General features: G+C 39.6%; 3 protein-coding genes and 4 long non-coding RNA genes across 7 annotated transcripts in view; 4 read left to right on the forward strand and 3 right to left on the reverse strand.

Moving 5' to 3' along the window:
• LOC116699335 (E3 ubiquitin-protein ligase COP1) overlaps positions 1–5,049 on the reverse strand; it is a 16,705-nt gene extending 11,656 nt beyond the window's left edge. Inside the window, exons 1-3 of the mRNA XM_032531866.1 lie at positions 4,311–5,049; positions 4,101–4,160; positions 3,460–3,500 (exon numbers count right to left, since the gene is read on the reverse strand). Coding sequence (XP_032387757.1) covers positions 3,460–3,500; positions 4,101–4,160; positions 4,311–4,669 — 460 coding nt within the window. The 5' untranslated portion in view covers positions 4,670–5,049. The remainder of the gene's footprint in view (positions 1–3,459; positions 3,501–4,100; positions 4,161–4,310) is intronic.
• A 5,984-nt stretch (positions 5,050–11,033) lies between these two features.
• Positions 11,034–89,594, forward strand: LOC116699837 (pappalysin-2). The gene is made up of 27 exons (XM_032532625.1): positions 11,034–13,014; positions 19,042–19,274; positions 19,938–20,165; positions 20,357–20,955; positions 30,280–30,428; positions 33,576–33,715; positions 35,674–35,827; positions 38,130–38,322; positions 41,666–41,799; positions 46,899–47,081; positions 48,176–48,479; positions 51,581–51,709; positions 51,808–51,893; positions 56,847–57,043; positions 59,931–60,044; positions 62,729–62,864; positions 63,055–63,229; positions 64,137–64,202; positions 64,279–64,375; positions 65,004–65,181; positions 69,877–70,093; positions 72,493–72,661; positions 73,420–73,552; positions 74,517–74,638; positions 77,122–77,193; positions 83,980–84,078; positions 88,124–89,594. Exons 1-27 carry the CDS (start codon positions 12,027–12,029, stop codon positions 88,238–88,240), a joined length of 5,412 nt encoding a protein of 1,803 aa, XP_032388516.1. The 5' UTR covers positions 11,034–12,026; the 3' UTR covers positions 88,241–89,594.
• Positions 89,595–95,890: 6,296 nt separating this feature from the next.
• Positions 95,891–468,540, reverse strand: LOC116699838 (astrotactin-1-like). Its single transcript, XM_032532626.1, is given in 25 exon segments — positions 95,891–96,252; positions 107,879–108,062; positions 109,429–109,529; positions 112,636–112,771; positions 142,467–142,618; positions 143,169–143,302; positions 145,679–145,956; positions 243,503–243,691; positions 250,782–250,886; positions 280,523–280,650; positions 296,114–296,308; positions 299,965–300,131; positions 318,977–319,127; positions 328,234–328,371; positions 332,520–332,594; positions 337,027–337,111; positions 350,150–350,317; positions 354,748–354,900; positions 356,771–356,920; positions 371,731–371,880; positions 378,431–378,573; positions 378,994–379,047; positions 379,049–379,242; positions 399,161–399,342; positions 468,132–468,540. Coding segments are annotated over 25 exon segments (3,957 nt in total). The 5' UTR covers positions 468,439–468,540; the 3' UTR covers positions 95,891–96,014.
• On the reverse strand, positions 198,447–217,112 carry LOC116699841 (uncharacterized). The gene is made up of 3 exons (XR_004334523.1): positions 217,102–217,112; positions 215,963–215,965; positions 198,447–198,538 (listed from the first exon to the last, which is right to left on the reverse strand). It is a non-coding gene; the product is annotated as an uncharacterized LOC116699841 (long non-coding RNA).
• Positions 322,447–342,738, forward strand: LOC116699840 (uncharacterized). Its single transcript, XR_004334522.1, has 3 exons — positions 322,447–322,715; positions 335,079–335,084; positions 342,728–342,738. It is a non-coding gene; the product is annotated as an uncharacterized LOC116699840 (long non-coding RNA).
• Positions 370,002–373,266, forward strand: LOC116699842 (uncharacterized). The gene is made up of 3 exons (XR_004334524.1): positions 370,002–370,015; positions 372,033–372,038; positions 373,077–373,266. It is a non-coding gene; the product is annotated as an uncharacterized LOC116699842 (long non-coding RNA).
• On the forward strand, positions 415,173–432,584 carry LOC116699839 (uncharacterized). Its single transcript, XR_004334521.1, has 3 exons — positions 415,173–415,185; positions 427,449–427,455; positions 432,495–432,584. It is a non-coding gene; the product is annotated as an uncharacterized LOC116699839 (long non-coding RNA).
• Positions 468,541–570,094: the final 101,554 nt, after the last annotated feature.

Here is a 570,094-nt window from a genome sequence, read left to right on the forward strand (position 1 = left end):
CGGTTAGGTCAAATATATTGTGATCTGTATAAAAATTAACCCCCCAAGCTCTAGGTCATTGGGACATTGTTTTTTCCCCCAAGTCAACTAAAAAGGGTGAAGCAGTTTCAGTTTCTATGCTCTCAATCGGGAAACCCCGAAATGTAGACGCGTCTTCAGTTTTTTAATAAGGCTGAAGACCTTTCTTTTTGATGCTCCCTTTTTTTAAATGAAATCTTTCTTTAATTTTTTTATGTTCAGAAAATTTTTCTTGTGTTTTATGTTTCTCTTTTTTTTAAAATGTCATTCAGGTTTACCCTTTTTTAAGCTGTGATTTTTAAGTTTTTTTTGTTTTTACGTTTAACTGATTTTTGGGAAAGCCTTTGAAGCCTTGTTTCGAAAGTGCTATACAAATAAAACGGGCCTTTCCTTGCCTGCCTTTCCTTCATGAAAGTGAGGTGTTTGGGTCTGGCGTGTGTTTTCCAAAGGAAAACGGTTTTTAAATTTTGTTTTTTTTTTATTGCAAAATCCTTCCCCCGCCCGGATTTCAAAAGAAAAATAGGGGTAAAGCAAGACGTTTAGGGAAACCTCAAGCACATGGGGGCATTTTTTTTCCCTAAGAAACTGCCCTCCATAGACATCCTGCTGTGGAATCTGTCAAAACAACTAACAGCCCCTTTTTTACCTAACGGGGCTCATTTTGGGGCCCCCTTCCGGCATTTTCCCGTACAATGTGAAGTTGTCAAATCAAACAGGGGCCAGGGCAATTTTATACCTGTTTGACATCGCAAAAAAATGGTAAACAACACCGCTGTTTTTTGACCGCTCTCTGAAATGACTTAAGAAACAAATCCAAAGGGAAGGGGAAAAGGGTTTTTAAAAAAGGGACAGGAGAACAGGTAGTCTGACTAAAGCTTATGAGCAACAAAAATGGGAAAAGGGTAGTGAAATTTGAAAGAAGTCTAAAGGTTTTTGTAAAGAAAGATTGTTGGAAAAAGAGAAAGCAAAAGATTGTTTCGGGTTCCCCAGGGCCTTAAAACCCCGGAGGGGTTATGAATTTAAAAGCAGACACAGGGGACTTTCTTCAAAACCTATTATCGAGGACACAAAATCAAAGGATGGGCCTTTTTTACTTTCTTTCCATAACGTTTTCTATCCATGGATGAAAGACAAAAAAAAAGGGGATTTTCCAGTTATTAAGAATATGCCACAGGTTTTCGCTTTATAAGTAAGTGTATCCCCAACCCCCTCCCAAAAAGGATCATGCAAAGCACACTGAAAAAATACCTTTATTCCCTCAAAACTCTTTTGCCTTTAAACACACCCTAAGACTCCTTGCAGAATTTTATAGATACAATGGGAAAGTTTAATTCCCAGATAGTCATTCCTGCTTTTTCCCAAATCACCAATTCACGGGGTTACTTCATCCAAAAAGGTTGTGATTTTGAACACATTTAAAAACCCCCCTATGTCAAATCACATTCTAACCAAAATCACTGAAATTTTTTAACCCTTTTGACCAAAGAAATGCAGGTAAAAACTGGAAGCTAAAATCTTTTACAAAACAGGGTTTTTCCATAAAAATCGATACAAGCAAATGAGGGGAAACAGACCCACTTGGTTTTGTTTTGAGCAATTTTAAAACCACCTAAAAAGTATAAAAGCCTGTTACCCCCCGCGTCACCCCAAAAAAACCAATGGGGAAACCCTTAGTTGTATGAATTTTTGACCTTTCCCACGCAAAATGTGGACACTTTTTGACTTTGACTTTTTCATTTTTATTTTTGAATATATTCTCATTTTTTGCAAGAAAAAAGGGGATCGCTCAAAACAACCCTGAAGGTTGCATTGGGCTGAAAACGCCCCTCAAAAACCTTCCGTTGGGGCCCTACAATAACAGGGTTTGCCTGTTCCAAAGAATTTAAGCTTTTACGAATTTAATTTCCCCACCTGAAGCCCCTTTGCGATTAAACCAAAAAAAAATGATGAAAAACTAGTGGGCTAAACCCCCACAATTATAAATTTAAAGTACATTTATTGCCTTTTAAATCACTTTGTCAGAAATTTTCCAACTGTATATTCGAAAACTGAATAAAATAATCAAATACATTTAAAAAATGAATGGATGGATTTACCAATTAAAATCAATTACTTCCTGCCCCGAAACCCTAAAATTGACCAGCCCATTAATTTGGGACTCCTAAACCAGCTTTGGCAAACGTTTTTGCTACAGCGCTGTGTAACTGAAACCCACAAAAAAAACGAACATCCCCTGCATGCCAAACACGTTGCACCTGGACGGGCCATAGAGGCATTTTAAAAAAAATTTAAGACGAATAATACCTTTAAAGCCTTTTTGAGGATTTTATTTAATGCTTTCAAGATTTTTCGCCCAGAAAAGGTTCACTTGTGCCGATTTAGGATTCTGCCATAATCATGTGGCCCCTTTATTTGATCCCTTAACCCATCATGGTTTTCCCCCCTCACCTATTTTGAAGACTTTTATTTCCCTTTTTTAACTGAAATTACAGGTTTTTTGTAACGTCTCAAATAGTCCCAGTATACTTTTACCCCGGAGTGGTTTTTAGCCCATGTGAATTTAAAAGCCGAATGAGGCAAAATGAAAAAATGGTAGGAGAGAAAAAAAGAAGGCAGCGTCACTTGAGTTCTTATTTCCGCCCCAGCGTTTCTTCTTCTGGACAAGGGCCCAGCACAGATTACATTTGCCGGTCCAAGTTCTCCCGGCAGGACTCAAACAGTCCGGAAACCCCCCACCTTGACCCATCTTTTTGGGCCCGAGGCACCATACTTGTTTAAAAAACTTTTAAAAAGGATAGGGAAAATAAGTGTGGGGGTGTCAGCATTTACAATTTGAGGGGAAACAAAGCATTACAGTGGATGTGTTTCTCACGGGTATCCGTTTTTTCTCTTTTCATCTGACCTTTTTTTTTTTGTTTAAAGGGTCAGTTCTTTTCTGGACAGGGCACTAGGTGGATAGGGGGTGGGGGGGGTTAAGGGAAAATGGAAAAAATACGTAAGTATAAAAAAAGAAAAAGGGGCCCGAGGTGACTACGGAAAGCATTTTTGAATATGTGATATTTTAAAAACTCATTGTGAATTTTTTGGGGGGAAATCACCCTCAAAAGCTGAAATATTGACTCAAGTATTTTGGTCAAAAAATTTTTTGTATTTGATTTTGATTCACCTAGCCCAATGACAAAAGTAAATTTTCTCAACCTTTTTTTTAGAATAATTAAATTTCCCTTTTTTTCCTTGTACAAACCAAAACGTCAAACTAAATAAAACTTGATTTTTCTAAGACCCTTATTGCCCGTACAAGGCAACCTGACATACAAATTTTAAATTTTTTTTCGATCATCAGGAAGCAGAAAAGCCCCCAAGGGTAACAAAATCAACCCCCCTGATCAAAATATTAACAAGAAATTTGGGTAAAACTGATCCACTTTCAACAAATGTCACTTGGGGCACCGTTTCTGTCCTCCAACTCTGGCGGTTTTTCACTTGAAAATGCGGAGGAGAAACACGAATATGTGGAAATAACTGGAACTGTTAAGAAAATTAGGCCTTTGTATAGGGTTTTTGTAGCCCCAATGTTTTTTCCTTTGTTGCATATTTTTTGTCTGTTTTAAAATTTCCCAAATTTTAATGGAGTCCTCCACTTACATGACAAACCCCGTCTCCATTAGCTAAATTTTTAGTAAAAACCCTTAAAGGAAATTTTGAAATAAAGGAAGGGCAAAAAAGGATTTTCATAATGCAAAAGGGTTTTTTGCAAATGGGGAAAAAATACACCAAACCCCGGGTTTGTTTTTTTATGGTTGGTTTTGTTTAGGGGTTGAGTAAATAGGGACAGGTGGAAGAAAGAAAAATTGCTTCCCCCCTCTACGTAGACATATAATAATTCCTTTTTACCTATTTTTGGAAAAGTTGAAAATGACAAATACCAGAAATGGTTATTTCTGACGAGCCCACTTTCTTTCTGCCTTTTGCTCTGCTGGGTGTTTAAACAGCTCAATGGGTGTGCCATGTTCTCAAACTTCAAATAATTTGCTGTGAAGCAACTATACCACTGACTGTCTCAGCTACAACTGGAGACTTACCAAAAACTGTGCCCACACTTTGTCATGTGTGCTTCTTCTATCATCTCGAAGCAAATGGGACTGGAAACAAGTAGAAAAAAAGACGTGTTATGTGTATTTCATAAATGTAGCTTTCAAAATTTTGAAACAGTGACAGTAAACTTTTAATGCCCTGCAACTACAACCTACTCAGAAACGAACATGTTCACGGCCACTCCAGAGATAACTCACCACACAAAATCGTTGCTTTTATCTTCGTATGAATTCAAGAGGCCGTTGTAAAGAGGTGCTTGATGGAGGGACTTCTTTCTGCTGCCTGAAGACCCAGAGGGTCTGCTCAGAGAAGCAAACCCGCCCCGGGACGAGGGTACGGCGGCTAACGTTGGCACCGACAAGACGCCCTCGCTGGCTGCTGCCAAGGTCCGGGAGGGCACAACATTTCCAGAATTGTTACCATTAAGGTTACTTGTGACGACGTTGCTCCCGACGCTACCGTTTGTGTTCCCAGTGCCTCCTGTGCTGCTGCTACTCGTGCTGGGCACGGAACTTGCCCCACCAGGGCTTTGCTGTTGCCGGTTGTTTGACATCATGTAAGGCCGACTAGAAACTCCCCAAAATCCGCTGCGTTGCTGTTCAAAGCATCCGGCCAGTGCTGCTACTTGGCTACTTTAGCTGGTTGGCTAGCTAGCTAGCTAGCTGGCTTGCTTATATGCTAGCATCCTGGAAGAAAGCACCAGTGGCCAAACATCCAGCGTATTTAAACTTGTCCGTCGATGTCTGCCTCACTTTTGTCACTGACGGCGTACTACAAAATTGCTGTACTATAAAGGAAAAAAGACATGGACAGTGAAACGGCCAATAAAAGAACCACAACTGCGTTGTCCAGGAGATTAGCCGGCTAGCTACTGTTAGCTACGGGGAGGAATCGCTTGAGTTTCCTCGATTACCCAGGTACCCAGTGTGCTGCCGGCTTTCAACTACCTCCCCCTAGCGAGAAGGAGCTAAATTCCTAAAGTTTGGCCAAATTCTTTATTTCATTAAAATCAGCAAGGACGTAAAATTTGAAAGGCTGTAGTTTGAGGTCATTTTGTACTGGATTCAGTTATAGGCTATCTGTTTTTTTTCTTTTCATCTTTTTTATTAAACTTTTTTTTTCATTTGTGTAACTGAACTGGGTAATGCCATCTTGAGCTAAATGGACTTTAGAGTTGAAATCATTTTGTCACACATAATGAATCCAATACACGAAAACCGAGTCAACACACAAACATGTAAAATAGTAACCTCAACATATTCATTTCAAGTAGGAAAACATATAATAAAGACATTTTGCATTAACAGACTAGCATAATAGTTTTAGACTTAAACCAAATTTAGATCAGTTTATTTTTATTTGGCCACGTGCATAAAATAATTATCTCTCATTTCTCTGAAATTCTCAGTTGAAACTCTGGAGAAACAACAGCTCAAACAAAAAGGTATAAAGCTGTACTTCTGTGGAACCTGATCAAAACGTTGCATTAAATCAAAACAAATAAAGGGCTTCCCATCCATTATGTTTTATGTTGTTATCAATATCCTATATTTAATAAAAGGCCAACATTTCAGCAAACTAAAAACATGATCAACAACAAAAAAAAGAATATTGAGAGCAAGTTTCATAGTTCCGAATCTGTAAAAAAAAAACTAATATATAGTAGTCTATGTAATATAATGCCATGCTTCAGAGGGATAATATTCCAATATGCACAGGTTAATAAATTGCTTCCAAGAGGCTAAAAATGACAAACCCCCCTCAGAAAATAATAGAAACATTATACTTAAGGAGATCAAATCATATTGAGCAGTACAGACACACGTTCCTTTTGGAATGTTCTCGAAATATGATTGCAGTCCAACATAGAAATACAGATTTTTTTTCAGATTATATTGCCAAACAAGCAGGTAGGTCACATCCCCAAAGTGCAGCCAGAAACCGAGCCAAGAAAAACAGTGTCATGTCATTCAAGTATCCACCTGCAGCTTTGCAAATAAAATCTAAGGAGCACTAACATATTCACGCTCACAGTTTATCCAGCCTGCGACTTACATTTCCATTTTTACCTCCACGTGGACAAATAAGGGATCCTCCATGTAGGCACGCACAACATGGATTTTCCCATGTTTTTGTTTTTGGAAGAAGTTCATAATGTGTCATTATGGAGCTCAGTTAGGATGTGTAATAAAGTTTTTAGCAAGAGGAAAATTACTGGATAAGTTGACGAGTAAATTAATTTCCCTGAAAAGGACCACCGTGTACAGTGAGATGTGTTTCTCTGTGCTGCGTTGGTCAATCCTTCACAATGTAATGTGTGACTCTAGAAAAAGTATTAAAAGTAATGTCAGTATCAGGAATTCTCAATAATTATACAACTTTCAGTCTAACTGAATTAAATGCATTTAAAAGAAATTATACTTATGAATGTACAGACAGACACTTTGGATAGATAGATATTTTTGTGTCGTGTTGCAGTAGGTATGTAGACGGTCCCTAAGCACCGCCGGCTGTTGGAGAACTAGTTTGTTGCTCGTTGTTAACCTGCTATGTTAGGAAAAATCAGTCATTTGTGATTTAACATAATTTCGCTATAGAGTAATTGATCCCAGAAGATTGAATCTGTAAATATATTTCTAACTTTTCTCCCGTAATAAGAACCGAGGGAACAGATTTGTTTTCTGTGCGCACCGTTTAGTTTTTTCCTCAGCTGACCCCAGGGGGGCTCTGAAGTGTGTATTAAAGCTTCAAATTGAGAAATATGTTTTTGTTTGTTTGTTTGTTTTTTACAATTTCACATACCTTCCATATCATTAAATATGATCTATACATTTTATAGTGCAGATTGATAGCTAAGATGCCAATAATTGAAGAATTAGAGAAAATAATAATAAATTATTAACTAAAGTAGTGTGCATCTTGCATATAACGTCAGACACAACTATCAGTTTTAGCTCATAATTTGAACACCTTAAATACTAATGTTCATGCAACAACTCACTCCAAATGAGTTCTTTTGAGCCAAACACCTGCAGTAGCCTACTGTACATACATTGTGTTGCATTTGTCCCCCTCAAGCCCTCTCCCTCCCCTTTCTATTTTATACCAGTGGTGGTGAAAAGCCTGCCGTCTTTCTTTCTCCCCTTTTCTTCTTTCTCCCCCTCCTCATTTGTCCTGCACATCAGCCTGGATTTTCTCCCATTGGGTCCCCCTCTTTTGCATGAAGAACTAAGTTTTGTGTGTGTGTGTGTGTGTGTGTGTGTGTGTGTGTGTGTGTGTGTGTGTGTATGTGTGTGTGTTTGTGTGTGTGTTTGGGGAATGTGTGTGGTGGTGGCGTGGTGTGGAGTTAGCCTTGTTGGTGCGATTGAGGTTAGTGAGCGTCAGAGATGTAAGAGAGAAAGAGTGAGTGACACAGAAAAAATAATGAGGGTTTGTGGAGAAATGAATGAGTGAGTGGGGGAAAATGTGAGTGTGTGTGTGTGTGTGTGTGTGTGTGTGTGGTGGGTGGGTGGGTGGGTGGGTGTAGAAGAGAGAGCGGGGAAGACAGAGAGCGAGCCTCAGGGTCGGTGGGGTCAAGACCGACAAGCTCAGATGAAGGATAATCTGTGGAGGTCCCTTACAGCGGGGGGTGAGGCTCCGGAGCACAGTCATTCAGACTCTTTCTCTCTCTCACTCACACTCTCTCTCTCACTCACACACACACACTCTCTCTACCACACATCCCTTTATCACTCTTCCTCTCTTTCTCTTCTCCTTCATCCTCCCTTCCTGTCTCTTTTTTGTTGCTTTCTCTGAAACCCACCCCTCCTATTTCTCTTGTTTCTTTTTTGTTGCAGCTGGATTTCAAAGGCCACTTCGGCAGCAGAAAAAGTTGAATGTTTAGCAGGCATATCCCTCAGTCAGGCAGGCTAGGATTGTGGAAATTCCTGCCTCCCACTCTTTAGGAACCGTTTTTGCCCCTTCGGGGGCCTCTGCCATAACTGCCAGCGGCCTCCTACTCCATCTCCATCTCCATCTCCACCCTCGAGCCAGGGCCCTGTTTGCAAATTGAGCCTGACAGAAACAGAGGGGTCTGGGGGAGAAGAAGAGACAACATTTCAGGAACAACTGCAGCAACAACTGCCTATAGTATCCACTGTTGTTTTCTTATTTGATGGTAATGAGCAATGCATGAATTTGTCTGCATGTCATAAGCATAAACACAATTGCAATAATCACTCTTGCAAAAGGAATGGACACTTTGAAGTCCTCATGCAGCCCACCCAGTAAAACACAAACGTCTTCTAACAGTTGACTAAAGCTATGTGGTCTCATAGCACTTTCAAGATCAGTATATATTTGGTTTGCAGTGTCTGGAAACATCTGAGTAAGTAGGTACACCTGTCTTTTGCGTTAGAAGGGCCTGCACACATTGCCACAAGTTATATTTTCCATTTGCAAGGTATGGAGTTCATGAGTCAAAATAATAATCCATATATGATCAGATACAAAAACACACAGTTTGGTTCAAAGAGACAGTAAGATTATTAAGTGTTTCTGCCTCTCTTGAAATGCACATTAACACATGGACAATCCTTGAATGGTGCGAATCTCAGTGTGGGGTATTACTCAAGGTAGATTTACATTGTGCTCTGCAGAGTCACCTCTTCTACTGTCTAAGCAGGAATTAAAGGACAAATTGATTGTATATCGCCACTGTTCAGTAGGAATCGTTGCTACGTGACCGTGATAGACCGTACAGACAACTGATTTGAAGATTTGAAAGTATCATTTTCGCAGAAATTATGTAAACAGACACATACTGTAGTTACCTTAAAAAACAGAAGGCCCTAATATCCCAAACTTGGATAAGTTAGTTTGACAAGAAGAAACATAACTCAATGTCTACTATTCACTTTTTTGGGAGCAGTAAACTTGGTGGTAAAATATTGCTTAAAAGCTCCAGAGAACATGAGTTTTGGTACCTGTTAGAGATTTATTTTTATAATAGTTTACAGCTTAATCAATAAAATAGAAGAATTAAAAAGCTTATTTTTTGGTATTTTCACCTTCAGTTGGGCCATGATTGTATATGGACAACTCCTTACATCTCCCCTGCTTTTTACCCCCCCCCCCCCACAACCTCCCATCTGATGCTTCCTCTCTCTGTTTCTTTAGCCCGAGCTCGCTTTACACAAGCTAAGCGTTCAGCACGAGGCAGGTAGCTTATTTGGACGACGAAAAGCTTGCAAAAACCCTTTTTAAGTGCAAGACAGATGTTGAGCCTGTCAGTGTTGTACCACTGAAGAGAGCCAGAGCACGAGTGAGTGAGATGGATGGGTCCAGAGAAGAGGGAGTAAAAGGAAGAGAAAAAGAAGAAAAGGAGAAACAGGGATGGAAGAAGGAAGAGGTAGGAGAGGGTTCCACAAACCTCACCTCCTTCCTTTTGAAGTATGTGTGTGTGTGTGTGTGTGTGTGCTTTTGTGCTTGCGTGTGTGTGTGAGGAAGAAAGAGACCAAGGGGTAGCAAGGGAGAGATCAAACACACTTGTGTTACTGTAGCAGGGGCAAACACCTCTCCACCCCCCTCCCAGCCACCTCCACCATCATCCATCCATTGCCAGGCTGACAGTAGAGCCTCCGATTAAGAAGACACGGACAGCGGTGGACAGTAACTTTGTTCTTTACTCAATCACGGTACTTAAGTATGAGTTTTAATCTTTCTATCTATCTAATTCTATCTCACTTAAATGTTTAGGCTTCTACTTCACCATATTTCAGAGGCAAATATTGTATAGTTGCTGCATTCATTTCCCAGCTGGTTACTCTGTGCATTCATATTTTACACATGCAACCCATGATGAATTATGATGCATGCTAATAGACTGAAATACCAAACAGTACATAGTAAAATAACTCCAATTTAATCAGATACAACAGTAAAATGCTGCTTACACATAAATGCATCATTATAAATACAATAGTGACTGTATAACAATATAACACTGAGTGGTTATTTTCTGCATGACAAGTAGCCTAGTTTTACTTTTGATACTTACACAACTGTACAACTCTGATTTGCAACATTTGCAAGTGGTTGAGGAAGTACTCAAATCCTTTACTGAAGTAAAATTTGCTATACTACATTGTAAAAATACACTCAACAAGTAAAAGTCTTGCACAGGAAATGTCAATCAAAAGAAGATAAGTATGTATTATAAAAATGTACTCATACTCATACTTGTAAAAAGTACTGATAATTCAGAAAAGATTGTATATTTTGTATATTATTATACTAATAATTATTATTATTGATTCATTTGTGAGTGGCTTTTTATGGTTGTAGTCGGTCATGGTTGTGCTAATTACTTTAATACGAAGCAGTGCACATATTTTACAAGCTCTATCATTTTTTGCATGTGCAAAGTAACTAAAGCTAAGTAAAAAAAACAATATTTCCATCTTTATGATTGCTTCTTCCACCTCTGGAAGAGGATGGATGGATGGATGGATGGATAGATGGATGAGATCAGGACAAGAGTAATAAAGGCTGCATAAATAAAGTTTACGACCTCTTTCCTGTTGCCCCCTGCATCAGACAGACGTAGAGCACAGGACTGGGCAGGGGGATGAGGAGGGGAGAGGATTTCCCTTGTAAAACTAAGTGTGAGGCAATGGAGGGAAGCCAATCCCTCCCACCGACCCACTACCACACTTCCCCTACCGGTGATATCAGGGCGGGCAGGGGCTCCCTGATAAAAAAACCAACCTTGGACTCCGGAGAGAGAGAGAGAGAGGGGGAGAGAGAGAGAGGGAGAGAGAGAGAGAGAGAGAGAGAGAGAGAGAGAGAGAGGAGAGGGGGATAGAGAGAGAGAGAGAGCGAGGGAGAGAGGGAGAGAGAGAGAGAGAGAGAGAGAGGAGTGAATGGAGGAGGATATTACTACTACTGCATGGACCGGTGCAGATGAGCAGCAAGTCACTCTCTGAAGCGCACACAGGAGCACAACAAAACCAACAGAAGCTGACGCGCAGACGCTGAACCATTATTTAATGGACGGATATTTTTTCCTTTCTCAGAAATGATAGGAAGCTTTCTGCTCAACAAGTAGGGTAACTATCACAGGGCTGGCACTTTGCACTGCACTTCAGTTTGCCTCTGGAGTGACTTTTTTTTTTTTATATATATATAAATATATATACTCTGATTCACCTTGCAGCCATTTGGAACAGGACGCACTAAATGATGCCGCAGTGGTCAGGTAAAAATAAATGAAAGGTTTTGTGCAAAGTCAGTATGGAGTGAAATGATCAGATTTCACCTGAATTATTCATGCAATTAAAATCTGTCCGCAGTAAAAATTAATATTAAAATTAAAATGTGTTCTTTACCATAGGCTTACTGAAACGCAGACTGAAATAGTTGGACTTTTTATTTCTACCTGTGAACGAAAACTAAGTGACAAAGGCTACAGACCTTTTCCAGACGGTCACCTCTAAAGGTCCGCGCAAAGTGCAGTGTGTGGAGAGCAGCATCTGCGCCAAATAAGGATTTAGATTAACTTACCTGAAGATCTGATTCTGTCAAACTTCTACTTATTCAAATGAATACTAAACATATAACCTGACCTCAAACTGCAATAATTCCATGTGAGAAATTTGAAATGCGACTTTCTCTTTATTAGTTTGATCCGTTTGGAATGCACTGACAGTTTATATTTAATGAATCTCCTAATTTGTGTACCACAATTAATTCATTTTAATTACAAAAACCGGCAGCTTTAACAGACGTGTCTTTATTGCTGGTTAATGCGCACATATAACAACAGTCTGGTGTGAGACCTCTTGCTGCTGACCTGGAAACCAGAGACAGACTTTAAAAAGGTAATAGACCCCCCTCCCCCCTTATCTTTTACACAACTTCCCTAACCTGAGACAATGTTTTTAGTCAGAATACTGGCTATCTTCCTCGTCATGACTAACACGTGGCTGCTCAGCCCGGTTCGCTCCGATGCACTCAGGCGGTACAAACGCGCCATGGCCCGGCGGGCAGACAATGAGCTCTCCAGGCTTGCAGGTGAACCCTGCACCGTCTCCGGCGTCTGGAGGTCCCAGCGGCAACCCCGCTCCCTCTCCCGGTCCCAACACCGCCCTCCAGCGGCTCGTCCGAGTACGCGCACGAGCCGGAGAGAGCTGTTCACTGTTAAGAGCGTTCCTGCGGTTTGTGCAGGAGGGTGTAAGTTTGACACCGGGGTTCACCGGGTCGCTCCGGTGGAGGAAAATAAGCGAGGCTGGGGCGACGCAGAGGGTGTAGCAGTAGGAGCAGGGAACGGATATGTTACGTTGCCTGGACAGTTCTTTGGAAAACGCGGGACAAATGACAAGAAAGAGACAAATTATGTTAGTGAAAACACCACGCAACAGCCCGGCATGTCTTTGCTTAGAGACGCCGGGCAGACCGTCTCCTCCTCGGGCCACGCGCAGTCTCCAGGCAACTCCCGCTCCAGGTTCACCCGCAGCCTCGGTGCCACGTTTTCTTACGAGGCAGACGGGAACTCGAGTTGGGAGAAAGTTTTCCCCGACAGTTCAACAGATTCCAGTGGGCTCCAGGTCCTCTACAGACTGCAGCAGGAAGATGGAGACAAGCAATTCTCGACCGGGACTCTGGAGGACAGTACCGAGGACTACTCCGGGGAGATGGAGGAGGCTGATACGCCTGACAACCTGCCCGTCAGGAGCTCCTCTTCCTGGGGGAATCCCGTGCCAAGGGTGCCCCCTTCCTGGATGACCGCCCTTTACTTCAGCGGACGTCGGGAGCAGCTGAAGGTGAAGCCGACTGCAGGGGTGGAGCTGCCGAGGGCCGAGTTCAGCGTGGAGCTGTGGGTGAAGCCTGAGGGAGGGCAGAGCAACCCTGCAGTCATAGCAGGTGGGTGAAAACTGATCATATCTGCATCATAGGCACTGATGTTTAGGAAATGGTGGAATGTAGTAACTAGGGCCTAAGTTGATCTAGCCTACTCAAGTAGTCTACTGATGGAGGCAGGACTATTGTACTTTACTTGAGTATTTCCATTGCATAAAGCTTTAAAGGCTAGCCTACAACTCTATCTCAGAGGAAAAGGTTGTAGGCTACTTTTTACTCCTCTACAGTTGTCTGACAGCTTTAGTTACTTTTCAGATTACATTTTTATAGGCTTCTTGTGTGGTATTGGTACTTTTACTTAAGTAAAGGATCTGAGTACTTCTTCCACCACCACTGTGTATAGGCAATACTCATCCTTGGGATTTCACAAAACTGAGATGCTAAAGATGAGTATTGATGAGTAGTGAAATCTCTGACAGTTGTAAGTCTTATGGCCACACACTTAGTTAGGGTTAGATGTCCCATGACAGTAATAGGGGAATACATTAATTCCTTGTTTTTTCTCCATCGTACTGTCTGAGAGCTTACTGATCTCAAGCTCTAGATCTGGCCCTCTGCCTGGTGGTTCTTTTAGTGTCTTTCCAGATATGTATATTTTGTCCTCCTTGGTTGACATGTTTGCCTATCAGTGTCAGTTAATCTCTTTAATTGCTTTATGGCGGATCAGACTCCAACCTTTTTCTGCTTGCCTAGGTGCTGGGCAGGTAGTGGAGCATCAGGTACAGTTTTAGAGGTTCTTTGGTGAAAAGAATGATAGCAGCAGTTGGAAACAAGGTTGATGAGAGCCGTGAGAGTGAACCCAAAACAGAAATGTTCCGAGCCAGAAAACCAAGAATTATGGGTCTGTATGTCATTGCAAACAGCTAGGCTGTACTATATTAAGTAACCGTAATAGCATTTGGGTTTGCCCATGTAACAGCAATATCTTGTTCTGTGTGGAGTTTGTGTTAAATGGTTTCTAAAAAAAAAAGAAGCTTTCTTTTAATGACAAAGGTCAAACAGAGTTTAACCAGGGGTTTGCTTCTACTGCACACATGGTGACAGTGATGACAGAAATCCCAGTGATCAGGATTACATAATGACATTATGAGTGCTGAAACAATTAGATGAGTAATCGCTTTGTTTCTTGACAGAACTTTAATCCCAATTTTGTTAAACAATTATTAAGTCATTTATTTTGCAAAATTACCAAAATGTCTCTGGTTTCAGCTTTTCCAATGTGAGGTTTGGGTTTGGTGATGATTGTAAATTCTTAAAATGTTTCAAAAATGTGTTTGGGTTTTTGTGGAAAAAACAAGGCATTTTAAGATATCATGTTGGGCTCTGGGAAATTGTCAGGGACATACAAAGGGCATTAATAATTGTCAGTCAGACAATCAATAGTCATACATCAAATGAAAGACAGGTGTGCTTGCGAGTAGAACTAGACCAGGCCAATATATTGGCTGATATTAGCTCATTGCAGATATATTAATATCTAATGATGTATGATATGATGTATGTGTTGGGGTAAACGAGGATTAAAGAAAGAGGGTCATGGATCTGGATCATGGATCAAGATCTTCCAGATCTTCCAGCAAAACACCAGCCAGTATGTTTGAATTTTAGGACAAGACCAGATACAATGAGTATAGGTGCCCACTGAGATTTTACAATTTAAACATGCAGGTGAGAGTTGGGAGTTCATTTTATGTTAAGAGAGATTTGTAAACGGTGCACAATATTAAATTGCAGCAATCTGGCACGGTTACACACAGATATTTTTTTTTGCTTGAGTCCATATCTTAGTCCATTTATTCCCATCAATATCTATACCAAGTTCATCTCGCCATTTTTGTAGAACACCCTGTACATTGATCACATCAGACTGGCTTAAGACATTGTAGAAGCGAGGAATGGATTTCTTAACTGGGCCAAGGAGGAGCAATTGTTCAACTGCAGATGTAGTGGCATCAATATTGAGAGTAGTTCCCCTGTTTATGAAGTCCCGAATCTGCAGGTATTTAAAAAAAGTCATGCCTGGGGAGATCATACTTTTCTCGAAGATGTGCAAATGATAGCGTGGATGCACCTTGAAACAAATCTTGCATCCTCTTTATCCCTTGAGATGTCCAAGTGTTATACCCACCATCCACCGTGCCTGCTAAGAAGTTAGGATTGCCCTGAATTGGAACCAACGGGGATGTTAGTCCATACCTCCCTTAAAGCTTTTGTGTAATAAACCATGCTTTTAACAAGTTTATTTTTTAACAGTAGAAGTGTAAAATATCCCGCTCAGTATGTATCTATGTAAAAATCTAAGAGATCAGTATCAAGATTGTATATTTGTGTTATTGGCCTTCATATTGTTATTTTTAACCCCCAAATATCACGATCGCCTTCAAAAATCCAGCATTTTCTATGGCGAACTATATGCCAGAGTGAAATGCTCTGCTAAAGTGACAGCAAATGCACTGGGATATGCACTTATAAATGCCAAAAACTGTTCACTGTGGTATTATGTTAGTAGGAAGATACCACTCTTGTCGTGCTCTGATTAAGGCTTGCTTTCTGAAATGGTTCAGCACAAGAAATGTATATTATTTTTTGCGTGTTATTATTAATACATTAGGCTATTATTTACAACCAAACATGCATGTGCACTCAAAATATCAAATTACAACAAACAACAACAAAGCATGCTCTTATTGCCTCTTACCCTACCTCAGTTTAACCTCTTGACCGTAGCAATTTTTAGGTCCTAGTTAATACTAATAATAATACGCTAATAATTATGATGACTATAATGGGGTAATAATACTGGCATTATGTAATTATGATGATGTTATTGGAAAACCATACTGTAGTGATGATGATGTTTATTATGATGATGGTGGTGAACATATTGGTGGCTGATGACAATTGATAATTATTAAAAGTAATAATAAACTTTATTAATATATCACTTTTCATACGGGGGTGTAGCTCTATGTGCTTTACAATAGAGGAAGAAACAAGAGAATTCATAAAAACAGGCAAATGAAAACAAGAGCAAATACTTTGTAAATAAAAAAAATTAAATGAGCAGCAAAGAACAGGTAGGAAATAGCAAAAACAGGTATGCTAAGAACAACAGAATATGTGAAAGATAGAAATAAAACAAAGGGAGGCACAAGGACAATACAACATGTAAAAGATGAAAATAAAACAAAAGAAGAGTGACAGTTAAAGGCAATGCTGGATAAATACGTTTTCAATTGTTGGTTTAGTACATTGGCCATAGTAATAATTGCAAGATGATTCTGAAGAAATATTATTAATATATCATTATATTATTATACATTATTATTATAATGGTGATGTTTAACACCCGTTCTTTGTTTAATTGTATACAAAAACTCTGCTTTGTGAAGTGCATTGAATTGCTATAAACAAAGAGCCAGGGGATAAGTACAGGTGGTTGATCCTGTAGTGCTAAGCTAATAACTTCCATATGATCTATAGTGAGTTATCTGAGGACAATAACATTGTTTTATTTTGTCACAACAATTTAAATTGTATTTCTATTCTGGACCCAGACTTCTCTATAAATACGTGGTTACATAAGCGTGAAAATTCCCAGCCTGTGTTTCATTCAGTCTCTCTCCTCACAGTTAGCTTGCCTGTGGGTTTCCATTGATTCTGAGCAGCGACTGCAGACACATTTATCCTATGAATTCATGAATCAATCCATTTAATCAGGCTCTTCAAATAAGGATGAACACCACTCTTTTTCCAACTTTAAGAATGTTACATCTGAAAAGTTGCATATTTGACAGAACAACACATACATCAAACAAATTGAAGAGGATAGAAGCGCTATGGTGCAGCACCACAGCTGTCCAGATAGTGAGGGAGACCACAAACTGTTACGTCCACTCACATTTACTCTGATCAAAGATCCGACTCCATTACTCAACGTTTTTTTCCCCTCATTGCTTCCTTATGTGAGGGCGGCATTTTGTGGCATGGGTCTTTCTCTTTGAAGTGTCCTGAAGGAATTTGACAAATACAGTGAAAAGCAAACTCCTATTGTTTCTGCTAGACATGACATTGACATTGGTTTGACATCTAATGGTCAGTGATGATCTTATAAACTATTTATTTGTTCATTGCATCCTTTATTGAAAAATATGTGTTCCAGAATCTAGTACGCTGCTCGACAAAAGATTTAATAATTACGCAGATTCTACATTTCCTTAGGTGCTGGATTGTTCTGGAATGTATTGAAATTGTTTTACTGCATTTTGTCCAACATTTATGGCAGTACAAAATGTCAGCTAAAGGTATTGGCTAATATATTACTATGTACTGTATATTATATTTGTTATTTTGTAAGGTTCTAGCGAATTCAACAAAAAGTGCAAAAATGTACAAGCTTAAGACGGCATCCCCATTGGTGATAGACCACCTTATATTTTCCTCCTCTGAGATTTCAATTGCATTTTATGTGTTTAAAAACAATTCCTTGTCAAATGTCTTCAGCTTTGAGTTTGATACAAATGCTATCTATGTCAAAAGAGAAGTGCATGACATAGTCAATCTCAAAAAAAGATTGCATAGCTCATTTATCCAGATTTGGTGAAAGTTATGGGAATTCAATTACATATAACAGCCAACACTTCTACATGTAGAATTTTTAAAGCTGCACTTTTCGCTTTCACTTTTCTATGAATAATGGTTTACATGACTATGTGTAATAAAAAGGGGTCCCTGACGAACAGAGAATAATTCTCCAACTCTCCAGTTCCTCTCAGCTCTATAGTATTTTAATGCCTTCCAGCTCATTGACTGGGTTTTCTAGCCCAGAACTATGCTGTTGTAAACCTTGTTTTCAGCGTTTTCAGGAATGGGTGGAAACTGAAACAGAGTTAAAAGGAGAGCGAATATTGGACTTGTTGCCTGAAACATGACAGCGAGTGAATGCTAATGTTGCTGCATGTCTGCTGATTGTGTAAATAGACAACTTTAGAAGGGGATGTTATGTCAATGTTGTGTTTTTGGTAGTAGTGGCAAAATAAAGCTTCATGAACCATGTCTCTATTTTCTGAGCCCACTAGATGGCGCTAGTGAATTGCTATTCCTTGAAAATATTTCACAAAGTTTCATGAAGCTTCAAGAAATTCAGCATTTAAACATTAGTACATGGATATTTGAAAGCTGAATTCAATATTATAATCATGGTAAAAAAGTCAGACCCTAGTAGCCTTGAACTAATATTTGTGGTAATGTCTCAAAACATAAAGACCACCCTTAAAAAACTTGTAATTTTCTTTTGTCACTTTTTTGGCAGTACCTTTTCACCATAACCATCTACTGTTGTATGAAAAAGAAAATTTTAGCTCAATTTTGTTTGCCTGAGACAACGCCCTCCTGTTGTTTGCCATTAAATAATATACATGTATAATACAGTATAATCTAATTTACTTGACAAAGCTACTTTATATCCTTACTGCGGCTTTCTTTAACTGAATTAAATGCTTAATCATGAAACTGGCCCATCTCCTTAAGGATATTTTGCTACAGTTGCCCCTCTTTACACACTCAAACACACACATATGCATGTAAACATATGCACATAAACTGTTTAGGAGGGTGAAGGGGTTCCCTGACCCCTTGCCGTCCCAGTGTTACACATCTGGGGAGCACATGTGGCTCTGTGTGTTTGTTGCAATAGCAGATGGAAACATCAGGGCCTTGCCTTGCCTGAGTGAAATACCTCCGTCCTCCTTCCCCTCTCTGTTTTCTCCCACTGTCTCTGGTTCTGTCTGTTATACTCTATCTGTGTGGCTCATCCTCTCAGAAGTGTACCTCTCTTTCTCCATTGTCCTGTGTCCCAAGGACTGCAATCTTGCTGGTTTGTTTGTGTGTTTATTTATTCATTTTCCTGAGGGTGAGGACCATTTGTAAATGTGCTCTCCTTTGATTCTGCAAGATATTTGCTTGTTTTTTGCACCAATATCCTTTCAAAATAATACAATTTGACTTTTCCCCATTCCCCCTTTGCTATAGGTGTATTTGACAACTGTTCCCATTCATTGAGTGAGAAGGGCTGGTTGTTAGGCATCCGCACTGTGAAACCTGCTGGCGCCAAAGACGCACGGTTCTACTTCACCCTTCGCACAGACCGAGCCGTAAAATCTACCACCGTCTATAGCCACCAGCGGTACCAAGCCAATGCCTGGACTCACTTGATGGCCACTTACAACGGCCAGAACATGACCCTGTATGTTGATGGAGCTAAGGTGTGTGGTTTGGTGTGGGAGTTTGGTCATTTACCTCTTCACTTTTAACTTGTTGATCATTGAAATACAATATTACTATGACAAAGCATCCCAACCCAAGGTCCACTTACTAGCTTTCTCTGACTGGTTAAAAATGGTCTTTCATGCTTAGCCAATAAGTGCCATGAATATAATCACGACAGATACTGAGCTCAACAGTTTCAATGATACTGCTCATATTTTTCATCATCCAATTTTATTCATGCCAGTTGCAGACAAAGGCAATCTCAGAAAAATTGACTATCGATCTGACAATGGTTTAGCCTCTGGAAGCAACAAACAATATTTCGGGGGTTCAGGTGTAGCCAGCACATATCAAGTTCAAGACTTCCTATTCCGCAAGAATGGAGATGGAGTTGATAACCAAAGCTTGAACGGTCAAACCTCTATAGTCAATTCTACTCGCACTACAAACAGAAACTAGAACACTTCCAATAGAGATCTTGTCCCATTGCCCACAGATTTTGCATTCAAATGTACATATATTTTTTTATAAAGATTATGGACAAAGGTAGTAGGACAGAGAGAGTCTTTGGTTTACATCATCATCATTTATTATGATTAATTTGTTTCTGCTCCTTCTCTCTTCTTGGCTGAGGTTTCTCCTCTGCTTTTTTTTCTCAGGTGGGAGAGAGCAGTCTTCAGTCAGGGAATCTATACAGTCCCTTCATGAAGACGTGCAGAACCCTCTTCCTTGGCAGTAACCAATCAGATCAGGGACACAGCTTCAGGGGCCATATTGGGGGTTTGGTCTTGTGGGGCTACGCCCGCTCTCATGAGGACCTGCTGAAGCAGCCATTTCAAATTGACAAAAGCGAGCCACTTTTGGCGATGTGGGCTGACTTCTCTAATGTAACCGACTATATTTAATTTCTACACTTTAAGTTGTTCAGTCTTTGCTTTTGTTTATTTAACCGTCATCATATAAGGGAAATTATAAAGCATTACTTATCAGCGTTACTCATTTCATTGTTTTATATTGAAATTGATTTGGATACAGTATTAAAATGAATTGAAATATAAATTTTGCTTCTAACTTTGAGGTGGAACAGCTTTGGACTCCACACAAAGTTGGCCTCCATCCAACCATCATCACCACTCCTGTCCCCGAACAAGAACTGGTCTCCTCGTTCCTGCCACCACCATGTGGCTTGACACCCTGCGATAACACCGACATCATCTTTGGCTACAACAACAACTGGGAGCTCCGTGCTACCAAGCGAGTTCGCTACAGGATCGTCAACCTCTCCGATGACGATGGCGGAAACCCCACCGTGTCGCAAGCCCAGATCCAGCTCCAACACCGTGCCCTAACTGAGGCCTTTAGCCCTTACAACATCACCCTAGATCTGAGCGTGTACTCTGTCAGAAACTCCAGCTACCGACAGCGGTTTATCCTCAGCAACTGTCGAATTGGGAAGATTGGAAACCGCCAATGTGACCCTGAGTGCGACCACCCAAGGACAGGCCACGATGGAGGGGACTGCCTTAGATTGGGGCCCTGCTACAATTGGAAGAGACAGGACGGAGTTTGTAACATGGAGTGCAACAGTATACACTATGATTACGATGATGGAGACTGCTGTGACCCGGAGGTCACTGACGTCCTCAAGACCTGCTTTGATCCTGAGTCTCCTGACAGGTGAGGGTATTGACAGAAGTCATGTCACAGCATTCTGCTGTTCTGAGTTTCTCTGTTTAACAGGAATACTAGTTTTATTTTCTAACTATTTCCAGGTGCTCTAACGTGTAGTTTCTTTTCAATTTCTGTTAAGCTACTGTGAATGAAACTTAACTCTTCCTACAGATTTTTTACATTCAAAGACAATTAGTAGTGAAATGAAGCTTGATGAAGCTTTGTAAACATTTTTCTTTATTTTTAAAGCCCACTAGATGGCGGTCTTGATGTACAGACAAAGGCTCAAGAACTGTTAATTCAGTGTGCTTTCAAGGCTTTGTTAAATCAAGAGCGCCATCTAGTGGGTTCAGAAAATAAGAAAAATGGTTCACAAAGCTTGATGAAGCTTCATTTGCCCATCACTACCGACACAATTAAGGGATTTATCTATTGACGCACTGGAAGACTTTTAATGTGACACATTTGTGCAGGAAATGTTCAGATTCAGTAACAATACTCAGCTTAGCTGCGATCCCAAAATTGCAAAATTGATGTTGAATTAAAAGGTGCTCTAAGCGATCACACGTTTTTTAGTTAGTGCGTGGAAGCACAGAAGGGAGGGGATGGGATGAGGAGTAGGGAAGGGCGAGCTAGCCTGGTTTTGTTTGAAAATACTTTAACAAGAAGTGCCGTCACCCAACGTCACTAAGAGCACCTTTGAATTGTGAATTGAAGCTTTAGTGCGTAACGTTTTCATATGAATGAACATCAGTTACATTCAAGCCCTTGCCAAATGAGTTGCTACAAAGCTAATCAAGACTATCAGCTCCACACAACTCTCTTATTATTTCTCAGTATGACTGTGTTCAGAACATTGTGTCTTCCGGTGACTTTTGCACGCAGAAACTCAGGTGAAGATAATTACCTCTTCTGAAGAGTCCATCGTGTTTTTTAAATCCTCCGTGTCCTCCGTGGCTACCATGGTGGGTACTAGCAACTGCGTGGGGGAGGGGTGGGGGCGCATGCACGTTCACGTAAGCTTGTATAATGTGGACGCACCCACAGTGTTGTTGTCATTACTTAGAATTCCTCAAGGGGGCGACAGAAACTACGCACTGTAGCTTTAAAACAATATTTACGTTATAGAAGAGAAACCCAGCAGCAGAGGGTGTGACTTTGTCATTTTTCTGTACTCATAGAATAATTCTGTGGAGTTTCCATTTTACTGTAATAAAAAAGATACATTTTGAGTTTGCATTTATAGGAGGGAAAGGGAAATTAGAAATAAAGGCGTAGTTCTTTGCCCTTAAAAATAACGGACTAAGTCTCTTTTTCAGTATTTATGGTAATTAACATTCTAGTTAAATAATTTCAGTGTCAAAGGTGGAATTAAAATAGCAATTATCACCTTTGTCCATGAATGGAAAAGACAAAAAGGGACTCAAGGTGTTATAATGCCGAATAGCCACTGCATGGGATATTGCTTTTGGTAGCAGGCCCTTTTCTTGATATTGCTTTCCACTGCAGATAGTACCTATAATACCGCTATTGATTGTAGTTTGGCTATTTAAAAATTGTGGTTTGTGCAGGATGTCCCACGTCGCCCAAGTGGCGATTCTCTTTGACTAATCAGTGCTAGTTAGCAGTGTCTTTGCTCCACCTTCTAGTATTGGCTCAGATCAACACCCAGGTGTTCCTAATAAGTGCCATGTACCAAGTAATATCCACAACTTTGTAAATGAAAAAAAGAACTTTTCCAAGCAAGTTAAGTCAAGTCGAGCTCTACCATGCAGTCGAAATGCGGCATTACCGTATTTATCTTTACACTTAACTGAATATACAGTATAGTGAGCATTTCCTCGATATCAATTTATATTAAGACGGGAGGAAAAAGTAAAAGGCAACAGTGTTAGAGAGACACAGTCAAGAAAGCACTAGGGGGATAAATATTTAAACCAGTGAGCAAAACATGTTTTTCCAGAAGCAAAAAATCTCTAAAACCCCCCCTGAGGTGAATATCTGCCTTAGCACACTGAATTGTGCTTCAGCTCAACATGCTTCATGTACAAATTGGTACTCTCACTTCACCCATTGGTCTTTAGAAAGAAAGCTCTGTGTAGTGGAGATGGTGGGTGGATAGGCCAAAGTACACACTTATTTTTACTAAACAATTCAAGCGGCAGCCCGCTGCCTTCCATTTGGTCTGACAGACAGGCTCATGCAGAGTTCCAAATAGCTTGCATGAAGTCTTGCCATGAAGTCGTCAGCCCAGGTTCTTAAAGACCCCATGCTAAATCCAAATTGTAACCAAAAGCTTTACACTAGGCCACTGGGCAACAGCACATGGGAACTGGAGCTATTTTTTAAATGATTTAGCAATTGATGTCTGGAGTGTGACAGCTTAACACAAGGATGTATTAATGCTGTTTAAACCAGTAAAATGGTTATTTTTTCCTTTTATACTTTAGTCAGATGAACCACTCTTTACATATTTTGCTGCTGCATTTGTTATTACAATTCCTTGTGCCATAATCCAAATCCCAACCTCGCAACTAAAGCAAAGATACAAAACTAAAGGTTTTCTGTCTTCATATTGCTTAAATACTCAATTAATTTACTGTATCTGTATGATTTCAGACTTATTTATAAAAGCCATTTTGTACACATATAATTATAAAACATTTGGAATTAAGGAGTGAAATAATGTATACCATTAAGTTGACTAGGTGCTTACTGCACTATTCCACAATCAGCCCTCTAAGAGGACTAAGTCTGAAGAATGGGCAGATTTTGTTTATTATAAGAATGCCGAAGGACAGTTGACTGATTCCTGTCTGCAGAACTTGCAGGAAAAAAGTTGCTGCTAAAGGCATTGAACACATTTTTTAAAAAATACCACGATAATACCCCAAACCGTTATATTTTTGGTCACTATAACCGTGAGGTTACATTTTCATACTGTTACATCCCTATCTACAATTGGTATAAATAATTACAATTTTTCTTAATTTAGGGAGCAAATACAACTGGTGTCTGAATGACAGCTTTGGCATTTAATTCCAGACTAACTCCTCCTTTTTTAGTTTCAAATAATGTTAATTATTAACAAACAAAAGAAAGTAAAGGCAACACAGTGCTAACAAGTACAAAAGAGGTTCAAGAAGCAGAGAATTTACAGTATATAGGTGAGACAGATTTCTAAAAGTTTTTTAAATTCACACCATCACATTATTTTCGAAATGATTGACCATGATGGCTTATAGTTGCTGGACTATGAATAAAAGAAAGACAAAACTTTATATATGTTCATGCATTATCTAAGAGGTGGATAATGCCTACTATCAAATGAATAAATGATGGTTACACTTTACTTGAGGGTATCTACATAAGAGTGACATGACACTGTCATGAACATGTCATTAAACATTATAAAAAAGTCATAAACGCTTATGACATAATGGTTCTTTTAGTGTCATTCAGTTTTTCAAGTTATGGTTGGGGTTAAAACACAACATTTTTAGGGTTCGTGTTTCATGACTGTGTCATGACACTCTTATCGAGAAAACTTCAAGTAAACGTTAATTAAATCAGATCACATAACAACAGAAGCTTATGGATATTAATTAGTTGCTTGTTAGCAACCACGTTTTGTAAAGACACGTAAAAGTTTCAACATTCACGAGTGGGGTAATTACTGACATAGTCTTAGAGCATAACGTGAAAATCTATTAAGCTTGTGTTAACCACAGAACTTATTTCAAGCAGCCAACAATAAAGCATAAAAAAAAAAAACATTGACTTCGAGACGGGGGAACTGGAAGTGCAAAAATGCTAACTAATTTCCGGGTTTTAGGATTCTTTCCTGCATCTCTTTATCGCTTTGTTTATCTTCTCCTGGAGAAAAAGAAAAAAGAAAGGTGCAGGGCCCCAGTCCCCTCCTTCCTAGAATCCTTTAGAAGAAGAAGAAGAAGAAGAAGAAGAAGAAAAAGTAGACTACTTTTTGCTGACTTAGTAGCCTACCAGCAAAGCAAGGCATGCTTTTGACCAAAAGATCAACAGCTTAAATACTAACGTGGAGTTGATAGCTCCTTCACTTTCCTTACACAAAACACAAGGTGCACTTGAGCAAGGCACTTAACATCTGACTGTTTAAATGTCCAACAGAAGAAGACAAGTAGAACTGGACAGCTCCAAATGGCTAGCGGGAGAAGACTGTAGTTGTACTGTGCAGCTTCCAGGTGTGAATTTGAGCAGCTGTGTGAATGCTAAACAGGCTGTTGCTGGAAAAGAACCTGGTGCTGTTGACTCTCCCTGGAAGACACAGGTTAAAGTTAGGTAAAAGTAAAAAAACAAAGTTGGCTTGCATGTGTGTGTTCTCATTGCTTGGCCATATGCAGGACGTTTGAAGTGTGTCATAAGTAAATGTTGATTTATGTTGTCCTTAGTGGGATAGACACCGCGAGACAGACAGAACGTTTTTTGCTTTGGTAGTTGTTATGGTCAGATGTTCTCTCTGCTCAGTCGGGGCTCTCTACCCTGCAGAGAGGAGATGGACACTAATGAAAAAGGTTGGACAGCAGACAGCATTCTGCTCTGTTGTTTTGCACAAACGGGTCTGGTTCATTGGCCTCAATTAATCAAAAGGCTCAGTGATTTATTCTACATTTAATTTGATAGTTATTGCAAAGAATATACCAAAAAGCAAATTAGTACATATCCACAACACTTACTTTTGAATAATAACTAGAAACCATTTTATTTTGATATATGACAGGGAATCGGATAGATCAATATAATGTGTTGATGTGAGCATGCTTTTATAAATCATGGCTCTGGGTCTGATCCACATTGTGCAGAATGTTTTTGCATGAGAGACTTCCATAAATAAGGCCTCTGCTTTTCAGATTTTGAAAGTAAAACTCAAAAGTCACAGGATGTGTGTACTTCTACGCAGTGATGTAACTCCTGCAGTGAATGTTGCCAGAGTTCCTGTCTATAAGCTCCTTACCTCCCACTAAAAACAACATGAACAGCCAATACACAGGAGACCAGAGTGTAGGTCTTCTGGAAAGGTCCTGACCCCAGCTTGCTGAAAATGCTCATGTATGCGAGTGCTTTTACATGCCTGCATGCATGTTTGTGTGTGTGTGTGTGTGTGTGTGTGTGTGCGTGTGTGTTTGCGTCCCTGGATCTCAACTCGAAATTTTCTCAGGCTGAGAGACAATTAATGTGAGGATGACATTTTGCTGGCATTTGTTGAGCACTTAGCCATTTTTTGGGGATCTGGGTTTTTGATATCCCACCTTCCACTTTTCTCTGAGCTCTTGGCCAGGTATTCAGATTATGGGACCCTATATGTGTGCAGCTGCTGCTGGCCGGTACAGGGCCAGAGGTTTTTAGGGCCAAATACTGTCACGGCACAAATTTGTTGTTGAGAGCCAGTTCTAGAGCTATGGCCAGGTACACTGCAGATTCTGGCATTACAATAAAGAAAAGGGAACAGGAACAGCAAAGATGGACAGAGAGAAAGAGAGAGAGAGAGAGAGAGAGAGAGAGAGAGAGAGGCAATGGTGGAGAGGGAGTAATGGGGTGGCGGGGGACATCACGTTCATTTATGCTAATAATCCAGGAGTTGCTAACAGTTTTTGGTTAGTAAATCCTGAACAGTACACTTATGTGAAAATAGCTCCATGCAACTCCTTTGAAAGGAAAATCCCGTTCCAACCTTGTTTGGCGCTTTACGTGCACGTGAATCTCAAGTTTTGTTGCGGCCATATTTTATTCACTAATAAAAACATAACTGTAATGTTTCCCAGAACAGATGCAACTCTGCATCTAAATGAGTTTGTTGAGTCTCAACATACTTACAATTGATCCATGGATATTGCCTGCCTTATACTGTACTTTCTATGCTAGTGAGTGTTTGCCACATGCAAGGTCATGCAAGTCAATATATTGTAACTGACCATTTGCTAAGCCCCACCTAAGGTAGTCAAAATCAGCTTCTCATTTCTAGCGTGCGACCACCAGTTTTGCCGGGCAAAACGGTCACTAGCCGATTTAATCAGCTGTAGCTTGCTTATTAAGCTAACGATAGTTCCATAGTTAAAAGAGCTCCAGCTAATTTAATAATCTTTTCAGCCTGTAGGGAATTCCATTAAAGGATCTTAAATGTGCATTTGACGGCTACATGGGTTGCTGGGGTGTAAACAAAGCATGGCAGAGATGCTAACGTTAACGCTGATAGCATCCAGGACGCAAATTTGCATTTCCTAGAATGGCGAAGGAATGTTCCACCCTACTCTGCCTCTGTCATAAGTGACTTTCAATATATTTCATGTATGTGCAGGTATCTTCTCATAGCACCAAATTTATTACGCCCCTAGAAACTGTTTGGATTCAGACACTTTGCATTTACTTTATTTCAGCCTGTAACATTACACAAACACAAGTGAAGTGCACAGTAAAATCTATCATATATTTAAATGTTTAACTGCTGTTGGTGTGATAATTTTAGAGTCTGTCTTCTGATTCTTGACAGTTCAAAGTAACAGACTTGTCAACAATAATATTTAAAGTGGACACATATCTACAGTTTTACATGGTGACATTGCTAATGCTGACTGCTGTTGATTCACGCAGTGTTTGACTTGCCCACAAATGGTGTTTTTGTTAATTCATGGTTTTCACTTAAATCATGTAGAGACATTTTTGCCAGGTTGTGCCTCAGACTTCCATTAAGGCATCCTCTGAGTCTCAGAAGTTGAAAAGTCAACTTTTTAGTGGTCAACTTTCTGTCACTTGTAATTGTACAGCCGCGGGTGATGGATACTGCATGCATCCTCGGCTGTACTGAGCTTGAGTAATGAGAGCCATTCCCTGAAGCATCTTAAATTTTAAACCTTATTTAGTCAGGCAAAGTGCCTGAGAAAACATTCATATCAGGGATGGATTGCATTAGGGGGAGGATTTCACACAAGAAGGACACCTGGATGCTGAGTAACCCCTTTGGACCTCTACTTAATAGTAGATTGAAAGTAGTGTATGTGAGAATGGGGATTACTGCTTCTTATTTAATTCATCCATATTTCTCCCAGCTGAAAGCTGAGATTTTACAGGCACAAGCTCACCTGTCTATCCTTCAGGCTGTAGGAACAATGTAAGCAGCACTTTTTAATTTTTAATGAGGAATTACTAAAAAAATTATTTTAATAAAATGTGCACTTTTTAAGCTTTTAAAATAGAAGCATGGTTAAGCAATATTTTTTTAATTCAGCCCTACAGCTAAGCTTGATCAAAAGCATAACCCTTAACTTCTTTATAAGAAACCAACATAAAACAAATCATCCAAATACACTTATAGTGACTGAGGTAAAGATGAAAGTATGTCTTCGTAATTTTAACAAAGTTAGCCCTACAGCTGAACTTGATCAATTACATAAAACCTCCCTGCTTGAGACATACAACATAATACAATAATCCAGTATGTTATAATCATTAAAAAACACTTACATCCAAAGACTTACCTGTTTGAGATGAAAGAAAACAAGACTTTACAAAAAAATGATGATGTATTTTGGTAGAAGATGCACCACTAGATGACTTGGCACTGTTGCTACCTTGCACATAAAGCATTCATCCCATATACTGACAACCGGATTACTTTTCTTTTTATCAAACAGAAACCATAGTAGGACCAGCTAAACGCTTTAACTGGCAGCCACAAATTGGGCATCTAGTGAGACCCCACTGCAAGGCTCTCAGAACCAGTAAGGCCTAATGGTGATTGTGTGCAAAAGATTTCCAGCTATGAAAGCAAATGACATGTGACATCAAATCAGCCAGGGAAAACAAAGTCGGCTTCACACATCAAAGGGCCTCCAGGGTAATTTATCACAGTCAGAGAGAGCAAGAGAGAGAGAGAGAGAGAGAGAGAGAGAGAGGTGGGTGGGGGTGAGGTGGTTCGAAGTACCCTGACCAATTCAAACAATTATGATTAGACGGCTACATACTGTGCAGAAAAAGATGTTGTTGGATTGAAGCAAACTGCCTTCTGCTGAAGAGATAATCACAGAAAATCCATATCTAAATTCACTCTCACAGGACTAAATTGCATTACCTTGAACAGAAATTATGTCTCACTTGTCTGATTGAAGGAATATTTTAATATTTTGGAAAGTACACTTGTTTTCTTTCATTTTGTGAGATATGTGTCAAGATGTAATCTATTTGCATCTGGTAGTCATTTTTAGCTTATTTTAGCATAACAGCTAGCATATTTTCCCCTGCAAGTTAGCCGGCCTAACACAAAAGCTGTAATATTTACAAATTGCAGCCCTATACTGTAGCCTCCTGTATTTAATGGTCAAACTTGTAATAATTTAAACAAGTAGTTTAAATTACACAACACAACATACATCTGTAACAGGAGCAACAAAACAAACAGGAGATGCTAATCAATCACAGTCTAACATAACTAAAGTGTCCTGAGAAGAGGTCTAATCAGGCTACATAAGTGAAAACACCTGTGTGAGGGGGCAATGGCTGTGTAGGACCTTTAACTCATGTGGTAAGAATAAAACTGGGGTCTGTGGGTAAGTTAACTGTGCGGACTAGAGCGTAGACCTACTAACTGACAATAGCTAACTATGTAACGGCACGCAGCACCCCTGTTGTCCTGTTTTGTTTGTGAAGTTGGTAGCTTAGCCAACTGTCCTAGCTAACTCTGAAGTTAGAAACAGTTGTGACTTGTGGATGTTTTGTGGCTAGCTTGCTAGTTAACAAGGTACAGTTTTGGAGCTGTTTAAAAGCAAACTTTCTCTCATAAATTATGCTAGCAGTTTTCTCCATTACTAGTAGGCTACTAAGCTAGGCTAAATACGTCCTGAAAAGCTCTCAAACTCTTTCAACTTCCGGTTGTCAGCAGGTGTATTTTCAAAAATGTTGAAGCATTTCTTATGCTATGTTTTGGGAAATTTGCTAGTTATTTCCCTTATCTGCTTTAGTAAAAACAACACAGAACACTTTAGCATAACGTTACGCTATGCTTAAATAATATATGTAGCTCCTTTTGCTTCTGTCTGTATACAGATATGGTGTAGGTTACGGTATATGGCCAGGTTTATTTTCAGAACAGTAACCACCTAATTTTATTGGATCGTATCTGACGCTGAGAGACACTGATCAAGCGCTCATATTTTTACGAGTTGGGAGGGAGAATGGGTTGAGTATTTATATTGCAACCTCAACTTGCTTTATAATAAAAAATATGGAAATCTAACTTTTTACAATATGGGACCTTTGAAATTGTCTAATATTTTCATGTTTTCTCTTTTTTAATTTCTACAGGGCCTATATGAGTGTGAAAGAGCTAAAGGAGGAGCTACACCTGAGTGGCACTGACACACTCAATGTTTTCTTTGCCAGCAACTCGGTGCGTGAAGAACTGGCAGGAGCTGCAACCTGGCCATGGTCAAAGGAGGCTCTAACCCACCAAGGTAAATTAGATTGCATCTAACCATTTGTATTTTAATCTGTTATCTATCTGTATGCCATTTTCTGTCTTTCTTTTTCTTCTCTCCTCCTTTACCAATTTGACATTATTTTAGTCTTTATTTTAGCCTGTTTCTCTTTCTCTGAATATCCATCCCTTTATCTCTTTCCTTGCCCTCCATTCTTTGTTGACTACTTTGGTGGTATCCAAACGAGATGGGGAGAGCAATTGGAGTTGGCAGAGATTTTCCCGGCACGTTGCCTCTTTCCTCTTCTAATCATTAGGCCCCTTTCCACTGGAAAAGGCTTATTAACCCAACAACAGCTTACTAACAAACAAACAAACAAACAAATAAACAAGCACAAGCAGTGTGGGCTCATTACAAGACTTCTTTAGGGATTGTTTTCCTTATCCTAAGCGAGGGTCAAAAAAGACAGAAGGTGCTGTACAGATGATGAAGCCGCCTGAGGCAAATTTGTGATATTGGGCTATATAAATAAAATTGACATGACCATTGTGGGTTCTGTACCATCGTTGCCACCCATGACTACATGCCAGCTGTTCTTTTATTTATTTACAGAGTTTTCTTTTGCTAGTAGTGAGACACATGGGATGTACCTCCAGTGAAAGCCTTTATCAAGAAAATGTCTCACTGAAAGAATTTATACGTGGCCCTGTAACATACAAAATGCGTGAAACACTGTTACATTCCCATCACCTTGTGAATCCCTGCATCAAAAAACCTGAAAATATACTGAACTATACTATATATCTGAAAAATACTTATCCACTTTAGTAGTAAAGTGGATACTTAAAGAAATAGCACAATTAAAGCTTTGTCTTGTTTTATTTAAAAAAAACTTAAACATATTATCTTACACAAATTAGTGATGAATTGATTAGTCAATTGATGTTATGATTGACAATTGATTATTAATCCTTTAATAAATTGGAAATTCTGCTTTAATTTAGTTTATATAATTAGGAATTTTATACCGGTACTTATGAATTTTGTTTGAAGGTCAGTTTAAATACTCAGTTTAAAAAAAAAATTATTTTCACTTTGAGCTCTGGTAAGTTCTGCAGGTCATTTTTTATTTAGAAATTAAAAAAAATAACAATAGACTAAATTGATAATTGAGGAATTAAAATCATAACTGGTTGATTCAATGACAGTAATTATTTGCTGCAACCTTATAGGTAAAACATGCAGGTGATGTTTTATGTCCACAATGCACACATCAAATTCTCTGGCAAAAAAGACATTTTTGTTTAAAAGAAATAGCATGAAGAAATGTCAAAAATGCAATTTTGAAAATCAGATGTGAAGAAGAATTTATTTACTTCTTTTGGCTTGTTATTGTTTCTTAGGAATAAAAATTAACTGATAATTATATAACGTAATATATTTTAGTTTTGTAGATGAATGGGCTTGAGAGATAGCTATTCATTTAAATAGCAATACTTTGATGCGACCAGTTCTGTTGTCAGAGTAGATGCTATATTTTTGAATGAAACTGTTGAATTTAGTTATCTACTGAATGTCTCCCACATGACATTTGTTTCAGTTTCTCAGCATCTGTCCCTTTTTAAAAACGTTAGTGGATGACAAGTTGTCTCCGGAGGCCGTTTTTTTTAATGTCTTTATTGTTCCATGTCTTCATAACTGAACTCACTGTTTCTAATTAGAAAACCAATAACTTTAATGTCTGTTCTTGATTCTGCGATTAACAGCATGCTGCAGAAAACCTGTTTATCCACTTAAAGGCCATTTTTCTAAGAATTCACCATAGCCCCAAAACCATAGCTGATTCTAAAATTCTTATATTTGGAACACGCTGGTAATAATTTTTATTTAGTCTTTAATTTTCTAATTCAATTAGTGTTTTTATAGTACAACATGTCTAGAATGTATTCATTAAAATACTGAAAGACTTATCTTTCCATTCAAGGATGTCCATTAGCAAAAATGTCCAGAAATCTTGCCCTGTTAAAAAAACATTAAAAAAAACATCCTGAATCCAGATCCACACCAAAAACACATAACTTGTTGTCCATGGTGCAAGGACTAACTTTCTAACAAATTCCAACATAAAGATGGTATTGTTCCACTGTATTCCTCTTTACAGTCTGTCTGCTCGTCAAAGAATGATAAAGAAATATAAGGCTCAGGGAGTTTATTATTATTTTATCATTATTTACGGCCCTTATTCGATCAGCCTGCTGCCTACATGTTGACAAAACTGACAAGTTAAAGCCTATTCATTAAAGAAAGTGGATTTCATAAAAAAAGTCTTATTTATTCAGGTGATTCCCTTTTCACTATTCAAATTAAGGATTTGTCTTTGATTTTTTAGGGTGAAGACATAAATATGATGACAGAAATGTAAAGCTTCACATGTAAAAAACAAACAAATTCTAGTAAAAAATATATATTTACTATTGAAATAAATTTGTAGTGGCATTGGTTGGAGCCTTGAAACTTATTCTGGTAAGACAGTGGTGAAATGTGGCAGCTGTTAGGAAAACGAGGCTAAATGGTGACTACAAGGTTTCTGCAGAGCATTCCTTTATATTCAAGCAAGAAACGGTCTATTGCACCTGTAGCAACCTTAAAGTATCTTGTTTCCTTTTCTGTCTGGTTTCTGGTTTACAATACTAAAGTTTTACTTAACTCCTAATTGGTTTTAAATGTCACAGTACTTTGTCTTTTTACAATGAAGGTCTGTTTCTCTTTTGGAATTTCTGTGGCAGAGAGTACAACTGGAGTTGAATATCAACACAGCTGGTAGTTAGAATCTGGACTTTGACCGCATTATCACATCTGTTGTTTTTGTTGGGTGCTTCTAAAATCTTATCGAAAAACAATTCTACATGGGTAATAGATCTGAACACAAATTCATGTTTTAAGGCACGGAACAGTAGCTGAGTCTGGGGATTTCCTATTATTTATTGTGTTGCCAAAGGGCACTAAACCTGTTTGCCTGTTAAAGGTGTTACAGTCTTGAGAGTGAGTGCAATTTTAGATTTGAACCTTGTGAAGGCTCACATAACTTTTCATTAGAAACTAAAACTATATTTACTTTATTTAATATATTATCAAAAGACTAAAATAGGCATATATACTGTGACTTTTATCTTTTGTACTCAGGTGGGATGGTGCTAAACCCGTCCTACTTCGGTACCATGGGCCACCACAACACCATGATCCATGAGATGGGCCACATCTTTGGACTGTACCATGTCTTTAAGGGAGTAAGCGAGCGAGACTCCTGTGATGACCCATGTCAGGTAGGACTGTTAAATCCTTTTCTCTTGGTGATACTTATGTGACAGATGGCGGTTTTCCACTGCGTGGTATCTACTCGACTCGCCACGGCTCTACTCGCTTTTTTTGGTTTTCCATTACAAAAAAAAGTCCCTGGGACCTGCTGCCAGGTACTTTTTTTAGTACTACCTCAGTCGAGGTTCCAAGCGAGCCGAGGCGATACCAAAAGGTGACGTGGTTACCTGCAGACTGCTGGTTGGTCGGAGAGAATCGTCACTTATGACTGCGTTGTTAGCAAACAAGAGTGCGGAGTGTGTGTCCAGAACAAACGGGACATTTAAAACAAATCTAGCCCGACACCGACAGATTAGCCACTCTCTGCACTATTCTCACTTTTCAACTGTTCGGGCTACTAGCGGCTTCATGTCGTTTCCAATATTGCACACTGTTACTTTAAAAAACAAGACAATATATATAACAAAAGTTTTTATTTAGCTTTTCAAGTAGCGCATCAAACCCTCCCAAACTTCCCGGTCTTCTTCCTCTGCCCCCTGTGACAGTGTCCCCGCCGGCTCTGCTGTCCCAGATGCATCCCAGTCGTTGTCATAAGACTGTCCGTGACTCTCATACAGATTATACGAAGCCCAGTAGGTCAGAACCAGAGATCTCACCGGTCGGACATCGCCCACCAGACGGTCTGCGGCGGCGATTTTACAAAGCGTGAATGCTCTGAAACACAAACAGTCCGCATCAGTCATGTTGGTGTGTAATCATGGTTGTTCATGTACTTTATAGCGTATAGTAAATACTGACTGCGACGCTGAACACATGCAAATGTTAGCTGACGTTACCAGGAAACGTAACTTACCCTGTTGTGTCGGCGAACAACCGTCATGTCGACGTCTGAACTCCGTCAGAATTCCCAAACTCCCGTTTTTTTAGCGGTGATTTTTGTTGCTTCCTTCAGCTTCTTTTGAAACAAAACATTTCTTCTGGCTGTGGCGAGTAGCCGACGTGCTGTTGTGAGTCGCGCTGAAAATTACGTCATCACGCGTTGCTATAGTGACCAGCCACGCTCAGGCTTTACGCAATCTGCAATGGAAAACGAACATAGAATGGGCCGAGGCGAGCCGAGCCGTGCCGAGGCGAGCCGTTACCAGCAGTGGAAAAACGCCAAGAGGTGACAAAGGACTCTACGCAAAGCTGTACTTTATTTACTTATTTTTATTTTTTATTTTTAAACAAATGTTATTGTTCTGTGTTCTCTGACTACTTTGGGAAAGTGTCTATCTAAAGTTGTCATGTCTACGCTTGCAATGTGCTTTTCAATTATTTAAACAATATTTAATCCTCGTATTGTCCTCGGGTCAAATTGACCCGTTTTCCTATATCAATGTTCTTTTTAATTACCCAATTGTTTATACCTAAAATAACATGATTGATTCCACACGATTCCAACGCTCTTTGTCAAGTACAAATCTCTACTTTAGATTTCATTCATTTTGGGGTGTCTTAATCAATTTTATAGCATTTGAAAAAAAACTGAAGTGCTTTTAAAATAGTATTGAGTAAAAGTTGACATATTCCAGTCAACATACATTCCTTTAATTTTAGTCTATATAATTCCTAATTTATGCTTTTCTAACTCAGACATTAGGATTAAATTTCTAAAAATGAGGTTTATTGACCATAAATTCCAAAAATAACTGTAAAACTAAAGTTAATAGTGTTGAAAATGGCAAAACAAGTGACAAACATTGAAAAAAGCATCAGAAGTGTTGAAAAAAGGGACAAAAACATTGATAAAAGTGTCAACAAAAGTGTTGATTTTGACGGGAAGACAACACAGTTGTGTTAAGCAACTACAAAGAGGGAGTTGTCTGTGTGTACTCCATCTGCCGTCTGTAAACATGCCTCCTTGGATAGAGCTTTTCACTCTCCTGTGATCATTTGCGAGTAGTAATGTCATATGCACTTGCAGGAGACCACCCCATCCATGGAGACAGGAGATCTATGTGCTGACACTGCACCAACACCCAAATCCAAAGCGTGCCATGATCCTGGAGCTGTCAGTGATACCTGTGGAGTTGCTATGTACCACAACACACCTTATAGCAATTACATGAGTTACACAGGTACAGTCAATAAACATTCTTTACTTTTCTTACTTGTAATTAACAGTAAGCGTACTGTCAGACATCTTTTTTTTTTACTTGAAGGTGCAATATGTAATACTGACAGCTAGCGTTTAAAGTAGTTTCTGCAGTACAAATTCAAAATTCTGGAGAGAGAGTCTTCTCCCCAACCCACTCCTCCTCAAATTTGAAGTTCACGGAGGTTGCCAGGCTGAAACCGCAGCATCCACAACATTGATGCTAGACGCTTGTCCCACACAGCCAGACATTACTTCACAGCACAGCAGAGTTGCTAATGTTAGATAATGGCTATATTGACAGTCATAGAAGCCTGTGCTCATGCAGAGCTATGTTCCCGACTGACAGACACACTTCCTAGGCATAGAATTCTGTTAGGAACCGCAAAAAACACAACAACCTCACTGTCCTCTCCATCCAACGTACAGACACACTTCCTCAGCTTAGAATTACGGCCACGATAGCTAAACCCACTACAAACAGCCCCCCCCCCCCTGGCTTAAAATAACACACCGCTGTCGGCTACATGTTGTAAATAGCCGTGGCCCGCTTGCCAGGTCCTCCAGTAATGTCAGCAGTTAGCAGGGTTAGCATGGCGGCATTAGCCAGGACCAGTTGGAATCACTTTGCTGGCTGTGTCTCAATTGTTTTTGCAAGTAACCCACTCGGGTACTCAAGCTATATAATTCAATGTGAGTACACAAATGTTGAAATTACATTCCTTGTAGCCGTGATAAATTAGCCTGAAGCTAATGCTTACCTGTTCAGGTGGAAATTAGACAACTCAGCGTCCTTTTGGTCTCTAAGCTTTCTTGATCTTGATCTCAAACTATGCCATGTGGGGTCCTTGAATTTGAGGAAATTGGTCTTGGAAAGGTAAGTCCCTGAAGTTGATGTATAGGGAGGTGTGGAAGCCCTGTTTGTAATACACAGCCACACAAGCAATACAATACTATGTATACTGCACACAAATAACTAGCTTTTTAAACTTTTCATTTTTTTGTGAGTCTCAGCTGTTTTATTTGAGTTAATTTAACTTACCTTAAATAATATACAGTACATAACAATAATTAATTATAGTCATAATTGATCTGACAAAACAGAGTTTAAATGAACTATTTCTAATGTCAGTGTATTTAGATAGTACTGTATTATCATGCTTTAAGTCAGGAAAATGAGAGAATATCTTATTTTCACATTTAAATGTTTTTGCTCAGACATCCCTCACCTAAATGTGTCATTGTATTTTAGGAGCAGAATTATATAATCATTTAGTATTTTCATTGTCTGATATTAGGGATTTCCCGATCAGCATTTTAGGCCTCCAATCCTTATCCGATCTTTTAACCTCAAATCCGATCCGATTTCGAGTCCCGATCCGATATTTTGCCTTTAGTATTGAAATTGATCAAACTCAAACTTACTTTTTTCAACTTACTTTGTATCGTTTCTTTTGCTTTGATGTACAGCTGTGGTACGGCTGTGTCTTGATGGCAGAGCGTAGCGCGGGTCCAAAACTTCCAGAAGACGAGTTAGTCCGACATTCTCAACTACTGAGATGGGCTGGTTGTCAGGAGCAATAAACTCGACCAACCTTTCTGTGATCTTCTTTGCTCTATTATTTTCGTTGGAGTATTTGTCTCTCCTCATAACGTCCAGCGTTTGTTGCTTTGCTTTAGCAACCTTTCCATCTGCAGCTTTACCAAACGCTTCATACACATCGTCATGTTTTGTCCTCTAATGAGAATCCAGTTGGTGGTGTTCAATGTAGCTCTGCTGCTACCTCCTCTTCAAATCGCCATGTTGCAGACATTGCAAGTAGCTTTGGGACAGTCTTCACTCGCGAGAGTAAAATACTTCCACACTTCTGACATGCTTGCTTTGCACCGCCGCGGAAGTTTGTATTGCGCAACTACCGTCAACCGTAACTAGCGGGTACTTTACGGCAGTTGCCGTAAAGATCGGCGCGACTAGTCAGGTAATGTAGCCGAGCTCCGATCACGGGAAAATAGGAAAAGATCGGGCCGATCCGATCTCGAGATCGGGATCGGGACATCCCTATCTGATATACTTATTTAGTTGCGTGCACTCTGAAAGGTTCATTAAGGACATTGCTGTTGTGTTCACAGGATGTTATTTCATCTCCTCTCCTCATATCTACAATGAATCTAATTGAATGTGACCAATCGACCATGTGATTAGCACTGAAATTAGAAGGAGGCTCCTGTTTTAACGTGATTCATCATGATTGCCTCAACTTTTTATTTTCATTGCACCACATCAGATGACAACTGCACCAACCATTTCACTCCCAACCAAGTGGCCCGGATGCACTGTTATCTTGACTTAGTCTATCAGAAGTGGCTGATGGACCAGCAACCTGCTCCCATTCCTTTGGCCCCCATAGTGACAGACCAGAGTCCGGATTCTGTCTCTATCTATTGGCTACCGCCTTTGAGGGGACCACTCTATCAGAGGTATGATTGCATGTCTTAATCCTAATTATTTACCTCTTCAAAGTATACACCAAATTAGAGTCACAAGATGGACTTGACAAGGTATAGCTCCTGGCCCAATTTTGCCAAATAGTTGTGTTATATGGTTCCAACTCCGATATTCGATCACTTTGTGCTCGATAGTCATTTAAAGCAGAATGGCAAACAAGAACAAAACCCAACGCTGTAATACGGATGCCATTGCAGAAGCACTATTGGAGAAACAGAAAAGCTACCTCGAACCACGTTTTTCTCAGATTCAGTCTCAGATTCAACAGATTGTGATTGACAACAACAACTAACTGCTATCCATGCCCAGCTAGCATCTCTCACTGCAAGCCTTGGCTCTATCAGATCTGATGTGGACAATCTAAAAACTACCGTGAAAAGCAACTCAAGTACCCTTAACAGCCATGGCCATGCTTTTCAAGAGCTGGAGGTGAAGCTAGCACATATGGACTGAAACCGAAGATGCAACATCTGCATTGTCGGGCTGAAAGAGGGGCTAGAAGGCTCTAATACTATTCAAAATCTCTCATACTCCCTGCCTAAGTGGTTTCCGACATTGGCAGATGTTGAGATTGAGATTATGAGAGCCCACTGAATTTACTGTGATAGCTCAAAGAAGAATACCACTACAAACCTCTGCTACACAACCAGGCTCCAAGAGGCTGTGCAGAAATCTCCACCTATGGTTGGGGGCAGAAAGATTTGCTTTTCCCTGGACAACAGCAACTTGTCGGTCAAGCGGCGCCAAGCCTTCTACCAAACCATGAATTCAGCACGATTCAAGGGTCTGCTAAGGATGCTGAAGATTGCGTGAACTGGACTGCTTCCCATCATCCTGTTGATCTCCTCGGACTCTATCGCGGGGAACACCGTGGAAGAAGAGTAGGAATTAAACAACTGCCTGATGAACGTGGACTCTTGGTTTGTCTTAGTCTCTGGGTCTATGGGTCTCCCCATATCTGGAAAGATAACGGCTGTGACTTAAGATGTCTACGCCACAGTGAGGAAAGAGGATGGTGGCACACTATTGCAAAACTTTTAACATTATTTATTTTTTATTTGTTGTTCTGGTGTAGCCCTGATATTTCTGTTTGCTGGCGCACCTTAGAAAATGCTATGACAGAGCCTTGGTTACTCCATGACGTTCTTTTTGCCAATGTTCTAACAGTGCCAGCTACGCTTTGGCCCCATTATCTCTCATTTTATCAAAACTTGGAGATTGGCTAAAACATATTACCACACAGCTTGTAAGTGGCACACATTTTCTCCATTATTCAATAATACAGCTCTTCTGATTGGTGGGAGGCCCAACAATGGGAGCAGAGGGGGGTTAATTGTCTAAAAGACATCTTTGGCAAGGTTGGCATTCAATCTACTCTTCTTTTCCTTTTACCTTCAATTACGATCAACACTCAAGGCTTATGGTGTCCCCTGGCAGAGTTCTTTGCCCATCCATCCTACCCAAAAGTTATTTATTATGTAGCCAAAAAACTGTAGTATGGTGTTGAGGCTTTATCAGTTCTTGGTGATATCTGGCTGCTTTGGCCTTCCTATTGAGAGGATTTGGGTATGCGATTGTCCAGGCCTGAGTATCGATCTTGACTAGCATGATGTATGGTCTAACATTCCATAAGTATCACACAATCCAGACCATCAGCAGATTCACTACAATTTCATTCATAGGACATATTTCACCCCTGTGAAAATGCATCACATAAAAATAATGAACAGGCCTTTATGCACTTTCTGCCTACTAAAAGGTCAAGGTACATATATTCACATGATCTGGGATTGCTCTTCTGTTGGTCAGTTTTGGAACATTATTGCATCCAAAATATCCCCCCGATTAAAGATAATGTACCTGTTACTGTTAATGTTTTGATTCTGAATGATCTGTCAGCCCTCCAGCCCTCTAAAACTCAAACAGGTGCTGTTATTTCTGGACTTACAGCGGCCAAGAGAATGATTTCAACCCATTGGAAACCACCTCATGATGTGCCTATTTGTACATGGACCCTTTCCTTTTTGGATGTCATATACATGGTGTTCTGCACGGCTTGCATAAATGAAGCGCCAGCAAAGCATTGCTTAATCTTTGCTGTAGAACTGTGCTTTAGCCTTCTCACTTCTGTCTGTGTGTGTGTGTGTTTGGTACCTGGTAAAAATTATTTCAGTCTCATCTGATCCCAAAAGATCTTTGGAAAATATGTTTACCTGGTCCTATGACTACTTTAGTGATAGAGGTGCACTCCAATTCTTGGCAGAATAAGGCTGCATTTTTTTAGCCCAATTTGGAGCCTTTAAAAATGACATGTTGTTTGCCCAATGTAACATGTTCATGTATTGTTGCTACTGTAGCCTCAAATAAACTCCTACACAAGTCAGCAAATTCAGAATTTCATGTTTTTACATTCAAAGCTTCTATTGAGGTTTTGAATTAAGCTTGGAATATCTGTTGTCATATCTGTTGAATATCATATGACGTCTTTAACCTCCCCACTCAAAAAAAAGAAAATAAATCCACACACAAAATCCTCAATTTGGATAAAGTTGTTCATTAGATTAAATGAGTTAAATCAAACTAATTAAATCAATTTTCTTCAAAGAATATGATTAACTCTTTTTGTCAACCTAAATACATGCCAGCAGTATAATCCAGTATGGGCATAACATGATGAAATGATAAACGGCTCATAGCAGCATTATGCTACAACAGAAAAACTGCTCTAGTGTTATTGGTGATGTTTTAATCACACAAGTCGGAAATAATCCTACGGCGCCATCACTGGCATTTAATTCTACAAATATTACAATAATAATAATATTAGTGTAGCCTAATCTTTATCTGCAACTGTGCAGAACTAGTGGTAGAGCGGTTGCCTGCCAATCGGAAGGTTGGTGGTTCGATCCCTGGCCCTGCAGTCCCACGTCGAAGTGTCCTTGGGCAAGACACTGAACCCCGAGTTGCCCCAGGTGCTGCGCATCAGAGTGTGAATGTGTGTGAGTGTTTATCTGATGAGCAGGTGGTATACGGCAACCTCGGCCACAGTGTATGAATGTGTGTGAATGGTGAATGTATCCTGTACTTTGTAAAAACGCTTTGAGTAGTCGTTAAGACTAGAAAAGCACTATATAAATTTACGTGCAAAAAAAACATTGGGCAACATTCCAATGTTGATTAAGAATTAAAATGTCAACATTATGAAACGAAGCTGCCTAACAGCCCTAGTTTAGATAATATATTTGCCTTGTTGGGACAAGCGAAAGACAAAGTGTGATATATCAATAATCAGCAACTCTGTTTCCTTTGTCCCAGCTCCTCCATCCATATGTCTGGTATCAACTGTGGAGACTGTGAGAAAGACGGGGTTTTCCACCAGTACGCCTCCGAGGCTACCTCCCCTCGCATCTGTGACACATCAGGCTACTGGACACCTGAGGAAGCAGTTGGTCAGTCAAAAATCACTGTGTGTGTGTGTGTGTGTGTGTGTGTGTGTGTGTGTGTGTGTGTGCACGTGTCTAAAATAAGGATGAGTATTTTCTTTTTAAATGTACCAACAAAATCTAGAATAGTGTCTCAGGATTCACTTATTCTTTTTTTTTGTGAACTTTATTTATAAGTTTTCAATTTTCATGGAAGCAACGAAAAACACAACATATTACCAACCCGTCCCAACCCCAATACCAAGGCTCAAACATACAAAACAATAATAATAATAAAAAAAAAAAAAGGTGGGTACACAAAATATAGCACAGTTCCTGGACCTAACTCCACACTACTCAGACTGGGAACATTGGGATACAGAGGGATACATTTTCAACAAAATCTATAAAGGGGGCCCAGGTTTTAGCGTATCTATCACGTGAATTGATCCGATTATATCTCAGCTTCTCTAATGACATCGCAGAGAGTACCTCTTTGACCCAGTTTCTAAACGAGGGAGGTTTCATCGACTTCCAGTTAAAAAGAATTTGTCTCCGGGCTAGAAGTGTAATAAATGCTACAGCGTTTGCTTGGAGGGCCGTAAGTTGTCCTACAGATGGGAATGTCCCGAAAATAACAACTGTTGGATCAGGATCTACCGTTCTGTCACAAATGAAGGAGACCACTTCAAAGACCCTCGCCCAGAAGTTGTTAAGTGAATTACAAGACCAGAACATGTGACCCAATTTGGCTGGACTGTGACCACACCTCGGGCACACAGGATTGGTGCCAGGATATATTTTAGCAAGTTTCTCAGGTGAATAATGCAGTCGATGCACAATTTTAAACTGAATAAGGCCATGTCTTATGCATAAAGAGGTGGTGTGTATGCGTTTTAAACTACATCGCCATGTCTCATCGGACAATGTAACACCCAAGTCCTCTTCCCATGCCGGCCTTGCATTATCCCACTGGGGGGGGTCAATGAACAGAACTGTGTTATAGATTTTAGAGACCCTTCTTTTCATTATGGGGTCCAGGGGCAGTATGGTATCAATTGCACTACTCGATGGCAAGGAGGGAAATGGAAAGTGTTTCCTAGCAACGCTGCGTACCTGTAAGTATCTGAAAAAATGATTTTTGGGGAGGTTGTGGTCTTTTTGAAGTTTGTCAAATGGAGCAAATGAGCCCTTAACAAAGAGGTCACCAAAAAACACCAAACCGTTCTTATGCCATACTTGGAAGGCAGTGTCAATCTGGGATGGAGGAAACAAGTGATTATTTGCTATTGGGAGAAAAGAAATTGCCCGACTTAAATGAAAATGTTTCCTGAATTGGAACCAAATTTTTAGCGTGTTCTTGACAACTGAGTTCCAACCATGAAGACCAACGCTGACGGGCAGGGGACCACTCAGAATGGATATGGGTGAGAGTGGGTAATTGGAGTTAAGTTCCATAGAGGCCCATGTTGCCCCTTCTTTATTTCTGTATGTAGAAATCCAATAATTCAGTTTGGAGATGTTAGCCGACCAATAATAAAACAAAAAATTGGGCAGACCCAGCCCACCTACTTCCGTAGGCATCTCCAGGTAAGCTCTTTTAATGCGAGGGGTGGAGTTTCCCCAAATAAAGGAGGTGATGTTACTATTCAGCTTTTTGAACCAGGACTTGGTTAATATGATAGGGATCATCTGAAATAGATATAAGAATCGAGGCAAGATTGTCATCTTAACCGTGTTTACTCGGCCAGCCAGTGTAAGAGGGAGTGCCGACCAGTTTTGGAAATCTTGACTTGTGCGCTCTAGTAACAATTTGAAATTGCAATCGTATAGGTCCTTGTAATGTCGTGTGACCTTGATACCCAGATAGGTGAAGGACTGGTGCTCCAATTTAAAGAGAAGATGACTGTAATTTGCGGAAATAGCCAGTTGGTTGATAGGGAAAAGAGAACTTTTGGAGAGGTTTAGTCTGTAGCCCGATAGATTTCCGAATAATTGTAGCAGGTCTATAAGCTTGGGGATCGATTCTGTTGGGTTGGATATGTAGAGTAAGAGGTTGCCGCGTACAGCGAAACTTTATGCATTGACTCGTTCCTAACGATACCAGGGATATCCTGTCGCCTTCTCAGTGCTATGGCAAGAGGTTCAATGGCTATGTCAAATAGAAATGGCGAGAGGCAGCACCCCTGTCGAGTTCCTCTTTGCAACCTGAACGGGTTGGACCTAATCAGATTAGTGCATACTGACGCTGTTGGCGGATTCACTTATTCTTAATAAAATCCTTTTTCAATCCAGTGTGAGAGATTTATGGAGCTGTATGTGAAGCCGCAACTCTATTATGAACACCTTGCTTTGAGGGTGTTTGTTAGTGATGAATTACTTGATCGACAGATTATTTTTCAACTATTGGAATTCATTCAAATAAATAATGGCCAAGTTTAAACCGGTAGTGGTAAATTATGACTCATCTTTTCACCCTAAAATCTATAACTGACTAAGTTCTTTGTCCGATAAACTCTTCTGTCAACAAATATTGACAGCGAGGAATGTGGCGGTTTCAAGTTTGAGTTTGTGTCCTTGAGTTCTACTTCTGTCTCTTATTTCCACAGTGCAGATCTACCCCTCCTTTACAAACACACAAGCACACACACACACACACACACACCACACACACACATACACACACACACACACACACACACACACACACCTCTCACACACACACCACACACACACACACACACACACACACACACACACACACACACACACACATCTCTTCCCTGTAAATTTCAGGTGCGTGCAAGGCTAATGGCTCCTGGAAGAGGAAAAAGCAGAAAAGCAGAAAATCATTAAATGATAATTGCACTCAGCTACAGACCTCTCTCTGTCTCTGTTTTATTTTAGCCAAAGCGAGAACAAGGATTATTAGGCAAACTGTCTCCTCCGGGTAATGTTTGGGTGCTGTTCAAACATTAAACCTCTGTCATAAACAAAAAAAAAAAAAAAAAAAAAAGTGTATCTTGTAGCACTGTACTTTCAAACATAACTTTCTTCATATAAGCGCATGGTCCTTGTTATTCCAGTCACAATTTCTACTGAAGCCCGGTTTCCTTTGCCATGACATATAGGGTGAGGAGAAAGAATCAAGGAACACAAGAAAGCAAAGAGAGAGGAAGAGATATACAGAAAGAGAGAATGAAATACCTTACCAACACAATAACACTTTTCCTTCTCTTCCATGGAAACTCTACCCAAATATGTGGAAATCCTCTGCTGGAATTTATGCTTTGAAAACAAGCGGCGAGTAGGAACAAGGGGGATTACGGCTGCCTCTCTTTCGCTGCGGGGATCATAATGATGATTAAGAGTCAATTACAGTCTTACCCTAAACAGTGGTATGCACACAGCTGAGGAGACAGCCAGTCTGCTGGCTTCCCTGGCTCCCTTTCCACTTTCCCACTTCTAAAGACAATGCTGTGCGGGGTCACTTTATCAACCATGGAGATGGGCAATTTGGCTTCAGCAGAGAAAGTGAGAAGGGAAGTTAGACAAATTCACTGCGGATATCATGGCTGGCAACACAAAACACTTTTACAAGTTTAATGGCAAAACACTGTTGGCAAAATTGTCGTTGAAAATGTTGCCTGTGTCACAATCTTGACTGGTTTGAGTTTTAAGGCACACCTTGGCCTGTTTCAGGAGCCGGCGCTCATGTTGAGAAAGATGAGAATAGAGTTTTTATGCTGAATTAAAGGCAGGGTTGGTAACCATGATATAAAAAAATCATAAATTGTTTGAAAAGGTTGTTTTAAAGTAGGTGCATCATTTTGTTTAATATACTGCATTTTGCAGAGAGTAGATTAAACTGTCAATACCTGTACAGGGGAATGAACATCGGCATACGGTAGGCGTCAAAACATCCGGGGAACAAGGATGCAAACAATTATTAATTTACTTGATCATCCACTGGAAATAATAAAGCTACAGTTCTGGTTCACATTTATGCCTATTTGGGCAAATCTGGACATTATTTACCTGGCGTTCTTTGTCTATGTTTCACAGTGGGTGTGAAATACGGAACACCTCATTAACATCCTGATTTTATTTGGCTTTCTGAGACACAGCTAATAATAAAACTACCATAATCGGATTCCGTTGTAACAATGTAACAATTAACAACAAATTTTGCCTGGTGTAATGGTGGTTACTGCTGTGTTGGCCACATTTTAAATAAGAGGGCATGGTGCTTTTTTTCTCAACTGAAATAATTCTGCTCTCTTGTTACTAATGTGAACGAGTTCACTGTTAAAAGTAATACTGTTTAATGTGTTAACTTGGCCACTACTACACAGAAGTGGACAAGACATGTTGAGGAGAAGGCAGGACACCACAGAAATAAGTTAACCTGTCCTTACTGGGAGTATAATTTATTAAGACTAAAAACTCAACTAATCTGCTTCATCAGGACTGTGGGGTGTGTTGGATCAGATTTGATTGGCATTGGCATCTCCCTAGCAACATAAGTAAAACGTCATCCAACTTTCATCATATTTAAATATTGCTACATTTTGTTAGGCACACAGAAATACATGTCATCACTTTTTTTTTCCAACTGAGTCTCGCTACTTCATACCAGCGAGAACACTGACAAAAATAAAATACAGAAATGTCTCAATTGAAATGACCAACATTTTGGCTGAATGTTGTGTATTCATGTAGGATCCCTTCCTTTATAGTAATGAACTGGTAGAGAAAATACGTTTCAGTGCCTTAAATAGTTCAAAGTACTACCAGCCATGCGATATGTAATAAATGAAAGATTGGCAATTCAGAGTTATCCATGAGTCACTGTCCACCAAATCTGATAAACTGGTTGTTAGACTACAAAACACACAGCCTGTGTGTGTGTGTGTGTGTGTGTGTGTGTGTTAATAGGAAATGGAGATGTCCATGTCCACTGTCAATAGTTTTCTATTTTCATTTTCATGGCTGAATCAGGATAATGATTGGGCTTTGCATGGTATGTTCCCAGCTTTCGCGGTTATCAAATGGATGAAGTCTTTGAGATCCCTTTTCAATACATTAATACCATTGTGTTTCTGTGTGATGTCATTGATCCCCAGGCCCCCCTGATGTGGAGCAGCCCTGTGATCCCAGTCTCCAGGCTTGGAGTCCTGAGCTCAGTCTTTATGACACTAATGTGACCTCGCCATGTCCCGACACGGCGGGTTGCACCCTCACACTAAGGTTCCTGCACCCTATGGTTCCACACGCACTTACCCTCTGGGTCACCTACATCTCTTTAAGTAAGTGTGACTCAGTTTGATTTGTCAGATGTATCAAATTGCACTACTTTTTTGCAAATCCTTTTTATGCACACATGCAATTTGACTCGTTCTTCCTGTCTCTTGGTCAGTGGCTGCATGTGGGACTACTGGGATTGTTGTGAGTAATGAAAATGCGATAGGGGGCCCCAGCTGTCAATTAATGTCTTCTTGTGATGCGGGCCCCTGATTGGTTTAAGCCCGTAAGCAGCTGTGTACCCTGCTTACCGATAGTTACGCGTCTGAATCACTCAATTCTCATTGGCTACCTGCCAATGTGGCAGGTAGATTGACAGTATTACGCGCCAGTTGCAAAATTTACCTGTATTTGGCAGGTGGTCGGGTGTTAATTTCAAGCCCTGCTTGGGACTTACACAAAGCCCTAAAACTTTTAAAAGGTTCTATATACGACTTTAAGAACAACTAGATGTTGCACTTGAGCACCAGTATCTCAGACCAAAACAGACAGGCGTGTTGGCCACACCTCCCCCCTCCCTTTGCAAGAATAAAAGCCAGCTCAGAGTCATGTTGGAGCCCTTTAGCAGCTCATAAGGCTCTCTATCACGCCAGATCAATGTTGACTCTGATCTTATCTCTCTAATTTCTGAAGAAAGTGGTTTCTTCGGTGGAGGAGAAACTGGAAGGTCTTCTTTAGCTGAATGCTTCAAAATTCACTTGTTTTCACAATGCTGTGTGAGAGGCCACTCTTGTAGTCTCTTTATAAATGTGAGGGGCAACTGTGCTCACTCATGAGAAATGCCAGAAAACCAGTTGTCACGTACCATTGTACATACATATATATGTATACATAAAGATGTGTCAAATTCTGGTCTCTAGACATAACCCTTACTCAGTTGGTGTAAAACACAGCTAGACATTAAAATTCAAAGAGACAGAAATAACAGCTGACATTTCTGTCTGTATTTCCTTGTCACAGACAACCCAGCCATCGCTAGCATGATATGATAATAGAGAGAGGATGAAAATGAAGAGAGGGGGTGAGACAAAGGAAATTGGAAATGATCATTGTTGAGAGACATAAAAGTGGAATGTCTGTCTGTATTTCCTCGTTACAGACAACCCATCCATAGCTAACATCGAGCTGATAACAGACACGGGGAAAAGCATTAACCTCGGACCCCAGCACGTCTTCTGCGACATGCCCCTGACCTTGCGCCTCGACACCCACAACACTGCCATCACCGCCATAAAACTCTGCACCTTTGATGAGAAGATGGAGATCGACGCTGCCATGTTGTCTTCAGGCCCCGGCAGCCCTATGTGCACCGGCTGCCAACCTTTGCTGTACAGGGTTCAGCGGCAGCCGCCCTTCACCAGCAAATCCCCCTCACCTCAGACCCAGCAGACATTCACTGACAGGTAGATGCTGAATGTTGTGTTTGTAGAGGCAACATTATTTATTTACTTTCTCTTACTTCAGTTAAGTTGTAGTAAGATTCCCTGACGGCCATGTTTTCATTTGTTTTGTAATTAAAGCTAATTTCTTTGATTTATTCTCAGCCCTTTAGTACACTACACACATTTTAATAAAGCCCCCAGCTTGAGAATTAGCCCAGGTAGAGGTAATTGTAATATGTAATGGAAAATAAAAGGTGTGTTGTTTTTCTGTCAAAACCACCCTAAAATACCCGGGATGGCCCCTAAAGGCAAGTTCCTGAGTCTGGTTTTCTCTCAGGTGTAGATGAATATTTATAACATGTTGGCTGTGCCAACCACTAAAACCGGGTACACACACAAACACACGTAGACCCACACATACTGCCTTGTCGGACATTAGCAGCCACAGAGGAAAATAGGACTGAGGGTAAAAAGAGTTATATATCTGTCTCTCAAGTGTCTGGTTATGTTTGAAACGTTCAAAAGGCAAATATTTCCAACATGGGGATGCCAAGCTGTGGCTACTGATCCAAATCTGTTTCAACAAGCATATACTCAATCAAAGGCATGAGAAGGTTTCGGGACTAAGTTGAATAATATTGTACACTGTCCTGTTACGTATTGTGGGGTGTCGAAATGTTTTCCAGAATCTTTAAAGCCATAAGCCTTCTTTATCTTAGCAAATAGCTGCCAGGATATGACAGTTGTGTCATACGATTGAAGAACATTTTGAGTTTCTGAGAAGCTGTTGCTACTTTACAGAGCAGGGTGGATGTTAGGTAGACATAGCTTCAAAAACAGTTTATTTTTCAGGGAGCACATATTGTATGTTACACAAGCTGTGTCTAAGTGCAAAAAGATGTAAGAACCAGTGGGAATTGAGTTATGTGGGACTGAGGAGGGCAGAGAGGGGTTGATGTGAGGAGAAGAGAGTGTTTGAGAGCAATGAGTTTGGAAAAGAAGGGAGAGGAAGAAAGAGAGGGCGGGATAATAGAGAGGATGAAAAAGAAGAGAGGGGCTGAGACAAAGGAAATTGGAAAAGATATAGATCCATGTTGAGAGACACAAAAGTGGAAAATACTGCAGGAGAGGTAAGGAGAACAGCACATGAGAGGTTAGGAATCGTAAGCAGAGGCATATCTTTTTTAGAATATAAACAAAATGTAAACAGTAGAGGCCATGAACACCAGTGACCGGCGCCATGCCACCCGCACCAGCTGACGCAGACAAGGAAAGATGGGTAGAGAGGACTAGAAGTGTTCAGTTAATCAAAACACTTTAAAATGTTTTGACTTCATCAGGTATTCTGTCTCAAATAATTAAGTTTGGTGTATATATAAAACAACACAAAAGCTGAGCAAACAATCAGAACTAGTTTCATTAGACCTGTTGTCCTAACACTAACCTGTTAAAAAATGTAGTTGTTTGGAACCGCCACACTGGAGGCGGGGTGAAACACCTGCAACGAAGTCTGGCCCTGTTGATATGTTTCCTCTTACCTTACCTTACATGAACCTTACCTTTACCTAACCTAAACCTAACTTTATTCCTAACCGCAACAGCAGAGGCAGCAATCATTCTTACAGGAGGGAAACAGTATCTGAATAGGGAACAGACGGCCATCATAGGGAGCGAGGAGATGCAATATTGTTTAAATAATGTTGGGATTTTTAGACAGTCTCTCCTGAAAGACATTCATAGTGTTGCACTTGCTTGTTCACATGAAAATATTTGTATAAAGAATAAGAAAAATGTAGCTAGAAACCCTGGCTTTGTTTCACATATGCACAGCCGGCCAGTTTCAGAAAGTTACAGAAATGGTCGAACAACCCCACCCCCCCGGCTTGTAGACTTAAAGGAAGTTTTCCTTAGTATCCTGTTAGCTCGTTCTAACAAAACTAAATTGCTTAAGGATTTTTGTTAATACTGTTTAGTAGTTTAAGAGGGAATTAGGCATGTAGGGAAGAGGTATGGAGCGCCAGAGGTGACATAGAGGAGAAAAATAAATAAAAACGAAGACAAAAAAAAAAAAAGTACTGAGGACAATCACTTAACTCGAGATCTCGACTTTCATGGAGGGGAAAAAATTAAAAATAAATAAAAGAAAAGTAGCCCACTGGGGACAAACACTAAACTCGAGATCTCGAGTTTAGTGTTTGTCGCCAGTAGGCTACATTTTTCTTTTTTTTCTTCTTTTTTTCTTTTTTTTTTCTTCTTCATGTCACCTCTGGGGCTCCGTAAAGAAGTGCAGAGTGCAACAGGAGAAATTTGTCATGGAGAGCCCTATGAGGTCAGAGAGGAAGAGAGCTGTGGCAGAAGGTTGAAGGGTATAAACAAATAAGGATTCAGTATAGATACATAGGGAAGGAGGGAGTTTTTTAAATTCTTAATTTCCTTCTCTGACTCAGAATTAATAATGGAAATTTGTAGAGTCTGGAGAAACTGGACAGAGCCTCAGATACTGAGAGATCTATGTTTTCGTAGTTAACTTTCACACAATAGATCTATGCTTGGAAACAAGGAGGAGGCTCTTTTTATAGACACAGCACACCAAAACAGATCAATAGTCCCGACATTGGAGCCAAGGTATCGTTACACACACTTCCTGCTGTAGGGCTTTAAGGTCATGGGATACTGCAAGGTTATCAATAGAAGTGCAAGTTCCACTTTTGTTGCGGCGATCCCATAAGCCATTGTTTGCAAAATCCATCAGGATTAATGCAGAATTGATTTGTTGGGGGGACATACTGCAAACACTATGTTTCCTTTCTACATTGCACAAAGTAAGCAATGATGCAAGAGAATTAAGTCATTATGCATTACACTGCCACCAATAACCACAATACGGTAATTCTTTCTTATTTTGTCAAGTATTGAATGCGTCGTTGGTATTAATCAACAACCCTGTAAAGATTATATAATCAGTTTGGACCACAGAGCAGTAAAACATGCTTACTACTCCTCAAGAACATAAAGTTTGGACTTCCATTTAATACTTTTATTCTGCCAATTATTATTTTCATTTTTTGGTACAATTTGAAGCAATCACAAAATCATTTCTCCTCTTCTCTTCTCCCCTCCAGCTCGGTAAGGCAGGGAGACAAATACCAGTACACAATCCAAGTGGAAGCAGACGGTCTCCTCAGCGACCCCTCCTCACCTCTCCTCTACACACATGGGCAGTCCTACTGTGGAGATGGCCTCATACAGGGGTCTGTGCACTACAGTGCATATTTTAATATGACTAATTACACGTTGAAAATGTAGATGGTCTAGGAAATGAAGGTGATGATGATGGTTCTCTCTGTAGGACAGAAGAGTGTGACGACAGTAATCTGTTGGATGGCGATGGCTGCTCTAAGAAATGCCACAAGGAGATGGGCTTCAAATGTAATGGTGAGTAAGTCCCATTCAGTCCACTGCAGAAAGAAACACATCTCTGGTTTATCTCGGGTTCACACACACACACACACACACACACACACACACACACACACACATATTCAAATTTTAAACCAAAAGCATGTTGAGCAACACATTTGTTTTTATTGTCATACATCAAACCCACCATCTCTGCCCTCTCTTATATAGGAAACATGAACACCATATAAACTTTTAGTGTAAAAGAGCAGAAATCTTTCATTTAAGCATGCAGCACTAATAATAATAAGAAAAAAAACAAGCCAATCAAATTTAATTTACAACACATAAAAGCTTCTGGCTTGAACTGATTCCACAAACCATTCATGTAGCATCACCGCAACATAAGAGAAAACAGATGAGCCGAAGGGTAAAAAGTAAGTTTTTGCCTTGCTAAATCACAAGTATTGTTTAGAAATCTGAATTATGTTGACATCAGGCTGGCAGAAAAACACCAGAAAAACACTTTTTAGCAGCAACTGTTCAGTCTCAAAACATATGTCAGGCATGTTTCTTTATTAAATAAGTATTGGCCTTTATTAGATTTCAAGCAATGTATACAGGCTTGGGAATATTGATAAATGAAGTGTATTGATTTGTATCAAAGATCATGTTGTGGTTTTGGATCAGACACTTGCGAGAATTAGCTGACAATAACAGTCGTGTTTGAGACACTGTTGCCATTTTTTATTTAATTTGATATGTTTTATCGAAAGTAAGAAATACGTTTTTCATTATCAAATCTGCAACAGTCAGCCAGCTCTCCCCAGTGAGAGAGATCATAACCAGCTGTTAAGCCTTTTCTTCTTTTGCTTCTTGTTGACCCCATAGTTATAGTAAGTTATTGGAGGCCACCTTGAAGTTCTGACTGCCAGAATCAAATCATCAGGGGGGAAGGGGGAATTTTCTTTTTGTTTATAATTTTTTTTTTCTTGACAAGAAGCTTAGAATTAGGAAAGAGCAACTGTGGGTCACCGTTTGGTGAGGTTTGGCTAAGAATGCATGATTTGTTCTTAGAATTAACAACCAAAACTTTATGGTACAACGTGACAATTAAGAACAAGTTGATTTGTAGTGTAGTAAGTCATGTGGCTACCAGAAAACATCTTGGTCGGTGTTCAGGATACTGAAAACAGATTCACCTGTTGAGGCTGACCAAAGTCTGACCCACAGATTCTATTTTATGCTATGTTTTTGTTCTAGGTCTACGTTTTTCAATCTGTATCCAAATGACAACATATATTGGCATAAACAGTATTAATTAATAACGGATCATGCTGTTTGGAGATTGTCTAAGTTTGTAATGACAGAATCCCAGCCATGTACTGATCTACAGACCATCCTTGGGTAAATTCTTTGCAAAATTCCATGCTCCATGTACAGTTTTCACCTATGAGACCAGAGCCAAATGTTGCTCTTTCAACCCTGGGCCAGGTGGTTAAAAAGGCAGTAAAAAGTACCAAAATATGCAGCATAACATGGCAAAACACAAACAAAGAAGCCACAGGGCCCCCATCCTTTGTGATTCCACCACAGGACAACAATATTTTGTGTCTGAAGCATGCACACAGGCCACAACAGAAGCCTCACAACACAACATAGAGGGGAGTTTACCCCAAACACTCCATTGTAAGCAGAAGGTCGAAGACTGCCTCTGTCAAACATGTGTTTTTTTTACCTAAACTTACAAAAAGTGCAATGTGTTAAAGTAAAGCCAGACAGAGAGCATTGAGAACATGAACATCATGCACAATTTCACTGCCATAACTAGAAGGGAACTTGGAAAGCAATGTCAAGGCCATGCCCATCTTGCAATGTTAATGAAAGTGAAAAAATAAGTTGTGTATCCATCACGTGATTTGGATCCGCTCCAATATTTGGGGAAATTATGGGCCCATGCTACATTGGTCTACCAAGTTGAAATTGGGCGAGAAGTTTTTCTAGTTTGGGTTATATGGTGACGCCTCTCCTAATAACCTTATTCAAATTGCAGGCCTGTCATGTCTGATGTGTCTCTGTTTCTCATTGAAAGACTTGAGAGCAGGCATTAGCCACAATGACACGAGAAATCAGCCCTACTGTCACTGTGGTATGTGGTGGTCCTCCACAGCCTTAAAAATCTCCCTCTGTGTAACGGAATGCTGGCCACAAATGCTCCTCAGTCATCAGAAGTTAACTCGAATAAGTATGGCTTTTCTAATAACCAACTTTTTGGCAATTTCATAAATATTTCACAATATCGCTAAGAAGATGTGACAGGTGAGCTGAGATATAGACAGTATGTTAGTTGCTTCCTTTTTAGGCCATTTATCATTTCCACTAGCAGCTGGATGGAGTTATTCATGTGTTGTTTAATGCTTTTGTGTTACGAGACCCTGTTACAGGGCTAAAATTTCCATCATCCAGTCAATTTATTTGTCAGGGGGAAATAAGCAGAGACCCCCTCCCCCCCTCTCCCGCCAGGGCTAGCCATGTCGTGACTGAAGCTATTACATCTTGTTTTACAATAAAATACATTATGACTAGGAAGGAAAAAAAATTGGCAAAAACAGGTTTTTACAAATTGCAACACTTAAAACCAATTATTCAGTTATACTTCTTAGTCATAGGCAGAATATTTGTTTGGGATGTCTTGCCACATTTGCTTGACCCAGTTAACTCTAAGTATGCCAAATTGTTTTGCTCTTGCTTTGTTGTATTTATAGTGTTTACTAAAGTTCTGCAGTAATCACACCAACTTCTTTTATAGGATCTCGTCACAGACAAGCCATGGACAAGTTGTTAAATAAGTTTTATTTTTATAGATTCTATGATATATTTTGTAACTGCCTGATTAAATAAAGGTTAAATTGCGCAATATGATTACAGCATGCAGATCTTAAATAAAAAACAGGTGGGCTTAATAGTTAAGTCAAAGATTGTCAAGTCGTCCTCTTTTGAGCCTTGATAAATACACAGACTTAAAATTTAAAAAAGAGTTAATTATTTCCACAGGCGCTTTCAAAGCAGGAGTGGGGTGTTTGGTGTGTTCCCTTAGAATAGTATTGCCAAATGAATTCAGGGTGGAAATAGTCATTGAAATGTGTAGGCATAATTTGCCTTCAATCAGGAACATGTTTCCGCCGACTAATTGAAGCCAATTGTGAAGCACTGACTCTCTGACACAGCTTTGTCTAACTTTTGCAGCTGTCCAAACTTCTTAAGTGTCTTGATTTTTTTGCGTCCTTTTTCTAATTAGCTGCCAGAAGCTGTTGTTCAGCTCATGCTGTCTAACCTTTTTGTGATACATGGCTGTAGCCTTACTTTACTACTAACTGTATTATGAGTTAAGTTCTATAGCGTTTGTGTTTCTCCTGCTATAATTCAAATATCAATTACATCCTTAGGCTACCAAAGTCTAAAATTCCTCAGAAAAACTACAGGACGTGCTGGTAAAACAGCAAAAGCTAAATTTTATGACCTAAGCATGGATGGTTTGTGAATGGTATTGAAGAATGGGCCTTGCCTCGAAGTTGCATGGGTTTCATAGTAATGGGGAGATGACATCACTCACATAGGAAATACTATCTCCTAAGTAGGAGATAGTAGCTCTTAAGTAGGATATAGTATCTCCTAGTAGGGGATAAACTTAGAATTTAGCCTACAATGCCCGCAATTGTTCGTCCACCTTGCCTTTCAGGGCTTCCATATTCCAGTGATGACAAAATGCCAAAAATAATTGTATTATGCTGCATAGATTAGCTTTTTTTTGTTTGTTTTTTAAACAATGTATTTATTGAGTTTCAACAATGGTAAGACAAATAGACAGACACCAAGACATTATTAAAAAACATAATTGACAAACGTTACTGTGGGAAAAGAGCTAAATAAATAACATACACAGGTGAAAAGGAAAATAAATAAATACAATTAAGAAAAGGGATATTCTCCTCCCTGTTTATATACCCAACCGCTCATCACTTAAACATTCCCCCTTTCCTCAGCCCCTTGTACTTTTTGTATTAATTGGATATACGTCCAGCATGAACAATTTAGGATGTAGAGGTAGATTTATGTCCAGAATAATATATATTGCATGTGATACCTCCCTCCAAAACTTTGTAATCTCTTTGCATTCCCACATATAGTAAAACTATGTTTAGCTTTCTTTTTCACAGTTAATGAAAGTGTCTGGGATATTGTCATTACATTTATGTAGATGGACTGGAGTTATATATGTGCGTATTAGCCAATTGAATTGTAATAGCCGTAAACTTGTATTTACCGTTTGAGTATGGGTCTCTAAGCACACAGTGCAGATTAAGTGTTATTTCTCTGGTGCTACTTTCCACCCCCATGGATAGGAATTTATTGACTTTGTGTTATTTTCACCTGGCTTAATGTTATTACATGTTTGAGAGCTGATAAGTGTAGTTGATTAAAACAAAAACTAAATTCTAAATTTAATAACTGACACAATACTAGTTTGCTAATACCTTCTTGTATGTAATTGTTTTGTACTAGACTTTGAAGAACTACTGATCATTGCTCTGACAGTTTTTTGTTACAACTTGGTGACTTATGGCCCATTAAGGTGCCTTTGGGATTAAACTAGCTGGCCAAGCCACATATTAGGTTCTCTTACTGCCTATTAACATTACAAAATGATTGTGATCTTTAATAATTGATTGAAGTCAAAGTTCATTTTTTACCATAATTTACAGTTTGTTGACAGCACAGAGAGTCAGATATAGTTGAGGTCGACGTGACTAACAATAAAAGTGGCCAATGAAAATACAAGATAGATTTGCACAGATTTGGTTCACTGACAAATGGATTTGGATGGGAGTCAAACAGTGGGGGGTGAGTGTATACCTTGCCAGATTAGGAAACCAGGCTATATGTCCTTTAATAAATCCTCCTGTCTCATTCTCCTCTCCATCTCTTAAGGTGAACCTAGTCAGTGCTATGTTTTTGACGGAGACGGCGTGTGTGAGGAGTTTGAACGGGGCTCCAGCGTTCAAGACTGTGGTTACTTCACACCTTTGGGCTACACAGACCAGTGGGCATCCATTGCCACTGCTTCTCACCAGGACCCCATCCACTGTCCCGCCCATGCTGCCACTGGGGAGCCATCACTTAACAAGGTATGAAGTATGAACCACAGGGCACATAAAAGACTTCCAGATGATAATAAACTCCCCGTGGATGCCATTATGGAAATCTTCAACTCTGGAGCAACAAAGTTAGCAGCAGTTGGCCGCATTTCTAAACAACTTGAAAGGTGTATTCATCTCTGTACTATTTTGGTCTGGGTAGGACAGTAGGCTTGAACGTTTGGTCACAGTCTGGCCCATTTTAAGGCTCCTGCTCGAGGCTGACAGCAAATCTTGACCAACCAGCTAAATCCTCATGGAAAGTAATGTCCAGAACATGAAAGAGATAGACCTTTAAGCACAGCAAGTTACTTCACATCGATAATGGTGCACTTGTTTTTCCATGACGATATCGAACTAAAATGGACAGAGTCTGTCCTTCAATTTTCTCAACACCCGTTCATCTGACAAATTTCACATGGCGGGGGTATTGTTGCTGAGGACCCAAGGAAGTGCAGTGTCAAGTGAGCTCTTTAAATCTACGAAGCATATTTCGCAGCTAACTTTCAGGACCCTATTTAAACGTTCTAAGCACATGGCATGAAGTGCATGGTGCAGTTGCGTTTAGGGCTTGTCCAAATCTACTTTTGCTACTTTGACGGCGGTAAAAATGGTTCCAAAGGGTTGTACTTAGTGTCGTCATTAATTCATAGGTGTGTTTTGGGCATAACATGCAATAAACCAATCAGTGTCATCTCCCATTCCCTTTAAAAGCCAGGCGCGTTTGTACCTTGGCGTATTGCTATTATGATGACGGATTTGCCTCATAATATTTTTATATTAAATCTTTTGCATGTTTGTGTGCTGCTGCGCTTCCCTGTGTGTGTAACAACCAGTGTGCTGTTGCACTGTGCATAAGCCCAGGCACATTTGAATTTTAACAGCGCATTAGTAAAATTACTAATGCACTGTTAAAATTCAAAGAAATGATGCGCTAGTGACTTTAGACCAGGTTTTTGTTGGTCAATGGTGCAATCACTTCCTGCTGCCTCAAAATAGTAATACGCCAAGAATTCACCGGAACACACCTCCCTGTAAGACCAGCAAACCCATGGGCGCAGGTGCATTTGCTTCTTAAATGACGTGGGTGTATTTGTATGACAGCACAGTAACTTTGAATACTTTGCACAGCTCCAGATCCATCATTGCTTCCAAATGATGTCACAATTTTAGAAATGTGTTCACATGTGCCTTCCTCTACATAGTAGCTCACATACAAATAAAGCACAAGCTGAAAAGGTGCAGAGTTAAGTAAGTTCTTCTCAGCTGGACAAAAAACATGATTTAAGCCCCTTTTATCAAGGGAGGATTGTTGGTGTCAGACACACTGGTTCCAGCATGTCAGAACTGGCAAACCTCCCGGGATTTTTAAATGCTACAGTGTTCGTATGAGGAAAGGTGGAATAAACAAAACAAATCAAAGTGTCATGAATAAAGTCAGCATTGCCTGCATCAAATGCTTCACTATCAGAAGAGATAGTTGGGGCTCTTTCAAGGCACAAAATAGTCTAATAGAAATTATGAAATAAGACTGGCAATTCAGATTTTATGAACCTTCCATTAATGGGAAATAGAGGTTTCACAGTATACTGTATATGTATATATTATATTGACAATAAGCGTGATATTTAAAAATGTAATATTGATATCATGCTATAAATACACGTTATAATCATGTAAACAATCCACCGCCGTTCTCGCTTTGTCTCCCTCCCTCAACGCCTCGCACATTGTATTTTTTTGTTCATCAGTTCATCAGGTTCCTTTTTCACTATTGGAGATGTCGTATACAACATTAAAGTACTAATTTACTATTTTAAGAACATCTCCGGAAGGCTTTAAACTGCGATCGTATTCCTGTCAGAGGCTTTGTAATCCATCATGGAACAGCAGTGTTTTTTAGAAACTTTATAAAACTAATAAATCCAACAATGAATGTCTTTAGTGGTTATTTGTCCATTTATCCGTATTGAAAGGAGTTGTAAATGTAGTAGCTAACCGTTAGCTGAAGCCTTACAAGATATATCCCATGATGCATTAAGTTAAGTCAGAAGTTGTGTTTCTGACTAAGCATGTGTGCCTAAAAGTGCTGATCTCAGAGGCCACGCGCAATAAAATAACATGACATTGATCCCATTGTAGTATCAGTAGATCTGTGCTGTTTGGGCAGCAACTGGAATAATAAGAGGAATAGTGTGAGTGTAATGAATGTGTAGATTATGCTTTGCTTAACAAAGCAGCATTGTTTCTTTTTTCAAATGTTCTGTAGATATCGCAATAATATCGTTATTGTGTAAGTTTTTGCAACGATAATCATGTAGTGAAAATCTGATTTTGTAACAGCCCTTCATTAAGTACTTGTCACATTAAAAGGTCAGATAAGGACAGGTTACTTATTGGACAGTAAAACAAGATCAGTTAAAATTACATTTAATATTATGGAAGCAAAACAAGATTATCTATATATATACACTACCGGTCAAAAGTTTGGGGTCACTTAGAAATTTCCATTGCACTCCATTATAGACAGAATACCAGCTGAGATCAGTTGCATTGTTTTTTTTAACCCGGTCAGCAGTTTTCAAATTACATTATGTGCTTACATAATTGCAAAAGGATTCTCCAGTGTTTTCTCAGTTAGTTTTTTAAATGATATCAGATTAGTAAACAGAATGTGCCTCTGGAACATTGGATCAATGGTTGCTGATAATGGGCAATGTAGATATTGCATAAAAGATCAGCCACCCTCTCAGATCAGCTGGTATTCTGTCTATAATGGAGTGGCATGGAAATTTGTAAGTGACCCCAAACTTTTGACCGGTAGTGTATGTATTGATTATATAATAGGCATTGTGTATTTCTCTTATTCTGTGTGAAGCTCTGCAGGTACCAGCACCTGGAGGTGAGCGAGAAACTGCCCACAGACGCCTGGTTCCCTTGCACAGCCCAGTCCAACACAAATAATGACCTGGAACATTCATTTTGGCTGAAGGTACGTGTGTGTGTGTGTTTGCACATACTGTATCTATTATATGGTTGTGGGTGGCTTCTCTGTCTTCAACAGCTCCCATCACTTTCCAAACCTTTTTTAAGTGGGGTTGAAGGGCCTCTTACACAGTCTGCTGCCTTAGACCTCCACACACGCACACGTTCCTCAAGTTCTATCATTGCAGTTTTTTGTACTTTTGGGTACCAATAATCTGTAGATTATTACCAAATCATGACTAACCCTCTACTTATTCTTTATTTACTTTTGTGATTTTATTTAACTTTTTACCGACTGCATGCTAATCATCAAAATCATTCAATATTGACCATTACTAGTTGACTAATAGGGGAGGATTAAGTGTTATATAATTAACTCATCATTCATAATTAAATGTTTAAAAGGTTCATGAGTTATTAAAATACTGGCATGTGAAGGAATAATAGTAATTTTGTATTAAAACGATCATTATAAATACATACATTTTAATTTATGACGGCCCCAAAAATGCAGAGCAACAAATAACTGAATTACCTATGATGTTCTAGTCATTCAAAATGATTCTCCAGCATTACATATCATTAACTAATTGTTTATTATTAAATTAAATGTAATCTTTAGAATGAATTACAATTTACCCTGCTTATCTTTGCAGCACCAATATTCACTTGTGATTACGATGTCTTGGTTTGTGTGGTGTCTTGTATTTGGATCTGGCTTTCAATTCCAGACCTGCGTCTGGTTCTCATATTTAGTCATCTTGTATTATTGACACTTTCAACAAACAACCTTGCAGGTCCAGACTAAGCATAGGCTAGTTGTTGATTTGAGTGACAGCTTTAAAACATTGTCCGTCATGCTCTAGATTTTAAGGTCCTTTACAGTCATGAGTCTGCCTCTTTCCTTCCTTGCACATATTCATTCATTTTTCTTTCTCTGTCATCATTTCCACTTCTTTGTTGAATGACTCATCTTTCCATTCCCTGCTACCTTTATGGACACCCTTTTTATCAGGCACATCTCTGCAACTTCTCTGGAAGGCAAAAGCCTCATGATAACACCCATATCTGCCTGCTCTCCCTTAAACACATATTTTCCCGTTAAGTGTTCTTTCTATCTCTAAAAGGGTTCCCTCGCCTACATATTAAATCTCATTATCTGAAAAGCATTCCTCAACCATCCTATCATATTCATTTCTAAAAGGCATCCGTCTCATTCAACAGTTCTACTTCTATCTTTGGAAGCCCTTCCTCATTAGCTAAAAGTGGTACTCCAAAATCCATTTTTTAGTATATAACACTTACAGTCTAAACAGGTGGCTGTGAAAAGTTGAAGCTCCATTATAGAGAACAGAGACCAGGGTCAACTTGGAATTACGGCAGTTACATCTGATTTTTAGCCCTAACGCAATTACATACAGTGGCTTGAATAAGTTTACACACCCATGCTAAAGTGGATTAAAAAGAGGAATACAAAAACATCTTTTGGAAATTGATCTTAATGCATTAAATAAAAAATAAAATAAAAAAGGAAAATCCAACCTTTTGAGGACACCAATTTTCTTTGTGAATGAATAATGTAAATAAATAAATGTTCTTCCTTAAAATACAGGGAACATAAGTATTCACACCCCTATGTTAAATTCCCATAGAGGCAGGCCCAGTTTTATTTTTAAAGGCCAGTCATTTCATGGATCCAGGATACTATGATGATATGGGGGTTATTTTAATTCCAAAGGCCAAGGGAACCTTGTCAGGATGCATAGCATCTTGGATCCATGAAGAAACTGGCTTTTAAACATAAAAAGAAAGGAACATTTATTTATTTACAATACATTATTCATTCACAAAGAAAATTGTTGTCCTTAAAAGGTTGGATTTTCCAACATTTTTTGAATTAGGGCTTTAAGATCAATTTCCAAAAGATGTGTTTTTATTCCTCTTTTTAATCAACTTTAGCATGGGTGTGTAAACTTATTCTAGCCACTGTACCTGCCCTGCTGCATAATGCGTAAGCATGTGCATTGGTTAGTTCATGCTACAGAACCCACTTCTGCTCTTCCTGTGGTCACTCAGACAGATCTACATTAGGCTTCTTTTTCTTTTTAACCTTTTTTTATTTGTGTGGAATTCGCTGTTTTCCTAATTTGTAATGCCCAATTTTTGTCACTGCTAACTTCTGGGGAGGAGATGACATGTGCAACTACGATGACAAATGGCATTATCCAACACTTTTCACCTGCCACAGGGAACTTTACAAGAGCCAATCCGCCCAGTTCCACTGCTCACTGTGCAGGCGACAGGCAACCTGAAGAAGTCATTACTACAACGACAAGCACAAGCAGCAAGAACCCTAAGTTCCAATCAATGAACCATTGTGTTCATTGCAAAGCACAACCAAGCTGGGCCGGGAATCTAACCCTTCCTGAGGCTACCATAGTTTTCTCTATTTACTGTTTATCAACAATTTGATTACAAGCTAAAAGTGTAATGCAAGACATTTTAATACATTTTAACCCCACATTGGTGGGTGCATGTATGAATCAACAATGACCAATATACTATTCTCACAGTAGGACTATAAGTTTCAGTTAGGACTTTTTCAGTAATGCCATTTCGTAGCAAGATCATCAGTATCTTTTTCGGTTTTCTTTCTTTGAAATCATTGCCACTTTTATAATGGATTGACAGGTAGGATTTGTCCATCCTGGAGTGGCCGCCTCTGTGATGGTGTACCTGGCTTCAGATGGGTCGTGGTCTGGAGAGCAGTGTCGGAGGACAGCCACCATCCTTCTGTCTGATACTACTGGCAAGAACCACTCACTAGGTACTTTTTACTTTTATTGATTTGTATGTATTTGATTGTTTTTAGAGTACGATAATGCTGTATTATAAATCTTTCTTGCAGACACAGGTCCATTTTACACATTATACAGTATGATAAAGACAAACCACAGAATGGACATCAAAGTCTAAACAAAGGTTAGAAGCTAAAAGACTACTTTTTATCTACCTAGGCACACATGACCTCTCCTGCCATCGGAACCCACTGGTGGTGAATGTGACCCATGACCTCTCTCAACCCTTCTTCATCACGGCCTCTGTTATTCTCCTCTTGTCCTCCCCCTTTGTGGCAGTGGGGAGTGTGGCCCTGAGGACCTCCTGCCACTTCAGCACCTTCGCCCTGACCGGGTGCGCATCAGAGGGTGGGCTCTCCCACAACTACCTACTTAACACACACACGCATCTTGTCACACGCACGACATGCCGTTAACGGTTTCATACAGTGCTTAAAACGGGAGGATTTGTACACATCTTATTATATTGAATACACATATTGAATGTTCTCATTAAAGCATGAAAACATTTTAATTCAAGTTAAAAACACAAGGCAATATATACAATAAATATTTTGAAAGCAATATGTCAAGTGTTTTAAAGTTTGCCACATTGGTTATACAAAACTAAAAACATAACTGTTCATTAGTACTTTTTTATAGAATAGAAATTTTAGAATCCATTACAAAAAAAGTACTCTACCAATTCAGCATTGCACTCCTACTGTATACAATTGTCGGACTCAAGATGGACAGTTTAAAAAACAACGGTGAAAATTGATGCAGTAGAACCAGAGATGTCTTGTCTTTTTTTGATCCACACATTTTTTCCTCAAGTGACATCATTTGAGTAAAATCATTTATCAAAGGTTACGCATCTCCTTTTAGACGACAAAAAGCTTAATACATTTTTTACATATGCAGTAGTACTCCCCAAGACCTGTAAACAGACTTTGAAGTGTGAAATTGGTGGAGTTCCTGTTAAATGTAGCGTACATTTTAGCAAGAAAGAAGCACAATCTCAATTGGAAAAAGATAATTTGCATTTGTTTTTTTCCGTAAACATGAATAAACAATTCAAGTTCAGTCTTGCCATTTTTTAAATCACAGCCTCCCAAAACCTTGGAGTATTCCTTTAATTAGAATTTTCCTTCCCAGAAATAGTGATTGTTTAGGCCTCCTAGTTGCTTGGTCTGTCTCTCCCTGCCCTCTCATCCTTTTCCTTTTTCTCCTTCTCCATCCTCCCTCCTTTCCGGAAATAGCTGTTTGCGGCAGCCATGTCAAATGGACAGCTGCAGTCCTCCCCAGTTAGAGCACGCCTCTGTCAGGTAGGCCCTTTGGAATCAAACACTTCAGCGAGCTGACACACGAAAGAACTATCCATATATCAGTGTGTTTCTATAGGTGTACAGGAGGAGGGGAGTCCTCTCACTGCTCTGTTCAGTGTCACCGTGGTTTCAGTATCACTGTCCTCAACAGCAGGGGAACCCTTCCCCATCAGGTACGCTGATTATCACATCATATGTTGCACTGTTGAAATACAATTTTTTTAAGTCCTTTCAATGTTAAGTTATTGCCCTGTTATCCATAGATACAAAAGTATATTCTGCAAGAAATAGTTGGGTGGGTGTTGACACTTAACAGAGATGTAAGAGGGACAGCACCAAGGTCTCAGGAGAAAGACATTGAAAGACAAACAGTAGGGCTTTTAGTGTTTTAAATGCTAGAGTAGTCCTACAATAATTTGTTCTATTTGTATTCTTTTACTCACTCAAAACATGTGGTTGCATCCTCATTTGCTTCCAAAACCTGGGGTAACTTAATTACACTACAGATAAATGATGAGGGAAACCAAACAGATTTAACCTACCTAATTAGATTAATTGTTAAGGTCCCTCCATATTACATGCATTTCTTTTGGACAGTTTTACGTTTATTGAGTTATTTTGTGGTTACATTTTTAATAGCAAACTACAAGGAACATTTGATTTACACTTTTAGGGATATTGTATATAATTAGTAAGATGTTTCAAAAGACAGGCAGTGCATTTTATGTAAAGTTTACAGAGTTTGCTGACCATTTTTTTTCTACTCACTATTATTATCTTTCTTTCTTTCGTTCGTTCAAGAGAGAAGCACATTTGGAATGTTTCCACGGTTCGTGGGATCACGTAGTTAGCTGCCAGCCTGTAGATTGCGGCCTACCCGATCAGTCTCATGTCTACCATGCCATATTCAGTTGCCCCTGGGGAACCACCTTTGGCAAACAATGTTCCTTCACCTGTGGATCCCCAGCAATACTACAAGGTAAGTCATAGATTTGTCTATTCTGCTCTACTCTAGTCCAGTCAATTATTTTCCTATTAGTTCCAGTCCAGTCTTGTGTATTGTTAGTATATTCTTTGTTAAACGGCGATGGATGAAGAACAAACAACTCCAAAATACACTTGGTCACACTGACATGTGCATTACATTTGGAATACCAACACTATCAGGCTAACAATGCAAACATTTCCAAAAAAACATTGCCTCGAGATTATGATACTGTTATTACCTCCGCCAAAGAGCTGTTGTGAGTTGATGTTTTTGGCTCGGTTTGTCTGTTTGTTGGTTTGTTTACTGAACAAGGAAACTTTGATGGAATTCAATTCCAATTCAATTTTATTTATAGTAACAAATCATAAAAGAGTTATCTCAAGACACTTTACAGATAGAGTAGGTCTAGACCACAATCTGTAATTTACAAAGACCCAACAATACCAGTAATTCCCCCAAGAGCAAGCATTTAGTGCGACAATGGCAAGGAAAAACTTCCTAATAGGGAGGAACCTCGGGTGGTGAGGAAAACTTCTTTTTAGTGAGAAACCTCGGACAGACCCAGGCTCTTGGTAGGTGGTGTCTGACGGTGCCGGTTGGGGGTGTGAAGTTGCAATAATAGTCACAATACAGATAAAGGAACTATGACTAGTACAGCTAACAGTAGCTGTAGTCGTAAGAAAATAGTTCCGGATCATATTTCATGGCTCACCAGATCCGTTTCCTGTGACACTCATTGCCACGCAAACACTGGAAACGGCTATCAACGGCTTGTTTAAATGCTTTGAGCAATAAAATACAACACCTCTTTTTTTAAGCGTCTGTGCAGTTTCCACATTACGATTTAAAGCCCAGGAACACACCAAAGTCAGAAGAACAACTTCCCAACTCGGGAAATTGGCAGGTCTGCGCTTTCTGAGTGCCATTCAGGTTACTTATTGGCTGTTGTTTCCAGTGAGATAAACCAAGTTTCAATGAGTTTTAATCAAACGGATCATTTAGAACTTGAACAACCTCATTTGACGAACACGCTTCTTGAGTTTCACATTACTGAAAGATAATGTGGCCAACATTTCTCTATAAAATAATACCTTTCAATTAATGACTAATTTCCTTTGGTGCTACAACCCACCTTCTGTCAGTTACAGCTCAGTCTAGTGAACAGACAAACCACAGCAAGATGCTTCCACTAGTTACAGTCCATAAAATGAAATGGACATTAAACCTTAATTTTAAACAATTACGTATTAAAATTGGAGGCCTGTTTTTTTTACAGGGGTTAATCCTGTTATAGTTAAAGACAGTGTTTAAAACAAATTAGTTTTAAAAAAACAGCTAAGACAAGGGGAACTAATGTACAGTGTTGCAATAAAATCACAGTGGAAATTCCATTTACTAAATCACAACCATGTCTTCTCTAGATGAAGCTCACAGTGCTTCTCTTTGCTTTATGGCCTTTAGAATGTTAGTGGATTGCACAAATATAAATTCAGCATGAGCGCTGATAGAAATATCTACATGGTATTTTCCTGTTCCCTTTACACACTACTCAGATGTCCACACAATTTTTAAAACCACCACTTGCACCATAATGAGTCAGAATATAGCCTGTGGGCACCCATAATTAAGAGCACCACCACACGCACAAATTCATAGTTACACCCCCTTGATTGAATGCAAGTTACGCAATGTAGTAGATGCTTCTTGAAGTGATTACCGGTAGATGGAACAAGCGTCATGTCCACACATTGTGTTTGTGGTCGGAAAGCCTCAGTGAATGCTCAAATGTCATTGAAGCCCGCTTTAAAAACCCATTTATTCTGATCTAAAACAGATTGCCAAAATTCTATTTTGGCTTTTGGTTTGTGAATATGTTTGAAAGGCCCATGCTCACTCATCAAAAAGGGGTATTCCAAAAAATTTTTCAGTACCACCATACAGCTTTTAAAAGTTTTTTGGCTCACAAAACCCCCACAAAGTTTAAATGTTATTTAAAAAGTTTTCCTTTTCATTACAAGATTTTACTTTAAACCCAAAAAAATTTTGCTGTTTAGGGTTTATGATTCTCCACCATACAAAACTCATGCTTCTTGACCATACCGGGATAAAAAAGATTAGCTTTGGGCACGTTGAAACCCAACTGCAATACAGCCAGAAACAAAACCAAAATTAACAGGGCTAAAAATTTAATCTTGCGTTTCTTTCTTTTTCTTCTCCCTGATACTTTTGGTTTTAGGTTAGCCAAAAATAACTTTTTAAAATGTATTTGTTAGAATCAAATCATAAAAACTCACGGGGGAAATTTTTTTTCACGTTCAGTTTCCCCCCCGTAAATTTCAAATAAAAAAAAATAAAAAAATTCAACAAAAAGAAAAATTTTAAAAAAATGAGCATTATTTGCTGACTCATTTTTTTTTAAACACTTTAAAAACCTCCCCAAACCCCACTGTTTGACTAAACGCCTTTTGATTCCTGGTACAAAAAGCTTTAAAAACACCTAAGCACTTAACCAAAAAGAAAAGAGACCATACTTTTTAAATTCAAGCTCTGCTATTTCATTTTTGGGCCTCAATTAAACCCCCCCTTTTAGAAACTACCCCCCAAAAAACTAGGAAGAGACGAAACTCACCGTACCCTTTAGGAAATTTTTACAGAATAAGAAATGTATTCAATTCCGCTAAACTCTGCTGTATCTTCCAGTTGATACTCTTTATCTTTATTGTTGCTATTTAGCAACACAATTGAGAACTATAATGCTCTATTTTTCTCCTGGAGATGCTACATACCGGATGGACATGGAGTCATGCTACTTAAGGGACTATTGCATTTGTACCTGTATTCAGCCATGATAAAGTACTTAAGAACACATACTGCTTACCCTATATTTAATAATGCTTAATATGGTTAATGTATAGCAAGAAGTAACAGAATTTATAAACATATTGGCCTCTCTGTCACAATTCAGCCCAGTGTGGGGCAATGTTTCATTGAAACCAGGCAATCTCGATGCTGGATTCCAGATATGGGCAAAGACAGGAATAAGTAAAGTAGGGGACCTCTTTAAGGAAGGAATTCTAATGACCTTGGGAGACCTCTCTGTAAAATATGACATCCCAAGGAAACATTTTTTTAATATCTCCTTATCTTATTTAATAATTGTACTACTGAAAATTCAATAAAAACATTGTTAAAAATAAATGAGCATCATACTGCAATATATAACAACTGTATTTAGAAAAAATATAAACAAGAATTTATGTTTGCATACTACAAAATATAACAACAACGTAAATAATAATGCTGAACTAGAATGACTCTTGACGTCTGCCAAGGCCAAAGCTGCATTCAAATGCTCCTCGGATGGTCCTATTTCCCAAGTTGGGAAGTCCACCTTCTGACTTTACTGTGTTCATGAGCTTTAAAACTTTAATAATAGATAAAACAACATGGATGCTAGAAGGAAGATGTGTTATTGCTCAGTGTGTTATTGCTCAACACATTGACAGCTGTTTTCAGTATTTGTGTGAGAAGGAAGAGCAAAGGGAACGGATCAGGTGAGCCACAAAATATGATCAGGCCTGTAATCCTGCTGACAGACAAACCAACAATCCGAGCAGAAAACATAACCTACTTGGCAGAGGTAAATATTATTAAGTGTGTAAAATGTAAGAATAGTAGTTGAAAAAAGTAATTAGCTAGCAAGGCTAAAAGGCAATGCAACTTTTGAAAGATTAAATCACACAGTCTTCAACTTTCAAACGAAAAGTTCATTTCATAAGCAATGAAATTAACCTCCATTAAATTCAAAACACAGGGTTTTTTTGGTCTGCCATGACCAGTATCTTACTGACTCAATGTTGCAAACTTTATAATCATATTAATGTGTAATTAACATTATTGAAGGTTACAAAGTAACCTTTATGACAGCCTGTTGACTTTATGACTCTTCTCTACTTGATACGGTTGCAAGTACATTTGAGCATGTTACAGAGAAACATTTTTATGTGGTTTAATAAAAAAAGAAAAAGTAAACCACCAAGAGGCATGTGCACTGCCACTGCACTGGACCTAGTCCTATATATTCTGCACTTTGATTCAGGCATTGGCAAAATGTCCTAGGAGTGATGTCAAATCTGTCCAGAAATTTAAAGTAACATTAAGTAACTCAGACTTGTTTGAAGTTACTTTCTAATTTGTAATGATCATTAACCTCATCATTCAACAAAGGTGAGAAGTAGATTCTATGGAGGTAATGCAACCATACCGATCAAGGACCATTACAAAACACAACATGACTCACTACATGTGCAATACAAAACAAATGTAATATATCAACTAGAAGGGCACTTGTAGACCACAGTCCTCTGCTAAGGCCAGATGCTCTATGTTGCAAATCTTTAAAAAGTGAAAAATAATTTGCTAATCCGCTCCAACGTGTAATCGGTTCTTCCTTGGCCCATGCTACACCCTTCCACCAGCGTTTCATGAAAATCAGGCTAGTTCAGGCATCTGTAATCCTCCTGACAGACAAACACACCAACAAACAAAAACCAACAAAAAAAATGACCTCCTTAGCGGAGGTGATAAAGGTTAATGCTATGTTGTTTTACAACATTGTTCACCAAGAATAGTTTACTACTTTGGTCAATTGTGTTAGACACACTTTGCTCCCTCTCCCTTCCTCAGGTGACAGTGACAGGTTAGTCTGTTTGGAGGACGGTCTGTGGTCTTTCCCAGAGGCCTACTGCAAGATAGAGTGTCCAGAGGTTCCAAACATACCTGATGCCAAGCTGTTAACAGCAGACTGTCTGGCCTCAGGGCACGATGTTGGCTCTGCCTGCCGTTACAAATGCAACCCAGGCTTCTATGTAATTGGGAGCCTCAAAAAGAAGACACAGAGGAGGTAAGTGTTGTTGTTTTTTGACTGTTGGAAGCTCAGTGGAGAGAGACTAGTGCTACAGCTGCCATTGTTTGAAAGGGCATTTATGCTAGCATTACTCATTGGGACATATATTAATAGCAGTATATCTCAAAACATCCATGATAGAGCAAATGCTGTCTCCTCCTTTGTTTTTGTGCAGTGTGTTCCATGTGTTCTAAAACCTTAAATTATGATTGAGATTGATTTTTTAGGCATATTATTTATTTTTATGTACATAAAGAACTGTTTATTATTGCTGATATATTTTGTGGATTGTGCCACTAAAGATACTAGTAAATATGTGTAGACAGCAGACCAAAGCAAATGCAGTATTTTATTACGCTAGCTCCCTGCGTAATGGAGTAAATTCCTTCTTTTCCTTTATTTTACAAGATTCCCATTACGCACTGCTTGATGAAACTAGGATATTTGATATAAATATTTTATGCAACCGTATTACAATGCATCACATGAACACCCAAACCTTAAGGGCAAAGTCTTAAATATCGATGGGTGCAATTTAAAGAGCATTTTCTTTGGTCCATCATCTGCGAAACTATTTTCTGCTTTGGAACAAGCTCAAATTAGGATCCAATAAAATATGTACCGCTGCTAACTGGACCTCGTCATTACTACGGCAATTGCATTCATTGGGTAACTGCTCATTACTGAACACAGTTCAAATGTTATTAATGTGATGAGGGTTTCTATTAGGAGGAGACACAGCCTCTGGGGTAAGTTTATATCCAGCTTTTGATGGAGTCAGCTATCTCTCTTTGCACATTTCAGTCTGTATTATTTGTAATCAAGAGCAAGTTCATGTACCATACATTAAGTAATGCAACAATTTTCTTGTTGTCTTGAATTCTAGCTAAAATGCAGTGTATCAAACACATCAAGCTTTTATTATCATATAAGGCCAGTAAAAATATACATTTTAAAGTTTTGTATGCATTACATTTCCACCGAATACAGTGGGAAACTATCTTGTATAAAGATCCATTTGCAGCTGGTATCTTTATGAGTTACGCTTTCACAAATGTATGTGTAAACATTTTAATAACCCCTGATGCTTTATTAGTCCAACATGTGAAAGTAAACTGCAGCAGCTATTAAAGAGCTTTAAACAAGACTTTTACGCTTACCTTTGACACATGTATCCACATAAATTTATATTGTAACACATACTGTTGCATTTACACACTACGTGCGCCACACCGGAGATCTTTTTTTACTGTAGAATGGGCACTCTGTATGTGTTTTGTTATTTAAACAGTAAAATGGGATGATAGAGTATGTGAGAAGGGGTATGGAGTGCATGTGGCTCTACTAAGGCTGGACCAAATGTCATGTTTTTTACAATCAAAATGCATATTCAGGTTTTCGAATGAAGCTTTGGATGTCTTTCATCATATTTTATAACATCATCACCTTAAAATGAATCCTACATTTGAATAAAATGATTAATCGGACCAAATGAGCTATTCGTCCTGATTTACTCCAAAATCAACTTTCTTTATTTGCTATCACTTATCGGTTTCGTCAACATGTAGGCAGCGAGGGCATAGAATAATGATGAATAATAATTGCACCCTTGGGCATAAAGCAACATTATGCTACAACAGAAATGGCAATAAAATGAATTGGAATATGTCAAATTAAAGTACAATCCAGATCAGCGTGACCAAAACTCAATTGTTACGCAAAAGCGTGGGCTGTAACCTAGGTAACTATTTCACAACCAGCCTAAAGTAGCCTGACAATATTTACTTAGATTATGATTAATACATTTTGACTTTTGGTCATTACAACGTTCTGGAGTTATTGCTTGTTTGGATCACACGAGTTAGAAACAATCATGTGCAGCCACCACTGGACTCTTATTCTAAAAATAGCATAATACTAATATTATTAGAATTAAGGAAGCTTTGAAGCGTTAATCTATTTGGTACAGCCCCAAGGACCAAAAGGGTTTGTCATAAAAAAACTCAATACACTCGCCATATCTTTAATAAATGTGCCCACTTTGGTGCTCTGTATCACTGAAGAATTAAACAAAATATGGTTTCAGGCACCATGAAATGTTACATTTATTTGTTTTAAACTCTGAAAGGTTGATCATCTCTGTGAAACATCCTCTAGATGCATACTAGGAAAAAAACAACAACCAAGAACTAAACATGAACTTGTGATGAAGAACTCTTCGAAATTCCCATGAAAGGAAAACAGTACTGGCTACACATTGGCCACGTAACTTTAATTAATAAAGTTTTTTGTCCACTATTGCTTGTAGCTGAATGTAATTCAAATCTGGAAAAAACCTTGTGTTGCCTAGATAAAGATCACTTGGATATGTTTCCCTTTGCTACTATTGTCTCTAGGAAGTACTTCAAGTTGGAGTGCCTGGAGGGGGGGCAGTGGGAGGAAACTAACTGTGAGTCAATATCCTGCCCAGCCCTACCTGATGTATTCCAGGGCATGTTTACCTGCACCAATGGCCTGTATTATGACAGCCTCTGCACCCTGCAGTGCCCAGGTGCCACAGAAAATGTAAGATTTTAACATTTGTCTGTTTGGTCCCCAGGTCAAATGGAAGTATTTCTGGTCACATCAATAATAACACAATCATGTGAAGTCAATTTAAGATCAGTTAGACAAGGTGAGACACTTGAGTTGTCTACACTGGACGATATTAAACTTGGTCATGATGTAGTAAAAAAGACGCCAAATTCTAAAAGGAGGTACCGGTTGCATTACTGTGGAAATGTGTTTCTAATAATCTTCATATATTTGAAGTAAGTTAACATTGTAAACCAGCATTTTTGTTCATCAAATATACTGCACCAGAACTGGCCTGAATCTGCATCTTTAAATGTTTATTTTCTTATTTTTTTAAGACAATTTTTTAACCAGAAATGCAGAAATGCTGAAAGCTCTGGGTGTGGAGGGGCTTTCTTGGTTGACACGCCTCTTCAACATTACGTGGAAGTCTGGGTGGAAGTCATGGTACCTAGGGAGTGGCAGACCGGGGTGGTGGTTCCCCTCTTCAAAAAGGGGGACCAGGGGGTGTATGCCAATTACAGGGGTATCCCACTTCTCAGCCTCCCTGGGAAAGTCTACTCCAAGGTGCTGGAAAGGAGGGTTCGGCCGATAGTCGAACCTCGGGTTGTAGAGGAACAATGCAGATTCCGTCCTGGTTGTGGAACAACAGATCAGATCTCCACACTCGCAAGGATCCTGGAGGGAGCCAGGGAGGATGCTCAACCGGTCTACAGACCGCATGAATTTTATTATCTGTTTGTTTCTAGAGGGAGATTCGTTGCACTAAGGAGGGAGAATGGACTGCAGAGTTCACAATGTGCTCCAAAATCAAGGGATCGTGCTCTCCTCCTCCAGATCTCAACTCTGTAGAATACAGCTGTGACCAAGGGATGGATGTCGGTGAGTGTAACCCTTCTTTTAGCCATGACAGTGTAATCTATCAAAGATAAACAGTGCTCATTATATTCTCTTCATCTGTAAAACTAAATGAAGCCATACACAGTAACCTGCCTAGTCTTTGGCTTGTACACACTGCTTGACTGATCAAACAAAGCAGCCATGGCGGTCAAGCATGTTTTTGTAAACACTTGTGCTTTTTCTCTTCTTCTCACACTCCTTTTCATTCCTCCTTTTCTATTGGTATCCTTTAAGTCACTGACCAGCTCAAGCATTCTGTGTAAATACAGATTTTTAAGGAGGCATTTTTAAGGATCTCTCCATAATGACCCCATGCAAATGCGCGCACACACACACACACACACACACACACACCACACACACACACACACACACACACACACACACACACACACACACACACACACTAGAAGCCCCTTGCAGGGTGATGGTTGCCAAAAGTCTAGACCACGGATGACGGTGTCACTCCCCGATGTAAGTCGAGTGTAGATTTGAGTCACGCATACGTCACTTTGCAACAAGTGAAGATGTGAGTTGTGCATGCGTCATTTTGCGACAAGTAGCATACAAGATGCTAACGAGAGACTTTTGTAAAAATGGGCCTATTTAACGAAGTTTGCTCACTGCTGGCTATAACTTAGCAATCAAACACAACAAGGTTGTCAGTTGAATGGCATTTTGAGCTAACATTAGCAATCAAACAATCATAGATAGCTAACACACTTTTGAAATGATTCCCATCTTCTGTTATTGTTTGTAATAAGAAAAGTTCATTATTCCATGGATTTCACAAATTTCAGTATGACATGTTATACTGTAAACCGTTTGAATCTGAGCATGCACGACTCAAATCTGCACTCGACTTACATTGGGGAGTGACAGACGGCATGGTCTTTTTTTTTTTATATTTGAACATGTATTTTTTTTTTAATCCTTTTCCTTGCAGGTGCTGTTTGTTACCCAACATGCATTGTGGCTCTAGACATGGATCTGCGTGATCCGGTGACACTGCCCAGTGGCACTACAGTTGAGTCTTTAAAGCACTGGATGCTACCAACCAAAATCCAGGTGAGTCTCCTGAGGACTGATGTCAAGTAACTGAATTTAAGCAAAACTAAACCCATCTTCATTTTACAAATTGAAAAAGTAATAACAGCAACCTATCAAGGGGGATGTTATCTGTAACAGTTACACACATAACGTTGCCACATATACAGAAACATGGACAGGAGTAGACACATACTGTACAACACACCTTCTTGACTGTGCACTGTCTGTCTACTGACTGTTTACTGCTATACCAATAAAGTTTTGGCCTTTTACAAAAGCATCTTAAATGCTGTCTGTAAAAGCTTTGAAACCAGCTTTATCTGTTGAAAAAAAAGATTTATCTACTGCCACAATTGTTTTCTCTTAGTACCAAGGGGTAATTCTATCAATTTTATATTGCACTTCCATAAAGTTGGGGAACTTGAATAAATTGTGTCCTTAAAAGACACCATTAGTGCTCACATCTCTGTTGTTGTTTAAAGCGTAACTCAAGCCAAAACCTATGGTCTTTTTGTGAATGTACCCACGTCAAACTTTTGTTTAAAAACATAATTAGGATGGAAGCACCACTTTTAAGATTGACCGTATTTTCGTTTTTGGTCAAATGTCCTTTTGAATGTGAGAGGCACTTCTATGATAGCATCAAAATCACTATTTTTAAAACACTAAGAAGGCTCGACACAACATGAAACTTTGCTTGAGTTGTAACCAGGGGCTCTACACATGAACTCGAGCATTGAGAACATTGTTTGTGAACACAGAGTTTACTAAAAAAGGTTTTGAACAACTCACTTTAGCAGTTGGTTTTTCCGTTTGCCGCCATCTCGGCCTTTTAGTAAACTTTGTACTACATGTACTACAACTACTATAACTACTATTTCTAGTTATACATCATCTTTAGTTTTGACTATAAATACCCCAACCGGCAACGTCAGACACCGCCTACTAAGAGCCTGGGTCTGTCTTAGGTTTCTCCCTAAAAGGAAGTTTTCCTCCCCACCCTAGGTTTTTCCCTAAAAGGGGAAATTACTGGAATTGTTGGGTGTTTGTAAATTATAGAGTGGAGTCTAGACCTACTCTATCTGTAAAGTGTCTTAAGATAACTCTTGTTATGACTTGATACTATAAATAAAATTGAATTGAATTAATATTAACACCAGATACAGTAGGAATATATTATTATCATATTAAAATTTCAAAAGGAGCTAAAAAATATTCTTCTGAGTCTTTAACAAATGTAATGTGAAATCAAAAATGCAGGGAGATAATTTCCAGCTCTTTCTAATTAAGGACTGAGATCATATTTTTGAGTCTACTGAAGTCATCCCCCACTTTGTCTGTACAGAAAACAGAACATTGCAGTGGACATTGAAATCATCTTGTCATTAATGACATTTAAAAAAGCTTTTAAACAACATCTTTCCAGTTTAAGTCTTCATGAGACTAAAACACTTTTTTAAATGGATATATTTTGGAGTGAGTATAGTTGTGGTGGGTTATGTCCCGGAGGTAAAATGGCTGCCCCACAAACACAAGGTTAGCGGATCAAGACTTAAATCCCGGCCGCCCCAGCTAATCACACACTATCACACAACAAAATCCAACTTGTGTGTGTGAGTTTTGCCTTCGTTATCATTAAAGTGTTTTTGCATTACTGGAAATCACAGGCAGATAGCAAGAGTAAAGGTTCCAGTTGACGTCAAGACTGTTAGGAAATACACACACACACACACACACACACACACACACACACACACACACAGTCACCATCAACAAACTCGTGGAATGTCAGCTCTTGGGTCAGAGTTATAGCACTGTTGTTGCTTTAAATGTGGATTATGTTACCCAATATCATATCTCAGGAATCGCTTTTACGTTATGTGTCTCAAACACTGCTCCAGTTTCGCCTCTCTTTTGGGTGGTCAGCCAGCCAGTTAATCCACCCTTGCCAAGGTCAAATAGTTGGATGGAGGTCTGGTTACTTACGCCATATCTCTGACACTGCCTTGTGATTTCGAGGCATTATATTATCTCAAATCTCAGAATAAGGTCTCCATTGCTGGGTCAGGCTGCACAGGAAATCACAGGGGAGGGTCCAATTTCTCTGTCCATATTTGTTAGGCAAGCTATCTGCTAACTATCTTGTAAATTCCCAGGGTCAAAAAACTGACAGAAGACCATAGCCTCACCCAATGTCACCACAGAATTTTGAGTTTTTATGCAAACAAACAAAAAGGCAGCAAAATATTGATTTTTCATGAAATGAATTAGAGTAGGTTGGCATTATCCTCCGTCAAGGGCTACATAATGGATGTTCTCCTCAAATCAATGGTTATACCTCTGCTAGTATTACTATGGAGCCTCAAGCTTACACAACTTCTAAAAAAATGCTTTTGTGACTGAGTGTGATATTGTTTTCCATGGCAAACAGTGGTTTTCCATTTCCATCCATTTCCTGTGACTGCGCTGTTCAACTGTTATGTTTTAACTTTGTTTTCCAGAGCATAGTCTGCACAGGGATGATGAAGTGGTACCCTGACCCTCAACATATCCATTGCATCCAGTCATGTGAGGTAGGAGTCCAAACAGCCAAGCCGTAGTGCATCAAATACTTGCAAGTATGTGCAAATGGTTTCCATGCAGATATCACTCACATCTTTGAAACTGTTAATTGAGTGGATGTCTATTTTAGTTGTGACTAATATTTTGTCCAAGGACTATAAAAGTAGTTACTTCAGTACCTGAGTTAAGATGTTTCCCTGTCAGAGATCTCATGTTTTAAGTGTGGTAAAAAGAGAACAAAATACCATACATTTGGTGCTTTTCATGATACACAGTAGCCCTTTGGTGTTTGGTCCCATGACAAGATGCTTTTATATAGTCCTTAGTGGTCCCCTAATACCATATCTGAAGTCTCTTTCCCAAAATTCAGCCAAGGTGCAGAATTACAGCCACTAGAGCCACTCTATGACATCATAAGGGGAAGATTCCAGGTTGGCCCATCTGAGCTTTCATTTTTTCAAAGGCAGAGCAGGATACCCAGGGCTATTGCCATTTCTAGCCACTGGGAGACCATAGGCAGGCTGGGGGAACTCATATTAATGTTAAAAAAAACTCATAAAGTGAAATTGACCAAAGGGGCTTTGGTAACAGAGTTTGATACATCTTGCTCAACCAACTGGTGCCTCTCTTTTCATAAACATTAGGTGAAAGTGCGATTCAGTTCTTACATAGCATGTCTACAATGCTAAGGTGTGCTTTCAAAGCCTCGAGGTCAGGAAGATCTCAGTTTGGCTCTTATCCCGTTATTATCAAGTTTAATAAAAACATTTAATAATGTCAAGATAGGTACTACTTAACCCTTAAAACAATTACACTATTTCTGGGCATAACTACATTAAATTTACTGCTCTAGCCAGACTCTTCCATTAATATTAAACATGAAGTAAAACATGCTGTATTCCTGTTGTCATCACTAGATACCAGAGCCAGTATGCAATGTGCTTCTCATTTCATGATAACATTTATTTTATATTCTCACACTTAAAACCTTACAAGAATCCTTTTCAAATCTGTCCAAGAAGCATTTTTTTTCTTCTAACAGGGATCTTGGCATTGCCAAATGTTGTTAGGCCTGCCAGGCCTAATGGATTATCTGATAAAGGAAAATAAATTAATCACTGCATGGTGTTAGATTAAGATTAATTATTTAGGGCTGACACAAGGCCTTTAAAACACTCTGCCTAGCTCCAAAACAGCCTTCCTTTGTGTGTGCTGAAACATTTTTCTGTTTTACAAAGGGAGCCATATAAAATGTCATGTTGATTGACAAGGTAACACAATCTAATTTATTTTGAATTTGCATACATTTTCAAAGAAATTAAATTGGAAAGAATATCAGGATATTTCTTGTAGTAAAATGTAACTGGTTATTTGTATAACAATGTTTAAATGAGACAAGCAAAAATTGTTAGCAAAGGCAAAGGGTTTAAAATTAAAATGATGAATAATTCTTTGTTGGATGTTTTCTTACCCACTGCGCAAAGCACAAACAATCTGAACAAAGAGCCTGCTAAATTTGATGCACTTCTTAATATGGAAACTAAATCTGTCACTCTCACCCCAGTTTTAATCATGAAAGATTATGTTTAACAATGTTTTTCTGTGTGCTTTAAAAAATGTATTTGTCCAAATGATCATATCCAACCTGTACATAACAAGAAGGACTCAGAGCGTCAATTCACATTGTAATCTTGGAACGAGCACTGCAGAGAATAGAGATATATTTATATTGATTTGGACCAAGACCACCTCTTTTCGTCAGCTCAGCTGTTCTCCCCCCGGACCATGTTTCACACCTCTAATTTAAAATGGCTGAAATACGCTCCATATCCACGGCGTAACCCCTCAACACGAACTATAAATGCACCTTAAGAATGATGTTGATTCAACACTCAGGTCTATCACCCAAATATCCAGATATATTGGTATGCAGTTTAGTATAAATATTTACAATGCACCACTGTCAGGTTAAAAAGTCCCCTTTACCAATAATTAAAGGGGTGACAGAAAAAGTGCCAGACGCCATTGAATGTGAGGATTTGCCCACTCAAGTCGGTTACGACAACAAACTGCAGTCAGGTTGAGAGAGAAAGAGATGGTTGAACCCTACCCCTAACCAGAAGACCAGATACTGACCCCCCCCCCAAAATACATTAAAACTGCACATTTTAGAGTGGCCTTTTGTTGTGGCCAGCCTAAGGCACACTTGTGCAATAATCATGCTGTCTAATCAGCATCTTGATATGCCACATGAATTATCTCTACAAAGGAGAAGTGCTCAATGACACAGATTTAGACAATTTGTTGAACAATATTTGAGATAAATAAGCCTTTTGTGTACATAGAAAATAGTCTTAGATGTTTGAGTTCAGCTCATGCTAAACAGGGGCAAAAACAAAAGTGTAAAGTGTAAAACCGTATGCTGTTCTGTCCAACTCCTTCATATTGTGGGGTATAAGAAACAGTTCTGCACTTAGAGGCCGCTGTAGCATGACTTTAGACTTTTGGGCTTGTTCAATTTCATCATATTTCATGTCCTATAGTTTGTATCTTAATTGAAAGTTAGTTACAATTTAATATCCATCACTGCTCAGTAATATTTTAGCAGTGTATATCATCTAAAATCATAATACCAGTTTTTATTTGGCATTCAACCGTTGGGTTCAGAAAAGGCTGGAACTACCGATGGAACACATAAACTGTTGATGTCTCTCGGTATTAAAATATTCTTCCTACTGCCAGCACTACATTTTCCCCTTCCACCTTCCCGTGAATGTTGCTAGGCAAAACAGTTGCTTATAACCTGCTCCTCCATGACAACACTGTAAATTATACCAGACCACATGTGCTGCATATGCACCATGCCAGATCTCATCCAGATGCCATTGCTCCCAATCTTTCTCTTACTCTGCCTCTCTTTTTTACCCATTTACAATTAGTGTAAAAGTCAGCTCATGAATCATATCGAATCAGCAGCCCCTGAACAGTACAATTGCCAGGCTGAGACTGTTCTGTAATGGTTTCATCTACTTTATAGCCTTAGAAATAGTTTTATCACTGACAAAATACCTGCTGTCTTAATAGAAGTAGCTTTCTTAGATTGTTCTTAGCATTATTAAAAAAGTGTGTAACAGAAAGGCAATTAAATGCATTGACTCATGCATCATTTAAATGTCATCTAGGCAAAGAGGACATCATCTATCTAATCTACATTTGGTTGGTGGACACTGTGTTAATCCCCTTGATCACATCATGAATGAACAAATCAATGAACAAAAAAAAATGGATCACAAAAAAATAGCCTGAATGTTTGCCAATGCCGCCAAAAACTGGGTTGCTAAGCTTGATGTGTTTCAGGAGGTTTAAGGTTTACAGGTGGAAAGGTACCTAACTGTGTTAGCTGCATGTTCTTCAGTGGGAGGAAGGCACAGGGACACGCAATCAGCTCATTGCTGGAAACCATGCATTAGAAGGGATTCTTCAGTGAAAAGGGGTTTTAACACGTGACCTTTTTTAAATATGGAAGTAAAAAGCAGCTAAATTTGGCACACAACTGGCAGTGAGTGGCATTTTGAAGTACAGGCACAGACTTCAATAATGTATTTATGTGTACTTAAGTCCAGGAAGTGCTTTTCATTTTGAAGCAACCTACACAGAAGTTTTCTGTTGTGTACTCTTGCTAGCTTACTGAGATGAACGTGAGACGCTAGATGCAAAACACGTTCGTCAAGCTTAAGTTGTTCACTTTCTAGTTTGTAAAACTGCAACATATTGAACAGTAAATGGTCACAGTAAAAGATACGGTCGTCATTCGAAGCCGTTCCACTACAGGTGTAGTTACTCTCCACGGCTGATAAAATGCAATGATACTATGTGTAGCAAGCCTCAACATTAATTCCCGACATGTTTCTATCAGTCAGCAGCTCGGACACACTGCTGTCCGTCACCTGTTGGGACACAGATGTTGTCCGTTCCGTCTCTGGCTCTGACCACAGGGACAGAGACGGGACAGCACCTCGCTTCAACGCAGCGTCATAACTCCTGAAAATAATATCCATCTCGCAAATGTATCTGTCTCTGCATTCATCTCAACCATCGAATACAGCAACAGGAAATTATACTCACAGCTTTTTTTCCTGTGAAGAATATTTCGCATATATATAGTATAGAGTATAATATTACAAAAATGTAATGTGTTATATTACCGCGTTACTGCAAAAAGGAGTACATTACTGCAACTGCTGTACTTTTGTAAAGCGTTACTCCCTACACTGTCCCTTACAAACAGCCCTGCTAAGATGGAATATTGATGTTAGACAGGTGTGGCGTTGGATGCTCCTGCTTTGTATGGCCTTTTTACACTCGTTTGAAGGGAGTTATTGCCTAATGGTAATACACAAACTAGTTGACCTTTTAATTACCCACGGGGGACTGCAGTGCGGAGCCAACTTTGGCTGGTTTAATACTCTAATGAGTCTGCGCTTACCAGAGTAAGGTAAGAAGGGAGTGTTAATAATAATTAACCTCAACAGGAGCCCTAACCTCAGAATTAATCACAGTGTAGGGTCGGCTAATTTTCGCCAGAAAATACATGTATGTGAAATGGAGATCAAAACCACATTAAAGCTCAGCTATGGAAATATGTAAGATACAAATTAAACTGACAACAGTCTAAGCAAGTCTGTATTATGCATGACTGCCCAAGACTGAAGGTAACAACGATTTACGTACTAGTAGTGATTTGGGTAAGGCATCTGGTGCAATTGCTGGTAAAGTATTTACTCAGAAACAGAACGATTAAATAGATTTATTAATGCCAAGGCAGTTTAGTTGGGAAAGGCAAGGGGATTTGTCAAGTAAGGAGTTCTTTGAAGTTCAGACTAAAAAAATGCAGAAATCTTCTCAGCAGCTGCTCTCTCCCCCTGCGTAGGTTAGGTAGAAACCCTAAGTCTTTGAATTGACTCCATCAGCTCATCGGAGAAAGCCAAAAGTATCTTTGGCCCTGAGCACTTATTTTCATATTGTTGGCACTTCAGGGAAGCCCTGAAGGTTGTGCCTAAAAACATTAAAAAAGGTTTTCATCATGACATGTTTGATATTCTATGTAACTTACATTCCACAAATTTGCATGCCACTCCAGAGTTTCTCAAGAAAGATTCCCACACTGGCCAGAGCATTTCAAAAAGCAAGCAATTTGAGGACTTAATAAATAAGTATTCTTCGTAAGGTGAAGCATACAGTCCTCAAATGACATCTGTCTGTCTACTCTGTCTATCCTAGTTTATATAAAAATCCAGCTAAAGTAAACCTATTAATTACATTAAATGTATACTTATGTCAGTTAGTCACATTTGTTTATCTTGGAATGCCAAAAGAAACAATGTTTATTCCATCTCTTCGAAAAGACAAAAGTAGCTGGAGGTCTTTGTTCATTTATCAGTGCAGTCAATATGATGTTTCAGACTTTAAACAAATGATATGCCACCATCCAAATGTTTACAGTACCATAGCAAACATCACGCTACATGTCATAATTGTTAAGCACTATAGGCAGCCACATTCACTTTTACCTACTCTAGCTTTCAAGGAGAATGACTGGATCCATCATCAGGTTTATCTAGCGATGACAAAACAAAGCTTCATGAAGCTTCAAGAACAATTTTCTTTGTTTTCTGAGCCCACTAAAGCCCTGCCAGTGTACGTTTTTCATATTAACAAACGTCTGTTACATTCAACAGTGTTGTTGTCATTATTTAGATTTCCTCATGGGGGCGACTGAAACTACGCACTATAGGTTCATACTAACAGCACCATTTTGTGGGCTCAGAACAAAAAAAGGTTCACAGAGCTTCATGAGGCGTCATTTGGCCAGTACTACGTTTATCAGATTGGGCAATTATTTTTGTGAGTTAGGCCAACACCTCAAGAAGCCTTAGTAGTGTAGTACAACATCTTCTTGGCCCCCATGATATGCAAACATCATGCACATGTTTTACAAAGCTAATGTGAAGGATAAACGGCTGATTTATTCAGCTAATTATGCTAATGAAAACTGACATTAGCATTTAACTAGTGATGGCCAAATGGAGCTTCATGAACCATTTTCTTTATTTCCTTAGCCCACTGTGGCACTCTGTTTAACAAAGGGTTGAAAGCACACTGAAATGCCATTCCTTGAGCCTTTTTCTTTTAACTAAAAGTGCCATCAAGTTGGCTCAGAAAATAAATAAAAAGGTTCACAAAGCTTCCTGGGGCTTCATTTGGCCATCACTACATTTAACCATTTAAGGCCTTACCAGAAATTGTACTTTCAACCAAATATGCAAACAAATAATGCTAAGCTATTATTTTACTATCATCACCTTGTGTAGATAACTTCTTACTCATCTGAAACCACTTATTAGCTTATCACAAAATACTCAGATTATCCCCAACATTAGCATCAGTGCTTCACATTAGGCTGAATTTGTTTACCAACGCGTGCTTAGGCTTAACATGTGCAGCAAAGGCTGAGTGATTGTATCCACTGAAATAAAGTGCATGTAAAGTTTGCTATTTGCAACTGACTCTTTAGCACAACTGAATTTAAAACTTGCATTGGACGTGTATTTTAAACGTTTATTCTGACATTAGATCCAAACAAATTCATTACTATGACAGTGTTTGCCACTTACTGAAACTCTTTTTTTTTCTGAAAAGATTCTGCCTTCTTGGCCTCCGCCGCCTCGTGTGATGTAAAATCATCATTTGGGGGAGAACATTAACACTTCCGTTTCTTGTTTGTAACTTGTTTCTAGCCTTTTGGAGGGGATGGCTGGTGTGACACCATCAACAACAGGGCCTATTGCCAGTATGATGGAGGAGACTGCTGCCCGTCTACACTCTCCACCAGGAAGGTACAAAATCCGATATTTCTAGTGCCACACCTCCTGTCAGCCATATTTACATAGAAAGATAAATATAGCTTTTTATTAGTTTTGTACCATCCATTTTTTTTTAAGTAATAAAAATACATTTTGGGGTATTCTTTCAATAGATACAATATAACTTCCAATTTGTGTCCACTTTGTTTAAAAGGTAGCAAAAGTGTTGTTGCTTGCTCCAAGCTTGCATCTTGCAATCAAGATGGAGCTTAGAAGCTGAAGCTGGATTTAAAGCCAGATTCTTCCTGTTTACAGTAGTAGAAATCCATCTCTTTTGGCATGAGCACTGTGCTACTACGCAGGAGACTTCTACTAAGCAAACAAACACAAATCCTTGCTACTTTCCCCTCTCTCCTGTTAACGACTGCGCCTATTTAGTCTCCCTCATCTGTACTTGAAACAACAGAGGAGACTTGTGCCCTCCAGCTTTTCCACTCAAATGGTAAATAAGCAGGTTTTCACCACCCCATGCTGCTATATACTTTCTCACTTCTCATATTAAGCCATTGCTCCACTGCAGCAAGAACTAGTCAGAACACACATAACTACAGTATGACAGTTTTAGCTAACCCCAGTATAGTATTGTTGTTGTGGTCCCCAAAAGCACTTAATTTAAAGAATCTTGAAGAAAGAGTTCGTTTTTTTTAAAGTGGGGTTGTATGACTTATCCATAGTCAGTGTATTACCAACAGTAGATGGTTTGTATGCTCCCAGTTTGCAGGCAGGAGTACTGACACTGAAGCTAAACAATGTACTGCTGTGAACGGGGTCAGCATCTAAATGTATGTTAACCACATAAAAAAAGGACCACCTAAAAGAATCAGGATCAATTCAAGTGTGTGATATCTTAAAAATATTTTCACCACTCTGTCTTGCTGTCAGACAGCCCTGTTTAACTTTTAATGGGGGTAAGCTTATGTCTTTTGTTTGTTAATGTTGACGCTTAACCCTTTAAATCACCAAAGTCACCCAAAAACAAATAAACTAACTGATCGAGGTTATTTAGTAGAAGGTAAAGCAGTGAAAATATCCTAAATACATAGCGTACACTTCAATTGATACTCACTTTTTTTTTTTTTTTAGACGCGCCTTATTTTAGGTGGCTGAAATACATTTAGCTGCAGCCCCGTCCTTAGCTTCAGAATGAGGGGCGTGCTGGCCGCCATCTAAATACACTGACTATGGATAAACTACCTTATCCCATCCAACTTCCGATCGATCAGTTTAAAAGGAGATTTGTATTACAGCTCTTCAGTGTAATGCAGATCTTTAATCTATTTGCATTTTCAAATAAAAAAAAAACATTTAATGCATGCCTAATCAGTTTGACAAAAAATGTGTTTATCCATCCTAACACACACTTCCTGGTGATAGCTTGTTCATGCTCACTATAAAGAAAAATGCATCACATTACATGAATTGCTCTAAATGATTGCTGTATATATTGGGTGGCTAAGAGGAATGTTATGAATAATAATGAGCAAGGCCAGGTCAGGCCAGTGGTGGAAACCAGGCCACTCATTACCTCAAATGCTTCTACATAAACACATCTTTTTTCCTGTTTTTTTGTGCTTTCATGAGAACTTCTTTCCCATGTGGACATTTGGGAAGAAGCCCCATCCCCCTTCACTATACCCTATTTGGCTACTGTACAGCCATATATTCATGACACTCAATCAGGGGGCCCTGCCTATTAATTCCAATGGCCTACAGTTGGCCTAGCCTTGGCTGTCTACTTCATGTCCGCAGCACGCCATGACTCACTGGCAGCTCCTTCCTAAATTGAGAAGGAGTTCAGCGAGAAGCTGCCATCATAATAAATAAGCTGCCAGACTGCCACTAACTGCTCTTTTATAAGGGGGGGGGGCCAGCGAGGTGTCTGACGGTTTGCAGTTTAGTCGGCCACTGTAAAACAGCAGCTCAGTTCTGAGGAAGTCAACTAAACCGCCTTGAGAGTCAGCATCCTGACTGCCACCACGGCTCCAGCAGAGCGATTGAGCAGAGTGTGGTAATGAAGAGTGGTGGATGGTGGGTTTGTTTACAGAACTCTCTGTTTCTATGTGGCTCGACCTGTGCAGGTGTAGGAAATTACAGGTTTTTAACACAGCGTGACTCACATCACATATTTTTTCTGCTGTCAAACAAGAACCTTTTTTAATATTTTGTGCCAATTTCTACGGTTTCAATTAACACACACATATGACGATGAGGTGAGTTGGATTTTTTACTTTAGTCTGCAAGTAACATTGTGGCACTTGTTCCAGTACCTGGCAAGATAAGTAACCTGCATGTGAACTACATCAATTACTTAAATCAATATTCATATCTATTTGTGTTTGGATAAGTCAAACCGGTCCAGCTGCATCCTTTTTATGGAGCTCAGGCAGTATTGGTTTTATTTACAGGGGTAGTTGCTGCGATGACAAGGGAGAGATGATTGAGGTAGGATTAAGTCATCGGCCAAAGGGGAAGACTCCAAAAGAAAAGAGCTTAGCTGCCACCTCATCTATGGAAACACACAATCTTCGTTTGATTTGTTAACTGGAGTCTGTGTTCCAGCAAAGGGCTAGATTAGTAAATACAGCAAAAGACGAACAGAAGGAAGACAAAGAGGACGTGTTTTGTTTTTTTAAGCTTTTAAGTTTGGAATCAATTGCATAATTGAAAGTTGCTTTCATCAATTTTATATCTTTTCTTGTCACATGAATTCTGTAGGGAGGCAACAAATCCAAACACTCAGAAACAGCCAAAAGACTTGGCTTTTGTTTCTGTAGATGAGGCAAAAATGAGCCCTTTCTTTCCTTCCAAAGGTTGTTAGAAGGCGTCAAAGGTGGAGTATTGCTTGGAGTGTTCTGCGGATGCATCAATGAATCAAGATAATGCTATCAAGGAAACATTTATTGGCAGTGCCAATTCATCTTAAATGGGACTGCTGGCATTTTAAGTACGGCTCGGGCCTTCTGCAGCTTGTTGAGACCTCTTAGTGGAACTATTACCCTGCCATCAACCCCTCCAAAACGGAGCGCAATCTACAGTGAAGGCCGACAAGTTGCTACCTCCCACTCTCCTTCTCACCCTGCTTGCAGGCATCCTTATTTTCTTTCTCTGCCTCCCACTCTGCTTTCCCCCTCTCCCTTTTTTCTCTCAATCTTCCTCTCACTCCTCTCCAGGAGCGAATGTTTACATTTCTTGCAACAGACTGCTTCACGGGGCACCAGAGTTTATTTTGCAACCTGTGGTGATGGCTCGCTTCCTAGACAAGAGCTGGCAGCCTCTTGTTGTTGATTCTTAACATGTGTTCATCCGTTCACCTCCACGGCGGTGCGTTCCTCCCTCCTTTCCCTCCCAAAGGCCCTCAAGGTTTCTCGCCATTCAAAGGCCACGTTGAACCATTTGACATCATGCGCTTTATCGGCCTCTGGGGGGTCGTTGGAGTTCTCTTTGAAACTGTGAGGAAATACAACAAGTCTACTAAGACCACACTCAGGTTACTAAGTGATACTCACCTTTCAGCACAAACACAATGTAGAAGGTGAGTTCACTAGCTGCTTGGTAAGTTCAACCAAATGTAGTTTTTATTGTCAGTTTTCGCCATTCAAAGTCGTGCTCTTTGCTACAGTGGAAATGTAACAACCCTATTGGGAAGCCTCTTCAACCAGTGCGTTTTTCACTAACTCTGCTTTTACTGAAAGTGCTGATGTAATATTTCCTTTTACCCTGCTGCTTTTTGTCCTTTTCTAGGCATTTGTTCCACCTTCTACTGCACTAGAATAGGTCATATATATGCACATTGTTTTATCAGATTTCATCAAAGACCATCCCAGGCAGTTTTAAACAGGGAAACCAACCAAATGGAATGTGTGTTTTCTTGGTTTAGTCATCCATTAAAAATGACATCTGCACCAGACATGGCTGAAAAGTCACATCTTGTGTTTCTGTTTGAATCCAGCCACAGATTGAAAGATCTATAGTGGTTCCGGGAAGCCGAGCATTGAATGCTGTGCTTTTTTACCAACAGGTCATTCAGTTTGGGGCGGACTGCAACGAGGATGAGTGCACTTGCCGTGATCCGGACGCCGAGGAAAATAAGAGCAAAGCCAAACACTTGGGAGGAGACGGAGGAGGAATGCAATAAGATGGAGCGATTAAAGTGGCTGAACTTGTGTTAAACATAGTCAAACCACAGACAATATACCACAACAAACAAACAAAATACTAAATTTGTAACATTTGTAATGTAAAAAACACAATTGAAGTCAGACTCCATACATAAAAAGGGGCCATTTTATCATAATTGATCTTTCGGTTAAAAAGCATCACATATGACTCATGTTGGTTTTAAAATGTGATTCCTTCCTACACAAATCCAGCCACACATCCACACGTGATTATTTGTTTTCTTTTTCCTGTTAACAAGTCAAAGGTCATCTTCACTGCTGGATCTGTGTAAGAGCAGAACATCATATTTTATGTTGAAAACAAGACCGTAACACAGGTCTAGTTCAAATAGGGTTACAACACAGTCTATCCCCTCCTGTACAAATGAAGTCATCCTAATTGGATCAAATCAGTATTGTAAATAGATTAAAGTACTTTTCTGGACTTAATTAGCTTGGGATAAAAAAAATAAGAACTTTGAATCATACTAAAGCCCAAAAAAGTTTTTTAACTTGTCCGATGGCTTATTCAAAACCAAATGAGGACGAGTCAAATCTAAATCAAGTGGGTAAAAGAAAATCACAGTCATGGAAACATTTCTTCAAAAAAAAAACTAATCTCTGCTGTCAAAAACAAATCCTCCCAAATACAAAAAAATAGTTACAGTCTTCATCACCAGGTTCTTTAGGAATGTAAAAGAATACATATCTGTAAAGACTAACATGTATAGAATAATATATTTGGATCACCTAACATATCTAACATATTATAGTCACACAAGTCATAACTATTTATATCAAAAATACAGTAATACAAACATTTATCTGTACCATACGGCATGTGCACAGGTTTTCCCAAACGTGTATTTTCTGTGATTGTGTTCAATTGTATTTACACCAAAAAAAACATGTCATACAAATTATGTCACACATTTTGAATATAAACACTACATCCTAAGCTAAATGGGAAAGTCAGGCAAATGTCAAATATTAATGTCAGAATTATCGTTCTAAAACATGGATTTCCACTAAAACAAAGGTGCACATAAAACTGAAAAACTAATAAATTGTTGCAGTCACCATAGCAGTAGATAAACAAAAAAGATAAACAAAAAATGAAGATAACTAAGATTTTTGGGAAGCCTAGGTATATTTTTTGCTCAATACAGACTTCAAACTTCTCCTGCTTGCATGTTCGTATGTCAGGTTCTGATATCCTTTAGCCAGAAATCCTGAAGTACCCCATATTGTATCTATAAAAGTGTGATCATGTTCTTTGTGATATTTGACAGTACTTTATACTCTATATGAAATAAATAGCAACTTTATATCAACCCATGTAATGTCTTTTGTGGGTTTCTGCACATGAACAAATAACATGTTATATATGATAAAATGTGGCTGACTCAACAGTACACACACGCGCACAGGTGGATTATTGGCCTCACTCTAATACTTTAGCTTCACATACAGTATATTGTTTTGACTCACAAGTGAATACACATAAATACGGGGAAATTCTCCTAAACAAATTTAAAGGGTCAGTTCACCAAAATTACAGAAAACAGAAAAAGTTTGCCAGTATTGCTGAAATACCATTAGATAATAATAATATGAAGGAATTAATTCAGTATTGCGTCACACGTGCCACTCATAGTCTGAATGCTCTTCCCAAACTGACCGGAGTAGCAACAACGACCTGTAACTTCAGTCCCTACTGCTACAACAACATGACAGTCATTCAGAGACCTCTCTCAAGCTGCATCCTACGCCGTTCTTGTTTGGTGGAAATGTCATCACTCAGCCCGAAAACTGTTACAACTCAATACATCTTGCCAAGTGTATGTTCTTGCTGACTTGTTTGGATTTCAAGTAGTCAAGTATCCCCGTATGCATTCCGCGCTAGAGCTTTGATTCTCTGGCCAACCCAATTTAACCCGGGGACTGTAATTTTTGCCAAATTCCCCCGGGCCTGATTTAGGTTGGGTACGCGCACATTTCCCGGTGTATTATTGTTTTAAAATGCAGACTTTATAGTCTGTTTAATGTCATTAATAATGCCTGTGTGTGATCGCCATCTTCTGGATATCTAAACCAATTATCAACTTACATACAAGGATAAAAAAAGCACACCGATAAGATTTTTTTTTAATTTTTATATTGGAAATTCAGGTTCTTATTAGGTTTGGGCCCAAAACTGCTGCTGTGGTTTTGGCTTGGACAGAAATGTAAATGTGCTGTATTTATATAGCCCTTTTCTAGTCTTAACGACTACTCAAAGCGCTTTTACATCATACAGGATACATTCACCATTCACACACATTCATACACTGTAGCCGAGGCTGCCGTACAAGGTGCCACCTGCTCATCAGATAAACACTCACACATTCACACTCCGATGCGCAGCACCGGGGGCAACTCGGGGTTCAGTGTCTTGCCCAAGGACACTTCGACATGGGACTGCAGGGCCAGGGACCGAACCACCAACCTTCCGACTAGCAGGCAACCTCTCTACCACTGAGCCACAGCCGCCCCTATGCAGAAACTATGCAGGTTCATTTTTTTGGGCCCAATCATCAGACAGGGTCAGGGCTGTCATATTTTTCTGTCACTTTAAGTGTTAGGAATTTTTCAGGCGAGAAAGGGACCATTTAGATTTTGAATATGTGGTTGGTTTATCTAACTAATTTCTATTGCTCTGATTTGAGTTTCCGGGTAAGACCAGCTGCCAAAAGCAATGGCCGATCGTCGTCCATTGTTATCCCGGTGAGCTGCTCTTATATTAGGCTTTTTGGTAATTTACTGCTGGCTCTGATGTCTCCGTAGTGTTTTAATAGAAAAAAAATTTGGATAAATATTGTTCTCAGAAAAGACATATATTTGTTGTTGCGATATCAGATGATTGACGGTAAAGTTAAGATTTGAATTGGTAATTAATGTTGTTAAAATTTGATAAGAATCAACATATATAAAGAAAAATGAACAAAGGCAGTGAAACAAAACTATTAGTTTTGTTTTTGAACATACATCACAGATTGGATAGCAGGTGTTCTGAATGCATCTCACTATCTACCAGTGGACATTTGACTTGAGATCACTGTCACATCACAGTAAAGTACAGTTGTGTTGAGGTGTGAATATTAGAGCCGAGCTGAGCTTGTGGCGTCAGCAAGAATTCCGCTGTGCCAATTTCAAATTAATCGCATGGTGTTCAAACTCCCCAAGTATGTCTCGGGAATGCTTTTTAGTAAGTAATTCAAGAGCATGGAAAACTATACTGCAAACAAATTAGAAAAAATTTCTTCTGACAACTGATGGTTGAAGAATATCTATACAGACACATCATAATATATTCTTTATTGTTTTTTGAAGTAGCAAAGATCAAAGTGAAAAAAGTTTGTAATAGCCACAGACCGTTTAGACAATAATATCATGCAGATAGTAGATGGTTGGTTTACATATATCTCAAAAGTCATGTTGCCTTATTCACTTTATTTCCAATTACACTTAGTTTGTCATTTTACCATTTAAAAAAAAAAGCATACAGTAATCTTTGAATTAACCAATCACAATCCAGTTTCAGATAATGGATCTCATGTTTAAATCATAGAAAGCAGAGCCCTCTGCTCTCTACATCACAGCTGCAATAGAGCAGATTAATCCAATTGCTGTACTAAGCTACACAGGAGAAATTACAATACAATATTGTATCTACTAAAGCACACTGCAATGTTATGTAAAATGCCACCTGTTGTATAATTATATACAGAAGAAAAACAATATGTGATATAATGTGATGCATTTATGAAATACTTTGCTGCTTATACAAAAATCTACAAGTGTTCATTTTAGTATTCACATATGATAGTTGTTAAAAATTTCTTTGACATCAATCTCCAACATGGCCACTGCACAATGAATAAAATAACGGAACAAATAGAGGTAATATAAAAGTTTAAATATGCTCACAATAAACACATAGTATTAGTGGAAATGTCGCATAAAGCTTTCTAAAGACATTGTTGCATGAAGTTTAATCATACAGAGAAGTAGATGAAAACATTAAGACACTGTTAATTTGCAGTTTCAATACAGGATTATCACTTTTAACAGTGGTCCATTGGATGGACTCAGAATGTTGTGAAAATGATAAAATAATTAGTTTGGCAGGTTTCATTAATTGTGTAAAGAAAATGAGCATATCTGTGTACCTACTCTGTGATGCCTGTTTATTTAGTAAAACTCCTTTATAACAGCTTCACTTATAAAAGCTATTATTACTACATTCAGCAGTTTATATCACTAAAACCTTTATGATAATGCTATATACAAGTTTTTTTTTTGTCTATACTACTAAAATAACTCAGCAGACCATCCTCTCTTATTGTTCTTTTGCCTTTCTAATAAAATCTGTTTACATGCTACCTCGCCTTTTTCATAGAAACATGGATAACTTTGCACTGTATTAACTTTTCAACATGTTTGAATGACAAAACCAGGTTTGTATGTTCTAGTTCAAAGGCTAACTTAATTTAACATATTTAAAAAGAGAAATTAAAACTGTATAAGCTACACTACACAATGCAGCAGCCACGAACAAATCACAGCTGTTATAGCCAATGAAGTAGTGATGGCACAATGAAGCCTCCTCATGAAGCTTTGAGAACCATTTTCTTTGTCTTCCTGAGCCCTGTAGATGGTTCTCTGTTCAGCAGTGCTGAAAGCACACTGAATTGCATTTCCTTTAGCCTTTTTATTTAAACCAAGACCACCATCTAGTGGGCTCAGAAAATAAAGAAAACGGTTCACAAAGCTTCATGGGGCTTTATTTGGCCATCACTACCAGGAAGTGTTCACCTACTGGGTTTGTTGCAGTTATTCGTAATAAATGAGTACGGCAAGAATCAGAAGCTGTAAAATATATACCAATGGTTGGAATGTTCCAGTGAAACTGAAGTTACAATGACTTTTAAATCCTTAAAAGACCCAAAAACTCCTGGATCCATTATGAAAACTTTACAAGAAGAAAATGTTGACTTTAGGTCGGGACTAAGAAGCAGTACGCTGTATCCTAGCAAACTTGTCTTTTAAAGAATTATGTTCCCATTAGTGATAGCCAAATTATGCTTTTTGAACCATTTTCTGAGCCCACTAGATAACGCTCTCTGTTCAACAAAGGGTTTAAAGCACAGTGAATTGCCATCCCTTGAACTTTTTCTACAAACCAAGAGTGCCATCTAGTGAGGTCAACAAACTAATTTTTTCCTATATAAGTAATCTGCATTCTCATTTACGTTCCGAGAAAAAGGTATTTTCTCTTAGAAAACACATCCTCGTACCAACAACAGACGCATGTTGTAAAACAGTTGCAGTTTTAAACACATGGTTAATATTTAAAAAAAAACAAAAAAAAACTACCTAACTAAAAACTAAAACTTGGTTAGGTACTGGATGAGATAGGGTGACCAGACATCCCGAAAAATTTTGCACAGTCCCGAAATCATGCAGTTGTCCCAAATCCTGCCATAATTGTCCCGAAAATTAGAGAAAAGTCTCAAGCACAGACGCTTGAGACTCCAGCTCCCATCGGCTGCTCATTGGCTGCATTGATAACATGCATTGCTATTTTTTATTCATTCATTGTTAAAATGGAGGCTCAGGGTGGTGTCCCGGGACCCGATGAGTTAGACTTTAGGCTGCATGCTAGCAGCAAACTACATTTAACTTCCAGCACAGCTGTACAGACCAACACTTTGGTCTCATCCTCCTTTAAGCGGTAGGAGTTTTGACATTCATGTTAAGTGCAGGGAGCCACAAGAAGGGAGGGATTGGTATGGATGTTGCTGATGTTAAAACACATTAGTTGTGTTTGTTTTATTTGTTTCATAATGACACTTGAGTTCATGACTTTAATGACTTTTTATATGTATTTTTGGGTTTACATGAGAGTTGAATTCCTGAATAATAATAATAAATCATTTTGGAGCAGTCTGTCTCGTCCCGAATTTCTCATCTGGTAACCCTAAGGTAAAATTAGGATTTAAGTGAAAATAAGTATGTTTGTTCCATTACGTACATAAGTTAAAATAAGTCGATGTTCCCTACTGGTTTCACATGGGACAGCGTCTCCTGTGTGAAAGTCCTGCGTTTGTTTGACTATCAATCCACCCAGATCTCCTCCTTATTTCGACGCATTTGTAAAATGTCAAAAACAAACTTAATCTGGGACAAATAAGTTTATCTTGAAACATAATTGAGAATGCCGTTTAGTTGTATAGGTACAGAAGATTTAGGAGACAGGGCTGATCCTGGCTGTAGGATGGATATAGGCAACCTAAAAGGTCACAATCACTCTCCGTTTTTGGCCACATCAAGAGTTGCCTTTTGTAATTTTTCACCAAAATTTCTAAAGATGTGCCTAAATTTAGATCTAAACAGGCACACATGAGCTCATGTGTAACCCTTTATATCCAAGATCAGACCTTTTAAATATCTGAATGAATATAAAGAAGCCAAATGAAATAGCACTTTCCCATATAGATTAGACTATTAAGATGCCAGATGTTTGCAACAATGGGGTAAAACAACAAGTTAATTTCACAAATCAACATTTAAAGAGAAGATTGTTGAGTCCAACAAAGAAATACAGTGAAATAAAATGCATGGCCTTATGTTTTGTCCCTCTAAGTTATTTGTTGTTCTAAAATATAAGTGCATTGAATACTACAGGTTTGTCTTTTTTCCCAGTTGCATTACGTTTTATTGCGAGATGGGATCTTTCATGCCAATGTGCATTTAAATCATAAAAATAGGAAGAATTAAAGAACCTGGGCGAGGCCTGCTGCAAAAGGATCTATTTTAGTTGGCCATGCCTTCCGTGTCAGTCCATTCCTGCCTTGCAATATTTCACACTTAATTAAAAACATTCAAATTCAAAAATCTTTAATTTAGCAAAAAGTAAGCCTTGGTGTCGAAGTAAACATGTTTATCGAGTGCCTGCAGCTGCTACACAGCTGAATAGTTGTATTTATATTGGGCTTTTATCTTGAGCTAGAGAGCTTTATAATTTGCTTCTCATTCACTCACACGCCGATGGCAGCGAGCTTCCATGTAAGGTGCTGGCCAACCATCAGGAGCAGTTTGGGGTTCAGTGTCTTCCCCAAGAAAACTTCAACATGAGGTCAGGATGAGCTGTGGATCGAACGCCCAACCACGTGATTAGTAAAGTAAAGCTTTACTTCAGCTTTAATTGCTTCCCATGCTTTAGTCCATAAGATGTTAATATGTCATCATTAAGAATCATACCACAACGAAGAACAAATGAGAATAGTTGAAGGCAATCAAACGAGGAAGGCGTTTGTTGTGAAGCATCTGCAGAATGTGTCAAGTTTGCCTTAATTTTTACTTTTCATTACAAGGGAGGAATGGACTTCAGTATAGCTCTAACAAAGCACAGCTAAGAGATATTTTTCCAAAAGGTATTGGTTATTAGATGATTATCTATCTAGATTATCTTAATGTATCTAGACTTCAGAGATCAACTCCTCTAATTAGACATTTGAATACATTTACCAATAATATGGTAATGCTAAATAGAGTATAAGGCATTTTAAATAATGTTTGGCAGTTGCTTATGACACCATGAATGCAAATAGCTTAGTGAAACAAATGTAAAACCAGCATTTTATGCGTTTCTTTGTTGGGTTTGACAAATCTCTCATATTCCTGTACACACCCATCCCTTTAATCATTTCACAGCTCCTTGGGCTCGCCGTAGTCATTATACATGACTGTGAGCGTCTGGTCATCACAGGCCTTGTGTACGTCCTGGCCCATGTCCGACCAGTTCAGGCCAAAGGCCTTGGTGTCAGTGTAACGGCAGGACAGGAACTTGAGGGACATCCTGCGGAGGCCAATCTTCGGCTCCTGAAGAAGACCCTTACACCACGGGGAGAGTTCATCTAGCTGGGACAGGATGAGGCTGGCCTTCCTGTTGGAACAAAAGTGAGGAAATAATTAGTGTTATGTTTGCTTTATATCTGGATAACATCCATAAACTTGTCATATATAAGAGAGTAAGAGCAAATTTCACCAGAACAAACATAACATGGAAACACTATAAATGGAGTACAGTGTACTATTATTTTCCAGATTATGGGTTTGTTCCGTGTGAAGTACGCAAAGACAACATACACATTCATGTATGCTTTTTTATATTTATGCATACTTTTTAGACATAAAAAATACTACAGACAGACAATGAGTAATGTATTGTTTGTAAATATCCTCAAAAAAAATCACAACTGGAAAATGGAATAAAAGGCAGAGCAAGCTATATTTCTGTTGAGCCTAAATAAAAGTTGTGTTTTGACATTTGTGATAACATCATCCACACATTGGAAGGACGGCCACATTGTATAAAATTTGGATGATCCCCGTTTAATGTGTCAAATTTAATTATCCTAAGGCATCTTAGCCTTAAGGTGCTTTTAGGACTAGGGCCCACGGTCTGACCAGGCAGCCAGTAGATGGTGTGAACTATAGTCTTTCTTGACACCAAATTGCACTGCACCACTGGACTGCCACTACACTTCCTACTTCATCACATAGGAAGTCATCCAAATAGCAAAGGGGAGCAGGGAGGAAAAACATAACTTCACCTCTGGAATCTACTTGCACTTATATATTGTGGTGCACTGCCATAATTTGCTTGTAACAGAATTCTACAGCATACAAATTTCTATTCAAACTAAAAATCTCCCAAAGACTGACCAATCCTCTACATTGGATGTAAGGGTTAAGAAATCTGTTGAAATGCAATGATCTGTGGGAAACACGTGTTGCCAAGCATCTGAAGGAAATATTAGATGGTCTACAGTCCATAAATCACACTGTGGCTCTGCTGATTTTTTTGAATGACATCACCGTGTGACAGAACCGTAACCTACCCATCTACCACTGCTTTGCAAAGGAGCTCACAGGCTAAGGTGCACTGTTACTGACACATTCTAACTTTGACCCAAAGCACACAGTGGCTGCTGCTAAAGGTCTGTGTTGGAAAAAGGAAGTAAAACAGTGGAAAATTGAATGAATGAAGGAATGAATGGCTGTGGCAAGTAAAGAGCCTGTCCTGTGGCGACAGCTGTCTAATAGACCGCTGTAATACTGTGGAGAGGCACAGGAGAGACTATTAAATGCTTAAACTTTTCCTTTGGCCAAACCAAACAAGCTAAAAAACACACTCCATTAGTAACGTGATCCAAAGAGGTCACACATAAATACGTCTCATACTGGAGGGACACTGCGTGCAATAAATAATCATTAAGCCTGATGCAGCCCGTTTGGCCCTCTTGGTGAAATTGTCAAGGATTGACAAGGCTTGGACCCAAGTGCAGAGTTCAATATTTATTACCAAAGAACAACCAGAAAATGAAGAGGATTGCAGAGCAAAAACTTACAAACGAGCAGTTCCAAAAAACACGAAGGCCAGGAAGCAAAGAACAAGCAGGCACACACTGCACACCACTCGACAAACCACGAAAAACAGAACAATGATCTCACACCAGACAAAGACAGCACAGAATAAATATACAGGGTAATTAGGTAATAAGGGAGGGTGACACAAGGGAAAGGAACAGGTGTAACACATCAGGGATGGGCAGACAATCACAAAAGGCGGAAAAACACAAGACAGGAAGTAAAACAAGATAATACCAGAGAGAAAAACAGACTACTACAAAATCCAATAGGAAACACTACACAGAAACAAAGGGACAGCTAGGCCAGGATCCAGCAACAAGGCAACAGAAACATGAGTCGGCCGAGCCACCGACAGAACACGGGGAGCAGGAGTCGGCCCGGCAGCCAACAGGAGGCAGGAGTCAGCCAAGCCACAGACTGAACATGGGGAGCAGGAGTCTCAACAACAACAAAGTCTCAGGGGTGCCCAACAACAGCAAAGTCTCTGGGATACTGGGCACCGGCAAAGTCTCAGGAGTGCCAGTCAGCGTAGACTCTGGGAGAATGCTCAGCATGGACTCTGGGATGCAAATGGCACCTACTGATAGTAATAGAAAAATGTTTATTCTAAGTATTTTTACCTATCCATAGCTCTAGTTGTATAGATTTCCTTTTCACATGCAGACCACTTTCACTCCTGTATGCATCCATTTAACTCAGTTTGAATGCAACATGTGCAGGTGAAAGCGAACCACACTGAATTCACTTATTAAAGACTAAGGAGCTGGTTCTGGATCTAAGGAGAGCCAAGGCACCAGAGAGCCCTGTTTCCATCCAGGGGGTCAGTGTGGACATGGTGGAGTACTACAAATACCTAGGTGTGCACTTGGACAATAAACTGGACTGGGCCAAGAACACTCAAGCCCTCTACAGGAAGGGCCAAAGGAGTCTCTATTTTCTGAAGAGGCTGAGGTCCTTCAACATCTTCAGGACGATGCTGAGGATGTTTTATGAGTCCGTGGTGGCCAGTGCTATCCTGTTTGCAGTTGCATGCTGGGCAGCAGGCTGAGGGTAGCGGACGCTAACAGACTCAACAAACTGATCCGCAAGGCCAGTGACATTGTGGGGGGTAGCGCTGGACTGTCAGTGATGTCAGAGAGGAGGATGCTGTCCAAACTACATGTCATCTTGGACAATGTCTACCACCCACAGGAGCACTTTCAGTGCAAGACCTATTCCCCCAAAATGCACCACAGAGCACCACAGGAAGTCATTCCTGCCTGTGGCCATCAAACTCTATAACTCCTCCCTCTAAGTGTCTGACACACAGACAGTTAGAGAGGTTGAAACTGGACAATATCTGTTTTGTGCAATTACACTGGCTTAAAATTTGTGCAACACTCTGCTATTTATTCATTATTACTGTTCACCACTACAACTCCTAAATTATGTAAATACTGTACATATCCACACTCCTTATATTTCTTTATTTATATTTGTATACTCTTGCAAATGTAACACAATTTCCCTTCAGGGACCAATAAAGTATTTCTCATTCTGATTACCATGTGCACTCACCTGATAGTTATGAGGCAGATTGGATGATGATGATGATGATGATTGTCATGCAAATGGCGATGGAGAGGTGAAAATGATGAAAAGCAAAGACTGAAAAGACACTGAAAAGGGAGATGATGGCAGAGAAAATAATGGAGCTGATGACATTATTCTCATCGGGGATCTTAAAATGGCTGATGATGGTAAAGAATATGAGGATGATAATGCCAGTGACATGTGAGTGTGAAAGAAATATTTAAAAAAAAATTCAGACAAAACCAATTTTGCTTGAAAGGGTGAGTTCACCCAAATTACACTAGCAGATATAGCCGGTGAAGATCATGTGATATGATATAAAGCCACAGAAAATGGTGTGGTGAGATTGTTTTTCTCAACTGTTGTATCAAGAATTAAGTTTGAACCTAATTTTCTCTCATACTTTTAAAAGTAAAAGTAGGAGAAAAAATATGTTTTCTTTTTTTAATTTATAACTTGTGTGTTCCAGTCTCTGTGATGACCCACACTTCTTTTTTTTTATTTTGTTGATTGGGTGCAATTTTTTAGAGTATGAACTTAAGTTGGCACTGACCAACACACTGTAATAATACAGACATTGTGTGGTCTGTGGCTTCTACAGTATTTCATCTCCTGTCTTATACTGACTCCAAATCAACTGCTGTTCTCTAAACATATACTGGAGCACATCACCATATTTGCTGGTATGTGTTAATGTTATTACTGGAAGATGAACATATTCTGCATGCCATAATAAGCCACAATTCCTTTCAAATAGGCTAAACACTTTTACTCAAACCTAATTCTGCTATTTTTGGCATTCTTTTATAATTTGCAAACCATTATAGAGATACATGAGAAGCAACATCCTCCTTGCAGTCACCTGGCTAATATAAGTTCTTTGCATATGTTATTGTATTGATTTTGGAATCAGAGTGTATTTTGAATGTTATATGCACACGTGGATGCTCAGCAGGTCAGTGTCTCCTTTGCAAATGCATATCAACAGAGCCGAAACAGCAACCTCTACAGCCTCAGTTATGTTTTCTGCTCTGGAAACGGCAAAGAAAGAAAAAACAATTCTAATGATGTCAGTCTCCCCTGTCAGCAGACAAGAAGGCTTGTGCTGGTACTGCTGCTGAGCTGCCATACCGTCATTCACGTCCTTTTTCTGAAACCTCTTTATGTTCCCATATTTTGCCACAGATTTCAGTGGTTTGAGGATATCAGGATTTTTATTTTCTTATGGTTTGTTGTCCTTTCCTTAAAAAAAAAAAATAATAAAGCAGAGAAGGCATGTATAGGATTGGAAAATGGTGTACAAGATACAACGTGAGTGTCCCTTAAGAAGACTCTCATGTGGTTTTGACTGTTCACGTGCATGGAATACAGGCATGTGGACGCACGTGAATGGTCATATGCAATACACATGAATACTTCATAATACAAAATTAACTTAGAAATACATGTATTACTGTGTTTTATTCATCAATTAAAAAGTACTTTTTGATATGTTACCATAGTATGTAGTATATTTGGCATTTTATTTGAGATTGCAATACTTTCTGTCAATCTGGGAACAGTATTATCATTATTATAACTCGTTGATATCCGATGCGGACATACTTTTTTCAAATTAATTGCAAACATTGTTTCTTAATTTAATAATAGAGATTGCATTTGGTTGTCTTTGTTATTTTCCTGTGGGATAATGAAATATTAAATTAATAAACCTGTTAACTTAAAAAAAAAAAATCCATTTGTATGGTAAAAAAAACAAATTCGTTGGCATGGCAACATAGTGACACAGATCTAAGACCTGCAACAATACCTGGACCCTGCTCAACCTGAGTAGACCGAATGTAATTTTTCTCACAAAGTGTGATTTTGGATTGCAAAAAAGTTGTAGGGAGGTGATCGGGGTGGAAGTGCAGTGAAGTAATGCAGGACTTTTACCCTAAACACTGGAGTTGTGTTATGCTCTGCGTCCCACTTGGGTTCAGGTATCTAAAACACTTTGGTTAAGCCAGGCAGACACAGTACAGATTTCATCTAAATTGATCGTCCCAGACTAATTTTAGAATCTGGCCAAATATCTGCCAGATCAGTTGTCATTTGATGTGCAGTTTCAGGGGGTTTGTGAGGTCTCATTAATCACCTGAACAATAAAAATGTCAGACGATCAGTTTGAGTCAGAAATGTTCCCACTTTCTTTAACCAGTTTGCCACATGGCTGCTATCAAAGGACTTTTTGCAAACTGTAATGAGCTTGTTATTGGAGTAGTATTTTATACGTTGTGGCTAAGACTGCTGAGACGAAGCTGTGAGTTTACTCCCCATAGTCCTTATCTTTTTTCGCCCAGCATATTTCCTTGGATTAGGATGGCAACAAGGTCTTGGTTGCAGCTGTCGCCGTGGTCGTGCTGTACTCCCTGCTACACCCTGCTACGCTCTGCGTAGTTTATGTTTCATAACCATTATGTTAAAAGGAACGGTCACATATTGACGATCACATGATTAAACTGCCACAGTGCGGCAGTAAACAGAACGGTTGCATGTGTAATTTTTAGGAGCATTTGGAAACTGACTTATAATGTCTTCAAGGTATGAGGATGTGTTGCAAAATGCACTTGCTGTTGCAAATTAGTGGTTTATTAATGCAATTTCTTGAGACGGGATTGGGACATCCTACATGTAGGTAAAATGGAGAAGACAAGGAAGACATTTTTTCTCTCTAGAATCATACAAAGAGCAGAGAGCAGATGTAAAAGACTTCCCTTCAACCCCCTTAGAATTGCACAACATATCTGAAATAATGCTTTCTGGTTTTCTAAACTGTAATTATTAAACTGTTTATTAGCACTGGACATTTCATTTGACTGCAACCAAAGCAGCACCTTGGATCTCTCCTAGCGAGAGTACATGATACGTTTAATTGTTAAGTAAATTCATAACAATGTAAACTGATATTGATAAGGGGATATTTTTACTGGAAATAAACATCCGTATATGTAACTATGTATATGTTTCTGTTTACTACAGAAACCAACAAATTACTGTTGGATGAGCAGCTGAAAGGCACTGCTACGTTTGACTTTTTATAGTTGAGAGAAGGACAAAAATACACACGGTTAAAGTAAACAGTCTGCTGTGATTATGATTTCCTGAGAGAAATTCTAACCATAACAATACTTATTATTGCAAGCACTCCTCTGATTAGAGAGACTGTCATGTAAAAACAGAAAGAAAATAGGAACAATTATTATACTTTTCAGTTCATCAAAGGGCACAGTCTAACTGAGGACACTGTCAGGACTGAAATGGCCAGGAAGGAGGATTGGCCAGCCAAAACATCTAGCGTTTATGAGTCGCCAGCCAAGCGGCGTGCCTGAAATGATGGGTACTCCCCTGGTGATGACAAGGTCTGGCCCTCTCCAAGAAGCCTTGGACAGCCTTTTTCATTGAGTTTATGGTTTGAGTTAAAACGTCACGCGATGTTGTATGACAAGGGCAACAAATGTGTCCTCTGCAGGATGCCAAAGGGTCTCGTCAGTGAGATTCGATACGTTTCTAAAAACAGCAGATCTGATCTATCAGAAAGATAAAGCCACATTTGTTCATTCATTTAATTCCAGATATTGCTTACTTGGCGGATAGGAGTTTACATTGAGTCAGAGCGGAGTTCTTGTTATCAGTATTTTGACTAGCTAGTGAAAATCTTACTCTGTCCTCATTGTTTGTAACATGGAAACTGGGGAATTCTCTTCGTAAGACATTGAGCTGATTTGGGAAGATGAAACTGTCCATGTCTGTGGTATGTACAAATACAGTATGTGGTGTGTGTGGTGTGTCTGTCTGTGTGTGTGTGTGTTAGCGGAGAGCCTGTCTGCTCTGTTGTTTACTGTTGGCGGTACCACATATTGTTTGGGTGGGAGAGGTATTTCTTCTCAAGTGGCCAAAGAAATGGTGATTTAATAGCAAACCAAAAACAAAAGGGACTTAAAGAGGGGTTGTTATGGAGAATAAGGATTGTCTAGTCTCTGGGCAGATTTGAACAGAGACGGATCTTCAGGTAGCGGCTGTAGCAACTCAGTTCACACGGGTTAGATCTGATAAACCGTAACCCTAAACCTTTAAAAATATGTTTATTTTTGTTTACATTTGTTTATATTAAAGTGCTCATTTTATGCTTTTTGGCTTTTCCCTTTCCTTTTTGTTATTTATCTTTTTTGTGCACATTATAGGTTAACAAAGTGAAATAGCCCAAAGTCCACTCCAAAGGGACTTACCATCTCAGACAGAAAACACTGTTCACCAATTGCTCCAAACAGCTCTACTGTAGTCCAGCCTTTACTTCCGTGACAAACGTGCGTCACTTTGTAAAACAAGTTATAATGTTCCCCTAGCTGCTAGTGTAGTACACCCTTATACTCTGCGTCTGACTGGCTAGTAGTCCGTAAATAGCTACTGCGCATGTGCAACTCCCAACAAAGATGGAATAAAGTGTGATGTTGCCTCTGACAAAACAAGAGCCAACACACAGGGTAAAAAAGGGGAGCTGCGCAATGTCATTCAACAAAAAGTGTTTTTTTAAAAATTTAAAACCCTTTAAAAACCTTTTTTCTGACATAACCCGAAATTAAAAATAAGCACTTTAATCTGAATCACTGATCTTAAAGCCTAATGAAAAATAGTGTACACTTCCCTAATGTCTTCTAACTTCAAACATGGCTAACTAAAACTTGGTCTCCCTCCCAAACGCTTTGGATAAAACCCTCCCCCATATGAGGAGGGGGGTCAATTTGGTGGGTGGAATAAACGTGCACTCCCTCCAGTTTACCAGCCTAAAGAGGCTGGGAATTTTCCCCGCCAAAAACCTTTGGCTCAGAGAAATGTTCAGGATATCATCTTTTTCCAATACGACCAGACCCTTTAAACGGCAGACGCAAGTACAAAGAGAAAATCAAACAACCCCCGTTTTGGTCACCTTTGTTAAACGAAACCTGTCAAAATGCTTAGGTACTTTCCCGCACCACCCAATAATACGTAACGTGAAAAGTCCAATTTTTGCATGACCCTTTTTTTGGTTTGCTAAAATGTGCAGTGTATTTTTGTCCTGGCAACCATTTACCTTTACCTTTTCCCAACGGCCAACAACTCAGAAAAAAAGTTTTGACCCTTGGGGGAAATTTTTGGGAGCCCTTAGTCCATGCAGGGGAGCTGTAAGGCCATTAACCTTCCTCCCTGCCTGCTTGCTTTTTTAACATACCGTAAACCCCTTCTCTTCAGGGACGGTCTCTCCTCACACCAACCGATACATGGAAAGTCTAATTTCATTAAATCTTGGCTAAAAAAACATGTTTATACTTCCTTCCCCTGCTGCCAGGCTCCCCTTAATCCCTTCTCTTATGTTTTCCCCCTCTGAGGTGCCTTTATTAACATTAATCACCCCTTCCTTTAACTAAATTGGGGGGCTGTTAATCTAAGTGCATTTTAATGGAACACTTCGGAAACCCCCCTAAATTTACTCACTCTTTCCAGCATGGTCCCTTTTAAAAAACCCTTCTTTTAAGGGGGGGGCCCCAGGGAGAGGGAACAGAGAGAATTAAAGGGGGCCTTTTTTTTCAGTTTCACCTCCAAATGAAGGTTCCCAATGCCCTTTATAATAATTTAAAATTGAACACATGGCTCTGTTTATAAAACATTAAGCTACAATTTTACATTATGGGTACTTATCCGTAGTTTTGGGGGAAATTTGGGGCACCCCCTGGATGTGCAATTTTTAAAAGGGCCCCTGATGTCCAAGGTTAGCCACTCGGGTTTTCCCGTCATTTGATGAATTTTTTCCCCTAAATGTAAATTTCCACAAAAAACCGCCCACCTCAAAGACGCACTTTGGATCTGGGGGCAAAAACTCCACCTTTGAAAGTCAAAACAAAATCAATGGCCCGCTTTGAGGGGGGATTCCGGGGATTTGGCTATATTCCCCGTGGATATTTGTAATTTTGGGTGGAGAAAAGGGTGTTTTGGAAAAAATTCCGCAGTAACCGTATTACGGGTGTACTGACCGTTGCCTTGTCACAAGACAACATTTTTACAACAGTGGCACAACACAGTCGGTACATACAATTTAAGTCAAGAGGGGGGGCGTGACCTTACATAGAAAATAGGAGCAAGTGTTTTGTCATGCATCATAAACTATGGGCTACAATGCAATGAGAAGAAAATTGGTTGTGTCCATTAAAAAATGAAGGGGTCCCAATTTTGCTTCGCAATGCATCGCTTTCAGTTGATTGCTGCTGTTGTTGGGCCAAACAAAGCTAAAGTGAAATGATATTGCATGCATATCAGCTGGCTTTTTTTGTTAATCTGCCTTCAAATGTAGATGTTTGGAACACCTACAAAGACTTTTGATTTCTGAAATGTTTGGACAGCATTAGGGGTGTAACGGTAGATTACGGTTCATACCCTGGTTTAGGAGTCATGGTTCGGTGCTAGTTTGGTACAGTGGATAAATCCTCAAATGCATAATGCAGTGGTGCAAGTGTCAAAGAGACACAACCCTCTTGCTGGGGACTGAGGTAGTGTTTTATCCACTAGCATCTTTGGTAAACTATTTTCATTATAACAACTAGGAACATTTCAAACACTTCTGTATTACACTGTGCGGACACTGGAAGAAACATTTTCCCCAAAGGTAACCTGTCCCAATAGGCTATAAAACTGAAAAGCACCTCTTATGCACCCAAACATTTATCATCCCAGTGATAATGCGCATTAGCATGTTGAATGGGTTTTCATTTACATCCCCTACAATAATGGAGCAACAGTGACGCGCTATCTTTTTATACACAACTTTCTTTGTTTGCTGTTGTCATAGTGAACCGGCAGACAGGTCTTCCGTCTCCGGCGTTTCATTTATACTCGCCATAATGTGACTGACTAACATGTTATCAGCTTATTGTGCCAACCCCAACATATGTTCCTAATGGCATGCAGCTCAAAATTCCTCAAGCTTGTAAACTTTGGGTCTGCATTACATGCACCAATCTACATACTGTGTTTTCTGTATGCAGCTACATGCACTGGGCGGCGTGCACTGGCTGTGAGCCCCCAGAAGCCCTAGTTCTGATCCAGTGTTTCACGGCCCTGCGTCAGTCTCTCAATAGCTTCTGGCTTCCCTAACCCGTCTGTGGCACTCAGCCTTAAGCCCATTCCTTCTTTTTTTTTATTGACCCACAAAATGGAAACAGAAAAACAAAAGTCAGAAAGACAAAAGATACACAATTCTGACAATTTTTCAACATGCAAATGAGTCCTGCCATTGCTAACAACCTCCAAACCAATGTTCTAATCTGAACCAACCTTTACAAATGAAACAATATTTTGAATCAATGTGATTTTTTTTTTTTAAATGCAGTTATTTTTTGGCAGCAAATTAATACACAATGGGTCCACAACAGGAGTATTTCCAGTACAACAGTGTATGTGTGATTGATCATAATAAAATACAATGGCCGTGAACAGTGTGGCTCACTGATGTGTTTTTAATACGTTTTTGGACAACACGGAGCTCTATGGCACAGAGGAATAATATTCCAGGCTTTGATACCCACACAATATTTAGTTAGTAGGATACATTCATTGTTGGTTTTGGCCTTTTAACTGGATTGCTTGACAATAGGAGACAAATGTAATATCAGAAGCTTTATCCTATGTAGCTTTACAAGTTTTGATTCAATAAGCAAACTTTTACGGTATGTAGGAATACCTCTACAAATAGTTGGAATTGTGACTGAGGTCCATGAATCACTGTGTGATTGTTAAGAGTTTCACATGACCAGTGAAGGGTAAAGTAATCACTTATGGAACCTATATGTCATTTCCAGTCCAAATCTGCCATATGTTACATTTTTATGGACTGCAAACAGCTGAACCAATGTCTGGCTTTTCCCACATATTTGTAATTGCTGGTGACTATTCCATTTTTGAAAGGACAGTGTGCTCATATTGCGCAGTAAAGTAGTGTTCACACCAAACCAAGCCAGACTGTTTCATTGCCAGTTTTCTTCAATCTTGCAGCCAGGCTGTACTGTTATTGTTCGGAGTTCAGTACAACAGAATGGACTTTCTTGGTGTGAGGGCAACTCATAAATGGAGTAGGCACGCATGCACGCAAATGTCTGCAATTTCACAGGCTGATTACAGTGATCACAGTCAACACATTGTTAAAATGGCTCAGTCTTTTGGTATTCTGTAAAAGTTTGACTCAGGGCCGACCTGCTACAGGGCTGTCCTGAGTCAGCCTTGTATATTGTTGGAACCTTCTGATAAATTGACCGTAAAGTTGATGATCAATTAACTTGAAGGAATGCATATTTTAGTCTACATGTCAGGGCACTTCTGATATACAAAGGGAACTGTTTGACGCTCTCACCTGTTTTTGGTCATTTTCCTTCCTTATCTACTGCATTATCGAAACAAAAGGGTGCTTAATGTGGCCAATCATTTTCCATCTTTTGCTCTTAGTCTGGCTTTAAAAACTCAGACTGGCATCTTATTTTAAGGTCAAATGAAAGCTGTACCTGGGTCCCAGCTCATCCTCACACCTCCAGGTGAATTCCCCGAAGCTCTCGTAGCGCTGGTTGTAGTGGTAGAGCACGCGGCGAAGCGTCGGAGCACCCAGATCCATTAGAGTGTTGTAGGCTGTCTGCTGCTCCTTCCCACTGGTGTAACCGTTGAAAAGATTATAGATCTTATCCGCTATTTCTGGAAGTGCAAACACAATCACAGGTTAACGCTAGATATTTCACATCAGCTGCAAATGACGGTTTGTGCTACTCAAGGGTTAGTGGTAGTGACTCAGCTTTCTCTGGACAGAACACTGCCTTCCTAATGTTTTGAGAGACACTAAGAGCTGCAAATAAGTCATATTTTCATTATTGATTAATTTGCCAATTACTTTCTTAATTTAACGATTAATTATGCGGCCTATGAAAAACAAAAATAAACAGCCAAACAATTTAATTTTATAAAGCCTGAGGTGACTACTTCAAATGTCTTCTTTTGTATGACACACTGTCTCAAACTCAAAGATATTCAGTTTACTATCAAATAAACAGGAAATCCTCACATGAGAAGCTGAAACTAGATAATTTTGGATTCAAAAAAATATTGATTGATCATCAAAATAGTTTTTCTGTCTATTGACTAATCATTCGACTAACCATTTCAGCTCTAGAGATGCTGTTAGGATTTGAGGTCCTATTGAGAGAGAACTTTAGCCTCCAATAAATATTCCACCAAAGACGACTTACTGTCAAATAATAGGACAAATCTATGGTGTCTCCATTAGAAGAAATGTAAAGCTTTTTATTAACGTCCGCCGCCCCATTTTGCATTTGAGATTGTTAAGACAAATGTCTTTCTACATGCATATTTTCACAATAATAATATCTTACATTATTAATCATAGACATATCTAAAGCCCAAGTGGTTGAGGATATTCTTCAAATTGCTAATCGTTTTTTTTAAATCAGGTAAGGAACTTATCCCGCCTGTTCTGTTTAACAATGCCAATACAATCCATTCAAAACGGAGCCACATAGTGGATGTATTGTATTTCACACCATTCATGTATTTCCAGGCATTGAAATCAACAGCGCGAGCCAGTGGTATCACACTTCACTGGTTGGAGCCTTCTTGCATTGGCCGATTCAAATCAGCAGCAGGATCCGCAATAACATCTTGGCGATAAATCTCTAGCATATACGGAGCGGCAACAAATTTCTATCTCTTTGTGACTTTATGAATTGCTCTGATCTGAAAGTGATCTTTAACATCTGTTTTGTGAGGTCTTGAAACAAAGCTGCAAACAAATGAAGCAAATGTCTGTCCTTTGAGTAAGCTGTTCTTATTTTCAGATACTGGAAAAGACAAAACATTATCTCCCTTATTTCATCTGATGATTACATTCCTCTACATAAATGTGTCAAAATGTAGAAGGTAAACTTCCTTACAATCACCTCAAGCACATGCTCAGTGTTGGAACATGAAACCCATCTCTGTGAGCCACCTGTGATCACTTCAGAAAGATCATTCACCTCTCCGACTTTAGCTGTGTCTCTTTCCTCACCTTGTGCTTTGACATCATCCACAGTTGGACACGGAGTTTTAATAGTGACTTCACTTGGACTAGAACGGCGCCCTGTGTTGTCTACTGCCCACAGCCGGAACCTAGACACATAAACACACATGAAACTCATTACACAATCTGCTGCTGATTGTGAGTGATAAATCATTCCCTACAAAACCTAATCCGGTTGTATAGATTTCCAGCAATGGTCTTTGATGAATCTGCTGTACCAACATCACTTCATTTATTGCAGTTGATTCAAGTTAGAAGGCTCCCCTTGTTGTAGATGAAAGCCTGCTTTGCCAATACAGGACTTTCACTAGTGCTAGGCTGACAATAAGCACTTCTTTACAGGGCTAATAACCTGTCACTTCACTGAATAAATATCTCCACCTAGTGAGCAAAACACAAACTGCATCCACCTGCAGCACCAAAAGATTACAAGCAGTAGCAGAGGATAAAATCACATTTTTATCATCAGCCTGGGGTTATATAGAGATATGTGACTCAAATTGTAGTTACAGACAAAACAAGATTTATGGACTACAGATATGCATACTTCACTGAAAAAATATTCTTGATATATTTTGGGCGACAGACTTTAAACATAAAAACCCTTTCCAACATGTCTTCAAAGACTTTTTATGCAGCTGCAGAGTATGTTTCCTGTGTCACGCTTACATAACAGTGCATATTTCTCCACACTCAATACATCTCCAACCTACAAGGCATCAAGCCTAAGCTTTGTGAAGGCTCTGTCTGTATAGAAAACATAAGGAGTGTACAGTGCCCTGAAGGTAAAGACGACGCCTCGGCTCAAAGAGATGAATGAGCTGCCAGACAGGATGGAGAGAGCAGGAGTCCCGCTGATGCTGGGATTAACAGGGCATGTGTAGCTGCTCACTCAGCCCCCATACAACCAAGAGGTTTTCCCATTTCCTTTTTATTTCCTCACTCATCCCTCTTTTTCTTTATCTAACACAGACGTTGCCTTTGCTTCTCTATTTCTTTCTCTCCACCTTAATCTGCCTTTACTACCTACGATGTGTGTGGCTTCCCTCCTGGCAGGTTGTCTGTGAGATAAGTGTCAGCATGTGTATGAGAGCATCTGGTGTGTGCATCTGTGTGTGTGAAAGATCTTGGTTACTGCATCACATTGTTAAATTTCTTCATTCAGGCATACACAGAATAAAGAACTATTAAAATGTAACAGAGATTAACATCAAAATGTTTTGGTCTTAGAATGTAATATTTGTGCTGATTACAAATTTATTTCAGGTATCATTTTTTTTTTTTTTTTCAGCAACAACTCTAACCTTAAATCACCCAAATTATTCTGATTAATAAACTAATTGCAACAAAAAAAGTTACTGAAATGCCTAGCTCTGAAATAACCCTGAACTAGCTTGGTCAGTAAACGTGTCATACCCATGGTAATGGTATTTTCAACACCCACACACAGCTACAATCATTTTTACACAAAAAAGTGCTTTGTGTTAAATGTGAACACACCATTAATAATAGGATGGTTCAGTAGTAGGATAAAAACTAGCCAACAGGGTTTAGGTTGACTCAAATAAGCCAAGATTATGATATGCAAAGGTACATCAAAGGCACCATGTGTAAGAATTGAAATATTTGAAACCCCCTAGTGGAGGCAAAAAAACATAATCAGCTTTATTTGCCAGGTATGAGGACCCATACGAGGAATTTTTCTTTGGAGCATCGTTGCTCACATTGTGCTTACACATAAAAAAATAAATAAAAAAAATATACACACTAATATATACACAATATATACATACTCTAAACAGAAACAATAAATAGGCATGAGTGCACTAAAGAGTTCAATAAAATGTATTTAAATATGGAGCATAGTGCAAAAGAAACTGGGATAAATAGTATTAGGACTGGAATATAATAGTAAACGACACTTAATTTCAACCTACTGGTCGCTGTGATAAAGAAGTACACCATTTAAGGGAAATTTGTCCATGCTGTCTTACCCAGAGTTCCATGAGAAGATCAGTATGAACTTTCTCTGGTTGTTAAAGACAGATAGCTAAGTAGGGTGTGTGTATCATAGCTCAGAGCAGATTGTCGGTTTTCGTGATAGCTAGCTAAAGAATGAATAAAAACAACAAGCAGGAAATCCACGTGTCTTCTTTGCCAACTCCAAAACAGTAATATTTTTTAATTCAAAGTCGAAACTAAAAGCTGTCAAATGTGGGCAGATAACACAGGCCAAAAACGGCTTCAAGTTCAAAGTGAACGCTGATAGGCTGGTTTTAGTCAGTAGATAGCACCAAATGTGGAAGCTTACTGCTGGTTGTTTTGTATTTCTACATACACCAACTTGTTAATATGCCACTTTGGAGATGTTGAAAGGCACCTCTGATGCAGCTAGGCTAGCTGCTGTAGTTCCCACTGCTTACTTTGTGCTAACTTTATCTAGGCTAAACACATTCAAAAATGCAAAAAACAGTTTGTAGGTTGCTAGGAACACGTCTGTTTATGAATGTTTTTATAAAAGTCTGTGAATAAAGGTTTCCCATACTACAAACTAATTGTAGATACTATAAACTAATATTTATAGTATACTGCTTTTGCAGTTAGTATACAATAAATCAGCATATTTATCATTTTTATTCCGACAAGAAATGATGCAATTTTTGCAACATGGCATGTCAATTCAACTGTAACTTTGAATGACACTGACAATTTCACTTCACAAGGAGAAAAGCTTTTTTTTTTTTTTTTTAAGATTATTTCTGTTTCTTGTTATGGTCTTTCTGTAGCTTTCCCACCACATTTGCAATTACTCTAATCTTTTCCAGCTGTGCGTAGCACCTACAGTATATTTCCTTTGTGCAATGCATTGTGGGACAAAAGTTTCCAGCAGCAGCAAACTGAAACAGCAACTGACTTTTGTAAGTGTAATTAATTCATTCACTTTTTAATAATTGTGAACACAAAACATACTCAAAACTGATGAACAAAATCTGCTTAGAATGTGAGTGTATTTTATAGAAATGGATCATGTTTCTAAATGCAGTCAAATTGGTGTGAATAAAGCGAGGCAGTTGTTTGCTTTACCTTCAATCTCAACCCATCTGACAGTGCAGAAGCTTCTTTTAGAACTAATTTGAAATGAGATTTGGTTACTGGGCTAGTTTGGTTTGCCTGTTCATTATAAAAGGGACTTACATGTATGTGGTGTCAGGCTCCAGGCAGCGAATGATCATGCTGATGGAGGAGGACAGGAGGTTTGGGATGTCCCCTAACATCACACATGGCGACCTGGCCCCAGACAGGATGTCATCCACAAAGCTCAAAAGTGTTTCTGTGGCAGAGAGAAAAGATACATTCAGAGTCATCATTCACCCAAGGTCAGTCCACACAGTCCATATCAATGCCCCTTCCTTTTTCCTATTCACAATCTCATGAGTGGGCTCTAAAGCTCAGTGTTCACGAGTTGTGTACATCACTTCCCATTTTGTAAATATGAATTCAGGAGGACATTTGAAGGCACCATCTGTCATGGCAGGTATATCACTCATGATCCAAGTGTGAAGATGAGGGGTTCAAGCAGATATCCCGGAGTCCAAGCAATTGGCCGGTTCCGAACAGGCATGTTTTCAACGAACACTGCACTAGCCTAGTTAGTGAAAATGACACCAATGTTAATATATGTGACAAAAAGATTTTATTGACAGAATGATCAGATATAGGCATGGTTAGATACACCTGGCCCCTGCATGTTTACTGTTTTTTGTCTGCCAACGCCCTGCTATTTCTGTAAGATCTACCAGAATAACAATCTATGACTGCAACATGCCTTTTTGCCATTTAACTTTTAGACAATCTGGCTTTTCTTTTACAGCAACTAGACAGTGGAATGTAGTAACAGATGACATAAAGAGCTGCAGTTCTATTAAGAGCTTTAAATTTCAGAAATTGTTTCTGAAGACCACTCAAATCTGCAACCACTGACACTGATATGGTGCTGACAAAATGTGTTTTGGGTATATTGTGTGTGTGTGTGTGTGTGTGTGTGTGTGTGTGTGTGTGTGTGTGTGTGTGTGTGTGTGTGTGTGTGTGTGTGTGTGTAGGGGATGGGGTAGGAGTGCGGTGGGGGTTGTTGTTTGTGTGTTTTTTATTGTGCCAGGGGACAGCAGATGTAAATTGGCCTGTGGCTAACTCTGGTACAATGCATCAAATGGAAACAATGTTAAAAATTGTACGTGGTCCCTAATAAATAAATTAAAGGTAAAAAAAAAAAAAAAACCTTAGGAGAAAAAAATATAACACTCTTGTACTCGGCCATTAACTTTCAGTTAGCCTAGCTACTCAGAGAAAGATGAAAAGCACAGCGTGTTTGGTGTTGCAATGATACATACAGTCCATTCAGTCAACTTTACTGCTACAGATGGATGTTTAAGGGCATCTAGACACTCTATGCTGAGGGAGAAAATTGTTACTCATTTACTGTCCGCCCACTTTTCCCCAACACATTCCAAACAGCTGTCTTTAGCTAAAAGGTTTTCTCTCACCTTCAGGTCTAGCTCCCCCACATTTTAAATAATTGTCTTGACGCCTAAAAAAGTCTTGACGTCATTTCCAAGGTTATAAAAACAACACACACCATATATCCCACACAATAAATAGCTATCCAAACCTTAAACTTTGTGTAAAACAATAGAATATATTTTTTTTACTTTAAGGACTATCTATCTATGACTAAAAGCTTGTAAAATGAATACAACTCAACAAAATGTTTTGATTACATTTATAAACATCTCAAAAAGCTTTAACAGATACAATCATGGCAGAGATGTAGTGGTGCATGACGCAGGTACATGGTGCATGGGGGAATTTCCATAAAGCCTACCTACCTAAAATAGCCAGATACAGGCTGCAGCCAGTTTAGGTCTGCACAATTAATCTTTATAAAATCGTGATCTCGATTCACCCCTGTTCACAATATAATAACAAAAAAAATTGTGATTCATAGTATTCCCCGCATCATGCGGACCTAAGCCAGTCATCTTTCATTTGATCTCTGCCATTGACCATGCATAGAGATCATTGTTCCCTGACTTTCACCTTTACTGGAGCGCCCCCCTTCCTGGAATTAAACAAAAAAAGACACTGATACTGATGTATTAAAGTTGCCCTGCCCCACGTATTTCATTACGTTGTGGTAATGTCTGAAGTTCTGCCATGGACTCTCTAACATTTCTTGCAAAAAAAATGCCTTGCTTACCTTGTTCCAAGCCATTCTAGAATGGTATAGAAAGCCTGCAGGAAGCCTCAGCTTTGAGCCAGTTCTCATAAATATTCAATGAGCTAAGCTGCTTGACTCATATTGGCTAACAGCTAGCCAATGACAACCTGGCTATCAGTATCCTTTACCCAGCACAACTGGGCGTGCTCATGAATAGTTATGAGCTCAGACAACTTTTGTAATTGGCCTGATTTCTCCGCTTATTTCTTTTTAGTGGCTAGAGCTGACAGAGGAGGTAGCAGTTTATTTTCACATTCACGACATCACACAAACACATATGGACCTAACATATTTCAAAAAATGCAAGTAAAAAAGGCTTTGTGCAGCAGGGCACCTTTAAATTGCCATCACATTAATATACCTAGGTGCCGGATCGTTACGGCCTATTTTAACCCCTGGGTACAGTACACCCACCTAAACATACACCACTGGATCACTAATAACACCTGACTTAACCTGATACTCTCACATGAGAGAGAAGCCACCCTCTGACCCCCACCTCCTGCGTTTCCATCACCTCCTCTTCAGGGCTTCTTTCCTGCTGCCCAGGCTGATGGAGACACACACAGCTAGCTATGTTTTCCCAGCTGGCGCTGCGTACGTCAGAAGGGCATTTGGCCACCGAGATGTGTGTTTCACTGTAAAGGGAAAAACCCTCTGCTTGGAAAAGCCAAGTCTGCTTGTGTGCAAAGGTGTGTGAAGTGATGGGTGCTCTGAGGTGGTCATCTGTGACCCTCTGATGCACAAGCAGTGCCTGTCTGTGTGTGTGTATTTATACAATATGTGTGTGAAGTGATGGACGCCCCGAGGTGGTCACCTGTGTCTGCCCAGTCGAACCGGGTCTGTGTCCCCAGCTGGTAAACAGCAGACCAAGTGCCATGGATTCATGGAGAGAGAGCATGAAGACGAAAAAAGGTGAGCAGCAGCTGTCAGAGAGATGGTGTTTACCCAGTGCAGAGACTGACACTGAAGTGAAAGATATAAACAGTTCTGGTGATGTAAATGAAAAGTGACATTCTAAGGCTTTGCACCACTTAACATATTAATTGCAAAGCTGGTTGGAATGTCAGTCTAGCGTGTAAGGAGGCGTAGAAAAAGGAAACAGTGTTTGTAACCTTGCTGGAAAACGCCCTTTGTAAATATCTTGGGTAATTTTCTCAATATCTAAGCAAGTTGAGCTCTGAATGGGAAATTGCGACTAACATCGATCCTCATATACAGTTACGGCCTGTCTAAGCAACACAAGCTGTTCACTTTGGATTTGTGACCATAGTAACTACTGTATTTCACACCGTGTTTACCACAAAGGTCTCACACCGCAGACCTTTATGAGGCCAACTAAAACATACTTAAAGCTCTAATAAAAAACAGTCTAGGTGTAACTTAGAATGGATGTACTTTCTTTCCTAACCATTCATGGAACAAATTCAATTTCTTTCTTGCCTGGAAATATAGGAGAAACCAGCATGAAGCTTTATATTATTTTCCCTTTCAGCTACAGTAGAGAGCAAGAAAAACAAGACAGAAAGAGGTTAAACTATTTCCTGTGTTTGCTTTTCTGTCACATGTCACTGTGCCGATTTTCTCATGAACACTGCAGCAGAACAATGTAGTACTTTTTAAACAGGGATTTACCTGGGCCGGCTGCACTGTATTTGTCTATATATTGGACTCAAAGCTGGTTGTTTGTCATTACTTTTTTAAATTACCCTAACAGCACAAGTGTTTTTCTGATCTGATTGCCCTTATGGTTAAGGTGACATTGTCTGTGAGTGGCTTCCAAAACACATATGACCGCAACAAAAATGAAAGGATTAATTATAAAGGATAAGTTTGGGTTTCTAAAAGTCTATATACTCACATGCCATGTGTGTGAAATCCTTCCTCCTCTACAGACTCAAATAAGCAGGCTACCTCTCGCCTCTCATGAGCCCTTAAGCTTGAGGGCATGGAGTCTAAGCAGCAAGCACGCAGTTTACATTACATTATTTTCTCCTACGGCAGCACAACGATGTAGTTCATTTCCTGAGAGATGTGTCTCCATGCACTTTATTTTACAAATCCCTGTAGCTAATTAAAGTTATCTCATGTTGAATGGGAAATCTGCATTTCCCTAATTTGTTAATTCATGCATGAATTTAGATAACTTCTGTCAGGATTATCTTTTGGTTTCATTCCTCTATTTCTTTTTTAAAGTGTCTATTTATGCTTTATAAGTTTTTTTTCTTTTCCATTTTATTGTATTTTGAAATATTGTAGTCTGTGACCTTTGTACTGTTCTGTTTGTATTGTTCGTGTTTATTGTAACAATAATTAGCAGGCCCTCTTGGCCTGGTTATCCTTGAAGAAAAATATTGTTGCTTTAAGACATGGGTCTCAAACTCGCGGCCCGGGGGCCAATTGCGGCCCGCGGGATGATATTTTGTGGCCCCCTACTTGACATAAAGTTAAGTGTTAGTGCGCCGTGTGCGTTCTGAAACTTTATGCATTGCGCATGGTCACTTAGGCTACGGCTAGGATTCCTGACAGCGCGTAACCGTTGTCAGCTAGCTAGTACCCTGTGGCAAATGCCTGAGTTTGACATGTGTAGTCTTGTTGTGAAATGCACAACAACATCAGTTAAATGAGGGTTTAAAAGAACAGGCAGTTTACCGCGGCCCTTTTTTGGGTATAGATGGGTTTTTGTTTGGAATACTTGATGCGGCCCAGCTTAACCCGACTCTGTACTTCCAGCGGTCCCCCAGTAATTGAGTTTGAGACCCTGCCTTTGAGAGGAACATTTAGGTATAATAATTCTTTGGTCATTTTTCGTAATTTGAGCTATCCTTTTGATGGGTAATAATTGGTACTAACAAAGTTAATTGCTGAACATGGCAACATTGTTTTAAACAAGTCTGACGGGACAGGATACACAGACAGTCACACTATTAGACACACTGCAGATAAACCCAGATTAGTTAAATTAGTTCGGAAGACAAAACAAAGGTGAACAATTAAATTACAACCCAACCGGTTGTTAACATCCATCACAGTTTACAGACTGGCCTACAGGTTCAACTTGGACCTCAGAGATTTGCTGAGTACAAAGTTAACCAAAAATGATGGCCAAAGTTAAACACATAAGATCTCAAGTTGCACAGATGCACAGGATGCACAGGAATTCTCTTTTCGTCCCAAAAGAATCTGTTACATTGCTTTCTTGAACGTTTTCAACGTTTTGGCCTCACCTCAATCACTGATGTCAAGGCACGTATCTTGCCTTTGCAGTATCAAATGGACTGTGATTAAATGGTTGTTAGCCAAGTACAAATGGGTGATCCATTTTCACAAACACACATCCCTGTCCGCTCTGACTCCCAAACTGCCTTTCTCACATGTTGTAATGTTGTGCAGGAAGGGTGGGGGTGGGGGTGGGGAGGGGGACTGGCTGTAAAACAATTGTTCATGAACCCAAGCCCTTGCTCAAACACAAAGTCATAAGCTCATTAAAACACACCATTTGTGCAGAAATGAGTGTCTGAAAATATGAAACTACCTTAAAACCTTTGGATCACTTGAGACTGTGGTGAACTAAACCTGCATAACATTATTACTCCATGGGTTCAAGAGCTGCCATCCATTCTTTATCTGTCCAATCTTTCCTGTCAATCCCATCTGTCCTGCCAGTCTCCTCTGTAAACCACCTGAAGCAGCAGAACTGTGGTACCCAGCACAGCGAAAACAGTTTGAGGAACCCAACCGCGCACTGTCATGATGATAGGAATTCTTTATATGGGTGGCCTGCTGGCCAGAAGAACATAAAGTGCACCTAACTTAACACAAACAAATATCTCAGTCAAAGAAAATGGGTAACACTGTGTGCTGCCATGGCATTTATGGCCATGACTCAACACCGGGGGAAAATACAAAGAAACAAAATGTTTCTCTTGTGCGTTGATTGCTGACAGACAGGCAGCTTAAAAAATAAAAATTGACTCTGGAAGCGAATCAGAGCAATACTTCAATCTTGATGGCTGCAGACTTGGCCAGCTAGCGAGAGGTACTACAGTATGAACTTGAATAGTCCTAACAAAACATTGTGTGAAGAATTTTGACCTTGCACAGATTATTTCACTTATAGGCTAAATTCCTTCGCGATTTTATCACCGTGAATCTTTGCTCAGGTTGCAAGCTTGTCCCCTACAGCGCTATCATGATTGTACATCATTTGCACGGATGCATAAGGTCCCTTAAGAATGCAACAACTTTACAGAAGCAAGGAGATCCTAGATTTACTGTGAGCTGCAGGACAAACAGCACTGGTTTGGACGCAATTATTATCTATCAAAATTCTTATAGTCTTAATGTTTAGTGAGATAAAACAATGACATAAAGGAGAATATATATCTTTTGTATAGTGAAGAGATTTCGGGTTGTGGAAAAACAGCAGATGAATGACACTTTGAATCAAAAGAGGAAATTGAAGGTCTGATGATTTATCCCATCTTGGAAGTGACGGTTGGCAAGGCAAAATAGCACATTTTGAGCAGCTTAGATCTTTCAAAACATACTGAAATGTATTTGCTCTTACTTGGTGTAACAGGCTGTGCTTCCCATCTGAGGAACATGATCATGCTTTTCATTTCTACCGCACAGCATGGCCTGCTCATCCGGATGACATTCATAGACTGCTTAAGGTTCAGTTGGAAAGTGTAAATCTCTTTTTAGTGAAATCAGTGAATCTGCTTGAGGCACGAAATTCTAGGCTGATAGTTCCATCCATTAACTGCACTTCCATGCATGCCACAGTCAGACTAAAATTTTAAATTTTAGGGTTTTCATGTGGAGCAGCAGCTGACTGCTATGGATTAGTTTGGCTCTGATTGGCAGTGGATGAAATGTATTATATTGTAATGTACTGTATAATTGTAAATAATAACAGTAATACAATAACAGTTACAATAACAACACACTAAAACCAGCCTTTGAACAGCACTGTCCAATCATTGATTAGCAACTGTAACCAGGCACGGTAGGTCTGTCAAGCTTTGGATTTCTCCACAAGCCAAAACAGTGTGCATTGAGCTCTAATAAGTGTGATACTTTGTTTATAAAGAATTTGGAGGGGGGGGGGGGTGTCTTTTTTAACATTTACATAACCAAAAACCCAAGATCAGAAGTGTACGGAATGGATTCAACTGTGTGTTTGTGTGCTCTACCAGGCTGCAAAAGTTAGCATGTCCGGCAAATTAGCAAGTGGTAACCTAGCATTATGTCCAAAGGCAAGTGGTAGGTCATTACTTACGGTACCAGTGAAAAGTTTGGACACCATCTCCCATTCAAGTTAATAAGAAAGCGTGCCCAAACTTTTGACTGGTCCTGTAACTATTATGGTTGCTGGTCACATTACCTGTTGGTAAGAATGGAACATTCACCTTGTGTGAGCCAAGATGCTACTCTAGCAATGTGCTTTCTGTTTTGACCACTCCAGCAACTCTAGCCAAATTTGCATTGCGTTTGCCAAACTCATGAATTATTTGTCAACGTCAAATCCTTTTCACTTGTAAAAGTACTCACAAGTCATACCTGGTAGTGTATAGCTACCTTGGTGCTGCGTGGAAGATAATTTAAAACTAGCGATTGAGAGCATAAACTCGTGAACTGAGGTTGCAAATCAAGTGAGTAGTAAGTAGGATCATTTTCTCATCGACTTCTATACAATCAGACTTCACTTTGCAACAAGTGGAGTCAAGTTTAAGGCACTTCCGCATTGTCTTCCCTTTTCAGGACCTGAGGTTGGCGCTTGGCATGAACAGCACATTGGAGAAGTTAGCCCTCAGGGCTTTCTGCCAGAAAGGGTATATTTTAACCCAAACCATGAGCTTTTAATAAACCTAACCAAGCGTTGTTGCCTAACCTACACCTAATCAACTTTTCTGGCAGAAAGGGTCACTTTTTCCATGTGCCTATGTGTGCATTTACCCTACTTTCTGCAAACAGTCACAATGCAATATGCTGCATTGTATAGATGAAAAAATTACAGCTCAGTGACACAACACTTGGCAGTGATGATGTAAAATGGGGACTGGAAATTTCTGAAATCTGCTTCATTTTGTAATTCTATTTCCATCACACTTAAACACGTTGTACTTCATTGATACCCAAACGTTTCTCAGGCAAACGTAGAAGCTTTTTTTGGGATTGAAAATGTGTATAAAAAAATCCAGATGGAAACACACTGTGTGTTACACTGAGCATAAAATACCAAATATGACTAAGGGTAACAGCAAATAAATTGCCACTTTAACGATAATAGATTGAAATCAGGTTAAGTAAAACAAAGTCTCACTTACAATGGAAAATCATGTTCTATGCAGAGCAATAAGATGACACACCGTGGAGACACAGTTCACTTTTAGGAACTTGTCATTCAGCTGGAGTTGTTTACCCTCAGCATTCTTAAAGTATGATTTGTTGGAAAAATCAAGGATTGCCAGGAGACTGATGTGAGTTATGGGATGTCTCACCTTTTGAAGTCCTGCCTGCTGTCATCAGTTCAGTTGTGCAGGCCTGGACCTAGTGTGTGTGTGTGTGTGTGTCAACCCTTTTAGCCAATCCACTGCTGTTTCTCCGCTTCTTGATGGAAAGGACAGGTGCTTTAAAGACGCTAATGTTTTTACTGTGGAATCTTAATGTCTATCAGACAACAGATCAGGTCCTATATAGATATAAAAAGTCACACTTAAATAATAGTGTCAAACTCCCTTTCCTACACGTTATAACCCTACGTGTTGTTTGATCCTGGTGGGCATTGCAAGAGGCTACAGCACTTCCAAAAAAACTAATTCCTCCTTATGATTTTGACTTGACACCTAATTCTTAAATCGAAAGACCCACTCATGCTAACAATAGAAACAAGTTGTTCCCCAACACAATGGGATTATTTCTCAAAAATGATAACAATTTTGGAAAATACACCAATTTCCTTTTATTTTGGACGGTGAGATAAGAAGATTGTTTAGCTTAAAAACTACAGGCAGGCCCATAGCTAGCAGGCAAGCTAGCCTTTATCTAAAATTCAAAAGTACTTAAACAAATGAACAAATGACAATTGAACGTGATGTATCTGGTTAATTCCACTCAGAAAGAGTATTTGATTTTAGGGGGAGATAACATGCCTGAGCTATTTTTTTGACAAACAACATCTGCCCAGTATCTGAGACTTTAGGTCATTGTGCACAGGTTTCAGTTTTGCTTTCTGTACTGGCACGATGGTAGTGAACCTGGCATTCTCATTGTGACGACAAATCTTTAGGGTGTTATGCACAATTTCTACATTTAGATTTCTGCAGATGATATGATGTTGGTAGGTATTTTTTTAACTTTTTGCTTTAACTCAACTGCTTCCAGTCATAGTCCCACACCATATCAAGAAACCTGCAAAGAAGTTGTGTATCGGTTACAAAATATTTTTATATAAAATCACAAGTACAGAATATGGGCAGTTTGGGCATGTTTAAAATTGAACTAAATAAAAACAAGTTAGAACGAAAATATGTTTTTTTGTGCATTGTGTATACATTCAATATATGCAAACAATGATTGATTGACATCAGTTACACTGGATTTGACTATAATATACAGTGGGGCTCGAGAGTTTGGGCACTCCAGGTAAAAATTTGAATTAATGTGTATCAAGAAGCCAAGAAATATGGAAAAATCTCCAAAAGGCATCAAATGACAGAGTAGACATTTGTATAATATGTCACAAAAAGTTAGATTTTATTTCCATCATTTACACTTTCAAAATAACAGAAAACACAAAAATGGTGTCTGCAAAAGTTTGGGCACCCTGCAGAGTTAATACCTTGTACTTCCCCCTTTGGCAAGTATCACAGCTTGGAAACGCTTCCAGTAGCCAGCCAAGAGTCTTTCAATTCCTGTTTGAGGTATCGTCGCCCATTCTTCCTTACAAAAGTCTTCCAGTTCTTCGAGATTTCTCAGCTGTCTGTCAGGCACTGCTCTTTTAAGGTCTGTCCATAGATTTTCAATTATGTTGAGGTTGGGAGATTGTGAAGGCCATGGCAAAACCTTCAGTTTACGCCTCTTGATGTAATCCACTGTGGATTTTGAGGTGTGTTTAGGATCATTATCCATTTGTAGAAGCCATCCTCTCTTTAACTTCCGCTTTTTCACAGATGGCATCATGTTAGTGTCCAAAATTTTATTGACATTTTATTGAATCCAATTTTTCTTCTACTCATGAAATGTTCCCTGTACCACTGGCTGCAATACAATCCCAAAGCATGATTGATTCACCCCCATGGTTAACAGTTAGACAGAGGTTCTTTTCATTAAATTCTGTGCCCTTTCTTCTCCAAACGTAACTTTGCATATTCCGGCCAAAAAGTTTTATTTTAACCTCATCGGTCCATAGAACTTGTTTCCACAATGCGTCAGGCTTATCTATATGTTCATGTGCAAACTTAGAACGCAGATTTTTTTGGTGAGGACATAGGTTTTCTTCAGATGAGTCTTCCATGAAGACCATATATGTCCAATTTTTCTTTATAGTGGAATGGTGTACCACTCCAGTGTCTGCCAGGTCTTTCTGGATGAATAGTGCAGTCAAACGTGGATTTGGACTTGCTTTTATCACAATCCTGCGAGCTGTTCTGTCTGATATTTTCTTGGTCTTCCAGATCTTGCTTTAACGTCCACTGTTCCTGATGACTGCCATTTCTTAATTACATTACGAATAGAGGATATTGGCATCTGAAAATGCTTTGCTATCTTCTTATAGCCTTCTCCTGCTTTGTGAGCATCAACTTTTTTCAGTTTCCTAGACAACTGCTTAGAAGAACCTGTGATGCTGATTGTTGGTCCAAGGTCAGATGAGTCTGGGCATTTGGTTCCGGTACTGAACTTTGTGGTTGCGGGCAAGTTTGCAAAAACTGGATTTGTGCAGGACTCTGTCTTCAGTCTTTAAGCTAAGCTATAGTAAGCATATCTCGACTCCAGCTCTGTACTTAACACACAGAAATGGGATTGATATCCTTATCCAACTGTTAGAACAAAAGCAAATAATCTTTTTTCTTAAAATGCAATGCAATACAATTAGCAGAGACATATACTCACTTTTTAGTGTGTATATCAACACCGTTTGGCCTCCATCGACTTACATTACCTTGCAATTACGTGTGAATTTATGCCGTAGCGAGTAGTATGAAAGGACGTAAATCCGCGTAGGGAGATTGGTCGGGTTGGTGGATGGGTAAAACACAGGACTTTCACCCAGGAGACCGGGGATTGTGTTCTGCAGAATCACATCAGAATGGCAACTGAGTTGTATTTCACAATGTTATGATGTCAAGCCTACATCTTTTTTTTGTTTTTCTTCTGCTATTATAGCACCATGTTTTACAGTGAAATCAGTCATCCACTAAAGCAGACATCAGCTTTAGAGAGGTACGTATCACGAACCTGATGAACTCAGAGGAGGGGGCAAAACAAGAGTGAGGCAGCGAGTGGGAGAGAGCGCACTCACAAACACAATTATACACAAACAGACAGATGCTGCTCGTAATGGTTAACACTTCGGCCTAAATGGTCTCTTTCTATCCTACAGCAGGTTTCACAACAATTTATCCACTTCTGTTAAAGTAGACAGCTTCCTTGTAACTAGCTGTAACTCTCACTCTCACACACACACACACACACACACACACACACACACACACACACACACACACACACACACACACACACACACACACACACAAAATCCTTAACAAATAACATCTGGACTTGGTTCTCTACCTCTCCATTGAAAAAGGCAAAGAGACCAGCAACACAACAACAACAGATCACCGACAAACCCTTCACTGTTATTTCTTGGCATTTCAGTGCTTGTCACAACCACTACCAGACCATGATGTTTGGCCACACAGAAAGTTTTTTTTTTTATTTATTTTTTTAACTTTTAAATAACTAAATCCAATTGGATTTGAAGGGGTCATTGTAGAGGACTAGAAAGAAGAAGGTAAGTTAAATGAGGATAAAGAGGGTGGGATGGAGGGTCTCTCAAAAAAAAAAAGGCCTTGCGTGAAAAAGAAAGAACAGCCCTTCAATCTATGAGTGCTTTCTCCAAATTTGTGATTGATACGTGTGCTGCAGAGCTGCCATTTGCGTCACTGCAGTGCAATTCATAGAACATTACATCTTTAGAGCAATACATTGTTTTATAATTTGATAGAAGTGCATCTGACCAAATTGATAGCAGTTGCTGTGAGAACACTTTGAACGCCAACCATACATTTTGCCAAATATGTCAATAGAGGAATGAAACACTTTGGAAAAACACACTAGAAGTTTATGAGAAGGGTGAATGTTGCATGTCCATCATAGCTTGTAAACAATTACAAAACAATAAACCTAAACCTGAATGACTACATATTGTTGGTTTTTATGGGGTAGGTCAAGATGTCGGTTTTCCTCAACAGTTTTGCTTTCTTTCATCTCGGTTACGTCCCCGCCCACTCCCCTATGCCTTTTTATTTATCTGTCTTACAAGTTGTCTCAATTGAGTGCCCCTTTCTTATGAGCAACATCCTGTCCATTTTTTAAGTGCTTTTGGAGTGTTTAGGCTGCCTGTCAGTTGTTCCTCTCACGCAACCAACTTCTACTTCTACAAATGAGTTCACACCGACTTGAGTGAAGCACAATCCCCGAAGGGAGTCATTCAAGTCAGGCACATTTCCCACCTTCTATAAACTAGAGTACTAAATCTACAACGATCCACCATGGCCCAGAGTTTCACGATAAAATACCAGAAATACCAGATGTGTTTCCAGGTAACATATAATTTGTAAAGTATTACCTTGAAACAAAAGAAACATAAAGGTTGGATAAATTTCAGCATTATAATATTGTAATTAACAATTTTAAATTCCAATTTGGAAGGTATTACGCTGATATATACTATATTCCCACTACCCAGATATACATAGGGTTGTCATTGAAATCATTCCTAGCTAAGACATCGGTAATTGGATGTTATTACATTGTTACCTCTGAGCAAAAACTAATGTATTCCAGTGGGAAGCATCTTTTGTAATAACAGCATGATTACCGTAGCGAGTAGCATTACAAAGCTTAAAATCTGCATAAGGAGGTTCGGGTGAGGGGGGATGGGTCAAATAACACAGGACTTTCCCCCCGGAGAACTGGGTTGAGTATACTGTATGTCTTTACTTAAAAACAGTAAATTAAATTTAGCAACAAAAAGGTATATGTATTGCAGCACCGGCTGCATTGCAAGTGACTCAGGTCTAAGATTCAGGATTGGTTATAAGGTTAAATTATCATGATAACCCTGACTGGATGCTGATGTACACTAACTTCTGCAATTATAAGAGTTTGACTGCTTTTATGCACTCATACTGTGGCAACCATGGGCGATACTAGACCCTTTTCAAGGGGGCTCTGTTTAAAATCAATCAATAAAAAAAACTTGTTTTTTAAATACATTTTTCAGCTTTTTGTGAGAGTTTATGTACTTCTCTGTTAGTGACCGAGGATAAACAATTACCATTAACAGAAACATAGTTAGGGCCAATCAGAGGTGGTTGTGCCAGACTCCCGCCTTTGGGAAGAGCAGGAGTCCGGTTGTGGAGTTTAACAGTGGTCATCCCCAGAGAAGTTGTTAATTTCATGACACAGATTAGAACCAAAACTGAAATGTAAGCAACTAAAATGGCTGAATGTTAGAACATTGTGTCAAATTGGTTGTTATCACCGTTTTTGCTTTAGTTCCATTATTGTGTTAATAGTGTTCAGTAGCAACCTCAGAGATTATCAGATAATGAAATGACTGATTTAGCAGGCATTTTGCAAGGGACTGTATTCGTGTGACATTCTCATCAGGGGCTTTTTTATGTTTCTGTGTCGAATCCACAGCATACCCCCACAGACCCCTCTGCATCTGGTGGCTGTGGCTCAGTGGTAGAGCGGTTGCCTGCCAATTGGAAGGTTGGTGGTTTGATCCCTGGCCCTGCAGTCCCACGTCGAAATGTCCTTGGGCAAGACACTGAACCCTGAGATGCCCCCCGGTGCTGGCCGGTGCTTGGTAGCGCTGCATTTCACCCAACTCATTTCCTGGTTCTCCTTCTCCATAAATAACATGGAGAGGGAGAGTGTTAACTTTTCCAGTTATAATTTTCTCACTTTAGTCAAAAAGCAATGGGGAGACACTGTTTCTCTCACTATGACTCTAGAGTCAGTACCACACACTCCCCCCTCACACACACGTTTGCTTGAGGCACACACCAGTGTAAAAGTATAAACACCAGGCCACTTACGTAGGCTACGGTGAAAGCTCTGCGCGAAGCCTCCGCAAAAGCATAAAACGGCATTTAAGGTCTGATCCTAGAATTGCCCCTGGTGGCAACTAAGGCAAATGCAATACTGAGGCCTTTCTTTCTTAGAGTATACAAGCACAGTTAACTCTGCTATTCATTTGCATGCATTGTAAGAGCTGTTTGCAGAGGGCAACAGAGAAGGTTGTGTGTGGTATTTACAAGAAGAGTAATAAATCCACATGGAAAATTATAAAAACAGGGCTCTAGATGAGTCAGACAATACCGGAATGCTATTACTAATATGTTTCTTAATAATTCTATGACCACATGCCAAATAGACTGATTACCCAGTGTAGTTTATCCCCTGCCATACAGTTATTTGTTTTATTGATGATGCCCAAAGAGGCCCATCAGTTTTCCAACAAAGATTGGAGCCAAAGTATCGCTTTTTAATCAATTTTATTTTTTAATTTATGTTTATTGTCCCCCCATCTGTTAGATGGAATTCACGCCCATGGGTATTGTGGACACATACTGCAACATGCAGATGATGCTCTATGACTTTACGACTTGATCAAAACAACCGTTTTGTCTATTACTCTATGGTTTAGCAAAGAAAGAGTTTGTCTCTCTCTCTAAAGATGACATCATGGAAGCAAGAACGCTTTTGTGGTTTGAACCTTGGCTATGCAAGCTAGCTATTGAAACATGGCTCTGGACCCAAACTACTTGATAGGGATTGGAATCTCTGGGGATTACATCCAGCTATGCCTGTTGCAAAGAGGAAAGCTCTGCCCATCTGTTTATGTATTGAACAGGAGTTTAAAAAAAAAACAGACTGTTTGGAAGCCCTAGCTGGGTCCTACAGAGAGGTCCAACTTGAGACTCCATAGGGAGACATCAGCGCTCATGTAGGCAGTGATGGAGAAACCTGGAGGGACAGGGATCTTAAAATTGAGTGGTATTTTGTTATTGAACTGTCATGGCCTATGCAACACCATGTACAATCGTGGTGTACGTGGCAGCACAGTACCGTGCCAAAGATCGATGATAAACTTTCCAGGCATAACATCAGATTTAAAGCATGTGCCTTGGACACTTGAGTAAAAGAATGCAGAGCTGTCAACTGATGATCACCTGTGGGTAGTTGGAACAGATGGTTAGGGAAGCTGCTAGACTTGATTAATCTCAATGTGCATCAAGAATGAGCCGGGTCCCTGTCCAGAAGATGCTTAAGTTGTACATTAGTAGGCCTTTACTGCATAGTAGGGGTGGCTTGTGACATGGCAGTATTTGGGAGTATATATATATATATAATATATATATATATATATATATATATATATATATATATATACACACACACACACACACACACACAGTATATAGTCAATAGTCTGTCAGCATCTTACTGTCATTCAAGATCAGGACCCCTACCATTGCATCAGATTTGGAGGTGCTGACCCGCCACGGTACTGTGCTGCCACGTACACCACAATTGTACATGGTGTTGCATAGGCCATGACAGTTCAATAACAAAATACCACTCAATTTTAAGATCCCTCTCCCTCCAGGTTTCTCCATCACTGCCTACATGAGCGTTGATGTCTCCCTATGGAGTCTCAAGTTGGACCTCTCTGTAGGACCCAGCCAGGGCTTCCAAACAGTCTGGGTTTCTTTGAACTCCTGTTCAATACATAAACAGATGGGCAGAGCTTTTCTCTTTGCAACAGGCATAGCTGGAGGTTATATATACACACACATATATATATATATATAGATAGATACAAGCATGTAAATGTTTCCTTCACAAAGTGCACACTTAGAGACTAGGTAAGGAGCACATATTTCATAAAAGTCATTTAATGTGGACCATGCTTCTGATTGGATGTAGACCTTCCTGTGGAAGTGTTCTGAAAACATCAAACTAAAAGGGGACTCGGGGGCAAACACAGGAAATCCTTGAGGGATAACATATTTCATCTAGCCTGAGAATGCCTCTGGATTCCCAGGTGGACTTACAATGTGGCGAATAAAAGGATCTCTGGGCTGTGCTTCCTTTGCAACCTGGACTCAGAAAAGCAGGGGGAAGTGATTGGGCTTAAAATGTCACCTATGTGTAGAAATTACACTTACTGTGTTAACACCCAACTATACAGAAATGAATGAGCCAACTTTGGATTGCTCAAGATGAAATGCTGCGCTCACTGCAGTAAAGAGAAAGCAGGTGGAAAGGGTCAAGCAGTGGCAGCACAGAGGAAGTGACTGGTGCTAAGAGGAAGCTCAGCCTGCTTTAGGTTTGGGCATGTTCCAGTCACCCCTGGTGTCTGTGCATATGCATGTTTGTGATGTAGATAGGTGAGTAATGTGTTTATTGGAATCCATGTTCCACTGACCCTTGATTAAACCTTGCCCTCGCTGGGGGATCAAAGTTGTTACATCATCGGATTGCTCCCAGCTCAGGGGATGTTTGTTTCACAGTGAGACTGGTCCAGCCAAGCGCCCTGACTTAAAGCAGACTTCCTATTCATGAAGCTTCCACACATCTGTTGGGGACCGTGCGAATGCGTGTGTGTATGTGTGTGCTTACACTATGATCTCACCTTGTGTGCCTGAAGCTTGTTAATGGAGAGCTTACTGCACAAACAAGGTGTTGTCAGCTCCAGATCTAGCAGAGTCCTGGATGCTATAATCATCAACTGTGTGTATGTACACTTATCTCACATTTCAGAACCACAAACAAGATTAAAAATACATAAATGCAACTGTGCAGCCATCAACAACAATATGCTCAGTGTATAAACAACACAGCTTTAAGGATGTTATGAGGAAAATGGGGGGATATTCCGACATCTGTTTCTGATGAACCTGTAGAGAAAGTAAAGGGCAGATATTTGGTCTTTTTCTGTGCTTCTTTCACAGATGATCAGTAGTGTCTGTTCAGATCTTTTCCCGTAAATGGATGCTCTGTTTTTACTGTCCTTCTGGAATTCATCAAGCAACCCATTTGGGGATTATATTCGGGGAAGAAGTCATATTTCTGATATTGAAGTAGCATCAAACACTTTCAGAGAACAGTGGTACAAGTCTGAAAACAAATGATGTATTGTATTGAGTGTACTTGGTTAACATGCAAATAAGAGTGTGACCAATTGATGAAGACATTCTACTTTTATGGAGTACTCTTACATATCAATTTAACTTCCCCTACTCCTCTACCACCCACAAAAGCAGATGTGGGTGGTAGGAGTGGGGAAATATACAGAAGTAAGAGGAAAAACAGAAAAATTTTTGGATGTAGAACATTGTCTATCTACTTATTCATCACAGTGACAGTTTCTCGGTCCGTAGGGAGTTGGGTTGAGAACTGGAGGGTTGTTGGTTCAAGTCCCCGTGTGGATAGTGTTTACTAACAAAACAGAGTGTAAATTGTAATGTCCCCATTTGGGATCAATAAACAGTGTTAATTATACAATTATTAATTATTACAAAATCCACAATTGGACCGGATTGTATGACAATGTGTTCCTTTAACTGTCTCTTCAAAAAAAAGTTAGATATAAAAACTGGAGAGAGAGACAGAGAATATTAAATCAAAAATAAATAATTTAAACATAGATTCCCTTCGGTAATTCTGATTTTTAGCTGCAATATCATTAACGTCATTATTTTCCAACATGTGACTTAGATCAGTGTTTTACCTTAAGTTCCTGCTTGCACCCTGTTTCAATAACTGTGTTTTATCTTTACCTTTCCTTGTTTTGTACTTGTGCTTTTTAGGGAGTCTGTTGTAATATCTGGCCAGGGACGACAATTTACAATTAGCCTTTTGGCAAATTCTGGCATATTTACAGCAATGTTTATTAATATCCACTGCCCCTATCAAATACATTAGTAAATATTAATAAAAAATGAACAGAAAATTCACTTAAAAGTTTGGGAAAGATGGTATCATTCATTGAAGTTATACAGTTTTAAAATCCAGAGAATCACTTATTCTAACCACCAGAACCATAAGCTGAAAATGCTTTTATTAAAATATCTTCCACTGAGAAACTGTACGTCTGCAATTGTAGAAAACAAGTCCATATATTCTTGATGGATTGTCACATGTCTAGGTAGGGATTCCAATCGATCTATATTACCACATTACACAGTTGTGCATGAGATACTGCAATACATTTATCATAACTCCTAATTTACAATCCTGTAAAACAGGATGCCGTACAGGGCCTGAAGTTAACTTTTTTGACCACCTGCCACTGTCACTTTTTACCAGCCACTTTTTTTTTTGCCTCATTAAGGTGAAAAACTGGAATTGCTGTGTCTCTATGAGTCTACTCGTGGACATTGCGGCGTCATCATGTGCTGTGGTAGGGCGGCCCGCCTTTATAATCCAGCATAAAGGACTCCTTTCCTATCCCGGGCTGCAACACACAATCATACAGGTTGATAAAGTACTTATTGGACTTTAACTTATCATTGCTCCTTCAAAATACAGTTGTCCTCAATTTAGGTCATTCTGTACTGTACATCTCATCTGCGTTTTTTCCTGAATCTACCGTGTATGATTGTGTGTGCGTCAGTTGCAGGTGGAACGGAGCAGTAGCCCCACCTGTTGCAGTGAGCCGAAAGGATTGAAACAGCAACTTTATAGTGAAAAAACGTTACATCAATGTTTACAGAATGGCAGGACGTCTTTAGCTGTACATTTTGTTGGTGAGATGTTTGATTCACACACGTCTCGTCTTCATATCAGAAAAACGTAAATGAATTTGACCCGTTCTTACCCCCACTTGGTCAGTGGCTGCACGTGGGACTACTGGGATTGTCGAGAGTATCGAAAATGTGATAGGGGGCCTCGGCTGTCAATCAATATCTTCCAGTGATGACGGCCCCTTATTGGTCCGGGCCAGTAAGTAACTAAGTACCCTGCTTACCAATAGTTACTCGTCTGAATCACTCAATTCTAATTGGCTGCTAGCCAACGTGACAGGTAGATGGACAGTGTTGCCCGCCAATTGCAAAATTCACTGCATTTGGCAGGTGGGCGGGTGTTAATTTCATGCCGTGATGCTATCAATCCATGGAGCTGGGGGTTTCACCATTTCTTTGTCATAAGAAAGTTGTTAGGAAAACTACTTTAATGGCCTTAAAGCGCCTCGTGAACGCTATATAATGTACTTTAAATGGTAGCCTGAAAACATTTCAACCGTAGGCTTTTTCATCCAACAAATGCTGTATGGCCCACGGTGACCCTGTCTTGATGCCTAAAAAATTGATGAGGAAGATGAAGAGAAAGTAGATAAGTAAAACAAAAAGAATGAGGAAAAGAAAGGACAAGAAAAGAGGTAATTCAAAAAACTAGAAAAAGAAAATCCTTCTTTTAAAAAAAAAAAGAAGAAAAAAAGGAGGCCAGAGAAGGGGCCAACCTTGAATAAATAGGATTGAAAGGAGGTGGTCAGAAAGAGATTAAAAAGAGAGGAGACACAAATTTTAGGAGGAGAAAAGCTTTGGAGAGGAGGAATAGGAGATGAGAGAAAAAGACAAGGGAGTGGTGGAGAAAAAGCAAAGAGGGGGAGAGAGACAGCCAAGGGGAGATTTGTTAGAGAATTATACATCTGCTCATGTGAGACTGATTCTTCGAGAGAAAAGACTGACGGCTGAAATGAAAAACACACTGTACGGCCAGCTTTCCCAATCGTTTTCAACCTTGCTCCTGTCTTTCTGTTTCCTTCCCTCTTTCCCTGGCTCCTCGGTGGTCTTTTGCTCCCCTTTCGTAACTCAACACAACATCTAAGCAGCCACATTTCTTTTTACATCATGGTGTGATCTCCAAAGTAATCAATCATCTGCTAAAAAGGAGATGCATAGGTTGGGAAGCATGATCAAATTCTCTTCCATTATATTTTTCTGTCTCCCTTTAATGCAGCTGAGCCACACCAACTAGAGCTGGATATCTTTCACTCAGTGTAATTAGAGCTGCGCCAGGCCATTTCTCACATCGGAGAGTCCAAATGGCACCTAGAGGGAGCTGTTAAAAGTTTTGAAAAACTCTTACACCCAGAAGTTATGGAATGTGATCTCAGTTAACTGCGTAATCCTCTGACCTATGAGTTATCTTCTCGGAGTCTGGCGGATGTAAAGGAGATGAAGGGGTCAAATACATTTGCAAGTCTAGAACATTTTGTGTTTACATTCTCTTCCAGTGGGTGGAAATGTCAGCAAACTTTGATTTGCATAAATAGGGCCACATCTACAGTATCTCTCCATCATCCCCCATCTATACCAGGGAACTCTTCATTTGCGGCAATGCTTTGTGATTTAGGCTAAACTATATTCATTGTGCACTTACTGCTGGCCAAAATTGAATAAATCTTTTCTTTTGAGTTTGGTCAGTCAATACCAGCACTTGTTAGCAAGTCCTGCACTCTAGTGGTCTAAAAGGTGCACTTTGTCTAATACCAGGATCAGACTACACAATTTGTTTGTCTTTCATGACAGTCAGACATATACACACAAATATATATATATACACACACATATATATATATATATATATATATATACACACACACACACACACATATATATATATATATATATATATATATACACATATACACATATATATACACATACACATATATACACATATACACACACATATATACACAAACATATACACACACATACATATACATATATATATATATATATACATACACACACATACTTACATATATATAATATATATATATATATATATATATTACACAAACAATATATACACACACAAACACATACACTATATACACATATACACACACATATATACACAAACATATACACACCACACATACATATAACACACCACACCACACACACACACACATATACTTACATGTATATATTATATACATACATATATGTATATATACATACATATACACACATACTGTATATATACACTGTACTGTATATTTTCCTCAATTTAAAAGATAATTTATCAACAAAAGAAAGTCTATAAGCCATAGGCTTGTTATGACCACTTGGTTTTGTGCGAATACCACTCAGTGAACTACATGTCTCGTCTCACACAATTTATGTCACCTAGCTTGATGCTCCACTTGCTCGCTAGCTAGCTTGACTCTGTTCCACAACACATGTAACGTTATCTTCCCTGATGTGTTTCATCCAGTGAAGTGTTTTCAGCAGATAAGCAAAATAACAGGCAAGATCTGCTTCTCATTTGAACAACGTTACATCCCCGGTACGATACACAAAGACATTGTAGTTTCAACAAGACGTCATCAACCTTTCTCACTCCGAACGCGTAAAATACAGATGTTTGGACAGCGGCTGTCATCGTCTGATGCGACGAAAAAAAGCACCCTTCGGCGTGTGTGTAGGACGTACTGGGGAGAGCAGCATCTAGACAGGATTTAGCGAGTAGTATATAAGGGAGACATTCCGCATAGGGAGGTTAGTCGGGGTGCAATAGAGGGTCTGTGCCATGTTTAAAGTTGGCAACGGACTAGTAGTAATATAATTTAGTTTAAACGTTTTAATGATCCCCTATGCAAAGCTGGGAAGCGGGGCGATCTCTGCCATGAAAACAGCCTGTATTAGCACTGTTTGTATCTTTTCTCCACCAGACAGCAGCAGTAGCGTCTCTCCTTTTCACCATGTTTATATACGTGCACCAGAGAGGAAGAGAGTGCTCTCTCTTCCTTGTCACATGTCACACAAGGCTTTCTGTGTGGTGGTTGTGAACCATCCCAGACATTAGTTTGAGGATCTTTGATAATTAAGAGGTAAAGACACTTTGTCGGTCCCGACCCTCATTATCGGGCATGACTTTGAACGTTTGTCTGCTCCTTTTCTGTCAGGTCAAAATTTGGCTGAATTCATGTAGTCTGATCCTGGCATAACACCTAAAAACCCCAGAACATGAAAGCTTAAATCCCGTCATTTGTGGCAGTACAAAATTGAAGGTCTCTTTTAGTAGTTAGTTTTACAATCAAGAGAATACGTATTGATATTTCCACACATTAAATGTTATTTCTTATTAGAGAGGCTTTGATGTACTTTAATGTCTTCCAAAGGGAAGAAACTTGGATGGTGGATTCTCCCAACACTGTAACCAACAGCACAACAACAAATATCTCCGTATGGTCACAAAGTCAAAACAGCTGCCCGGCACTTTGAACAGCTCTGAAATGATGTGGAGGTCTTTTGCAATTCAGGGTGGACTTGATTCATCGCCAACATTAATGTGCTGCAGCAGAAAGATACATGTCTTTTGTCCATATTGGACCAGATGCTAATCTCTAACTTCTAACTTCATCAGAAAAAAAATAGTCCAGGCACAGTCCAGCATTATATCATAGTAGAGAATGACTGAGCCCAACATTGTTTGATAAAATACTGTAGTAACATGGGGATATATTTTGTTGGGTGGAAAACAGCACCAAAATATAAAAAAAAAAGATTTTGAGGAGTGTTAATCAAATCAATTAACCTTTTAAAACGGCGCATTCCAAAGCATGGCATGGTTCTGGCTAATATTTGGCATTTATAGACCCAAGTGGGGGCTTTTTTGGTTTCTCAATTTTATAACTATTACACAAAATATGTATTATCACAAATAAGGTCCAGAGTAATTGGAAATGAAAGAATTTCACAAACTCGTCAACCTTCCATAAAAACAAAACACTTGAATAAAAGTAGCAGCAAATATCCTAAGGCAGCCACTGAAGTGCATATTATACATGTAAGGCAACTTTACACCCAAAGACTGCTCAAGTAGCATAACTAGAGTTGTAAAGTCAGCTTTCTAATCAGTGCAATGTCTGCATTTCTTGCAGAGGAGAATGAACAAAATGGGGCTTTAGGCAACAAGCCAGTAGAGTCTGATAAATTCATCCTGCTTCAATTTTGCAGTGATGAATTACACCTTCCGGGCAAGTGGTTTGTCTGTGAGTTTGTTTTGAAGCAATTAACGAAGAGACTGGAGTCCGTTTTTCCAGTGAGAATGTAGTATAATATCTATGCCATCCTTTAAGGGCCTAGAACGAGGCAGAGATTAGCTATGGAACTGGCTGGAAAATTTGAAGAAATTATCCTTGAAAGTAACCTCCATTAGTTTAATGAGGATGGCTTAAGTGCATGACACCATGGAAACATGCATTGTCTTATTTAGAGTGCAACAGAATCAGTAAACTGGAAAAGCTCAGCATGACAGAAAATCCACTGAGTGGAATATTCCTGTGCCACAGTTGTTTCTTGCCTAGTATCAATGCTAATTTCCATGAAAACACTGCCAAGTTCCATGGTAGTTAGAGTATCTTGTTAGATACAAGACTTTTTTGTTTATCTGATTGGACTATTCCTCACTATTTCTTCTATATCTCTGTATCAACCACTAACTGATAACAAAAATACATGAGCAGGTTTTTTTTTCTTTCAAGCCTTAATGACTTAAACTGTACTTGAGAGCGGTTCCTGTTGCGTCACAAAGAAATTATGTTTCTTTCAATATGTCTGATTATGATTAAGTCTTTCCAAAAACTGTAAACTTTGATGTTGTACCAAAGTACCATTGCAAAGCCTGAAAGATTGACTTTGTGGCCCGATAAGAACTTCATTTGAACTTTAAGTGTAAGTAAACATTGTATCGGCACTGCAGCCCCAAAATGTTCTCCCAACTACAGAAAGTCATGCCGGATACTTGAGCATCCACTATTTTCATCTTCTCTGTTTATCGCTCTGACAGCACAGATTAGGGGATGGGACAAACATTTGTTTTGTTAGGCCATGGAACACAGTGGTAATGTCGAGCTCACACGGATGATTTGTTCAAAGGGCACAGGAAGAAATTATGCTCCAAAAATCCAAAACAGAAACTGAAAGGTCACATTCACCATTTAAGTGATATTTCATTGTTGTTTGTTAAAGTGCTTCCTTGCATTAAAGTTGCAGTTGTCCTCCCGTCATCACTATACATTAAAAGAGAGGTTCTACTGATGATGAACTTTCCATTTCTTTACTCCAACAAAAACTTATTGACAGTTATATATAATATATTTTGCCTCTCCCCTGGTAAAGTGAGTTAAGTGAACCACAAAAGCCCCAGGTTTCATGCAACAATCAATTGTAACTGTCTTTGCAAATACGGAAATGTATACTAGTAAAGCACACATTAGCTGATGTGTTAGGTGCATGTAGGTTGGTCATGAGGCCCAGCCCTGAAGAGAGTCCCTGTGTGAAAACCTAGTTCCAAGACGATACTGTGCTGCTACATTAAAACTTGTGTTTGATCAAATAACCACAAGTTAACATGCATTTCTGTTAATATTCCAGAATAGGAATATTTTACACAATTAGCAGTTAGGGAGAGTGACATAAGGAATAATGTAGAGCGAGGCGGTTGTTATAGTGAAAACAACCCCAACAGGTTGATCAGGACCCCGACGCAACCCCTGCTTATTACATGGCTACTTACCAAACAAATCAATAATTTGAATAATATTGATTTGATTTATACAGGAGTTTATTGATTGGATTGCTTCTGCTAAAGAAAATTAGGTTGGAATCCTGCATCCATAGCAACGTAAACTCTGTAGCTAATACATTTCTGGCAAAAGCCATCAGTTTTTCCCACTTACAGGCTGTGATAGTAGCTATATATTTTATAAGTTGGGCTGTTATGGGGTGTTGCCGTGCTATCGCTAGCTTTAGGTGGACAAATTACCCAGCTGCTGTTTTAATCACTGCAGGACTTGACACAACATTAGCTGAAGCGTTGTAGTGAGCTAGCGGGCTATTGGTTGCTCTAATTCACATTAAAAGGAACATTTTCGTTGACGGTGAAGTAAGACAAGGTAAATGGGACAAGAATGTCCTCATTCATCGTCTTTCCCTTTTGCACAGCAGCTGCAGTTGACACACCAGTAACATTAAAAATGCTGCAATGTAAGCTAACTTATTAGCGTTGTTCTCCCCACGGCAGTTACTGCGTAGCAATCATAGACCGTATATAAAGACGTAGAGATAGACGCTCACCACATCTGGTGTCACTGCTTGAATTGGAGGACAGAAGTTGCAGGGCTGCCAACTTTTCCAAAAACCTTGGAGTGAGATTTGGGGGGGCCAACCCATATTTTGCCGCGTACAAAGCAATTTCTTTGGGTCTTTATCCTTTAGGGTTTAAATTGGGATTTGTTATATGTGGGGGGATGGGGCTCTCCCTAGGGGGGTCTGGGGGTATGCTCCCCCAGGAAAAAAATCGAAAAATAAACCATTAAATGGCACTTTCTGGAGAGTTTTTTTTGCAAAAAAAAATGGAGAAATCAAGTCTTACATGATATGTGCAAAACTGTTGGGTTAAGAACCTTTGCATTGTTGTAGTATCAACAGGTTTTAGGGCATTCAGCATTTACATTATTAACTTCTTATGATATAAGAACTGACCCACACAATGTGCCAAACATATTGAACCACATGAAGAGACAGTAGCATATGTCAGCAACAGCTCAGAAGATTTGGGTCTGTGGTGAACAGGTCCAGGGGTCCCAGGTATAGGGACCAGGGACCCAAAGTTAAATTAATGATGAGGGATCAACTAAGACCACTGACATTCTAAAGAATGAGAACCACTGAGTTACATAAGTTCTAATCCTTTAACCTTTGTGCCAATGTTCAGTAATGTTTGGCTGTCATCCTCTGTACCCCACTTAATGTTTTTACTTTTTTGTGAAAATAAAGACTATTTGTTCATTTTAAAAAACATCAAATTAATTATTTACAGTTACATTTAGAGATGCAGAGGTTAGAAATGCACAATAGTGGCCCAACGTTGCAGTATCGTATTATATATATATATATATATATATATATATATATATATATATATATATATAATATATATATATATTATAGCTCAGATGTGTTTCACCAGATTTCTGCTCATAGAGATCCGAGATTTGGAGAGTTGTATACAGTCTGCTGTGCATGTAATTGCTCCGCTGATATGGTGGATCTCACTCAGACCGTCTGACAGACTCAGAGGCCCATTTGGGTCTCTGGTCTCTGACAGTTTAGAGGTGTCCGTACGCTGCTCATTATCGGAGGTCTACGCATGCATGCAACGTGTCACTGCCCCCAGCAGAGCGAGTCCACTACAATGAACTGAAGTTGCTACGCTACCAGCCGCGCTCCTCATCTCTATCTTTACAGAGAGAGTGGACACGAAGCGACGGACGGTCTGTGATATTCAGAGCGCATACCTGAAGCCGGGGAAATGCACCTGGAATGGCTCGTGAAAAAAATGTTCTCATTTTGCGACAATTTGAAAATTCCACAGACAGGGAGCGCTCTTGAACCCCCTCACAGTCTCTGAAAGCACAACTAGTCGATCACGAGTTGCTCAACAGGTAAAAACATAGATAAACTCATCTTTCAGAAATTTGACCAACCGGGCTGACACTTCAGCGTGAGAAATCGGGGGTGTGGCGTGTGCGCGTGTGAAACCAGTCAAATGCGTGTGTCTCACGGCCAATGCGTGAGAGTTGGCAGCCCTGAAGTTGATCCACATAGCTTAACTTTTTGCCACAGCTGATAAGTTACCCGGACTTCTTTCACTCTAGTTGCTCCACAGTGAACAGAACTGTGTCCATGGCCACGCTCTGCTATGCATGGCAACGGTGTGTACTTAGCAACGGTCGCAGAATGCCTTAGAATTCAACCAAGCCATGTATTAAAGGGAGTTGACAGTGGCCAAGCAACTTATTTGTGCCCTACGGTCCCAAAGAAGGTCAACACAGCCATATTTGTTTTCCTCAAAAAACACTGCTGGATCTGGAATTGTGGGAATGTGCTTCTGCACTGTGAAGCAGTACAAACTTCACACACAAAATTCCAGGCTCTCTTATTTACTATACCTCCAAAGAAAATACATTACAATAACTCAAACGGGGGAATATCCAACAATATGCATTGGAATTTGTTTTGGTGGTTTTGTACGTTCAAAGCTTGTTTTAGTTGTGCAACAGAAAACTCAGATTGGACAGATAGTCTAGCTAGCTTTCTGGATTTACCCTGCAGAGAGCTGAGGAGCAGTTAGCCATAGTCCTCATAAATCGGCTGGTGTTTAAAATTACAACACAAAGAAAGTGGAAGGTAACAGACATTCGGCCGGGAAAAAAATGGCAATGGAGCAATCCCAGAAGTGGATATAGACTAATGAAAATATAATTTAACATTAAAACTAAGCTGCCATAAATATGCTTATAATATATTTTGAATATATCTTCTGGAAGGATTTCCACAAGCCTTTAAAAGCAGGCTGTAGAGCAGGCATTCCACATACTTTTCACATAGAGGGGCATCCCCTTTAATCTAATATCAGTAGGGGGCGCTGAGCGTACACACAGCAGGATGCCACGTCTGATTGCATTTAGGTTGATCCGGTGTTATTCCACCTTGCATATTATGCAGCACAGTACACTTTGAGATTTTTGACTGAAAGAATTCTTTAAAAAAACGGAATTGTTAAGTGAAAGAATGAGCAGGTAACATGTTAGGAGAACTAAATACAGTAGCCACATAACCATAACTACTGACGTTGAGCCTGTTTTGTCCCTCCAGAAGAAACATTTTCAGAAACATTCCAGAAACGAGCATCTCCTCAGCTGTCATTAGCAAAAGACAGCTGATCATTGGCACCATCAAGCACATTTTTGCATCACCAATCTGAAATATATACTGTACTACTTGCAATATGAGAGTTGATATATACAGAGCAGTTTACACACCACATGCACATTTAAGTGGTAAATATATTTTCTGTTGTCTGCAGCTGGAGCTTTGAAATACTGACTTAAATACTGTACATGCCTTCACTTATGGTACAAAAGAATACAAAATCCCCCACAGCTAAAAAAAGGATAATTTCTGCTGAACTTATAGCTCATATTCAATATAACAACACTAACAAAGAAAATGCCCACCTGCTTTCCTCTCCTGTCTGAATCAGCTGCATTGATTAATGATTCTCACTGTTCTGACTAATACAGTTTATTCTCAGATTAAGCTACAACAAACTTTGGTACTCACAGAGAACTGTAACAGTCTCCATTATGGATCGGGTCATTACTGCTAAAATAAACTGCCCTGTTTTGCCAGTGTCCTTTCATATAGATCCAGCCAAATAAGCTGTGCACTCTGTTATTGATGATAGAACTATACACACTACTGCTGCTCCTGCGGCTGCTTATATGATTTCCTCCTTTTAGTGAAAACATACCTTAATAATAAGCAAATCATTGAATCCATATGGATTAAACTGTGAGGAAAATAGAAAACCCTTTGAAAACACTTTTTTTTTAAATGCTTGAACAAAGGCAAATAAGTTTGATTACAGTTTATGTTGTCAATTACTGTTAGAAACATAGATGTTAATTAATATCATACATTCATATGGCTACTTTGTCATTACCATTATGACCAATGGCAAGACTTTTTTGCCATACTAAAAGCATTTACAGTGGTCCATTATATAACATTCCATAGATAAATACAATACACACCTGCCTAGTTCATGAAATCATTCCAGTAATCAGAATTCAGTCTGATCAACAAGCTAAATACTCTAAATAAATACTTCAGTTCTCCATTGTTATTATTACTACCGGTGTACTCCATCTTGTGGAGGCCTTAGAAACTACAACTGAATTAGGCCTATAACAAGTGGAGTGAGCCTGGGCATGTCTGTACAGCTAAATAAAATACACCTGTTTTAAACTGGTATTGGTAAGGTATTGGTATTAATTTTATAGAATAGGTTTTCCAAATTGTGGGGCACACTCTTATGATAAAACAGGACATTCTGAAAATTACACATTACCAACTGTTTCTATGACGACAGCAACATAAGGAGAGATTTTGAGTTTTCTTCCAAGTGGTAGACGAGATAAAAAGAAATTAGGCTCATGTTGCCACATGGTGCTGACAAATTGGCGGGTTTATGGTTTGAGCCAGCATAAATAATGAACACTGGCCAACAGCTGCCCATACAAAGTGAGGCCATCTGACTCAATACCCATCTCAAAGTGGTACACATCCAAAATGTTAACAGTCCCCCTTGCTTGTTCAGTGTCTGTTGGAAACACAGGGAGTGACCTGGAGAATCTGAATAACACACAAACAACCTCTCTTTGGAAGTTCCAGCAAGCGGATGAAGCATGACTAAGAAGTCTAGAATACATATATTTATGGAATTGTTTTTAATTAACCGCTATGAAATCTGGCATCTCTGGTTGCCAGGCAACATAGGCCTATTTTCCAACAGTTGGTCCTTGTTTATCATCAATGACCAAACTCTTGATGTGGGTAGTTCTGGGCCGACGTACCTGTCTCAACTTTGGAGTGGTCGGTCCTCTCTGTCACCTTCTCCTGGCTAATAAGGTAATCAACAATCCGCACGCCGATTGGTGGGTCGGTGTGGTTCCACTCCATGATGACCAATGAGCTGCTGGGCTCGTAGGTGTAAGACAGTTTCAGCCTGGCAACAGAGTGAGAGAGATGCAAAACCATGTTACTGAGTGAAAGAAACTGTCAGCAAACTGTCCAAATACTGTAATTGACAGCAAACATTATCCCTCGTGTTCTGCAAAACTGCAACCCAATAAGAACACAAACACTTCTGTCAACAGAAAAATATAGGCACTTATCCCCTGATGTCTGACTTGGCTTATGCTGGACCGGTTATCTGCAGCTATGTAGCATTGAGACCCATGTGTACAGGTTTTCATGCCAACCAATTAATGCAGCAGCTCATTTTATTGATGAGCACTCCCAAACTGGGCAGCAGAAATAAATCCATGGCGGCTATAATCACTGACCTAAGACAATGGGCCCAAACACGTAACAAGCTCCCTCCCCCTCCATTCAGTAATCCATCCATGGCTGTAATCTTTGGTGGCAATACAATTCTGTGTAGAAAAGCATCCTGATGGCACATGACTTGACACCATTGCAGCGCCACATAGAGTTATGCCAGTGAAATGATGGACGGAGATGTTTGGAGAAAGGTAATATTACAAGTTACTAACATAGGTTGGGGAAGTGGGGCGCAGGTGGGCAGTCCGTCTGTGCCAAAAGCGCTGGAATCACACCGACACCAGTCATCGATAACATCTCCTTTCCCTGAACACCATAGCATGCTCATCATCGCCTCATGAAGAGCCTACAGAGAGAGAGAAAGAGAGAGAGATAGAGAGGAGAGAAAAACAAACGTGAAACCAAAATTTGCTTGTTATAGCACTGGTTATATTGGAACATGCACTATTAAAACGTAATTATTTTCTATGAACTTCTATTCCCGCATCAAGCATTGTATATTAAAGTTTTTCCACACAAAAAATGAAAACCCTTCCTATCAAATCATTTCCCAAGTTTAAAGTTTTTTGGGGACATTGCGTATGATCAGAGCCTTAACCCCAGGCCATTTTCCTAGAACACCATTTCTCATGTTTTTCAATACATACATTTTAATTTCCAAAAAACCTTATAGATCCGTTTGGGGGGAGAATTGAAGAGAAGTTTGAATTTTGGATCAAACTAGAACTTCCTTTCAAATGTGTTCAAAAGACTCGCTAAAGCCCTTGACTTGTCGTGTGTCCATCTGGACACTTCCCCTTTATCCACTGTTAGCTACGGAAACTACAAATGTGGCAACCGTACCCAATGCTTTTACAACCATTGCAGCAGGACCTCATCCACACACAATGACACTCATGATATTAAAGGTGGCCCTGGGGTGTCTTCTTGTAAACAGACAAGTTATGTTCACATTTAATAATACCCACCAAAACACATTGTGTGTCCCTGAGCTAAGGAATGTGTTGAATGTGTTGCTTTCCTCATAAAACATTTACACAGCCCTTTTTTTTAAAGTATTATAAATCCAGCATTGTTTATATTCATGTTTACTAGCTTCTAGTTTTTTTCTCCATTTTTTTTTTTTTTTTTACCCTAAAGTTACTTTTGGTGTTATTTATTTAGATATACATGACGTCTAGCACTCCAGCAGGAAAAGTAAAGCTGCATTTCCTGACACCCAGAAATCATCTAATACACACTTTTTGCAGCCAAACATGGATCGCCATGTTTGTTCTCGTGAAGCTTGTCCTACCCAGCAACAGAAATGAAGTGGGGTGGGACTTTGGAAAAGTATATTGTCCTACTAGCTACATAATTATATATGCATATTCCCTTTCAGGGAGTTAAGCATTTAATTACAACTAAGTTGTTAGTATGGAATTAATATCTCTGAGTTCTGGTTAGATATTGTTATAGTGATATAGTAGTATAGGTTGATATGTACATATTGACATAATTGGTTGGTTGGGCCATGGATGTCAAGTTGACCCAAATTAAATTTATCTTAAGATTCTTGGTCTGGATATTACCTGATGGCGACATCATGTTGTAATTGTACTTTGTTTTGTACTGTTGTTTTTCTAATAGAGAAGCAAAACTAACTACTTTTATTCTAAGTAAAAATCAGCCATCAGACACCCCTATTAACTACAGCATATGTAATGGTGATACTTGTAAGGGCAAGCAAAATAATTATGCAAAATGTTGCCTGTGCATCATGTCTTTTCGAGCATCTGCACAGTCAAACACTAGCTACCTTCAAACAGCCTGTGTTGATGACATCGGCTGTATCTGTGGGCCTGAGCTTTTGGATGAAAGCCTAACCCCCCAAAGCGTGGACAGCACCGAATCAACCTTTTTTCCTGCCAGAGGAATAGAAGCGGTAACCACATTCAGTATCGATGAAGTCAGATAAGTCACAGTGCAGTACGGCAGATTATAACACAGCATGCTGTCGGCAGAGTAAGGCATGATACTCCAGAAGGAAAAGACTTCTCTATAACCTCTTTTATAATGAGGCCAGCCGTGATGGATCACCCACATGCAAACACATGGTGTGTTTCATTGCAGGACGCCAGTTAATAGAGTGACTTTGGTTTAATGATTACAGACCCATACTGATGCCCGGATGTTTTGTATAACTAGCTGCATATTAGGTAGCATAGATAAAATGGTGGAAAACTTTACATTCTAGTACATCGGGGAATAAAGACTTACTTTAATATTTCACAGGAAAGGTATTAACAGTTCAGGAGGATGAGAGAAGACGCAGCCACTTATTATGAGTGTGTCAAGGAAAATGTGTGTTGGCATTTTAAACTCCGGTGGATTTCTGAGGACTGTGGTTAACTGCTCCTCAGATCTCTGCAGGGTAAATCCAGACAGCGAGCAGATTATCTGTCCAATCTGAGTTTTCTTTTGCACAATTAAAATAACCTTTGAATGTACACGTTTCACAAAAACAAGTTCCTTCCCGAGTCTATTTTGCAGAGACACAGTCGCTCAGTCCACACAACAAGAGTATTCCCTAATTAAGACAATTGTGATTGGTTTAAAGAAATGCCAGTGAAGCAGATCACATTTTTCTCCTAACCCGGAATGCTGTGTTGACTAGCCAGCCAAATTGGTGTTTTTAGACATTAGACTGTCACACATAGTTAGGGATGAACACTGTACACACCTGGTAGGTCTCATTGTTGGACACCAGCTCAAAGATGGGCGCGGCCTTGGTGATTTGCAGCAAGACAGGCTCGGACTGCTGCCGCCCTTGCACCACCCTCGGGCTCATGTGGCAGAGGTGACAGGAGCGCGGGCACTGGCCTTGGCTGTTGCAGTCCATACGGACACCGGCAGCCATGCGCTTGGCACCAGTGTCCAGCAGACTGGCAATGTACGCAGGGTAGGTCAGGGTCCTTGGCTCCTTGTCACGCTCCTCGGACTCCTCCGAAGGCGAGTTACCTGATGGACAGGAGAAAATGTATTCGTTTTTTTCTCATCATACATTTTTTTGGGATGTAATTTGCACTTTACAGAAGACACAGCAAACACAATCAAATGTATTATATGCAAAGACCATGACAATGAAGCTATAAAAAAGCATGTGGGAAGATTTATGATTTTGTTACTTGTGTGTATATATATATATATATATATATATATATATATATATATACACACACACAAAGCTACATGGCACAACTACAAAGCATCAATGTGTTGCCATATCTCCCTTTCCCCCTCTGCCACGTGACTTTTGCTATTACAGGCTGTTATTGACTTCCATGATTTTTTCCCCCTGCTCAGTTTATGGGACTTGAATTAACTTCTTAAAATGATTAACAACTGAGAAAGATACAGTGTGAACCAGTAAGATGAAACCAGGGTCTTCTACTCTGTAACAATAAGTTGCACATACGTTACTTCATTTTGCACAATGCAGAAATGTGTAGTGGAACACTACTTTTTACTCCACAACACATACTGTATACATCAGGCTTAGATACTAATCATTCATTTTTGTCATATGTTTTATACACAACTGTAAGACAGGTGAACTCCCGCACACTAATAGCACCGACTTTACATGAGACGTGATAACGTTTTGGTTTGTTGAGATAGTTTCACTTTTGAATTATGTAAATATGTGAATCAAATATTCCACATAAACTGTAATTGTGTGTCAGACAGAGTGAGATATCCACTTGCAAGGGGAGTTAGAGAGCAGCGACAGAGGGAAACATGCTTAATGCAGAACTATTTGTCTTTTTTAAAAGGGGGACTTTTTCAAATTACCATTTTGGGAGACTGCTTGGCTGTGAGAAAACACAGGCAATTTAAAAGCTCTAGCACCAATTAGGGAATTGGCTTGTTGTGCGAGCTGCCTCTGATGGAATACAACTCAGGGTTATGAGCCACGAGCTCATGGACCAAAACGTGCAGAAGAATGAAGGCAAAGAGAAGGCAATTTTTCTAAGAGTATAATTCCATTGCTTTAATGTTAACTTTTTGTTAAACAACTCCTTTAAAAGTAACCTTTTGCACTTTCCTTTTCTTTTGTATTCAATGTAAGAGAATGTGCGTCGGTATTTCAGTGCTTTGAGCTGTGTGCTTTGTAAGAAAAGGAGTCATCTAAATAAAGGTTATTCTAATAATGTAAGATGGTATAGACATACAAATCTTCACACTTAATACCTCAAAACAAACATTTGTCATACACCCATTTTCACACCCCCGCCCTTCCTTAAGACCAAACACTTTTGAACAGAATTTTTTCAGAATATCTCCATGGATTGTCATAGTGATTGTATCTGGAACTGTACATACATTTTGTTTGTGAGTGTGTGTGTGTGGTGTGTGTGTGTGTGTGTGCGCGTGTGTGTGTGTATTTGTGCACATGAGTGTAGGTGAATCTAAGAGCTACAAAGTAATATTCTCTGTTTAGTTTTTGGGTGCGAGTGTGAGTAATTACTCCCTTGTTGATTATACCTTATCTCCCACACATCACTCAAATATGCAAAAACTTTATTGTGCATGCTGCCTATTGAGTTTCACAAGATTTCCAAGTAATGACATGATTAACTAGTAACAGTCAGTTTAATTTAGCTTAGTAAAAGGTGAAGTTAGTAAAGGATATGGAGATAAATAAGAGTCAGGAGGACCATTAAAATAAAAAGTAAATTAACTCGAATCCACTATGTGCAGATTTTATTTGTAGTTATCATATCTTTACTGTTGTCCGAAATTTTTGTCGTTTGCAGAATACATTAAATAAAAGCCCATTCATCTTAAGGTCCCATGGGTCAGATCTGCATGACTTAATATTCGAAAACAGGGCCATCAAACCTCGCAAAAAGAAAGTGAGACCCTGAGCCAAGCACACAATGGCGCTCCCCATAACGCACCAAAAGATACAAAGGAAAAAAATGGTAAATGGACAGCATTCATACAGCGCTTTTCTAGTCCACCTACCACTCAATGTGCTTCACAACACATGCCAAAATTCACCCATTCACACACACTCATACACTGACAGCAGAGGCTGCCATGCAAGGTGCCACCCTGCTCATCAGGAGATTGACACAGACTGTGAAGAAGCTGGAGATTGAACCAGGGAAAAAAAAAAAAGTCATGTAATGTAACCTTCACTCAAAACACAGTAACAAAACAACACCACCAACCTGTTTCATATCCAAATGCTGCAGAGACAGAGAGGCCATGGTGCACCTGGGCCCCTTTATATAAATTAGCAATCAGACCACAACCAGAACAGGTGAAAGAAAAAAAATCAAACAAATGTCACATGGGAGCAGTGGGAGAACATAACAGCCCGCGAATATCTAATATGCTAAACAATGAGAAATGACACCCTGGGAAATTTAACTGTCAGGTGTAATGAATGAAAGACTCCTTTGATAACACAGGCAGCTGCCTACACACCCATTAATGGACTGGAAACAAAATAAAAACCTTTATTTGTGTGTGTTAATATGTATTATCCATGTGCCCATGTATAGGTAAACCCCACCCAATGTTATAATATTGTTAATTTGTGATGTCCTTGCTAGGTGTGGGCCTCTGCATGCATTTATTTGTGTCCTTGACAATGTTAGCATGCAGCTTCGAAGCTCTGTGATTGGGACAAATCGACACGTAAGCCTTTACCAATCAGAGGAATGTGTAGGTAAATGAGGTCGGTTGGAGGGGTGAGTCACATCAGGGGAGAATGAAATCAAATTCTGGACATTCACAGCACTTGACCCTGGGCGGCATTGGTATGTGCGTGTGCAAGCATAAAATGTCTGAGTAGCGTGTGTAAGTGGGTGGGTAGAAGTATATTAATGAAAAATAGAAAATACCTAGGAAGGAAGAAAAACTATCTAAAACCAATTTGTGTGATTGCGTAAATGCACGGACGCATGTGCACATTTGCATTCAAAAACTGATTCATCTGTATGTTGCCAAGGATGTCAATGTCCTTGCACTCCTGACCGGCCAAACTTTAATCTATCCCAGTCAAACTGGCTCACATCCCACTAATCAGCTCTCATCATTCTATCTTCACTTGCCATCTCCTGGCAGATGGAAATAAAATGCGGCAGTTACATTAGGACAGATGGGTTACTTTTAGGGCAAAGAAGAATGACAATAATTAGTTCTGTTTAGTGTTGGTTTAGTTCAGTGTCAGCTGGGACCATGGGGGGGGGAATTAAAATGAACAAGCAGGTCAGCCTGAAGACACCTGATAATCTAACATCCACAATATATAATTAACTAAACCATCTGTTATCTACTTTAAATCTGATATTTAGGGACTAGACAAAGTCTATATATTATGCATGTACTCAAAGAAATACTATTATTACTTTCAGCAATGTACTGCAGTAGACAGGAGCAACACCTTAACGTATTTCAGCCACCTTAAAAAAAAAAAATAGAAAAAAAAAACATATCAGTTGAAGTATATGCTATTTTTCAAATAATTTTAGAGCTTTATCTTGCTGTCAGACAGCCCTGTTTAAGTTTATACAATGGAACAGAAGCTGTGCTATGCTCTCCTCAAAGCCACCAGACTCCATTGACAAAAACCTAATTTTACCTCGCAGAACACAGGATTTGCTGGTCAACCGCTGCCTTAATCAGTCACTTTGTTTGTGGTACTGTGTGACTTTGGTGTTTCAAAGGGTTAGGAACTAACAAAACTAACAAACAAGGCTTTTTAAAGACTTTAGCTTAAGAATTATGAGAAATTACTGGGTTCTATACCAATACAAACATGGCCACCATTTGTAACTTCAAAAGAAAACTGGCACTGTCTGTATTTCATAAATGCAGGAAAACACTCCAAAACAGGATATTACTATTTTAATGTGACTTGGTAACAGTATCCATTAATAACACACAAGTGTCTACTTCTGTATTTTAATATTTCTCATAAATGGACACTTCTGTTGTTCTGCACATGACGTCTGTCGTTCCCTTTAACATAGAGGCAAAATGGTCCTCCAGAACATTCTGTGAAAACCTCTCTTAGAGTCACAGATAAACATCAAGAGTCATGTTGGACTCACCCGCCCAGCTCCTCTGGTGGATAGCTGGTGGGGTATCACACTCCTGCTGTTTGTAACTGCTTAACGATTCTATTCATGTGATAAAACTTGTCCAAATTGATGCTTAGCATGTGTCCATCACCTGATAAATGGCCAAAACAAACTGACTTCATTATCTCCTCTTTCACATAAAGTATCTTAAGATAAAAGAAAATAGCTACTTCAATATGTGAATCACGTTAACAGGCGGAAGTAAGCACCTGGGCTTTTAAAATCCACATACATCTTGTTGTACATAATGTGATGTTCAGGAACACAGTGCTTGATGGTGCAGGAAAATATGGTTTCCTGTGTATGGATGTCTCCTTTATAAGTACAAGTCTTCCCAAGGTGAAGTATGGGTTTTTGTTGGGAGTTAAACATTTTATTTTCTCTAATACTCATGCTGTTTTTTTATTTCACAAAAAAACAAACAAGAAAGGAGCATCTTCTTCTTTGAACCTCGCTTAACGTCTCTCTCCCTTTGCCATCCTCAGCTTTTCTTCGTCTCCGTTTACTCCCTTTTCTCTTTCACTCTCTCTCTTACCAAGTAAAAAGCACAATCCCACCTATTTTCACAATGCACATACATGTGTGGTACAGAAGGTGTGAAGCCGGAGAGCTGTAATATAATATTCCCTCTCTGCATCTTCCTACTAAAGACAGGAACACACTCTTCTCTCACATTTCCTGACACTTTCTTTGCTTTTGCTTTCTCCTTTAACTCTCTTTTACTCAATTTCTCATCCCCCCCTTTTTTCTTCTGTCAATCTTTATCTCTATTTAGGTCTACAAGGAGAATTTACACACTTATCTAAGCATCTAAACTGCTGTCAACTTCAACCCACGGACTAAAGCACACACCTGCTTTGAGACTAACGCATAGCAGTATATTGCTTTGAAGAGAATAAATCCCAAAGAAAATAAACACACATTTACGCAAGCACACATACACAAAGCTCATTAAATGTAATCTGTGTTTGACAGAGTCAGGCGTTTCACAAAGGGAAGTGCTGACGAGACAAAATATTCAAAAAGAACCTCCATATCCTCCTCCTCTGCTTAATTCTTCCACAAATACAATTTTGGATCCAATCTTTACTGGACTGCACCAAATTCGATCTAACTTTATTTCTGACGACGAGGGGTTGAGTACCCCTGTAAGCCTGTGTGTGTATGAGAGTGAGCGTGTGATACTTTTATGCTTGTGTAAACATATTTCAGTTATAGAAGTGCTGAAAGTGATTTCCTGTGCCACATGAAAGCTCATTAAAATACCCCCCCCCCCCCCCCCCCCCCACCCCCCGCATCTGAGTATCCCCACCACGACTTGACAACTACCTTCGCAAAGGTGCACCATATTTGTCTGGCAAGCCAATCACGGCCGACTGGTCTTTTCAGACCAACGGTCTGATTAAAATAATAACTAATTTAAATATTAAAGCATGTAAACATTATTTACATTACATCATAGTATAGTATAAATCCAAAATGCAAGTATGAACCTCAAAATTAGGGTGATTTGTCTCCTATAAGTCTGACAATATTGTTGGAGTTCAAAGTAATAATTGAGCAATAACAATGCAGTGGTGCTTAACATTGGTGGGTAACATTTTAAAATGTTTGTCAAAAGAGGGCCTGGACATGGCCTGAAATCCAATCTCTCATACCAGCTGAGACCTAACAGGCGTCACTAAACTGTAGACACAGGGCAGATGCATGATGAGAAACTCACAGAATGAGCATGTATTAGGGTATATACTAATCTATGTGTGTGTGTGTGTGTGTGTGTGTGTGTGTGTGTGTGTGTGTGTGTGTGTGTGTGTGTGTGTGTGTGTGAAGCTGGGGATTTGGTGCTGCTTTGACCCATGCTGTACCAAGTGGAATGACTCATCATCACTATAGCACACAACAGATGGAGCTCAGAGCTGTTCAGATTCATATAATACCTCTCCATGTACCCCTGCCTCCCACACTCCCCGGTGAGAGGTGACTCCTGTCCATCCGCTACCGGCTGACTCAGGTCGGTCCTCCTGTTTACATAAATATACTTTTGAGTCTAAACATGTTTATGGGTACGAGCTAGAGGAGAAATGTAATATATGTTGTAATATATGACAGCTTCTGAGTGAAAGCTTTCATTTCCTGTTAATTGCAAGCCAGCAGATCCTGTCCATTATGTCGACTTTCATTAGACTTCTTTGTGAAACGATGACTCATCAATATTTGTGATCCAAGGGCTATGACTTCAGCCTCTGACACAATCAGCCTCATTTTTAACTGAGGCTTTTAAACCTATAATGCCCGGCTCTGCTCCTGCATGAAGCCATCTCTCCTCCATCCTGTGTAGAATACCATGCACTGTGACTCCACTGACTTCAGTAATTACTCCTTTAGCCACTAGATGATGCTAGTGGATCACTGACATGGCATCAAATTTTGGAAAGAGGAGTTATCGATGTACATGCTCCACTGTTCAGCAGACAAAAGCAGGGCAAATCCTACCTAACCTTTTAAATGTGCTTGGCCGAGATGAACATTATATGGTTATGGAACGTAATCATGAGCTCCTGCTGATCTGAGAATGTCGGAAATCAAAGCAGGCAGTAGCTTAGTAAATGGGAAAGCAGTGAGATGGAAAACTGCATTAAAAAGGGGGAGTTTGGGTGGGATCACGCCTATTGTATGCAGAGGAGAAAAATGATAAACAGAATTAGAAGGCAACAAAGAGGAAACTGCATGAGACACAGATAAACAAATACTCTCTGTATGCTGTGTGTTTGTCTGTGCGATACATTCTAAACTCCAAACCTGTGAAATGGAATACATCAGAGTGCTTATACAAACCCGTGTGAAACGCAAATCTTCTGCGATGTGTTGTGCAGTTTTTCTCCACGTGCGCGCACATGTGCGTAGAGGTTTGAAACGGCACCTTCCCAGGCAGCCACATGCAGCCTGTACCTGATAATTCACAGCGGCGGGGTGACGCATCCCGCTAAAGCCAATTGTCCACAAAAAGTGTGCATCTTTCTTTCGGCTGCAAAGCCACGCTGAGATTCAACGTGATTGCTTCTGTGTTGACGGTGTGAGGGCCAAAAGGTGAGGCAAAGGAAAGATGTGCGAGGTGTGTCTGTGTCTGTGTGAGTGAAATAGATGGGAGGGCAGCGAGAATTTGTATGTTTTTGTGCAAGTGCAAAAAACTGATGACTGACAGAGTGAATCTATGTCAGCAGCACAACGACTCACGTCAACAAGACAAACAGCACCCACTAATAAACTCCCAGGAAGCTGAAGTATACATATAAACTTCTGCTAACAGGCTGACCCGCACCTCAACAAGAGAGCCAAACACATTTCCCCATTGTATCATTTTACAAATCGCTAATTTACTGTTGGAACAGCTAATTAATCTGGGGATTTATCACTAGCCTCCCATTATAGACTCAGTAATAGGGAAATAATGCAGCTGAGGAAACAGATTTTAGTCATTCGCTGGATACTTTACTGCTAATCACTAATCTGTTTACTGGTATGCAGGGGCGTAGCACAGCAATTCTTGGGCCTTGTAGAAAGGCATTTTCTATGGGCCCCTCTCCCATCCACAGCTATTCATTTCAGCATCTTTTTGGGCCCACCTCACATGAGGGCCCAGAGTACTCCCCCCTCTCCGTCTGACGCCCCTGCTGGTGAGGAATCGCTACTTTGCATCAAATGACAGTTATAACAACTTAGCAATTAACAAATACTTTACGACAAAAAAACATACTGTCACAAGACATGTATACAGTTGCCTGTGTCTTATTTATCTTTTAGAATGAATAGAATATATCAGAAAAAAAGAATAATGTAGGCAGGCATATTTGAATGCTTAGACAACTAAAGGAATGATTCAACTACAGGGAATGCTGCTGTACACCATCCCTTGTTTAGCTGCTGGGTGTTTTCAATAGTTTTCAAACGGATGCACTGCAGTTGGTAGAGGCTTTACGTGTGAATGGTGCTAACTGATGCATCCCACACCATCAGGAGGTCCAGTGTGTTTGCTGCAGGCCAGATATGCTTAGTGATCTTCTGAGCTGGTAGTGCAACGCTCAAGGTGAAAAACAATTTCAGTTGACACTGGTTTACGTTGCACACACAAATAAAATCACCCATAAAATCTGATTGAAAAAGCCTCTGAAAACACATTTTCTCAATTAGCTTTTGACTTTGTACAATGGGATCCTACATGAACAAGTACTTATCTGCCAAAAATGGAAATAATAACAATATCCCCGTTTGTGTTTCTGCCTGGGCACTTGTCACTGATTTGAAGTCAACGTAGCTCAGTTTAACTGGTTTGGAAAAAAGGTGATTTCATGTGATATGAGGTAATAGTTGTGGGGTTGTCTGCCTTAGTTGCCAGGCCACTTTCAATCAAATCAGATTAAACTGTGGAGCGTCCTATTGGCCTAGTGGTTGGAGGAATACTACTGACTTTGACTGACTGTACATTGAACTGCAGTGTCCCCGGTTTGTTTTTTCGCCGGGGGTACTTTGTTGCATGTCTTACCCCTTTGCACTGTCTGCATCTACAGGGTCATTGTCTCATGAAGGCAAAAGGGCAAAAAATAAACACAAACATATCTTATCAAACCGCAGCCCCGCAGTATTCATGAAGCACATGAGTGTTTGTTTTTCTGAACTTCTGAACTTTTATTGTTGCTCATTTTAAATCATGAATTATGTAATGATTATAGAGAAATACTTACGATTTGAAACCATCTTCAGGGGCTTAAAATCTGAATCTTAAAAGAATGGCTCATTTAAAAGATACATTTATGTTTTTTTTTATCTTGTCTGCTTTAGTATTTCATAGGGAAACCATCTGGATCCTCATGCTGACAATTGCAATAAAATGTCTTCATGTCCCCTCCGCATATTTCACCCTCACAGCTGTATAAACTTGGTTGCTCTAATTACAATTTCCTATATAAGAGCTCTGGATCTGGCATCTGAGTACAGAAAAAAAAAAAGCATAGAACGTATTTGTGATTATGGCTTTTCAGAATAACATACCATGCAATTCTGTCATCATGGGAAAAGTGGTGCCCTATTTTCTAAGTGATGTTGACTTGTAGCAGATTGTATCGCTGTCTGGCGATGACACGTTTCCACCGACCTGCTTTTATGACTATTTTAATACTATGTACAAAAATAGAAATAAAGATTTTAAGGAAAAAAAATACCAAATTTCTTTTCTTAGCTTAGGTGGAAAAGTTGGCATATTAATAAAAGGAAGGTATGATTAAGGCTGATGGAAAGGATTTATAAATGTGTTTTTTTGGGATTTCAGAACCTATTTTGGCATGCAGGATTCTGTATCCCCGAAGAAGAAGAAAAAAAAAAAACTTATTTTATGCATGGATCACCAGACAAAAAAAAGATTAAACATATCTGATCTTACTTCCTATCCAGGAAACTTTACAATCTAAAGTTCTCTTAAAGTTCAACATTGTTTTAATACAACAATATATCTGTAGCATACCCCTACATTTTCTTTTACCGTTGCAGTCTGTCACAGCCCTTCAATGTGCCTTATCCTGCTACATCCAACCAACCAACATAACTAGCCATTCAAAAACACAAAGAGAATAACAATAATACATGCCATTTAGCTTGTGCTTTTCTCCAAAGCGACTTACTATATATGTCAGAATGACAAGCCTCTGGAGTAACTAGGGGTTAAATGTCTTCCTCAGGGACACACTGATTGATGTATTACAGTGGGTTTCAAACCCAGGTCTCCCACACCAAAGGCATGTGTCATATCCACTGCGCCATCACCACCATATCTCTACCCCCAGAGAAATTGACTAAAGCAGCATCAGCCATGAAGGCTGCTGAAGCCCCTGATGGAAGCTTTATGTTAAAGCAGTATGTGGAGCATGTCACGCAGGGAGCAGACGCTGTTTGTCTAAGTGCTGATTAGTGCTGCTGACCACAGCCTGACAGGCCCATTAGTGACATCTCCTTCATGGATGCTGAAGGGCCCAGTAATGCCGTCCATCTGTCAGTGTTTCTCTCTACATGTTTCACTTTCGTAACCTTTATTAAGTCTCCTCATTCTTGTTTATGCATGACATCTATATTTTTTAGTTTTCCTCTTTTAGTTTTCCTATCCACTGCAACTGATAACCCGGGCTATCTATGAGACACTTTAATAAGGCACCTGGGGTGTTACAATATCCACTAACATTCATTGGTTTTCACTGTCCGTGCAAGATGAATCATAAAAAATCAGCTCATGTAAAATGATGAATTTGGCATTAGTATCAGGCTTGTTGAGCTAATAATGGCATTCCTATCAGCCTGGAATTGGAGTGGATAATAATTTGTTAAAAATGGTCAGCCAAGCTAATAAATCATTACCTGGAGAAACCTTTTTGTTCATATCCCACTATTTAGTTTTTATACAACATAATGAGGAAACAATAATTAACTTACAAGCCATTTCAATCCTTAAACCTTTCCATCTAAAAGTATATCCATTTTTGTTGATGCATCAGTGTTGTACTAACGCCATTCTTCAGGAGTGCTGCATTCAATTCTGAATAGTACATTAGTCCCGTCATGACATCTCACTGACGCTGGCCCCACGCAAAACGATGATAGTAAGCATATTTACATAATGTTGACTGACCCCGTTTCCTTTTGGTTTCCCAAAATATCCACTCCTGATCCGCTTGTAGTATGATTAATATTTTCATGGTTCTCATCATTCTTGGTTAAGTTTAGGGAAGGATAGCGGTCTCGATTACGTATAAAAAAAAAGTCAACTTGCCAGCAATTTTGGTTTACATCACATGCAGTTTGGCTTCAGAGCAAATAATTGCACCCAAACAGGTACCTTGAAACTAATAGAGCAATTAGAATCCACCATACAGTGGGGATGTAAATGTAACCACTGTCAGGTGTTCAATTTCTACCTCTGGTTTATCGGTCTTTGTTTCTAGTTCCTTTCTTTCTATCCACCTAAACTGCCGTTCAACCTGGGTTTGTTGAGTGTCTTGGCCAAAAACGATTTATCATTTTATCCCCCTGCATGCTTCACAGTCAAATATTACACCCCCGGCTCTATTCTCTCACAGATCTGTAAAATGCTGCAGGCTATATTGCAGACCGGTGTGAGATCGCCTGCTACTAAAGACCAGAGTAATGTAGTGTAGCAAAAACGTTTCCCAGCTGCTAGTGGTTTCCAGTCTCTTTGGGTTGTATCGCTGTATGGGAGGAGCTCTAAGAGGCTTTAATGAACCTCGAATCCCGGAGAGAGACAACTGAATAGGGTGTAATGATTTTAGAAACTGCAGGTGGCTGAGAAAAAAACACAAAGCATGACTAGAAAAGGCCAGGTTTACATCAGTGAAATAGCGCTGGCTGAGACCTTACAAGACTGAATATCTGTCACTGACTACAAAACAACTCTTCTTGACTGATGACCTTTTCTTCTGCTTTTATACACAGGACTTCAGACTTTGTTGAGTGAATTCTAATTTCATGTTCTCTTTTCTACTGTATCTCACATTCTAGCCCACATAGAGAGAACATTCCTTTTTATCTTGCGGTGTTAATTTTTTTCTTTTATTCTGGGGTTTTTATTTTCAGATTGTATTTGAGTTGGCCATTCAATTTTCATTTCTCCCTTAAAAACAAGTCAGGCGGAAAAAAAACAATGTAAATTGAAAGAATATTTACTTTCTGGTTTTCATGTATTGGTTTTCACATACCATGAAGAGTATACATTTCCTATAATATGAAATACATTTTCACATTTCAGTATCAGATCACTAATGTCAATTTTAATGGCAGTTGGAAAGGGAAAAAAAGTAATATCAGAATAATCGCCACTTCATAATCGTCTATTTCGAGAAGATATGAATGTTCAACACATTCTCACTCCCATTGCGTAAAATATGGATGTTTTTGTTTTGTTTTGTTTCCGGTCTAGCTAGATCCGGATTGGTGTTGTAGTTTTTCTAACGTTACTAGTTGTTGCAACAGCATGTGAAAAAAACTACAAAGTTTGCTAGGCCAAAAAGAATGTTAATCTTGCGATAAAAGAATTGACACCGTTAAAATGAGTTTGCGTTAACGCCGTTAACACGTTTAACTGACAACACTAAAAAATACATTAACAGCACAATCTAAAAACCTTATATTACTGAATAGGAACAAGTATAAAGTCAAACATAGCCCTGCCACAAGAAAGAGATTTAGCAAGCGATTAAAAGCTATTTATATCAAGAAACAAACAGCGCCAATTTTCATTACCTCCCACTTATCGTTGAAGAGCACAACACATGAAAGGTCACAGAACCATTGGGAAAATTGCTGCTGAAATGGTGTTTAAGGCGATGTGACAGGGCCACAATATATTACACTCAAATAGCTTCTAAATAAAAACTAGTGCCATTATGTCACACATACATAGAGATCTGATTTTATGCAGCAGTGCACCAAAAGTAAAGAAAAGAAACTAACAGGTAACAAAATAAAAAAATTAATTAAAAAAAAAGCTTTTTCACACTGACTGCAACTGAGGATAACTAATAAAGAAATCAGCACATTTCTTAGTAATAAATCATGTGAGAAAAAAACAAACAAGTCATGTGCATTTTTGGAGAGCACATTTCAAACCTTGCTGTCAGCAGGTCTGGATTTCACTTAAGTCTCCAGTCTGCATTCACAAGCACTGTGAACACTTTTTTATCAAAATGTTGTATTCTCACTTTACACAACCACACTAGGTACAACAGACAGGTACTGCTGGTTGGCAGACTGGTTTATGAGTTTAAAGGGAGAATGAAACAAGAAGAAGAAAATGTGACAAGCAAATGCTAACTCCCATTTTCCACATGGCACATCTACGCTCCCCTGGAGACGCTGTGCGCCCTGCGAGCAATCGCAGCCATTCAAGACAATCCTTCATATTCCACCAGATGCACCACGGCTGTCCCAGAAGCGTTGCGTTAAGCGGCTCTCCCCTCCGCTAAGGATACGAGCTAGGACTATTTTCACACGAGTCGCAGGGCATTCCGACAGGTGAGCAGGATGTGAAACAGCGAATCAATTTACCAAAAGACACCCCAAATATTGTTGCTAAAACACCACGGCAAACAATCTTGGAGGATGAAAAACATAATAGACAGAGATATTTTTATTAGGACAAAGCCAGAAAAGAAAAGGCTTGGAGTTTAATTACAGGAGTGCTTGGAGTGGATGGTAGAAACTAGCTTAATAAACACATGAATGTTTGGAAAGAACTTGCAGAGACAATAAAAATCTGCGAGGCTGGCAGCAATACGCTCTGCTTCTGAACACCCCCGGTGTAGTGTGGCACGTAACGGAGGACGGAATAAAACCGGAACGCAACCGCAAAGCAGCAGAGACGCGCCCAGTGGAGAACCGGTGGAGCAAGAATGATGAAGCGGAGCCCAACAGAGCAGTTATTTTCAAAGCATTTTCAAAGTTGTGAAATTTATGATGGTCACCTAATACAGGTGGTTGACCTTTGCAGATTCTCTTAAAGGGATCATTTCCCTTCTACATGTGTAGGGGAGTAGAGACTGACTCATCAAGTGATGAGGAAGATTAAACTTAAGAGCCAAAGCAGCTCCTGTGGAGAAGATAATGATGACATAAAAGGGATTACAACTTAAGGAAGAAGTGAAAAACACTATATGGCCAAGAACGTACCCATATGTGTCAGAATAACATTTAGTATTTAGTGTAAATAGATTAAACTATTCTGAATATAGCATACATTTAAACCGATACCGATTTTTCTTGGTGGCTAAAACAGGTTTTGCTGTGTCAACAGCATTACATTGCCCATGCTACACCCTCCCGCCAAAGTTTCATGAAAATCAGGCGAGTCTGTCATCCTGCTGACAGACAGACAGACAGACAGACAGACAAATAGGTGAATCTACAGTATCTATTTGGTGATTTAAGGGCAAGATGAATGATTTTTTTTTTCAAAAATCCGTTTGCAAAAATGTAGCACCAGTGTTATATGCTTAGTAGTTCTAATCTAACGTTCACTGTGTCAACAGCTTTCCACTTTGCATGAAAGTGTCAGGAAATGCTTTGAATGCTTGTGGAGGTGATCTGTCAACACTGAATAACTACTCTGCAGCTGCTGAAAGAAATGTCTCTCCCACTCATCAACAATTCACGGAAATAATTTGACTGTCAAAATAAGTACAACTTCTTCTCGTAAGCAACAAAAAGCCCATGGCAGTGACAACTTATTTATGTTAATGTTAGTTTTTAGAAAGGCAGATTAGTCTGGTGCAACTCAGCGGTAGGTTCTGGTTCGATTTCTATCACTTTGGACATGCTTAATACAGGGACTGCTACAGAAATGACTCCATCAGGCTTGTTCATGTGCCTTCTGGAGTTTCCACTTGCATGGGACACACACACACTTACACACGAGAAAAAGATTTACCAATAAAAGGTTGAGGACCATAAAGGTCGACTACGCCATGGGGGGTTTCTTTTTTCACACCTATAAAGATCAATTTGAGCGTCTGAGGCTGTTGGTAATAAGATATAAGATGGTTGTAGGGAGAATTTTCTGCCAAAAACCTATCGCAGGTGCCATCAATTTTACCCTGTCAACTGGGACTTACAGTGAAGACTCGACAGCTAAACACACACACACACACACACACACACACACACACACACACACACACACACACACACACACACACACACACACACACACACCAACACACTAATAAAATAGTTTACAGCTGGTTCTAGTTCCTCTGGGATCTGCCAGTGTAGAGCTATGTGTTGGGATAGTTTTTATTTAAAACTTTTTCTTTCATTTTTTTATCATCCACATATTTATTCTCTCACTGTTATTCTGCTGTGGGTGGCCATGCAGGTGCATTTGGGGCTAGGCCCTTATCTCCCAAAAATGAGAGTGGCAGCTGGCATTTTCTTCACACGGAGATTACAGAGAGGGCGGAGGGAGGGGAAGTTTTCTTTGCACTACTTTTATCGGACACGGCGCTGACCTTCACGGCAGGGTCTGACACCGCTCCAACTACTAAACTCTCAGCCTCATCCGAACAAGCTAAGAGAGAAATTGAAAAATGGAGGATAAAAGTTCCATGAAAGGCATCTGAGACGTGTGCCCTTTGGCGCAATCTTTAACAAAATCATCCGCATACCAAACCTTGTTAAACACAGACAGAGCCAGCACAAATGTCAGACAATTGCAAAAACTGAATTTCAGAGGAAATGAGATAATCTTATATTTAGATTTAAAATCTCGGACTCGTACCAATGAGGCAATTTTATCTTTTTTTGGGCATTGTTTAGATATACAAGGGAAATCCCTGTAATAGTACGTATCATGCAGTGTTAAGAATGTTAGGGACATTTCTTCCCCTTTATTTGATAGTGACAGTGGATAGACGGGAAAGGTGGGAGAGAGAAGGGGGATGACACGCAGCAAAGGGCCGCAGGTCGGATTTGAACCCGGGCCGCTGCAAATGACTCAGCCCATATGCACTCACTGGGCAAGCTAGATGTTTATTTCAAGCTCAGAAGAAAAACCTCATTTCAAGTTGTAGTTTTTGGCTTGCATCAACGCATTCTTTTCTCAGCTTGTTCTTGGGACAACATATCTAATTTCAATTACAAAGTCTTTTGTTTCCTATAGGTTCATCTTTTCAGCCTATCACATACCATTGATAACAACATTGCTTCAGATTGTTTACATCTCATTCATTAATACAAAACACAAAAGTATAGTCTCAGAATGATCATTAGACCTAACTTCAGACCAAACATCATTAGACCTAACACCTTATTCTGATGATGAAAGTTATATTGTGCATCTGGAGCAATAATTACAAATGTCCAGGCCTCAGACAAAATGATTTCTGTAAGGACTGACTTTAAAGTAAGAATTGTAAATTGGAATATTTCACCTCAAACAATCAAACAAAGATACTGTTAGTAAAGTACAGCTAAGGCTAAGTGGTTGTGTCTTGTCTGTGTGTTTTGTTGCTTGGAAACAAGGTTAAAGGTGCCCTGTGGAGTTTTCCTGTAAACAAACAAAAGTTATGTTTACACCAAAATGCATGTGTGTGTCCTTGAGGTCTAAAAAAAACACATAGTGTGCATTTCCTTCCACATAAAACATTTACAAAGCCAGTTGTTCAAAATCCTGCATTGTTTAAATCCATGTTTACGACTTTCTTGCACTCTTCTTCTCTGTGCAATAGTGCATATCTCGGCGTGTTACCTGTTGACCAGTGGAATAACGGGACACCATTGTAGGCCTGGACCATATTGGAAAAATCTGACATTGCGATAGTTTTTACCCTGCAATATATATTGCGATATTAAAAAAGAAAAAGTAATTTTTAAAAGATGACATAAATAGCTCTATTTGGAAATAATAAATAATTCTCGACTACTGATGGGATTTTGTAGGAGAGGGCATCTACATAGAAGAAAAAAACACACCAAAGCAAGTAAGCGCTATGACTAACGTTACTCTTCTTAAGTGATTTTGGAGAGGAAATTAGGTAGAAATACGCTGCTTGACTAGCATGACACCATTATATTCATATAATAATCAATCCAGGCTAACGTGAATGACAGTGACTGCATGTTGCTTCCTCTAAATTCCAGGTTGTGGTCGACTAGCGGGGCCAGCTCGTTAGTTTGATGAATTGATAAGACCTGCACGTCACGCGCACTAGCAACACACTCTGTGTATCCAAGAACAATTAAATCAGTGTAAATGACGTTAGATCAGACAGACTTCTGTAGTAGATTAGTGTTACGTTTCCAATGTCGCGGCTCCGAACCTTAACATTAGTTGGGACGGACGGAACCCTTGTTTCTTTGGGCTAACTATATTAAATTTAGCTTGGCTGGTAGCAGCTTTCTGCAGGGGGGGAAATGGCCGGGATACGTTGAAAACGGTGAAAGTTTACTTTTGTATCAAGCAACAAGAAAAGGATTATGTCAATGTCGCAACGTCCTGCGATGTGACTATCGCGCATGGGCACATCGCGATGTCGATGCTAAAACACAATATTGTTCAGCCCTACACTATTGGTAGGACTGTTTATCGGTCGGAGACCCAATCGTAGACAGCTCCATAGCGCTGCTAGAGGTCTAAAACGCCATACTCATCCTATTTTAAATCCTCTTGTACCGCACCCACACAGGTATTTTCAGTTATTCTGGCCAAGTAGACCTCTGATCTGGTTAAAGGTGGGCCGGAGCTTCGAATGGAATTTATTAGGTCACGAATCTTCATTTACCAATAAAAATGATGACATGGGATTTCGCCTGCCACTCAGGTGCAACAAAGCTAACAGACTCAGGAAGATGTCAATCAATCAGTCTACACAAACCCACACAGTCCTAGATAGAGGTCCAGTCAGCCAGATTAACTAAAAACACTTGTGTGGGTGTTCAGAGGCTTTCAAGCTGCAGTTTACTTTTGCGTCGTTGGGCTAAAAGTCCATTTTAATCTCTCAGCATGTTGTAATTCAAGTGGTCTGAAAGAAAACTAGACTCCTGTGCCTCCTCTTAGCTCGGTTTTTAGGCTTCAATAAATCTGGCCGTCACTGGAGGCTTTGGCCAATCACAGGTCATTTCAGAGAGAGAGAGAGAGAGAGAGAGTGTATTGGCTCTTCTGCACATGCATTACCCATTTGCAAATGTATACATAACTACACTAAACACTAATGGCCTTTGTGACCTTACTTAGGACTTCTGTTAGCTGGACATCCTATTATTTCAAGTAAAAATCACTTACTGTTGATGTTGACTTATTGCTTTTACTCAGAGAGGCATGGTTGCAGCTTAGCTTGAAATGGGTGGCATTAGATGAGTTGGCAGTGTGTAAAATCAGCCAAGACGGGGAAAAAAAAAGAAAAGTGGTAGAATGGTAAAATATAGAATTATCAAGTGCGTCATCTGCTGGCTTACACATTGAAAAATCTGTGTAAAGTTCACAGCATTTAGAGAAGAGAATTACTTTTATCCAGGCTGTGTTTCAATCACTTTTCATTACAGAGGCTCAGAAGCAGAGGCTTGCTGAAGGCTGTTGACAAGCTATAGGGTTGAACATTATATCTCTTGCTGTGTAGGTAGAATCAAAGCAAGAAGAAAAAACACCTCCCCAGGGAGCCCGCTTCTGCAGCAATTATTCTCCAACAGCTATGTCAACTCGCATATTGTACATATTTTGAATAATGGACTCACTGGCTGTCACTGTTAAATGGATTATGTATTGGAGAGTGCCCTGATTAAGCTCCTCTGAGGTTTTTTTTTTTGCAAATCTCCATCACATAGTTTATTGATTATGTGTACAGTATATGCATCTGCAGTATTTGTATATGTGTAAATAATAAACTAAACTGTTAATGTTTGCAAAGCTGGTGAACAGCAAGGCAAATCAGTTGTTATAGTTTAATATAAACCTATAAATTCTAGGTTTGAGCATATGCACCTATGTGTAATGCTACTGATCTTAGTTTGTACAGTTTTAGTGTATGTAGGGATGATCATTTTCCATGCCGTCCTGATCTTTTTTTTATATTTGTCCATCTTGTGAGAGACTTCATATGAGGATGCTGTGGTTCAATTTGTTTAAGTACACTGGAAACCTCAATTCATTGTAGTTTTCCAGTTTAACCACTAACCTGACACATTAAAGTAGCATAGTGTGATTTCTTTGGCACTTTGCCTGGCAAGTGAACAATGCTTAACAAATGACTGACAAAAAAAAAAAAATGTATTCCTGGGTCCATGTTGCCTTAGAATTGCAGGAAATATTTGTACTTGTTCTGAATTGAAATATCTGAAATCTAAAATACAGAACAGTTTATATTTGAATCTGTGACCTGAAAACCTTTAAAACTCTTTCCAAATGGCATTATATACAGCTACAGACACCTGTCAAATTAAAAGGAAAAAAATGATTTCACATAACAAATGAGGCAGGTATGAAAATAATGCTATAGCGTTCACAGTCACTTCCCAACCCAACTGAACACCCATGGGAGATTACAGAGTAGACGCCACTCTCCAGCAGATCATCCAAACACCAAACAAGGGAGCATTTTTCTTTCATTTTTCACCTTTATGCATTTTCAGTATATTATAGAACAAGACATGAAAAGACACTATGGAAGGAGGCTACAGATGATAAATATGTAGCATAGAAATGAGTATTGATGAAGTCATTAAAGAAATATGAAAAAGATGCAAGGAAAGAAATAAAAGAAATGGAAAAGAGGGTAAAGGAAAACTTCTGAAACCCATTTCTAACGCTCAAAAAACATTGGCATTATATTACATACGCTGTATGTGCTAGATTTGTTTCTTAAAGTGGTGGAAATTGACTTTGGTACAAACAGAACATCTTCAAACTGAAGGAAGGGAGGAAGGAGGCATGGTGGAAGAAGAAGAGGCAAGCAGCCTGGTTACCTGCATATGAGATTTTTTTCATCCAATCACATGGTGTGTCCCTGGTTGGAAAACCGTTGACCAATCACAGCTTTACAGGTGTGATTAAGAATGGGGACAGCATCTCCCAGGACCAAAGCCAGAAAAAAAAATTGAAAAATCGAAAAAAACATTTCCAGAAAAAGGGTGCAAAGCTTTGATAATATTAAAGTTTCAACTGACATATTTCCTCTGTCATCTTGTTAAACATGAACTATTCCTAGTAACCAATTTCAGAGTTGGCATATCTGCTGAAAATGATATCGGCAAGACAGATACTACTGATTGGCCTAAATAATGAAATGAGTGAGGTGAGCCTGACTATCAGACTTAGAGGGAAGGAAGACGACATCAAAGTGATGAAAGAAAGAAGGAAGGTAAAAAGGATGATAGAGTCTAGAGGTATTGATGAGAAATTGATGAGTCAGAGGACATGAGGTCAAAATGGGCAGCAGAGGCTAAGTTGCCGTACCTCAATTTCTCCTTCACGCACACACACCTTTATTCTCTCAGTCTCTCCTCCATTTCTCTTTCTCCTCTGTGTTCAACAAATCTCATTCATTCTCATTCTCTCTCTCCCACTCTACGTCAACCTCTCCCTACCATTTCTTAGTGATTATAAATAACCTATGGAAGACGTTTCAGAGAGTGCAGCCTTGCCGCAGGAGCTGTCTCAGAAAATTGAATATAATAACCCCCCCCTCCCCCCCGCACCCTCCCTGTGTGCTGCAGGTCCAATTGCTGCAGCAGGAAATATCAGTAATTAGGCAGATAGAAGATTCTCGCAGCAATTACTGCCTGATAGCCGAGACATTTGTTAAGCTTGTTAGTGTGGACTGGTAGCTCCATTAGTAGAGGAGTGAGTGGTGGCAACAGCAATAACGTTGATTTATATCCACAATGCTGGTGACCTTTGTCGCACATCACCCTCCACCGTCTTATTCTTTTATTTTCATCTACTCTGCCATCAAATTAAATTTCATACAGAAAAAAATAATTAACAATCTTCAGAGAAAATTCTTATTTTTTTGGGGGTTGGAGGACGCAGTACAATAAGTGGTAGGAAATATCCCGTTTCCATCCCATGATGATGGATGTAGAGTATGTGCCAGCGCATGGCGGTGTGTCATTGTCCAATGACAATCATGTTGAAAGGCAGCACTTAATCCTTCAGTATCTGAAAAAATGACCAAAGCTGGAGACACATGGTGTTCACCAATACGAGAAGGCAAGAAGGCAAACTTAGAAATGGAAGAATCTATTATTATTATTAATAATTTATTTTTAATATACCTTCAAAATCAAAGCTTTTCAAGAACCAACAAAATACATGCCTTGTTTTAGTTTTACTATCATTTTTTTTAACCAACTAAAAATGTTTTTATTGCAACACAGGCAGTGGCATACAATCTACATCAAATTATACAAAACTGTGGTTATGATGCTTTTAAATGAGAACAACATGGCTGAATGTATCTATTACAGGGCCACGGGCGCCGCTGTTTAAATGCAACAATGAGGGCTTTTGTGTGTGTGTGTGTGTGTGTGTGTGTGTGTGTGTGTGTGTGTGTGTGTGTGTGTGTGGCAGTTTCCTGGCCTACAGTAATTAACTTTAAAAAGTTTAAAAGCCATGTTTGCTGTCTGGAAAGCAAATTTCAAAGTGTTGCTCAAAAACGCTGAAATCAAAGAAATTGCAGCGGGAGCCCCAGCTATAAAGAGAAAAATTACCAAGCTGACTAGTTATTTTAAGGTTGCAGCAAGCCCCGAGGTCGAGACAAGCTAAAACCCTCCAGCAGCAGAGTACCAGAGTCGAAAATGGGAGGGCACAGGCAGAAGTAGCACCTGCTTCTACAGGTTATCCAGTAGAGAGCTAATTTTGCATTGCCAGATCTCCATACTTTGTTTTAGCACTGGAAACATAGCAGTAGCAGTTGTAGCAGTATTGTAACTAATGTTAGTATAATAAATTAAGAATATGTACACAATACAAGATACAGGTCTCCTTTACAGACAGTCCCTCAATAGGTTTGTAATGCAGAACCTTGTACCGTAGTGGTGAAAATTCCAAACAGGTATCTAATTTGAGTATCAGTGTATCAAGTTTCCAATTGACACAGTAAACCTGAGCTTTTGGGGCTCAACCGCTATCACAGAATTCTATATTCCAAAAATGCTGGCCTTAAAATTCTCATCTGGCACACAAAATGAAAACATCTGTTAAATTAAATTACACATTGCACAGTAGGTTTATCAGACCATGTGTATGTTCATCTCTGAATCTCATCAAAGAGGAGTCTGCAGTGGTCATTTCCTCAAGATTATACAAGTAGAAACAAGAGAAATGTGGAATTTATGGACAAGTCAGTATGTGATATGATGTAGAGCAAACTTTGCTCATTTGAATGTGTTGTATAATTGCAAATGTACAGTAGCAAATGAAGTCTAGAGTCAGACTTTACAGTAAACACTACATTCATAAGTGGCATTTTATGCGTTTTGTGTTTAAAGTTAAGTGATTAGTAAGTCAGTCTTGCTTTCTGCGTTGAGTTTTGTACATTGGAACTTGAGAGAACTGAGTCAAAGCAAACTACTGTAATATGTGCAATGTATTAAACTGAATATCCGGTTCAGTATGTCTGCAAATGTTCTCAATGAGTTGGAGAAAATCAGCATTTGTTATGAACTTTTCCTCAGCTATCAAACTTAAAACTGAGTTATTTGTGTATGTATGCTTTCACACAGGCTTAAAAACCCTGCACAACCTTGGGTATAACTGTCATCTAATGACTTAAAGTGCTCATATTATGCTAATTTTCAGGTTCATAATTGTATTTAGAGTTTATATTAGAATAGGTTTACATGGTTTAGTTTTCAAAAACCTAGCTACAGAGTGAGGCATCACACTTCTGTTCCATCTTTGATGGGAGTCGCGTATGCGCAGTGTCTAGGTAAGGACTACTAGCCAGTCAGAAGCAGAGTATGGCATGCCACGCTAGCAGCTAGGCGAACATTATAACGTGTGTTACAAAGTGACGCACGTTCATCACGGAAGTAAAGGCTGGACCACAAAAGAGCTGTTTGGAGCAGTTTGTGAACAGTGTTTTCTGTTGCAGATGGTAAGTCCCTTTGGGGTGGACTTTAGCTTTTTCACTTTGTAAACCTATAACATGCACACACAAGATGTAGAACACAATGAAGGAAAGGGAAAAAGCCTAAGGACAGTGTGTACTACAGGAGATAAATCTTTATGAAAACAAAGCCAGTAGTCGATATCGAGGACAGTGCCTTTATTAGCCACTGTTTGCAAACGTTAATTAAGTCTTTGAAAGTGTTTCAAACAAATGCAATTATAGAGTGCACAAATGATCTTCAGCTAAAGGCTGTTGAAATGAAAGTCCTGCAAAAGTTTCCCAAAATTGAAGTGGTGACATTTTATTTGTATATTGTTCTGTCAAGCAGAATGCAAATAGTTAGAATTCACTGCTTTGGTATAGTTCCTTTTATTTTTACGGTTTTAAAGGTTATAAAATGATAAAAGATAACGGATCAAAGATGGTACATCAACGTAGATGAACATTTCCTTCTATTGTGGTTATTCTCTGGGGAAAAAAAACTTGCAGTGAGGATGAGTCGATGAGTTTTATGCCCTGCTAAGATTTGCAATGCCAGCGCAGGTATGACCATAGCCCTCTAAGAAACTACTAAGTTATTTCTCACTGATTGCAGCACACTCTGTTCCCAACAGTGCCAAGAGCTCTACTTGTTTATGAGCCCACAATATTACATGTTAATTTAAAATTGTGAAAAAGATTCAATCTTTCATGAAATCCAATGGCCTGTGACAGCCTACACCACCACCTCAGGACTATTTGAAAGCATATTTGCAGACTGCTTTATCCACAATTACCTTTGATGGCAGCAGAATAACCATATTGGTCTATATTATCATTTTATGCTGAGTGACATTTTTAACATTACAGCTCTGTCTTTTGAATTGAATCCCTGGTAAAGACTAAACTTGGATAAAAAGTGTATCTCTTCGGGTGAGACAATTGGACAGCTCTGTCTCATTTACGGAGCCAGACTGTATGCATGTTGTGAATTTTATTTTTAGGTGAGCAGCTTTTGCTGCAGCTTTTGACTCTCGGTCACAGTGATTCCTCTGTGTTCCAGCATTTTGTCAAACAGTATGTACAGCGACTGCAACAAGGAGCAAACACAGTTTCCGAAGCTCAGATGACACCTCTCAAATATTGTGCAAGTAAACAGTGTTGCAGTGCTCTGCATACAAATGCACGACAAAATACACATGTGAACACTTTCACATAGAGCCTGTCTCTTTGCTTGCTCTCTCTTTTACAACTAATTTGTCTGTGTTAATGTGTACATATAGTTAATATGCAGAGGTTAGAGTAAATCAATATACTGTACATGGACAAACACATGCAAATCTGGTAGTAATGCCTCCATGTGTCCCGGGTAACAATAAGAGACACTGTAATTGTATAGTTACAGTGTAATGCCTTAAAGATGGTTTGCATGAAGATTTCTCAAAGGAAGCTTTTTGTATTTCCCTATATGACATGATTTGGCGTGGTTGAAGGAGAGTTTTGCTTTATTTGTTCCTCAGTTTAAAGCCCCTGAAAACCTGTTTTCTTAAACAACTTATACTATGAGTTATGGTGGACAGTGTACAGACTTTTATTCCCCAAACTTTGAACAGTTTTGGTTATTTCCCAGAAAGGATTTCTGTATTTGTTTTGTTTTCTCTCAATGCTCTTCTTACTGGTTTGAAGTGGGTGGGGCTCAGTTGGAAAATGGTGATGTCACATATTCTGTGCACCAAGCAGAATCTAGAATCTTTATCAATTTTAAAATAAATGGGAACAACGTTCTCAAAATGAACATCATGCTGTATTGAAGATTTTACACTAGCAATTGAGACCATGAACTCAGGATTTTCTTTTTTTTAATTTAGTTAATAATTCAAGTTAGAAGTAGGGTAATATTCCCACAGAGAAAACTGACTTCTTTTTGCAACCAGTGAAGTCGCCCCCTACTGGAAATGAGATGGAATGCAGGTTTAAGACACACCCGCAATGGCTTTACGTTTCAGACACAGAAGCTTCGTCAATTATTTTTATAGTCTATGGTAATACAGGTAAAGTGACATACCAATACCATGCCAATCAGAGAGCCAGAATAAGCAGCTACACTGTAAAGAACTGTAAATGAGTGAGCAAGGTTGTCTGATGGCACTGCTCATGCATGCTTGACATAGACTTTTTTCCTATCCAGCCACTGTGGCTGGTGGTTTTACAAAAGCTACTAGCCAATCACTAGCCAATATTTTGTGGAAAAAACATTTAATATTCTAAGTAATAAGCTGTGTTCCCGGGTTGGGTGGTAGCACAGTAGGCTACTCCAGCCACCGGTGCTACAATATAAAGGCATGCCACCCGCCAAAGTGGCAAGTGAGAGTGACTGTGTTACCTACCACTGCCGAAAACTACCTGCATTTGGCGGGTGCTAATGTCAAGCCCTGTGCTCATGTAACAATGCTGTGGACTTAATTACTACTTGTTCTGAGTATAAATAAGATGCATTGGCATCCTTCAGTGCGCCAGCGCAGTACTGTCGCCACAGATACTAGACATTACAACTCCAGTGCACTGAGGAAAACAGAGAGCTTTCACTAGTGGTGATATGCTCAATCATTGTATAAACTCGTTTGGCAAGGGCTTGACGTTAATTAATAAACGGACGTTAATTTATTATGTTAAAGTTGCACACTCTAGCTCTAAAGTGACGGGAAAAATCTGTATAAAAAAATAAAAATAAAAAAAGTTACAGGTCAGTGATAAAAATGTTGCCAGTTTTTGCAGAATGCACTTGACATGGTGTGACTGAGGCCACAATTTAACAATGTTTCTGCTTGAAGTTTAAGGCGTTTTTTAATGTTGTGGGATGTGAATATTCACAGGATAGATGTTGGACTTTAAAACTGTCAACAAAATTAACACAACAAGTCACACTTGTGTCTAAATGTAGACTTATTCATTATCTTCACTCTGCTCTTTTTGGCACCGTCCAGTTCACTTGTGAATATTTTCAGCCTGCATCACTGCAGACTCGTCATTAGCAGCTATCACCAAGAGAGGGTGTAAAGTGTCAAATGACTACTTTTAAAAAAACAACACAAATCCCTAATTACACCTTTTAAACCAAGACCACAAGTCTGGCACTCCAAATAAAAATTCCTTCATCTTGCAGACCCAGAAAACCTCTCAAAACCCATTAACTGTATAATTAAATGTAAATGTCAAAATGTGTTATTTAAGAATAGTTATCGTATATAGTGTCTGAAATGATTCATTTTAACTGGATTTTAGACAGATAAAATAAATCTTTCTTCATTTACTGAGCTAATAAAAAGAATTCCATTACCCTTCATCCACTCAAGACACCAAATATTTCAAAGGTGACGTTTTCCCATCCCATAATGTCAGTGGAACTGGGGTATGTATCTGGGTAAAGATAGTAAACTCCTTTTCTAATTTTGTAGACTCTATTCAGTGCAGATATTTTTTGGGGTTTTGCATTTATAGTCCCAGCAAAGGGTAAGCATGTCATACTGTTTCTGATGTAATCAACACTTGTCAAGTTCTTTTCTTTAACAAAGTTCTCTTTATTCTAATACACCAACAACCTCTTATCTGGGTAAAAGGGGCAGTACTCAAAAAACTGAAAAAGAAATCAGTCTGGGAAGTGCTACACAGGGCTCTGACCTGATGGGACAAGCAAACATTGAGCTGGCTGAGCCGTAATGGCTAGCTAACAATGGCAATAGTGCACCCACTAGCTAGCTAATCCCAACCACTATCCACTACATGGGTCGGGCTGCTGTGGGATATTGGTACCTCTAATCAGTGGATCACAAAGGGAGAGAGAGGATGGAGGAAACGCTAACGGCTACAGTGCAAACAGACTGACTGCAAACTAGCTCGATGCCCATGGGCGCGTCTCTTCTTTACAGAGAAAAGGTTTGTTTGCTGCTATATTAATGTTTTCAATGTTCAGAACAGGCTCTTTGAAGAAATACTGATCCTGTAAAATGAATAGTAACATGCTGAAATATTTGGGATGTAGTGGACAATTTTAGGACTTGTTTAAATAAAATAATGTTTATAGCAAAAAGGTATGCAGCAATGAGAGGAACAGGAAGAAGGCCAACATTAAATAAACAAGCACTACATTCTATGTGTGAGCAAAAAAGGTGGTACAGTGTGATATGCTTCCTCCTAATGTCCCTGCTGGTGTATCATATTTCACAGACCTAGATGCTTATATCTTAATATAGAAAAATCTGTCTTCTATGGAATTCTTTGGTGTATAAAATTTTGGCCATGCACATCTATGCTGGCAGAAGTCATTTGGTGCACTGTCACCGTGTTTTATTAATTGATGTGTACGCCCTCAGACACATTAATGTGAGTAAACACATACAGACCAGTCATGCCTCCAACTATAGTGATGAACTCCACCTCAAGCTACCTGCTGCATCACAGAAATAGAACACACAGAATGGGTAAACAAACCCAGAGCACAGTCACAGCCAGATCAACAAGTTAGGGTGGCCCAGGGCTGAAAAGAGCTCCTATTAAAAGCACAAGCTTACAGATTTTCAAGTCCATCTTATAACAGTCAGGCTCATTTGAACATTAAAACAGTTAAGATTAACTTTCAGTAATCAATCCTCTTGTTCATACTGGCCAATAAGCAATCCCTTCCCAATGTGTGTTTGTGAACATACAGTGGGGCTTGAAGGTTTGGGCACCCCAGGTAAAAATTTGTATTAATGTGCATAAAGAAGCCAAGTTGGTAAAAAATCTCCAAAAGGCATCAAATGACAGATTAGACATATATATTATGTCACAAAAAGTTAGATTTTATTTCCATTATTTACACTTTCAAAATAACAGAAAACTGCGTCTGCAAAAGTTTGGGCACCCTGCAGAGAAGAAAGGGCACAGAATTTAATGAAAAGAACCTCTGTCCAACTGTTAAGCATGGGGGGGGATCAATCATGCGTTGAGGTTGTATTGCAGCCAGTGGCACAGGGAACATTTCACGAGTAGAAGGAAAAATGGATTCAATAAAATTTCAGCAAATTTTGGATGCTAACTGATGCCATCTGTGAAAAAGCTGAAGTTAAGAGAGGATGCTTCTACAATGGATAATGATCCTAAACACACCTCAAAATCCACGGTGGATTACATCAAGAGGCGTAAACTGAAGGTTTGCCATGGACGTCATAATCTCCTGACCTCAACATAATTGAAAATCTATGGACAGACCTTAAAAGAGCAGTGCGTGACAGACAGCTGAGAAATCTCAAAGAACTGGAAGACTTTTGGGAGGAAGAATGGGCGACGATACCTCAAACAAGAATTGAAAGACTCTTGGCTGGCAACAAGAAGCATTTCAAAGCTGTGATACTTGCCAAAGGGGGCAGTACAAGGTATTTTGCAGATGCCATTTTTGTGTTTTTTGTTATTTTGAAAGTGTAAATGATGGAAATACAAACTAACTTTTTGTGACATATTATACAAATGTCTAATCTGTCATTTGATAACTTTTGCTTCCCCCCTTATCCCTATGAACAGATATCTGCACATGAATACAGCATATGCAATGGGGCAAGAGTGTGGTATCTGATGCATTTTGGTTTCCATTTGTTTGAGTAGTATTGACCAATGACAATGCAGGTGAACAGCTTGTGTAGAGAGCAAAAGAGATATTTGGACACATTGGCCACAAGAATGCAATCTTGGAGCCCGTCAACTAACGTCTGATGACAATTTAGATATTAGTTTTAAAAAAAAAAGTATCTGCATTCATATGCCGTTTATGTATCCGTTTATGGAGATTAGCAGCAATGTCATCTGGAGCTAAACACCTATAAAAACTATCGACTTGGACTGTAAACAATGACTGGCGCATGGAAGAGGATGTCTTGGCCTGGATATTGGCTGGCTACACCAGAACCCCAGAAACATTGGCTGTTTCCCTGAGAGGCTATATTGTTGTCAGATAACCAATGGGTTCCGAGATTGAACCCCCCCCATTCTCTGTGCAAAGTTTTTCTACACTGGACTATTACCGGGATACAATCTGCTGCCCTTCACAATGATCTTTAATCTCAACTGGCCCCAATGAAGCTATTCAGTGGCCATCAATGGAACTCTGGGGTAGTAAAGGGCACCTTGGCATCTGGGAGAGGTTTATTGAGCATGCACTCTACAATGCCTGACTTGATATTCACCAGTGTACTTGAGGAGAACCTACAACCTAAACTGCCGGATAGTGGAAGAAATGCATGCTGGGTTTTCATGGCACAAATGTAGGGCCTCTTGAGAAAACCAGAGCAAACTTTGTGGTAACTCAAGGCAAGGCAAGGCAAGGCAGCTTTATTTGTATAGCACATTTCAGCAACAAGGTAATTCAAAGTGCTTTACACAAAATCAGTTAAACAGATAAAACACAAACAACTCAGTTGAATTGCCTCTCCAAAGGTTTTCAGCTCTCCCTTCCACATGGCTGGGGATGCCCATGAATGGTTCCGTAAACATGACATCTCAAATCAAATTATTTCTCGTGGCCTCTCCAGTCATGACGTGAGTCAAACTGAGCATCTGGGAGATGAGATAGAAAAGAGATACTCCTAGCAGGAATGCACTAAAAGCCTGGCTGGCTGGAATAGTGAAAAGCACCTGAATAAATATGGGCTAACATCCCTATTAAAGTGTCCGAGCCCCAACTCACAAAAGCTGCCCTGCTAGCAAAACTGGATGAAACTCAATATTAGGAACTTTGTGTGGAGTCTACATGCCTTCATATTTCATCAAATACTGCCATCTGTACTTCTATTACATATTTCCCAGGACTAGCTGTCCAACATTTGTCAAATTCCATATGTTTTTCCCTTTGCAGTGTATCTATTTTCAAGGTGTCCACTTTTATATTGCGTGAAATTTCCTTGCTGTTGCTATCAGCTGTACACAACATTTGGCTGGGATAGGAGCAAGTGGCTCAGGGGTTATCTGGAGCACGCACACAGACATAGTCTCTAACACACACACACACACACACACACACACACACACACACACGGTTGGCAGCCGGGCCAGGAGTGAGTGACTATAGCTGTTATCTTAGACATATCTCCAGACAGCGGTTATCCAAATCTGTGCACTCTGCTTGGCACAGCACACCACCCCAAGCCTTTTAGACACAGTAGTCTGGTCAGATGGATAGGGTGGAGGGAGGCAGAAAAAGAGAGAGAAAGAGAGAGTCAGTTTAGATGCATTGCCAAAGAGAGATGGATGGAATGAAGGCGGGGGGTGAGAAATTGTAAAGGAGAGGGGTAAGCAAGAGAGGGAGAGTCAAACCATTTAGATGTGCCGTGATGGAGAGAGAGAGCGCACATGAGAGAAAGAGAGAGAACTGGGGTAAATGAAAGGAAATTCCCGATGTGGGTGATGGGGGAGCAGATAGAGAGCAAGCAGAGAGGACCAGAGAGATGATGCCCTGTCTGGATTAAGCTGCTGTATGTCAGGAAATTGGCTACTGACCCAATGCTCCCTGACAAGCCATAAAACTGTCTGTCACAACATCCACCTTAACAAGTCATTGAGTCTAGTGCTGAGTCCTAAATTATTGATTTACTAAAAGCAAGTAAAAAAAAAAAAAAGAGCAATTTGACTTGAATACTGCCATTTTTATCCATGTTGTTCTAGAGGTTTGGTGTCAACAAGGCCGGCCCTGTACATCTGGGGGCCCTAAACAAAATTATTTGGGGCCCTGCCTTACAGTGCATAGTGAAGTATTGCCACCCCAAACCAGCAACTATTTGCAAATCTTACCCTTACGCGTTTTATCTGTGCCTCTTTAAACATGATTGCCCGCAATTCTTTCACGGTTTTACGGCTTATTCAGTTTACTAACTGACAGTCAAAGTAAAGCTTACAGACATTTCTACTTTATTACAATCTGAATGTTTAGTAAAGCATTCAGATTTTATAGCAGGGGTCTCAAACTCAACTTACTGGGGCCGCTGGAAGTAGAGTCTGGGTTTGGCTGGGCCCAACAAGTATTCAAAAAAACCCAACTATTCCTCCAAACAGGGCGCGGAACTGCCGGTGCTTAAGCCCCTAGATCTGATATGGTTGGTGAATTTCACAACAACAGACATCACATTGTCAAACCTCAGGCATTTGCCGCAACGAGTACTTAGCTAGCTTGACAACCGTTACGCCGCGTCAGGAGACTACTACGGTAGCCCATAAGTGACAAGCGCAATGACAAAAGTTTCAGAACGCGCGGCCGCACTAACACTTAACTTTGATGTCAAGTAGGGGGCCACAAAATATCATCCCGCGGCCGCAATTGGCCCCCGGGCCGCGAGTTTGAGACCCATGTTTTATAGGATGGTTTTGCATATTGTAATTGTACTACTACTACTATTATTGCTACTTCTGTTTACTCTGTCTCTGTCCGTCTTTAAAAAGAGATAGCTATATATTTCCATTGGTATTCCTCTGGCCGCCTCTTTTGTCAATTTCTTTGTTTAATTTGAGGGTCTAATGATTGACCTTCGATTCTAATGCAAGATTTAAAACATTCAGCAAATTATGAGACCTCTCAACACAACCCCTTAGCTCTCCTCAGATCTAAATGTTATCTTCACTAATTAGGGCTGAAACTGAAGATGGGGCTCTGATCTCTTCAAGGAATTGCCTTTTTTTAATTATTTTCAAGAGAGCCCAATCCCTACCATCCTTTCAAAGATTCCATCGAGTGGCATGTCAGTCTGTCCTCTGAACAATAGATTTATTTTTGACTCAATTTCTATCAAAAGCACACTTCAACCACCCACTTTCTGCTTTTCCATCTTACCATCATACCATCAAGTCTCTCTCTCTCTGAAGTTCTCTTTTCCACTTCTCCTACTCCACACAATCATTGTGTTTCTCACACACACACACAACACACACAACTACACACACACACACACACACACACAAATATATAATACATCTGATGGAGTTGGTAGGAAACTTTCCACTTTGAGCAGATGGATGCTGGCTTAGTAATGACTACACACACACACACACACGCACACACACCACACAACACACACACACACACACACACACACAACACACACACTCTTAAGCCTAGGCACACACACATATCCCTTAGTAGTAATGATGTGGATGCCTTTGTGTTTCAGTATAGACCCTTTGCAAACACATGAGCACGACCACATGACAACGCCATGGCGGACAGCAGAATCACCAGAAGCACAAGCTTAACAGTGTAGAGTCTATAGAAGGAGAGTCCTGCTGAGGAGGGCGGGGCTTTGTAACACCTGCAGCCTCTGTGTGTGTGAGTGTGTTTAAAGGGGGCATGAAGAAAGACAGGAGAAGTAGTAGTAAGAAACAGACAAAGCAGTCCTGTGCATATTTGTACGGTGGAATTCCTTTTCTTGATGTGTCTTTCTACATATAACCTACATACAGTATATGTATGCGCACATTGACGGACACAATATACAATGCTTTCGGTCACCATACATCTTATCGCAGCACTTCTCCTCCCATTGTCAGAGTAGATAGACAATAGAGATCTGAGTCTCACAAATACCAAACCCGCGCACACAACACACACACACACACACACACACCACCCAACACACCCCACACACACCACACACACACACCACACCACACACACCCACACAACACACAAAACCAGAAGGTAGTGTACATGCATGGACTTCTAAAATCCATTTGCGGTTTTCATCTTCTTCCCCTTCCCGTCATCTATCTATCCTGTCTATTCTGTCACCATCACTCACCCAGACTCCACTCACTGATTTACTCCCCCGTCCCTGCGGGACTGAGCATATGTGTGTGCCTATGAGTATATTTGAGGATGAGAAATGGATTTCTGGGTGCGTTTGTGTGCGTGCAAAGAAGTTGGTATGAGTGCATCTGTGTTGTCGACATCCTTTTGTATGCATGCACTATTTGTCATACAGTGGGCTGATAATTTTTTGATTACACAATTGTGTGTGTGAGTGTGCGTCAAGTCTTTCAAGGACTTCAGATGAAAGACAAACATCGCATGCAACCGGAGCTGCAAAAGACAAGGTGCTGATAGGGCGTCATTTCTCTTGCTGTCAGACAGGAAGAAAGTGACAAAATTAAATCTGGAGTTTAAAGCTTGCTTTCTGACCAGAGTCCCAGCATAGTGTGCATCTGTCGCTCAACCGGAAAGAAGAGTGCAGACAAGCACAAACACATCGATCTTTGTATATATGTTCTTAGGATGATCTTATATTGGGTAGACTACAGTTTGTCAAACTACAACCCCAACCCAAACTGTAACCTCACTGTTATTTAACCTAACCTCAGCTCTACATCTAAGTCCTGATGCCAAAGTCAGTTTAAAAGTTGTCAGTAGAAACAGGCTCAGTAGTGAACAACACATTAGTGTGGATTTCTGCGTTTTTGTGTTTTAAACTGAGCTGGACTAGAGAATAACTGGTTAAAACAGATCAGTGATAATGTTATGCCCCTCACTGTTCTCTGTGATGTTTGTTGGAAGTGATGTAGTGTTTTATGTGGAATGAGCTCTGCGCTGGACTCTGTTTAAAAAAAAATATATATTAAAATGCTACATTGCTTTTAAAGAAATAACGTGACTAACAGGCACACCAGCTTTAAAAGTGATGTTTTTTCTTTTTAGTGCGGTGGATCCAATTCCTGCTGATATGAAGAGTAACCGACAAATATTTAAAGACATTTTAAAGTGTTAAATTGGAAACAAAATGTGACCCATTTACCAGGCCAAAGCGTCAACCTAGGGGAAATACTGCTTTAAACATGTACATCTTATCACGCTCACAAAGACAGAAGTAAAGAATTGAATTGTGTACAGAATTATGTCTGCAGGGAAATCAGTTTTAGTTCCTGGGCCATAGCTCCTGCTCCTTAAAAAGTTCCTTGTTTCTTTTCAGCGAAACAGGGTTAAGTCTGCAGTAGTGACATGTTGAAAGCAGGCTGGATTTTTTGTTCTTGGGGCTTACAGTCAAAAGGAAATTAAAGAAGTAAATGGTTATTAAATAACCCTGCAGCAAGGTGTTGATTCAAGTCTACAACTGCACAAATTGTAGCCCCTGAATGATTAAGCTAAATGTGTGTTATAGTTTGTGCCCACAGTAATGACATCCCAGTGGTAGTCTGGAACAGGCAGTACCTCTGTGGCTCAGAGATAAGCCTCTGGGTGCATGACAGATCATCAGCCTCAAAGGTTAACCAGGAGGGTGACAAAAGCCTTGTTATTTGGGTCATGCAGGGAGGGCACCAACTACCAAAGTGCAGTCAGACAGAGAGCTGCAGTCGGTTAGAGAATGGCACAGGGTGCGTCCAGACAGAAGAGGGACACCAGTTGTTTTCCCGGATCCCTAGAACAGTGATTTGATCGTTTGAAATGTCTTCTTTTTTTCAAACAATAATTATATGATTATTCCATATATTGTGGCATGTGCTTTGGAAATCTAGACCCAAATCTGAAAGATTTAGAGTCTGGCATCGAGTAATGAAAGTCGCCCATCTCAAGGGTAGCACCGAGCGTGCATTTGAAAATCTCCCTGCAAGCAATTGGATAACTCTTCAACCTATCACAACAATACATGGGCTAACGAATCCACAGCCCCATATGCTTAGCTACCAGCGGAGATAACTGGTAAACTAAACTGTTGCCATCTGTTTAGCTGGCCTATTTCACATTATACACCGATGTGATTGGTGCAGCTCGGCTGCAAGGGTATAGTTAATGAGCAGCATTACTCGATGCCAGAGTAACTCGCTGAGTAAATTCAAGTTGTGCTCTTGCAAGAACTCTGTATTTCCAGGGTAAACAACAATGGAGAGAGATGAAGTGGGGTTTGTTGGAAAGGTAGGAACGGAGCCAGCTGAGTGCAGTACCTTTGATGCCAAGGTCTTTGAGATTGGTGAGCAGTATGTTATGGCTCACGGTATCAAAGGCTGCACTCAGGTCAAGGAGGATAAGGATGTTAAGGGAACCGATGTCAGCAGAGGTAAGGAGGTCGTTGACGACTTTCAGGAGAGCGGTTTCTGTGCTGTGGGGCGGGCTGAACCAGATTAGAGGGGTTTGAATTGTTTAAATGGCATGAAGATGGGTTTGGAGTTGTGAGGCTATTATACGTTCCAGGGTTTTAGACAGAAAGGAGAGGTTGGATATTGGGCCATAGTTGTTAAGGAAGGAGGGATCCTGACCAGGTATTTTAAGGATTGGGGTGACAGCAGCAGTTCTGAAGGCAGAGGGAACGGTTCAAAGGGACAGGAAGGAGTTGAAGAGGTTAGTGAGGTAGGGGCATAGGACGGGGAGGCAGGACGTCAGAAGGGGTGCATGGAGGGGGTCAAGGGAGCAGGTAGTGGGATTGGAAGAGCTGATGATTTCAGGAGGGGTGACCGGGTCATACTGAGAAAGAAGGCAGTGTGGAGGAGGGGTCGGGAGGTCAGGAGAGATGGGGAGAGGAGAGGCCGGGGTAGGTGCTGGAGTAGATACTGGGAGGTCAGATACAGGGTATAGAGATTGATGAATGATGTTGATTTTGTCAGCGACAAAACGGAGGAATGCATTGCAGAGATGCAGAGGTGGAGTTTATAGGCTTCATGATGGACTGTAAGAGATGATTTCTTTGTCAGACGTTCAAGTTGGCGGCCAGTTTGTTTCATTTTCCGGAGTGCGGGTGTGTATCAGGGTGAAGAGGTGTTAAAAATGATTTCAAAATTAACTTGGTGATTAAGATAATGCATTTACTGAAAGGAGTGATGGTCAGAACCACAGGTTGTATTATTGGTTACTTAATTACTGTATGTATTCTATCTAGTCTTGAGGGTTCAGGAAAATGCATGCTGTATGCTGGTAAATTATACTGAGCCATTGTTAGTGCTGTTGGCTGGATGCTATATTTACAGTACACTAACTGTTCCTGCATATACTAAACCACATAGAATTTGAGTTAATATATGCATATGCTATATATCATAAATGTGGTTTTGCTTTAATTGTGTGTGGAGGAAGGCAGATGTGAGATTTGAGTGTTTTTTCCTCAGTATTTTTGTGAAAGGGTTTAGCTCTCTCCCTCTGTAACCAGTAAAGGTCACTGCCATCTAACTAAACAACAGTTATCCTCACCAAAAGGTCACCTATTTGCTGAATACATAACTGCATAATTAAAAGGAGTTCAATGTATTAAAATTTACTTTGGAAGGGATAAAAGAGACCATAGAAGGTTATTACCATAGCAACCCTGTCGTTTATCATACGTGCCTTTTTTGTAAATGTCAGATCTAACAGTTCAGACAACTTATTCCCACTTCCTGGGTATTTCCATCGGTGTGAGCGAGTTGGTCTCCTTCAACCCCACGGCTCACGCTTTTTGTTCCAGACCTTTTGAAGTGTGAAAATTGACTAACGCCTAACGGTGTCAAAATGAATCCCCATGCCATCCACTCATGTACTAAATGCTAAAAATTCCAATTTAACCTTTCATCTGCCTCGGAGAAGTTTAACTGAGCACCGTATTCACACTCATTCACAGGTGGGAGGTCACAATTACAGCCTCATTTTCTGCCATTGGACAGAACCTTCGGAAGGTAATTGCTTCACCTAAAGGTGCACCAGTATTTCTATAGTCATTTCAGCAGCTCTATAATTTCCTATTCATGCTTCATTCTTAACCTACTGTAATAATTTGTGGATTTAACGTACAAAGAGACTATGGTTGCTACCTTTCATGCAGAAAAATAAAAGGACAAAGACAAAAATTGATTTCATACAGACTTGTGGCTTCTACAGGAACAGAACACCAAACGGGACGCACTCATTTTGAAACACGGGATGATTCCGTATTTTAAGGGACGGGTGGCAACTCTACGTCTGACACATGTGAGTCGTTCAGGAAGTCAGCTCATTCAGTCACTTCTGTCACTGTAAAGCAAGAGAGTAAATTATTTAACTTTGGAGCCATTTTATTTTGATTTGGCTTCATTATCCATTACACACTAGCAAACTTTGCCTCCAAGTGCTTTAAACTAAACAAGTTTGTGATTTTGTTTTAAACATGACAACTGGGCAAACCCCTCCTACATAGTAAAGTTTTGGGAAAAATTGTGGGAAAGATGAGGCTATTTTTTAATCACAGATTCTTGTCCCGTGCATCACTTAAACTTACATATTTTAACTCCACCCACAATCTTTTCCTAACCCTAAGTAAGAATTATGCCCTGGTCTTTGATGAGTTGGGGGCGAGAATCTTTTTTCTCTGTGGCCCTGATAATAGGGTTACAGTTTAAAATTACTAAATCCTCTGCAAAGAAAAACAAGAAGGACAAAGGTCAGGGCTGAAGTCTTACCATACTACTGAATACAGAACCACAATGTAAGACCGTAGCAGTAGAGAAAGAGACGAGGGGTTTTCCAATCCTGTTCCACTGCCGTTTGGTTGCTGAACCCTAAGCAAGGATTGATCAGATCTTAAAATCCCAGTCGTGCATATTAAACTGTTTGGTAACGAGTGAGAGACATACTATCAGATGAGAGTTGCTCCAAAGACACATTTGTAAATCACGTTAAATTACTAAACATTTCTGAACCGAGTGCTATTGATTTCCATGCCTGAGAATTGCACCTACAAGAGAGCCTTCAAGTGCTGGAGTAGACACTTCAAAGTAAGATCAGAAAAAGCAAGTGCTCTTTATGTTTCAAACTTCCATTTTCTCTCAGTCTGGGCAACAATGTGCATAATTCACCATATATTTACCGCAGGGCAAAGACAGAAATGAAGCCTGCCACCTCGCGGTCTTTCATTCCCATCATGATGTCTGTCTCGAGTGCCTAAAGATACTTTATCTGTCAAGTACCATAAATCAACGAATCAAGGATGTGGCTGTGCATTTTGCTGTCCAGGTGGGATGAAGAACTACAGTGGGAAACACAGCTGGAATAACAAAGTAGGTAGGAAGGAGAAAGAGAGGGAGACAGTAAAAAATCACCCGAGTGTAAAATTAAGAGAAGGGAGTATTTGGAAAAAAAAAGGAGGTTTGGATTAAACGTGTGAAACAGAGGTGATGCATGAATGGGAGGAAAGGTGGAAATAGGAATCACGGGCGGGTGTCCATACCGGAAATGAGGAGGAAGCCACAGGTTATGTGCAGCGGGAGGACGAGAGGATGGGAAGGATGTGAGTGTCTCCCAAAAGCAGGCCAGTGTGTAAGTGTGGCAGACTTAGTTACCCCGGGGCTTCCTTTACTCCCATGCCTCCCCAGAGAAGCAATTAACAAAAACATTATGGCGGAACAATTCACCCAAAGGCTGTGGGTGTTGCCCGTGCCGTTTAATTGTGCTAATCACTTTTTTCATTACAATAGAGAGAGAGAGAGAGAGAGAGAGAGAGGCAGTGTGTGTGTGTGTTCGGTCTATTCACCACATTGACGGCCGTTGTATAAGAACGCAGCTAACCGCGTAGGGAGGTGGTCTTGGGGGATTGGTGGGTGTTAAAACGCAGGACTTTAAAGCCAGAGAGCAGAGCAGTTTTCTTCCTGGGGGGAAACTCAAGAAATGGTAAGAGAAATGTGTGTTTCTGAGGAGTGTTTTAATCCAAGCCACAATCTCTCTCTTAGTCCTAATTGTTTCGGTGCCTAATCGTATTCTTTGTCGCAGCAAAATGCTCATTTTGTGGACAAAATTTAAAGTCACCCATTTTCACCTAAACACATCTACTAACTGCCGCTGAATACGAATGAGCTGTGACGGAGGTCCATGGCCCGCGTCGCTAAGCGCTGTAGCGTCTTAAACGCCTAGCAACTGTTGCTGGGCGTCATGGAGCCAGTAGCCAACCGGGATCATACGACAACCTGGCGTTATGTGACCAGCCGGCGGTCTCCTAATTTCCTAGGATATCATGCATTTGTTCATAAGAATGCGACACACCCATACCTAATCAAACAGTACTTTACTGTATTTAATGTGATCTTCGCTATCAGGCTCTCTCTCGCTTTTACAGAATAAGTTGCTATTTAACTTGTGCAATTGTCAGCACCTCATCTGCTATGCTTTGCCTCAGGCCTATAGCATGTTCTACAAGTGTGCCTCATATAAACTACTGTATATCTAATGCACTTTTACAAACAATTTTACATGTCAGCAAGTCTCATCAAGCTTTAATGGTACATTCTGTACATCGTGTACATCTGTAGTAATTAGGGATGTAACGTTACCCGACTCACATTTTGTCAGTTGAATTAGATTTGGCTGTTCCACACAAATAATCGCCTATTTGTTCCATTTTGTTCTCCCGGTATTCAGAATCAGTTAACGCTTTATTGAACAGCCGACACATGGAGGCTCCATATTCTGAACCAGCGTGAACCAAGACAGACAACAAGGCCCTTAGGAATTACGCCTGAAAGGGCTTCCCCCTCAAAGGCTCTGAAGCACAAGTCCCTTGTAATGTAACACAGGGCCTAAAATTAAAACAAGTGAACTAAGAATGTATAGGGTTTACAGTGACTGAACAGTGGACTTAATTTCCAATGTCACACGCACATTTAAAACATTCCAATGAGTATTGTATTGATACATCGACTTTATCCACTGGCATTTTAGTTTTAGTGCACGTTTTCAAACATCAGTTTATCTTTTTTCACAGTATAACGGTCAGTCTGTGCTTCTAGTCCAGAGGCTCTGCAGATAACAGGGAAGAGATTTGCCTGCCAGTCACACACCACAACTGCCTTATCTGTCATTTACCGCCACTGAACTAGGGGCCATGGTGTGTGGCAAGACCATTCTACTTCAACACATATTTAACATATTCTCGGCTTATAAGTAAATACATATTTATTTTATTTTGAGGGACATTTAGTAAATAAGTGAAGGATAATGTATAGTGAGGCGGTTGTTATAGCGAATACAACACCGACAGTAGCCGAGACAATTTGCAGCTAGTGTCATTCTAGCAACTCTCCGTTGGCTTGCAAGCTGGAAAAACCATATTTTGGTAAGGCCAATTACATTGTGTATAGAGTTGGTGGGCGGGATTAACTTAATGACGGCAGAGTTGCGACGGTTCTGCGTGAATTTCCCATGGATATATTAAGGAATTCCCTGCTACTTGAAATCAGAGAAGATAGCTGCGGCTGGCAAACAGTGGCCTGTAAACACGATGTTGCAATGTAAGCTAGCTAATTAACATTGTTGTCCCTACAGTTGAAGTTACGGCATAGCGATCATAGACCGTATATAAAGATGTACCGATAGGGTGCCCAGATAGCTCAGTTGGTAGAGCAGGCAACTAAATAGAGGTTTACTCCTTAACGCAGCAAACGCAGGTTTGACTCCGACCTGTGGCCCTTTGCTACATGTCAAAAATTAAGGCCGAAATTTAAAATAATTTAAAAAAAATGTAGTGCTAGGTGCTGACCACACCCGCAGCCGCCACCTATATTGGAGGACAGAATCTTGCTGCACGTTTTCCCAATTTTTGCCACAGCCAATAAATTAGCCAAACTTCTTTCAGTGAATTGATGGCTGCCCTCCAGAGTGATCAGAACTGCGTTCACGGCGAGGCTCTGCTATGCTGTGCATGGCAACAGTCTCTCATTCTTAGCAACGGTCTGTTATAAAGAATTAGCAAAGCACAGAATGTCGTCGGATTCAACCAAGCTGTGTAATAAGATGAAAATAGTCGCTACTGGAATGTGGTATGTTTGATCACTTTACAGTTTATTATGTTCTAGAAAACATCACAGGATGTACAGGTACTGTTGTGATTTATGTATTGTGATGATAAATGTCAAGTTATTGCATAGTTTGATATTGATTTGTAATATTGATACTGATTTACACTTTAACAACAAGGGGTAATACAATCCCACCTAAAATGGTAAGATTAATGATTCCAGGTAGTTTTCAACCAAACTAAACATCTTTTTATCAGCTGCCTACAGCTCGACGGAGCGCGGAATTGATTTGGATAAATTGACTTGGTAGGCCTCTGCTCGTTTAATAAGGATGCCTGTGCTCAACTGAGAGCGCCGGCGCTTTCTTCTCCATTTGGATGCATCTTTGGCCTCTGGCAATGTCTGCTGTCAGAGAAAATGATTTTATATACAATCTGGAAACTGACTTTTACCACACCTGGATAAAGTATCACAAAAATCAAGAAAAAAAAGGCACTTGTTGTTACTAAAACTCAACATGGCTCACAGGCAGCACTGGGGCGAGGAACAGGGGTGCTCAACACAGTGACACACAAATACCACACAGCTGTTGCTCCAGATTACAACTTCACTGTACAACCTGAAGAAGCAGCACCACCACCTCATCCCACCAACCCGATATTCCTCTGAAACAAACGTCTGCATTCTAATTAAACACAATCAAATCAAGCACATCTAACGTTTACACTAAACAAAGCTCTATAAATAAAATGGATCTCTTCTAATTTAGGCATTGAGGCATGAGAGGCTTTGCGGCAGTGCCTGTACTCTTTTCCACCGAGCTGGAAAACACAAACAAATTAGCTTACCTATATTAAAGCATACCTGCTGTGCATGAGTGCATGACAGGCATCTATTTCAGGTTGAATTTGTGTCTCAAACTTAAAGCTGGAGACGGCTGTCGGAGTTTGGGGTGTACTCACACGATCCTCTGAAGAAGTTTGATTTCAAGGATAGGAAACGGGCTGTTGACTTTTTTGGATTTCTTAGTCACAGCTGGAAATATAGGTCTCTATTGTCAAAATGTGTACATTTGCATCAGCATGCATCCGAGGGCAGCCAGTTATTGTGATTAGTTACAAGGGAGTAACCAATGTGACCAGATTAACAGAACAGATATAACAATTGATTTATTCCATTTGGTATAAACTGCCATAGGATTTATTGATGTTTATTGGTTTGGGAGCATTTATTTTTCTTTATGTTGAATCCAAAACAGGATAAAGGAGCAACACAGTCTATCTTATCGTGTAACTGACACATTGTTCACACAACAAAATCCCAGAGTGAAGTGGCATTCAGGATAAAATCTCATGTTCTCATTTGTGTATAAACTCAAAATGTGTGTGGGAGGGTGTGTTTCACCCCTACCCCCAGGAGACTTCTGGAGTGTGAAATGGCAGAACGCAGCTTGGCAGACACCACCGCTGAGACAGATATGAATATGGAAACGTGCATACACATTGACACACAAACACCCAAACATTCTTATACCTGCAGATATGAAGTTGTTAAATACACCATATGGCCAAAAGTAAAACCTGAGTGGCTGGTCTGCACAGAGCCCTGTCCTTGACTCCAACTATCCACTTTGGCATGAACTGGAACGCCGACTAGGAACTAGACCTTATCAACCCACATTGGTATTAGACTTGACAAATGGTCTTGAGGCTGAAAGGGATTTAATCCCTCAGGCAGTGTTTTTTTCATCATTCAGAGGCAGAGTCTTCGCAGAATGCAGATGGGGAAAAAGTAAATCAAACTACCATAAATAACACGCTGTCCTCCTTCCAATGGCTGTGCGATAGGTCATTTTTAAATGAAGATTGGAATGTTTCCAAAAAAAATCTCTTGCACACTCATTGCTAGTTTGCCATTGGTTGAGCTACCGTGAGCTAATAGTGGCACCCGTGCCCAAGGATGCTGACCCCTGGGTTAAAGCTAGCCCTAACCCTAAAGTACAACTGGTCAGGGGCAGAGATGGGAAGTAACAAAGTACAAATACTTTCAGATATTTACATATTTATTTTTGTGCCTACTTTCTACTAATACACTACTTACTAACATTTTACAAAATTGGCTTGTTACTTTAGTTTCAAATAATTTCATTTGCGTTACCGATACTATTTTTCGTGACATCAATACAGAATTCAATGTGATTGGATGGGAATATACGTTGCACTTGATGCACCACTACAAGACGACTCGATAGGTTTCGGCAGAATTCCTTTTTGGCAATTCATTGCGGCTTGCTGGCGGTAACGTTAGAAAATAGTTGTATGGACGGCGACATGATGGAAAATGAAGAAAACAGAGATCCCAGAGATTCGGCAGATAAGCAGAAAGACATTCCCAATCATCCTCAGCCTTATCTGAGAGAGATCTTTGAGATAGTAGGCCTCAAAAATGACTCCTGGTCAATGTGCTGCGTAACTCAAAGTATGAGGAACTTATTAACTAATGTCTGTTTAGTAATTAATTCTTTATGCTTTATTTTCTTTCCAAAAGCCATATTTGATCTTACACACGCACACGCACGCACGCGCACACACACACACACACACACACACACACGTGTAGATTCCTTTAAATGTTAAGGAGAAGATTAAAAAAGAAAAACTGGATCTCTGAATTCTCACAGAATCACAGCTGAATTCATATCTTGCTGCTCAGAATCTTATTAACCTGGAGTCCCAGTCTCTGTCACAATAATCATAAATGGGATGTTTTAGGCCTATTGGCAGACACATTTAAAATGTAGTCAATGGCATATCAAAGAGCCTTTTTCATGTCCACTGAAGTGTCTCAGCTTGCACTATAGAGTAACTATACTATATAGAGTGAGTGGTCCAGGTAGCTTTGAAAAAAAATTGTCATTCGCAAGGCTACTTTTACTTTTATACTTTAAGTAAATTTCCAAGCCTGTAGTTTGTTACTTTTGTTTGGGTAAAGAAGTTAAACCAGTACTTCTACTTTTACCAGAGTATTTTTTAACACAAGTAACTGTACTTGAGTACGGGAATTGAGTTCTATTGCCATCACTGGTCATGGGATATAACTTTACAACATTTAGCACCAATATCATTCTGGCTTCAATTGCTGCTTAATAAATACAGAGTGATCCAATGAACCTTATTGAATGACCATAGATGGAAGCATTTATTTAAAGTGATTTAATTTGTTATGCGGCATCAGAAATCTGACTAATTCACATCAATATCTGTCTTTATACTCAAACACATTTTAGAAATGAAGTTAGTTTCTCAGAAGCCTCATACTTTGTCACTGAAAAAAGGCACAACATTTGATTGTTTTTTTTTTTCTATTTTATAACCCCAGAAGGGCTCCCTCAAGGGCACAGCACTTGGGAAACCTTTAAACGCAATTCCATTGTAAAGGTACAACACTTTTTAAACCTTAATTCTAGCCTTGGCTAGGGATTGAACAGTTAAATCACAAGTCTCTAAACTGTGACGTCTTTTCATTGAAGCGGTCGCTTCCAAATGAGAGCGGAGACCAGTTTTCCCTCTGTTCGTCTTGTCCATCCATCCTCGTTATAAAAACCCCTCTTGCCTCCTTGGCGACCCACGCCTTTAACACTACTCCACTCCTGAAACCTGCCGGTATTAAGACTGACTCTTCAATCCCAGACGATCGATGCCGTCACTTACCAACCGAGTCACACCGCTGATTACAACGTTCCTCAATTTACAGTGCTGTTGGTGGAAGGAGAGGAGGAGTGGAAGGAGGGAAAGGGTGTGGGTGAAGTGCTAGATGAGCTGGACTCCCTGCTGGGCGGGGGTGGGCATAATAAGGCTCTGCTGCCTCCAGGTGTAGATGGTTGCAAGGAAATAACTTCATTGCCTACAGCAGCTGCTACAAATCTTTTTTTTTCTTTTATATAATTTTGTTCTTAGATGACTCGGAAAATAACTAAGCCAGAAGGGATTTACACTCTAGCTACTCTGCTGTAAACCAGCTGACATTGTGTGAGCTGAGGTTGTGCTGCAATGTGAGATTGATGTTGGTCAGTCTACCGCTGGCTGATAATTACAAATACACAAGTGCATTCATGCCTTTCACACTCAAGAGTCATGAAGAGTGAAAATAAATGTTTGTGTCATGACATGAAAAACTAAAAAGGTGACTTTGTTGGGGAGGTGTGTATGTGGGTCGGGGGGAGGGGGGAGTGACGGCCCCCCGTGTGATCCAGTGAGGCCACTCTGTGGGAGTGATACCTCACTGGTATTAATTATCTTTGTCTTGAGTTGATGACAGATTTGGTGCGGCTGTGAGCTGTGAGAGGGGATAAAGCTCCACCTGGTCAGACTACACGCGCTCTTCACTGCAATCCAGAGATCAACCATGGCCTGATCACCTCACCTGCCACATCTTGTTTTTTATTTAAGTTACAGAGACACACATTCTTTTGTCAATTAAATCACTTTTTTTTTGTCATTGCCTTGAGCCAGGTTGTGACAAAATGTCCAACAGAGCAAAACACGCTGCGATGTATTCTGTTCACTGCCTGACATGCCTCTGTAAAAACATGAAAAACATGAGTGGGAAGACAATGTAATGAGCTGTAATGAGTATATCTTTCATTTGTACCCAGCCCAGTGTTATGTTCTACACAAATGACAACACACAAAGATGGAAAAGAAAAAAGTAAATAGCCAAAAGCTGTTGTTCTTTTTTTTCAATCTATCCATCCATCCATCCATATACAAAACATGTGTGTTGTCAGCAGGTTGCTGTGTATTTGCCTTTTTGTGTGTTCATTAGCGTGTTTGTGCATTTCCTCAGGATATAACAGAAGCAGAATCAAAACCTGCTTTAATGTCATTTTCACTGCCTAGCTCATCACATCATGTACATTTGTTGTGTGTGTGTGTGTGTGTGTGTGTGTGTGTGTGTGTGTGTGTGTGTGTGTGTGTGTGCGCGCGCGTGTGCGTGCAAGAGAGTGTGATGTGAACATGCCTGCTAGCTGCCTGGTGACAGATATGACATCTGGTGTTTTCTCAGGTTTGGATTATATTAGGGGAGCAGTGCTTGTATAGAAGGGAAAATAATCGTTAAAAACAGTACAACCAACTAGCGACTCAAAATGAATTAAGCCTTGAAGGAAAATGTGAACGTGTGAATGTGAAAATGTGAACTTAGATTATTTTAAGCATTTGAACAAATGACCAATCGGTTTCCCCCAAACATGACACAAATCATTTCACTGTTAGATGATTCTTCATACCTTCAGTCAAGGTAAATCTGGCCTATGCAATTTAAGGGGATTTTGGAGCTGTAGTGTTAAAAAAAGAGGAGGAGGACAGTCCACAATTGCAATTAAAGTCCGGGCATCCGCCAAATGGCCCATATGTTGCTTAACTTCCTACTTCCAAAAAAAATACTAATATAAACGAGGCAAACCTGCTTCCTTCCACACATAGGGGAAAAATACCTTTGTAGAAAAATGTCATCATACTAGGAAGTGCACATGGACCGCAGCACTTGGACCGGGATGCTCAAGGCTGGTACCCGTTTTCATTTAAACATCAAAGAAACATAAAAGAAATTGAGAATGACACACACACACACACACACACACACACACACACACACACCTACTGAGTTGCTGAATCCCATCATACTTGACTCAATCTGAAAATATTTAGCATACAATAACAAGAAAACCAATGGACATGACAGTGCTGTGTGGTGTGCACTTCCTGTTTGAAATAGTAACAAAGAAGAGATTTAAAATGTCCACTACAAAGTAGCCACTGACTATAATATCAAAAGGAAGTGAAAGGGCTGGTATGGAGTAGTTGCCAGACTTCTGTATAAGCCTGGACACGGCAGAAGGATGCGTTTAGGACAGTAGCACCCAGGTTTGACGGTGAAAAACAGGAACTCTACATTGAATGCTTAAAAGATACCATGATCCTGCACAGCAGGCTGTACTCCTTTTATTGTAATTTGCTATGGACAAAAGCGTCTGCCAAAAAAAAGTAATGTGAAAAAATGTGTTGTATGATGTGTTTTGTTGGTCTGAAAGAAGCTGAAAAATGCTTCAGAGAAAATATTAATGGTGTATTATGTTATCTTGTCTTGGGCTTGAAACTTCAAACTGGTTACTTATGTAGGCAGACAGAGAGCATCTCATGAACAACACTCTCTTGTTTTACCAGCCAATAAAAGTCAGGATATAGCGGCGTAAGTTGCACAGATTTTTACCATTTTTGCTTAAATCTCTCCCTCCCATCCAATTTAAATTGCAAATTTTGTCAAAAGATTGAATTCCCTGCTAGATGGTTTAGCATTAAAAAACATTTTTGGCCATTAGTTCATTATCAAATTACAATGCCATCACTCTGCTGATGGGTAACACCTCATTTATAAGACAACTGGAATGGCACTCAAAAAGTGCAGACAGAAAGAAAAACCAACAATCAAACCGAGCAGAAAACAAGGTAATAATATTCAGAATGAAATGTGATTTGATATGCCTTACCTCAGAATACCATATCGGAAGTGATTCAAAATAAAACTTTTAATGGTAAATAGATAAAGTGTTACTTTTACAATGATTCTGTTACATATGCTATGAGAGAATTGAGTTCCTTTTAATTTTGCTCAGTAAATGTGCAATATACAGTATATATATATAAATACACACACACACACACACACACACACACACACACACACACACACACACACACACACACACACACACACACACACACACAGTATGCCTGGATAACTTTTCCCATCATCGTTCATCTACATCTCTCTTGCAGACTGGAGCGGTAAGGAAGAGAACAAAGCTCTCAACTTCATTTGATTATTTTAAAAAGAGCAGGCAATCTTACTATCTGGCAGAATTTGATGACCATTAAACAATACGTTAAACTATCAGCAGAAACATTACTTGCAACATTACATTCTTTGTAACTCAGAGGGACTTTATTAGACTCGCTCTGCTGACTGGCCCTTTACTTTATGTTACCCGAGCTCAGTCTGAACTTGGAAAAATGGCTTTAGTGTTAGTGCACCCGACTCCTGGAAAGAATTACAGCACTCTTTTTTTTTTTTGTGTCTTTAACTCATCTCAATTGTGCCTATTGTACATTTTAGAAATCTGGTTTTAAACCTGCAACGTTCTACTTGTAACTGCTTTACATAATTGTATTTTATTTTGCATCCCGATTATCCTAAATTCTTTATCAAATTATTTTCCAATTCAGAATGTATTGTCTTTCTATATTTCTTATGATTGTACTTTCTGTGATGTTCTGTTTTTGTCTTTGTAATCTGACTCTGTGACATTCAAAATACAAATATAAAAATACAATAGCAATACATAAATAGAACAACTGTAACAATAAACGCTGTTTATTAGCTCAGATTTAAATCTCCTGCTTCCAACATCTCCAAGCATCCGCCGTGGTGGGAAGCATACTGTATTCATGCACACATCACCATTATCAATATTTAAAATCTACAGAGAACCACTGCACCGCTGCTGAGGAAGTCTGACAGAGTGAGTATCTGTTCAGTGCACACTTATTTATTTATATCAATATGACAGGATTTTTTTTCCGTGTTGTTATCAGCTTGCATTAGTTTATACACAGCAAGCAATGCAAAAAGTAGGAAGACGGGGCTGCCTGCAATATCAACTGTGAGCCACGTTCATATCTGTGGCGTCACCATTGCACAATGAGGCCTATTCTCCTGAGCCACCCAAAAGCTCCAGATATCATTGTCAAGCTAGATCCCAATCCTGTCACACAGTATGCTGGTAGATGGTATATGACTTCTTAATAAAACAACTTCTGCAGTTTCATCATCTGCGCCGGGTTGTGTTTGTTCATCTAATCCACTTTAAAGAAGAAATGTTTGTGTTTTTCTGTTTCAACAATGCAGAGAACACAAGTTTTTTAATGTAAATATATGACATAATACTTTTTTTCATCCCTCCTACAGTATATCTCTTTTGCATTCAATATCATAGATAGTTAGGCTTACAGTATGAATTTGGAAACTAAATGTAAACATGTAAAGGTCCTGATATGGCAAAGGTACTATGGTAAAAGGTGCTTGTACATACTTATTAGCTAAATTTAATTAAGGAATTACATAAAATTAAGAAAAATGCCCGCTCTGAATATTATACTATTGGATTATTACTGATGGATCCCACGAATATCCAGCAACATGAGCGGACAGTGCATCTGCCCGAGCCCTTGCAGTGCGGAACCTGTTTAGGCAACACAACTACTTGGTTTGGAAAAGATTGGGGGTTGGGGTGAAATAAGTTTAGTTACTACAATGCTTTGGTTAATACTTGATCGGAATTTCCTGCGGCACCGGAGCAATCCCAGAAATGGAGGGTCATGGATATAGACTAATAGGTGGGTTATAAACAAATGAAATTACTTTTTGTAGATAAAAGTATGAACAATGAATGAGAATAGCCTCGTCTGAAAAGTAAGTTTTAATTAATGCTGTAAAATTAACTTTGGAGTATGTACTAAAGGTTTTTTGCTGGTCGCAGCTGAACAGATTTGATCTCATTGCACGTGGTTGTATACACATACAGAACTGTGTGATGGATGCCTTGTTTCCATGAAAACAGGCTATTCAACTGGGTTTGATCCCATTACACCATAACTTGCAAGGTATACCTTATTTACCAAATCCTGGCCAAGGCAAGCAAAGCTATCTCCAAGATATTAAACTATAACAAGCACAAATTTCTTTTCTGGCTATTTACTTATAACACCAACAGCAAAGGTACCATAAGTGTTTAGTCAGCTGAGGTAAAAAGTTGTTTTTGTCACTCTGAGCTTTTCTAAAAAAGTTAAGTAGCCGTTCTCTGAACTTTTGAAAGGGCTCTGCCACAAATTGGCCAGGTGCAGCTTTTATCCTTAATGTGTTAGTGCATTAATACATTTCTCCATCCCTCTCCTCAAATACACACACAACCACACACACACACACACACCACCTGCTTCTCCCCTTACAGGTTTTGATAAAGCTGATCACTCACAAAAATGTAAACGCAAGTGTTATCTGACAGCTGTGAGTTGCAAGAAACTTTTGATCAATGTATTCATGAGCACGTACTTTGACACATGCACACACGCACACAGACAGCACACGCACATAGACAGTTTCTATGTGAGATTCAAAGTTAGCTGTCGAAATCATTAATCATAATTTGCTCATCAGATCTGTTTGTGTTTGTCTGTGTCTCCCTCTGAGAACCATGCTGTTTCTAACAAATTAATCCCCCCAACGAGGGGTATGTGTGTGTGTGTGTGTGTGTGTGTGTGTGTGTGTGTGTGTGTGTGTGTGTGTGTGTGTGTGTGTGTGTGTGTGTGAAAATAAACCAAACGGTCAATGTCTTTCAACGTGTTGCTCGGTGTGATTTCTCCACTCGCTTTTGAAAACGTGTCAGTGTTTTGCTAATGATTGCTAATTGAAAAGGAACAAAAAGAGCTCTCTTCGTTACTGCCTTTTTATCTGATCATAGATTCTTTCCAGTTAGCCAAACTATAACCAAGACCCTTACAGCTTTACATAGCACCTGTGTGTAAAATGACAGGTTACATGGCATAGAACGCAAGAGCATGATGCACACAGCTCTCTCCCTCCTCCACTTATATGTGTGCAGTGGGCTAAAAATATGAACTGAAGCTAAAATGCATTGTTGTTGAGCACTCAAAATAGTGTTTTCGTATTTGTGTAAACGTTCACTATATAGTAATTACTCTCCCCCAAAAAAATGGAACACAAAAATAAATGTATACATTTATTTGATGGTGCATTATCTGTGTGTGTGGTTACGGAAAATTAACAGGTCTACCTGTTAATGGTCATTACTAGATATACTCCTGCAATACAAACGGCGTTGGGGAGTGACGGAATACATGTACCGACGTTACGTATTCAGAATACAAATGATTAACTGTATTCTGTTACAGTTACAATTGAAATATTTGGTATTTAAAATACAGTTACATTGTTGAAATCAATGGATTACATGACGATACTTCTGTTTTACGAGTTTATTCACTACTTAAATAAATGAAGGCAACTACATACATTTCCCAGAAGCCTCAATATGAAAACGCGTGATCACTGATTGAGATAGAGATGGAGCCGGACCCGGAACAGAGCAAGGGCAGGAATGCGTTTGTCTCTTGGAAATTCAAACAGCGTTTCACATCAAAGAAAGAACAAGGAGAACGAAATAGAACTCTGCAGTGCAACCTCTGCTTGCCAGCAACCAACAAGCATGACTGCGGTTCGATTTTTGTTGTAGCATGTGCAGTTAGGGACTACAAATACAAAAATCAATCTGCTTGTTCATGTACACATTCAGCCAGTTGGAACAGAGGAACCCACCAGAATAGACTTGTTTAGTAATCAGTATTTGATGGCCGCATTCCTACACTTATAAAATGCAATTAAATGTGGAAGTAATCCAAGTATTCAGAATATGTTAGATTGAGTAACGGAAAATTACAAATTACATTTTTGGGCATGTATTCTGTATTCGGAACACGTTTTGAAAGTATCCTTCCCAACACTGAATACAAACCCCCCCCCTCAAATATTGAATGTTGTAAAGGGCGCCAACAGTTGACAGCCAATGCTATGTAAACTTGTATCAACATATGTGTTTTCCACAGTATAATGTCCTAGTCACCAAAGCATTATTAAAGTAGATCGGCTTCTAGCGATGCTGACTCTCAGCTGAGACCGTAGGACATGTATAGGCCTGAGGCTTAGATACAATAATACAGTCTCCAAAATGGTTTTATTCTCTTGTGAAAAATGGAAAAATATGCACAAAAGTTGTAGTATAATTATAGAAGTATTTCCATAAAGACAAAGTGAGAAGAATGCAAGTTCAACAATTGACTTGTCTGTAATTGTCTAGAGCAGAGATCTTCAACCGGGGGTCCAGGACCCCTAGGGAGACCTCAGCGCCACAGCAGGGGGGCCTCCAAATAATTGTTAATTTTTAACGTGTTCTAAAAAAATTAAAATGTCTTAACATAAATCCAACATACTATTAGCAAATATTAAAATCCACTGATTATACGCTTACTATATGTAAGGTAGTCACTATAGCCAACTATAAAAATGATCCATCTGGGGCTCCCTGGTCCCTGATCTGGTCCCTGACCTGGTCCCTGACCTGGTTTGAGCGTGGGCCCCATGTACCAAGGGTCAGTCCTTACTGCAGTGGGCTGGGTTAGATTTCAACCTGTGGCCCGTTGCTGCATGTTGCCCCCCTTTTACCCCCCCCCCCTTTCCTGTCTACTACTGTCCAATCAATTAAAAGGCAAAAAGCCCAAAACACCTAAAACAAACCCCCAAAAAACTATCCAGCCTTCCAACAATGATGTTAGACACTTAAATTTCGAAGTTTTCTTAATAACATGAGTTACCATAAACTTTAACCTCTAATAGATTTGTAGTACAAGATACAACTTTAAGTTTCTGTATAGTAATGTTTTGGCAAAGGATATGTTTTTTTAAATGTTAAAATGTGCTGTAAAAGAACAACTTACTGACATCTAATTGATTTGCTGAAGGCAAATGGATCTGCTCATCCATTACACTGACCTCCACATTTAATTCCCATCCAAATTACTGCCTGTGTAAGTCACATAAGGTCATTGCTCCGTTTTCCTCCATTTGTATTATATATGAAATGTGGGTGCATTACGTCTCATAAAATAAACTCATGAATTTAACATGAGATCAGGCTGAAACAGTCACCAAGGCCACTTTGTTACCCTAAGCATTCTTAAAGTGCATGCAGATACTGTATGTCTGATGTCAAAACATTCACCAATGTTTTAAAAGTGCCATGTTTTTCTGATAAAGTCTGCAACATCTTCAGGATTTGCATCATCATAATGCATACTCTCTTTGTAAAAAATCCCATAAAGAGACCAAAAACAACAGTGAATTAATCCTAACATGTATAATCTGTGTATCCAAAGCCTGAAATATCTTCTTCCTGTGTCATAGAGCTCCTTTGTTGTCCAAAAACTATTAAAAACACATTAATGAGCCACACTGTTGCATTGTAGTTTATTTTGAGTCAATCCTACACGGCTGCTTTATATACTCACTAGTTTTGAATTAACAAATAATTTTCATAAATGCTCTAAATGGAAAAAAGTCAGTCTGACTTTCAAAAACAAACATAAGGGCTTCCTGACCTGACACCCCTATCGGCGGGATGACATCGTTTGTCAGTGTAACGCTATGGTTAAGGTTTGGTGAGGATTAGTTGACAACCCTACTTTGCTAGGCTAAGTGGACATTTGTTGTCATGGTTACATTAATCAAAGAACCCGTTGGCTATCAGTCTGACAATGATTTAGCCTCTGGGGAAAATGGCCAATGCCTCTGGGTTTCCAGTGATTTGCCGATATCCGGGACAAGACATCCTCTTCTGTGTGCCGATTATTATTTCCAGTCCGAGTCAAAGCTTTTTGTAGCGGTTTAAAGTCAAGACAACATTTTGGCTAATTTCTATCAATGTGTATCTGCATATGAATTCAGACACTTTGACACAATTTGGGAGAAAAAATTATAAAAAGCTGTATTCACATGTAGACATCTGAATAAAGACAATAACTGCATTGACAACAATGTGGGAAACCGCGGTAAACCAAGAGTGACTGTCACCGTAGAAAACAGCGGTATTAAGATGTTTTTTTTTTAAATACAGTAGAAAAATAGTGCTCCAAGATTATAAAACTGATTTTCAAATGTGTGATTATTAGTTCTATTGAGCATAACAACTTTTTTTAATTTTGTGTCAGAGAAGGAGTTTTAAAATTGTTAGGGTTCAATAGGCATTGCCTATGTATCCATGCTAATCAACACTAAATGAGGCGTTCAGGGTCTCAAGAGGAACACGTTTAGTGTAAGATTTCCCTTTGAGGACAACTGTAACATCTGTTCTTATTGTGTGGGGGAGTTCCAGAGGTCATGGAAGTAAACTGGATTTGAACGGTGCAATTCAGAGTCCGCCTTTATGAGACCGAACGTTGAGAATTGAGTTATAATTAGGTGAGATTGACAGCGTCTTTGAGGTAATTAAGCAGAAAGGGCTGATGAAATTCCCCCAGGTGGGCAGGAAGGGAGAAGAGGCAGGCAGGAAGAGCTTTTGCATCAGGAATTAAAAATGATTATTGGGGGATGATGAGTTAGAAGAGAGACAGAGAGAGAGAGAGAGTACGACATAAGGCCTGTAGGTTCCTGCCTCACTTATTTGTCATGCCTATTTGCTCCCATGTTAGTGCTGCTTATGCGACCTCAGAGCAGCGCCGCCATCGTCAGCACCGCGACTTTATGATGCTATAACAGTTAGCCATGACAATATGCATCCAATTAACAGGCTTTATGCGATTAGTCAGCCTATCCATTCATCTAATGTGATACGCCTCATTACCGGATGACTTCATAAGGAAGATGATCTGACTGCATACATACACACACTGACAAAGACGAGGAGGAGGGGTGTGTGGAGGAGATGATGAAAGCTCATTTAATCAGAGAGCCAATTCCATATGATGAGGGAACCAATGTTTCCTCCTCTCAATGATAATGACTTGAAAGGACAAAACCATCTAGTCTGATAATGCTGGATGTAAAAAGCCCATTTCGATGTACAGAATATACGATATTGTCACTTCATGTTAAGGACTGCTACGACTAATACAGCAGAGTCTCCAAGCAGTAAAGCCTGGACATGATCATTTATTTCAGCTTTGAGTGGCTTTTAGAAATTGACAAGCTAAGTAAGGCATCCGAAGCCAAGGGATTAGAGATCTGGTATTTTGATTGGAACGGTGAACCAGTAAACCTGAGGAAAAAGTGAATGACTTGCGTAGTGAAGTTGCAAGATCTGTGATACCCTGCCTACAATTTCCTCAGAGATGAATGTGTTTAGTATGTAATGCTGAAAAGAGTTTGTATTCTCTGTCAGTGTTTTGTTGAAATTAAATGAAAGGGTATTATGTAGTGTAAAATGAGCTTTCTACCGGCTTTAAAAAGCCTGTTGGGTAAACTGTGACAGTATGTAGAACCCACCCTGCCAGACAGAATGCTGGATGATTCTGATAATGGTAAAAGTCAGAATGTTAATTAACCCATGCTAGCAATATGACTCTACAGATGGCAGGTTGGACAGTCAGTCACTTGGTTGCTTGGTCACAAGGCTGGTTGGTGGTTACAAAATGATGTAAAAATTAGTGCTGTCAGTTAAACGCGTTATTAACGTCGTTAATGCAAACCCATTTTAACGGCGTCATTTTTTTAATTTTTGAGATTAATGTTCTTCTTGGTCTAGCAAACTTTGTGGTGGTCCTTGTAGTGGTACTTGGTCCTTTTTGCAGTATTTTTTAATACGGTGCTATGTAATATAAAATGTGAGACAAAGTAGCTTTGCTGTTCAGGTCGATCTGACTGTGGTGACTATCTAGAAGTATTTCTCAAAGAGTTTGTACATTATGAATTTCAACTTTTTCTCAGCTGATAGAGAGCAGAGGTGCTAGAAATGTGAAGGTGTCAGGAAGTGGGGCTGCACAACAAGACTAGGGGATCAGGACGAGATAAACCAATTTCATTGCAAAAATAATAACACATAAGATAACATTGTACTGTGGCTAAACAAATAAGGTGAACACCCCTGGCTACTGACATGTCACACTTTACACAACTAGCAGGTTAAGTCAAGATAAATGGCTCATTTTGAACTCCAGCGGCAGCATTTTCTTTTATTCGGCCTTGGAAATACATATATTGTACCTATAATATAATACGTTATTAAGGTTTAGATATATAAATGTAAGCTATAAAGCAGAGAATGTCAGAGCTCAAACAGATATTGTATACTGGTTTGTGTGCTGCTGCGCTCTGGTTCTAGCCGAACCTTAGCTAATTAATGCAAGGGCACACCCCAGGGTTACTGCTAAGGAAAAATACAACAAAATATCCCTGGGCAAGGTGGAACGAACGAACGAACGAACCCACACACACCCAAACACACACATACACACATGCTGAGCAGTCAAGTCCATTATAGCCTATATCTATTCACCTAGCAGGGTGATAGTAGCAGGGGACAGCCTGTGGATGTGTTAAGAGACCCCAGCCCTCAGCTCTACCCTTCACTCTGTGTCAGACACTCTCCTGCTCGTCCTCTCTCTCTGTCTCTGTCTCTAACACTTGTCTTTTCCTCTCTGAGTCTCTGTCTGTTTGTGCTTTTGGAGCTCTGTCCTGCAGTTTCAGTGTGTCTCTTCTCACTCTCTCTTTCCACAGCCTTTGGGTGTGTCTATGTGCCAGCCATCGGAAGACATGTTCTAATAAATATTCATTCACCCCCATCACAGTCCCCACCCCCCGCAGCCTACTGTGTCTGTTTGAATGCTAATCAATTTCTCTGAAATTTCCACTGGCCTACTTACAGAGCCACTTTTTCCTCCTTCCTACTTGCCTTCTCTGATATTCTTTTACTGTACTCTCCTTTCCCTTCCTTCCCTTTCCTTATCTTTCCACTCGTCACCTTTCCTTCCCCCATATCCTTTCCTCTTTTCCTTTTCTCTTTCCTTCCATTTGTTATCTTTGCTTCACTTTTCATTACCCCACCTTTCCTTTTCTCTCCTTTCCTGTCCTTTTTTACCCTAGCCTTACTTTTTGCTGCAGCTCCTTCTTCTCCTCTTTCCTTAATGGTTCTTTGTTTTTTTAAACATTTCTTATTTTGTTCTGTTCCCCCTCCTCCTTCCCTTCATTTCTCATTTCTCCAGACTAATTATTTTGGCTATCCCTATTCTTTCCTCATGCCACCTCTCACACACAGACACAGATAGGTGATGGAAGACATAATCCTCTACCTTTCTCACACTCTCTCATGCCTGGGGCATACAGATGTAATCACCCCGTGAACAGGAGCATGTGTGAGTACAGCAAGTGTGGAGAGGTTACAGCACCTCCGGAAGGAAGAAAAGTGAGAGCATATGAGGAATGCCTTTGGAGGGAATCAATGGTGTGGAATAGTTTTCCTTCCCAGTGTGAGTAGGAACTGCTGAGCGTCTCATCTGCTCCAGGCTCCAACATCTTGGGGTGGAGGGAAGTGAAGCAGTGAAGGAATTCAGAAAGTAGGAAGAGAGGATACAAGGGAGGTATAAAAAGAAAACCTCCAGGGGATAGAGTGGAGGAAGGGAAGTCAGTTGCAGGACGGGTGTTTTCTTGAGATATTAACAGTTAAACATAAAAGTGGACACATGTTTTTGCATTAGGGAAAATGAGCACAGTGATTGGGTGAGCTGACACAAGTGGGATATGCAAATGCAGTCAGAGAAGAGTGCGAGGGAGGGAGGGATGGGGGAAGATGGGGATAGACAGGAAAAGGAAGGATGCAGGTTGGAGAAAAGAGAGGGAATAAAAGATTAAAACCTTGGAGAATCAACGGCAGCGGGTTGTGTGCAGAGGAAAAAGAACACTGTGGGAGCTCCACAGTCAAACTTATGGCTCCACACAGGGTCAACGTTAATTCCAAAGGTATGGAGATGGTCAAAGAAGGTTGGAAGGAGGATTGGTGGGATGAGGGACAAAAAAGACAGGAGGGAATTTTATGAAATGAGCAGCATGGGATTAATGGGGAATTTAATGAGCTCACTCTTCTACACGTTTGCAGTGAGACATTGCACACTGGTTTCTGGGATAATGCTCCCAGATGCTCTTCAGGTGAGAGTAATGATCGTGTAGGATTTTCTTTACTCAAAATGTGATTCAAGTATATTGGAAAATGACAAACCAAGTTTAGAATGCTCTGCTACAGCACAAGTTAGCAGGGTGGACTCTTGGGATACACAATTTTTACTTTCTCATTTATTCTAAGCTGCATTGTAAAATACTTAAATAGCTAAGTAATGTAAATGTACAGTAAGGTCAGAGGAAACGAAAATTGAAGAAAACCAAAAGTAAGAAATGGTACAGAAATTGGATAATGGTGATCATAAAAAAAAAGTTATTGCGGCTTAAGGCTTGTTAGCATCAATCTATCATTGGCATTATTGCCTGGATAATCCATAAACTGGATAAATGTCAAAGTATTTCTGAGGGGGTGTAGGGTTAGAATATATTTGGTACAGAAGACCGTAATGTCCTGGAGGATAGGCTGCATAAGCCTGAATAAAAGAATGTTTATGGACATCCATCCATCAATCAATCAATTCTAAGCAGTTTACCCACAGTAACTTCTTGGAAGGTTGTGGGTTGCTGGATCCATCCAAGCTCGATCACCTGGGGAGAACATGTAAACTCTAGGAAGGTCTGCTGATATATTCAGAAACCTCTTGCTGAGAGGCAACAATGCTAACCACTATGGCAAGCCCTTTTAACATTTAAAAGCTAAGTTCGACTATCCGGAATTAACATTGTAGATAGCAATAACGTCTTTATGACTAGTCGTTAATTACATTTCGGATAGTTGCAATTGTCATTCAAGATATCTGTATCGTGATTGTGACTAGTCAAAACGACAGATAGAGATATCTGTAATTCAGTTTTGACTAGGCAAAACTGAATTACAGGATATCTACAATTACGTCATTGAAAACGTTATCAACGCGTCACAATCTTAAATGACAATTGCAGATATCTGTAATTCAGTTTGACTAGGCAAAATGAAAGTTAAAGATATCTCAAACGTCATTATGACTAGTGCAAATTACTGGGCATGACGTTGCTCTATTTTAGATACGTGATTTCCCCTCCCGCCATAATAAAAAGAAGTGGTAGATTAAGTAGAAGTTAATTTCCTTATTTCAGAGAACGGAAAGAAGAAAGAGTCATGGCGTTGGCTTTAATAAAAACAAACAAAAAAAAAAAGAAAATGGCATGCAATTGAACGAGCCCTCACAGAGGGGATTTTGTGGAGAGAGAACGTCGTTCTATTGAAAAACTGTGAAACAATCTCGGAAGAATTGAACATATGCGGAAAGTAACGCTGAATCCTCATTTCTTGGTGCCAGCTCCTGTCTTGCACGGGCTTGCAGCATTAAAAAGACGATAAACACGCCTTCGCCCTCTGGCTGCTCCGACATGTTAATGTGCTAATGTGCTAATTACACAACTAACAGGTGCTAGCTATGTGATTGATGATTTGAACAACGCGCTCTGCTCCCGCCTGTGGGATGCGGGCCCATTGGCATAAAGATATCTGCAACGTCATTTTGCCTAGTCAAAACTCTAATTCAAGATATCTGTAATTACATTTTGACTAGGCAGAATGAAAGTTAAAGATATCTCAAATTTCAGATATCTCTAATTAAAATTTATTCAAGATATCTATATCTGAAAATAGATATCTACTATTAAATTACGAATATCCCCTAACTCCAGTTACAGATATCTACAACGTCATTTTGACTAGTCATAATTCCAGTTACAGATATCTACAACGTCATTTCGCCTAGTCAAAACCTAATTTAAGATATCTGAAAAGGACCATATAGATATCTTGAATTGAGTTGAATTAAAGATATCTTGAACTGGAGTTATGACTAGTCAGTATCACATTGTAGATATCTCAAACTGGAATTACAGATATCTACAACTCAGTTGTGAATATCCGTAATTCACATAGTGGATATCTGCAACTGAATTGTAGATATCTGGAATGATAAACCACATACAAATGAATGGCAAACGTGATGTAATTTGTCCTAGGAAGAATGTCTTTGTGGATATCTGAAATTACAATTGTGGATAGCAAGAATGTATTTGCGGATATCCAAAATGTTCTTTTTGACTAGGCAAAACTGAATTAAAGATATCTGCAACACATATCCAGTCTAGCTTTTAAATGTTAAAATGGCTTGCCATATAACCACAGCCATGCTGCCTCTTTTTTTATTTGTTTAAGTTCACAACAGCAGATGTTGTGCTTCCTCTGGGCCAGGGTTGGACATGGTTCCGAAACTGCGAGGCTTTGGTGAACTGGCGTTGTTTAGGAAATTCTAACACATTGTGCTTTTAAACACTTTAATAAAAAAGAACTATGATTTTTTTTCTGCACATTACCTATGTTGGTCAGTCATAGGGGTGTCACACATATCCAGCAGGGAAAAATAATTTGGATTTTGGATCACCAGTTGAAAATGCTAGTTCTCTGTGATATTATACATTAGTGTTTAAAACTACAGCCTACACTAGGCTATGGTTTGTTTGTTTGTGGGTTAATTAGTTTTTGATTGACAACCACTGTATAATTTAAATGTCACAATACTTTTAAATATGATATGCCAACCTGCTTTGCTTTTTTTTTTTTGTGGGGGGGGGGAGATAATATGGTATTTATTCTCATGTACAAGTATGTGTGTCTGTGGCACCATTGTACACAGTATTCAAAGAAACAAAGTCAATACGTGATATTTGTACTGACCTTGCAAAGATTATTAGTCAAATTCATTAGCCTTTATTTCATATTGAGATCATTAAATATGAATGCCCACAAATTGACATAACTACGAAGCCCCCCCCTGGGGTCAGCTGAGAAAAAAAAAACTAAACCGTGCGCACAGATTATGAATCCGTGGGTTCAAGATTTAACAAACTTTGAGCATGGATTCATAACAATCGTGCTCACGGTTTAATAAACGTGAGCAAAGGAAGAAAGATATTCACAGATTAAAACTTCCAGGATCAATTACTCTATAGCAAAATGATATTAAATTTCAAATGATGTCTCTTTCCTAACGTAGTAAGGTTAACAATGAGCTACAAACAATATTTTATTAAAACGAGCCGTCCTCCAACCTGGAGAAATAAGATTGGTCTCTAGTAGCAGCCGGCGGTGCTTAGACGTATATAAACTACAACACAGACACAAAAATGTCGATTTATTTAATGATTAAATAGTAGTGTCTCCAGACTTATTTTTTAACAATAAGTGCTCTAGTACAACTAGGAGGAGACAAGTTATGATTAAGGTAACAATATAAATAGAATATCTTTCCTATTTTGCTCACGTTTAGTTTTTTTTCTCAGCTGACCCCAGAGGTACATACCCAATGATGCAGTTTAATTATTTGACATTGAACGTCCTCCGACTTCCTCCATACCTTTTTGCAGACTCTGTTGCCTACAACCATTTTATTGGTATTTACACACTAACTCTGCGCATACAAACTGCATATACAAAGCACAGTTATATATCAAAGTATGCCTGGCAACAACAACAACACAAATGAAGGTTAATATGGGAGTTTGGGCTAGATTCTTGACATATGATCCCAGTCTTGTATGTTTTAACAAAAAGAAGAAAAAAGAAATGTTGGAAATTTTCAAAAGTAATTCCCAACATTCAGACAGAATGAAACATAGGTAGGTAAGTGAGAGTAAAGTAGGAGCATATTTGCCAATTTAGGGGAAAAGAAGAAAAAAAAGATCAAATACAATGGCTCAGGCACTGCATTCAGCATGATCTCCATGCACCAAACTACCAGGCAATCCATGCTCATTTCTCTGATCAGGACAGTAGGTAGTTGGCAAAGCTGGCCTGTGCTCTGCTCATTAACATTCCCATCTATTCTCTTCCAGCGCTTTTCTAATGTGTGGCCCTGTAGCTGTGATCTGATTCACAGTCTGGAACAGTGGTGTGAGAAGGCAATTAATCACACTAGTTAAGAGGTGAGATATGGTAGATGAACACAAGGTGTAGGTCTCCTTGTTGCACTGACAGACTATTAGATAATTCAGTTTGATGTACTACCTCGTGTTGGGATGACATTTGCATCTATGAAGCCCTGTTGCTGACTTTATTCCCGAAAGAACGTTCAGTCCCGAACCTTGACATTTTTTCATTTACTTGTACCTACAGTTCTCGAAGATGATGAGTTTGCCCTTAAGTTGCAATGAAAAAGAAAAAACGAAGACTGAAAAATCAGCTCTGCTCCCATTCAGAGAGGAACAGGTGTTCTCTGGAAAGTTTATTTTTGAAGTAATAAACAGTGACAACTTAGCCCGAGCAACAAAAACACGGCTAGGTTTTTTAGACAGTTTCCCTATAAAAAGGAGCAAGGTGCTTCTCAGAGGCCAATACTGGGTGAGGGGGCTGACAGCAACCACAGCTTCAAAGTCCACCACACGCCTACTCCAAATTCATGAGGGTTTTGTCAAACATAACCTCTTTAAACGAAACTGAGTGGTAAAAGGTATTGCTAAAGGAATGTCTGAATGGTTCTACATTAAAACATGTTAACACAGGCTCTTTCTAAGATCACACAAAATACTTGAGCCAGATGAATTAAGGAAAGGAACCTTTCAGCCTGGGTCTCCTAGTTGGTCTTGACGTCGTCTGCCTTCTATACTGCCAAGGCAACCGTAAAAAACAGTAGGACTCTCTAACCTTTGCTACCATGTAGCCACCACACACGTACAGTACAACACAAAGAAGATGACCCATTTGTTTGAGAGCTTCACAAATGGTCAACAAGTGGTCAAAAAGCAAACGTCTGTAGGTTTACATCTTACCTTGTGTCCTTTATACAATACAACAAGGCCGCAATGTTACAGCTGATCAGATTATAGCCACCCCATATACACATATAACCTATAATTTAGCTTTCACAATGAGATCTTGGGAAAATTGCAGAGGGAAAAGTCAGCGATGGACCATGAACCATGTAAATAAATTTAATGAATAAGAAATATAGAGGAGGGGTTTACTGTTTCTAACCACCTGACACGCTACAGCTGATCAGATCCCAAATAACTACTTTTAAAAGAAGTGGGGTGACTCCAGATTGTCCACTGGTTAGGAGAGGTTCACATCCAGATCTAAAGTCTACTGTATGCCTTCTGACAGATCTAACTACTGCAGAGGCTGGAGGGCTGAAAACACCCACTGGTACTTGGCGGTTGGTGCGAACCGCAGTCATAGTAGGTGTTTCTCTCGACTTTTTTTCCTGCTGATTGGTTTGGTTTGTGATTCCAATCCCAACCAGCCATCAATGAACATGTCATCAGACTTATTTATGGGTGAAAGAAATTCAGATGTGGGCAGCTATTCCGAGATCTGAAAACAAGATCATTTGATAGGGTTTCCTAATGTTTTGATGTTTCTTTCCATTTTTGGAAGATGAAATGCTTCCTTATTTATATTTAACTCTTGCCACATGCTTTAGACTGGGATTCCTATCAAGGCGTTGTGAACAACAATTGGTGTGACTAAGTTATGTTGGCTGCCACAGTCCACGGTCTTGCAAGACTGCGACTGGCAGTTCTAGTCCTTCTGCTCTTTTTAGGCATCCTCATGTACACCATCTGGATGTAATGTAATTTCATCTTGCAGAAATCATTTGGTTACTGTACAGTGAATAACTAGTAAAAGATACTTCTGTACTGTGCCATTCCATAGTAAGTAAGTAGTTTGTTTTACATTATAATGTCACTATATTATTACATTTGAGGAACTGTGCAAGGTGAAAGGGATGTGTGCATTCCAGTGCCACAGCGTGGGCACGGAAGTAGCAAGTTTGAGTCATTTGCATATGCGAGCACGTACGCACGCACGCCATCTGTCAGCTCAAAGTTTTATTATACAGTCCAAGAACATGTCCTGAAGAAAATTGTGAGTTGGAACATGTTAGCGCTAAGACCATTTATTAAAAGGCTTTTTTAAACTATCGCAAAGCAATGTGCCTTGTTATTTTTTGGTTATGACTTATTGATCTCAAAGCAAAGTACAAGTCTAAGATCTCTTTATTAGTCTCAACAACAGAAAGTTATTGTAGTTCAGCTGTTGATTTGGTCTGTTTAACAACATGGTCAGCAGCTATAGCTGTGACTGACAGCTCATTGGGGCAATTGAGGTAATTACCATTACCGCCCAATTACTGTGAATCAAAAATCATGCTCCTTGGTTAGTAATAACTTTGAATATCATTTTCTCTGGATACTCTCTAGTGCAGGAAAATAAAATAACCGATAAGTCATAGGTAAAAGATGCACCAGAACATACCTGAGAACATCACATTTTTAATTTTCCTTCAGTATCAAAGTAATTCAGTGATATCTGTGTGTACACCAATGCTATTATAGTTAAGCATTTTTCATTAGTTTTTATATTTATTTCATTCTGACTTTTTGTTTTCAAATTCAGTTTAGTTTTTAAAGTGGGTTTGCTAGTTTTATTTTTATTTTTTGAAAATGCTTAGTTTTAGTTTAGTTTTTATTAGTTTTAGTCTTTTTGTAAGATGGGTTATTAGTCAGGGGATTCAAAAAGGTCAGAAAAAGTATTGTTTAATAACTCAACAAAAACATCACAGAATTTTAGAAATATGTATTCACAATGTATTTAACAATAACACCAGTAAAAACAATGTACATATGATGATGAGCACACATACTGTATGTAAACAGTCAACACAAGACGCAGCAGTAAGGGCAAAATGTGTTTGACGTGTTCCAGGAAAAAACCTAAATAGCCAAAAGACTAAAGAAGACCAACATCAACAGGTGTTTTGAACTTTGGTTTGAGTAAAGTAGCAAACTTTTTGAAATCAGTTGACTCAAAGTTGTGTTGAGTTGACATCCCAGTATTAATTCACATATTCCCGCTTTGGGTGTTCCTGCATATTTACTAACCAGCTATGGGTCACCGGGGAAAGCATGCCTATAGCGTTCTCTGTCCTGCGGTTGTCTCCGTCATGCTGCTGGCTAGTGATGGCCGGATAAAGCTTCGTGAACCAGTGTCTTTATTTTCCGAGCCCACTAGATGGCGCTATCTGTTCAACAATTGGTTGAGAACATTGAATTGAAAACATTGAGAACACTGAATTGCAAAAACTTAGGCCTTTTCCTTTAAAACTAAGAGCACCATCTAGTGGGCTCAGAAAATAAGGACACTGGTTCACAAAGCTCCATTTGGCCATCACTGCTCCTGGCCCTACTTCTCCATACATCCATGTTCATAGCGTTACCAGGGTTAGCTTCTGTTTCTGGAAAAGGGAGGCTTTGCGTTTTCCTTTACCTTGGTTAAGGCTATGTATAGCATACCACGGCTCTAGGTACACCATTAGCCTGCTGAAGCCAACGTCTTCCACCATGCTGAATGGCTGGTTATCGAGAGCAATAAATTCAATGAGTTTGTCTTTAAGCTCTTTTACCTTAGTTGCTGCTGTATTTTTTAGTTTTGTCAAAGGACTGTTAGAGGTAGAACTGTTAGAGGTAGAGGCTGTTGATGTTTTTTCCCCCGGCGTTTATTCCTTCTTACTTACTGGTGGCACAGTGTCATGTTTTTGAAAACTCCCGAGGTACACCGTCTGGGATGCGCCAAATAGGATAAAGTTGTTTTTTTTAGTTATAATGTCCGTCAATGCTTGAAGAAAGGTGAGTGGCATTTCTTGACATTGTGATTGTTGATTTGACGTGTGTCATACAAAACATGTTTGTTGCCCTTTAGTGTCAATGAACATTGACAATATTAATTAAAAAATGGAGAAAAAAAAAATTTGGGAAAAACCCTTAAGCCCCAAAAACAAAATTCAATTTACAAATTTAACAGGCCCTCCAAAGGGGCCCCTCCCTATTTTTTTATCACCATCCCAAAGACACCTTCCGCAAACTGGTTTTCGCCCACCCCGCATACTGCATCTTCAGAAAGTTGGGGGGACCTTGGGGGGAACCCGGAAGACAAAGGGGAAAGGGCCGCGCGGGCTTTTTAGATCCCTTTGCTCCAGTGTGGGGCCATGGGGTCCCAAAAGTTTTTTTTCTGACCGTCCATGGAGAGGTTTATCTTTAAGTGTACTCCCGGTGGGACCCGCGCACTCATCCAAACCCGGGTTTGGTTTGGGGAAGGGAAAAAATGAAAAAAATTATTTTCCCGTTGTTGATGTTGGGAAAAGAAACCCTCAGAATATCAAAAAGGGCCCAGTCCCCACTGTCAAAAAAATGTGTAAATGATTTTGGACCCCCCTGCCTCTGGAGGCCAGGGGTTTTACGACTTCTGCATTTTTTGGCGCCGTCAGTAAACCCCCATTTTTTGTACAATCTTTGGGTTTCCCCTTCTTTAAAAGATCTGAAAGCAGGCACATTTTTTTTGTATACAATGTCTTTTTTTACGCTTTGGGTTTTTTGTACCAAAAAATTCCCTTTTTGTTATACATTTTATTTCAATAAATTTTAATCGTTTTCATGAATATCATTGTCTCATGTTATTTTATGCTTCTATATTTTTGATTTTTTTTTTAATTTTGGGAATTTAAAAATAAACTGAGATAATGTCCCCAAACCCCATATCCTTTTCACTACCATTTCTTTCCCCCAAAAAGCTGTAATCGGAAAGTACGGGCTAGCACCCACCATACCACATAATAAAACCCTAAAGGAAAAAAACATTTAAGTAGTTTATTAAGGGGTTTCTTTTTTTGATTTAAAGAAAGTCCCAAAAGGACAAAGAAAAAAGTTAAAGTGGCTTTTATTGTTTTTTGTTTGTTTAAGGGTTTTTTTGAGAGGGTTTACAGAAATCAATTCACTCCCTACAGGGAAGTGTATTCCGCTTTTTAAAACATAATCAAATAATACCCAACTTCTTGTCATTTCTTGGTTTTCATAAAAACGGGTTTTTTTTAAAATAAAAAAAGGTATCGGGCCTCTCTAATTTTAAGCACTTCTTTAAAAGGGGGCCCCTGGGGGAAATTTCCCAAAAGGGGAATTGCAATTAAAAACAGTTTGGGAATAATTGTTTTTGGGACTCTTTCTGTCAGCTTTTAGGAAAAGCCTAAATACTTTTTATATTGTTTTTTATTAAAATGTTTACCGGGGTTTTTCCCGGGTTTAAAAATTGGCTTTTAAAAACATTTTTTCCCTTAAGGGTTTAAAAAAGTCCTATAGGGGGCCCGTCCCTTTTAATGTTTAATGAAAAGTAATTTGGCTAAGACCACAAATGCCAACCCCCTTTAAGTTTTGAAAAAGTTTTTTGTTGGGGCACAAGGGGTTTTGGGCCCAACTTAGGGTAAAACCCGGGCAGTAAACGGATTTAGTACACGTAGTGGGGGATTTTAGTCCAAACTCTAAATTTGGGTTTTTTAAAAATTAAAATTCCCCAAACAAGGGCTTTTAAACCCCCCTTTTTTATATTAACCCCTCGTTAGCAGCATATTTGCTGGAATTTTAAGCTCTGTGATTGCATGTTAGAGTTTATTGCAAGGGAGTTTTCTTTCCTCTCACCTATGTTTCTTTCCCAAAATGTAACTTGGGACTCGTAGTGAACATCTCTGTTTAAATTTGTATGTACAAAGTAGGGCTATAACAATTATTTGTTACATTGTGGGGGTCACGGCCTGCACTAGGCTTATATGGCATGTGCTTATGCACGTATTGTGGAACCAAAGGTCACAAGTGCAAGTTCTTCCTGGAAACTTTTAGTTGTACACCATTAGCAGCATGTGCTGATTGACGTGCGATACTCTATGGCGAGAGCAAATTACACCCTACAGCTGGAAGATATGCCTATGGGTTTCCCAGTCAGCAACCCTCACAGCAACAGAGAGTTGCATATGAGACTAGGAGTAATGTTGAACTACACTTTTTGCGTTTAGATGAAATAAGTTTTATAGAAATACAAAAATCAATGTGTAAAAGCCTTTGATTAATGTGCATGTACTTACAAGGACAGACACATTTAAACTGACAAGAGGAATTTGATTTTGTCAACGCAGGTGCTTCTTTAATCACGGTAAAACCGCAGACCTATTTGTCATATTTGGCAGCAGTTTGTCACACTGAATGTTGGCGTGCCTGGAAAAAACATGATGCACCACAGAGTGATTCAGAACAAAATCTTTGTTTTGTTACATCAAATTATCTTCTCCCACTCAATACAAAAGGAACCTTGTATTCCCAATTAAGAGTTTGGTTCTGACCAAAACCATCTTTCTGTTCAAACAGCTTTAGGCAGAGCTTAGCTTTTCATCTCTTTTAAATATGCTGGTCACTGCCACAGAGTGGAAGTGGAAGTACCTCCTCACAAGTTAAGTCAATGACAAACTTCAAACTTAATCGAAACACATCTCTCTCTCGCCACACACACACACACACACACCACCACACACACACACACACCCACACACACACACACACACACCACCACACCCACACACACACACACCACACACACACACACACCACACACACACACACCCTACCTCTCAGCTCAAAGTTTAAGTATTCTGTACAAGGCCAGACAGCTTGTTGGAATTCAGTAGGGGGCTTGTATCTAAAATAAACTGAAAGCATGCTGATAGACAACTTGGCTTTGGTAGAAACATGTTAGGTTGTCAAAAGTCATGGCGCCAGATACACACCAGTGTGAAACATATTCTTTTTAATGTTGTTTTTACATAATAAAGTAAAAACTATTTATTCTATTCAAAGGGAATACTGTAATTTTATACAAAATACAATGTAATTTTCTGTTAAAAAAGATAAAACACAGGTATATCACAGGTCTAATCTATTTAATATGCATACCAACTATTTGTATACACACTATATTAGTTATGAGTTTATTTAATTCTTCACTATTTTGGTTCACTGGATAATATGACCCAAAATGCCTGAAGATGTAACGTTTTAGTCCCTCCGGATCTTCATCAACAGTACCTCAAATGAATCTGTCACTGAGTTCAGTCACTGTATATTCCTGATGTATAGTATGTATGCAATTATTGTATGCAGTATTGCAATTTTATTGGGTAATGTTCGCCTTTATTATTGTAAAATGACACATGTCTTGTAAAAAAAAGACATCCATTGAGAAGTGATTGTCTATTGTCCCACACCTGGAGACACAGAATGGGAGGGGAGGAATGTATTTAAACCAGTTTTGTTCGTTATTTGAGATACTCTTGATGAAGGTCCGGAGGGACCAAAACGTTTGTTTTTCTAAATAAAAGTTGATGCTACAGCACGAGCAGAGTGCTTTTGTCCTTTGTTTCGCAGTTGATGTTATTGTCCAACGCACCTGCACAGTAGAATTTGTTTGGATGTGCGAGCTGTTCCTACAAAAAGTCACACTAAAAACAGGTCAAAATAGCTACAGTATATCCCACGTAGCAAGAAATACCATTAGGAAATGAAAATTGGACTACTTGGCTGACGATGACATGAGCATTTAGTGATGTTCAAAGTGGATTTCGGTAAAACAACTTTGAGTGTGTGTTTCACATCTGTTTGCCAAGTGAGGAAACCATTGCATCAGATCAGCTGCTTTTTTAGCTGCACAGCATGTGGTCGAGATCCATTCTGTCGCTGTCGGCGGGAACTGGTGAATTGCAACAATCTCCTGAGATTGTTTGGGATACTGATTACTAAAATGTACTTCCTTCAGACAGCTGTCAGACATGTCACAGAGGGCAAAGTGCAATATCAGCAATTTGTGTCTATAACAGACAACTGTCTTTCATGTTGAGATGGATTTACGCTGGCTACTAAAGACATTGAACATTAAACCTTACTGCCAGAGGATGGCCACTGCGAGACCACCTCTCTAATCAAAATTAGTCAATTGTTCATGTTACTGTTTGCCACAATTTCTCGTAGCACAAGCTACACAGCAACTTGCCTCTGTAGGAGCATACGATAGAAGGACACAGAAAGCAAGCACATTCATTTCTCTAGGAATTCCTCTATAATGTAAAATTTACTTGCAGTACAATATATGTTTTTGCTCTTTGCTCTGAGTTACCTTGTATTATTTAACGCCCAGAAAACAAAGATGTGACAACAGCTAAAGTACATGGATTAGGTAGTATCAGCTAATAAACGGCTAAAAAGTAGAGAAAAGTACAAAAATGCCCAAAAAATTGAAGCAGTGTAACCATTCTATTGCTTGTCCATCAGAGAGTAATTCATATTTTAACTGTAAATTGTCCTGCCACTTACATTTTTTAAATGATAAAATCAGTTTTTCACAAAAAAGGTTAAATTAGTGAAGTACTTTAGTTAGCAAGTTAAGTCTACTATATGCCTGTGAAGGTGGACCATGTATTTAGACACCAACAATATTCATTTCCAATTCAATTTTGTGCTGCATGCAAAAAGGAGAGCCCTGGGAAGTCAAATGCCCTCTTCTACGTGTGCCGTACCGTCTCCTCTCCTCAGCTACTCAGACATAATTAAACAAAAGAGAATGGAGAGTCTCAGCTCTCACTGCATACTACAGGGATAATTAGATGTGAAAAATAAACTGGGAGGACTGATACAGCTCAGTTAGCAAACAAAAGGAGGGAATGGGGGTGTACAGGGAGGTCTCAGTCTGTTGCCGTATGTAATATTCATAATTCCATTGGAAAGGATTTGGCTGAGCCCCCCCAGGCTCTGTTACAGTACATTTAGTCACACTGCTTACACTCACACACTCTTTTACTGAAGGTGTTGTGGTGGTTTTGGCCTGTAGGGGGCAATTTAGTAACATGACACCATGTTTGTACTAATGGGGTCTATGTGTGTGCGCTATGGTGACGACTGTGTGTGTGTGTGTGTTGTGTGTGTGTGTTGTGTGTGTGTGTGTGTGTGTGTTGTGGTGTGTGTGTGGTGTGTGTGTGTGTGTTTGTGTGTGTGTGTGTGTTTGAGAGAGTGGAAGCTTCTGTGTTTCAATTCAAAATCATTCAATTAAATTGATTTCCTGCAAAATCCAGATACCGAACAGCATTCGGCAGGAGAAGGTTGACACATCCAGCCTAACGAGTAATAATTAAAGATGAATGTTTTTTTTCCATCACAAATTGATTGCTTCCTCAATTAACATATGGAAGTAAACAGTTAATTTACCAGGGTGTGTGTGTGTGTCTTTTTCTTCGTTTCAATGCAGCCACGTGGGGAGGATTAGTGATGGTGGTTTTATTTAGTGTTTTAATTGAAATGCCTGTGCAAAACTAAATCCTAATCACACATACTTAACCCCATGAAATAGAATTCAGGGCTCGGTCAGTGACGCGTTTGCTTTGATGAAAAAGAAATAATAGGCGGGGTTACTGTACGGGAGTGCAGCATGCATACTGGCACAGCTGGAACAACAAAGTAGCAATGATGAAATGTAACTGTAGTCAAACAGATTTTATCATCACACTTGCTGAATCTCACTAGGGAGCTTTGGGGGTTTAATTTTTATTTTTTTTGCTTGCATGCTTTTGTGTGGTAAAAAATGAACTAACAGAATTATGTATACACTTCACCTTTAAAACAAGCCCCCAGCGTAGGACCTTGAGTTTGCTGAAATGTGGTAATCGAGATGTTTCGCTTCCACATGCCGGCAGAATTAGCTACCCTCCACAGAGTGCTGATAAGTGAGAGTGGGGAGAAATGATTTTTGTGCTGGATTGTTTTATCGTTAGCCGATTATGTAATGCACTAAACAAACAACACAGGTAATTTCCCACTTCAATTCTTTCACGAATCTCGCAGCTCACTTGAAAAGTCATGAAGAGAGGCAAACTGTACCACTTACATGATGACTCGCAACAACTTAACAAACACAGATAGATGAAACTGTAAACCCATCAGACTTAAAGCATTTCAAGCATTTCCATAAAGTAATGGTTACTTCATTATTTATCTCTTTCAACCAAGGGTGTAATTTAAGGTTCAAAATTTGGGGGAAGTTGAGATCTCCACTTTTGAGCAGAATTTAAATTTTGAGCGTCAAAAACTTCATTTTTGGCATTTTGACACGTTCATGACAGTGTCATGTTACCCTTATGTAGATGCCTTAGAAGTGTAAAGTGAAGTGTAACCTAATATGTTTGTCCCTGTTACACAAACGGGCGAACAAGGTATCGTCATAAGTTCCAGATTTGAGAGTTATCATCCGTTAAATCATATATAAGTCTGTAAATTGTGTGCAAGGTTGAATTAACAAAAAATGCAAATTAAAAATAACTAGTTCTTTGGTTCACTTCGTGATTTTTTGGATTGGATCGCGTTCCAACCTATAGTGAAACCAAACTTTAGCGCACTTGAAAGCAAAACCCCTGGTTGTTTGGTCTGCCCCAGGGCTTGGATGAGCTTTCACACTACCCCCAAACAACTGAACTGTGTGACGAAATGCTCCAGTGTTTGGTTAAAATAGACCAAACTGCTCAGATGTAAAAGCACGCTAAATGAGATTGTGCAACTGACTGACTCCTGGACTACAAATGGGCAACTGGAGAATGAGTAAGGCATTGTTACTCATTCCCAATTTGCCAGCACAATACGCCACACACATGTGACACAAGCCAGATCTCATATGTATAGTTGGCAACTAATAAAACTCTGGCAATAAAGGATTTACTGAGTATAATAACATTGTTTATCATTCACAGGGGAACATGAAAAGAGTATCATGGGACTCCCTATCTGTGATTATTTTTTCATCTGAATCACAAAAGTGTCATTTTCAAAATCGTCAATCAGTCTTCTCAACAGGAATTATGACAGGCCGCCGTTGCTAACTTGTACGCTAACTTAACATGGGTCAAGAAAGCCTGACACGGTTGTTCTCGCTTATTAACCAGACTCAGCTGTGTTATCTTGAACTTATTTTTTCCACAGCAGTTTCTGGTGAGGAAAACCAGGCAAAAAAATTGTGTTTCAATCCAATATTGTTAGTATATGATGACAGACATTCCAAAAAATTTGTACCTTCATCCACAACATGGTGAAAATGCCATGTGGAATCCCTGTTGACGATACAAAGCAGCCAGACGGTCTGCCTTCTTGTATATTTTACTCATGAATAGATTTTGCTTTCCTACCCACACAACTTTGGTGTGAAACACGGCTTTACATTATGAATACATTTAAAAGCATTTGTAAAATGTGTGCCTTTAACATGAAACGTCATCTTCTTGGTTCCATTTGTGTCTGTGTGTGTGTGTGTGTGTGTAATATGTGAAATCTCAAAAGTTCTGTACAGCATGCAGGCACACGTGCATTTAGGCATGTCACTTTTAAAGCTCCTAGGGTTCTTTTCTGTGACACACAAATACACACACAAGGGTAGAGACCTCATTCTTCCGTTTCATTCAATAATGCAGGAGGAGAGAGATTTTGTCCCGTTTTTGTGTAAACTGCAATCGACTTGCAGCAGTGACAAAAAAAAGGACAAAAGGAAAAATTAAAAGGAAAGTTAAAATAGATTTAACTTGAATACATCTCTCATTTACTATGAAAACTTAGAAAGAGAGGAGATACCTACTGTATTAGTAAAGAGCAACAAGGGATGTGGGAATCTCTCTCTCTCTCTCTCTCTCACACACACACACACACACACACACACACACACACCACACAATCTACTATCTCATCGTATTTCCATGTGACTCCATCCATTATACTGTGTTCTATAAATTCAGCAATCTTTCATCCGTGACCATCTCAATCTTCAGCGACAAAAAAGCAGCTGGAGCGTGGAGCTTTCGCCATGTGAGCAGTAATTAAAATACTTAAAGAGCCAATCTGCAGTCCCGAACTTACTTAACATCTAGGCAAAACGGTTTTGTTCTCACTTTAATTAGCAGGCCTCCTGGAACAAAGCTAGAGTTTTGACAGTTCAACACAAACTTTTGAGTCTATTCATCAGCTTCAAGAATCTGTTAATATCAGTCAGAATAAATGAAGTTGACCAGGAGCAGAGTTTTGGCTGAGCCAGAGAACAGAACAGAAACCCTGCACTTCTCAACTTCACCATGTTAAAGGAAGTTGAGTTTTTAATAGCTTTTTAATTGAAAGACGTGGCAGGAGTTGCAGGATATAAGGGACAGTGGAACATTGACAATGATTTAATTTACAAGTAGTCTCATTAATGTATCTGAAGTGTACATTATATGTCTTACATACTTAAAACACACTGTAGGAATTCAAGGAACAGAGCATACACAGAGAGAAAGAGATCCAGGGTCAGAAATTTGTAAATGAGCATTTTATTCAATCTGCACACATGCATTTAGAATCTGGTTTACCACGACAACGTGTAATTACACAACCTGCGACTGGGAGTGTCTGACAGGCATGTTTTGTCACAAAGCAGTTCAGTGAAGGTGTTTGTCTGGAATGAGAAATCTAAAAATGTCAGTGAAAAAAGGACTTTACAGCCATGCCAGCAGCTCTGAGGCTGTGATGGTCTATGCAAAGTCTTCTTGTCCAAATTGTAAGACGGGTAAAAGACAAAACATTGTGTATTACTTAGTTACACACTTAAAATTACAAGGTTAACATGCTTTTCATTAGCAGTGTACCATGATTGCCATATTAGTTTAGTATGTTTGCACGCTAACATTAGCTGAGCATTAAACACAAAGCACCGCTGAGCTTGATGACACTGTCATTAGGGCAAACAGTATAGTTTTAATAAACCAAAGTATGAGACAAACAGAAATTTTGACATGTTAAAGGAGCAACAAACAGTTAGGAGATAGGTTATTAGAATTCATCAGATTGCTGCCTCCCATAGCGCCGCCTGTAGCAAGGCTTATAAAGTACTGATTAAATAAAATAATTATTACTAAATGTGTACTAAGGAAATCAGTGATTAAACTATTAGGGCAAATATGTAAAAGTGATTAAAAGAGAAACATAGGGAAATAAAGAGACTGCTCATTTTGAGTTCATGTTCAGGTTTAATGACCACACAGCCAGGACTCAACCAGCCCACCACCTCTGTGCCACTTATGTTTCTATTGAAAACAAGTTAATTACATTTTCTCCACCCAGCTTTCCTTAACTATAACCCATGATCACATACTGCAGATGCACGTTTTTAGAGGTAGAAGATTTTCCACAGAACAAAATACCCTCCGAAATCTAATGAATCTCTGCAAATCCAGGTGAATTGCAATAAACAGGGTCTATATCGATGTTTCATTTCCTGGATTGTTCAGGTGCCACCGGAAATGACGCCGTATGTCCCTAATTTTCAGCCAGATTTCCAGAACCTTCCGTTTTAATTGTGTTCTTGACTCTTGTCGATTTAAGATTATGGTTACCTGCTCCTTAGATCTCTGCAGGTTAAATCCAGACAGCTAGCTAGACTATCTGTCCAGTCTCAGTTAGTTCCACCAAAACCAGTTCCTTCCTGAGCGTTTTTCGCAGAGGCCCCGCTTGGCACCCCCAAGACGATTTGTGATTGGTTTAAAGAAAAGCCATTAAACCAGAACAAGTTTCTCTCCTATGCTGGAGTGTTGTGTGGACTAGCCAGACCCTGCTCCGCATGGCTGTGGAGGAATGACTACAATAAACCACTCATGATATTGTGGTACTCTTGTCACTATTTGTGTAATCCTTTCTTAAATGCAAGCTGTACACTTAATCAGGTATGTCTGTAGGCACAGGTATTGCCTAAATTGCTGTCTTTCACGAAACGTCCAACACTGGCACTGCCTCCGACTTTAAAAAGCTTCTAAAAATAATCACCTGCAGGGTGGAAATCTGACACTTGAAACTAACGAACTTTATTTTTCTGTGGTTAAATGTGGTTGGAAAAACTGAAATAGAATGACAGATTAGACCTTAAGCACAGGGCCTGACTAGATGTGCTGGGTGGCAGAAACGCATGCGCGGGGCCCTGACTCGGCAATATTCTCAACAATGAAACACACCAAGTATGCTGATTATGAAAAGGGCTGCAAAAATCTAATTATATTATGCAAAATGGATTGAAAAGCTTGTGAAATAATGTTGTAATGCATTTAAAGTGTGACAGTTGATGAATCAGCCTAAAGAATGTCCATCTCTGCAATAACTCGCAAGGAAATATTTTCCCTAATTGTATTAGGGTCTACTAGATGCCTTTTCTTGTTTATCACTAAACAGCTCCACTGGTTAACCACTGTGTTCAAACCCATTTTGACAATCATTTTTACACACACTCTCCTGGCAATCTTTCTGCCAGGCAATGGCTCCAATCTATATGCAGAATGTGGAACATGGTCTAATTAATTCCAGTTGCCAATTTGTCTGCATTTCAGTGTGTATGTGAGGTCTTCTGTCTAATCACTGCTGGGTTCAAAGCAAAGTGAGCGAGGGTTGAAAAGCAGGGTCAAGTTCTCATTCAGGCCCCATGCTTAGAGGGAAAAGAACACAGACTACTAAAACTAGTTAACCACCGCTTCATGCAACATGCAAATTCTCAAATGTGTTTTCAATAAATCACTGGGGACGGCGGTTCTCAAAACATTTAAATATCAATCATTTTAAATGTACATGAAGCTGTCGACAATATGTTTTTCCATTGTTTGGTCATTTAAAAGTCATAAATCATATGTATGGCTTGTAGTGGCTATGAAAAACTTCAATCTCTGCAGTGTAAACACTTGCAAGGTTATTTGCCAGATCATGTTTAATAATAAATAATCAGAGGAATTTTGGTTATTTTCCAGCTCGTATGATCCAGGAAATATGAATATCAAGTTTGGTTTGGAAAGCAATGGGCCCGTTCGAGATGAGCCAGGTCTGCGCAGAATCAATCGCCGCCCGTTGCATGCCGGTTAGATTTGTGTCCGACTTGATCCCGACTTGCTCTGACGTCATGCACACGTCAGGCAACGATAATCTCCCGAGATCAAGGCGGCCGCAGGTTTGAGACGCAGACAGCGCGGCTGCAAGACCCAGGCGGACCCAAAGCCCTCTGGGAAACGCCAGGCGCTCAGCTGATTGGTTCAGAATAGACTCAAAATGTTGACGTTTTGTATAAACCTTTTATTTTATTTTTTATTTTTTAATCAGAGGGATTTTAATTGCCATTTGTCTGATTTAAAGGCTTATGCTGTACAAACCGAATGTTGCGTGGCTGATACTGACATTTAGAAGTCCGAAAGACTAAATGTGTTCAGATTACGGATCATTTACAGTCTATTAACATCAGCAACAGAGCATTTTGATAGCTACTCTGTCTTAATAAAAAACAACTGGAGACTGTGTACAAGCTGATATGCGTCTGATATGCGTTGTTTCTTTGAATTTCGGTTCGGCCTGAAGGCTGCTGGAATCAGCTGGAAATGGTCAGAACTTTACCGCAGCTTTTTGTCACCGCCCCTGGCTGCTGCCGCTTGCTCTCGCCCCCTTTACAGGCAAGGGGCAGTTCATCTCGAATGAGCCTATTATATCAGATAGATATATATAGATTGTTTTATCGATCAGAGGGCATGAATTCATAGAAATGTTGACACACTTATCACCAGTCATTATGTGCTCAAAGCAAGTAGCATGGTTGTTGGGGCCATATGCTGCACACACCAATTAGGGCTACTGATGTCTTTTCAGTAATTCTTGTATCCTCAGTTAATAATTTCCTTAAAAGATGGTATAATTGAACACTAGTCAGACAAAGACCAAAGCACATAGAACTTTTTGAACTAAGCATGGGATGTATTATTACTTATGGATTCATTCAAACCTTTTTTTAACCAGGATAAAAAACTCCTTGAGATTAAAAATCTCTTTTACAAGAGTGTCCTGGCAAGTGGCAGCAGCACGTTTCAGACAGAGACACTTACATGTAAATACAAAAAACACACTTTCACTCATATTCAAACAACAATGTCATCATAAAAATACCTGGGTCCTAAATCAATTTAAAAACAGTGACATACAGACTGCCCTTTCTGCCAGGTCCTTTAACAAGCCTTTAAAAGAATAAATGAGACCAACTCCTTCAAATGGAGTTCATTTTGAAGCTGATTCCATGCAGATGGGGCTGCAAAATTAAAAGCCCTTTTGCCAAAGTCAGTGCGGGCTTTAGGGACTGTCAACAAAACCAGATCCTGTGAGCGAGGTGATATGTCCCTGCAGACCTCGGGACGTTTAGGTGTTCAAATAAGGAGGAAGAAGTCTAATAACTGCCTTATAAATAAAAAGATGCCAGTGCATCCAACGCCGAATCGAGAGTGAAACCACCCGACCCGAGAATACAACAAACAGTGATGAGTGAGAGATTTTAAGTTGTGATGAATCTCAAGGCTCATGAAACACAGTGTCCAAAGCATGAAGACCTGGGAGTTGAATGCATGTATAAAATATCACCGTAGTCCAACACAGACAAGAATGTTGCATTACTAGTTGTTTTTTTGATTCAAATGATAAACAAGACTTGATTCTAAAGAAAAAACCTAACTTCATTTCAGTTTTTTAACTAAATCTTGGATATGCATTGAAAAAGACAATGATTGGTCGATGGTAATACCCAAATATTTGTAATGTGACACTTTTTAAATTTTCTGTACCAGAAAGTGTACAAATGGTTGGGACATTATTCTTAGTTGATTTCCCAGAGTGAAAGTCATGACTTTAGTTTTTTTAGAGTTTAGAACCAATTTTAAAGAAGCCAGATTATGTTGCAAGATATTAAAAGCGGACTGTAAGTTTGTGATTGCTGACCAAATGTGGACCCAGAACAATAGAGAACAGTGTCATCAGCGGTAGTAATGATAGTTTGCATTTTTTATATTATTGCAGAGGTTGTTTGTATAAATGATAAAAAGAAGAGGCCCAAGGATTGAGCCCTGAGGCACCCCTTTTGAATATTAAGGAGGCAGAAGTAACACCATCTACTTGCACACATTGTGTTCTCCCTGATAGGGAACTGTTAAACCATCCCACTGCTTGGTTTTGATAGTCCAATAGAGGTGAGTCTCTGAAGGAGAATTTTATGGTCCACTGTGTCAAAAGCTTTTGACAAATCAAAAAATAGTGCTGCACAGTGCTGTTTATTGTCCAAAGTCTTGATTAGGTCATTAACAACTTTCGAAACAGCTGTTATTGTACTATGTTGTTTCCTGAAACCGGATTGAAATTCAGTCAGAATATTGTTATTAATTAGATAGTCTTTTAATGCATGCTAATGAGTGATTCCATTAATTTAGCTAATACTGACAATTTAGAAATAGGCTATAGTTATTTATGTTTGCAGGATCACCACCTTTGAAGGGGGAGAACATTGGCAGATTTCCAGATGGCTGGTACCTGATTTGTGGCTAAAGAAAGGTTAATTGATATGTAACTGGATTGGCTATCAGATCTGCAGCTATTTTTAAAAATATGGTTCAATTTGTCTGGACCCGATGATTTCTTTGGATCTAAATCCTTCAAGGCCTCCTTACTTCTGGTACGGTTACTGTCTTGAAATGAATGGTTGAGCTGTGAGTAACTGATCAACAGGACATACCGTGGGAGAGCTGGAGATTGAATATTTAGTGTTTCATAAAGGGAGCTAGCAGTAATGAAATGATTATTGAAACTATTGAGAATTTTGTCTTTGTCAATGATTTTTTTGTCATCAACAACAATACAAGATGGTACTTCTGTCTCTGTTTTTGTTTCAGTTAATAATTTGATTGTTTCCAGAACTTGAGAGGTTATTTAAATTTTGGATGTTTCAGAAGAAAATAGAAAATAAGCAGATTATCTTTCCATTGAAACAGAAAGAAGGCATTACATAAGAGTGACATATTCCTGCTTTTTGTATTGAAAGGAGAACAGCATGTGGCCGTGTATCAGTGGTGGGGGGTTTGCCTTATCATTACAATAAGAACTAATAGAAGCAATTATATTACCAATTGTATTACCAGTGTTCCCTTGTGTGTGGATACACACAGAAAAACAGCATTTGCAATATCTCACACACAGCTCAGTAGGCTAATGTGCCTTGATTGCAAATTAAAATGGACTCAAGTCAGGAAGCAGATTACAAAGATGGCAAAGCTGCTGCTTTTAGACATTTGTGAAGACACTGGAGACAATGATGGATTTACCACTAAGACGTCCCAGCTGACTTTACAGATATTTCTCCAACTGTCCTTGATATCGCTCTCTTCCTCCCTCATTCTTTCCTTCCCATGATCTGTTTCTCTAAGGGAAAGATATTTCTGTCACACACCCTCATTAAATCATAGACCAGCTAGACTCTGTAAGTTGAGGAAATGTCTTCAAAACACACACACACACACACACACACACACACAAATTAACGAGCATACTACCAAACACAGTACACAGACAGGGCTTGCCTAATCCCTAGTTAATGAAAGCGAGAGAAGGCTGGGTCCAATAAACTCTTGCAGTTTGCCAGCCTGTATAATCCACTGTGAAATTAATGTGATTTATGAGAAATGCCAATTCTATGATAAGACTCCTTCTCATCTAAATCCATCAAACGCTTTTATTTTTCAATATTAACAGCAAAGCCACAATTAAATGGTGCGGGACTTTTTGTTTTTAAGTGAGAACTTCATGAACAACTATACCGGTTGGAATGACCCGTTTCTTCTTCTTATTAAGCAAACCATATTTTCTACTGTAAACATACACGGCTAAGTGCTGGGAGAGGGACAGGGAGGAGTTTATAAATGGGAAAACAAGTCATAAATACTGCAGTATGGAGCTCAGTGTAGCAGAGGGGCCATGTTGCACAGGAAAAATGGCCTGTTCGCTGATCAGTGTCAACACACTGAATTGTCCTGGAGGAAGCCGGTGGTGAGAAAATTGGGTTGATTGAGAGGAGGTTGTGGTGGGGTTGGAGGGGGTTGAGGTGGGAAATAATTTAACTCAGTATTAAGGTAAGTCCACACAGCATGGATTTCATATTTAATATGCAGAATACCCTGTGGATTCCCGTATTTGTATCTATACAAATAAGCAGACCCAAACGCAAATAGTGATTTTTGTTTTTATTTTATAGTTATCAGTGGTGATCCAGAATGAAAATCTGCGTAATTTAGCAGACTGTTTTTCTGCTTGGGGTGGAGATGTGTCAACATTCTGAGTTTTAATTTTAATTTTTATAAATTTGTTTAAAACCTGCGGAAAATTACAGAATTCTGCATCCGCTGACTCCGTGTGGCCCTGCAAATATAACTGAAATGTGATATTACTTGAAGCAGTATAATTTCATTATCTCAGTGAGCAAGAGGCCTTCCTCTTTATGTAGTTTGTGTCAGCACAACTCCAAAGAAGCAGCAACTATGTGACAGCAGGCACTGCATCAGTGAAGAACTCTTGGCCAAGGTTACTGTCACGCTTCTAGTGTTTGAAAGCATTTAGTCATGGACAACTTTAACAACCTGGGTTTAATTCCAGCTGTCGGTGGATTTTTTAATTTAGAGACCCCATTTACTTCTTTAAAAGGGCCCACATAGGTGTTTTCATTCATATTGATTGACTGATTAGACTTCTCAGCACTCTGTGGGCGAGTACAGACTGTGCTTAAAAGGATCATTTCAACCTGGAAACCTCCAATGCATTGGTATCTAAGTGATTAATGTGACCAAAAATCTTTATCTCTATATTGTCTTATCAAAATTGGTCCAGTATTGAGCAAGAACGCTGTAACCTGCAGCCGCAAACTGAGCTGTAATGTAATCCTATTTTTTTCAAATGCGAATCGTCGATTTCCGTTCACTAAACGGTGTTTTTGCCACTGACATGGTCACATTGTTAGTCACGTGAACATTTTAGAACGAATTCCCACAGAGATAGACCATTTTGTTAAAGAGTAAGATCGTTTTTTGTTTAACCAGAGACAGCCCCAAAATTAGAATGGCTGAACTCACCTGACTCCAATTAAATTAATAATACTTTTAGCATGTGTAGAGCCAGCATATATTTACATGTCAATTGGTGAGTTAAAGGTTCAATTTCAGCCAAATCAGAGTGGTGATTATGGAACAGTGAAAAGATGAACCAAGATTGCTTTGATAGTTTCATTTTGTTTTCTGTAGACTTGGAATAAAGTCTCTTTTACGCTAGTAAAATTACTATGTATTTAAATAGGGTCTGCTGAGTTTGGCAACATCGATTTTGGTGCGATTTCCTGTTAAACAAAAATGATCTTATCTTTAACAAAAAGGCCGACCTTTACAGGGATCCTTTCAATAATGTCAGACACAGAATAATAATCGGAGCACGTCAGTGGCAAAACAAGCACTTTTAGTGGACGTAAATTGAATGTGTCCACTTGCACTGCTTGTTTGGCCGTAGCTGACTGCAGGAGGTTTGCTTAATACCGGACCAATAAAATAAAAAAAATAAAAAAAATTGTTCCCATCAGTCAGGTAGACACAAAACCATAGGACCACAGGTCAAAAACTACCATAAGTTACCATTTTATTGACCTCTTTCTCACTCTTTCGGGACAACTTACATCTTCAGTATTTCGATTGGTACATGGAGCTTAGTAAGCTCAAATAATTGCGAGCTTACAGTAGCTCCACTCGACCTAAAACATGAGTCTTATGAACAAGAATAAATGAGGTCACCACTGCTGTAGAGGACATGTAGTTAATGTGGTGTTTGTGTTGAGTACCATTTCCTAATCATCAACAATGTTGCTTTCAAATAGGCTGATGTGCTCTTACTGAATAGCAGAATCAATGTAGACAGACCCTGTACACCAAGCTCTAACAGATACTGTCGATTTACTGTATATCAGTCCTCAAAGGCCAGTATTAAATGATAACGGATTAGACTGTACTAAAATATATTTTATCATCTTGGATCCCATTCAGCCTCCACTGGTAATCCAATCAGAGAGTAATTTCTGAAGAACAATCATTAAAAAATGCTGTCTAAATTGCATCAATGTGTCATAGAAAGTACAAAAAGTACCAACACAACTCAGGTCTACACAGCCAAAGCTTCCCTTATATATCTGCTGTCTAATTTGTCTTGAGCAACAGAAAAAGATAGAAAAAATAGGAACAGGCACAAAAAAGATGACAGAAAAATGCAGGAGTGTGACGAATGCAAGAGTTAGAACATTTAACAGAAAAGTCCCTGCAGACAGGACTTAAAGAGGGAAGGAAGAAAGATTAGGAAAAAAAGAAAAAAAAGAAAAAAACAAAAAGCTCACTCATTGGAAAAGAAAGGAAACAGGTCGAAAATAATAGGAGAGGGAGAGAGAGAGAGGGGAAAAGAGAGAGGAGAGAGAGAGGAGAGAGAGAGAGAGAGAGAGAGAGCGCTAGAGAGCGCAAGAGATTGCTGAAAGGCAGGAGAGTGATGGTGATGCCAAGCTGGCTGCCTCTCCACTCCTCCATCTCCTCCTCCACGTGTCCCCGCCAAGGAGAATAAAATGTTTAAATTTCATCTGTGGGGCGACCTTGACTTGCTGAGAGTGGAATTAAATTTCCGTGGAGAAGAGTGGATGTTTGAGTGGCTAGACTGAAACAGATCATGTGGGACATGATTAGAAAATACTGAACAACACAGGAAGGGCTACAATACATAATGAATCACGACTGGCTCGCCGCCTCTACTTCAGCGAGTAGTGTATTTCAGATAAGAGGTGAAGGTGAAGGGATGACGGGGCTTTGTCTCACTGGGTAATTAGTCAAGTTTAAGAAAAGAAAAATGTGTGCTCTTATACTAAGAAAAGCCAATTCACTATATTTTATTGAAAATTAGAATGCCAACAATGGGTTTCTGCAAAGCATATTTAAGACTTGAGAATTTTACTGTTACCTGGAAGTCAATTTAAGGCTAATTGAAGCATGAAAATTACGTCTGGCAGCATTGTATCAATCAGTACATTTCAGCTTTTTAGAGACATTCCCACTTTCCTCTTTGCATCATCACTGCAACTCTGCTGAAGGCAAACGGTGTAAAATAAATGACGTGCACGTTCTTGACTGTCAGCGGGGGAAGAAGAAGTCAGAGTTCTAATACCACACTGTAAAACTGCTCTGTTAGAAATAAAAGTCCTTTTAGTTCTTAAACTATTACAAGTAAAAGTACTCTAATGCAGAAAAAAAACATAAGACATGAAAGAGGAGAGAGAGAGGGGAAATGACATGCAGCAAAGGGCCGCAGGTCAGAGTCAAACCCGGGCCCGCTGCGTTGAGGACTAAAACCTCTATATATGAACGCTTGCTCTACCAACTGAGCTATCAGGGCGGCCTACTACAACAAATCTACACAACATTTTGTGAGATCCCTTGTCTTCTGCATTATTGTAAATATACTTACCTACAAATAACCAATAATTGATTAATAATCCATCACTAATGCATTACTGTTCTCTGATCTGCCACCACCAAGGTTAAGTTAAGGATGCACAAACTATTTGCTAAGAGACTTGGAGTGCTTTAACGACGCCATTTTTCTGCCTTTACTAATTGTGTGTTTTGCTGGTTACATTTTGAGGGAAACATAATTCCTGCCAGGATAATATCCTGAAGGCAAAGCATGGGGGCAAGGTGGAGATTGGGGGTGTGGCCTTGACCAACTGCCACTTTGCTCGTTTGAAAGCCATGATGTCTCTTTCTCATGGGTGGGCCAAATTTTCTGGGCGGGCAAAGCAGAGAAAGGGGAGGTAAGATTTCAGATCAGCTTCATTTTCTCAAAGGCAGAGCAGAATACCCAGAGCTCGGTTTACACCTATCGCCATTTCTAGCCACTAGGGGACCATATGCAGGCGGGAGTAACTCATATTAATGTTAAAAAACCTCATAGAGTGACCTTTTCATGCCATGGGACCTTTAAATTCTACACATTGCGTCTCATGCTTCAAGTCACTGTTTCAGGCTCAGTGTCTTGATTAGAAAGCATCTGCATAAAAAGGGCAAAAGGAATAAGACAAAATGCAAGGGAAACACCGAGAAATTACAGGCCAAAAAAGGCTCTTAACCCGGACATTTCAGACCCTATTAGAAAATTGATGGCTGCTAAGTCAGTGGCTCTCCCTCCCTCTCTTGAGTTTTCCAGAATTGGCATCCCCGGCCAATTTATCGTAAGCCCATTGTACTGAAAGCCTAGATAAAACTCCTCAAACAAAAATTTAAAAAAATTATATATATATCCTCATGTTGTCCTTTGGCCAAATTGACTCGTTTTCCTACATCAATGTTCTTTTTAATTACCCAAAATAAGCAAGTACAAATCTCTACTTACACAAATTTTGGGGGGTCTTATTCAATTTTTATAGCATTTGAAAAAATAAATCAAAGTGGTTTCCAAATAATATTGATTAAAAATTGACACATTCCAGTCTGTGATTATCCATCAACATAGATTCTTTTCATTTTAGTCTAAATGATTTCTAATTTCTGCTTTTCTAACTCAAACATCAGGTATAATTTCATATAAATGAGGTTTGACTATAAATTCCCACACTAAAGTTAATAATACGTCCAAAAAGTGACAAACATTGAAAACAAGTGTCTAAAGTGTTGAAAAAGGGACAAAAATGTAAGAAAAAGTTAAAAACATTGTCAAAAAGCGTCAACAAAAGTGTTGATTTTGAATTTTGATGGGAAGACAACACAAGGGTTAAATTTTATATTATATTTTATATCTATATATATATCTATATATATATATAGATATATATATATATACATATACATACATACATACATGCTGTCCTTGCCTCTCTCCACTGGCTCCCAGTTACTTTTAGGATTGATTTTAAGATTTTATTGTTTGTTTTTAAAGCCCTCCATGGACTAGCTCCAGTCTACATAACTGATCTGTTGAAGCCACATGCTCCTTCAAGATCTTTAAGGTCTGCAAACCAGTCTCTTCTTGTTGCCCCTAAAACACGGCTGAAGAGTAGAGGGGATCGGGCTTTCTCAGCCGCAGCCCCGAGACTTTGGAATGAGCTGCCTCTACATGTCAAACTGGCCCCCAGCCTTCCGGTTTTTAAATCGCGACTTAAAACACATTTTTATTCCCTGGCTTTTAATACAGCATGAGAACTGTATGTTGTATTTGTCTGGTGTTGTATTCTGTCTATTTATTGTTCCAGTTCTATGTACAGCACTTTGGTCAATCAGGTTGTTTTTAAATGTGCTCTAGAAATAAAGATTGATTGATTGATTGATTGATACATATATACACACACACACACACACACACAAAGTACATATTTGGACCAGCGATTTAAAAAAAAACAAATCTAATGATTTACACGCTTTGTGATTAATTAATCTAACTTTATTAAAACCAACATTTGCCACGAGAACCATATAAAAATATTCTAATGGATTTTGGTGGATGAGTGAATCAATATCAGACAACATTATGACTCCCCCCCCCCCCGATATTCTGACTAAACTGCTGATATTCTGTACAAGGCTAATGAAAGTGAATATTCCACTAATATTCCCGTTTACATGTAGCTGTGGAAAATACAGTTTTTTCCAAGTTTCCCAGCAGTGGTGGACTTGTTGGACCGTGCGAACACAGCGTCCTTCTTTCATTCCTTCAACCAACTTCTTGAAAAGGTCGGCACAGCAATGTGTGCGCATATCCAAAACCTGTTGATATCCAAGTCTTTGATAATGTTTAAAAGCAGTTTTCTCTTTATCGGTCTGCAGCCTTGCAAATTGTTGGCTGGCTGGTTTGTGTCCAGCAACCATAGCAAAGCACTAAGCTGACCATAAGCCTGCGATAATAACCCAGATTGAGATTCATGTTCCGAATGTGCTGTATACATGTCCAAAGAATGCTACTAAAACCCAAATAATACCGGAATATCCCACGTCTTAATCAAAAAATGCTATACTGGGAAAACAACCTTATTCGGAATGTCAAACCGGAATATGCTATTTTATTATAATTTTCGGAATAATAGTGGAATATACTCACTGTTGCATTATTGCTGTCTCACATTACTCTCCTTTCCTTTAGTCCACTGCTCTTCCCCGAGTCATACGACTTCATTCACTGGGCCAAGCGACATTTTGTCATCTGCTACCATCAAGTTTAGAAAGCTACTATGGCCGGCTGTATGTTAAGTTTTTTGATACATAGTGTATATATACCCATTTCCACCATAGGGTGGTGCATAAAAATTAAATAGAATGCTGGAAATGAAGTGTTTGATGCTTATAATTTCAAGTGCCCTTATCTGTATGATGTACGTATGAAAATACATGAAATCTCAATTAGTCCCTGCATCATTGTACTGAAATCATAGCTGGGAATTGTTCTACTGTATTAATCTATGAGCAGATTTACAGTGCAGGAAACAATAGGATATTGTATCCGCTGTTCTACTAAATATGTATGCCATCGTAATACTGCTTTCAATATACAAGTTATTTTGCAATACTTTATTAGACGAGCAAGATTTGTATGCAGCGGTGAGATCATCATTTTGGCCCTAAAATACTTCGTTCAGTCCCAAACTACCCTATCCTTTCCCTAAAAACTTAAAATGCCCCAAGTTATCAAACACTAAGCTGACTCAGAAATACTATTCATTCACTATGATATCTTTTAGACTTCCACTTTTGATGACATAAACCTGTTTAAAATGACTGTTCTGCTGAGCAAGGTAAAGTGACTCACAGCTGGTAGATAGCAGATTTAAGGCTGCCTGCCGTTCCGTTTGTATCTCTTGATGTGTGTGAATGTACGCGCACGTCCGTGTGTGAGGACACGAGCATATGGAATACTGTAACTATTCATGCATGTCCAAGGAACTGTAGGTGCCTGTGAATACCACATCTGCCCTATGTGGATTTCACAATCTGATTGAAACATATCATGGGGATCTGATGAAAGTTTCTGCTGCGTGTCGAACTCAAGACAAATTGATGGTTGGGTCTACTCTCTTGAAAAGTAGAATTTACTACCTCAGGGCTATAAGAAAAACACCCAAATACAAACTAGTTTGTTGTAGACAAAAAAAGGGTTATTTAAGGATTCTGTGACTTTCAAACGTTCTGCCACTGAAGCCGCGGCTTTGAGAATTAACACATACTGTAACAGACACCATTTTTCTATAAAATAACATCTGTAGTGTGCACAGACCTAAGGCAGGGCACTCAATTATCCAAGAACACCACAACTAATCAATTTCCATCATCATGTTTTTCCACTGTATATGCCCTAAGGTGGCATTATGTTTACTAATGTTGACGTTTTAGCCTATTTATGTACACTTAAGAAAGGCACATCTTGTTTGCCAGGTTAGCATCATTACACTTTCTAACAATGTGTGTGTGTTAATGAAATTACAGAAAATCACAGTGTACCGTATGTATTACAAGTTTAGATTAAGTGTGTTGTATAATATGCAGTCAAGCAAGGAAGCACATGCACAGTACACATAACTTACTTCTTACATTCAACCACCACCTGAACATAACACACAGGATGTAGAACAAACCCGTCTCTGGTGTTTGAGACCTGCCCTATTTATGCCCATTCCCTCTATAGGACACAGTATTAAAATTTCAAAAACAGTAAGATTTACTTTTATCATCAACACTGAGCACAATTTATGCGCCAGAGTTTCATGCCCAGTGTAAGTCTACATTATAAAAAGCAGCAGCATCCTCACTTAACGTATCTGCAATGTGATTAGCGACTTCTCAGCAACAGTAGCATGGATCTTTGTCGATTTTCATTTTCAGATAACCCTGTGGTAATATGATTTCTGTAATCCTGCAGCACGTAAACCGATACACTCTTGGCTCTGTCTGTTCTGGCGAGGCGAGTTGTCTGTGAATGTGCTGACGAGGCTCGATATCAACCAGTTTTGTGGCTGAGCAGCCGGACAATCTGTTTTTTCATCTGCAAACTTAAACTTTTGCTGCTGGAGCAGTTCCCCTTCGTTAGACTTAAAGAGGTTTTTTTTCCCACTCACTCCCTCTCACACATACGCACGGAGTGTGCAGACACCTGCACCATGTCTGTCTGTAATTTTGGTGAACCGAACAAGCAGAGGACATGTATCACCCTGCCGCTGCCTCAGAGAGGCAGATGACATCTCCAACACCTCCACCCACACCTCCTAATCTTCTCCGCTTCCTCCGTACCACAGCTGCTCCACTGTTCAATTCCTCACCGCAACATCTCTACTGTTCCTCCTCCTCGTCATACCCATGCTTTCCTCTTTTAAATCTGCTTCTCTCATCTCCTCTGTCATTTCTCTCTTTATTATTCTCTTATCGTCTCACCAAACTCCTACTCCTCATTTTTTTTATTAGGAAGTCTACACTTTCTTCATCCACCTCTTCTTTGCATCATTTCTCTAATGAATTCAATCTTTTCCTCAATTCTTTCCTTTTCCCCCCCCCCCCCCCCCCCCCCCCATATTAACCTCTACGCCTTTTTTTTCTTTGAATATCTAGTCAAATTGGCTATGCTACCCAGTTGGTAGGATATCTCATCGCTTAAGTATTTCTTCTACTTTTCATTTCTAATCTCATGAAGCCAGACCACCTACTTGTTACAGAGAGCTGACAGAAGTAGGGAGAAAACCTCATCAGTGGAAGAAAGAAATTCATGAAACAATCTTCAAAATCCTTCTGCAGCAATTTGAATGTCTGTGAGTTAAGAAAATGCTCACTCCCAGCTAAAAATAAATAAATAAACACTATCATCATGCATCAGGGAGGCGTTTGATTGGCCCCAATTTTATTCTGCAGCAGGACAACAACCCCAAATTTACAGCAAGGTCATTTAGAACTATCTTCAGCGTAAACAAGAACAATAAGTCCTGGAAGTGATGGCATGTCCCACACAGAGCCCTGACTTCATCATCATCGAGTGTGTCTGGGATTACATGAAGAGACAGAAGGATTTGAGGAAGCCTACACCCACAGACAATATGTGGTTAGTTCTCCAAGATGTTTAGAACAACCTCAGCAGAGTTCCTTTAAAAACTGTGTGCAAGTGTAACTAGAAGAACGGATGCTGTCTTGAAGGCAAAGGGTGGTCACACCAAATCTTCAGTCTCTTTCTGTCTCTTCTGTTCATTCTCTGCATTTTGGTTGATAGATGAAAATACTATTAACACTTCCATTTTTGAAAGCACTCTTAGTTTCCAGCATTTTTTCATATATGCCTAAAACATTTGCACAGTACTGTAAAGTACAGCCCAGAATTCAATAAATACATTGATAAATTAACTTTGTTGTCTCTGACTTAGTGTTCTGTAAAGCCGGCAGTTTAAAAACTGCAGACTGTAAAACAACGCTGTTACAATATTTGGCCACAGAGAGTTGACATCCATGTCTTGTCATTTAGAATTTCATCAGTTAGGATCCGATAAGGATTCTACGAAAATCAGTGGAAATATTGCTTAGCTAGAGGAGATATCTTGTTATTCTTGGTTATTGAAGTCATTATAGACATATGTTTGTGGTTGTTGAGACAAGTTTTCTAACCCTTGTGTTATTGTACTAACTGATAATTAATGTGATAACGGAAATAAAAGTCCCTAGTGTACATCCGCTATGGTTGTTTTATGGCAGATTGTCATAATACACAGTGATAAAAAAGGTAATAGAAAAAGACACTGCTCTCTTTAATCTCAGAAGCCTAAACAATGACTCATTTTTTCACAGACCTCCCTGCTGAAGATATATATAGGAGGAATGTTGTTTAGTATTCCTCCCTGTTAGAGATGCTGCTATGTTTCTTATTACTGAATATTTGAAACAAGTAATATCTACTTTTTTCCAATATGCCCACAGCTTTACAGTTTTCATTTCGGTTACCATGGTTAAAGGCAACCATGTAAAGGGAAAAATATTGACAATTATTCTATGAAAAGCCCACCAATGACAATAGGGGATCTACTCTAAGTGCGTTTTCACACCTGTAGTTTGTTTGCTTTGGTCCGTATCAGTTGGTGAGTAATAAACTTGGAACGATTTTCCCTTGGTCGGTTTGGTTTCACACCTGGAAAAATCCAAGCGTACCAAATTGCATCATAACAAATCAGGCAAGAACGTCCAGCTCTATTATTGGTCGGATATGTCTGGAGGCAGGAGAAAACGTAAATACAGGAAGAAGGTCCTGTGTTCTGTGTTAGTGATCAAACCAGCTCATTTCATTAAAATGATCAGACATTGTTTTGCAAGAGACGTTACTACATCTGCTCTGGTCCCTGAGACTCCGCTCTGCTCTGCCGGCTGCTTGTTTGACTACGGAGATACGAGTGACGGACGGCGAGCTTGACCGCAGACTATTTCTGAGATAGAAACACTGCAAGCTGCTCCAGTTTGCTGCTCTGCTGCATCGCAGACTGCTAAACACACCTGACTACAGGAGACATTAGCTCAGACTGGCGGAGTTTGTATAGTGCGGTTGGAGTACGAATCACGTTCTCACATCAAACAAACCGCTCCAGAGTTCGATATACAGCGTACCGAGACCACCTCTTCAAGCAGGTCTTGGTACCGTTGGTACAAGCTCTAGTTTGATTTAACCGAAATAAAGGCTGTCGGAAAACACCCTAAAATATCAGACTTATCCATTAGAACAGTAATAGCCTTAGCAGAGAAGTGAACCAAGCTTTGGAGACCAAGAACGAGTGGCGAACATGTAAAATAGTCATTGCAAACCGTATTGCATAAGATATACACACACACACACACACACACACACACACACACATATATATATATATATATATATATATATATATATATATATATATATATATATATATATATATATACATACATACACACATATATACACATACACACACATATACACATACACACACATATACATACATATATACTAATAAATAAATAAAATATATTGTTGTGGAAGCTTCATTTGCATCAGAGGGTTTTTGAGAGTGAAACAAAAATGGGAGTTAAGAACTGAAACCAAGTTTGGTCTTTGCATTTTATTTATACCTGCAGGTATAGGAATAACAATTTCACACTGCACAGATGCACAACGTGGAAAAGTCTTCAACGAGGTAGAAGAAAAAACTGGCTTATATGCAGTACATCTATATGTATATAAGCCATCATATCATCAGTCTAAGAGCACCCCTTTGTTAACATGACTTAGCATTTCTGACAGACAATCTAAACACAGGATACAGTCTGGTGCCATCCCGATTCTTCCCCCCTGCAGACCTTCAGCCTGAGGTTCCCAATCCCGTTTGTCTCAACGGACAAGGCGTGAAAGAATGTGCAGGGAGAGATGGTTTATGGAGACCTTGTATCTTATCTAGTCCTGTACGTAAAACAAAAGTCACACAAAAGATTCAAGCATGTGAGAATCAACCATGAACATAGAGAGTTCAGAGGGTGTTGCAATATTCCCAGCTGGTAACCAAGCAGGGCAGGTGGTGCTAGTCTGAGATGTGTGTGTGTGTGTGTTGTGTGCCTGTGTGTGGTTGCGTGCAGGTGTAGAAAGGCCATGGAGGTCAGCACTCTCCTCCCCCTCCTCTACGCCACTCTCATGCCCAAGAGCAATGCTTTCTCTGCTGCTTCTTTGTTAAAATGACAGGCCCTAATAGAATAAATAAGGCCTCTATTTTTAACTGGCTACTGGCAGGGTGATCACACTTACACATATACCAGCATGCAACACTGCGCTGGAGGTTGGTAAAGAGTTGACACCTGACTGGGGGAGGTTGGGGAAGGAGGTCATGGTGATTTAATTGCGAGAGAAAGTAAGCAGAATAGCTGGGGAGCCCGAGTCAGAGAAAAAAACAAACCCAGAGAAGTAGATCGAGTAAGAAAGATACAGGATACAATAGGAGGGAATTAAAGTTGGATTGACACCGGTTGCTGTCTCTTTGATGTTGTCTCAAATCCCCTTCTCTATTCTATACTTTCAATTTGATCTGACATTTAACAAGCTCAATAATGCCACCTTTAGGTATTTGTGAGGCATATTCAAATTTTAATTGCAGTTGGAATGTTTAAACAGAACTCCGAAGCATCTAATTATTTTGAAGCTGGTTTCAAGAAAAAACTGGTCTTCAGAAAAAAATTGGTGCGACAGTGACGCTTTGTGTATGATAACTACGTTTGAAGGAGGTTATTGAAGCATATTTTGTCAAATAAAGTTATTATGCAATTAAAAAAACAAGTACTGTCAAACAATTAAAATATTTAATCGTGATTAATCACATTGTCATAGTTAACTCACAATTAATAACTTACTAAATGTCCCTTGATTTGTCCCATTATTTGTTTTCATTTTAATGCTCTTAACATGGAAAAGTGGATCAGCTCACTTTGTGCAAATGTTTTTTTTATTGAAAACAACATTGGCATATAGCCTACTTTAGTGATCAACTTCACACGTAACAGTCTCACTTGGAGCAAATTATCTCACAATATACCACTGTCCTTCAAGAAAAGGGTGAAAAAATACTTTGACAAGGGGGCGGAGAATTAGCATCAGCTGTGAGCTCGAGTGGTCTTCCAGACGACAACACACAGATCACATTGGTCTTGTTAATGGAACCATTAGGAAACTTTTAAAAAGTAAACTTTCCATCCAGAATCTCATTGGCATCCACTCCAGTATGCAACAGACTTTCTTTTTTCTTTTTTTTCCTTTTTTAAACAAAACGATCTCCTCGGGCTCTTTTGTCCTTGACCCTTCCAGTTTCAAGTAAACTGATGGACATATGTTGTCCACACAGCAGATTAAAAGGAGACTGAATGTGATTTAGAGCCTAATGTTCAATCAGAATTATAACACAGATATCAATGTGCAGAATTTGGAAGTTTAGCCATTTCATCTCACGCTCACCATCCACTCAAAACGTAGCGTTACTACTCTTAGGCCAACTTGCAAGCCCACACAAGATTGTGCGGCGTGCCTGTTGTTTTGTTTCCGCTTTAATAGATCCGGTGAGGTGTTGTAGTTTTTCTAACGTTACTAGTTGTTGCAACAGCATGTAATAAAACTACAAAGTTTGTTAGGCCATAAAAAAATGTTAATCTTGCAATAAAAAAATGGACATACTTAAAATGGGTTTGTGTTAACGCCGCTAATAACGCATTTAACTGATAGCACAATATTTAAAAAAAAACAATAGACAAAACTTTAATTACATACAGACATTTAACTAGTAACCAACAACCAATCCTAGCTGATGTGGAGTATACAACCATAACTGAATTTCCACATGGTAACTACAGCTGCTTCTAATAGTCTTCAAAAGTCTTTATATTTTACATCAAATGCATTTCGCCAATGTAATAAACTGTTGAAACATGAACAGGGTGGCCTTTTTTTTTTTGCTGTGCGTGTCTGATCTCTGCCATGGTAATTGAGGTTATTTGTCTGACAATAGGAAACTCATATCATAACCTAGTGCAGGGAAGCAAGTGCTATTAATCACCCAGACAAGGCATCACGGCCAAACTCACAAATGCACACGCACACAGAGTGACCACGGTTAATGAGCTGTGGCCCCGTCTCTACAAACATGACAGATACAGCCGTGATAGTCAGGCGTGTGTGTGTGTGTGGTGGTTGTGTGTGTGTGTGTGTGTCCATCCGTCTGTTGCTTTTAAGTTTCTGGGTCATTAGAAAACAACTCTTCAATACAACAAGATACAAGTCTTCAATTAACTTTACAGACCGTGGCACACTATGTGCTTCTTTCACCTACTGAGCGCCCGTCTGCTGAGTTATAACTCACAGTTAATGCACAATTGTCAAAATATATTACCGTTCCTGGGACTTTTTCATTGATTTGGTATTAAAGTTAAAATCCACGTCTTTAAGGTAACAGTCTAATTTATCAGACGCTTTCCCCCTTTTTTTCCTTTAAGCCGCACACACAGTATTTGATTTTCTGAAAGCATGGTTCTTATTAGTATTAAATCATATTTTATATATAAATAATAAAAAAAACAGCTATCTCCAATTCAATCAGATGAAGAACTTTGGGGTGCTACTGTGACACAAATGAGGGGAATGCAACAAACTTCTGTTTTTCTACAATAAGAGACTATTTTTCTCTTGTGATACAGTCCAAAGTATCCTGTTAAGGACATCTTTTTTCTTTACGTAAGAATACTTACTAACCATATGGATACATACGCTTTGAAACTGCAGGTAGCAGCTGTGCCCCCGGCAGCTAAAATGCAAAAAATGATCAGCTGGGCTGGAGGGAGCTGCGCCCATCTTGTATTTAGAGCAAAGGGCGAGCACATGGATCATCAAACTCTCCTGTGAGCTCATTACTCCCTCCAAAAGGCCAGGACGTTTCCAAGAAGCCAGGCAGAGATTAAGAAAAATGACTCTGATTTCAAGTTTTTGCCAATGGAATCCATTTCCTTTCTTAGAAACGAATGGTCCTGAGCCGGGTTGAAACACATACCCACTTAGATTTAATCATTTCAGATCTTCACAGTCCAACGTAATCACTGTGCTCTCTGTTTGTCAGGGAAGTGGATAGATAGTTGGATAGATTTGGCACCAGTTCAGACAATCAGATCTTCACTCCCAAAAGGACCAAATCCAATGTTTTTATTGTTGCCTCTACATGGGGACTGATAACAGGAATGTAGGCTGAGATAAATACTGAATGGCCTCCTGTTACTGTGACGCCCAAACCTGGCCAGTGGCAATCTTCAAAGTAAAACGTAAGGGTGCAGTTTAAACAATTATAAATAAATGTTATTATATTCATGTTCTAATAATGTATTCTTGCTATGAGCAGCAGTAGTGTGTTGCATTTTACAAATAGTATAGTATACAGTAAGATGTATTTTCAATGTACTTTGATCTTTGTCAATTTGGGGTGAAAATTGTGTAATGCTTGATTTATTGTTCCAGGATTATTGTTCCAAATTCATACATTTCACACTGCCCCTCCATGTTACAAGTGTACAAATAAGACGTATGTCCAACAACCACCAAAATATACTATATACACTTGGATAAGTACATTTATGTAAACTAAATATATAATCTTGAGGGACTGCAGAGTTGTTTTAAAGTGCAGGTTCACTGACACCAATCCAAAAAAAAACAAAAAAATTATAATTGCCTTGATCTACCATAAATTGTAAAAAAAAAACAAATATGAATACTTCAGTATACAAAGAAGCTGGAAGAGTATGACAGTTTTTTTTTCAGATTGTGTTAAATCATTTAGCAGCGTCTGCAACCGGCATGTCAGAGCCTGCTGAAAATGAAGAGTAATGCACTTTTCATGAGGGTGGGAAAACTCAGTCATCTAATGCCATCTGTCAGCGCAGAGGTAACTGGGAGTGAACAGTGCAGCGCAGCAGGGGTGTCCTTGGACAAAGTAAAGAAAGGGAAGAAAAGTGGCTGAGGCAAACAATGGAAATGACTGCGGACAGTTTGGAGCCAACGAGGTGAAACGGCGGGAGAGATGGGCTATTACTTATCTGTGCCGCGACTTGCTGAGAAAACAAGCACAGGTATAATCTTTTTTTTTTTTTTTTACTGACATGCTGGCATTCTCTGTAATAAAACAATTGGCAAAGACTTGATTGTTCCCTTAAGTAGAAGGGCTTCAAGTGCTTTTGTAGAATTGTTTATTTTACTGTAATTGCTTGAAATGCTGATTATGATGCATACATAGCCGTGCTATGATCTATAACACACCCCTTCAGTGTGAGACTCAAACAGATGGTTGTACCATTGCATTGTTGGTAATGTATGCGCCATACATAGCATGGACAACGGATGCAACATGCCAACATCTTATCTTTCAAAATGAAACAACTAGAGAAAGCATGTAGCTGTCAACATAACAGCTGCTACACATGCATGTTAACATGAACTTTTTTCTGGAAACAGGTTATTGAACAAGTATCATCTGTGTGGCTATTTAAAGTAGGATTGCCAGCTTCACTTTCATTCGGTGAGTATACAGAAATGAAGAGCTGTTAGTGCAGCTGTATTCACAAGAGAAAAGCATGTATGATGAAGTCTAATGTCTCGGTATGTACAAGTTTCAACCTTTTTTAAACCGCTGTGAGTAGGGCTGGGTGTTGTTTGGAATTAATAATAGTGGCAATTAATGAATCATGGTATGGATAACTGTATACAGTATTTCTAACAACTTGCTTTGAGAAATGTACATTTCAGCAAAACTTTTTCTTTTGTTTAACAAAAAAAACAAAAGTTCACAAATGTGAGATGTTATCTAAACAGAAGAAGATGGCATTTGACTAAAAGTAAAAAAGTGTTTGGAGAATGAGCCAAGGTGCTAAAAAAATTGTTCATTTCAATATTTTTTACAGTACAGGTTCCCCACATAAAAACAAATTGGTGACATTCGAAATGAAGGCAATACATTTGATCGATAGAATACTTTTATAAAGATAGGCCTTTGCATTATACCTAATGAGTTAGTTACAGTTTTATTGGTTTTTAGTTGGTTCAATAAAATAAATCAACAAGTTATTGACAACTATGGTGTTTATTTTTAGCTCACAATGTTGCACATGCATGCGTTTTGTGTCTTTGGTGTGGGCATGGGGTTCTCCATTAAAAAAAACATCATCAGCTTGCAGTAATTTAGAGATACTTTTCAGTCAATGCTAAAAATCATTGTGGTTAAATACCCAGGCATGGAAATGATAAGTGCTTGTTTGCGTTTGTTTGCATGGTGTATGGTGCCCACACAACAACCTAAAGCCCTAGAAAAAGATCTACCAAAACAATCTATGAGGGGCACTTCATAGATAGAGTGCAGAGAGTAAATAAATAACGGTTGAATCAAGTGCCTCAAGAGCATTTTTGCAAGACTGCCACCCTGGGAGTCCATTACATTTCTCTAAAACAGGGTACAACCAAAAAGCAAGAGAACAAGAGAAGAGTTTTATTAAAAGAGGTCCCATGAGAGGTTTAAATATTTCTCCTGGCAAGCATTTACTCAGCAGCTGAAGTATGACGAAGACTGTGAGAAGAGTGTTTATGAAGAGTCTTGCCAATTCTAAATGTGTAACATAATAATCCAGTTCACCCTTGCACAGACATAGCCTCAGTATTACCAGCCTGAATGCAGTTTGTGGCAGTGAAAGATTATGAATCTGCAAAAATCAATGAATATATAAATAACTGGAGAAAAGAATGTACCCCCCTACAGCCCACACGGCAACATACACACATGGTCACCTCACCTTAAATGCTCAGGTCAATTACGGGCAGAATTACTGTTCATTTTTCATTCACAAATATCATTCCTGAACACTGGCCACTTGTGAGTGTGTGCCCTACCTTTGCTGATGTCCTGGTACTCCAGCCACAGTTGTCTCTGGACCTGTTTGTTGGGGTACCAGATGGTACAGGACTCCTGGAAGCCGTACACTGCCTCCTGCACATAATGGTTCCCAAACTCCCTGAGGATGGAGACAAAGTCGCTCCGCTGCGTGGCCCCGTCCAGAGAATGAATGGCCGAGCTAAAGGCTGGGTAGATGAAGGGGAGAAAAATACAAACACTATTTTAGTGAAAGCAGATACGGAAATATAAAATAAAAAGAGAATTAGAGGGAAAGTATAGGAATGTATATTGTTTGCTCGGCCACTAGCCATCTGTTGGTACACTCTGAAAATGCATCTTTTCAGGCATACTGTTCTCACTCTCAACTCACTTGGTCATTGGCTCCCAGCGTCAGAAAACAACAACAAAAATCACTCTTTAGAGTCTGTACGGGACACTTCCTGCTTCTATGCTCTTGCATGTAAAACTCATGCATGTACTTGAGTAGAATAGGTTATGTTTGTATGTAGCAATGGTTATCTGAGTTATTCTTTGCAAAATAAGGGATTTAAGTATTTTAAAACAAAAAAAGATCTGCCCTGAACTACTGAAAAAGGTTTTCTTCTACAAAAGTCTTTCAAAATGATTTTTTGAAGATTTCCGCCTTTAATCATCAGGACAGACATAAAAGGGGAGAGAGAGAGAAGACATGCAGGAAACCGCCACAGGTTGGATTCGAACCCTGGGCCTCTATGTCAAGGAATAATACACCTTTTCATATGGGCTCGCCCTCTACCAACTGTGCTACCCGGGCAACCACATGTAGCCTAATTTTTGACTTGATATGACAACACCATCCTCTGCTGTGTTAAGTAAAAACGACTTAAAAGGTTAAACATTAGGACGTCCCCCTTCTTTAGACCAGGATAGGTAGCAGTTAAAAAAACATAGGGTTAGGGGTTCTTTAACAGCTAATTTAGACAGCAAATACCCATTAGGTCCTTTGGATCCTAAGAGAGACCTAAGCTGAAATGACAGGTTTTTACCCACATTGGGATAAAATGACTTCTCCAACCAGTACATGCATCTTGGTGGATCCTTGGGTAAGTCAATGGTGACACAAGGCGAGAGTGGGACTCACTTTCAGCCCTGGAGTGGATTCCTTAGACCGGCCCACTTTACTTCACGACTGACTATATTAAAATAATGTAGTTAAAGCCTTAGTGTAGAAGTCTGCAATAGCGCACTGTTCTCTACAGCCTTGTATTTCAGTGTATTTTTGTCAAATATTTCCCATTCAGTGCAAACACAGTAAGTGTTGCTTCATAATGATGTATTACAACAGGTAACATCTTTACAACACAATAATGTTCAACAATATCAGAATCTATCACATATTCAAACCTTGAAAGAAAATAAAATAAATAAAAATGTGTATAATATTTAATATTTTATTTCATCTTATTCCTTTTCAGTCACATTTACTATCCTACTATTGATGATAAAAATATTAATAATGGTCCCTATTAACATAGTAAGTATAGAAAGTGATTATATTGGAACATTGTCTGTGGTACAATATCTGACCACAGATGTTCCTTACACACTGACAGCAGCTATATTTACACTACCGGCTCTGCTTCTGACACTAAATCACATTTAAACAAAATGTCATCTTCTCAGCACAAGATCAAGTCAGTTTCATTAGTGAGAATGGTCTCGCATCATTTATTATCTCAGGGCATAGAGCAGGTCTACCACATACTCATTATTAATATTAATTCTAGTTCTTATAATGTTCACTCTGAGTTATCCTACCTGCCTACTCAGGAGTTATGAGCTCATGGCTGCTGCTTGGCTCTTTACTGGTGGCTGCTGCTGAAGAGCTACAAGGAAAACTTTGATTCTTCAACGTGAACGGTGGTTTGCAGGCAACGTATTATGTTTTGCACGGCCACTATTCTCCTGCACTGCTCCTAACTAGCTTAGCTGACCCTTCTCATTGCCTTTATTTGGTGTTCACAACTTGTTTTAATGAAAAGGTTGCTCAGTCTTCAGTGGCCGTGTCACTTTCTGGAGCTTCTTGCCTTTACAGCACCACCTTTCTCTTTCCGTTATCCATTTTTAGAGCTTCTTTTTGCTCACATGTCACATGTCATCGAATCCTAACAAGCACCACTGACTGAAGTGTCCAAGGTGACGGTAGACGGTTTGTTTTTTGGGCAAGGTGCCGTTGGAGGAGTCAAAACACGGCACGTCATAATAACCAGACTGCACTCTGTAATGGGCTTCAAGATAGACAACAGTGGGCCGCAAAAATAAAGAAATAAAAAGAGTCGGCTGCGAGTGCAGAAAGCCTAGGCACAGCATCAATGATATATTTCAACTGTGTTTTCAACCCAGTACCACGACTGAACGCCGGCTAGCGCTGGGCAATATACAGATGTATCGATTTCGTGATATGAGACAAGATATCGTCTTAAATTTTTGGATATATTGTCATATGGTAAGTGCTGTCTTAAGCTGGTTTTACAGGCTGCAGTACAGCAAAGTGATGTCATTTTCTGAACTTAGACTTTTTTAGCTGATCTATATTTTACCTTTATTCACTGAGTCATTAAATCATTTCTGGAGAATATTTATCAAAAATCTCATTGCGTAAATAACATTTTGTTAAAGCATCAATAGATATATATAATAGTCAATCATACAATATTATAGCATATCAACATCAAGGTATTTGGTCAAGAATATCGTGACATTTGATTTTTTCTATATTGCCCAGCCTTAACGCCGGCCCACCGGGAATTGTCCCAATGCGCCCGATTAGCCAATCCGGGCCTGTGGTGACATAAGTGAAATCAAGCACAGAACATGTCTCCTGATGTTATTGAAATTCCAAGTGAAATCAACTTACTTGAGCTGCAGAACCACAAAATAAAGTGCATTATTTGCATGTTTGATATGATACATTGACCACACTATAACAAAATGACCGTGTGCTCACTGGGGTTCCATCTTAGTAAATATTGGAAAAAGCAAAAGTGCAATAGCAATTTATCATTATCATTTCCACGAGAAGAAGCAGTATTAATATCACAGCACTCACGCTCTGCTCGTTCTTACTACTCCTCTAAAATTAAATTAGGAGGCCACTGAAGTGAGAGACAGAGAGCACAGTGAGGATGAGCGATGGGAGCTTTGCTATCAGACGTAAAAATCAGTAGCCGCACCCCTCCGGTGGCTGTTGAAATATGATGAGCTAAAGTGGGAAATGGGAGTTAAAAAAAATAAATAAAAAAAAAATAAGGGGAGGCTTCTGAGTGAAGGGAAAATAGAAACTGTATTCTCAGCAGACACGGCAGCCACTTTCAAACCACAGCAGCACCATTGGAAATGCATTAGAGGTGTCATAGCTGTATTATTTACAGTACAGTGGCTGCACTTTTCTGAATGCAAACTCTTTATGATGGATTTATGTATAATGCATGCACTTAAAACACTACAGAAATACCAATTATTAAATGACACTCCTTTCAGCCAGGCAAAACGTATGAATGTAATAGTTTAACCTTTTTTTTTTTTTTTACACAGCAAGCAGAACAACCCAAGTTATCTGGTGAGGCAAAAAAAAAAAAAAAGGCAGATATATTTTTCACAGAATAATACATTTAGTGCTGAGAATCCTGTCGGAAAATATTCAGTATAATCCTCAAATGTGTCAGCAGCCAGGAGCAGCCATCAGAAGAAGTATTGCTTGACTAAATACCTATCTACAGTTATCTTATTCTGTTAAGTTTCCATGGCAGGCGCTGTCAGAACGCCTTGGTCTTGCCATGGATACAAAGCTTTGTGATATATGACAGGCTATCAGAGACAAAAAAAAGACAAGGAAAATCAAATGACATACATATTCCTGAATGCAGACCTCCTTTTTATCTATCCATCTATATCTGCCTCAATAAATGTCCTCACATTTGCGTGTGACATCCACTTTTTACCTCTAAAAACGGTCCTATTTTTATAAAACAACCTGTATTCAGTAATTCTTTTTTTTTTTTTTTTACATGATGCTAATATTAGAGAATGAGTATGCCTGCTGCCAAAATCACTGATGTACAGTATATGTATAAATAATTAATTTACATTTGTGCTTCTCATGGACAGGCAAAATGATACAGTGACACAAACTTTTTCGCACACATATTTACAGTAAATTATGCATGTGCACTTTCAGTATTAGAGTGTATAAGGGCTCCAAAGCAATAAACTACCAGTGTTGGTTCATCGGGGAACACACTGTAGTTTAGAAAAAAAAAGCGCATATGAAAAAATGCAACTGTGAGTATTATACAGTGATTTAATCACCAACCTGCTGTGCTGCGATGATAAAAATCACTATTTTAGAATTGCCACGTGGTCTGACAAATTCATCATAAACCCAGGTATATAAAACACCTGACATATAACAAGTTAGAAGCCACTAAAGGTTGTTTTCTTAACTTTACTGCCACACAGCTCCAGCCCTCACTGGGTTATTTTTGCCTCATAAACACACAGATTTACAAACTGTTCTGGGAAAGCTCCGTTTTTGGGGGAGGAAAAACAACGCTTTAGTATGGATGGAGGGTTGGAACAGAGGGAAAAAAATGTCTTTACAACTTTAGTTTAGATAGACAATAGTTATAAGAAATTTTTCTGTAAAGGATAGACCAACTTACGTGAGTTATGTGTACTATCGGCATTCATTCCGAAATAACTTTGATAGTGAAAACACACAGTAAGAGTTCCAAAGTTGAAGACAAAAACATTGGTAACACCCAAAAACAAGTTTCTGAATATTTTAATGTGCACAGTGCCATGGTTAGCAAAGTTTAGCCCCTAGCATAATTGGCAGATCAGAGTGTAGCTGCGCCCTAGAGCATTACCCGCTTCAAAAAAACCTAATCTGGATCCCTGCTCCCTCTGACGACCTCCTCACCTCTGCTGACACCGGTTACGTTAACATCGTTATCCTCCTCGACCTGAGTGCAGCCTTCGATACCGTGAGCCAATACTCACCAAGACCTCGGTATCAAAGGTACTGCACATAGCTGGCTCCGCTCATACCTTTCCAACAGATTCCACTTCATCTCTCTCCATAACTAGACGTCTGCCACAAACACCGTCATTTGAGGCGCTCCCCAAGGCTCCGTAATCGGCCCCATCCATCATTTACATCCTCCCCCTTGGTCAGATACTCTGCCACTACAACCTGGACTTCCACCCAGATCCTCCCCTCTCCCACATCCACTCCTGTCTGTCAGCTATTAAAACCTGAATGCAACACAACTTTCACAAACTCAACAGCAATTAAACAGAATTCCTCCTCATAGGCTCCAAATCTACACTCAAATCAAACAAATCAGTAACCCCACTCTCACCAGTGACGGCACCATTGTTTCCCAATCTCCCCAAGCCCGCAACCTTAGCGTGATCTTCAAATTCTACACTTTCCTTTGAGCCCCACATCCATCATATCATTAAAACCTCTTTCACCTCTTGTTTAGTTTTGTCTTGGTTTGTTCTGTTTTGCATTGTTTGTTGTCTACCTCCCCTGTAAAGCGGCTTTGAGTCTGTGAAAAGTGCTCCATGAATTCCATTTATTAGTCACTGTCTATTTTGAAATAAATGGGACCATAATTTACAAAAAAACAAAAAACTTCATGCTGTATTGAACACTTGAAACTAGCAATCAGAGCATAAACCCATTATGGAAATGTTTACTGAGGTACTTAATCAAGCGAGAAGTAGGACCCTTTTTCCATAGACTTCTCTGCAAAGTAAGTTATTTTGACAACCAGTCGCCATGTCGTCCCCGTCCCCCCCCCCCAAGCCACTTTCCTGTTGTTGCTGAGAGAATCTCATGTTTATGCTGGTTTGTTTACATTTTGATTGAAAACATCAATCTTTATATGCAGTCAAAGTGGTGTGTGCCTCTTGATGATCTACTGGCTATTAAAATTATGAGTTATTACACAATTAACAGAGGATTTAAGGTTGTAATTATAATAGTCAGAGGGTGCTGTGTCTTACAGTACTGTGGCCCTCTGGTTTGGCTGTGCTTTTTATTTTGTGCCCTTTTGAAGTGACATTTTGCTAATTTGTGATTAAAGAGAACTTGACCCTGACCCATTTATACCCTTTCAGGGTTCTCTCCGAGTACTGCAGCTGAGCAGCACCACCACAATCAGTCCATAATGGACTGTTTCAACAAGGGATTCATTTAATGTAATGGACCCAACTTGAACCTTTTAGCACCACATTAGAAAATTGACAACAATGTGCCTTGTGGACATTGTCTTTATATGTAAATATATACATACTGTACATGGCTTAAATGTTGAAGATGATTGCATAAAATGGAAATACTCCAGTAAAGCAGTACCTTAAAATTTTACCTAATTACAGAGCTTGAGTTAATGTACTTGGCTACTTTCCACCACTGAGTTTAGATACTGTACATGCACTGTTGGAAAATAAACGTTAAAAGATGAATGTCTTGGCACGTACACCTATATGAAATGTATTACCATAAAACTCTTGCAGGTAAGAACAGATTTAGAAATACGTTTTTCTGCCATAACATTTATCTGTTAACGTTTATTTTCCAACAGTGCATGTACAGTATCTAAACTCAGTAGTGGAAAGTAGCCAAGTACATTAACTTAAGTTCTGTAATTAGGTAAAATTTTAAGGTACTGCTTTACTGAGAAAATACAGGCAGAGGGCAGGATCTTTGCAGATAAAGACACCACCACACACACTTCGGATTGTTAGTAATTATTGAGAGGGATTACTTTTGTATTATTCTATAAATTGTTCTTTTAGAAGTACTGTATATTATACCTTTAAGTAAAAGATCTTCATCCACCTCTGTCTAAAATAAATTTGGCATTGAAAGACAAAGGCGTCACAACAGTAACTTAAAGCACAAGAGAGGACTACATACCCGACAATTAATAATATGACGGTATGATTGTTAATCACATAGCTGATCAAAAATGAAAATTAAACAAAGTGCCCAAGCTGTTATGATGAGCTGCTAACCTTGATGTGTCACATTAATTACAATGTGATAAATTATTGATAGCCGACAGTGCTTTTTGTCTCTGTAGAGTGTGTGAGAGTTCATGCCACAGAGATGCAAGTGTGGTCTCCTCCAACATAAATAAACAATCCGTGATAACAGAAAAAAATAATAAAATATATGTTATATTATGCACAATTTCTTGCCAGAGGCGCAGAGTGATTTACCTTGAGAGAGGACCCACTGATTGAGTTTGACGTGGTATTGCACAGAACGAAGACTCCAGTGCTGAACAAGGGGGTAGCCAGACACCTCGCTGTAGTTCACCATACCTGCAAAAACACACAAAAAACACATCTATACATACGGATACAATCCTTAGTGCAAGACTTAAGCATGGTTCGGGGAGTTCACAACCACACCTGCAAAATCATACAGAAAAAAAAGTACTATTATGGTGTTGTGTTATTTACTCCTACAGTGGAAGAGATTGCAGTCTTCAGGGCTAGATCAAAGGACATCTAATTCTTGTTTACTTTACTTGAAGAATCAGGAAGAATATTTGATAAATATTAATATTATATTAGATGACAGGAGAGAGAAGCAAGCAAAGTCTCCAGTGTTAGATCAAAGTGGAGCACGGATTTACAGGAAAAAAACTCACAGGAAATTAACATAAAATCTATTCCAAAATAGTGATATAGTAGAATGCAGGATGATGTCTTCAAGTGTTTGATGAAAGCAAAGGCCAACCTCTCACTCGAATATGCAGCACATTTATAATAAACACAAGTATTTTCATATGCCATACCCCTTTTCCCTCTTAGGAAATTCTGTCAAACCCAAAAATAATTTTCATCCATTTCTGCAACATTCACTATTTGTAGCACAAGGTTCCAGCATGACAATGCAAATTATCACATTAAGATGATGTAAAAAAGCAAGTAGAATAATATATTTATATTGAACATGGAGCGGAGTCTGGATTAGAGTTTGACACCTTATTGCTGATCATGTCTAATTAAAAACAATAAAAAGAAATGCAATTTTAAAGAGATCACGAAACAAACAACGAAAAAACTGTGAGCCGATATGGCATGGTACCTTCTTAATTTTGAAGCTATAACAATATTTAGTAATTAACAATATTCACTTTTTATTACATTGAAGACGTCCCACTTCAACAATGAGAAAGGCGTGATTTATTTATAATGGGGAATATTAAAAGTGGTTGGGATAGAATTGATTCAATCAGACAACAATTTCTGTTCAAAGAAAGACAAGTTATTTGTGCAACCTTTAGTTAATGTTTGTTATTTTTTGATAAATAATAACTAATTGATAGGGTGGAATGATAAACATTTGTATTAAACCGTTTGGTATGAGGCTTTCAATTCGGTACGTATTGCCAAATGAACAATTCGTAGGACTAATCCTATTCCATTTAGAAAAAAAAGTAGCTGTTTTTGTTTTGGATGACCAAAGTCATCACACTGTTGTCCATCGACTGACAGACCAACCGAAATCGCCATGCACTAGAATTCCCATGCTAGCCTTCCAAGATGCATGCTAAATAAGGTGTAAAACATAAGCAACGTATACCGGTTATTGTGCGTTAGATACACATTTATGCTGCCCATCTCATGCATCTACGGGTTGTGAACACTTATTAAGCTGTCACTAAAATGTGCAGTGTTTTCTGCCCACTCAACAAAAAGTACAGATCTCAATTGAAGCTTGTGTTTCATTTGAACCGCATTTACAGACAAAAATGAACCAAAATCAATTTGACGAAAGGTTTCCGATTTAATACTTGATTCAGATTTGATAAAATCACATCAAACCCCAATATAAAAATCCTCTCTATGGTCCAAACTTACAAAACAGCATCTTTCTGAAAGAGCTAAAGTTGTCTGAGATTTCTTTTTGGGGAGAGCTGAGAAAAGACTATTAGGTACGGTTTGATATTGGTCTGTGGTTGGTAATCACTGTTTTATTAGGAGAGGCTTGATAACTGCAGTTTTCAAGGCTTCAGGGAAATTACCTGATAAAAGAGTTATTAGTCTGTTGCAAAACAGAAGCTTGTTGGTAAAGCGTCAAGACAGCAGGTGGATAGCTTAAGATGTTGCACAATTTCTTCCAGAGTTCTGCAGTGAATAGCATCAACTCTTCCCATTTGTATTCCTTCCATGTAAATATAGATGGGAATTTTTAGCATGACATTGAACTTTTAAAAGCTGATCTAATACCTTGAATTTTAGTACTGAATAACTCAGCAATTTGCGGTAAATGATCATTTATAAATGTTCATTTACTGATGTAAAGAAGTTCAGATGCAATTGGTGTGGAGGGACTGATCAGCCTATCGATTGTACTAAAGAGGGAAGGTGCATCATGGCGATGATGTTAGAAAAGGATTGCCTGTCTGCTATAGTCTGACAAGTCCACACAGCAATCCGGGATGGGAGAAAAATGAGCCTTGGTTAATTGGCATTTCTTTAAACCAATCACAATCGTCTTGAGCGATGCCAAGCGCCAAGTGGGGCCACAGTGCCGCTGCAAAAAAGCCTCGGGAACATGTGTACGTTCAACAGTTGTTTTAGTCGTGCAACAGAAAACTCAGATTGGACAGATAGTCTAGCTAGCTGTCTGGATTTACCCTGCAGAGATCTGAGGAGCAGTTAGCCATAGTCCTCAGAAATCAACCAGAGTTAAAATTAAAAATAATTGACATCCGAAAAGAGTGACATCCAGCAGAATTTCCAGAAGAACGAGAGCAATCCCAGAAGTGGAATGTAGTGGATAAAGATTTAGTCCGCTATAAAAAATAAAGGTGAATTTGAAGTTTTGTTTTTCACCATGTTCCTCTTCTAGATCACTTCTAGAGTGTGCATTTCTCAGTGGTGCCTTTTGCTTATCAAAGGGTTTTTAAACCCAAGCAGGTGGAATGACGTCAAAGACATCAATTCAAGGAATCTCAATTTAAATTGCCAAGAAGATCGTTCACAGAGGGCAATGCGAGTGGGCAATTCAGAGATACATGTGTCCTTGATGTACCGTTTGCTTTCCTAGTCATTTGTAAGATTTAATACAACACCTAAAACAACCTACACTTCAGACCTGCTTAAACTAATACTGTCAAGCTTAAACTAATATTGTCATACTGCAAATATTGTTTCATGTTGCTTTACAGCCCAGTATGTTGGCTTAGCTCCATGTACCAACCCTATCTCATACTCAAATCAATAATGTCAATATCTCCTCTGCCTGAGGAAGTAAACCATGCATGCATGTTTTTTTTTTTCTCATTTTGACGTACTGCACACTGTATAACGTTACGTGTGCATCTTGGTCCACTGACCAATGTCCTGTCATCTTATCAGCGGCAACAAATATTCAGTGGAAGATAAAGCGCAACATATACAAATAAAATAAAACTGCAAAGGGACACGAGGAAGAGGGAACATTTATCATGCACCTAGCTATTCTGAGACCGGTTAACGTTAAAGGACCAACCAGGCTTTTTTTTCTTTTTTAACCGATCAATTATAGATAGGAGCATGAAGTGATAGAGCACATATTCTTAGTGAACAGGACTTGGAGTGAATTTATAATCTCCCTCCCTTCCGTTTTGGTTATTGCTGTAAACCTAAAACTATTTTATCAATACAAAGTTAAAATTATGAAAGCAAAACAAGTGAAAGTGTCTGTCTTCATGTGTTCTAATTAGTGGCAGGACCCCATGCAGCATCAGGCCTTTAACATCAACATCACTTATATTGGGCCGTTAGCAGAGCTGTAAAATAAAAAATCATCTTGTCTCCCATGGCAACTGACAGCCGTGTCATGCTGCAGCGGTGGGATTACAGCCATACATCACCATGACTGGCCCCACCGTGTTCACAAGCACATCCAGAAGGTATCTGGATGATGCTCGTGTGACTGAGACACATTTTCCTGCAAGCACAGACATGGAAGAGGGGGCCGAGAGGAAAAAAACAGGGAGCAAAAAATACCTTTGAGTGCGTATGAGAGATTTTTATGGACATGTATGAGGAAGATAAATTGAGACATAAAAGTAAGACAATGTATAAGTAAATGCAGCTCTGCAAATTTCAAACAACATATTGAATAATAATGTCTTAAACTTAAATCAATGTATAAAAGCAGCAGTGGGCACTATTCAAAAAAGCATACTGAGAATGTTTCTTTCTGATGGCAGTTAGTTGCAGATGAAAGAAATAAATACAAAAGTTTTTTTTAGTGTCTCACTGTAAAATAATATGACGCTACAAATTCACAACTTTACGTATTGTATGTACCAAAAAGTGGAAATGTACGTGTATTTACTTAAGTAAGTTTGTGCCAACAAAATAAAACAATTTACTAAAGCATTTTTTTCCAAGCAAGGAATCTTTAATATTGCTGGCTTCATCTATCAGTTAAACCTCATTATGGAACCTAAATGTTCCATTATGGCTTTATTCAGACATGACAGGACCATTATTGATGCAATGTGCAATATTTAGGATGCGGCGTGCACGGAGGAGCTCAAACCACTAGTACTTCTCACTGCATTGGCAACAGTTTCTCAACCAATATTTTTCCTCACTGCAAATGCAAATAATAGATGACAGACTGATCTGACGTGGAGTCTCCTTTACAACTTAAAAGTGGGTCAATCATACAATTTTGTGCTTTACTGAAGTGGTTTGAATTTCTCTTGTCATAAGAGTGTGGAACAACCGGCACATTCAATATTTTCTTGAACCTCGTGCTTCTCATGCCTTCATGTTAGTATGATTTAATTCATATTTTAGACTGTGTTGGGATTGTTAGAATAATGTTACCAGGTCTAAACTAAGCTCACGACTTCTATGGAAAAGTGACTTGGGGGGGGGGGGGGGGTATTCAGGCATGAGCTAAACATCACACAGGAGGACTTAAGACGAGCCATACATTGAAAATGTTTTAAATTTATAAAGGTCCCATATTGTAAGAAGTGATATTTCAATTTATTTTGTATTATAAAGCAGGTCAAGGTGCTACATCAATACTGTAAAAGTTTTAAAATGCTAAATCCACAAAGAAATTCACACAGCACACAGTATTCAGAAACTGTACCTTTAAACAAGCCATCAGGACTGCCGTGCGGTTGTGATGTCACAACTATATTATGTATCTAGAGTTAGTTAGTGCAGTTACAGTCATTCCCGGGCTGCAATGACGGTGCATGGACGCTAAGGGCACAAATGTGGAAGAATACAGAATATTTGGAGGTTGAATACAGGTCTACATACAGACATTATAAGAAAAATATATATATATTTTTTTTACATTACAGCATGTAAAATGTAAAATAAAATGAAAGAATGAAGCTGAAAATGCATGTAATATTGGATCAACAATATTGGATCAACAATTCTATAATAAAACCATAAGAGTTCTGCAATAAATACTACCATGTATTGTATATTTTGAGCATCAACAATGAGACAAACAGATATAAAGTATGATGATTGTTGGGATGCAAGGCCAGTATTCTGTGAAAATGCAACATTTGGCAGTAGCCTGACACCATCCATGAACTTGATGAATAAGCCTCTAAATGTGATGTTCCTGCATTGTCCTCACCTTCAGCTACATCCATTTATCCCCTCTTATGGGAAATGGCTCCCCGGAACGATAGATATATTCCCCAGCGCAGAGAGAGCGAGAATACACCACTACATAACCACCCCACCCCCCTTCCTCCCTTAGTGAAAATGAATAACAAGCCCAAAACATATACAGTAGCGCAGCGTATTCTTCTTCTAGCTGAAAGGCCTTGTCTCCCTTTTAGCCCTGGGGTGCTCTGCTCTCATTGTCTGACAGAATGATTAATTTGACTGAACTTCGCTTTGCAAACATCCCAAGTTCACAGTCTCTCTACATGCAGTCAGTGCCAGAGCCTTGAAGAGAAGCAGCATGGCCAGCGCTGCGCTATGTACTACAGCAGATTTCCTTCGTAAAAATACAAGGCATTAAAAATGTCTTTCATACCAAAAATACATGTATGTTTTCAAAAGCTACCACATCAATAAACAATTTTTGCTTAAAAGCAGTTGATGGTGGAGCAACATGGCGGTTTTATAACACTGTCATGGCCCCGACTCTTTTTCCGTTCCATTCAGAACTGCAATAGCTTTGGTTGAGGGCCGAGTTAACTGAATAGATTTACACAGGTAGTGTAACAAATTCTATTTTGAGGTACTAGAACCATTCTTTGAGTATTCCTGTATTATGTTTACTCCCACCACATTGCAAGTGGAAATAGTAATGGATGCAGAACACATTGAGGATTACATTTGTACAATGTGAAAATCCTTTTAATGCCTCATTGGACATTAAAGAGAAACTTTACCAGTTTTAGCTTGAACCCGCCCCATTAACAAGTTCATAAAATGCACAGTAAACTACATGCTTTGGTTTTGTATTGTTGGTACTGTAGCAGAACTGCTCTCAGTTGCATGCCCTCAATATCTCCATGTCTTTGCAAATTCCAACTCGTTATGGTGATGATGGTGCGATGGCAGGTGAAAACGATACTGCTTCTTAGTTGGGGGCCATTGATTTTTCACAGATTTCTCTATCTACATGACAGAATTGCTGTTTTTTCTCTGCAAAAAAAGGAGAAAAACTGTTGTAAGACTTCTCTATACAGTGTATGGGCTGTACCCAACTTGGATTTGGTTGTTCACTTCAAATATTCTACTATTCATTCCTTTTTCCAGGGGTTTGGGGGAATTTTCAGCGTGACAGCTACGTTCAAGTCAGCTCTCTGAGGTGATGCATGCTTACAAAGAGGGACTCGCTCCATATTTTTTTACTGAGCTGGGGAAAAAAGCCTTCTCTTACTTTGCTCCATGGTCTTGGAATAACTTGCAAAACTTGCTCCATCTAATTGATCTAGTCCCATTAAATTAATTTAAGGCCATGTTAAAATGTCATGTAATTCAAAAATGCAACTGCCACATGTGACCTGTCCTTTCCTCTATGTGTGATTTTGTCTATGCTGTATTTCTGTTTATATTGTAACTGGTGTGCCGTCTTGGCCAGGTCTCCCTCGAAAAAGAGAATTCAATCTCAAGGGACTTCCTGGTTAAGTAAAGGTTAAATAAATTTAAAAAAAAATGTTGCCAAACGATTAACTCAACTCTTCCAGCATGCGACACACGTGTTCCTGACGAATGACGCAGGATGTGCTGCGGAAGGGAAACAACTATATTACATAGATTTTATAGACTATATTACATTCGGATTTCCGATCTTAATATCGGATAGGTGCACCCCTACTGTATATAGACTGGTCCCACAGGATTAATTAATGTCATAAGGTGACTAAAACATTTACTAACTGAAAAGTGTGGATTAAGTATTAAAAACAGTACAAGTAATCCAACAGTGAGTAAAGTGCTTTGAAAAACTGCAACATAAAAATACCCTAAGTGACAGGAAACACAGAAACACCTGTATGATGCAATGGACATTCCTTAATTAGCTACGTGTTAGTGTGTTGAGTCGTGGCTATACATTTGTTGTGGTGTTGTAATGGACTGCATTATATTGAAAAAGTATTTCCAACATGGTAAATATTTTGTCCATTATATAATGTACTGTATACAAAGGAGGTACATATGGGAAATACATTCAAAATCATGCAATCCAAAATTGAATGAAAACATCTTTTGGTCAGTGAAAATTTAATGAACCATATATAACCATATGTACCTTTATAAATGTAGGATTTATTACTGTACAGTTACTTCTGTAACTCAGTTTTTATACAGTAACATACATTAGCAATACATTAGTAATAGTAATACATCATACTTATTATACACATTTATATTTACTATTGACACCAGTTACATATGGAAAATCCTGTGTTTGTCATGAGATTATATTTGAAATCATGCATCTGTGTCTTTAAACAAACATTTAACAGCATCATAAAACACTGCAGACACTGATGTAGTGGTTGATATTGTTAGTGTATCAAAAAGAGCTATCAATCAATTTGGGAGTAAGGCTCCAAAAAGAGTTTTGGTGGCCTAACCCTTAACAGTTGGGTCACAGATGGTCTCCAACCCTCTTTAAGAAATTAGTAAATTATGAATTTGAGAAGATTTTACTGGTGACTTATAATGCAGGACGTTAATTAGCTTAGTAACAACTGATGAGCCTGATTTAATTCAGGTGTCATTGCTCTTCCATTTTCCAATTCTTCAATTCTTAACTAAAAATCACGTCAGTTTAGGTTTACTGCTTACTTTATGTGTTTTCCAGTTATTTACAGTATGGTGCATACATTTTAGATAAATGCACTGCCCTCTAACGGAACTATGAAAATGGTTGAATGGTACCCTCCTTACACTTTTCTACACTTGAGCTCAGAATGACTGAGAAAAACATTTCTTTAGCTGTAGAATTGGATAAAAAAGGCTACCCTGGTCACAGCTATACTAATGCAGATTAAATGCATGGTGGGGTGGGGGACCTAATAAAGCTAACTGTGTGACTAATGGCGATATTAAATGTAAAACTTGTGATAGGCACAGAACTGCATGTTAAACTCTAGAGCTGAAAATGGATTTTAAAAGCAGTTATATTTCCTTCGGTGAGCATATTGTCTCAGAATAAAGCCAGAGCTGTCTAGAAACTTTATATTTGAAACTCATATAGACGGGACAATTCTGGGCCTAGAGTGTGTAGCAGTTACATAAATCAAAGCAAAATTGAATCAATATTCCAGCTCTGTGAGAGCAAGTCTGTGTGAAGTAGTCCATTGGGATGTAAACTCTCCAGTCCTTTGAATCCCCCAATGAGGACCAGAGTTCAATTCCCAACTATTGGAGTGTTTTACTCAGTGATCCATCTTTGTTAAATTCTTTTTCATTGTCCAAATAGAAAAATAAAACACCCAAGTTAAGCTGCATGAAGGTAAAATCGTTTCTGTCCCGATCCCCACCCCCCAAATTCTCTTCACGCACCTACATTTTCTAATTTTCCAGCACCTTGTCACACAGAATGTCTTTATTGTGCAAATATACAAGGTCACATGGGGAAAAGTCTCTTGAAACTCAGAAGTTTAATTTCTCTGCTTATTCAAAATACAGTGATGTTAAGACTAGCACAACCTGCACTGTACTGCACATGTTGGTATTATCCTGACCACAATTGTTTTGTCAGTATGTTTGGTATTTTTGAAAAGATTAGAGACTAGAGGTGAATCAGTCACACCATTAAACTGTTGCACTAAAGTTAGGGAGGTTAATTAGGAAGTAAGCATTTGCTTTTATTTTAAATTGTTTGTGTAATGGCAGCCATAATATTAATGAGCAGGTGCTGAGGTGGAGAAGAATGAAGAGGAAAAAAGAGCCAAATTGTTTATTTTGTATATAGCCCCGCTGGGGTCAGCTGGGAAAGAAAAACTGCGCACAGAAAACAGTGCATACAGAATACAAAAAAGTTCCCTCAGTTTTATAAACTGTTTGCACGGATTCATAATCTGTGCCCTCCGATTTAGAAACGTGAGCAAAGTTAGAAAGATAGTCACAGAATCAAACTTCCGTAATTTTGGCCTTTTGCGGGGTTATGGCTGAAAATTCAGTAGAGACGTCTGTGTGACCGGACGACCAATTTCCACATCAGGACCACTACGGGCCCTCCCAATGAACCGGGTGGGGTGGGTAGCGGACACTGCCGCAGACCCCTAACACTTTTGAACTTGAGCCGATCACGGCCCTGGCGAGGCGGTTGGGGCAAACAGAGGACAGTCTGCCCCAGTTGACAACCGCACCGGAAGCAGGGGGCTTCCGGTGCTTCCTGCGGGGAGAGAGGGTGCAGTGAGGGTTATTGACGAAAAAGTCATCTCAAATCTGTCTTGGTTTTTCAAAGTGCGGCCTCATTTAAAAAAAAAAAAAATCTGATCTGGGTCTGATTCAGGTCCACATACGGAAGTGGCCCGAATCTGATTTGAAAGAAAAAAAAAAAAAAATCTGATCTGGACTGGACTTGAGTATTCACACTATTTCTGAAGAAGTCTGACCAAAAAAGATTTGGGCCACTTTTGCCTGCAGTCTGAACGTAGCCTAAAAGTTGGAGGAGGCGTTGGACAATATGCACCTACCATGGGGAGATTTGCAGCATGTTGCCAAGGAATAAATGTGATGGTGAGATCTCTTTGCAGCCTAACGTCCAATAGGGGATGAAGAGGAGTAGGCCTAAGTAAGTAACAATTAGTGGTAACGTCAGTGACAGGTTTGAGCTGTTGCTCAGTTGATGTTGCTGAGTTTTGAGTTGTATGAGTTAACATTAAACAGTTAATGTTGCTGGTACGTTACGAGCTAACAAAAACTTAACGTTCAACAAATTGGGTTGAATTCCCTGTTGCAACTGCAGTAAGGCCAGAGGCTGGTTCTGCTCTGTGTTTTCCTGGTGTTTCCACCACGGGTCACCTTTGTAGATCACCAACAGTCAATACTCGTAGTGACCGCGTCGGATTTTTTTCACGCTTGCGCTTGCAAGCGTTTATGTTTAATAGAACTACATACACTGCTACACATAACGTGCAGCCAGTTAAGTCAACACGTAAATTTGCAGAAGCACAGGTAAAGAGAGGTGAGTTCAACCCTACTTATTCTGCCTTTAACTACAGTACTTGCCATAGTTACATGCCATAAAACACACTATTCTTAGAGCACTCAGAGAGAAAAATATGAATGTACTAAATAATATAGTATTTAAATTAAACTAGAAACTGGGAGCTAGAGAAAGTTTGTTGCCATTATTAAAATATAAGAGTGTGATAGCAGTGGTGAGTTCAGGTGTCAGTCCAGGTGTTAGTGGCCAGTCTGGTCCCAGTCAATAACATGGTCAGAGAGAAAGAGCCAGGGCGCTGATGAATTTTTAACAAAGCAGACAAATCCATTTCATGGAGCTGCTAAATAGGTCAGATTATGAGTGGAACAGGTAATGACACTTGAAATCCCAAAACACGCTGAACAATTGGAATAGCAGAGTTGTTGGATGACAACCAAAATGTCAGCAAAAAAACTCAAAAGTGATTTCCATTGAGAAAAAAAGGAAGAAAAAAAAAAAAAAACTCCTGCTTTTTTCCCAGCTCCAATTAGAATGCTTGGGGAATGTAAATTGAGTTCTCTTGTTAACATTTGTGACTTTGTCCCATCGGGAGGCAGTGCAGAGAATATCAAGTGTAGGGCTTGCTGATGCTCGACACAGAGCACAGAGCTGACAGAAACACCCGACAGTCCTCCTGTAACTTTGCAATACGACTGGAAGGGTTTTGTTATTTTAGTGGCTTCTCTAAGGAAGATTCATTGGAATGAGCTCAGGTAGGAAAGTAATCTTATGGCTCATAGAACGCCATTAACTAGCCTGGCCTGTGCTCCATTTCACTCTAGGATAAGTGTGGGAATGAATGATTTAGTAGGAAAGAAAGAAGAAAAAGTGAGTAAGTGAAGAAGTAAAGAACGTGAGTGGGGGAATGGTAGGAGCTATCCAGCGGGCCCATTCTTTAATCTAATGCAAAATTAAATGTAATACAGATGAGCACAGATTTCTTCCCCAGGCAATTCTGATAGGAAAAGAAATTGCTCGAACAAAACGTTGGCCCTGAGAAACGATGAGCTGACACCATGGGGATGGTTAGGTTAGAGCCTAGGCCAAAAGCTTTTCATAATTCAAGGCAAAGAGAGATTATCATAATACAGGTCTTCAACACTTGTGCTCATCTCCTTTCAGGCAGGTTCTCTCCACAAAATGCTTACACTAATCCCAACATTACTGTTCCTATGGACCAAGCTCAACCGTAAAATGTCCTTGGTGGCCTCTAAAGTAACATTTAGACCATGTACAAACCTAACAGTGTTGCTGTGAACTACTGGTAGTGCAGAAAAGAGGTTTCAGATAGATTCAGAGAATCCTCTAATCCCTCCAAGCAGTGTGGTCCCTGTGCCTCTTTCTGGCTCCTTTTTTTGGGCCATTTTTTTATGTCATTCCTAGTCTTCATGATGGGTTGGCACAAAACTCTGTACAGGACCAGCAGGTTTACACTTCCTGACAGGTCCTGATAACTACAAGATGAAGTCAGTAATTTTGGTTCTGGTATCCTATGTTTCCCAAAGGATACATTGTACTAATTATGGGGCTCATCTAGTGCAAGTACTAGTGCAAAACTGGCAAAGCTAATGACATTCCCATCAATGTCAGCTCTTGTTTTTGTGCTTATTACAGTTACACATGTAAGCCTGCAAATATGCTAAACTAAGTTTAAATCTTAGTTTAGTCAAAATGATTACGTAGCGAGCATGTTTCCATGCTGGCGTTGCACACAGCACCATTAAATTATACCTTCTTGTGCCATTTGACCAGCCTCATCTGACCGTTTGTGATCAAAATCATAGCTGGTAGACAATATAAGAATTGTAGTAATAACGACTTGCTTTTGTATGGCAGGTAAGTTACAGTAAGTAGGTAGCTTTATTTTTACAGCACTCAATTAAAAAACATGCAGTTGGAATGTGTAACTAAGGTGTGGATGTGTCCATGAAGCCAGACAAATATAGCCACCAACTGCCAAACACATTATCAATAAGCCTAAGCAAGTGGTAATTAGGCTGGCAGATGTGTCTTGTGACGACTCAAGGTGACACGCTTTTCATTTCCGCTGCGCTGAAGGAAGGCTGAAGGGACCGCTGTTGCCAGCGACTCAAAATAAGATGGCAAAAAAGTTCAGCAGATACCTTTGTGCTTGCGTGGTCACAAGGCCATATGCTTCGACTTTAATTATGAGGGACTTGGGGAGAGAGGGACTCTGGGTTGAACTATGAATCATTGCCACACTGCCTGCCTCAAAAGGCCTGCTGTTCTACTGGATTTAAACACTCCCCACGCCGGTCTCCTCCTCTTTATAAATAAACCTAGTCCTGATGTGTGTGCTAATTAGACAGCTGACGGCACAGTTTGCTTTCATTTACACCTCTTTCTTTGCCTGATTAAATTCTAAATATACAAGGTTTACTGGTATGAGTAAATAAAAGTAAATGAATGTTGACTGTGTACACACAAAGCCGAACTGAACCGAGGCAACCCCGCCTGAGCCAGAACCACTGATGCATTTCATGAGCCCAAACCCTTTGAGAGTAGTAATACTCAGATCATGACCTCTTTTTCAAAGGAGACCTGTGTACAAGAATAAAGACACAGTTCAAGCACGTTCACGTTTAAGTTGCATTGAAAACTTACATAGGAGGGGTTTACATAGATTCAGTTGTGTTCCTTTGCAAAAGTCTCTACACAGTTACTTCATGCACTGCAAATTTTTATATTTTGTTTAAATTGCAGTCCTATATCTTAACATGTATTATTTGTCTTAGATTTTGCTTTTATATGATTGTCTTTGTAGTTATTTGATGATCATTGTTAAGATTTTCATTGCCAAAGACTACTTCTGTTATCGCTGTGCACATGAAAAATAAATAAAAGAACCTTGTGCCTTTTAAAGTTGATTTTGTTTGTGAAGATGCTCAATGTTTGGTACCATGGAAATGGCATGTTATGATGCCAACTCCTATTTTGAAAGACAATTTTCCACACAATATTTGCAGTTTCTAACTGTGGAATTGTTGGGGCTTTGTAAATTACAGAGTGCTCTAGACCTACTCTATCTGTAAAGTGTCTTGAGATAACTCGTGTCATGATCTGATACTATAAATACAATTGATTGTAGTGCAGGACCCAATACCGGATAAGCGGATGAAGATGGATGTAGTACCAATTTACAAAATAAAAAATGTACAAAGTATGTGCAAACAACTCGCTGTCACACTATTTTACGGACCTTGATATACAGAAAAATAAACTAAAAACAAATTGTATATAGAGCCTAGCCTGATAAAACCCCAATTGATTAAAACATTTTTTTTAAATACAGACATACTGTACTCACGAAATGACCCAAGAGAATTTGGCCTTTCTCGATCAGGTTCAGATTCAGAATCAAAGCTTTAGCTTTGTGTGTGTGTGTGTGTGTGTGTGTGTGTGTGTGTGTGTGTGTGTGTGTGTGTGTGTGTGTGTGTGTGTGTGTGTGTGTGTGTTAAAAAAGACAAAACTAGTGTAAGCGATGGGCTTTAGATGCCCTTCACCTACCTCTAAAGACAAACAGCTCATGCTCTGAAGCCTTTGATAGAGAGGCTTGCTCCACAGTGGATCACAGGGGTCATTATTTATCCACCCAGCATTGTGCTGATTTAGTGGTTGAGTGGCCACTGCAGCCTAATTCTTTTTAAAATATTAAAAACTAGATCTGAACAATGAGGAACATTGTGACTCAAACCTGTGTCTCATTAGATGTAAAACAAGCGTCCCACTCACATTGGCTGCAGGTGGCTACAAGGCAGGCAGGTCTGTCACTGGGGCCCCTGCCTGAGCTCCCTCCCCCCTGGCAACTTGCTGTGACCCCCAGCTGTATTAATTATCCCATCCAATGTTGTCAGCTAATTAACTGACGTTTAACACGGGAAATGGCTGGCGAAATTCCTCACAATTAATCAGCGTTGAGGAATGAATTAAAACCCTTCCTAAATGTGATTACCATTGAGGGGCTTTTAATTGAGCTTCAGATGTTATATTTGAGTTACGGTTGAAAACAGAATTGGCGCAGTTCACATATTTACACAGTAAGACATTTCTATTAGAATTCCTGCTAATGAAAAGGCCTCTTGACAGCAAATAAGAGCCTAAAATGTAGACCTGTTTAAGCAACTAACAATAAATGCAATTAAGCACTTAGTCAAAAACAGGCTTATAATGCCCTAGAACTATGTGAATATTGAATTGAAAATGCACCATTCAGGAAATTAGTCTTTGTGAGTATGTCAAAAGCCTGAATAAAATATAATACATTTTTTCCCCATCTATCTATCTATCTATCAATCTATCTATCTTTGTCAGAAAACATGGAATATTTAATAAATCAGAATATTATAACTCAACTTTGTCACCTTGGAAATATAAAGTTATTCACAGTTTCTACACCAGAAACTGTGAATAACTGTGTTTTTTTCTACACCACATCAAGGTTTCACATCAACATACTACAAAATGCATTTATGAATATATATCTTGTCATGATGAAGTTGGTTGAATGTAACCAACGATGTCAACACACTGAAAAACACTGACCGAGACCGGCAGGGAGAGAGAAGTGAAGGCAGAGGAGCACTTGGCAACTGACAACGCATTAAAACTCTTTGAAAAGTACAAAGAGTGAAGTGACAGGAAGTGTTGTACTGTTGCAACCACCTTGGCGGCAAAGTGCGGCTAAAGTGCAGTAACATCATCGGGTCAAAACCCAGCAGAGTCGAGGTGTGATGGCCACAGCGGTCTGTAGTGATTTTGAGTGTGTGTAAAAAGAAGTGTGTGGATGTGTGTACATGCCTGTAGGGCTGCAACTAACGATCATTTTCTATGTTGACTCATCGGTCATTCATTTTCTTGATTAATCAAGTTATTTGGTCTACAAAATGTCAGAAAATTGTGAAAAATGTTGATCAGTGTTTACCATAGCCCAAGATGACATCCTTAAATGTCTTGTCCTGTCCACAACTCAAATATATTCAGTTTACGGTTATAGAGGAGTGGAAAAACAGAATATTAACATTTCAAAAACTGGAATCAAATATTTTTTACACTTTTATAAGAAATGACTAAAACTGATTAATCAGTGATCAAAAAAGTTGCCAGTTACTTTAATAGTTGGCAACTAATAGTTTAATCGATTAATCTTTGCAGCTCTACATGTCTGACTATACTGTGCGCATGTACAGCTGAGTAATTACACTGAGGAATCATACAAAAGGCAGAGGAGACACTATGTCAGCATTAATGGTTCATATGTTGTCCCCAGGTGGAGGGAGCGGAGTGGGGGTGGGATGACAACACTGCTGAAATGATGGGCTGTAGATGCCCTTCACTAACCTCTGAAGATGAACAAGTCAGACCAGAAGCTGTTGATAAAGAGACTTGTTCCGCACAGGATCATAAAAAGACATTTCATCGTTTATCCTCCATCTGCCCTGAATTAGTACAGCAGGCGCCACCAAAGATCACTCCTCTTTTTTCCCCTATATAAAAGTAAGTAAGAGACCTGATCACACATTTACTGACAGGAAGATCGCAAATACTGGAAGATAACACTTTGATTACATTTGTATTTGTATGTTGTTGTCTTGAGGAATCACCCAGAATACAAAAATTCAGCCAGCACTTAGTCAACAGTTTGCTACTGTCACTGTGCCTACAATGCATCGCTAATGGAATTGTAATATTCTCACTGCAATGAAGGGAAAACTAGTCAACAATTTGTATTAACACCATATTTTATTACAATTAGCATTTTGTTTAGGAAACTAGAGTGGTAACTTCATTAAAACAATTGCTGCAAAAGCTAATACTATCAAAATTATTACAAAATGGGCCTAATATAACACCAGCAATAAGCCCTTGTTCCAGTTTAATAAGTAACAATAAGCATGTTAAGGCTTACAGTAATGAGTAATAGAAGCTTCAGATTAAATACCACTGCATTTAAACAGCTAATACCCTATTCATGTCATATGATTATGTGACGTAATCTCTCACTTGCAAAGATAATGGGATAAAATATAAATCAAGTGTCTCAATGAGAGAGGAGAGAGGGGAGAGAGAGAGAGAGAGAGAGAGAGAGAGAGAGAGAGAGAGAGAGAGAGAGAGAGAGAGAGATATATAGAAGGTCCCTAAAAAAAACACATCATAAACCATCAGCAATAAACATTATCCATTTCTTTGAATTATACAATGTTATAAAATCCTACAGCTTTGGTGATTTTTTTTCAGATCATGTCAATAAATCTCATTAAAGCTTCTTTAGAATCAAGAGGAGGAAAGAGTCACAAGGAGCAATTTAATAAAACACACAACATTGAAGAAAGTGTTTGTGAAAGCTGACAGAACTGCAGCCTCCAACAGCAGAAAAGATAGATCTCAATTACATCCCCAGACAATTAAGATAAAACTCTCAAAGAAGTGGCATCATTCAGAGGCCTTCTGTGTATGAAATTGAAATAGAAATTACTAAAAACGCTTCCCATTTAATCACTTTTATCTCACCAAAAACACACCAGTTTCGATTCCAAATTCTTACACCAAATCAACCCGATGAGCTGTGACTGAACTCGCTCCCGAATGTGTCTCAGTGCTGAATAAATTATAGCCCCCGCATGTTTTTCAAAGTAAATACTGTACATGCTGAATTATTGCTGCGCTCCAGCACCCGCCGCATCTCCACTCCCCTGAAAACTGTGATGCCGTATTCACAGCCTCATCTGCCTCATTGTGTCCAATCCATCCATCTTGACTAGAGGGCTTTTGTTTGAAGATTTTGTCTTGAAAACCATTGGGAGAATGGCAGGGCCCCTGAAGGCATGACCTTCCTTCACTGCCACCAATGCTATCACAGCCTCATAAGATATAGATTATGTGCCATCTCGTTGCTGACATATCTAAAGGCTCGTAGCGCGGGGAGTGTGCCGAGAGGCCGTGGGCAGAACCCAAGGGAAGGCCAGGTTGAATGAGACGAGACCACGGGAATACAGTAACACAAATGATGACCTTGATAAGGAAAACTTGGCCTGCTCTGGCTGAAAAAAAAAATGAAAAAAAAAAGAGAGAGAACCGCTTTAAGAGGATTGTGTGATCAATTCAATTCCAACCAAGGCTCTAAATATTAAAATGCACTGATTGCAATGATAGTCATTACCCTAAACTGCAATCCGGACCAATAAGCATGTATTATTAATGGATAGGAGCCGAGTTTGGAACAATTGGCATTTATCTTTGTGTCTTAACCTTTCAGCATAAATGTCAAGTCAAATTCTAATAGAAAAAGTTTGAAGTTCATCCAACAGTGATTTCTTACATTTCAGCTCAAGGGTGTTACTGGGCGCATATATATATCTATATATATATAGATATATATATATTATTTTTTTTCTTCAAACCTGCAAACGCGGTGTGAAAAGCGATCAGAAATTAGATTTACAAACTTTCTTGGCAAGATTTCCCATTTCATGGGGATGCATGATAGAAAAAAAATTATATCTATATAGAAAGCTTTACACACACACACAGACACACACAGACACACAGACACACACATACACACACACACACACACACACACACACACCACACACACACACACACACACACACACACACACACACACACACACCACACACCACACACACACACACACACACAATCTCAGGGATAAAGATGTGCCAGTGGCAAGATGCTCCTGTGATGTAATCAGCAGCAGTGCAAGACGAAAAATCTTGTCAGTAAGAAAAGAGCCTTACTTCAAGGAAACAATGTTGTTGCCTGGCGGTTTTAATCAAATATGAGGGGCTGTTATCAATATGTAATCTTGTGTGGTGCTCTATATGCTTTTTGGGAGCGGGTCAGGGTTACAAAAGGCCCATTATTGCCTCACATATTTCTTATAAAATTAAAGCTAATCTAAAACTACTAAAACAGGATGATGGTGCAGAATACATAGATTTATAAAAAAGAATAAACAAAACGCTACTACAGATGGTTTTGTTTGAAAACCTCAAGAAGAATTGGAAATATTTGGAAACAATGTTGCTAATGGACAATTGCTTGACTTGGGTCTCCTTTTGGCTGGGGGTGCTCCCTGATGCTTTTTCTGCATGCAAGTTCCATTTTCACTTTCTCACAGCCAACTGCACTGAACAGTCCACCTACATACAGTGGTGTGAAAAAGTGTTTGCCCCCTTCCTCATTTCCTGTTCCTTTGCATGTTTGTCACACTTAAGTGTTTCGGAACATCAAACCAATTTAAACAATAGTCAAGGACAACACAAGTAAACACAAAATGCAATTTGTAAATGAAGGTGTTTATTATTAAAGGGGAAAAAAAATCCAAACCATCATGGCCCTGTGTGAAAAAGTGATTGCCCCCCTTGTTAAAACATACTATAACTGTGGTTGTCCACACCTGAGTTCAATTTCTCTAGCCACACCCAGGCTTGATTATTGCCTCACCTGTTCACAATCAAGGCATCACTTAAATAGGAGCTGCTTGACACAGTAAGGTCCACCAGAAGATCCTTAAAAGCTACACATCATGCCGAGACCCAAAGAAATTCAGGAACAATTGAGAAAGAAAGTAATTGAGATCTATCAGTCTGGAAAGGGTTATAAAGCCATTTCCAAAGCTTTGGGAATACAGCAAACCACAGTGAGAGGCATTATCCACAAATGGCGAAGACATGGAACAGTGGTGAACCTTCCCAGGAGTGGCCGGCCGCCCAAAATTACCCCAAGAGCGCAGCGACGACTCATCCAAGAGGTCACAAAAGACCCCACAACAACGTCCAAAGAACTGCAGGCCTCTCTTGCCTCAGTTAAGGTCAGCGTTCATGCCTCCACCATCAGGAAAAGACTGGGCAAAAATGGCCTGCATGGCAGAGTTCCAAGGAGAAAACCACTGCTGAGCAAAAAGAACATCAAAGCTCGTCTCAATTTCTCCACAACACATCTTGATGATCCCAAGACTTTTGGGACAACATTCTGTGGACCGATGAGACAAAAGTGGAACTCTTTGGAAGGTGTGTGTCCAAGTATATCTGGGGTAGAAGGAACACTGCATTTATGGTGGTGGTAGTGTGATGGTCTGGGGCTGTTTTGCTGCTTCAGGACCTGGAAGATTTGCCGTGATAAAAGGAACTATGAATTCTGCTGTCTACCAAGAGATCCTGAAGGAGAATGTCCGACCATCTGTTCGTGTACTCAAGCTGAAACGAACTTGGGTTCTGCAGCAGGACAATGATCCTAAACACACCAGCAAGTCCACCACCGAATGGCTGAAGAAAATCAAAATGAAGACTTTGGAGTGGCCTAGCCAAAGTCCTGACCTGAATCCTATTGAGATGTTGTGGTATGACCTTAAAAAGGCCAGTCATGCTCGAAAACCCTCTAATGTAACTGAATTAGGACAATTCTGCAAAGATGAGTGGGCCAAAATTCCTCCAGGACGCTGTAAAAGCCTCATTGCACATTATCGCAAACGCTTGGTTGCAGTTGTTGCTGCTAAGGGTGGCCCAACCAGTTATTACGTTTAGGGGGCAATCACTTTTTCACACAGGGCCATGATGGTTTGGATTTTTTTTCCCCTTTAATAATAAACACCTTCATTTACAAATTGCATTTTGTGTTTACTTGTGTTGTCCTTGACTATTGTTTAAATTGGTTTGATGTTCCGAAACACTTAAGTGTGACAAACATGCAAAGGAACAGGAAATGAGGAAGGGGGCAAACACTTTTTCACACCACTGTAAACACCTTCCTGTAATCAACGCCGGCGTCATTGCATGCAGGGTAAGGTGGAAAATAATTCTAAGGTTCGGCCGAATCTGAACCCCGTGAAAAAAAACAATATTCGGCCAATGAACCCGAATCTTGGATTCAGCACATCCCTACTTAAAAATGTACTTCACTGGGTCTGTCTAGTCTTGGTTCGTGACAGAGTACAACTTGAATTCAGAAGGTATATGTATGTATTTTTCTGTTTGTGTAAGATATAAGATATGTGTAATCCTTCAAAATTTTGTGAGTTTATTTTGTTAGTTAAAGAGCTAAGGGAGCTCTCTTTTGAAACTTTTTATTTGAGCACTTACAGTGGTGCTCGAAAGTTTGGGCACCCCAGGTAAAAATGTATATTAATGTGCATAAAGAAGCCAAGAAAAGATGGAAAAATCTCCAAAAGGCATCAAATGACAGATTTGACATTTGTATAATATGTCACAAAAAGTTAGATTTTATTTCCATCGTTTACACTTTCAAAATAACAGAAAACACAAAAATGGCATCTGCAAAATACCTTGTACTGCCCCCTTTGGCAAGTATCACAGCTCGGAAACTCTTCTTGTTGCCAGCCAAGAGTCTTTAAATTCTTGTTTGAGGTATTGTCGCCCATTCTTCCTCCCAAAAGTCTTCCAGTTCTTTGAGATTTCTCAGCTGTCTGTCACGCACTGCTCTTTTAAGGTCTGTCCATAGATTTTCAATTATGTTGAGGTCAGGAGATTATGACGGCCATGGCAAAACCTTCAGTTTACGCCTCTTGATGTAATCCACCGTGGATTTTGAGGTGTGTTTAGGATCATTATCCATTTGTAGAAGCCATCCTCTCTTTAACTTCAGCTTTTTCACAGATGGCATCAAGTTAGCGTCCAAAATTTGCTGAAATTTTATTGAATCCATTTTTCCTTCTACTCGTGAAATGTTCCCTTTGCCACTGGCTGCAATACAACCCCAACGCATGATTGATCCCCCCTCACATGCTTAACAGTTAGACAGAGGTTCTTTTTATTAAATTCTGTGCCCTTTCTTCTCCAAACGTACCTTTGCTCAATCCGGCCAAAAAGTTTTATTTTAACCTCTTCGGTCCACAGAACTTGTTTCCACAATGCGTCAGGCTTATCTATATGTTCATGTGCAAACTTAGAACGCTGACTTTTGTGGTGAGGACGTAGAAGAGGTTTTCTTCTGATGACTCTTCCATGAAAACCATATTTGTACAAGTATCTCTTTATAGTGGATTGGTGTACCACAACTCCAGCGTCTACCAGGTCTTTCTGGATGGATCGTGCAGTCAAACGTGGATTTGGACTTGCTTTTCTCACAATCCTGCGAGCTGTTCTGTCTGATATTTTTCTTGGTCTTCCAGATCTTGCTTTAACTTCCACTGTTCCTGATGACTGCCATTTCTTAATTACATTCGGAACAGAGAATATTGGCATCTGAAAACACTTTGCTATCTTCTTGCAGCCTTCTCCTGCTTTGTGAGCGTCAACTATTTTCAGTTTGAGTTTTCTAGTTTTTAGTGCTGATTGTTGGGGCAAGGTCAGATGAGTCTGGCATTTAAAACCTTAAGATTGACATCACCTGGTCTTCCAGATGATGATTGAGAACAATCCATGTCAGATCTCAGAATTCCAAAGGGGGCAATGCGTGCTATAAACTCTGTAGGGTGCCCAAACTTTTGCAGATGCCATTTTTTGTTTTCTGTTATTTGAAAGTGTAAATGATGGAAATAAAATCTTACTATTTGTGATATGTTATACAAATGTCTAATCTGTCATTTGATGCCTTTTGGAGATTTTTCCATCTTTTCTTGGCTTCTTTATGCACATTAATACACAGTTTTACCCGGGGTGCCCAAACACTCAAGCCCCACTGTAAACTCTTGTGTCAGCCATTTCTCCAAACTGTAAGCAGAAATCTGACGCTTTGATGACAAACGACAGAGGATTGGCTGCAGAGAGGCTTTGACTGTCAGGGACAACTATTTGGTGTTCTCAGTTGCTCTATATCCATCTGAACATACGGCAATGTGGATCCACAGACACCCATTCAAAAGACAGATGTGATGTGTGTGCTGCAAATAGCAGAGGCACTGTGATTATATGACTGTTTGCGAAGGAGGAGGATGTGAATGGGTCAAGCCCCCATGCTGCCCCTTAAACCTTCACCAATGGATTCCCTCGTCCCAGCTGTGCTCACGCTCTGCCTGGAGACAAATGCCCGTCATTCATTCACTTGTTGGGTCTTCTTTTAGATTTTTGTTCTTCTCTGTTTTTATCCGCTACATTTTTATTGTCTCTTTCCATCTGTCTTACTTTCTACTATCACCCCCTCTCCCTTTGTCTGTCTTCTCGCTTTTACGCCATCATCTCTCAAGCTCCATGTTAGGGGAAATCTGCTTAGCAGCCTTGAGCATACTTGCTTTCCAATTAAATCAAGATGTATTTGCCTTTCAAAAGCATCCCTTTCCTCACTCTTTCTCCCATCGGAATAATTGATGGAGGTCTCTGGCCTCATGATAAATGGCTCCCAAGTCCAGAGATGAATAGGAAGATGAATGATTTCACCCCTGCGAGGGCGAGAGAGAGAGCTGGAACAGGGAGTGCTGACATTGTGACAAATACACTGACCATAGCAACCGAACCTGGCCGAATCAGCAAGGGACGGAGGGGTGGTATGCGCTCACCGCGGCTCAACAGACGCTCCTCTTGCCAACGCCGCCTCTGCACGTCTGTCTACACAACGCGCAATTACCTGAGCCTCACAATTAACTGCAGGCGCAGCGATAACGCTGACGGCCTTGCCAGCAGACAAGTGGAAGTGGCAGTGAGCCAGCTAGCCAGGGCAGTAGAGCGCTGCGTTAGACGCTTGTGTGTGTGCTCTGTGGAAATGTGGAGGCCAAGAGAACAGGTGCAGTAAGGTGAGAAGATGCCCCAGGTGACTTTGTGTGGATGCTGCCACCACTTTTCCGGCCAAGAAGAAACAAGTTTTTCCTCTGCCTTCACACAATACGCTGTCACACATAAATTCGATGAGAGTGTGACGGGCCATCTGTTTTAAGAGGGCCAATAAGTATGATTTTTACTGCCTTGTAGAACATAATGTCCATAATATATCCACGTAGGGGGTGAAAAGATTGATCAGTACCAATGACTCAATGAATATGTTGCCAGCTGGCTTTCAAACACTTTATGCGCTGAACACTTAAGAGAAACTTGCTCCCTCACAGTTCAGTTGAGACTGAAAATGTTTAATGAAAAGTCAATAGAAAAAAAAAATACAAAAGCATTATCTTCTGCACTAAAATAGGCAGGAACATAGCTACAAAACTGGCAACGCAAGTAAGAACATTTCTTCCGGCTCCATTTAATCTGTTGAGGCATCTTAGTAGAATTTGTTGGTCTTCTCTAAACTGTACCCCTTCAACACCACCTTCCAGCCACTCGGGATCTTCATTTACTTGCATTCTCTAATTACCCAGCTGTAATCTTTGCAATTGCTACACTTACACAACAACTCATTGACCTAAAGAAGACATCATGGAAAAACTTGTACACGTACATTTGGGTATCTTGAGCACCCATCAACCCAAAACTGAAATTAGAAGACCCAGCCAGTTTTTTGTGGGCTGCTTAGATCAACAAGCTAGGATTCAACAAACCATTCAGATTTGGCTCCCATTCCTATGCCACATGCAGGCTCATTAGAATATAGTACCCCTATGTGTGTATCTCAACCCATGGCTTGAGATCTACCTACCGCAAAGGTGCACGACATTTTTCTTGCAAGCCAATCAGAAGAGACTAGGCTTTTTGGGAGGTAGACTGTAAGAGAAAGGTGGAGTGTTTAAAAAGAGGGCGAATACAGGTATATTCAAACAGACAAGATGAGAAAGAATGTTTTTTTTTTCTGAAAATTAGTATGAGATTTCTCCTTCAATATTTCTTTAATGGAAATAAGAGAAACCTGAAACACCAGGAGACCCACATTCAGTACTCACCTGGTACAGTTCAGACTCTGTGGGTCGAGGAGGGCAAGATGAAAAAGGTAGGGAATCACTGACTCAAAACCTGTATTAACTGATTTAGGCCGCATTAGCATTCAGTGTGAGTCTGGTTTCTGTCCTCTTAATAATTGCAAGTCTTCCTTCCGTTTTGCTGACATGGAGTGGACAAAAATATTTGCAAAATAAATCTATGTATCTATCTATCTATCTATCTATCTATCTATCTATCTATCTATCATTTGTAAAGCTCATGTTCCCTTTAAGGGTAAAGTAAATGACTAAATATCGGCATTTAGACGTCCTCGGGATTGGACACTTATAAAACATTTCAAGCCAATTGGACAACGTACACTCAAGTTACACCCACGTCTGGTTTCAATGGCGAAACGCACAAAATTGGCCGACCCGCCACGGCCATTCCCTATGACGTAAAGTTTTTTCTTTTGATAAACATTTCATTGTTAACGTCTTAAGATGGCACAGACCAAATGTGAAGTTGATTGAATGAAAGCTCTAGGAGGAGTTTGTTAAAGTACAACATGTGAAAATGGCCAAAATCACACCAACATCAAACTTTCAATTCAAATTGGCGGACTTCCAGCTGGGTTTAGGGTATGGCTCCAATGACGTTTTTTTGTACGTCTTGACATGTTTCATATGTGTACCAAGTTACAATAGTCTACGTTAAACGTACCGCAGGGGCTACATTTTTTTTATTTTGTAGGGGGGACTAGAGAGCCATTTTTGTGCACTTATTCTCAAAATCTTTAATTGGTAAATATTCACTAGAATTGATCCAACTTCCAATTTGTGAGAGTTTAAGTATGTTAAGCCCCTCAAAGTCACCTAAAAAAATCCCTTTATGTGACCACATGTACTGTGTGTTGTCCTGTACATTATGTTGTTATGTATTGTATTCTTTTTTTTCCTGCTAAAACGGATGCTGGAAATTTCAATTTCCTTGCGGGAGTCCTCCCAAAAGGATTAATACAGAGAAGTCTAAGTCTTTAAAAAGGCAATTTATTTTCCGGAAGAAAAGAAAGGAAGCATTCCTTCAGTTTCAATAGGGCCGTCGCTGCTGTTGGTGCTCGGGCCCTAATAATGTGACACATTTGTGAGGATTCCTTTGTAACTGTAATTTAGTGACTATAAATCTAATATCCCTCCCCCTGTGAATTGTAATAGGCAGGTACACTTGTGAGTGGCATTGAATAAGACTGTCTGCGTGTGACAGCTATAATAGAGATCTGACAATCATTTCATGTCATGTTTTTTGGCAGCAAAAAAGCAAATGTCAGCATCAACAGGACACATGGCTGATGTGGCAGTCACACTGAAAAGTTATGTCATGTGGCAAAGGGAACTTTTTTAAAAGCGCAACATAGTGTCTAACAGAAAAAATGCAGCTGAAAGGATTACCAGTGATAAAATGACTCAACAACACACACACTGAAGGACACTTAGCAGACGATGAAAGGTATGTAGGGCTATTGTATGTGACCGCATTATGTTATGAGCCGTTTTCCGTTAGTTTGTTTAAGTGTGCGGCAAGAATATGAACTTTACTATGAAACACATTTGTTATGCCTGAAGCACCGCTGAGTGCAGTGAATGCTTGTCAGCTTTCATGAGGCATTGATATGATACTTATTTCTGACAAGGCAGTGGGATCTCAGTTTATTGAGAAACATCTCAAATATAAAAAGAGCTTCAGGGTGGGGCCTTCTTTCCTCACGCCATCCAACACTGTAGCCACAATACTGTGGGGAAGATATTAATAGAAAGTGAATCTTTTATTTACCTATAAAAGGGTCATTATTTTTGCTGCAGCTGTTACAGAGCCCTTCAAAAGTCTTCAACCAGCGATTGTGGCATGATGGAAAAGTCTTGCAAATCATTTAATTCAACATCCAGTTAGTGACTTTTTCCCCAGAGTTTGCTTCGTCATCTCAGTCTATACTGAGTGATTGAGGATGTGGTAGGTCTCGTGACAACCACTGAGTTATCTTCATGAAAAGAAATCTGCAAACTCATCAGCTGAAGAAGGCCGTGAGATGTAGTCAAAAGTTCCAGAAAAAAATTATGAGGGGACCTTGAGAGAAGACTATTTTGTCAAGCAACAGCTTATATTCACCACTATCACTGGAATACAAAAAAATAGTCTGCAGCTTCAACACATGGAATACTTCACATAGTGTTGCTAATTCAGTTTCATTTGATTTAGTTGCTCGCTATTGTAATAATAATGGACGTTAAAGGGAAATTAAAATAACAATTTGGGTGGCTGTTTTGAATGGTCACCTTTAAATGCAATATAAAGCCTTAAAAAAGGTGCTCTAAGCGATGTCACGTGTTTTAGGCTACAGCATTTGTTGTCACAGACAGCAAACATCTCACTATTTGCGAGCTGCCTGCCCCCAGAACACAATGTAAAAAAGCGGTCTCTTATTTTTAATTTTTGTAGTTCTTGTTCATTTTAAAATACATTTAGAGAAGTTCTGTTTCTTTAGACAGAAGAGATTGTAGCTAGAAAAGGAGAGCGAGGGTGGATATGATAAATAGGAAATAAATAATTACAATACTCAATACTTGCACTACTGATCTACAAAACATTCTTGGGAGCTATGGTTTGTTTTATTTAAATTGCTGGTTAACTCCAAGTTCTTAACTTCTAATAGCAATTTCAGTACTATTCATTCATCTTCAAATACGGACAGTGAGCTGCAAAGACATGTTTTATACAAAAGGTAGTCTCGCTTTACCAGACCTTCCTACACAGCGCTGTGGAGGAATCTAGTGGAACACAGCCTGGTCCAGATGGGACATCAGGACCTCAGCTCTCTATAAGCAGGATCGTTTCATCTTTTCACATCCCCTTTTCTATGGAACACCACATTGCCGTGTCTATGCACCTTCTAGCATCAGCCATTAGTCATTTCTAGCATTGGATGCCAACAAAGGGAAAACTGCACCGATGTGCCCTAGAGTACACTGTGCTTGTGCGGCACCCTGCTGGATGCTTTGAAATGATCTCTCAATTCATGATATTACTCTTCAATAAAAAGCCCAGGTCTGCTGCAGCAAAGGCCCAACACAGACACACGAGACGAGAAGTGCTGCTGCGTCGACCTCTGTCCTGGCCCGGGTGCACTGGGAGACCAGAGGCGATGTAGGGATAAAAAGGTTTGAGCTGTGCACAGAGAAGGGGGACAGGGGCTCAGGGACGTGACAGCAGAAGTTCCATTTAGATTAGACGCTTTTAATATCCTCTGAAATTTCCAATAAACAGCAGTTGGAAGCGCTGACACTCTGTCGTCATTTGATTGTCCATCACCTAGGCAGTAACCTCGAATGATATGGTTTTGAATTGCTGCCCTGACTGGCCTTGTACCTCTGCTGTTGTATCAACAAAACGCGATAAAGCCATCTTGCAATCTGCTGCTTTCCACACTGTAAGGAAATTGAGAAGCAGTTACACAGGTGTCTGGGATAAGCTGCGCCAGCAGGCTCCCTGAATGAAGCATTTCCAGAAAATATGCTGAAATACTGTATAATTATTAATTCTGCACTCTATTGTAGTGCTCTCTTACCGCACTCCAAACAAGAACAAGGATATTACTTATGCAGACAGAGCAGGATATCCTCTCCATTACAGATGCCAGCTCTTTATAAAAGTCCTGCATGTTCTACGACTTAAATGCCAGCACAGAGAAATGAGAGAAATATTATATTCAGCTTCTGTCGAATGAAGTGGTTCTTTATGGAGAGTTTTTCACCCCACTATCCAACTAGTCAATCAAACATGTATGTCTATGATTGCGCTGCATAATTTCAAACATTTAGAGCCCAACACTATAAAACTAAGCTAAACAAAGTGAGGTCAAACTCAGTAGATTATGAGGCGCCCAGATAGATGAATACAAATATTTGGCCTCCTGGAATCGCTTCATATACTGTATAGCAAGCCAAGGTTTCTTCTTCTCTTTTACTGCCTGTCTCCGTTTTGGGGCAGCTGTTTTGCGCGGTACGGCTGTGTGCCGTTTAAGCATTGCTGCCATGTGCTGCGCTGGTAATGAAGAGAACAGCAAGATGGTTTCTGATGCCAGCGACTAATGACTCCCGACAGTGGTGGGACAACCCCCCACCCCCACACACACTACCCAGTTTAAAACAATGATTTTGCTAATGTTATACCTATTCTGCCTTTGCATTTATTATTAAATTGAATGCTGAGCTGTGGAGTGTGAGTTCCCTGTTATTTGCACTGTGAGAGATAGTAGCTGGAAAATGGCTTTGGAGCATAATTTTGCACATAGGTGTTGTTCACAGGTAGTTCATTGTTAATATAAAAAGGTATATATAAAGTAAAGAAAGGGTACAGATACCATGTGATCAGAGCTCCTAGCGAGGCCACTTGGATCAAAAACATATAAAAACAATCAGATGTGAGCCCTTTATGCAACAAAACTCATACAAGGCCCATGTAAGATTGAATATAATTTGGACCCTGCCCAAATTTGGCATTCTGCTAAAATAACACAAATTGCTAGTTGAATTGAAAACAAATGCAACCAACATTTTCTTGTTGAACAAATTGAACGGTGAATTGAATGTAAAAAAAAAAAGGCACCACTAAAAAAAAGAATGCATTTTAAAGTGCACTTTTCTACGGATATTTTCTTTAACTAACACAAAAAAATCTGAGTGTCTATCGTGAAATGTCACAACCTTTCAAAAAAAATAAAAAGGTAATGTTGTGCACATCCATGTAGGACAAAAAAGTAAATTTTCAAATAAGGTAATGGCCAAACAGTTAAATGCTCTGAAAAATATTTAATAGTGCAGAATCAGGCAAACAAAATTTCTCAGGTGTGTTCGATTCTGGTGACTCATGACCCTTATGTCATATCACATAATCAGAGGTCATGTGATATGAAACACACATTGGAATAATATTTAGACAAATTTTAGTATGGATATTGTCTCGATACGGCAAAAAAATGATAATCTCACCATTCCAATTTACAAATGATGCAAGTAGTTGTATAACCAAGACACTCAAGCATTTTTCAGAAAATTTAACTGGTGTGCAGATTTTACCTAACTTGAACATGTCGCAACCTTTCGTAATGTGTTTATTGTGCAAGTTAATATTGCGATGACGATAAACGATATATTGTGCAGCCCTAACTAGGGCCCATGTGAATAAAGCTTGCATCATCGGGTAACTTTCCACTCTCACCCTAACCATGGCAAACTCTCCAAACATTATAAATGATTGCTAAAATTTCAGAATGTGGAAGCAAACACCTAGGGCTACTTCAACAGCATTCGATGTTGGTTATCAAGCCCTGAGAAGTTGACATTTTCTTCTTCTTTTTTTGAGTAATGTGGATTTCCGACAGGCCAATGATGAAGTGCTATCGCACAACTGGGGGCTAGCAGAGTGAACTATGAAATATGTTTTCATACCTGTGAGGTACTCTGGGTCCGGAACGGGGTCGGACAGCTCCTCGTGGCACTGGACCTCCATTGGCACTGATGCCACCACCATGCCATCTGGGAGCTGCTGCTCGATGCCTCGGGCAAAGTTCTTCTGCCTGGTGTTAAAAGAGAGGGGAAAGTGGGAAGTCACGTTTAAAGAGAGAAGCACTCGGTCATCCAACATAGGCAGAGAGAAGAGAAACAAAGAAAAAAAAAAGGAGAGGAAAATAGGATGGATAAAAAGGACACAAGGAGGAACAATGATAAATCGGAGGTAAAAAGATTGAGGATGAGGGAATGCAAGGGCTACATTTAACACATGGGCTCGATCATTTGAGCTCTGTCAGTGTCCTTTTTATTTTTTAATTGAGGTCAATAAAGAAGGGACAAAATCCCCCCCCCCCAAATACCCTGACAATTTGAAGGCAACAAATATATACTTCACCAGGACTTACACAGTATCATCAGTATCAAATATGTTTTACTAGTTGTCACCCCATTTCACTGAACGTTTACTGCATGGTGTTTTATAGTCTACACACTAAGCCAATAATGGTTTACATGTACATATACACTATAGATGCTATTAATGGACTAATGATCTTAAGCACAACTGCTCTGGCTTTGTTAGTACACCTCAACAACATGGTAATCAGTGAAATGATGCTTATTTTTTGCCGTCCAGTATTTTTCAATGATTATGTGCACCGTGATTTAGTCATGAGTCGGAAAAGAGGTTCATGCATCTGCCTTCTGGATAATACACCAAAAACAAAAGAAAGTGTGAAACAAGTTGCAAAATGTTATAAATTGTACAGTAGCACATTTCTGCCTTGAGGCCCATTTCAAAAAAACTTTGTATGTTAATATTTACCAAATAATTAGGCCAGGTGTTTGTAAATTTGCGGCAACATTGTTACACTGCAATGCAGGATACAAGAGGCAGTTATGATATTATAAAATTATAAAATGGTGGCCACTTTGAAAATGGGTGTAGTCCGAGCAAGGGCACCAAAAGCAAGGGCGTAGAAAGTAGAGAAGCTCCCTGACACTTTACAACACTGGTGTGATTTGTTGTCGCGGCTGGTGTGGGCCAATCGCAAAATGGTTTCTAGTTTATAAAATATTTGTAGATGAAATTGCATATTGATACTGACGTACTTGCCTGCAGCATTTTGTTTTGACAATACAGCAACATGTTTCTCCGACAATACCAATCATTTCGGAATGACAACCTTTTTGAAATGCTGCGTTGATGGACAAAGGTAAAGGACTCAAATTAAAATGATTGAAAAGAATAAATGAAGGCTGGCAGGACAGAGCAGGACAGAGTGATCAAAGATAGATAAATAGGTTTGCTTTTCATCAACGGCAGATTGTGAAGCACTACTTTTTGGCATATGGAAATCAATACATAGTTACAATTATGCAAGATTGTGTAGTGTATTAAAGAGTGTGTATAGTGTATTTTCATTATGTTGGTTCTACTGCAACGTGACTCATCTTCAGTCTGAGAGTCCTCATTTGTCTCTTGCTGCGAGTGACTGTTATTTGAACTCACTTATTCCATCCACTCCATCAGTCTTTCTCTCAGTGCCAGTTGGGTTCACAACAAGGTTACACAACAGAATAACTTAAATAAATCAGTAACTTAAGTCATTCAGGGATCTTTGGACCAAAGCTGAGGAGAATGTCTCTTTACCTCCTGTAGGTATCCTGGGCTGCAGTCGAAAAGTCAAAAAAATCACTAATCATTTTACCTTAACCCCGATAGTAAACAGCATTAAGTCAAGGAAAGGCATGAAGGAGAATTCAAAAAGAATTAGGAATTTTCAACAGTGGTGCGAGTAGAAGGGAGAGGAAGCATAGTGGGGCCGCAGGTCTGGTGTTATGCTAAGGCTAACACCTCTACCAAGCCTGTATCTCCCCAATACCAGATCCCTGGTACATAAAATGGACAACACGGAATTACAACTCGCTGTCACTCGTTTGTGACTGCTGTTTTTAATCACTGAAACCTGGCTTCACCCGGGGCGTGAAGCCAGATGCTAGCATGCAGCTAGCAGGCCGCAGTCACCTCCGCTGGGCACAGGACTGAGACTCCAATAAGAGCGGAGGAGGTGGGCTCTGTATGTGTAGGTGCATGAGAACTGGTGAAATATTGGGACAATTACAGATAAACACTGATCTCCTGACCTCGAGTATATGCCTGTAAGATGCCGGCCTTTTTTTCCTACCGAGAGAGCCAACAGTAGTGAACGTCACGGCTGTGTATAGTCCACCCGACGCCAATGTAAACACGGTGCGCTCTCCTGCTGAACACGATAATCGAACAGCAGCGGGCCCTCCCCGACGAGGTTCATATAACCACAGGAAACTTTAACAAGGCCAACTTGAAGACTGTACTCCCGACATTTCTCTTAGAACTTCATTATGTTCACCAGCTAGTTGCAAACCTTTGACTGCTGCAATTTGGTGGTAGGACGTTAGCGGACAGCGTGCTTATCAGAAGATTTTCACTGAAAACAGCTACCTCCTGCAACGGGAAACTGTAATAATGACAGTGGTAGAAAAAGCGCTGAAGTTGAAGAATGTAATATATCTAAACGATAAGCCAAAAGACACTAAAAAAAAGCTGTGTATAGACCTGACGGGAATAATTCACATTTTGATCTTCATTTGAAAATACTGATAAGTGCTGCTCCAAGGGACAATATTTGTTTACCATGTTGTGGGTGATATATATATATAGCATCAATGAAGACAGTAAAAACAATGTTCCTAGCCAGATTATCTGAATCTCTTCAGAGGTGAGAAACCAGAATGATCCCTCTGTTCCCCAGTATACTCAGGTTTCCAACATGGCTGGTCTTTTTGTACCAAAGTATACCAATGGGAGAAGCAAAAACAAAAAATAATAAAATAAAAAAAGCACACATGCCATTTGAAACATCTCTGGATGACTCCTTTTTGCTTTTTATTTTACTCTCAAATATAAACTGACCAGAAATGACTTCAGGTATGCTGAGACTATTTCCTGCCAGTAATCATATCTAAAACAAGCTGTTAAATTAAGTGAAAAATATCTCAATAAGCCTTAATGGATGCTCTCCTAGTTGCTTGATAAAAGCCTCGTGCCTTTAGAACATTCACTGCGGTGAACATTTAAACAAGCACAAACAGGTTCTCATGGTTCACACTGGTGAGTTTTCCTTAATATACTGTACAGTTGCATGATTTGCTTTAAATTGATTCATACTATGTATTCTGGGCCTGAGCTGTGAAAATTAAAAAAGGATACATGTATATTTACAAATCACAAAGTGTTGCTTTTGGGAAAGTCACAGCTCCAGAACAACATAAGCCATAGGCAGGAGAAGGAACAGCGGTAGAGCAGTTGTATCAAATACCATTATACAATTGACATTTTATTTGCATGGCGTGGCCAGGGGTGTGAGGGTAATTAAAAAGGAAATCAGGCTCATAAAAACAATACGTTAGCCTGCCAGTGATGTGGAACAAAGCTGCTGATGTGGTTGGGTAGTAAGGCACGACATTGGGATGACACTTCATGCTTCGTGAGCCTCTGGGGCCAGAACAATATAACTACGTAGATTCACTACTAAAACTGTGTGTGTATGCACAAAGACAGAAATGTGCATTCAAATAATTTGTTAAATTTCTAAAGCAGCCCATATGCATGGTTCGTGTAATAAATCATTGTGGAACTGTGCGCACGTGCACAAGCCTAATTTCCACTCCCACTAGTAGCCCCCCCGACAAAAAGAAGAAAAAAAAGATGCTGAAACAGTCTTAAACGTCGGTTTTTATCTATTTCACAGATCGGTTGGAATGTAATTTCACAGTGTCACTGCTCTGTTTGTTACATATAGCTATCATCATCTTGTAAAGAACAGAAGTAAGTTTATTTGCCTGTTGCTAGATTTGTTTCACAGAATGATGAAAAACAAGGTTTGGTGGGGGTTTTGACAGTGGATTCCGTTTCTGTTGAAAGCAATTATGCATGTTTTCAGCTTACAAATGCACACACATTTGGAATGACTCTCGCTCTGTTGAAGATTTGTTTCTCCCTCTTAGGTGCACACTACGTAGAGTATGGGCTGAGTTCTTATTGCTGCATTTACACCGGATTATTTTCATAGGAACTTTGTTGGATGATGACATGTAACATTTAACAGCCATCTGCCACTGTAAGTATGCAATAATTCATTCTCGTAGAGTGAAATCTTTCTTAAAAAGGTTTAAAGAACCTTTGGTTCAACTTGCCAAAATATGTATATTTCCTCTAGTAAGAGCTGTGGTGAAGCAGCCATCTGTTTTATAAATCACTAAATGACAAAACACAAGGACACTTGATTAAACAACCATTTGACTAGTTTCTGTTTTCCTCTCGATAGTGTCGCATTGTCAGACCTTTCTCCACAGTGCTGCAGAGGAGGGGAACCCTAACCCCACACAGCATTCCAGGATGGAAGAAAAACATGCTTTGGTTTGTTGGCATTCCTTTAAACCAATCACAGTCGTCATGGGCGGTGCTAAGTGCTGGACGGAACCCCGGTGCTGCTGCAAAATAGCCTCAGGAAGGAACAAGTGTGTTCAAAGGTTGTTGTAGTTGTGCAACAGAAAACTCAGATTGGACAGATAGTCTAGCTCTTACACACTCTTTCCTCCCCTGCTTCTTACAGTGCAGACGCTTTGCTGCTTGCTCCTGCTTCTGCTTGCATATTTTTGCTGATAATCGTGCTTTTCCTCTGAGAAACTATGAGCAGCGGCTCTTGGACACTTCAAAAACACTGGACTATACATTTTTTGTAGACATAGTAGGCTAAAGCTAATTAGCAGCAAGATGCCTCCTTTCTCCGTAGAAGACTACTACAACTCCTTCAGAAGATTGCACTTCTGGAAACCAGGTTCACCTTCTAGAAGTGAACGTGGAATTTAAACGGATCTTGTGGAAATGACACCCTTTACCATGGACCCATAACAATGGACAGAAGTATGCTAACACCGGCTAATTAGCACCACAGACTACAAAGAAACGGAGGGGGGAACTGGTAATAATCAACAAGTGCGGTCCTCCCGGGAAACTCGTCTGGTGCGAAGCCTAAGAGTAAATCATTTTCCTGGGAAATGGGAGGACGACAAACGGCCCCGGCACAGCGCCCTGAGATTTGTGGTATGACCGGCTGGCCTGCATTATCATCTGGGCAGCGCCTCTTCAACCCCTGTACCTAGTAGGACACAGCCGTGGACAGCTGCAAAGGGAAAATAAGCAACAAAATGCCCCCCCACAACCTGGTGTGCAACTGGATAACAGATTTGCTCCTCTGCTGCAAGACGCTGGACGTCATCTGATGACCGGACTGCGTCTCATCACCACAACAGCAGGGTAAGGACTGAGAGCATTCAAAAGTAAAAAGCTAAAAACTGGGCCTCAAACCCTGATTGTGGGTGACTCTGCTGTAAAGATTTAAAAAACAGTAAAAACACCAAAATACTATGTTTCTCCCAAGACATGGTGTCTGACTTGACCCAAAAATCCCAGATATCGTGGCAGCCACACCCAACTGTGAAGAACATTATTCTGCATATAGGGTCAAATGATGTTGTAAAGCAACAGTCTGAATTGCTGAACTGGACTTTAGGAACTGCTTGACACAGTCACCCCCCTAAGCGCAAATGTGTTTATCAGTGGTCTATACCGTCAGTCAGAAGAGGAGATGAGAGATTCAGCCGACTGTTGGGACTAAACAAATGGCTTTCAACTGAATGTACCGTCCACTCTCTGAAGTTCATTGACATTAAACATTTTCTGGGAGCGCAGACTCTTTTTAAAGCAATAGACTTCCCTTAAAAAGCCAGGAGTAAAGCTGTTCCCCTCTAATCTGCTTTAACTTTCTGCGCTACACATCTGCTCCCTCTGCCAAGGTCCAAAACAAAGGAAGACACAACAAAGTGCGGCAGTGATCCAGCCAGCCCCCGCCTGTGCAAAGATTTGACCATGGGAGACCAAGAGCAGAGACACGAACCTCCCTCCCCTCTTCACCCGTCCAGCACCCCTAAAAACCTTCCCAACCCCGAACCTTCTGAGGATTCATGCTGTCTCTACTGATGTCTCCACACACCCTTTCCCTTATTTCCCCCATAAATTATCCACCCCTTCCTACCCCATGGCTCAACCCCGGGCAAAAAAGTAAAACCCAAGCACCACTACCAGGATGTCAGAAACTCCTTCCCCCCAGACTGAAAAGGGACGCTTGTGGGGGTGCAAAATCTGGCAAGCACTATCTGATATTGCCGGCCTTGCTTAGGACTAGTGATACTAATGACTCTTTTCAAGACAGCCCGGCCTGTGGATTCAATTCTTCCTCATTCCGTGTGATAGGTAATAGGAAAGAAAGGTGGGAAAAAGCACTTACTCAACTTAGCAAATTTAGCATCCATTCCTCGTCAGCTACAGCCTGTCCCAAAAATGAAACACCTACCCCTAGCCTTACTACACGTAGGTCTTTGGCAGAAAATCATTTTAATCAATGATTTTTATTTCTAAGCACAATCTAGATCAGGGGTCTCAAACTCAATTTACTTGGGGCCGCTGCAAATAGATCTGGGTTTGGCTGGCCGCATCAAGTTTCCAAAAAAATTTCCTCAAAAAAAAGGCGCGGAACTGCCGTTTCTCTAAACCCTAATCTGATATGGTTGGTGCATTCACAACAACAGACCTCACATTGTCAAACCTCAGGCATTGCCGCAAAGGGTACTTGCTACTTGACAAAGGTTACGCCCGCTGTCAGGAACTGCTACGGTAGCCCATAAGTGAAGCGCAATGACAAAAAGTTTCAAACGCGCGGGCCGCACTAACCTTAACCCTTTTTGTCAAAGGGGCCACAAAAATCATCCGCGCGGGCCGCAAATTGCCCCGGCCGCGAGTTTGAGACCCATGATCTAGATTTTATGTTTTTAACTGAAACCTGGTTAGACCATAATGCAGCGCTGCTGTTCTCATCAGTCAGCTCCCCCCAACTTCGTTTTATGAGTGAGAATAGAGTGAATAAAAAAGGGGGTGGAGTCGCCATTTTTGTTTATGACTCATTCCCTGTACGCAAAATGTTTTGGAAATTTTGTTTCTTTTGAATATTTGCTTTCAATTTTGATTTCCCCAACGATGTTTCTAAATTAAGGCCAAAATAAAAAATTGTGCAACCTTTATTTTGAAATTAAATGAAAGCTGTCTATTATTTGCATTAACTTTGATTTTTGGAATCATTGGGGTGGGTTTTTAAAATTCATGTTGACAGCCCCCCCGGCAGGGGGAAGGACTTTGGGTTTTTTTTTGAGAAAATATTTGGGGCTTCTCAGCATGTTCGGAAGCCCACCCCCATTTAAGGGGCCCACTCTGGGGCTTTATTTTCTCCAAAGGGCTAACATTTTCCCAAAGGGGTTGGGGGGGGGGGGACTGACGTTGCCCCTCTCAGAAACATTCCCCGTGTTTCTTTACGGCCCCATCTCTGTGCCCAAAAGTGTCCAAAAAAAGAAATCAGAAAAAAGGGATAAACACTGAAAACCCCCCTTTACACCCTTTATAAAAGCTTTTTTCCTCCACACCAGCCCTCCCCGGCCTCAGTCCGTGAGCTTGTAGATAAATTTAACTGTAAAATTAAAAAAATGGTTTTTATCCATTTCTCCCCCCAAGGTCAAAATTTATCTGGTAGAAAAAATCTCCCTGGAGAAATGTCCTTTCTGGTGGAACAGAAAAAAGAGAGTGTAAGGGAAAACTGAACGAAGGGGGGGAAAAAAAATCCCTTGGGTCCATTAAACTCCCATTTAAAAAAGAAAAACGCATTTTTTAAAATTTTTAAAATGAGGGAAAGCAAGAAGGGGCCTTTTCTCTGTATTATCTCTAGAAAAAAATAAAATTCCCCCTGCTTTGTTTGTACGTTTATAGGTTAACAAACCCCCCGTACAGTAGCATCTGCCTTTTTTTTACCGGCCTTCAATACTTTGCCCCCTTTTTTCAAAAACAAAATTCAAAAGATTAGACAAAAAAGTCGGGGCCCCCTATCAAATCCCCGGGAATTTTGTGTTTGGGCACAGTTTTCAAACAAAAATAGTTCCAAATGACAGAATTACAAAGAAACCCCAACAAAATGGAGGACATTATCAAAATCGAAAAACCCCGACCTGTTTTTTTGAGTTCTAAAACCAAAGGGGTTTTCAAAAAAGTTTTCCCAAATTTTTTGGGCTTCTGTCTTTAAATTGTGAAAACATCTTTCTTTTAGGTTTTCTTTCCCCAAGGGCCCCGAAAAAATGCGTAATCAAGCCCCTCTTAAAAAAGAAACCTAGCAAGGGCATAATTTAGCAACTATAGGCCAATATAAAACCCTTTCCCTTTTTAATTTAAAAACATTGAAAAAGTAGTCTTTCAACCAACTCAACCTTTCTTGTCCACTAAGCAAAATTTTGATTTCCCTTTTTGGGCGGGGTTTCCCACCCCCCAAAAGCACTGGGGAAAGGGTCTTGTCAAAATCTTTAAAAGACACCCCCCTTTAAAACCGATAAATAAATTTTCAATCTTTTTTGTATTAAATTGTCTCAGTGCTGCATTTGACACGGGCGCCAGGGCAAAATACTAGGAAACCTTTTTGGGGGAAAAAACGTTGGGCCTTTTTGGGCCCGTACTAAACTGGTTTAATCCCCACCCAAAGAATAGGGGATTTACTTTTTGTCTATAGGAAAGCATGGGTAAAAAATATGGGCGTGCGGAGTTTCCCCAAGGTCCATTCCGGGGGCCCTTTTTTGTTTAAATCTACATGCTTCCAAATGGGTAGGGTTTTGGGAAAAAACAAAATAAATTTACCATTTTTTTTGCGGGGCGGCACCAAATTTTCAAACCTTTAAACGCCAGGGGGGCTATAGTCCCAAAAACAAAAATGACTAAGTGCATCGAACAAATTAACGGTGGATTTCCGAACTTTCTGAAATTAAAAGAAGGAAAAACTTTGGGGGGTTTTTTTGGAAAAGAAGGAACGATTAAAAATCTGCGTCAGCTTCAAAAAAAACAATGTTTAAAAAAAAACAACAAAGGGCCGGAAAACTTGGTGTAGTTCCTTTGGGTCCCGCCTGAACTTTTCGCCCCCCATTAAGAAATTTCAAAGTCCCGCCACTATAAAATTAAAAATATATCAAGGGGAAAAGGGCTTATTTTGTCCAAAAGGATTTTGGGGAAAAAATTGTCCATGGGGGTTTTTCTTCAGTAGACTTGACTCCGAACGGGGGGCTTTTAAAGGGCTCCCTAAAAAATCAATCAGAAAAGTTTCAAAATTCAGAACGCTGCCCGCTCGAGGGCCCCCACTAAGAACCCCAAAAAAATGGATCAAATAAAATCCGTTTTGAAATCTTTTCAGGGTTCCGTGTCTCAAAGAATGATTTCAAAGTACCCCTTGGGTAGTTTTTAAACCCCTTAACGGGTTTTGGTTTCCAAAAAAAAATTTTGATTGCTACTACACTAGGAAAACCCCCAGAACCCTTAGGTCCTTTGGGAAAGGTCGCTTTCTGTCCCCAGGGGTCCCGAACTAAACAGGGTTTAAGCAGCTTTCCGTTTCTATGTCCCCCATACTGGAATTTAAACCCCCGAAACCGTAGATCCGCTGCCTTTCTCTCAGTTTTTTTAAATCAAGGCTGAAGACCCCTTTCTATTTGATGCCCGGCCCCTTTTTTTAAATGACTAATCATTTCTTTAAATTCTTCGCTGCACTTTAAAATTTTTTCTTGGTTTTTTTGTTTTTTTCTTTTTTTTTAAATGTCCTATTTTTGTTTTTTGGTTTTTTAAGGGTTTTGATTTTTAAAATGTTTTTCGGTTTTTTTTGTTTTTAAATATTTTGTTTAAAGCCCCTTTGAAATTTTTGTTTCGGAAATTTTGCTATACAAATAAAACTGCCTTGCCTTGGGCCTTTGCCCCTTCCTAGGGGAGCTGTCTTGGGTTTACCCTGGGAGGATCTGAAGGGCCAGTTAAACCCTAGTCCCCCCTAATTCCACCCGAGTTTAAAATTTTTAACACAAAGTTTGGGTATAGACTTAAAACTTGTGATACCCGACGGGGGCTGGTAAACTCACAACTTCAAAAAAAAAAACAATCAGGGCCCCTCACAAACTGCTCCCACCCAGCCCTCTCAGACAAATCTCATATTTAATCAACTGAGTCAATGATGGGATTTCTCTTGAGGGGGGAGTTTTGTACATAAAGTTGAGGTGAGCCAAACAAAGGAAAGAGGAAAAAAAAGAGAAGCCAGCAGAAGGTAGTTTGGGTGGAAGGGTTGTCAGGTGGGAGCGTGGTCTTAATCATTGATCTGAAGCAGCCACCAGAATGAGAACAAAGGGCACTAAAATATTCATTAAAAGCTGCTCTGAGCTTGTCGTGTGAGAGAGGAATAGAGTGGTGTAAGGGGGGGGGGGGGGGGGTAATGAGAGGGGTTAGCTTTTAACATCTCAATACTGGAGTCCTCTGGCTCCCACTGAGACAGGAAGATAGAGACCCTGTCTCTGAGCTCTGTAATATGAATCCAGATCATATCGGGGTCCAGTGCTCCCGGGATGTCACAGTGATCGGACCTCCTTCCGGGGCACAAACGCTCATTTCTCATGTTGCTTTGTAACCAGAATCCTCACACCCCCAGGAGTCTGCTGCCAATAACAATGACACAACTGGATTTGGCCTTGTAGGAAATCAAACAAATAAGCCTTGCATTTTACAACAAGAGGAGGGGGAGCTTCCTGCACAGGGAGGGTGGGGTGTGCTTCCCTTTCCAAAAAACATGAGAGGCATTTCAGGGCTGCTGAGCTTGAAAGATGAACCATGGAGGGAGCCATGCTGGGTGGAAAGAACCCAAACAGCTCTGAGAGAGAGAGAGAGAGAGAGTGAGAGAGAGAGAGAGAGAGAGAGAGAGAGCGAGAGCGAGAGAGCGAGAGAGAGCGCGAGAGAGAGAGAGAGAGAGGTGTGTGTGTGCGTGTGTGGACACTCTTCTTACGAGACATAGCTGCAAGGGCTTGGCTGCCCAGCAGACGGGGAATCCGCACACCAACTGTGCCCATGTGTGTGTGTGTGTAAAAGTGTGTTGGCATGCATTTGCGTGCATCTCACAAAAGTGTATGCGCCTGCTCCTACCCCTTGCTGCTTTCCTTTTATTCTCCCTCCCTTTCTGTTGTTTCTCCAGACAGTCTAAATAGCAAAGCCTTGCAGGGACCACAGAGGAGATCCATTTTTTTCTCCCTATGCAGGTCTCCCCACCCCCAAATAAATAAAATAGCAGTCAAATCTTTAACTTGGAGGGATTGTTTACAATTTTCTACGGACAAGGAGGGGGTTCTTAGTGAGGTAGCTAAAAAATGAGAATAAAAGACAAAGTAGAAGTTTCACAGATTTTCAAAAAGCACAGATGATGGAATGAGTTTGGAGCAAGATAAAAACAACAAACCTCCACTGATGATTGCACATTATTCAAATTCGACTTTTCATCTTCACTGAATGATGAAGACAGATGCTTTGCGCCACTCCCGAGCAGTGGGGTAGGGGCTTTTGTGAAAGTGCCAGTGAACATCACATGAAAGGTTTCCTTACTATCTCTCTATTTCACTCAAGGGCAAACAGTCCATCTAAAACCGACATGGGAGGACACAGGCCACAGTGCTCTTTCACTTACATATTATAGTTGCCACTGACTAAGTTAATGGGTGTTGAAGGCTGCACATGGCAACTTTGCACTTCTGCCTCAAGTGAGAAATAACTGGATTTTATAAAGTTTGAAAGCTTTTCTGACTACAGGTCATTTAGCACAGTGCCAGTTAACTGCACAGCCCTCGGTCCTCAGTGTTACCGTCTAGCAGGAAGTGGAGAGAGTGGGAGAGATTAAGAGATCCAGCCACTAGGTCCCGTGTTTAGGACAGCATCTGCAAATCTGAAAAGAAGAATTCATCTACAATGTAGAGCATTAAAAAAAAAGGGATAAAACCTCTTCCCTCCTACTGTTTTTTTTATATTTGAAGAGTGCTCCAGCAATTTAGTTGATGGTTCTTGCAAGAGACAAGACTTTATTTTTTTTAAAAGGTTAAAGTCAATGTAGCAGATGTTCTGACTTGTGTGATTAAGCTTGAAAAACGCTGGATCCTACATTTCCCATAATTAGGGTCGAGTTCTGACAGCTGGAGCCTTTTGCAACTTGGAAAAAAAAAAAATTCAGAAGACATGGTTTTCTCAGATAGAGTGGAACTCCCTGACTAGAAAAATTGACATGTACTCCTTTTAACATGCAACATTTTCTACGTTATTGCAGCATGTTGTCTAGTATAAAAACATCTTTAGAATATAACATACTGTAAATCCATTCGATACAGACTGGCAGCCCTTGCTGTGCAGGATTACATTTGACATTTATGGCGTTTTTCCACCTCAGGGCACCTACTCAACTTTTTTGGTTTTCCATTATGATAAAAGGTCCCTGGTACCTGCTAACAGGTACTTTTTTTTAGTACTACCTCATTCAAGGTACCAAGCAAGCTGAGGCAATACTAAAAGTTAACCTGTAAACCTGCAGACTACTGATTGGTCGGAGAGAATCGTCACTATTCACGTCATTGCCAGCGACAGACGGGGGGGTCCTGAACAAACCCGCTGCGTTAAGTACTTTAGCCAGCTGTGTTTCTTTTGCTGCGTCCAGCTTCTTTTGAAACTAAATTGTCTGCTGGCTGTGGCAACAACCACATGCCGAGAATAAAAAACACACCTTCGGCGTTTTTGTGTGTTTTGCGTTAGGTCATGGCAGTTTCCTGCTATGACGACCAGCCAGGCTTGCCTCACGCATGAGGCAGTACTAATCTGCAATGGAAAAAAGAACATGGCAGCGCAGCCGAGTGAAGCTGAGCCGAGCAGGTAAGATTAAGGAAAAAAACGCCATTAGTTTCTTTGGGAAACAGATTAACCAACATGTACCATGACATGTATTGTGTTGCTGCATGTAACACACTTTTTCTAAAGTTTCATTGGTGTTTAAAGTTTTGGAGTAACTCCTAGATTGAGTTATCCACGGAGGTCGAACCAAAGACAGCTCTTTGGTAGTCAATTGCGGTGCTCTCTTCCCGTATTGGCTGTAAATTTTACATTCAAAGCGTTCATATGGTCAGATTAGATTCAATTTCAGCACACTGGCTCCGGGTCACTTTTAATTCATTTGCAGTCATCTCTTATAATTAGGCCTTGCATTAACCATGCCTCCCAAAAGAGTCTCCCTTCCTCTTTCACCAACCTCATCTGCACAGGAAGCAGTCAGTGCTTTTCAAAGTCTTCCTCAGACCCAGCTCTCCATTCACAACCACTTCCAAATGAGATCAGAGCATTTGAGATTTAGATTCTTGATGATATTAACTTTCCTGCCTCACCCGTCCCTCCCTTTCTACAAGTCCAGCGGTGGATCCCTAAGTGGGTGAGTTGCCTCCGGGCAGCGGAATCCATACACGGCCCAAATTAAATTCCTGGACTGCAGATGACTTTGCTGACCTTCTGACTTCCTGAGTTCAGTGGAAATGATTGCGGCATGCGGCCGGTGATAATTAACCATGTTCAAAGTACTCCACCATCCACAGCAAACCCTGTGCAAATCATGAAAATAAGATAAGAATCTCTTTGGACCCATGTGGCTGAATATCCAGAAACCTGTACAAGGAGGTTGTGTGTTTTTTTTGTTCTTTTTAGTATTTCTCCTCTGAGTATTTTCCTGAGATTAGGGGACATGTCTCATGTTTTATAGAGGACAACCCCTGACATCGGGAGGCTTTGCTAAAACTTCTCCCCATAATGAAATAACCTTTAAATATACTGATCCAATCTGATATGTTTGTACAACCCACAGAGACACATTTACCTCCTGGTTATGCACTACAGCTATTTCCATTTTACCATTAAGTGATTTACACCATTTCAACCTTAGAGAGTCTATTAAAAAAAAAAAAAGGAGGTACTGATGCATAGGGCTTAGGAAACACCACTGTCAACAATAATAGTGTTGTCGTCCCACTTTAATTCTATCACTTTTTTGTACTTCTAAGCAGCATACAACAATTTGTAATCCTGAAATTACTTAAATAATGCAACATGAATCAAGATAAGTGTCCAAAAATGGATAACGGGATTAACTAATTCAGTTTATATTAAAATAGTCTCTTTTCAATTACATGTATAAGACCATGAGCCAGCTAGCCACTGTAGGTGGAAGTAGTCAATAAATAAAAATAAAGATTTAACAGGTCTCTACGCACTATCACAACAATGCCATTTTAAATTCATAGGTGTAGAACATCCTGTAAGCAGATAACGTAACACTAAATAACCAGCAATACTGCAGGAAGGCAATAGCTAATATTTTAAAACTTTTTGAAATTGAATATAATAATTTTTATATTATCTAAGCCCTTATTTTTAAGAAAACCTAATTTAATGCTTTACGACCAGCAGATATCCAGCTGGTACTAATAAGCATTCTTATTATTGTGACTCAGTGTTTGATCAAATTTAAATGTACTAATTTAGTAGGCCGAGTAGGTGGACTGGCGAACAATCAAGCCTGTCCCAGGTAAAGCAAGCAACACTGGAAACAAAAAAACTAAAAAATGCAGTCTCTGTAGACAGCCCAGGGTCAAGAAATGGCAACAAAAAGAAATTGTGCCAACGTGCACCACGAAGCATACACAGTGTTCCAGCGTTCCAGCCAATAACCGGCAAGAAGGATTTGGGGGTGGGGGTGGGGGGTTAGTGCGTGGAAGCACAGAAGGGAGAGAGAGGGGACGGTATGAGGAGGAGGAAAATACTTCGAACGTCAACAAGAAGTAATGTCACCCAGCATCGCTTTAAGTGAGATCGCTGCAGTTGGCAGCTGCAAAACAAGCCACAATGTAAGTTAATAGGGCAATTGTTCAGCTTGTATTTACCTTCACAAAAGTGCTCGTTTTGCCACTGACAGACTCAGATTAATATTCTAAGTGTCTAACAACATTATGGAAAGGATGTCTAAGGAGATTGACCTTTCTACTAGAGTAAGACATTAACCCTAACCCTAAAACATAAAAACATCTGAAATTGTGTTTGCTAAACCCACCAGACTCCATGTACATAAACACTAATCTTAGCCTCGTAAAATACACTTCAAGTCTGCACAATAACACACCGTGGTTAAACTACACAGCCCACTTAATTGTCTCCTCAATGGAGTGTTCATTAAAAGCTTCTGTGTAACTCATCAAGGTCTCCCGAACCTTCTTCCCATCTGAATGAGTTGTGCTTCTCCTGAGTTTTTCCTTAACACACAGTTAGTTTGTGTGTGTTTGTATGTGTGTGTGTGTGTGTGTGTGTGTGTGTGTGTGTGTGTGTAAAGCACTTTAAAAGAAGGATGACTGAAACAGATCTACCAAGTACATCACCAAGTCCAAGCCTTGCCAAATTCTTTCCGTGCTGAGATACAAATGGCAGAACCGTGTCCCGCATGCTTCACTTCACAAAACAGCTTGCGCGTTTACCTGAATGTGGCCTTGAGGATCTGTCCGGTGGTGCTCTCTTTGGTGTGGTTGTTGTATCCATAGAAAAGGTCTCCGAACACAGTCTGGTTAGCGGGGATGTCCAATGCTTCCCCGCAGTCTATTCCCTCAGTGCAGGTCTCCGACAGCGGCAGGCATGACCTCCCATCTGGACCGCGCTTGTAGTCCTCGATGCACCTAAAGTGACAGGGGTTTAAGCCATTCCATTAGCTCATGCATTTCCTTCTTTCCAGTGGTGCAATGTAACCAAGTACATTTATTCAAGTACTGCACGCAAGTACACAGTTTGAGGTACTTTTTTCTTGCCACTTCAATACATTTCAGAGAGAAATATTGCACTTTCACCCCACGACATTAATCTGACAGCTTTAGTTACTACTTCCATTACAAGATAAGACTTTCCGCACACAAAACATACAGTTTATAAAAGACAAGGTTTTATTAGATATTAAAATACCCAACAAGAAATACAGCTGAAATTATTAGCAGATTAAACACTTGTTTCGATCATTTCCAGTTTGTAAAATGTGAGGATTTTACTGCATTGAGTACTTTTACTTTTATAAGTTTAAGAACATTTTCCTGATGATACTTCAATAATTTTACTTAAGTAACATTTTCAATGCAGGACTTTGATTTGGCACAGTAGTTTTACAGTGTGGTATTAGTACTTCCCTCTTCCATTGCTGGTAATTTGCTTATTTCTCTTTCAGTCAAATTTGTGGGTTAAAGTATGATTTTTCAAACAATGAGTGCTGGTTAGATGGCTAATTTTAAAAATGAAGCTGTAATTTAAATAGTTAACCATATGACAGGAAGCTGATGTCTCTTGGCAAGTGTAAAATAACAGCAAATAAAAGGATTCAATAATATGCTGTCTCTGATCTTTCTATTTGGTATTTATATCATTTTTGGGTGCAAATTGCAAATGAATGAGAGCCATTATTATTTGTGCTTTGTTTGGCCAGGTTTTTCTATTTCTATTTTTTTTCTCAAGCTGGCAGCTGTTAAGTGCATTGCCAACAGGGACAACTGTTTACAATTAATTTCATTGTCGTTGATTAAAAATGTTGTTAGTTGAAGAGACCATAAAAATTAAACTCTTTGCGGTCGTCTTTGATATATGTTCTTTGTGTCCAGCCGGCATCTGTACTTTCCCTATTTTCCATCAAACATAGATTGTTTCAAGAAAACACCGCTACATACCACCCAAGAGACTGGGATTCATGTCCAGTTCTTGTCCCGTGTGTCACTGAAACGTACATTTTGTGACCCCACCTACAATCTTTTCCTAAACCTAACTGTCCCGTTCTTGTGCCGCATGTCAGTGAAACACATGCCCCGACCCAGAGCATTAAATAGAGACCCCAAGAGTCCCGACCAAGCGTGTCTAAATATGACAATAAAAGGAGGCTTTTTGCGTCAATAACAAACGCAACAGGCACCTGAACAAGCGTTGCTTTTTGACGTGATGGGAGTGACAATGTGTTGCACTATAAAAGTTCTGAATCTGCACCTCTATGAGGTGTGACCCTAACTGTGTGTCTACACAAGAGGTGTTAAGCAGCATTTTCCAGTCATCCATCCCATATGTGTCTGACAGAACACACTCCTAACAACCGAAAGCAGTTTAGCCATTTAGTACGGTAGATATCAGCCATATAGAAAAACAGTGCTATATTGGCACTGGGTTTTGGTACCCAAATCTATTTAAATCTCAATCTCATAATATTATTTTAACCTTGTGACTGAATGATCAGCTTATTCTGAGATATTGCCTGCTGCATTTTTACTGGGTTCAAAACATGCACAACTCAACACTGAAGAATCAGCTAAATCAATTCTACTCAACTGGCATAAAATCCTCAAAAAAGGAGAGAAACACAGAGTCCTCTCAAGGCTCTTTCATATTGATAATGTTTTGACATCTCGGTCTATAATATACTCTGAAATACATCAAAAGCAGACAAAGTGCAGGTAGAAAAGAATGGGGATGTGGGGTTTAAGACCGAAAGATAATCTGTCAGGGATTTACACTGAGCCAAGCTCTCTCCTGAATGCCAAATGTCTCAAAGCTAATGCCAGTCTCCAGTGGGACCTGTAGAGGATTAACCACATCTGCACAGTGGAGAGTGACAACAAAATGCTGTCGTAGAGAATTAAATAAAACTGCAGTTTGTATTTGCCTACTGTGCCTGCAACATGATGTTTAATGTAAAGATGACGGAAAGAAACAAGAGCTTGTGTTAGAAAAAAAAAAAAGACCGTTTACTGGGTCTGGTGGTGTTTTTCAGAGCGGAGAGAACCTAAAAAAAACGACCTTGGCAGATGTCCACATACAGTACATAGTGGTGATAACGCGGCTGTATGGCTCATTAGCAGCAGAAAAATACAGCAGTTTAGTTGGTTTCGCTCTTGGTTTATTTCCGAAACAAAACACAGGTTACTGTGGGCCGGAGCCAACGCCAAAACAACAAACAGCTAACTTTACTGTCTGCTCTCTGCCCTGGCATCTCGCTTTCACTCTCGCTCTAAGGCGAACATCCTGAAAATCTCAGTAATTGCTACAATAGTTATTTTGTTGACTCGTCTCTTAACTCTGTGACACACAAACATACCAGTTAAACACCTAACTCATTTCAGACAGTCTGTAACAACATGAACAAGTCTTGCCTTTGGACCGCCTTTAAGCTTACTTCTTACTACAACTTCCAAGTCGGCAGATCGCATCTTAACACTACACAACTTGCTGTCATGGTTTCTCACTTCTAGACTGAGTGGCAACAAGGATACACACACACACACACACACACACACACACACACACACACACACACACACACACACACACACACACTTTCAATAGAAGGAATCCCAGAGTTTCCAAACTACATTTTTGTCACAAAAATGCAACACATGCAGTAAAGTACAGTTTCCCTCATTTGGACACTTGTGTCCAAATGTGTCCTCACTTGTGTGTCTTGTAGCTTCCCAGCCTCTGTGAAGCATCAGTGAGCCTCTTGTCTTGCGTTTTAGAACCGCTCACACATGGCACTGAGCCATTGCTGATTTCCATGGTAGTAATAACTGATAGCCCTCATTCCATTGGTTGAGAACATTTGAAGCGGCCAATTTAGCACCCATCTAAAGGTTAAGGTAGTAAAGTTTGTAAGGGGTGTACACGTCGCATTGCTTTTCTGCGTGCTTCAATTCCAGGCCAATAGTTGTACATTTACATAAAAGAATATTTTGAGAAGTTTGGACAGTTACAATATGACTTTAAAAAACTCCACAAAAGAAAATGATTACTTTTGCAAATAACGTTGACAACTCCATTGAAATGTGATATGAAAAGCCAACATTTGATGGCCAAATGAAGCTTTGTGAACCATTTGCTTTATTTTCTGAGTCCACTAGATGGCAAGCTCTGTTCAACCAATGTTTGAAAGAACACGGATATGCCATTCCTTTATACTTTTCTTAAACCAAGGGCACCATTTAGTAGGCTCTGAAAATAATGACTATGGTTCAAGAAGATTCATGAGGCTTTATTTGGCCATCACTAAGTAGCAGGTTTGCAGTTGCATTAATGGGTAATAATGTGCCCCGACATAAAAACAATATGACTGAAATGGCTTGTAAAGTGTCAAAATGCAGTTCTTAACCCATCAGTATTGATACAGGAATCGATATTAGTTTGTCTTGCAATGAAAACATGGCAAACATTCACAGGACTAGATGCCATGTGAATCAGACTCATAATATAGGGTTATGAAAAAGAATAATTATAGTAACTTTTAAAGATGTAAACCAGAGAATCTGTCATTTCTTACCCACAGAACATCTGGATGTTGTAGAGTGTCGGGTCATCCTCTAGAGGCGCCAGCTGCTGGAGACACAGCTGCTCACATCCTCCATTGAAACCGTCGGAACAGTCGATGCCGATGTGGTGGTCGTAGCACCCAGTCCCATCCTTCATAGGACTCAACCCCAGAGGGCACTGTTGAAGGAATACTTGTTTTTAAATGAATAATGTTAGCAATTACAGAGTTTTACTACATTCTTAGCGTTGCCTAAACTGTGAGACGCTGTCAGATTAACACTAATCCCAGATGGGACAGGTAAACATACCCAATAACATCTGTGCCACAGATTGTAAACGGTCACATTTCTGTTCCCATTAGTGCAGCCTGTATGAGCACTGAGCTTAGTCTGCAATGCTGCACAGGGAAATATGTAAAATCATATTATCAGCTTAAATAATAGCAGGAGGCTTCAACACTAGGAACAATGGTACTTTTAAGGCTTTTATCACTGTTGAAACGAAGGGAACAAAAAGTTAAAAATGAATTACCTTCTGCAATGCAAAAGCTACTTATGAGAACTAAAATAAAGTCAATTAAATAAAAAAAGTCAAATAGAATATTCATAAACAAACAGAGAACTTGCTCATAAGAGAAAAACAGGAAATATCTTGGCATCACATTTGCAGCAAGCAGGGCAACGCTCAGTTTGCGTTATGTAAGTGGAAGATATACCATATTTTTATATTCATCTAACAATTTCATTGGTACTAATAAAACTGTGAACCAACATGTGTTGCATCTGTATTGTAGCACACTTTTATTTTCTTAGTTAACTGTTAATGGAAACATTTGGCTGGCTAAATAAACAGGGACGGACTAGAAACCGTCTCCGTTGCTTTTGATTTTAAAGCAAATTGCCCCAAAATATGAATACTGTTTCATTCCATATTTTATTCTGTTGGTAACCATTGTTGTATAATCAAAATTACTACACTAGAGGGTGTAATTTATCATCATATTATTGGCACTGCCTTGATGCTTAGGGAACTACATCACTGTATAATATGCCAATAATGACATTTAATCACACCCTCTTGTGTAATATTGCTTGATTAAAAAGAACTAGTGCCAACGTCATGGTGGTTGTTAAAAGAAAAGTCAGAAAGTCACCAAAGTTAGTAAGATTAAAAAATTAATGTAAATCCCACGGCAACCCATCCATTAGTTGTTGTAGGTATAAGACAATATGCAAATAAATATCAGAAAACAACATTATCACTGGTCCATGTGTTGTGGTGTTGCTGTGTCTTAATGCAATACTGCACCACTACTGCCCAAGATTAACTCATTACTCATTCAGCCACAGTATGGAAAATCTTGACTGAATAGTCGATATTCAGTTCTCACAAAAGGGAGTCTAAAGTTTTACCTTGTACTGTACGTGTTAAAGAAATTGCATTTGCATAGCACTGCCACTTGATTATTCACTGTGGCACAGGGAATGACAAGAACAGTGATGAAATGGCAGACAACCAGTGTCATCTATAATGAAACCCTTTATTAAAAGGATGCGTGTTCTATTGGGGGAGATAAGGAAATACTACTGGTATAAATTCAATTTTCTTATAATCCAGAAAGGATCATTGAAATTATTTAGTGTGAAAATGAATATGTTTCAAAGATTAACTTATAAAACAAGACTACATTGTGACATTTTTACAGAACCATGGACAAGTTAATTGAAAATGCACTCTGTGCTGTGGTAACTTTACAAAAGAGCTGTGAGACCTGACTTCACCCCGGTTCCCTCCTTCTACAGACTTGTTCAGTATTTTTCCCAAGCACTTTTTTTCAGAGACCTGTCAAGTCAAATTCACATTATGTTTTCTGTCAGCTATTACTTCAAAGGAAACTTTGATGGAGAGCATTTTAACAAGGCAGTGCACCCTCAGAACAGTGACTAGGCAGCTGGTTTCCTATAAGCTCCAAGGGATCAGCAAGCTTATTTTATTATTTAGGCGTACTGTATTCAGAGGGTCCAGATGGCTCATTTGGCTAATAAAGCTCACATGCTTGTTGTGGATTCCAGTCTAATTTTGTGGAGGTGCAGTATACCTTTGTTTCGGTTAGTGTTAGACTGAGTTCAGAGAAAAATCTGTCGTTGCGGCAATTAGCATGGTTGTGCGGCAATGTGGGACTTAAATTGCCCATTGGTTTAACATCCTGTTTCAAATTAAAGTCGCAGACCCCACCAACACAGTTTAAAAAGACCACCAACATTTAAATGATTAGGTGGACTGGAATTTTTGCAACACAGCAAGATCAGGTGAAGTGAATTCTATTTAAAAAATGTGTAAAACAAAAGAAAAAAAAGTTTTCAGTGGCCTAGCTCTATGCAGTTTAGAGAGATCTCAGCAGAACATTATGTATAAAATACAAAACTCACAAGATCTAGTATGTAGAGTACCCTACCAAAATATACTTTGATAAAATCATTGAGCTTTTACTTAAACATTTTTAAATATTAAGGCATAATAGGTTGAAAGAGTGTTCTAAGTTTGCCCCTACTCCCCGGGTCAACAGCCAGAGAGAGAAAGGGAGATTCTCCTAAACTGTGCTTTAGCAATCTGTGCTAGGCCTATTTAAATCCGGCGGTTATTGACAGAAAGCGCAGTAGTGGTCGAACAAACTCGAGAGTAAAACGAAGAGAGGGCGCACTAAACAATGGTGTAAATTAGAGGAATAAAACATTATTTTCTGATTGTTTCAATGTGGTTAGGTTCTAAAGCACACACCGCAGTGGGAAGGTGCCATATTGTTGGATAATGAATGAATGCAGAACATCACCCTGTCTGTGTTTGAGTGTATGTCAGTTAAACAGCCGTATTGAATGCTTGCCACTAAAGCTCTTGTAGTTAGTGAGCTAGATCGGCCATTGCAGTGTACATGCAGTGTGTTTGCTCATTTGAAGGTAAAGAAGGAAACATGCAGAGCAGATTGACCCTACTGGAAACTATTGTCAACAGGTTTACATTTGGCAACAATAAGGCAGTCCTACCATGCAAACAATTCAAATGACAAAGGTGGAAGACAGACACCAGGTAGCAGGTTATGCATGGTGACAATGGTAGACACATCTCGGTAAGGTAGTCTGGAAAGCTATTGGAAGCAACACAGATAACCTGGCAAGGCAATAGGCTCGTTCGAGAGGAACTGCGCCTCGCCTGGAAAGTGGACGAGAGCAGGCGGCAGCAGCGGGGGGCGGTGACAAAAAGCTGCGGTAAAGTCGGACAGTTTCCAGCCGATTCCAGCAGCCTTCGGGCTGGACAGGAAGTGATGAAAACACTGTGGTGCGATTCCGATTTAATAAAATATAATCAGACCCACATATCAGCTTATACACAGTCTCCAGTTGTTTTAATTATGACAGAGTAGCTGGCAAAGTGCTCTACATGCGATCTGTTGCTGATTTTAATTAACAACACACTGTAGAGGATCCGTGATCTGCTCAGATTTAGTCTCTCTGACTTCTTAACGTAACTATCAGTCACACAACATGTGTTCTGGACAGAATTAGTCTTTAAATCAGACAAATAGCAATTAAAATCCCTCCGATTCAAAAATGATGAAAAAAGTTTATATAATACGTCATCATGTTGTAAACCAATCAGGTGTTAAATCAGCTGAGAAGCATTACATTGCTAGTTGGTTGGAATCAGGGTTGATGCTGATCGTGACAACCTAGAACAAAGTCAACATTACATGTGTAGACATTGTGAGACTTTATATGTGTTTTTTTAATACAAAATAACACTTTATCAATTATTGAGAAGATTAGCAGCTTCTTGCCTCTAGTGTAGACGTCTCAACTGCATGACAAGAAACACATTTATTTAAGTCTTTCTGTATTACAAGGAAAATGCATGACTGCAGTTCACTCCTGGACTAGTCTGACCCACATCATGAAAAAGTAAACTGTGCGTACAGTAATTGCCTACTATTTTTTGCCTTTTTCAGACTGAATATGTTTAAAACATGTGTTGTCTAACAAGGATGTTCTTGCATGTTTGCCTATGAGAACAAGTTCCTTCTTGACACTATTTTCTTTCCTTAGTGCCAAATTATGATGGGAAAAACCAGACCTTCTTCCTGCACTGGCACAGTGCTAAGAGGAAATGTGGAGATCTGATTATGAAAGACTATTACTGGACCTGCTCAATGTTTTTTTGACAAGAACCCAAATCATTTAAAAGTGGTTATCATCTACATCAGAGAGCTTCAACGAGGGTTCCACAGCCCCTTGGGGGTCCTCAGAGTAACTGCAGGTATTTAATACTTCTTTGAAGAAAAAAAAAAATAAAAATAATCGGAAAACATGTAGTATATGATTCCAACATCTCAGCAAAGACAAATTGGCTATTCTAAAAAAAAAAATGCCACAATCTTAACAACATTGATGATATGCTTACTGGCCTACGGGAAAGATATCCACTATGGTAGCCATCCACAGATATAGTTAATCTTCTGGATTCCCTTAGTATTGTAGAGGACCATAAAAAAAGAATGTATATAGGCTTTAGGCCACCCACTTTATTGTAGGCACAGTTCATTAAGCAACTAAATTTATATATATATATATATATATATTATATATATATATATATATATATATATATAATATATATATATATATATATAGATGGATAGATAGATACTGCTTGTCTCTCTTTCAGGTTAGGGGTCCTTGGTCTAAAACATGCTAAAGACCCCTGATCTAAATTATAAAGTAAATACCTCCTGACCAGTAATATGTGTGTGGTGGTACAGAATGAGAACACATTGAATAGGTGGTCACTGGTCTTGCTCCCTTGATAAGATGATATTGCTTTTTTACACTGTAAGGGGCTATTTTGACAAATGATGTATTACCTGTAATGCCAAAAGCACATGCGACTTTGTATCTCCTAACACATCTGTGGCATGGAGTCTTTAAATCACTGGAACTCAATCAATGTACGTGTGGATATGTGGTGCAGACTGAATGGAATTTGTATTGATGGGTTGCTGCAGTGTAGCTTGCCAACTACAGATAGTTCAAGATATTGACTGCCATAATAAGCTTCCGACATGCCGGAATAGTGATAACTCTGGGGCTGGGCTATTTTCCAGCTGTCCGTAGAATGATAATCATTAAGAATATGAGCCTGCCAGAGTCTTTGTCTGTGAAATGTTATCACTTGAGGTTTCCACAAATCTGGTCTATAATCCTGGGTAAATCATTGATAATCCTCTGTATAAAACCACTTCTTATGTGAAAAGGTCCCCAAATCCTTCAAAATTGTATCTGATTAAAAGTTTTCGTGTATTTCTTATTTAGAAAAAGGCTATGGTCGTACAAGGGAGAATACCTTCTCCCTTGTCATATCATAACTGAAATAATGAGGAAAATAATCCAGATTAACACTAAAGTCTTGATAGGTGTCAATGTAGGTTGTTTAACTGTCGGCAACGAGCCGGGCAGCAATGTAATCCTATGAGGCAAATGTGCACAGTCAATTTAGTCCACTAAAAGTGTGATTTTTGCCATTGACAGGCTCAGATTGTTATTATAAGTGTCTGACAACATTATGGAAAGGATCCCCACAAAGACAGAACTTTTTGTTAAATCCTTTTTGTTTAACCAGAAACAGCTCCGAGATCACCAAACCCACCAGACTCCATTTAAATAAACAATATTTTTGTCAGACACTTAAAAAAAAAAATCTGAGCAAGTCAGTGATAAAACAACCATTTTTGTGGACGTAAATTGAAGGTGAGCAACTTCCCAATAACGTACATTGTAGCTTCTTTCGCTGCTGCTGACTGCAGCGATCTTGCATAATACTTGACCAATTTCAAAAGTTACTTTTCTCATCAGTCACTTAGACACAAAAGCATGGGAAAATAGGGTTAAAAAAGAGAGAAGTTACCCATTTAGTAATACTTCCACAACACAAACCCATTTTCCTGGGTGAAAGTCTTGTGTTTTTCCCTGAACATCTTCTGGGATATGAACTCCGCTCCCCTGGTTGAAAGCCCTATGTTTTGGGACCCCTCCTCTTGCCTGATCAGACTTTTGCGGTCTTATACTAAGTGATAAGGTCATAAATACCACCAGTACTAGTGGGCATAGTACATTTTCTAGAGTTAACGTTGTGGGCTTAAAGCATAAGCAACCTCAGATAGAACTTATGGGGGGGGGGGGGGAATGCTAAGTGCTAAGTACTAAGGGGTTCAATATCAGCGTCTTTATAAACTGACAAGCATCTGTATGCCTGCTGATGTTCGAAGTGTTATGTGTCACATTTCAAAAGGCCTTGAATGAATGCTGTAGAAAACTGTGTTCAGACAGGTGCACAGTAGCTGACCCAGACAGAGACCTTCAGAGGTCTCAATTGTGGACATAACAACATGAACCCTTTGAGCAATTCACAAAATTATAAAAGAGTAGCCACTTTCCACGACTGAATCAGGTGGATACCCTGTAGCTTGTGGATGTTTGCTGCAGTTTTGGCTGGCACAAAAGTTAGAAAAGAGGGCTCAAGACTAAAGCTGTTTAGAGGCTTAACAACTGAACATTGATCAGTTTGTTCTTGTTAGAATATTTAGTTAAAAGTGCTAGTCTGGCATTTACAGCATATATCTGCAACAAACTTGAAAGGGCACATTTCACCTTCAAATGATGCACAGGCCACAATATAATGATCATCCCCTGGCACTAGTAAAGGTCTATGAATGTAAAGTAATCACCCTTTATCTAAGACTATTTAATAACTGGACAATGAATGAGAGGACTGTCTGCTCTGCTGTAGAAAAAGCTAGCAGTACAAGGCCTGCTCTGAAAAAAACCCTTGAACTACCATGCCTTTTAATCCTGTTTCTTAATAGAGATAAATTCCTGAAGTGCTTTTGAGGCTTAAGGGAATCAGTACTGTGCTATTGCCAAACAGCAACAAATCCCTGCAAGAGCGGTTGGATAAGCTATGCACTTTTCAAATTTGTCTGATAGGCAGATCGGTGCAGACCTACAATGATTGAGGACTGGTAATGCATGGTAGTGCAATCACTAGGTAAATATTCATTCTCCAAAAGATACTGGCCAAGAAATTACAAAGGCTCTTGATTTAGTTAACAGTGTTATGCAAAATACCACGTAAACTTAAAAAAATCACACTTACGCTATATTTGCTTTAAACCAGGGTTTAATCAATTTTTCTAAATAAGTTTCACGTACTGTGAAGCTACTTTATAAATAATAATAATGTTAATTTATTAATGCTAATAATAATGATAATATGCATTATGTGAAGATATTGATGGGCATTCTCCAATGGTTTTAAAGTGGCAAGTCAAAATAATTGTGTCCATATACTGTCATATATAGTCACATATTTGTAAGCCTTTGTAACATTTATACATGCATGGAATTTTGAAATCTTTTTAATGACAAAGTTGAAATCTCTCTTGCTTCTGCAGCATATATATGTGCAGTGAAAAGGTCATATCAAAAGTAGCTTTAGGGTTTATCGGTATAGCAGTGCCTTTTTTATGTTTCTATGTCTCTGCCTGCAAGAAATCAGCTGTTTCTGTTGTTTTATTTCATTTAGAGACTAGCGGCCTTACCGGAGAAAAGACAGCATTGCTTATTTGATTAAATGCCTTTAGCAATTTATGTTTACTTAGACCTAAAAAAGGACTGCTGCTGGCTGTGCAAAAAATGACTGTTTGAGAATTGGAGAAGGGGAAATAGCATAGCATTGTCCAAGCAAACTCTGCCACAACTAATCGTCTAACCTAGGGTTGTCACAATACCAAAAATCTAGTAGTCGGTATCAATACCATTAAAAGTACACAGTACTCAAAACCAAAGCCAATACCATACACTTTCTGTCACTGTTTTGGTGTGAAGTGGAGGAGAAAAGGAAAGCGTGATTTACATGTAATCTTGACAAAACGTCTTCACTGCCAGCGTACAGTAACGTCTTCCATGAGTTCACCGGGAAATTTCAGACAACAAGAATGTTTAGTTAGTCTGTTTCTTTCTGCCGTTGTTTTTTCGTATAGAACAGGGCTGTTAAAGTTAAGTTAAATTACCTGACGTTATAGAGGTCCCCTTAAACAAGCACGAAAGTTAGCTAATGTCAGCTATTGGAGCTAACGTTAGGCTGTGTTTGTGACAGACAAAGTGAGAGAGAAAAAGACAGTTTGCAGTTTGCAAGTTCCAGGTGAAGTCGGGAAAGCCGTTGCTGTAGATGTAATGTTACAGTAAAGCCAGAGGCTGACTGTGGTTAAGCCTTCATGCACAGCAATGGAGGTGAGGTGCTCTGTTTTCTGTGCTGGTGAGTGTTCTTCTTCTTCTCCAGCATTTAGCGGCAGACTAGAACACTTGTAGGCATATACTGCTAATCATCCTAAATGATTACATCCCCGGTACCTATGGTACTGTAGATCAGTGATTCCCAAAGTGGGGGTCGGGACCCCCAGGGGGGTCGCGAGCCAGAGGGGGGGGGGGTCGCAAGTTGATTTCCAGAAATAAAATAAAAATTTAACTAGTGGCTAAATTTAAAATAAAACCAAGCAAATAAATAAAAGGGAACAGTTCTTTTGATTTTCTTTGACCACTCTGACCCCTGAGGTCATTGCGACAGATTTACGACATATCAGCGACCGAATCAGTTGTAGTAGGTCAGTGTACAGCGCGACTGAATGTGGAGGATGATCGCCGAGTAGCGGTCGCCAACATTAAACCAAGATTGGACTTGCTGTGCTCCAAACACATTGCACATCCATCTCATTAGGCGAGGTTAAGTTCAAATTAAATAAAGTAAGTTATTAAAGTAATGTTATGGCTGTTGTGTTATTTTGTGTTGTCAATATGCTCGTGTTTGGTTACGTCTATAGTGGGTGCGCGGTTGCCCGCAATGTTTATATACGTCTATAGTGGGGGGGTCGCAAGTCACTTGCACCGTTACTTTGGGGGTCGTGGGCTGAAAGTTTTGGGAAACCCTGCTGTAGATAAATGAATACTGTCACGTTTTTAGAATTCATCATCCCTAGTCTAACCACGTCCAGGCATGAAGCAAAGGTTCTAACTGCTCTGAATGACCACAGACTGCCATCATTCAGCACGCTGAACAGTACAAATGTCGATACTACAGCATGCACTTTCAGATTCTTTGAAAGCATTCGGTCCTACAGGAGAAAAGTGATGCAAAAAATGTGCGAGGAATTAAAAAGAGTTTGAATCCTTTCACACATCCACACATTTGACTAATCCCTGTGAAAGTAAAGTGGCTGTGATTGTCAGATTGTCTGTTCTATAAAGTAAAAAAAAACTGTTGGATACAGACAGTCGAAGAGGAGCTTTCAGAGGCTGTAAGATGATCTGATAAGCATGTACTTTGATGCAGAAAGAGGCCTTTACATCACCGCCAAACCTCATAAGGCCGGGGTATCGTTAGTTTGACCTGTCATATGACCATGGTGGCTTAACCAGATTGGACAGTGTTTCTTGGAAGACATATTTAGTGAGAGTTGGAGGTACACGGTCAAAGTATTTACACACTACTTAGACATGGGAGACTGCTGTTTGGATCCCATTCCAGTCACCAATGGTGTTTTTTTAACTGTGACCACAGTGTTTCCTTAACCATTTAATTTAACTTGCCAAAATGTAATCAAACCTTACCTTACCTTTGGCAAATCAGAAAAAGTTCAGAGAACTGATTACTGATGTGTTCCTGATGACAGGGGCGTCAGATCAGAAAACGTTCATATGGTTATTATGGAAGGCAACAGCAAATGACTATAGTTTAGATGACTTTTACGTGCAATTACAAATACACTCAATGTTAGAATAACAAAGTTTTGACCATGCCTTGTGTGTTTTCATGGTGCTTTATCAAAATATATAAAATACAGCTAAAAGGCTTTACTTTGACATGTACCTATTTATAACTACAGTTTTTCGCTGTATGGCCAAGTATAATATTTCTCCTAGGCAACACTTTTATAATCATATACAGTACATCAAGGCGATGTACAACTTCAAGCTCTAATGAAACAGCCTGTTAGAGGTCCATGTATAGCGTTAAACAGCTTATTGACTCATACATCAAATAGAGAGCAGACAATGACGTATTTACCAGAACTTAAAAGGTTTTTAGCGCACTGCAGAGAGAAAAGCCCCCAGGAGCGTTTGGGTCAAGTTTACAGAGAAACCAATCCGTTCTGAAGAGGTCTGTTAGAAATCATATCGTGTAGCCTTAAACATTATTCCAACATTTCTAATTTCCTTTCATCTTTCCTAATGGAGTTAGGTGCCTTTAGAGAATTTTCCCGCAGGCCAGTGTTAGAGATAAGCAGTGTGTCAAAGGTCAGCTTATCCCAGAGCACTCAGCTCTTCATTCTGGTCTCCTTTGGATGTTATGGTGAGTATGCTCAGTGCAAAAAAGCTTGGACATTTAGTAAGACCTCTCACTTCTTTCACAGCAGGAGTGGGAGAAGCTCACCAGGGAGGGTACTTGAGCAACTGAAAACCCTTTTTAAAAAGACAGATCATATTCTTTGACCCAAGGTCTTTTTTTTATATTAACAGAACAGTGGAGCTGTAATGTCAGTTGTACTAAATCAGACAATTTTCATCTTTCTTTCACTTTAATGATATAAAATCTGTTCCGAACTGTAGTCAACTGCTATCCACAACGTATTTCAAAAAGTGAAAGTTATTTATTGAACTTCGACGGTAAATAATCATAATAAAAAAAAGAATGTGAGATTTTCCCATTTCAGACAAGGTTCCTTATGTAAATCAGTGGTAAAAACTTTCTTTGCTTCCTCAAAATTAACCGTACTGGGAACAAAATTCCTACTAAAAGAAGCTGCATATTACTTTTAAAAAGACAAGTATTCTTTATACTGTGTGGAAAGTGAATTACTTTTTAAATTTATCTTTTAAACAAAAAAGTGGACAGGATGTCAATGTGCTTTTTTTTCCCAGCACAAAGTAATACTTGCAGTCTGACAATGGTGTGGGCCTTTTCCGCCCTTGCAATTGGCCGTGCCACTCTGCATAAAGCCTGGGTTGCGTTAAGGTTCAACATGCTAAATCCCCTTTATCTGTACATGAAACCAAAAACAAATCAGAGGGCCAAAAATCTATAAATACTGTCCCATTCTTAAAAACACAAGCACAAACCTTTCCCTTTCATGTCACACAGTAATTTTGTCTCTCCCTCAACTCTCACGCCAACTCTATGTTGCCAGACAGACAAACACTGGGGCAATAAAGGCCAGAACATAAGTCAACGCTGCTACTAAAAACAAATTGCTGTGAGCAAATAGTAATGATTAATGATGATGCAGATGAGTGTACTGACATTCATCACCTCCTCTCGTCACTATTCTGTACGGCAGCATATTAGGGTCATTGTAGTCAAATAACAATTATGGAGCAGGGGGAGGGGGGTAATATTACAGGATTAAAGTCCTAAATTCACAAGAAAAAAACTTGGATATTCTTTGAGATTAAAGTGGTAAATTTACAAGAAACAACTCACAGATTTATTAGAAAAGAGGTCGAAAAATTCTTTTAAGGAACCACATTGTGTCAGGATTACCACAGACATCACAGCTTACTGTGTATTATGCCTATTATGCCTACTATATATATATATATATATATCTATAGCAATCAGATTTAGCAATAATACCAGCTGGGCAATGAGAGGAAACATTCATAGAGATTTAATAGGAAATCAAACTGAAACGGTAAATGTTGAGAAGACATGTTGCCACCATGTCCAGTTGAGATTACACCTTTGGTCCATGTTCAATGCCTTAAATAGTGTAAACTCAACAACATTCATGTCTTTACCTGAAATATTCACCCTCACAGTTCACTTGCAGTTGCCTTTTCTTGATGGCATCTAAAAATCGTGTGTATTCCTTTTTGTTGTAACTACTTTGTGAATACATAAAATATACATTTAATTCAACAAGTATGAGCCCCTACAGTATGGGATCTTCGGCAGAAGCTGAACACACACTCACATCTATCCAGTGACCTGAGGAGAGAGAACATCAGTAGTGACAATCTAATGTGCTCCCATTCCACTTTAGGGCTGAGGTCTAGCTATATCTTTGCCAGGTATTGACTCCGCTCAACACTGCTTAGTGTCCCAAATTGTGATCCCAGTCTAGATTGTTTTTTGCTGCCTAAGGGGAAGTACGCCAATACAAAGTGGTGAGAAGAATTGCTTTACCCTGTAGCATATGGTGTGGCGCTGTCCAGAATTATTATTAAAAAAGCACCTGCTGTAGTGTTGTATATCATGTGTACTTCATATTGTGTAATTTTGTGTGCAACTCGGAGTACAATCATGGCGATGGTCTGTGTGGGCTTTGATGAAAAGTGACATGATCTAGTAAATTAAAAAAAAGTATGGTTTAGTTGATGAGTTAGGCACATTAGGTACGTTTACATGCACAATATTCCACTATTATTCCAAATATGACAATATTCCAAATGTGATTTAGGTCATGTAAACAACATATTCCAATTGGATATTCCAAAAAAAGGCCTTTTTCTAAATATAGCATTTTAAAACATGGGATATTTTGGCATTATTCAGGTTTTAGAGGTATTTTTGGACATGTATATGGTGCATTCAGTAGTCTGGTTATCACCAGACCAAGCCAAGCTCAATAGATTTGAGATTGAGCATTTGTCATGGGGAGTCTGCTCTGTATTTTCTCTGCACAAGAGGCGTGACCAACGGGCATATTCAAATGACTCTGTACACAATTGGATAGTCCTGCAACCAATCACACCAACAATCCGGGTGACGTATTATAAAATGAATTTCTACGTCACTAGCTGAGATGGCCGAGACTAGGTGGCTAACTGCACATGCTAGCGCTAGCATGCTAGCTCGTTCTCAATGGCAAAACACTGCTACAACACACACTAGTTCACCATAATCTACAAAAGAACTACTTGCATGTCCCTGTTCTTCAGGTATTCCACAAGTCCCTCTCGTTTAGAAGAAGTCTCCCAGCTAATCCTGCCTTGTACTGACCAATGTTGGGGAAAGAGTTATCTAGCTGATGTGATCTTACCTAGCTACTGCGCATGAACGACTCCCTAACAAAGATAGTATAGAAGTGTGATGTCTCACTATATAGCTAAAACAAGTGAGACGTCTTACTCTGTAGCTAAAACAGAGACATAACACACAGGGTGAAAACAGGATCTGCAGCAATGTGCAGTACAACAAAATGAAACCATGCAAACCTATTCTGGTAAAACCTCAAAATTAATTATGAAACTAAAAATGAGCATAATACGCCGCTTTAAAACATCCGGAGAGTATTAGCCAATGAGTGAAAGTGTTTACATTTCAGATAAACTAAAGAGTATCTGCTTTTACTTTCTAAAACTAAGTTTCAACAAACGGAAAACTGCACGCACACACACACACACACACCACAGTGAAATATCCTGTCCAACCCAACAGGGAGAAAATAAAATGTAAATGTTTTCTAACTTCAAACATACAACGTATCTGTGGGTTTAAATACAAGACTAGGTATCCCACTACCATGTAGTCACACTGTACTGACACTACAAGAGGCTTAATTATGCAGCTGCATTCCATACCTTGTACACAACCCTTTCTTCCTCCACTGTATAGTTCTATAAAACAGACATGCAATGAAAGCAGCTGGGAAATGCACTAAACAGCATTAATGATTATCAGTTCTTGTGTACTGCAGGTTTATATACCAAGCCCCACAAACACAATATGGGCTGTCTGGATGACGCCCAGCTAGCTCGTCATTCCACCCTGGTGGCAATCTGCTCTGTTAACAACATCCTTGTTTTCCACCATTTTGCAGAGGAGAAAAGTGACAAGACGAAGCTAATTAATCTCACAATCATCCTGTGATTATTATGCTCTCACTTCCACAGGCGCCACAAGCTGCCTCTCCCCAGGAGTGTAATACATCAGTGAGACGGAACGGGTCGGTCAGTGCAGACCGCCAGCATCAGTCGACTCTCACACAAGGAAAGATATTAAACACAGACAGGACAGCTACTGGCAGTGCAGACTGAGACAAGGTGTTAATTGATTAGGGTGGAATCAGAGCGCTGGGGCCCAGCCAGTTTACCACCCTGATTAGACGGATGAGAGGCTCATTTATAAGCTCGACAGTCACAAGATAATTACTAAAACACACAGTAATATATGCAACGGCAGCTGGGAGCGGTGCCGTGTGGTGATGGACAGGACTGGGATGTGTGTTTGTGTGTGGGGGGAAATCAATGACTTGCAATAATGCTAAGAGGTTGTTAGATAAGCAGCATAATAAGGGCATGTCTCATTCAAACAGAATAACAATCCATATAGGAACTGTGGTGAGCTATTCTTAAAGGATAAGAAATCCAAATAAATTAAATCAGCAAATACTCTAGTATGGCCATCTTTCCAAATTAGGCCACAGCCAAATAGGGACAGATTTACATAAATAAAAGTGCAGGGCAAATTTGTGCTGCCAATTCCATTCAATTTGTGCTCGCTATGTGCGTGTAATTACTGTCTGATTTAGTAAGGCAGCAGCAGCAGCTGCGTCTGGTAGTGACTACTACGTAGGTAGATTCAGTAAATGAAGGAGGAGCTCAGAAGAAAGCCATCCAGGGCTGGGATGAAATCACAAACCTTACCGGTCTATGTAGAAATACTAGGGAAGTAAAATGATTTCATTTATTGAGCCCTCAGTTCAACTCCAACAGTAAAGTGCAATACAGCCTAAACATGTAAATATTAAAATGGAAAAACAATGTATTAACATAATAAGATACAAAACACAAAAAACACTGTCTTTTTGAAAACACAGAGAGAGAGAGAGAGCGAGAGCGAGAGCGAGAGCGAGAGCGAGAGCGAGAGAGAGAGAGAGAGAGAGAGAGCATCGCTGCAGGTCTGAGCAGGCGCTCAAAGTGGAGCAGGTGAAGGGGATGGGATGGCTTTGATTAATGTCTCATTAGAATACCGAGGTAAAGGCAACCAAATGCAACTGATGTCTTATCAAAAGAATGCAATCATTAGCCTGTTCATGCAGTTCATACACATACACACAAGTATAATGAGATGTTGAGCAGAAAACCACAACTCTCTATCCTCTCTGTTTGCTCACTTTATAATAACCAGTTTTCTTACTAACTGCGATAGCAACGCTGGTATTGTTTTTACTTTGTAAGTCTGTGCGTATGTGTGTGTGTGTGTGTGTGTGTGTGTGTTGATGGCAAAATGTGTTCCTGGAGATAATAGCGGAAACTACCAAAGAGGCGGCTTTGAGTACTTTGCAAGGTGTTATGTGTCTGTCCCTCGGTCTTTCGGTTTGTTTGTAGACAGACTTTGTCACCGTGATAGTTTCACAACCACGCTAGATACAGTCACAAAACTTTACAGGTGTGTGGGTGAGTTTAAAATGAAGGCCAAGTTTAATGATTGTTGTCATGGCTGGTGTGACCCCATCCCAACATTGTTTTTTGTCTTTGTTGTCTGGATAACTAATTCATTGGATGTCCCTAGATTGAGTATTTTTTATGTTTCAATATCAACCACAACCTATACACATGCAGTTTTTTGCAGAGGAAGAAAATTCCCACGCAATACTGATCACACTTCTCATTTATCATCCAATATTTTCAATAACACCCCTTTATACCGTAATACACATGTATAAAGTATGAGGCATACTTGCTAAATTGTAAAGTGCACTTCAGACAACAGGCCAACTGGCAGACTGGTGAGCCTGTTTGATCATCAACATGCACAAATCCAGGTACAAGGCACAGAATGTGTGATTTCTCCATTTTGTTTTACTGAAGAACATTTGGCTTATATGATATTGTATGGCAACAGGGGCATGCAATAGATCAGAGTGAATGCATGTTATTGACATATTGGAGTACAAAATAAGGCCTGTGTTTATACACTATAAACAGAACTCAATTCTGACAGATTGTTACATATTGAATTCTTTTTTGCAAGTAAAAAAACTGGAAAAGCATCCAGCAAACAATTTCTTTGAGCTTCCTTGTTCCTTGCTCTATACATCTATTCTAAAAAGTGTTTCCGGTTTTTTTCTGAAAATCATCATCATCCTTCACTTTTTCCATCTTGTCTTACAAGTTCTCCACCTCCTTTTCAATGAGGCTCTACTTAGGTGTGAAAATCATAGATCTATTTTTCGGATGAATTTTTTGCTTCATTTGTGGTTACAGATGAGCTCAGTGAATGTTCACAAATTATGAAAAACAAACATTAAAGCATAAAGCACTGTAAGTAAGCACAGGCATTAACTTTGTTCTTTTTTGCATAATGTTCTTAGAAAAAGTATCACAGCATTCTCCAACATGCTCACAGGGATGGGAATATAACAGTACAATAAATAATTAATAGAATACAAAAGAAAAGTCTCATGACACCTCAAAGCATTGGCAAGAAAACTCTTCAATGTCTCTTTTTGGATCTATGTGAGACTAACTTCAGGGAGAAGAAAATGGATTTTTTTTCTGATGCTTTTGGCAAGGATTTGCTAAAAACTGCAGATTCAAGAAGACCCTCCTCTAGATGCTGGTGAATACAAGGTGTTGTTTAAAAGCCTCTAGTAATTATATACAAAACAAGGAAGAATATCCCTACAAAATATCTGGACATTTCTTTTGCTTTCCCACATGGGGAGAGAGAATGAAAAAAATGAATGTGTTAACTAAATAATACATAATCAAATGCCTATGAGACTTCAAAGCCCTGGCTTGAAATCTACACTCTACCATCTCTTGGGACAAACACGGAAATTGGATGGATATTTTGGTCTCTGACATTCTAGCGCAATGTTGTTGCAACTGAGTGGACTCCTTTCAGACTGTGTATGAAGCAATTTTAGAAAGTGGACAGTATTCACATCACAGGGTCCAATTACTAACAAGTGAGATATTTGGGATAGAGCAGCCGGTGCTTTCGGGCAGCAGTAATACATTTGTTTTTGACATGTACAAGCCCCCAGGAAATAAACAAGGTATTTTTCTGAGCATTTGTTTTTGGATGAATAGTGCAACTAAGCCCTAAAGAAAGCTCACATGCTTTATTGCATTAGTACCAACGGCTGATATTCAAGATTAGCATAGTTGTACAATAGCTGTTCAAGATGCTACTTGAAGCAGCATCAGAATGTCAAAAAAAAAAAAAATGAGTCTACGAATTGGATTGGTTGGGCCAGAACATCACTGCTGACAGTTGAAGAAGCTGTTTCAGACACACTTAAGTGTGGCTTAAGGTATGCTAATGTCTGTCAACAGTTTCTAAGCAACTATTGGTCTGATTGCCATGACATCTGGTATGGACATCCATGGTCACCAGAGAATGAATGCTAATGACTATGGTGGTAATCTGACTTTTCAAGCACCATCATCATTTCAAAATTGCAACTGGTCCAATACATTGGTTTATGGACAAATACCCACAAAAGTAATGACATTTCCTTAACTAGATTTTGCGTTTAGTGCTAATTAGCAAATGTTAGTATGCTGACACAATAAACTAAGATGATAAATATGGCAAATTTACCTACTAACAACATGAATTGTTAACCCTGGTATTGTGAGCATGTTGCCTTGCAGACATTAGCATTTGGCTCAAAGTCATGCGTGTCCAAGTACAGCCTCACAGAACTATCTTATGCTGCATGCACAACTTTGCACACTGTCCGATTAACAGTTTAGAGTGGAAGTAATTCATTCCAAGGGAGAATAACTGGCAGACGGAAATTGACTAGTATCCCCATGTGGCTGTGAACCTTAAATCAGGAATTTATTGGATTTTTTCTAAACTCTGCATTAAAACTGCCAAAGTGGGAAGTGGACAGGAGTCCTGTCATAAACAAATTATGTTGCCTTTATTTAGACAAAAGAAAAGAAAACTTACCTACCACTAAATTCATTTATGTTTTTACAATGTACAGAATATTAATTTAGCCTCCAGTCTCAGACGCAAAGGTGATAGCAATAAATTAACTACCTGTGTTGTTACATGCCTGCCAAAATAACATTTTCCTGCTCTGTGCTAATGTTTACCATAGCACATACATATATAATTGCTTGGAAATACATGTATCCGCTCTAATCTATAAATGAAACAGTTTCCCATTAAAAACACCTCACAAGCTATTTCCCACTCCTCGTGGTGCATTATAAGAGATAAGATGAAGCATGCCGGATTGCATAAATGCCATCTCCCTAGCCCACCTGAAAAGCTTTACTTAAGTGCATCAAAGTACTTGAAAATAAATTAAATTGTTAGGGGGGGTGGTGCATGACAGCTTATCAATAGAAAGGGGGGATTTAGGAGAAGCATAACACTAGCAGACGGCGTTGAGATTCTGCAAATAGCAAGAATGGTATTGCTGGAGTCCCCGACAGATGGAGATTAAAACAAACCTGGCTGCTACATTTCCTGGTTGCTAAGCACCACCTGGAGGTAATGAATGTGTTGTCGGCCTAAGAGGCATACATAACAAGAAGCAAAGTTAAACTGTCTACTCAGACACATTACAGAGTTCAGGTCTGCTGCTTGTCCTTGATATGCGTCATCTTGGTCAGCAGATATGTGCTCTTTAATATTTAAAGAGGTTCCTGGACTTAAACTCTGATGACCAAAACAGAATATGCATACATTAGAATATGAACCAACAGTGGAGAGGTCATATAAATGGGCTTTAAATCAAAAAGCCCCATTATTGTAAGTGTTGGAGGTAAAGACATTCAGTGTCATGCGCTCAATCATAAAAGGGTCTGTACAGACTGTATAGCAAACTGTAAAGTACTTTGAATTTGAATTATATAGAAATCTAGGGGAAAACATCACGTTCTGCTGCGGTGGGTAATGTACAATATGGCAGCTTTCAGCCAGAGTTCAATAAAAGTAAGATGACTCACCACACATCCGGTGGAGTCCAGCTTTCGGTCAGATATGCAGCGGAAGTTGCGGCTGCAGCCTCCGTTGTCTTTGGTGCAGTCTCTGACGGGCCCAAATGAGTCCAGGAGAACCTCCAACGAGTCAAAAGATGAACTGATCATCAATTTCTCTCTGTTACAGCAGAAATGGATGACAAAAACAAGATCCTGGTTTAGTTTTGGGGTCTATTACAGAGAACTGATTTGAGCTCTGAGTTTACAATGCATCATTTATTGACTGTTTATAAAGAATTTGGACCAAATGCCAGATAAACAATTGATCTCTTCCTCTCCTCAAATGCCACTGTACATCATGTTGTTTTGTTGCATTGTTTTTCCTTTGTTGATAGCCTGCCAGAACTTCCTGGAATTGGACCGAAAGTCAGAACCATCCAATCCATCCATTGTGTTTTCACACTAGAAACAAACCAAACCATTGTTCCAAGTGATCTGTACTGAGACCACCTCTTCTGGTCGGAAACAAGGCTGTTTGGTCCGGACCGAGGTCCGGGAGAGGCTTTATTTTTGGTTTGGATCAAACTGGAAAATCCAGAGAGGTACCAAACAAGGTAGATGTAAATTTTGGACCCTGAAAGAACAGATGCGCATAGCTTTAGTATTTTTTAGGCCTTTTTGGCCTTTATTTTAATAGGACAGCTGAAGACATGAAAGGGGAGAGAGTGGGGGGAATGACATGCAGCAAAGGGCTGCAAGTCAGAGTCGAATCCAGGCCCGCTGCGTTGACGAGTAAACCTCTGTATGTGGGTGCCTGCTCTACCAAATAAGCTATCCAGGTGCCCATATTTTTTATATTATCAGTGTTGTACAAACCATTTTATATAACCCTAGAGTTTAAACTGCTGAGATACACCATAGTTTGAGATCATAAAACAGGAATTGTCTGCAAGTAATTCTCACAGTAGTTTGCAAATCAACTTTACAATTAGTACCCATCCCGGTACCTGCACCGCCATTTGGGGTTTTTTTCTGGAAACCCGGGGAAAGTGTTGTTTGTATCACTAGGTTTAAAATGAATAGAAATTTAGAATAATTGCAAAAAAGTAAAAAGATGTTCCCCCCCTTATTGAGACTAATAATTGACCTGTTAAAGGGCCCCACCAAAAAAAAAAACACAAAAATAATTTAAAGACATATGCGGCCAATTTTTGGTTTGTTTTATGTGTGAAGTGAAAATAAACTGCTCCCCGCTTGCGGCCTACCTAAAAAGAAAAGGGGAAAATCAGGCCAATTTCAAAAGCTAGTCAGTTACAACCCCCAGTCTGGGTTCTAGGGCAGACGGCGAAAACCACATTTAAGAGTAAATTAAAAAAGTCCTCTTTTTAAGTTATAGTTAGGGGGGAGGGGTTTTGGCAGGGTTGTTAAAACCCGGGGGGGAGGGTTTATAAACCGCAGAAAAGCACCCCCTTTTCCCTTTTTCAAAGTTGTCAATTTACTGCCAAAAATTATAGAATGGCTCGGTTTTCCCCTTTCAAGCTCTTAGTTTATGCTGTTTTAGGGATTTAGACTCGGGGATTCCTTTGAACCCTGCCCCCTTCTCCTCTTTTTTTCCCCTTTTTTGCACATGTCCCAAAAGCGTTTTTCTAACTTAGCTCGGGGGTAATTCCCCCAGTCTTTTGTTTTGTTGTTTTTTGGCCAGGGGTTTTTCCCTTTGGTTGGTTGGCCCTAAATTTGGTTTAGCTTTTTTCCATGTCCCCCGGTCCGCACCCCGTACGCTCAAGTGCCCGCTACGTCCGTACGCCCGTAACCCCTGCAGTGCCTGTACGCCCTTTAAATACAAAATACTATTTTGCATAGTTCCCCATCTTTTTTTATCTAAAATAAACCCAACGGCTCTTTAGAAACCCCTATAAAGCCTTTGTCTGCCAATGTTTCCCTTAAAAGAAAAGGGTTTTTCCCCACCCCGTTTTTCCCAATAGGAATTTTTCTCGCCATAAATTTTTCTCTGGGGGAATTTTGGAATTTTTGGGGGGGTTTAAAATATGTGTGGTCTGGGGCCTACCCATCTGAAAATGTCTTTAGTACTCTTGTTTGAATTTATACAAAAAATAAAATAAAAAATGAATTGAAGTATTGACAAAAATAATTACATTTCCCGGAGCACAATTGTACTTCAATACCACACATGGTGTCATTAAGTTATATCACCACCAAACAAGCTTTGATTCCGAGCGAAATTCAGTATTTAATTAGTAATGCCTCACTGTCAGCAATTTGCTTCCAATAAAAGTGATTAAGATATCACATTTCTGTAGATCATGTGTCTGTGGAAACAAAAAAGAGGAACTGTCAAATTGCTTCCTGAACATTCTGCTTTGAAAGACATCTGGTGACACCCTGCTCTCTTTTTTACTTAATGGAGAGATACCAATTTTCATGAATTACAAAAAGCTGCATGTTTAATTCATTCTGTGTAATCATCATGAGAAAAGCTATGACTTTTCACAGCACAATTGCTATGCAAAGTAAAACACACCATGAAATCATTGCTCTAACCTTGCTCCGAGCAGTCACTTTGTGTTGCTGTGATTTCTGTGTTTCCCATAAACCTTTTGCAAAGTTAATAAGCAGATCATTCGACAGCAGGACAACAGTATAAGCGTGTGTGGTGAAGATGAAGAACAAAGCAGAGTGGACCTTAGTTTTTTTCTGACAGAATCAAAAAATCACTGAGTGTGCTTCTCATTATAAACAAGAACTTGTGTAATAGCGTTGCTATGAACCTCGTTATCCTGACGACCTCTCAGGAACTCACTTTCGTTTTTTTCCCTCAACTCCCCGTACTCCCGTGCTTTCCCAATGAGAAAAGACAGCGAGTTTCCTTCCCTTTTACAGTCAACTTGATGTTATCTTACAAACCAATTTTTCTTTCATAATTGCCCATTGCTTTGTTGTCATTTATTCAGAGGGGACCTATTGAACAGAGCCTCGGCAGATGATGAAACTCACAGCAAGAGTGAATGCTAAATTATTCGGGAACTGCAAATTACAGTCAAGACACATCCAACAATTGTGTGCAACACAATATACCAATAAATATCACACAAAACAAAAAAGCCACATATAATGCCTCTTTGATGAAGCTACTACAACATTCATTAACTTTATAACCCAAAATCAAACCAATTTAGAGGTGGTGGACCGATTCATCATGCTGCCTATTTGCTGATTTTAGAGCCTTACCAAAATAACTTAGTTTTGTCTAAAAGGTGGTACTAAAGGAAAAATCATGGGGTCATCAAGACTGTTTATTCCAGGGCGCCTAGGTTGCTCACCTGGTTCAGCGTGCGCCCCATGTATGGCTTTGTCCTTACCGCAGCAGCCATACTTTCAATTCTGACCTGCTGTCCTTTGCTGCATGTTATTCTCCTCTCTGTCCCTTCAAGTCTTAAGCTGTCCTGCCAAATAAAGCTCTAAAAATACCTGAACAGGTGATTTTGCTTATTCTGGCTGATTAGACCTTGCTCTGGTTGAAGGTGGGCCGGAGCTTTGATGGGAATTTATTACGTCACAAATGTCATCTACCAATAAGAATGATGAAGCTATCATTGTCCTGCCCAAACAGGTGCAACAAGGCTGACAGGAGACTCAGGGAAATGTAAAGCAATCAGTCTAAACACACCCACACGGTCCTGGGAAGAGGTCCAATCCGCCAGAATAACTAAAAAACACCTGTGTGGGTGTCCAGGGCCTTTAAAAAATGGTTTATTCCTTTGGAATGATAAATGAAGGATAAACCCAGCTATAGTCAGTAGAGAGATAGTCTTGCATTGACAGACCTTCCTCCTCTGGCTAGTCCACACAGCATTCCGGGATGGGAGGAAAAACGTGCTTTGGTTTATTGGCATTTCTTTAAACCAATCACATTCACCATTGGCGGTGCTAAGCCCCTGGCAGAGCCCCGGTGCAGCTGCAAAATAGCCTCGGGAAGGAACTTGTTTTGGTGGAACATGTGTACGTTGAAAAGTTGTTTTGCAACAGAAAATTCTGACTGCACAGCTGTCTGGATTTACCCTGCAGAGATCTGAGGAGCAGTTAACACTAGTCCTCACTCCACCAGAGTTTAGAATTCCAACACAATGAAAGTGGACAGTAACGGACATCCGGCCAATCATACAGTCCATTTGCCACTTAAAAGTACCACCAAAGGTTTAAATGCCAAGTTATCCCCTACGATTTACTGTAATAACGGTTGGTTATTCAGCTCAGAGTGAGAAGTTGAAATTACCATTAAAAAAGAACTGAAAGAAACCCTGATTTTTATGTAAAGGTAATTCTCAAATGCTTGCTTTAGTGTGTGCGATATGTGCGTGTGTGTGTGTGTGTATATATTTACATACATATATACACACATACATACAGTACATATATTTTTTTGACTATCGAAAAACATGGACTAGGTTCTCCAGTCAGTGGCCAATGCCGCTGGGTCTGATCTGGAGTTTGTCCCCGGGTGTAAATGGCTGCCCACTGCTCCCTTGAGGGATGGGTCAAATACAGAGAATGAATTTCGCAACATGTATGTGACAGTAAAGTACCTTTACCTTTTTATAAATATGAATTAGCATTAATTTAATGCAGAAGCACATGTGGAAATGGAATATTGAGTTTTCAATTAGTGCAATTTGTCTCCCAACTTTAAATATAAGGAAAAGCAAAAATAATACATGTTTGTAACCTCGAAGATAGTCTTCTGTTTACAACTTCAAGGCGATGCTGCAGAAGCACATTAAGAAGACAAAAACCAAGGCTGGTGCTTCATTCAGTTGTAACTGACATGACGCCAGCTAATCAAGGGAAGAAAGATCAGGAATCATCGCTTTTAATCCATCTGCCAGGAAGCAAGACCGAGCGACAAATGATCATCAAACATGGGGCAACAAAGCTCAAATGCAGAGTAAATCAGCAGCTTCGAGATGTGTTAGCAGTGTTTCCTTGTGGCCCCTGGGGAAAGCTGAAAAGTGTTCATCAGATCCTTCATCAGAGGGAAATTAGTTATTTACTCAGCGTCTTGAAGAAAGCTGCCAAATGAAAATAAAATGGAAAAAAGAAGGGGGAATTGGAATGTGTAAACATAGAGTAGGGGGATAGAAATTTGGAAAACCATGCCCAAAACAGAATGAATTTACGGAAATATGATTCAGTAGTGCTGACGTACCACAGTATGTACTCAAAAAAATCATCGAGTGCAGTATTTGTCACATATTTAAGTTAAGAGGTGGGGATACAAAAATAATGTTTTCTATATTTTTCTGCTCAGTATTTCCATGCCTCTATGTATCAAAATTGATAGAATTTTGAATAAAATGTATTTTAAATAGTGCTGTCAAACGATTAAAATATTTAGTTGTGATCAATTGCCTTAATATCATAGTTACCTCGAAATTAATCACACGTTTTATCTATACTATCCCAATATTTATTTTTCATTTTAATGCTCTGATCAACATGGAAATGGGCTCGCTTTGTGCAAATGTTTTTTTATTGAAAAAATGTTCAATTTCACACGCAAGAGTCTCACTTGAAGCAGTCATTCACACTTAAATAATCAAATAATTTCTCACTCAATGTATCACTGTCCATCAATAAAAGAGTGAAAAAAATACTTTGACAAGGGGGCAGAGAATTTGAATCAGCTGTGTGCTTGCTCATCAAGTGGTATTTCAGACTGGACGTGCTGCGATGATAGCTCAGTTCACAACAACACACACAAATCACTTTGGTTTTGTTAATGGAACCATTTGGCAACTTTTAAAAGTAAACTTTCAATTCAGAATCTTATTGGCATCCATTTCGGCATCTCGCGCTCGCCATCCACTCAAAGCGTAACGTTACTACTCTCTGGCCGGCTCGCAAGCCCAAACAAGTGTGCGCACAATGCATGTTGTTTTGTTTCCGGTCTAGCTAGATCCGGTGTAGTGTTGTAGTTTTTCTAACGTTACTAGTTGTTGCAACAGCGTGTGAAAAAAACTACAAAGTTTGCTGGGCCAAAAAGAATGTTAATCTTGCAATTAAAAAATTGACGCCATTAAAATGGGTTTGGGTTAATGCCGTTACTACCGCGTTTAACTGACAGCACTACTTTTTAATGACCAAAATTGTTCTTTTATTTCCACATTTTTATATTAAGCCCCTTTATATTGTAGTCAGATTCATTTGTAAACCCTTTGTGCAATTAAAAAATGAGACAATTGTAAAATGTTAACATAAAAATAAACATACAGTATATTAGTCCAAGTTTTTGGAATTCGGTTGACCAAGAAAATCAAAGTGAGGAACATGAACCAAAGCTCAGCTTAAGGATGAGACTGACCTTGAACATCATTTGGGAAAGACAGCATTCTATATGATTAACTTGTCTTTTACAGATTTGTTTTCAGACGTGATGTTTTGAAAATAGTATATTAAATAGTACTGCATAAAATAGTTAATGCATATAGCATCAAAACACAAACAAAGAGCTGTTGCCAATGACGAGACAGTGATTAAATGTAGAAATATGCATGTCAAATATAAAAGAGAAACATATGTAATGTTCTAACGTAATGTAATGGTAGAAAACTGGTAAGCCAAATATGCACCCGGCACCACGAGGAAAGAAAAGGGGGCTTTTCCCCCTCAGTTGTATATTCTGTTAAAATGTACAAACACAACAACACAATTGCTTTTACAAGGTCTCCATGGCGTCTTTATCGCCAGGGGCTTTCAACTAACAATGTAATCCCATTTGGCCGATATTTGACACAAAGAGTGACCGCTCAAGCCGTCCTCTTACTTCATTCATATGTCCATGATTTTAACTCCCTTATAAAAGCCAGTGTGCTGAGCTCTGACCACCGCCGGTAGCCCAGTAATGCGATTTGTGTACATGTCTTTCGACAAGGCAGCTGCATTATAAGAAGCTAGAGCAAGCTAGATTTGGACATGAGTGATTGAGAATCGGATAGGGGAGAGATGCATGACGTCATTTTCACCTGAGGACTAGGAGTGCCCAGGTACCTCTATCATTACAGCGCGTGAGCCCTCAGAAGCTGACTGACATGCCCTTACAGTTACAGTTTAGTGATAGACATCCTAGTTAGACATAACTGTGTAACAAGTTTTACAACTTTGACTTTGACAAGTCAGAAGTATTTAGTAATAATAGACAAAAATGGACAACTTAACTGCTTCAAGAAATATTCGCGAGTACTGACCGTGTTGATGCAGCGGTTAATGCCATGTTAGTTTTAGCCTACTTTATGAAGAAAAAAAATCTACACTTCACAATTTTTACCTGACCCATTAGTCAATTTACCATGACGTCGGCCCTGGCGAATTGTATGTTTCTTCGAATTCTGTTCTTTGTTTTTGCTAGTTATGATGACCACAATTGTCACTGCTGACTCAAAATTTAAATATAATGAGATATAATGCATGTGTTACATCTGTAAATTGCACCTGTGAGAAACCCCACACACTCCTTTTGATAAAAGGGTTGAAAAGAAACATTTTATTTCATAGTATTCTTGTTGTACGGCTACTTCATATCTCAGTTATCTGAGGGCTTGAAATTAGTCACTGGCAAAAAACTCTTTGAGTTAATGAGAAAAATGATGGGGGATATTCATTTGAGCGAGACTAATTTTACCTGACATCATTTTCACAGGGCAAATAACCATCGGCAAATTAGGGCAGGATCTGACACGGTTGTGCACACTCACTTGTTGACAGGGCATGTTCCAGCATACACTGAAAGACAAATCCCACTACTAATTATATTAACGTACCTCCTCTCCCTACCTAATCCTGTTCTCGCAGACTTTATGCTACAGCATAATACTGTCACACCAGATGCAGTCACATTAACTCTGGTGGTGATTCATGATGCTGCTGACCACTAAGTAGGTTAACAGTATATAGGTCTGTCCTTCACAAAGGTATTAGTAGATAGTAGTACACCTAGTAGTCTATGTTGATGATATTTCATTTCCAGTAATGTTCAGGGGCTGCTGCTCAGAAATAGTAAGAAATAGAATGGAGTTGGGACACAACATAGTCAGATTCAGAGTCATGGTAGCAGACTATAGAGGTAGCAATTAGGAACATAAATGGTCTCAGTAGAATCCATTATCCATATTTTTATATTATTGTGTATCTGTGTCAGAATGTTGGCCTCGTGGTAACATTGTACATGAAAGGGGAGGGGGGGTTCCAAAACAAGAAAACCAAACTTTATCTAGAGAGGACATTTTTCTAAACATCCAATCTTTAGTTTTTGAAATTACCCGGTTACAGACCAAAGGAGGTGCAATACAAAAAGTTAGGGAGTGACAAAAATGACAATTGAAACAATAAAACCATTTTATCTCCCATTCATAACATGGCTGCCTTATTATGAAGATATCTTTCGTTCTGGACCAAACTTCTAGAGCGAGCAACATCCCCATCCTTAAGCCCGCCCCTTTGCTACCAAAGCAAAACGGCTAAATAATTCTTTTGTGTCACTGCTGTCAGCTGAGTCCAGTTTAATACTGCAGCATTGTTTTGGCTCACTTGCGGCTCTCTCTGCAGCCCAGACACAAACACAGTCATTGCACACTGAGCAGATTTTCTTCGGAGGAGTTATGAACCATTTAAACAATCGAAATCCTCTTCATAGCTTTGAACAACCAAGTAATTCTTCTTATTCTCCTATTTACTGTTATTTTTCTGCGTCTTCATAATTGATTTTGTGTTAGATGTTAGAGTTTTATTACCTTCTGAATCATGACCGCTAAAACCTCTGCATCAACCTCACAGGGCTGCTTAATACTCACTGCAATAATAGTAAAAATATATAAATAAACAAAAAAACAAAAAAAAGCTGATTAAGTGAGAATACAAATCAGTGAGACAGTAAGTGAGTAAACAGCTGCCTTCTGGGGGATGACGAATGCAAAAGATGGTCTTGAGAAATATTTATCATAAAGCCAATGTTTTGTTTTTTGTGTTGTGAGGATTCATCAGAAACAACACAATACAAAGAGGACAGAGACTGCTAGTGATATTTCAGTGTAGCAATGCAGAGAAACTTGCTTTAGTGCCGCTCAGTTTGATGCAGCGCTCTTAAAAATCCTGCCTTGCTTCAAAGCCTTATGGAACCTTTTATTTCTTTAGTAGGAGTGTCTATCAACATTTTATCAGAAACATCACCACAAGAAAGTAAGAGTGGTAAGTGGTGCCAGTAAATGTCATCTCACCGAATGTCCACCGCGTCCTCCGTAACTGTCATGTCCGTCTTGCACTTGGCTGATGGGTTGATGGCGAGCTCGGCAGGTGGGATGACAAAGCTTTTACTCAGCGGCAGCCACATCCCTTCCCCTAAGGTGTATGTGAATCTGCAGGACAAGAAGGGTGGAGTAGATGAGTGAGGTTACAGGTTTTTGGCTATTTAAAGGGTCATTTCATTATTATTTTTTCAACCTGGTCCCTATATTACTATGTTTTCTTTGTGTAAGTCATTGACAGGACCAACAATCTTTGAAATTGGTCCAGTGTTAAGTGTAAACGCTGTAACCAGCAGCCACAGCCCAGGCTGCATTGTAACCCCTGTCCACTAAACATGCTGTTTTTGCCACTGAAAGGCTCAAATTATTATTCCTTTCAAATATCAATGTTTTTGCTGCATCAGGGATTTAGAATAATGGCATCAAGTTGTTTAGAGGTTATTTGTATTACCTTTTGAGCAAAATGTATCCTTTTTGCCGAACTCTACCTTGAGGAGAAGGACACTGGGTGCGAATGGATGTGATACATAGCAAACTGGAAACCCTGACAAAAAAGGGCCAAAAGGAGTTTCCACTGAGACAGAACAGGGCCATAAATCTGTAAACAACAGATGTCTGGAACAAGAGCTTTTAAAACAATTCTTTATTTGTGAGTCAATGAATATCATCAATCTTTAAACACTCTGCAGATGAAATGTAGTACTCCCAACTTTAAGCTAAACAGTGCACGCTGATTAAGATCAAATGCATTATTAGCGCTGATGAATTATGTATGAATACGTGAAGCACAAAAGAGGGGAACTTGTTAATTAAATGGTTAACAACCATTTTTGTGCAGACTAAACACATTTCTTCATTCAGAAATTTTCAATTTGCATCTAATGAATTGCTAACTTAGCATAAGCAAAAGAAAGGGCAGTGGATTGTGGGGACTGCATGCATTACCAGTCACTTTAAGAACAGACTGATTAAACCATTGTGGAAATGGAACACTTAATTACATCCACCCAATTACTCCCTTTGTTTCAAAGTCAAGTTTTCTCTGGATCAAAGTGCTGCTGTTCTTCCATTTATTGTCAAACATTTTCGGTTCTAGGAAGTTATTATAAGACTATTAAAATGGTAATATTTCCGTGTTATTTTCCAGAAAGCTGTTATAACCAATCACATAAGTCATTTCACCATCTCTCATGGGGGTGTGTACAGCACGAGTACTAAAATTCTCTGCGATGCAGCATGACATATATGGGTGACCATAGGACAAATTAGCAGCCTCTTAACAAGTACTACTTTATAATGGACAACTAGGGACTGGTGTGCTGCTATATGACTTATTTGGTTCACCCTAAGAGAAACTGGAGGTGGAAAACACTAAAAGTTCCCGTGAGAAAATAGTTGTTGAGTGGAAAACATGTTTGCAGCCTCAGAGGAACTCCCCTCGGCTAATACTGTGCAATTGGCAAACGCTGTGTGTTTGAATGCTGACTCTTGACATTTATCTCCTCTGACACGGGAGAATTTTGCACGCATCCTTGAGTTTTCTTTGTTACATTTTATTCTCTATACCTCTGAGATTCCAATTGCCTCATTTGCTTCTGTGTTTAACGGTAATATCTGCTTTGGAAAAACATGATGATGAGTCCTTGGCTCTCCAAGCGTTCGCTAATATTCAAGGTCTTTTTCCGGCGCCTGAAGCCGACAGGGTTGCTTGGCGAAGTTCAAAGCTAGAGGCTAAGAGCTTTAAATTAGAATGGATGGCTGGAGCAGTCTGAGGACAAAGGCATTTTAAACTGCACGGCTGGACAGAGTGAGAAGTGAAAGACTTCTTTCAGAAAACCTAGCATGGTGGGCAATGTAGCAAAGCACTTCCTGGAGATATTAGCAAGATGCCAGCCTCCTCTGTCTGTTTCTACCGTAAAAAGACGATGCTTACAGCTGGAAGGCAGTAGCAAAAACAGTCTTCAGTTGTTTTTGCTGCTGAACTGTCATGGAAGGACTTGTAATGAAGGCAGAAGCACATCCTCTGTTAGATCTGTTCTTTCTCAAGCCAGGGAACAAGTGATTTTGGGAAGAAGAGCAGTAATAAACCTTGTTAGGAACTTCTGTCACAGAGAAGTACTCTGCTGTATGTTTCTTTGGGAAATGGCTCCCAATGGATGGCAAGCACTTCTGTTCTGGAACCTGCTGGGAAATCCCCTTATGGTTGAACAGTTTGATGAGGCTGTGATTATCCAAGAGGTTTCTACCTTTGACTGTAAAAATTAATGGACAGAGCATGTGTGATGTCACACATTGGTTTGTGGAGATCTTCTATGCATCTGTCACTGCCCAATGTAAGTCGAGTGCAGATTTGAGTTGTGTTTCCACTTCAAAGTTATCTATGACTGTTTGATTGCTAACGTTAGCTCAAAATGCCATTCAAGTGACAGCCTTTGTTGTGTTTTTAATTGCTAGCTTGTAGCTAAGCTAACAGCCATTTCAAAAATGTTTTAGCTATCTAAGATTGTTTGAATTTAGCTCAAAACACCATTCAACTGACAATTTTGTTGTTTGATTGTTAAATTGTAGCCATCAGTGAACAAACTTCTATTTTTTTTTCCTGTTATGACAATATATAGACAGAAATATCTCGTTGGGTAATTTTCGCAAAGTGACGTATGCGCGACTCAAATCTGCCCCTGACTTACATCGGGCAGTGACAGAGTTGTCAAGTTTGCCGTTACGGGCGCAGCCATCTTGGTTGCGGATGTGATCATTTTCGATGGGAGGAAGGAGTGATGAAGGAACGGAGGACCCATAGACTGTTGGGCGGTTTCTGACTGTGACGTTAGCTGACACACTGCGTACACTCTATGTTACAAACTTTTACTGCCTATCTGGATTCAACTGCTGTTGAAAGCTAGCCTACACAATTTGAGTTAGGTTTTAAATATATCTTTGTCCCATTGTTATATTACATATAAGACAGGCCGCTAACTGTCAATCAGATCATAGCCATGTCCTAAAACACCCCCTGCTTTATCGTTGATTTTAAAATCAACAAGACCATTATTCAAAAAATTATCATTCTGTGTTGCAGAAGACTTAAAACTAGCCATTGAGACCATATAATTGTTATGAAAATGTTTATTGAGGTAATAAATCAAGTAAGAAGTGGGTCACTTTCTCATTGACTTCTACAGAAACCAACCCTTTACAATAGCACGTGTTGCCCCCTGCTGGAATCCAGATAGAACGCAGGTTTAAGGCACTTCCGCAGCCAAACCGGATGCTTTGCCTTTTAATATGAACAGTCAATGGGAAGAACCAGTCATTATTTTCAGTAAGGACCAGTAATAAAGGTGCCCTGCCACACAAAACTGTTATTACTTGCATTTTTTAAATGTATGTTAGGTCCATATGTGTTTGAGTTATGACGTGAATGTGAAAATGAACTGCTACCTCCTCTGTCAGCTCTAGCCACTGAAAAGAAACATGAAGGGAAATCAGGCCAATTACAAAAGCTGGTCAGTCTGACGTCAAGTTGCCTGAGCTCATTACTATTCATGAGCTCGCCCTGATGCACTGGGTAAAGGTCTGAGTCTTCCTGCATGCTTTTATACCACGCTAGAAAGGCTTGAAACAAGGTAACCAAGGCATTTGTTCAACAAAAAATGTTACAGAGTCCATGGTACAACTTCAGACATTACCACAAAGTAATGAAATGCGAGTGGCAGGGCACCTTTAAAGAATGGTCTCAATGAAATGGTTACTATGGTGACATCATCACACAAATAAAATTGGGTTTTGAAAAAATAAATGGAATATAAATAGAATAAAAAAATTCTCAGCATACTGTGGAGGACAATATGTGTGCGAGACTGTTCATGTGATCACACTTTTACACGTTGTTATTGCCCCCTTATTAATGGCTCCCTTCCAAATGAATTCTTTTTTCCAATTAATTCCACAAACATGTTGCTCTAATATTAATCAGAAAACAATGATTATCTGACCTGAGAGGAAATGAAGTGCCTCAGCATTTCCTATTTGAGAATCTAATCTACATGACACCTTTGAAACTGACAGTTGCAGCTACAGAAGGCATTCTGCAGCCACAGCTCATGATCCTTCCTTAATCATGTGAGTGAGAGAGGAAATCAAAGCTTATGTACCAGAACTATTAAGTTATTTGACTGTAGATTCTTTTGAAGAGCATGCATTGTACAACACGGAGAATGTAGTCGGAAAAAATAAAGTTTTTGTGAAGTTTTCCTTACCTGAAAATGCGATCAGAGGGCTGTTCTCCCATCACAAGATCAAAACCGCGCTGAAATATGGTGTAAGGCCAGGGACTTGCATGGTAAAAAGAATAGATCAGAGGAAGAGACAAAAAGGAGGAGAGAGAATAAAACTGCATTAAAATCTGAGAGAAAAAAGTGTTAAATTTTTCAGTGTTCCGATCCCCTTTATCTAAACCCGCTAAAATCATAAGCTTTGTTTCAGTGTCTCACTTCAAGTCGTGCCCGCCTTCCAGAGGCCCACGAATCACAAGCAGCATTACAATGTGTGTTCTGTGTAAACATGCTGATTGAAAAGTGTGTTCTGCAGCAGCTGACATGCAATGTGACTTTGGCTTATATCTATCTACCAGGGGAGGGGATAAAGAGAGGATGACAGGATGAGACAGAATGGGAGAAAGAGACACAGAGAAGGGGCGAGAGACAGAGGGTGATGGAGAGAGAAGACGATGAAAAAAAACAGAGACAAAGAGAGAGAGAGGAGCAGTGAGAGAGCGATACTGATGCCAAGAGGCAGAAGTGAGAGAGAGAGAATGATGGAGATTAATGGGGAGTGGCAGCTCGGGGACTAAACAGTCTGCAAAGTGAGAGTGTAAGGAGGAGAAGTGACAGAGGCCCGATGTCATTCTGAGCAAACTCCTTACGATACTGTAAGCAAAAAGAACATCGAGGAAGAGGGGAGCTGCTTCCATGCCTCAGGCTGTGGTCATTAAACATTCAAGTCACCCCAGGGTGCCTACTCTGTCACACAGTGACAGGGACACAAGGAGAGCACCATGGGAAATGAGATACAGAGGCGCACAGTTGGGTGGGCTAACAGGATAATTCAGATTTTTTCAAACATTTAGACCAAAAAGATCCACATTTTGAACATGAACTGAGGGCTTCAGTCAAAATAGAGAAAATGGCATGCTCTGTCTGCTGGTGATGCCACAGACAAGAATTAGTACTCTTATCATAATTTACCCGTACCACTAATCTTTACTGCATGATTAAATGTTTTAAGGTGAAAGTAATCAAAGGATTTTGCAGCTATTCAGCTGGTCAGTTTTACTGATAATACAAGATGGGTTTTAAGCTATAGTGCGTAGTTTCTGTCGCCCCCATGAGGAATTCTAAGTAATGACATTAAAACTGTCAGTGCGTCCACATGATACAAGCCTTCCGTGATCGCGCACGGCCCTAAGTTTCTGCGTGTGAAAGATGCCGGACGTCACAATGTTCTGAACACAGCCATACTGAGAAATACAGGGAGTTGCTTAGCTCTGTATCTGACTCTTGTTTGTTTGTGAACTTTGGGTTTTAGGTTTTAATTGTAGAAATGATTTTCATTGGTCATTCAGTTGTTGTTTTCTTTTTTACCTTGTTTACTTTCGGTGGGTTTGGACTGTATTGTTAGAAATGTTTATCCTGTGAGGCACTTTGTGACGTCTGTAAAAGGTGCTATATAAAATAAACTTATTATAATCATCGTCATCATCATTATTATTATTATTATTATTATTATTATTATTATTATTATTATTATTATTATATCAACTCATTTGGCAATGGCTTGAAAGTAATTTAACGTAACATTATTTTATTTCAAAAAGTTTTGCACTAAAGCTTGAAAAAAATCAAATTGTTTGCAATCTTACCGGTTCATTTAAATTAAAGTATGGAACGTATAAACAATTTTAATGACATAAAATAAACCTATGGCAACTGGACTGTGCCATTGAAATAATTATACTATTATTGACAGTAATTAACTTTAATAAATTAATAAAATAATTGAGACATTGTAATGTAAATGATTCATTAATAATTCAGTTTTAAAATGAAACAACAAAACATATTGTAGCGTTTTAACTACTTCTTGGTATTACATTTACTGATCTTTCTGTCTGGCACAAGTCATCGCACAATTGTAATTCAATGTAAAGATGACTCGTGTGCCATCTAAAAATCGAATGAGGTCCAACCTACGGAGCAGCAACTGGATCTGATTGGCCAGCTGTAATATGTTGGTGGGAGTCATGTGTTGGTTCAGACTAATCAGAACCAACTGTATGTATATTCCTATTGTGGTGGTACACTCCGGATTACATAAATCAGTTGTTACCATATACTACATTTGAGATAATAGCTGCTCAGAATTAAAAAAAAAAAAACTATATTTAACAAGCGTACACTTGTCAACTATTTCTACTACCTTCTGCTTTATTTTATTGTTCTCTCTTCACAAACAGATGTCCACAGCTCATTTTCCTTGATACAGGGACAAAGAGACCAGATATGTTATCATATTACATTTTTATGTTTTCACAGTATGGTTTGAATCTGCTCAAAACTGGGAGTACAAGATTTATAACTAATAAAATTAGAGTAATTCCATCACAATTCCATATAAAATCCCATTGTGTGTGGGGTTACAAAGGGAACTGTCCTGTCAATACTGTCTTTTTTATGTAAGCAGTACTTTCTAGAACAGTAGCACCCCTACATCTACACTCTGAGTGGGAGTGGTCACCCAGTAGTAGGCTGTGGTGTCAGCCAAATGTCAAGGACTTTTTAACAAGCAGATGTGAACCCAATTAAGTGTTTCTATGTCTTCCAGGGACGGGGTCTGAAACAGCATTTTTCAATGCCAAAAAGATATCAACTCATCACTCGAAATCGTTATAGTATTATAGAAGAAGTGACCTTGCACCCAGAGAGATGAGGGGACCAAAAAGCATGATAGAGCATCTACCTACAAGTGATTTATTGGTAGTGCTAACAAGTACACAACTGCCTTTTTAGGCCTGCGACTTAAATAGTTTTTGATTTAGAGGCACTCCACCAATTTCAGACAAAAAAGATGGAATTACTCTTCATATACTCTATGTCCTCAACAGTCCACTTCCGGGATTGCGCTGGTACCACAGGAAATTTTTGTTAGACTCTGTGCTGTGGTGGGTGCCATACATTTGTTAACGTTAGCGGACTCACTTTCTATGCAAAAACATTAGCTAGTGTTGTACACTGTTGGCGCTGTAGGGGAGCTGAAACGAGGCAAGGCACTCAAAGGAGCGCATAAACTACACATACCTTCATTTTCCCTGCAAAACTGTACAGAGTCCTTTACATAGAAATTAGGTCTGTGCAATTAATTGAATTTTGATTTCGATTTTGATTTTGTCCCCAAACGATCACCAAAATAATATAATCGAGAAAAAACGATTATTTGGCCATGTTCTGTTTTTTGTCTTCTGTGCTGAATGACACGCACATGTGCACATCCGCTCTTCCCAATAAAATCTCTCAGCAGTCAGGGGGACAAGTCACATGCATCATGTAAAATGAGTCAACGTGAGTCACGTAACGTTGTTCTAAGGTACATCTATGTGCTGGATTTTTCCTTAGGTAGTTAGTAAATGAGCCCACTGAGGGCAACATTATTGTTCATATTTTGGCCCAATGTTTTTTAATGACAGTAGGCTAGTAGTGGTCACTGTGAGTGAAAATGTGACTTGTGATACAATATTGTGTTATGTATGTGAAGTTGTTCATTAACTATATAAAGTTAAGTGTGATATCTGTAAAAGCTGAACCGACTCACAGTAGTAAAACAGATTTTATTCTGAGCCAAAGACTCTTTCTGTGAGATAAATGACACTAAAAGATTATACCCTGGACACTATCCATTATATCCAAAGGTTAATGAGTAATTGTGTTAAATAATCGTGATTTCAATATTGACCAAAATATTCGTAATTATTATTTTTTTCATTTCATAATTGAGCAGCCCTAATAGAAATCAACCCACAGACTGTTATAGGAAACCAATAAAGTCAGGGAAGGTCTCAGATTTTAAAAGGGTAACTACCGGTAACGACTAATTTATCAGACACATCTACTCGCAGCACCTAAGAAGCCCCGTGGTAGGAGCAGAGAGTAACAACGGTGCTTTACAGGTGTTGGGCTAATCACGCCGCCCAAGTAGCAGTGCTTAGCCTTCTGTGGAGAATAGTTCCAAGTATGTATATGGTTAGAAGATGGCTGTGCCACATGTGACCTTGTTATTTGTACACTATGACTATACAAATCACAACTTGTAAATAGGAAAATGTTGGCGTTAGTTTATCACTTTTGCGATCAGTAGGCCTTTGGGAGCAGTAGGCTAGTTGGAGCTGGTTACCTCAAGGATCTGTGCTAAGCTAGGCTAGCGGTGGGTGTGACAGACAGAGTTACGACACGCATGAATATGAAAAGGGTATGTATGGACTTATCAAACTCTGGGGGGATACGGTGAATAAGCTAAAGTCTTAATAAGTTGGTATGTTCCTTTAAGCAGTTATTTTGCTAAGCACTACCTAAAGTAGATAACTGCGTTTTATGTCTACAACTAAAAAGTTGTGTATAAATCTGGGTAGTTAAGATGCTCCTATACTTTTGTCTATCTCAAAGCTTTTCCTCTGCATGATAATGAACAATCATAAACCATCCTATCATGACTTACCCCTGATTGGGCCCCCACTCACTGCGGATGCAGAGGTGCTTGTGGACCGGGTCTTTCATGTAGCCGTCGAGGCAAAGGCATTCTCCTGCAAACAGGAAGGCAGTGATATTCAATCATGTGATCATTTTATGTATTGGAAAGTTTGCTCCTCTTTTTTAAATTTTACTCCATGGGATTTATCCCAAAGATTTTCCTCTTCAGGCAGTCAGGGCACTCTTAATCATCTGTTATTTTTAATAATGGAGCCATGTTTTTTTCAGCTATTTGAGCCACAAAGGTCTCAACAAAAGCTCACATAGTTTTCCAGCAGGGTGCTTTAAAAGGAGGTGTTCTAAAAATGTAAATGACTGGACAATGGCAACTAAAGAAAGCACTATCCATCATGTCAATGAATGGTTTCCTGACAGGTTTGACAAGGACACTGTTTGAATCAGTGGCTCACTGCTACACTGTTATGACATGGACACCTTACTGTATGACAACATACAGTACATTTTATGGTCCTCATTCTGCATAAAATGTCTGACACTTAAGCACATTTAGCAAGAAAAAAAACTTTGAGAGTGGGAGTAGCTAAGCCAGGAAACAGTTGTTGACTACCTTCAACGTCCAGCACAGAACTTGGCAAAGCCCCCTGATGTTGTTTATTGTCCCTGTATTGAGACACTGCATCTCAATGAGATTAGCAGTATAAATAAAGGTTAAATTAAAATTTAAAAAAAATGGCCGGGTTGAGCAGAGGGTAGAGCAGGCGCACATATACTTTGAGGTTTATGCTATGACCCAGAGGTTCAGGGTTTGAATCTGATCTGTGATGATTTCCTGCATGTCTTCCCCCACTCTCTCTCACCTAGCTATCCTATCAATGAAGGCGGAAAAGACCAAAACATTTTAAACTAGAACTGCAAGCAGTTATGACCGGGGTCCAAGCCTCATCGCGCCAGTCATCCCGACGCGAGTCGACATCGGGGAACTGGTGAAGCGCTCGAAAAAGCGGAACCCAAACGTAACGTGGGGTGGCACATCTCAGGAAATATTGATAGGTCTGAGCTACACAGTCCAAAGTACATTACCATTGCAAATATCCCATTAAAGGTGCTCAAAGCAATGTCTTGCGTTTTTTAGGCTACAACATGCTTTGTCACATACAGCAAACATCTCACCATCTGCTAGTTGCCTGAAAAAAACTCTAAAAGAAACGCAATCCTTGTAGACTGCCCAGGCTCCACAAACAACAAAAATGAACCGCACCACTAAATATAATCACCATTTTGTCAGGTTGGTTGTGAGATGCTATGTGCCAAGTTTCGTGCAGATCCTTGCTATTGTAGCACTTTGAGATTCCATTTGAAATGTAAAGGGAATTATAAATAAAATGTATTATTATAGCACGGTCTAAGAGGAGTTTGAAAAGTTGATTTTCAATAAATCGCAATTTTTCACGCATAAAAGTCTAGGCGGATATGGGCGTGGCCTATATCACAAGATTCAGTTGGATCTTGGAATTTAAAGGTCCGATGTACAGTTTGGGTGTTATAGGGCCAAATGTGTTTTTCTGCTATAGCGCCACCTAGTGGTGGAAGTGAATAATTTGTTGAGCCTGAGGTCTTTGCGGAGTTTTAGTCCAGTCCTGAAAATTGGACACCGCCACCTTGTACGGTTTAGGCTGCAGCGTGAGTTTTACGCAGAGAAGAATAATAATGGAGGAAAATCCTTAGAAAAACAATAGGGTTCCACAGCCCTGCTGTGTGAATGGTGTAGCCTTGCTACAACGGTTCCTAGCCCCTCGGTCTTGGACCCCTAGTTAAAAACAGTTCCAATGTTTTGTTCTTTAGTATTTCTGGAATGTATGAATCATTTTGTTTTACAAGCAAATATCCACATAATTACACTGATGCATGAAAAAATTGCCTGACTAATAAGGATGTTCTCATGAAGAAAGACAATAAATGTATTAACTTTATGGACCTTCCCCAAGCACTTGAGTTGCCCAGAAATCATTCCAAAGCAAACCAAGCAGAAGGAAAGGCAAAAATTACCATTCATATAAAAAAACGTAAGAGAGACTGGGCTTTCTGGCAGGTTGGTAATCAATTTGTCTTAGCTGTCACACAGAGCTGCAGCTTGTTTTCTTATTGGTTGTAGCCAAATGGCATATCCTGAACTCAACAACATTTTGCATCTAAAAACAGCTTATTATCTTGGAGTGAATACCGGCACTCTCACTTCGAAAAAAGTGGCTGTTCTTCATTCCTAACTGGTACGTGAAGCTGATATTGGGATATTTGTTTCAGCTCCATTAATGCTACCATCATGGTTTTGTATTGCAATATATTGTTCTACCTGTCACATTTCATCAAACACAAATATTACATCTCAAACCACGTGGTCACTTCGTAATGTGTTGCCCCGTCTAACTTGCTGCATCTCTAGCCTACATTTCGTGAAGCGCAGTAGATACACAAACACAACTTTGGCTTTGCTGGTTTCCTTGCTGGAGCTTAATTGCACAAAGTAAACTACTGCAAGATCCTAAAAGTAAAGAGTGAAATAAACTATGAATCCTTACTTAAAATGTCTAAATTTAATAGACTCAGTTTTTCACAGTTATCTGACTGGTGCTTTGACTGAATGACATCCCTACCTAAAATGGGAAGTGATTAGATCAGTGATTAGTGATTCTATTGAATAGATACTTGGCACTGTCATTATTTACTAAAGCAGAGCTTGTCTGGGTCTGCAATTTCCCAAAATCCACTTAGCATTCTGGCCTAAGGCAACATTTTGGGGCTATTGCTACTAGGATCACATGCTACCCTGCTCAACTGGAACTGCTTACAAATGGAGGCACTGTGGTCATCTAAAACTGAACCCCAGGGTCAGGACCCCCAATGGGATTTGTTTGACATACAATAAATGTTTTTTAAGATTGATCTACTGATATCTGTTTGATCAATCAAAAATAAACTAATACTGAGCTTCAATATCCAATAGCTGACCAATGGCACAAACAAAAGTGGAGGGGTGGAGGGATGTGCATACGGTACATGCTCTGATTTAGCGTTCTCCTGATGAGTGAAGCCAAGAACAGTGAAGCATCGGCTTTTTGTTCTGCTGTCAGCTCCCAGGAGAAATGTCGGCCTTGACTTTGCTCAGCATGAGTGATGGGGCCTCACCTTTGGTTTAGAGGGTTACCCATGGGTAACATGTACAACATGCTCTGCTCATGCTCAATAGGAGGCAAGTGAAGGGCACAGGCCCGTGGCTTATACACCACTGTTAATGGAAAAGGTCAACTGTCAGTACCTGCCAGGCTAAAGGAAATCAGAGTCACTGATTTTCCTGCAGATGTTACTTGAATAAAAAAAGAAATGACTAAGGCAGTTTGTGAATTTTGGGGGCTGTTTGAATTTGATAGCAGTTCTATTCCAGATATTCCACGTGTGCTCTTAAGTGGAGGCCCTGTCAGTTCAAAGACTAGCTTAAGTCAAACTCTTGTAGTGGCTGATATGTCAAGTTATATGTCAATGTGGGTCAATGTAGAATCAGATATTTACATCTATCACAGACTTTGTGTTCTCTTTTAATTAAGTTTGGCCAACACTGGGATCTGTCTAAAACCTGTGATTGCCCGACTTCATGTTTTTTGCCCTGTCATACTTTTGAGTAATGATGCTGCATGTTGAAATCTCGCCAATTAACATGGTGAGCACAATGTATTTTATAACGTATTGGTTTATATAAACTCTCAACAATCAGCAGAGTAAATATTTAATTTACATTCCAAAACTGTAATTAATTCATATTTAAGTTTCTTCTTAGTAATGAGGTCAAGTTCAAAGGGCTCATTATTTAATCAAAGGCTCTGCCCTTTCAACCTTATGCAATTATGCATGCAAAATACATAATGTTTTTCCTGAAACGCCACCTGAATGGTGTGCCGTAGGAACCGAAAACAGCATCCTTACAGCTCTGAACATACAGTGATTGCTACTTTGCTGCTTCGTTAAATGTGCAGTAAAAAGAGCAGAGATGTTTGATACTAGAAAGCTAATAGTATGTGTTGAATGACAGTCTAAATTGTGTCCAGGAATAAAAAAAGTATTGCTGGAGCAGCAATGAAATGACAGGAGCTGTAGCATTTCATTTAGATATGCTGCATAGCTGCTGAACAATGCTAAACGCCTCATCTTGCTTTAATTGCCGTTTCCTCGCACTCTAAGGTCACGGCACTCAGCTCAAACTTGTGTTACAATTGCAAGGTGTTACATACCCTAATTGCTAAATATGCAGGCGCTGAGCCAGTTTCTAAGCTTCACGCTTTATTTTCATCACGTCCCACCCAGCTATTTGTCACCTTTAAAGCACACAGAACAGAAGTGTAGTTAGGGCGACCAGACTGAGCAAGATGTCCAGATTGTCCTTAAAAAGCCTTGATCTGTTCTGTGGGCAGCAGTAGCTGCACTGGAAGTAGGTTTCTCTTCATGCATTGTTGATGATTCCGCTCATAAGGCAGATTTCCACACACCAATCCATTACACAGTCAAATTAATGAAGCCAGTATGTTATGATGTGGGGACATGCGTCTCCAGAGGCACAACGTGTCACTTTGTGTGACATATAGTCCCTTAAACATTCTAGAAATGGGAAGGTGGTGGTGAAACCAGCCCGTAAACATGGAAGAACCATGCTCTTTTTTAAAGATATTTCTCGGGGCTTTTCCCTTTTTTTGAAAGTGGAAAGATATGAATGGGGGAGAGGGATAGGGGATGACAAGCAGCAAAGGGACGCAGGTTGGATTCAAACCCAACGTTGCCGCAGGACTCAGCCAACATGGGGCTAGCACTCTTACTGGGTGAGTTAGAGGCCACCCTGAAGGACCATGCATTAAAACTTCCCCCGTCTTGTTTAATGTCTTGCAGGAGCAGCACAAATATTGTTGCAGCATATTTCGGTTTTCATCAGTATCTCCTCCAGCAGAAATGAGGATTGGATTTAGGATATCTAAATATAGGCATATATAGCACCTTTGCAATTTACCTGCAGCCCACACACACTTTCACTGTCACAATGACCCACACACACACACACACACACACACACACACACACACCACACACACACACACACACACACACACACACACACACACACACACATGCAGAATGGTTTCATTACCGGTGCGTCATGTGAAGAAAAAAACAAACAAAAAAACGACTTGCAACCAGTCCTGCTGGTCCATACATCCTATTATAGAGTGGGCATATTTGGATTTGGGTGTGTGGGTGAGTCTCAGAAATTATTTCAAGAAAGGTAAGCATGAGACACACTGGCCCAGCTTTTAAATTATTTTAAAAGGTCTCAGAACTATGTATTGCACAAGGGGAGAGATAGGCTGCTGAATGATGGATGCAAAACAAGGATGACACTCCCTCCACTTAAAATGTGAGATGTCTTCCTGCACTAAGACTCTGAGTGACACACCGACAGATAAAAGAAACTAATGACTCATTCTGGCCACCATTTTGTTGTGTCCTTTAGGCATGTGTGCAAACAAATATGAATAGATCATTCTGATATGAACAGATATAAGCAACTCATATATTTAAGACCTAAAATTTATTTAAAAACCATAGTGAAAAGACCCTTCAGGCAGATTATTTATTTATTTATTTTTTTAATTAATTTTTTATTTGGAAAGGCAAATTACAATTATTTTGTACAATCCAGCTTCCACCACATTGGAAGTATGAGAATGAAAAACATAAGCCCAACCAGGTTTTTTTTTTTTTTTTTATAATAACAGAACATCCATAACAGAAGAGTGAGTGGGGGGGATGAAGGGTCTGGTCTGAGTTTTCTTATGTTAGGGGAAAAACCCAATCAAGAGCGTAAGTTTGCCATAATCCTGAGCCAAAGTACAATACACAGAAACAGTACTTGCAAGTAGTAGACATATTTAGTCCACAGGAATTACTGATTTTATATAGTTTGTCATTTAGACCAGATCCTGAAGAATAATTCCCTTCGGTCTCGGACAGAAAAGATATCTTCTCCAGAATGTAAATGTCCTGTACAATCTTGAACCATTCCTCAACAGTAGGAGCTTCAGGCTTCAACCATTTTCTAGTGATTGCCTTTTTGCTTGCTGCCAGGAGCACCAACAACAGTTTTTTTATCTTCCAGAGTCCAGTTATCAAGTGAAATGTTTCCTAAGTATAGGGATTCACATTTACATGGGATCCTTTCAGTAAAGATGTTATTCAGGTGGGAACACATTTGTTCCCAAAACCTTTAATAACCGGACAATCCCAGAAGATGTGATGATGATTTGCCCCGTTTGTTCCACAGAGTCTCCAACATGTGTCTCCGCTGCCCTGATGTTTTTTCTGAACTGGAGTTACAAAAAACGAACAGTGTTTTTCCAACAGAACAGCCTCCATGTGTTTGGAGCTCGAGGTCATCCAGTGTAATTTGTTAATCTGTTCCCAGACTTCAGTTGAGATTGATAAATTTCCTTCTTTTTCCCATTTGCTTCTTATGCATTTTGTGTCACCTTGTTTAGACGATAGGATACCATTGTACAGTATGGAAACAAGTTTCGTGCATGAACTGACTTCAACAAGGATAGAAGCACATTAAAAAGTCCTGGTTTGGCTGTTTCCCAATTGTCACCTATATTTTGATTGAAATAGGTCCTAACCTGTAGATATCTAAAGAAGTCGTCCTTCTCCAACCTTTTAGATCTCTGAAGTTCCTCAAAACTCAGAAACACGCCCTGGGTGAAGCTATAGTAGGTGGTTAATCCTTTTTGGATCCAACCTCTAAATCTCCCATCAATCTTGTTTGGTTTAAACGCTGAATCAAATGCACACCATCTGAGTATTTTTATCTGGTTACCCAATTTACAAATTTTAATGACCTTACTCCAAGAATCCAGCATAGTGTGTAATATTGACCCATGTGGTATATTCAGCCCTTCTTGTAAATTTTTGTCCATTAATACTGATATTAAAGGTTTTCCTTCCACTGTTGTTCCTTCCAAATCTTTCCACCTTGCGTCGTAAGATGGAGAGCATAAACAGAGCACAGGTCTTAATTGAGCTGCAAGGCAATAAACCTGTAGATTAGGAAGACCCAAACCACCTTTTTCTTTCTTTAACTGCAGTGTACTATACCTCACCCTTGCCTTTTTTTCCCTGCCAAATATACTGAGATATTAATCTTTCCCACTCTATGAAATGTCTTTCTGATATCAGGATAGGTAGACATTGAAATAGATATAGGAAGCGCGGGAGAAGGTTCATTCTGACCGTCTCCACTCTGGAGTATAAATTTGAGAAAGGGATCAGATTCCATCTCTGTATGTCTGATTTCAGATTTGAGGTTAGGGACCCATAGTTGACTTCAAAAGTCTTAGTGAAATCTTTGGGCAATGTGACCCCTAAATATTTTATGGATTCTGCTTCCCAGTTCCAATTGTACAGGCTCCTAACATTGTTCTGTGGATTATAATTTATTGTTAAAACCTGAGTCTTGGTAACGTTTATTTTGTAACCCGAGAGTGAACCATATTCCTCGATCGCCCCCATAAGTACAGGTAGAGATCGAGCTGGGTTTGTTATGGTTAACAATAAATCGTCTGCGAACAATGACAACTTTTGTTCCCCGGATGCCATGTGAACTCCAGCTATGTCCGACCTCTGTCTTATCCACTGACTTAGCGGCTCTATGAAAAGGGCAAAGAGGAGCGGTGAAACACAGCAGCCCTGCCTCGTACCCCTTTCTAAAGTAAAAGGGTCAGATAGGTCTCCGTTAATTTTTATCCTAGCAGATGGTTTATTGTATAAAGCAGCAATTACATCTATTACGGTCTGGTGGAACCCAAACCTGGACATAACTTTGTAGAGAAAGGACCATCTGACCGAGTCAAAGGCCTTCTCCGCATCCAGACTCAGTACAAGAGTCTCTATTTTTTGTTGAGCTACATGATTTAAAATATGCAAAGTTTTTCTGATGTTATCCTGCGTCTGTCTCTGTCTGATGAAGCCTGTTTGGTCCTTATGGATTATCACTGGCATGATGTTTTCCAATCTCTGCGCGATTATGGCAGTAAATAATTTATAATCAATATTTAGCACACTTATCGGGCGGTAGTTTCCGCATTCCAACTTATCCTTTCCGTCCTTAGGGATTAGCGAAATAGTTGCGTCTCTCCATGAGGGAGGGATTATTTTCTTTTCCAGTACATTGTTGAAAACTCTTACTAAAACAGGGACTAACTGATCTTGCATATCTCTGTACCACTCGGCAGCAAACCCATCCATTCCTGGAGATTTCCCTCCTTTCAACTTTCTAATCACCGACCTTAATTCTGCTTCAGTTATCTCCGATATTAGTTGTTCATTTTGCTCACCTGTAATGTTGGGCAGATAGAGTTGGGAAAGGAAAGTGTCTATTTGCTGTTCATTATTCAATTTGGGCTGGGAGTATAGAGTTTGGAAAAAATCTCCAAAGCTTTTCTGAATCTTTTCTAGGTTTGTTTCAGGCAGATTATTTTTAAGCAAAAACATGTTTGTCAATACTTACTTCAGGCTCATCTGATGAGAACAAAATAAAGGGGATTTTGATAAAATAACTAGTTAAAAGTTTTGTTGTTTCTTTTTTCTTTCATAGGGGTATTTTTGTATGTTAGAACCCTGTTTTTGCTGGTGAGGCAGAAGGCTACTGTCAACGCCTCTACAGGGACAGCGAACATGTCATGTTTAGCGTCCTAAATTAAATGTTAAATGTTGCGAGCTTAGTCATAGTATTAATATCTTCTGAATTATTACAAATGTGAACACAGGCATTTACAAGCATATTTGTCAGATCTCATGTAAAAGTTTAAGATACGTAAGAAGAAAAGAAATATAAGATTAATTTGGGATTATTCGCAAGTTAACTATGGACAATTATGCGTTTACTCGCTATTATAAATTTTTATCGATTGACAGCCCTTGTTAACAGCAAGATGTATTATATTTTTTAAGTTTTACAGGATCCCACTTTCTTCGTAGTAAATTTGGAGTCAAAGAAGATAAAAATGTTTTCTCTGGCAGAGGAAGTGTTAAAGAGCTTTTTCAACAACGGACTTCTGTTTTATCAGCACATTGTTCTCATCATTTGGACTTTGAATGTGGCGTGTGACTTGAATAAAACATTGTGTACAGTACGTGCACATTATCCTTAATCGATGTGAGTGTATTTATAATCTGCAAGTACTTCATATAATATGCAACACGTTATTTAGATTTTTGTTTCTCATGTGTTGTTGGGTTTTGTTAAATATTTTAGAAACATATAAAATAGACCAACTTGATTCTTGATATACTTACAGATCAGACTATTTACCCAGCATGCATCATGTGTTATCTATCAGCCAGGGGTTGCCGTTGAAGCCATTACAGTCAAGCATATACTGTACAACAGAAGAGGACATCGACTCTGGGCCTGAAAAAAACAACATCAATCTATACAAAAACTAGCCTACTTCTCCTTAATCCTAGCTTGGCTATTTAAAAATGGTGATATGTGCAGGATGTCCCATGTCAAGCTAGTGACGATTCTCTTCAACCAATCAATGTTCTGCAGTGTTTTTTTACTCCACCTTTAAGTATCATCTCAGCTCGCTTGAAACCCCAACCGAGGTGGTACCAAAACAGTACCAGGTACAATCACAACCTTTTGCTAATGGAAACCCAAAAAAGAGCAAGCCGAGTTGAGTAGAGCAGAGCCCTGCCATGCAGTGGAAATGCAGCATAAGATTCTTTTTTAGTTACAAGTACAAGGTTGGCTGTAGTTCAGAGGTAGAGCGGGTCAGCCCTCAACCACAAGATTGGCGGTTTGATCCCAGCCCTCCTCCGGCAACATGTCAAAATGTCCTTGAGCAAGACACTGATCCCCAAGATGCTATGTGGCTGTCCACGGCTCCTAATGCTTAGGATGGGTTAAATGCAGAGATTAAATTTCACTACAATGTACTGTTTGACTGTACGTAGCTGTGGTTGCAGCACATTACCACATCACAGTTCTGTCAGAGAGTGACAGCAAAATGGCATGCTGCAGGAAGAGCAGTAGAAAATTGACCACAATGCAGTCTGCTAACTCTAATTTACCAAAAAGTATTTAATCCGATATTTAATCCAATTTAATATAAAGCTTTGGCTGAAAGAACTAAGTGCATTATATGAGATTGCTTATGGCACGTGTCGCAATGAATAAATTAAACTAAACTAAATTGAGCAGGGAAGTGGCTCAAACTGATTAAAGAGAACATTCATCGTGTTTCTCAGCCTAGTCAGCCGTCCCCTTACCAAAACTTCTGTGACTGCACAGTCACATTACAGCAGTTTGTATAGGCGACGAGCAAATAGAGCTGAGTGGCAACTGGCGCTAGAGGGTGTCCACAAGGAGCAAAATACAGAACAAACATTGGAGGGGGCACAGCTTAGGTGATTTAACAATATATTTTAGTTCTCACAATCAAATACATACTTACATTTTTTTCTAGAGTAATATGTAAAGAGATGTGAGCGTCACACGGAAAGCCGAGTTTGTTCTGAACATCTTGATAGAAAAAACATCAGTTATAATACCCTAAAAAGGTAAATTTAAGATGTGTGAAAATGCCCTTAGACCACAGAGGGTTAATAGAGGCTTTTATGAGTTGAGCTGTAATTAAACTAGACTTCTAAAGCCTTATCTGTGGTTGCGCTGTTCTGACATAATTACCCAACAACTTCTATCACACATGACATTTGATTTTCCTTCTATGCTTGTTTTGTATTATATTTGATTGACATATTTGGTTCTGATTCTGTTCTTTTTGTTTTTCCGGTCACTGCAACTGTTGTTAAAGGAGCTTTGACAAGTACATCACATTTTGACAAATACTGTACTCCTCAACCAAAAGCAGCGTACATATTGCGATTATTATAGTTTATGTACATGATAGAATTAATTAATCTATTAAGTTTCAAATTTTGCTAAGAATATCCATTTTTTAATTCAATATTAATGGAACGTTGAAGAAATGTAGTGTGGTAGAACATATAGATAATTGCTGCAAAATGCAACAAAGTAAAAGTCAAAAGTATGCACTATGGATTCTACTTAAGTAAAGTACAGATACGTAAAAAGTACAGTAACAAAGTATTTCTATTTTGTTACATACCACCACTGCTGGTGAGTGATAAACACTGCTACTTGTGGAGGCTTTTTTGCAGTAATGGGACAAAGACAAAACCTGGAATGTCCCCCCTCTTTCTCCAACCACAGCAGGTTTACCAGCCATTACCAACGAATGAGTAAACCACAAAACTGTGCTGCATCGTGCTTCCATTGAGCCAGCTTTGCACAAACAAAACAAAGCTTTCCATTTTTCACAGAATTCTAAAATTCAAAACGGTTTAGTCTTGATTGATAGCTTGACGTCATTTTCAGACTCTAGTCAGAATATGACGTCAGGCTATCAATATGAATATGACTATATGAATATAATGAATGCGCTGTTGATATTGTCTATAACAGTGGCAGCCATCTTTGTTGTAAACAAATTCAACCCAAGCGCTCTTTGTTGACATGGTTGATTACGTTAGTGTTGATCATCTGTCCATCATCGTATAAAGTCCACTTTGACAATTCGATTGGTCCAAACAGCTCTGGTTCTAGTCTGGATCAAGTCCAGACCAAACTTCCCGACCTCAAATGTTGTGGAGGGGGCTGAGTTTGGACGGCATCCAGGCTACTTAATTAATCAAATATGTTACAGATGATGGCAAGTTCTTTTACCAATTAGAGCAAACAATGATGATAAAAATAAGAACAATTTTTGCCAATAACTGCAACATTCTTCATCTGTGTCTGTTGTTTACCACAACTCAATTGATTTAATCAATAATGAATGACAAAAGGATTGCCCTCCTTGGCTGAGCTGTAACTGTAGCTAATCAATACTGCTAACGCTACAGCTCAGCCGAGGAGGATGTGTATTTACATCATTGTCACAAGCCTCCCGTCCATCAGTACACTTCCTTTTGTGCGGTGATACAGAAAATAGTTCCTACATAAAACTGCTCACAACCAGGTTTGTGGGTCACCTTGAGTAACAGGGTTACAATTTCTGGAAAAAGTTATACAGTAGCTGTTGAGTTTTTCAAATGTATTGTTTCGACGTTTTAAGTACCACAAGCCAATTGGCGTCTAGTTCCATTATATTGCAGAGAAGGTAGACATCTCCATGGCAACTCACACCACAACTATCTAGACTGATAAATATCGCTACACGTAAGAGGAACAATGTGTGTTTTTGATTTTGTGGCGAAATTTCCCTTTAAGTCTAAAGAATTGTTTGTAAGTTGGGCTGACAATGGTCCTATAATGTTAAAATGCTCTTTTTGGGCACATTTTCTTCACAATTTCACAAACAAATGACCTTAATCTTTAGCACCTTCTTTTCGGTCAGTGTTTGTTGATTGTCGACTTGTTTTGGTGTAAAATTTGATTTTACACAGGTATGTTAAAGTTTAAAGAAGATATTTACAATAAAGCCCACAATTATGTACAGTCAATTCAATTTTACGTATAGTATCAAATCATAGTTATCTTAAGACACTTTACAGATAGAGTAGGTCTAGACCACAATATAACTTACAAACACACAATAATTTCAGTAATTCCCCCAATAGCAAGCCTTTAGTGTGACAGTGGCGAGGATAACTTCCTTTTAGGGAGAAACCTCGGACAGACCCAGGCTCTAGGTGGGTGGTGTTTGACCGTGCCGGTTGGGGGAACAATGAACAGTGGCAATTATAGTCACAATAAAGATAATGGAACTACAGCTGTAATAATGAATTTTCTATGGATGTAAGTGGTGAGGTCAAGATACCAAGGCCTACTGTATGTTAACTGGTTAAGTTGCAAGCATAAGCCAAAGTTTTACCAACTGCAGAGTGTTCTTCATGATAGTTGAGACGTAACTAGTCAAGGTAGAGAGCCGAGCACTTCTTTATTTAAACTAATTATAAATACGATTTCAATGGAAACATAACTGCTACTCGTAAATGTTGTGTCCTTGGCTCACCTGTTTCCGGATCACACTGGTGCTCACAGGGATCCAGGAGGCGTCGTCCACACAGCTCGTTGACCCACGGCCCGCTGGCGTTCTGCTGGTAGTACAACAAGATCTGGGCTGGGTTCAGCCAGTCTGAGGCGTCCAACTGGCTCCCCTGCAGCAAAATATACCTTGATCCTGGGGAGGATGGACAAAAACACACAGAGTAGATGGAAAGAAGATTCAGAAGGAAGAAAACGAGACAGATAGAGGGTTGAAGAGACAGAGGGATGGGATAGGAAGCAAAGAGATGTGGAGGGTGGATGATTACATGGCAGGTGGAAGAAGGGAGGGTGGAAAGGCAGGACAGAGTAAGAACAAATGAAAAAAGGACAGTAAGTACGCAGCAGTATGCATTAAAACATGAGACCAAATAACTGCAACTCACATGTTTGGACTGAAAAATCATTTCAAAATATGTGTTTTTTGTTGTTGTTTTTTATCTATTAAAAATGTGAAAAGCAAGACACAATTTTTTGGACCTTGAAATTAAAAACACAGATGATTTAAAGACAGCAAGCAGACAATTGTATCGTTCTAAACAGAACGAGCAAGAGAGGCACTTATGTTAGAAAACCTTCAAAATGAAATAGTTTGATAAAGGCAGAACCTAAATATTTGATTAAAAAAGTATTAGAAGAGGATTTATTTGGCTTCAAAATCAACCTGGCCCAACATTGCATTAAAAAGCCTCAAACCTTCTCAACCACAACTGTGATATCTGGAAAAATATTCATATTATTTAGTATCATTATGTTTGAGATCCAGCAAGGACAACAAGCCTTAACAGATTCAAAAAATAAAAATAAACAAACTCCCAGAAACATTTTAATGAAACAATACCTGTAAAAACAAGAGTAGCACTTCTGTTGGATATTATCAGTAACCACATGCAGCCACTTTGGTGCCCTGCAGCCAAGCACATACGACGGGATGAGGAAAGCAACAGTGAAAAGGTTTGAATTGTATATGCCCTTTTCCCATGGTGTTTGGATAAATATTTGCAAAGATTGAATGGTGATGGTTCCAACGATGTCATAAATAAATGAAGCCAATGTTCGTGTAGCTTGGAGGGCTTACTGTTCACAGCAAAGGAAGGTCATTGTTTGACTGCGGGTTTACTGAAAAACCTTGTCTTCTATGTCCTTCCCACTGGTGTAGAGAGAAATTGTGTTATGGACTTCTCATAATCATGTATTTCTTGCTGAGTCAATCCCTTTACATACAGTGTGCATTTAATTCAATTATATTTAGGATGATAGCATGCAGGTTGAATTGGCTACATGCCCTGGTGACTGTAACTGGATAGAAACTTGGTTAAAGTTGAGGATGTGTAAGATAATTCGCTCAAACTCTGAAACTGTTCAGGCTACTCTGCACTTTTACTTAAAGGAAACCATGTCAACACTGTCACTCACTATCTAGCATTGTACAATTATTGACTTTGAAATCAACAAGTAACAATTAAATAACAATTTATTTCAGCGCTGTTTTCTCCTGAACTCCCCAGGAATCTGTGCACAAATTGCACTCATCTTGCCCTGCGTGATGAGATTAGTGCAACCCGGTCTCACGCCAGTTCTTGAAATGGTCACATAATTTTGATTTATTATTTTGTGTACATGTCATGATTTTCACGTTTAATTCATGAACATGTAACGATTTGCAAACATGACCATTTCACAAACTGCCATGACCCTGGGGTGTGCTGGGGAACATAACGCGCCGGGACACAATCCGTGGCCTCTGGGAGACGCAACAATGCAGAGATGAAACGCCACACGCCGGCCACAACAACGGAATGGACCGCCACATGTGGACGCTGGAAAAAGTAAGTTATGAAAAAATAAATGCAACAACTTAAAATGTAACCAGCCAAGTCAAGAAGAACTGCCACCACAGAGGAAGAGGCCAGGTGTCACTATAATACCCAATACCGCTGTGTTGTCTTGCTTTGCTGTGGGATGGGAGAAAAAAATGTTCTTAGTTATTGGCATTTCTTTAAACCAATCACAATCTGCATGGGCGGCACTAAGCTCCGTACGGAGTCGCTGCTAAATAGTTACAAGAGAAAACTCAGATTGGACTAGCTAGCTGTTTGGATTCGCATGCTGAGATCCGAGGAGGATTTAACCATATTCCTCATAAATCCACCCCAGTTTAAAATGCCAACACAAAGAAAGAGGAAGGAAACGGACATCAGCAAAAAATACATGCATCCGGTGAAATTACCTGCGGCAGCGGAGCAATCCTGGAGGTGGAATAGAGGTATAGACTATCCACTGTGTGATCTCTGTAAATTAGCAGCAGCACTCATTGACCAAAGCTGTCCGTTTGCAAATATGGATTGCACCGTGAATTTGCTAACTCAAACATATTTAATCACTTTTTGACAGGCTCTGTGTGCCTTAGTAGTGCCATTCCCGTTGATGATCACTTTAAAACTAGAGCACAAGCTGCAAAGGGCCAGACACATCTTGTTTGCCTAATTGCGGTGAGTCATAAAATTGCTCGTAAAAACCTTCAAACTTAAGACGCCAATCAGTAATGTTTCTGTTTTTATGGCACATTTTAAGTCTTATTGCAATTGTGGTATATGTGTAGATTTTTTGTTTCTAAATCACGGAATGGATTCTAATGTTAAACATTAATGCTTTGTGGATGTGTGCAAAAAAAGAGTGTAACTAAAAAAATAAAAAACTCATGTAATATGAAACTGGAGCCAACTCCAGTAATACATTCATCATCATGTCAAATGTGAATCTCACACATCTCACCCAAGAGGCCATGCATCCCTGAAAAGACCTCCATACGTGGGCACCAGGCTTAATAGCTGTTTTAAGCACCACTGTACAACACTTGTACAACAGGGTCTGAATAGGGCTGTCACGCAGATATTTAGCAATATCACATCAGATATTTCTGAGTAGGAAATGCTGCATAGCTGAAACACTTGAAAAACAAAGAAAAAACATTAAATTAATAACTCGCTGACTTAAACCTTGAATAAGTATAACCTGACTGAGCCGCTATCATGGCTGTAGACTCTTGGGATTGTTTGTCACTTTGCGCTAGTCTTGCATTACAACACCTATTGCCACAGCGCTGTGGAGTAAGGTCCGGCTACAACACAGATACATTGTAGGGGATAGGTGTAAAAAGTAAAAAACAGTGTCTTTCAAACTTTCCATTGTCAGCGTCTAGCTCATTTGTTTGTTTGTTTTTTCGTAAGAAAGGGATTTTGAGAACGGCAACACACAGAAAGGGGACATGTTGCCTTTGAGCCAAGTGCAGGATGTCAGGCGTTATCCTGAAAATCTACTTTTGTTTATCCAGCCTACTTTGCACTGGCCTGAAGACATTTTTCCCTCTTTATCAGCCTCTAAGATTGTTCAACATTTGGTGAGTTTCTATGATCAACATCCTTCAAATTTTATGAGCCACTGAAAGTGAAATGAAATGTTCAGGACCTGGCAGATGGCCATCCAGGAGTTGGTAGGGCAAGGGACAGCATGCAACAAATGTCCCTGGTCACTATCACTATGAGGGAAACGTTACAGTTTAGACCACTGGGACACCCCAAATCATAGTTTTAGATGTACTATTAATATGTCTCAGGCAAAACACAGATGGTAGTCAGAAATCTATTTACTTATTTATTTAGATGGTAAACCATGATTATATTTCTATTTTAGTCTCCAAGTTAGTCATGAAGAAAAGTTTGTCCTTTCTTATCTTGAATAGCAATACATTTATTCCTACTGCGTAAACAGACAAACATCTCCAGATCATTGCTTTCCCTGATGTTAAAGGGACGGAGAAAGCTGTGACTCTACCTTTCTGGGCTTTTCTTCACAGTATTTGAAGGCAGACAAACACACAGCTGTTGGCATTAATAGCTTCTTCACCCAGTGGTAGATTCCAGATTTTCATCTGATTTACCATGACATGAGACTGTGGACACATTTATGGTAACATTCTAAATCCATCCCATTTTGGAATTCAACAAGGCAAATTCACCATCTTTCATCTTTCTTTTCCAAGTTTCCTCCCTGGACACCTCCCTGGAATGTTAATTTCTCCCTGGCAGGCCAGCGTATACCACCGGAAAGCAACAGCGCTCCGAATCAAATCAGACCTCCAGATGATAGATGAGTGAGCCTAGTCACAGTCTATAATACAGTATATCTGGACTGCCAGCTCACTTCTGTGATGGCTGAAAAATGCCAATGAGTGAGCAAGAGTCTGCGCTTGGCCCCCGCGGTGCTTTTATTTTATTTTCTGCAGGTGCTACATTGAAATTCATTACCGAGGTGGTTCAACATATTACAAAGTACAAGGGGGAAGAGTGATGGAGGGTTAGCTACGGGTGGTCACTGCGACCTGGCCTCAATGTGCTCTGATGCTTTGAGGGCACATCTGTTGTGTCGTCTCACATGGGAAATGTAGGGAGGGGGCAGTCGGCCTGGCATTTACCTTTGTCTTTGAGAGAGCAAAACAAATCGGCAACTCAACCGCAAAAACGCATGCACTCTGTTTGAGAGAAATAGCGAGCTGAACTTCCTTACCGTCAGCGATGAGGTGCTCCGGCACATGTAGGATTACCCGGACGGCGAGGGTGCAGGACAGGTGAGAGGAGTAAACCAGGCCGATCACGCAGCTGATGACACTGATCAGAGTCAGGGTGGTCTTATTGATGGGGCTGCGGGGGGAACCTGCTGCTGGAAGCAAAAGCACAGGGAGGGAGTGGGGAGTACAGGGAACAACAAACGATACAGGTATATGAAGTATTGACAGCATTTTACTCCCCCACATTCCCTTTATACCATAAATATACATGCACACAGACACACAAATCCCCAACACACACACACACACACACACACACACACACACACACACACACACACACACACACACACACACACACACACACACACCACACACAGCTTAAACAGGGAGTCATTTCACAAACAAGCCAAAAAATGAGCTTAGTAGCCATGAAATGGACCTTTGGATCAAAAACCTCCAGCCTTTGCGGATTTTAGACTAGGCATAGCTCGGTGGCACACAAATAAGGAATACCTTTGAAAAATATTAACATTCACACTGAGATGTAGGGGAGAAAAAAGAGACATGGGCTGAAATAAAAGTGGTTCAGAGGTTGTTTTGCAACCTTCCCTCTTTCCTCTGCTCTCGCTCTCTGCCAGAGCCAGAATGCTCCCCTTATCTCTTTTACTCCAGAGTGCAACCATAGACTGTAAAAATACACAGAAAGTGTTGAATGTGACCCACAGGGGGGCCACACACACACACACACACACACACACACACCCACACACCACACACACACACACACACACACACACACACACACACACACACACACACACACACACACACACACACACACACACACACACACACACACACACACACACACACACACAGTGACCTTGAATAAAGCCACTCACACTTTGTTTAAAGACGTTATTTTTTTCACAAGCAGAAGAGCTCCAAATTACATTGTCACTTTTAAATGACTCTGGCAGAACTTTCTCACACAGAAGCTGCCCAAGGCGATCCTTTAAACAAAAGCCAAAGTAGAAAGCTGACTTATCGTATTATGTATGAAGCTAGTTTATCCAATCAGGTAAATTACCCAGAAAAACTGGATGTGGGGCATTAAATTCACCTTTTTTAAAGTACATTTTCATGTTATTTGTCTCTACTTAAGACCGGTAGTCATTTGGTTACATTTTTTTTTTTCTTTTAAAGTAGAATGTTTTATTGTTCTCACCCCCCCACTCAACATTCCACTGACATACTTCATACTTAAAGACTTCACACCTCACAGATCATTCCTTTTCTCTGGATGTATGTAAACAACATAGTTTGGGCAGTTTTGCAAACACCATTATTCTATTCTCGCTCTAATTAAAGGTGTTGGCTGCACTTCTGGAGGCATCGCCATGTTTTGACACCTGTGCACATGACGGGGGAATAATTGGCTCAGAGGCGTTGTGAAGGCTTGTAACGCCTTCTGACAGCAGCTATTATTTTGAGGGCACTGTCTCTTTATTTATTTTCCCAATGTCTCTCTTCCACGCCCCATTACTGTACATCAAAGCTACGAGAACATGGCATGCTAATAGATGAAGCGGACTGCACTACTTCACTTTGACACATTTGAATAGACACCTTAGAAATAATATTTGTGTGTAATATTATTTCAAAATAGTGTTTTTTTCATGTCATAAGATGCAATCAATATCAAAATATTTTGCACCGAACACTTTCGAACTCACAGTCTTGTTTGATTTCAGTCAACAAGAGTGTATGCAGATGCACTGAGGTAATTGTTACATGCTCACAACCACTGTGACAACACACACCTATGTACAGTACATCCACAGCATACTGTGTACACAAACTCCATGTATTTCCTTTAGAAGTCAAAATCACGAGAACACACAACACTGCAATCAATCTGCTATATGCACTGTAAAGGTTACTTGTCATGCGTCATGGCAATGGTAATACCATCACACGGCGGGATTAACTGTCTGTAGGTGTATAAATCCTCCTTACCCCCTGAGCCCCACGCGCTGTTGGCGTTACCATTTCTCATACCTCGACTCCGGCGGCGACTGCGGTTTGGGTCGGTGTAAAAGGCCAGCTGAGGCTCGCTGTCTGCCTCCGTTCCAGAGTCCCCGTCTGGGTTCAAGAAAGTTGAACCCGCTGTTGGATTCACACATACAAAAAATAAAAGATACACCTACAATAAGAAGAAAAAAAAAATGTTTTGGACCATTGGTGGGGGATTTTGTCCTTAAGTTGGCCTCATAGAGATGGCAAAAAAGGGCAGCCACAACCAAAAATAAATACGCTGCTTGATTCAGTTTTGTTCAATCAATAGTTGAAATGTTAGCTAATGGACATGGAGCCCATATTAGGGAAAATCTTGGGAAAAATTACTCTTTCCCCCCCCCCCCCCCCTGAGCATACTGATTTAACTTTAGCTTCTGATTTAGTCATTGCATTTACGGAACATACAAGAGGACATTATTATAAATCCTTAAGTGGACTACTTTAATGGGCTTAAAAAATAACTGCCATGACGTCTTCATAGAAAATTAAGCCAGACAAAACTTGCCAGCAAACGTAGATGCACAAGTGTACATAGTACAAGTTACTTAATCTGTTCTTCAAAACCTTTCAAAGTGGATCGTACAAATATCCACAATGGAGGAGAATACATATACTAATGTGAAAATCACGTTAGTGTTGATCTCATTTGCTCCTTATTATTGTTAAGGCAGTGGAATACTGTAGCGTCAATAGTGTTGGATAGGTCTGAGATTGAACTACATGGCTAAGGACAACAGCAAGTTTTTTTGGAAACACAATTGATTAATTTTAGTGGAATGCCAGAAATTTGATCATGGTGGTTAATCAAATTTACACAGGGCTTTTAAGTAGAATTCAACATCGGAGACCTTTGACATGCCAATTCACTTTATGTACTAACTGAAACTTCTTGACAGGGCTGGCCATGCCATGGAAACCATCCAAATGTGTATTATTTGTATATAGAGTATATGTATATATGTATATGGTTGGCTTATACTAATTTATGTATCAGGGCTGCAACTTGTTTTTAATTAAAAAAAACAATTATTATAGATTTAACTGATATTCAAGTAATGTTATATTGATCAACAATCAAACCCAAAAATGTTACATGTACAATAACAAACGGAGAAAAGCTGCAAATCCTCACATGTAAGAAGCTGGAACCACTCTTGTTTGGGGCCTTTTGGTGAATAAATGACATAAATTATCAAAACGGTATATGCAATTCATTCATAAATCAAATTGCTGATTGACTGTTTCAGAACTGCTACAAATGTTTATTTTACTATATATACACAAAGCATTTTGGACAAAGACATTTTTTCAGTATAAAAAGAGTCACATCTTTTAAACAAAATTCTAATAGTGTGAAAGTATCTATCTCTGGAACCTTGACACATGTTTGTGATGAATACAGTTGGCATTCCTGAAGGTCAGCACTAATACGTTGTTACTAATGGGACTATTAACTGGAACATTGTGTAGGAAGGCTTCATCAACAAATAAATCCATTTAAATATTAAAAAGCCGAGGGGTGACCCGATAGCCACGCAAATGCACTGAAACGCGAGTCGCTCGTTCGATTCCCTGCTGGCCTGACCTGATCGCTGCATGTCATCGCCTACTTTCTCGCCCCACATTTCCTGTCTTTTTCCACTAAAACTAACATATAAATGCATAACATGGACAAAATGTAAATTTAGAAAAGTATAGCAGAAAAAACAGTGGATGACACACATAGTATTTGATATGGTAAGACCAACACATATTTGGCTGTGGTCTTTTGCTGGACAATACCAACATGAGTCTTATTTTTAGTGTTTATTTTTACCATTTTCATGTTGCAATTCAATAAAAATGACACAGCCATTTGTGACCAATTCTATTTCATAGGAAAGGAAGGGTGCAGAATAAATGTGGAAATGAACAGCTTTGTTTAACAAGATAATCCCACTCCCACCATTTAATTGTTCTTCATTTATGGTGAGATAGTAAATGTCCCTCTCTTGCTTCAAAGTAGGAGGCAAGTGAATATAGACTGACTGGTCTATCGTTTAAAGCTACTGTACAATATGATCTTAAGGACAAAGGACAAAAACTGTTCCTACAGTACCGTATGTCCACAATGTACTTGAGCTAAGTGTGTTTTAGCAGAGGCATTAGCAATGTTTAGAGGGCATGTATTGAAGTTTGTCTTACAAGTGTTAGCGGATTGCGAATCACAAAGTAAGAGGGAAATCCATCAAAGAAGCAAAGATTTGCTGCCTCAGTGGGATATATGTGAACTGAAACAAAATTCTGCTAACATTGCTCAGTGACAAGAGCTTTAAAAATCCCCAAAACAAGACACAGCGTTTGATTAAACTGGAGAAGATCCCTCGGAATGAAATGGGGGAATGAAAACACTGTTGGAATCAATGTCAATGTGACAAAATGAGGATTTTTTTTTCACGACAGCAGCTTTATCAGCTTTTCGTATTGTTGGTTTTACAACAATATGCACTGAAGATATGAATTTATAGTGTAAATATCATTGACAGCCATGACTATCTGACAGCACAGATGCTGCCGTTGCTTTACTTCACAAGTGGGAAGGTTTTTTTGAAGGCCACCATTGTTCCAGCAGCATTTCACACAACTGATTTAATAATAAAGCAATTCACTGCACAATTCCCCCCCCCCCCCCCCCCCCCAATGTTTACCGTCAAGGAACAAAGACCTCTGGAACATTATTCAGTGTACTATTAAAACGCTGCAGTGAAACAAAGACAAATACAACCTTCATGCAGTGATCAGGAAAGACAGAGCTACATCTTCAAACCAAACATGCAATAGGTTTCAGTAAGTACAAAATAACAACAAATAAGTAGACTTTAGTTCAATATTCATCATTCACTATATGTGACACAAAAACATAAAATTCTTAAAAAAGAGGGGTCTTACTGTGTTACATTCCCCATTTGAAAAACAAATTGACTTCCTCTGAAATGATTTTGATAATTACTTGATTCATTATTTGTCATTTTGCTTTTTATGCAAATTACCATTTTAACTAAAGCTATATTGGTAGCTGTGCATTAAAGCTACATTGTGTAAGAATTTCTCACATCTAGCGCTGAGATCATATATCATGATCAACTCTCTCTCACCACGCAGTTCAAAGTACGTATTGCAGCTACAAAATGCGAAAGTGTACAAAAGTTGTTGGAGTGCATGTCAGAGGGTGGCACGGACGCGTGCTTCACACCACGAGCGGGCACGCGGGCCACCCTTCGGAAAGGAAAGAGAAAGAAAAAGAGACTGCAGCGGTCCGGAGGATAATTAACCAGTTGGGATTTGGTGTGTGCGTCCAAAGCAGCTCCAATGTTCACCAGTCTCTTTCTCTTTTCAATATCCTTTCTCTTTTTTCAATATCCTTTCTCTTTTTCTGGGCAAAGAAGACGACTCCCGTTCCTGAAATTTGGAGTTTGAATACGTATGGTCCTCCATGTTTCCTTCTTCAAACTTGCCGGGGCCGGGAAGGGACAATACCCATTAGCAGCAGCTGTGAGTCGAAAGGCGGAGCAGTATAACCTGTATGTCCCTTACCAGCTAATGTATTTCAAGATGGCGCATGAATATGGAGCATCTACCCCAGTTCATGTAAGCGCAAATGTAAAATTTTCAGTTAGTGAACCGGCAACACAGATTTTAACAATGAACTACAAACGTTACACAATGTATCTTTAAGGAGTCACAGCGGCTCCATGCGTACCTACATTAGAAATCTGTTAACCAATGCATTGAGCATAAATAATGGATCAGGGGATTAGCAAATGTTTTAGATAATTCAATAAAACCCTAAAATGTCAACCTGCTGGTAGTGATTGAGGAAAAGTCCCCTGACTTTTCCTAAAAAAAACTCAAGTGAGCTTTATCATCTGAGGACCATTAATGTCTGTACAAAATTTCATGGCAATCTATTCAACAGCTGGTGGACTGGCATCGACAGGACGACATTGCCACGCCTCAAGCGGCTCCACTAGTGTAGACAGTAAAACTAAATAAATAAATCCCTATAGATGACTGAATAGCAGGAAATGATCAGACAGGCTTTCAAACACATGCAGATTTTGCTATATGTAAGTTCAACTGTAGCCAGCTGCACAGATAAATTACCCTTATCTTCTTATAAATTTGAGCATTACACTATGTATTCTGTTTGGATCATTATGGACCATGGTGAACAGACAGGGCACTTTGTCTAAACTGCCAACAAATAAAACTACTTTAGATCATTTACCAGACACTGCAGTCCCGTCTACAGCCTTGAACCTGCAAAAATGATTTTGCACATTGTAGTGAAGGATAAACTGAGCAAAGTGTTAGTTTATACAGGACACAGAAGTCATACGCCCTGATGAATTATCATTCCTATGAGACTCAAACCAATCACAGCCATTCTTACATCAAGGCTGTCCTTTTAAATGTATCTGATCCCTGCTACACTGACGCTGCTTCACTCTCTTCTGCTGCTGCTGGCAACATTTTGCCTCCACCTTCCTAGTTCAGAGTCCTAACATGACTCAAAGTTTAAAATGGTTTACAATGTTTTTCTTTTGGTTCACTCTTTTTTTTACCCAGGGGGTATTATACATGGTGCTCCCTGTTTCTTGGCTGGTCCAAGGAGCATTATCAAGAACAGAGCCGTCAGCGCCAAGCACAATTGTATTTCCATTCATTGGAATAAATAGTTATATCTATGACGAGAGTGTTGCCGACTGAAGTAAGTAGTCTTTGCACAAATGCATGGCTGGATGTTCTATTTGTGCATCAAACATAATTATATTTGTTCTTGCCTCTGTAAGAGCTTTCCAAAACAAGGTTAGGAACATTTTACCCTCCGATGAAAAATACAGATTTCAGTTACAAGTTAGAAATTAAGAACGGAAAGCTACTTAGCATTGAATATTTGTTGTATGCCAATGATAACATTATTGCTATGTCCAAATTCAAGGGTAAATTACTTCAATGAATGTAGCCTATGAAGATGTGGCCTCCAGGGGACAGACAGCTAGCTCTGCTGCTCTTCCACAGATGAGACACTCTGGCTTTACAGGGAATAAATAATGTGTTCTGATCGTGCAGCAAGGTCAAAAGGTTTACCAACAGCAATTTGTCCTTTAATGGCCAACAAAATGGTAAATATAAAAAGCAAGATCCAGCAAGCTTTCCAGTACTGTACAATAAAAGCTGACCAATGATCACCTAAACTAAATACGACTGGTGCATGGGATTTGGTCCCATATTACCAAACTTTACTTGAATGGATAATGGGATTCCAATGGTCACAAGCAGTAGTTGTGTCTAAAGGCACAGCCTTTACACACAGATACGGCCACATTGGAATGAGACTTTGGAATAGGACCGTCTGTTTGAATATCTTTAGTGATGAAAGGCAAATAGACTTCAAATAGGCGGCCCACAGATCATGCAAGAGTGTGTCCCCTAGACTGAGTGGGCCCAGTCAGAGTACAGACTCAGTTGAGGAATTTAATCAAGCTAAAGAAATCAGAGGCAAAAATGTCAGAGCAACAAACATGGATATTAAAAAAAAAAAAATCAGTATTAGAAAACTGTCACATCCAGACAGTATCGATGACAGAAAATCAGAAACACCATTTATAAAACTGACAGTTTATAAGTCTAAGGCAGATAAAACACTAACAGTGATTTTTCATGTGCCTCAAAACCTTCTTAACAAGTCCAAATTCATTTAAGACCATTAATAATTATTTGTAATAAAACTATCCCTTAATGAAGACAGACACAGCTTAATGTTAAAACTTAAGTAAAGCTTTAGCCATGATTCGGTAAACATGTTTCTGGTTTGTAGTTTTTTGCTTGCAATTTGTATCAGGTTATCTATATTCTATATCAGTTTGACCAAATACCCACAAAACCAATTGCATTCCCACCAGCCTAAGCTGTACTTTGTGTTTAGTGCTGATTAGGAAACATTAGCATACTAACACAATGTATAGGATTTAGGGGGATATATTAGCAGAAATTGAATTTATTAACCATAATTACATTTTGTTATTGTACATTCACCTGAAACTAAGAATTATTGATTTTTGGCTAGCTTTGAATGAGCACTTCATTCACTTAATTTACATGGGTGAGAGATATTCAGTTAGTTTTCAATGGCAATCTCAATGTTAGACTCTACTAAATACTACACATTGGTCATTTAACTAAGACGGTGAACGTGGTAACGTATTACCTGCTGAACATCAGCATGTTAGCATTGTCACTGTATTTTAGCATGCCGGCATTAGCATTTAGCAGTGATGGTCAAATGAAGCTTCAGAAAGCTTCAGAAACCATTTCATTTCCTGAGCCCACTAGATGGCAATCTCTGTTCAACAAAGGGTTGAAGGCATACTGAATTCCCATTCCTTGAGCCTTTTTCTATAAACCAAGAGTGCCATCTAGTGGGGTAAACAAATAAACTACTTTAACTAACTATTTTAATTTGGACATCACTGGCATTTAGCTCAAAGCACTGCTGTGTCTAAGTTCATCCACAGAAAACCACTAGCATCGCTGGAGACTCTTCAGCTGCCAGTATATGCTTATTCAGAACTGCTTGTCAGTTGGTTGAACCTTCTTCTCAGGGGCGGCTGTGACTCAGTGGTAAAGCGGTTGCCTGCCAATCGGAAGGTTGGTGGTTCCCTGGCCCTGTAGTCCCATGTCAAAGTGTCCATGGGCCAGACACTGAACCCTAAGTTTCCCCCGATGCTGCGCCTTAGGAGTGTAAATGTGAGTGAGTGTTTATCTTATGAGCAGGTGGCACCTTGTATGGCAGCCTCGGCCATAGTGTATGAACGTGTGTGAATGGTAAATGGTTCCTGTGCTTTGAGTAGTCGTTGAGACTAGAAAAGGGCTATATAAGAACAGTACATTTAGATTTATATTTCTGTCACCTAATGTGTACAACAAAGTGCATTTTATATACTTTCTGTCAATGAATTCAGAATTTTAGAACCAACAAAAACATGACCTGGACAGCATAGACTCTTAAAACACTGGCTGTTGATGTCCTGTTGTAGATGTCACTGTGTTGCCCATACCCAACCCAACATTTATGCCATTATGTAAAGAAATATAATATAATTTTTGAAAATTACACCATGTAAACCTATTCTGGTACAACCTGAAAAGAGCATAATATGCGCACTTTCCACCAGAATGACACTTGAAATATAAGGTTGTGTCCCTGCCTGGCTTATAGAGAATAAAAGTGCCTTCTGAGGAATCAAGACTAAATCTAACACAGCATGTATTCACCAGCCTTCCCTATTAAATCTGAGCCAAAAGTTGCTGCACTCACTGCTTCTAGGAAAACAAGACAGGCCCCACTAAGTATTTACTGCATGATGTTCAGCCGCACCTCAGCATGCACAAGTACCTCTTATAAAGCAAAAAAAAAGATTATGTCCAGTGCTCCACATCTCTATAAATATGGAAGGGTGCTAGAGTCGAGTAAGTGAGAGGGTAATGACACCAGAATGACAATCAATCCTGATGGAGGAAGTGGACACGTAAACAAAACAACTAAAAACAGTATAGGGGTGTCACAGCAACAGAAACAATAACCTTAATCATGTCATTCTAATGAATTATCTGCAGTGTTTCCCACATATTCAATTCAATTTTAACAGTTATCTCACAGCGCTACTCTGTGATGTTATTTACAGAAACTCAACAATTACCACCAAGAGCAAGCACTAGGCGATGCAACCAAACGTGTCGAGCCTGGTTTTACACAATGAAACAAATTTCAAAGTAAAACACCTAGGTTGATGGTGATTTTGACTTCTCAGCTGTGTCTACAGCGAGAGACGAAATCAGGTAAACGGAGAGAAAGACCGGGGGACAAACAGACAGTTTGACACACGGGACGGCGCAGATGCTCCGCTGATCGCAGCTGGTTTAAACTGACAGATTGGATAACATGGGCGCCAAAATAAAAATAGCTCCGCCTCACCGGGCTTCCGTGTCCAGTGTGTTTTTGCTGTTACATTGCCTGAGAAGAACATCAACTCTGATGTCCATTGCAAATAAACGTCTAAAAATCTATTTAGAAAAAAAGATTCCTCAGAACCTGCCTGAGAATCATCCTGTTTTTAACTTTTCTTTATTAACAAAGTAATCTAGTGATTGTACATTTATAGCTACATTGCAAACTGCTAAAAGCTAATTCAGCATATTTTTAATGGTTCAAAATCGCCAACTGTAATCAGATAAGGGGCTCAAAAGAAAATATAAGTACCCTACATGTAGCTGACATTACAGCCCATGTGATGAACTTTTACGGGGTCTTGCTCTACTGATGGCTTTCATTTATTCTGTCATACCCAACTAGGCCCATTTGTTGGTTTAGCATGTTTCAATCTATCATATTAGCAAAAAAAGTTTGACTTAATTTTCACACCAATTTTGCATTTAGCTCTGAAAAAAAAAACTTTAAAATACAAGTACGGGATTAAAACTTCCAGGAGGACCGGTGAGTTAACAAAAAAACTGTAGTTATTGTGGCTGTAATTATCACCGGGTTGGGGGTAGATTATTACCCACATATTAAAATCACTGATCAGTGCAGGAATGTTAAAACCTCGTCCAGAGAAATGAATCCTGTCCAAATGGGGCTTACGTTAGAATAGGAAACCTTTGTCATGTACAGTGGTGCTCAAAAGTTTACATACACATGCTTAAGTTGACTAAAAAGAGGAATAAAAAAATCATGTTTTGGAAATTTATTTAATACCTAAATTAAAAAATGAGGTAAAATCCAACCTTTAAGGACACCAATTTTCTTTGTGAATGAATAACGTATTGTAAATAAATAAATGTTCTTATTTAAAATACAGGGGTCATAAGTATACATACCCCTATGTTAAATTCCCATAGAGGCAGGCAGATTTTTATTATTAAAGGCCAGTTATTTCCTGGATTCAGGATATTATGCATCCTGATAAAGTTCCCTTGGCCTTTAGAATTAAAATAGCCCCACATCCTCACATACTCTTCACCATGCTTAGAGATAGGCATGGGGTACTTTCTATAAAATCATCTCTCAATGCAAATCAAACCAGGTATAGTCTACGAAATAAAACCATGCCTATCTCTAAGCATGGTGAAGAGTATGTGAGGATGTGGGGCTATTTTAATTCTAAAGGCCAGGGAACTTTATCAGGATGCATAATATCCTGAATCCAGGAAATAACTGGCCTTTAATAATAAAATCTGCCTGCCTCTATGGGAATTTAACATAGGGGTATGTATACTTATGACCCCTGTATTTTAAATAAGACATTTATTTATTACACATACGTTATTCATTCACAAAGAAAATTGGTGTCCTTAAAGGTTGGATTTTACCTCATTTTTTAATTTAGGTATTAAAATAATTTCCAAAACATGATTTTTTTATTCCTCTTTTAGTCAACTTAAGCATGTGTATGTAAACTTTGAGCACCACTGTATGTAGAAGTACAATAACTCTAACATAGCATTAACTTTATCCACTCATTTAGACATCATTATATTGCATGGTCCACAACTAATTAGGAATAAATTATACCCAAGCTGAGCAATAATAATCATGAAATACTGATGCAGGCCTAGGGGCTACTCTCTTCACTCACTCTGACATTGCTTTCTCCCATTTGGCAACTTGGGTACTTTTAGTAGCTTTAGAGGTAACACTGGAGTCCATTAAATGTGCTCACATATGGAGTGAAGACAGGCACTTGGGCATCTTCAGCAAAAAGGTAGAGAGTCATTACCTTACCCACCTCCTCCTCACACATTCACAGAGGTTGTCCACTGAGGGCAACAATAGCTCTGTCTGTGCATATTTTATGACAAAGATGAAAATAGCTATCTGGAAACACCAACAACAGCAACTCAAAACTGCATGGAACACCTCTAATTGGCTGCTTAGACAGCCTCATTCCTATGCAGCTGGCTATGGAGAATACTAACCTGTACCTCAAAGTAGTGCAATTGTGTGTGTGTGTGTGTGTGTGTGTGTGTGTGTGTGTGTTGGGTGTGTGTGTGTGTGTGTGTGTGTGTGTGTGTTGGCTGAGTGTATTAGGAAGCAAATCCTTCTATTTTCATATAGCAAGCTGATGCAACTGATACAACAATTACAATGACTGGTCAGGAATCTTTCTGTTACATCTCTTCTGTATCATAATTTGCATTCTTGCAGTCAAAATAAAGAACATGCAACTGAATTAATTAGTTTACCGGTGGGGGCGCACTTGTTGGACCGTGCAAACACAGCGTCCCTCTTTCATTCTTTCAAACAGTTTCTTGAAAAGGTTGCTGTAGCAATATGCGCAAATTCAAAAACCTGGACAAACAGACATGCAAGTGATGTCCATAACCATCGTTAGCCGTCGGCTGGCACGGCGAGTACTCAGAAGACAAAGGGTTTGTCCCAACTCTCCCAGGTGGAGTCAAAATTTAAGACGACAACATTACAACATAACAACATTACATAAGAATCTAGACAATGTGGATTACTTTAAATACAGACATATTTCAAGTTACTGCTGGACTGAAAAACACAGGCTCTTTAGCATTATTTGGTGGTAGTGTTGTGTATTAGGCCTACAAAGATCTCTGGTAACAATGTCTTGCTTTTCCATGATAATCCATCGAATTTATATGGATTGCTAACAATTTGGACTAGTGTTATCAGACAGTGTCAGGAAGAGAAACATGACTTACTGCAATTACTACTGACTGTTTTTTTTTAAAAACCTGGTTAGGTTTAGGAAACTATAACTACAGTCATTATTAAAAGAAACCAATGTTGATTGTTGGTATATGAGAGAATGTGAGTAGCAGGTGGATGCTTTTGATGCCCAAGCCTCCATCCTGACCTACACAACACTATAACAAAAAAATACTTTTGTCTTTGCTTTGAAGAGACAACAGTAATGATGCACAGGGCCACATGAGCTCCTTGTCAGGACAACATACAACACATACTGGAGCTTGTTTTCATATTAGAAATAATTTTTCCCCGGCTCTGTTAAAACTATGAGGCAGACTTTTACAGTAGGGAAAGTGGTCATGGCAGGGTAAGCAGCAGAATTACGACATTCACATTCTAAAGTGATCACTAGGCATGTGTGCTTCAAATATTTGATTGACCAATGCAGCACTTTGCCAGATGACACTGCCAGACGGTCCTTCATTTTTTTGTGTGAGAACCCCTGCTGTGCCAACACTGCGATCTCATTAAAAGGTTTATTTATTTATTTATTTTATTTTGGGACGCACCCAGACTAATTTCTGGGAAATAGCTGGGAAGGTAAACGTTGCTATGTTGTTTACAGTTCACTGAAACCATATTACAGAATTTCTGGGCAGTTAAGTTTTTAATATCCCAACACCGCCATTTGGAGCTGGCAATGGTGCCTAGTGCTGCTTTCTGTTGGGTAGTTGGGGCATTCACTCTTTGTTTTCACCCTCTAGCATTGATAAAATAGGGTTTACTTGAATGTTGTTTTCCTCCTCTCTGTTTTTATGATCCAAGCTCTCATAGGTGGAAAGCCATGGTGGCTGCAGGTGTGCACCAAGGAGAAAAAAGAAGCTTTCTCTGAATCAAAAAGCCCAAAAGTCCCAAGAGTTGTGTTGGGTTTCTACTAAGCAAGAATGAAACGTAATTAAAATGGATGAGTGCTCAAACAAATACATAGGAGATCATTGTGACACACAGGCTTATGCTCTGGTGTTGTAGTTCTACAATTACATCCATCCTGACAGATTGAGAAGACTTCTGGATTGGACTGTGCACTACTCTTTTTTTTTTTTTTTTTTTTTTTAAAGTTTACTTCTGGAATTTCTCCGCAGCGCCTGACACCATATAATTGTTTTTTCTTGGGCTGAGAATAAACATTTGTGCAGCCAAGTGTGAAGGAAAGTGAATTATGATCTGAGGTCAACTAAAAACTTCCGAAATGACATTTTGAAAATGTAGCTGGCTCCTTTTTTTTCTTTGTGTTTATCATAATAGAATACTGTCTCTCCATTCCATGAACTTGTAACCTCTCTCTCTCTCTCTCCTCTCTCTCTCTTCATTTTCTGTATTCCTTAATCTCCTTTCTTATAGTACAACTCCTACACTATCACATCTTAGAAAGTCAGAGGTGAATACGAGCAAAAAAGGGAATTTTTGATGCCAGTGGTGAGTACAAATGAATCATGCACAAAAAAGTACTTTGGATTGATATCAATGGGAATATGGAAAAATATGGTTGCATTAGTTAGTAAAGAAATACCACTTAAACACAGAGATGTACAGTATATGTTTGAGGGTTAACGTTCGCTCAATGGTGTTGTAAGCCCCCAACGTCGACTTCCAGGCAGCGCTGCAATTGTTGACTTCAAGGCACCTAACCTTAACCCTAAGCATTGCGTAATCCTAGTGTATTCCAGGCAGCGCTGTCTGGAAGGCAACGTTGGGGGCTTAAAACACCAAACACCTTCACAGTAAATATTTTATTTATTGTTCAAAGGCCATTCATCTCTCAGGGTAAAATGGATTCCGTCACTGGGTTTATCCTCAGTATCTTGCAAAGACATTAAGTATCCTGATGTTTTTCTAACAAAGCCTTCGATTTTTTTTTTTTTTACTGTATTATTGATCACTTTTGTCCAATGAATTGAAAATGTCTCAGGATCCTTGGGACTTTTCCAAAGGGCATTCATTATGTCAAACCTGTGTGGTGGTATTCAGTGACTCACCATGATTTCTTACCTTCCATGGAGCAGTCATAGACAAACCTTTTGTAGATGTGTGCAGCTGGGCATTGATTGCAATACTCTTGTAATTTCAACACCTAATATCTCCACTCCATGCCTAATTTTCACTGAAATATTTTCACACTAGCAACAATTCACGTTTGAGCGTGCCATGGCCTTTGAAGTGATTCAATGATCCTGGGCAGATAAACAAATAACTAGGAATTAGACATAACGGTTTCCATGAGGCAGCAGCCTATGCACCTAAAAGTCAAACTAGAATGAATACAGTATATATCTCCATATTTCCATAGTGTAGCTCTCTATCAATCATTACAATTGTCAGGCATATGCATAATAGCATAACGGCAGCTGTACCAATTAAAAATATTTGTTATATAAGGCGTGACATGTATTTTCTTCTGTTCAACTTGTGTAACTACAGGGTTGCGTGGCGTGCTTTTAGCGCTGCCAAAACGCTTGTGACCTACAATCAATATAGGGCTGAAACGCGTCCCTGTGCACACAGACATATCACTGAATCTTCTGTTTGTCCAATGCGCTGCTTACAATATGCCCCCAGTGTACACATGGTGCTAAACACATTTTTTAAATTGCCAGAAACCGTTTTATCGTTTTTTTAAAAACATTATTATAGTTTATTCCCTTTCAGAAAAAGCCTTGGGAAAGAACTTTGTTTTGTGGAACATGTGTACGTTCAAAAGTTGTTTTAGTTGTGTAACAGAAAACAGATTGGACAGATAGTCTAGCTAGCTGTCTGGATTTACCCTGCAGAGATCTGAGGAGCAATTAACCATAGTCCTCATAAACCAGAGTTTAAATTTACAACACAAAGAAAGTGGAAGTAACGGACATATTTTCACATGTAAATCGGTAAACTTTCAACCAATATTAGAGTGGTGATGGTTGTAAAAGTGGAAAACGACCCAAAACGGCTTTTCATAGTTTTTTTTCATAGTTTTTCATAGTTAAATTTTTTTTCTGTCAATGTTGACTAAAGTGTATTTTATGATTCTAAAATCCCTATTTATTTACGTGGAATCTGGTGGGTTTAGCAAACGCAATTTTACGGATGTTTTTATAAAAAATCTTACTCTTTAACAAAAAGGTCAACTTCCATAGACATCCTTTCCATAATGTTGTCACTTAGAATATTGATCTGAGCCTGTAAGTTACAAAACAAGCACTTTTGTGAAGTTAAAACCAAGCTGGACAATTGCCCTATTAACTTACATTGTAGCTTGTTTTGCCGCTGTTGACCGCAGGGATCTCGCTTAATACGAGACCAATTTCAAAGATTGTTGTTCCCATCAGTCACTTAGGGCGTTTTCAGACCAACAGCCTTTAGTTTGGTTGAATCGAACAAGAGTTTGATTGCCCCGCTGGTGCGGTTCATTTGCCCCGCACCAGCGGCAATCAAACTCTGGCGCGCACCAAAGCGTACAAAACAAGCGTACCAAGACCTGCTTGAAGAGGTGGTCTTGGTACACTGTCAACTGACCCGTACTCGAACCGCACCAACTATACAAACTCCGCCAGTCTGAGCTAATGTCTCCTGTAGTCAGGTGTGTTTAGCAGTCTGCGATGCAGCAGCGCAGCAAACTCTCCAAACTGGAGAGGCAAAAACTAGATTTGTGTACAGTTTCTGTTAATAATGTATTGTAATATGTGTCCATTTCATTATAATATTCAGATTTATCATAAATAATTGAACATGCACATGTATTTTATGTTCCGTTAAAGAGGGGTGGAGGTGGGGTCACATTTGAGCATTTAAAAATGTACTTGAAAGTAACGCATTAGTTACTTTCTGAAGTAACTAGTTACTAGTTAGTTGTAAAACACTTTCCCAACACTGCACAGTACTTTCTTCCGGTATTTACTTTCTTGCTCCCGCCCCCAGACATATCCGACCAAAAAGAAGGCTAAGTCACCAGGCTTTTACCTGACAGCCACAGTGTAAAAATACAACAATGTTCATCTGTGGGTCTGGTAGGCGGGTAGACTCATGGAGCGATGGTGTTAAATGTGATCCATATTCTTCTATTCTCTGTGAGAGGGTTAATCTATGGGAAAGAGTGACTCACCACGGGTGTTGCTGGAGAGACGTTTACGTTGGCTGGTGGAGGTGTTGTGTGGAAGCAGGGTGTTCTGCTGGTGGTTGCTGTCGATTGGACTTGTGGCGATGATGTTGTCCTTGTATTTGTTCATTAGGGCCAGCTTGGTGTTGTCACTCACTGTGGAGAAGTGGGATTTTATTACAAACACAGGGAACTACAGTAAAAGCTAGAAGAATTAGAGGCACAAACTAAAAGCTTTCTCTCCAAAATGAGAAGGCAGCCACTTGGAAAAAGAACGTGTTGTTCTTGGCTGAAGGAATTAAAACAAGCATTAAGTATAGTAATGCTAAGAAAACACATCCAGCATGTTGTTTACCGTGCGTGCGTGCGTGCGTGCGTGCGTGCGTGCGTGCGTGCGTGCGTTGCGTGCGTGCGTGCGTGCGTGGCATGAAATTAAAACTCATTAAGGTGATTTGCAGAACGCATTTAAGTCTCAGCGGATGAAATCATCTATGTTGGTAAAAATCAAGGGATGAAGTTCCCGGGACATGATAAAAAAAAAAACTATATCATAGAACATGATTTCTCTAATACAACGAACACTTTGGTCCAGACTGAAATATCTGTACAATTATTAGATGGATGCTGATGAAATTTTACCAATAGAATAATTTCTAATGTTTTGAAAAGGTCCCAACTTTAACTGTTATAGAATAAGGTAACATATCTTCTGTGTCACAGAGTGACATGTTTAGGTATCACTGTTTAGTGCTAATGTTAGCATGCTAACAAAGTAAAACTTAGATGGTCAACATGGAAAAGATCCTACATTCTAAGCACCAGTATTTTAGCACTATCATTTTGAGCATGTTAGCACCGTGATATTAGCACTAAAAACAAACTTGTTTGTCTGTGATTCCTGACAAAAATGTGTGTGCACAACCATAGGAGAATTGAGTTTCAAAACGTGGTACGAGGAAAATAACAATAAAAAATGTAAATCTTTATAACATAGTTAAATATTCCCAAGCACATACATAAAATGCTCTCAACATTTAATTAAGCGATATCACACAAGAGTGAGTGGTGTAGCACACTATCCTGCTACTGTAAACTAGGTCTCCAGGTATGTTTGTTTTATGTTTATTGTCCCCATGGGGAAATTAGGTTGCAGCAGAAATTGCATCACATGGCATTTTTAAACAACATTAAGACAAACAAGACAAAGAAAACCTGTAACAGGTTTACATTGATACTCATAACATAGATCAGAGCACTCGGGCATATGGAGATAAGGTTCCAGACCAGCTGAAAAAAATAAAATAAAAAATAAAATAAGAAACCTTATGACTGTACAGGACCTTCATTATTAGGGAATTTGATGGCCTGTGGAACAAAACAGAACTTGGATCTGTTTTTTGTAAACAGAGGAGCACAGTATCGTGGTCCTGAAGGCAGCAGTTCAAATGAGGAGGCAAGGGGGTGCTTCTGATTACCCACAATGCTGTTTGCCTTTCTTAGTGTTCTGTTTTATATGTATTTTCCATACTTGGGAACGAAATACCTGATATTTTACTAATGTACTTTTTCTGTGCTTCAGTGGCGTTGCCAAACCAACAGATTTCAACAAAAGCACAATAAAATGATTGAAGTATACTGCTGCTGACGTTAAAGGACAACAGTTTCCTTAGAGAGAACATTCTTTGTTGGGACATAGTATATAATCTGTCAGTCCAAATGTCCCATTTAAGTTTGTGGTCGAGCACCATGCCAAGGTACTTATACTTTGTGACAGTATCTAAAGGATCCCCTCTATAAGAGAGGGTTTAGGGGATTGTGCTTTCTTAAAATCAATTGACATCTCCTTTGTTTTAGAGGTATTTGAAATAAGGTTTGACTTCTCACACCAGTCAATAAAAAAGTCAAGAACTGGCCCATGCTCTTCTTCTTGGTCATAGATGAGACTAACCAGGGCGGTATCATCCGCATACTTAATTAAGTGCCTGTAGGTAAAGTGCTGGTGCATGAGTTTGTGTACAGGATGAACATCAGAGAAGATAAAACACATCCCTGTGGAGATGCTGTGCATGTACATTTTGTCAGAGACTGACGTACCAACTCTGACTCGCTGTATTCTACAGCTAAGAAAAACAACAATCCATGAGACCACATCATCTTCAAGTAAAAATGTTAAAACATTTGCCAAAATACTGGGCTTAATGGTATTAAAAGCAGAAGAAAAATCAGCAAAAACAGATGAATGTGCAGAAGATGCAGTTGAGTTGCAACAGCATCTTCAACTCCTCTGAATGCTTGATACGCAAATTGCATAGGGTCTAGAAGATGCTGTGTTTTAGAGATAATGTAGCTCTTAACTAGGCACTCAAAGCACTTCATTACCAGTGAAGTTAACGCAATAGGCCTGAAGTCATTAGGCGCTTTAGGCCTGGGGATTTTTGGCACTGATACAATTGTGAATGTTTTCTAGAACGTAGGGACTTTTTTTCCTGTTGGGAGAGGACTTAAAAATTCCTGTAAATACAGATGTAAGTTGCTCCGCACAGTATTTAAGAACATCTCCTCCAATATGGTCAGGGCCAGGGCTTTTTCTAATATTACATCCTTTAAATAATTGGAGTACTTCTGTCTCTTTTATGCTTATGCTAGAAAGAAGTGTAGTAAAGGTGAAAGCCTCAGCACTCAAGCTGCTCTCAAAACGGCAGAAGAATGAATTAAGTTAGTTTGCCATTTCCTTTCCGTCATCATTGCCAGTCAGGGTAAAGCAGGGCTTTTCCCTGCCCTTGTGTGGAATGGAGGTCATGTTTTTTAATTCCTTTTCATGTCTCTCTGGAGTCGCCAGAAGCCAGGGAGGCTTCTAGCTTCTGTTTGTAGCTGAGCTTATCCAGCTGTATGTCCCTTTTTATTTCTCTCTGTTTGTCCCTCATTGCAGACTCATCCTGATTTTGATAAGCTTTTTTTTCTGTTTAATACGTTTTTTTTTCAATTTCCCAGATACCCAAGGCGTATCATTAGAATATACCTTGTATGTCTTTGTGGGTATTACAGACGCAGAAACAGATATAATCAGACACAGCCACAACCTGTTCATTAATATCCTAAGCATCAAATATTTCCCATAGTGTACACTCAAGACATCCTTGCAAGGCCTAAATGCTGTCATTACTCCACATCTTAACAGTCTTTATTTGAGGTTTTTCCCTCTCATATAGTCTCTTATAGACAGGACAGAGACATACCACATTGTGGTCAGATGCCCTCAGTGGTGGAAGCAGGGAGGCAGTATATGCGTCCTTAACAGTTCCGGAGCACATCTCCAGAGTCTGATTCTTCCTTGTGTGGCAGTCAACATACTGATAAAAGGTGCGTAAGGACTTTTTTATAGAGCACCTATTAAAATCTCCAAGAATAAATTTTGGAGCATCTGGAGAGAGAGACTCAAGTTTCTGTGAGGTATTAAATATGGTTTCAGTGGCTTTTTTAAAATCCGCTGTATATCCGTGTATATAAACCACGGTAAAAAAGATTTGAGGAAACTCCCTGGGAAGATGGTAGGGTCGGAGAGAAAGACACAACATCTCTATGTCCGGGGCGCACAGCTGCTCCCTCACCGTCACTGCCCCACACCACTCGTCTCTGATTAGAAGGCAGCGATGTCCGGGTCTCGGTCTCTTCTAAACACAGAGAAACCCGTGGACTCCATAGCACTGGACTCAATATTCTTGTCCAGCCAAGTCTCAGTAATCGCTAAGACACAGGCGCTCCTGTACTCGTGCAGGCAGCGGGCGTTGGCTGACAGCTCGTCTGCCGTTGCTCTCAGGGACTGTGCGTTGATTAGCAGGACTGTAGGCAGAGGGAGCTTATTCTTCAGCTTTTTCAGCCCGTGACAAATGCCGCCATTGGATCCACGTTTTCGCTTTTTCCGTGCAGTATCTGTGCTAGAGTTCTTTTTAAGACAGTTTGGTATTAACTCACCAACATTTGAAAAATCCGTTGGTAAGTGATTACGCAGCAGCAGCAGCAGAGTTTCTCTGCTGTAGTGAAACTCACGAACAATGCCGCCAGCAGCATCAGGATTGAGTCCTTGGGTGCAATAGTTGTTTAAAATCACACTAAACAAGCTGATCATGCAGCACAGGGCGAGATCCATGATTACTGCTCCGATGTGAGAAAGACGCAGCAATAAAAACAGTCACAATCACACAGGTAGACATAAAAAAGAAACAAAACAGCAACAAACAAATACCAAAGGCAGCCTCTGTGCAGCGCCCCAAGAGACTTTGATGCGAGTAAGTAATCACAGGCCGACTACTTTGTATGAAGTACGTATGTTTCCAATTTTTATGAAACCAGTAGTCTTGCTTCGCGCAGAAGGGTCTGGCTAGTCCACATAGCATTCCGGGATGGGAAAAATGTGCTCTGGTATATTGACATTTCTATAAACCAATCACAATCGCCTTGGGAGGTGCTAAATGCCGGACAGAGCCACGGTGCCGCCTGACACTGCAATAGCCTCTGGAAGGAACTTGTTTTAGAGTAACGTGTACAGCTCAAATGTTTCAGTCATGGAACAGAAAACTCAGATTGGACAGATAGTCTAACTAGCTGTCTGGATTTACCCTGCAGAGATCTGAGGAGCAGGTAATCATAGTCCTCAGAGTTTCAAATTACAGCACAAAGAAAGCGGAAGGTGACGGGCAAAAAGAGTGACCTCCAGCGGAATTTCAAGCGGTCTGGAGCAATGCCAGAAGTAGAACATCGTGGATATAGACTATGCATCTAGTGATATAAGAGTCTGATGACAGTCCACAACAGTAACAGTCACAGTACGTTGCTCCATCACTTCATGCTCTCCAGTCTGCCGATGTTTATATCATATGTTATATCATATATCGTTAGCTTCAATTTGAAGCAGCCTAGTGCTGGACCGGGCAGCTCACATTCCCGCAGTCTAATGAGCACAACTGAAGGTTTGCATTGAAGTATCCAGGCTTCTTTCCTTCCCTCGTCCATTTCAGACAACCATTCAGAAATCAACTTAAATGGTATTTGTGGAAATATATTCATCTTTGAGGTGCAAAGTTTCTTACAATTTAAGATACATACATACATATACGTGCATAGTCCCGGTGATGTTATTCTGTACATCACCACTCATTGAAAGCCTCTCAGAACTATGTTAATGAGAGATATAATGCAACAAGGCCTTACATTATTTTGTTCAGTTGTTTATTGACTATTTTATTATTTTAAATAGAAAGGTCAGGACAGCCAAAAAATATTTACAGAAATCTTTGTTATTTTAGTTTAAATTTCCAATGCCATTTTCTGAGTGACCTCTGAAGTTGTTTATATTGTTCAATATGCAGGCAGCCTTGCCTGCAGCCTGCATTTTCTATTTCTTGAGCCCATCGCATTAACCATCTTAAATGCATAATGCACACAGGATTACTCAGCTTTCCCTCAACTCTGGGGTGGGGCTGCACACCATGTGAGAGCGCTGCCACCATAACCGATCTCTTGACGAATCCGAGCAGTAAATGTGCTGCTAATTGAAATTCAGGACGTCCACTGATTATGAAAAATAGATCTTCTAGAACAAATTATTGTCAGGCACATAAGCCTTTTGATAATTCCAAGTGTGAGGAATTAACACTTTGAAAGAATACCTGCAGTTTTATATTTATATGTGGTGTCAGTCACACAACAAATGTTCTTACACTGATAATGAAAACTGCTAAAACAAATTCCTTAATTTGTATTTTCTGTCCTCTTTACATTGACAAAGCATTTGAAGCCTACGTCCTTAGTCCTCATTTTGTCTACTTTGACTCAGATGATTACTTTCCACCTATATGATAAAAATAACACCCATTAAGGTAATTCATTAAAAATCCAATTACTTCTTTGTTTTCACACTGATCATCTAAATGACGGCAACTTGATTATTATATAACTATACTGGTCCCTGCTTAGAAAACAATTCGTATACCCTTATGTCCTCAATAATAGAAAATGTAACCACACACTGTCTTATTACGTTGTTTTTGTTTAATGTAAAATGTATGGCTGTGTAGGAGGAGGAAAAAAAAATGAGGCTAATGAGATAGGCGAAAGCTTCTGCCGCAGAATCTAGGTAGTTTGTTATTTAAAAATTATTTTAAAAGTTTCATAGGCAAAAAAGCAATATTACTCCCCTGGTATCCCAACCTACTACATAATAATTAAAACACACTTTAGGCTGAGAATGCATTATTTAGTAATTATTAATATTTTTTTTGTGGGGCTGGGAGCCTGTTAATGCATTCTTCATGAGATAGTACAGATAGACAGGAAAGGGGGGAGAGAAAGAGGGACGGTTGAAAGGACATGAGCTGAGGTGGAAACGTGAAAAGGAAAACATCTAGATCTTTTACACTTATATATTTTTAACAAAATGTTGGATGTACACGGACAGGCAAAAACTCGCCGCATGGAAGCCCATGAGATGCCGCAGACAGAACAAGTGATGCTGCCCACTCCTTCATTGCTACACTACAGACTCAACACCCCTGATGCTTAAGACCCCAGTTTAGACTGGTCCTCTTTATTTTGTTGACTTAGAAAGTCCATTACCCTTAGTGTTTTTGAAGTGTTCTTGTAGTTGATTTAATAAAACCTAGAATCTTTTTTCATATTGGCCTGGCTGTTTGAGCATCAGTCAACTTACCAGGTGTGAGGTCCATATTATTCTTGTCATTACAGCCCTGGAGGGAGTCCAGGGTACGGGTGACTTGGCTGGCAAACTCCTCGCCACCGTTCATACACTCCCGCTGCAGATGGTGACGCAGGTCTGTGATGTCGTACTCATACCTGGGGATGAGGTAGAAATCAATATGCATTATACGATCTTGGATTGTATCTAAATTAGACTAAATATCACAAACGGCTAACATGTTTGATGAAGCAGTCAAGATTTTAAAGTGTGACATGCATGGTGGATGTAATGATAAGGGAAGAAGTTTTATAATCTTAGACCTCAGAACTCATAGCAGACTAGAAATAAGTGTGCTGTGTGCAGGTGGCACTATATGAGCTGCTTTCTAACTAGTGATTTTAAACAATTCTAACCTATTGTTGCCAGTGTAAAATGTGGAATAACCACATTTATATATTTCATCACACACACACACACACACACAAACACACACCACACACAACACACACACACACACCACACACACACACACACACACACACAAACACACAATTCCACTCAAGCCTTGCTTATACCCATCCAAAATCGGTGTCTCCCGGATGCTGAGGGTACCGCTGGAGTTCGGCCCTGACCCGAGAGTTCCTCAAGCTCTCCCGGGCCTGGCCTCCCATCAGCACGGAGGGGATGTAGTGGATCTCATTAGCCGCCTCAGCGCTGGCGCTCTTCTGGGGCTGAGGGATGCGACGGCGTTTACACCAGCGCCTGCGGGTGTAGAGGATCAGGACCAAGCACAGGATGGACAGCAGAAGGGCGATCATCCCGCCCTGAAGGGAGAATGATGCCATTTAAGACAGAGACAGAAAAAAGGGGACAGGAGAAAAAAAAAAAGCAGAGAGAGAAAGAGGGAGTCAAAGGGGAGAACAGATTCAGAGAATCTTGCCAAGTCGAATACGGATCAAAGTCAAAGCCGTAATGCCAACAGCACAACTTGAAAAAGGTTGCAGATGCAATTTAGTGAGTAACACCTACAGTGTTTTTAAATGACAGCAGCTCTCATGCTGTTGTGCGACCATTTCACCTTGAGACAAAGTACAGGAAAGTTCAGAACATGGCTTTTGAATGATTTCCTAGTGGAATATAAGCAGCTATAAGCCATATCTCAATTGAAAGTACTGAGGTCAAAGCCCAGACTGTTAAAGGTATGGTTTACATGTTTTAACAAAGGGATAGTCTGACAACTTGGGAATAATATGTATTTACTTTTTCCTGAGAGTCATACGTATAGTGTATATATATGACAAATAAATGTAGCTTGAGCCAGAAACCAATATGAGCATAGACTGGAAAAGGGGAAACTTTTGTGTTCAATCCTTCTTAAAAAAACTAAGTGTAAACAATCTGTGTTCATAGGGGCTATGTGCCGAAACATTTCTTGGCCAGGTGCAGTTACTGCCTGCAGTCTCTTCGCCCTTGCGATGACAAGATGTGGTGCATGGAGAGATGAAAGAGAGCTCAGCCATGTAGGTCTGTCTACACTGACATTTGACATTCTTTTGTTTTGTTGTATATGTATTACGGGAATGAAAAAGACAAGCACACACAGATAAGATGGGCACATTCCCTTAATGTTGGTTTGTTTTGGCTGGCTCAGGATCAGTTGTCTCAGATGTAGAACATCAACATTTTCTTCGAGCTCCATTAGTGACAGTTATCTTCATTGCTTGCTCCAACCTCTGTGTCAGGAAGCGTGTTCTATCTGTTCGGTCTATGACAACCGAAGACTATGTCTTCCGTGGGGTGGAATTTCCAGAAACACCATGTTATGGTAAGATCACACAAGGGGGAGAAGGGGGAAAACTTAGGTAACATCCGGTTACTCCTATGTTAAAGTTCAGCGGATGAGGAGATCTATTCGGCCAAACTCCAACACTAAACCTGTCCTGTGTTCAAGTAGGAATTTATGTCTCGAGGTTGCTTTATGATAAGGAAATATTTTGTTCAGGGACCATCTCTTTTTGAAGGGACATTGACACACACCTTAGCCTATTTCCGAGAGAACGACAAACTGAACCTGCAAAAGAACAAGATTTTAAATATATTTGCATAACCAAGCCTGACAGCTTGCTACTGCTTTATCCTAATTCTCTCAATCAAGAGTTCATTGACTGCTTGTCTGTATTTTATCAAAGTCTCCCAAACCTGCATCTGAGTTTTTCCCTAGCATTACCAATATCAGCTGCAGCATACCTGCCATATTTACCAGTTTTTAATATGGTGATTTCAAGGTATATTAGGCTACTTATTTCTTCCATTTTGACGCGTTTGAAAAATATAAAATTGTAAATGTTGTTAGTAAAACTATAGTTAGTGTAAATGTTATGGCAACCTTGGCCTGTCTTTCCCACTTTGGGAAACACCCGAAGGATAATTTCACTTTATTACAATTAAGGTGTTATGTTGTTGTTTTGGGCCATCACTACCACTTATTATAACATAGTACTCAAAGTAATTAAAGAGATCTTGGAACATTGATTATTCCAATGATTAGTAATGGTCAAATGAAGCTTCATGGAGCTTTCTTTTTTTCTGAGCCCACTAGATGGCGCTCTTGGTTTAAAGAAAAGATGTTACCTTAGACATTAATGCGGAATCCCGGAGGTTACATGGCGGGAATAAAAAAAACTAAACAAATAAATAAACATGTACTGGGGACAATCTCTTAACTCGAGATCTCGACTTTCCTGGAGGAAAAAAAAAAGTATGGAACCTACTGGGGACAAACACTAAACCAATAAACTCAAGATCTCGAGTTATAAAGTCAAGATGTTCTTTTTTTTCTTTGTTTTTTTCCCCTCCATGTCAAAGTCAAGATCTCGCAAATAAAACTTGAGATCTTGCAAAACAAAGTCAAGATCATGCAAAAGTCCCAAGTACATGATTTTTATTCATTTTTTTAACATATATATCATTTAATTTTTTTTCTTCGTTTTCCCCCCCTCAATGTCACTTCCGGTGCTCCGTACATTACACTTAAAACTAGGGATTTCCAAATGTGGCTTCATGAACTATTAGATGGATTTGTTGTCTCTAGATGGTGCTCTTGTTTTAAAGAAAAAAGGCCCAAGGAATGGCAATTCAGAGTGCTTTCAACAATTTCTTGAACAGACAGCGCTATCTAGTGGGCTCAGGAAATTAAGAAAATGGCTCACAAAGCTTCATGATGTTTCATTTGGCTATCACTACCAGTGAGTGATCTAAGCAATTATACAATCAAACAATCAATGGCTGTGAACAAGCAAACACATTAGCCAGATAATCTAAAGCACTTTATTTAAAGGTGAACCTGAATGTGAGCAGACTTGAAATGTCAGTAATAATCTCTCATATCATACGTAAACTGTACTACTGAACTACACTGAAAGATCTATGTTGAACAAGTGAGCCAGTTTGTAATCTGGGATCAATGGACAGTTTGAGTAATAATTTCATTGTTTGATTTTGTTTTCTTTTTCAAATAAATTTGTCTCATCTGGGGGTTTGTTTAAAGCCTGTATGATAGAATGCTGGTCTTTCTGGCTTAAGGAAAAGGTCAAACGGAAAATAGCTCTTCTGGCAGCGTGTGGAAATATGGGAGAAAGAAGACTATTGTGACTTTCCATATCAGCTCATACATGTACTCCAGGAAGCACTGATACCAGATGACTGGGTCAGGTCACATCCCCATGTTTATTTAACTTATCTTCTCTTTGATTTTAATGACTCATGAACTAGTTTGTGTGGTTGAGTGATGCAGCAGTATCCAAACGAGTATCTGCAAGTGAAGGGGAATAAGCGCAGGTACAAGATGCTCGGATGAAGGTTGTTGAGCTTGCCCTGAGGACAGGTTAGCAGCGAGGAGAGAGACAGAATCAGACAGAAACCGGAGAGCAAATGAGACAGCAAGCGTGAGAGTCAAAGAGCAAGCGGAAAAGGCGAGGACAGTGTCAGAGAATCTCGCTAAGAAGCAGGATACAGATCAAAGTCAAGTCAAGTCAAAAGCACACAGTCTGTAGAAACACAGGGGACAGACAGGGATTGTCAGTTTCAACATCATACCATATCTCTACCCTGAATTATTGCAATGAGAACGGATTTATTTATTTTTTTCTCTGATGCCATTATTTTCCTTTTTAAGGATACGGAACAGGATATTTGAGAGAAAATGACAGGGAAGATGAGATCCAGACATAGTGTGATTGTAATTTGGACCCATAATGTTGCACGTACAGTGTTTGCAATTTACCACATCCTCGTGTCCAATCTGATGCTACCCAGCTGAAAACTGAAATCAAAATCAGACACATTGTGCAATTTGGAAAATGTCAAAAAGAGTTATAAATTGTCCTATGACAGCACAAAGAAAGAACGACAGCAGTGATTTGCCACTGGAGAAGGATTTTAGTTTTAGTAAAGATTCCCACTCAGCCGGATAATCGCATGCCTATTTAAAATTAGAACAGAAGGAATTGTGTAAGTGCTCCCTCCGGCCAGGTGTGTAGAGACGTTTCTGTCTTTCCTGCCTGTATCACACTTCTTTTCTCTTTTTAATTTGATTAGTATTATGAAAAGTATTATGTATTATGAAAGAAAGGTTACCAATTGATGCTAAGTAACAGTCTGGCCAAAACAATACTAGAAAAGCAAGGATTTAGAGAAAAATGATTCAAAAAGAATGAGAGAAAAAATATATTAGAATTAAACAGTGTGCCTGTTCAGTCAAACAAGCTCAGTTATGCAAAGATAAGCAAAAACGATGAAACAAAAAATTGATTTTAATCAGTCATTTCCATAAAACATCCCTTTTTGGGAATTCTAGGGCTGAATAAAAATAGCGGGTTGAGCTGCTCATATTAATTTAAATTGGCTAAAGTAAAGGCTTATTTCCATAAGTTGTTTGCCTAATCTGCATAGTCAAGGACATTAACAAATGACACCATGATATGGGCCATTAATGCAGTAAATCTGCATGCACAATGGTCAAAAAAGAATGATTACATTATATTTGAAAGTCACTGATGAAGTCCCCTATTCATATAAAACAGTGAATGGACACTAAATACAATAGTATGCCACCTACGGTCAGGGGTATATGCCCAAAATACTGGTCCCTCTAGAAAGGCATTTTCTATGGGCCCCTCCCACATCCACAGCTATTCATTCTAGCATATTTTTGGGCCCTCCTCACATGAGGGCACTGGGTACTCAGTCCCCTTTTTCCCCCCAGTCCGATGCCCCTGCCTACAGAATAGGAAACATTACAGGTCACATTTTCCAGTTAAAAACGTAATCTGGGGAGTATACGCTTATATGGTCTTCAATCATCTTCTAATATGCAATAAGAAAACAATATGAAGCTAAGCCTCATGACATATGTAATACGTTTTGGTGAACACATATCTTAAAAGGTGCACTCATCAATATTTGTGTATAGGTCAAATTGTAAAAGGGGTCATTCATAGGGCCAAATGCACAGGATTTAATAAAACTGCAGTTCCTCTCAGCTCATTATTTATTTCATTCAGCTCATTTTTATTATTGTTTGCTTGTTCGGTTCAGCCTCCCCAGTCTCATCAATCCAATTTCCAGCTGCAAAAGGCAGCTATTTTTAGTAAGAAGGCTCTAATAAACCCACTTTATCTATCTGCGTAGCTCCAACTGGATAGAAAGCTAGCTAGCTTATAGAAACCACTGAAGTAACTAAAGAGACAGATATTTCCCTAGAGGGATGGTGAGGACCGAAACAGAGCCAGAAGTAGAGCTAATAGGGGCCAAAGACAAAGGAATCCTCATGTTGCTTGATGTGTAAACAGTCAATAGTTTGCTTACATGCTAGGAATATTCAATTTACAAGGACATATTTTGTCAAATATGTGTGGTGAGTTCTACCTAAAAGAAAAGAAAAAACTATTAACCTAGCTTTAAAGGAAAATCTAATCCTATGTGTAAAAAAAGAAAAAGAATTGTTAAGAGATGCTGCTAAATAATCTATACAATCAATTGATTCTGGAACCAATCCCTAATTTGTGCACTATGCCCCTATAGTATAAATAGACGTGCCAGATAGTATGCTAACACAGAACCTTCCGAGAAGCCATCAATGGAAACTGTTTGGAAAAGGCCAAGCACTAAAAAAAACCTAAAAAAAACAAGATGATTGGATTAACCATTTGTCTATCATGTCCATCATTGTTTTAAACAGGCGCACCCGTGTCTCTCTCTCTATCACACACACACACACACACACACACACACACACACACACACACACGCAAACAACGCCAGTGCCAATGCCGATTAGTTTAGTTTGCTGCCTTTCAGTCACAAACACATTACTTGAAAGCCTGAAAGAATTCATAGAACCACAATTATATGTAACTCCCGTTTCCAGTTGTAATTTAAAGAGAGATTCAAAGCATGTAACCAACCGTAGCTGGGTCACAGTCATGTGTGAGTGAAACACAATGCCACCTGTGTATCTGTTTTGATTAAAAGTGAGATAAAGTACTGAAACATGTCTAAAAAAGCATCCGTTGAATTGAAAGTCAAGGCAAAAGAGAGAGGGACGCTGGAGCAATGATCTGTCAGGGCTGTGTGGGGATGATGGGAGTGGCAATGGTCGTGGTTGTGGAGTAATCACGGAGGAGGTTGTCAAAATTAAATTTAACTTTTTGCAATGGTGAACTGTGGTGTTAATGCTAAAATCAGTGGTTAATTATTTCTTTAATGTTTCTTTAAACATGCATCACTTCTTTTTTACGTACACAGTTGCTTTTTTTGTTTTACTAAGTTATAAGTTTATGGGTCGTTTTTTTAATACTTGTATTGTTGGAGAAGAGGTTTAAGTTTGTTCTTATTGTTACTAATTTGGTAAAATAAAGAGTAGTTAAGGAATTTTGATAACTGAATTTACCCTATGTAATTTTTTAAAGTGCACAATTAATGTTAAATAGTGCCATTGTTTCATTCATCCCTCAATAAACTAGAACAAGATGTCAAATGTCAAGTACTTCAAATGGTTCTCAATCTAATCTATCTCAGTGACAAACGTAATTCAAACCCATCAACCTGCATTAGCGCCGATGCGTAGAGGGAGCTAATATAGACCGAATGGAAAAATCTGTTTAATGTCAGGCATTACTTGGAATCAAAGTGAGGACTAAGTGGACTGTGTCCTCTTATACAGCCAATAAAACCAAACCACACATCAAAGCATGCCAGCGCTCCAGCCCCATAATCCACTTACTAACGGATGAGGATGATCTTATAATGGCACTAGTGCTCCTTATGACTTACACTCCTGTCATGTAAGTCCTGAATGGAAGAGAGAAGACATGGGCTTTCTCGGTCTGACAGAGCAGGCATGGTATTAGAGCTGAGCTATCAATCTGTCACTTAGTCTCTGGATGCAAGGCATTAAGACACAGGAAGGCGGAAAGATCAAGACTATCTGACAGCTACAAGATAGGGAAAAGGAAGTTTCTTGCTTTAAATGCAGTAATCTTTATTGTAGCCAAAGGCCTACTGATTGGATTTGATATCAAGAAAGAATATTCGTGATGGAAATAACAGTTTGTATACACTGAATCCACTCCTGAACCCAGCTGTCAATGCCATCAAAGTATAATATGTAACACCTGCAATGGATTAAAATGAAACTTGAGTTGTGAGAATAATTAGCAACAGGTTTTATGATCCAGTGCTGATTTTGACATTGAACAGATGTGGAAGTCAAAACCCCATTTCACACATGTCACACAGAAATGAGTAATACTGATAGAAATGGTCTGAATCATTTGATTCAATTTAGTGTATTCCATTAAAGCTAATATAGCATGAAGCCGTGGTTTGAGTCTGTGTGGCAAGAAGGCATTAATGTGAAACCCCACATTTGTCATGTAAACATTTATTCTCTTGGAATTAAAGGAAGTCACTCAAGTTGGATGTTTGAAAGAGCTGAACAGACAATACAAAATCAGTTACCAGTTTTTCTTAATGTACTGCATCATCAGAGGTTGTGCTGCCTTTAAAGCCAATATATGTAGAGTCGTTTCTCAGATTAGACTTTAGCAGCTTTCACATTATTCTGATAGCATACATTATTGCTAAATGCAGCTCAAAAAACAGCCCAGCATTGGATTTAAATTTGGAACAGACATTCATGGTTCCCAGATAATATATCCTAATCACTTTGGTGAAGCCCTGAGCGGCACTTGAAACGACCTATGAATAACCATAACTCTCCTATTTGCAAGTATAATCTGTTGGATCTGTGGTGAGTGGAATGGGAAGATGTGTGTACTTTAGTCTGCCACTAGAGCTGCACAGATTAACAGATTAATTGATTAGTTGTCAACTATTAAATTAATTGGCGACTTTTTTGATAATTGAGTTGAGTAATTTTCTTCTATGACAGTAAACTAATTTGAGTTGTGGACAAAAAAAAAAAAAAAGACATTTAAGGATGTAATTTTGGGCTTAGGGTAATGATGGCTTGTCATGAAGCCCTTTACTTTATTTTCTGGGTTTTAAAGTGTATGGACAGACGAGTGGAGAGAATTGCAAACATTTACTTTATTTTCTGAACCTACTAAAAGGTGCTCTTGGTTTGAAGAAAAAGCCTCAAGGAATGGCAATTCAGCGTGCTTTCAACCCTTTCCCATCTAGTGGTCTTCATGAAATAAAGAAATAAAGATGGTTAACAGAGATTAACATAGTGTAGTTATCAATTGAGCATGATGTAAGTAGGGAAAGACGTTTCTGTGTGTGTGTGTGTGTGTGTGTGTGTGTGTGTGTGTGTTGTGTGTGTGTGTGTGTGTGTGTGTATTACTTGTGAGCAGCGCAAGTTTTCAAAATGGTTTCCTATAAGATCTGTGTAGTCTCCAATAATATGTTGTCTGTATTGAACTGTTACAGCAGGAAGATTTGGATCAGATTACGACGCCTCTCCAGCAACAATAAAAAAAAAAAAAAAAGTTTACATTCAGTTTTCAACAGCAGCTTTAATAAAGTCTAGTTTTTTCATGAATGGCATCTCTGCGCTGCCACTGTTGTCATTTTGATGACTAGTGTACTTTGCATAACTGTTCCACAAATGCTACAAGCATACCACACATGCTCGTTTCTTTTTGTTGATATATGTAGCAATATGTTTGCCTTAAATTCTAATCATGTTATGATTTTAATTTTTTTATTGAAGCTTGAGATCAGCTCGCTAAATTGTCTTCAGTACTACATACTATGCCATCATAGTCTGCAGACTCAAATAGCATCCACAAGGGATATGTATTATACCTTAACCCAATTATGTTTAGCCTCTTTAGTCTCTTTATGTCGAATGTAGCTGCTTTCTGCACATGTATATACAAATACTCATCATATTCTGCATCACAATTTGCACAAATGTTTAACCGGTTCAAGCGACCATCATTCCCAAAATATCATCTGCACAAATCCAAACTAATTTCTACACTTGTTCAGGTGTGACTAATTCATTTGGTGGCAATGAATGAAATGTAGCAATTCACTAATGTTTCTACAAATATTATATACAAAATTAGAAATGTGCAGTGGAACGCAAGGAAAATAATAGCTTAGGTGTTCTGCATAAAACCTGATTTTCATTTGCAGTTCCTATAGGGAATTGTGGCGGTAAATGAGACCTTGGGTTTCACTAAAGACAGAACGTCTTGTCCCAACGAACACAATGTCATGCAAATAGAGGAGATAATCAATCAGCTATTCTTTTTTTGTACCAGCTTTTACCACCTTTTTCATTAATTAAATCTCAATTCCAAAATACACAAATGTTGTCATACTACTTTACAGGGACTGCTGAAAAACATGACTGAGACAGACTTTGTGACAAAGGGTGGCAGTAAAGATGCCCCTTTATTGTTCAGTGGTGTGAGTGGCCATGAAGCTAAACACTATCAGGCACGTATGGCAGCAGCTGGAAAATGGAAACTAAAACATTAAAGGCAACATTTGGCCTGTCACAGCCAAAGCTGCCTCTGCATTATGTCCCTTATTTCAGTCAGTGTTGTCTGTAAAATATATTAAATTGAAGCTAAGAATCCGTGGTTGTTTTTTTCCCGGTGTAAAGCCAGTGCAATATCCTATATGTTTGCAAGGGCACGATAAATCAGCCGAGCAGCATGTATGTAATGTAGCAAACATTTCAGCTCCTGTGCAGGCCTGATTCATTAAAAGCATGCCTTCTGCTTTATAAGACAGTGACCCTTGCTAAAATCCCAACAACACATTATGACGCCATATCAATAACTTTTCCTGTGTGCTCACTGAGACACAGCTTGAGGCGCAACACACACACAAGAGCGGAAGAAACACATTAATAGAAAAATGATCCGGTACATCACAGACATTATGGTTTTGGTAGTTTAGTCTTGTTATCTCTAAGTATGCCGACACTGCTTTGAACCTTAAAAAACCTTTAAAACTTTTTTTTATTTTTCAGTAGACAGTCTTATTTTGGCTGCATTACTGTTTATTGTACAAGTGGAAATAGATGAAAGATGGGAGTGCTTTGAGAACAGTGATGTGATTTAGTTAGCTCAGCTAACAATGAAGCTTCAACACTAGATCTGTTGAAAGAAAAGGAAAGAGGAGCATCCAAGTTCTAAATGCTCTATACACACACACTCCTTGGTGAAAGGTTAAAGCTGCATTACTGCGTGACTCTAAGGCTGCAAACAAGCTGAAAGCACAACACTTTTATACTATCACCTTTCAAGTTGTTATAAGTGACGGAGAAAGTGTGGATGAGCTTCCAGCACATTTTCAGAGTGGTTTTTTTTTTTACTTTGGATGTGGGGAAAAACCCCGTTAAACGAATATATTAATCAAACAAGAGTATTCTTTCAAATTTACAAACATGCCTGTAGGAGGACTTTAAGGTGAACATATTAGCGTACTAATACTAATTTAAACAGACACAACATTAACATACATAGTCGTGTTTCTGGCCACTTATGGAAAACAAATATACACCACTCTAACTTGAAAGAAGAATATCTGGCTCCATTTTGTTCATCAGCTAGATGGGATGTGTGCCTCTGTGTTGTTTGGTGCTGAGCAGGTAGTGTACAGGGGGTTTATCTGAGCTTTTCGCTGGAAACAGCTGCCTGCTGCTTTTGGGAACAAGTATGACAATGGAATTTACGGGCAAAAACAATGAGCTAAAAGAGGTTAATATGCTCCACAGAGCTGAGGGAAGCTGCAGAGTTTAGTGATAACGCTCTGTGGGTTCCAGACCTCTAAGTTGCTGCCCACATCTTAATATTCAGCGATTCCAATGGGCCTGCTGTTATGCCCATTTAAAGCTATTTAAAGGTCCTCATTTTCAGGTTCCTACTTGTCTTTTGAGTATCCACTAGAACATGTTAAAAACAAAATGATAATAATTTAACATATTATAAGAAATTATTTTTCTCATACTGTGCCTGAATATACCTGTGTTTACCCTCTGTCTGAAACGCTCCGTTTTAAAGCCTGTCTCTTTAAGCCACCCACCCAAAAAAGCCCAATCTGTTCTGACATGTCAGTGTTACTGGGTCTTTTACAACTGCGTTTTTGTACTCTGTACCATCATTGCAGCCAGGGAATGACTGTAACAACACTCTAGCTGCACTTACCAATACATGGTATAATTGTGACATCACAACCGTACAGAAATCCTGGTGGCTGGTTCAAAAAGCACACTAGGGCTGTTTGCGTTTCACTGTGGATTGACCATTTTAATACCTTCATAATATTTATAAAGCACCTTGATCTGCTTTATCAGCCAAAAGACATGGAAATCAAACGTTTTACAAAACAGGCCTTTAAACAAGTCGTAGAAAAAATTGGCATTAGGAATGGGCGTGTCATCTTCTGACACACCTAGCTACCTACCTACATCCATGAAAAACCGTGACAATAAATGTACCCAAAAATGGAGTGAATGAAATTGTACAAGTTGTTATGCAGTAGTCAAATTGAGGAAACTCTTCACCTTAAAAACAATGTTAATCGCTCCAAGCAACTGCTAATGCTTCATTGAAATGAAAACTTTTTCTAGCTATAAGCGACTTTCACATCACATACAGTCATTGGATTTATTGTTTATAGACATTTATTAATGCAGCTTTAATTGAGACATTCCCACTTTTTTTCTACTGTGATTATAATTCTGTTGTTCATGTGGAAAAGCCAAGCCATGGTGCTCTGTTGTGAGATATTTTGCAGCACTACAAACAGACCTCCTGTTTTCCTCACAGACCATAGGGAAGCTATGGATTGGTTTGTCTCGGTGGCAGTCTTTTCAAAAACACGCCATGTGTGTGATGCTCAGAGAACAGCTCTGGAGGCTGGGATTCAGCCGGGGCTAACGCTTTACAAGTGGTCAGGGCGGCATTGATTTAAGGTTTATACGATCATTGCTATCAACACGGGTTTTAGGAGGGTCACCACATGAATGTCAATATCCTATGAGCCAAGCTGTGTCACAATGACCGTCTCTCCCCATGAACCGATGCAATTTGGATTGTGTGTGGTGGTTGTGGTGTGTTTGTGTGTGTGGTGTGGTGTGTGTGTGTGTGTGTGGTGTGTGTGGTGTGTGTTTGTGTGTGGTTGTGACTCTAGATCCCATAATAGGTTCAGCATTTTGTTTTTAAAGATCACTGGAAAACAATTGTGTGTAACTTTTGATCTGAACTGTGGTACAACACAAAGTGCTTATACTGGAACTGCTGTAATGATTTTTTAATAAATTTCACAGTCTTTACAAAAAACTTCTACACTGACAATTTTTTTTTTTAAATCTTAAGTCTTGAAATGGCATCATGAAGGGTCAAAAAATTGACAGAATATTAGAATTATATAAAAGACATCGACCCGTTCCATGTTCTTATACTGTGTATGTTTACATTCTATGTACAATCGTCATTGTACATAACGTCATTTTATTATGTGAAACTTTCAACATACCTACATTTTTTATATATCCAAAAACCTGAAGATCTGAGACCTCAGCATCCTAGATGGTATGTACTTTGACACCGGGGTAAAATATCTTGTCAGTGTTTGTAGTTTGCAGAAATATTAGAATTGTGTCCTTATTGTTTTTACACAGAAACCTATTATAATCATTACGTTTCTGTCGGGTAACATATTCTTGTTTGCAAATTAGGAAACATTTAGTAATCAACATCCTTTTAGGAGAAAGGATTGAACATACTTGTGTCGAAAAATGAATATGGTGCTAACAGACAAATCATAAATGAACAACTGACTTAACTGACTTTAACGTCTCTAACGGCCAGTTGCAGCTCAATTTTCACTCACAAGAAACAAAGTGTCTTTTTTACATGTCAAAGTTGAAAGGAGTAGAGTGACAACAGAATTTCTAAATCAAGATTTACTGATTTTTCTCTGGAGAAAAGAAAACTTGCCATGAGCACCATAAAATGGGACCGTGATCAATACCTATTGTAATAAAATGAATATACGTGTATTTTACCAACACAAAAAAGTGGATTCAGTGTTTAGTTCCTCTTTAAACCGACAGAATGTCTGTTGAGGTTCCCATTTCAGGAAGCACAAAGCAGACTTAAACAAAAAAAAGGAGCCGCTTGGCAGTATTTGCTGCTGTTACAACACCATACAGTGAAGGGAAAAAGTACTTGAACCCCTGCTGATTTTGTACATTTGCCCACTGACAAAAAAGGGATTAATCTCTAATTTTAATGGTAGATTTATTTGAACAGTGACAGACAGAATAACAAAAAGTCCAGAAAAACGCATGTCAAAAATGTTATAAATTGATTTGCATTTTAATGAGGGAAATATGTATTTGACCCCTCTGCAAAACATGACTTACTACCTGGTGGCAAAACCCTTGTTGGCAATCACAGAGGTCAGACGTTTCTTGCACACATCTCAGGAGGGATTTTGTCCCACTCCTCTTTGCAGATCTTCTCCAAGTCATTAAGGTGTTGAGGCTGACGTTTAGCAACTCAAACCTTCAGCTCACTCCACGGACTTTCTATGGGATTAAGGTCTGGAGACTGGCTAGGCCACTCCAGGTCCTTAATGTGCTTCTTCTTGAGCCACTCCTTTGTTGCCTCGGCCGTGTGTTTTGGGTCATCGTCATGCTGGAATACCCATCCACGACCCACTTTCAATTCCCTGGCTGAGGGAACGAGGTTCTAACCCAAGATTTGACGGTACATGGCCCAGTCCATTGTCTCTTTGATACGGTGAAGTTATCCTGTCCCCTTAGCAGAAAAACACCCCCATAGCATAATGTTTCCACTTCCATGTTTGACGGTGGGGATGATGTTCTTAGTGTCATAGGCAGCATTCCTTCTCCTCTAAACACGGCAAGTTGAGTAAGAGCTCCATTAACCAAAGAGCTCCATTTTGGTCTCATCTGACCAAAACATTTTCACCCCGTTGTCCTCTGAATCATTCAGATGTTCATTGGTAAACTTCAGACGGGCATGTATGTGTGCTTTCTTGAGCAGGAGGACCTTGCGGGTGCTGCAGGATTTCAGTCCTTCAGGGCGTAGTGTGTTACCAATTGTTTTCTTGGCGACTATGGTCCCAGCTGCCTTGAGATCATTGACAAGATCCTCCCGTGTAGTTCTGGGATGATTCCTCACTGTTCTCATGATCACTGCAACTCCACGAGGTGAGATCTTGCATGGAGCCCCAGGCCGAGGGAGTTTTGCGTTTCTTCCATTTGCGAATAATCGCACCAACTGTTGTCACCTTCTCACCAAGCTGCTTGGCAATGGTCTTGCACCCCATTCCAGACTTGTGTAGGTCTACAATCTTTTCCCTGACATCCTTGGAGAGCTCTTCGGTCTTGGCCATTGTAGAGAGTTTGGAATATGATTGATTGATTGCTTGCTTCTGTGGACAGGTGTCTTTTATACAGGTAACGAGCTGAGATTACAGCACTTCCTTTAAGAGTGTGCTCTAATCTCAGCTCGTTACCTGTATAAAAGACACCTGGGAGCCAGAAATCTTTCTGATTGAGAGGGGGTCAAATACTTATTTCCCTCATCAAAATGCGAAACAATTTATAACATTTTTGACATGCGTTTTTCTGGATTTTCTTGTTGTTATTCTGTCTCTCACTGTTCAAATAAATCTATTATTAAAATTATAGACTGATCATTTCTCTGTCAGGGGATCAAATACTTTTTTTCCCCCTCACTGTATGTCGCTGACAGATTCAACTGCTCCTCACCTTTCAGGTTTAGTGGGCACAGTGAGGGACTTGGTACACACTACTGGTCCAACACAGCTAAGGTAAACCAAATGCTGGCAACACTGGCCAAATTATTCACCCTTCAGAAAGATAGACAATTTGACTAGCCATGTGGGCCAAACTGTGTTTATGACAACTACAGAGAACTGTGTCTCTATGTGAGCAAAGAAAACTCCCGCACACTGTCTAACACCCAAATATGTTTAATAGTTTAATAGTAGGCAAAGTTTCAATACTAGACCATCTTCAGGCAAATGGTGTTACATCCTGATAAGTCATATTTCGTAGAAGGTGACTGTTTTTTGTGCACCAATCAACAACTTCCACATGAAATCAGGCATGAGTGCATAACATTTATTCACATATCCATTACTATAGATGGCACTTAAACTTTAATACAACCCCTCTATAGTATCATAATAATAATATACTGTACATATACACAATATATCATTCCAGAGCAATCTATAGTACATGGATGTCAATTTCTATATAATGAATCCACACAACAAGTGATGTAGAGCATTCATATTCAGGCATGTTTCCAAATCCTGCTGGTCATATTCATAAATAGATAAAATAAAAATATCAAAATAAAGACAACAAGAGTCCTCACAAAAAAGTCATTGAAGAATAAAACGTCATACTTCACATTACTTTTTGTGTCAAATCACAAAAAATGTATAGTAAGATAGAAAAGTAGAAAAAGTTAAAATTATAAAGGTTGCTTTATGGCCTCTGAGGGAAAAACAATAGCAATAAAAGATTCCCAAAATGTATTAGTATTTTCCTATGTATTAGTTGTTTATATGATTTAATTGACTTGGTTTGATTTGGATGCCTCCGTACTGTATGTGATGATTGGATTGATCCATTGAGGCCCTGTGGCAAAACAGCAGCTGATTAAAATTTGGAAATTAAAAAGGAAGAATTGTGTATAGCAATGACACACTAGAGCTTAAGGGTCTTGGCAGATAAACAAATCAAGCCACATTGAGTTTTCCTATAAAGATTGTTTTTTTATTTTGCCAGAGCGTTGGGATTTACTTTCCAGCTGTCTCTGCCTATAGGGTTCAAGCTGAAGTTCAATATGTGTATTTGAACTGCCAGTGCCTCACCCGATGTTGGTACAGGCATACACAAGGTTAGTCATCTATTATGGATGACCAGCCTCAGCCAGTGGAAGACACTGTGGTCACCTTGTTGGACATAAATGCACAGGGCGAAGCTTTGAACCCTGCATGAGCAACACTCCAGCTTTAGAACAGTGAATTTCAAAAATACTTGAGTACAGCTGTTGAAAATGACTCACTTCTACCAATACTGCCTTTAAAAATGTAATTCTCAGGGAAGATTATAGCCTGGTGGAAGCACCCTAACAATGGTTCAGTTCATTGAACCTGGTACCATTTTAAGATTAGGCCAAAAATAAGTCTGGCTTGTCTTCAAGCCTAAAATGCTGGAGTCCCAACTCATCCATTAAGCATAAACAGTCTCATGGTGGGTGCGGTGGCCAAGCAATGAACTGTGGCAGATTAGACTTTCTGCTTCCTGGCTGAGCTGACCTGGCTGGGATGTGCCTAACCTGAGACCGTTTCAAGTTATTTCCATGTGTCTGATAAAAACAACAGCATTGTAAAACACAAACCTTGAGTTAAATGCTAATGCAAAGGCAGTATTTCACTTCATTTTAACAGACAAGTGACTTTAGGCATGCTGTGGAATGCTTTTGCATTAAGGAATAGTCATTTAGTTGATCAGTTTTGATAGTGGTTGTTTTGAAAATGTAAAATGCGTAGATAAATTGTTCAAACACTTCTTAATTTACTACTTTTCCTAGTACTAGTAATAGTATTATTTATATTTTCTTTTTACAGTTCTGGACTCCCAACTTAACCCAAAGGGTCTCCACAAAGTATTGGAAGTCATTACAGGACCAGGTCCTTTTGCTCTGTAAAGCTATGTGCACTGGACAAGTTTCTCCTTATTCTCTTGCTGTGCCAATCATTTGCCTGAGTATCTAAGTTGGCAGTGCCAGTCCAGAGCAGTCTTAAAGAGGCAGAAAAGGGCAGAGCTCAAGTCTTAGGCCTGTGCAGAGCTCTACTGGGAATGTGGCTACATCACAAAAGTCAGACTCTGTAAGACGTTTTGGAGCTTTGGTAACCAAAAAGCATGCAGCGAAATGCAGACAGTGTCAGAAATTTCAGACTGAACCCTAACAATGTGACTGCTGTTACAGCCCACTTCTACAAACCAACCAATCAACAGGTAACATGCCATGCCATTTTCCAAAGTGCCATTTTTGAATAAGGTTTAGGCAAAACTGATGGCATGGCATTTTTTAAATTAATTAGTTTGATCCGGTCTTCTTCCTGCTGGTTGTTGCATAAGCAAAAGTATTTGTAAATATTATGCTGAGACCTCAAACAACTGAGACATTTCCAGCACCCACTGCTTTATTCCTACCGGTGCTGACTGCTGCTGTTCTTCAGTCTCCCAAGACATACAATGAAAATAGGTCCAGTGACAGGTGTCCGCTTAAGCTAAAAGCCCATAGAGCAGCCTTCACAGGACCCTTTTTGTATCCACAAGGAGTTGAACAAGTGACACGGCTCTGGATTTATAGGTCGGGGCCTCCAGCAGGGTGGCAAGCTGCAGCGGGGCCTGGGCAGCACAGCGGCAACACCGCTTCCATCTGTTGTCACGGTCTGCTCATATCTGCATGCTAATCCTTCTCAACCCACACCTTCATGAAAAAACACTTTCGTGGCAGCGTTACCGCCACAGCTCTTTCAGGATGAGGAATTAACAGAGCAGGGAGCACAAAGACACGGACCTGAGGTTGATGGGATGTGAAATGCAGATAGAGCGGGGAGTACAAATGTGAGATTAGAGGAAAATCAAAGCGTTAAGAAGCAGAATCTCAGCACTAGCTATCTCATTTCCAGATCAAAAATGGTGTCACCCCTCAAGCCTGAGCAAACGGTAGATTGGCTTGATGTTTACATCATACATAAATCCAGAGGGGTAGTCAAGGACAGTTATTTTTTCCAAGGTCTCAAGGTTGGGGACATTCAGCGGGTGTCGAAACGCGACTCCCTGCCTCCATTTAGCAGATGTAGCTGTTGGCAAAAGTCTTCTCAACCTGACTAATCATTTGTGTATGCAGCTATAATATGCTTTCAATATCTCAAAATGCATATCATCCATCAAAGCACAGTTGCAATGTCTTTGGGCAGGAAAAGGGCACTGGGAGTAGGTGTGGCATATCTGAGATCTAATAAATATACATTTCCTCAGGCAAGAGGAGAAAGCTGCGTGATCTAAGGGTTCATTTCCCTACTTTGCCGACATAGCAGATAAGGTTTGATACAGTGCAAGCATGCAAAAATCTACATTCTGCAACCGAAATGCAGAACTTTAATGTTTGTTGGACACAGAATTACAGACTGTCTCGCTGTTATAGTCTGTACATTGTCTCTCTGACTAAACATGGGTAAAAGCATAAATCCAATTTTGTTATCGTCACAAAAAAAAAAACTGCTCCAATACAAGACAGTGTTTTCCTAGGTTTGTGGAAGACTTAGGTGCATGTATTTTTGCTGGGGGTTTAAGGTCCTCCCTGAAGAAAATTTGATGTTTTTAAATTAAAAAAACATATGCAATTTCACATTATTTTGTACCATTATTTCCCTATGTGTGTTTAAAATGTTGGGAAATCTAGAGCAGATAATTAAATAACCCTCAAACAGCTTAAAGTGCTCATATTATGCGTTTTGGCTTTTTCCCTTTCCTTTATTGTGTTATATATGTTTTTTGCGTATCTAATAGGTTTACAAAGTGAAAAAGCCCAAAGTCCACCTCAAAGGCAGTTACCATCTTCCACAGAGAACACTGCTAGACACTGCTCTCCAGCATTTACTTCCATGACATTTTGTATCACTTTGTAACACACGTTAAAATGCTTGCCTAGTTGCTAGTGTGGCACGCCCTCAACCCAAGCTAGTTAGAGCAGAGGTCCTGAGACACTACAGCTGAATCCCATCACCCTTATTTAATAGCTTCACTACTCCTAGGCTGAACCGGAAGTCGTTCTGTCCCTCCACTGTGAAGGCCGTCTCAAATCTCTTATTTCTGCCCCAAGGGCCGAGCATCGAGGAGGGATCATTGAGGAGCTATAGGCGAGGATACAGACGAGCAGCCTTCCCGGAAGCCATGCAGCTGAAGGAGTTCCTAACTCCACCCAAACAGCTGAAGAATTATTGTGACGCTTCAGAGGAAAGGACATGTTATCCCTCTAAAACACATTTGCTCGTTGCCTCTCTCCTCCAATGATTTCCTTGCGTCTCTCCAAGGGCCTCCTCGGTGGGAGGGACTAAGACGTGAGGAAGGGATGCAAGTAAAGGAGTCGAGGAGGAAATTTAGGCAACATGAGAAGCAGTCTAGGTATTGCGCATGTGCGACTCCCAGCAAAGATGGAACAGAAGTGAAATGCCTCACTCTGTAGCTAAAACGGAGAGCTGAAAACACAGGATGAAAAGAGGAACTGCAGCAATGTGCAGCACAACAAATTTGTGGTGTTTTAATATACAACTATGAACCTGAAAATGAGCATGATATGAACTCTTTAAAGACAAAACTTGCTAAAGAAGTCCACTGGGGACCAACTCCATGCATTAGATCTGAGAAAAGTCTTTTAGTTGGTTTTGATGCTTACACTGATTTTATATTCCTTCAGCTTAGATGTTCCCCATAACGGCTTGGCCTTAAAACGGTAGGGAAAACCTTGCAGGAGTCCACCTTGACGTCCTCCATGTCTTTACACTTGTACTGTAATGCATCCATTGCAATGTCAAACATGTCCGTTCCCTCTGGCAAAAATCAGAAAAACCGGCTAGAGTGCATGCCATGCACTTTATATGTGTCCATTCTAAACTTATCTGCCAGTGAAGTGACACAGCTTTTTAAAAGGTTTTGATTGGACAATAAAGAGTTCTTATGCAAGTGATACAAATCTGAGACACAGAGACGTTTTTTAAATGAAGCATTTTTGCAGCCATTGTACCATGATTTATTTGCTCCCTAAACCCTAAAAAAAGTGTGCAGTCAGCTTTATTTGGAATACACAGGGAAACAAAACAAAGGGGAAGGCACATGTTGTCTTATCTCAAAGAAGATATATCTGTCAATGTTTCAGCTTCAGGGAAAATACTAAAATAACTTTATTTCTTGAAATCCATATCTCCATGAAAACAGCCAGAAAGAAAAAGCAATTTCTTTCCTTTGTCATTTTAATTTTGCAAATGAAAGATTTTGGCCAATTAAAAAGTTATTTTGACTGCATGTCAAAAGAAAAGATATCAGACTATAAAACAGTTTCCATTTTTAGCAGCTTTGTGAACAGTCAGGCCCCGAGCAGAGAGTCTTACCATGACAGAGATGTGCAGGATGCGGAGCTCCTCCTTCGCCGAATCGTTGGCCGGGTCTTCGGTCGGCTCCGGGGGGTTCATGCTGCCGTCCTGGTGGTGGATGTGGAAGAGCAGAGTGCCATTCTCCAGCCACTGCTGCTTCCAGCGCACCAGAGGGATGTCCTCTGAATTCCCAGAGATCTCTACCAAAGACAACAGAAAAACAAAAAGGACTAAATGAGAGGCCGTCTGCTGTTGCAGCACAAATTGTCAACATCATGAAGGAGATCCACTGGACTCTTCAGCCAGGAAGAAACAGACATCTCCTGGTGTTGTTTGTGTTTAAATAAATAGTGCCATGCAAAAGTTTCATTAAAATACTTCAACTTTTTCATAAATTGTCATAACATGTACAGATAACTATGTTCCCTAGAGCAGTGGTCTCCTCCCCCCCCCCCAATAGTGAAGTTTGTGTTTGTCACCCCCCTTGAAGAAAGAGCGCTGCAATCCAATGTAAACAGCTGATTCTACATGCCTCCCCCCGCCGATTTTAAGTTATTTTGTGAATGCTCTGATTAATACATGTAAACAAATAATGCTTTGGTTTAATGACAGTTTAGTTGTAGCAGCTAGCACCTAGCCTTGTCCAATCTGCTTCCTGCTTTGTTGATTTTTGATGCTTTGGAACTTTTTCTCTCCCCCTGGCCCCCCATTAGACTACTTTCTGTGTTCCTGGACCTCCTAATTTACAAGTGAAATTGTACATGAAATATAAAAAAAGCCACAGTAATGTAAAAAAATTAGCATTCCTCAGTCTAGTATATGGTATATTTTTTTTTTTCTCCCCAACCATCTGGCGACCCCTAAAAATAGAGAACCACTGCACTAGAAGATTAATTCTATTGACTTTGACAATCGCCTGACTTGTCCTGTAGTACCACCAACATGTCAAAGTATTCACACATCCAGTAAAATACCTCAACATCTACTGGACGAATTGGCACAAATGTTGTACAGACGTTAATGGGTCTCAGACGATGTATTGCATTGGATGGGTAGTCAGTGTCAGCTATTACCACTGCATTTACAGTACATCAAACCCCTTTAAAAACTGCAAGAGTGTATATCCATGTAAGAGGAACAAAGAAATCCCAGGAAATGATGAAACTCAAGAGATAAAGATGAGTAAACAGTGATTTTATGGAAGCAGTGGAGCATAAGAAAGATAGTGCTTTGTGTCATACCTCAGTTCCTCAGACACTGCACTCCTCGCTGTTTGAAATATTAGTGATGTATGCCAAAAACACGCACAGTAAAGAAACAGAAAACATTATAAATGCATGACAGAGCTTTATGGGTAATTCTCTGTTATGTAAGTGTGAAGAGTAGCAAAGATGCATCAGGCTCATAAGTCATGAGCAGTAAGAGCACTGAGTGGAAGACATAAATCAAAATAGAGATCACTGAAAGTGCAACCGGGACGCCAATGTGTAGCAGGTCTCAACTCTGCATTAAAATGCAGTAATCTAAATGCTGTTGAAACACTGGTTATATGAAATAGATAGATAGATAGATAGATACTTTATTCATCCCGAAATTATAGTGAAATACCTTTAACCAAATTAGAATCAACCAAGACACTATCTAAATGATGAAACAGGTATTAAAAGTGGGACAGGCAACCAAAAAACATAATGCTGTGGCCAGCGCGGAGACATATTGAAAGGGTAAGGACTTTTTTTTTTAACCAGGAGGACATACAGTATGTTAAAGGTGCAGTAGGAAAGCCATAGAAAACTAACTTTCCTTTAGATTTGCTGACACTGACCCTATGTTCAAGTAGACCCTTTCTAACTGTGTATCGATCACCGCTCAGGCACACGCATTTCATTGCGTCCTCCCATCCCCCTTTCACACGAGCTGGGGATAGGGCTCCTCCCCTTCTCTCTTCTCCCTGCTTTACACGCGCTCTATCGTACACAGCTCTCCCTTGTGGGGGGGGGGGGGAGCAGAAAGGGGCGAGGAACTGAAAAAATTTTAAAAGTTCAAAAGTCCTGGATCTTAACAATCCTACTTACAGCCCCTTTAAGAAAAAAATAAATAAAAAAAAAACATGGACTCTTCAGAAGAGGTAATTATCTTCATCACAGTTTCTGCTCGGGAAAGTCAAGACTACACAATCTTCTGAACATACTGAGAAATACAGAGAGGGTTGTGTGGAGCTGATGGTCTTAATTAGCAACTCATTTGGCAATGGCTTGAATGTAACGGACGTTCACTAATATTAAAAAAAGTTACGCACTAAAGCTTTAAAAACCCAAATGAATATCTGGAAAAATATATTGTCAGAAAGCAGAACACAGAGATGTTTAAGTGCTAATATTTTTCAAATTCTCCTAAAAATATTATATGTGCTACATTCTCAACTGCATAGTTATAGTAGTAGCTATTCAGTTTATTGTCATTATTTTATTACTGATTTATAAGTTGATGTTGTTGGAAGCTAAGGCCCTCATTCCCTTTCAATTTTAAATTAGGAATTTGCAGATCAGATCCAGTTTAATGCCAACTTTGCAGGATGGTACACAGTACACACCCTTATATTGTTTATGGATTACTTTGCACTTTCTGCCACGTAGTAGACTATTACACTAATTGCTAGCATGACCGAGTGCTATAGAGAAATCTATTACCCAAATGTATTGGGCCAGCTCTACTGGTATACAAGCTATCAAATAATATAAGGCTTATTTTACACACAGATGTCACAATGAACTTAACATAAGAAGTGCAAGCACAATGCAGATCAGAAAGACACAGTCCATCAGCGTATAGTCCATAATTGATCAAAGTCAATACTATGTGCTGGTTTATTCGTGCTGCGGCGCAGCAATGGTTGCAGGGTGAAATCACGGCCTGTAAATAATAATGAGGATTAGGATTGATCAAAAGAAAAAGATCCCAGAACTGAGTGACTCAACCAGTAAGTTAAGGCACTTGTGTTGGAATGGGAGAGGAGAATTAGGACGGGAACAAGAGTGAAAGGCGATGGAGCAGTAAGGAGGTAAGACATGAAACGCTCAAGACACTCAGCTCTTACTACAAAAAACCTACTCATCACTGCAAGGCCTTGTGGAAAGATCTATATATAAACACAGGCTACATGTTCCACAAGACCATTACACTGATTACAGCCCGATATGTAGTTGCAAGCAATATTTTACTGCTGATCAAAGTTTTACACAGTGTGCAAAACTTAAGGAACAAGTCGAGTTACACCATCTTTGCACCTGGACAAGGGTGGAGCTGTGGCTCAGGGGTAGATCCGAAGGTTGGTTGTTTGATCCCTGGCCCTGCAGTTCCATGTCAAAGTGTCCTTGGGCAAGACAATGAACCTCGTTGCACCACCAGAGTGTAAATGTGTGTGTGTGTGTCTGTGTGTTGATGAGCAGGTGGTACCTTGTATGGCAGCCTCGGCCGCAGTGTGTGAATGTGTGTTAATGGTGAATGGTTCCTGCACTATGTAAAAGCGCTTTGAGTAGTCCTTAAGCCTAGAAAAGCGCTATATAAGAAGAATCTATTTACATTCTCAATGTCTCAATTGATTCAAAGCTATAGGTTCTTCTATTTGGTCTGCTTCATCTGGTATCTATTCATGCCTTGAGAGCTTAGATCCGGCCCAAAAAAATCAAGCCTGACCCTACCCGAGCCAGTGACATTGTGTCTGAGCCAGGCCCCGCCCGACAAATTAACTGTAATTGTGAGCCCGAGCCTGATACAAACCCGACAATTTTTTAATACGTGGGCTGTTATTACTGACGTTCTCAACTACAATTCCGAGTTGTTTGAACTACAGAAATCTGTTTAGAATCATCTTAATGAATAATGCAACAAGGACAGAGCATATAAACTGTGTTGTTTTCTTTGCTTATTCAGAAGGGAATGGATCGCAAATGGATCCAAATGAAGACACGTAAAATAAAAACTCAACGCTAGCTCCCCCCCTCAGCCGAATAGTGTGGGTAGCAGATCAAGGCAGCAAAATAATCAAATCCCTGGAACCATATAGGAGACTTTCTTGTCTCGATCACCTAATTAATACTGCCCTTTGCCGTAGTCTGCATGCCGAATGGCCGCACTACCCAGAGCTCTGGGAGAAGCTGGAGAGTCATAGCTTCCTCCCCACCCAATAATGCTAATAAAGTAATGTAAAAAGCAAGTAAAAAAGCACAAATGCTTGATCAAAGGCCAAAAGTCAAAGGAAAGGGCGGAAAATATCGGTCGGGTCAGGTTCGGGCGCGGGCAGAGAATCTAAACTATACTTGACATAATGACACAAATCATTAAGGATAAAAGGGTTGTTTCAAACTGGCAACATGTTTATTTTCAGTTTGCCATCATTTTACCATTACTTTTGGGTAACATTTATGCATTTACTGTAGTATCCAAGGTTCGTTGGTGGTAAAATTTGTGAAATTTTACAGTGAGTACTGTTTGTTAAGCAAAGACACAATGTTAGTTTGGTTTTAGTTATTTTGAAAGTTTGAAGAATTAATTGTTTTTTTCAGACTCACGTTTTCTTTGTTCCTTTGTCTAGTTCACCATTCAGGAATGTTAAGGATGAGCCACTAAGCATTTCCTGTGTATTTATGGGCCACGTCCAGCCCGACAAAACATAGCAACGTTTTTAACTGAAACGGGGGCGTGTTGAACATCCTGTTGGGACCATGCCAAGTATTTAACCACATAGGACTACATTGTTGTAGGTAAATCTTCTCAAACTAATATGTTCTAGATGCAAAGCTAACATCAATCACAACATACATCTAACAAGAGAACTTCATAAAAAATATTCATATACACAATTTAAAAACATTTTACAATAGATACAAAGGGTATAAGCCATTGGATGTTAGCCAAAAAGGAAGAGAAAGCATGTGTGTTGCATTCTAATCTAAAGTTTTGGATAGCAGCGTGGTTCTATGGATGGCGCTGTTGATCGGCCCCCTGACTTTTCATCCCACACCACCATGAGGTTGACAGTTAAGGGCTGATAGTGAAATGTCTACTGTGTCTAACACACTGGTTTAAAAGCCATTATACCTGCTAAAATAAGGATTTTCTGGCCAGTCTCAGATCGTACTGTAGTGTTTAGCGTCCATTAGCACTAAGTGACACAAGTTAGCAGGCTAACACTTTTAACTAAGACAAAGAACTAGATCATCATTATTCCTGCTCGACTCAGCATTCACTGTCATTATACTAAAATGCTAATATTAATATCTAGTTCATAGCCACTGAGACCAATGGTATGACCAACTGTAACCTAGAACACTAACATATACAATATCCTGATCCTTTTTTAAATCTCCCAGAATGTCTTGAAGTAGCTAGCTAGCTAACTAATGTTTCTAAATAGACAACTCATACTATGTGCACCATGTATGTAAGCACTTACCTGGCTTAAACAATGCATGGTAAAAGGAAGCATTATTAATATTTTGTGCACACATTGTACATACATAAGATTACAATGCAGTCCCTACTAGAGCTTGACTTCCCCGCCGTGTGAGTGTACACCACTTTCTTTGTCAGACAGCCCATTACACTGATTACTGGCAAAGGATCCACTTGCATGCTGGATAAAGCCATAACCCTTATAAAGATTATAACCTATTTACAAACCAAAACACTTGCATTTCCTTTGACAGAGCAGTGTGTGTGTGTGTGTGTGTGTGTGTGTGTGTGTGTGTGTGTGTGTGTGGTGTGTGTGTGTGTGTGTGTGTGTGTGTGTGTGTAAAGTTGTTAGAGTATAACAAGGTTTGGCCTGACAATAACTGATGCCCTCCTACCGCAGTGAAAAGGGAGTTCCCTCTGCCAACAGATGATATTTAGGAGTCCCGACTGGTTTCAACCTAAATGCAAATGACATGCCAGAGTGTGACAGGGCACTTTTTAAAAAGTGTGCGCTCTTTCTCTCTCTCTCTCTCTCCCTGGGGACTAGTTTGTCATGAGCGTGGGATTAATGAGACCGCCGCTGCCGTGTATGGTACCACCCAGCAGAGAGGTGGGAGAACATAAGAAGAGATAGAAAAAGAACGGGAAAAAGAGAGAAAGAAAGAGTTGCGGAGGAAGACAGAAAAATGCAGAGCCAAATAAGAAAGTGGTGGAAAGGGAGGTAAAAAAAAAGAGAAAGTGGCCACCCACCGGCTTTACAATGGATCAAAGTAATCTGATTAGGCCGCATTATTAGCGCAGCCCCTCTCTGAATGCAGATTTGCTAAACCTTTTAGTTTAAAGGAATTTCAATTCCTTTAGAATGAAATTGACATAGCATCTATCTTAAGCATTCTGCAGGCCTAATCTTAAACCCAAGGATAAATAGATAGGCAGTACCAACACAGAGGATTCCAGCACAAAGCTTTTTTGTTGTCCCCCATTCCCTAATTGATTGACAGAGCACTTGGACTGACAGAATGTGTTAGATTACCGAGAATTCTGAGTGTTTTGCTTACATTTGTACAGATTGTACTTTGCATTAAAATGAGAGGAAAAACACGTCTGCTTACTCAAGCACAGCTAATATAATTAGAAAAAAAATCCTCAATGGGAGTTTAAACTTACGGTGGCCAGATTAATACAATGTGATAATAACAAAAGAAATGATAGTGAAGTAGTCTGTCTGGTGTTGTTTAAGGGACATTCCGGGCACTTTTTTTTTTTGGGAAGAATCCCACAACATAACGCTGACAGATTTAAGCACCCAGTGGGGAGGTTTTGTTTTGTTCCAGGCAATAACATCACAGTGATGTGTCAGTGGTGGAATAAAATCATTCATCTTATTGGAGAGTGCTTCTGGATACGATGAGGGGCGCAGTGTTGAAGTGGAGCTGCAACAAAATCATACAGGCCCTCAGGAACTTTCAGGCTACAGCGTGATGCTAATAATGTCACCCGGCTCTTTTTGTGCCTGCTGTCGCTATAAGGCTATATGAACTGGACACTTCATCCATAATTACAAAAAGAAAACCTTTGATAATTAACTTCAAGTGCTATCTATCCATGCAGATGGTCTGGATTATACGGTTTGGTGGAGATTTCTATCTCTGAGTTTTCTACAATATCATCCAACACTTCCAATTTCTTTTCTCTTTTCAAATGTTTTTTTGTGCTTTATTTCGGACAGGACAGCTTTAGACATGAAAGGGGACAAAGGGCCACAGGTCGGAACCAAACCCGCAGCTGCTACGTCAAGGACTGAGCCTCTGTACATGGCCGCACGCTCTACCAGGTGAGCTACCCAGGCGCCACCCCAACCTCTACAACAGATATTAAATAAACATATTTCAAAAAAACTCTTCTTGTCTAGACCGGAATATTAATAATCTATCTAACATAATAAGATACCTTATTATGTGACATTTAATAAATTGGGTTGTTGCAAACGTCAATGTGACTTAAGATTTCTTTTTTCATACTTTATTGAACATTGCATTCATACACAATGTCTATACTAAGTTTGTATCACCCTAATTAAATCAAATGACTTAAACTGTTATTGGTGCTACATTGAGAATTTCAATAATCAAAATAATTCATTTGATATTATAAACAGTAATACAGTATTTTTTTTTTCTTTAGTATGGAAACAGGTTGTTGTTTTTTGTTTAGTTATATCAAATATTGTGGATATTATTGAAACTTGTCTTAAATTTTGTAAAGGGAGGTGGTGATGGCGAGTTAGAGGTGATGTGTTCATGCCGTGAGTTGTATGTTTTTTTGTTTTGTTTTTTAAAAAAAGGAAAAAAAATAATCATGAAAAGTATGGAAATGTTCTCAAGCAAATACAAATGAACTAATACATGAACACTAATGACAATAGAAATACATGACAAAATTACAAAAACACCAAACATTGTATCACGGGACTTAAACAGAAAAACCTAGATCCCAAATATCACCACGAAATGCAGCTTACGTCCGAGTTTCCTTTCACAGAGGTTGTAATGCCACAAGTGTATTTTCTCTCTCTCTCCTCTCTCTCTCTCCCTCTCTCCATCTCTAAACTCGGTTCCCCCAAGACAACGATAACAATCGCCGCTGTCACCGGAGGGCACGGCGATGAGCAGAAATGACTACTTATTGGAATCCCCCAACTTTAGGAGTTATAAACAACTATTAAGGAGAACTCGAGATTCTTGATCTGAGCTTTCGGCTGATATTGAAAGAATATGGCGGTCGAGACAGAGTAGGCTACTAATGTCCATTATTCCAATGTACACACATTAGGTCGTCCTTCAAGCCTGTCCTCTAACTAGACCAAAGTAAGGCCGATTTCAGAGGGGGCTGTGAAGTACCGATTTCACACACGACTTTCCCTTGCACATAATGAAACCTTTACGTGTTGTATCTTTAGTGGATACATGATTATCTGAATATGCTTTGTGACCTTTTGATAATGTATTTAGCCTCTTTTACATCATCTATAAGTCATACCAAAATTATCACCAGGCTCTTAAAGCAGGGGTCTTCAACGCAGGGACCCCTACTTCTTATGTATACAATTAATTTGCATTTTGAAAGCATAAATCCTTAGTACATATCTTTTTTGAGTGCATAGAATACTAGATCATACATTATCTTTTAATTGTTAAACATTCACGTGGAACATGTATCTGTGGATGGCTACCTTTGTGAGCCAAACATTAAAGTAATTTTTTATAAATAGGCTGATTTATTACAATTACAATTATATATATATATATATATATATATATATATATATATATATATATATGTGTGTGTGTGTGTGTGTGTGTGTGTGTGTGTGTGTGTGTGTGTGTGTGTGTGTGCCCAGGCCTGTTTGCAATACACTGTCTATATGAATCTTATATCCCTCTCCTGCATATGTCTGTTTGCATTTACGGCAACTGTTTGCATGGACAATAATCCGCATTTGCATGAGACAGTAATCTCAATATCACCATGGAAACAAAGCTCGAATGGATCATGAAAACCATCACTCAAGAACGGTAGGCCACAATATAGCACATATTGTAATATCTCACATTTTATATTTGAGATTCTTCTGAACGGGATATGAGATTGTTGAGAATATGATTAAAGGGAAGACTGTTGCGCAGGTAAACTGAAGCCGTGTCCTTTACCATACCACATCAGCCTGTTCTCATGAACCATTCTTTCAAAAAGCTACAAAAAGTTAAGCAGTCTAATACGTAAGCAATACCCTTTTTTTTGCTGATGTATAAGAACGCGGCTGACCGCTAAAACACAGAACTTTCTATTTCACCCAGGAAATGCATGCTCCTTAGGAGTGTTTTAATCCAAGCCACAATCGTTCTCCAAATATTAAGTTGTGCATACTTCTGTGATGTTGTGATGTCCCAAAGAAAGTGAAGTGATCAATTTAACTATTTCTTTACAAACTACAGTTTATCCATCTGCCCAGTGGCTAGCTGGTTCGTCAAGACAAACATGAATCAATTAAGCATATTTTCCAAAAGGTTTAACTTTTCCTTTATATTTTCACTTTTGTCATGTGTCACATTTTTTCAGTATGAACACAGTAGATATCCAAACCCTGCACATAATTACTATACAGCATGAAATTAGGGCGCATATGAGCATGGTGTGGCTTTGACTCTCTGAGTGGAAGTAGATTTTAGGAGTTACTTTTTAGCCGTTTGATTTCACCTTACAACATATTTGACCATGTGCTGATTCTCCGCTGATACAGAGGACAGACACATGCAGTGATTTATTTGGACCAAGGTGTTTTATCTTATGCTGAGTCATTACTCAACCCATAGAAACCAGTTTTCCCCGCGTGTGACAGCATGCTGGTCGGGGCTATGATGCACTGTGCTGTGAATTTTAATTTGGCTCCATCTGTAATCAGCATGCAGTCTGTTCTGCTGCTTTCAAAAAGACAAATAACAGATAGAGGTCCAAAAAGTAGTTTTAAGGGCCTCTAAAGAGAAAACATTTTGAGTAACTACTGAAGTCTGGCTATCAACTTTTACGGCTACTTTCACAATCAACAACTAGAGGCAAACTTCAGCCCAGCTGAAGAGAGCAGAGTGAAGAGCAAAGGTGTGCTTCTTATTATTGTGAAGCCCTCCTCTTATATATCACATATTGCTAAAATGGCAATATGGGTATTGTACTGTACAGTACCTAAGATAAACCCATGAAGAAGAAAAAAAAAGCATCCTGTGCCTTACTTTACAATGTAGCCAAACCTAAGTCACGATTTAAGTCCTGTTCCTCTTTGGTACACAGTCGTTTCACGAAGTTTAGTTTAGTTTGTGAAAGGCATAGTCGAGGGCAGCTTCTTTGAAAATTGCAATGATCTTTTGTTTAGATTTTCACTTTGATACACCCCTAGGTTTTTCAGTCTTTATTGTGTGGAAAAGTGTGTGGAAACACACCAAGTAGACACAAGTACTTATTGTGTCCTGATTAAAAGAAGTACACAACGTTTGACAATACAACACCAGGGTTTATTATTTATTTTAGCAATTTGGGGTAGATAATCAACATCAGACATAGATGTGGTGATTTTATGAATCCTCCCTAGAAACAGTAATGTGTGGCTTCCATGGTTTATTAGCATGTCTCTCTGTGAGAGTGCCAAGGTCTCACCCTAGCTAGGTAAATACAACTGTTTAGTGGATGGCAGACAAAAAAATAAAGCTAGTGGCCTTGGCATCTATATTTCTTTAATCCATCTAAAGAAACACTTATCTTCTTAGCGTGAACGGTAAAAATTTGTTGCTGTTACCTCCACTTATAAACATTTTTATAACTTTAAAGCATTAAATCTTCAAAATATATGGCCATGCGACATCTATCAAAAGCTTAGCATCTCACATTAAAGCAACATTTAACGATATTTGAAAGACAAAATGACACATTCCTTCACAAACATAAAGTTTAAGTCATTAGCAATATTTAACGTTATTTAACGTCGTGTTAGGCCATTTTAAACACGGGACCATAACATCGGACCAAAATCTGTGACCGCGGGGGCAGTTTTTATAATGTGAACGTTCTAGTTAAGGTAATGGTCGCAGTTTTAAACATGCGAAATGGATCTAGTTAAGTTTAAGGAAAATACTTTAGTACTATAGTTTGGGTTGGAAAAACACGTGAAACGTGAGGTCGCTAACTAACAATACAAGTAGATATGGGTGTCATAAGCTGCTCGCACAGTCAATCTATTCTGTCAATTTTCTGGGTGAGGACAGGCTGGATATTACAGAGTCAGTTTACAAGCTTTAGAACTCTACTATACTTGGCCTGGTGTTTTAATATGTTTTGGCTTAACGTTTCAATGCAAACTTATTGTAAAATATAAGGTTTACATAATATATATTGTCAGCTATTCTCATGAAGAGTCCAAAAGTAGGAAGTCATGTAGCTGTCTGTCAGAACCTTCCGACCTTCCTTCCTGTCCGTTATAATGTGGTTCTACACTGAAGATTCAAACATTTAAAAATAGGTTACAAATATATAGTTTTGATTTTTAGTTCTCAATCATTTTCAGAAATTGACACAGCCAAGCAGCAACCCCCGGTGCTGAAAAACGAAGATAAATTCCGTGCTCTGGTATTTACGTCAGCAGGACTGTGCGTATGTGGAATGGACTTAAAATAAACTAGGAATTCCATGCTCATAATAAAAACAAACATGTCACCCAGAGCCTGTGAGGCGTTTTGATGTTTTTGATAGTTTTTCTGGCAACAATGGAGCTCAACAACACAGAGGATACACTGTTAGGATCACTTGTTAGTAGGGTACATTCATTAAAAGTAAAAGGAAATATGCTTCAACAGTTTGAAAAGATTCTGCAATGTGACGTAAATAAACAAATGCTCTTTTTTGCCAACCTGAGGTCGTCAAAACTTTATACTCAAGAAGTGAAAAGAGGCTACAGGCCGGATTATTGTTGAGTCTTTCTTAGAAGTACTCTGACATTGTAATTTGTAACTTCCTGTTAGTGGAGATGTGCCAATTCCCAACATAATGGAATTCAGGCATAAAAGGTGAATCTATAAAGTGTCTGACATGGACTTAATAGAGTGCTCTTCTCTGGTCCAGCCCCATTTTGTGATTGGGTTTGGTAAGGCAGGTGCATTTTTTTTACAACTTCTTGTTTCCAGTTTTAGGCATGCAGACATTTTGTCTTATTAAAACACTACACATCACATAGTGACAGCAAACACAAGAGGCAAAGGGTATGGACTATAGGGTTTTACATTTTAGCATGCCGCACTGGTTGAGAGTGTAATGTAATGTTATCAACAAACGCTTTCAGTAATGACACACACAAAGAGATTTGTTCAAGGGAGATCAGCAGCCAAACAACGGTCTGAGAGAAATGCTGTTTTCCAAGGCCTGTTTACCCAGTAGGAGAGAGAAAGGGGGGGGGGACACACCATATGGCCGTGGAGCTTTGTGCTTGTACTGGGATTCAACAGCAACAGAGAGAGAGATGTGTGAGTGCGTGTGAATTTATGTGTGTGTGTGTGTGTGTGTGTGTGTGTGTGTGTGTGTGTGTGTGTGTGTGTGTGTGTGTGTGTGTGTGTGTGTGTGTGTGTGTGTGTGTGTGTGTGTGTGTGTGTGTTATGGGTGTAGACATTAATCATTTTGCATTGATGCAGTAATCAACTGTAGCAGACTTACTGTCAGTTGTCTGCTGTGTTCAGATACATTCAGGAAGTGTCTTTTTTTAAGAGCAGGTACAATATAAAGGGGAGTTATTTATAATATATATATATATATATATATATATATATATATATATATATATAATATATATATATATTATATATTATACATACACACACACACACACACACTGTATGCCTGCTTGAATTTGTGAATATTGTATTGAGGCGGTGACACATTGTGATGCATCCGAATATCAAATCGATTTTAATTGTTGACAAGATAATTGTAATCTAATCGTGAGACCACTAAAGATTCACACCCCTGTGTGTGTGTGTGTGTGTGTGTGTGTGTGTGTGTGTGTGTGTGTGTGTGTGTGTGTGTGTTGTGTGGTGTGTGTGCATTAAAAGCGGGTGAAGCTATTCTGCTCACATCCTCATGCAGTGTCAGGGGAAGCTGCCCTCTCTTACCTCTCCTATCTGAGTCATAGCTTCTGGTTAAAGCAAGGAGGGAAGGGAAGATAGTAAAGAGGGGGCGGGGGGGAATTAAAATCGAAGCTGGTGTAATGGGATGAGTGGTCAAGGAGAGCGGTGGAGTAGAAGGTGGATGGGATCAAGAGGCAGAGAGAAAGAAAAAACAAAGATACTGAGTTGGGATTTTGATCGGAGGTCAAATCTAAATTCAAACTTAAGGGTACAAACCCTCGACTGCTGCTACAACACGCACGCACACACACACACACACACACACACACACACACACACACACACACACACACACACAGGCAGCAGCATCAAAGCCCTTTCTGCCATCACCACCATCGGAAACACAGTTAGCAAAGCAGCTCTGCCAATAAGAAACGCCGCGAGCGGAGGTGGAAAAACATCTATTGCAATTTTTTCTGCATGATGACTCTGAGGACATTTCCCAGAAAACAGCTAGCACACAGCACGATTAGAGAGAAAGCTTGATGTCGTTGCTACAACGATTCTGAGGTCCATTAGTAAAACACTTTAGCAGGTGAAACAGAGAAGCCTGAAGAAAGATTTTAGTAAACGAGTACTCTTCAGGATATTTGTCTGGTACTGACACAGCTGCATTTTTTCTTTCAACATCTGAGCAGCACAGCCGACACTGTGTGCAAGAAATAAAATAGTTAAAAACAATAGGCAGGAGTTAAACAAAAGCTGTAAAGTCTTTCACAGACGGACTATAACACTCCCCTATCCTCGTGGAACGCTTCAGGGCTCATTCTAAGGTGTTCGTAGTTCGGCCTTGCCAATTTTCTACATGAATGAGAGTAGGAAACAGTGCAATCAATCAAAGTCGGTCCCTTTTTTTAACAAGCTACCCAACACAGGTCTCCACATATTAACCAAGACAGCCGGCAAATGGTAATTTGTGGTAGCTTGAGAAGGTCTTCTTTTAAAATTTCATGTTGGATGATTATGTATGGGACACGTAGCGTAGAGGACAGGGGGGGAATGGTGCAATTCAAGGTGAGCCGAGATCGCAGGGGGTTCTGCCAGCAGCTCCTGTAAAATACATAGAGCGCTCAGATTGATGAAATTCAACGAGACTGACCCCACTTGGCTGCGATGAGAAATTCTCCTCATGGAAAGTCACACATCCTGCAGAGTTCCTGCGACTCTGATCACAGATGAATCCCATGAGGCGGAGCCGATGGATTGTATTGTTGCCAAGATTGGAAGTTTCAAAAATGGTTTGGACAGGTTGCTATGCTGCTTAAATGAAAGGCGCTGAGGTGTAACACACAAAATATAGCTGGGACTGCTAGCTTTGCAGCTCTAGCTTCTTTTAATTGTGATATGCTGAACATCCAGAGTGGAAGAAGTAGTTACCACTAATCCACTGATGTGCACAGGTGTTACATATTCTTGTTTTCAAGAGCCTAGCTTATTATATTATATATATATAAGCCATCTGTTCTCTGATATTTTTAATGAGTCTAGAGTAAACAGGACACCTTTTCTACAAAGAGATGTTGATTTTTTCTTTCATTAATTTTTCAATCCTGTGAACTGTGTTTCCCCTACTATTGTCAGACGTGACGCCAGTTAGGTGTGCTATCTAAACAGCTTAAGACAGCAGAATATAGGATAACGTTGTAGGGGTGGGACTCACCAGAGCCCTCACAATACGATCACGATATAGTTGCAATTTTAGTATTTATTCCCAATTTCAAATGAAATTCTGTTTCATCTAAAAAGATACATTTCTCTGTTGGTTTATCTAACTTTAATTTTATTACTTCAAAATTGGATTGTCAATCAGACAAAGGGTCCAACACATATATAATAATAGATCAATACTTGGCATCTGTGTATCGATACAGTATTGCCACATAAAATATCGCGATTTGATGTATCTTTTTTCCCCCCCCACCCCAGTTGTCTGTAGCCTAACGGTTACAAACAGACTCGATAGTGAACGAAACATGTGCACATGTAGCTGAGCTGGACCAGAGAATATTTAGGACCTTTTTTTTTTTTTTTTTTTTTTTTTTTTTTAAATAGCCCTTTTAATGCTACACTGCTTGCAAGGAAAAACAGGAGTAACAGGCGAACCAGCTTTAAAAGTGAAATATTTTCCTTTAAAATAAGTGTACAGCGCAGGGGATCCAATTCATTCCAATTTGAAGAGTTGTTCATATGCATTCCAAAAAGTAACTGATGAATATTTAACGACAGTATTAAATTATGAACTATATGTGATGGGGTGGTAGCACCTCCCGACCCATCCGCGAGGCTATATTAGATATACTTTGGGTGAACCAAGCCTTTAACTCCCATGACAAAGTCTCAAGCACACAGTCTATATCAGACAATTCTGCTACATCATGTAGCCATAAAAAAAATTAAAAAAAACAACTCCCAAAAGGTGAATGAAGTGTCCCCTTCCTTTATGAACAAAGAAGCACTGCGTCAACCTGTAGCACAAGTTTAAGCATCGCTTCCTTACAGCATGAGATTAACGAAGCAGCCACTCAAACAGGACGGCCTGTGATGCAGTTGTCTCACCTCGATGTTGATTTAATTCAACATGCACGTCAGACCTCGCGAAAATGACACGCGCGGTGCAACGAACCAAACACCACAGCCATTTGCTACCCTGAGACGAATAGCAATTACGATTTCTGTTACGTCTCATTGGTTAACCCATTTGTTCTTCTGCGGAGCAACAGATATGGAAAACAGCTAAATCTCCACATGGAAGAAATGAAGAAATGTGTGTTGATGGTGGAAAAGATCTTAATCCCCATTTCCATCCCATCTCATCCACGTTTGATCATGTGTTATATGTTGTTCATATGTCATGCATTGTGTTTTCCTGTCTTTTTTCCCCCGGCTTGCTTGCGAATATAATGTGGTAACCAGTTGTCTGAGGCCCTTTTTCATCTGAAGTCCCACGTCCTTTTCCTTTTTTCTAAATGAGCAAATGCAGGATATGGGAATTACTTCTCTGTTTTACCAAAGCCTTCCACTTGAATATTTTCCAGTAAATTACCCTGCCAATTTACCTGCCCATTTTTCATTATGCAGGACTTGTGCCATATAGTGCCACTTGAGAAGAAAAAAGTTAAATGGCTAAGAGGAGACAGTTAAAGTGACCCTGCTAATCAAGTCACATTGACGACTTAAGCATGGTGTTCCATGGGGATTGCTTGGCACTCCCAAAAGGCAATTTAGCATGCCTGCCAAGTAGCACAAGTACCTCAGCACTGCCAGAATACCTAGTTGTTCTTCATGTTGCAAAGAATATACAGGGTTAGCGAGAAGCTCATGTTTCAAGGACTCTGGCAGTTTTGCCAATAAACTGTTAAATAAAAAGTATGATGTTATGAACAAATGTAATCCAGGCTTTGTAATTCACTCACTGTAAATAAACCGTTTACTGCTTTTCTGTTGGCAAGAACAGTAATGTTATATAGAAATAAAAAACTGAATATTTATATATGTAAGCAATCTGGGTACGGTATGTGCCAATACTTACATACCCTTAGTAATTTGGTATGGAATTTTGGAATGAAGACTTTCCCAGCATACATTGAGGAGAAAGCAAGGTAACACCCTGCCATTCAATTACAGACCATTGAAGCTCATTTATTTGAGGTATCAAGCTCATAAATGATATTTTTGATAGAGCATACCTGCATAGTAAAGGGCCACATCATAAATTAAGTAAACAGAAAGCTTAATAATTAAGCTTTCCGTTTACATTCTCCAAGCCCAAACCAACATTCTCAGACTTGATAAAATTGTTTTTACAGGCAAGTAAACTTAACTTGATTAATAAAATTGGTGTGCTCCCCTTTAAACATATTACCTGCTTCTCCCTTCCTCCCCCGAAATACTAATGTTGGCCAACCTCCACTCAGGATTATAGTTAATTTTAGAAATACTGAGGTGATGAACCATGAATGAGGATTTTATAGATCTTGTTTATAGATCTTGTTTTTCATGGCTTGTTTGGGAAAGAATGACTAACCAGTCACCTTTCACTTATACTATTTTATCATCAAACACATCTTAAAATGTGACTCATTGTGTTATTTTTAAAGCAAATGTTGCCAAAAATCCCCCAGAATCCTGAGAGCATGACCTCAGTGTACTCAGCGGCAGCTAAGGCCCTGTATCTTCCATAATACACTGCAAAAAAACAGTTTTAATAAATGAGTTAGTCATATACTAACATTACACACATGTCGGTTACAACCTAAAACTACACCTATTCCTTGGTTCAACTTTAAATTGAAATGTAAGATCATGAAAATAAGACCAAAACCGGAGAGATGAGGCTATGAAAAATATGGGCAACCATGAAACCCCAGCAATCCAAGCTAATGACACCAGAGGATTTGAGCAATCTGACTTCCAGCGGCAGAAAAAACATCCCAAGGCATTCCAGGCCCTGCGGGTTGGAGACCAAAAAGGGTGAAAAAGTTTTTTTTAAATAATAAAAATTTTAAAAAATAGAGCGAAAAATATCAGTAGCCCTTCATAATCGTTTTCACTTAAACCTCTGCCCGATGCATTTTAAACCCAAACCTTTTTTTTTAAAAGCGAAAAAACAAAGTTTTTTTTTCCTTTCAGCTAAGGAAATTGAAGAGTTTAAAAATCCACAAAATACCAAATTTAAAAGTTCCCATTGTAAAAACTTAAAAAAATTTCTTTTAAAAAAACCAAATTAACAATAAAAATGCAAATTAAGGAATGCAACTTGTTTTGCTGTTTAGGAACGGGTCCCGTTTCCCAGTAGGAGAAAATGGGAAGCCGTTTCTTCTGGGGACATTATGAGAATGTTTTTTATTGACAAGCTCCTGTCTCTAACCTTAAACATCTAGATGCTGTCCATCACTCAGCTCTTAGACTTATTACTGATGACCCATATGGCACCCATTATTGTGTCTTGTAACATAAGGTGGGCTGGCCTCTTACAGGCAAGATCAGCACCTCTATTCATCTACTAAGGACTAAATTACCACCTTACCTATTGTCACTCCTGTGCCCAAAACATTACACTTATTACATCTGTTCTCAGGAGTGACTTACACTATGTTTTACCACATTAAATACCAATCTTTGAAAGACAGCCTTCAGATATTTTTGCCCCATTAGTCTGGAACAAATTACAGAGTAGACTGACACACTCATATCGATAGGGAAATTCAAAACATTGGTTAAAGGTTAGAATGGATTTTAGGTGTTACTGTTTCAATATGCTTGTATTTTTATTCATTTTTATATATACCTACGCTAAAAATATTTCTTAATGCATTTGTTCATAATTTAAAGATGCTTCTGTTGGATGGACATGTCCGGCACATGCACCCCCTAAAGCCTTTTAATGTAGAATGTGCCCAATCCGAATGTCCCTAGTGCCCACCACATCATTGGGGGGAATTGGGATTTGTAGTTCTTGTACATTTTGGTTATTTGTTAGTTTGTTGGAGCTTCTGTTCAGTTGACCCCTTTTGTTGGCCCAGAACTGTAAACAATATTTTGTAAATTGGTTGCCTAATTTGGGGGTTTAATATGACCCTCTTTTTGAAAATCCATCTGTGACTCATCTTGCCTGCCTCCTTGGTCCTTTACACACTGAAGATACAATGATCATAATGACCATTTCCGTTATGTAAGGTATATGGCACATGTATTACCAATCCATGAGCAGTAGGAGATGATCATCTGAACATAGGCATGTTAACACCATGCTCTTCCAGTACAGAAAACAGAATCTCTAACCCCTGTACTGATGCATTGTTCCATCCATTCTGTGTTATCCCACTTCAGTCAAAAGCAAAGATATGAGAAAAGCATAGCGATTTGTATAATCCATGAGTTGAGCCCCCCTGCTGCAGTTAGACATGGCCATCCACTGGAAGCCTGGCTTTAGACAAAACATCATTGCTGTATGGATTGAATAACAATGTAAGCTTTTGAGTGTGGCAGGATGAGCACTCAAAACTAAAGGCCCAACATTCCTAATACCAGTAAAAAAAAAGTAATAACAATGCAGGCTTTTACACATATTGATTATATAATATAAAAGAAAGTGGTAGTGTACAGCATTGACAGTCAAAGCCTGGACCTTTTTCACAGCAGGTGCAAATCTATCTTTTCGTTATTTGTTCTGGCAATGTTGACTTTGTTCCCTGTTCCTCTCGGGTGATACACTGTTGCATATTTACTGAGTAACTCTTCAGCGACAGCCTGGTTAAAAGGGAACTATAGAGATTTTATAGCACATCCACAAGTTACCTGTAGCCTACCAGGTCTAAATACAAAGGTCCATAGATCAGATGTCCTATCCAAATCATTTTTGGAGTTTACTTGTTAACAAAGTTCCTGTTTATATTTAATGTTACTATATAAAACATTTTAATTTAACAAGTTAATACCAAGTTAATACTGGCATTGCTTACGTTCATGTTTACAAGATTAATAGATTTATAAACTGAGGAAGAAACCAAAAGATTAATCTATAAGGCAACAAAATTATATTAATAAAAGCATATTAAATCAATGATAAAAATAAACGTTAGTTGCAGTCATAAAGGAATTATCTTGTCACCTGTGTCCTTGTGCGCATGCAAAAGAACAAACAAATCAGGGGCCCACATGTGAAAACATTGCTCCATGATGCTACAAGTGGTCAAAAACTCCAAACGGTACCTTTAATACCCAGCATAAAGGTGGCCTTAGTCCCTAATATGGATCAAGTTCCAAAAAGATGGATCTACATTTCCTTTAATCCAACTCAATAGCATTTTTCCTGAGCTCCTCCATGTCCCCAGTTTGTAACTCCACACTGTGTCTCCAATATCAAGAGGAGATAACCCAGATGGCATTATCAGATTTTCCTTTCCATTTTAGGATTATGACCACCAGGTTTGCGGATATATAAAGTTGTTTTTAGTGTGTGTAAACACAAGCTGAATTGCTCTTATACCGCTGTATAAATACAGTGTGCCGTCAACGTCTTTTCAGAATCCAAGCGGCATGTGTTAAATGCGGCAAGCGTGTTTGCCTGTGTAATCATGCTGGTAAATTAGCACTAAACACCCTGAGAGGTGGGAATGACAATCTGTCAGAACGCTACAGACTGACCAGCCATAACCGGCTTACACTGGGGCTGCCGCTGCCGCTGTTGTGGCTGCTGCGGCGAACTCCCGACGTGCTGGGGCTTATCTGGGGCACGCAGGAGGCACAACAATGAACTTATCACCATCCAGCCACTTGGCGGGATGTAGCTGCAACCCCCGCCGCGCTGCTCTGACCACGAGCAGGCTCCGGTTCATTGATCATACACACCAGCAGAACCTAATCTAGGAACAGTGAGGCTTTCAAACCGCAGGCTACGGCTTTGGACAGAGAGAGGGTGGAAAAAAAAAGACAGAGAAGTTTTGCCAGGTAATATAAAAAGCTGCTGGTGAAAAGAGAAAAAAAAGAGAGAAAGAACTTCAATAACTTTGTAGGGACCTCCACGCCCTGCATGTCAACTAGCTTCCAGGATTTTGATTGAAGCTCTGCACAAGCCCACAGCAGGGCTTTTCTATTCCTTCTTTTTTCTTTGTTGGCGAATCGGTTACAGTGCCACAAGAATACATAAAGGTTTTAGCAGGAGGGTTCCATCAAGGGTCAGCAAAGAAAAAGAAAAAAAATCTCTTTTTGGGACAAAACTCTAATGCAAACAAAGATGACTGTCAGTGTATTTGCTGGCTGGAAAGCTTTAAAAGAAGCAACAAAGATGAGGTGTCACACTGAAAATAAAGAAGCACCATCCCATACAGGCAATTTTTAAAGCATGCAATGGGATTTTACGTGCAGAATAACAAAACGGAGGGTTACGGTAATACCCCGGCAGATGCATTAAACTCTGACACAGTTACTGTCACTGATATTAGATATTTCACGGGCACTGCAGAGAGTTCAGGGAAATCATTTGGGCTATATGTGAGAAACATCAGAGCCTTTTACACCTGATGTAAGGTGATTTGGTGCATGTAAGGCCTCTTTATTTTCTCGGTCTGCATTTCTGCAATGCTATGGGAGCGGTCCTAGTTTTATGCATGGCATGTATAGTAGCCTACATACACCTCCAGTCATGTTTTATTTTCAAAGGTAGCCCTTTTATCTAAGCCGTTTGTACTTTCACACAGATTTTTTTTTTGTTCCCCCTCATGCCTGACTCCCTCCGTCCTGTCTAGAGGAAGTGTTCGTCACATCAAATGGAACACGGCGACTTGCCCCTCGCAATCTTGATATCTGGAGCAAATTGAAGGTGATTTTCAATAACCGCGCTGACGAGCAGCAATAGACGGATCAGAGTCATTCTCTCTCTCTGGCAGGCTACAATTTGACGTTCTCTGTGTTTTTAAGTGGATCATAGCTTGGTTTACGCTGCCTGTTTGAAGAGCATTTATACCTGCCTTGACATGATGGATATGGTGCTGCATGTGTGAAATGTATCTTGATAGGAGTCTCATGATAGCAGTCCTATTCAAAGTCAGATTGAATGTGAGGCATGTGAAATAGGACTCAAGTCGAGATAAAAGAAGATACCTTTGAATGTAACCCCTTGTAAACTCAAGAGTTAAAGTTATTTATCCTCTCTTTGTAAACAATATAACATCTGAGGCAATATTCATAATTCGGCACTGCTATCTTATAATACATATTGGATTGGATGTTAACACCCCATGTTTTTCTTACTCAGGGATGCAAATGTCAAGAATAAAACCTGGCATTGGTTTTATTAGCAATTTCTTTTTATGATAATTTTGTATGCACTTGTCAGTGGTAATACATTCCCCTTGCTTTTCAACAGTTTCTTATAATGTCATCCTTATGCGACCTGTTATACGTACACTTCTGACAAGACTTTCTATCTATTCGATCTATTGCAAATTCATATACAGATTTGTTGAAAAAGGCTCTGATCTCTAAGGGAGCTCAAAAATAATAAACGTACAATGACTACAAGAACAAATCCCCGCTAATGAACACATACATTAACATGTCACTAAGTTAAATGGACAATAACAAAACCACAAGAGGATGCTGGTTGATGGGCTGGTGGAGACAGCTGTAGCATCAAACTGTGTTGCCATGGCGTATAAGCAGAATTACAGTGAGACGTGTCAGGTAATAATGCCCTCAAAACCTGCATGAATATGATTGGACGTTATTTAGTCAGCAGGAAGCCAAACAGCTAGTGATTTTGAAGCATGAATGAAGAAGCTGAGCAAGTGCAACTTCAGTGCTTTGCCCGAACTAACATTCCATAGTTCATAAATCAGCATGGTTAACGTTATTTAAACAGGAGCAAACATTGCACCGCTGCATTTTAATCCACATTTGGTGCCCAAGTAAGCATTTACTGCAGCAGAACAGCACATGCGGGATTGAGTCAAACTTAACTACACCGTGCGTGTTTATGGGTATGACGGACATGTCACCCAGTGCAACAATGTGGCTCACTGATGCGGCTCTCTATGCCACAGAGGAATAACATACATCAGGCTTTGGATGTGAACACAAACATGTGTAAAACAAAGCTTGCAATGAAAATTTCTGTTCAGTTTATGTGTATTATATTACAACAGACATTTTTTTTAATTTCTCAATCATTACTACTTTCTAAAAGCCTTGATCCTAAGACAACAGTTGCTGTGTTATGCTGCACATAACAAAAAACCTGTGACCAACCTTTTATTTTGGGATGTATAAATACAATCAACTTGACAGGCATTTATTTTCAACAAGTTAGATAGTGACAAAAAAAAAGAAAAATAATTGTCACACAAGGAAAAAACTGCTTCATGGCAAGCGGTAGGGCTGCACAATTAATCGAATTTTAATCGCGATCACGATTTGGACTTCCCACGATCAAATTTGCGTGATCAAGCGATTATTTTTTATAAAGCGTCATTTCATAGAACGCTCCGGGTTTTTTGCAAAGCCAATCTCCCGCTCCATAAAGCCGTCTGCTCATGAGCCAGTCAGAGTAGTTCACTGCACCCCGTGCAGCTAAGTTTCTAGATGTAGACAGTCACAGAGGACAGAGTAGCGTGGGGAAAACTCAACAGATAGCAGTCTGGTAATACGTCAGTCTCAAGGTTTACCAGTTTACCAGTAAACGCAACACTTTGTCCCATTTGTTGTTTTTCAGACAACAGCAGTGACCAGTGCTAGTTAGCGTCTGTTAGCTGTTAGCTAGTAGCGTCTGTTAGCTCTTCTAGGACGCACCGGTGCTAATGTCCTCGCATCCGCTGCAATGCTGTTTATATGGATATGGTTTAATTTTGCGTTACATGACCCATTTCGTCTGTAAAGCCGTGCCTGTGTTGGATCTTTCTACGCTCTCTCGTCCTACTCTCTCTCCTCTACTCTCTCTCCTCTACTCTCTCTCCTCTTACTCTCTCTCCTCTTACTCTCCGCGCTCCGCCACACAGCGGCCGCCGGTCCACACTTCTGATATATGTCTACAGTTTTAATTTTTCATTAACACAGCTGTATATTGTTAAGTATGAGGGGGCAAACCTGTATTTGTACCAGTGTTTCCGCGGGTAACTGTTATCGCGGCCGCTACGGCGAAGAACACAGAAGAAGTTATTGAATGCAACTAACTTCAGTTGGTAGAGTCACAGCGTGGGAGACGGAGCTGCTGTACCGAAGCCTGGACCAGGACCAGAGATGTGACCCATGGCCAGAATATCATAGTTCATAAAAATGCAGCGCAGTGAAGATACAGACGTTTAATACACACGACGTGTGTATCCGCCGTTCGACCGTGCTGGACCCGTTCATAATGATCAGCCGTCTCTCTGTGAGTAGCGTCCATCACACTCCCTCTCGCAGTTATAAATAGCCTATGTGACAATAAAATTAGTTTTGGTTAAAATCAACAAATAATCGTGAGAATAATCGCGATCAAAATTTTGATCAAAATAATCGCGATTATCATTTTGGCCATAATCGTGCAGCCCTAGCAAGCGGGTTTAGAAAAGTACTCACAATACTCCCAAGATGACACCACAATCTTGGCTTGATCAGAACTGGGAGGTTGGGGAACACTTTGGCACATACATCTTCATCCGACTCTTCTGCCCTGTGTTCTACTACCACTAAAGCCATCCCTGTGCCTAATCTAATTGAAAACATTGTGCAGAATTAATCACCGGCCTCATAATAATCTGTACCATGGCTCACATTCAGTATGGACCCACCATGTCTAAACATATTAAGCAAACAACTAAATCACATGCAAAGCTCAAACCCATGACAAATTGCCAACAAGCTTGTATTTGGCGTTTGCCTTCTGTTTTACTCAATTGGCGTTTGGCTGAAGCATGGTGGTAACACAGGCTGCATGGTGGGATCCTGCTGCAGTAATACCTTGCACACACACACACCGACCACCGTGTCAGTCACACTATCAACACGCTTAGCTGTGATTAGAAAGAAACGACAAAAAAACATGCAACCTTCTCGAAGGAACCCCAAAACAAGACCTTTACCTAACTATTGTGATTTTTAAAAAGGGGCACTGTGAGGATGTCTTCATGCATTGTGCTTAAAATTTGAAGACAAAGTCATTAGAAACTGGTGGAGTGGAGATTTGAGAGACAAGCATTTACCATCCATTCAAAGACGCTATTGAGTTGCATATCATAATTGTAGGATCCATTGTTTTTTGGGCTTGACTCATATTACAGGGCACTAAGACCCTATGTTTAACTGGTATTAACATACATACGTATTTGGATGTATTTTTTGCAGAATGGAATTTGATTATGGCTTCTTGCATTTACAACCAACAGTATTATGTATTTAGTTATCAAGGTTCTGCCTGTCTTGTGATCGGATCTCAATAGGTGAGTAACAGAGGCACAACTGAGACAGATGGCAAACTCCTGAGGGACTGCGACAACATGGAATATGAGGCTCACGTGAAAGATGGAGGAAGTCAAAAGGTAGAGCCCAACCAATAAAGGACTTTTAAGGCCAATACCGTTTGTCATTTAAAAATCCGATATTTTGATATATCGGTCGGTATATATAAAAAAAAAATCTAGAAACACAAACATTAAAACCTAAACAGATTTCTCTAAAATTAGTTATTTGGAGTTATTTAGGAGTTCTCACTAAAACAATATGATAATAATTTGTTTTATCGTCACAACAGAACAGAGGAACATCGAAATATATTAAAGTTCCGATATATAAAATGTATAAAAATACAAACTAAGATATGAAACTTAAAGTCTTTGAACAAAAAAAACATTAACAAAAAGTGCCCTCTTGGGGACAATCTATGCAACGCCAACACTAATAACCTGATTAACCATCTGTTTTTATTTTATCGTTTAAATATTCATTTATCAGAATAATTATTTGTCATTATGAATTATTCTGATTTATGAATATCTAAAAAAAAAAAACACACACACACACACTTTTTGATAGCATTTGTACTAGTTGGGCTACACGTACTGTAAACCGGTTTGTGTAGTACAAGACAACAATCTTTTCCGTAGCTAATACAGGTCACTTAAATAATTTTGTATTACTGTTCTGCTATTACAACGTTTTTTTCCTGAATAGGCTAATCATAACGGCCATTCATGAGATTTTTCTTTACACTGGAAGGGCTTGACTTTAGCTTTTTGCATGCAGCTTGAGATGGCAGAAATAGGGAGAGTTAGGTGGTCTTCCAACTTGCTAGGTGGAATTCTGGTGTAGAATGTGAATATTTACAACTACATTGACTTACATTTCTTTCCTTATATCCAGCTAAAGATCAGAAGTTAATACTCATCTTACACAGGTTTTACAAGTCTGGATCTCAGTCTCTGAAGCTTTGTTGTAGACTTTTATTTTCTTAAACTGTCTCTCAACAGTGCCCCACCTTTACGGACTCACTAACTATTAACTCTTTGGAATAAACAAAATCCTGTACACACATAGGTAAATGGATATAGGTATTTTATATTCTGGAACGTATATGTTTTGTTATAATGCAGCAGATAGAGATCTGCAGTCTGTATGCAGAGAGACATTTCACTTTTAGACATTGTTTGACAATGTTGGTTTTATTATGCAAATGCTCCCCCGTTACTGTGTACAGGTAGAGAGATTTACTTGTAACCAATGATTACCTTAATCCATCCACAAAACAAGCTGCTGATGAATTATGCAAATACTACATCTGTTTCTGCACAAATAAATCTCCGTGGAAAATGGCACTGTCGCTGCAATGTAAGATCCATCCTCAAATGTCAGCCGACACCGACACAAACTGTGTGATGCATTCAATGAGTAGGATGGTGGAGGGCCATAAACAATGAGTTGGGCCCTTCTGCACCACAGACTGTTAGCACCTATACAGGACATGTGGTCAGTCACACAATGTCTGCAAAGAATAGGATTTAGGACTGTGTTACTGTACTGCGATATTGAAATGTTTTTCCAAACATGTATAATTTACTATGATCCAATTTTAGAACAGAAAATGGAAGATTGGTTCCCTTTTGGATGGGATTTTTCTGCACTGGTTTAGTTTGATTTAAGATACATTCTGTTTAGAGATCGTACATTTCAGAAGAATCGTGTTGTTTCAGTTTTTAGACATTCCGATACATTAAACATATTATGTTACATTCCAATCCATAAAGATCATTTTTAGGTATGACGCGGTGGGCATGCTTGTAGCTGTTCCTTAAGCACTGTGAGCATGCTGCCATGCTCGCACACTACATACCTCTCTATTAGGCACAGACGGGTAGTTGGATGTTATTTCTACATCTTTCCCTGGATGCCAAAATATTTGGCATGATCGCACAGCAAAGAACCTTTTGTCATCCAGGAATCCCGGGGGGGGGGATCTAATTTGTCACCTTTTCATCCTCAGTCAGCTTCCAATCAACAACATGCATGCTGACATATACTGTATATTTGCCTGTCTGACCCTGTGCTTTGTACATCCCTGACTTTAATAATCCTTTGAACTAAATGTCAGGTTGATCTGTGCGGGGCCCGACCCCCACGAGGGGACAGGGTGAATGCTAATTATTATGGCCGCAAATTGACCTTCAAGTTCAGAGGTTGTAGTAATTACAAGAAAGCAAGTTGGTGTTGCATAAGCATAAATCGCCCTAAGAACCACCTTGTGATGCCAATGATCGTGATTACAATGATGCAGATGCCAATGTTGAAGAAGTTTCAGAATTTCAAAGATTAAAGTGGTATATTCACGAGAAAAAACACACACAAAAACTTTGTTGAACCCCTTATTTCAGCCCCACAACGCAATGGACAGATACGAAGACTGTTGGTTACATCTACAGAAAATTCAAATGGAATTTGTGGTCCAGCAGGACACAATAGCACAGAACATCCTAGCTAATAAGCTAAAAGTTCACAAAAATAATTAAAGCTGTAATAATAATAAATAATAAAATAATAAAGCTGTGGAATCCATTGGTGTTATTATATTGGCACATTTGTTTCATATTTCAAGCATGCATTTTACATTGTAATTTGTTGTAGTCTTAAAATTTACTTTGTCCTATTTTTACCAATGTGAAATTAAAATGAAGAGGATTTTAGCAAAAGTCAAATAGGTAATAAAATCATTGCTCCTACATATTTTGGGACTCTTTCCGCCCCATGACTTGGATGCTGACGTATTAGGTCTGGTTGGAAGATACTGCTATAGTGAATAAACAGTTGAGGGAACAGCTCCATGCAACTTGTCCCCTGCATCATGACAGTAAATCCTCCCAGCTCCTAAACCTGTTCCCCCGTCAGCACACTGACACTCCGCTGTAGGAGAGTCATCAAAGCGGAGTGAGTTATAAAAGAGAAACTCTAGAGCACCTTCCTGCAACAGCACTGCTATAGATAGAGGTTGAATTCCCACAGGGGCCAACCAAACTAAAATGTATGCACTCAGAACAACACAACTCTCCAACAGTTAACTTAGTTTGACAAACATGTCTACTGATTGCAGTATTCTATCCCAGTCAGTGCACACTGTACTGGCTATAATCCAACATTCATTGACTCTGAATTAAATTCTTTCAGCAGAGATTTCATGTTTGATCAAATCCCATATTTGACAGTTCTACTCTAGATAAGTTTACAAAGTAACTAAGAGAACTCTTAAGATAAGATAAAAGGTGGGAATAACCCCATTACTATAGATGACATAATGTTTCATGAATAGGGCTGGAAATCATTCCAAGGATGAGATTTACTCCTTTTGGAATTGAAATTGGGTATTGACGAGGCATGACGAGGCATCTTTTGTTACTCGATACTAAGGTAGCAATTCGGTCTGTGCCTAAAAAGTCACCGTGCCTAAAAAGTATTGAGTAAGAATTCAGTACCCAGCCCTATTCATGAATGATCAATATTTCTGTGGTGATTAAATGACAGGCCACTTGTGTTGTGTCAGTAAATGTGTAACTGAAATATTCATCAATACACAGGAGCAGAGATAGATTGCAAGTAAGGCAATATATACTGTAGATTTGATCTACAGATATATACGCATGACAAAGTAAAATATTGTATTTGGCATCAACCAGCGTGTTCATGTTGATACAGTGATATTGTTTTTCAGTTAAACAAATATTCACATTGATGGGGTAATTCAACATTGTTGGAACCTAACAATGTGGAACATTTAAAAAAAGAGCAAACTCTGCAAACATGTGGCTTTCCCTAACAAAGATATGGCCTAGACGCAAAAACAAGTGCCCAAAACTCCAGACTTAGCAGGTCTCTCCTGAATGTTACTTTTAGGTTTGACTACAGATCCCTGCCTCCCATCGGATGGGGTCACCCCACCCTCGTCTTTCCACTGCAACTCAAGGTTGCTACAGCAGGTGCGCCACAGGAATGGCTCAAGAAATGGCAGCTCTGTTTTCTTTCAACCCTTTGTTGAAAAAAAAAGGACCGCCATCTAGTGGGCTCAGAAAATAGAGAAAATGGTTCATGAAACATCATTTAGCCATCACTAGTGTTTTGGATCTTGAGAAATCTCTGTGCAACCAGCCATTTCATCTAACCTGCAGAAGGGAGAAATGGACTGCAGTCTACTCCAATTTTTTTTCTGTGAGCAAAGAAACCAAACCAAGGTTTAGCAATTAATCCACTCTATTTGTTTATTCACATTAGATAAAATAAGCAATAGGTTTGAAACCTCTAACTTCTCTCAGGCGTAGGAGCTAAGCACAAACATGCTTTCAATTACTCTTAGACATGCACCTTGCTTTTCTTATAACTCAGCCAGCTAAGAGCTGCTTTTAGCAGAGGATATTTTGTGAACATTAGTGGAAAAAATGACGTGCTTACACCACATCAGTTTAGCATGTCAGTACTATTTTAAGCAAGAAAACAATTACCTCCTGTTTAGCTCTGCGGAATGGAAAGCTCGACATCTCTACAAGCTCGGCACTTAGACCATCATGAACAGGGCTTGTACGGAATTTTTTTTGCTGTGTGAACCATAGTCTGCAGGTAGCTAGTGACAGACTTTTGACTTGTTTACAATCAATTCAAACACTTCAAATCAATTCAGTGGGCTTTCAAACCTCAAATCGATTCAGTGCACTGCTGTATTGCTTTTTTGGACTGCAGTTGATCTACTGACTGAAGCACATCACTTCAACAAACCAGCAATCGTGATGAAAGATACCAAAAATCCAATGGATGGAATTTCAAACTACCATAAGTAATTAGTTAGTGGATCCATTTGATTACTCTTTCCTGTTTTTATAATCTACAATCATTTGACAGTTTTGGGGCTATGGACTATGAAGGCAACACACTGCATGATCACTTTAAGTGTTACATCTCATTTAGACTTTGTTGTGAGGACAGTATGGTGAGAAGTTATGTGTTCTCATGAACCATACGTTCAAAAACCTACAAATAGATAAGCACTGAAATTTGTATGATTTTTTTGCAGTGCGCACCACATTGATTGCTACTGTATAAGAACGCTGCTGGCCACGTAGGGAGGTCGGGTCGGGGAGGACGTTAAGACACCACACTTTTAAGAATTCCCGAGGAAGACTTTCAGCAAAAACATTTTCCTAAACTTAACTAGTTGTTTCGATGCCTAAACTTAAATTTCATTGTCGCATAACGCTCACTTTTTCTTGCCTAAACTTAACCCTAATCTCTGCCGAATTGACCGGCAGCTCGTGATACCCTGTACCCGGCTTACAATCACCTTTTCTTGGGTAACTGAACTCCCAACTACAGCTGACCTGACGGAGCACCATGCGGAGCACAGAGATCTGTAGCCGATTTCACGTGACGAGCCAGCGGTCTCCTAGTTTTCATATGATATACGTTTTAGTGTGCATGACTTTTCGTACAATATCATACGAAATGGTTCATGCCGTTTGTTTGTCTTAAATAGAAACAGCAGTGTCAGCGAGTGGTAAGAATGGAGGAGATTGGACCTGCCTGCTGTTTTAACAACGCTTTAATTCTGTCATTCTCCTAACAAAACGTGTGTCGTGCTCTGTGTGTTTGAAGCTGCAGATATCTATAAGGTAATTTCATGCTTGCAGCACTTTGCAGTGTGAGCACACGTTCAATTATGATACATCTGCAAATGCTAATTGCAGATTAGTTGACAGTGCTAATCAGCAAGTCATTATGATAAACAAACACCAGATGAGTGAGATACTAATAAGGGGAACTTTTTGACTCTAAGAAAAAGTTTTAATGAGGCATCTCAAAAAGTGAAAATCAAATTTTGTTTAATCAGGGCAGGGTATTTTTGCTACTTTATAACCCTCAGAGCAACATATAGTTATCTAATTCTTCTGTTTCACTCCCAAGAAATTGTTCAGCACAACTACATTATATAATTTTTTTGCACCTTAATGGTTAAAAGATAAAAATCCTTCCAAATGAATATTGTAAGAGCCTTTTGAAACCGTTAATCACAATTTTTATAACCAATCCTATTCAAAATGCCGCTGAAATCAAACAACTCTGTGTCACCAGTCTCCTGTCGATAGTTAGGCATGGGCCTTTGCCACTGCTGCAGCTCCAGCTGCTCAACGTGTTGATAGCCAGGCCAAGTCAGCAGTTGTTTCACCTCACACAGTATCTACTTGATTACATTTTCTGGGGGTGGTCAAGATTATCGCTGCAAGTTGGACACTTCTGGAGATTGGCAGCACAGAGGGTCAATAGATGATACAAATGCATGTATCAAGTTGTGGCGGCATCTGCCAATTTTGCTAATTATGTCTTGTCAGCATGAACTTTAACCATTTGTTATATATATATATATGAAAACTTGGCAAAATGTGTGAAATTGTGTACACAGTACATGACTGATTCCCTTGATGTCAAAGCCGAAACCCTAATTTACTTTGAGAGATAAAATAATAGCCCTCGGCTAATAAGACAATCAGCAACGCACACGGTGTGTCCAGTTATACACCAGCCAAACGCGTCTGTCCTCTCTCTCTCTCTCTCTCTCTCTCTCTCTCTCTCTCTCTCTTCTCTCTCTCTCTCTCTCTCTCTCTCTCTCTCTCTCTCTCTCTCTCTCTCTCTCTCTCGCTCTCTCTCTCTCTCTCTCTCTCTCTCGCTCTCTCTCTCTCTCTCTCTCTCTCTCCTCCACTGTGCCCCGCCCCTTTCTCCTACGCAACCTGAAGAATCCAATCAACAGGGACTTTAACATGAAATTGGTTAGAGAATAGGCTCGTTCGAGATGAGCCAGGTCTGCGCAGAATCGATCACCGGCGATCGGCGCCCGTTGCATGCCGGTTAGATTTGTGTCCGACTTGATCCCGACTTGCTCTGACGTCATGCACACGTGGGCAACGGAAATCTCACAAGAGCAAGGCGGCCGCAGTTCTGAGACGCAGGCGGCGCAGTTGCTTTTCACCGACTGCAAGAGCCAGGCGGACCCAGAGCATGCTGGGAAACGCCGGCATCGCAGCTGATTTAACACCTGATTGGTTTACAACATGATGACGTTTTATATAAACTTTTTACTGTTTTTGAATCGGAAGGATTTTAATTGCTGAGGCTGATAGTTAAGTTTAGAAGTCAAAGAGATAAATCCGTTCAGATCACGGATCATCTCCAGTCTGTTGTTCATTAAAATCAGTAACAGATCGCATGTAGAGCACTTTGACAGCTACTCTGTCATAACTAAAACAACTGGAGACTGGGTACCAGCTGGTATGAGGGTCTGATTATATTTTGTTAAATCGGAATCACACCACAGTGTTTTCATCACTTCCTGTCCAGCCTGAAGGAGCTGGAATCGGCTGGAAACTGTCCGACTTTACCGCAGCTTTTTGTCACCGCCCCCCGCTGCTGCCGCCTGCTCTCGTCCACTTTACAAGCGAGGCGCAGTTCCTCTCGAACGAGCCTAGTGTGTTAAGACAGGAAAACAAAAGGAAATAAAACGACCTGACCAAAACGAACCACAGCAGACATGTTCTAAAATAAGTGAAATAAATAAACACGTCACTTTGCCCTTATGTTGCTCTAGAAGAACTTATTGTTGCACTTGAATGTATTTATACTTGAATGTAATTTTGCTACTTATTACCGACAAATATTCATATTTATTAATACTGCACAGTAAAATAACTGGTTTTCCTGCGGGAGGGGAGAAAACACCACATCAATGGTCAATCCAATGACAATCGACATTGGTCAATCTTACGTCCGCGGTGCTGGAGGGGGGGTTGCAGAACACACACACACTGCGGGAGCGGGCATTGATGGTCAGAAAACCACCGGTAGCGGGCAAAAGCGGGATTAAAAAAAAAAAACAGTCCCACGCAGGTGCCTCAGGGTGATGAAATGTCAAGACCAATGATGCTTATGACAAAAGAGCCATTAATCACCTACTTTACTGAAATTAAACATATTTTAGTCCTTCAAGCAATGGGCGCAGGATCACTTTATTTTACATGATTTTCCTCACCCATGGAATGGAATTATCTGAGCTCTATTAATAACCTTCATTTGAAAAAGCATTTAAATCCCATCAGTCAAGAAACTATGTCAACAGTCCTCTGGCCGTTGTACTTATCAAAGCTTTGGCATCTGGTTTGCTGAATGGGAGTTTTGGTAATATGGAGGCAGTCTTGTATAAAGTATTTGAGAGCAATACTTGAGTAACAGTAGACTTATCTTACCAGAAAATGACTTTGGTAGAAGTTAAAGTTTTCTTTTAGAATATTAAATATTTACTTTCTTTGAGGATCAAAAATAATTTTCTGATGTGAAATGTACTAAAGTATTAGAAGTAAAAAAAAAAAAAAAAAACATTAATTATGAACTTCATGGCCAAAAAGGTGTGTAACGGTATCTTCACCACCACTGCTGTGGGGGGGGGTTATTGTTTGTTTGCATGGCGACAGAGCCTGCACCAGGTGCTTTCACGACACTCTCAGCCATTATGCTTCCTCTTCTTCTTGTTTAGTTTTGACTTGTTTTTTTTGGTTTGTTTTTTGCCGCTTGGCAACAAACAGGAATTAGGTCACCAACTGGAATGGAGCGTGCATTTTCTTGCCAATTTAAGAACAATGATTCGCCAAACTTGAGTTACCAGGGTAACAAATTTATTCTTATTTTATTTTGTAGTAATGAGTAACTAAGAGGCTTAGGGAAAATGTAGTGGAGTAAAATTATTCATTTTATCTAGGAAATGTAGTGGAGGAAATGTAAAAGTTTTGAGAAATATAAATAAAGTAAAATACAGATACGTGGAAATTCTACTTAAGTACAGTAGCAAAGTATTTCTACTTCGTTACAATACAACACTGGATGGAGGAGATATTAAGGTGACTGGTAGAGTTGAAGATGTATATTTTATGGCCTGTCGGACATGAACTTATATGTACTGCTTATTAAACAATTTAATGTCATGTCTGAAAAATACCTATTGTTTTTCGTAATAATTACTCTGGCAATATGCCTACCGAGAGCCAACTTACATATCTGCGAGGTTTGGCTCCAGCCTGAGTACAGAGCATTAGTGGATCCAGGACACACATTATCATGGTCTATGAATGGTTTTCAGTCTTCAGTGAAACCACTTTCTGCTGAAAACAAATCACCAGTCCTCAAGTCCAAAAACTCTTTTTCACATTTTAGCCATCCATTTAGCTGTAAAATCATATTTTCTGTTAAATGCAGAGGATGTTTCTCTGATATTGCAATAATCTAATTTGGTTGGAGAAGTAAAAAAAAAAAAAACTAAAAAAATCACTTTCCTTTATTTTACAGGCAGAATAAATGTCTGTAAATTCTTGCTCAAAAATATCAGAATCAGCCTTCAAGACTCATTGTGTATTTGTGTTGAACACAGTTTTACTATAGTAAAAAGTATTTAAAAATATATGTATTAGGGCTGTCAAAAATAACAACAATAACAAGTTAACGCAAATTCCTTTTAAAGATAACATTTTTGGGCATTTTAGGCCGTTATTTGTGACAGGACCGCTTAGATGTGAAAGGGGGAATGACATGGAGGTTGGGATTGAACCCGCGGTCGCCGCGTCGAGGACAGAACTTCTGTACATGGACGCAGGCCCTACCAGGTGAGCTACCCAAGCGCCTGCAAATTCCTTTTAACACCATTACTTTCTTTTACCCGCGATTAATGCACACGTGTTCTCTGATTTGCGCCTCGGGCCGCTCCATAGTTTGGGAAATTAGGAAGCGATGCAGCAGTAACGGTGTGGTTGGCTAGCAGAAAGAAACCCCCTTGAGCAGAAATGGTTATAGGGTCTTTTGAATGGCAAGTTCAGTTTCAAAGCCCTTCCAGATGGTTCTTGTGACAAAACTGTTGATGTCGACTGTCGATGTGAATTGAGTTACCGCTAGAGTATGACGAGTCTTGCTGGCCAAGCATAACACTGATGCAGAGAACTCTCCCCCCCCTCGCCAAAGGCAGGCCACACTGAATAGTTTGCAACAGACGTAAGAAGAGTGAGAAGTACAAAGTACAAGTGTAGAGTGGGACACTACATTGTGTTAGTATTACTAAGTAATTTTAAATTCAGGACAATGTGCCCATCTGTTGTTGCTTGATGGGGTTGAGTTTGCCATATTTTGCTTTTTTGATTATACAGTTCCTTTAAGGTTAGTCTTTGGATTTTTGCAAGAATAATAAACCTTTACATAAAGCAAGCATATTTGCGATAAATCTATTTTTTTCTTTTGATGACAGCTTTGATATGCATACATAACATACATACATAAATAAATAAGATTTCCGTCACTATCTTGTATTACATGTTGTAGGTATTTAAATCAACCACTTCAAGTTCAAGCTGAAGAATACTGCAGTATGTCAAATGTAATGAAGTCAAATTACTAAACTGTGTTGAGGGCTCCATGACTCCACAGTGTGTCCTTGAATAGTTTTTTTTTGTGCTGCCTCACCAGTTCACGTCTCCTCGCTTCTGCTGAGTGACAGGAAGGAAGGCTCCACTCTTCTCAGCAACATAACCCAGTCTCCCCTCGTCTTGTTGAATTAAAAGAAAGCTAATCTTAATTGATGCTAATGGAAGTCAATGACGAGCATGAGGAACAAGTGCTAATGTGTTTGAGCAATTAACCTAATATTTACTGGCTGTGACTCTCCTGGGAGGTGCTAGCTTATGTCTGTCTACTCGCTCCAGACTCTCTGACATGATATGCAACTGCTCTGACTCACAAGGAGAAAAAAAAAAGACTTTTGGAGAAAGTGGATCAAAGAGATAGGGGATGTCAGAAAGAGCAAAAGAATTGAACGGACTCATTCAAATTATTCAGCCAAAGTGATCTCGGAACCCATCGGCTATCGGTCTGACGACAATTTAGCCTCTGGGGGCATTGGACAATATTTGCGGGTTTTGATTTAGCCGGCAAACATCGGGGCCATGACTTCCTCTACTAAACTTCATAGCTGTTCAGTTGAGTGGGATCACAGCTTCTTTGATTGTTGAGATTACAATGTGCCTCACTGAACGTCTCATTCCAATAAATCTTTGCGTTTCAGTCATTGATTTTCACGTATGAAAACACAAAGTGACTGCAGACCATGTCTCATGGACAGTGATAAACAATGACAGACTTGAAGCACGAAGTCAATGCCAGCAGTGCTGTGGTTAAAAAAAGAATATTACAAAAACGCAAGATTAGAGACATAAATGCACAAAGTTGCAACCCTCTTTAATCTCAGTTCTAAACATCTGTGATGAGACAGATGTGGGACCAAACGCTGACATTGGTTCAACAGCCCTCGCTCCTACTCAGTAATTTATTTAAAAAAAAATGACAATATGGAAAAACACAGTAACAGACATAACCTTAGAAATATAACATAAATAAGAGAATCAAACTAAGATGAACGACCGAGGCTAAACAAATTACAAAAATAGCAAACTGTCATGATTTGCATTACAAATTCATTTCTCCATTCTTTCAAAACTCTCTTTACTTAGTGTTGTATTATGCAAAGTGGTAGGTAATTCTAATATGATAGAGGTCATAACATACAGGGGGTGCGGGGGGGAGTATAGACAAAAGAATTATGCTTTTGCCTTCGCTTGAGTAAACCTCTATTCTTCCAGTTAATTGCATTAGCTCACAAGTGATAAAGTTTCTTAGCAGAAAACTTCAATGGTGTAGATAACTGCAATAAATCCAAACAACACAACATCAGCCCATTAACTGTCACCTGTGACTAAACCTATCAAGTGACTTTCATTACATGCATGAGGAAATTATGATTCCGTTAATTTAGAATATCCATTTATTCACTTGCCCGAAACAGGTAGAATACCAATAGAACTATTTTATTCAGTGCATACATAGTGCATAGGGCTATAGTCAACCAAAGAAAATCTCAGTCAACTAAAACTCATCCCTTCTCTTTAACTAATCGATTGGTTGATGAGGGGGGGATCTGCATCTTATTTTTAGATTAACCCAATTGAGTGCACTCTACCTGATAGCCTTGTGTGTCCACCAAAGTGGTGTTTTTTGTGAAAACCTGCCTATTGTTTTAATGTTTTGCAATGGGAGCACAGTATCTTTACACTATGCTACAAACGGTAGCAGCGTGAAGAGGCGCTGACTGTCAATTCTGCGCTGATCGCTTCACATTTTAGGCTTTGAACTGGTCGCCAAGAGTTAAAAACAGTTTAAGTTTGGGTACAACGCTGCACTTGTCATTGTCACTTTTTGCCCAGCAGTCCAATCACAATGGAGAAGGGGCGGGACAAATACCACTAAGACCAACTTGTGAGTTACATCCTACATGAAGTGCTGAAAAACAACAGCAATGGAATATATCCATCTATATAGCTGTCCTCTCTCCCTATATGCCCAGAAGTATGCTATCTTGTGGCAACATTTTTACATCAGCATTTATTATGTATCATAGCAACCAGACACAACCCAAAAAACCTTTTGCTTTGGAGCTGAAACAACGCAGTGCTTTCCAAGCACCTTCAAGCATTCCCAGCTGAAGAACACATTTGGTGGCCACAAAACCTTATAAAAAGTAACACCAGCAATTGTCCAACAAGTTTGATTGGTTGGACAAAAACATATTGACCAACCAATCAACCCACCGAAAGGTGTCAGCCTAATACTGTAAATGCAATTTACAGAAATATATCATTAAAGAGCCCAGTCAGTGGCAGATATAAAGTATTCCCAAGCCCTATCAGCCAATAACCATTATGATATCATCCATGTACAGTACCATAGGTTTTCATGTTTTATTTCATTTTTTTAAACTGCCACAAATAATGTAATTTCTATCAACACGTTTGTGCTGCTCATCAAGCCGCCAGGCTTCTGCTGCCATGGATAGGGAGACATGTTATCTGTGATAGGCAGAAATAACTTAGTAAACAGTTAACATGCTTTTCTTCATCACGTACGCCAAACACTCATTAAGACTCTGTAAGACTGTTTCTGTTTTGGTATACATACTAACGACTTGAGCTAATTTAGACACATATTGTGACAAACCTCCCCATTGAATTTGATTTATTCAGAATTTATCTAACAATAATACTTATCTAATATTTGAATTTCACCACTTCACATGTCAGTAATAGCTCTTTATTGATTAGAAAAGATAATTATGCAAATAATGGTGTGCCTTCTGCATTATATGACAATGACAAATAGCTTGTAGCCTATTGAAAAATTAAATGGTTCCTTATTTAACTAAGTGTAAAGCATTAGCACTGGTGCAGCACTACAGAGTTGTGAAACAAAGCTTGAACTGCTTTGAGCTACAAGTTAGAACCAGCACCAGTTCACAATCAAGTTCAACTTTAGTGAACTGTGACAAATGTAGTTATGTAAGAAATGTATCTCTTTCTCTCACTGAATGTGCAAGTCATCTGCATCCATGTGTATCATGGGTTGCAAGTAGACATGCAATGTAGCCAATGCACTGTATTTTCTAAAACATAACCTTGGTAGTATAAAGATAGTGGGACATGTATAAAAATAAAAAAATAAAAATCTTTACAAGGAAATGCAATGCAAATGCTTTAGTTTCTATTGATATAGCTTTAGGTATTTGTGTGCTGACTCAGTTAGTTGGTCACTTTTGAGAATGTACTTTACAGAAGTTATGTTGTAGATATTAAAATGTATTTTGTTCAACTCACAACGTGGTTACACAATCCCTTTTGAATCTTATCTGACACGGTGTAAATGAAAATTGACTCCACTGACATTACCCCAAGTCAGTGATGGAGTACAGAAGCACTATTCTCTGTACTCGTGACTCGACTTGGACTCACACACTGATGACTTGGACTCGAGGATTCCCGCAAGTTGAATGAAGTTTCTGACTACTTGTATCTGTAACAGGCAGTGATGGACAATTTGAGTCTGACTTGGGTCACTATTCTCTGGACTTGTGACTTGACTCAGCACTTCTTTGGTGATTTGGACTTGGACTCTAACACCAGGGCCTCGAGAGTTGACTCAGACTGGCTTACATAGAACTGTACTTCAATACAACATTGTACTTAGTACAGTACATTTATTTGACAGCTGAGATTGTAGAATCTCCCACCAAAAACATGTTAAGTGTTCCTGTCAGCGCCCCCTGACCAAAAGGCACTGGCAAAAAGAACAGGAGTTGGTCCTATGTAGGCCTATAGGATGGGTTAACAAACAAACTATTGTCTCTGTAGTGATTAATTAGTAATAATAATGCAATATTGTGAATACACTCTGAAAGTAAAAGTTAATTTTTTATAATGACTTTTCACTTGCACGTTCCAAAAATCTCTTTTATTGGAGCAAGGTTTCAAAAGCTAGACCTTTACTTCTGACAAAGTATTTTTACATCATAAATGAAAATCATTTTAAATTGGCTCGGGTCTGACTCACTCCCAGCACGTGTCTCCCTCAATAGTTCCCTGTCACGCTTTGCACTCCAAGCGATTGCATTGATTTCTTCTCAAACTGTGCCTACTTGTTCTACCAGCATTGCTCACTGACCTTAATATTTCACTGACCTCATCAAGGAAGCTGTTCTTCCCAGAGTAAGGTCCTGCAAGCAAGAATTTCATTATTTCAGGCAATTATGTTGTTCAAAACAAGATCAGTATGACTAATATGTTTGTAAATCATTTGAATCCAGACAGGCTGCTCGTGTCATCTTTGCTCATTAGGGAGGGATGACATAGGAAACCACAATCAGCAGCTTTATTCTGAAAGGGATGCTCAAATTAGAACAAAATCCCTCCTTATTTTTTAAGTTCATCAAAGTGGCCTTGTGGAATTGTGCAAAAACAATGTGCAGTATGTAAACCTCAAAATGGAGAAATTCCAAAAGGCAAATATCCAAACTTTGCTTTTGTTTATTTCTATGACTCAATCAAATGTATATTTTGACTTCCTTCACAAATTCCCTTACTGGAAGACAGTGAAACCTTCCTAGTGTCCCTTTACATATGCAGTGCATTAGCATTAGCAGGGGTAAAAACTTTTGGTGATCACATTAATGCCATAATCTAGATGAAATTAATCTCTTGCGCTGTTGCACAGCAGTCCCTTAATTAAGATGTTTCATTCCCTGACATGTCGGTTAAGCACCATAAAAAAAATGTAACAATTCAAGTAACTTTGCCAGTGCCACAATGACAGGCATAGACATTTGCAGCAATTATGAAACTGCAGTCATTATAGAGCCATACATTCGCATATAATGACTCACAATTACTGTTTGGCAACGCTGAGAGACAACAGTGGCATAGTGCCTTTAGCAATCAGCCTCCTTTTCAATGCTTTCATGTGATTTCTAAAGCAACACACACACCCGGCTAGAGTTTATACAAAGAATTTTTCCATTTTTGTTTGCATCATGGTGGAGCAGGTTATGACTGCCCTCATAAAGAAACAAAACAAAATGTTTTGTTTGCTTATTTTCACACAAATAATTCATCCCCTCCATGGCTTGGAGCTTGTAGAAATGCTAACCTAGGGGCCAAAGCATGTCTTGCATCTAAAATGATGATTACCATGCAAAACATTTGCTTTCTCCTGTGCGGGAATGTTTTACTGTGGCAGCCCAAGCCAAACTAACGCCACATCCATCTTAATTATGTCTGCCATTTGTTATAATGCACATATAAATTCTCATTTGTCTAAGGCCTGGCAGGTCCTAATCAGCACATACACAGCAGTATAACATACACAGCAGTACATACACAGCAGTATAACAAGCCACATGATACGGATCACAGCAGATGATGCTTCATTGTTAGTTGTGATGTGTTACATTTTCAAAACTGTAAGAAAAAGGAGAGACAAAGTGGCAATACTCTCAGTGGGACCGCAACTTTTATCGAGATCATATTGTTGTCACGCTTTATAATAGAAAATGAAGCGGAAGATATAGCTGTTAGATCTAAAGATAAATATGTAGATGAAGTTACATATCTCCTGTTTGAAATTGTTCTTGGAAAAAAAGAAATCATTTTAGTGTCTGTTTAGGGCATCTTGCCAAGCTTTAATCAAATGTCAATTTCAGAGCGCTTGGCCTTGTTGGCCCCATTGCTTTTTGTTTCACAGCTGATTTCTAATTTTACTCCAGTCCTGCTGGATTACCTTCATCTACTTAATGGCTTCCTGATTGTGTGTCGAGTTCTTCTGTTAGCTTTATTAAAATTTAATTTCTGCAGTAATTAAGCAAAGCGGCACTTCTTTTCTTGAGGGGTGCTTGGGCTGCTGAATTGTGGGCACATTAATTAAACGTGATGGTCTTGTAAATAAAGCAGGCTGTGGTTTAATTGCAATGTTGGCATATTGTCCGGAAAGAATGCTGGTAAATTGTGGCATATTAATAGCGCTCCGCAGGGACTCAGAGGAGTGCTTTCTTATGTTTGTTGATAATTTGATCCTTCAAAAATAATTCTGTCGTAGCTGCCTGGAGTAGTATTCCAGTTGACATTGTGTGGCGAGCTGTGCTTTCTGTACACTTCACAAATGAAGGTGTATGTCTTCAGTTAAGACCTTCAGCTAACAGTTGGCTTACCTTAAAAAAACATGAAATGTTTTCTTTCCTCCCTGAAAACAAGCCTCCTGACGGTGAAGGAGAAAAAGCCATAGTTATTGTGCAGGCGGCTGGAGTGAAAAGTGTGGTGCAGAATGCAAATGTGAGTGCTGCAAAAAAAATAAAAATAAACACAATTTCTCAGCTTCAGTTGTGAAGACAGGTCGTCTGTCTTCCTCCTCTGGGCCAAGAAGATAACATCTGTTAGCACATATGGCACATTGGAAAACAGTAGGTTTGTAAATCTAACAGAAACAATGACAACACGGATGGTGAACGGAGGACAAAAAAATCATATGCTGATCGGAACCAGAGCTATACATCTTGTGCTCTGTCACTGTGCATGTGTGTATGTATGTAGGCACATCTTTGTGAATACAATCACATCTACCTGACTGCTGCCCAGCCCTCCCTTTAAGTGAGTGTGTGTGTGTGTTTAACATCTTCTCCAAAAAGCTGCCTGTTAGATATCAGATAACAAGTCCTATTGAATTAAAGATGGCTCATGTTAGGGAATGATCCACATGAATCTATAACTTAAAGCGAGATTGGAATCAGGAGGTAGACACACGGGGACTTTCAAACCAATCAAGGTGGAAACAACCCTGTCTGTCTGAAAAGTTGAAGCTATCAGCATAGCTCCTCATGGCCCTTTTTATTAATTCTGTGGACAGGTTATGTTACGGGGTCATGTTAGATAAATAGTAATGGCCTCCACCCTCTTCTGCACTTGCATTCACAAAGCCTAATGACCATATGTTTTGAGACCAGCAGATGTTCACTTAACCTTCTACCAATGAGCCACAGATTCACTGCAAAGTCCATCACAGCCAAATACCTCCGGCTCAGGAACACGCTTAAACACACCACACTGTTTTACCTCTCTTATGCAAGGGCAAGGGTACAACAGAACAAATAATTGAACACATTTATTATAACTCTACTAATGCATATTCTCCCAAAGCAGAACATGAAGCATTACATCTGTTATCAAGACTAAATCCACAGAAACACAACATCCCAAGGTGCATTTCACTCTATCATCGTGCCAACGTTTGAACCTGCTGAAATATTTGCCACAGTCGGAAGATATTGTACTACAATTTAGTTTTCCATTATCTTAAACGGATAGCTGACATGAGGCATGATACTGCACGCAATGCTGTAATTCTTTACTTGTTAGGAAACATCGTGTTTTTTTAGAAGAAAAATAGGAAATGCCGTACTGCAATAAAGATCAGTTTTAAAAAGAATCTCTGGAATCCTGACCATCGGGCATCCCTAGAAACTCTGTACATTTTTTACACCCTGGATCACTCGCACAGCTAAGTTTCTAGATGGAGACAGTCCCAGAGGACAGAGTAGCTTGAGTAAAACTCAACAGATAGCAGTCGTTATACGTCGGTCTTGAAGTTTACCAGTTTACCAGTAAACGCAACACTTTGTCCCATCTGTTGTTTTTCAAACAACAGCAGTGACCAGTGCTAATCGGTGCTAGTAGCGTCTGTTAGCTGTTAGCTAATAGCGTCTGTTAGCTGTTAGCTAGTAGCGTCAGTTAGCTGTTAGCTCCTCTAGGACGCACCGGTGCTAATGTCCTCGCATCCGCTGCAATGTTTATATTGATATGGTTTAATTTTGCGTTACATGACCCATTTCGTCTGTAAAGCCGTGCCTGTGTTGGATCTTTCTACGCTCTCTCGTCCTCCTCTCTCTCCTTTTACTCTCCGCGCCCCGCCACACAGCGGCCGCCGGTCCACACTTCTGATATTTGTCCACAGTTTAAATTTTTTATTAACACAGCTGTATATTGTTAAGTATGAGGGGCAAACCTGTATTTGTACCAGTGTTTCCGTGGTAACTCTGCTATCGCGGCCGCCACGGCGAAGAACACAGAAGAAGTTACTGAATGCAGTTAACTTCAGTTCGTAAAGTAACAGCGTGTGAGCTGCTGGACCTGGACCTGGACCAGAGATGTGACCCATGGCCAGAATATCACAGTTCATAAAAATGCAGCGCAGTGAAGATACAGACGTTTCATACACATGCTGTGTTTATCCGCCGTTCGACCCGTGCTGGACCCGTTCATAACGATCAGCCATCTCCCTGTGAGTAGCGTCTATCACACTCCCTCTCCAGTTATAAATAGCCTATGTGACAATAAAATTTGTTTTGGTTAAAATCAACAAATAATCGTGAGAATAATCGCGATCAAAATTTTGATCAAAATAATCGTGATTATCATTTTGGCCATAATCGTGCAGCCCTACTGGACATCCCAGGACATCACTGTGCAGGAGACCACCCAGTGACTATTATACATCCCCATTCTACCTTCTTTAGATCCAAAAACCCAATAAAACATTTTGCATTCACAGACACATATCAATGTGTATCTCAAAAGACTACTGTGCATCCCATTCCACTCTATTTTCTCTAATGTTATGATCGAAAACATAATACAGGTCATTTATAATAATGGATCATATTATACAGCGATGCTAGCAACAAACTACAGTGAGATAGTTTTAATTCAAAAAACAATGGGAGCCAATGGACTCTGGGAGCAATCTGGCAGCGCAGATAGTCAGAGCTTCTAATTGTGGCAAATACTATGCATCGGTGGGTTTAGAATTCCTTGAGAATTAATGGTGATAGGAAAATAAATTGCGGTAGTATTATCCTTAAGGCTTAGTGTGGATTACAGCAAGTTCAGCCTGAATTACCCCTAATTCACCCCACACCCTGACAATCAGGGGAGACGGGGTGTTTGTAAGAGAGGGTGCGACAGTGTGCAAAAGAATGGTGGGGCGCGGCTCCTCTGATATGTATTGCTATTTTCTTATTTTCTTGTAGTGTTAGTATGGCTTTTGTTTCCTAACAGATAATTTGTGCACGATGCAGCTGAAACCTTCTGTTATCTGAGCCTGACTTTCATTTATAAACTGTGATGTTATCATAGAAGTACTCAGGGTTGATTTTCTTTCCTATGAGCACAGAAATAAATACAGTGTCTCTATATTTTCTAAAAAGAGACTTGAGTGTATTGCATGGATAGTGACAAATTGGCCGTCATAAGAAAAGGATTTAAAGCATTTCCATTTTATCCTATCAGTGGATGAGTGACCGGAAACAGACAAAGGTCTAGAGGGTGTACATAAAACGTCTTATTCTGAGTTTGAAGCTGCTGTTTCAGGGCACTCTGTTTTACTACTGGTATGGGAGCTCAGGACATTAATTTGCTTCGGTAGACAGTTACATTAGCTTCCTGTTTTATGTATTAGTATTGTCATTAGAGATGGTCCAATACCATTTGCTTCCCAATACTGATTCTGATACCTGGACTTGTGTATTGGCCAATACAGAGTACTGATCCGATACCAGTGTGTCATATATTTGACTATGTTTTAACAACTGTATACTACTATCACTGTATGGATGCTATATGATTTCTATCTTTGTTGTCGGTCTGGCTCAAACTCTTTGTGAAACATTAACAAACACAAACAATGAATGCCACAGAACTTTCTTTTCCTATCCAGTTTGTCAGTCAGTTATAACAGAAAAAGAACATAAATAAAATACTTTAACGTAGATTTTCTTTAGGGCTTTATTATGTGGTATCAGATCAACCTACTGTATAAACTCCAGAACTTCCCAAAACCAGCGTTTTAGGCTGTACCAGAGGCGATACTGATACTTGTGTCGGAATATCTCTAATTGCCATTATATGAAAATCAAAATCAATCTAACAATATAGTTGGTCACCAATCAGATCATCAGTTTCCAAAATACTCATATATTCCTTTTTATACTTGAAAATGAGTAACTTCCACTTTAGTAACAGTCAGTGTATTGAATGTACTGTCACTTTATTACACCATCTATTGATCCTGATCCCATTTTATAGGGTTCATTGCAACAGTTAGTTATTTTTTTTAGAGAAATCAATCTCCACGGCCTGTGCTTCCTCTACCGGTAGGCAGTATTTGTCCCCACCATCATGCGGCACGTGTGCAGAAGACAATTAGCCGACGCCCGGCTCGTCTAGTTTCTCTGGTTTTACGTCCATGCGCTACGTTTAGGTGGTGCGCAAAAATGCTTAATCGGCAGGGTAAACCCTGACTAAATATTCATGTTAATTTTATTAGAAGTTTGGATTATCCACGGAAGTTATTTTGAACAGTTCACATTTGAACTACTTTCTAACAAAGAAATGAAACATAGATTTCAGGACTTTATCCAGTGCAAAGAGAGTATTTACAAGCGACAAACATACAAAATAATGTTTTTTAGAAGTGAAGTTCCACTTCATCAATGATGGCATGAATTTGTTTATATTCCTCTGTCCACCTTCTTTCTCTGCTGTCTATCTCTGCAGGAACACTGCTTTAGATAAAGCCATGAGGAAGATCATTAATTTCCAAATGATGTTTTCACACTGGCTGTTGTGGCCAGAGGAGGTGAAGTTTGAGTGAGTGAAAAATTTCCATCCACTGCCAGAGTATACCGGCACTTGGCTGGCTGATGCAGACTTCTCATTGTGCAACAGAAAGATGCCCACTCTGGGTCAGCCTGCAAAGGCCTGAGGAGAACAAAGAGAAAGATACCGGTGTGCAGAAAGCATAAGAAAAGCAGAAGAAATAATGAAATAGAAATGTTCCCACATCCACCACGAAGCTTGGAAGTGTACCAAGCCTTTGACAGCTAGAGAAATCTATCATGCCTTTCACTTTTTTACCAACAAAGTTCCCAGTACGTGTGACGAATAAGTTATTCTTCAGCTTTTTGGGCTCTGTGTAAGGTAGTCCCTTCTGATATAGCATGATTAAATGTGGTGCTTCCATTGAGTATTTTTAGCATACAGTAATTCACTTTTTTTTAAGGTCGGCACAATGTTGCAGTAGAAAATAGTGTGTGCAGTACAACATAAGAGCTAAGACTTTGGTGGAACGCTTCAGTCAAATGGTCTATTACTGGGGTTTTCGAAGTTTAATACGCCATAGACCCCTTAACTGAAAGAGAGATGGCGCAGGGACCCCCTACTACATATATTGTATAAAATGAAACATAATAAAAATGATGCATAATAAACTGGGCCTACAATAACAGGTGGGCAGCCTAAAGCCTTCACCTTTTTAGTGCATAGAATACAAACCTAAAATATGTGTTTGCATGATTTCATAAATCACTTTTTAATGTTAAAACATACAATCCTTCGTATTAACTGTATCTGTGGATGGCTACTTTAGTGATTTCTTTACCTTTAGGACAGTAAGCCAATCGTCAATGTGTTCTGTTTCACAATTTCATTGGTAGTTGCAAATGTGTTGGATTCATGTTAAGGCATTACATTTTTTTATACATTATTTTTGGGGCATTTTTAGGCTTTATTTGACAAGAAAGCTGAAGACTTGAAAGGAGAGAGGAGGGAATGACATGCAGCAAAGGGCCACGGGCCGCTGTGTCGAGGAGTAAACCTTTATATATGGGCGCCCGCTCTACCAACTGAGCTATCCGGGCGCCCAATTACATTCCTTTTAAGACTTTCAAATGTACAATGATTTGTTGCACCCCCTGCAGTGACTCTGAGGATGCCCAAGGGGCCCCCTGCTGAAGATCTCTGGTCTATTACATTGACAAGCTTCCTAATGCTTTGGTTTGGTGTCCCTGCTGATGGAGACCGCGCCAGGAAAACAAGAAATGTTTTGGCATTTCAATATTAAAAATGAGTGTATCTTTAGGCTAATTACATTACCGCAGAGCAAACAAAGCCAAGCTACATCAGCAGCAGCTCCTGGGCCCAGACTCACTGACAATTACTTACCTAATAGATCGACTGGCTCATCTCTTGCTGTCTGTTTTCTCCCGTCTATTTGTCTTTCAGTCTCCTCCCGAAGCAAATTTTTCCTCCCTCCCTAACTTGTTGGCCTCTGTCGCTTGACCTTGTCTTTCTTTCCCCATCTTTAACTCGTCCTCAGTCTCCTCATTCTCCTTCTCTGTCACCTTCGCTCCTTGCTCTCACGTCAGCTGTCTCTTGCTACCTTGCTCGCTTGTCTCTTGCTTCCCTTACCTGTCACCCTCGAGGGGTTTAATCATCAGCTTAATGTCACACCCTATTACAGGAATGTCTGAAAATGGGCTCAGCCCCACCACCTCCCTGCTGGTTGGTGGCTGGTTACACTTCCTGCTACTTTAGCTTTTTCTTTGCAAGTAGTAAGCAACTTGAAAGGCATGCTCGACAAGACGGAGCCCTCCCACAGGCAGACTGCTGAGCTCTGTTTGCATATGTTATTTCCTCCATATAGTATGTGATAAATATATCTTTGAGCACACAGCCACTTGGGCTAAGATGAATGGCAGACAGATGTGAAGCTGATGCTTTACTGAAACAAAAGAGGCAGGCAGCTCTGCCATTGATTAGCACAGGGACTGACAGGCACAAGGAATGGGGATAACAGGGTAGCTCAAAGGAGGACACGGGCAAAAAGTGTATTCATACAATCATTTCTTAGAGGCAGCGCAGCCTTGAGGGGAAAAATCATCCTTACTGATTAATATTAATGAAAGGAGTCAAAGAAAGGGCAAAGTATCTGATTGGCATTCCTAGGTGGCACATGTCAAAAAAAATTGTAAAATACAAAAATGTCAACTATGGCCGTTTTAAAAGTTTAAGTAGCCAACAGCAGCTAATCAATTATAAAAAAAAAAAAATCTCTTCTTGGTTTCTGAATAAGTATTGTGTAGATATGATGGTCTATCACTGACAACTGGCTGTCATCCTGGCCGTTACTGGAGAACAAAAGCAAACTTAAACAATGTCAAAGAAGCCCGTGGAGAGCGGAGATGAAAACACACAAACAGCGCCACCACACCGGTCAACTATTATTAAATATAACATTTCATTTGTGAGAAAGAGAAGGTTTCATTTCCGACCATGTTTCTAAAACCAACCAAGACACTTCAAAAAATTAATTATCGAGACTCCAATTTCTTTTGAAAAAAAAAACCTGTATTAAAAATAGGCTTTCGATTTTAGGATTGTTTGAAAAGAATCCCATGCAATCAGCAATGCATGCAACCACACATACTGTATTAAACGTTTCCCTGTGGTGCATGTAGTGCCATGGAGCAATGATGGTCACTGGTTCGTGCACATGTGGACGAGCAAGCATGTAGGACGCAACTAATGATTTTTTCCATTATTGATTAAGCTTTAGTTATATTCTGGATTAATCAATTAATCGCCTAGTCTATAAAATGTAAAAACAAAAACAGCCATTCACAAAGTCTTCAATTTGCTTGCTTTGTTAGACCACCCAAATATACTGTATTTAATTTACTGTCATACATGACAAAGGAAAACAGCAAAAACTCTAATTGTTGCAGCTCTGATGAGTACCTTTTTAACCAATTTGGGGTTGATCTGCATGTCATTATAACATTTTACAACAGCTTCATAGAGTATTATCACTTTTAAATGATTTGCTTACCCGTTATTCCAGGTCTTTAAGTGGTTCATTGGGTAGACATTTGTGCTGCCCAAGTTGTAGAATAAACCGGTTAAGGGTAGCCTCATACCTGATGACATTTGGTTATTAAATTCTTTTGCCATACTGGGGATGATTAATGGCCTTTTGAATGCAGTAAAGATGAATTCCATTTATTACCTCTGATGGACAGTTGCAAATGTTTTATGACATTCAGAAACTCTAGTGAGAATCACTGGAAAAATACTTTGCAGAGGAAGCTACAGTATAAATGTGCATGATAAGCACCAGCTTCAGCTGTACCAATGTCCTGCTAACATGTTTGCACACAATCTGCTGCTTTTAAAAAAAAGACAGAAAAATGTACAAATCCTGATAGAGTCACAAACTCGGCAACAGTAAGAGTTGATAGCCTTCTCATTTTTGTCTCAGTTACATTTATAGAGAGATAGATGTGTAGCTTTCATTATAGCTTTTATTTTTAGACTCGAGGTCCATTTTGAAAAAAACAAAACAAAAAAACATTCAACCCAATTAAAAAGGACAGATACAAAAGAACAGACACAAATTAAAGAAGAACGCTATACCAGTTATCCCAGGAGCACTGAACCAATCAGCTGAGTTACAAGAAGATTTCAGGCGACCAATATATTTATACATTAGATTACGCCGTAAAGCAGAGAATGTTATAACTTTAGCTTGACAAAACAATTCACTTGCACTACACCACCTTGGTTTTCTCAGCAGTATGCACAAACAATCATTATAAACCATTTATAGTAATGGATTAATGTGTATTTAAAAACGGTAGCTCATGGCAGTGCTTCAACAAGCCCTTGTTAAACTTTCGCCCCACTTTATCCCCAAACCCCTGTGTCAATGTCCATTTTATAATAAATGGGTTCTATTTTTACCACCTGCATGGTTTATAGGTGATAAGCTCCCCAGGGGAGCAATAGCTGACAAATTGAAAATTCATGACCATGTAAATATTTCACTAACATGTCACGGCTGGCATGCACACCGCATTCACAGCTGACCGTGCCAGCCGCGGGCTCAACTTGACATTGCGTAAAAAATAATTTTCCCATTAATCCACATGGTTTAAATTCCCAGATGCTACATCCCCTTTGACACGGTCGACCAGGTGACTTCATGAGACATCTAACTGGAAGTGTAGCGGTGCAGTGCATAGAATAAAAAAGGTGAGGGGGGAAATGTGAGACATTCCCTTTCTGCACATTTCTTTTGTTTGCGCCTCGCAGTAGTTAGGTGGAAATAGTCAGAAAGAGGCTTCCAGTTGAAGTATAAAGCACTCTCTTTCTGATACCCGAGTGCAGTATCAAAGTAGGAGAAAGGGTAGAGTGAGAAATGGAATCACCTCTTAGGTTGTGCCCCACTCACTAAAATAAAGCCCTGGCCTATTCTAAAACGTTTCCCCTCTCCGTTGCCAACTTTTATAAAGTACAACACATTCACACAATATTTCTGAACGGCTAGCCAATTTAAAATGGATAAACTTCTACCATGAAACTGTGGTAATAAAGTCTCTAAATAGTGGGTTATTAAGAACAACACGACAAGAACTTAAGCATATTTCCCTATTTGATCAATTAGCTACGGCCTTCGATCAACAGAGAATTTTAAATGTCTCATTGGAGCAGAACAGAGACAGCTCCTTTATCAGAACATTTCTCATGCATGGCTGATAATGTGGCAATTTATGCTGAATGTGAACGATAATGTGATGCCCGTCATAATTTATGTCATTTAGTTGACAATTAGGCGCCAGTCCTAATCAATGCCACTATGAGGGATGATAATGTAGTGTATCCGTCTTCAGGAACTAAATACAATTTATCCTATGAGAGAGAGAATAGTTTGTGCAGTTTTATTCAACAGAAACGAACTGCTGGAGCAGGATTTGGCTGCATTAGGAAAGCCAACATCTTTTGCAATATTTTCTTAAAAACTACAACTTCAAATAAAAAAAATAAAAACTGGCCTACAAAAATCTCTTTCAGATATCTCAGTTAATCACTCTGTGATGAAGTTCCACAGATACAGAGATATCAAGGTGACAGTAAAAAAAAGGAATGGATAAAAACGTCCATCTTTCACTCGTGACCTGGGATCAAATAAACAGTTTTTTTTTTTAACTTTTCTTAACTGTGTTAAGAGCCAACAGAAGAAAGTTTGTGACCTATTTTGGGTTCTGACTGATTGATCTTAAGCAACCAGATTTCCCTCAGTTCAGACTAGGAGACTGACATAACAAGGTCAGGAGATGCCAAAGGGAGACTGAGATGTGCCAGTAGGTAGCTACAAATACCGAGCAAGTAAGCTACACAGACAAAAATAACTCAAAAATGTCAGACTACTTGCTGAGCCTGTAATATACAAATGAGAACAATAGGGTAATTAACAGTGTTAGATTGTAGACTCAACAAAATACTGTATAACTGATGTACTTTGACTAATGGGGTAAAATGTATGTATAATGAATGACTATTTGTGATCCTGGATGAAGACAAGAGACATCCACTGGAAGATGTTATGAAGATAGAAGCATGGTACAAATTACAGGTTATGGGTGATTGGCTGGTGTAGTTTTATATGCCGAAGGTTAGCTTCAGCTATGGAGCAAGCTGCAAAGGCTGATGCTCAGTATTTTTATTTCATTTATTATTATTTTTAATGCAGAGCGTATGAGCCAAAACATTTTCTTGCAGTTGCATTTGCTTCCGGGTTTGGGGGCCCAGTGCACACGGGCAGTAGTGTTTCTCCCCCTGGTCTCGCCCGCACGTTCCCGCCCACAGACTTTACGTTGGGAGGAAATCCCAAACATAAGAAATTATTGGGTATTGCTTTGTTTTTTTTCCCCCAATACCGGTGCTGTAGTGATACTTTCACAATAAAGAACGGCTTGTTTATTATAAAGTAAAAATTAAATAATGTGTTAATAATGTAATAATTACATTATAACTTATACCAATAACTTATTTATAGATACAGATACTTTATTTATCCCAAAGGAAATTAAGGTGTCCAATAGCTTATACACAACATACATACACATAGACACACAGACAAATGACATTACAAACACATTCTACAAAAATACAAAGAAAGATATCAATAGTGTGCCTTTACTTTAAAGTTTGATTGTAACATGTTTAAAGGAGCGGTGGGAAAAATGCCAAAAGGTGCAATGGTATCATAGTGCAAAAGACAACTGCAAATGTTATATCTATTCAAGTACAACAGGCAACCCAATATATCAAAAATAGAATAAGCATTACTTAACTATACGTACATAGACATTAGTAAAAGACTTTAAGAAAAGTTTAAGTTAAAGCTGAAAAGTTCAAAACTGTCCATACAGACAAAAACACAGCGTTGTGTATTGACCGTACAGGCAAGCCAGCAAAATGGGCAGATGGTTAATGTAGTCAGTAAGGGAGTTAAACAGTGCCAATCAATCCAATCCAGGGTAGTTTACATGTACAAAGGCACCCAGATGACGGCATGGTACAAAGGGCATTGTGGTACAAAGTAAATTGCTGTTATACGACAAAAGCAACCACCAGGTAGGAGAAGGGTATTTTACAATAACTTTGAATGCACCACAAGGCTTAGGCTACCAGTTTCAGTGAACTGAAACTGTTGATTTAACAACAAAGGCAGCTGCAGAGCAGACTATTACGTCCTGATGTTGGAATACTCTACAGTGATATACAGTCACACTTTACACCGTCTAGCTGCCAGCATTTTAACCCTGTTTAATCCAGCTACTAGCTAACGGTAGGCTAACATTAGCTGCTGCCAAGTGTAGTGTTCACTAGCGTCACGTGCACAGATGAGTCTATTGCCTGTAATGTTTTGGAGCATCAGAGAGAAGAACAGGCATTAAAGTAGCACTGAAATGAGGGACCAAAATCCGCATTGCTATTCGTTCCGGTAGATACCGGTTGTTTAGGCACTGGTGCCACATTAGCACCGGGTTTCGGTACCCAACCCTATTTCCTAAGCTCCGGGAACGTTTTACACAAATAAAACCTCCATGGATTAAAATGTAATAATACAAAGAGTACTAATTGATCTTGTCTGGTGTCTTTTCAACAGTTTTACAGACGTGTCTTTTATAATTTTGGTCAATGGGGAAGTGCTTTTTTAGACCACAGGGGAGTTTTTCATTGCAATAGAAAAGTTGCCACTGGGACACATTGGCAGCAAGGCTGACTGGCGGCATTGTATCCGACTCTCTTAATGCTTCCTTGAAGTATAAAAAAGGGTTGTCGAAAGATAAAATGAAAGAGAAATGGAATCATAAATAAATACATAATTGTGTTAACTAATTAGTGGGGCAGGCAAAAGCAAAAAAAGCTTTCTTGTGGTGTGTCTTGAGGTTAAAAGGAAGAGGATGAAGCTTTATAGTGTTTACACTATATCGTCATCCAACCACATTATTTATTGATGTATTCAGTTGTTCTTTCAACTTGTCTAATAACCTTTTACTACATCTTGTCAGTTTCAAGACTCCATAAAATGGACCCTATTTGCATATAGTGTAATCAACTTGGATGGAATTTGGATATGTTATTTGGCACATTATGTTAACATCTTTCCAAGTAAATTAAGTAATGCACTGGCACTTGACTGGTACTGGTGTTGGACGTTAGGCTGATATCACATCCAGGCATGTTATGTCTTTTTTGTTGTTGCATTTTTCTTTGCATTAGTCATTTATTTTTTATGATTTTGTTTCCTGAATTGATGATCAAATTCAGCTTAGTTATTAACCCCTTGCTGATATCAGTGTTCAGGTTTGTCAAACACTTTTTTTTTGAGTTTTCACTCCCAAAACATTCATGGGGACAATCAAAACTAACCATCCCTCAAAAAAAAAAAAAAAAAAAAAAGGAAAAAAGGATGTCGTATTGCCTTTGAACTGATGTCCTTCTTGAGTGTAACACCTCTCCCAGAGGTTGAGGAACTGACAGATCGAGGCCAGCCTGTGATGACAGCAGCAAATTAAGATATATTGCTTCAACCGGGGTGATGAAATCAGGACGTCAGAGGGGGAAACTGAGAAACTAGTCTGCAGCTCTCACTACAAGAGCTTCCCTGCATGTTTCCTTTAACGGAAGCTAATTTGAACACCTCGGGGGAATCTGTTTTCCATTCGTTTTCTATGGGTGAATTTCCCTGCACTTGTGTGTGCACATAATAACAAGATTCCTCAATCTTTCATTTTATTTGCTCTAAGAACTCTCCAAGGTAGCCTGTTCATGGGTTGCCATAAATTACTACGCCCTAATCTTAAAACAAGGATGAAAAATATTTCTAGCCAGTGCCTGACTGTTTGTCCAGCTCCTAACCCTCTCCGACTGGCCTCTGTGAGCCTGCATACAGATTACAGTTTGTTCTCCCTTGATGAGCCTAATAAAACATGTGTAGCAGCTGTACCATTTTTGGAAACTATATCAACAAGCTGAAAGGGAGCTGGCACATGTATTTGAGTGTGACACGCTGCGGATGCCATTTGCAGATTTATTTGTGTTCCCCTCGCCCCCCCCCCAAAAAGAAGAACATTTGTACCTTTTTCATCACCACAGCAGTACTAAGATTTACAAGAATTGATAGCACTCATATATTACAAGGGCTGGTATTTAAATAATGAATAAATGTGTTTGAAGCAAAGTTTAGAAAACTTTCAAGCACTGAAATCTGCCATTGTGCACAGAATTCTGTCAATTAGACTATATTTAAAGTTCTGGTATGGCTGCTTGTGTTGTGACAAAATTTAATAGTTTTAGTATGGATATCTATGGTGAGGTTCTGATAGCTTTTTTACTTTTTGATCAGGTGCCCAGACTGGCTGTGCTAACAAGCAGGGATGCAAACTCAGGGATGCAAAATCATCAGGGGTGAAACAGGTGACAAAGACACAAGCCCTCTAGTGTGGTATAGCATGCCCCCTCGAGATAAGTTATTTTTAAATATCAGCTTTAAACTGTGGATTCACTGTCGATTTTTGCATGAAGATATAGGACAAACCCATCCTTGAATGGATTTTTTTCTGCTACAACAACCCCTAACTCCTAAAATGCGGATGCTTGGGCAGTGTCTCTCAGCGTCAGATACAAGGCAAGTGTGTATGGAACGCACCGGGCAGAAAGATGACGTAGTATTAAGAACAAGTAGTATAAAAGCCTAAAATTCCACTTGGGGAGGTTGGTTGTGGGGGTGGATGGGTCAAACAACACCGGGCAGTGAGCCAATAAGTATGCAGCATACTTCTCCGAAAATCTAATAATGTCTGTGATTGTCTAAAACGTTGTAGAGACACGCAGAAAAAAACTTACGCACAGAGACAGGGCTCACAAAAAATATCGTTTAGGAACCGGTATCAGTCATATTGGTGCTGAAACATGTTGAACCCTACCCAGCCCTTGTAATGAGGGTGAAAAGCCGAAACTGAGACTACGTTGTCCCCAAACTAAACAATATTTGATAAACCTAAATGTACTTTTATGATAATCACTACACACAGTATGTTGGCAGTATGTGGAGTTAACGATGCCCCCTAAAATGTTTCTCCCTCCTCCCTTCCTCTGCTCCTGCTGCTGGGGCGATAAAAACGCCACCTTTCTTTAAAACTCCTGTCTAAGCACCCGATCATGTTGCCATGGAAACCATTAAATAGCAGCTATGCGGCCTATAGTATCTTTCTTTCTGATTCTCTCTTTCTATCTATCTCCTTGCTCTCCCTCTGTCTCCTCCTGCTGAGCTCTCCCCCACACACACACCTCTGTCCTTGCCTTGCACCAACACCAAAACAAGCCTTGATCTCTGCTTCATGTTACTAGCAGATTTATTCTCAAGGAAGGCAGACCAGGGGCAATAAAGGGGAACAGATTTCCCTACCACTATAAGGCTTAGGTGCAGCACCCAAGCCATTGTGGGCACCACCTAAGCCGAATGACTGTAAAATCAATGTGATTGTCAGAACTAACAAAATACTTTTGATCAGATCTAATGGTTGCTGTTGGTCCCCAGTAGAAAGCTTTAGCAAGTTTTGTCTTTAATCTTTTTGAGTTATTTTGTAAGATATGTCGAGCTTTTCCAACATTTAGACAGATATGGTAGTAATAATAATGGTCCAAAAATATGTGAAATTGCACTTTTTTTCCTTTAAAATACTTTCTTCAGGGATGACCCCTACAACCTCTGCAAAATATGGAAAAATATGGGAATCTGACAGCTAGTCAGTGGGGCTGTAATGTCCCATTACGCTGGGTCACGGTATGGTGTACACAGAATATACTGTGTGCAGATTGAGGCACGTAATGTGGAGCCGAAGTTTAAAAGCACACATTCCACCTGGAAACCTTTAGCCGTATGCAACCACGACAAGGGGATTGGTGTTTGAGTCAGTCGCTATGGCGAGCTCAAACTAAACACCAAAACTGGACTACAATTGCAACAAAGCAAGAGTTGTGTATAAGACACGGAGGCTGTGTGGGTGTTGCTCCGCTGATGGAGGGGATGTGAATGGACACACATTCAACATGCTAACGCCCATTCGACGGCATCACCCGGATGTGCCGATCACTGAGATGGCTGAGTGCTTTGAATGTTTAAATATTCTGTAAACTAACTGAAACATTCCCCTAACGCAGAAGTTAAAATTTTGATTAGTCTCTTTATTTTGTTTTGTCAATTTCATTGCATAAAAGGTGCTTTTCAATTTTGTAATTTTGGCTTTTAGGGAAAGGGTTTCTTCAAATGTTTCCTTTTTTTTTTTTAAATAAAAAAATTGTTCACCTAAGCTGCCAGTGGGCCAAATGCTATCATTCTCCCTATGAGGTTTGTGTCTGACGCTTTTCAAAATAATAAGTGCACTTTTGCATTTAGGTTTTTATAGAACCGCAACGAACCGTGACTTTTGTGGGCTGTTACATCCAAACTATTTAGGGATTGTTGGGTGGAGCTTAGAAAAAATAAAAAATGAAGCCACGAATCAGTTTTGGTTCCAGCAGGTCCAGCAGCACAGCACATTTATAATATGTACAATTTGTCATTTTATTATACTACATTTTTATAGGCAGTACGTAACTAAAATAGTCCTGACAGTAGGGCTGCACAATATGAAACCAATATCTAATTGTGATTATTTTAACTGATATTGCAATCGCAATATGATTCACGATAAGGAAGGGAATGATCACGTTTGTATCATTATTCTTATTTTCACTGACTAATATCAAATTCTAAAAAAATGTCAATGATTATAATGAGATTTTTGTGAGGATCTGCACCATGTTTTCTGTAGTCTGTCCGGGTGGTCTCTGCAGCGCAATGGCACATATTTTGCTTTTAACAAATACTGTGCTACTATATGGGTGTAGTATGAAAATGGGACACAGGTAATTCCACAAGTGGATGACATTAAATTTGTATTTTTGCATATAAATGTGTTGCTATTGCAACAGCATGAAAATATAAAAAAAACACCAAAAGTAACTGAACTGCCCCCCAACAGACAGGTGGCACTATTTCTGCTAAGCGGCTTCTGGCGCCCACCATTGTTTGCCTAAAATGAAATCATGTGTTGTCAACACTCTTAAAAGCAGCTTCAAACAAACAAAGTCTGTGTACTGTGTCGCCATTACATTAGTCACAGAGAGTAGGATAAAAGGCTGGAAACACCTGAAGCAGCAGTTTATTCATGAGCCTGCCAATTAGTACTTTTAATGACCGGCCTAAAAGTCACTGCCTTTCAACTACCAACTGCTAAAATTCGAGCATTGAGCAACCCTTAATGAGTGGACATTACAGAATGTGCTGACCTGTTAGGGAGATGCTGTAATGAACTTTTGTGCTTTATTGTCATGTGAGAAGCAGAAAAGTTCTGAAAAGTGAAATTAACATTAAAGTGGAAGAACTTTGAAACATCAGGTCTGATCTTCCCTTTGCATACTAAGCTTTCAGCCTTCAGATTTAGAGATTAGATTGGGATTTGGAAAAGTGGATGCATTTTTAAATGATCTGTAAAAATTTAAATCTGATTTAATCCTCTGTTTTTATTTATTGCGTGAACACAGTCTAGACAAGAGCTGCAGTCAGCAGAAGGATACAAGTGTTGACAGAAAGGAAAAAGTCTACAATTATTAAAGATTCATACATTTAAATTTGTAGAGCCCTCGAGAGGATCCAGTAATCCACTGTGGAAAAAAATTGAAAGTAAAGAATTATCAACTTGGTGTTGAGGAACTATCAATTTAAAAATCTTTGTTTGATTTTCAGTCTGTTGTGCAATTTGCACGAGGACAAAGATGGTTTCTTGAGGAAAGAAACACCACTCTGTTTTCTTTTGACATTTAAAAAGGATAGAGAGCGGACTTTGTTTAAGCCGGGTACATCTCCTGATTGCAAAACGTAAAAAGTAGTATTTCCATCTCTGTACTTTTAAGCATAAATCTCCGGCTCAGAGAAATGATAATGATGGCATTGTTCAGTTGTTTCTGACATATATAAACTCAACAGGCATACAATCAGCACAAAAGCTCTAGTTGCAGCCATATTCTGTTTGTCAGGATGCATCTGTTCTAGTTGACAACATCAACACTGTTTAATTTAATTATTTGAAGATTATTCACATTGCAAGCTTGACATTCTCAATGCATAGCAACAAGAAAAAGGTCAAAACAACTTGCAGGTCTACAGGTCCTCTCAGCTTTGATGTAGTAAAATATATGAGTTTTCCAAAGAGCACATTATGTGCATATAAGTACAAGCACCAGTGGAGTTATTTACATTGGCAACAATGTCAAACTTTCTATGGAAGGGATATGAAATATACCAGCCAAATTATTGGTCCAGAAAGCTGATTTGAATGGGCAGCAGTTAAGGGCTGACTACTTTCCAAGCCAGTGGTCCAGATGTGCAAATCACTACCAGAGCACTTACTACCTCACCTCCTGCACAATTTATGGCACAACACCAAAAGGATAAATTCCTTATAACATAGCCGGGCTTCTCTGACACTAACTAGTGGCTGCAGTCCTGCTGACTGTCAGTCACAGAGTCTCCTCTTCTCAAATTGCTTCTTAGATGCTTCACAGAGAAGCAATTTGGCGAGAAAAATGCGAGCCACTGTAAAAGGTGGAAGAAATGTGGAATTTAAATGGCAACCCAACCCAGCGCGCGCGCACACACACACACACACACACACACACACACACACACACAAATGCGCATTTAAAAACAGATATACTTTTCAGAATATGTTACTTCAAAGAGGTTGACAGGCCAGGAAAAATAAAAGAATCTCAGCATGCCTCATTACAAGATTCCTTTTTTCTCTTCCCAAAATGAGGCACAGAGCTTTATGGTACCGCCTTCAACTAGAGCATTGAGACCATCCCTTAAACATTTCTGATCTCTGTGTCTCTGAGGTCTTCAAACACACCAATAATTACTGGGGGTTAGCTGAGGATGATGTGTCCTGATGAGACATGGATGAGGACTGGGGACTCACTGCTGCTGGTGAGCGGGGTACTGTGTGATAAGCTACACTGCTGCATTAAGCTGTTTGAAGTGGTCAGGGTCTTAAGTCAAAACCCGCAAGTGTCTTTTATTTAAAGTGACGCTCAGTATTTTACTATCAAACATTCCTCGCCTGTCGAGGTTAAAATGATGCTGAATTTCTTTCAGTTACAGAAGAAAGTATTAAAATGTCCACTTTGGGAGCCACTCCTAAAGCATCTACTACTCCACTCTCCATACATATTCTTCCTACTGTATCTTCTCATTTTTATTTTCTTCCCACATTAAGGCCTTTTAAGGCCACTTTTAACAGAAAGCAGTAAGCACTATATCTGAATAGCGTATTCATGCAAATGTGTACCAAACATATGGTTGGACAGTGAATGGATGTTCCCACCTGTTAGAATTCAAACAAGAAAACAAAAGACAATATATAAGTGTTGCTCCAACATAACTAAACTGTGTGCACATGAAGGAGCATTATAGCAGAGATGAAGCACTGTGAGCACATTATGGTTAAGGTTTTTTGTTTTTATTGATTAAAAGCCCGACTGTTGTAGAGCATCAATAATAATCAATAAGCACTCCATTGAAAGGACTTTGTTGCCTAGCTCTGGTAATAGTCCCTCGGGTAATGCTTTTGACTTCCTTTGAACACAATAACATTAAAATTATTCTCTCATTTGCAGCTACTTCTTCAACAAGCACAATGCTTAATTGACAGCAATTCTAAGCCTGACACGAAAAAAAACAGTTTGGTTTAGGGCTGGCACGATTCATCAACGTCATCGATTACGTAAATGTGTCAACACAAATTATATACATTGATGGGTCGCGTCTAAAAATAACATGGCTGCCTCCAGTAACCGCGCAAGAATGGATTCATCGCAACAACACGTTGAGAAAAAGGCTCACACGCACTAAAGTGTGGGAGTATTTTACTCGTAATGCCAACAACAACGTGGTAGTCTGTAGACTTTGTAAAATGATCCCTGATTCAGGAGAACAGCAGATAAACCCGTAAGTTCTTCTCACCTATGCCACTCCAGCTTCTCCCGTAGTATGTCCTGCACTGACTTGAGTGTGAGGTAAACTGTGCTGTGTCCCCACCCCCCCACCCGTGGCACTGTCTGTAATATTTGCGCCACCAGGCCAGATTTTTTAGATATCTCACGAGTCCTTTATAACGTGAGTTATAACGGCCCATGTATTATTGTATTAATTGGGCTCAGGTTCATAATTCCCTTACAAAAGGAGAGAGAAAAATTGCATTTTTTTTTTTTCAAGTTTTTTTTTTTCTTCAAGTTTTTTATTAGTGTATTCCTCCTGAAAGGGACTTGAAATACATCTGATTTTATTTGTTGCTAAAATTGCACTTTTTTACTGTAAGATTAAAGAGAGGAGAGCTTGAATGTCCAACAAGAGCGTATTCATTATTTTACCTACAACTGTTAAAGAAATGCCCATACAGGCTACTCTTTTTGCCCTTGCTCTGTTTACTTTAAGTAAGAGAATTTATTTTTTTTTTGTAAGTTTTTTTATTCCTCCTGAAAGTGACTTTATTTTGTTGTTGGATTGAAAGCCTACATCTGGCTTCAGGTTGCACCAATAACAGCCCAACAATAGAAACAAAGGGGGCTTGAATCTACGACATTCCTCTTTTTTCTTTTACCCTCAATTAAGATCAGCACTTAAAAGGAGAATTCCGGTCGATTCCAGCATGTAGCTCTGTTGGTTGTAAATTTGGAGTGCTGTCAGTAAAGAGAAAAACGAAAACAATAGGTGCTGCCTACACCATGTTATCCTCCTGCTGGCATTAGCACCCAACAGGCATGAGCAGGGCAAGTTTTAAACGTGTTTTTAGCCTCTTAACATGTTCAAAATGTCCTACAAGTGCTTACCCATGTAAAGTGATTCCTTCTGAATGAACACAGTGAATCTGAATGCTGTAGAGGTGACAGAAATGCATGAAAGTTGTTACTGTGCCCGTTACTGTGAAACTGATTGTAACCCGTTAGAAACCACCCCATGATTTGTCTGTCCGTACATGGACCCTTTCCTTTTTGGACGTAATTTATATGGAGCTTTCAACAGAGCAGATTCATGGAGCGCCAGAAAGGAACCTGGGCGCAACATAGCTGAGAGGTCTGGGCTGTTGCCTTGTGCTGCAGCCAGGCCCTCAACCTGCGCAAGTGATTGGTTCCCTTGTCTTGTGTCTGTCTGCGTTTGTGTGTGTCTGTTTCTGCATGTGTTGTTTTGTCTTGAAACAACTCTGTGCTGTGTTTTCAAGGTGTAGCGCAGGAAAATATGATCTGCCATGTCTATTTTATTTTGGAAAATTAACCGGATGTTATATTTTGTTTCTGGGCTCGACTTCCTGTCCCACAGTATCTGTCGTGTCCTGATTGCTGCGGAGCTCTCCGGCATCCGGTAAAAACAGAAGCTCTGCGTATCTGCTCCAGAAGGCGCAGCTGTGATGGTGTCGGAATGCAGCCGTTCCGCAGTCAGTGAAAATACACATTGACTTTGGAAATTAGGGTCATGGTCCTATTTTAACAATCTAAGTGCACAAACCACCTGCCGCAGGTGCGTTAAGGGCGTGTACAAATCCACTTTTACTAGTTTAACAGCAGAAATAAGGATCCATGCACCAGTCGCATGGTTCAAAAGGGTTGTACTTAGTGTCTTAATTACTTCTTAGGTTTGTTTTGGGTGTAACATGCAATAGACCAATCAGAGTGTCATCTCCCATTCCCTTCAAAAGCCAGGCGTGTTTGTACCTTGCGCATTGCTATTAAGATGGCGGATTTGCTAAGCAGGAAGGAGAGATTTTCAGGAGAAAAAACTGATCTGCTCGCAAATGAAGCGAAAGTGCAAACAGATCATACTTCACATTTTAAGATTTTTAGAATATCAAAAGAATAGTGTGCACGCGCTGTACACAAGTCTAGGTGCCGTTTAGGACAGTAACGTGCTGTTAAAATAACAATGAAATGCTGCGTTATTGACTTTAGACCAGGTCTTTGTTGGTCACTTCCCGCTGCCACACCAGGAATGCAACTGAACACACCTCCCTGTAAGACACAAGGCCTGTATTACTAAATTATTAAAAAATATAAAAATATAGTTCAAACTGATGTTTGCATTGGCAACACACAGCTCAAGCCAACAGCCTATACATAATCATGTAGGCTAAACTCATTCAGCTAACGTTTTTGTATTAATTAATTCTACGCACACCGAGCTCCACCGGATCTTCTAAAAATGGTCACCATGTTATCAATTGTTATTGTCAGTATTGATTGGTCAGTATGCTGTGATTTTACACCGGTTGATCTAAGTTGATCTAATCTCCAACATAACCTGCTCCCGACCAGGTTAGGTGTTCAGCACAAACCTTAAAGCCTTAAACTAGCAAAGACACTTAAGTCGGGTGTTGTGCGGCGCTGCACCGGGTGCAAGATGGGGTTTACAGTAAGACACACCGATGCTAGCACCTGGGATAATGTCCCACACAACATGTAAACTGGTGAGTGGACACAAATATTCCGAACCATGTTCAACAATCAATCAATCAATCAATTAATCAGAACAAGACTATGGCAGATTCATACAGCCAGGTAGAGGGATAGTGTGAGGCGGGGACAACAGCAGCTAGAAAGAGTTTAGTGCGTACAGCAGGTATCTTATCTCAGTGCTGCTGAAACACTGGTTTAAATGTAATTACCACTTGTTATCAATACAGCCACACAATGTTAACATAAATTGATTTTGTTTCCTGAGAAGAGACACTATATATAATATATATATATATATATATATATATATATATATATATATATATATACATACACACATACACACACACACACACATACCAAGTGAACGTTGTGATTTGTTATTCAAAGATGGCACCCCTTATTTCATAAAAGAAGCTTTGTTAGACAGCATAGAAAATCAAGCAAAGCAACAAACAAAAGAAAATTTAACAAATAAATAAATAATGAGCTGCAGCTGCTCCAGTGTTTATACTTGGGAGGCAGCGATGCTACTTGCACCAGGAATGTGCAATACTGTTTAGCTCCCCAGTGGGAAATTTCATCAAAAGTTTTCCATCTTGGAGTAGAATGCTGTCAGATACAAATTCAGAGTCATTAATATGCAACACCAGTCCTAAGAGATCTGTTGTGCTGTGCATTTGCCTTAGCTTATTTCCCTCCACCCTTATAATGAATTAACTGTTGTCTAAATTAGCCTTTAAATGAACAATTCAAAGAGTCACCACAGTCTCATAGCGTAAACACTCAATAACACAGCAAGCATCATAAGGGACCATTGTAGGACTATTCCCAAAATCCATATGTCTGTTAATTAAAACAGACATAGAAATTGTATTATATTAATTATATATATATATATATATATATATTATATATATTATAATATTATATTATATAATCTTTTGAGTGAATAGTAATATCTATTGACAGTGTGAAAAGCAATCATGTAATAACTGATATTCCGCCATAAAACAAAAACACTGATGTCCATTCTGCCCGTAGCTTCTATGTTGTACCTAACTTCCTACTTCAAGTCTGGATGGAGAACACTTGAGAGTGCTAACAATGCGGGGCACACCACTCGAAATGCTATGCAATCGCCAAGCGCTGCTCTCAAAGTTCTAAAACTATTCAACGGTTCAAAGCGCAAACAATGAGATAAAAAGGTAGACAGAAGCCGTGTTGGCATATACCTGCGCTACGCTTTGCCTCTGAAAGCCGTACACATGATCTGTGGTTGAACTGTTCTGCGCTGCCTGTGTTATTGGTTCCTTTGGGGAGAGAGGAAGCTCTACCAGTGGCATGGAGGCATGGCATGGATCACCACTCGGAATTGGAAACCAAGCTCTGCGATCAAAGTTGCAATTTTTTTCCAATCTTTGCCACCGCTCTTTTGAAAGTGCTACCGCCAACAGCAATGATGGTTACCTGCACTGCGCCTCTGAAGTGCCTGCACTATGCTCTGTGCCATACATCGCGGTTTCTTATATATGTGCAGACTGATTTACAGCACTGCTCTCCTTTACAAAAGCCAGTGGCAAGGGAAAGCAATTTTCTTTATATAGCACATTTCAGCAACAGGGCAATTCAAAGTGTTTTACACAAAACATCAAACATTAAAAACATCAACATCAAAAAGAAAGGTCTTCAGCCTTGATTTAAAAGAACTGAGAGTAGCAGCGGACCTTCAGTTTTCTGTGAGTTTGTTTCAGATATGTGGAGCATAGAAACTGAACGCTGCTTTCCCCTGTTTGGTTCTGACTCTGGGGACAGAAAGCAGACATGTCCCAGACAACCTGAGAGGTCTGGGTGGTTCGTAGTATAGTAGAAGATCTTAAATGTATTTTGCCCCTAAACCATTTAGGGATTTATAAACCAGAAGAAGTATTTTGAAATTTTTTTTTTTTTTTTTTTTTTTTTTGGGCACAGGAAGCCAGTTTAAAGACTTCAGAACTGGAGTGATGTGATCCACTTTGATTCAGAGTTCTGAATCAGCTGCAGCTGTCTGATTTTTTTTAGGGAAACCTGTAGAGACACCGTTACAAGTCTACTGAAGATAAAACCATTGACAAGTTTTTCTAAATCCTGTTGACACATAAGTCCTTTAACCCTTAATATATTAAGGTGATAATAGGCTGACTTTGGGTGCAACCACTTCACTGCATATGAGAGAGAAAATTAAAGTATGTTAAATATTATTATGGTGTACCGTTGAGTTCACACTGAGGTTGCCAAAAGGATTTGCTAAACTCAAAAGCTCCCAAATCTCTCTCTCTCTCTCTCTAAGTGACAAACGTTCAATCAGTGGGGGAAAAAATTGATGAAAAGGTGTCTATATTCCCCAAAACTAGGGTATCCCAAAACGATTTGCCTTGGGATTGGTACAAATGATAGATGCTGAAAACTTTTAAACGATACCCAAAACATGCCTCACAAAGGTAAGTGATGATTCATAATGTGTTTATAGTTTTCTTTACTCTTCAGATGTTGTGAATAAATTGTCAACCACAACCAGCTGCTCTGACAACCCATAATCACTTCCCCTTGTTCATTTGAAAACATCTTTAAAAGTAATACTGCAGTCTACATCATTGCCTGTGTTGTTGTAGCTAATTGGATAAAACCGTGGATGTGGAGGATTTTAATAAGGAGATAGAAATGAACTATTGTGGCAGGGTTGGCTCAGTTTGTCAATACTGAACGCACAAGTGGCATGTCCATAGTTGTCATGGCGGTCAGGGGATTAAGAAGCCAGCTTTTTTTTTTTTCACCCACCTTTCTCTTTACCTTCTTTTTTCATCTCAGTCTTTTACTGTGTGATGACAAAGGTAAAAAAAAAAAAAGAATGGCCACAAACGTACTTAAGAAAAGTCAAAAGGAAATTAAACAATGCTATGAATTAGGGATGAACAGTATTGTGTTTTAGCATCAACATTGCAATGTGTGCATGTGCGATAGTCACATCGCAGGACACTGCGATGTTACGCTAATCCTTTTTTGCTGCTTGATAGAAAAGTAAACTTTCACCGTTCTCCTTTTACATGATTATTACCATCCGACCCTTTCCCTTTAAGACAGGTAGCCATGGGGGCAACGTGTGTATGTGACATTAGCCCAACGGGGGTTATTATGGGAAGTGAAGTTCTCTGTGTGTAGAAAAGTACCGTAGGCAGCAGCTGCCTCTGACACAGTGATGGGCATAGTTTTTGATTGGTAGTCAGGTAAGCTACAGTAGTCAGTGTTTTATGTTCGCTTCCAATACAAACTAAATCACCTGATTAATACAACATAATCACAACGTCTCCCGGCCATTTCCTCCCGTAGAAGGCCGCTACCAGCCAGGCTAAAGCTAATATAGTTAGCCTAAAGAAACAAGCGGAAAGCTGCTACCAGCCAGGCTAAAGCTAATATAGATAGCCTAAAGAAACAAGCGGAAAGCTGCTACCAGCCAGGCTAAAGCTAATATAGTTAGCCTAAAGAAACAAGCGGAAAGCTGCTACCAGCCAGGCTAAAGCTAATATAGTTAGCCTAAAGAAACAAGCAGAAAGCTGCTACCAGCCAGGCTAAAGCTAATATAGTTAGCCTAAAGAAACAAGGGTTCCGTCCGTCCCAACTAACGTTACGGTTCAGTGCCGCGACATTGGAAACCTAACACTAATCTACTACAGAAGTCTGTCTGATCTAACGTGGATTCTTGGTTCTTGGATGCACAGAGTGTGTTGCTAGTGCGCGTGAATTTATCAAACTAACGAGCTAGCCCCGCTAATCGACCACAACCTGGAATTTAGAACAAGCAACATGCAGTCACTGTCATTCACGTTAGCCTGGATTGATTATTATATGAATATAATGTTGTCATGCTAGTCAAGCAGTGTATTTCTACCTAATTTCCTCTCCAAAACCCCTTCAGAAGAGTGACATTAGTCACAGCGCTTACTTGCTTTGGTGTTTGAAGCATTCAAGTTTAACAAAGAATGGTTCACATTAGAAAAGATCCTTTTTCATTTTTTTCATTCTATATAAAATGCACTCCCCTACAAAATCACAGCAGTAGTCGAGAATGATTTATTATTTCCAAATTGAGGCATTTGTCATCTTTTAAAAATTACTTTTTCTTTTTTCATATTGGAATAGATATCGCAGGGGGAAAAAAACATCGCAATGTCAGATATTTCCAATATCGTGCAGGCCTACTATGAATAGTTTATCTATGAGAAAGTCTGCACAGCATCTGTGCCATCCATTCCACTGTTTAGAAGCAACAAATGACCCTAAAATGATGCTGACAATTACCTGATTAGTGATATCTTGCCTTTTTTTAAAGCCTATATGTCTGGTTGGACATACTGTATTTATCTTGATTTTTTTAATATGACATATGTAATACAAGCAGCTTATTTCTTCAGCCACACAGTGCAAATTGCATGCTCTTCTGACAAACAAAAAGGCACTACATGTAAAATGCTTGTAAGAAAAGGCAACTCAAACAGGCAACTGCTGTGAGAAGTGACAACAAAGACACATGGACCGATGAAACAGCTGAGTAGATCTAACAGCCAACAGGAGGTGCTTTTTAACTGTTTTTCTTGTTGAATGTTTGTGTGTGACTTGGGCCAATAGAACACGAAATACTTATACAATGAGGAACCAGACCCAACACTAAATCCTCACTCAAACATCCAAAGGCACACAGTTAACACAACTGGGTGTATAGTCATATTGTAAACACAAAGCCACGCAGTGGGCCTCCCTGCCTGTCGTAGCGGAGGGAAATCCTCACGGTAGCAGCAGCAGGGGCGATTCAGCACCATAGACAGAGGCCAGCTAACTTCCACAAAGCAAAGCCCACCACCCCCCTTTCTGCCAAACTACCTGCTATTCGAACATAGCTTAATGTCCAGTTAAAATGGACCTGGTTTGGTCTAAACGTTGATAAAGTTGGTTTTCTAAAGCCTAAGAACTAACATGAGAGAGTGAACTGTCGCGTTTTAATTAATTATAAAAACATACAAGACACGGGCAGCACAAAGTGACCACATGACAACAATAACAATATAAGCGTTAAGAGTTGTACTAAAGTGAAATTAGTTTGGCTGCATGCTAGTTAGTTAACTAGCAAGTAGTTCCCTACACATGTAGCTAACCGAGCCACGTGTGTAAGCTAACATTAGGGAGAATATACAAGGCATGAGAGGGACGCTTCTCTTGCAAGTGCCATGTATTGCTAGACAAACTTAAATCTGAAGAAACTACAATGGTGTTAGCATTATGATGCTACGCGGCCTATTATTTGCAACAAGAAGAGCTGAAGTGTTGATTTAGCTCACCATAGTGTTATCAATAACAGACGCTAAACTAATTATCAACCGTTGACCGACTCATTATGACGCATAAAGCAGCTAAACGCGTCAGTCATTTATTCAGGTTGTTAATGGCCTGATAATGTTTTTAAAGCAATGAAAACATGGTATGGTGCCAGGCCTAAGCTAAAGCTGTCCCGGCGTGATGATAAAGAGTGAGAGTGGAGGGTTTAATCTGCTTAATTAGCGGCTAATGAACCGCGGAGACCTTCGGGTTTTAAAAACTCACCTAAGACGAAAAAAGGGAGCTCGGTGTTTTCCAGGTCGTCCACCACCACGACGTCTCCGGGAAAATCGTTTCGAACGGAGAACAGCAGCTTGGGCTCGGAGGCCGACGGACTGTGCATGATGTTTAGGTCGTTTTCCCTCAAAAACGGCAACGCCGACACGGTTACGCTCTTCATCTTACACTCGGTGTCCTGGCTCTGGTCCTCGTCGCCATTTAGACATTGGACATGAGGCGTTAGGACGACCAGGAGGACGCACGCGAGCCCCGGCAGCAGCAGCGGTCTCAGCCCCATGTTGATGCTCGCCATCTCCGTCGCTCCGTTTCCTCTCCCCTCCTCGCGGTTTCTCTCGCAGGCTGTTTCGGTCCCTCAGCTAGCGGATGAGAGAGAGGCAGAGTGAGGGGGGGAGGTTGCTACATCGGCGGGCTCTCAATGTAGAAATCTAACGCACCTCGTTTCTCACATGTGATCAACTTACAGCTTCTCTCTCCCTTTTTTGATACACCACTGAACATTGATCGTGTGGTTGTTGTGCGTTTTATTGCTGTTGACCCCTTTCCTGTAATACATCGATAAGCTGTCCAAATTGCTGTAATGGATGAGCATAGATTGACAACAGGACAAGCACCCAGAATGCCCTGTGGGTCTCGTCACCAAAAGTCTCATCATTTCTAATTTAATTGTCCGTGTGCCCCCCTCAAGCACATTTGTATGTTATCTCCAAGCGACACCACTGAGCATCTTTAGTAGTTCCCCTGACCTCTGTGATTAGGTGGACACTCGACTGGGTGCATGCTTAATAGTCTAATTGTTGGGGTAGGCTAGATGCACGAGCTGAATGTGAAAACTCCCCAGTCAGTGTCTGTGGTGCCACCATGAGAGTTAGCTATGGAGCTAAATATCTACTTATAAATATGAAATTACCTAATTTTAAATGAGGTCAATTATGAGAAGAATTCATCTTTCAAACATTCAGTGAAATAATAAAAAACAATTTAATTTAGTTCATTCAAATTCAGCAATTGTATTCTCTTGAGATCTACGGGACATATTTATTAGTAGTGCACGATGTAGGACAGTTACCTTTGTTAACTGTTACACCACCAAATGGCATGCTGGGTAGGCCTACAGCTCGCTCTCCCTTGCTCGCTACAGTGTATGCAGGAACAGATGAAGAAAGAGAGGCCAGAGATGTCATGCCAGGTGTATTGCTCAGGACCCACAGAAGTGCAGTTTCCAGTGTGAAGTTGTTTGGATGAGCATATAGTCACCTTTCATTTTGTAAATGCTTATTGTGATCTTAAAGTTTTGCTTGATACACCTGGACATGGCAACGAATCCTATTATCTGGAGAGAAAAAAACTAAATAAGTGTACTGTAATCTAATCCACAAAGTCAAATTGACAAATTATGATTTAAAAGAGAACTATAATTGGTTTTAACCTGGACACTATTTTCCTATGTTTTTGTGTCTAAGTGACTGATGGGAAAAACAATCTTTGAACATGGTCCAGTATTAAATGAGATCGCTTGAGTCGACAGTGGCGAAACAAGCTATAATTTAAGTTAATAGGGCAATTGTCCAGCTTGTATTTACCTTCACAAAAGTGCTTGTTTTGCCACTGACAGCCTCAGATTATTATTGTGTCTGACAACATTATGGAAAGCATTTCTAAGGAGGTTGACTTTCTGTTAGAATAAGATTCTTTTTTTAAACATAAAAACATCCGCAAAAGTGTTCACACCAGGCTCCTTGTAAATAAACAGTAATTTTACCATTGTAGAATACACTTCATTCAAAGTCTACAGAAACAAAATAAAACTATGATTAAGACATTTTTGGTCGTGTTTCCACTTTTCCAACCATCATAACTTTAGTGTTGGTTGAAATAATTACAGTTTAAATGTAAATGTGCTGTATTTATATAGCGCTTTTCTAGTCTTAACGACTACTCAAAGCGCTTTTACATCATACAGGATACATTCACCATTCACACACATTCATACACTGTGGCCGAGGCTGCCGTACAAGGTGCCACCTGCTCATCAGATAAACACTCACACACATTCACACTCCGATGCGCAGCACCAGGGGTAACTCGGGGTTCAGTGTCTTGCCCAAGGACACTTCGACATGGGACTGCAGGGCAAGGGCTCAAACCACCAACCTTTCAATTGGCAGGTAACCGCTCTACCACTGAGCCACAGCCACCCCAGTTTACCAATTTACAATTGAAAATATGTGAATGTTACATTGTAGTTTGTTTCGCCAACGCTGACTGCAGTGATCTTGCTTAGTACTGGACCATTGTCAAAGATTGTTGTTCCCATCAGTCACTTTGACACAAAACATAGGAAACTAGGGTTGTTTGTTAGCTTTCCAATGATCAGGAAATCCATACTGTTATTTTTATTTTTGAAGAAGATATGTGTTTTTAGGTAGGGAGGACATCCAACATGGGTCAACTTAGAGAGATTCTTTCTCAGGAATGGTTGGTCACGTTTACGTAATTGAACCACGTTCTAACACTCATATCATGTAGAAAAACATTTGTTCAAATTGAAAGGGGTGAGGTGAGAAAGTGATTGATTTCTGATGGAGTCAAAAACCAGTAAACCAGTAAGAATTGGACCGAGTCATATTTTTACCTGAGGGCGGAGCTATATTCAGTCACAAAAGTTATTACAATTCATCATGAGGGAAACATTATTGTCTGTACAAAATTGAATAGCAATCCATCTAGACCAATTCATCCATTTTTATCAAGAATTAGGCTGCAGCACCACGCAGAGCTGAAGGGAAACCACAGAGTTGGATCACAATTGTCCTTGGGTTTAGTGACAATGAGCGACCTCTTTTCCATTACACTCATTTAATCGTTGTAAATATCCACATATTGGTCGATGCAGCTTTAATAACTTTGGTTGAACTGCGTTTTCCAGGTAGCAAATAAAAACTGCATGTATGTTGACTTGACTTCAATTTCTTTTTTTACAGTGACAAGAACAAAAAAGGCAGGCAACAAATACATACAGAGCTGAAGTCCATTGAAATTACATTGGGACTAAAATTTACTGAGGGCTTTCAAACTTTAAATCCCTAGACTGTTTTGTTGACCAGACAATTGCCATTTGGATTTGGATGCAAAGCCGTAGGAAAAGAAGATTGTGTTTTCTGTGTCACCACTGTACACCCATTTAATATTTAAGCAGCTCTGTGGTCTCTTATTAACCGCCATTTCTCTCTCTCTATCCTCATCAGAAACGGTTTTAAAGTCCGAAATAGGCCAATGTTTTAGATCCAAGCGGGGGGAAAAAAGGGAGCAAGCAGGGAAGTGGATTGGCCTCGGCCACCAGCAGTGAAATATTAAAAAAGTGATTGAAGAGAACAAGTGGAGCAAACAGTGCCCAGACTATCACCCATTTATTATTGATGGTGGGCTGGTGGTTCCTAAAGACACTGGTGAAGGAACAGTCATCAGTATTCAAATAAGATCAAGTATACTTATAAAGTTTTGGCTTCTGAATGTGCTTGCCCTTTTTAACTTTCAGACTTCTCTGCTGTTTGACAGTCCAGAAGAAATAAGTGGCAGCGAAGAAAAGTACAGAGTGAGAGTTTTCTAGTACATTGCTTGAAGGCCTCAGAGAAACTTTTAAATGATCATTTGGAAAATTTCCACAAAGCTGTGTCAGCATCAACTGAAATGTTATGCATTTATATACATATAGGCCTACAGTATATATTTTATGTCCTACTACAAGTGCTGCTTGTGTATCTTGATACATCTTATTCCTCTGTGCCATTGAGCTCCATTGTTGTCCAAACTGTAGTAGGCTACCTAAAAAAATGTCCCCTATTAAAAGCACAGTTTACACCTGTTTGAGTAACATTTGCTTAAAAGGACAGTGCCCAGCTGTCAGGAAATTAATATATCATGCCCTTTTCAAATCTGTATATAACATTAGATTAGAGCTCAAACATAGACTTAATATTTGCAGTAGCACACCGTTTCACACTGTTCTGAAATTGAACATGCCCCGGCCTACTCTCTCTCTCTCTCTCTCTCTCTTTCTCTCCCCGTGGGGTCAAAAGTCAAGCTGCTCCCTCTAGAGGCCTGGAGAACATCCGTTGTGTAATCTGGATGCAGCACTTTCTTTTCTTTTTGCATCGCTTCTTTTTTTGGAGTTTGTGTGCTGTTCTTTTAGCGTTGTTTCTATATTTGCAGCGCGTTTATGTATTTGGTTGTGTTGTGTGTATTTGCAGCGTGTTTGCTGAATGCTGCGCATGTGTTGTCAAATTAATGAAGTTGTTTTCTTAATTTGCTTGTGTTTTGTCGTGCAACAAAAAACAGATAGTCTAGCTAGTTGGACAGATAGTCTAGCTAGTTGGACTGATGGTCTAGCTAGCTGTCTGGATTTACCCTGCAGAGAGATCTGAGGAGCAGTTAACCCTAGGGCTCAGAAATCCACCGGAGTTTGAAATTCCAACACAAAAAAAGCGGAAGGAAACAGACATCCGTCCCAAAAAAGCGACATCCAGCAGAATTTCCATCGCCACCTGAACAATCCCGGAAGTGGACCGTCGTCGATATAGACTAGACTGTTTCTAATCAGAAAAGGTTAACTCATTCTGGGCCACACTCTGGTTTTTGTTGTCCTTAGTATGAACAAATGGGCTTGGGACGGAGTGTCACAGAATGGGTCGCAGAGGCGGTAAGCATTGAGAAAGGGGGTAATGAATTACTGGTTTTGGTCTTACCGTGGGATTTCTTGACAGCCAGAAAAATACTGAATAATGCCTCCCCCTTTAATTTGTTTATTAATTTGTTTATTAAAATATAAAATAAGCAGTAAGGTGGCTCTGCTTTGGCTCAGGTTAAAGCCCCGGTGTCACCTAGCACCCACACCTCTGCAGTGTCCCTGCCCAGTTCTGCACTTGACAGGGACCTCTGATATCATGCCAGATTACAAGCTGCAGAGAACGTCCCTGTAGAGATCTCTAAAATATCCTATTCTTCACCTCCAAGATTTTTAGCACTAATTTATTCGTAAGACTGCATATAAAAACTCACCCGAAAGAACACTAATTCAGAAAGAATGATTGGAACATCAACTCTGGCTGTGGAATTGGAAAAGTGTCTCCGCTATGTATTGTACTGTGACAAACGAAGACAATGAGTGAAGAGCTTGACTCTAGTCTGGATTATGCAGAGTCCCAGTGTTCGTGGTGATTAAAAAGGAGCGAGGAAAGGACTTGAAGAGGGACAAAATAGGTTTCTGTGAAGGTGTGTGCGCGCACAGAGACCAGAGACTGATTACGTGCAGAGATTGTGAGACCGTGTGCACATGTGAAAGTGATTGCAAGCGAGGCAGAGATGAAATTCCGATAGATTTGCTCGCATGAGTTCTGGGACACTGCCGATAATCAGAAGTGGTGAAAAAGGGTGGATAAGGGGGTGGGGGGGGACAGTGAAAGTTGAGAGACACAGAGAGAGGGGAAGAGGAGAGCACATACATCAGGGGCTGTGACTAGCAGGTGCAGCGATGGCGGGGAGAGCAGACCGAGGGCCTGATCAAGAGAAAGATCTCACTGTTTAATCTTGAGACTCTTCCTGCTGCCAAACTAGCAAGGCTTTGGCCCGCTGTATGGCTTGTTCTGTGATCAGGAGTATACAGATTCATCTATTCAGCTCCCTTGCCCCTCAGCCCCTGCGTGGGCTGCAAAGTTGATTACAGCCTAGAAAAGGCCTTTGTCAGCTCTAATAACTGGTTCAAATAATCCCACAGCGGTTACAGCCTTCTCCGATGCTCAGCGCATGATGTAAACGTGCCACTTCAAACAAGCTGGTCCAGATTCCCACTGCTGGAGGACTGAAATGTCCTGAAACTGTTGGTCACATGATCCCGTGCATGCCATACAGTGTACATCTGTTAAACATAATACAGTATTTTCATCACAGAAATCCAAAGCTTACCCATGGCTTTAAAACACTATACAGTTTATTCCATTTTCTCCAAATCCTCTGCAGTTATCTGTATTTCTACTGTAGTTGCGGTAGAAGTTCACTGTAATCAGAAGCAATGTCTCAAAGTTGTCTTTATCATAAAAATTGCTAGAGATGTTGGCTGTCACAAATGGCTCTCACCGAGATAAAATGCAATCTTCTTCAGTTTTCTGTATGGTGAAAAACATGGTTCAGTGTACAGTATTTCCATTCCTATTTGACAGAAATTTGTTTGATCCTGGATAAGTGCACCTTTTACATCCTCCGAAACTATATTTGTTCATCAAAAGAAGGACAAACGGTTACATACACCGTCAATGTCAACCAACAGCAACAATTTAGAGGTGTGGTTCACCTGCAAAAAATGTTGCTGAAACGGAAATAAATGGGCAGCTCTGCATGCATCGTTCACTATTGGATTACACTCATTGATTCATTAATGTGTTTATCAGTTTAATGTTGAAGCTTGGACTAATCTTAAAATCTGTATCTGCTGGGTAGCTTGTGAATCCCCCCCCCCCAGGGAAGTTTCATCTAACCTAAAATAACAAATCATAATTTTTTTTTTAATTACATTTCGTAGTATAACTACAGTACTAATCTGATGAGATGAGAAATGCAGTGGAGTAGAAGTCTACTGGCAGAAAATTGAAAATACTCAAGTACCACAAAATTGTTCTTAAGTACAGTGCTTGAAAAGTGACTTTCCACCACTGAATAAGGAGACAATCAATACCAAAATTATATATTTATAAAGCAAGTGCATAAAGTTATAGTCTGAAAACAATCCTGTTCATGGGGAAAATATGACCAAAATAAAACTGCCAGCTTTTTTTCCCTTTTTCTTGACAGTGAACCAGAGCTTTGTGATGTAGGAATTAGCCTTTAGTCAGCAGATCTTTCAAAATTAGGTTTGAATGTGACACTGCAGATGAGTAAGTTATTGCTGCACTCTGCAGTTTTTGGAAAAACACCGGATCAGTGGAGCTGGTTTTACATGAGGCCACAGGCCTGGATCTGCTAAAACACTAAGGCTGTTTGTGTTTGACTAAACAGATGTCTCTGATCAACAGCACTAACCGGGACAGACAAGCATTGTGTGTGTGCATCCTAAACATGAAAGACACCATTCACACATTATCTTAAAATTAAGCATATCGGCAGTTGACTGTACAAACAAAAGCTTACTTACGTGTGATTTACCATCTCAGAAAACCTGCTCTTGGTTTAACAGTGTTTTAGTCATGTGCCGTGTCAGCTAGTCACTGTTAACTCAACTTCCTCAACCAACCAATGCCTGCGGAGTGGGCAGTTGCCATGGGAACCAGAGACTGGTTGAGAAATTACCATAAGAAACAGATACCGTGTAAAACCCCTGGCTAGGGAAATATTTGGAGAGTGTTTCTTCACAATGAGACACTTGAAGAATTCATGCCGAACAGCACCTGCAGCCTCAGCATCGCTGCTGCCGCTGCCGATCCTGTTAGTGTCATCGTGAAGCTCCTTCATCATTCCTTCTTCAATAATAACATCACTTTGTATGGAATGAGTCTGTAGTGTAGTGTAAGTTGAAAGGTGAACCAGGAGTACCTGGCATGTGATGAATGTATTTAAGTGAGTGTAGTAAACTGACTCTGACTCGCTGTATCAGTGGCTGCATGCACACTGCATTAAAGGACAAGTCATGAAAAGCCAACATATGTCAGGTTGAATAACTATTTCCGTTGCATTGAAAAGTTGCAACTGTTGGAACTGGCCGTCTCAGCTCGACTCAAACTAGCTGATGGTGTCGCCTGGGAGTCAGCTTGTCAAGTCGCCAGTGGAGGGTTCTAGAAAGTAAGACATGTCACCTGTTTCAACAGCCAATTAGCTAGTATCTGGTCAAGTCAGTTACTAGTCTATGTCCATGACGTTCCACTTCCGGGACTATTCAGGTTCCGCTGGAATTTCCACCGGATGTCTTTCATTTTGGACATCTGGTACCTTCTTCTTTTTTGTATTGGCATTTTAACTCCATCGGATTTATGAGGACTATGGTTAAATGTACTTTGGATCTCTGCAGTGTGAATCCAGACAATTAGCTGGACTATCTGTCCAATCTCAGTTTTCTGTTGCACGATTTAAACAACCTTTGAACACATATACACATTTTCCATCCAAAGTAGTTTTTTCCCGAAGCCATTTTGCAGAGGCACCATTGCTCCGTGCAGTGCTAAGCGTCACATAAGACGGTTGTGATTGGTTTAAAGAAATGCCAATAAACCAGAACACGTTTTTCTCCCATCCCGGAATGCGGTATGGAGTAGCCAGCTCCCTCCCCGGCACCGTGGAGGAATGCCTGGCAATACAAGACTAGTCAGGTTCTAACTGTCAGTAGGTTTTGGACAGAGGCTCAATGAACGCCAGCGAGCGTGAGCACAAGAGAGCAGCGGTGGTTGAGCAAGCTAGAGAGTGAATGAGGACAGAGCGGCGTTAGAGCAAATCAGTGATTCAGAGAAATGACTTATTTTTCGCAGGTTCATCATTACTAGAAATACAACTGTAGCAAGTACCTCACTATCCTCCTTCATGTTTTAAGGCGCCACAATTTATACCCAGTTACAAAAAAAGCCTGAAAAGCCAAGTTAGAACGGAAGTACAGAGAATTGTTATGCTAAGGTAACTGGTCTGTATTTTAAACATACATAATTAAAATTAAATTCAGTTCGGGTATTGTGGTAGTCACACTTTATTCCAGACATCTGAAAAATAGATGAGTTTGCACTGCAGCTCTGTCACATCCATTGCAGCCATTTGCAGCTCATTGGTGATTGATACCAGATACCTACTTTCCTATGTGGCTGTTCTCCCCCTTTTTTTGGCAGTATATCAATTATATCTACCACTTTTGCTGACTCCCAGTTGAAACAGGGGTTTTTACCCTGCATACCGTGCACACCAAACATGGTGCCAGTGAAATGATATCAGGCTACCAGATGACAGCATGACAAGTGCATGTACCATGGTTCAACATGACTGATAATGATCTGACTTGCACCACAAAACATCAAGACAAACGTATCCACTGGAGCATTTGGACCAAAAAAAATGCCATTTGGTCATTGCAGAAAACATCTGGGTGAGATGAGAAAAGGTCACTTGGAAAAAGCTAATTCCATCCTTGATTGGAGGATGTCTTACATGCAAATATTTTGTCATTAGGGAGACAATGCTGTGAGATATGCCTTAAGCGTGGCAAACAAAGCTGCTCAAGATTAATGAAGATGACATAAACTTAAAAGCAAAATGGAAAAAAAGACAGAGCACAGTAGATACAGAAAAGAGGGGAAGAGGCTATTTTGTATCGGAGGCTTCACAGTACAGCAAAGACCAAAGAAGTCATTTCACGCTCTGAGTCAAACTCTCAGGATCCAGAACTGGAGAGACAACAAGACTACAAACCATTCAAGTTGTCTGCCAGGATCAGGTTTCCTCTTTTTACTAAAAATAAAGACCTTGGCTTTTCTGTCAAGCAATGTTGATCACCTTCAGGGACTGGCCCCACCCCCTTTTCAACCTAACTGATGCATCCATGTTGGGGGCAGCAGCAGTGATGATCTTAGCTCCTAGTGTTCATCATGGTGGAACCAGACTTTGAAGACATGGGCAGGGAGCCGCATTCCGGACTTGAAGACATTTTTCTATAATCACTTTTGTGAGCACAGACACAAAAAACCCTCCTATCATGTTATTTGATTGACACATGACAATTGATAAAAGTTACCAGAGGAACAAAAGACTACTCAACCCACTGTGTGCGTTAATATCTCAATGGACTTGGTTTGGTTTTTTTCATCTCAAACTTTCAACTTAAAAATGTCTTGTTCAGCATTCGGTAGCACCTTGACAAATAAGGCTAACTAGCTTGTAACTTCAGGAAAAGTCTGCCTATTTTCAACCAGCTCTGTATAGTACTGTGCACGTAGTGCTCGGGAGGTTGGCGTTTACCCGACGGCAAAACTCTGCCGGATGACTGGTTTCAACTGGTTAAAAATTGGCACTCTCTCTATGGCGTTTATCTTAGCTCAGCGCCATTGAAACCATAACATCCCACAACCCTGGTTTAGTCGCGTTAATCTCCACAGCTCCGCCCTCTGGTCCAAATATGGTCACTTCCTACCCAAAAATACCAAGACAGTGACGGCCAAAATACAAAATGCTTAAAACTGGGTGACGCCACTGATGCTAATACTGATACTGAGGCATTCACAACTTTTAGAAGACGTTCCAAGACTGACTTTTTAGGTTTTAAATATGCTTGCACACACAGTAACACAGTACAGCGCATGGTTAGCACTGTGGCCTCACAGCCAGTAGGTACCGGGTTCGATCCTGGTCATCCCGGGCCTTTCTGTGTGGAGTTTGCATTTTCTCCCTGTGGTTGCTCCGGTTTACCCCACCAATAAAAACATTCCCCTCCGTACCGAGCTGATGTGCGGTGAATGTCTGGCGTCGTAAGGCTGACATGCATCACCTAGGTGCTACACATTGGTGGTGGTAGTGAGTGGTCCCCTCCCTGTAGCGCTTTGAGTGTCTATGATAAAGCGCTACATATATGTAATTAATTATAATTATTATATTTTGTACACTATCATGTCATGACTTCCTGACTAGCCTCTGTTCAATTCAACATTTCTTTCATCTGTCTTTCTGAAAAAAATGAAGCTTGTGCCCGGGGTCTACTTCTGTCTTTCCCTTCCTATAGTTATAGCTCCTTGAGTTTATTGTTTTCTCTGGTCTATGCCATTTACTCTCCCTCGCATTTTGTTGTCAGGATTGCACATCATTTATTTCAATAAAGAGTAATTGAAGAGGAACAACAAGTTTAAGCCGATTATTCAAAGGATGTGTATCACCTACTCCTTTCTTATTCTCAATACTGTTTACCAACCATTCCTCTTTTAAAGAGCACTTCATATTCTGATAAAGGGGGTTAAATACAAAGTTGTAGTATAGCACTGCTAACAAGCAACAAAAGCCTTCTCCATTTTTGGGCTCTCTGTTCTTTCAAAGGTCAGCACCATCAAGACAGCTTGCTATTGCTCAGTCATCAAAGTTAAATTTGCTTTCCATTAATTCTGTTTTTATTTGTTGCCATTTTAAATGCTGGTTTGACCAGGCCACTGGATTGTTTGTGTGAGGAGGGAGCCTCAGGAACTCTGAGGGCCAGGTGTACGTACATTTGCAAATGTAGCGTTATCAGCGCCATGGTCGACCGGTTGAAAGCGCACGGTGCAATACTTCAGCTTACGCCTTATTTACCAAACCTGCAGTTTAAAGAGTATTAAGTAACTTTCTTCGCCCACTATACCGTAAATTATGCTGTAGCAAAGTGTTAAAGGAGAATTCTGGTCAATTTCAACATATAGCTCTGTTTTTTTTGTTGTTGTTTTTTTTTAAATTTGGAGTGCTGTCAATAGCAAGACAAATGAAAACAATCAGTGCTGTCTACACCGAGTTATCCTCCTGCTAGAGTTAGCATCCTAAAGGCTTGAACAGGGCAAGTTTTAAATGTGTTTTTAGCCTCTAAACATGCTCTAAATGTCATGACAAGTGCCTACCCATGTGCAGTTATTCCTTCCAAGTGAACACAGCGAATTTGACTGCAGTAGATGTGACAAAAAGGCATAAAAGTTGTGTTAATCGACTAGTGTGGACTTCGCCGGAAAACAGGAAACAAACAAAGGTATGGATTAACACAACTTTTATGCCTTTTTGTCACATCTACTGCAGTCAAATTCACTGTGTTCCCTTGGAAGGAATAACTGCACATGGGTAGGTACATGTTGAAATCGACCGGAATTCTCCTTTAGGTACTTGTACTATGATACGGCTGAGTGCAGACTTAATATTCCCACTGCTGATGCTGTGACTGTTTGAAATTATTCTGATGCCAATATTTGTAACGTAGCGAGGAGTTTAACAACTGCTGGAATGGAATGTGAACGCTGAGTCCGACATTCAATGTCATCTTTGATTTCTTCCAGTAACTGTAATATAGTATGGCTGCTTCATCTGTAACGCTTAATGATTATGTGTTCACTCAACTGAAAAAGTGTGATCCTTTCAAGAAGAGAATGCTCTCAGCTCATCTCGTTGGCCTATGTCTTTGTTTTGCTCGGTTTACGGCTGCCAATACACCAAGGGGCATATGCAAGGAAACCGCAAAATAGAGGCACGCTTTCATGGGTGGTTTTTGAATACATAATTAGGTGCACTTTATGCTTCCCCTCCCATCCCTTTATGAGGATCCCCCATTTTCCCCTTCACCCTCCCATGAATGCATATGCATGACATGGAAACGTGCAATTTGCCATTTTCAGTCCCTGCAACAGGCAGTTATGACCGAAAGAACCAGATTCAGGGCACAAGCGGACGAAATTGGTTTCCTCAGAAGGGTGGCTGGCATCTCCCTTAGAGATAGGGTGAGAAGTTCAGTCGTCTGTGAGGAGCTCGGAGTAGAGCGTCTACTCCTTTGGGTTGGAAGGAGCCAGTTGAGGTGGTTTGGGCATCTGGTAAGGATTCCCCCTGGGCGCCTCCCTAGGGAGGTGTTCCAGGCACGTCCAGCTGGGAGGAGGCCTTGGGGAAGACCCAGGACTAGGTGGAGGGATCATATCTCCAACCAGTCCTGGGAACGCCTCGGGATCCCCCAGTCGGAGCTGGTTAACGTGGCTCGGAAAAGGAAGTTTGGGGTCCCCTGCTGGAGCCACTGACCAGATACCGGATAAGCGGATAAAGATGGATGGATGGATGAAGTCCTTGCTACAGGCAGTCTTCCCTTTTACCTCAGTGCGGCCTGAGTGTATCTGGCCATGCTTTTACGTGCACATTGCAAAACAAATACGCTTGAAGTGGGTGCAAAAATGTTAGTATATCTGGTCCTGAAATTGGAGCTCTTACCCATAGATATACATTACAACCCTCACCTATAGATGGGTAGTGACGCAAAGAATCTCGTGGGTACACGCAATCAAAATCAGCTACTTACAGTGGTGCTCAAAAGTTTACATACACATGCTTAAGTTAACTAAAAAGAGGAATAAAAAAATCATGTTTTGGAAATTTATTTTAATACCTAAATTAAAAAATGAGGTAAAATCCAACCTTTAAGGACACCAATTTTCTTTGTGAATGAATAACGTATTGTAAATAAATAAATGTTCTTATTTAAAATACAGGGGTCATAAGTATACATACCCCTATGTTAAATTCCCATAGAGGCAGGCAGATTTTTATTATTAAAGGCCAGTTATTTCCTGGATTCAGGATATTATGCATCCTGATAAAGTTCCCTTGGCCTTTAGAATTAAATAGCCCCACATCCTCACATACTCTTCACCATGCTTAGAGATAGGCATGGGATACTTTCTATAAAATCATCTCTCAATGCAAATCAAACCAGGTATTAGTCTAACTGAAATAAACCATGCCTATCTCTAAGCATGGTGAAGAGTATGTGAGGATGTGGGGCTATTTTAATTCTAAAGGCCAAGGGAACTTTATCAGGATGCATAATATCCTGAATCCATGAAATAACTGGCCTTTATAATAAAATCTGCCTGCCTCTATGGAATTTAACATAGGGGTATGTATACTTATGACCCCTGTATTTTAAATAGAACATTTATTTATTTACAATACGTTATTCATTCCAAAGAAAATTGGTGTCCTTAAAGGTTGGATTTTACCTCATTTTTTAATTTAGGTATTAAAATAATTTCCAAAACATGATTTTTTTATTCCTCTTTTAGTCAACTTAAGCATGTGTATGTAAACTTTTGAGCACCACTGTAGCCTGGTCCTACCAGACTCTTGTACATTTCATTTGTTAAGAGAGTCTGGCTACTCTTCAACTTCCTTGAAGGTGGGTTCTCTGTTGAAGTTTAAAACTATTGGATCTGCCCAGAGCCACTCTGGATCTGCCATAACCAATTGCAATGTTTGGTCGTGACGTACTGTATGTCATGTGCAACAAGAGGGGAGACCAACATTACATTTAGCACTAGCATTGCTAGCGCCAGCCTCATAACATTAGCCTTGACCAACTCCTTCACCACTAACGGAGCGAGCTGGAAAATCAAACCTTTCCCATTCCCCGTGGGGAATAGGGCCACAACATCATGGCCACCAACAAATTTCAGCAAAGCTTCCTCTTGCTCGGGCTTAATTTCTGGATATTTGGCAGCGTTGCCACAACGGACTGCATGACTTTGCTCGCATCTTTCTCCGCCACCATTAAAGAACTTCTCAGCCACTCCCCCTGTTCGCTGATTGGACCGGTTAAAATTTGTCCAGAAAAAATCCACAAATATACCCAGACAGTGTACTGAATAGAAATGAAAATTGAGTGGAAGTACGTTTATAGGGCGGAGCCAGGGTAAAAGTGACTGGACTCTTTCTGGAAGTTCAAACCGAAAACAGCATGTGTGCTCTTTCAGGTACTTGGGATTCAATGAAATAAGAAAGAACCTAGTGTTGTTTGTGTAGACATTCAATGTTATTTATTACCTGTCACGATCTCAAGAATTGCAGGTTTGGACCCAAAGAAGAAGAAGAGATGATGATATAGCAGCAAGAGGTTCAATGATTAAATGATTAAAACAAACTTACAGTCCAAATAAAGTAGGCAAGAAATCCAAAAACAGGTTAAAAAAAAAACACTAGGAAACTGAACACTAGAAACAAGCATATGTCTAAAAACATAGTATTATGCCAAAATTACACCAGACAACTGGAGCACAGACTAAATAACAAGGCAATGAGGGTCCCAACGAGAGACAGGTGAAACACATCAGGGCGGGGCAGAAAACCGCAAAAACACACAAGGCAGGAAGTCAAACTAGACATGACACATGAGAAGTGTCCCTACGAAATAAAACAAGGAAACTAAACACAAACCAGGATCATGATCCCTGTAGTTGCAGAAGCACAACTAAAGCAGTTCCAATCGATAGGTTAGTAACAATGTGTCAAATGACATTGTGAAAGCAACGGGACAATGTAAAAGAAGTTGCTTGTAGTGATGAACCACAACATGAAGTGATGATCACCTGAATCTGCAGCTTTCCTTGGCTTCACAGTGAGTTTCAGCTCCTTGTTTAGCCGTCCAGTCCATAACTTTAGCAAAAATAAATGAATAAGAGGGCAGTCTTCTTTTACCATGGAGTGCAATGTCAGTCTGAACATGACCTTAAGAGTAGAGCCACGGGCTTAAACTGCGGAAGGAGCTTGGATTGCATGGGAAGGAACCAGCTGAGGTAGATTGGGTGTCTGATTATAGGATACCCCCTGAACGCCTCTCTCTGGAGGTATGGAGGTAAGTGCAGCCAATTGGCGACAGACCCTGTGCCGTGTCCTAAACAACACACAAAGGGTTATGAGAACACCTTGTTTTTCCTTTAGTAAGAACTGGAGGAAGTGGCTAGGTAGCGAGACATTTGGGCTATTTAGCTTTTACTGTTATCACGATGACTTGGACAAGGATAAGCCGGCAAAAATAGCTCCACTTTTGGATCCTTCAGTTGTGCTTCCTCTCCAGCTTGGGCAGACATAGTGGAGTACTATTGTGTTGAGACAGTTTGTCTGACCTTTTTTGATTATATTTGAATGTCTCTGCTGTCTATCGTTGCTGTGGTTACGAGAAACTCTACCACCTCCAGCTCACAATAACAAGACTATGTTGTTTTTTTAAAAACATGGAACACTGACAGTTTCTTTGAGATTCTGAAAAATTGGTTTTTGTACTGGAAAAAGTACATATTGTACTAGTACACACTAAAGTTCTAATCATGCTGAGAACTTCAATTACGGCATATAGTTTTAGGACAATAACATTGACCATAGGATGTATCCTTGGGCTACTGTCTCCCACATACTGTACATAAATACATTTATTGTTGTCTGCTGCCTTTCAATGAATTACTTCTCACTTGACTCTGTGACTAGAACACCAACAAGGCTTCCGGCTTTGTGAGCTTAATTTTAATTTATTTTTTATTTGGCAAACAAAATGAATGAGTCACATTGTTCCACTTATTAAAGGGGATTTACATATTAAAAGACAAAGACTTTTAATGAGGATGAATGAAAAAGAGAGATGAAAAGGAATGCTTGTTGGATTTACACAGCAGGCTCTCAATACAGCGTTAATTTGATCTTCAACCCTACCAACCACTGATTGTTGTGTCAGTGAACCTGCTCTCTGGTATGTAGTATTTGTTAGAAAGCTTCAATCTGACAGCCCAATTAAGTGTTTGTATTTTTCATAGATATCTACAGTACACAGTACGTAGGTGCAGCTTATCCCCCATCGTTCAGCCAAGTGTGTCTTTGAACCTTCTTATTAGAATCCCACCTTGGTGTGATGAGCAACATTGATCCAGATCATGGTGTGAGTCAAGGCCCTGACACGGCAGACTGATGGTCGGCCAATGTCCGGGCAGGCAGTGAGCGTCTCCCTGTAGTTTTTTGTGGTGTGTCCCGCACCATTGGCACAAGTCAGCCCTTGTTGACTTTTTCTTCGGCTGATTTAGCGTGTTAAGTCAGCTGCAGCGGTCAGAGGAATCACTCTGATTGGCTGTCCAGGTCGAGAAAATCACTACACAACAAGAAAAGCGGAAGTGAGGAAAACAAGCAAACGACTAAACGCTGTTGCTGCTGAAGGACAGACTGCTTGAAGACCATCAGCTTCTGTAACACACCAGTGGACACCAGAACCTCAGTCGAGCCATTGTCAGTCGAGCATTATTATGCATCCCTATCTTAGACTTCTTTGACTGAGTCTGACAAATTGTTCTACTTTCTTTCCACTGTTTTGCCCTCTGTAAAAACTTGCTTACTCCCAGAAGAAACATTTCCCATCTAATAGAGGTACGAAGAACAAATAGCTAGGTTGAACTAATTACTGTAGGAAACCAGCCAAAAACATCTCTCTCTCTCTCGCTCTCTCTCTCTCTCTCTCTCTCTCTCTCTGTGTTTCACAGACACCAACTCTACACACAAACACTCCTTTCCTTGCATTAACTCTCTCTCTCTCTCTCTCTCTCTCTCTCTCTCTCTCTCTCCTGAGATGTGGCCACAGGGAGTGTTTCTATATGTCAGCTTTGCAAGACGGATGGTCGACATCTGCCACAAAGCCTCGCCGGACATATTACCTGAGACACCAACAATAACCTCTGTACACACACACATAAACACACACACACACATACACACACACACACACACACACACACACACACAAAAACACACACACACACACACCGAAAAAAACCCACACTGAAGCTGAGCCCCGCCTGGCCTTAAACGGCCTGCCAAGACCTGACCTTCTGGTTACGACCATGATCACCCCCATGGGCACGGGTGGCATCTGGCTAGGTAATGTACATGTGTGTGACTGGTGTGTGTGTGTGTGTGTGTGTGTGTGTGTGTGTGTGTGTGTGTGTGTGTGTGTGTGTGTGTGTGTGTGTGTGTGTGCGCGCTGTGTGTGTTCGGCATCATGCATGCTTGTGTCCCTGCTTCCCTGCATGCTAGTGCTGGCTTGCCTGTTTGCATGTGTTTCTCTGTGCGTCCCTTTGTATGTGTGTGTGTGTGCATCTTTGGCATGAAAAGCAATGCCGCAAGGAGCCTGGGCAGCATCAGAAGGGCCGGTGTGCCCCCAGAGTTTGACCATCTGCGCGCTATTGGTTGTCATTAAGGTTTCTAATTTGGAGGTGTCTTGGGGAATTGCCAAACGAGGGCAGAAAATGTCATTACGCTGTTCCTCCCGCTGAGCTGCCGTGACCATATTTACATATTTATACACCTTAATTGTCTTTGCCTTGCTGCCGTGACATTGAGGCAGCCAGAGTTTAGTGTGAGAGGGGGGAGTGAAAGTGAGGAGGACACAGTGGAAGACAGTGTTACACACAGTCAAGTAAATTTAGCTCCAACGTGGACTTAAATTAACAAATTCATTGTTAAGCAGACTAGATAAGATTAACAAAAGGCAGAAAGATGCAAACCGCTCAGAAATGAGAAAAATATAGCGTTGTATTGACTAATTTGTTTTAAAGTCCATGCTTATAGTGCTACAGCACACAGATTTTACAGAAACTGCAAAAAAAAAAAACAGTAAGCAGAAGGGAGAATTTTTATGTGATCACATATTTGACAGCCAATGTATTTATTATAAATATCACATCAAGGCTTGATGGCATGGAGCAGAGACAGCAGAGACAGCAGTACTGTCCTGAAGGACACAGCGAGTAATAAATTACACCAAAACGTTGTAGGTTTGTTTCTCTGTGTGAAAAAGCTTCAATGTGTTCAACTATTTCACTGAATAGCTCAGTGTTGCCAACTGTTTTCATCATAGCCTTCATTCACGGCGTTCCACTTCCGGGATTGGTCCGATGCAAATTATGCCGGATGTCGCTCTTTATAATAGAAAAGAATCCCTCTATTGTCATTATACACAAGTGCAGTACCTGTGCAATGAGATTGAAGCAACCCCTTTACAGTGTTGACACGAAATATAAAAATATAAGAATATAAAATGTTAAAATATATAGGTATGGGCACCCAGATAGCTCAGTTGGTAGAGCGGGTGCCCATGTATAGAGGTTTACTCCTCGACGCAGCTGGCCCAAGTTCGAATCCGGCCTGCGGCCCTTTGCTGCATGTCACTCCCCCTCTCTCTCCCCTTTCATGTCTTCAACTTTCCTATCAATTAAAGGCCTAAAATGCCCAAAAAATAATCTTAAAAAAAAGTATATAGTATAGTTATAGTATAGGTAAGGCCGGATGTCTGGTACCTTCCGCTTATTTGTGTTGTAATTCTAAATTCTGATTCCTGAGGTCTGTGGTTACCTGGTCCTCAAATCTCTGCAGGGTAAATCCAGACAGCTAGCTAGACTATCTGTCCAATCTGAGTTTTCTGTTGCATAACTAAAACAACCTTTGAACGTACACATGTTTCACCAAAACAAGTTCCTTCCAGAGGCTGTTTTGCAGAGGCAACCGTGGCGCCATGCAGCGCTGAGTACAGCCCATGACAATTGTGATCAGGTTAAAAAAAATGCCAATAAACCTCCTTTGCAGCGCGGTGGAGGAAGGTCTGGCACTGGGAGGCTAGTGTCATCATAATCCAACTATTTACATACATAATATTTAAAAAGTAATTAGAATTTAGAAAGAAAAGCCAGTCAAGTTGAACTCAACTGACTCTAACTAGACTCTTTCCCTGTCAGCCCAGCTGTCAATCAAACACGCCGGAATGCCCACTCAGTAGTTTGGAGGCTAAAGCAGCCTTTCCATGACAAGGACATATTAACAACTAATTTAAAAATCACTTCGAAAAGATTTTGACTGCAAAAATACATGTAATTAGACTTAAATACTATAAATATTCTGTAAAGAAAAAAACGCTGATATACAGTATGATTATTTTATTATTTCTAATTCTGTGGGCCCTTGATTTTTTAATGGACTGCTGCCTTCAGAGGGGAGGGAATAACAAGTGAAAAGCAGGTGCGCCATCAAGCTCTATTTATGGTGTAATTAGAGAAGAAACATCATCAGTGCCTTTACACAGTATTCACTGTGGTAGAATCCCACTTGCATTGTGTTGACACTAAGAAAGGAGCCCAGAGAGGTGGCAGTGAAACAACTAGGCATTACACTCACTAGGCATTACAGTTTAACACAGTCATCACTCCGTTCAGATGGGTGTGTATTCTCTGCCTGTTTCATGAGGGGAAGCATCTTTTTTTTAAATTGCCGTTTTTGTTAAAATAGGCAATAATGCTGATTCACAATAGAAATGGATAATATTTAGATAATAAATTCTGCTGTTCATCCAACTTTTCATCCAGTGTGCCGAAGCCTCTCCCTGTCAGATTAGAATGTGATGCAAGACCGTGTAGTCAGCTCCACTAATCCAAATTAATGGAACACTAAGTAAGTTACGCCGCCCAATCATTATTACTAAAATATTAGCCTGTAGACAGTCCAACCAATCAGAGGAAATGTAGTTCACCAATTATGGTGAATGGAAAAGCAGCTTGTAGTCGGCTCCATTAAAGCTTTAGTGCGTAACGTTTTTGACATTAATGAACAACCGTTACAGTAAAGCCAAATGAGTTGATGCAAAGTTTATTAAGACCATCAGCTCCACACAAATCTCTCTGTATTCCTTACTATGGCTGTGTTCAGAAAATGGGGTCGTCCAGCGACTTTCTCGCATAGAAAAACTAGAGTAAAGATAATTACCTCCTCTGAAGAGTTCATTGTGTTTTTCAATCCTCCGTGTCCTCCTTGGCTACTTAGCAACAGTGTGGAGGAGGGGTGGGGATGGTGCACGATCATGGAAGGCTTGTATTATGTGGATGCGCCGACAGTTTTGTTGCCATTACTTGGAAGTCCCCATGGGGGCGACAGAAACCACGCACTTTAACTTTAAAGATAGTAAATATAATTGGATAGAGGTAGATAGAGATAGTAAAACACTGCCCCCATAGAGCCAGGGGAAGCTAGTTGAACCGCTAGTTTCTGTAAAAAGGTGAAAAGTAAAGCAAGACTGTGATTGTCTGAGGCTCCCAAATCACTATGTCCGCCCCTGAAAAACACACCCAAGTCATGGCTACTCGCGTTCAGAAACACAGATGAAACACACACTGGTTTACCGAAAAAGAAAAAAAAAACAAGTCCACCCGGTCATGCTCAGAGGTACCTCGCTTTTCTAACGCATGCTGTCAAACACATGCATGTTTGACAGCATGTCACTAACCAACAGGACCGGACGGACACACAGCCCGCAATCAAACTCCAGGTTTTGCCTGTTGCCTTGTGTTTATTACGTGCAAAGAACTGCCAATGAGACAGTTGTTCATTTACTTTGAAAACGTATTCAGTGAGAGCCAATAAGTGGAGAAAAATTGGTACGTTCTACTAATTAATATCATATTTTGTAGAAAAATATATCATCAATCATATCGTTATTGCACGTCTGTGCCTGTATGAAAAATGTAAACAATTGAGTGAAAATCTTTCACAGCCCGCGGGCCCAGACTGCGAAAGGTGACTTCACGGGTCTTTGCTATTAGAGCCCCAGGGTGAAAGGATGATTTGCCTGCGGCTCAAAGATTCAGGCTCACCACTTTCTTTTTTGAACATTTCATAAAAGATGCCTTTTCCGACTGTGTGCAAATTCAGGAAACACTTTTGTTTTAATTTAATTTTTTTAGCCTTTTGTTAATTTCTTTGGATGGACTGTTTCAGTGGCGAACTATCCTATGTATATCTTGTTGTATGGCAGAATTTGGGCATATGTAGAGCAACCAAAGTGTGTTCTATTTGTAGAGCTGTGTACTGTTTTCTCCTATAAAATGTTACATATTTAAAATGTTACATTAAAAATGTAACACATTACATGGTACTAGTTTCTTCAATTGTAAAGTGATACGTTACTTTCAAAAATTAATTTCTGTGCCTTGGTGAAGTGTTACTGATTAAATTACTACTACTGCTGTTTCTTCCACCAAAATAACCATGAAAGTATGACTAGGCATTCTAAAATGGAAGAGAGCAACGTTTAGTAGCAGGTAATCATTGCACAGAAGCTCAAGTTTCAGCCACGGATGTAATTTGCCTAATCTTCATGGTTCTTGAAATGCGGTGGGAACATCAACAGGAAATACTCAAAAGGGATTTTTAATCATGAGTTTAGTTCCTGAGATTAGTTCCGCTGGTTCCATGGTTCTTGGAACTATTTGGTCAAAATGGGGCCAGACAGACCCATCTTCATACAGCCTGTAACATAAACCCATGCACAATTGTAGAATTGATAGATTAAGGCTACGTTAAACAACGTAAAAGTATTAGTAGTGCAAACAATTTTAGCACATTTCATCCAGAGATCTACTGCTTCCATTTTAAACTAGACCCACATGTCAACGCTCTCACATCACTTGATTAGTAGCTGCAAGCTGCAACATTGTCCACCTGTTCATGATGTTGATTCAAGTGGCACACTTGGTCAGATGACATGAAACAAATGAAATATAGAAATGGACTCAATTAAGTTCACAGTTACAACAAAACTCACTGCCTGTGTTCAACACAGGTTTTTTTCTTTGTTTAACTAATTTAAAAAAATTATTATTCTTCCAAGATGGTCACCTCAACAGGGGGATTTCCTTATGTGTTCTCAGGGAATCAGCTCCTTTGTCTGGGAATTTTTACAAGCTGACATATTTTATTTTTGCAACAGGTGTCTGACAAAGACTGTTTGAGGGAAATATTGTCAAAATTGGTTTGGATTTGATGTCTTAGCAGCTATACAACTGTCAATTAGGGACTGCCCATTGTCTGAAAAATCTCTGTTGTCTATTGGACCGAAATCCAATTTGTCCGACAGACCGTTATCTCATAAACAAATGTGCATAGGCGTCGATTCGGGTGGGGATGGTGGGGTATGACAGTTGTCAGTGGTTATGAGGAGCAATATGAGAGAGAAATTTGGTAATCATTGATCATTGTACAGGTAGGGCTTACATTAAACCACGTTTTGTTCTTTTACATTAGTGAGCTACAGGGCAGCGTCTTTTAAAACATGACCTGTGTGAAAGAGAACAAAAAATGAATGCTTTATTGTGCCCAGGAAATGCATTTCCTAATGCGTCTCTGTCCCCAGCACATTTCAAACCAAACTGACGCCCACGCGCATTACTCTGAAGAGCCAAGGATATGCTTCACACTCACACACAGAAGCGCATGTAATTGTTTTGCAGAATGACGTAATCAGTGTAGTACTTGTTGCCTTTGTTGATTGGGTTTGTTAGGATTAGACATGAGGAGTGAAATTGCTTAGAAAGGTTAGGGTTAGTGTTTTTTTTTTTTTATGCCAGTGCTAAAATAATACTTTTAAAACAGTGCCAGTGCCTAAACATTGCCTGAACAGAATACTACCAAAAAACAAAATAGAAGCACAAAATGACAGTTGATGAAATTAAAGAATGACTTCTTTATTGCAAAGGTCAAGTGATCGAATTTAAACAATTCATTAAAATGTACTAACAATAACTTATAACAATAATTATTTCTCTCCATTGCTGTTAAATGACAAATAGATGAACCACTAGATGGCAGAGGGGTATTTTACAATAACATTGAATGCACCATGAGCTTACGAGTTGCAAATGAATGCACCATTTAGTCCTGTCTGTGTTGTTTCTCCAACAGCTCCGACAGCAGCAGTGGGCCAATGGCCATGGTTCAGCTAGTCCACTCTGTGTCTTTTACTGCAGACTGTTGTACGCCCCAGTGTTGGAATCCTTTCCAGTGAAATGCAGACACATTTTACACTGTTTAGCTGTCAGCACCGTGTTTTAGCCAGCTACTAGTAAATGATAGGCTAACATTATCTGCTGCCAATATAGTGTTAATTAGCGCCATGTGCAGTAATGCTTCTGTTGCCTCCAACGTCTGTTTTGTAGCAGCAGAGAGCAACCATAATCTGCATTGTCCATTGTTCTGGTAGATACTGGTTGTTTAGATATGGTACCCAACTCTACCAATCAGAGGCATAGTTTGGGTGTGGTCGTGCCTTGGCCTTTGTAGGGAGGTCTGATTATGCAAGGGTGCTGTTAGACTTAGACTTAGACTTAGAGTTAGCTTTATTAATCCCTTTGGGATGATTCCCGCAAGGAAATTAAAGTTACCAGCATCCGATACAGCATGAGAAGGAGAAAAGAAGAAGAAAAGAAGAATACAATACAAAAAACACGATAACAATAATAATGCACAGGACAACCCACAGTACATGTGGTCACATGAAGGGATTTTTTGAGGTGTCTGGGGCAGGGAGGTGAAAGAAAAGAAGGTCCTCGAGGCAGTCAGTTCAGGGGGGTTAGGGACAGGGAATAGGGGGGTAGGGATGTTGAGGCCATTTGGAGCAATGCACGTTTGTTGGGCTGTCGGTGGCCTTTTGGTCCATGGGACATTTATGAGCCATGGGAACAATGGCATGGCTCCAGTCGAATGGCACTTACTGTATCTCGTTGTGTAACCAACTTTAATCACCATTTCACTTCAGGTTTTGACATCTGACTTTGGTACAGGAACGGTCATCTGAAATTACGGTATGTGCATGTCTGAAAAAAGACACATGAACATCCCTTAGCTGTGATTATTATTTAATACATAGAAACATGTCCCTGCTGTCTGCAATTTAAAATCAAGGCAGAAAATAAAAAAAGAGAGATCAAGCGAGCTACTGAGTGGGTGTTGTACTTTCTAAGCCCAGAGACAAAAGAAATACATATCCTGTGATTTTCAGTGAGCTGCTGTCTTCTGTTCTAGATGTCTCTGCTTTAATCCCACGTTTTGTTTCGAGAGGGTAGAGGAATGGAGGTGACATGAGCAGGAGTGAGCGATCCCACACTGCAAATCCCGATGAGGACACTTGGCTTTGCAGTGATACAAAATGGTTTCACCCTAACCTGGCTCATCCTGCCAATAAAATGTTCTCCTAGAGCTGTCAGAGATGAGGGCTTGGCTTCAGTGTGTGTTCATAAACTGAGATGAGGGATGTACTTTAAAATATCAGTTTGTACAATTAATTCTATTTAAAGTGTGTTTAATGAACAGATCCATCCCCAATGCTTCAAGAAAAATCAAGCACATAAATATTAAGAGGCAGAAACAAAACATGGACAAACATGTTTTTTTGCAAACAATGCCTAGATCGGGTGTATGTGCACCTTTATACATGCAAACAGATGCCGGGATAGGTTCTCTTTTTGAGCTTTGAATGTTTTGACAGAAACAAAAGTTAAATTCCTCAGTTCCATTTCTCTGGCCCTTTAATCCAGTTCAAGCTTGAGAATCCATCCAATATCGTCATCCTTGTGAAGCTGCAAACCTTCGGGTGCATGCTGCAGGCATCCATTTATTTATTGCTCTACCAAACTGGCATTGGACTGCTCCTGTGATGTCGGTCCAAATATGACTAACTTCCATTCTGCTGGTTGCACACTGTAGAAGCCAGTCTTGTTCCGCAGTATGAAAAGTTAATGTGGAAAGCTAAATACACTTCCCAGCTAAATAAGAATGAGATTTACTATTTGGGGGAGTTAATGTTGTTTAAAAGTTACTGTAAATACTCAAATAAAAAATAGTTTTTAAATGTGAGCAGGCTAGTTGCTAATGAAGAGCAGTTACTCAGTTACTAATTATAAAAGTAACTAGTTACTTCAGAAAGTAACTATTGCATTACTTTCAAGTCAATTTTTAAATGCTCAAATGTGACCCCACCTTCATCCCTCTTTAATGGAACTGAAAATACATTGCATGTTCAATTATTTATGATCTTATTTAAATCTGAATATTATAATAAAATGGGCATTTAATACAATACATTATTAAAGGTCCCATGGTATTTTCCTTTATGAGGTTTTTTGACATTGATATGCATTCCCCCAGCCTGCCTATGGTCCTCTAGTGACCAGAAATGGTGATAGGTGTAAACCAAGCCCTGGGTATCCTGCTCTGCCTTTGAGAAATTAAAGCTCAGATGGGCCAGTCTAGAATCTTGCCCCTTATGAGGTCATGAGAGGCACAATTACCTCCCCTTTCTCTGCTTTGCCAGCCCAGAGAATTTGGCCCGCCCATGTGAGACAGACATCATGTCTTTCAAATGAGCAAAGTGGCAGTTGGTCAAGGCCACACCCCCAGCCTCCACCTTGCCCCCTCTATGGGAAAGAGACTTCAGATACCGTTTTAGTGGACCACTAAGGTCTATATAAAAACATCTAAAGAGCACCATGTCCTGGGACCTTTAACAGAAACAAAAATCTACACACACAAATCTAAACAATTTTAATATTGCTGTGGGACAAAGTAAGAATAGCGTCCAATCAAATGCCATGTATGTAGATATTATGTTTACTGTACATACTGGATTGATACGAATAACCCAATTGATGATTTGGAAATTTTGATATTTATTGCCTCTCATTTGGGCTTGCCATACCTGTCTCTCGTCGCCATGCCTGTCTTGACGGACTCGCTTGTGTTGTTCGTTGCGTCCAACTATGCGTGCTGTTGAACGCCCACCCAACTCTACCTTGATTGGCTTACCATGAAATTTTACTCAACCTCTGCCAATCGTCAGCATGTATGGGCTTGTCCCGTGCACGGCCCACTAACCAAGGAAGCACAGCAAAAGAAGTCTTCGCCTCTTGGCTCAGAGATCTAGTAGTCTGATTAAAAAAATATTTTCAATTACAGCCCATTTTTTGGCAGAAATGGTAACGGCGTTGTTAAGATGGGAAGAGCAATCAATTAGATTACATGTTACTGAAAAAAGTAACGCTGTTATTCCCATCACTGATGAAGAGGCAAAAAAACATTAATTACTGGCCATACGTTATTGGTCTTGAGTGATAATCAACAATGTTTGAATGTAAAATGATTTTTCAGTCAATTCAATGGATGCATCTCTGCGATTGTTTTGCATCCTTTTGTGGGGATTTTCTGTCTATTTTAAGTCATTTAGCATTTAGTCTTTGTTGTCGTTTTACATCTTTGTAGTCATTTAGCATCTCATAGTGGTCATTTTGTGTCTTTTTGTAGTCATTTTGCGTCTCTGCCACCTTTTGTGAGTCTTGACCCCTGACCCTATGGGCCCCTGGGCCTGTGTCCAATGGGCCCGTTCAGGAATGCATGACAACATCGTCACCCGTACACCTGTGAAACTTGATGAGCGACAAGCTACAAGTCAAGCCGATTTGATGGAATGTTGGAGATTTGTTGATGTGAGCCTGAAAATAGCTGAAACTAGGTAGCTGCTAGATGTTCCCCAGGTGCCGTTCTAAATAAAATGCTGCCTAGCTTGCGGTGAGCATCTCACTCCTGCATGTCAGCTCGTGATGAATGCTTCATGTGGCTCCGAGTTAACCAAGTTCATATTGAAACACTCCCTGGAGCGTCGCCATCAATCAAAGCTTCTCCCAGGAGCTGTCAACCGATTTTGTCTGCCTTGTCCCGCTAACGTGCGGTTGCGCCGCAACAATCGCAGTATCCGGCCCACCTCATTACAGATGTGGCTGTGGCTGTTCCTTATTTCCCTCACGACGCCCCTGGGCAGTATACTCAACATGCACTCCACTCTCCAACCTCCCTTTAACCACTTACTTATTCATCACAGAGTCACCAAGGAAGCTGCTTTACTGATAGACACCAGATTTTATAAAGACTAGAAGACAGACAGACAGGCAGACAGACAGAAGCATATGACTACCCTGTAATTGGGGGACATTGTCAGTATGAATTCAGTTTTGCCGGGAGTCAAAGCAGATTTGCAGCGGACAAATTAGGCTAAAGCACTGGGAGTGAACGAGATGGTAGAAGAAAGACATAGAGCTCAGAGCCCCCCCCTTCACACACACACACACACACACACACCACCACACACACACCACACCACACACACACACACACACACACACACACACACACACATCCATCCATTATTCTCCTTCCCTGGCACACTCCTCTTCCTCCTCTTTCACAACTCTTTCTCCCTCTCCATCCTCTCCTCTCTTATCTAGCTTTACCTTCTTCCATCCATTCTCTCCATCCCCTAATTTCCTTCTCTCTCCCTCTCTCTCTCTCTTTCTCTCCTTTCCTATCCTCCTTCTCTGCGGCTTTTGGCCAATCGCTGCCGAGGGAGGTGTGGTTTCATAACAGGAGGATGGACGGAGCTTGTTGAGAAAAGAGAGAGGGAGAGAGAGAGAGAGAGAGAAGAGAGCGAAGAGAGCGCTGGTGAAAAGAGATGCTTTCCTGAGCTACTCCTGAGAAACAACGCCAGGCTTGACACTGAGTGATGACCGACCGCAGATAGACTCAGCAGACCGGGAATAAAAACGCGGAATAAAACACACAGAGAGAGGGGAGGAGGGTGCACAGTTTGTGGATACCTGCGCGTCTCCGTTTTGGCCGCAGGTGCGCTACAATCCCTCTGAAGGGAGAGTTTTGTTTTGGTCCGGGAGAAGGAAGTGAGAAGACCATATCCTCCAGGGATTATTTCTCATTTTTTTCTCGCCCAGTCGTTTCTGTTTTTCAGTACTCTGAAAGCAAACTTTCCCAGTTTTTGCAACGCCTGCAGCCCCATTTCAGCTCCAGGTTTGACTTAATATCTTAATTCGGAGCTTTGTAAATTCGTGGACTGTTCACTCAAGAATGTTTCTGAACGCGGAGTAGCCTACACTACAGCATCTCCAGTCAGGAAGGAGAATTCCTCTAAACTCCGAACTTGAAGTCTTTCCATCCCGTCTGTGTGTTTTAAATGTGCTGATGAAGAGGACAATGTCTGGAATATTAGAGTCGCTGTTCAACCTGCCCCGGGGGAGAGGAGAAGAGTGAGGGAAGCAGAGAGAGAGAGAGAGAGAGAGAGAGAGAGAGAGAGAGAGAGAGAGAGAGAGAGACCACACACACATAAGGAGGGAAATCGGTGGCGTTTGGCTGCCGTCCACAAGTTCGTTAGCGCCTTTGCCGCTCGTGCTCTCCCACCTCTTTTTACTGGATACACGGACACACATCAAGAGACGAACGGGGAGGACCTGCGTTCACACCCTGGGTGAGTTAGCGTTCACACGGTGGGGTGGGGGGGTTGGTGGGGTGTTTAAGAAACGAAGGGATACAAGTACGGTGCTGTGCGTTTTCGTGCCTGGCGCGTTTTTTACGCGCAGTCCACTTTCCCGGGGTCGATACGCACAAGAGGATAATGCGGGTTCGGGTGGGCACTTGCAGCGTGGCAGCGTTCAAGTCGTGACGCATGATCCATCAGCAGAGGGTGAGGAAGGAGAGCTGAGAATTCCAGTTTAGATGAATTGGATTGGAGGCTCGTGTGGCCGTTTCCTCATCAACTAGGACTGCAGTAGGAACGTGTTCTTTTGCGTCGACATTTAAGCATACAAAAAGAGAATGTTGTGCAAAGAAGCTGCATGTGCAAAATGCATATCAGAGGTCACATGTGGGGTCTTGAGACGTCAGCCCCATTTCATACAGTTTTGTGCGTATTATGTGTCAAATTCATCTGATTTAAATGTTTGAATACCTGTATAGATGCTTTAGTTCAGCCTTACATTCTAACCATGCTGTGGAAATGTGTTTTTTTATCTGTTTACTAAATTGTTGTGTAATTGCCTACTGTAACTTTGCAACGTGTTGCATTTTCGTGTGGTGTGTGTGTGTGTGTGTGTGTGTGTGTGTGTGTGTGGGGGGGGGGGGGGGTTGTTGTTGAGAGAGAGTGTCAGTGAACCACTGCTCCTGTCACATATTTTAAATAGAAATTAGAACTGAATCTGACTTGTCCTTCAACCCAGGCTTTGCTTTATCTCTCCAAAGTGTGGTGTGTGTGTGTGTGTGTGTGTGTTCGTTCTTGTGGTCTCTCCTCACCTATGAATACCTGCTTGCCTCTCTGCATGTGTGCGTGTGTGTGTGTGCGTGTGCCTGTGTGATATTGTTGCTCCATCAGTCACCCTGAATGCCGGCTACGCACCGCACAATTTCTCACAAATTCTCTGAACCATGTAAGCACAACATTTACCTGTCAGCTACTTTGTCGAGACCATACTGTATGTGGCCGCAAGAAATCCTAAGAGAGGAGGAGCTGCTGCCTCGGATTTACACTTAACACCCGCTGCCACTGCCAGAAACCCCGGGTGGGAAAGGGGTCCTGTCAAACAAATCATGGAGTAGGAGGAAGAAGGGGGAGGGGGGAGCCAAAGCCCAACTCAAATCCTTACATACACTCACGTGCACCTGGAGAGAACATTACATTGAAAAGGAATGAGATGTGCTGACAATATGGACATTGCTGTGGCACTGGGAGTATATAAATGCATGGCACACACAGAGCTCTAATGACAGAGGTAATGGTTAATGCCACTGTGAGTGTTCTTCTGTGCTGACATCCTGACAGGAGAAAGGGAACAGTTAACGGCCGACCCAGTGAGTGTTTGGTGTTGTATGATGAGTGCAGGAGTGTGTGCAGGAATGATGGACTTTGGAAACAAAGTACAACTGCATTGGTTCATATTGTTAACTGTGTTTTAGTTTTATGGCTAAAGCAGGGTCTCGCAAACCCTTTTTTTTTCCATATCGTGCCTCCCCTGTGGAGTAGATATCAATGAGACTAGGGCCGGGCAATGTGGCCGAAATCAATATCATGATATTAAAAATGTACTCCAGTGATTTAGTGCTCTTCCTTATTTGGGGGACTTGTGAGAAGCGGTTTTATAAAAAGAACGGCTAAAATCGATGCAGCAGTGTCCAACACATCCTGACTTTTCTTCCTGTGTATTTGTCAAGCTGTAAAAAGCGCTGGATCCTAGATTTCCCTAATGTAACCAATAGCCTCTTTGTGTTGGATGCGCTCTGTCTTCTAATCTTCATGCCCCCAGTGTGTAACACAGGCTTTCTGTTAGAAACAGGTTAGTCTACAAACCTAAAACCAGACATTATCTTGATGATGTAATTTTCTCAGACAACAGTCTTTGGCAAGCTCCAGAAGACATGAACCTTTAAAAAAAATATTTTACAGTATATCATAATACGGCAAATGTAGCCAAAGTTATGTTAATAACTAAATAATTGTTGAATCCAGTAAATGAATTTTTTCTCTAATATTGATTTGACAAACCTATTCACACATATGAAACAAAAAAACTACAGGAACTCTTAAATGTTTTCATTACCTTTTACATTTTTCAGTAGAACAATAACATATGATCACATCATCTGAATAAGCTCTCATTGGAAGTTGATACTGTATATGCTTTGGCTGAATTATTGGAAGAACAGAGAATTCCCACACTGGATCATAGCTCCCGAACCTATTAGACCCAACATGCTGCCACCCTACTTGGTCCCTATCAGGCAAATGATTAACAGGACAAACAAATACGCTCTTTCAATAAGATACTCATGGTGCAAAGTCAAAAAAGAGTGGCTAATAGTTATCTAACAATATACATAGAAATGGGATGAAAAAGCAGGCTGTATTGTCCCATGAAAAGACCCAAAACTTACAATGACATGAACTTAATACAAGTATTGTGTGTTAAGATCTGATGTATCTTATTCCTCTGTGCCATAAAGCTCCATTACTGGGTGACATGTTCTTTAATTAGCATGAACACACACACACTTTTTCTGCATTGGTTCCAATACCTATACTACCATACAATTTAGTATGCTGGCAAAATACCAACAAATTGTATATCCCAATACATTACTATGTCAAATGCAATATGCGACAAATACCAGGATGTCATACAGCATCCATTTGGATTTGTCTCTGTATGCAAACCACCAGGCTTTCCTGTTCTAACCTTCAATCCATTGGGTTGAACAGATGAGCAAAGGGGTCAAAGTTCAAGGCGCAGTGCTATGAAGAAGTAGTAGGTCCCAATTGTATGTCACAGTATGTACTTTGTAAAGGCAGCTGCAGTACACTCTAAAAGTGAAACACAATTTGGAAATAGTAATATTATTTGCTACCAAATTCACCGTCCCGTTGCTCCAATTACTCACAGGAGTACCTAATGTGTATTAATCCACCGATGGAAAATAGGCCCCAGCAAATGGTCAATTTTTTTCTGTTTGCGGAATGTCTGCTGAAAATCGCAGTGCCCAGCGGCAAGACATTCACATAAACGATGAACTTTTTACACTGAAGAACTAGTTTTTTCATAATTCCAACTTCTTATTCAGCCCTTCTGCTTTCAATACAAATGAATGTCTTTGCACCTACATGAGACCACAGACAGCATTAGACAACACTGAGTAGGAGGGAACTCACTGACTTCTTGTTGTCTTGGTTCAGAGTCATAAAGCTGTCAGTTTCTGGGGTGATAACTATAGCAGGTGAAATGAAACCTATAATTCATCACGTATGTTTATGCATTCTCTCAGCGCAGTAACATCTCGGCAAAGCAATGAAATATGTGCGAAATTAAACCACTTTTCATTTTGCTTAGGACCCTGTGGAATCCACGGAAAGGCCCTGGATGGTCCCCAGTCTGTACTTTTGGAACCGTTAATGTAGACATACAGAAGTACATCCCTATGTATGGAAATGAGTTACTATGCGTATAGTATCCCACAGCTGAAATAGATGGCCCTTGAGAGACCCATTTCAGAGCTAACAACTCCAGATAGAACATCTCAAAGATGTGAGCTTGGTTATTCTCAGTGATGTAGTATAATTCTGCCGATATTTCTGACTTTCTCAATTATACATGTTTTCGTAGCAAGGTTGCATTCGTGTTTTGTTGAAGACTTTTTCACCCAAGAGCGAGGTTTTAAGTTTAATACAGTTTCCCAAAACTGAAAAGGAAAGGTAGAATTTTTCTGAATCTACTTTGATGCAACTGTGGTTTATGAAATATTCTCCCATGCCAATAATACAGTCAGAGGATGTACAATTGCAAAGTTCCTGTGAAAGCACATTCAGGGACAGACAAGATAATATCCCTGCTTCACTATTGTCCCTCTCTAAAAGAAAATCCATTTGACCTCTTTTATTAGCTCTTATTTTTCCCACTTATTTTTTCTCACATTCTCTCTTACAGTATCACCCAAGGTCCCATATTTTGCTCTGATTCATAAGTGATCTAAAAATCCGAGCTGTTGCTGTGATTGTGAATCACGCTGTAGAAAAGTGCATCACCTAATGCGTGTATATAAATGTAAATGTGTGTACTCTGCATGTGTGCTCTTTAGAGATGGACTAGTGCATATGATATGGCTGTGTCCTTCAAACTGAGAGGACATGGGGAGATATTGAAAATGCAGCCTTTTTTACCGATTGATACATAATAGCAGGGCTTTCTACAGATCTTATCTGTGAGCTCTCCTTTTCAACACAAACGGTAAACAAGGTTTGAAGGTTTAAGTCAAGCTGTGGGAGCTATTCACAAATATACAAAGACATGCTCTGTCTATGGTGTTTGTGGCTATACTGTCAGCCAGCAGTGTTTAGGAATGGGCTTTTATATTCCAGGTTAAGTTGAGAGAATATTCATTTTATCAGTACCTGCTGAACCGTGTGATTCGGATTCATGATAGTTTTAGGTAGTGTTGATGGAATGCATTTGAGCAATCAATCAATAAGTGAATTGACTTAGGGGTGCAACTAATAATGTTGATTCATCTGTCAGTTATAAATGGTTGAAAATGTCGATCGGTGTTTTCCAAAACCCTAGATGAAGTCCTTCAATGTCTTGTTTTATCCACAACTCGAAGATTTGTGTTTACTGGCCTAGAGCAGTTTAGAAACTAGAACATATTTAGATTTAAGAAGCTGGAATCGGAGAATCTTTACTTTTTTAAATAAAAATGACTCAAACGGATTTTTCAATTATTAAAATAGTTGGTGATTAATTTAATAGTTGATAAATAATCAATTAATCAGTTCATCTTTACAGCTCTCAATTGACTGACAGCTCGTTGAAAAAATTTGACAATTTAGGAAATATCCCAAAATTTTGGGAAATACAGATATTTGCTTTCTCGCCCAAGAGTGAGATAAGATTTGTAGTGCTCTCATATCTGTGTGCTAAACATGAAGCTACTGATGGTTAGCTTAGCTTAGCATAAAGACAAGACAAGGCACAAAGCATAAATTGTTGTTCGTACAGATAATAAATAAGTAGAAGTGCAGATAGATGCGCAATAGAAAAGCCGATAGATGGATTTCGTGACTTTTTGACAGTCAGGCTAGTTGTTTGCTCCCGTTTTCAGTCTTTGTGCTAAGCTAAGTTATCGTTAGTTTTAAGTGAATTTCTTGCTTGAGTTGAAAATCAATACGCAAATTTTCACATGTCAGCGCCACTCACATCGTGAATGATGTTAAACTCACCGACATGACAGGTTCATCAATCTCCTCATCCTATTCTTGGCAAGAAGATAGATATGTTTTTCCTAAATGTTGAACTGCTCTTTTTAAGTCATTCATTAAGCAAAAAATGTTCAAGTTCAAAATGAGAATTAGCCATTTTTCTCTGCTTGTATGATGATGTGATTGAATCTCTTTTGTATTTGTGTTTGGCAAACCAATTTGATACAAAACACACAATGCAGATGAGGTCAGATGAGGTCTGTGGGCACTTTTGACTATTTCTATTTCATTGAAAAAATGTATCAACATATTATCTGAAAATGAAAATAAGTGAGTGTTCCCTGCAGTCGCTTTGTGACCTTACACACCCGAGGGGACCCACAGTACAATGGAGCCCTAAAAGGCAAGTGATTGGCTGGAAGGTAAGGGGGCAGGAATTGGTGACAAATTTAATAAAAAGCATCATTTTGACCTAAAAACTTGAATGTTTTTTTTTTTTTAATCAACATATTTTGGTATGTGAACAACCAAAATGTATTCATAGTGGTGATAGACCAATTAACGGCCATGGCCGATTATTTGGCCGATTTCATTAAATATTGAATGATTCCACATAAGACTGATAGTATTATAAAAAATGTAATTAATGTCAACATGTTTTAAACAGCATGTGTTAATGGATTATAATTTTGTGTTTTATTTCAATATTTAAAAAAGCACTGCCATAAAAAGAATCCAGCATATACTCAGCTATTTTTCACCCTTTCGTAAACCATGTAGGATTCACATTCACCAGCCAACCTACGGCTATTGATTGGCCCACATGATGTTTTTACAAGCAGGTCTGTATGTATTATGTGGTGTTGGTGTCTTTATGCCGTATTCTGTAGCTGGATCAGAAAGGCGTTCTGGTGAAATGTGGACCTGGAATATTGATCATTGATTGATGAAGGTACAATAGCCTTGTATCTCTGTGCACTGATATGGTTTGTTGAAACCGTCAATGACAGAACTAATGCAAACACACACTCCTGTGAGATAGAGGTGATAGCTTCCTTTTGCTGTGTCGTGACTGAACTTGCTGCAGGTTCTGACACACACACTTTTACTCACACTGACTGTCATGTTGTACAAAGGCCTGTCAGATTATACATTTCTCTCACAACCACCGGTATAAAAACAAATCTAATTATTCTATAATGAATCTATCGTCTGTCAAATTACAATGTTGTCATATGATTTTAATGAGGCTCAACAAACCATACTTGACATTAAAAAGTGGGTAAATTTAAAATAGAGTTTAAAAAGAATGTACCAGTAACATAATCTCTGGAAGGACCTCACCGAAAACACTTTCCATCCACCTGCACGGTGCTTCATGGTTGGTACATTTTGGTTAATGACTATTGATTATATCTTACTTTTATGTTGCTTTTGTGGGATCATTTGAGTCAGCTATAACAGAAAGTTGAACTAAAGTTAAATGTTTGGTGCAGTGTTCGAATATAATATGATAAGTGCTTCCCTTCTAAAAGTCGAAAGTTTTTGTTTTAAAACGCGTATTAGTGTTTCCCACTCATAGACTAATTTGTGACGGGGCGCCACACAATCAACGCATTCGTTCAGCTCCGTCTCTCCGTCACTCTACACACACACATACACAGGCCCTCCCCTCCGTGCACACCGCGTCTGTCTCCATAAAAACAGCGATGACAACTTTGATTGCTAGATTGACGACTTTGGTGCTTGATTTAGCGACTTTTCAGACCACCTTAGCAACTTTTTTTCCCACAAAAGTGACTAGCTACAAATCTATTCACTGTCCAGCGAGCACGCGAGGTATTTGTGTCCTGTGGCCGGCAAAACAGTCACCTCTCTGGATCTGTTTTGTGAGGAGCTGAGGCGCAGACCCTCCCCCTCCTGTGTGTCTGTGTAGAAAGGGGAGAAGGGACAGGGTGCGGGGGCCCGTGTACCTACAAGAGACAACGGGACGTGACGGGGGAAAGACGCAGCCGAGCTGGCCTGGCCCTGGGCAAGCTAGACTTCTTTGAGAATTCTATATTGATCTTTTTCCCTCCCTTTGTAGAATGTCTTGTTTTACTTCAAAGATAGGCTACCTAAGTAATACTTATAAGGTAAAATAAAAACTGTATTGAATTTGTGATTATTTAGCTGAAGATTTCTATTTCTTTCTGTCTACCTTGCTTACACAATCGCTAAGCTTTATGCAAAATGATTGCTAATGATGTCACAAATGAGCGCCACAAATTGCTTTCTAATCTGTGGGAAACACTGCATATTTTAAGCATTGTTCATGCCTCGGATCCACACTACACTAGCACATAAAATGGACATTTGGAACTGCTGCTGACCTTGTTTAAGTTTTAAAAGTCTGGGGTTGCATTTTTGGATGGACAGGAAGAAACGAGCTTAGGAGACCTTGGGAAATGACGCAGAAACCCATGATAGTCAGTCTTATCGGTTACGAAGGCTTACGTATTTCCACCTTGTTGTCGGTTCAAATGAATAAAACCCTGGTTTTACTTTCCTCTGTTGTTCCTTCTCTAAAGTAATTTTTGTATTTTCAACCGCAGAGTAGCGGCTTTTCCCATTCAGGCTCCGAGATAACGTTATCTTTGGCCTTTTATCTTAGAAGGGCTGAATATACAGCTCACACAAACCTAAGACAATATAGTGTCTAGCTTTTGTTTAATATCTTCTGTTGTCCAAAAAAATTGTTGCACATTTCCGATCCGTCGGTAGCGTAGTTAGCACGCATTTGCTCGAGGGATAACCTGGCTTGATTACTATATTACAAGAACGCTGTCACCCTGAACGTCCTGCTGAACCCCCTTCAAAAATCTGGCGGTTCAACAATGCGTTGCTTAATAATAAAAAAAAGGAATAAAAAAATAAATTGTAATTGAACAGCCAAATCCGATTCAGCTGACAAAATTCTAAGTCGCATACAGCCCCAAATTTACATTTAGTATCACATAACGATGAAACATGTCTACTGCAGCTGTTTGTCAGTGAGCAGTGACTTTCTACTGACAGTGATTAACTTGTGTTTTGATATTTGCAGACTTTCTATTTGGCTCAGCAGAAAAAAAAAGTTGTCTCTAAGTCTCCAGCTGCTGCTCCAAAACACACTGCGTTAACATTTCTGGTTATGCGACTCTGATTCTTTTAGCCTGTTTTGATTTAATTAGGGCTGACAGTCAGACACTTCTTAAGCAACACCATCAGATCCCGTATCTGATGGTGTTGCTATGTGGGAAATGCCTTCAGTCACTACAGTAATGCAAATCCACTTTAAATGTAATGTATCCCAACATTTGCAGCCCAGACATAATGTGTCTGCTCCATCAAACATGGTCTCACAGACGAGCAACACTCACAGACGGTTCCTATTTGGCTTATTGGCTTTATTTGGTGCCTATTAGCACTTTGCTTGACGGTTGGGAATCAGTAAAGGCCTATCTTACCTTTTTTTAGTTAAAATTCAGACCTGCATGCATTGCAACTTTTCCAACTCTTCTAACGCACAATGAAACTTAACACATTTGTGTTAATAAAAAAAAAAAAAAAAAATCTTTCAAAATTATACGAGCCTGCTGATCTGCAAAACGCCTGGATGTTTCTGGACTAAGCAGCTTCAATGAACTGAAGATTTGAAGTACTGAAGACACTGATGTCATGCTTAGTTTAGGTCGACATGAAGGTAGAAGACTATCAGTAGTAGGATTGGGCATCGAGAACCGGTTCCAACTTGGAATCGTTTAAAAAAATTACGATTCCAATTGAATCGATTTTCTTTTGGAATCCGATCGGTTTCAAATTTTTCAACATCCGCAAGATTTGCTTTCCGTAGCGGCAGGGCGCATGGAGCTCAGTAATCAGCGCTCTAAAGTTGTTTGAAAAAGCCCAGTGAAAGTGTAAAGCACCATTTTATTTAAAACAAAAATCCTCTTATCTGTGAAATTAGCATGTTTAACCTTTTCAGCTCCACCCCTCAAAGAATCAAAATCAAGAACGGATAAGAACTGGAATCAAAAGGAAGAATCGGAATTGGAATCAGAATTGTTCAAATCGAAACGAGGCCCAACCTTAATCAGTAGTTCATCCTACAGCTCAACCTAGCAGCCGCCTGCTTTACAGATGGAGCTCTTTCCATGCACAATATAGGCATCATGATCCCTAACCAAGGTGCTAATCCTGGGAACCCCATGATGTGCGAGATGTCTTATACCACAATGTTCAAACCCAGAGAAATCTGTAATTTTAGTCAATGAGAGGGAGCGTGATGTCAATGGTGTCATATAACCTTTGACCTCTAACTGCTTTCATTGAGTGATTCCCAACCAGAGGTACTTGTAACCCACGGGGTACTTCTGCAGTTGCCAAGGGGTACATGGAAAACTGATTTGAAAAAACAGAATTTATGATTTGATTGAAATATATCCAAATTAAGTCAGGAATTAGCCCTACTGGTTGCTCCATACCAGCTACCTGATGAGTTACCGGGGTCCTATTTGTATTTACTTTATTTTTCTATTTAATTCTGAGATTGTTAAATCACATTTTGGACTTTAAATTTGGAGAAATAACTGTTAACTGTTAATAATCCCTAGAAGACGGTAACCTCCGCTCCTCCTCCTAATTTGGTCCCTCTCACAGGTGTAAGGAGGTGCTGGCTGACACCTTGGTGTGTTCTTTTGTTTGAGTAAGAAAGGACAGAAACTGTTAAGTAACCGTTGTTTTTGTTAACAGTCAACCATGGAGAATTTATTATCTGTTTTTTTGAAGAAGGCCTAATAAATCTTGCATTATTTAAACGAAACGTAAGGATCTCAATGAGGGCTTTTTTAACATACAAGTCACAATAGATAGATAGATAGATAGATAGATAGATAGATAGATAGATAGATTTTTATTGATCCCGAAAAATTGGAAATTCCAGTGTTGCAGCAGCAAAATATCAGACACACAGCACACATACAGAATATACATGAAGTAACAGGATACAATATACATGAAATAATAATAGTAGGATAGAATTTAAGATATAAGTAAAGTTGGGAATAAAAATGTACAACTGCTTAACTAGTATTGATAAAGCTGTAGATAAACCTATTGTGTAAGGTGCACTTAGTGCAGTTGTGATGTCTAAGAGTCTTATCTACCCCTCAGTGATGAAGTGTGAAGTTTTTATTGCCTAAGGTAAAAGGAGTTGCCAGAACAAGTGTGAAACATTCTGAACACACATTGGGAATCAATGAAGAGAATAGGAAATCTTATTAAAACTAGGGCTGCAACTGACGATTATTTCCATAGTTGATTAATCTGTTGAATATTTTCTTGATTAATTCATTAGTCATTTGGTCTGTAAAATGTCTGACATTGGTGAAAAATGTGGATCACTGTTTCCCAAAAGCCCAAGAATACATCTTCAAATGTCTTGTTTTGTCCACAACTCAAAGAAATCCAGTTTATTGTCACAGAGGAGTGAAGAAAGTAGAAGATATCCACATTTAAGAAGTTGTAATCAAAGAATTTTTACTTTGGTGTTAAAAAATTACTCAAACCGACTACTCCAGTGATTTTCAACCACTGTGCTGCGGCACACTAGTGTGCAGTAAGAGATTGTCCTGTGTGCTGTGGAAAAGTATTTGATTTTACTTAATTGTTTCAACAATTTTTTTTTAATTAAGTTACTGCAAATAATTTGCCATTGTTGTGCATCTGTGCCTGCACTGTGATGACTGGCAGAGAAATCAAATACTATTCCGTGTCAGTAAGTGGGAACATAGCGCAATAATGATCAAGTTGATTTAAGACAATAGAATTACTGCCACCGTGATGCGTCGATGTAAGACGGCTGCAACAGCGATGGACCCATTTTTAAAAAGGAAAAATGCAGATTCTGATCTGGACACTGGACAAAGTTCTAACCCAGATGAAGAACCTAGTACGAGTGGTGGTAAGAGTCATAAGAAAGCAAAGACGGTGAGCGTGAGGCAACACAACGAAAGTTATCTTTCGTTAGGATAACTTTCACCGGGGATCCAACTGCATCGAATCCGTTACTTGGTGTGTGTGGAAAAGCTATCCAAAAGAGCCATGGTCTCAAGCAAGCTTAAACGCCATCTCCAAACAAAACACCGGTCACTTCAAAACAAGAACATGGACTGTTTAGTCAGCCTGCGTGAACACACTGAGAAACTGGTAACGTTAATGAGAAAAACCACAAAGATGTCTGAGAGAGCTCTCAATGCTAGCTACTTAGTAGCAAAACTAGTAGCCAAATCCAAAAAAATCCACACACTGTGGCAGAGACAATAATACTACCTGCCAGCAAAGCCATTGTGAACGAGATGCTCGTCCCTGACGCGGTTAAAGAAGTAGCCAGAGTCCCTCTTTCAGAACACAATTGCCAGACGTATTTCTGACATGTCTACAGACATAAACTGTGTTTTGGAAAAGATACGCATCAGTGGGAAATTTGCATTGCAACTTGATGTTGTCTACGGACATTAGTGGACATGCTCAACTCTTGGTCAATGTGCGTTTTGTGGATGGAGACGCCTCAGAGAAAACTTCCTATTTTGCAAGTTATTGCCAGAAAAAAACACAGGAGAAGAAACGTGTCGGATCACAACAGAATATCTTGAACAAGGAGGACTTAAGTGGGAAAACTGCATGAGTGTCTGTACTGATGGAGCAGCAGCTATGATCAGCCACGGCAAAGGCTACGTTAGCAGAGTGAAAGAGAGAAACCCAGATGTTATTGTTGCACACTGTTTTTTGTACCGCAGGGCACTTGTTGCCAAAACTTTACCAGCAGACCTAGCTCCTGTGTTGGATAATGTTGTGCGTATGGTAAACTTCATAAAGACCAGACCTCTGAAAAGCTGCATATTTGCGTCTTTATGAGAGGAAATGGGAGCGGAGCATTAAAGCCTTATTGCTCCACACGGAGGTCTGATGGTTGTCGCGTGGCAAAGTGTTGGCCCGTGTTTATGAGCTCCGGGTGGAACTTAAAGTGTCTTTGACTGATGAGAGGTGTGATGACGCAAAGCTGCTCGCATCCGATGAGTGGTGTGCAAGGCTGGTATACTTGGCAGATATATTTCAGCATCTGAATGAACTGAACACACGAATGCAAGGCCGACATGAAAACCTGCTCCCAAGCACAGATAAAATAAATGGATTCTGTTCAAAGGTGCACCTCTGGCAACAACATCTGGAAAATGCCAAGCTCGACATGTTGCCACTCACCCAAAAATGGCAAGGAGATGTCAACACTGCTGCACTGTGTGAGATAATAGGTAAACATTTGAAAACTCTCGAGGAGAAGTTGTCATTTTTACTTCCCCTCAACCTCCACTGAATGCCTAGACTGGGTTAGGGACCCATATATCTCAGCAGCAGTTTTTGGAAAGGACATGACTCCGAGGAGCAGGAGGGACTAACTGACTGAGACAAGACCGCAGTTTAAAGCTAAGCTTTGCTGATCTACCTTTTGGACGGTTTTTGGTTGACTGCTGCCAATGACTTCCCCATTCTGGCAAACAGCTATTTCAGCATTGCTCCCATTTTCCACAACATATCTTTGTGAGCTGAGATTCTCAAGCATGAATGCTATAAAAACTAAAAAAAAAAGAGAGCAACTGAGAGCGGTTGTGTGTGCCATTCTTCAGTTCCTGCCAGGATATCAGCTTTGTGTTCATCTAAACCGGCCCAGGTTTCTCACTAAGTGAGTATAAACACATTGAGAGGCTACATTTTAATTGTATACACTGTATTAGGCTACAATGTGTCATTTTTTAACATTTTTGGTTGGTGGGGTGCCGCGGGACGTTTTAATGAAAAAAATGTGCCGTGACTCAAAAAAGGTTGAAAAACACTGAACTAATCGATTATCAAAATAATTAGCGACTAATTTTAAAAATTGATTAATCGATTAATCTTGGCAGCTCTAAATAAAACACCAGGTCATACGACCGAGAGTAATTCTAAATCATACAATGTTGATTCTTCTTCTTAGTAAATAGAACAATTAAAATCTAATTAAATGTAGCAGTTTTTCACTAATTTCACTCCATTCCCCTTTAGAGTCTTGCGTTAACCCTTGTGTTGTCCTTTGTGTCAAGGGGACTTGTTTTTTTAATTTAATTTTGTATTAGCCTGGCGTTGTGCTTTGGGGTCCCCGGGGCCTTTTTTTATTTCATGTCAACTGCCGTCGGGGCCTCGGTCTTTTGGTCTTTGAGACCCTTATTTTTATGCAATTATACGTATGTTCCACCACAAACCCGCCTCGTCCATCGGGTCCCAAGGGACCCCGGAGGATGAGATGAGGCTCTGGTTGCAGAAAAATAAGATTGAATACAGGAGGGTCTCTGGGACCACAAGGACAACACAAGGGTTAAACATTGAATCCATTGTTACAAATGGTTGTCAGTTATCGTCATATTGATGATTATCAATCGTTTCTTATCATCTCAGCAGCAACCCATCCTTATTCTGGGTTAGGATCAGGTGGCTGTATTGCACATCTTTAAGTAGCGGTGACCTATAAATGAGTGGTGCCTGCAGCTGGTATACTAAGCTCTCTGAACTTCTTTGTGTGCAACGATTGGCACAAAAACAGGAATGATAAAGAAACAGAACCTGGGGGTGGAGGGAATATGAAAAGGGAATATGAAACAATAGACCTAACAACCACCACTGCTCCAATCTGTAGCGCTGGCACGCCTCTTGTGGCAAGCCTCTCGTGGCAAGCCTTGTAGATTGGCCTGACTTCAGTGACTTGTTTAAGGCAAAAGTGAAGGGGACATGAAAGGCAGTTAAACTCTTTCTTTTTCTTTTCTCTCTGCCCCTTCTCCCCTTCCCTTCACTGTACATCAAAGTGCTTGTTTCTTCTTAAGCAGAAGCCATATGCATCCCACTTCAGCTTTAGTAGGAGGGGATGAGGAGTATAGCATTGGGAACGCTCCATTGTTTCCCATATGTACATTAAACCTGAGCCGGGCTCCAACATGGACTGTAGCAATCCAAAGCCTGGCTGACATTTCAATCTACACAGGGGGTGGACGAGAATGATGTGGCGTGTGTGTGGTGTTGTGCATGTGGGTGTGGTATGTTTAATACCCCTTTTACCACCGCATAAAAAGAAACAACAGATTCTTTTTTAAATAATCCGCTGAGGATTTTTTTTTTTTTAAGCCGCTTCCAAATATTCTTATGAACTAAGCTGTTGAGTTGTGTAGAAAAATGTATGTCACATCAATGAGGTTTTCTTTGGAAAATCAGTTGAGGGGATTGGTCCGTCTTTCCCACAGGAAATTGATTTTGCGGACACTCTCAGAAGCTCAACGTGTCACAAATAAATGCTAGAACACCGAAATATCTACAGGAATTATAAAATAATGTTGTTACTATCTGCGTTACTTTTTTCGTAACGAGTAATCTAATAGATTACTCTTCCTATCTTAATAACGCTGTTACCGTTACAACCCAACGAACAACACAAGTGAGTCAGTAAAAGAGAGACAGTATGGCGTTCTGAAATCAAGGGGGGGGGGACTTTTCCTGCTAACGATTTTCCACTGTGGTCAGAAATTTATTGTCTCTGCAAGTACTTGACGCACGCTTCTGGGACGCGCCTTGACGCGGGTGGTGGAATAGAAAACCTTGACTTGAATGGCTGCAATTGCTCACGGGGGGGCTGCTGCGCCTCGAGATCGCAGAGCAGATGTGCCAGATGTTATTCCTTTTATTCCGTGTTTGTGTTGGCTTACTATTTTCTTTTCCCTTGTCCCCCTATACCTGCGTAAAGCATCCATGGGTTTCATTAAATGCGCTGTATAGGGTTATTACTACGTTGGTTGCTACAACAATCACTTAAAGTACCAATTAATGAAAAAAATGACTTTTTCTGGGATTTGGGGTGTCTGGTGCTTCCACACACATATAAACTTGGAAAAAAAACATCCATGCTGTTTTGAGTGAGATACAGGTTTCTGAATGTTTAAAGCGCCATAAAGAAAAGACCTTTTCGACAGGTGTAGTAAAAACACTACCACGTCTGTCCAAAATGGCCGCTAGAATCAACACAAACTGAAAGTTGCATATGGCCACTTTAACATTGGAGTCAATTATATACTGTTCTTCTTTTTTTATTTGTCAATTGTTTTAATGTTCTACACATGTCTAAATATGAAATCTACATAACTGGAGCTTCAATCCACTGCACAAAACATATATACTATTATTAATGCATTATTGGTTTGCATAGCACCCTGCTATCTGACAAGTTATGCGTTCCTTGACTATTGCAAAAGGTAATGTGTAGTTATTTTTTTTTTATTAATTTGTTTAAAATTTTAATGTCTGGGACTCCAGACCCCCTGCCAATTATCTTTCCAAGTGTGCGCCCCCATTTTTAAAACATAACCAGGTGATGTAACAGAGACTTTTCCCTTGTCTTTTCTTTTGATGAAACTTTCTGTAGTACCATCCACAATTTTCCACAAATCCCCACTGAATAACTATTGATGCTGAGCAAGAAAACACATCACTCTGGGCAAGAGGGCTTTTGCACAAAAGACAGGACAAAACCATACAGCCATGTTTACTCAATGATGGTATTTCTGTTTTCCTGCATTTGTCAGTGATTTGAAAATCCTGCATAAAAATATAGTGCATTGTTACTTTTTAAAGTCATGCATAAGTGATGTTGAGTCTAAAACTTGTCATGCAGTTCCCTGTCAGATGCTGGAATAAGGAGCATTAAGGAACAGCCAACTCTCTCAGTGCTTAAGCAGTACATTATTCATGACTTATCCTGCACAACAGCGTCTGATGACTGCTTGTGAATCTCTTTCTCTCACCTTCTCCTCATCCACCCTCTCTTCTGCCTCTCCTCCACTTCCCGACAATAATGAGGAAAGACATTTAGTGGCGAGAAACACAATGATTATCAGTTGCAGCATTGATCCGCCTATTGAGCTAAATCATCCAGATTTATTGGCTCTGACATCCAAACTCCCCCCATTGATTTTTACTGTTGCATTTGAAAGATATTTAACCATGATAACCCATTCTCTCTCTCTCTCTCACTCTCTCACACACACACACACACACACAACCTGCCCTAAGCCAAACAGGTTATGCTGCAGAAATGTACCAATTGTACATTCCTGACCCACTTTATCAGCATTCATGTGCTCAGTGCTTGCGCAAGCATTCAGTCAGTCCTCTTTGGTATAGGAGAGAGTTTCGATCGGAGGAGAAAGGGGTGGAGAGAGATGGAGGCAGTCAGAGAGTAAGGTCACATACACATTATTTTATATTCATGCTGTTTTACATCGTGCTTTGGGGGCAGAGAATTTGCCAACCGTGCGAAGGGAAAACATCGAGTAAAACCGCTTGTCTCTCACATCAGTAAGGTTGTTTGCCCCTGGAATACATTTCATAGCCAAACGTCGACCTCATTCCCTTCAGATCGAGTGGGTTGCTTCAAAGTGGAATGAAGTGGAATGCCTGGTTGCGCTTATTAAAAACAGGCTGCTGGATCAGTCCAACAGATTCTGCCGCAAAACATCAGGGAAGACGTCATAATGGCCTTCCTGTCCATTTAGACACGTCATCACAGCCCCCATGGTAGGAGCGTATCATCCTGGTAACATATGTGAGAAGTTGGCGAGGCAATATTAGGAACTTGAGGAGAAAAATATGGACGGCGCTAGGCCTGCACAATTAATCGTTATAAATATCGCAATCTCGATTCACCCTGTTCATTTAATTTTTAAATAACTTTTACGAGCCGACTGCATCACAAACGCTACTACTTTCTTCTGTGAGTTTTAAGAAGAAGAAATCTCATACTTTCATTGGTTTTATGTAGTGGACAGATGCCAAAAGGGCAATAAGCCCAGTGGATTCCTTGCAGTGACGAACCCACAAAGAATTATGACTCCCAAAATTTGGGAAATCTAAAACTTTTTAAACCTTTTAAAACCATTGTTTATGGAAATGTACTGTTTTAGTTCGTTTACAAACCCAACTCACAATGCAAATGGCCCCCAAAAAAACTCTTATAAAAACTTTCTGTATTTACCCGGGAGCACCAAAAAGCAGACCCGTTTTGGGTAGGTAAGGGGGCCAAAAGGAAAATTTCTTTATGGTCACATACACCTAGATGTAAAAAATTTTTAATTTTGCATTTCCTCCCTCAAGGGTTCAGCATTTACGCCCCAGACCAAAAACCCGGGGTCTGAAAACCCAGTAAAATGTTTTTTTATGGTCGTGGGGAAACCGGAGCACCCGGTTTTTGGGTTTGCCTACTTTTCCCCGGGGTTGGGGAAGCCAAAATCAGCTAAAAGGGGAGGGAATATGGGGGCTTACCTTAAACAGATGATAAAAAAAGGCTCCCCAATGAATGTAAGGGCATCCGTACGCCGGAGGTTTCCCAAAAGGCCTTGTTTTCTAAATGTTGTCCATAATTTACTTATAGAGACAGAATTTTTGGGGTCCAGTGGGCTAGCTGAGGTTTCCCCTTTGCTCCTCCCGAGGGGGGGCCCTTTAGATTTTTTTTTCTTTGGGCTTTCTAAAAAAATGTACTAGTTTTTCCCCCCCAAAAATGGTAACGAAAAAACTTTAAAACCATACTGCCCCCATTTGGGCGACCCAAACCCCAACAAGCTAAAAAAACTTTTTTTTTAAAAATTTGAAAAAAATGTGGGGACTTTTTTTTTTGGCTTATTTGAAACTTATGTAATTTTAGTGATTTTTGCTGTCGACTTGGGACCCTTTAATTTAAATTTAGTTTTACTTATTTGGGAATTGTTCTTTTTCCCCCTTTAAAATTTTTTTAGCTAAATGAAGAAAAGTGTAATATAAAATAGTTTTAAACCCCCTTTTTTCAAGGGGTCTAGGGCATTTGGTGTGGTTGTATTTTGCTTGATGTAAAAAAAAAAAAATGTTGGGCCATTTTTGGTTTTTAAAGATGTCATTTCCCCCTGATTTTGACCCTTATTTAAGTGGGGGGGGAGATCATAAAAAATGAATTTCCCTTGGGCCCGGTTTCCCAAAACCCCCCAAAGCCAAAAAATACTTTCCCGGTACAGTAAATTTCTTTTGTTTTTCATATTTCCCGGGGTTTACCAATTTCCTTGTATTTTCCACTAGGGATTTCCCAGGGTTTGTTTGTTTTTTGGGGGCCCCAAAAGAGGACAAAAAAAAAAAACCACTTCCAATATTCTCTCATTTTGGGCGTTCAAAGGTCGCTTTTTTTTTTCCCTCTAAAGATTTTTATCAAACATAAACTTTCAAAAACAAAAGGGCCCATCAGCCAATTTTTAAAAATGACCAAATAATAATAGTTAAAAACAGGGAATCAAAAAGATACAAAAACTATTGATTTTTTCCAAGTTTGCCGGGGAAAATGGAAGCTATTTTTTTTTCAGTCATTTTTTTGGTTGGGTACAGAAAAAGAGTATTCCCCCTTTTTTTTTAAAGTATCCCTTTTTTTGAACTAAAGACAGCCAAGGGCCCCTTTGGGGCAGGGTGAGTTTGTGCAAATCACTGCAGAGACTTTCTTCTGTTGTTCCAGGGAAATGTTAAGTACGTACTTAAATAGCTGAAATTCAAGTTAAGGATAGGAAACAAATTCCAAAGATCCATTCCTCTAGTAATGCAAATGTATTCTTTGAAGAGGTATTTTTCGTGTTTTATTGGGTTGGTATCAGCCAAGTTAAAACTCCAAATTTGTCTGGCTCAGTTTGCATGCCTGATTACATATTTAATTCATGAGAAGACATTCCAAAACGGGGCTAATAACCCTCCCTCCCCCCCTGCCTCTCGCGTTTTGGCTGACTAACCCAACATGTGCCTTTGAACTTACTCATCCGTGCGGTTTTGGGGAAAGTGCTCATGCGAATCTGACAACACCAAAGGCCAAGACATGGATTTCTTATTCCAGGGCATGTATATTGTTAAAATAAATGGTGTGTGTGTGTGTGTGTGTGTGTGTGTGTGTGTGTGCGCGCGTGTCTCTGCACTTTAAAGGGAGAAATAAGTATGAGACTTTTGATCTCAATCAATATTTATAAATAATAATGCACAGGCAGAGATGTGTGCAGTTGAAAAGCAGCTCGGAGCAGCTTCAGAGCACGGCTAAAGGCAGGATGGGGAATACTAAGGAAACACGTCTCTTATGTCATGTGTAATGTCCTATATTATAAAACACTCAACATATACAGAGCAATAAGGCAGATTGTGTTTGGACTCTTTTTGCCCAGGGTTTTAGCCTCTCAGGCTGGTTGTTAGGGATGTGCTGCATGTAGCCAGAGAGGAAGACAAACACTCAGGGCTGAAAACAGTGGTGGATATAGACCAGGGGTGTTGCACAACATTCTGCTCCCTGTAGAAAGTCATTCTCTATGGACACCTCCTCGCATCTACAGCTATTCATTCTAGCATCTTTTTGGGCCCTCCTCACATGAGGTACTCTGTCTCATTTTCACCCCCAGTCCGACATCGCTGATATCGACTAACATACTCCCAAAAGGATGCTGGAATTAAGTGATAGTGGAAAAATAAGACCGTAATGCACAGTGCTCTCTGTAGTAAAGATTCAAATACAACATCATCTATGAGAAAGTACCAGAACCTAAAAGTGATTTTATGATTATGTTAAGCCCACCCATCACGACAATCACAATTCACGATGTGATTGGCCTGACCAGAATTTGGTTTTTCCAGCTCGCAAGCCAACGGAGAGTTGATAGACTGACCCTAGGTGCAAATTACATTTGCTGCTGCTAGGGTGTGTCTAGATTTCAAAGCCAGCATAGAAATGTAGTCATGGCCAAATTAAGCTTTGTGAACTATTTTCTTTGAGCCCAATAAAGAAACCAGATACTGAAATACCATTCCTTGAGCCTTTTTCTTCAAACTAAGAATGCCATCTAGTGGGCTCAGAAAATTAATGAAATGGTTCATGAAGTTCATTTGGCCATCATTTAAAAAAAAAAAAAAAAGCAAGTTGCTAAATTCTAGTTGCAAATTGTTTTTCTTTAAATTTTACTGGAATGATATACTGAGTTTATTGACTCTTATTACAGAATATTGAGTTAAAAAAACGCCATTTGGCAAATGCAGGTTAATCACATTCTGGTCTGTATGCGACTACTGTATTTAAAGCATCATGGTAGACCCACTGCACTAGGAAATCTTTGTTCTCTACTTGGCTTCCTCCCGGTATCAAAAGTCGGTCCAAGTTTGAAGCGTCACTTTCAACTTGGCATCTCCACTGATCCTGCAGTCAGCCGGCATGTGCCAGCTCTACTGAATAGCTTTAACAGGATTGGACGCTCGCCTCGACAGTGACACGCTAAGCCAGTCAAGGTCACTTACAGCATCACATAAAAGAAGACATCAGCTCTTAATGGAGTCATACATCACATTTAGCATATGGTTCAATTAGAGGCTTCATAGAGATTATTGAGATTATATTATCCCAGTGCATTCATTAGCTAAGCTCCAATAGTCGCCCATCTGATTAAAACCTGTGGGGGGGATTTGCTGCTATTGACTGGGAGAGATCAAGCATGGAGGGAGATGGTGACGCTGGTAATGTAGCATACACGTTTGGGTGTGTGTTCAGTCACGTAAATACGTGAGTTTTTTTTTATATCAACACACTTGAAGGTTTACTAGTGTTTACATCTGTAAGCACCAGTGGCGACAAGCAAGATGCTGATAAAGTGTTCAGATTACAATTGGTACATTTGTGTGTGTTGTGTGTGTGTGTGTGTGTGTGTGTGTGTGTGTGTGTGTGTGTGTGTGTTGTGTGTGTGTGTGGTGTGTGTGTGTGTGTGTGTGTGTGTGTGTGTGTGTGTGTGTGGATCCCCTGTTAGTTGAGGTGATGTGTCGGTGCATGCTCATGATCTGAAGTGATGGAGCTTGTGGCTCGATTTTTACACAATGTCCTTTTCCATCAGAGTGTATTTGATTAAGTTTATTCTGAACATGATAAAAACAAAAGATAAATAAGAACTTACATTTCAGTTCAAGCCAGAAAACCATCAAAACAAAATATTTAACAGAACATAATGTATGTTCTCTCAGAGTGCAGCATCAAAGGGAATTTAAAGTGCTCACTTCTCCAAAATAAAGAACACTTACTTACTTACTTATAGCATCAGAAAAGTAATGTCTTTTCAGAAACAATGTTCAGACTACTCTGAATAATCCACACAACACACTGTAAGATGTGTTTATTAAACAAATCTAAAAATCAGCTGTGGCTAGAGGCCGTAGAGTTACTCAGAGCTGAATGATTAGTTGATAAATCAATCAGTTGATCGGCAGAAACTTGATTGGCAAAAATACAGACCGTCACTTAAGTGTTTTTTAACCATTTAAGCCCGAGCGCCCCCGGTATGTAACTCACAGCAAACACCATACGTGGGTATGCTAAACACGTAGCAACATGTAGCATATCTGCTTAATGGGACTAACTATTTTTATTTACGCAAAATACAAATCCAACACCAGGCAACTGAATGAACATGTTGGGAAAACACAATCATGGCGCATATGTGAATCCATTTTTTTTCACACTATCCGCACAAATGATATGTCATTTACTCTGACCCAATAACATATGTATTGATGCTTACACCTCTACACAAATCTCACAAGTGTTACCTTTTATCATGATACCAAGATTAGTAAAATAGACCTTTTTAATTGCAGAGATACTCCATTACTTTTTGGTATATCATTTTTGAGTACAGGCCTGAGCCAAAGGCCTAGAGCTTAAGTTAAGGAAAAACCAATTTTCAGAGGTTGTGTTACTTTTCTTTGTCATTTATGACAGTAACCTGAATATCTTTGGCTTTTCGACAGATACGTGAAGACATAAACATTGGACTCAAATTATAATGGGCATGTTTCACTATGCTTTACCACTCCAAAGACAAACTCATTCATTGACTACATTTAGATAATGAAAATAATGTGTTTTGTTAAAGAATACATTTTTTTTCAATATATGGAACTTGCCTTTAATCCATAGTTAGGTTGAGCCAACAAATGATTGACACCTTCTGTCTTTACCATCCTCTCCAGCAAAGATCATGAATGGCGTAATGGCCTATCTATCTATCTATCTATCTATCTATCTATCTATCTATCTATCTATCTATCTATCTATCTATCTATCTATCTATCTATCTATCTATCTCTATCTATCAGAATACAGTAGAGTACCTCATATCTTTAAGGTTTAATCAGGAAAGCAGCCAGGTTTCCTTTCATTCCTACTTGTTCCTGTGAAAGGAAGGTAAAGTGCCCGAGGCCTCCGGGAGGACACTGCAGAAACAGAGGGCTCTGCCTGGACCAGCTGCTCCCTCTATTGGATCTGAAGACATTGTACTGTACTGGATGCATACAGTTGGATTTGATCTAGAATACCCTCTAAAATGACAACTAATCTCAGTGGTACAGGTGTGGCTGGATCTGTTTTTCTTCTGTGTGATTGCACTGTCCTGTGGCTCTGTCTCTCTTCTCCACACACACACACACACACACCACACACACACACACACACACACACACACACACACACACACACACACACACACACACACACAATAAATCACTTCTGACTCTACTCAGCGAGCGGCCCGGGCCTATCCCGGGGTCATCTTAAAATCACCATTTAATGTTTAACTGCAAAGCTGGCTTTGATATCAGCAGCAGATAAAGTGGAATTTCTTGATTGCCTCGGTCAAAGAGGCTCCACCGGCTGAGAAAATGATTTATTGGACACAGGGAAGTCGGTGGAGATCAAAGGAGACGGATGAGCGTCCGACTCGCACCGTTGGCCGGGAGCAGGCTGGGGCTTGTCCAATCACTCGCACCAGCAGGGCCCCTGTCAGCGCTGTCACTGCTTTTTAATTGGCCACGGAGAGAGAGAGAGACAGAGAGAAGAGAGGTGTGAGGAGAGGAAACCGAGGGCTGAGGGGTCCCAGAGGGTCACCAGAGAGCTCAGGCTGGACCCCATTACTCAGGCCGGAGATAGGAAGGGTCAGCTTGGGTGGAGGGTCGTGGACCACTGATTACACTGCTGATAGAGACTTTCCATTGAAGTGCATAGAGATGACTCCCCGGCCCTGTCTTCTGAATAGGAAAAAGGGCAACGGGACGGAGGAGAGGAGCAGCAGAGGTCGCGGCAGAAAAAGAGAAAGCAAGAGAATTAAAAGCGTGGAGAAAAAAAAAGAGTGCTATTGATTTTTTATGAGGGAGAAGATTTGCTCCCAAGATTGAGAGCAATATCATATTAAACCCTGTTGCTGGCCTAGAATGAGAAAATAAAGCCTGTGAATCAACCCCCCCGCCCACCTCATGTTTTTTTAATACTTTCCAGGCTGAACTGCAGCACCAGAGAATTACAGCTTGTGAGATAATTGGAAAAAACATCAGCATTGCAAAGGCTATGTTATACTAGGTATACGCCAGACGATGTCCAGCTATTTTAACAAAGACGAATGAGGTACAAATTCAATACAAGGTGTAATGCCCATTTATCCAAAAGGACTTATAGAATTCATATATTGCACAACGGTTTAACAAGAATTAGTACAATAATTCATTTCATGAAGGTTTTTCACAGGCTAAAAATGTTTACGCCAATAATTTCAACTGACCTATGAGACCTACTGTCGCTCCACCCAGCAGCTGGGGAAACAAGCCAGGACACCTCTGTTGGTCTCCAGAAGTTGCTTTTTATTTGACTGAATTAGCTACTGTTCAAGCACTTTTTGCACCCGTATTTATTATGGCAAGGTTCACTGAGCGGCAGCCTCTCTTTTGCAGGAACTTGATATCTTCACCGCTAAACATTAACTCCTCGGCTCCGATCGCCCTCTCTTGTCTGCTAACACCGCATCTTCCGCCATCATTCTCTCGCATCAGCAGCCTCTCCATAAAGATTGCGGCGTGCGTGAGTGCAGCTGCACGTTGCTCACCTATTGTATTTATTGTATGCACCCAGTGGAGTAGCGCTCCTAATGTCTGTATCGTAAAGTACAATGACAATAAAGGCATTCAATTCACTTCAGAAAAACCTCAAATTTCCCACCAACATGGTGGATGAGTGAGATGAATATTCAAAACTTTAATTAAACTTTAATCTACTAAATCTTTGCCAGGGATTATTCTCCTTTTTCCTTTTGTTTGTTTGTCATGCAAAGGGACTTTAGGCACAGCGATGCTTTGAGCTTAATGCTAACATCAACTTGCTTACATACTTACAATGACTATGCCCACCTGCTGATGTATAGCAGGCATAATGTTCACCATGTTCTGCATCTTAGTTTAGAGTGCCAGCTTGAAAATATGCAGGGTTGAAAAACAAATCTGCCTCTGGAACAATAAAGATTACCATTCTAACATTTGCTATTTAGCAAAACGTAGGCCACAGCTGAGGCTGATGGGATTGGTAATAGAACCTATAAAAACCAGAGTGCCTGGCGCACAGACAACATCTAGGTGCGGCTGTGGTAAAACTTAACAAGAATGACATGTTACGCGATGCCATGCTAAAATATCTTTTGACATTATAATGGAGCCTCAACACTCTGCCAATATTGACGGGAATTACAGTTAACCATAATCGTTTGACTGCACAGCACAAACACCAACTAGCTGTGCAGCCTACAGTAATATGACAAAATATTAACTGACCTTATGAGCAGTCTTTATGACATTTTACCAGATTCTAATCTAATTCAAATCGCAGTAACACTAGCTCACATTCAAAAAGTCTGATTTAAAATGCATCCAAAGCCGGCAAGCTAGTGATTTACGGGTAACTTCAATGCAAAATAAAAGAATGACGTTAGAGCAGATAACATTCAACTTTGATGATGTTTTCTTTCAAATTGTTTATTAATGCATCTGAATACTCCCATCAGCAATTCCCCTTACATTGGTCAAGACCAATATGCAAATAAAATCATAATTAGTTTATTCCCTGCTTTGGAAGTCCTGCTTTGCATCATCATTAAACTGTCTTTGTGTCTTATTACAGAGTGAAAAATAATGAAAAACCCCTGTTGTCAGGCATTTGCATCTCAGAATGGTGTAGGATATTTTCTGAAGTGAAACCACACACCAATAATATTAACACTACATCAAATGCTTGTACAGAAACTAATGCACTGAAAAAATTTGTTTGCATATCTGCATGCTGGTTTTTATGCAGCACACTGACTGTGCTAACAGAGTGTAAAGAGGGACAGCAGAGAAATGGGAAAAATGGAGATTAATGGCTTGTGCTTAATTAAAATCCCCAGAAACTAATGGTGGGAAAATTGAAATGTTCCTTATAGATACAATTTGTGTGTGAAGCAGTGAAGCTGAGTGTGACCATCTTGTGATCTCTTCTATGTATTATAGAGCTTTCTGCATGTAATTGGAAAGTGGGAGCCGTCCAAAAGTTGTCAGTTGAGACCCTGAGTCACCCAGTTATGATGCAGGGTTTAATTTTGTACTTATAGACCTGCACTCATTCAAAAAATAAAGGTGAGTTATATAACTTACTTGTTAAACACGGAAATTATTCTCATCTTGAAACGCAACAGTAGATTCAAGTAAAACATGTAACTATTGGCCTGTGAGTGTTCAGGGAAGTCATTTTTTTTTATGGATGATCGATGTTTAATTTAACCCCCCACCAGATTGAATCTACACTGAAAGAAAAAAAAAAATCTATTACTGGAACCCTTTAAGCTAAAATTCAGATTCCTTGTCCTTTTGTGAATCCAATTATGACTACCCATATTCTACGTTCAACATTGTCAAATCGACCTGTGTAATTCATGGGAAAAGCAGGACTGTGCTGGTCGGCTGACTAATGTGGATAATTAAGGACAGCAGTTGATAGTTCAAGTGTCAATGTGAGAATATGGAAAGTGGTTGTACAATGTGTAGCATTGTACCAGTAATTGATTCTTACTTCATTATTATGAGATATTATTACTCAATCAAATAAAACTAAACAGGAGACTTGTTGCCGCTGTAAGGGATTTTATATTGTTTGCCACTAAACCGGTAAAGAGGGAATCTGCTGGGTTGCTTTGCAGCACGAAACAGGAAGTGGGTCCACATTTGTCTACCCGATCCGATTGTTTAACATTTTCTTTTATTAATTTAGCAGATGCTTATGTCCAAATAGCCTAGTTCAACCAACCCATGGAAAGCCTACGCTAAACCAATGTGCCTAAAAGAAACCCAAGGGTATTCAAATCTGATACAAACCGTTAGATCCGTTCCAAGGCGCAGTTGAATCAAACAGACCCATGAAAGAAGCTAACATGGGCCATCAACCAAATGCCGGGGGCAGAAAGAGTTGCTATTGTTACTGCTCTTTACAGTTTACACTCTCCGTCTCGCCTCAACAAACACATATTTTGCATTACGTGTTGAAACAGCTGAAACAGAGTCCACTTAGATCTTATGTTGTTGGCAAACATAGCTCGGCAATAGAATGGGATTGTACCCGGACCAAATTCAGTCCAATCTGGTGTTATTATTATTTGTACCCTGTCAGACTTGGGTCCGAAGTAGGGGGGATACATCGTTCTAGATCAATATATCGATTAAATCCTCAACGATACAATATTATCGATACAAAGTGAAAACATGGATACAACAAATGGGCTTACGTATCGTGTTGTATTGCATCGCTGCAGGCCCCTGAATTGAATCGTATCAAAATCCTATCATGGCAGACTTTGTGATATGAGATAATATTGTATCGTTGTCCAAAGAATCAATATAATATTAGAATTAGACCGATTATCGAGCCATTTTTTGGCCATTTGCAGATTATCTGTATCTGCGTTTTATTTACCTGATAACCGATGAAGCTTTGGCTCGGCTACAGCTCTGTGTCCGTCCTGCTGCTTTGGATTCACTCACCACTGAGTTGGACTTAATGTCCCGCCTACAACACTGTCTGACTGTCTTTTGCTGTGTGTTATGTTGAAAGTTTCTAATTTGTTAGATAATAATTGCTAAAAAACATTCAAACAAAGTTTTGTGTAGGAGTTTGTACCTTTACAATATCTTTATTTGGATTTAGAGATTTTCCTTGTCACTGTAAATGCATATCGGTTCCAAATATCGGTTATCGGTTTCATTAACTACCAATGATTGGTATTGTATCGGGAGTATATATAATATTTTTAATAAAACGTGTGATTTACACCCCAAATTTACGGTTGGGTCATGGTTCGGATGAATTCTCTCGCAGATGCAGATGTGAGGTAGAGCGAAGGGTTTTACAGAAAAAACACTTTTGGAAAATTAGTTGCTGTAAAAATACTGCCGACGTGAGCTTTCAGTCACCTCAACTACACTTCACTTATTTGTAATTTAGCTTTTATTGGTATTGACACCAAGGTACTGTTACAATCCGTCTGACAGTGATGCACTGATCCATTAAAAACTCAATACATGACAATGTCACACTTGCAATCCTACACTGGGAATTTCTGAGATAGAAGAAACACTTGTGGACAGAAAGAAAATACTTTTGAGCGCAGCTGGTCCTCGCCGTCTGAGGAGGAAATAAGGATTGGAGCAGCAGCTTACAACACACACCACATCACAACATATCATAGACCCTGAAGGTTTTGTGTCCCCACATTTCCCCCCTACACTTAAAGATAGATGCTTATCATTATCTGTCCTCCCCTGGCGTCTGGCTGGGGTCCAGTGACCTTTTTGTCGTGGCCATCGCTATCAGGGATTACCTATCGATCAAACGCACCAACACAGGGAGCTTGTTGAAAAAAATGTGTAGATGTACGTATGTCCTCTAAAGACCATTACCAACAAAGTGAGGGTGTGCAAGTGATCAGGTGAAATTTGTGCATGAAAGTGGTGAAGGTGTGTTTGCATCTCCTTGACCGAAGTAATGAGCATATCAAATGTATGTGTGTGTGTGTGTGTGTCTCCTTGATCAGGGTGATGGGTGTATGAAATCACACAGGGCATTAAAGTTGATGAGGTGATTTAAAGTGAGCAATGTGACCAATGGACTGAACAATGGGACTCTGCGGACACAATTGCACACACCCACACACTTACACACACTTACACACACACACACACACACAAACAGGTAGGTTTTTAATGAGGACACCAAGCGTTGATTGATGGGAAATGTATGTCCGTTCCCAGATTCATGTACCGCGTCAGGCCGTTACTCTTTTCTCTTTATATCGAGCTGTAATTTTATCTCTCTGGGGTCAATCATAGGTTGTTCTCCAGCTGGAATTGTTCGGAGAAGTCAATATGGTGAATGATGAATGATGAGCTCAGTACGCTGTTTGTCAAGGAGTTAAGCAGCAGTACTGAAAGTGCAGTGCAGACGGGGCATCTACAATGGCTTCCATCTACACACAAATCCTCACTGCGCAACCACCTGATGATAAATGGACTTGCATATTTGCCATAACAATTCACAATATGGTGTCATCAGTGTCGTGCAGAGATCGTGTTTGGCCCAGCGTGTGTTCAGCAGTTCAACAGCCGTCCACAGCGCTTTCCTCTGCTAGACTGTCTCTATATCTTATTGATTAAAGGAGGGAACTTCCAACTCTTGAAAGATTTTAAACACTGTGTTAACACATCTGCACAGGAGGTGATGGATTCAATAATTAATGCACAGCAAAGTGTGTGGAATAAATAAATCGGTTGCACTGGAAAAAAAGAGCCACTCAATTTTTATCAATAAAAAAATAACATAAGTAATCACATCTGAATTTCAAGGATTACTTGACAAGGGATTCATGTGTCTGCACCAGAAATGTCACCAATAATAAATATCAATACATGCAGAATATATATACTGTATATTAAACAATATGATATGGGGCAATATCATAGGGGGGGTCTGAGTGTCTTCCCCAATGGGACGTTTTGACCATCGACGACTTCATTTCCTGTATTTGGATGCAATTTTATGCACCAATTTACTGTGGAAATACCTTTTATGTAGCCTAAGTGAAGAAGAAAAACACAGTTACAACACACTGACAATTCAAATAAATAAAAAATATAATATATTATATGAGAATTTAAAATAAGGAAAGTATAGTGTTGCGTGTCATTGTGCATTATTAAGTGGGTATATGGAAATCCTGGAGCTTTGTTAGTGGGTGTACTGTGTATACCTGCGTATCATGTAGACTACACCATTAGTGTGCAGTCGTGCTAATGTTCGTTCATTACTGTGATACAGAGCAGCGATTGCAGTGAGCAGAAGATGTGCAATGTAATTGGCTTTGCTAGATGTGCGTTTGTGAAATGGAGAAGATAGCTGGGACTTTCTCTACCAGAATTGAAAACACAGGATGCCCAGGCTTACCAATCACAGCTGTTCCAATGGTCCTAATGAAGAAACTGTATTCAAATATAAAAAATATTTCTGAAAATGAGATTTGCTACTTTTTCAGAAATATTTAAGATGGATGGATACTTTACAGAAAGGCTGTAGTTTGGTTGCAGTTCCCTTGGTGTTGCCTGCGCATCCGCGTAGTGAAGTTTGTGTTGTCACTGGCATATTTCATAATATCGCTGCAGGTTTTGCATGCTGCAAATGTTTCCGATCTGTGGTTGGGTATGAATGTGGATGTATCTCTGACTTTTGTAATGTATCTTGTAATACTGCCTATTGCTTCACTGAATATGTATAAAGGCTGTTTTGAGTAAGTCTGATTGAATTTAGAGAAAAGCGAGGATTCTCTGGTTGTTTGTATCATTGTAGTTTCATATATACATTAAATGAGCTATTATATATAATTATATTTATTATATATTTTTATTTTATTTATACTTTTTTCTTTTAGGCACAATGAATCCTTCTGTGAAGATTCCAGCATTAAAGAACTAGAGCATTTCTAACCAGGCTGATTTTAGTCATATGTGTGTAAAACCCAAAAGTAGAATATGATTTGTGAATATTTTCACTAATAGTGTAGTGTGGATCAATGGATGAGTGCGTTGTCAGTATAAGCCTGATACGCCGGCTAACGAGAGATGAACAACCTCTAAACAAGCTATCATTACACGCTGACAATGGCACGTTTTGATGAAAATTTGGATTGTGCAGTAAGACAGACTTGCTTGGTTCTTTCAGGGAATGATTTGTAAAGATTGACAATATTAACTGTCTAACTAGGACATTTTGGGACCGATTTGGTGGAGATTGCTATTGACAAAGTATCCACAACAATACACTGGTACGAGCAAATTATGTTTAACCATGTATCCAGCTAATTCATAAAGCTTGCAGTGCTGTATTGTGTGAACATTTAATTTCATTTAATATTGTATTTGGTGTTATCTTTTGTTGGGTGCAAATGTACCACCACAACAAGTTTCTTCCCAAGACCATTTTGCAGAGCCACTGTCGCTGCGTCCAGAGCTCAGGGCCGCCCAAGACTATTGTGATTGGTTCAAAGAAACACAAACAACTATTTTCCTTTTCCTATCCCAGAATGTATTTGTGGTGTAGCCAGACATTACTCCACAGCGCTGTGGAGATCAGTGTGGCAATGGGAGACTACTATGAATGTTTTGGTGCAGCTCCTCAGATTGCTGGATTCTCTCTCCCAGTTTACCCCTCATCCATGTGGTCACAGTCTAATTGATTTTCGCATAGCTTGAATCTGGCAGCATAAGAGGCCAGGATTCAACATCCCACTGTTATTCCCGCTGAAGGCTCGCCGAGCTAAACCAACATTAAATATTATCAATTCAAGAAGCCCATTTGCTTGAAAAACTGTAATATTTAAAAGCAGCCGATGGCCTGTTATCCATCTAATGTGCTGTTCACAGCTGTCATCTCTGTGTTGGATCTTCCTTTGCATGGCTTTCATCAGTGAGGAAAAAAAATTCCCTAATTAAACATGAAATCATAAATATGCTTTTTTTTGACAACTGTCACTGTTTGGCCAGTATTTCTTACCACTGACCTGAATTCCATCATCTCTCTTGTGTGTTTTCTTTTGCTTGTCAGTAGTGTGCTGATGTTACCCACAGATGATAAATGAACAACAATGGGCCGCTGCTTCAAACAGCAGCACAACGTCGTGTCTTTATCCAGTAGACGCTTTTCCTTTCTGAGAGCTTTGATGTGGTGAATGAGAAGCAGACAATAACTTTTAGAGACGACTCCTGCAGCTTACCTAATGTAGCAAAATTGGACAAAATGTCTGGTTCATGTCAGATAAATTGTGAGAGTATGCATTACAGGTTCATTCAAGAATTCTGTGTATGAGATGAAAGGACGTAAAATTACCCTTTTAAAATGGGTCGCAGGATCATGTTAGCACGCCTAATAAGAGTGTTACAGGAACAAATGAAATCATTTTGATGAAAGCAAAGGCTAAAACACACATATTCAAATTATAAACTTACAATGGATGGCTTTTTTTTAAATATATTTTTCATGACAAATAGATGAGTGGAATCTTTTTGACTTTTAATAAAGTTCTAAAATGTGCCAAGAATTCATATTCTTAAAGGAAAAGAAAGAAAAAAAGAAAAAAACAGGCATTAAAGGCTGTATTGCACCATGTCTCAGTATACTTATTCCCTGAGGCAGCGCACACACTGCAGAATGAGCCATTTGAAACACGTGCTGCATGATGGAAAAGTTACATTATGATCATTGCAACATTCGCATGAGATATGACAAGAACATCATTACGCTCTCCAACAACACATTTCAGACTTTCAGATATCACAGCGTGTACCAAAATAACACCACAAGCCTGCCAGGCATGAGATATGGTCAGCATTGTTGTTAAGAAAACACTGCCTATGTTTTACTGGGCAAATGAGTCATCACTCCCATGCTTGTTAGAGAATGGTATACATTACAGGTTCCACAACATGATGTCTATAATGATGACTAGCACGCTGAGCGCATCCTCCAGCGTAAAGGCTTGACACGTGGATGAGATTTATGTTAGAGCTATAACTGCTAAATATTCATCTACCATCCACTGTACATCACCAAAGAAATCTGCTCACATAACAGTAATCATGCATAGTTTTTGTGCTTATGTAAAGCTGTACAGAGTTCAAAAATACTTACAAACAATTGTAACAATAATTATTATTTTAAAATTGTCTTCATATTCTTTGGTGAGGAGTTCATTATACACAATGGTATGTATTTGAGGCTCTCTTTATCTGAGGCGTCCTGCCGAACAATGCCACAGCATGGAGCTTAATGAGAAAAGTGAACTCTCCCACATCAATCTATGAAAAATATATACAATGTTTTGAAACGACAAAGTAGTATTAAGTAAAAGGGCTTCTTGGCCTGGTCACAGTAGATTTTAAAACGGTAACATTACACAGCAACAATAATGCACTTCAGACCAATAACTAACAGTCTTAATAACGATATAGGCTTATAGGTGTTTTTGCACACACCACTTTAAGTTAACCTAGTTCTGCTAGTATCACAACTAACGCCACGTACACATGTACCATAACTCCCCCCCCCCACACCCCCGTCTTCCCTCACATCAGTTCAAGAATATTTGCATCAAAACAGATCCATTTGCAAATGACTCAAGACGCTACTTCATATTTTAGGCCTACAGGTGGCGTTGTTTCTACTACAGAAATTCACAAGAGGAGAAGAAGAGGCGGAGCATGCGCAGAAATTCTGCAACCTGTCCATATATTTTCCGTTTTCATGTGGATGGCCCCTAAGGCAGTTTTTGATGGTACAATATGTCAAACAATGTTACTTTTTTTCTTGTAAGTGACAATTTAGCAAGCTAGCTTTTTAATTCTGAGTTGCATCTTCCTGGCTTTCTAGCATGTTAGCAGTTACAGAACTTCACCAACTAGCCCTGTGAGTGGTCCCTACATCACCAAGTTTCTTAAAACACTTGCTTTCCAAGCACACAGAACTCTGTGGTATAACCAGGCTGGACCAAATCTCTGTGATGATTGACCTGAAAAACGCAGGAAACTGTTGAATTGATACATTTTGAGATAGTTTACTTTTAAAGCTATAGTGCGTAGTTTCTGTTGCCCCCATGAGGAATTCTAAGTAACGACAACAAAACTGTTGGTGCGTCTACGCGATACAAGCCTTCCGTGATTGCGCACCCCCACACAGGACACGGAGGATTACAAAAACATGATGAACTCTTCAGAAGAGGTAGTTATGTTCACTTGAGTTTCTGCATGCAAAAGTAGCCGGACGACACAATCTTCTGAACACAGCCATACTGAGAAATACCAGCCCAGTCTAAAGGCAGTTCCTGAAATTATCACTTTATTTAATCTATTGATTTGTTTACAGGTCACGTAAATGTCGTTATTGTAGTACGAATTTTGAAGTAATGTATTTTAATGGGAAGCCTATGTCATGATCACAGAAAATTACGGTAGTGAGTAGAACTGAAAAGCCGAGAATCCGCTCAGGTAGGTTGGTCGGGGTGGGGGATGGGTTAAGGGACTGCGGATTTTGTCCCGGCGTGAGCTGTTGTCACTGTCCCGCGTGTGGCGTTTCATTTCCCCGTTGTTGCGTCCCCCAGAGCAGCCCAGTGTGATGGCAGTTTGTGAAATGGTCACGTATGTATACAAAATAAACAACATTAACGTGACCTGTACACAAATCAATAAATCAAAATAACATGACCATATCACGAACTGGCGTGAGACCGGGTTGGAAATACAGAGAGAGTTGTGTGGAGATAATGGTCTTAATTAGCTTTTTTGGCAATGGCTTGAATTAAATGGATGTTCATTAATATCAAAAAGTTACGCACTAAAGCCTTAAATTAGACTGCATTTTTTGAAAAATGGAATTTGCGTAATTCTTCCAAACTGCATTTTATTATAACAAAAGGAGAACTATTTACGTCATGAAACCACAGATGCCACATGCCATTTTGTGCTTGGTCCTGGTGTTATGTTTCAGTTGAGGATTGGACCCAGGAGCGGAGACAGGCTCGTAAGGTGTAACAAAAAGTGAGTTTATTTACAAACTGGAAAATTGCGGGTTGTTGTGGAGGTTGGGATGGAATCATAGTTGGTAGGCGAGGAAGTGAAATGGAGCGATGGAATGTGGAGCCAGGCTGGAGGGTGAGGCAGCGAGGCAAAAATAGCGTGGTTGAAAACTAAACAGGAGCTCTGAGCAAAAAGGAAAACACACAAGTGGTTAGAAGCAGACCAAATAACACTCTGGCAAAGGGGTCTTCTACGTTTTTTTATGCCGGGACCCCTTAGCTGAAAGATAGGAGTAAGAAGCCCCTACTGCTGTACATACGTGGTTAAAAAATAAGTGGCATGTTGGATGAATAAAAATAAATGGATATTATACAGTATATTATTTATACATCATGTTTTAATACTAAACATATATGTGAAAGGCACAACGACTACTTAAAAAATATATACAGTATTAAAAATATATACAGTACTGTATGTATGTAAGTATGTACTATGTGTATGTTATTCGATGTGGTATGATATTATATATTAGTGACATATATATATATATATATATATATATATATATATATAAAAAAAATTATAATGTATATATATATATATATATATATATATAAAAAAATGTATAATGTATATAACATTTTTATAATTTTTTTTTTTAATGGAGACTTTTGCGGCCTCCACTGTACTAACCCCCTGTTGAATATCTCTGCTCTAGCACTTTAGGATGCAGAAATTGGCCAAAACAAACAAAAAACAACCTGGCGCCTGAAATCCAGGAGCTTTTATGCAGACAGGTAACGAGGATGATTGCCCGCATATATGGAGGAAGGCCATGTGCCCACAAAAATACCACGCCCACCCAGCACAGAAAGATGAGGAAACTCCATCCACATGCAGCAAAACACTAAATAATAACACAGTCACGGCCAAACTGAGACACTGCCCCAATTCCTTTTTTTATTACTCCCCTTTATCCGGCTTTGGACGGCCTTGCATTTTGCCAGCCGAATGTCAACTTTCCCCCCCTGTCCATCAGTGCAAGCCGCAGCACTTATCTATGCTTTACATATATCAACCTCGTGGAAGGTCTCTGAATATGATGCTGGGGTTTGAGTTCACTTGTCAGTTCTGAAGCGTGTCTCTCGCTGTCTGATGATTGAGCCCAGTTCTCAGTCTAAAGCCTAAACAGTTGGTGAAGCAGGGAGAAGCGGTTATGAAGGAGCTTTTAATATTTCCCTGATGTAAAAGCACCATGGGAGCGTTTGAATATTTTATTAAAGCACACTGAATTTGGCGCACACACACACACACACACACACACACACACACACACACACACAAACAAATGCGCTCTGACGCAGGAACAGACACAAATCAGAACCCATTTTCACATACACACCCCACAAGGTAATGAGATTAGTATTCTGATGTTCTTAGAAAATTGGAGGGTTGGGAGAGCAGAGGAAGAATAATAAAAGCAGAGTCACCCATTGAAATTGAGCTGATGCAGCAGTGATGACATATTTCAGGCAAAAAGGGAGCGCTGAACATCTTCATACTCAACTTCTGCTGCTATTTCTTTCCACAGCGCACAAAGTAGTTGAAAAGGTGGGCCACTTTTTTTTTTCATTTTCTTCTTTTTTTTATTGATTATTACCCTTTTTTTCGAGCATTTCCACGCTTCGATGACGCTGTCAGAGATGCAGCCGGAAGGGAGCTCCGCTTGATAGTTGTATATGCAACAGGCAGCTTAGCAGTTGACACTCTTGTAAATCTCCCCTTCTATTGTGCTTTCACCCATTAATATCCCATAAAAAGTTTGCTTTTCCAATATTCACAAAAGAACTTTGTGACATTTTTTCAATACATACCAAGTTGGGATAGAACTGTACACAAAATGGACGGTTCAGTTCACATCACGTTCCTCATTCTCTCTGACACCTCTGCGGTTTCACTATGACGCAAGGCTACCTCCCCCTGTGAGGCTAAAATGAACTGAACAAATACATGCCCTGAACCATAGCGAATGGAAGGGTTTGGATTTTTTCCTTGAACCGTTCCATTCCTAATCTTTGGTAATTGGCTTGGTCCCAAGTTCATCAAGTGATATGTCAGCTGTCAACATACAGTATGTCGTCTTTACTCCAACAGATGTAGCAATTGCGTTAGCCCGAGTTTTACCACTTAAACTAAATACAGTGTTACTGCTACTTCACAGCTTTAAGATACAAAAAACACTAAAAAAATATTTTTGTGACGTGCCTGCCAGTTGATAGAGAGACATGAGTTTACTGTGAAAGTTTCACTTCTTTCCTTCCTGAGTGTGAGGAAGGATGGAGCTGCTGTAGCACGGCTGGAGGATGGATGCTGATTTGATGCATGGTGGGTGACAGCTCGATAGCTTCCACCACACATTAATATTCCCATCCCAACCACATCTTTGTCATTGTGACATTAGCCATTCAGTCCTAATTAAAAAAATGAGTCGTGATGTATGTGGTTGCGCAATATTGTTAAGGTATCATAAATAACTGTCGGAAGTTGATGGATTCATCATATTAGTAATGCTGCAGAAAGTATAAAGACAGAGTGCTTGATGTCTTTTTTAAGTGAGAGACAGACATTCATCAAAGTCAAAGTACACTTTATTATTATCCCAGAGATGGGATATTTTTTTGATCAAAGTGCAGCACATTTAAGACACAAAGGCCAAAAACATCGGCCAAAATGTTCACTTAGTTACTTTTCATTAAGTCTGCCTCATGTTTTCTTAAGTAATTGATTAATCAGTGTATTGAGTGCATAAAACACCAGACATCAGTGAACATTGTTAGGTTAGGCAACAAAAGCACTTGGTTAGGTTTAGGAAAAGATTGTGGCCACCAGACTTACTAAATATTACTTTCCTAACTAAGACAAAATAACAGAGTGTAGATGTTTTGAATTCCCAGGGTATTAATGTGCTTGATTAAATTGGTAGTATTGTTCTTTGCAGTATTACCACCACCCCTCGAAACATTGACTTTGCAGACATTGCAAACAGCCGACGAACTAGTTAAATATCTCCACACAGCATGTGACACACGTGCTGCTGACGAATGACATAGGATGTGCTGCGACGGAGGAAAAAAATAACTATAAGCTATTTCGTCAATGTCGGAGCAAATATCCGATCTAAATATCGGATCGCCACACCCCTAAAATTAAGTTTTTTCTTTTAACGTAAATTATGTAAGCATGTAACGTACATAACTTCCGTAGGTTATGCACCCGCTGTAAGGGTAGCAGTGAGCTCCTGAAATAAACTGACTTCTGGAACAAAGACAACTCAAGATCTAGCTTTGGCGGAGAAATAAGAAAGGAGGAAGGTGATTTAGAAGGAACTCTGGTACCATTGTTACGGCACCAAAACAAAACTGTTATTGTTCAGCACATAGTCCAAGGCGAGAGAACAGAGAGACGACTCTCTCCCAGCAGCAGATGCAATGTGGTGATGAATAGGGGTATGCAGCTTTGTTTGTGTCAAACAAAAACAGTCTTGGTGTCTCCTTGGCCATTCAGATGCCTGATTAAGAGTCAATTTCTTTCAGAGTCACTTGGATTTGATTTATCTTGGTGTCACAATCAGTCCATTTACCTAAAATGGAAATATTGTAAGCTACCAATTTGATGAAATTCAGAAGGAAGATCTCTCTTGTTGTTTTGTGATATTTTATTATAAATAAGGTAGATGTTTCCATATAACAACAGGATGGATGGTAAAAGAGCAACAAAAAAAAAGCCAGAGCTTTACTATATATTAGCCTGTCGTGTTCACTTTTGAGACTGTCTGCTGAGATAGATCAAAAGCACGTCAGACGGTTCAAGGAGTTCAAATATTTGACACTTTAGTCAAACATTTTATTCCCGTGTTGTCACCGAGATGTCGCTCACAAGAGATTTGTCATTTCTTGCCCTTGACATCACAGTCTGACGTGCTGGAATTTGGTGGGTGGAGAAGACTCGGGTACTAGTGTTATAATACAGACAACCACGAAATTGTATTTTCTATATCATTTAGCAGTCCCCTTTGGAAAACAATCTCATTATAATTCCTGCTTATCTACAATGTTCTTGTAATTGGAAAACTAAAATGTTCTCACCTAGTATGAAATTGTATTAGGGCATAAGTGGATTTTATTATTATGACATGCTTGGCAGGGATATTAAAATGTAATAGAAAAATCTCTTGGCAATTAACAAGGGCATTGTTTTCTTTGTCATTACTCCCTGTTCTCACATAGGTTATTTTATGCATAGTGTAAATTGTGTTGTTGGTTTGTTATCCTCACTGAAGCTGAGGGAGGATTATTTTTGGTTTGGCTAAAAAAAAAAAAAAAACACAACCCAAACAATTAAAATTAAAAAGAAATATAAAAGAATTGACATTGTTATAGTGCTGCATATCCTCGTAGGGAGGAGGTCAAGGTGATGGTTGACATTGGAAACCTCTGTTTTTATCATGTTTTCTACCAACAGTAAATGTTTGCTTTGAACCATGACCCGCAATTTTGCACCAATTAGAACTATCTAGGCCAAATCTGATTTTTCATTGAGTTTGGCCTGCCAAAGGAGAAAAAGGCTCTCGGTTGTTTGTATTTCTTTAAACAAATTACAATAATCTTGGGCGCCACTAAGCATCGGATGCAGCGACAAATAGATAAATATAATAATAGATAAATAGATAGCAGAGATAACTGAAGGGGAGGGGTATGGCTGACCTCTGGTAAACCAGACTATAGGGGCCTAGGATCAGAAAATCAGTTGGAAGGACGTGTTGCAGTATCTGTTATTACATTACAGTAGTAGTATACAAGTAGTAGTTATAAAGACACTGGGAGAATGTTTTAGGATGCTCATGATGACCTGGCAGTACAGCGTATCATTTGGCTGTAATAATGCCAGACACACCCCTCCAGTGGACATGTCTACAGTCTTACAGTTCTCGTCAATACATTAATTATCACCTCTTGTCTTTTCCCTTCCTCTCCTTCATTGCCTCTCTCTAAGTCTTCCCCCCACCTTTTGTCCTATTTCACTCATTCTGTTCTGCTTTCTTTCCCAGACTCTCTTTAATCTCACTCCCTGTCTCCCCTCTCCCTCTATTTCAGTATGGCTTTGCTGTGGCCTCCGGGCCCTTCATTACTTTGTCGTTGTGCAGTGGCCACTCCTTTTGACCAGGCGCCATCTGGGATTAGTGTTATCTCCATCTCTGTCACTTGCTTATCTATTTTCTAGACTCTTGAAATAAAGCTCCGCCAGACGTGTGATGTACTTCAGATTTCCTGGGGCGGGAGGCAGGAATGGAAATCCTCCCTTAGATGCCCTTCCTCAGTCTGAGGGAGATGTGCACAGGCTGCAGCCAAGCACCTTAGAGATATACTGAACACTATAAATTATTTCACTTTTTTTACTGATGTTCCTAAAATGGTAAACAAACTACTTTCATGATTGTGTCTTTTAGGTTTCATAGTGACTTCTGTTCAATTTTATCTAACACTATGACAAAGTACAGTTCCCTGAATTCTTTTAATGGTGATGACACTGAGACATTATAAAAAAAATTACATCATTACAAACAAACACTATAATTATTAATGCTATTTATCAATCTAAGGGGGCTCCAATCAGGATTTTAGGGGCTGATTGCTGGAAGCAATATCGACCGATACCGATATCCGATCACAGGGACTATTCAAAGTCTTTTCTTTTTTTTTATCGTATAGCATTATTTAATTAACTATTCCTAATAAAATTGTGTAATATGTATTAAAATGAAGGGATGAGACAGCATGATCAAATGACAACTGTTTATACATTGACAACAATAACATGTGGAACATGTGCAAAATATTTTACTTCTTCCGTCTTCTATATACTTTCACAACAATGTCTTCGCTTTTATTCAATTTTTTATATTTCATTTTTTATTCATGTTATTCCACAGGAGCTGCTTCAAATAACTAAGCATAGGTCACTGTGGTATGAGTTGAGAGACAGATTGGAATATACCTTCTACTGTTGTCATTTTGATTTTTCACTTCATATCAACTCTGAATTGGAACATTTTTAATACTCCTTTGCCTGCTTTCTGAGTGATGTAACTTGACACACACACACACACACACACACAGTCCTATATTACCAACAGTGGACCATCGGGCTAAAAGGACCAAGTGATGACTTCAGTTTTTGGTCATTAAATAAATTACTAATATTGTTGGTGCAATATATACATTAGTAACTTTGTTGTTGTTGTTGGCCACTTAGGGTCAGATATCCACTATATTAGCATCACACACAACTTTGACATAAAAAGTTAAAATGGCTAATGTGCTGCGTATTGACACATACAGCAGGTCGCTGGAGCAAAATTCTGTTTCACTGTACTAAAGCAAAGAGGAGGCCTACTTTGCCCATCACTGTGAAAATGGGTAGTGATGTGTTGTTCAAGTGGGACTCTCCTCGACCGTTCTGGGCTTGGAGCAGCCTCTCAACCCTGCGTGTTCACAGTAAGATGCTAGTATAGCTATTATCTAGCATTTGCTTCTCTGCAGCTGTACCAACAAGGGCCTGATGGACATTCTCTACCATTATTACATGTTCACGTGGCTCGATTCATGGACACCTGTTTCCACAGATGATAAAAAGGTAACTTAGAGTAATTAGATCAGACTTAGAAAATGGATCACCAGAATTGTTTTTCTCACTTGCCTCTCTGGCCTTCTGTACATTTGTCCTATTGTTCATATTAAAATACTGGTTATAGTGCTGCTTTGGATTTTGTCGAGCTACTCACCTGTAGCACACAGCAGAAGTCATCTGTGACAAAAGAAAATGTCATCGAAAGTACACGTTACTGTTGTGTATTGTGACTAAATTGCCGCTTTTTTTGAAATGCTGACATGTGTGGACAGTGGTAGGCAGGATAATGGGGTGATTCAAAGTGGCGTCAACCCGTAATGGAAAGTGTCCTGAGCTGTGGGTTGTTTTGATATGTGTCATATTGTGTGTGTGTATTATCCTTTGCTGTGTCATGTCACCAATTTGTAATGTTTAAAACATTCCAATTAGATTTTGCATTGTTTCTAAATACCTCTTTTGGCAGCTGCACTTTAATTCAGCCTGCCTTGACACTGCAACTTAACTTCATTTCCCAGAAGGAGCGTTACTTACCCCTGGGCCAAACGGGCAAAGAGCAGGGATAAAAGAAATACCCCAGAAAATGGAAGGACCAAAGATGAAAGATACAACACCATTATACAGTGCAATGCAGTTTTTTAATGACGATTTGAACTGTTTAGCCCACCCACCCGCTTGCTTATTTATAAAGCAGACTGCTGGTTATTATGTATTAATAACGAGAGCTTATTGACAGTGACAATGGCACACCCACGCTGTTCTGTCTGCTTCACTATTTTTAACAGTAAACTGGCTGAGCACAACTGAGCCATAGTTACAGCCATCACTTTTACTCCATGTAGCAAACAATCAGTGAGACTGTTTACTCTAGTCAGATGTCAGGAATGATCATGTTAAAGAAAGTTTATAGCCTATTTATATAGAGCGGACACTAAAGGCTTTTTACATTGAAATGCTGTATTAACTTGATTTTACGGCTATTACTATTGTTTTGACATTCACCAAAACTGATTATTATCAGTTTAATAGATGATGAAAATAATCATCATTTGCTATTTTGTGGTATTTTCCTAACCTTGAGATATCATGCGCACCGATACGTCCACACCGTTCTGAAATGAGCAGCAATTCTAGAATAGCACTTAAAGAAGCATTTCTGATTTGGTGGCCTCTTATGGGCAGTGGAGCAAACTGAAAACACAACCATCTTATAAAATTCCCATTGCTAAAGTGTAAGCAAACAGTTGTCCATTTTCACAATTAGCAGATATCGAGAAACTTCAGTCCTTTGAAGTTTGTTTCTGGCTATTACTGTGAGTCCAGTATTTTCTTTGTTTTTTGTTGTGTTTAAGCTGCTAAATGCGCCACACGGTGTTGCCAACTTTTTGGGTAGATTTAGTGATATGTCAGGCCTTTATAGCGACATTATTTCTAAAAAGCGACTAGCAACAAATTTAGTGACTTTAGCCCATCAGGGGACAAGCGATATATTTTAATTGATTGCCATGCGTGCTGCTCAGAGTAATCCCAGTCCACGGTTCTCCCGCCAACGGCACTGTGTCTCTCTCCAAATGTTCTTGAGTCGTACAGAAGACACGGAAACCATCAGTGTCTGTACGGGTCTTCAGTTAATTAAATCCTGCACCCATGTGAAGGCAGCAGTAAATAGTTCCAGGGTCAGAATCAATATGGATAAAATACAGTAGCAGAAAGGAGGAGCGCAAATGTCCAATAACAAACAGCTGTTGGCTTTAGTCTAAACATTTGCACTACATCAAAAACTTACGTATGGCACAGGTGTCCACAGGTGTCCAGCCTGTCCCGCTCTGACTTCTTCAATTGTCCATCCTGCAAATTTCTGGCTACGTGCGTTTTCTGTGGCATGATTCATGCACCCCTTTTTATGTTGCCGATAATAGCAAGTGAAGGCAGAGAAGACAAATGCGCCTCTGAGAAGAAGAAAAACAGACAGTGAGAAAGACAGTGAGTGTGTGAGAGAGAGGTGACAGAAGGGTTCAACGTCTAAATTAAGGCCTACCATCCAACACCTACTCACGCAGCCTTTGTGTCGCCGCACATATTTCACACGACAACCAAAAAGAGAGTTTTACATGGAAATTGAGTCATTCGCTTGTCATGTTTTTCATCCTCAGGAGGATATTTGGCTTTTTTAAAAATGTATTATTTCTGGTTCTCTTCTGGCTGGCTGTGACTCATCATCTCCCTGTCCTGCTTCACCTACAGCCACACATCTGCAGGGCGAGGATTAAGCAGAACGGAAGTGCGATTAAATGGCTTTGGCAACTGTCTTCTCATATGTCTTAATAGAATTCACAAGTCTCTTCCTCTCTCTGTTTAGGGTGAAATCCTGGTCCAGTCTTGGGCGAATTATTTTTTCTTTCATTTATCCGACAACTGGCTTACTGTGCTCTTGGGCAGGGCAGAGAAGATTAGTCAATTAAATGAAGCCATGGAGGAAAAGGGACTTAGTTTATGCTCATCCTTAAGCCTCTATCCTGTTGCACTAAAGAAGCCACTGAGGGAATCAAATGACCAGATCGTCGGGGGGGGGGGGGGGGAAGGGAAGAAGACAAATGCAGCGAGCTGACACGCTTGAACAAACTCTTTGTAATGCCACAAATTTTACAAAAGTTAAACGTTCCTATGTCGTGTTCTATGTCTTTTGCGTAATTACTAGGGGTGGGAATCACCAGAGTTCTCATTTACAATATTGTCCCATACAATACATGTCCCAACATATTGCAACATTCTGCAATATCTTGCAATTTGTTACCTTTTACTTTAAATTTTTCACAGAAAATTAAATTATGTCCCCAAAGGAAGCTTTGGCAACATTGTTGTTGTATATACTGTTTTATATGAAAAAGATACATTTATCCCTTTGTTCATCTCACTTCAATTTTTATTGCTGTAAAATGGGATTGTCAAGCAGACAAACTGACCAACACAAATATAATAATAGATCGATACCTGGCATCTGTGTATCGATAAAGTATTGCTACAGAAAATATCGTGAAACAATGCTGTACAGATTCCCGCCCCTACCCCTAGTAATAACCTGATGTACTTACATGTGGCAGTTAAGTAACATAACACATGTACTGACTTTAACCGCTGCGGGTCATATTAGAGAGTGGAAAAACAAAGACCTATGTGGGCGTGCTGTATGAGCTGGAGGACTGTTTGAAATATTGTTATTGGCTTTCTTGACAAGATTTGGAAGAGAAGATTGATATCACTCTGATTTCTGTACTTTAAATATTAAGCTACAGTGATGCCAGTTAGTCAACAAATGCAGCCTGTTCCATGAACCAATCGTTCAAAAAGCTACAAAAAGTGTAACGCTGTAATTTGTTTGATTTTCACCTTTTTTTGTTCTTTGCTGTGCACACCACATCGACTGCTGCTGTATGAGAACGCGGCTGGCCGTATAAGGAGGTTGTCGGGGAGGATTTAACTTAACTTTCATTGATGCATAACGCTCACTTTTTTTTGCCTAAACTTAACTGTATTCTCTGCCGAAATGACCGGCAGCTCACAAGGCTCTGTACTGTAACAGTCACTTATTCTCGAGGAACTGAACCACCAACTACCGCTGACCTGTTGAGCACCACGCGGAGCACCACGCGGAGCACCACGCGGAGCACCGTAGTTGGCGTTGCAGAGCTCTGTAGCGCCAACACATCTACTAACTGCCGCAGATGTGACCGAGCTGTGACGGAGGTCTGTAGCCGGCGTCAAATGACCACCTGGCAGTCTCCTAGTTTTTGTCTTGTATCATACTTTTTTAGTGTATATAACTTTTCTTACGAGATCAGACAAACCCGTTAATGAGAATGTGTTTACAAATGAGATAAAGTCTGTTAATTTCTTAGCTTTTTTTAGACAAACATTTAGTCGTTGATTTATTAAAAAAGTAAGTTTCCAGAAGCCACCCCTCGCCTCAAGCATAATCTATCACTGCTGATCAAAAATGCTAGAATACAACTGGAATAGCGTTTGATTGAATATGATTATTCATCAGCAAAGAGCCCAATGTGGATTATTTACAATCAGGCTTGAATTTTGAATCACAATGAGTGGAAAATGAATCATTTTAATACCAACTTTCCACGAGCCGTGCATACGGAGAAGAGCAGGCTCGGTAATAATAGAGGAGATAATTACAGCCCTCTTTGTTGTTGGGCGGTGGGATAAAGCGTCATTGTTGCGGTGAAGATCTTGAACTAGCCGCACATCTGCGACAGCCTTGCTTAAAGGTCAGGCCATTGTGTGAAATTAGCAAAGACAGAAAGGTCATTGAGATTGTTCTCCACTAATAGATAAGACCTGAGGCCTTAATGGGTTCATGTTTTCCCTTTTTACCAAGGGAGGATAATGCACACAAGCGGGGCCTTTTTCTTTCCTATGGACTACACACACATACACAGAGGAACACTTCCTTATAGATGCAATAAGACGGAAAAAAACCGCCACGTATAAAGCGTGGAAAACCGAGGCGATGGGGTTCTGAGGTTGACTAAGTTAATGAATAAGAGATGAAATATAAATTATTGTACAATGGTTGGTGCCTTAGCTTTTACCACCGTGGATGTGTCTGTCTTTCTCTGATTGTAATTTCAGGGCTTTAAGCAGTGAAAGATAAAGGAGGTGTGTTCAGGAAGCTGTGCTGAATCCTGAAGCAGCCGGGGTACATGTCAGACTAATATATCATGTCCTTTGTAACCTCACAAAGAAAGCACAAAGCAAATACAGATTCATTTTGAAATCAAGAAAATGAAAATGAAAGGGGAGTAGCTGATTCTATCAGAACCACTGGGCTTTTCATCGACCTGCAAGAGGAAAACACTCACAGATTAGGCAAGCTGGTTTTGTTGACTTGTCTTTTCTTTAGTTATTTGCAGCAGCTGCTTTTGAAAAAGTAAAAAACTTGATTTGTATTCTATTCACTTTTTAAATGGGGCATTTTGTTCTCTTGCCTGTAGTTATTTTATCTATTGAATAAAAGTTCATTTTAGTCAGTGAATGAATAAAGAATAAAGATTTTTTTTTTTACAGGATTTCTCTCTGTGGCTGCTGCCCATAGCTGCAGCATAACGAAATGTTAGTCATCTGAGATGGGAGAAAAACATGCTCTGGTTTATTGGCATTTGTTTAAACCAATCACAATCTTTATGGGTGGTGCTATGCGTTGGACAGAGCAACGGCTCCGCTGCAAAATAGCCTGGAGCCTTTTTGGTGGCATCAGAGCAGAGCCTTTTAAAGTGGTAGCCGGCTTGGCAACCAGCCATCAGCTTTTGGTGGCCGAAATTAGCAATACGTTTGCCATGTTGTCTTTATTTGGAGCAATTCATTTCTTATGTAACTATACCACAAATTTTAATAATGAAAAACAATAAGATAATGGCTTGCAATATAATTTCCCATCAAATAGGGGGGCGACGGATCACAAAACTCACGGATAGGATCACTTTTTTGAGTCACAGATTGGATTTTGGATCAGCACAAAAAAGGCAGGGTTATGAATGTTATGAATGATTATTAAAAATGTATTAATAATTTATTAATAATTTAACTGCTTTGAGCAGTAATTACTTTTTTCACCAGTAAATTGCTTTTAAAAGAAAAAAAACAGAGGAGAAAAGGGCGCAAGTTTGTCTTTTAGCTCACAGCTTTAGCGGCAGACATACACCCACTGACGTTATTGTGGAACCCATGCAACTTCTAGTCGAGGCCCGCCCTTCAATAGCATTCGCACACTACTATTGGCCATGGCGCCCATGCTTATGCAAGGTAACGTTACCCGATTTGTTCAGGTCCTATCCCCTGGCCAATCGGCTAGCCTAACATTAACCACTCCAGGTCAGTCAAGCTGCTTCGTAGGGCGGGACTTGCCTAGAAGTTATGTGGGATCCATGATAACGCGTCCCGCAGTTGGAATTATCTGCCATTTAACTGTCAGCATTTTAACCATCCAATCCAGTCACTGCTGAAGCTACTGTTAACGTTACCTGCTGTGTAACGTGTTATTAGTGTTTACTAGCGTGACATGCAGTGATGTTTCTGTTGCCTCTAACGTGGGTTTCACAAAAACACATGCAGAAGCAACAAAGGACATGACGTAATACCATGCACAAGACAGGATGTTTGGATGTTACCAGAAACAAGCGGCTCAAGATTAACCAGAAATAGGGATTTCTTTCAACCAAATTGCCCAAAAATAACATGGAAGGATCAGATGACTCCTTACATTTCAATGAATTGTGTATGTTTCATTAAATTTTATAGCATTGGGAAAAACATTTTTAAAATGGTTATGAAACAGTATCCTGACTACACTTTGACAGATATACCAGTCTGTGATCCACTTAACATCTTAAAAAATAGTCAAAATAATTAATTTCTGCTTTTAAAGCTAAAAAATGATGTATAATTCCGTACAGATGAGGTTTGTTGACCATGAATGGTAAAAAGAAGTTTAAACTAGTGGTGGCAAGTGGGTTTAAGTGGTGTGTATATAACCTACTGGTGGTACTGAAGGAAAAGCGTTGAAATAAGGGACAAAAATGTTTTTTAAAAAGCTTCAAAAGTACAGAAAAAAAAAAGGTTAAGCCAAATTTCCCTTTTACCCCATCTATGTAATGTAGCTAAGAATGTGAGACAAGTGGTGCCTAAAAGACTTATTGAGCAACCATGTCCAGCAGTTTGCATGAAAAGCACATTAGCATTTAAACATACCCTGTGGAGTTTTTCACTATTAAAGCGCTACGGAGCAATGTTTTCATAAGGGGGTTTCCATTTTATTTGTTTTTCACACATGCTTTTACGGGGTGACTGTGGCTCAGGTGGTAGAGCGGTCGTCTATCAATCAAATACATAAGATGTAGAGATTAAATTTAATAAGAACATTCCATGTTTTGTTTTTTTTCTCAGCTGATTATAATAATAATATGTGCACATTTCACTGCCTGTATTATTTGGGTAATCAAACCTGCAACAGCAGCATCTACAATCAAAAGCTGTCTGGTATTTTACAGCTCCGATGTAATTTCAGAATTTAGTATCAGCTTCTTTTTAACCTGCTCAGCAGAGACAGCCTGCAATGATGATGTCAGCTAGACAAAAAATCCTGGAGCTGCTCTACAGACAGGGAATGATGCTACAACTCCTGGGAGACAGTGACAACAACTGTGGTGATTTGACCGGGATGTGGGACCATTTCTAAACTCACAGCTCTAAGCTCCACATTCCGATACAGCTCATCTGCGTGTTTCAGACAAAAAGTTGTTCATGTGCGTGAATTGCCTCAAAAGGACAAAAGTGATATTTTTCAATATGTGAGGAGGGTTCGCAGACGTTGTTTGAGTCGTGACCTGAGACTCAATGGGAGCTGTTTGTGTGGAGCTCCGTTTCTTCACTGATGGCTGATGTTCATCAATGGAAATGTAATTCAATAGTTTAAATAAAAAGCACATTGTCGCGTCTAGGGATGCAGGATTGGACCCAAAAGTGCAGAGACGAGGAAGTAGTGGAGGATTTAGAAGATTTATTAAATTACACAGCTTGAAGTCATGAGGCAGGCAGGCGGGAAAACAGAGTAGAGGCAGGCAGATAAAAGGAGTACCAAAAACACTCTGAAAACGGAAGACTAGGGAATCAAAACGATGATCTGGCAACAAAGGAAGCACGGCAACCAAATACACGATGTAACGAGGGCAGTAACAAGGGACAGGTGGCATGAGGGCTGAGGAACAGGTGAGACACATCAGGGCAGGGCAGACAATCGCAAAGGCGGGAAAACACAAGGCGTAGTAAGTAAAACAAGACATGAGTCAGGAGAAACAGACACTACAAAGTTAAACAGGAAACCGAAGCATGAAAACACACACAGTGATGCAAAGATGAAAACAAAAACGAACACGGGTAAAACATAGCCACGAACAAATAATAGGGAAACAGTTATACACAGGGAATGAATTGACAAACTGAAACAGGAAAAACCACAACCATGGCATAGATAGTGTAGAACAGGAAAAATGTGGGAAGCAACATGTGACATAGATCTTTAACAATCTTTAACTTCACATCATTATGCCGCCAGTGTCCAGCGTCGTTGCCTTTAATAGGCAATAGCATGCAGCTGAGCAGCTCCTCAGGGTGCCTTCGCCCTCTGCTTTACACTCACAGCTGGATGGCTCCAGAAACTTCCTGGTAAAGAAAAGCAAAGCAATTGGGCTGTAGGGATTTATATAATGCTGGGTTAAAATGGGACACACACACACACACACACACACACACACACAAACTTGGATTTAATTGCAGTTAAGGAAGAAATGACAATAAAAGTTAATGGCTTGCAGGAAAGCAATAATTATAGTAACTGCATCATCACTGTTTAAGCTGGATTAGCTTTCTTTTTATTATTAGCTTCTCCCAGATGTTTAGCTAAATTAGCTAATGTAGAATTAGCTGCAGGTTGTCAGTAGCATAGGCCTAAAGTTAAAACTCATGTTTTTAAAGGCATGTCAAATGTTTTTTTGCAGTTTATTTAGAAGTTAGCATTTAGAGATAGTTCCAGTTTATTTCAGTCATGTCATTTTAATAGTTCTGGACATACTTTCCTCCGGTAATGAGCTAGCAGTGTACATACTCACTGGGTAGCCTCATCGCTAAAATCTAAGAACATGGCATGCTGCAACAAAGCACATCTTCCGTCCGCACCTCTGCGCGTGTGTCAGTGCTCCCCTCTCTGTCAAACATGCTGAGAGGACAAGTATGCTTGTGCTTACGTGCTCTCAGGAACCGAAATTTGGCACTATTTTGTTTAATGTAAATCGGTTCTCGTTAGTATCGTTGTAATTTGGTTGGTACCCATAAATGTATTGAATTTAGTACCCAACCCCATCAGTTAGAGACTGGTGAATATAGTGGAATATTTGGCAGCTAAAGCTTTTGATAAATCTCTCAGCAGTTGGTTGAGACCTAAAACTGAGCTTAAAGATGTTCACAACTTTATTTTTGCTGCCCCCAAGTGGCTTAAAAAATCCTGAGATTTGTCATTCCTGAGAAGAACGATGGCTAAAGCTACATGAAAAACACTCTGGCTTGCAGTTTGAAACTTGCCTTAATGCCCAATTTCTCTAGCAGAGGCACAGTCGTGTCCTGGCAGCTCCCAGGTGGGGATATGTGACTCTGTGTGACTTTGATAAAGGCATGCTGGAAAAAGGAGAAAGTGCTCAGTACAGGCTCCTTGAATAAATGATGGTAAACACATGTAAACACACACCTCGCTACCCGTCATCAGTCTCCCCCGTCCTCCTCTCTCCGCATGTACACATCAGTGCTCTGGAAGCTGCTCCTCAGCTCTTTTAGCTTCCTTAATTAAACCATCGCTCCTCCCATTTCGCCCATTAAGGAACTGTAAATCTAGCAAGCAGCTCTGACTAACAGCAATTTACCAACACAATGATACAACCGACTTGAATTGGCCTTGCAGCTTAATCGGCCCCCATGAATAAATCAGATGGAAGGGGAAGCTGGAGGTTGGATGAGATGTGTAAGCATATATGTGGTTGCGCATGTAGGGATTTACTTTTATGGTTTGTTTTCAATCTTGCAGACTGCTGATTGAGGGTATACATTCAAGGTAAAGATGAAAATTCTAGCCCCGGGGTCTTCAACGATTTTAAGGACCCCATAACTGAGAGAGATGGATCAGGGACTCCCTAGATATATTGTATAAAATTAAGTTGCACATGAAGGTGAGCCTTCAATAACGGGTAAGCAGCCTAAAGCCTTCATACATAGCTTTTTTGTGCACAGATGACTATATTATTGCATGTATAGTTGTTGGCATGATTTTATATATAATATAATATAACATACATGTGGCACAGTAAATCCTCAGGATTAACTGTGTATGGCTACCTTAGAGACTACCTTACCTATTGGCCAGTAAACCTATCATCAGTGTTTGTCCCCCCCCCCCCCAACAGTAAGATATTTTAGTTTTGGAGTTCCTTTTTAAAAAAAACTATCAGTTTTCTTCAAGGCAGTATTGCAGAATCTCTGTGTAAGAGAGGCTCCTGTGAGTGTTCAGGGAGTCAGCTCTGGCTGAACAGATGGAGGGAGAAGGACTGCGTACACAACGTGTCAAACATGAATGATTTTTATTTTTTTTCTCATTGTTGGCCTGCGAGTTTTTTTAAAATTTGGAATCCGTCAGTTTTGGCTGGGGGCGAAACTCTGCCATGTGTGTATGTGATGGCCTGTTTATCGATTGGAGGAGAATCTGCTTCTGGAGGGGAGACACGGCAGCCGCGAGTAAACTCTCTGTGCTCAATGCGTTTTTGGCGTGCAGATGCCGCATATGCTCTGTGTTCTGTTGACATTTTCTCCCCTTTTTTTGAATATTTGTAATAATATATAAACATTTTAATATGTGCAAAAAGAAAAGAATAACAAATCCACATATGGGATATATTACAGTTATGTAGGAGTCTTTAATGAAAACATTTTTAAGGATGCATGCACAAGCGCACACACACACACACACACACACACACACACACACACACACACACACACACACTTACTTATATAGAAGCATAAAGTTATACTACAACATTGGAATAAAAAACAAAAATAATCTCTAATTCATTCACTGGTCAAAATGCCCACTTTGCATTAAAATCATGGAATTTTGTTTCTTGAGAATAATCTAACCAATATTTTTTTAGTTTGAGAAATTAATTTCAAGTTGCACCAACACTGAAATGGCACTTACATACATCGTATGTCAAGTAGTTTGAACAAGAATAGTCATTATATACCATTTATTTGTCAGGGTTCAAAGCGACTTACAATTCAAACCACATAGCAGCATGATATCAGTGTATCACTTTTCCAGTTAACAAATAACTAAATGCCTGTCCAGTGTTAACATACAAGTGCTAAGAGTTTTTTTTTTAGTTTGTATTATTTTTATTTGAGAAATCACACAAGTAAGTGCTAGCGAGGATTTTGGGGTTTGTAGCCTGCGAGTATGTGCAGTGACTCTGAAGGATGTCCTATGGGCAGATTAATTAATTGGGACTACATGTAATGACAAAGAGGTGATGCCAGCCCATATTTGACAACATTTTCAGTCGAAACCAAACCTGTGTAATTCCCACTCCTAGACCAGCATGACAGGAAGCTTGTTAGACACGGGAGAGCCCTTCAGATCTCCCTTAACGATGAGACATTGCAAACTGTGATAAAAATAGGCAATTCTTGAAAGGTAGCTCTTTTACACGAACACAAATACCTACAAATACTATTAAAAAAGCAGTAATACATTTTCTTTTCTTTCCTGTCAGCTGAACAGAGAGAATGCAGTGTGTTGCTTTGTAAATGCTCCTCCTAATAATACCGTGTGAGCTATTTTTCTCTGTGTAAGATTTTGACTGTGGGGCCTCATCAACCTTCAGAAAGTAAAATCATTCATCATCGCGCTTTTTGTGGCGTTCTGTAGCAAAAACCAAAAAGGTGTGGCCGCTGTCATTGCAGTCATCGATCACATTTCCCGTCATGCATTGTGGCTGCTGCCATCGATCATATGTCCCATGGTGCACTCTGAGAGTTTAGATATTCAGATATTCAACCTGTCAGGTGTTAGATGTGTATATGTGCAGTGTTTTAACTCTAGGTGTGTGGTGTGTGTGTGTGTGGTGTGTGTGTGTGTGTGGTGTGTGTGTGGTGTGTGTGTGTGTGTGTGTGTGTGTGTGTGTGTGTGTGTAAATCTGTGTTAGTGTCTGCCTTTAAGATGAGACAGAGAGATGTAAGATAATGCCTGAAGGCCAAATGTAAAAAGAACCTTTCAGAAGTGCATTTAAGATAAGGAAAAAGGGATGAGACAGCTTTATAACCTACACACACACTCTTCTTGAAATCTGTAGCTGTGTGTATTCTACATATCACTGCATTATTTGTGGCAAAGAAACACTGCCTGAAACAGTGTGAGCCAAGATGAGAAAAGAGATAGTTTGATATCTTCCCCGACACATTCTGTAGTTGTTACTCTAAGACCAAAAACTATATACTATAAATATAACTCTATTATCTTATATTAAAACAATAATGAGCCTAGCTATGTTTAGACCAAGTTATTGTTCATGGCAAAAGCCGGAACAGAAACTCTACTGCCAAGACTGAGATAAAGCACAAGAAATATACTGGACTACTCTGGATTTATTGTGGCACACTGGTCACCTTACAAAATATATAATGAGAAGACTGGTAATAAACTTACCTCTTAGCCAGCTAACATTACTCAAAGTGTGAAGGTGAACGTTTTAATCTTAAGATGGATCTATCTGCTGCCATTTAAGTCTCTTTAATGATATAGTAGCGTCGTTAAAATTAAATAACCATCCAGCCATTCAGTTGTTGGAAAGTCACATATATGATCACTTAACATATTGTAGGCTAAAGGAAAAGAATGCACAGAAGACAGAACTGCCTTATCAGTGACATACAGCATCCCTGTCCATGAAAATGTTACGTACAATATATAGGCACATTGATACACACATTTTAGGGTGCGATTTGCCAGGGGGATGCGTGGGTATTCCCCCTTTTCTGGTCTATATGTCCCCGTCTCTGCTCAATTATTTTCATCCCAGGTGGGGACAAAATGTATCCCCCGCCTCAAAGTGATCAATGCCACGTCACCATTTGACCACTATATACCTAGAATGGAAGTAGTTTAAACTAAGTAAAGCGCTGTAACAAGAATCTATTGTGCCACAGAACGATAAAACCGTTGCTGGGTTGTTTTTAGCCTCTACAGAGCTACCAGCAGCAGTATAGGCACCAAAGTCCCTGTGACCCCGCCAGATGATAGTTAGTAGTGGAGTTTAGCCAGAAAAGGTGAGCGTTGGGCGCCCGGGTAGCTCAGTTGGCAGAGCGGGCGCTTTTTAGGTGTTTTTTGAAAATGAAACCATACAAAACTTATTCTGGTACAACCTCAAAATACAATTATGAACCTGAAAATCAGCATAAAATGGGCGCTTTAAGTTTAGCCGTGGTTAGGGTTAGGTTAGGATTAGTGTACCGAGGAACTAACTGGCTTTTCCTGGGTAAAAACATTTTGTTTTCACTGCGAAGTGAACTCTGCTCCCCGGCATGAAAGCGGTGTGTTTTATGTTGACACCACTCTGTACTGTTTCATTAAAAGATTATCGCCATTGAATATTTAAGTTCATAAATAAGTGTTTTGGCATTGCTGGCCTATTTGCACCATATCCATGGTATTGATAGGGGGTTTGATTCTTGTGCATGATCGAAAAACATCTCTCTCCTTATCTTTTTTCACAAATTGCACACTGCATCCACATGATATTAGCGTATGTGAAATGAAAGACATGGTAACATGTAGATTGTTCAGACATATTACTTGTGAAATACCACACATCACACATTATGTAAATACATACATTTTACATTCAGAGGGGAAATTTGCAACAGTTATTATGTATGTTTTATGTAAAAAGAATAATGGCACCTAGATTGTCAGCCTCGTCTCCTAGATATTTAGATCAGGTAATCATTTTTTTACCAATAATGTTGGGAGGGGAAAAAAATCAGCGCTGCCCACTGTTCGTGCTTGAAGTCACTATTTATTTTTTTAATGTTTGAAATCATGTTGTTGTTTCTATGAGTGGAATTTGCATTGTGACATGAACATTTATCATACATTATCAACATTTTGTCATTTGGCAGATACATTCAATTATTCAAAATGTTTACTCTTTATGTTGTTGAGACATCACTACATTTCATTAAAACGTATTTTCTGTTGAACATTGGTTGTATATAGAATTGATTTCTGGAAGACAAAGTTGGTTAATGTTTCACTTATTTTCCTGACAATATCCACACATGGCAACTGACAGTTAATGTTTTTATAGCGGCGGTTACAAAACAGCCTGATCTTTACCTAACCAGGTGCTGTGTTCCAAACTTAAAACATTTGGGATGCAGGATGCAAACCCCAGTCCGAACCATCGAATATCCCAGCAGCATTTACATTGCCTCCAAAAACATTTGGGCAAAACTACTACATGGTTTAAAAAAAAAAAAAAAACATTTAGTAGGAGAGAAGGTTGAAAAGCGGTGCTCTTGTCACTTGGTGGATAAGGTAACCGATGAGAAAAGATACACTTGAAGAATTCAGCGTAGTCATTTGATGACTTTCACAAAGAGTTGCCACACATTTCTTTTTGCAGCTTGTAGAAGGCTAAAGCACTTGACATACTGCAGTGCACAGCAAGCACTAAGGTATACTATATAAACCAAAGCCACAAACCAATGATCAATATGTCTAATGTTACCGAGCTAAATTCTCAATGCTTTCCCTGCACTTTCCTCCACAACTGTACACTCGCATAACCAAGCAGGATAGTAACATAGCACACAAATAATCAATGCATTAAATTGGCGTCCTGAGAATGAGTGTGTTGGATATGTTGGTCTTCTGTTTCTTAAACTGTATTTTCCCTGCTGGGGTATTGTTTCATATTATATTTCTAGTTTGATTTGAAATTGTTGAGCTTGAGCCAATGCAAGGTAAAAAGGTAACGCTAGCTGATAGATATCATTTACAAGGTGTTTGGTGTTTTTTGCCCCCAAGGTCTCCTTCCAGGTTATGTGTAGGTTTAAGGTTAGGGCTTGCTGCCTGGAAGGCGACGTTGGAGGCATAAAACACCCTTGAGCCATTTGCATTGTCATTGGAAATGGAAAAGAGGATTTCCATCTCAGTAACATTGCAGAAATTCGACCCATCTTATTATATTGTGATGCTGAAACTGTAATCCATGCATTTGTGTCTTCCCGACTTAATTACTGCAATGTCCTTTTATCTGGTGTTTCAAATTGTGCCACTAGAGGCCTTCAGCTTGCTCCGAACACTGCTGCCAGAATCCTGACCAAAACTAGAATATATGATCACATAACACCCGTTCAGGTCTTTCTTCACTGGCTCCCAGTGCATGCTAGTGCTGGCTTTTAGGGTTGTTAACATATAAGGCCCTGCAGGTAATAGCACTACCTTATTTTTCTGAGTTTATTACACCACATGCACCGGCACGCACTATCCTCTCCCCTGATGCTGCTCTCCTGGTCATTCCCCTAGTAAACAAAAAATCAGTTGGTTATAGGGCATTATCCTACCATGCTCCTCATCTTTGGAAAGGCCTCCCATTACATGTTAAAGAAGCTCACTCAGTCGACATTTCCAAATCTAGACTGAAAAGCCCCCTTTACTTATTATACTACAGCCATCCATAACACACCATCCTTTCTGCGTCCTTCGCAAACAAACCTTTTTCACTTATTGTCTTATTGTTTCAGTGTTGGATTGCCTGTGGTAATTATTTATTATTTTAAGAATAAATCCATGATGCGTTGTTCCCACCTACACATTCTCAAGGCCGATTCTTTTTTTTTTTTTTTACACTTTCAATAAAGTTGTTGTGCCTGACACCTCGTAACTCCAAACAAGGAAGCTTAGTGTCAGAACTGTGCTACTTAAAGTAAAATAAATCCAAATACCAGAGTGTTACTGTCACAGAGGGCTTCTGGGGAGGATAAAGGCTACAGTGGCAGCTGCTGCTGTATAATAGAAGATGGATGGATAACAGGAGACCCATCAACTGGAAAGTTTGGAGCACCTGCCTGAGTACCAGTGACAGGCTGAAAACCACTCTTGAGAGCACACTTTCATGTGTTTATTTCACCTTGACCTCACGTTCAGCTGCATGTTACTGCTGGAGCTTGTGCGCTGCAAAATAGGCATGTAAAGCAAAGACAAAGACAGTGGTATGAAAAACATAAATCCTTCCCTTTTGTTGATTCCTAAGTTTTTAGGAATTCATATCTCTTGATTTGAAATCTCCATATCATAAATACTGGAAAGGGCTGTCGTGTACAATATGCATCAGTACTGTTGAGGATAAAAAATGTGTGCACACGCATCATATCAGACAGACCTGATTGGATTAGAATATACCAAACATTTCAACTCCTATCTCCCAAAACTGGCACAGACTTTAAATAAGACATGACAGCAGTGACACGCTCAACTTAACACTAAACACCATAACAAATTAACAGAGATCCTGACACAAAGTGTTATGGAGAATTGAATATAAAACTGTGAGTGATGACAGCAGTATGCTGCTGTCATACACACACTCAAAAACCAGCAGCATTTTGTTTACTGGTATTTTTAAAGAAAAACACAAAATTTCCTTTAAAGTAAATATATAAATAATCTACAATGTTTTCCTGGTACAATGTCCTCAATTTACAAGGCAATGTCAAATTCATCCATGATCCCTGACGTACAGATTGCGAGCACGCGACTGACAGTAGCAGCTGTACATTCTCCTATACACTCATTTGAAATCCCTGTTCTGCAACACATTCTCAAAAACGAGTTTGTGTAATATTGTATGAAAACATATGCACAATAGTTCATCTATCTTATGAAATTACAGCAACCGGTCACATGACAGTTATGTTTAGCAGTCTTGACAGATAAATTCAGCTGAGAAAAGGTGACTGTGAGCTGGGTACAGGTTGCCGTGAGGTAGTGGTCTTTTCAGCGGCTGTTCCTGTTAAGTTTATAAAGGGGACAAAAGGGGACTGTCCTGCTGCGATGACAGTTAATATGTAACAGCCTGGACTCCTAATTGACTCTGCAGCCTCTGCTGAAGCCTTGCTAAGCTAAGATAAGCTAAGCTAAGATAAGATAAGGTCAAATAAGCTTAGATAGCAGGTAAAAAAAAAATAGAAGTCTGGAACATTTTTTTAGTGGTTGCCAATAAAAAAGATACAGATACAACAATTAAAACAAACATTACTAGTTATGTAGTCTACATCCAGGACGTTCCACTTCCGGGATTGCTCCATTGCCGCCTAAAATTCCGCCAGATGACACTCTTTTGGGCCAGATGTCTGTTACCGTTCATCTGTTTGTGTGTGTGTGGGTGTGTGTGTGTGTTTCTGTGTGTGCGTGCATGCATGTGTGTGCGAACATTGGTGGTTCACATGCGCAAGTGGCAACATGGCAACATGAACTGTGTGTGTGTGTGTGTGTGTGTGTGTGTGTGTGTGTGGGGTGTGTGTCTCAATTCAATTTTATTCATAGTATTAAATCATAACAAGAGTTATCTTAAGACACTTTACAGGGTGAGTCGGTCTAGAACTCACTCTACAATTTACAAAGACTGTGTGTGTGTGTGTGTGTGTGTGTGTGTGTGTGTGTTTCCGTGTGTGCGTGCATGAGTGTGTGTGCAAACATCGCTTCACATGCACAAGTGGGAACATGATGACATGAATTGACAAAATGAACTTTGTGTGTGTGTCTGTGTGTGTCTGTTTGTGTGTGTGAGTGTGTGTGTTTCTGTATGTGCGTACATGCATGTGTGTGCGAACATTGGTGGTTGCACAATTGGCAACATGACAACATGAACTGTGTGTGTGTGTGTGTGTGTGTGTGTGTGTGTGTAGAATGGGCACACAAGCACAGGAAAGTTGAAGTGTGTGTGTGGAGATGCCTTTCATCTCCTGGATGATAATTACACTATTTCCCATTAATTTCTTATAGTGGTTTTGAAAAAAAAGTGTTACCAAGTTAAATAAATCACTTAAAATTCAAAGAAAGGAGTCACAATGAATTGTATGTGTTTAAATGCCTTTTGTGAAAGATATCTTAAGGTCTTGAGGCAATCTGATAAAAAAAACAAACATATTTATGATACAGGGATTGTGTAAATCGGTCATTTTTGACAGGAACAGTGTTAGAAGGTTAAAGACATGCAAATAAACCAGAGCACGTTTCTCTCCTATCCTGGAAGGCTGTATGGACTAGCCAGACCCTCATCCGCAGGGCTGTGGAGGAAGGTCTGGCAAAGCGAGACTAGTTACTATGAAATTATGTTTGTGAATTGTTAATGCCCGCTAGATGTAACACGTCTGCATCAATACGTCTGGAAACGGTTGAAATGAGAAAGTTGGCAGTGTCCGTGTTGTGTTTCTGAATTTGTGAAGTTGGCATGTTCAAGCTAAAATACATTGTTATTGTAAATCTCATCTTCTCCCTGGTGATTCAATCTTTGTCCTAGATTGCTGTGTCTGTCAAAGGCAGTGCCTCCCTCCTGATTATATCAACATCTAAGTGAAGGAACCACTTAAAAAAAAAGAAAATCTAATCTGGCTGTGCAGGTCCTCTCTCTGACATCGGAGAGAGAGAGAGAGAGAGTCACGTTGCGTTGTTCTAAAACAATCTCTGCTCTCGTCCGGTCTGAATTGCAAGTCATGAGCTATTTCTGGCGGAAGCTTTGTCAGCAGTCCTGTGCTTAAAACCGTCCCTGATGAGCCAGGTTATACTGCTGATACTGCCAATGGAATAATTCTACTGCTTTGCTAAGGGCTACCTAAACTATTCAACGTCTATTTCAAAACATATTTTCCTATAGCTTAAGTAGCATGTAAGTATAAGAGGATTGTGGAGATGCATTATGAGAGCTGGATTTGGTGTTCCAAGATGGACCATAAATTGTGAAAGTTTTGACTTCTGCATGTTTGGTATTCGAGTCAGCACATGCATCAAACACGATTAATATGTCTATATGGCTCATGGGGGCTGATTTAAATATATATATATATATATATATATATATATATATATATATATATATATATTGCTGAAATTGTGATGATTTAGACAATAATGTTTGGATTTTTGCAATGCAGACAACACTAATTTCATAGTATTGATAATTACATAGATTTCTCCATTGAACTGACAAAACAAATTACTGATAGACAAGCATCAATATTTGGAAACAAACAAATAGTTTTGTAGTGATGACTGTAATATTTCTATGGTAGACGGTTGACGTTTTAGTTCAAAGCTGTTTTCCTTCTATATTGTAATATTGTATTTTAATACACATTTGTCAGAATTGCTATATTATTTAGGGTCCATATCTGAGGTCAACCGAGGACCGAGGAGTCAGGAGCTATCAAATAAGGAAAGTGAGATCAAGCCCAAGACTAATAAACTCAAAGTAAAATGAGGAACAGGTGAAACACATCAGGGCGGGGCAGACAATCAAGTTTTAAGTTAAACAAGATATGACACATGAGAAGACCCCACAAAATGAAACCAGGATTATGACTGGACACCCCTAATGAACAGATAAAGATGCTACATGTTCTTATTTCATATGTGACAACAATTCAGAACAGACACAGCGGCGATCCAAAAATCAGGTGGTCCTCTTCCACAGCTCTGTGCCGCTTGCTGTTTCATTTTGTTTGTGGGCCCATCTGTTAAAAATAACTCTCATACCGGGATTGTAAATTGGTTTTCTAGTAAACTGGTTTTCCCCAGAGTTGATCCATCAGAGCTGAGCACCTGCAGCCAGATGGCCCAGATATTTGGTTTACTGGTCATTGTTTAATTCTAATGCCTATGGTATACATACCAGTCTGTTAAATCATTTTATGTTATTCACTTAACATATTTCACCATAATCTTTAATTTGTAAGGTTAATGTCTCATGACCAGTCATTATCCTGTTTTTTTCTCTCTCTGTCTATATATATATATATATATATATATATATATATATATATATATATATATATATATTATATATATATATATACTGTGTAAATATATCTTAAAGGCCTTTAAAACATTTAAAAGGGTAAAAATGCTTTGTTCTGGGTTTTTTTAGTGCTAAAATGTAAAAAAGGAAGCATTCTTTGTATCAAGGTTACTTAGCAAAGATGAGACTATAATTATTGTCTGATTTGAAAAAAATGTCAACTATTTGTACTATACACTGCAGACAAGAAACAAGCGAGCTCCTTTTGTGTTGAAATCAAGTTAGAAACAGTGTGTCTGAGATATAGAATTATTATTGAAGGTGCAGACCGGTGATTAATACTTGACCTTTTAACTTCCCTCTTTAGCTCCTCATAGAAAAAGGAATACTGATTGTACAGACTTTTATACAGCGATTTTAATTGTGAATTGTTTATCAAAGAGCTAATAAAATCATAGCATTTTCAAACTGCTGTGAATGGAAGTCCTTGACGACAAAACTACTATCCAGTTGATCTCTAAAATGACCCTATGATCTGAGCATTATCTGATCCGGAATAACTGATTATGAGAACAACCAATTATGACGACCATGTAGAAACAGCTTAAAAGACAAACATTACATACACTACAACACAGGCTATGATAGATGCTCAGTAGAGCTCATATTATATGTCAAAAAAGCATTACTGCCAGATACAGAGGATGGAATACCATGAGAAGAAACACTTTTTGCCTAGAAGTGGTACTAAAAGGACTTTTTAACCCTTCACAGGTTTACACAGTGACTTTAGGCGGTACTCCAACATAACACAAGTTAGCTCCCTGCAGTTGATCTACAACTGCAGTTTAAGCCTCTAATATGTCCTGTTGACCTAGCTCAAAGCATATATACCTATCAGCAAGGTGGCAAGGTAAAGACAGTCATTACATTAAGCTGCATAAAGACTTGTGTCGTTCACTCGTGTTCAGCCCGTTTTTACATGTAGGCAGCATATTAAATGTCCTCAGCAGAGAGCTTTTTCCCTTCCTCTCTTCCTCTTTTCCACGACGATAGAGAGGCAGGCAGATGAAGCCAGAAGGCTAAATAGAAGCCTTAAAAATGATGTTTCTCCTACATTCCTGTGAAGCTAAAAGACGATTCCAGAAAATGCCCATGGAAATAGATTCAGAGGGCGAGAGAGAAGCGAGTTGTGTGAGAAGGAGAGAGGGAATGAGAGAGATGGCCGTAGCCAGACAGAACAGAGAGATGAAGAGGAAAAGAGGAATACAAAAGAGCGTTATGAAGAGAGAAGCAACTGACAGATACAGCAAAGACGGGATGCAGCCGCCACTTTCATTATCTTCTAATACATTTTTCTTTATAAACTTTTGGAATTTATGAACTTAATTTCAAACTTCTAGCCCGTGGGGCCACACTAAACGGTGTCTCAGCCACAGAAGAAGAAGCGAGGCGATTCCTCTTCCCTAACATCCATGTCTAACTGTAGAGGAAAGCAATCAGGCTCTCTGTACTGTGGAGCAGAGCTGGAGAGTAACAGCTTTGATTAAAGGGTTGTTCAGTAATCACTGCAGCCATTAATGCTCAGTTAGCTGACCTTTGTAGAGTAAAGTCTACTACCTGTTAAGGTGGCCAGTCTTTCGGTGAGAAATGTATACATCGGAGAAATGAATAGCAAACTGATTAAAGTATATGTGATAGAACACTCATGTAGGCTATGTATGGTGTATGTATGTTTGCGTATTAAAATAACTGGATACCTGAGCACAAGATGTCCATTCACCACATTTCTACCAGGCGTTGTCTGCCCACCGTATTGACTTTACATTTCAAATGTAAATAAATGTTCTTAGCTCCCAATAAAAATCCATGCTTTTGAAAATGGTATTTGACATTGGTTGCATTATGTGATGTCCTGTTAACAGTTTTGCATATGCCTATAGGGCCACATAGTTCACTCATTCATGGCGATTCACTGTCCTTTTAACTACAATTTGGTCTCCACCAAATCCTGGGGAAAGCATCTGCATCCTAAGCTACAAGCTGTTTTACTATGTTCAACCGCTAGTTGTTTGCCTGCTGCTTGTTGTTGGGCAGGATGTGAACAGTGGGTTCAACATATGTTTTTGTTGCTAACAGCTGCCTACTTCTGCTTGAGACAATTATAAGCTGCAATCCAGGAAAAAATAAAACTCTGAGCTAAATGAGAGCTGAAAGGTGTTTAGTGACAATTTACTGTGTGTTTAAGTGACACATTTACGTAAAAAAAATCCTTACCCAGTCTTACAGGACTGCCTGGTGGGGCTGTGTCCACCAATGCTCTTTTTTTTTTTTTGTAAATCTTTTGCAATTGAAGTGCAGGGTATTTACACTATGCTACAAACACCAGCAGCGTGATGAGGTGCTGAGCGCTGCACATTTGGCATTTTTTTCTGGTCATTGAGAGATAAAAAATATTCAACTTTGTGTAAAACACTGCACTTGTAACTTTTTACCCAACCAGAATGTATGTAAATGTACCTCTACTTCCTCCCACTGTACAAAAGTGAAGCCAATATATCCTGGATACGGGTGCTGCCATTTTGTAATTTTGGAGCCAGAGTTGGCACAGTAGTGACCAGGCGGTATTGATGTCCCGCCAATACACCCGCCAGTCCATCACTGCTGTCAATCATGTCGTTTCGTCCTCTTTTTAAGGCCTCAAATAACTATTTAAAACCAAACCTTTCAGAAAAATTAACACTTTAACAAACATCAGCGTGATAAGAACGACCTAAAATGACAGAAAGCTTTTGGAAAAATGTATTTGACATATTCATTTTAGGTTGGTCCATGTCCCATCCACAACATGGATTGGCGGGATTTACTACCTATACTCAGGATGTGATTTGGGAAAAAAGCAGAGGGGTAGATGTTTTTGATCATGCATTATAAAACAAAACATGCAAGAATGAAATACCATTGATATAGTGCCAGTCGACTGCTCACGCCAAAACACTTCAAAGCACTTCCTGCTCCCGAGCAGGTTAGGTGATCAGCATAAATTACCACGGCAATTTAACCCGGCAACAAGCGATCCACTGTCGTGATACACAAAACCCTGGGTTGAACCTGAAGTTACCTTTTTAATGCCAAATCTTGGTTTGTAGTACAGGCCTCAGGTCTCTGAGTATCTGTGTATGAACCCACGTAGACACAGCAGTAACATGCTGGTTGTAGCCTTTGTTGAGGTAAATGTTTTCTTACCTGTGCATGACTGTGACTTTTTGACATTTGTGACATGCAAATTGGAATTTCAGAAAAAGGCAGGACCATCCTTTCTCCCTATACGTGGTTTAGCCTTCCCTTCAAACAGAGCAAGGACCACAGCAAGTTCTTTACCTTGTGCTGACAATTTTACTTCCGCGGATATTCCATATCATTGCAACAAAAGCCTCTCAGGTAAAAAAAAAACAAAAACAGCTGAGCCTCTAAAGTGCTCTCAAGTGCCTGGTGTTTCCAGCTGGGGAAAAAAACGCTTTGGTGGACACAGGCCCTTATTTCCGCAAATCAGTAGCTTTCTAAGCGTCTTCTTTCACTTTTATACAGACACAGCGGAGACAAGTAAAAAGCATAATAAGAAAAGAAGCAGAATAATGTACAACGCAGCTAACAACAGCTACAGTGGGCTAGCCGCAGCCATGGCCTATTGCTTTTACAGAGGCAGCAAATGAAGCTCTATATTTCTGGTTGCGCTCTCTTCATCCCCGTGCCTTTATCTCAGTCATCTCTTTCCCTCTCTCTCACTGTGACCTCTTCTCACTCTGTGGCCAACTCTCATTGAGCGTCAAGAACAGAGAGGTGTTTGTTGCTCGTTAGCTGCTGGCTTCATCCTCCTGGGGGACTCAGCTGTTTTGTAGCGATGCAGGACACATGATTGGAGTTGGCATGGCAGCATTGCCAAGGGCACTGTGCCTCCGGCGTCACAGACCCGTTCCTACACTGAGAGAAGTAGCGGTGGCCAAAAGAAGCTCAAGGTTTTTTTTTTTAACTCAAAGGTCCCCCTGGCAGTTATTTAAATATTCACCTTCTCAGGTCTGTCCGACATGCTATTTTGCATCTTAATATTTTGTGTAAACACCATACAATTCACCACCAAGTGACTCAATATGTTTCGAAAGCATTTGACCTTCTTGTCACCTGTGTCCTCTCTATTTTGCCTCCTTTCTTCTCTCTAACCCTCAGGGCCAGTTGTTGGCATGACTGCTGCACGGCGCTCTGAGGTTCAGCACCCAACCCACCTGCTCATAATTATTTAACACCACAGTTTGACAAAGCTGGAAATAGAGCATCCCGAAACCCTAGAAACATCTAAAATGCATTTGTATTCAATATAAGTTATGAATGTACTATGCTTTATGTAACTGATAAACAGAAAGAACTACTTTCCTCTTTCATTATCTTTTCTTTACCTAACCAGGTAAACGTCTCATAGATATAGATAGATATATCTCATAGATATTGTATAATGTTCCTTCAAGCGAGGAAAAGAAAAAGCTGCATTAAAAACGCAACACTGTCAAGAGGATCACTACAATACAGGCAACATAAAGAGACTGGTAAATTTGAACTACTGGCATAAAAGAGCATGAATAACAAGAATTGATTTTTCAGTTACCGTTTGCTTTACCACTAATGAACAAAGTTCCCTACAGGGACTATATATTTCCCCAAAATGTGTTATTTAAAAATTGTAAAAGACAAAAAGTGAAGGGTGATTCTGGAAGGACATTACAGAACCAAAATAGGTACAATCAAGAGCATGAAGTTAATTCACAGTCTCACAACGCTACTGCATATATAAATAGGAATCACCTTGATTCTTGGGCCGAACAGAAAAACTGTGAGAAGTGGTCAACATTCCTATGAGTGCAGCCCTATTCAAATCAACACTGTCACTTTCTTAGTGTTTAGGCGATGCAAATAAACAACCATGCAAGAAAACATCTGTGTTCTGAAATAAGAAGAAAATGAATGCTGCTTGCGGAGTGGTGAACTTCTCTGTTGACATCACTGTTTTATTTGAACTCAACTCTCATGAGGTCAAGTACTGTATGTGCTGGATATGTTTCATTTCCCTGGAGAGTATGATGCTACCAATCTAAAAGCTAAATTTGGAAGCAACTTCTCCTATCAGTCTCTGCACACTTGGTGGTGAAACTCTCTTTTATCCAGAAGCAGCTGAAGCAGTCTCTCCCAATCTCTAAAAACCTTCTAACCTCCACTACCTTTGTCACACACTTGTTCTTTCCCTGCCTTTCGGGAGCAAAGCTACCCCTCTATTGATCTGTCTACCTTAAGAGATTTTTATAGTCTCTCTAGCCTCAGGATTTGAAGTGGGAGGGCATAAGGTAGTGTACCGTCTGAATCCAGCTGCCTACTGTGGTTTTCACAGATTTGCCAGAAAGAGAGCCTGAGAAGGGGTGAGGGGAGAAAGAGGTCACATAGGAAGGCATTTCTGAATAGGGCAGAAGAGGTGGCCAGAAAACTGAGAGGGTGAGGGAAAAAAAGGGAAGTCTTGGAAATACTGCGGTCCCCGGATCCTAAAACTTTTGAGTCGTTATGTAAAGATTCCAGTTCCAGTCTTTCGCCTCTGAAAAAGAATGTCTTTGTACTTGTCCTGACTCCTTGAAGCGAAGCGCAATTTACCTGCGAAAAGTGACACACAAGTACAGCTTATCCATTTATAAAGGTTCTTACAGGAGAAGAAGGTTGTCAATGTCAAACAATCTCGGACGGATGGCACTGGCGGCCTTTCTTCTCCATTTCTCAGAGTCTGTTTGTTCGGTGAAATGAAACAGTGTACTTTGTTGTTACTGCGGTATCATGGGAACAGGAGATAAAATGGAGTTTTGAAGTCCCCCACCAAGCCATTAGCTTGGTTCAAGTAAAGAGCTCAAAATAGCATGATTTAAAGAGATATTTTGCTGATTTAAATCCAGGTCTGTGTAGTAAAGGACTTTGTGATGATCATGATGATGAGGATGATCCCTCAATTTGGATCAGAAAAGGTATAATCTTATATTTGAGGCTGTCTGTTAAATTATAGACCAAATCTCACAAATGCACCTACTCATGACCAGGGTTGTTTACCGAAACAGCCAGTATCTACCGGACCGAATAGCAACGCAAATTTTGGTTCCTAATTTTTGTGCCACTGAATTGCCTGCACTTCTCTCTAATGCTCTGAAATACTCTACACTTGGCAACAGGAAACGTTAGCCTACCGTTAGCTAGTAGCTGGATTAAACAGGGTTAAAATGCTGGCAGCTAGACGGTGTAAAGTGTGACTGTATATCACTGTAGAGTATTCCAACATCAGGACGTAACAGTCCGCTCAGCAGCTGCCTTTGTCGGTAAAACAACACAGTTAGAGTTCACTGAAACTGGTAGCCTAAGCCTTGTGGTGCATTCAAGGTTATTGTAAAATACCCTTTTCTCATCTGGTGGTTGTTTTTGTTGTTTAACAGCAATTAATAATACTAATAATAATACTGCTGAAATAAGATATTGTTATATGTTATTGTTATGACATTATTAATACATTAATTAATTTTGACCACATGGTCTTAGAAATAAACAAGCCATTCTTTAATGTAACCGACGATTTTTTCTTTTCCTTTTCCTTTTCAAAAAAAGTCTTGGTTCAGGCAATGTTTAGGCACTGGCACCGTTTTAGAAGTATCACTTTAGCACAAGTATCAGAAAAAAAAAAAATACCGAACTCTACTCCTGACCAGATACGAGTTGAAACACAGAATTCACAGCAATACTGTGCAGTAAAGAGGGTTTATTGACTCGGACTTGGAACACTATATGCATGCAAACCTAACAGAAGAAAACCTAGCAGAATATAGCTAAGAATATGTAACTTTTTCTCATGGGGCCAATTGCTTTTGCTGGTTTTGTAAATCTCTCCCCCCCCCCCTCATATGCGCTTTTGGCAAATCAGCATACATATATGTATTTTTAAGTACATGATCTGAGATGTCAGAAGAGTTGAACGTGTGTGTTTGTGTTAGTGTGTGTGTGTGTGTGGTGTGTGTGTGTGTGTATGTGTGTGTGTGTGTGTGTAGTAGTAGATACAGTTAACAGCTCTACAACTAAGCTGAAACGTTTTTTTTTTGTTCGACTGACCTGATTTTACTTAGTCATGCCCTGCCCCCTTGAACATCACAGCCATTTTATCTGTAAGGCCATCACCAAGCTCAATGTGGCCCAATCTATTTTCCCATCTCGGCTCAGTTCAGTTCAGCTCTGTGTTATTAGAGTGGGATGAAGCCCATGTACACAGCCACTTTACAACACTTAAAGAAAATGATTCCTCAAATGGCTTTGGCAATTCCAAAGAGCCTGGGGAGAAATTCCGATGTGTGGTATAGACGGAAATAAGCAGCTATGACAAAAAACCTTCTTAAAGCTGCTTAAATCTGAGACCTGGGAATAGTTTAGGTGATCAATTTCTCCCTTCCTTCTTGTCTGTGATGCAGAGTCTCTCACATTTTCAGATAAGGCCCTTTGAGCTGCCACGCCATGGTTTTTTCTCCTCAAAAGTACTGAGAGAAAAAGGCATTTTCCAAAACTTTCTGCTGCGCTAACAGACCAGAGAGCAAAAAAAGTGTGCACTCTCCACACGTAACAAACACTGCAGAGGCTCAAGCATACACAGACACAAGTGGCAGACACAATAGAGCAACGTTTACTGACCACAGAAAGAAATGACTTACCTAAAGAAACATGTCCAGCCTTGGATCTTCACTGTAGTCATGCACACTTGGCTGTGTGTAATTAATTCAGAGCACCAAGCAGAAGTAGGCGTTTGTTGTATTGATCAGCAAAGTGCAACCCTGGAAAAAAAGCCAATACATTGGGTTACGTGTTATTGATAAAAAAATAAAAAAAAGAATTACGGTGGGACCCTGTAAACTTAGAAACAGGCTGAGTGAAAGGTACTTAGTTACTCTCTTAGTGACTCTCTCTCTTCCTTAATGCAAGTGCATAATACCAAACCAGTACTGTTAATTTAAGTAGCCTCAGCACTCACCCCAGATGTGAACAACTGTGGGGGCCGGTGAGGATGATGATGGCTGGGTTGGCGGAATAGGAGATACTTATAATGTAGTCTTTATCCATGATGTTCCACTTTCGGGATTGTTCAGGTGCCATCCAAAATTCCGCCGGATGTCCCGCAGTTCAGCCATATGTCCGTTACCTACTGCTTTCCTTGTGTTGGCATTTTACACTCTGGAGGATTTATGAGGACCATGGTTAACTGCTCCACAGATCTCTGCAGGGTAAATCCAGACAGCTAGCTAGATTACCTCAATATCGATACCGCAACGATATTGTAGTGTTAACTTTTGCTGCTTTCACTAAATATTTACAAGATGTGATTTTTGATAAATAATCAGTAATGTGAATATAATGACTAAGTGGGTTAAGGCAAATAATAGAACAGTTACAACAGACTGGTAAGTTCATAAATGACATTTTGTTATGCAGCCTTTAAAATCAGGAAAAGACAGGACTTCTCATATCACGATATCGATACAATATCGACATGATATGGATATATTGCCCAGCTCAATTTTCACCTACTGCTGCCTTTTCATCTTTTTGCTGAGGATTCCTTAAATCGACCATGCTTAAGGCTTTACTGTCTGTCTGAAACCTTGGACTAAGTCTGTAACATTTAAAATGTGATTCTTATTTCAAACTATCCACCCCATGCAGATATTCACGTGATCAAAAGAACATGTATAAGTTAATTTAATTTTTTGGTTCACCAATATGCTAACTGATCAATTTAGCATAAAACATAATACCTTTCTAACACTTAAATGATGAGTTCTGAGCCTGTGAATTTTGACGTGGTGATATGTCACCTGAGCATTTGATCAATTTTGGAGTGAACATGATTAGGCTGTGAGCCAAATGACCTTTTCCTGTGGCGGTCTCCAAAAATGTCATGGCCTCACAGCGACATTAGCATGGCTAAGCTACTGGTAGCCAATTTGCAACGACATTCATGGTGGCGAATCCTAATGACTCGGGCAATCTTGGAGGATCAACCTTCATTCTTAACCTTTGAAACAAAATAGTGCAAAAGAAGCGTAACTCAATTTTGCCTTACTGAGTTTTGCAAGCTTTCAACCGCATTGCTTAGCATTTGGTTTGCTAAGCAAATAGAGGATGACGCTGGAACTGGAACTGAAATCGCCTAAAAAAGCAAGTGGACAATGAGTCATGAGTTTTATTGCCAATTGTCTAGCATTAGATTAGGTGCATTTGTCTGTCTAAATAAACATATTTAAAAGATAGAGAGAAAAATGAATGGCAAATTAAACTTTAATGAGGGCCAGTGTGACCTTTGGCCCCTTCTCAGACATGCCCCTGAGTGTTACTAAAAGCATCACTAGAGAACTTTTCCCACTTCGGTGTCCCTACAGGTTGGAGCAAAATTGTCCCATTATGTCTCATTCGAACTACAGATCCGCTGTCCGATCTGGCAAACTTGCATAGTGCGGTTAGAAACGGCAGAGAGCCGATAGAAGTGCCGTTCACCTCGCTACGAGTAGATGAACCGCAGAAACGATTTTGGAAACATTATTTTAAGTTACAAATAGTTCTCTAGTGTTGCTTTAACCCACCAAACAATTTCAGTTAATGGTCCCATACTGTAAAGAGTGAGATTTCAATGACGTTTTTATTATAAAGTAGGTTGAGGTGCAATATAAATACTGTGATAGTTTCAAAACACTTAATATACAGATAAATAAACAAGGACACTGACCAAGCAGAGCAGGGGAAAGGGGACTTATAGAGAAAGGTGCTATAACAAGCAAACAAAATTAATGTTGTTTTTTTTTACATTAAACCATGTCAACAAAACAAAGGTATGGTCCTAAAAATGAGGATAATATGGGACCTTTAAAAATGATTAGTTAGACTTGCATCTAATGTGAACCATTAAAGGCATTTCCACATTTCAAAGTCAGACTTTGTCCTGGCAGCAACGGAGCAGTAATGTAACAATGTAATGTGCTAGTAATGGGTTTGACAAATGTGCTTCATTATCAAGGCTAACACATAACAAAGAGATACAAAAGTCCTGTTGTATAAATGTACCCGGCACTAAGTTAGCTCGAACGTTTGCTCTGAAAAGGTGTTGGGGCTAAAAAATAAGATTATTAAGTAATTGGAGGGAGCTAACAGTAAGGCAAAAATATCAAAAAATAAACTGTTTACAAACAAAGCTGAAGATAAAGTTCTGGTTACGCTCGAAACTCAATACATTTGAGGTCCGTCTCCAGAGGCTGGTTTTGAATGAAAGGGATGTCACCTGTTTTAACAGCCAATAGCGAAGTAATCTTGAAAAGTCAGCTACAATGAAATTATCCATAATCCATTTTATTTCTGCAACAAACTGTTAACGGAGGCTTATCATATGCTCGCATGCAGGTTTGGTCGAGTGAGCTATAGAGTCACCGAAGAGAGGGAGAAATAAACGTGTTTTCGCCAATTCATCATAAGAAATGTAACTGTGGCAAGCATCTCACCATCGCTTACGCTATCCATGTTTCATATTTAGACACGACAAATGATATATTCAGCTACAAAAGGCCTGGAAGTCGTAAGTTAGGGTGGAAGTACAAAGAGTTGTAACCGTCTCGTTGCATTGGTATGACCTGGCAGGTTTTAAAGGGCTGCAGACCAGTAGTTTGCAACATTTAGTTTCAACGCATTTCCTCGCAAATGGGCTTAACGTGTCTGAGAAATTATACAAACCAATCTTAAGGGGAAAAAAAGAACGGCATAAGCCAATGACAATAAGTTGTGCAAAACCCCTCAAGACAAATAGCCATGTGCTTAGTTGAAATAGAAATATTATTTGGACATACCACAGAATACCACAGAAGAAAGAGTTAGAGCAAGAGTGAAAGAGACGGCAGTCGACAAGCGGTTGATAACTTGGTCCTAACATTTCGGAGACATTTGCAGTCCAGATTTAATCTTAACCACAACAATCAATTTGTGAACCACCTTTAAGATATCAAACATGTTAACGATCTACAGGGTCCTTAGCTGTTCTTTGGTGTGTAGCCGATTACAGAGACTGCAGATATTCCCCAACACTGTCTGGCATGCATTGTTGTTTGCATTGGAATCACACATGACAGGAGGTCTCACAAGATTAGAGGCCCACAAGTCGGCAGATATGTCAAATGGCTAAAACTCTGACCCAAATTTTGGAAGGTTTTAGAAGGGTAACTAAAAAGCACAATAAGCCATCAAATTCACATCAAGTGTCACAATTTGGTTTCATTTCTTAATGACATAGCCTGTGAAACGATGCACAAGGGGTTGCCTTGTGGGATGTACTGGACTTGGTTTGGAGGTCTAAAGTCTGGATGCACGCATTTCACCTAATGCCGCACTCTATTATGAGCTCAAGATTTCTGTAGCAGACCATACTGTTGACAGTTCTCTTTCCTCTTTAGTCTTTTTTTATTAAAAGTGACATGATAATTCCTCTTAATCCTTTGATTTGGCATACAGAGATACAGCAGATGCTCTTCTTCTGTTGCTTTTCTGCCAAAAGCAGTCACTTAAGGCATGTTTGCTGCCCCCGAACATGGCATTTTGATTTTAAACTCTAGCAGCCTATTGTATCATTAAAACTCACTAAGTCCATTAACCACAGTGTTGCCAGATACACTGACAGGCCAATTCACAAAAGGATTGCACGGCCTTTGAGGCAGCTGTGTACTAGTGATGACCAAATGAAGCTTCATGAAGCTTTTTGAACCATTTTCTTTATTTTCTGCACGCACTAGATTGTAATTTATTTATTTTATTTTATTTTTGATCTATCCTGGTAAGTCGATTGAGAACAAATTCTCACTTGCAACAACGACCTGTCACATTCATACCTTCATACCTGGAGGCTGCCCAGTACAACCACTAGAGCGATTGCGGTTAAGGACCTTGCTCAAGGGTACCTCAGTGGTGGTGATGAGGGAGGGACTGCTTTTTCACTTTCCCCACCCAGATTTTGTCCTGTTGGTCTGGGGATTGAACCACAGACCTCCTGGTCACAAGCTTGCTTCAAGCACACTAAAATGCCATTACTTCAAAGCCTTTGTCTTTAAATCAAGAGTGCCGTTAGTGGGGTCAACAAATACCACTACTGTTTCATGATGTTTCATTTGGACATCTCAACTCTGCACTTCTTTGGTCAGGACAGGGACTTCGGTCCAAAAATTTCAAGAAAAGTAAAAAAAAAAGATCTTTTTTTCACTGCCGTTGTTCTTCCTACCGTTTTCTTTGTGCAAATGCAACATTTATACTATGCCACATGGCTAATTGTAAACAGATGCAAAATGTTATACGCAAAATTGCGCTGTAATATCAATAGCAGATAACCACTGTGAATTGTACCTTGAGGCGGGACAGACAGCGGTTGCTAAGTGAGGCACAATTAATTCATGGTTCTATTAGCGGCCGCAATCCATTCTTTTTGAATTCACCCCTGAGATATTAAACCTGCATTT

Source organism: Etheostoma spectabile, chromosome 12 (assembly GCF_008692095.1).
Source record: "Etheostoma spectabile isolate EspeVRDwgs_2016 chromosome 12, UIUC_Espe_1.0, whole genome shotgun sequence".
In the NCBI taxonomy this organism is placed as follows: Eukaryota; Metazoa; Chordata; class Actinopteri; order Perciformes; family Percidae; genus Etheostoma; species Etheostoma spectabile.

Bases quoted from the DNA above. Each gene is read 5' to 3' on its own strand.
- LOC116699837 (XM_032532625.1), top strand. From the start codon at position 12,027: ATGTTTTTAGTCAGAATACTGGCTATCTTCCTCGTCATGACTAACACG. The intron at 30,429-33,575 runs GTAAATTAGATT...TTTTGTACTCAG, and splicing joins GGAGGCTCTAACCCACCAAG to GTGGGATGGTGCTAAACCCG. The intron at 62,865-63,054 runs GTACTTTTTACT...TTATCTACCTAG, and splicing joins TGGCAAGAACCACTCACTAG to GCACACATGACCTCTCCTGC.